Raw genomic sequence first — 576,716 nt, 5'->3', positions numbered from 1 at the left:
GTGGATACTAGAATGGTAGCAGTGGGGTGTTAAGAGCAGAGGGCAAATCTGAGAGATGTTTCAAAGAAATACTTGGTATGTTTTGATAACTGATTGGCAAAGAGAGAAGAAAAAAAATTCAAGAGTGGTAGACAGTCTCCAAACAGCCCTCAATGATCCTTGCCTCCTAGTACTCACACCCTAGTGTAGTCTGCTCCCACACTGTACCAGGAGTGGTCTGTGTGACCAGTAGAATAAGGCAGTAGTGATGGTATGTCACTTCCAAGATTGGGTTACAAAAAATACTATGGCTTCTCTCTTGGTGGTTCTCCCTCTTGGAACACTGGGTCTGGAGAAGGCCAGCTGCTACATTGTGAGCAGCCCCAGGGAGAGGCCCAAGTGGTGAGGAACTGAAGCCTGCCAACAACCTGTGAGTGAGTTTGGAAGTGGGTCCTCCTGCATTCAGATGACTGCGGTACCAGCCAGCCCTTGACCGCAACCTCAGGAGAGACTGTTAACCAGGACTACTCAGCTAAATCTCCCCCTGATTCCTGAGGCTCAGAATCTGTGAGAAGTGATAAATGTTTGTTGTTTTAAGTTGCTACATTTTGGGGTAACTTGTAACAGCAAAAGATAATGACTACATCAACCAATTAAAAAAAAAGATAACCCAATTTAAAAATGGGCAAGAGAATTGAACAGTCACTTTAGAAAAGAAGATAATAAGTATATGAAAAAGTGTTCAATATCATTAGGCACCAGGGAAATGCGAATTAAAACCACAATGAGATAACACTGCATACACAACAGCAGGCTAAAGTTAAAGACTGACAATGCAAAACGGTAATGAGGATGTGGAGCAACCAGAATTCTTATTTTTTGAATTAAGATATAATTCACCCATTTAAAGTATGCAACTCAATGGCTTTTAGTATAGTACAACCAACACCACCATACATTTTAGAATATTTTTATTACTCCAGAAAAAAACCCCATACACTTTAGCTGTCACCCTCCAATTGTCCCACCACCTCTCTGGAACCATAGGTCACCCCTAGTCTACTTTCTATCTCTACACATTTGCTTATTCTAGACACTCATATTAATAGAATCATACAATATGTGGTCTTTTGTGACTGCCTTCTTTCACTTAGCGTAGAGTTTTCAGAGTTTACCCATGTTCTATTATGTATCAGTAGTTCATTTCTTTTTATTGCCAAATAATATTTCATTGTATGGATGTGTCACTTTAAAAAAAATCCATCAGCTGACAGACACTTGTGTTACTTCCACTTTTTGGCTATTATGAATAATACTGCTGTAGACATTTGTGTGGAATATGTTTTCATTTCTCTTGGCTATCTATCTAGGAGTGAAACTGCTAGGTCTTATGGTAACTCTGTGTTTAACCATTTGAGGGACTGCCAGACTTTTTTTGAAATGGCCACCCATTTTACATTCCCACCCGTAGTGTATGAGGATTCCAATTTCTCCATATCTTCACCAACACTTGTTATTATCTATCTTTCTGATTACAGCCATCCCAGTGGGTGTAAAGTCATATCTCATTACATATTTGATTTACACTTCCCTGATGGCTAATCATGTTGAGCAACTTTTCATATGATTATTCATCATTCGTATATCTTTGGAGAACTGTGTATTCAGATCAGTTGCCAATTTTTTTTTTTTTTTTTGAGGAAGATTAGCCCTGAGCTAACATCTGCTGCCAATCCTCTTCTTTTTGCTGAGGAAGACTGGCCCTGAGCTAACATCCGTGCCCATCTTCCTCCACTTTATATGTGGGACGCCTGCCACAGCATGGTTTGCCAAGTGGTGCCATGTCCACACCCGGAATCCGAACTGGCGAACCCCAGGCCGCCAAAGCAGAACATGCACACTAAACCACTGCCACCAGGCCGGCCCCAGTTGCCAATTTTTTAACTGGGCTATTCATCTTTTTTTATTATTGAGTTTTAATAGTTCTTTATGTATTCCAGATACAATCCCCTTATCAAAAATATCATCTGCAAAAATTTTTCCCATTCTTTGGATTGTCTGCAACTAGAATTCTTAGTCCAAAATGATATAAACACATTTGAAAAAGGTCTTGTGTTACATAATTTGCCCAAGCTCATGAAACTAGTAGTGTGCTAGGGGCAGGACAGGACCAGCTATACAATTTGCAGGGCCTAGTACAAAATGAAAACACAGGGCCTCTTATTCAAAAATTAAGAGCAGAGCATTAAAGCAAATGCAGGGCACTTCTAAGCCTGAGACCTTGTGTGACACATGTTGTAAGCACATGAAGCTAGAGGGACAGAGAAGATTTGAGTCTTGGGCCAAGCTCTTTCCAATAACACATGCTGGGTCAGATGATTTGTTCATTTATTGTGCACACTGAATGAGACATGCTGGCAATGTCAGATGGTGATGTCAAATAGCGATGTCCCATAGCCATTTAAAAACTGAATTTGCAAAAAACCTACGTATCCTTCAAAGCCCAATTTGTGATACTTTCTCCAAAGTTCTTAGCTAGAATCTGCACAATATTGTATGAAACTGCTTTTCCTAAAATCATTTTTATAACATTTCAAAATTTTCCCATCCTTGAAATGAGTCAGAGGTTTAAGGACTTAGGAAACTTAATATGTATTTTCCTTGAAAATTGCATTTTGAGGGCCGGCTCCATGGCCGAGTAGTTAAGTTCGCGCGCTCCACTGCGGCGCCCAGGGTTCAGATCCTGGGCGCGGACACGGCACCGCTCGTCAGGCCACGTTGAGGCGGCATCCCGCATCTCCCAACTAGAAGGACCTGCAACTAAGATATATAACTATGTACTATGTAAGGGGTGGGGGGGTTAGGAAATAAAGCAGAAAAAAAAAAGAAAAAAAGATTGGCAACAGTTGTTAGCCTAGGTGCCAATCTTTAAAAAAAAAAATGAAAATTGCATTTTGATCCATCTCACAACTCATTTGATATCTGATATTTATCATTTCTTGACACTTCAGTGAAAACTTTCAATTTAACATTCTGTCACAGTAATTACCTAGAGAGAATAATTTATCGTTATGCACGGCTGTCTTATCCACCAGACCACAGGCTAGGACTGGCTCAATCATCTTATTTACTTTATTCAGGTTATCACTTGTATATTACTGGCCCAGAAAGGCCTTTCCTGGCCATCTTATCCAAGGAGGCATTCCCAGTCACTTGTTAGAGATAAAGATAGTATCTTATTGTGGAATATAAAATTCACAAAGGCAGAATCATTTACTCTTTGTTTCTTCTGATATTTCTAGCCCCTTACTGTTCCTAGTATAAATTACAAAAAAATCCAAAAACCAAAAAAGCAAAACTGCATTACAGATCAGGAGTTCCTTCTGTGACGCTTCGTTTGTCACCTGTTCAGTGGGTATTTGGTGATTATATGTGACCTAGATTAGAAGAGTAACTTTTGATCAAAAACTTGACAATATCTTCTTAAATGTCAAGGAACTAAGATTAACCCCTTCAACTTCTTTCTTTTCAAAATTCCTCACTGAATTCCTTCTTTCAGATAAGCATGTCAATACTTTAGTGGTGAAGAAATGTTTGCTGCTGGACATCTGGGTGTATCGGGATGCAGAGGAACATTCTTCTGAATCAACAGTGTATCCTAGCGGATAGGTTAAATCTTGATTTGTTTAAGCATTAGCTACTTTCTGAATGTAATTATGCTTTCACTGATAACAGTAGTTTTTAGTTTAGTTGGTGAGACGTAATAGCACCTCTTAATGAGACAATTCTTGTCCATCACTGAGGAAGAATGGAGATGTTATGACTTTTCCAAAAAACTGGAAATAGCTCAGTCTTAATGTGAAAGGAGTTCTGCTGTGTTGGGTTAGGAATAAAGCACATCGATGTCCTCCCGTTATCAAGTATATTTCACCTGTTTGATTCTCAAAGAGAAGAATACTAGGTTTACATTTTTAATTAAAATTCCTTAGAAGTCTTTCGGGTCAATCCCTGCTAGTCAAATTAAGCAGGCCAAGCCTAGACCACTACGTCTTTTCCCCAGCGGCCCCACTAGAGAGCCAAGTCTTTCGGCCCAGCCGGCCCGACTCTGCTCTCTGCTGGAGCCTTCTGTCCAGCCCCGGCCCCGCCCCGCCCCGGCCCGTCTCCCTTCCCCCGCCCTCAACCCATTTCCTCAGGCAGCGGTTCTCGCCCCGCCCCTCAGCGCCGCGCCGCAGAAAAATCCCGCCGTGGGCCGCTCTGGCCCCCTGGAGGACTCAGCATCTGTGTCCGGCGGTGCACGCCGGCGGTGGGCGGGTCCGACGTGAGGTGCGCGGTGCCATTGGGGTAGGCTGTGTCGGGCTGCTGTAGTCTCGTGTTTTGGTGATGCGGTCGGGCGAGATGTGGAGGCTCCTGTCGAGGTGAGTGAGCGAGCGGCCGAGGACGCGCCCGTCAGCTGCGCTCGCCGACGTGGAAAAGCGTCGGGGTGGGGACGGCCTCTCCTCGAAATTTCGAGTCTCCCTTGGACGCGAGCCCCGGCTTTCCTCGGTGTCTCGCCGTTACTCTTTCTGGCCACCTCTTTGAAGCACCACCTTTGTGTTCTGCCGCTCTCGCTCCTACTCAGCCTTGACCCCTATTTCTTTCTTCAAAATTGAGGATAGTTTGGGGGACACGCAGGGTTTCAAGGTGGAGGAATTCGTGGCGTGTTTTGTGCGTGGCCAGTGTTGCCCCTGCGCTGGTGGGGCGGCTTTATCGTTCCGGTCCGTCGGATGGCTCCCGCCGTCCTGCAGGTGTCCGGACATTTCAGCCTAGTGTTGCGGACACGTAACGTGGCGTGCTGGAGTAAGCGTGCACACATCGTGTTTAACTTTTGAAAGTGCTGCTCAGTGCAGCTGGAGCTCAGCTGAGGAAATCTGGCCGCGGTCGTTTGAGGGCGCTGGGCTGCGTCAGGCTCGCACCTGCTGTCTGCCGCCTTAGGTTACCAGGTAGAGCTGAGACCCTTTAAGGGAGAACCGCCTTATTTCCGCGACAGCTTAAATTCCTGGGTTTCGTAGCTCACGGAGAGCCTTGGTAAATACCAAGAAAATCAGTCTATTGAGTCATTGCTGCTGCTTTTTTGAAATTGTGAGCAGATACCAAATTATTTCAGAAAGAAATTGGAAGACATGTTTAAGTTAACTGACTTGGGAAAGAATCGGTCATTCGCAGAGTCCAGGATGGCTTTATTCCACCCCACATTTCAAGGTGCCGACTGGTTAGGTGAGTCCTGGACTAGTTTGGAAGCTTTGATCAGAGATGCCTTTTTCAGGGCTAGCTGTGGAGTGGCTGCTACCCTAGCAAAGCAGAGGCCTGAGATCAAGGTCGTCCAGTCTACGACAGCCTAGCCTACAAGTGTATTAAGGAACAGGGGGCCACAGAGAGTTTCTGCGAGGAAATAAGGGCTTTGTGCTGTGGTTGACATGGTTGGGTAGTCCCTCTTGAACTTCGGCCTTCCTTGGCTTTTCTGGCATTGTCTTGCTTTCCTCCGACCACTCCACTGCTTACTTTGCTCTAGTGCCAATTCAGCCCTTGGACATTTTTCTGTTCCCAAATAAAGCACCTCTCTCTGAAGATAACTCTCCAATTTGTATGTTTAACTTTGACTTATCCTGAGCTCTAGTGCTAGTCACAACCACCTGAATGTCTCATTTGCGTCTCAAATATAAATTTGCACATAAATGCAACCCTTACTCCTCATGGGCACTTTCAGCTTCTTGGCGCTATCCTTCTAGATTTCTAAATCCTTATCTCTTCCTACTCATTTGAATTTTAGCAGTCTTCTCAAAGTTAGCGTTCGTTCATTTTGTTCATTTTTCGGGGTGGACTTACCTCTTCCCTCTTGGCATAGGTTCTGCACCTGACTGCCAGATTAATCTTGTTGAAGTTTACTTCAGTGCCTGCCAGTCCTCTGCTCAGAAGCTCTTAGAGGTGCCCTCCTACCTAGGGAATTAAATAAAAACGTTCCAGCCTGGCTTTCAAAGATTTGGCTCCAATTTACTTCGTGAATTCAACAATACTTACTGTTACGTTCTAGCTTCTGGGCCGTGCTGTTCTAGGCACTTCTGTTATCCTGTAGCCAACCTGGACGACTTGTTGTTCTTATTGTTTCTTATGGAGGCGGTCAAGTCTGAAAGGAGAGCAGACTTGAAACAAATATTTAAGCAAAAGTAATACTTTGTTGCCAATTCTGATAAGTGTCTCAAAGGAAAAGTACAATTATGAGAGAGCCAGATTTAGGAAGGAAGAGGGGGTCAGGAAGCCTCTTTAAGAGGCTGATCTTTGAGTTGTTAATAGGGCTCATTCCTTTTTCCATCTGCTCTCTACTCTGGCGAACTACGTTGTTTTGGTTCTTGCTTCTTGGGGGCTGCCTCTTTTTCTTTTACTTCTATCTAGTTGTGTCTGAAGGGTTAATATTTGATTTTCTGGTTTTTCTTTTTTCTGTGCTGGGAGTCACAAACCCAAAAGCAGAGGCAATTGAGTGATACTCGCTAGATGGCAGCAGTGGGGACTCCTGGGGGCCTAGTGAGCTACAGAGAATGCCCTAAATGAGGCGGCTTCTTGGCCCCAGGAATTGTTGCCATTAGAGAATGTAGACCCAGGGTTTCCACAATGACCAATTTTTCTGGAAAAGCTGGAAAACTGCACTTTTAGTTGAAATCTCGATTTTTAAATGTTTGCAGTTTTAAAGCACTGCTGACTAAGCAAAACACATTTATAGACCCAGTTAGCCTTTAGGTCACTAGTTTTCAACTGCATCTTTTTCAATTATTCCTCTTAGAGAGCTGAGAGGTTCTTATGCCTCAGTAAGTATCTCTGCATGTGACTTCCTGACGTGTCCTAACTTTTCTTTCAAGCTCCATTCTCTCTTCTCTACTTGCTGTTGAATATTTCTACTCATGTCAGTATAAACTCAAGAAATTCAAAATTGAATTCATTCATTCTACAAACCAGGTAGTTTCCTTCCCAACCTTTTCAATACCTATATTCTGCTGGCTATCCTGGCTTGAAATCCTGGAGTCATTTTTGACATAGTTCTTTTCTTTTCCATTGAGTTTTTACTTCATAATAACTTGATAAATCATTCTGTTTCCACAGCTGCTGTTTGTCAGTTCATACCTGAATTGTTTGGCCTTGATTTTCTGCTTTATTCACTTTTTACTTTGCCTGCATCTGCTGTAATAGTCTTCATTAGGCACTGTTTTTATTATATCATCTTCTTAAACAGTTTTATCAAGTTAATTTTGTAAGCCCATGTGTGTTTTATTGGATAATTGCAAAAATCTCCTAAATTATAAGTTTCTCCTCCTCCTAGAACAGTTGTTTTTAACTTTAGCTTGTATCAGATCACCTGGAGAGTTTGTTAAACATGGATTTCTGGGCCTTACCCCACAGTTTTTGATTCACTGGGTCTGGGATGGGGCCAAGAATTTCTTCTTCTTCTTTTTTTTTTTTTTGAGATTAGCCCTGAGCTAACATCTGCTGCCAGTCCTCCTCTTTTTGCTGAGGAAGACTGGCCCTGAGCTAACATCCCTGCCCATCTTCCTCTATTTTATATGTGGGACACCTGCCACAGCATGGTTTGCCAAGCGGTGCTGAGTCCGCACCCGGGATCTGAACCGGCGAACCCCTGGCTGCCAAAGTGGAACGTGCGCACTTAACCGCTGAGCCACCGGGCTAGCCCGGGGCCAAGAATTTCCATGTCTAATAAGTTCCCAGGGGGTGCCCATGGTGCTGGTCCAGGAAACACACTTTGAGAACTGCTCCCAGCAGCCAAATTGACCTTGACCTGAAGGAAAGGAGCCTTCAGGTGATGAAGTGAATTAGTAAATTAGCAGTAGCTGGGATGTGGATGCTCTCTTCCCCTCCACCAGATGGCAGTTTTGACGCCAATGGGAAGGAAAGAGAAGACCAGGAATTCAGAATTACTTGGGGACTGAATACTGAAATACTTTGAGATATATAAGTTAATGTCAGATTTTAAATAACAGCTGAGTGTGAATTGGAACAAATAGAAGCAATATGATTATATGAAGTGTGGCAAGGAGTTTTCTTGTCTTTAGGTTTGTTGTCTCTTTTTTTGTGGTAATCAGGGATTTTTGTAACCTATAAATGCCGTGCATAGTGCTTCACACTTGCACTTGGTAGGTTTAGGTTAACTTTCTTTGAATGAGATAAAATTCCCACTAATAAAACTGGGACTTGAAGCTAGGCCTGTCTTTCTCTCTTTTTATTCTTTATGCTGTAGGTAGTACTTAAACTGTTGTATAAGAGTTGCCAGTCTGGCAGCACCGTCTTTAACCATAAACTGGCATTTGGGTACTGGCCTCATTAAGGAATTCAAAGTTATTCTGGATCTAAAGAAATTAATGCTTACATTTTTTGATACTTAAAAAAAGTTCCAAAAAGGTGAAATTGAGTTAAGTTGAAAAAACTTTTCAGAAATGGTGCTTCAGGGTAAGTATAGTTCACATTTTAAAAGTCTATATGAAATCCCTGTTTAGAAGAGATTCCTAGGTAAGCTAGGATCTGTCACTTCAGTTTTCTTTTTACAAAGTAGTGATTTTGATGACAGCTTGTCTGCACTTTGGAATCCGTTTAAAAACTGTCGAAATCCCTGTGCCTGTGGCCCACCTCCAGAGTTTGCTTTAATTGGTCTTAGTAGTGACCTGGGCTTTGGAATGCTCGCAAGAGCCCTCAGGTGATTCTAATGAGCAAACAAGTTGTGGAATTACTGGGCTAGGAGAAGAATATTTTACTTGTGGTAAGGCAAATTCAAAATATGCTAGTCTAGGAATGAAAAGTGTGACTGATTTCAGCAAATTAGTGATTTCCCTCTTTTTTGTAGTAGTATTCAATTTGAATGTAATATGAAAGGGAAGTCATATAAATTCTAAAAAATAAGTTGGGTTACAAATTTTTTTTTATAAATTCAGTTATCTAAGATGTGGTTACAAGTGTAACAATGGTCATATTGCCTTTTTAAAAAAAATGCCTTAGCTAAACTATTGCCCCTAAGTCTCAAAGTATTCTTGAAAAGTTAATAAATTGGCACTTTATCAGTTCCATCAGATAGTATATGTATCTACACAAGTACATAGTCCTGATCGGCTGCTCCCGCTACTTGTTCCGGCTTTGACCTCTCTTTATACATCTTTAAATTTCGCTTCTTATTTAGTATGCATCCCAGTATAGTCTAACTACAATGTTTTGATATGCCTTGCTCTCACTATTCTCTGAGTTTCTCAAGGGCAAGAGTGATTTCTTTTGGGAGATTTTTAAAAGGCCCTTTATAAAGATACAATTTGATGAATTTTTACACATTGAACATATCTGTTTCACTGGCACCTGGATCAAGAAACAAGGTAGTCCCAACATCCAGAATCCCTGGTCTTGCCCCTTCTAATCATTGCCCTCCCTTATGTTTCTTTTACTTACTTCTTTAATTACAATGTGCATAAAGTACTTAAATGTGCTGTTTGAAGTCTATAGCTTAGTGAACTTTTACGTGTGTCTACAGTCCTCTCACCTTCCTCTGGATAGAGAGTTTCTAACACTCCGTGTTTCCTTATACTCCTCCTCTGCTTCCCCCACCCTCCACTATTCTGACTTTTGTTATTGCTGATAACTTTTGCCAAGTTGTGTCTTAAGCTTTGTATTCCTAGCCTAACAACACTTTTAAAACAACAAATTTAGAAGTGTATTGCGTTTATTGTTTTGTAGCCTGCTTTTTTTTGTAACTTCTGTCATGACTATTTTTCCATGTCATAAGTATTATTTAAATATTTTTATTGGCTGTGTGGTGGTTTTGTGTAGATGACAGTCTTTAAAATATTACCATATTGTTAGATATTTACTTGGTTTCCAGTTTTTCCCTTATGTAAATAGTTGTGAATGTCTATAAATCAAACCTTGGTCATAGCTCTGAGATTTCTTTAATACAAATGCTTGTGGAATTGTTAGGTATAAGGGTATGATCATTTTAAAGGTGTGGATCTATATTTCCAGATTACCTACTGGAAAGGCAATACAATTTACATATCTCACAGCAGTGTCTGAGAATGCCTATTGCATCCTTACTATACTTTTTTTTTAATTAATGGACTTTATTTTTTAGAGCAGTTTTAAGTTTACAGAAAAATTGAGCAGAAAATGTTGACAACTGTATAATGACATGTCTCTACCATTACAGTCATACAGACGAGTTTCATGGCGCTGCATATTCTCGTGCTCCACCTTTTCTTCCCTCTGTCCCTTCCCCAAACCACTGGCAACCACTGATCTTTTTACTGTCCCCAGAATTTTACCTTTTTTAGAGTGTCCTGTAGTTGGAATCATACAATGTATAGCCTTTTCAGATTGGCTTCTTTCGCTTAGCAGTATGCATTTAAGGTTCCTCTATGCCTTTTTGTGGAATGATAGCTGATTCTTTTTTTAATTGCTGAGGAATATGCCACTTTATAGCTGTACCACAGTTTGTTTATTCACCTATTGAAGGACCTCTTGGTTACTTCCACATTTTGGCTAATATGAATAAAGCCACCATAAACATTCATGTGCAGGTTTTTTTGTGGATGTAGATTTTCAGCTCATTTGAGTAAATGCCAAGGAGTGCAGTTGTTGGATCATGTGGTCAGAGTATGTTTTAGTTTTGTAAGAAACTGCCAAACTGTCTTTCAAAGTGACTCTACTGTTTTGTGTTCCTACCAGCAATGAATGAGAGTTAAACCTTTTTAAATTTTTTTCTTTTTAACTTCTAATATCATTTAGAAGAGGCTAAAGCAAAAGGGAATGTAGTATTTATACATTGAGATATGAGTGCCCACGTTATTGTGTTCATTGTATTCTACATTTGTTTCAGGTTTAATTCATTCAGAAGGACTCATGTCATACTGCAACACTTGGTAAGTTTGTATTCCTAGCCTAACAACACTTTTAAAACAACAAATTTAGAAGTTTTTGTTGATTGTTTTGTGTTTGTTGTTTATTGTGTTTGTTGTACTGTGTTTATTGTTTTGTAGCCTGCTCTTTTTGTAACTTCTGTCATGACTATTTTTCCATGTCATAAGTATTATTTAAATATTTTTATTGGCTGTGTGATGGTTTTGTGTAGATGACAGTTTTTAAAATATTACTATATTGTTAGATATTTACTTGGTTTCCAGTTTTTCCCTTATGTAAATAGTTGTGAATGTCTTTAGAAATCAAACTTTGGTTATAACTCTGAGATTTCTTTAATACAAATGCTTTGTTTGGGACTTTGTTTTGCTGGCATTATTAGATTATGATGTGTAACTTAAAATGTCATTGCTAGGGAAGTAGAAGTACTGGCATGTTTTGTTGACCTTGGTTCATTGTTCCCAATTTTATAGTGTCAGGACTTGACACATATAACTTGTGGGAGGTGGCATAAGGTTATGGATAAGAGCATAGATCTTCAAATCAGAATGGCTGGGTTTAATAATGGGTACACTACTTAATCCTGGGCATATTACTTGACCTCTCTCAGCCTCCTTTTTGATATATGTAAAAATGGGGATAATAGCATCCACCTTAGAGTGCTTATGCATAATAAATAAGATAATACATTAAAAAAATGTAGCATAGTGCTTGGTATATAATAATCATTTTATACATGTTAGCTACAATTGTACTAACAGTACCCTTACAAAGCTTAGATGTCCTTAGTTTATCACATTGCAAGGTAGAAATAATTTTTATTTTTGTATTTCTCTGCTACAGACTGGATTTTTGTGTCATCCCCAAATTCATATGTTGTAATCTAATCCTCAGTGTGATGGTATTTGGAGGTCAGGCCTGTGGGAGATAATTAGGTCAGGAGAGTGGAGCTCTCTTGAATGTTATCAGAGTTCTTATGAAAGAGACCCTGGAGAACTCCCTCACCTCCTCTACCTTGTGAGGAATGACACAGTGAGAAGAAAGCCATCCATGAATGAGGAAATGGAACCACACCAGACACTGAATCTGTGGGTGCCTTGATTTGGACTTCCCAGCCTCCAGAACTGTAAGAAATAAATATTTGTTGTATAAGCCACCCAGTCTATGGTATTTTTGTTATAGTGGTTCGAATGGGCTAAGACATCCTCATACAGCCTGACAAGTACCTTGAATGAAAAAAGTCACTCTTGATATAGCACTTACTGTATGCCAGGTGCTATTCTAAGTAGTTGGTATGGATGAGCTCACTTAATTCTTGTTATAGTTGTATGGAGTAAAAACTATTGATCTTTTATCTGCAATTTTGAAACCTCAAAACTAAAAGTTTGATTTGATGACAAAATCTGATCTAACGTACTTGAAGCTCTTTTTGTCTTTATCCTAACTAGTGAAATATTACTGTTTTGGTGCAGAAGTATTAAAGCATTTGATTACAGTTTACTGACCTAGACTCCACTTAAAGTGTTTTATATAGTATGTAATGTGTGCTGTGTTTCCTTTCAAAATCTAGAAAGTTTTCTGAATTCTGAAATGCATCTAGATCCAAGGGTTTTTTTGTTGTTGTTGTTAAGAGATTATGGCCTTATCCCTATTTAATGGATCAGAGATTGAGGGACAGAGAGGCTAACTAATATGCCCCAATGTCACACAGCTAGTAAATAGGAGATGGGATTTGAATCCAGGTGAGCTGGCTCCATAGCCTTACCTCCTGCACTCTACAGCCTCTGGTAGAGTGGGCGCTAAGTGGCTATTGTGGACGTATGGATTTGTGGACTATTGCGGACTTGTTTCTCAGGTAAGCCTAAGTGGAGATGGACATCTGAAGACTGGGATATCCTTTCCTACCTTTACTTAATTTCATCAGCTGATATACATGGGGGCTGAGGAGTTTACTGGAAAAATAACTTAGAACGATGTCAATGATTCCTATTTAGATGTACGCACACAGAATAGAACGACATAACAGAATCCAGATCACATGGGGCTGTGGTGAACTGGGGCATAAACCACACTGAGAGAAGGCAGATAAACTGGGCTCTCATTGACAGCCTGAGGGCCAAATGGTTCTAGGTCCCAGTGTTGGCTTTTACATGTACTTCAGAGAGAGAGAGGCTGTATCCCAAATAGTGCTTCTGTGACCCTTCTAAGAGAGCCAATAGAGAGCAAGATCCCTTTTTATTTCATAGTGGAGTCATGGAAATATGGCATCAATGGCAGTATTGTAGGCAGACTTATGAGAAGTAGACAGGACTGATTTGTGACAATAGTGTGACATTTCTTGTGACCTTTCCAAGATCCTTGAATGGAGGCCAAGGTTCTGCATTTCTACAGATGGGGTTTGTCAAGCTAATGCAAACTAGTGGAACCTATTAATGAGGTCTCATTTGTATCCATAGGCTGATTTGGATGTATTTTTACTACAAAGATATTCACAGAAAGACTTTTCTTTCTCTATAATCTTCCATTTTAAACTCTTACACAGCATTTTAATTTAATGTGCAAAAGTTCATTTCGTCCACATAGTTTTGACTTGGACATGGAGAAAACTTCTTTTTTCTTTCAGAAAGTAGTTCTTTTCAGTATGAAGGTATACGGATTGGACCCATGAAATGCTACTGCACATATCATTTTCGTGACAGCAAGCATGTTCTTATGCTATATGTCCAGATGATGGTCTAGAATCAGTATCAACCAGTTTATAACCTGTGCCATCTGAACAGACATTTATTAAGTGTTTGTTTTGTGTATGCAAAGAACTTAACTAAGCACTTTGAGATACTACTATGAAAAAGGCAGTTCCTGACCCTAAGAAATGAATAGTCTAATGAAAGAGATAGAAATATGTACTAATAAAGAGTGGTAAAAAGGCCAAATACATAAATTAGAGGTGTGAACAAAAATGGGATAGACTGATGTTGACTCTGAAACCAATGAAAGCTTTCTGGAGGAATAATTTATTGGATCTGGGCCTAGTAGCATGATCAAGCGTTTCAATAAGTAGAGATGGGAAGTAGTGGAAGTTCATGTAGTGGCCCTAAGAGGTGATTATATTATCTCCGTTTTACAAATGCAGAAATTGAAGCCCTGAGAGTAACTTGCCTGAGGGTGTACAGTAGTGAGTGGCAAAACTAATGTTTAAGTTCATCTGACTCCAAAATCTCTTTTCTTTCTATTACACAATATGCTTATTCTTGGTGGCAAGAACTGCAAGATGGAGAATGGAGGTTACATTTGGGTTTTGTGAGTATCCGTTATAAGGAATGCAGTGCAGCAGTGGGCCTAGAGAGTTTACCTGGGCAGATGTGGAGAGACTTGAAGCCTATGTCAAGTAATTTTGGATGTTTTTGAAGTTAATGGAGAGTCACTGAGTATCTTTGATTGGGAGTGACAAGGTTAGGAGTGTGCTGTAGCAAAATTTCTCTGATGGCAGTGTGAAGGATAGACCACTGGGCAAAGATCCTGGAAATCTGCAAAAAAGGAAAATTATAATAATGCTGTGTGGCTAGGGCAATGAGAATGGAAAGTAACGGATAGATAAGAGAGTCATTTTAGAAATAGATTCTCTGGTACTTGGCTACAGCCTCAAGTTGTTGGTAGAGAGGGAAGGAGAACAGGTAGAAATCAAAGATAAGACCAACATTTTGAGCTTAGTTGACTGAGAAAATGTCATGCCTTTAGCTGTGCTGTGTTACCTGAGGGAACAGAGGAGGAGAGACTAGTGTGGTGGAGAGAGATCCTTCCCCAGTGCCTTCAGAGGGAGTGTGGTCCTGCCAACACCCGGATCTCAAACTTAGAGTGTCCGGAACTGAAAGACAATAAATTTCTGTTCAAGCCACTTAGTTTGTGTTACTTTGTCAGGACAGCCTTAGCAAACCTATATGATTATCATGAAACATGTCAAAACCAAGATTATTGGTATATATTAATATTAACTTCAGACTTTATTTGGATTTCACCGATTTTTTCATTAATTTTCTGTTCTAAGATCCAATCAATGACACTACGTTGCCATTTCCTTGTCATGTCTCCTTAATCTCTTCTGGTCTGTGACAGTTTCTCAGTCTTGTTTTTCATAACTTTGACAGTTTTGAAGAGTACTGGCCAGGTAGCCTGTAAAATATCCTCTATCTGGGCTTGTGATGGACTGTGTAATTAGACTATGGTTAAAAGGTTTTTGCAAAGAATATCACAAAGGAAAAGCCGCCTTCTCATCACATCATACCACAGAGTATCTCTGGGTTTTGACACATGCATCGGGGAGTACATGACATCCACACGACATAGCTGGTGACACTTACCTTCATCACTTGGTTAAGGTGGTGTTTGTCAGGTTTTTCTGCTCTAAAGTTACCATTTTTCCCTTTTCATACTTTATTCTTTGGAAGCAAGTCATTAAGTTCAGCCCACACTCAAAAGTTGAGGGGACTAAGCTCTACCTTCTGGAAGGGTGCTGTCTACATACATTATTTGGAGTTCTTCTGTAAGGAAGATTCTCTCTTCTCCATTTATTTATTTATTCAGTTATTTATATCAATGTGGACTCATGGATATCTATTTATTTTTGATTAATTTTTTTATTGTGGTCATAATAGTTTGTAACATTGTGAAATTTCAGTTGTATGTTATTTGTCAGACACCATATAAGGGTGCCCCTTTACCCCTTGTGTCCACCCCCCACCTACCTTCCCCCAGGTAACCACTAAACTGTTCTCTTTGTCCATAAGTTTGCTTATGTTCATGGATATTTATTTTATTCTTTGGGTTACAATCTAATATCCTATTATTTATTTTCTTACTCAGATTATTCTGACTTTGGCCATTAGGAATACCTTCATTTTGGCTCCTGTGTCTCTTTGATATGACCCCATCCTTTTAATTTTTAAAAATCAAGATCTGAGCTCTGGGAGTACTTTTTGCTACTGGAGTGTCATGGCTTTCTCTCCAGGAATAGAGCTAGGGTAAAGTATGTATGTATATATATATATATATTAGAACACATGTGTACTGTATACTAACCTACATATACATACATATCTATAATTGTTCCTGTATTTATCTATGTGTATATATTAAGCTAAACATGAGTTCATACCGATGTCTCTGACTTTACTCCAGGGCAGAGTTTATTCTAGCTTTCCTGTCTTGATTATCTGTAACTGTCCACCATCCGTTACTTATTTAATCCCAGTGTACATGCAAAGCAGTTTCAGAATTGCTAACCACCCCCTAGGAGAAACAGATTTACCAACTAGAGCGTTGATGTACAGTTCCTTTTGTATTTTTTCTTAGAGTTTCTAATCAAACCACTGTTTTCCAAAATTATTTAGGTCAGCAACCCTGCTGCCACTGCAACCACCATGATCACTTCAGTGAGGTTATATCATACATGAGTACTTCAGTTACATTTATTTGTCACCATCTGCATTCCATGTTGGAATCCCCTCACATCCTGGCTGATTTTTAAAAAACATAATTTGTATACATTAAAGTTCACTCTTTGTTATGCATGTTTCTGTGAGTTTTGGCAAATGCATAAATCATGCATCCACCACCCCAAGACCGTATACAGCAGTTCCATCACCCTACAAATTCTCCTGTACTTCCCCTTTGTAGTCAACCACTTCTCCCACCTCCAACCACTGATCTGTGTTATGCCCCTATAGTTTTGTTCTTTACAGAACAGAACATCGTATGAATGGAATCATACATTATAGAGGGTCTGGATTCTTCCATTTGGCAAAGTGCATTTAAAATTCATTTATGTTGTTACGTGAATTGATAGCTTGGTCCTTTTTAACACCAAAGAATATTCCATTGTAGTTTATCTATTTTCCTGTTAAAGAGCATCTTGTTTGCCTCCAGTTTTTAGACAATATGAATAAAACTGCTAAACATTTGGGTATAGGTTTTTATGTGAATATAAGTTTTTAATTCACTTGAGTAAATACCTAGATTGCTAGATTGTATGGTAAGTCTATGTATAACTTTACAAGAGTTTGCCAAATTGTTTTCCAAAGTGGCTGTACCATTTTCCATTCCCACCAACAGTGAACAAGAGTTCCTATTGCTCTGTGTACTTGGCAGCATGTTATTGTCTGTTTTCGGATTTTAGCCATTTTAATCTGTGCATGGTGGTATCTTATTGTAGTTTTAATTTGCATTTTCCTAATGATAAATGATATTGTGTTTCATGTGTTTATTTGCCATCCCTATATCCTCTTTTGTGAACATCTTCAGTTTTGTTTGTTTGTTTTTTTACTGAGGAAGATTAGCCCTGAGCTAACATCTGTGCTAGTCTTCCTCTACTTTATATGTGGGTCGCCACCACAGTGTGGCTGATGAGTGGTGTAGGTCCACACCGGGGATCCAAACTTGTGAACCTCAATTGTAGAATTTATCTGCTAAATTCTATGAAATGAGAAATTTTTGTAATATTCTAGCTGTCCAGTTTAACAGGGACCAGAAACATCATCCAGAACTAACTAGTAGGTGTTAACTTTTAACCTAATTTTCTTAACAATGTTAATTCTGAAACCTTTCCCTAAATCATTTAGGTTATATTTTGCTACACTCATTTTTCAAAAATATTTTTCTGAAAAGTTGCAGAATGACCAAGGTCGTGTATTGAAATGGGTATAATCTCTAAAAACAACATTAAAATTATTTTAAAATTGTGTGAAAGATCACTGTTGAAAATTCAGAAATCATAGTACAAAGAAGAAAATTTAAATAACCAACAATCCTATCCAAGTCTAATCACTAGACATTTTGGTATATTTCCTTCTGATTTATTGCATGTATTCATATTTGCTGTTTTTGACTCTTCTTTTTTACTTTGCATCATATTATGAAACTTGTTATTACCATTGAATATTCAAACATGTTTTCAGTAACCATACGGTGTTGTCATATGAGTAACATGGATTAAATGATAGGAGTACCATATATTAATTATTGTGTATTTTTGATATTGTAAATAATTGTATGAAATATCCTTTTTTGTTCTTTGAGACATTCTTGAGTAACCAAATATTCGTTATGCCTATGGTAGAAAATTTGAAAAATATGGAAAATCACAAAGAAGGTGGCCCCAAATCATTGTTTATAATTTGATGTATATATGGACATTCTTTTATTTTCTATGTATGTATATATATTTTTAACAAGATTATACTCTAATATAAATATTTCACTAGATTTTGGCTTATTTTCTGAGTATCAATTTCTAAAGTAGAATTATTTCTTCAATGTAAGAATGTTTAAAAGACTCTTCATACACATTGCCAAATTGCTTTCCATTTACACTTTCCCCTGTAAGTGCTTTTGCTTTTAAAGGTTATTTGTTGTCGGTTATGTGGCCACTGCAGTTGTATTTGTTGACGTAAATTATAGTTCCTTGTATCCTGGGTTCTGTCTGTATTTGGATCTATTCTCTAGCAGGTCAGTAAACTTGGCTCATATATTTCATCAACATTACAGAAAATGAAATGACATTTGGAAGTCTGGTTTCTTTTGTGATTTTTGTGTATTCTTTTATCAAAAATTTTTCCTTAGTATCAGTAAGATAAGACAATGAAGAATACAGTTTTCTAAGTCATATAGCTTAGTACCTTTTAAACCTAATCTATTGCCCTTTAAAAAATTATTTAAAATATTGTTTTGAATAGGAAGTAAATATGTATGGTACAAAATTCAAAAAGTTCGGTGGGGCCATACAGTAAAAAGTCTTCCCACCTCTGTCTCTTGGATGCTTGATTTTCCTTTGTGGGAGCAACTATTTTAGCAATGTCTTATGTAACCATCTAGAAGTATATTTTCTATATAAGTTTGTTTGTGTCCACGTACACAGTGGGTGGGCAGCCTAGTAAACACACTGTGCACTTGAGATTATTCCATAACAGCGTATGGAGAGGTAGCTGCCTTGCTCTTTTTAAAGGCTCCATAGCATGCATATGTATGAATGACTGTTATTTAACTAGTCTTCCACTGATAACATTTGGTTCATTTCCAGTCTCTTGCCGTTACAAATGACAATGTGGTGACTATCCTTGTGTGTATTTCATTTTGCCTGTATGTAAATATACCTACAGGGTAAATTTCTGGAACAAGAATTACTGTCAGCGTGTATGCTTTTAAAAACGTGTTGTCAGAGTGTATTCCTAGTTCTGTAATAATTTATGCTCCCACAGTATGTCTGTTTCCTCACAATTTAGACATTATAGGATGATAAACTTTCTGATATTTGTCAGTTTGGTTAAAAAATATATCTTACTGTAGTTAGAGTTTTTAAGTTTTAATTTGAATTGAAGAGATGCAACCTTTTCTGTTGGTTAACAGCCTTTCCTGTAACCCTTTTAAGTGAATATAAATTATTTTATCTGATAATGAATTTTAAGAAAAATTAGCTCTAAATATGCAACATTATTTTATAAAAGACTTAAACATTGTGTAAAGATGTTGCTTAATGTTATCAAAATATGGACTTCTGGGCTTTATTAGATTTTAGTTAATTAGCGTGTTTGATTTTAATTGGCTTTCTCCAGTTAAAATTTTCCAGTTTAAGCTGACTTTGAATTTTATGTTGCACACTGTCCCAATGTGAGGTTTAAAGCATTGTCCTTAGATAAAGGAATGTATTAAGTCTGGTGGTGCTATTAGCCCTAATAGATGTGTATAGCAGAGTCCTGAGAAATTGCTATGTAGTTTAAAATGTGTTCCTCCCAGGTTTTATAGTCGTCTTTTATATTACACGAGCAGTGAGACCTGATGATTGTTATTATGTATGAGGCCCTGAGTGAGCGTATAGGCAAGTTCTTCACAGCTATATGATATGTAAGTTTGTCGTTTTATAATCTGGCCTCAAACTACTTATGCTGCCTACTTTCCCATCATTTTCTCAACCAACCTTTATTCCACTCATGTTTAACATCTTAATATTTCCAAATACTCAGTGCTTATGTTTTAGCATGTGCTATTTTCTAGGATTCTCAACCCCCTTTTTCTTGGCATACATCAAGGCCCAGCTCAAATATCACTTTTTTCCAAATTGTCAGTATCTGCTGTAGTCAGAATTATTTGCCCTCTCAGTTCATCTTTGCTTTCCAAGCACCTAACATAATGCTTGGTATACAGTAACAAATGAAAAGATTTAAGAGCATTTCATAGTCCGGGTAATTCTAGGATTGAGTGCTATTCTAAATAGTTGACTCAGTTTACTCAGAAGTAAAAATTAAACTTAAGAGGTATGTATTTTCTTTGGAATTGTCCATCTACGGTCTAAATGACTTTAGAAATCTTTGGCAGATGTATCTAGTTATTCATTCAGTTGGTTACCATTGTTAACGTAACTTTTAATGTACCATTGTGTGAAAGATTTGCATTCACTGTATATGTTTTGGTGTTGGCATGTGACAAAAACTTAATAAATTTTATCCTAAAGTTATTCTTTGTTTACACAGAGAATGTCAAAGCACACAGATGCAGCAGAAGTACTATTGGAAAGAAAAGGTTGTGCAGGAGTGATAACACTAAACAGACCAAAGTTACTAAATACACTGACTGTCGGTATGATTCGGCAGATTTATACACAGCTAAAGGTTTGTAATTTTCTTAAAGCAATTATATGGGTCGTTTTAAAAGTATATCTTAGTAGAACGAAGAATAGTTCTCCTTTGGTCACTGGTTCCTTAATTCTTCATTTGATGAGTCTCTTTTCCATTCCGCTGTGTCTGTTTGGGACACCTTATAATATGTTGTTAGTAATTGTGAGACAGAGAAAGAAGCCAAGTGTTCCAGATTAGAATTGCACCAGAGTGGAAGAAAATAGAAACTTCCATGTTAGTATACTATATTTTTACTAATGTAGTCCAGTATTGCATTAACCTTTTGAACAACCGCATCTGTCCAGCTATGTCTCTTCCTTTTGCATATGTTTTTAATTGCGAGTAGAATTCATAGAGCCTCTGTTAATTTTTCTGTGTCTGGTTAACTAATTTTTTATTTGGTCCTTTGTTGTAGCCTTTTGAATTTTCTTTGACTCTTGTTTCTTTCATCCTACTTATTTATTAGCTATCCTTACCCCAGATCACTTCTGGATTTGATCACTATAGGTGGTTTCACGCTGTTGCTTATAAATATATCAGTACAACAGAACCCTATATCACCACAGTAGAAAGGATAATGCTCTCTTATCAGCAATCTTTGGGTTGATGTAGTCATCAGATTTATAAGCTTATGTAACATAATATTAAGCTCATATTTTTTCATCTTGGTCTCAAAATTGTCATGGCAAAGATTCCAGATGCTATCATGGAATTTGGATCACAAAATGTACTCATCTAACAACTTTGTTGTAACTGCCTCTAATTTATGTCAGAAAAGAAAATGAAGTCGGGATCCCTTCTTCTAGATATGCTTTATAAAGCTTGTGCTTTATATATATATCCATATATACCTCTCTATACACGTGTATGTGTGTATATATATGTATATGTACATATGGGTATATCTTTAATGAGTTTGTATTTATAATATGCTTATACCATCTTCTTTTGCATTTGGATAGAAGTGGGAACAAGATCCTGAAACTTTCCTGATCATTATAAAGGGAGCTGGAGGGAAGGCTTTCTGTGCTGGGGGTGATATCAGAGGTAAAAACTTTTTTCCCTCTCACCTAAATGCTTTTTTTCCCTAATAAAACTGAGACACTGTTAGCAAATTTTTGTAGTATTTCATAATTTGCTTTACTTTTGAGAATTTTTTTTGTTATAAAGTTAATACATTCTTATGTAGCTAAATTAGAAAAAGGAGAAATTTAAAGACTTACCTTTTGTAGTTAATATTAGAAAAAATGAGGAGAAGAGTGATTTTTTAAAATTACTTACTTCCTTTCAAATATCTTATCTTTCTCCCTGACTCATTCTAAACAAAATGTCCAGTTAACGGTAGGTGAATCCACTTTTTACTTTAGAATGGCTGATATTAAGCAGTTCAGTTTGTCACCTAACCTGACAAGCTGGCCATGTTGAGTGACTTGCCGTTCTCCAAACATGACATGCTGTCACATATTTCTATGACTTTGCTTGTGCTTTCCCGCTGTTTATGGTCCCAAAGCAAGAATGTACTAATTATAGCATTTATCCTATTGTATTGTCACTAACATGTGTTTAAATAAACATGCTGAGATAAAAAGATTAATTCTCCTTATCTTTCTAATCATTTAGGTCGATCTGTCTGTACACATTTAACTATTAAAGACAAAAGAAAGAAATGTTTGTTCTTAGGATCAAAGTCATGTACTTATTTTTACCACCACTGGTTGTCAGTATTTTATACATACTGAAAACTATTTTTTACATTTTGTATTTTGTTTCTTGTGGAGTTGGTAGTGTCCAGGGATGGTTTTTTCCTTATGTTTTTGTTTTGTATATTTGTTCTTTTGTGTTGTAAGATAATAATGTTTGGGTTGATCTATTTACCAAATTTATAAGTTTATGTAAACCAGTATATTTGGAATGAGAAGAAATAAGCTTGATTCAGGACATAGTTTCACATACCTATTAAATTTAAAGTTACTGAATCGTAAAATTGCAGTTAAAATTTTTCGATTACTCAGACAAATCTTTGTTAACCGAATCGTTTTTGAATTTATTGTTTTGCCCACAACATGAATAATTTTAAAACATTGTGTATCAGCCTGGAATTAACTTTTTCTCTGGAGTTGAGCATATAATCTGGTCAGTTTACTGAAGGGCAGAGCCTTGTGTATTGATTTGAACTTCTTCTGACTGTGAGCTATTTTTGCATCTAGGCCTAATTTTATACTGATGTTAGAAATACAGTTACAAATTCTAGAATTATTCTAGTTACATGTATAAAGCAATGGCAATTCCAGGAAATTTAGTTTCTTTAAAGATCATAATCTAAGACAATAAATCGGCACCCAGCAAATTTTTTTAAAATGGTATGAATGTCATTTAATTTTAATTTATATGGAACTAATTGATTAGAATAAGATTAGAGGAAACCTAAGAATATTTGAAGTAAAAGAGCTTCATTCCACAAGCAATACAGTTTACACTCCTTTCCTCTTGAAATTGGTAAGCAGTGATAAGGACTGACTAAAACACAATAGATGAGGTGTTTTTTGGGGCATATGTCAGTGAAAGCCTCAGAGTAACAAAACTAGGTATCACATCTTTCTTTTAAAAACCAGAAAAAGAAGTCAACGTTTGGAATATTTTGAAGGAAGATATATCAGAGTTTTAGAGTTAGTCTAAAAATCTATAAATAGTCAATAATTTATTTTTTTGGTAATTTATTTTTTTATTGAAATCACATTGGTTTATAACATTATATAGATTTCATCTGTACATCACTACATTTTGGCTTCTGTACAGACTGCATCGCGTTCACCACCAAAAGTCTAGTTGCCTTCCCTCAGCATATGCATGTGCCCATTTCCCCCTTTCCCCTCCCCATGTACTCTCCTTCCCCTCTGGTAACCACCAGTTTGTTTTCTGTATATGTGTGTGTGTGTTTATCTTCTCCACAACCCCTCTAATGCTTGTTATTTTTTGTCTTAGTGATTATGAACATTTTAACAGGTGTAAGGTGGTATCTTAGGGTAGTTTCAATTTGCATTTCTCTGATGATTAGTGATGTTTAGCATCTTTTCATGTGCCTGTTGGCCATCTGTATGTTTTCTTTGGAGAAACGTCTGTTGATATCCTCTGCCCATTTTTTGATCGGATTGTTTGTTTTTTTGTTGTTGAGTTGTGTGAGTTCTTTATATATAATGGAGATTAACCCCTTGTTGGGTATATGATTTGCAGTTATTTTCTCCCAGTTGGTGGGTTGTCTTTTTGTTTTGATCCTCCTTTCCCTTGCCTTGCTGAAGCTCCTCAGCCTGATGAAGTCCCACTTGTTTGTTTTTTCTTTTATTTCCCTTGTCCAAGAAGACATGGTATTCAATAAGATCCTTTTAAGATCGATGTGAAAGAGTGTACTACCTGTATTTTCTTCCAGAAGTTTTATGGTTTCAGGTCTTACCTTCAAGTCTTTGATCCGTTTTGAGTTAATTTTTTTGTATGGCGTGATATAGTGGTCCACTTTCATTCTTCTGCATGTAGCTGCCCAGTTTTCCCAACATCATTTATTGAAGAGACTATGTTTTCTCTATTGTATGTTCTTAGCCCCTTTGTTGAAGATTAGCTGTCTGTAGGTGTGTGGTTTTATTTCTGGGCTTTCAATTCTGTTCTGTTGATTTGTGCCTGTTTCTGCACCAGTACCATGCTATTTTACTGCCATAGCTTTGTGGTACATTTTGAAGTCAGGGATTGTGATACCTCCAGCTTTGTTCTTTTTTCTCAGGATTGCTTTAGCTATTTGGGGTCTTTTGTTGTCCCATACGGATTTAGGGTTCTTTGTTCTATTTCCATGAGGAAAGTCATTGGGATTCTGATTGGAATTGCATTGAATCTGTAGATTGCTTTGGGTAGTATGGAAATTTTAACTGTGTTTATTCTTCCGATCCATGTGCATGGAATCTCTTTCCATTTCTTTATGTCATCATTGATTTCTTTCAGCAATGTTTTATAGTTTTCACTGTATGGGTCTTTCACCTCCTTGGTCAAATTTATTACTAGATATTTTATTCTTTTTGTTGCAATTGTAAATGCGATCATATTCTTGAGTTCTCTTTCTGTTAGTTTGTTATTGGAGTATAGAAACACAACTGATTTTTGTAAGTTGGTTTTGTACCCTGCAACTTCACTGTAGTTGTTGATTATTTCTAATAGTTTTCCAATGGATTCTTTAGGGTTCCCTCTATATAAGATCATGTTGTCTGCAAACAGCTAGAGTTTCACTTCTTCATTTCCTGTTTGGATTCCTTTTATTCCTTTTGCTTGCCTAATTGCTCTGGCGAAAACCTCCAGCACAGTGTTGAATAAGAGTGGTGAGGGTGGGCACCCTCGTCTTGTTCCTGTCCTCAGAGGAATGGCATTCAGTTTTTCTCTATTGAGTATGATGTTGGCTGTGGGTTTGTCATATATGGCCTTTATTATGTTGAGGTAATTTCCTTCTATCCCTGTTTTGTTAAGAGTTTTTATCCAAATGTCTATTGGATCTTGTCAGATGCTTTCTCTGCATCTATTGAGATGATCATGTGGTTTTTATTCCTCATTTTGTTAATGTGGTGTATCACATTGATTGATTTGAGGATGTTGAACCATCCCTGCGTCCCTGGTATAAATCCCACTTGATCATGGTGTATGATCTTTTTGATGTGTTGCTGAATTCAGGTTGTCAATATTTTGTGGAGAATTTTTGCATCTCTGTTCATCAGCGATATTGGCCTGTAGTTTTCCTTTGTAGTTCTTTTCTAAGTTACTTGCTTCTACCTTGCTGCCCTTAGTATTTTTTCTTTTTCATTGACTTTTGCCAGCTTCACTACTGTATGACTTGTAGGAGTTCTTTCTGCATTGACAAAGTTAGGAGATCTGGTGGCAACCTTCATGTTAATTTCCATCTCCTTCCCTAGGTTTGGGAAGTTCTCTGCTTTTATTTCCTTGAACAAGCTTTCTGCTCCATTCTCCTTCTCTTTCACCTTTGCAATACCTGTAATCCTTATGTTGCATTTCCTAATTGAGTTGGATAATTCTTGGAGACTTTCTTCATTTCTTTTTAGTCTTAGTTCTTTCTCCTTGTTCAGATTTCTAAATTTCTATCCTTGATCTTGCTGATTCATTCCTTGATAATATCTGCTAAAGTGTTCAGGGAATCTATATTCTGCTTTATCTCATCCATTGTGTTTTTCATCTCCAATAATTCTGCTTGGTTCTTCTTTATAGCTGCAATCTCTCTTTGAAGTAGCTCCTGAACTTGTTGAATTGTCTATCTGTATTCTCTTTTAATTCGTTTAGTTTTTCATGGATAGCTATTTTGAATTCTCTGTCCTTTATGTTATAGTTTTCTGTGTCTTCAGGATTGATTTCTGGGTAGTTGTCACTTTCCTTGTGGTCTGGAGATACAATGTAATTTTTCATACTGCCAGATGTCGTATATTTGTGCTTCCACATTGTGGTAGTATTTGATTGCCACTTCTACCTTGGGCCACTAGTTGGGAGTCAAGAGCTGTATATTCTGCACCCACTGCGAACTGAGGGGACAGCTCCAAGGTGCTGTGCTGGGGCGTTGGAGCAGTGGGCGGGTGGGAGGGGTGCTTTCTTCTCCTGCATGATCTCAGGGGCGTCTCACTCTGCCCTTGCTATCTGGTCTCTTAGGGTGTTGGCTTGATGCAGACACCCCTGTGATAGCTAGTCCCCTCTGTGAGGGTCTTTTCCCCAGGCTGTGAGGGACTTGAAGGATCTATGGCGTTCCCTTGGAGGGCCTCCCCACTTTCCTCGCTGTGACTGTGTCACTGTCCTTCCATGAGGAAGAGAGGCATTCTCTTACCTCAATCCACTCCACTTCCTCGGAGTGCTCCAGTGCCTCCACCTTCTGACATATGACTGCGTCAGTCTCTCAGATGTCTTTTCTGTTGTATGGATGTCCTCTGTTGGAATATGTATGTCCTTTTTGTTGTATCTTTGGGAGGAGAGCTCACTCTGCCATGATGCTGACATCACTCCTCCTCTGCACATTTTTTGATCAGTTTGTTTTTTTTGTTGTTGAGTCGTATGAGTTCTTTATATGTCTTGGATATTAACCCCTTATCAGATATAATTTTCAAATATTTTCTCCCAATTGGTGGATTGTCTTTTCATTTTGTTGATGGTTTCCTTTGGTTTTTAGTGTGATGTAGTCCCCTTTGTTTATTTTTTTCTTGTTTCCCTTACCTGAGGAGACATAGTATTCAAAAAGATGCTGCTAGGACTGATGTGAAAGAGTGTACTGCCTGTGTTTTCTTCTAAGAGTTTTGTGATTTCAGGTCTTACATTCAGGTCTTTAATCCATTTTGAATTTATTTTTGTATGGTGTAAGATAATAGTCTACTTTCATTCTTTTGCACATGGCTGTCCAGTTTTCCCAACACCATTTATTGAAAAGACTTCCCTTTCTCCATTGTATGTTCTTGGCTCCTTTGTCAAAGATTAGCTGTCCTTATTTGTGTGGGTTTATTTCTGGGCTCTTGATTCTGTTCCATTGATCTGTGTGTCTCTTTTTGTGCCAGTACCATGCTGTTTTGCTTACTATAGCTTTGTAGTATATTTTGCTATCAGTGAGTCTGACATCTCCAGTTTTGTTTTGTTTTTTTTTTCTTAGGATTGCTTTGGCTGTTCAGGGTCTTTTGTTGTTCCATACAAATGTTAGCATTCTTTGTTCTGTTTCTTTCAAAAATGTTGTTGGGATTGCATTGAATACTGTACATTGCTTTAGGTTAATTCTTCCATCCGTGAATGTGGAGTATCTTTCCATTTCTTTATGTCTTCTTCAGTTTCTTTCAACAATGTCTTATAGTTTTCAGTGTGTAGGTCTTTCACCTCTTTAGTTACATTTATTCTAGATATTCTTTTTGTTGTGATTGTAAATGGGATTTTATTCTTGATTTCTCTTTTTGCTAGTTTGTTGTTGGTGTATAGAAATGCAAATAGTCCACAATTTTTATGAAACTCTTTCCCATAAAAGAAAAAATATGTATATTATGCATTTAATTTTTATTTTAGTCGGTAATTCTCATAGGGCTTAAGGACAGCAAAGGCATTAAGCTTACAGTATATGGAAGAGAAAGCTTTGAAAGCAGTTTTAACATTGACTAGAGTAGGAGTACAAGTAGATGTGAACTCTGGATAATGGGAAATTGCAATAGAAATGAAACTATTTGCTAGTATTTATTATTCAGATATTTACTGAGCACGTGTTTATTAAACTGGGCAGTAGTATGCTATGGCAATGACTTTCAGAAGTTATATTGCCATTGATATTATTAATAAATAAGGATATTACTATCTCATTTACCTCTCTATCCTCACCTTTTACCATTCTCCTTTAGTCCTTTAAAACTGTGTATTTCTTGGTTTCATTCATTCTTGCCTGTGTGACTTTCTTGGTGTTCCTTCTTCTACTCAGAACTTTTCCCTGTCATTTACTAGGAAATCCCTACCTATTGTTTGAATTTGGCTCACTCTTATCTCTTCTGGGAAGCCTTCCTTTAATTCTCTCTCTCATGCTTCCGTTCCTACAGTATCCCAGCCTTACACTGGGCATAGCATAAAGAGTGTATTTTAATAGTCTGTCTGTCTTATTAGTCTAAACTCCAGGGCACCCATCTTACACTGACATCTTGTTATCTGCAACACCTAAAACAGTGCATAGTACCTAGTAGATGCTCAAGAAACATTTCATGGTGAAATGAATGTGGCAGAAACACTTAACTAGATGGAAGATACTATAGAACTGTGTGTGTGTACACACATATGCATATATTTCTGTGTGTGTATGTATGTATAAATGTACTTTGTGTTAAGATATATTGCCAGAGGATGTGTATATCCAGCAAATGTTTTTTCAGGTGCTGCAGAAAACAATCAAAAGAAAATGCTTTTTGGGGCCAGCCCTGTGGCGCAGTGGTTAAGTGTGCACATTCTGCTTCTCGGTGGCCCAGGGTTCGCCAGTTCGGATGCTGGGTGCGGACATGACACCGCTTGGCACACCATGCTGTGCTAGGCATCCCACATATAAAAAGTAGAGGAAGATGGGCACAGATGTTAGCTCAGGGCCAGTCCTCCTCAGCAAAAAGAGGGGGATTGGCAGCAGTTAGCTCAGGGCTAATCTTCCTCAACAAACAAAAGAAAATGCTTTTGGTAGCAATATATAACTTCTAATTTAAGTGTAACACTTTCTAAGAAGTTCTTAATAACATTTTTGCCCAGAAGTTTTGACATTGGACTATGCATCTGGGGCTAACTGTAATATTATCTGTGGTGTGGGCAACCTCAAAATTTTAATAAATTATTCTAGAATTTCCCCCTGTTGCTTAATATCACAATATTTTAAAGTTGTTCTATTTGCCTGTATTGACTGTAAAACACTTCTTTTGATTTGTAATTCTTCCTTTCTTTCTTTTTCTTTCTTTTTTTGGTAGCAATTTCAGAAATTGGAAATAAAAACCAGAAGATACTTCAAGATTTCTTCAGAGAAGAATATATGCTGAACAATTATATTGGTATGTGTGCTCTGCTGAGGGCTTTCAAAATGGAATCAAGAAATAAGCTGCATAGTATGAATTGTTAAAAATGTAATCACTAGGCCTTCTTTAGACTGGTAATGACTTTATTTATTTGTTTAAATACATTTTTATATTCATTTTGTTAATTGACGTAACATTAGTTTATAACATTATATAGATTTCAGGTGTGCATCATTATATTTCGATTTCTGTGTAGATTTCGTCATGTTCACCACCCAAAGACAAAATACCATCCATCACCATACACAAGTACCTAATCACCCATTTTCCCCTCCTCCCTCACCCTTTGCCCTCTAGTAACTACAAATCCAATCTCTGTTTCTAGGTGTTTTTTGTTGTCATCTTCTATTTATGAGTGAGATCATGTGGTATTTGACTCTCCCTCTGACTTATTTTGCTTAGCAAAATATTCTCAAGGTCCATCTGTGTTGTCACAAATGGCCAGATTTCATCCTTTTCTTTCTTTTTTTTTTTTATCACTGAGTAGTATTCCATTGTGTATGTATACCACATTGTCTTTATCCATTCATCCCTTGATGAGCAGCTAGGTTGCTTCCAAGTCTACGCTCTTGTGAATAATGCTGCAGTGAACATAGGAGTGCATATGTCTTTATGCACTAGTCTTTTCGTGTTCTTTGTGTAGATAGCCAGCAGTGGAATAGCTGGATCGTTTGCTAGTTCTATTCTTAATTTTTGAGGAATCTCCATACTATTTTTGATAGTGGCTGCACCAGTTTGCCCTCCCACCGGAAGTATATGAGAGTTCCCTTTTCTCTACATCCTCTCCAGCAGGTATTTCTTATCTTGTTGATTATAGCCATTCTGACAGGCATGAGTTGATATCTCATTGTAGTTTTGATTTGCATTTCCCTGATAGTGATGTGGAACATCTTTTCATGTGCCTGTTGGCCATCTGTATTTCTTCTTTGGAAAGATGTCTATTCATACCCTCTGCCCATTTTTTCATCAGGTTGTTTGTTTTTGAGATGTATGAGTAGTTTATATAGCTTTGCTGTTAACCCCTCATCAGATATATGGTTTGCAAATATCTTCTCTTGATTGTTAGGTTAACTTTTCATTTTGTTGATGGTTTCCTTTGCTGTGTAGAAGCTTTTTACTTTGCTGTAGTCCCCTTTGTTTATTTTTTCTTTTTTTCACTTGCCTGGTCAGACATGGTATTTGAAAATACACTACTAAGACCGATGTTGAACAGCATACTGCCTATGATTTCTTAAAGAAGTCTTATGGTTTCAGGTCTTACGTTCAAGTCTTTAATCCCTTTTGAGTGTAGTGTAAGATAATGGTCCAGTTTCATTCTTTTGCATGTGGCTATCCAGTTTTCCAAACACCATTTATTAAAGAGACTTTCCTTTCTCCATTGTATGTTCTTGGCTCCCTTGTTGAAAATTAGCTGTCCACAGATGTGAGGGTATATTTCTGGGCTCTCGATTCTGTTCCATTGATCTGTGTGTCTGCTTTTGTGCCAGTGCCATGCTGTTTTGCTTACTATAGCTTTGTAGTATCTTTTGAAGTCAGGGAGTATGGTACCTCCAGCTTTGTTCTTTTTTCTCAGGATTCCTTTGGCTGTTTGGGGTCTTTTGTTGTTCCATATAAATTTTAGGACTCTTTGTTGTATTTCTGTGAAAAATGTTATTGGAACTTTGATAAGGATTGCATTGAATCTGTAGATTGCTTTAGGCAGTATGGACATTTTAACTGTGTTAATTCTCCCAACCCAAGAGCACAGAATATCTTTCCATTTCTTTGCGTCTTTTTCAATTTCTTTCAATGATGTCTTTTAGTTTTCAGTGTACAGTCTTTTCACCTCTTTGGTTAAATTTATTCCGAGGTATTTGATTCTTTTTGTTGCAGTTGTAAATGGGCTTGTATTCTTAATTTCTCTTTCTAATTCTTCATGGTTAGTGTATAGAAGTCACTTTTGTATGTTGATGTTGTGTTCTGCAACTTTACCATATTCATTTATTATTTCTAAAAGTTTTTTGTTGGATTCTTTAGGGTTTTCTATATATAAAATCATGTCATCTGCAAATAGTGACAGTTTCACTTCTTCCATTCCAATTTGGATGGCTTCTGTTTCTTTTTGTTGCTTCATTACTCTGGCTAGGACTTCTAATACTATGTTAAATAAGAGTCGTGAAAGTGGGCATTGTTGTCTGGTTCCTGTTCTTAGAGGGATAGCTTTCAATTTTTCTCTATTGAGAATGATATTAGCTGTGGGTTTGTAATATGTGGCCTTTATTATGTTGAGGCACTTTCCTTTATACCCATTTTATTCAGAGTTTTTATCATAAATTGATGTATCTTGTCAAATGTTTTCTCTGTATCTATGGAGATGATCATGGCATTTTTATTCTTCATTTTGTTAATGTGATGTGTCACATTGATTGATTTGCAGATATTGAACCATCCCTGCATCCCTGGAATAAATCCTCCCTGATCATGCTATATGACCTTTTTAATGTATTGTTGTATTTGATTTGCTGGTATTTTGTTGAGGATTTTTGTGTTGATATTCATCAGTGATACTGGCCTAGAATTTTCTTTTCTTGTGTTGTCCTTACCTGGTTTTGGTATCAGGGTAATGTTGGCTTCATAGAATGAGTTAGGATCCTTCCCATCCTCTTCACTTTTTTGGAAGAGTTTGATTGCATAGCTATTAAGTCTTCTTTGAATGTTTGGTAGAATTCACCAGGGAAGCCATCTCATCCTGGACTTTTATTTTTTGCAGGTTTTTCTTTACTGTTTCTATCTCCTTAATGGTTATTGGTCTATGCAGATTCTCTATTTCTTCTTGACTCAGTTTTGGAATGATTCTAAGAATTTATCTGTTTCTTCTAAATTATCCAGTTTGTTGGCATATAGCTTTTCATAGTTTTCTCTTATAATCTTTCATATTTCTGAGGTGTTTGTTGTAATATCCCCTTTCTTTTCTGATTTTATCTATATGAGCCTTCTCTCTCTCTCTTTTTTTTTTTTTTGGTGAGTCTAGCTAAAGGCCTGTTCATTTTGTTTATCTTTTCAAAGAACCAGCTCTTAGTTTCACTGATTTTTTTCTATTTTTTTTTTATTCTCTATTTCATTTATTTCTCCTCTGATTTTTATTTCCTTCCTTTACTGATTTTGGGCTTTGTTTGTTCTTCTTTTTCCAGTTCCTTTAGGTGCACTGTGAGATTGTTTATTTGAGACTTTACTTGTTTGTTGAAGTAGGCCCTTATGGTGATAAACTTCCCTCTTATAACTGCTTTTGCTGTATCCCTTAAATTTTGGCATGTCGTGTTTTCATTTTTATTTGTCTCCAGGTATTGTTTTTCTTTCTACTTTGATTTCTTTGTGGCCTGAGTTCCTGTTCAGTAGCATTTTGTTTAGTCTCTACATATTTATGGCTTTTACAATTTCCTTCCTGTAGTTGATTTCTAGTTTCATGCCATTCTGGTCAGAAAAGACGCTTAGTATTATTTCAGTTTTCTTAAATTTATTGAGACTTGTTTTGTGGCCTAATATGTGATCTCTCCTTGAGAATGTTCATGTGCAGTTGAACACAATGTGTATTCTGCAGTTTTTGGTTGGAGTGTTCTGTATATATCTGTTTTGGTTGGAGTGTTCTGTATATATCTGCTAAGTACATCTGGTCTAATGTGTCATTTAAGGTCTGTGTTTCCTTATTGAAATTCTGTTTGGATGATCTAGCCATTGTTGTCAGTGGAGGGTTAAAGTCCCCTACCATTTTTCTTTTTTTTAAAGATTGGCACCTAAGCTAACAGCTGTTGCTAATCCTCTTTTTTTCTTCTTCTTTTTTTCCCCAGTACATAGTTGTATATTCTAGTTGTAGGTGTGGGATATCACCTCAGCAAGGCCTGATGAGCAATGCCATGTCTGTGCCCAGGATCCAACTAGGGAAACCCCAGGCTGCCAAAGTAGAGCATGCGAACTTAACCACTCGGCCTAAGGTCTGGCCCCAAAGTCCCCTAGTATTATTGTCTGTTTCTCCTTTTATGTCTGTTAATAATCGCCTTATATGTTTAGGTGCTCCTATGTTGGGTACATACGTATTTACAAGTGTTATATCCTCTTGTTGGATTGTTCTCTTTATCATTATGTAGTGCCCTTCTTTGTCTCTTGTTACAGTTTTTGTTTTAAAGTCTATTTTGCCTGATGTAAGTATTGCTACCCCAACTTTCTTTTCATTGCCATTTGCATGGAGTGTCTTTTTCCATCCTTTCACTTTGAGTTTGTGAGTGTCCTTAGGTCTGAAGTGTGTCTCTTGTATGCAGCATATATATGGGTCTTGTTTTTTTATCTCCTTGGCCACCCTGTGCCTTTTGATTGGAGAGTTTAGTCCAGTGACCTTTAAGTTAGCTACTGATAAGAATGTACTTATTGCCATTTTGTTACTCTGTTTCTGTGTTTTTTAGTAGTTCTTCTCTGTACCTTTCTTCTTTTCTTGCTCTTTTCTTTTGTAATTTGATGGCTTTCTTTAGTATTATGTTTGGGTTCCTTTCTCTTAATTTTTTGTTTATTATAGGTTTTCGGTTTGTCATTACCATGAGGTTCCTATATAATAACCTACGTATATGGCAATCTATATTAAGTTGATGGTCTCTTATGTTTGTCCTCTTGCTAAAAGCTCTACTCTTTTACTCCCCTCCTCTCACATTTTGTGCTTTGGATATCATTTCTAAACTCTTTTTTGTGCGTGTGTATCCATTACCATCTTATGGCAATAGATAATTTTAGTACACTTGTTTTTTGACTCTCATATTAGTTTCATAGGTGGTTGATCTGCTACCCTTATTGTATATTTGCCTTATCAGTGCTTTTATTGTGATAATTTTCTTATTCCTGTATGCAGTCTTTTCTTTTTCCACTTAAATAAGTTCCTTTAGCAGTTCTCTAAGGCTAGTTTCTTGATGATAAACTCCTTTTGTTTTTGCTTGTCTGGAAAACTCTTTTATCTTTCCTTCTGTTCTGAATGATAACCTTCACAGGTAGGGTATTCTTGGCTGTAGGATTTTCCCATTCAGCAGTTTAAATATTTTGTGCCACTCCCACCTAGCCTGTGAGGTTTCTGCTGAGAAGTCAGCTTATAACCTTATGTGATTTCCTTTGTCTCTAACTTGTTGCCGTACTCTTGCAGCTTTAGGATTCTCTCTCTATCTTTAATTTTTGACATTTTAATTATAATGTGTCTTTTTGTGAGCCTCTTTCGGTTTATCTTGTTTGGTGCTCTCTGTATTTCCTGTACCTGGATATCTGTTTCCTTTCTTAGATTAGCAAAGATTTCGGGTGTTATTTCTTCAGATAGCTTCTTTGCTCCTTTGGCTCTCTCATTTTCTGGGACACACATGATATGGATGTTAGGGCACTTGATGTTGTCCCAGAGGTCCCTTAAACTGTCCTTGTTCTTTTTAATCCTTTCTTGTTTTATCTGTTCTGTTTGCATGATTTCCTCTTATCTTTCATTCAGCTCACTGATACATTCTTCTGTATTGTCTGCTCTGCTATCAATTCCCTCTAGTTAATTTTTCATTTCCATTATGGTATTCTTCACTTCTCATTGGTTCTTTTTTATATTTTCCAATTCTTTGTTGAAGTTCTCTGAGTTCATCCATTCTTCTCCCTAGATAAGTGAGCTTCCTTATGATTATTAGTTTGTATTCTTTGTCAGGTAGATTGTTTATCTCTGTTTTGTTTACTTCTTTTTCTGAGGATATATGTTCCTTTGTGTCTTCATTTTGCCTCTTTCTCTGTGATTATATTTATATATTAGGTGGATTAACTATGTCTCCTAATCTTGATGATCTGGCTGTAAGAAAGAGATGACTTATGAGGCACAGCAGTGTGTTTCCCTCTTGTCACCAGTTCCAAATGTTCCAGGATTGTCCTCTGTGTGGGCTACATGTGTCCGTTGGTTGTGGCAGACTTTCTTTTGCTGCAGGTGCCTGAGAAGGCTAGTCTGTGCCCCTGACCAGCTGGTTGTAATGCTCAGCTGCATTTGGCTGCTGTGGTCCCTTCAGTCACTTTATTGTGCTTGAGGTGCCCCTCAGCACAGTTGGCTACAAGGTCTAATAGCACATTCCTGTTACAGTTTTTCTCTTAAGTGAGTAGGCCCCCAATGTGGCTGGTTGCCAGGCTCCAGGGCTTACAGCTTTGTAGGCCTCCAGCCTGCAGGGCTGTTATCAGCTCTCAGTAGTGCAACTGGGTACGCAGGCCCCAAGTGTGGGAACACTCAGTTGTGTCAGGCATTGCAAGGTGGGGCCGATCCCCTATGTGGCTGTTTGAGAGGCATAAGTCTGCTGCACCTGACAAGCCCCGCTATCTGAAGGCTTACACACCCTGTCAACACAGTCTTGCCCCAAGCATACATCCCGCCCTACTGAAGTGGACCCACTTGCCTCCCTGTAGAGGCCCCACACACTCTACAAATGCATGCCCACCCCTTACTCACGCCCTGCTCCAGAGAGGCGCACCTACACACCCCACTGCAGAGGTCCCACACACCCTACCTATGTGGGCCCACAAGTTGCCTGAGGTCTTGCTGTTTGGTGGGACCAGGTCCCAGGGTGGGCTTCCTGCCTTAGGTGAGCTGGATTAAATTAGTGCTGTAATAGCTGGGCCATATTCCTGTGCTAACATGCCAGGGAAATAACTCAGATGGCATCAGCCAGCATCTGGGTTAGCACCCCTGTACTAGGTCACAATAATGGCTGCCACCAGTGTCTCAGTCCCTGGGGAGGTGGTCCCAGCTTGGAGAGGTCTCACCTCTCATTGAGATGGGCTCAGAGCCTGTCAAGTGAGTCACTTTTCACCAAAGGACCGTGCACCTTTCTTTCTGGTGATTTCAGGTTACTTTCTGAAATGGATAAATTTGTGTGTGGGCCCTTTAAGAGCAGGCTTTTCTTTCCCTTAAGTTTGATAGCTTTTCTGGGGTTATTTCCCATTGTTGTTAGTAGCCAGCAAAGCCAGATATTATGACACTTCTCTCAGTTGTGCTCAGTGTAAAATCTGCTTATTGTTGTAAAGCTCCCCTTCTGAGATCCCCCACTCCTGCAGGAGAAGCTTCCTACCTTAAGATTGCTCCTGGCCGACCATGAAGTGCTGCGGCTAGAAGGTGGCATTTTGCTCTCAAGAAAGGAATTTCTGCGTCTTCCACCTCAGTTGGCACTCTCTCATATTGAGGGGTTTTTTTTTAATCCAGTTTTCAATTCTCTCTCAGGGGTAATTGTTCCAAGAGTAGTTTGTAAATTTGTTGTGTCCATGGGAGGAGGTGAGTTCAGCGTACTCTTACACTGCCATCTTGACACAGAATCAATAGACATTCTTATTTATTCTTTTGTATACTATATGCCAGGAATAAACTATTCTGACTGCTCATTCAGAACAATTCACATGTTAACATTAGTAGGCTATAGTAAACTACTGTTTGTCATACACTCAATATGAAAACATGGATTCTGATCATATGGCTAGTTTTCTTGGACAACAAAAAACTTGGATCTCAGTTTTCTCTACAAAGTGAAGTATGATTTCTTAATTCTTGAGGAGTTCTGGGATGAAAATTTCTTTATAGTTGACATTCCAGATTGCACCTGAAGTGAAGCAGTAGTTTTATTTTTAGTGAAGCATGTGTTTCAGGCTAGATGACAGGGAATAATATAATGGATACTTGTGTACCCACCAGACCAGAATGAATAAGCACTCATATTTATTTTTGCTTGATGTTTTAAAAATTGATTTAAAAGGAATATAATCCTACAAATTGTAAAATTACCGTTCCTCACTGCCATTTCTTTCTTTCTCCAGAAGCAGTCATTATCCCTCCTCAGAGGAAACCATTGTCATTAATTTGTAGTGTATCCTACTAGGTCATGCTTTATATTTTTATTATATATTTACGAACAAAAATAGTATTACCTTGTGTTTTTGAAATTTACATAAATATTCTCTTACCATATATACCATTCCATAAATTGTTTTTTTCTTTTGTGGAGAAGATTGGCCTTGAGCTAATATCTGTTGCCAGTCTTCCTGTTTTTGCTTGAGGACGCTTGTCACTGACCTAATATCTGTGCCTATCTTCCTCTATCTTATGTGGGATGCTACCACAGCATGGCTTGACGAGCAGTGCTCAGTCCACACCCAGGACCTGAACCTGTGAACTCTGGGCTGCTGAAGCAGAGCACACAAACTTTACCACTATGCCACTGGGCTAGCCTCCATGTTTTGTTTTTAATAACATGGAATGTAACTGTTCTATATTGTTTAATATTGTGAATATACCCCACATTACTTATCTATTCTACATTAATGAATATTTCAGGTCATTTAAAATTTTTGCTAATATACATTGTTGCACCTTTATATGTGCCCTCTTAATTTCCGTGTGCAAAAGTTTCTCTAGAAATAATAGAAGCCAAATTGATCAGTCATACAGTTTGTACATCTTCAATTTTTTTTCCAAATTTTTCTCTATAGTGCAAGACTTCATTTTCTGCATGTGTTTTCATCCTTTTTTGTCATTAAACTTCACATATTTAATATCTTATTGTGGCTTTAAGTAGTAGTTGTTTTCTTTTGTTAATCATCTAGATTTTCTTTTCAATTTTATCGTTTGTTCATCTTTTTATTGGATTATTTGTCTTTCTTACTGATCTTGCAGGTATTTATATATTCTGGATTCTTCACTTTTATAGATTATATACATTACAAGTACATTTCTCTCAGTCTGCTACTTTCACTCATCTTCTGGTATATACAGGTTTTTATTTCATGAGATGAAATAAAAATGTTTCCATTCTTCTCCCATTTATGATTTCTGATTTTTGCATTAAAAAAACCACTTAATAACACTGAGGTTATTAAGATGTTCTATTTTCTTTTAGTAGTTTGAATATTTTATTTCTTTATACTCTTAATTCTTTAATGTACTTGGAGGTTTTTTGCATGTGACATCATCTAACTTTTATTTTCCAGCTAGAAAGCCAAATGTTGCAATGTCTTTTTATTGAAAAGTCTGTGCCTTCTTCACTAACTTTAATGATACCTCTGTCATATTTCAAGTTCCTATATTTGACCAGGTCCTTTTCTCGGCTACCTTATTCATTGGTCTATTTGTCTGTAGCACTTATGTTAAAACTACGGTGTCCAAATTATTATAGCTTTAAGATATGTCTCTGTCTGGTGGGACAGGTTGCTAGGATGCTCTTGGACTTTTCGTCTTCCATATGAATTTTAGAATTATTTTGTCTAGTTCCACAAAAGATTCTATTGAGATTTTGATTGGACTGACAATGAATTTTAGGTCAATTTGGGGGGATTTGATATCTTTTCTATTGAGTCTTCCCATCCATGAGTGTGGCATATTTGTTTATTCATGTAGACTTTAAAGAAAGAAACTTACAGAATTATAGTTTACATAACATAAAATTCACCCATTCCAAGTATAGAATTCAATAATTTTTGGTAGACTTGTGCAACCGTCACCATAAACCAGTTTTAGAACATTTTCATGAGATTGACTTTCATTTCCTTTCATAATGTTTTGTAACTTTCCCCATAAAGATCTTATTTCTTTTTTTTTTGTTTTATTCTTAGGTAGTTTATTTTCTTTTGTTACTACATTTAATGGCTATCTTCCTATTACATTTTCTAATTGACTATTTCTGGCTTATAGAAATGCTTTTTCCCCCCGAGTGTCAGGTATACTATAAAGTGTAAGGAAAAGTGATTTCATTACCCACTTACTCATTATTTATAGAGAGTATGGTTTGTTCAAGCATGTCTTTCTAAGGCATAGGTTGGCTAATTATATGGCTTGACTAATTTTTCTACCTAATTTCTGTATATTTAACACAGCACATCTGAACTGTGCAACAGTTGCCTTTCACTTCCTGAGAGACCTTTGTATATTATTTTGTGTTTCATGAAATTCTTATCAAGAAAAATTATAGTTTAGAAGTGAATTTTTTGGAAATAGCTTTTCTGTTGACACAGTTATTACATGTTAATGAGACCAAATTTGGAAACTACAAAAAGGAAAAGAGATAAAAATTGCTGATAAAGCCTATCATCCAGAGATAAGAACTGTTAATCTTACATCTGGATAATCTCTTGTTTATTTATACTTTTACTACATATATAATTAGGAAAGAATTTAGCTGCAAGTAACAGAATACCTAACAGTGACTTAAACAGATAAAGGTTTGTTTATTTGCTCAAGAAGTCTAGAGGTTGGTAGTCCTGGACTGATGTGGCAGCTCAGTAATGTCATTAAAGACTCAGGTTAGCCATCCTTAGCTTAAGGTTTCTCTCTTTTTTTTTTTTTATTGTGACGTGCTCAATTTTCATGTGTGTGTATGTGGGTGATGACATTTTCAGGAAGTTCTTGATATACTGTTTCAAGTCTCAGAAAGGAGATGGAAGAAAACCTATAATAAGTTTTAAAAGAGAGTTTGGAGGAGTGATGTAAGGAACCTGGTGGAGTGAGCTCTTCCCTTTATCTCTCCCTCTTTGAACTTCAACTAAATGGATATTCATTGACCAACAGAGGATTCCCAAAGAGCACAACAGGATGCCTGAGAGACCCATGCAGCTATACATTTGAACATGAATGGACTGGGCCACCAGGAAGTAGTGGAGATACGTGAGCACTCCTCTACCATTTCCTGGCGGTCCTACAAGTGAGAATGCTCCTTGGCAAAACTGTAAGAATAGGTGGTGGCAGCCTTCAGCCTACGTGTGAATACTTTCCCACCTGGTAGGGGAGCCCATTGTGCCACTGCAGTTCCAATGAATGGCCTAGGGCTTGGGCTCCATGAAGGAGCCCTGCTCACCAAGTGCGGTGGCCAGCGCAACTGTAAGAAGTGGTGGTGGTGGCCCTGAGCTCATGTGTGAACACTTTCCTGGGTGGTGCGAGTGCCCACCATACCCCCACAAATTCTAGCACATGGGGTGGGGTCAGAAACACAGCTCCTCCTTCCCCAGAGTGGTGGCAGGTGGAACCTGCAACCTGATACTACTACAGATACACTGGCAAAGGATTAGTTCATCAACCACTATGAGAAACTACAGCAGCAATTCATAGCAGAAGGAAACTGACCAAGTCTCCAGAAATCAACTCTGAAGTCAGAGAAATTTACAATCTAGATGACAGAGAATTACCTGTCATAAAGAAACTCAACGAGTTACAAGAAAACTCAAAGTTCACTGAACTCAGGAATGATATTAGTGAGAAGGAATATTTCACCAAAGAGATTGAAACCATAAAAAAATCAAGTAGAAATTCTGGATATGAAGAACACAATCAGATAGAAAATAATCCAGAATCCTTAAAAAAGAAAGAATTAGTGATTTACAGGATATAAATATAGAAATGTTTCAGGTGGAGGAGTACAGAAAACTAAGATTTTTTAAAAAAGGAATTCTTCGAGAAATATCTGACCCAATTAGGAAGAGCAACATAAGAATTACAGACATTCCAGAGTGAGAAGAGATGGAAAAAGGAACAGAGAGCTTGTTCAAAGAAAGAATAGCTGAGAACTTCCCATACCTGGGGGAGGAACCGGACTTACAAATACATGAAGCAAATAGAACTCATAATTACATCAGTGCTAAAAGACCTTCTTCAAGGCATATGACTGGCAAAAGTCAGCAACAGAGAAAAATAGCAAAGGCAGCAAGGCAGAAGGAAAAAAAACCTGCAAAGGAACCCCTATCAGGCTTTTAGTGGATTTCTCAGCAGAATCCTTGTAGGCTGGGAGAGCAGAATGTTATATTTAGAATACTGAAAGACAGAAACTTTCAGCCAAGAATACTCTATCCAGCGAAACTATCGTTCACATACGATGGGGAAATAAAAGCTTTCCCAGATAAACAAAAGCTGAGGGAGTTCATCACCATTAGACCTCTCCTACAAGAAATGATGAAGGATGCCCTCTTACCTGAAACAAAAAGGCAAAAGTCTACAAAGCTTTTAGCAAGGAAATAAATAGACAAGATCAGAAAACTGCAGTTCTATTTCAGAACAGGGTAGCAAATAATTATAACTTAAAATATAAAGGGAAGGAAACCATCAAAAATAACTATAAACACTTCAACTTAGTCACATACTTGCAACACAAAACAGAATTTTTGACAACAGCAACTCAGAAGGACAAGTGGGAAGGGATGGAACCTGCTTAGGCTAATGGAGATAAGAGGCTAACAGAAAACATAATATCTCATTTACGAGATCTTTTATACAAAACTCACAGTAACCACTAAATGAAAAACCAAAGCAGAACCATAATTCGTGAATAAAGAGAAAACTGAGAAAACAACCACAGAAAACGACCTAACTGAAATGGCAGTCAGAAAAAACAAAGGAAGAGAAACAGTGGAAATGTAGAACAACTGGAAAACAAGAAATAAAATGGCAGTATTAAGTCCTCATATGTCAATAATCACTCTAAATGTATAATTTTTCAATTTTCCAATCAAATGACACAGAATAACTGGATGGATTAAAAAACACAACCCAACAATATATTGCCTACAGGAAACACATCTCAGCTGTAAAGACAAACATAGGCTCACAGTGAAACGATGGAAGATGATACTCCAAATTAATGGCAAACAAAGCAGATGTTGCCATACTTATATCAAACAAAGCAGACTTCAAGATAAAAAAGGCAATGAGAGACAAAGAGGGTCAGTATATAATGATGTAAGGGACTTTCCACCAAGAGGACATAACACTTGTTAATACATATGCACCTAACACAGGAGCATCAACGTATACAAAGCAACTATTAACAGACCTAAAGAGAGAAATTAACAGTAACACAATAATAGTAGGGGACCTTAACACCCTACTTACCTCAATGCATAGATCATTGAGACAGAAATTCAACAAGAAAATAGTAGATTTAAGTGAAACACTTGATCAGATGGACTTAATACTTATACAGAAAGCATTCCATCCAAAAACAGCAGAATACACATTCTCCTCAAGTGCACTTGGAACATTCTCAAATATAGACCATATATAGGGAAATAAAGCAAGCCTCAATAAATTTAAGAAGGTTGAAATCATATCAACCATCTTTTCCAAACATAACGCTATGATACTAGAAATCAACTACAAGAAAAAAGCTAAGAAAGTCACAAATATGTGGAGACTAAATATAACACTACTGAAAAGCCATTGGATCAGCGAAGAAATCAAAGGAGAAATTATGAAATACCTGGAGGCATGAAATGAAATGAAAATACAATATGCCAACTCTTACGGGATGCAGCAAAAGCAGTTATAAGAGGGAAATTCGTAGTAATACATGCGCACCTCAACAAACAAGAAAAATCTCAAATAAGTAATCTTAAACTACACCTACCAGAACTAGAAAAAGAACAAACAAAACCCAAAGTCAGCAGAAGGAGGTAAATAATAAAAATTAGAGCAGAAATAAATGAAATAGAGACTAAGAAAACAGTAGAAAGGATCAATGAAAGTAAGAGCTGGTTCTTTGAGAAGATAAACAAAATTGACAAACCCTTAGCCACCTCACTAAGAAAAAGAAGCCTCAAATAAATAAAATCAGAAATGAAAGAGGAGAAATTACAATGGATACCGCAGAAATACAAAGCATTATAAGAGAATATTATGAAAACTATATGCTGACAAATTTGATAACCTACAAGAAATAGATAAATTCTTAGATTCATGCCACCTCCCAAAACTGAATCAAGAAGAAATAGAGAATCTGAAAAAAACCAATCATGAGTAAAGAGACAGAAACAGTAGTCAAAAACCTGCCAAAATGTAAGAGTCCAGGACCAGATGGTTTCTCTGGAGAATTGTACCAAACATTCAAAGGAGACTTAATACACATCCTTCTCAAACTATTCCACAAAATTGAAAAGACAAAGCATTTCCTAACTCATTCTATGAGGCCAACATTACGCTGATACCAAAACCAGGTAAGGACAGCACAAAGAAGGAAACTTGCAGGGCAATATTGCTGATGAACATAGTTGCAAAAATCCTCAACAAGATATTGGCAACCCAAGTACACCAATACATTAAAAGGATCATACACCATGATCAAGTGGGATTTATACCAGTCACTCAGGGATGGTTCGACATCTGCAAATTAATCAGTGTGATACACCACATTAACAAAATGAGGTTTAAAAATCACATGATCATCTCAATAGACGCAGAGAAAGCGTTTGACAAGATCCAACATCCATTTATGATACAAACTCTGAATAAAATAGGTATAGAAGGAAAGTACCTCAACATAATAAAGGCTCTATATGACAAACCCATAGCCAACATCTTGTTTAATGGTGAAAAACTGAAAGGCATCCCTCTGAGAACAGGAATAAGACAAGAGTGCTCACTCTCGCTATTCATATTCAACATAGTACTTGAGATTTTGGCCAGAGCAACTAGGCAAGAAAAAGAAAGGGAATACAAATTGGAAAGGAAGAAATGAAACTCTCTCTCTTTGCAGATGATATGATTCTACATATTGAAAACCCTAAGGAATCCATCAGAAAACTGTTGGAAATAACAACTGCAGCAAAGTTGCAGGGTACAAAATCAACTTAGAAAAATCAGGTGTGCTTCTATACACTAATAATGAACTAGCAGAAAGAGAAGCCAAGAATACAATCCCATTTACAATTGTAACAAAAAGAATGAAATATCTAGGAATAAATTTGACCAAGCAGATGAAAGATCTATACACTGAAGATTCTAAGACATTTTGGAAAGTAATTGAAGATATAAAGAAATGGAAAGGTATTCCATGCTCATGGATTTGAAGAATAAACATAGTTAAAATGTCTGTATTTCCTAAAGCAATCTACAGATTCGATGCAATCTCAGTCAGAATCCTAATGAGATTCTTCACAGAAATATAGTAAATAATCCTAAAATTTATATGGAACAACAAAAGACCTTGAATAGCCAAAGCAATCCTGAGAAAAAAGAACAACCTAGAGGCGTCACCCTGACTTCAAAATGTACTACGAAGTCACAGTAATCAAAACAGCATGGTACTGGTGCAAAAACAGATGTGTGGATCAATGGAACAGAATTGAACGCTCAAAAATAAAAACCACACATCTATGGACAGTTAATCTTGACAGAGGAGCCAAGAACGTACAATGGAGAAAGGAAAGTCTTGTCACTAAATGGGGTTGGGAAAACTGGACAGCTACATGCAAAAGAATGAAAGTAGACCATTATCTTGCACCATAAACAAAAATTAAACCACAATGAACTAAAGACTTGATTGTAAGACCCGAAACCATAAAACTCATGGAACACAACAGGCAATACACTCTTTGACATTGGTCGTAGCAGCATCTTTTCGAATACCATGTCTGCTCAGGCAAGGAAAAGGAAAGACAAAGTTAACAAATGGGACTGCATCAGACTAAAAAGCTTCTGCAGGGCAAAGAAAACTATGAACAAAATGAGAAAACAACCCACCAATTGGGGGAGAATATTTGAAAATCGTATATATGACAAGGAGTTAATCTGCAAAATATATAGAGAACTCATACAACTCAATAACAAAAAAAACAAATAACCCAATCCAAAAATGGGCAGAGGAGATGAACAGACATTTTTCCAAAGAAGATATACAGATGGTCAGCAGGCACATGAAAAGATTTCAACATCACTTATTATTAGGGAAATGCAAATCAAAACTACAATGAAATAGCACCTTACACCTGTCAGAATGGCTATGATTACTGAGACAAAAAATCACAAAGGTTGGAGAGGATGTGCAGAAAATGGAACCCTCATACACTGCTGGTGGGAATGCAAACTGGTGCTGCCACAATGGAAAACAGTATGGAGATTTCTCATAAAATTGAAATACCATACGATCCAGCTATCCCACTACTCGGTATTTATCTAAAGAACTTGAAGTCAACATTTCAAAGAGATTTATACACTCCTATTTTCATTGCAGCACTTTTCACAATATCCAAGATGTGTCAGCAACCCAAGAGCCATTCTACAGATGAATGGGTAAAGATGATGTGGTATATGTATACAATGCGATACTACTCAGCCATAAAAAAGACAAAATCTTCCCATTTGTTTACATAAACATCAGTGGCTTGTAAGGCAAATGTCAATTATATTTCTCAATAGCTGAGTTTTACAAGGCTTTCATTCATTTCAAGTTGAAGTATTAAGTTGTTAAACAATAATGAATAGATGATCAGGATTGTGTATGGATTGACATTTAAAAAAACATTTTACAAGTCATACATTTAGTCTTGATATTTCTTGCAAAAATTTCTTAGGGAAAATACTCAGAATTTGTGTAAGGTGATTTTTGGAAAAAGTGAATTGATTTTAAACATTGCAACTAAGTACAGCTCTATTTCTTTCAGCTTCTTACCGGAAGCCGTATGTTGCACTTATTCATGGAATTACAATGGGTGGGGTAAGTAGACTGTTTTACTCTCATCATTGAAGTGAGGGGATGGGTGTAATACAATAGAATTCTGTGTAACAAAATCATGTTTGGGTTTTGGATGGAGCCTTGCAGGTTTGGGATATAATACGTGCTTATAGCCCTTTTAGAATAGCTCCACCCAAAAAGAATATGTTCTTAATTATGTTATATGCTATTTTAGCTTCTTGAATTAGTACACTTTTTTAAGCCAACAGAACTGATAGAATCTTTTTTTGTTTAATGTAGAGCTGTTTTTTACTTTTTAGCTGATTGCTTCCGACTTTAGAGAAGAAACTGGAATGTTGAGTTTTTTTGAGACACTGAATAGTGGGGATGTGGTTCCCTAAAGCGTATCTGTTGCACAAAATCTCACCTTAGTGAAAGTGTTTGGATACTTTATGAAGTTCTCTGAAACTACATTTCTATCAGTTGACAAGTATTTATTTTGCATCTGTTTTATTACAAAGAAGTCTTAAATGTCATTGGCCTTGAATAATTTGATAGGGAGTTGGAGAAAAAAGTGAAATAATTACAGAAAAAGTGATAAAATCATATGGCACTGACTATATTAAAGACAAACCTTTAAAGTGAGAGGTCAGAATGGGACTTCAGTCCAGCAAAATATAGGATGTAGGTAGGTAGTAGGAGGCCAAAGGGTGGAATTTCAAAAATTCCACCTGTTCGTTGTTTCAGAGATTTACAAGAAAATACAAGAAGTCCCCTCTTTTTCTAGTAGAACCACACTAGGTGAAGCCTCTTGGGCACTGGGAATTGCTTGGATCTTGCATATCATTTTGAGAAGGGATTCCACTAGCAGCTATGGTTAGGAAACAGGATTAAGGGTAATCTATACCTCTCTGCTTGTTGGCAGGTACTAAGCATGAGTTGACTGTGCTTTGTCAAGAAAGTAGTAACATGGGGAAAATAAGAACTCCTTGAAAAAAAAAAAAACCACTGCAGAACAAGGGGAAGGAAAATAATCTGAATCATTGAAGGAAGAGCTGCCCTGTGAATGTGAAAAGAACCAGGAAAAAAATGAAAACAAAAAGTATGGGCATACATAATAACATGTAAAAAGATGGCCCCAGTAAAATAGGAGAGATAGCCCATAAGGAGACAAGCTCAGTTGAAAGGGCAACAGGTTGAAAAGGGGAATAGATAACATAAGGAAGGGTGACTGGACACTAAAATGCAGTAGCAGAACTGACATTCCACTTTGAAGACAATAGATTAGAAGAATTTGAATTTAATATTACAGATAATAAAGTTGTATCTGTGGAGGACAAACCTGAGAAGCTCTCACCAAAAAAAGACTAGGGTAAAAATGAGAATGAACGTTTTGAGGTAATGAATGTGAAAGAAAGATACTGGGAACTCAACAAAGGAATGATAAATATTCCATGGAAGGTAAATCAAGCATTTGAAATGGAAATGATGATCAGATATAATTAAAGACGACTTTCTTTTATTTAATTAAAAACAAAAACTCTCAAACCCATGGTATGTATAATTAAAGGAAACACAGCATTCCAGATAAAAATCAATGAAAAGAGATCAGCATTCCTAGACAAAAGTTCACAGAAGTTTTTTTGAATTACAGGCTTTAAGAAAAAACAAACAACTGCTCAAGTGTTCCAAGGTGGGGATGAAGAGGTGGTTAGTGACTACAGGTTACGTACAAAGGAACGTCAAGTCATTCTGGTTTCAGACTTTGTTATTAGTGTAATAACAAAAAATTGCCAGAAGTCAATGGATTGAGGAAGTTGTGAAATACTTAAGAGCCAAGAGTTTTCTACCCAACCAAGTTGTCATTTAGTATAAATGTAAAGAAAAATATTCTCAGAAATGAAAGGACTTGGAAAATATATTGCTGACATACCGTTGTTGGAACTGTTTCAGTAAATGTTTGATCTAGTTGACCAAGAGATCGCTCAAATTTAATAACATAAGAGTGGTTTTGATATGAAAGGATCAAGGAACTGCCCTTTCGTGCTGTCAGTGGGCAGAACTTTCCTCTTTTCATAGGAGCTTGAGAAGAACTATTATTGCCCTAGCATACCACATCTGGATGAATTGCCCATGCATTTTGCCCTCCAGGACATGTATAGGTTGGTACAGTGTCTGCACACATTCTTATGTATGTGACAGCCAAGAATACTCCATTTATTTCTAAAGAGAAGACTGCAGTAAAACAAAGATACTGTTGTCTTGAATAGAGGGAGTAAGGATGATGCTGCTTCTTTCTGCTGGTCTGTTTTCTGTATTTACTTTAAAGAGTATGAATGACTTTAAAAATGAAAATGAAAATATACTTTATAGGGGCCGGCCCTGTAGCCGAGTGGTTTTAAGTTCGTGTGCTCTGCTTCGGCGGCCCAGGGTTTCACTGGTTCGGATCCTGGGCGTGGACATGGCACTGCTCATTAGGCCATGCTGAGGCAGTGTCCCATATTGCCACAACTAACATATATACAATTAAAATATATACAACTATGCACTGAGGGGATTTGGGGAGAGGAAGCAGAAAAAAAAAAAGATTGGCAACAGTTGTTAGCTCAGATGCCAATCTTTAAAAAAAAGAAAAAAAAGAAAATATACTTTATATTTGCCTTTCTTAACCAGAATACCACCAAGATTTGTCTTAGTGCCCTAAGTCGATGGTTTTCAAGGTGTTTTCCCTGTACCAGCAGTCTCAGCAGCACTTGGTAATTTGTTAGAAATACACATCCTTGGGCCCTACCCCTAGAGTCAAACTCTAGGGGTGGGGCCCAGCGGCATGTGTTTTAATAGGCCCTCCAAGTGATTCTGAGTCACGTTAAGTGTGAGAACCAGTGTTCTCAGGCATCCGTTGAATGTAATGGTTAACTTCTCTCCTATTTCTGTCCTGCGCTTCTAGAATGGTACCAGTTATGTACTGTTTTTGGGAAAATTGAAAAAGTAGTCAAGTCATTTGCAGCGCTCTGTGGTTCAGATGAGGAACCCCTCAATAAGAAAGCTTCTTTTGTATTACATATTGTCAACCCTCCCACCCCCAAAATCTGTGTATCTTTTCTCCCATCAGGTCTGCCTACCTACATGTCCCATATATACTCTATATCTAATTCATCCTTAAAGACTGAAATTCTACACTGTTTTTTGACAGTCTTAAATACTACTATGATTAGATGTGATTTCTTCCTCCATTGACTCAATGAATTCAATCTGTACTCCAAATTTGGCTTTTATACTTTAATTGCTAGTTAATATGAAATATGCTCAAGTGTATTAGATGGTGTAGAAGAGGAAGAAATATTCCTCTATCCTTCCAGATTCTTCTAAGAATTAAATTGACATGAGACAGAATAACAGGAGAAAATCAAACAAAACTAAGTAAATTGCCAAAGCTACCACCTTAAATACCATCTTAAGCTAAAGACATAGGAGGATATTGGGGGTTGTGGTTTGGGATTTCAAAGGGGAGAAAGGCAATTCATGTGGAGATGGAACAGCAAATGTTTGGTAAACAAATGATTGCCATGCCTTGCATAGTCAGAGAGACATGGAGAGGACTTTGATCAAATGGGCCTTACTAGGTTCCTCCTTGTCTACCACACCTGGTTCACATTATGCTATATTTAGCTATGGTGACAGCTCCTTCCTAGAAGAGGCCTTCTATCTTAAGTTCTTTTAGGTAGTTAGGGATAAGGTTGAAGTTTCTTCCTGAGTCTTTTGTTCTTAAAAATAATCAAGCCATACATTTATCCCAGAGAAATGGAAACTTAAGTTCACACACAAAAACCTGTATACAAATGTTTATAGCAGTTTTATTTATAATAACCAAAAACTGGAATCAGCCCAGATGACCTTGAACAGGTGAATGGTTAAACAAACTGTGATACATACATACCAGGGAATGCCACTCAGCAATAAAAAGGAAGGAACTATTGATACAAGCAACAGTTTGGATGAATTATGCTGAGCCAGCATAATCGCCAAAGGTTACATATTGTATGGTTCCATTTATATAACGTTTTGAAAATGACGTAATTTTAGGAGTGGAGGACAGAGATGGGGGAGTGGAGGGAAAGTGGGAGTAGTTATTAAAGACAACCTGAGAAATAAAAAAAAAATCAAGCCATAGAGACACATTTTGGGCTAGTAAATTTTGCTCCCCTATATTGAATGGTCTGTAACGGCAAGGACTATCATCATGCCTTTTTTTTAACTTTCGCATAACAACTAGGAATGCTCAGTACATATTTAATAAATTGTTTATTAAAACACTTTTCTGAATAGTGATATGAACATCTTGTGTAGAGTTTGAAAGAGAAAAATGTATAGACTGGATGTGAACCAGCCCTTTTTTTTGTAGTGAGATTTTGTATGTATCTTGGTTTGGGAGGCTAACTTTTCATGTCTCCTTTACAAACTTTGCTGAATCTAAGATTCTTAGTGAACTCTAGCTTTTGAAAATGTAATCCTGCATGTCAGTGGCTCTCAATCCTGGCTACATTTTAGAATCTCTTAGGAGTCTCTTAGAAATCCCAGTGCCCAGGCTTTACTCACCTCCCAGAACCATTAAATCAGATATTGGAGTGGGACCCAGGCATTTTTAAAGCTCTCTGGTGATCCAAGTATGAAGCTAAGGTGATGAACTGTTGATTTACTAGTGATTCTTAGCTAATGTGTGGTTCAGTGTTACCTGTGGACTTTATTCAGAATTCCCTTAAGACATTGATTCTCACAGGTTAGCTCATATCTAGAATCACCTGGGGGGTTTGTTAAGGCACAGACTCTTCCTCCCACTCCCATTTCCAGTTTAGTCAGTTTGAAGTATGGCCTAAGAATGAGCATTTCTAACTAGACTCTTCCTCCCACTCCCATTTCCAGTTTAGTCAGTTTGAAGTATGGCCTAAGAATGAGCATTTCTAACTAGTAGGGGTACCTCACTTTAGGAACCACTACCTTAAGGTGTTGAGAACACAGAGTGTGTTATCCAAAAAGCCTTTATTTTCAGGATTTTTAGTAGAGTTTTAGTATTATACGTAATTTTTAGTATAGATAAATTTTTAATCCTAATATGGAAGTATGAGAATAAGATAGGGCAAATATGGCTTTAGAAAAGGTGTACAAATAGTAATTATCTCTCTATCTTGATTCTGATCAATGAATTGTTTCTTATAATGTAGGAAAGAATTTTAGGAAAATGTGAACAATCCAAAAGATGGTGCTATAGAGCATGTTTTTTTGTTTTTTTTTTTTTTCACTATAGAAAACATTTTTTCCAGCAAGGAAAATGACAGTTTTACTGTCTCTTTTATCCACCATAAAGAGGAGCACAGCACTTTGTAGAGGGGATTGCTAAGTTCTATTTATTATGTTTCAGATTTCAGAAATTTGAACTTCTACTCAGTATTTTGGTATATGGTAAAATAAAAATGAGTGTTTCTGAATGGTTCTCCACTTGGTTGACCAAAATTAGGTAAGATTATGTCATTCCAGTGTTTCTGAAAACACTGGATAAAAAATTTTTTTTGTGAATAGCAGTTTCAAAGAATAGTTCATTATGTTTCCTAAGAAAACAAATTTTTAATTTCCTTTACCCTTTATTTTAAACATCTGGTCATATTTTCTCCAGTTAATATACAACAGAAAGGCAAATTTGCTTAAAAAATTAAAACTAATTTTAAGTAGGTATAGAGGAGAGAAAAATCCTTAAATTTTTATTCTGTGCATGTAGTATCACCCCCATTTCCCTGAATTGGATTCAAAGTTTCTTTCTTTTCTCCCTTCCACCTTCCTTTTCTCCCTCCCTCCCTTCTTTCCTTTTCTCTCCTCCTAATGCATTTTACAACAGAAGCAAAGTTAGCTCCCCCAAACCAACTCAAAATATGGGTGCAATATGGTATTGTTTTTGAGTTTCCCAGTGTCCTCAAGATGCTGCTAGCAAAAGGCTTTTGTAATCAATATAATGGAAAATTAAAAGTTTTAAGGCATATTTAGAAGGGGTATGTTCTAATGAATAGAGAACTGGGAATTGGAATGGAAACAATAAGTATGTACTATACCCACATGACTTTATTGGGACACAAACCAGCCACTTGGAAAATTGACTAGTGCTCAGTTAAATGGAGGCTACTGAATCAGATTAAGTGTTGCCACTGATTGTTGTCATTGAGACATGTTCTGTCCTTTTCTTAGAAAAGAATGAACAGTCCTAAAAGAGTGAATTATGTTAATGTATTGCAAAGGTCTGTAAGACATAACAAGGTATGTCTTTGTTCAGTTTTAAAAGGTATTCTGTTTTTGCTGTGGTTAGTGACAGTTGAATAGATTACATTTTAAGAAACCGTTTTTTATTATAATAAAATGCTCGGCTTTTCTTAAACAACATTTAGTTACTTAATGGAACCTGAGAGCTTATGAAAGAAGAGATGAAATAATTTTATTAACTAAGTTAAAGAAGATTTTTAAAGAAACTTTTGAGTTTAGCTTACTTTGGTACACTTCTTCCCCCCATGTCATTTAAATCTCTTGAATTAAAAAAAATAGTTGTTATAATACTCTTTAATGTGTTTACATTGTATAATGAAAACACTGAAACCTGTATTTCATTTTTAAATGAGAAAGCCAGCCAAGAAGATTTCAAAAGATCAAATATTAAGTCATTAACAAAGCCTGGAAAAAATTCTAAATTTTACATTTTAACATTTCACTTGCCCATACTTGAGACTTCTGTTGTAAAGAGTACAATTCACCAACCAAACAATGTTCTTTTTTCATGTAGTAAAGGTAGGAAGGACTATGTGTAATACATTGATCATGTATTTACTCCTGCACACAATTTGTCAGTGATGTTCACTTCAATTTCAAGGACTAATTGAGTAGCTTAGCTATATAAAAAAAGAATGATTTTAGAATGGCCAACCTTTGTCCAGTGAATGGGAACATTCTTATGATACAGCTAAGAATCATAATCATTCTTATGATTAGACATAATGTCTAATGATAGATTCTTTTTTTCCCCAGCTTTATTGAAGTATAAGTGACAAGCACAATTATACTATATTTAAAGTGTACAGTGCGATGATTTGATATACAATACATTGTGGAAGGATTCCCTCCTCAGACCTTATTCATCTCATCTCGTAACTGAAAATTTGTATCCTTTTACCAGCCTCTCTCTTTTCCCCACCCCATAACCCCTGGTAACCACCATTCTACTCTCTATTTCTATGAGTTAGACTTTTTTTTTAGGTTTCAAATGTAAGTGATCCCATGCAGTATGTGTCTTTCTCTCTCTGGCTTATTTCCCTTAGCATAATGCCCTCTGGGTTCATTGATGTTATTGCAAACAGCAAGATTTTCTTTCTTTTTTTTTTTTTTTTAAGGCCAAATAATACTCCATTATATATATACACATTACATTTTCTTGATCCCTTGATCTATGGAGAGACACTTAGGTTGTTACCATACCTTGATTATTGTGAATAATGCTGCAGGGAACATAGGAATACAGATAACTCTTCAAGATAATGATTTCAGTTCCTTTGGCTATATACCCAGAAGTGGGATTGCCGGATCATATGGTAGTTCTATTTTTAATTTCTTGAGGAACCTTCATATTTTTTTCCATAGTGGCTGTACCAGTTTGCATTCCCAGGCCAAGATCATTGATCTCATTGCCAAGATCAATAGTAAGGACTTTTGTAGTTTCAGGTCTTACATTAAAGTCTTTAATCCATCTTGAGTTAATTTCTGTGTATGATGTGAGATAAAGGTCCAGTTTCATTTTTTTCCATGTGGATATCCAGTTTTCCTAACACCATTTATTAAAGAGACAATCCTTTCCTCGTTGTATATTCTTGGCCCCTTTGTCAAAAACGTGCATCTTTATGTTCTGTTGATCTGTATGTCTGTTTTTATGCCTGTAGTGCTTTGATTAATACAGCTTTGTAATACAGTTTGAAATCAGGAAGTATGACATCTCCAGCTTTGTTCTTTTTCAATATTGCTTTGGCTATTCGGAGTCTTCTGTGATTCCATACAAATTTTAAGATTGTTTATCTATTTCTGTGAAAAATGACGTTGGAATTTTGAAGGGATTGCAATGAGTCTATAGATTGCCTTGGGTAGTATGGACATTTTAACAATATTAATTCTTCCAATCTGTGAGCATGGACTATCTTTTCATTTATTTGTGTCTTCTTGGATTTCTTTCATCAGTGTCTTACAGTTTTCAGTGTATAGAACTTTCACCTTCTTGGTTAAATTTATTCCTAGGTGTATTATTCTTTTGATTCAATTGTAAGTGGGATTTGTTTTCTTAATTTATCTCTGAAATTTTGTTAGTGGATAGAAATGCAACTGATTTTTGTGTATTGATTTTATAGCCTGCAATATTAGTTCTAACAGGTTTTTGATGGAGTCTTTAGGGTTTTCTCTATATAGTATCATGTCATGTTCAAACAAAGACAGTTTTACTTCTTTCTTTGCAATTTGGATGCCTTTTATTTCTTTTTCTTGCCTAATTACTCTGGCTAGGACTTCCAGTATTATGTTGAATAAATGTGGCAAGAGTGGGCATCCTTATCTTGTCCCTGATCTTAGAGGAAAAGCTTTGAGCTTTTCACTGTTGAATATAATGTTAGCTGTGGGCTTGTGATAACATGGCCTTTATTATGTTAAGGTACATTCTGTCTATACCTAATTTGTTGAGGGTTTTCATTATGAAAGAAGGTTGAATTTTGTCAAATGCTTTTTCTGCATGTATTGAGATTACTCTATGATTTTTATACTTCATTTTGTTAATGTGGTATGTCTCATTGATTTGTGTATCTTGAACCATCCTGTATGTCGGGAATAAATCCTACTTGATCGTGGTGTATGATACTTTTAATGTATGGTTGAGTTTGGTTTGCTAATATTTTGTTGAGGATATTCACATCTGTGTTTATCAGGAGTGTGGGCCTGTAATTTTCTTCTCTTGTAGTGTTCTTGTCTAATGATAGATATTCTTATTGCTAAGCCTGTTGTGTAGATCAAAGTGATCTGATTTCAGATACATGAATATAAGTTACATATGAATTGAGCTCTGTGATTCCTACTTGTCCTTTGGGGGTTTAGGGTGGAAGCAGCCAGTCTCGAGTGTGATGAAACTAGACTTGAAGTGGATGTGCAAAGGTAAAGGATGACCAGTCAGAGGCTAAAGAAGGGTACTGCACTTGCTCTGGGAAGTGAAAATAAAAGGACTATGTTGACAGGTAAACTTGTCTTAGAAAGAAATAAAATATACTAAGAGAAGAAGCATAATTAGACGAAGAAGGATATGAAAAAAGCGCCTCCTTCAAGACTGAAATACTAGTAACACAGCAGGGGCTGTGAAAAGAAGAATGGAGTGGAAATTTCCCTTGGATTTCTAAGTGTGTAGAGTATGTGCTTATATGCATTCATTTTTATCTGTATTCACTGTTGAACTTTCTCCGAGTGTGGATGGATATCTTCTTTTTCTTGATTGAGAAGGGTAGGGTCCCCTCTCCCCCCATGGGATTCTATCTAGCTTTCCTTCTGCCTTATTAGGGGAAAATTAGGATTGCTTTTAGTTGTAGAATCTCTCAGTAAATTTTTAGGGTCATTTAGGTTCTCAGTGAGCCTTTTTCCTTCTTTTTTTTTTTTTTTTAAAGATTGGCACCTGAGCTAACAACTGTTGCCAATCTTCTTTTTTCTTTTTCTTCCTTTCTTTTTTTTCTTTCTGCTTTTTCTCCCCAAATCCCCCCAGTACATAGTTGTATATTTTAGTTGTGGGTCCTCCTAGTTGTGACACGTGGGACGCCGCCTCAATGTGGCCTGATGAGTGGTGCCATGTCCACGCCCAGGATCCGAACCAGCGAAACCCTGGGCCACCGTAGCAGAGCGCGTGAACTTAAGCACTTGACCACGGGGCCGGCCCCTCAGTGAGCCTTTTTCATAGGTAAGCATTGGGTTATATTTTTGAAGATGCAATGGATTACCCTCTAATAGATGTTCCTGTGCTGTTTAACTTCATCTTACTCCTTGTCTGTCTTATTAAATGGGGCTGTTTATTCTCCAGCTTCCTCTACTCTCTTCCCCCTGACTTTTAGCCCAGGGATATCTATGTACAGTTGGAAGTGCTTCTGTTTCCTTACTAGGGACTTGGCTTCACTAGTGCGCCCCCTCACCCCTTAAGATAGTGAGTTCTGGGAAATAGAATTTTGACTTTCCAGGCATATGGATATTCATGGTAACTTTCACAGACTTGCAGATCCTCAGATCTTCAGGGAGTTCTTTTCCTTTTTCCTAGGCCGTTTCCTGTGGTCATATTGGCCAGGATTTTGGTTCATTTTGTTTTTAACTGTGAAAGCACCCTAGGTTTTCAGTCAAGTGGCGGCACCTCTCCCCTGTCATTCTCACCCTGCCTCCATTCCATCCCCATCTTATGGGGTTGGGTGATTTGTAGTCTAGAGGGCTCTGTTCCTTATTGAGGCAGATTATTTCACAGAGAAGAAAGGGGGAAAGGAGCCCCCCGCCCATATAATGATCTCATTCTCCTGTGGATATATGGACTCATGACATTTAAGACTAATTAGAGGTTCATTAATGATTTTAGCCATTATTTGAGATTGTTCTCAGCTGTTTTACCCAACCAGCAAAACTTATTGGATGTCTGCTATGTGCTACATACTGGTTAGGCTCTGGGGATAAAGTAGTGAGCAAAAGCACATAAGTTTTCTTTCTTTATAGAGCTTACTTTCTAGAGAGGCAGATACAAGAGTGGTCTGGAAATACATGAAAGAGTACCAGCCTCAGCTGTGTGTGTATGTGTGAGTAGTTTAGTGTTGGGGGTGGTGTAGGGAAGGCATCCTGGATGAAGTTATATTTAAGCTGAGACTTAAAGAAAGAGGAATTAGCCAGGAAAGAACACGTTGGGAATAGTGGAGGAATGCAGTATGGTTGGTGCAAGTGTGTAAGTGATGTAGAAGGACAGTGTGTGAATCAGAAGATAATAGTATATGTGAAAATGAGATGAGGAGAGACTGTGTGTTTGGGGAGGGTTCACTGTGCCTAGATTTTGGAGTATGAAGGAGATAGTGGTTAAATTCTGAGGCCAGAGAGGTAAGCAAGAAGCCAGATCAGTAGTTAATCCTGAGATAAATAGAGCCATTTAAGTATTTTTAGCGGAGTTGATGATTTGAACAGATTTGCATTTTAGAAAGATAACTCTCTTGTGGGAAGGGTAGATTGGAGGAGGTTAGGATTGGAGGTAAAGAGATTATTTGGGAAGCTATTGCAGGATCCAGGTGAGAGATTATGGTGATCTTGAGCTAGAGTAGAGATAATGAAGGGGCAGAAAATGAGAGAGACTTAAGGGAGATGTTTAGGAGGAGACTTGGTGGGATTTGTTGATGGATTGAATTTGAGAGATGAAGGGGAGAAAGAGGCAAGGATGACCTCCACATTTCTAGACTGGGCAGTGGAATGAATGGTGGACTGTTTACTAAGATTTGAGAGGAAGAGTGGCTGGGGGGTGGGTAGGGGAGGGTGAAGAGAGAGCTTAATTTGGGGCTTGTTAAGTGAAATGCCTGTGGGCTATTCATGTGGGAGTGTTTTGTCTGAATAACAGTATTTTGTCAGTTATGCAAGTCTGAAACTCAGGGTGCTGCCTGGGCAAGAGGTATTACTTCAGGGCACATGTAGGCACAGTATGGTCTACAGTGTGTGCTTCTATGACATGAATTAGCTCATAAGACATTGGTAAATGGGGAAATGATGTTAGGGTAATGCAAAGGTTGTATTGGTTTATATGCAGTTTTTTTCTTGGCAAGGGGAGATGGGATAGTGGCAACAGATATATAATCGTCAACTAAACAGAAAAAAAGTGGATAGCTCAGTTGCTGTGCTGTGAATAGAAATTCTCTTGTATTTTAAGAACGTTAACAAACAAATGCTATTCCTTAGGTGACCTCCACCATAAGGTGAACCCCCACTCTTGGCACTTGCCTGTTTAATGGCAGCCCTACTGACTCATAGCTGCACTTCTACCTGCTTTGTCTCAGCACCTGCTCTGATTAAAGTATTGCCATTCTTTCTACTTTATTTTTGTGCATTTTAAATATATGCTGTGATATTCTTTGTTCATACTGAGCTGCCCAGCTTAGTGGTCTAAATCAGGTCCCTGGGACCATTTATAGTTTTAATTAGCACTCAGTTACAAAGTTGCATGGGTTTTGAGCAGACTACAAAACTCTGTTTTTCCTTTAAGCTCTGTGCAGTTTTGTAGAACCTGAGAATTTTTCAGGAACTCATTATGTTATAGCAGAGCTGCCCTGTGTTGAAAATTTGTCAGTAGAAGAGATGATGCAAGGAAATGAAACTGAGCAAGAGCTTGTTCTGCTCACTGCAACCTGAAACCAGTCGATGGTAAGATGTCGGTGGTCGAGAATGGGATTTTTTTCAGTTAGCCAGCAAAATAAGAAGGTGGTGGACTCATGTCCCAAAGACATGTTAAACAAGCACAAAATTTAAGCAGTTACAGTGGGCTATGATGGAGGGGCTCAGGAATGTTGACCATCTGGCATTGACAACTGGAGATGCCATACCAGTTGTCATCGATGATGAATGCCAGATAGATGTTCTTCTCTGAGGAGATTCTCATATTCCTAAGAAACTCAAAAGAACAAAGTTATCATCTGTCACTATAAGGAGGTGCATGTGTCAGCCAGGATTATAAAATCTACAGAGTATGCATATTCATCACCTAGACTATGTGTAAGTTAAAACATAGACGGTGTGGGTGAGTTAGTGAGAGGTCATTCGAAGTTACAGTATGGCTTCCCTCGTGTCCACCTTGTCCTAGGCTGGTATCAGTGTGACAGAAATAGAGTTACAGTCAAGATAAGTCCAGAATGGAATCCTAAACCCCAATGTTTATGGCCAGGGGCAGAACAAGGACCCTATAAAAGACACTGAAAAGAAGGGTCCCAGAAGATAGGAGGCAAACCAGAAGAGTAGATTTGTAATGGGCACTTTCAGGTTGGCTTCTATGACCCAGAAATCTTTGACAATTTCTTTCCTTTGTGGTAAAGAATGTATTCTAGATTCATCTTGTACATTTCATTTCCCACAGCTGAAGTCAGCTGTTTCTCCAAGGTAGCCCTGGTTACTTTGAGTAGGAAATGATGATGAGCAGTCACAGTCTGGGCACTAGTTAAGATAATAATTGTTTTTAGTCCTTTTCAGTGAAGAAAACTAAGAGTATGTATTTTATTTTTAAGAGAAAATACATCCTGAGTTCAATATTTCCTTTCCAAATTTAGATTTTTACTTCTTTAATATTTGTATCTTTTTTCTCTTATGTATGTTGAAAATCTCATTTTTTAATAACATTAAGATTGTTACAAATTTGCTTTGTCCTAATGTGTGTAATAGTTTTAGCGTAGTAATACTAATATTATTACCAAGAATAAAAAGTCACTTGCAATAACCATTTTCTTTGCCCTATGTCAAATTTTTTTAGTGACAGCTTTTTCATATTTTTCCAGAGTATTCAACCTAGTTCTCATAGAAGCAATTCTTTATTTTTATACTTTTATCAGTTTACAGTTAATAATATTTAAAGTACATACTTACCATAAGTACAACTGGCATAAACAGATTGGAAATAAATATGACTGACATTTGGTAAACTCCAGAGTCAGCAGATCAGAGAGGTATGAAGTGTGTGAAAAAGTAAGCAGAGCTTTCAGAATGCTAGTTAAAATGGATATTAGTTAATATGTTTTGCAGAGTTAATGGGAATCCTTGGTAAATCGGAAGTCAATTAGGAGTACTTCTGCTATAATAATTGTTCTTGAGTATATGCTATAAGACAATGGTTTCTTAGAACTTCTCTTTTTAAACTTCTATTAAACATATAGATATTGAAATATAATATGTGATATGTTATATGCTATAGTCTGGTGACACGTATAAATTTAACTCATGAATAAATATGCATATATTGGGAGAATGTGCTCATTTAGGTAAAAACCTGGAGTATGAATTTAGGAGAATTTAGGAGGTATGTATTTTTAAGTTATTTCAAATTTATGTTTTAATGTTTGATGCAACAGAATTCATATCTCTACTCCCTGACTTTTTTTTTTAAATTGAGATATAATTGACATATAACATTGTATTAGTTTTAGGTGTTACAACATAATGATTTGATATATGTATATATTGCAAAATGATTACCGCAATAAGTTAACATCCATCACCATAGATAGTTAAGGAATTTTTTTTCTTTTGATGATAACTTTTAAGATTTACTCTTGTAACAATTTTCAAATATCTCCCTGGCTTTTTTAATTTAAGGTAAAACTACCTCCAGGAATGGTAGACTGTTATTACAAAAATAAATATTTCTACTTCAATTGTTTGTTTCTGTTGAATATAATTTCCGTCCAAAAGTAACGTGAATTACAGCATCCAAAGCAGGATAAAAAAATGTGTTTGCTGCTGATCTCTGTATATTAGTCTATTAAAATACATTAATATTATATAATCAATATATTAGTATCCATAATATACAGTATTAGCCCATTATTGTTAATGTGAGAAGCATAATAAAAAGTCTGTTTTTACTGTGGAGCCTGCTGATCAGACTGCTGATCTAACGCATGTGCTCCCAGAGATACATTATAAAACTTATTTTATAGTTAGAATATTAACTCTTATGCCATAGTGAAATAATATATAGTGAAGAATCTATTTGATTTTCTAACAAAAATATATACCTATTTCAAAGCACCATTTGTAATCCTGAATGACGATGAGAGAAGACTCGTACTCCCTGATACTGTGGTGCAGTGTTCATTCTGGGCAAGAGTTTGCTCATTCTCTCTGATTAGAATTTAAATACATGACTCTTTGTGTAAGCATTAGTCACATCACCCCATTGTATGCCTTTTTGAGTTTGTTGTTTTCTTAACTGTGGTTGTTGGCTCTGTTTACTTTGCAACATTTATTTTTTATTTATTTTTAATTGTTAAAAACTTTTAATTGTGAAACAGTATCAAACTTACAGAAAAGATGCAAGAATAGTACAAAGAACTCTTATACATCCTTAATCTGTATTCCCTATCGTTTTCCACATTTGTTTTATCATTCTTCTCCCCCATATCTATCTATGAATAATTTTTTTCTGAACCATTTGAGAGAAAGTTGGAAGACATGATAACCTTTTATTGCTAAACTCTTCCGTATGTGTTGCCGAAGAATAAGGACATCAAAATCAGGATATTTAACACTGATACAGTACTCTTACCTGGAACATTTTCTTTTCAAGCACCAAATTAAATTGTTCCACGTGTCCTTGTTTGGGTGTTGGGGGATTAATCTCACCATTAATATAAATCATGAGGTGGTTGACTATATCTTAAATTACCTTTGAATAGTCTTATAATTATCAGTTTTAAAAAATTAATGTTGCTTTTTGTCTAGAGTAGTAATATTACCTGGAAATATAAAAGTGAATGCTTATTTCTAGTTGCTGATTAACATATTTGCAGTTTGAAGGATTTAATCATGCTTTTTAAGTGATTATAATTAGGTCTCTTTAAAAGCCTTAAATAAAGCTATGCCAGCTTTTCTTCCCATTTGAACAGTCTGAAAATTCATCTAGCTATGTTGCTTAATTAAAAAGGAGAAGTCTTAGATTGCCTAAGTTTGGCCTTAAAAGATGCCAAAATTTAAATAAGTATGTTGTCATTCTTGTGACAGAGTATGAATTCATGTTCATATATTCTATTTTTGTTCAGTTATTTATGCTTATCCATCTTAGCAGTCTTTATAATAGATTATAAATATGAATCAAATTCATTTTACTTTATCTACACAGTATCAGCACAGTGCTGCAATGACGATTGTTTAATAATAATCCAAGTGAAAATAAGAGTGTCACAGGCCGGCCGTGTGGCTGAGTAGTTAAGCTCACACCCTCTGTGTCGGCGGCCCAGGGTTTTGCCGTTTCGGATCCTGGGCGCAGACATGGTAGTGCTCATCAGGCCATGCTGAGGTGGCGTCCCACATGCCACAACTAGGACCTACAACTAGAATACACAACTATGGGGCTTTGGGGAGAAGAAGAAGAAAAAAAAAAGATTGGCAACAGTTGTTAGCTCAGGTGCCAATCTTTAAAAAAAAAAAAAAAGTCAGAGGGCTTGAGACACCGTAAAATATAAGGCACAGAAGGGTTAGATGTAAAAGAATAGAAGAAGATACCAACACTAACTAAAAGAAAGCTGATGCAGCTATTTTAATATCAAATGAAGGTACATTTTATGGCGAAAACTTTTACTTGATATAGAAGGACCTTTTATAGAGTTATAAAATGGTTAGATATAACCAATATAAATTTATTTTTTTGTTGTTTTTTCTCCTTAAAGCCTCAGTACATAGTTGTATATCCTAGTTGTAAGTCCTTCTTTTTTTTTTATTTTAAAGATTTTATTTTTCCTTTTTTTCCCCAAAGCCCCACCCAGGTATATAGTTGTATATTTTTAGTTGTGGGTCCTTCTAGTTGTGGCATGTGGGACATCGCCTCAGCATGGCCTGATGAGCGGTACCATGTCTGCGCCCAGGATCTGAACCGGTGAAACCCTGGGCCGCCGAAGTGGAGCATGCGAACTTAATCACTTGGGCACCTTCTGTTTTTTCTATGTGGGACTTGCCTCAGGATGGCTTGATGAGTGGTGCTACATCCTTGCCTAGAATCCGAACCAGCCTACCCCAGCTGCCAAAGCGGAGCAATCGAACTTAACCCCTATGCCACTGGGCCAGCCCCTAACCAATCTAAATTTATATGTCCTATGAATCTGTTTTTGTTGTGTATTGTTTCTCTTTGATTTTAGTCATGTGGTCTTTTCTTATATGTTGGATAATTTCTAATTGAATGCTAGTTATTTCTAATTGAGTTATTTCTACTTGAGTATTATTTGAGCCCTAGGATGACATTATCTTCCTCCAAGGAAGATGTACTTTTGTTTCTAGTAGGTGTCTAGACTAAGGGCACCTTAAACTGCAATTTTAGATCATCTCAATCTAGTCAGGAATAGGAGAATTTGAAGCTTAGCTTCACTCCAAGTGGGAGCTGGTCTGAATCCAGGCCACTCTAATTCCAAGGATGTAGCATATAGGGGCCCAATTTGATAAGCCCTAAATTCCAATTTTTGTTTAATCTGTTGAAAACTCTGTTCAGTTTTTCACCCTCTTAAAATCACTGAGATCAGATTCCGAAAATAATTTTATTGACTGTAGTCAACTCTAGAAAGATATTTTATAAATACTTAATCTGAAACTCTCAGTTTATAACTGAATATGAAGCTGAACTGAATTATTTGATGAGTTCCATAGCATACAGTATGACACTAGTACTGAAACTGAGAAACCATGGGAATGAACTTCTTCCTATATGAAATAACTCTACTGGTGTGATATTTTCTAACATTTAAAAATGTTTTATCTTGCAAAAAAGTGGGAGCCCTAAAAAGGGAGATAGACAGAACCACAATCCTAGGAGATTTGAGCATATTTCTTTCAATAACAGGTGAAACAGAGACATAGGATATGTACATATAACACATGTGTGTGCACATGATTTAAACGTCCAATAAACGATCCAGTTAACATGTATTCAGTAACTGCAGATTTCATGTTCATTTTATGTGTGCATGGAACATTTTCCAAAATTGTCCATAGAATTAGTCTCAATGTATTTCAAAGGATTAACCTTACAGACTGTGTTCTCTGTCCCCAGTGGAATTAAGTTAGCAATCAATAATAGAAAACTAGAAAATCCTGAATGTTTGGAACATATGCTTATGCCACACCTTGAGGGTAGAGAAGGATTACTTAAATAGTACCCTGAATGAACCACAGACAAAAATAACAAAGTAGGCTGCATTAAAGTTAAGAATTTCTGTCCATTCCAAGATATCATTAAGAGAGAGAAAAAGTAAATGACAGACTGAAAAAAGGTATTTGGAATACATATATCTGACAAAGGAATCTTATCCAGAATGTATAAAGAATTTCTGCCAATCAATAAGAAAATCCAATGGAAAAATGAGCAGTGGAGTAGAATAGACATTTCCAAAGAGGATATCCAGATAGCCAGTAAACATGACAAAGCACTCAACTGTTTTAATCATCAAGGAAATGCAAATTGAAACCACAAGGAGATACTAACTCATACTCATTAGGATGGCTAAAATGTGAAAGACAGTTTCAAGTATTGGTGAGGATATGGAATAACAAATTCATATGTTGCTGGTGGAGTAGAAATTCGTACTACTGCTTTGGAAAACTGTTGGATATTATCTTTTAAAATTGACTGAATCAGTACTCTTTGACCCAGCAATTTTACTCCCTGATATATACCCAACCAAAATGTATACACTTATGCACCAAAAGATATGCATAAGAGTGGCCATTGACTCATTATTTGCAAAGCCCAAAACTAGAAAAATCTAATTAACTATTTACAGTAGAATGGATTAATAAATTGTTGTTTATTCATACAAAGGAATGCTATACAATGAAAAAAATTACTGTTACAACAGCATGAATGAATCTCACAAACATAATGTTGACTGAAAGAAGTCAGATAAAAAATATGTACTCTATGATTCCATTTATATCTAGATCATAACTAGAAGAAATTAATCTTAATTTGTTAAAAGTCAGGATAGTAGTTACCTGAAGGATGGAGGGAGTTGTGACTGATAGGGTGTATAAAGGTATTTCTGATAATTTTTATCTGGGTTTTGGTTACATGGCATGTTCATTTGGGGATAACTGACTGGATCTGTATACTTAGTATTTGTTAGTTTGTGTACTTTTGAATGTCTATTATATGCCAATTAAGAAAGAATAAAAATAGAAAAAAAGCCAGTGCAGCTGACTGTAGTGAAAGTGGGGAAGGCAGGCAATAGTAGACCATACTATCAGTGATAGAGAGTGATCAGATCGGGCAGGGTCTTATCAGCCATGATGAAACGTTTCGGTAATATTTTAATGTGATGAGAAGTCATTGGAGAAATTTGGGCAGGAGAATGACATGAACTGATTTACATTTAGTAGGCTTACTTGGCTGCTGTGTAGAGAATGGATTGTGGCAAGAACAAAAGCAAGAGGAACTAGTCCAGGCAAGAGATGATAGTGGCTTCAGCTAGTAATGGTGGAGATGGTGAAAAGTGACCCAATCCAGGATATCTTTTGAAGTTAGAGCTGTTAAGACAGGTTCATAGATTAGATTTGAGGTCAGAAAGAAAGAGGTTGCTGCTGAGATTGTTGTCCTAAGCCCCTGGATGAATGATGGTGCTATTTACTGAGATGGAAAAGACTGAGGGAGCAGCATGGTTAAGGAGAAATCAAGAGATTTACTTCTGATGTTTGAAGGTTGAGATACATATTAGACATCCCAGTGGAGATGTTAAATAGACAACTAGGTATAAAGTCTAGAGAAATCAGAAATGGGGAAATGATTTGAGCCAGTAGTGTTATAGATAGTGCTTAAAATCCTGGGGCTCTTGGAAGAGATCACTTAGAGAATGAATGTAGAAAGAATAGTGGAGATGAAGTGGAGTAGAGGGATAACATCTCATCATTGGGGCAGGTCAACATTGTGATGACGGGGAAAGAGAAAGAGCTGCTAGAGAGAGAGAAGGAAAACCAGGAGAGTATGGCGTCTCAAAGCCAAGTGAAGTTGCCTGAAGTAGGGAGTGAGCAGCTCTGTCCAGTGCTGGTGAGATATCCAATTAGATGAAAAATGAGATTGACTACTGTGCTTGGTAGGATGCAGAGAGAGTATTTGAGGAGAGTTAGGAATTGGAATAAAGTATCACATTTGGGGAGTAAATCTGTACAACCATTAGTTACCCCAATGTACAATGTACAAAAACTTGAAGACTTTGAAGCCTTTTTAGTCTAGCAAAGGAGTACCAGCTAAGATTAATGGTTAAATAGAATATAAATAGAATGTAAATTTTGGAAGTTTCGGGGGGACTTCTTGCAAGCAACCTATAATGGATTCTTTTGTGTAAGTTACGAAAAGTAGATATGAATCTGCCATGAGGGTGCTACACCCCTTTCAACATGGATCAGCCTTTATCTCCAAGTCAGGTGGCTTAATAAAAGTCTTTTTAAATTGACTCTTAATATATTTGTGTCAATGGTCTCATATTCTGAAAGCTTTGCTTTAATAGCTTCGTAATAAAATCTTGAAGTCTTTGATTTCATTCATTTTATCAGCCATGGCTGAAACAAAATATAATACAAAATAAAAGTGTAACACAAAAATAAATGCAAAATAACTGAATCAATGACTACAGGATCTATAGTTTCTGCATGAAAGAATATGAGGCTTATAAATTTCTTTTTAAGGTAGAGTTCAGAAGGTAGAGAGGGTCCTCTAGAGAAGTTGGGCTGTTTGGTGGCTCTTTTGCAAAGAAATGAGAGTCCCAGAAGGTAAAATGGGAATGGCTAGTCAGGCAGAGCAATGTTAGGAAGAAAAAGCACAGAGCATTATTGGGATGAATATATACTAGAGGCCAAATGACTAAAGTGGCTCGTATTGTGTGCTGCTGAAGCATGACAGGGTATACGTCTGGGTCTAATCAAAAATGTGGTGAAGAGACTTCCTTTAAATTGAAAAGAACAGAGAGTGACTCCTACAGATCCAGAAAAGAGAATGGAGTAGTTATTAAACAAGTGCAGGGATCAAATAGAAATCCAAAGACATAACCACAGCATTGCTGTCTTCCTGGAAACTCGCCTGAAAGTGTGCACTTAAGGCAAATTTAATTACTGTGTTTCTTGTTCTGTCTCTCTATCTCTGCTGCTGCGTTTTGTATGTTTCCTCTGTTCTCTATGTTGTATAGGCTGCATGCAGCCTTCTCAGCTTTTTGGTTGTTACCTCATATAATTTCAGCTTTCTCTTGGCTGTCACGTCTTCTTCAGTTCAAACTTCAAGTGACCTTTAAGCTTCTTTGGCTGTCATCGGACTCACAGTTGCCCACTGTGTTTTAGTTTAAATACCTAAGAGTAAGAATCTCGTCTACTGCACTTTTCTTCCCCCTTTTCTCCCTAGGCCGTAGAGTTCTAGTTAGCCTCAATTGGCTTCCCGTGGGTCTGATGCCCATCCCTGGTTCAGCCACTGCTGGGAGATGGGCAAAGTCTCTGGACAGAGCAGATTCCTATAAAGGGCAGTGATGGGACAGGCAGTGGCTTTCTCTACTCTGTCTTCCTCACTTTAAAATTATATGATTAATTGAAATTGTAAAGGCTTGGGATCTTGGAGGACTGCCACAAAGGTCCTGTGGCTAGTAGAATGAGCATGGGAAGAGTGGTGGGAGATGAAGTTAGAGAGGTAGCTTGGGCAATATTAGGTAGAGCCTTGCAGGCTGTGGAATAACTTTGATGTGTGTGTGTGTGTGTCAGATAAATATCTGCATTTGTGCAACTACGCATTACAGATACATATGGGAAAAAAATCTGAAAGTATATACCTTTATTACATACCAAATTAATAGCTGTGTATCTCTGGGGAGAGATGAGACTCAAATTGGGTGTTGTGGTCAGACTTTACCTTTTATATGTAAATATTTAATCAAGGGGAATATAGTCAAGTGCTGATTGTGGAATTCATAGTTAATTAAAAGAGGTAGGAGGCAATAACCAGAGGAGTAAGGTTGAGGCAGCTAGCCCTAGTCGTCTGTTGGTTAGGATTCAGCACTCTCACCATCATGGCCCGGGTTTGTTTTCTAGTCAAGGAACCATACCACTTGTCTGTTGGTTGTCATACTGTGGTGGCTGTGTGTTGTGATGCTGAAAGCTATGCCACTGGCATTTCAGATACCAGCAGGGTCACCCATGGTGTGCAGGTTTCAGCAGAGCTTCCAGACTAAGACTAGGAGGAATGATCCGTCCACTCCTGAAAAAATGAGCCACGAAAACCCTGTGAAGAGCAACAGAGTACATGGCACGTATAGTGCAGAAGGTGAAAGGATGGTACAAAAAGACCTGGCAGGGTTCTGGTTCAGTTACACAGGGTTGCTAGGAGTCAGAATCGACTTGATGGTACTAACAAAAACAAATAGTTGAGTCAGGATCAGTCAATGAGGCCTGGATATCTTACCTGCTTTGCAGCCCCAGATGGAGGCAGCTCTTCTGAGCCCTAGGACTCAAAAGAACATAGTCGGGGAACTGAGAATCCAGTCCAACTCTCTCTTAGCAAGACATTCCTGAACACTAATAACTTTGAGCTACAATGTGATAAACTAAAAGTGGAGAGTAGAATGTGAGGCATAGGCTCTTAAAATAATAACAAGAAATTATTAATAAAATTACTAATGTTTTATTTTTATTAAAATTTGTAAGATTTCATATCATCTTGAAGTATATACAATCTAATTTGGGTTAATATTATCAGTTGACTGTGTCCTAAAAGAATACCTATACCATGATGGTATTTCTTGTACAGAGTATTAAATATTGTAGATTTAACTTATAAATGCTAATACCAAAGGATGTAGGTAGTGACTGAAGAATTTTATTCACTTCCATGTTTATTTACATAGTCTTTTAAAATTTAAGCTTAGCCTATAGAACATAAAATTTATAAGAAATTACATGTGTTTTTGAGTATTTTGTTAGAAGCTTTCAAAGTTTCAGGAACTTTTAAATGGCTGAACTGAGTGTGAAAACACTTAACGATTTGAGGAAATAATAGTGAAAAATTAGAAGAATCAAATAGAAATGAAGCCCTTTCTATTTAGCTAACACTTATAGGACTCTTAAGTGCCTGACATTATTCCAAATACTTTGTTTTAACTCTGTGATGTCAAAGATAGAATATACTTGTTAAAAAGGATTAAGAATGAGAACTAAAACAATCTAGTAGAAGTTCTGAGTAATGCGAAAGAATATAATGTAGGAAATGTATGTTACAATGTGAGCTCTGACATAAACTTGGATACTTTGTCATCACGTGGATACCTGTTATTTCCTTTTATTCAAATATGTCTGTTTATTCAAATATGTTTACTCAAAGATGACTGTTAAGTGTGCCCTTTTTAATGACATTCAACAAGTCAGAGAGGCTTTCAACCAAATCTTTTTATTTTTAGAAAATAGAAATTTTTATTTCTAATACTTGTTATTTCTAAAACTTGTTTAGTAACCAGTTTTTTAAGAGTTATGTAGTGGGCCCCATTAAATGTTTATCTGAGAAAAATGATGTTGCTAATTTTATTTGATGAAATGTGTGAATAAATAAAATGCATTAAAATTCTATTTAAAGCTACCGAAATTCACTAGAATAACTTTTTTGTGCCTTTTTGATGATTGATTCCACTAACAACAACACTCAGTGGTTCTGGGAGCAGTCAGTATTCTGTAATTCTGCAGCTAGTTTGAAACGAGAGGGAATTGGGGAAGAGGTCATGAAGCATAACACGGAACTGAATGAAAACATCTTAGCTAAAACAAATCTATTCCAGATTTCAGGGATACCCATATGTTTTTTGGCCAGTAACTTCTGAAATTGTGCGGTTTAGCGTTTCCCTCCAGTCTTATCTCCTGAAAGAAATTCTTGTGGAATATAAAGATAATTTACTTAGTTTATAATGTTTCTGGGTGTGTAATTTTGCTTTTACTTCTTACAGTAATTTTAAACACGTTTTTGCCTTATTTCTCTAGGGAGTTGGTGTCTCAGTTCATGGGCAGTTCCGAGTGGCTACTGAAAAGTCTCTTTTTGCAATGCCAGAAACAGCAATAGGTAAAACTCAGAATTTTTCCTAATTACTTTTAGAATCATCTTCTTTTGATACATTTCAGATTACATTGTTGCTGGAGGAATTGACAGAATCTTATGTGAGATACGGCAATGAAAGAACATTTAAAGAGGAATTAGAATAGGAAGATATCTAAAGTTTATATTAGCTCAATAATTGTATCTTAAACTCAAAAGCAAGAATATTTAACTGGAGACCCTAGTTAATTTTAGATAAAGGATTATTAGGGGAAATATTCTTGCATTCAGATCTATGATCCGTTTTGAATTAATTTTTGAATATGGTGTGAGGTATGGATCAAAGGTATAGAACAAAGTTTATTTTGCATTTTGAGGTCAACAGTTGTTTCCACACCATTTTTTTTTATTGCAGTAACATTGGATTATAACATTATATAGCTTTCAGATGTACATCATAATATATTTCAAATTCTGTGTAGATTACATCATCTTCACCACCCAAAGACTAATTACAATCCATCACCACATGTGTACCTAATCTCCCATTTTGCCCTGCCCCCTTCCCCTATGGTAACCACCAATGCAATCTCTGTTGCTGTGTGTGTGTGTTGTTTTTATCTTCTACTTATAAGTGAGATCAGATGGTATTTGACTATTTCCCTCTCACTAATTTCACTCAGCATAATACCCTCAAGGTCCATCCATGTTGTCACAAATGGCTAGATTTCATCATTTCTTATGGCTGAGTAGTATTCCATTATGTATATATGTCACATCTTCTTTATTCGTTCGTCCCTTGATGGGCACCTAGGTTGCTTCAAGTCTTGGCTATTGTTTTCCACACCAGTTTTTGACAAAGCTGTTGTTTCTCCACTGACTGCCTTTGATCTTAGTGCCAACACCACGCTGTCTTGATTCCTGTTGCTTTATAGTAAGTTTTAAAATCAGGTAGTGATAATCCTCCAATTTTTATCTTTTTTATCCCCAAGTTGTTTTGGCTATACAGATCCTTTGTATTTCTATATAAATTTTGGAGTGAATTTGTCAATTTTAACAAAAATGCTGCTAGGATCTTGATTTGGATTGACTAGAATTTATCAATTTAGAATTGACATCTTAACAATATTGAGTCTTCAGACCTATGAGCAAGGTATCTCTCTCCATTTATTTAGGTCTTCTTTAATTTCTTTAAGCCAGCTTTTATAGTTTTCAGTGTATAAGTCTTACATATCCTTTGTCAGATTTATCCTTAAGTATTTCATATTACTCGATGCTATTGTAGGGGAGGAAGACATTTCCTCTACCCAAATGTGGATTCGTCTGGCCAGAAAACAAATTAAATTCACATGAGACAGAATAGCAGGAGAAAATTAAACAAAGCTTTATAACATGTATACATGGGAGAGGTCAGGCAAGCTGAGCAACTCGCCAAAATGGCCAAAACCACCACTTAAATATCTAAAGACAAAGGAGGATCTTTAGGGTGGAGGGGGAGTCGATCGTGGGAGATTACCACACAAGTACAGTAAACAAAATGCAGATTTAAGTCCTTGCCTTTGGCATTGATTAAGAGTTTCTAGAGACAAGGTCATCTCCCCTTCTTCCTGGTACAGAGGGAGATATCTTTACAGATGGAGAGTTCCTTTACAATGTAAATGTCTCTTACAAAGGGTAAGTAAATTCTACTTTTCAGTTGCTTTCCTGTCTGCAAAGTAACTAGCCTCAAATAATCATCATGCCAAAGAGACATATCTTGGGGTGGCCAATTCCAGTTCCCACACTATTGTAAATGATATTTCTAAAAAGTTCAGTTCTGATTGTTACCAATTGTTTTATGTGGTTTCAGCCTGTTGATAGTAATGCTATAACTAGAAATGCCTGAGGACACTCACCTGGCCCCCCCCCCCCCCCCCCCCCCCCGTGAGCATCCCACAGACATCTTCCTCTTCAAAACAACATTACAACTGGACCGACCGTTTTACTTATGATTGCAAGAGGCTCTTCAGCAAAAACCGTTAGGAAACTTTGAAGAAAAAAAGAGTTTATTTATTATTTACAAGCACTGGAGCATATAAACCACACAGCTGGGTCTTGGGTAGAGAGAGTGTAGGTGAGCATGGGCCTGGGGTTCTGCTTTTATTGGGGTCAGAGGGTGGGGAGTCTAGGGTTTCATGGGCTCAGTCTTTATTGGTGAATTTAAAACATAAGAGCAGGAATTTGCAGCATGGGGAAGAGAAAAAAGTAGCCCAAATGGTCAGTTATTGAAATCAACAAAGATCTCTAAAACAGGAGGCTCAGTGCAGGGAGGCTGGCGGGCTCTTCATCTAGTCCTGTGGCTGGCAATGTGTTTGAGATAGCCCTCTTTGAAGTGGATGCTTCTTTGAAATGGATGCCTTGATAATCAAAGCTCAAGTTATGCAGGCACTTACAAAAAGAAAAGCCACCTGTCACTCAGGCCTTACACTACATCAATATATAGAAATATAATTGATTTTTGCATTGACTTTGTAGCCTGCAAACTTTCTAAACTTATTAGTTCTTTAGATTTTTTTTTTATGCATTGCATTGGATTTTCTAAATGGATAATTATGTCATTTACAAATAAAGTCAGTTTTACTTTTTCCTTTCCAATCTGGGTGCCTTTTTTTCTTTTTCTTGCCTTTTTACACTGGGTAGAACCTCTAATACAATGTTGAATGGAAAGGTTGAGAGTGGACATTTTTGCCTTGTTCTTGATTTTAGAGGAAAACATTCAGTCCTTCACCACTCAAGTATGTTACGTGTAGTGTTTTTAATAGATGTCCTTTATCAGGATGAGGAAGTTTTCTTCTCTTCCTAAATTACCCAGGGTTTTTATTAGGAAGGGATTTTTGATTTTGTCAGTTTTTTTCGTGCATCTATTGAGATGATCATTGGTTTTTGTTTTTTCGTTTGTTAATGGTGAATTACTTTGATTGGTTTTTCAACATTAAACTAACCCTGCATTGCTAGGATAAATCTTACTCTGGTATGATATGTTATACTTATTTATATTATTGGGTTTGATATACTAAAATTTTATTTAGAACTTTTGCATCTGTGTTCATGAGGGATATTGGTCTATGGTTTTCTTGGAACATCCTACCTTCATTTTGGAAGGCAGCTATGCTCACCACTATAGCACCAATGCCACTCCTTACTTCATTTTCTGGAAGAGTTTGTGTAGAATTGGTATCATTTTTTCTGTTTGTAGAATTTACCGGTGAGGCCATTTGGGCATAGAGTTTTCTTTGTGGGAAGGTTTTTAACTACAAATTCAAATTCTTTAATGGATGTAGGGCTATTCAAGTTATCGATTTCTTCTTCACAACATTATTTTTTCTTGCATAAGCTTGGGTCTTTTAAGGAATTTTTCACTTTATTAGCATAAAGTTGTTCATAATATTCCTTTATTATCTTTTAGTATCTGTAGAATCGGTAGGGACATCTGGCTCTCTCATTCTAGGTATTAGTAATTTGTGTCTTCTCTCTTTTTTTCTGATCAATCTAATTAGAAGTTTATTGATTTTATTGATCTCAAAAAAAGAGTTTTTTGGTTTCATTTATTTTCTGTTTTATTGATTCCTGCCCTGATTTTTATTACTTCCTTTCTTCTTCTTCCTTTAGGTTTTATCTCCTCCTCTTTCTTTAGTCTCCTAAGGTGAAAGCTGAGGTCACTGATTTAAGACTTGGGTATAGGATTCTGTTCTATTCTGATTTTTAAATTTCAGTCCTTTAAAAATGTGTCTACACTGTCTGCTCATTTACATTGTTTCTTGTGAGAAATCTCTCATCTTTCCTTATCTTTGTTCCTCTGTATCTTTTTATTTTCTCTGGCTGCTCTTAAGAGTTTCTACTGATCACTTGTTGTGGGTTAAATGGCTGTGATGTGCCTTGGTGTTGTTTTCTTCATGTTTCTTATGCTTGTGTTTATTGAGCTACTTAGGTTTAATTTGACCTTATTTTTTCAAATATTTTTCTGTATGCCCACTCCCTTTTCAGAAACTCCATTTAAATTTACGTTAGGCTCACTCATGCATTGTTCATTCTTAAAAATTTTCTTTTTTTCATTTTAGATAGTTTCTGTTCCTCTGTCTTTAAGTTCACTAATCTTTTCTTTGACAAAGTCTAATCTGCCCTTAATCCCGTTCAGATATTTTTCAGTTTATACATTCATCTTAGTTTTCATCTATAGAAGTATCATTCGGGTCTTTTTTTTTTAATCATCCATGTTTCTACTTAACTTTTTGAACATATCTGTTTAATTATAACTGTGTGAATGTCCTTCATTGCTAATTCTTATGTTTTTGTTAGTTCTGGGTCCATTTTGATTGTTTTATCACTTCATTTTGGGTAATATTTTCCTGCTTTTTTAGATGCCTGGTAATTTTTGATTGGCTTCTAGATGTTATAAACTTGACCTTGTTGGATGCTGGATATTTTTGTATTCTTATAAATCTTCTTGAGCTTACTTCTGGGATGAAGTTAAGTTATTTGGAAACAGTTTGATCCTTTGAAGTCTTGAAAATTTCTTTTTAAGTGCAGGGTTGGAGTAGTGCTCAGGCCAGGACTAATTATTTTTTACTGCTGAAGTGAGCCCCTTTGTATTCTATTCAGTGCCCCATGAATCACGAGTTTTCCTAGTCTGACTTGTGGGAACAGGCACTATTCGCAGCCCTTGGCGGGGTCCCAGTACAGTTCTCTGTATTCTTTTCTTGTTGTTCTTTCTCTAGCCTCAGGTAGTTTCTTCATATACATGTGTTGATCAGTACCAAGCTGAATACTTGTAAGAGACCCACTGCAGATCTCCAGGGTTTTCTCTCTGTGCAGCTCTGTCCTCTGTGGTACTCTCTTCTGAGAATTCTAGCTGCCTTCATCTCCCTGGACTCTTAGCTTCATCCCCTCAAATCAAGGACTGTGCTAGGCCTGGAAATTCTTTCAAGGCATTAAATTGGAGCTCTTACAGGATTTATCTTACTTGTTTTCAGATATTCAGAGATCACTTTCCTTTATTGCCTGATGGTCCAGTATATTGAAAACCATTATTTTGTATATTGCATCTGTTTTTATACTTGTTTCAGGTTGGAGGGTAAGTCTGGTCCCTGTCACTCTATCTTGTCCAAAGCATAAATGTCCTGGTTGGTTACTTTAGATTAGATAGTTAAAGAGGCTCTCCAAGGAATTGTCCTTTAAGCTGGGATTTGAATGACAAGAAGGAGTAGCTTTATTAATATCTTAGAGTAGAATATTGTGGCATTAAGAAAAGTTAGTCCAAAGACTCTAAAGTAAGAATGAGCTTCACCTGTTCAAGGAACCAAATAGAGGCAACTGTCTGAATCAGGGGCAGAAGTGATATACTATGGTCTTGAAGCGGTACATGGGGGCTCTCAAAGAGGTACACAGGGGCCTCTGGTGAAGAGCTTGGATTTCAACCTAAATACAATGAGAAACTGTGGGAGAGTTTAAAGCAAAGAGTGCGTGATCTGGTTTACGTTTTCTGGCTGCTTTGAGGAAAATGGATCATAGGGGTGTAAGAGTTGTAGCAGGAAGACTTGTTAGAAGGTCATTACGTTAATGTAGAGCTGTGCTGTCTAATACTGTAGCCACTAGCCACATATAGCTATTTAAATATTAATTAATTAAATTTAAATAAAATAAATTCAGTCACACCAGCCATATTTCAAGTGTTTAATAGCCACCCATGGCCAGTGGCTACCTTATTGGACAACATAGATTATAGAACATTTTCATCAAGACAGAAAATTCTATTGGATAGCACAGGTATTGAGAGAGGATTTTGACTTGTAGTAGTGTGGAGGTATAGAATTGGAATAGAGTGGATAGTTTTGAAAGATGTTTTAGAGTTCACAGGCTTTCTGATGTGATGAATCAGGAATAACTCCAAGATGTTGAGCTTGTGTTACTGGGTGGATGAGGCCAGTTAGGGAAGAAGTATTGTAGTTGGAGGGTGGGAATCAAGAGTTGTGTTTTTGCCATGTTATATCTGACTTGCTTATTATACATGTGGTTATGTCTAGAATGCAGATCTAAGAGTTGAGTATTCAAGGGAAAAGGCATAACTAGATATATAGATTTGAGAGCATATTAGTCTGCTACAGCTGCTATAACAAAATAGTGCAGACTGGGTGGCTTAATCAACATTTATTTCTTGTAGTTCTGGAGCTGAAAGCCCAAGATCAAGGTATTGGCAGGTTTGGTTCCACCTGAGGCCTCCCTCCTTGGCTTGTAGACAGCTGCCTTCTTGTTCTTCTGTGTGTGTCCCTGGTTTCTATTCCTTTTCCTGTAAGGACACTTGTCATATTGAATTAGGCCCCCACTCGTATAACCTTCTTTAACCTTATTTGCCTCTTTAGAGGTCTCATCTCCAAATTGTCACATTGTGGGTTAGGGCTTCAGCTTAAGAATTTTTGGGGGGATACAATTCAGTCCAAAACAGGGACTAATAAGCATATAGATGTTATCTAAAGCCATAAGAGCTAAGGAAATGCATGTATAGGGAGGAGGGGATACTCTAAGAACAAGCCCAGGCACAACAGCATGTAGAGGTCAAACAAAAGAAATGGAACCAGCAAGGGGGACTGGAAAGAAGCAGCCATTGAGGCAGGGAGCAAAAAGAGAGAATATGGTGCCCTGGGAAAGATGAAAGTGTTTCAGGATTGAGGGTGTTTTCACTTGTTGGAGTATTGCTGAGGCTCTGGGGCAGGTAGGCACGTAGGATGTTGGGAATAGTTGGGGGCCTTGAAGAGTTTGATTAAGGTATTGGTTTTAATGTAAAAGAAATGGGCAGTCATGGAAGAGTTTTAAGCAGTAGAATGGCTTGTGTTATTAAAAAGATCACTCTGGCTATCGTATGGAGAACCGTTTGGAGGAGGAATCAACAGGACATAGTCACTGTTGGGGGCTCAAGGGGTGGTACGAGAGAAGATGTTGAGGCTAGATTGGTTGCACCCTTTATTGGTGTGGGTGACCCCCTAGATGGGGATGATGGCAGTAGGGGGAGGTCATGAATTCAACTTAGACCTATCTTATTTGGGGTGCTAAGAGAGATTTCTGTTTACAGCAGTATGCTGCCAGTTCTTTCGAGTTTCGAAGTAGAACTGGAAAGGATTTGAATTCTTGTGTTTTTATCTAAACTTAATTAAATGAAGCAGTCTTAGAAAAGATAGGGATTATAAAACTAGAGGGTCACAGTTGTTTAAGGAGTTCTTAAACACTAGAAAGTAGTGTACTGGCAAGTATTTGCATATATGCTGTTTTCAGTTATTACCTGTGGAGGGAATAAGGGAACTTAAAAAATGCTGATGGTTAAGAAGAGTAAATGCAAGCAAGTGATTTTATAAGGTATAAACTTGTTTGTTTAGTAGGACTAATGGTTATTGCATCCCTTTAAATCTCGTGAATTTTAGCTAATTTGCTATTTGGAAAATGATTTAAATGGTAATAATCAGTTTTCATATAATAGCCTTAGATTATGTATATTTTTTCCTATGCTATCATTTGGGAAGCAAGTATTTTTCAATTTTTACCTGTTTCAGAGATTCTTAAAAAGTAAATTAGTGGTGAGAAAATTTAGGTAATATTTATTGATTACTTTTTATGTACAAAACATTTTGCCATCAAATACTTTAATGACTTCCGTAGACATGACACATGAAAATTTTAAGTACCCAAATTGTTAGCTTAATTTATAGCAAGTCTTTTGTGATATTGATTGCATTGTATAGTACTTAGTTTAATAATGTTTCTAACAGAGATTCAAACTCCAGAGAGAAATGAGTATCTGATCTAAAGTAAAGAGAATTATATTCATCTCTTTTATTTGAACCGTTGTTATCTCTTTTTGTTATTTAATTACAGGACTATTTCCTGATGTGGGTGGAGGTTATTTCTTGCCACGACTTCAAGGAAAACTTGGTTACTTCCTTGGATTAACAGGATTCAGGCTAAAAGGAAGAGATGTGTACACAGCAGGCATTGCCACGCACTTTGTAGATTCTGAAAAGGTAATTGCTTGGATGATTGCATTTTGTGTTGTTGGAATAACTCATATTGCACAGGGAGGCGTATGAGTGGTTGAGATCACAGGCTTTTGGTAGATGTGAATCTGAATCCTGGATCTACTGCTTGAAGCTGTGTGATCTTGGGGAAGGTGCTTAAGGTCGGCAGTCGGCAGTTTCCTTATATACAAAATGGAGATGATTGTATCTGGATTCAAGGCTGTTTGCCCAGCACCTTCAGTAAGTATTTTTTAATGAATAATTACAGTCTGGTTTTTTTGAAAAAAATTAATACCTATTTTAAGAAAGTCTAATATTTAAAAATCTAAATTTATATATAAAAAGATAGGCTTTTATTTTTTAAAGGCATTTTTTAAAGGTTCTCTTGGTTGTGAGTTTCCCTAGTGCATTTGTAAAATATACTCTTAAAAAACTTTTCATAAGGATGCCTGTGACAAGGAACAGCTGTTACTTATCTTTGTCTTTTTTTTTTTTTTAAACAGTGTAGCCAATTTTTCTTAGCACAGGATAGCATAGTGGCAAAGAACATGCAGCCAGCCAGCCTGGGTTTAAATCCTAGCTTGAATTTAGCGTGTTTTGCCCCCAGTCTTCCCATCTCCAAAAATGGGACCTGCAGTTTTACCATAGTAGTTGAAGCTCCTTGTGTTAAATGTAGTAGAAAACCCAATTTCAGGTACTTTTGCTTCAGAATTCCCAGCAAGAGGTTTGGGGTTTATTCTCCTTTGGCTGGCCTATATCACCCCTGAGCTATGTGAGTGGGTGGAATACACTGACAAGCCTATCCTAGCTAATGTGCTCTGTCCCTGGAACTGTGGGGTGAAGCCAGCTTCCCAGGAAGCACATGGATCTCCAAATGAATATCTGAACCTGGGGGGGGTGTGTTTTGAGATAGGAGAAGGAACATTAGAAAAATGTATGGAGTTTGTCCCCTTTACATTGTTATGAGGGCTTTCATCACATTTGCTTGAAGTTTCAAATCTTTCTCTGTGTTGTGGGCATCTTCAGCCACATTGAGTAGGTGGCTGTCTCATCCCTCCCTTGATGTAACAGGAAGCAAACATGGGCGCTCCATTATCTACTCTGGAGGGATACCTGTGGTTACAGTGGGATTTAGTTAAGCATGGGAGAGGAACTGATCCACACTCTTCTCCCCTCTTTGTCAGCTTGCCTAATATTTGTAGTGTGTAGCCTGCCATTCACAGGGCCTGTAGAGGATAATAAAAAGGAGTAATACACATTGGGGATGGGGCTAGAGATGGGTACTGAATAAATAACCATGTGTCTCATCTGACAGAGTGAAGTATGATAAATGTAAAAAAAGAATACAAAGAAAGTACTCACTGAATTGAAAGGAGTAAGAGCTTACTTACAAGAAAGGACTGGAAGTTTTTTCATAGAGATTGCAGCTCAGCTGCACCTTAAGATGAGTTTTGTCAGGAAAAGGCATTCTGGATAGAGGAAACATTTGATGAGCAAGCCCATAGGGGCAGGAAAGCATTAGCTATGTTTTGGAAATAGTAAAAAAGTCCTGTTTGCCTGAGCATAGGATAGGTGTGTGAGGGATATAGGTGGACAGTGAAGTGTGGCCATATTATAGAGCTGTGCATTGACTATGCTAGCCATTAGTCACATGTGGCAATTTTAGTTAATTAAAATAAAACTTATAATTCAGATCTTTGGTGCATTACATTTCAAGTGCACAATAGCCAGAGGGAAACAAATATGAATGTCTCTATTTCTCCTCTTTAGTCCCTTCCATCTTTATCCATTCCTTGCAAAGCACCATTTGCTGTGTAGGAATGTGTGCACATTCATCCTCAGTGAAAATTTTCTTCACTGACTCAGCTGAAGAGAACACATGATAATTTTAAGACAGAGATTTTAAAAAAGAATATAAGATTTCTAAAAAGAAAATTTGTTTTTCCTTTTCTTCCCCCCCCCTTTAGTTGGACACGTTAGAAGAAGATTTATCAGCCCTGAAGGCTCCTTCAAGTGAAAATGTTGCAGATGTCTTAGAAACTTACCATACAAAGGTAATCTTGTGACTTTTCTAACCTCAGTTTTAATTCATGGGAAAGTGGAAATGATTGAAAACTTGGCAGTTGATGAATATTCTACTTAGTAGATGTAAATAAATGTACTGGGATTTATTTACTTTAAAGCTTGATGGGGAGGATCAGTGCTTCACAGTGGTTAGGATTCAAGAAGACTTCTGTGCAGCTGCACAGCTTGTCTTCTCACTGCTGCTGAACTTCAGTGCGTAGCCTTGTGATTGGCCTTTGGAAGGGCTTTTTATAACAGACTAGAACATTTCTGTGATGGAGGTTCAATGTTGATGCTATTTGTGCAGCTGCTAAAGTGAAACTCTGGTATGTATCTAAATATAATAATAAAGTTTATTGTAATGTTTACTTTTAATTCCTTACTTATGTTGCCTAACTTAAATTTTCTTTTAAGAGCAAAGAATCTATAAACATGCTGCATGATCTCTAGTTAAACATGGTGGGTTGAGTATATACTCCCTCCTAAAACCGCCCTAAAATTGTAATAAAGGAATAAAAAGGCATGAGTCCACAAAAACAGACAGAACAGAAGAGGAGACAGTGGCAGGCATGAGATGTCAATATTTTGGAAGCTTGAAAGCAGAAGGATGAGGGCAGCTACTTTAGACCTAAGAACACTGAAATCTTGTCCTTCAGTGGGAGAAGACAATAAGAAGTAAGTCGGTTCTTGCTGTAGACCCTTTTAAGGTACCAGGTCCTTCTGAAGACTAGGGGGTGGAGTAGGGCAGAAAAACGGGAAGATCTCTGCAAATTTTTATTAGGAGCAGATAGGCCTCCAAAAGTTCTCCTCCTGTAACAGCAGGTACCCTCTTATTCGCTGGCGGAAAAATAGAGTCTTACTTCTTAGACCAACTCAGACAGGCCTAGCTGACTGAGGGCAGGGGTAGGTGAGGTACTCTACTTAAAAGAGGCAAAGCATACTAAATGGGAAGACCTCTAGCCTCCTTCCCTAGTCAACTTCCAGAATCATTACATACCATCTGTCTTAGTCAGTTTGCGCAGCTATAAAAAACATACCATACACCGGGTAACTTAAACAACAGAAACTTATTTCTGACAGTTCTAGAGGCTGGGAAGTCGAAGATTAAGGTCCCGGCTGATTAGGTTCCTAGTGAGGGCTGTCTTCCTGGTTTGCAGATGGACGCCTTCTTGCTGTATCCTCACAAGGCCAAGAGAGAAAGTGAGCTCTCTCAGGTCTCTTCCTCTAAGGGCACTAATCCCATCACAATGCTTTACCCTCTTATGTAATTACCCCCAAAAGGCCCCACTTCCAGATACCATCACATTGGAGATTAGGGCTTCAACATGAATTTTGGGGAGGACACAAACATTCAGCTCCCTGTACCATCCTCCTCCCAAGCAATACATTAGAGGAAAAAGAAAAAACCTCCAGATACTGACATTCGAGGACCCCTACAATGAAACATCCAGGTCCTTGCCTGATCATCTTATCATGTATCAGATGATTGGCAATCTTAGAACTGCAATTGACATTACAGACAAAGCTTAATTTTAGTGCTTCACACAGGAAAACACGAATTGCCAGACATAAAAAAACAGAGATTGGTCAAAACAAAAAAGGCACTTGAAGGAAGCAATGTTGGGAGAAGAAGGAAACTTAAAAAACAACAACAACAACAAAAGCTTGTCTTCAGATCAGAGGAAAATATTTCGTCTATGAAATAAGAATGGATATTATAAAAAGAAGTAAGTAGTCAAAGAATAAAAAGAAATTTAAAGTATGATAGCAAAAGGGAAAAAAAGCCTGCAACCGATTAGATTAAAATTGATGGTTGGAGGAGACTCTAAGAGGACTAAAATGATGATAAGATTGAAAATGGAGAGAGAGGAAAATTAGAGATATTATTCTAGGAGGTCCAATATCTAGTTATTAGGAATTCGTAACAGAGAAGATGGGTTGAGGGGGGAGGAGTATTTAGAGAAATAGTGCAAAAAATTACCCTGAACTGAAGAACATGAGTACATATTGACAGGGTCCCTGAATGCTCAGTGCAATAAATATGAATACTGAGCATGTGAGGATTTCATCAAAACATTTGATAGTGTCTCATGTTGTCAAATTGGGTAAATATGGGGTGGATTATAGAGTATGGAGGTTGAAGGGCCTTACCAAAGAGTTCTGTTAAATGTGTAGTGTTAGTCTGTAGGTAAAGTCATCTTGGCCTTGTCTTATTCAGTATTTTTCTCAGTGATCTGGATGAGAATATTGACAGCATTTTGATTAAATTGATTTGAAAGTAAGAAAATAAATTAGGTAAAAGAATATGGATTAAAAAAACCCTTCACGTTTAGAGTGATCTGTTTAATAGTAACAGTGTGAAATTTAATAGATGGATGGAGAAAGCAGTCCTTGTATTTTCCTGTACTCTCACACTACTACTGCATTCACAGCACTTCTCACACCAGATATATGGGTTTTCCACACATGAAGCAATTCTCTGCAGCACCAACTTGGTGTCCTGAGACTCATTTCAATACAACTCTATCTGCCTGGAGTTAGCATTAGATTGATCCCACAACTTAAGGGCTCAGTCCCACAAGACTGACCCCACTTCAGATGCCAATCACAAGTTCCAGGTTGTCACCTGTATTTCTGACTGACCCGCTATAAAGCGGGGTTCTCATGACCCCCTCCTTGGATTTAATAATTTGCTAGAATGGCTCGCAGAACTCAGGGAGACACTTAATGTTTATTGGTTTATTATAAAGGATACAATAAAGGATGTGAACCAACAGCCTGATGAAGAGATACATAGGGCAAGGTCTCAAGCCTAGGAGCTTCTGTCCCCATGAAGTTGATGTCTACCACTCTCCCCATATGTGGATGTGTTCACCAATCCATGAAGCTCTCCAAACCCTATCCTTTTGGGTTTTTATGGAGGTATAGGCAAGATTTATCATAGGCATAATTGATTACGTCATTGACCATTGATGATTGAATTCAGTCTCCATCTTTTTTTCCCTCACTGGAGGTGGAGGGAGGGAGATGAGGAGGTGGAGGATGGGTTGATGGTGGGGAATGGGACTGAAGGTTGCAACCCTTTAATTATGTGGTTGGTTCCCTTGGCAACCAGCCCCCATCTTTCGGGACTTTCCAGAAGTCACGCCATTAATATAAATAATGATGTGGTTGAAAGGAGTTTGTTATGAATAACAAAAGACAACCATTTCACCTTTATTCCAGGAACTGAGACTAAACGACCAAATATTATAAAAAAGATGTTCTGTTTAGGAAATTTCAAGGGTTTTGGGAGCTGTGAGCCAGGAACGAAAGACCAAATATATGGCCAAAGACCAAATGGATATTTCTTATTTTAAATCACAATATCACAGTAGAGATAAGTGAAAATCTTGGATTTCAACCCAGAGTACCAAATTCATAAGGACAGGTTGGGAGAGGTGTAGCCTACAGTGGCACCAGTTAAAAGAAAATATTCTACCTACTCAGTGTAAATCCGCAGCATAATAGGGTTGCCCCAAACCTAACCCAGAACTGTCCTATTAGTAAAAGAATTGTATCCAAAACAAACAAGAGTCTGTGGGGCCCTGTTGTACTTTGCTGTGATTCAGCCATTCCTGTAGCTAAGGTATGTGTTTCCACACTTTAAGAATGACCTGGATAAATTGGAACTTGTGCATAAGAAGGACCTGGATTGTCAGGGGACACAAAACTGCACTGTGTGAGAAAAGATGAAGGTGGAAGAGGGATTAACTGAACTATAAACATGAGAGGGCTGATTTTTGGTCCAGAATTTTTTTAAAAGTCCTAATTATAGTTGCTCAAGCGCTTGTGAGTTCCTTCCTGAAGTACTGTTTTCTCTGCCTGGAGGTCAGCACTACAGGAATGTGGTAGGAATTTCTGTGTTAGATGGGAATTTGGGCAAGATGACTTCTCACGTCCTTACGATCCCTACATTTATTAACACATTTTAATGATAATATATTATGTATAAATAAAAATACAAGAACATTTTTTGCCTTTGACACTTTTAAGAGCTAGTTTGGAATAATACATACTGTCTGAATTTTGAACATACGGTGGTAGTTATTTATGAGACTGTTAGCTGTAATTTTACTGAAAGTGATAATCTATCACAAAGTGTATCATTAAATATGAAATTTTAAAGGATTTTGAAAAGATTTGAGTTACCTCAAATTAATTGAAATATTTTTGTTTGCAAACAGTCCAAGATTGATCGAGACAAGTCCTTTATACTTGAGGAACACATGGACAAAATAAACAGGTACTTAAAGAGAGATCTCAATTATATCTTCCCTTTGGAAAGACTATATTAAATTCAATTTACTAACATTGTAGTTATATTGTATTTGATAATGCACCAAATTCTGAGATCAGATAGCATAGTGCTTTTATTTTCACTTTTCTTTGAAAGTAGCTTCTTGCCCACTCTTTTTGGGGGAAATAAATTCATTATATTTAAGTAATCTGTCATGCTGATTCATTTTAGTGCAAAACATCTTTTTTCTTTTTCTTTTTTTTTTAATGGGGAAGAGCGGCTAGAAGATAACAATTGAATTAACTTATCTTTTATCTTTGTAAAGTCATCTTTTCTGAAGGTCGTATCAAGCCAATCAGCAAAAGATTTTGTGCAGTGATTTCAGAGGTTGACACACTGGCATAGGGGACACAAGGGGAGGAAAACTATTGGAAAATAAGACACCTATCTCTGCATTTTAGAAGCATCGGTTTTTCGCAGTTAAGATATTTATTTACATGTAATAGATGCAAAAAAGTAAAAGCAAAAATTTAGCCTTTATTTTGCATTAGTGAAGGTAGACTGTAAACCCTTACCCAGAGAAGCAATGTTCTAGTTCATCATCCTGTAAAATTTTTCATTATTGAAATGGGGTTTAGGGGAAGCCTGTGTTTAGACTCATTGCTGTCTTGGAAAGAAGAAACTGCTTGCACATTGATGAAATCTTTTGTTTCCTTTTTTATAGTTGTTTCTCAGCCAATACTGTGGAACAGATTATTGAAAATTTACGGCAAGATGGTTCATCTTTTGCCCTAGAGCAGTTGAAGGTAATATATGGATCATTTCAACCCTGAGCATGGTGAATTCTTGTGATAGAGAAGCCTCTCCGAGGGGTGTCAGAGCTCCGTGGTGGTGACATAGCCCACTGCACAGTTTGTTTGCCTGAACTTAGCTGAGCATCAGAAAGCCGTTCCACAAAACCTTTACCAAAGTGCCTGGTCCACTTGCTGGATGATAAAGCTAAGCTGTTTTTTGTCCTTTGAATGTGACAGAGAAGGAAGGACTTTAGTAAGTATGCTTTATCTCCAATAGTCCCTGTTGTCCTGTGGGAGAAGCGTTTGTATTAGAAGAGTTGGGTCACTGGAGAATAGTCACAATATAACATATTGCAATTGTAACATTAACCTATCAGTTCTGTTTAATATGCAGCAGATCAGTATATGGTCTTCTAAGCATATACTGATTTAATAAAGGTTTAATAAAAAAGTGATCCTTTTTAAACTAACAAGAGGCTCTATCTACAGCTATAGCTGAGTCTTAAGTGTTAGGTACACTGATCTTTTGACAATGTGACTCAATTGGTAACAGCAAAAGAAAAGCCTTTTTTGTATAAATGAGTGCACATTGGGTTACTGACATTCTTGGAACTGTCAAACGATTATGAAACTTGGAGTCTTACAGACTTCTAGACAAGGAAAGAAAAAAACATGTTTCCTTATACTTAAAAGAAAAGATGTTTTAGCTTGTCTTTATTTGCCAGTTTATAGGTTGAATTCTAACATTTCACTTGTCAGGAAACTTAATGACAAAACATTTAGGTAAATTCTGGTAAAGATGAAAACATTTCCTGTTGTTACTGTATTCTTAAGGGGGAAATCCCAAGTTAATTTGTGTCTTAGGATCTTATTCAGTATTGGAATTCTAGTAACCTTTAAGGATAGACATAAATTAGAGTAGGTAGACCAGCCATATAATTCCCTAACTCACAAAAGTACATTAATGTAACTCTTAACAACTTTTAGGAATGTTTGCATAAATGTAGATAATAATTTTATGTTTCAAGGATTCTGACTCTAAGTTGGTTCTCTTGTTTCCAGAGTAATAGAGAAACTAATATTCCTGTTATTTTGATTTTAGCAGTAGAGCCCAAGTAAGTATACACTTAGTAATTTCACTTGAAAATAGTCATGCAGCACATTACATCATAGGCTATATGATGTCACTTTAAAGCAATAAAGATATGCAATGAACCATATTATTTTAAATCACTGGCCTACCCCAAAACTGAGGGATAGGACTCATATGGTCTTTCAATTTTCCTTCGATTCCTCTGGCAATATGACTGTTCTGCATTCAGAAAAGAGTACTTGGCAAGTCACCCATTACAGTGAGGATCACCATAAGCACTTTCACTCGAAGGACAGGTTTTCATTTTTATTTAGTTGATCTGTACCTCTCATGTGTGAATGTGGCTCTAAAATATTAGTATCTGCTGGAAATAACATGATGTGGGCATCAAGAAATTTCCACTGAGCTTCCCTCAGAGCTTAGATACAGGATTCGTTTTAATTATGTCAACCAGAAACATACACCAAAAAATACTGAGAGAGAAGATAGTTGATAGTGCTTTGGTGAAAGATTTGCGGATCAAATCTTAAAGAACATTCTAATATTTGTGTCAGCAAACCTCTCGGATTGGTCCTAACCCCCATGGGCTCTTCAGGGATTCCTGTCTTCCTTCTGCACGTCCCAAGGATCTAGTCTATGTTTATGTTCCAAGTTGCAACCATCTACTCTATGTCTTAGGGGTTCCTGATGGTCCATGGGCAAGAACATAATCTTTTCAACATACTTGCTCAACATTAAATAAAAACGTAGGTTTTTAGAAATCTTTTCTTTAGATTTTTGAAGTTTTTACTGATAATCACTGTAGGCCAACATATGGGGTTAAAAAAATAACAAATATAGGGAGGCTGTTAATTCTTTACAAGTGATGGAATTTTTATAGTACCTTATTTTTATGGCTTCTCATTTTCTCTTCTTAGATTTTCCTTCAAAGTTCTAATAAAACTTTTTTTTTTAATGCCTAAGATTGGAATTAATCAGATCTTTTAAGTCCCTCTTTTGGTGTAGGTTGTTCGTGGTACCAAATAATCCATGTAAGCTAATGGGCTATTTAAGTGCCCTCGTGGGCAGCTTACCTTAGGGAAACCTTAACCAAAGACTCCAGTTGCAGTGCTCTCACGTTTTTGTGTATGAGTGTGTTTAATTTTGGTAAAATACACATAATGTAAAATTTACCATCTTAACCATTTTTAAGTGTATAGTTCAGTATTAAGTATATTCACATTGTTGTGCAACCAATCTCCAGAACATTTTCATCTTGCAAGACTGAAACTTTATACCCGTTAAACAGCAACTCCCCGTTTCCCCCTCTCCTCAGTTCCTGGCAACCACCATTCTACTTCTGTTTCTATGAATTTGACTATTCTGGATACCTTTCATAAGGGAAGTCATTTGTTCTGTTGTGACTGGCTTGTTTCCCTTAGCATGCTTCAGGGTTCATCCATGTTGTAGCATGTACCAGAATTTTATTCCTTTTTAAGGCTGAATAGTACTCTATTGTATGTGTATAATGCATTTTGTTTATCCATCCATCCATTGATGGAAATTGGGTTACTTCTACCTTTTGGCTGTTGTGAATAATGCTGCTGTGAACATGGGTGTACACATATCTATTTGAGAACCTACCTGTAATTCTTTTGGATATGTACTTGAAATTAGAATTGCTACATCATATGGAAATTCTATTTTTAATTTTTTGAGGAACCTCCATACTGTTTTCCATAGCAGCTGCACCATTGTACATTCTCATCAACAATAGTGTACAAAAGTTCCAATTTTTCCATATCCTCGTGAACACTTGTTATTTTCTGTTTTTTGATGGTAGCCATCCTAACGACTGTGAAGTATTATCTCATTGTAGTTTTGATTTGCATTTCTCTAATGATTAGTGATATTGAACATCTTTTCATATGCTTGTTCACCATTTGTATCTTCTTTGGAGAAATGGCTATTCAAGCCCTTTGCTCATTTTTTTAATTGAGCTTTTGACCTGTGGTGGTGAGCTGTAGCAACTCCTCTCTGTTTCAGTCTCCCTTTTCTGGTAGTGAAACTAGCAGGCTTGCCAAAGTAAAGAACATTCTTCAGGGCCAATGAGAGAGAAGTATTTCTTTTCCAGAATTGTAAGTGATATCAATAATCAAAGGAATATGAATAGAGGAGTTTATTACCCCCCGTTAGACTCTCAGCAAGGACACTGAGCCAAGGAAGGAATTTAAATGGGTTACAGTCCTTTGGAGGGTTGGGATACGAAGTATTTTCTTGGTTATTGATAGAGGATAGCCTCTTGTGTTAAAGGCTTAGAGGGCGTGTAAGTTTCTTTCCAGTACTACAAAACTCTTAAAATTCTTTGGAATTTCTTCTTTCTAATCACCAATATGAAATTTATGTATTTGTTTGATTTTAAAATATTCACTTTGTGAAGAGTAAATGAAACTGAGCTTTATACTTGAAGTTAACATGCAAGAACATGACAGCCCTGTCTAAAGAATTCATACACTGAAAAATTGGGGGAAAAAATGGAAAACTAAGAATGATAACCAGGGCATAGATTTTAAGAAAGAAGAGCAGCAAAATATTAAAAAGAAAAATTAAAAGATTACTAATCTTTCTGTAATCTTTGAGAATTACCCATATGCTGTACTATTTAAAAATAAAGTGAATTCATGAAGAATTAAATGCTACAGGAATTGTTCTTCTGCTGTAAACAACAAGAAAACTGGACAAAATGTATGAAACAAGTGTTTGCAGACATTGGACAGTGCGTGCAGCACAGGGCTTTGATTTCTGAGAGGAGAAAAACAAGCAAGAGAGCCCTAAGATTGACTTAACTTTTTTGACATGTTTTGGGTAGGACTCCATGAAACCAGAGAAAGAATCACAGGAAAGCAGTAGTCTGAACAGTTAACAAGGCTCATACACGTCTGGGAAGAGTTCATGTTCCCATCAGCCAAAAGGTTTACACTTTAGTAGTGGAGGTTTATTAATACTAGAGTAAAAGCTGCTGTGAACTCTCCAGGAAATTCACTGGGGAAAAGATGATCTTTTCAACACGTAGTTCTGGAATGGTTGGACATCTATATGCAAGAAAAAAAAGGTACTTGACTTTTACCGTGCACCTATAGGGGAGAAAAAAATTCTCCTCTACCCTCTTAGGGTCTCTAGCTGGGCCTAAGAATTAAATTGACATAAGACAGATTAACAGAAAAGCATACAAATTTTATTACAGTTTTACATGTACATGAAAGAAGAGAGTAATTCTGTACAAGAGAATGAAGACCTGAATAAGTGACCAGAGCAGGAAGCTTTTATACCTTTTGGAAAGAAAAACAGTAAATTTGTGAAGAATTGACAAGATGAAGGAGTTTGGGCTTGGGTAGTAAATAGTGGAGAAGTAACTAGGAAGATAAGGGTTAGTTTAAGAAGGTTTGTACAGATTTCTTGGCCCCAAATTCCATCTTGTGATAAAGATGTCTTCCTTCCTCCTGGTACAGGGCAGGTACATTTCACATGGGAGTTTTATCTCCTGCTTTCAGGAAGAAAAGAAGGCTCAGAGTGCCCTTCTTACACCTAGTTGTTCTCAAGCGCCTTTAACAAAATAATCAGTATGCCACTTTGGCATATCTTGGAGTGACATGCTCTGAACTCCTTCACACCCCGTGCAATTCAAGATGGATTATGCAGCTAAATGTAAGAGCTAAAACTGTACCACATCTAAAGGAAAACATAGGAGAAAATCTGTGACTTTGGGTTAGCCAAGATTTATTTTTTTTTTAATGCAAAAAGCAGGAGCTGCAAAAGAAAAAAATTGATAGGTTGATCTTTGTTATAATTAAACACTTTTCCTCTTTGGAAGACACTGTCAAAAAATGAAGAAGCCACAGATTGGGAGGAAATATTTATAAAACATATATCTGATAACAAGACTTTAATCCACTATGTATAAAGAACTCTTACCATTTAATAATAATGATACAGACACCACTAGAAAATGGGAAACCTAGACACTTCATCCAAAGAAGATGGATGAATGGCCAGTAAGCAGGTGAAAAAATTCTCAAGGTCTTTAATCATTAGGAAAATAGAAATTAAAACCACAGTGAACTGTCACTGTGCATCCATTAGAATGGCTAAAATTTAAAAAGTTGACAGTACCAACACCAAGTGTTGGTAAGGATGTGGATCCGGCAGCTACAACTCACACATTACTGGGCAGTAAAGCAGTTTGGCAGTTTCTTATAAAATTAAATGTACGCTTACTGTAAGACCCAACAATCCCACCCCTAGGGATTTACCCAAGAAAAATGAAAGCATATATCCAACAGATGCTTGTACGCACATGTTCATAGTAACTTTATAATAGCCAAAAACTGGAAACAGCCTAATCCTTATTAACTATTGAATGCGTAAGCAGATTGTGATATGTTCATACTGTGGAATACTGCTCAACTGTAAGAAGGGACGAGCTACTGATACATGAAACAGCATGGATGAATCTCGGAAACATTATGCCAAGTGAAAGAAGGCAAACACAAAGGACTACTTACTATGTGATTTTATTTTTATAAAATTCCAGAAAAGGCAGAACTTATAGGGACAGAAAACAGATCAGATGCCCATGGGTAGAGTTGAGGGAAGGAGAACTTTTTAGGTTGATGGAGATGTTCTATATCTTGATTGTGGGGGTAGTTGCACAGCCGTATTCATTTATCAAAACTTATAGAACTGTGCACTTAAAATGAGTGAATTTTATATGTAAATTATACTTAAATAAAGCTAATTTAAAAAAGTAAAATGGCATACCAAATTATGTTAAAAAACAGTTTGACCTATAGAAGTGGGCATTATATTTGCTGAAGGTACCCATTACAGTATGCTGATAATTGCTATTAAGAGTAATGGGCTACTTTAATGGCAGTGTTGATGGAGACATTGTGCCTTTGGGGAAAGAGTACAGTAAACCTTAAGGGGAAAATGCATCAATTTATGTAGACAGGAAGAGAAAAGAGTTTTCCAGTCTACTGATGGATCTTAGTGACCTTAAACGCTATCATGAGCATTTAGGATATCACGAAATAGGAGTACGTGTGTATTTAGATACTGTCTTTTCGTTTTATTTAAATTGTTAATGGTTTTAAGAAATTACTGGACAAGCCTTAAGATAAGGTTGCAGAAAGTGCTCTTCTTGGACTAGCTTTAAGCCTTCTACTGTAGATGAGGAAAGAGAAATACTGGTGCCCATTTCTTTAAAGTGCTATTTGGTCTTTATATAATAACCTGACTCTTCAGAATGGTGAAAATATATTTAAAAATACATATTTCTGCAGTATTCAGTGAAGTAGGCTGACTTGTTCAGTTTAGGTATTTTTTATTTCTATTGGTTTATTGTCAATCTGAACACTTCTGGAAAAGATTTATAGATAAAAGTACATAATGTATAGGGTGATTATTTAGAAAAATATTAGATGTATAGGGTGATTATTTAGAAAAGAATTTAGAAAAATTCATAGCAAAACATAACTCTTAACTATGGTTCATTTAAACAAGTTAAAAAATCAGAGACCTGTTTAATAGGATATAACAGTGGCTTACATTGCTTGATTTTAAGATCACAGATGATGTAACTTATTACCGTGGATCAAATTCTACCTTTTGTTTAATTCCTTTAAACCAAAGTACAAATGCTAAGAGGTATTTCCCATTTAAGCCTTAAAGCAACACAAGACAGCTTCAGATCTTTAGTGGCAATGTTGTAAAACTCCATAAAAATGGCATTGTCAGTCCATAAAGATCTGTGCACATCTCTCTGCTTGTCCCTATCCCATTATGTGTTCATGTCTCTCTCCTGCTTCTGTCTTTTGCTTTACTGAATGCTGTCTATGGCAGACTATAAGCTCCTGAGAAGCTTGCTTACTCCTGTATTTCCAGACACCTATCACAGAGCATTTCACATTGTAGGAATGATGAGTGAATGAATGGGTAAGGTAGTGTGCTGGCCACTGAGGTGCAAAAATGAAAATCTGGTACCTGTTCTCAGAGAGTTCATGATCTAGTGGAATAGACACAAACAATTGTAATACAGTATGGTATGTACCTCTAAAATAGAGGCACAAATTATTGTGGGTGTACAGAAAATGACAGAGGGAGCCTGAAACAGTCACAGAAGAGGTGTCTGAGCAGAATCTAAAAGATGGAAATGTGTTGCCAAGTAGCAAAGAGCATTCCAAACAGAATAAAACACATACTCAGAGGACAAATGTTTGGAGCATGCAGAGTAGGGAACAGGGAGATAAAGTGTCAGAAAATATGACCAAAAAGATGATTGGAGCCAGATTGTGAAGGGACCTTGTGTTAAACTAAAGAGCTTGAATTCAGTGAGTTTTTTCCTGAGTGGTGTATAGTTTAAGAATTCATTTTTTGAAGTACATAAAAATAAGTCATACATGTGTAGCTCAGAAATTTTCACAACATGAATATAACCAACACCTACAATAAATTTTCAAGCATTCCAGATGTCCCACTCGTGTCCCTCCCAGTCACTACCTCTCCCCTAGGATAACCATTGTACTGACTTCTAACACCATAGATTTTGTTTTTGAGTTTTATATAAATGAAATCATATAGTTTTGTGTCTGTTTTCTTTTGTTCAACATTTTACTTGTGAGGTTCACCCATGTTGTACATAGGAGTAGTTTGTTCATTTTCATTGCTACGAGATCTTCCTTTGTGTGATAGGTCACATTTTATTTATTCGTTTCTACTATCGATGGACATTTGGGGTTATTTGCAGGTTTTGACTGTTACATGTAGTGCTGCTATGAACATTTTTGTCTGTGTCTTTTGGTACCATTAGATACACATTTCTGTATATACCCAGGAGTAGTACTGCACTCATCAGGTGTGTTGTTAAAAGATAAACTGAGGCATATTAAAAATTTTAAGAGTTTACTTGAACCAACATTTATTCAAATCCAGCAGCACCAAACAGAAAGTGGTTAGAAAAGCTCCACTGATAGGAGCTAGGGGAAAGACTTATACAGAAGAGACGTAAGCAAAGCAGGGAAATTGTTTGATTGGTTGTAGCTGAAGTGGTTGCGTTATTTGGGAAAGTCTAGTTGGCTGTTTATGATTGGTTGTCTTTAGATTTTGATTTCTTAACTTTGAGGCATTACAGGATTAGGTTTTGGTTTGCTAGTAGGCTGCTAAAGCATTGACACCACCTCAGTCTAATGGCTTCTTTGTTTCATTAATTTAACAATGTGTCTATTCATCCTGGTAGTTACTGTCACATAGTTTTTTAAATTTGTTTGTACTAGTTTACGGTCGTGTACTAAGTTGCCCCACATTCTCACCAACACTTAGTGATATTTGTCTTTTTCATTTTAGTCATTCTGGTGGGTGTAAAATAGCATTGCATTGTGGTTTTAATTTGCATTGCCATGATGGCTAATATATATTATTTATATTACATATGTAATATTATAATGTGTAATATACATGTGTTTCTTGGCCGTGTGGGTATCCTTTCCTCAGTGGCTGTTCAATCTTTTTTATTGTTACTTTTAATTTGTAGGAATTATTTATATATTCTGGATATAATCCTTTATCCACTAGATGTACCACATACATCTACCTCCTATCTGTTACTTGCCTTTTCTCTTTCTCAGTGGTATCATTTAATGAACGAAAATTTTAAATTTTAATGTACAGTCATGTATTACTTACCGACGGGGTTACATTCTGAGAAATGCATCATTGGGTGATTTCGTCATTGTGCGAACATCAAAGAGTGCACTTACGCAAACCTAGATGGTACAGCCTACTACACACCTGGGCTGTGTGGTGCTAATCCTATGGGACCACCATCGTATGTGTTTGCTGTTGACTGAAACGTCGTTAAGTGGTGCACGACTAATCTAGCTTATTCCTTTTTTTCCACTGCAGTTAGTTCTTTTATGTACAGTTTAGGAAATCTTTGGCTACTCCTGAAGCTTTCAGAGACTAAAACACGTCACATACTAGGGCTTCAGATTTCTCAACAGCATGGGAAGCTAAAAGGCAGTGGATCTTTGCCTTCTATGTCAGGGGTCCCCAAGACCATCCCTGGGGTTGGTGATCCTCCAGAAGGATTCACAGGACCCAGCATATAGTCGTATTCATGGCTAAGATTTAATATAGTGAAGAATACAAAGCAAAATCAGCGAAGGGAAAAGCACATGGGGTGTAGTCTGGAGGAAACCAGCTGCAAGTTTCCAAGAGTTTTCTCTCAGTGGAATCACACAGGACTTGCTTAATTCCTCCAGCATTCAGTTGAGACAACACATCTGAAGGCTTTCATTGTGAAGTGGTTATTAGGTACTCTCTGCCTAGCATGTAACAAAATTCCAGACTCCAAAAGGAAAGCAGCTGTTGAATCTTGCATTTCATAAATATGGTATGTTGCTCTATTTATTGAGGTCTTCATTAATTTCTCTCAACAATGTCTTATAATCTTCTTTATAGAGGACTTGCATTTGCACATCTTTCATTGGGTGTATTCCTATGAAATAAGGAATTATTTATTCCCTGCCAGATATTTGATGAGTGTTGTTGCAAATAGTGTATGGTATTATTTTAAAATTTCATTTTCTGTTTGTTGATCTATATGAATATAATTGAAATCAAATTTTGTGTATTGACTTTGTGTCCAGTGACTTTGCTAAACTCATTCTAATGCAAAAGGAAGTGGCATAGCATTGTAGGCAAGGAGTCAGGCCTATAATTCTTGTTTATTAATTATTTAAGTACTATAGAAGACCACCTCATAGTACCTTGAATTGTTGTTTTCCTTATTTCCAAGGTAAGTGGATTTATTTACAGGTGAAGACTGTAGTTAAGACATTCTCAAAGAGTCACAAAGTGGGAAGGAAGACCTACTGTATTTATACCACTTCACCTTCTTTATATTGTAAAGTGAAATGTCCTCTGATATATTAGTGGCTTGAAATATATGTATTAATTTTATTTAAGCATAATCACAGTTTGCTTACCTAGCTGGGAACATAATTTATGTCTGGCAAGCTACAAAATGTAGATTTATTACTTAAGTGATAGGTGTAAAGTTTACTGCATTTGTGGAATGATCTGTTTTGTTATTGTAACAGGTTGGAAAACTTGTTTGGTGCTTTGGCAGGGTGTTTGGCAGGGTTAGGCTAAGGCATACTCTTACTTTTATGAGACTTTGTCATATGAAAGTACTGTTAAGGAGCAAATTTTAATATGATTTATGTCAAAACGCAGCTAGTTTATTATAGACGATAAAGGAGCTATTGGACTAAAACCAGTAAAATTTTTTTTCTACCAGGTAATTAATAAAATGTCTCCAACATCATTAAAGATCACACTAAGACAACTCATGGAGGGCTCCTCAAAGACCTTGCAAGAGGTATTAACTATGGAATATCGGCTGAGCCAATCTTGTATGGTAAGAATTGTTTTTTAAAGTATTGTCATTTTCTGTTCATGAAAGTAATACACGTTCATTGTAGAACATGTAAAATACAGAAAACTATAAACAAGAAAATTAAAACTACCTGTAAATCTACTCTATGAAAACAACAGGCCAGTTAGTTTAAGGTGTGTGGAAGTACTGCTCCCAGATTGTTGTTAAGCCTTTATGAAACAGCAGTTACATTTGCATGTATAAGTGTAAGGAGGCCTCTAACCATGTGTGGAATTCAAAATAGAAGTTAACCATTTTTTTTGGGCATGGTCTCTGACCTTTGGGCAAGAAGCATAAACTTTCTAAAGCTGAATTCCCTCATTTGTAAAACAAGGAATGTGTTTAAATGTGTGTGTGTGTGTGTGTGTATATATATATATATATAAAATAATTGTACAAATAGAAGTTACTGGTCTGTTACATGTTTTAATTAATAGATTAGCATTGAAAGTACCATTGTAAATACACTTAAAATAGACAATAATCACATGGAATATTATTGATTTTATGAAACATTTCAGAGTCATAGTGATTTCTTCTTCCAGATGATAAACTCTTTAAAAGCAGAACTGTCCCTTTTGTGTCTTGTGTACAGGGCCCTTAGGTTAATAAAATTATGGCCTAAAGGAAATACTTTGTTTAATAACTAAAAAGCAGACATCCCTAATGGACTTTTATGCCTTGAAATATTTATTAAGATAGTTTGTCTAACCATAAATAAAGCTCTGTTGGCTGTATGTTAAAGTCACTCCTGGTAGGATGTAAACGGCAGCTGAGTTCTGTTGTTCATTATGAGCAGGTGCTCATATGCTAGGCACTTTGTATGCATTCTCTCCATTAAATCTTACTCTCTCTAGAAGGATAGGTACTATTGTCTCCCTTTTGCAGATGAGGAAACTGTGGCATAAGGTGGTGCAGCTGTTAAGTGACAGACACGTGGCGTGTGAAACTAGTGCAGGCCCTGTGGACCAGCACCCAGCATACCTCACGCAGTCCGTGTTTCTCACTGTACATTTAGTGCACTACCTAGACTGATTCCCCCTTCCTTCGTTCTCTCAGCAAATATGTTAGCTATGTGTCAGGCACTGTGCAGTGTTAGGTTGTTGAAAGTGCTCATGCTCCTCCTTCTCATGGAATTTATAGGCTACTGAGACTCTAAAGAACAAGTGAAATAATTAGAAATTGTGGTACGTGCTCTAAAGGAAACATACAGGGTTGGCGAAAGAAGAGAGTGATGCAGGGACAGGCTGGAGTCGGGGAGGCAAAGGGAAGCCTGCTTTAAATTAGTAGAGTAGGTCAGGGAAGACATCTCTGCGATGTCAGCTCATCTGTGACTGGAAGGGTGAGACGTGAGTATGTTGAAGCCTCTTGAGTTTCAGCAGGGGGTAATTTGATTTGTTTTAAGAAGGTAATTCTTGCTGCTGAATGGAGATGGCGTTGGAGGGGTTCAAGAGTGGGATGTAGAGACCAGGTAAGAGTTTATTGCAGTTATCCAGGTGCAGAATAGTGGTGGCTTGGACTAGGGTGGTGGCAATGGAGAGAAGTGAATGGATTTGAGATATATGTAGCAGATAGAATTGATAGTCCTTGATGATGGGTGTGAGCAAAAGAATGTATTTCGGAGTTAGAACTCAAGAGGTGTGGGTTAAAGATTTAAGTCTGAAAGCACCATTTACACACAAAAAAACTTTAGAGATTTATTTATTTACTTAACAAATAAGAGTGCTAACTATGTGCTAGGCACTGTTAGAGGCACCAAGAATACCATAGGTAAACAACACAGACAAAAATCCCTGCCCTCCTGGAACTTTGTAGTGGGGGAGATAGACTGTAAACAGATAAATTTGTAAAATATATAGTACACGATTATAAGTACTAAGAAAAAGTGAGAAGGAGGATATGGGATATAGAGGGACAAGGGGTTGAACCTGTAGATAGGATGACCAGAGAAGATCTCACTGAGAAGATGTTCTTTGAGTGAAAACCTGAAAGAAGCGAGGGAGTGAGCTGTGCAAGTGTCAGTGTCACTGCAAGTACAAAGCTTGGATAGAGGAACTGCAGGGAGACCTTGTAGATGGAGTGAGGTGGGGGTGGTTGGTGAGTGAGAAAGAGATGAGGTCAGAGCTCACAGGGTGGGGAAAGGCCGTGTGGTCCAGACTTTGAATGTCATGGTTCAGGTTGTGGCCATGGGATTGGGAGGCTAAAGTGGGTGGGAGAGAGAGGAGCTCACCAGGAATACAGATGCCTAGAAATTCTCCATTTAATCTCAATTTTCTTTCAGAGAGGCCATGACTTTTATGAAGGCGTTAGGGCACGTAAGTAACAAATAGTTTTTTTTTCCTTCTGGCTATTTATGGAAATAGGACTTGTGAGCATATACTGTTAATCAAAGATGATAGTTGTTTTATCAGTGAAAATTAAACTTCTATAATGATTGCAAAGTTTTTTCTTTTTAATATTGCCAATTGGCATATAAGGGAAGATGAATCTTTGAAAGCAATATTGTTTAAAAAATTCACATAACCTGGTCACTGCCTTCTGATTTGTACGTAAGAGGTAATCCTACTCCTACAGTCCATGGACTGCCTCTGCTAAGCGCAACGTGAGCCTGTGAACTCATTCTGCTGCTGAAGCCTTTGAAAGGTGCATTTATTCCCTTAAATGAGGGAGGCAGCAAGCCCCCTGCCCTTCCTCTCTCTTTTGGACTGACCTGGCAAAACCCCAGCAGTGTCAAACTCTGCCAGTCCTTGCCTGTACCTGAGCAGTTAAACACTGACATTGAGGAAAACCATATGACATAATTAGTAACATCTGCTAATGCTCTTATTAATCTCTGTTTTTGCTTCTCATCTCCAAAGACAGCGTATTTAGAAAAAGCGAGTGAAGTAGTTGATTTTTTTTGTTTCTAGCAAATTTGCAGTAATTTCTTTTTATGTATAAGCCCATATCCCTATAAATAATAGCTTAGTTATTTATGTTGTATAAGTTTCATCCCTCTGCATGTATTTTGCATATCTAATTTTCTTGTGTTTTTAATGATCACTTAATATAGCACATTATCTGAATAGAAGGTTATGTTCTCTGAGCTGTAAGCTTCTATAAACACTGGTCACTGTTGTAGAATTCTCTTAATTTTTATCATGACACAACATCATCAGAAATAAGCAGTGGGTTCAGATCCTTTTAGAGGACACATGGAGTTGAGACAGAGGAGACTGCTATTTGTTTTATAAAAACCAAGTAAAATATGCGTTTTTTCCACTAATTCCATACAAATCCTTGCTGCATGTGGATCCGAGCCTTGAACTCTGATTTTAGGAGGTTATATTATGTTGGGTTACTTGAGTTATGTTTCTAAAGTATGCATTATATGTTATAGCAGCCCTTATTAAACTTAAAAAAGGATAGTATTGTTTTTAGATTTACTGTCAGTTATTTGAAAGAAAAAGAGTTGAAACCAACCAGCATCAAAGTTCTGATTCATGACACTGGTGTTTATCAAGCTACTTTATTCAGAAAGCAATATCTATTCTGGGTAAAACTGTTTGGTGTTCTTACATAACGAAAAGTTTGCTACAATTTGCTAATTATAAAATATGTTAGCATATTAGATAAACTAGCAAATTAGGGGGATAGTTGTCAAAAATTCTTACTTTTAATATCTAGAATAAATTTTTTCCTGGTTATAGAAGGAAATAAAAAATCTCAGCAGAGCTAAGAGCTACCAAATGGAATTTGAGTGGGTGCCTCATGAGACTTCTGAAAAACCTGAGCTGCCTACATGGCAAGAACTTGTTACATCTATGCTAGGTAAAAAGGTTACTTTGAAATAAAATAGCATGCAGATTTGATTAATACTCTCTTTCCTTTTACCCTTCAGTGGACTGTCAAGGAGGTAGATAGCGTTGGCTGGAAGGAATTCTTGTAGAAAGAGTGTTCCAGGATTGTTTTTATTTATGCTGTCCAGGGAATGTAAAACTTTCAGATTGGCAGGGATCATAACATCAGTGTTCAATACCACCACTGATCTGATACTGGAATCTCGTAGTTAGGCAGCCAAACCTTAAAAACCTTCAGTATCCATATTTAATTATGCATAAAGCCCACCTTCCCTCTACCTCCTGAGGCAGCCTGCTTCCTTGGCTCCCAGATTGCTGCTTTAATTATTTAGCCATTTAATACTAAATTTTGTTTTTAGGTTCACTGAAGAGCTTGTGTGTTTAAATATTATCTTTCTTCACAAGAATTATGCACATTTTAAGCATGGTTGAAATTCTACCACCACTATACAAAGTATAGGCTCTTTCCCTCTTTTTAAAAAAAACTTTTTTGAGATAATTGTAGAATCACATGCAGTTGTAAGAAATAACTAGGGAGATCCTGCATACCCTTCACCCTTTTGCTACGTGGTAACATTTGTATAACTATCATATACTATCACAACCAAGAAATTGATATTCCCCTCTCTTGTTTAAGGAGAGGTTACAGATTGCCTCATACTTAGAATCCTGTGGGGATACTATGTGGCTACACTGAGTGATGACTACACCGAAATAAGAGAAGTAAAGTTTCATGATAACCTGGAGGTGGTCTGGTATCTTAATTCAGAGGTGTGTGAACTAGAGGATTCAGCAAAATGGCAGTATCCACATTTAATTATGCATAAAGTCCCCTTCCCTCTACCGTAAGTAATTTTCCTTTCAACTCAGTGGAGGAGGTTAAGAAGACAGATCTGGGCCCTCCACCCTCCCCCACCTTCCCTTTAAACCACACCAGCTCTGGTTTTAGCTGTTTATAACGGGAAGGTTTCATTTACAATTTTGTTTGAAGAAGAAAAAAAGAGTTCTATGGCTTAAATTACTGGATTCACTCAGTAGGCTGTATTCCAGCTAGAGGCATCAGACTTAGCAGGTTAGAAAGTTACCACGCGGGTCATCATCAGTGCATTGCTATCTGTCCAGATTCTGTGGGGGCCTAATTTAGAAGAAAAGAGGAACACATACAAAAATTTAAACTTTGCAGGAAAGAAATGTGCTATAGAAAAATATGCCTAGTACAGGGTAGTTTCTGTCAATTCATTAATTAAAATCTAATACCAGAAAGATGTGTACTAACATTTCTTATATCTTCACTTGACAGTTTTAATAGATAAAGACCAGAGTCCAAAGTGGAAACCAGCTGATTTAAAAGAAGTTACTGATGAAGATTTGAATAATCACTTTAAATCTCTGGGACACGATGATTTGAAATTTTGAGGTGACTGGATTTTTAAGGTATTATTTTGGAGCAGAGATTGGGAAACTATGGCACGTGGCCAAATCCAGCCTGCTGCCTCTTTTTATATGTCCCACAAGCTGAGAATGGTTTCTGCATTTTTAAATGGCTAGAGAAAGAAATTAAAGACTAATATTTCATGATACGTGAAAATTACATGAAATTCAGATATCAGTGTTCATATATAAAGCTTTATTGGAATATAGCTGTACTCATCTATTTACATATTATCTATGGCTGCTTTAAGTAGTTGCAACAGGATTGTAAGGCCTGCAAAGCCTTACATATTTACTATCTGGACTTTTTCAGAAAAAGTTGCCAATCCGTTTTAAAAGATGGGAAAACTTGAAGGTCTTTAGAGATTCTTGAGTTAGTAGTCATGTTCCACATAAGGGCATTTCAGTCACTGATGGACTGCGTATAAGATGGCTGTCCTGGGGGCCAGCCCCATGGCCGAGTGGTTAAGTTTGCACACTCCGCTTCGGCGGCCCAGGGTTTTGCCGGTTTGAATCCTGGGCGCGGACATGGCACCGCTTGTCAGGCCACGCTGAGGGGGTGTCCCACATGCCACAACTAGAAGGACCCACAACTAAAAATACATGACTATGTACTGGGGGCTTTGGGAGAAAAAGGTAAAATAAAATATTAAAAAAAAAAAAAAAGATGGTTGCCCCATAAGATTAGTACCATATAGCCTAGGTACGTGGTAGGCTTACCATCTAGGTTTCTGTGAGTACACTCTACAGTGTTCACACAATGACGAGATCACTTGACGACACATTTCTCAGAATGTATTCCCATCATTAAGCCACGCATGACTGTATATCTAATTGAAATGGGAGCTTCATGTTTTGCCTTTGGATAGTGATTTGTATGTATGTGGTTTATATGTTGATTAAATAAACATGTATAGATTATAAAAAATAAAAATCCTAAAATCTTGTTGGATACTGTGTTAATGCTTCATAGTAGAATTTTCTCCATGTATAAATATTTTAAAGTAATTATGAGATACTATGGCAGAAGTGTTCCTTTGATAACATTGGAAGTCTCAGGCAAAGAGAAAAGGTTTTATAAGCTTGTCCCTCCAGTGTTATTAACCCAACCTAGGCCTTCCCTAAAGTTAATCAGAATCCCTTCCTGTGGCGGAAGTGAATGCATTATTTCTCGTTGTTTGCAGTATTTGCTAATCTGGCAGAATGAGGAATTAGGAAATTCCAGTCTCTTAAGATGGAGACACTCTGCTTTCTGTAATTTACATCAAACTTGTGTGTGATAACAGTTATTTATCCTTACACAGTTCAAATCAGGAGAAAGACATCGAAAACAAGGACTTTTGTTCAAAGTAGAAATACTTTCAGTAATTGGTACTATTGGCAAAATAAGTTTTCTTTAAGGTTCACAGGAAACTGGAAGGTGTTCCAGACTTGGGACCTTAAAGTCTAGGTAAGAATAATTTTTAAATTAAAGGTCAGCTTATCATTTATTTTATAACTTGTTATAGTTTTCCCTTCACCCCAAAGTCCTCAAAGTAAGAGAACTTCAGGTTTGTAAGAACAAAAAGCAGCAGAACTGAAAAAGACATCAAAGATTATATCCTGCACCCTTCTCACAGATGAGGAAATCGCAGTCCAGAAGGAATTGCTTTAAATTTTCTCAGTTCTTAATATATTTAACCTGAAGCATTTTTATATTCTTAAAGCTCCTAAATTGGACCTGATTGATCAAAGAGATTATTTGTATTAATGGGTTTTTATTCACTTTGCATGTTTACAAATGCAGAAAATGTCCGTTATATTAAAAGATTTGGAAGTACACAATGTTGAAAAGCATTTGCTTACTTCAATTATTTAATAAGAACTCATAGCTTGTTAATTGCAACTAGACTTTTATTGTGCAGTTACAAAAAAAGCTTTTCACAAAAATATTTGGAAAAAATATACCATTTCATAGCTAAGTCTTACAGGGAAGAGAATTTGCTAACAAAACTTGAGTTTTACAAGGTAAGATGTAGGGAGCACATCTGAGTTCGTGTCCACAGCTCCAGGGAAGATGTGTCCTATTTGGTCACACAAGTACTGGATGACGGCATTATGATTAAGCAACCAATATGTTTGGTAGAACTTTATTTTTAAATTACTGTTCCTTGACTTTATTTATGATATGTCTCTAACTTTTGATTTCTAAAACTACGTAATATGAAAGTATAGTTCCCCTATCTCGTAAGATGCCAATGATATTGAGTAGGATATATGGGTATCATGCTATTCATCCAGTATGTCTATTTTTAATACTAATAAGGCAGTTTGACACAAATTATTCCTTTGAGACTAAGATCATTTTTATCTCCTTCAAAATTGTGCTTTAAGTGCTCATAACCATAGGTAGTTTGCAAAGAACTGATAAGGCAGCTGACAGTGGATAACTCTTGGATCAAAGGCCTGTAACCAAAAGGTAATGGCACACAAGACAGTTCACTGGGGAGGGAGCAGTGAAGCACACGTGTGGGTTCTGTGAGTCTTGGTAAATGAGGAAGTAGCACATTTCCTCTGATGATCTGCCACTTCTACGGCGGCCACCTGCCGGTTCTTTGTTGTGCTGGTGCCAGCTTATCTGCCCCTGTACTGGATGTTCTTGAGGGAAGAGATTCAGTGGCTGGGCATGTGTCAGTGTGGTAAAGAAAGGAAGTTGCTATTGTGTCTTTTCCCTCAGTTGAAAAGACTGGAAACTTGTTTTTGCAGGTGCATCTTCTGATGGAGCCTGACATTAGTCCTGTTTCTTGGGCTGCCTTTTCCCCACTTTCTTTTCCCTTATTATTTGGCCACTATTCTTATTTCATCTGTTTGTGCTATAAGTTGGAACAAATGTTTCCCTTTCCAATAGCTAATGGTTCTTTCAGTCTTTTGTTTTGTATGTCTCCTTCCTTCTCAAACAGTCCTACTCTTTTATTGTTCATGAAGGACCTTCCAAATGAAGTAAATCCGATATTTAAATATGAAGGTATGATAGAAGTTGAATTCAGCCTATCAAAGAAGTTCTCATCTTTCTTGGCATCAAGACTAAATTATATCTTGATAAGTATCACATGCAGTACAAATGTGTTTAGCCCGCTCTTTCTCCTGCCTGCCACGACTTGGTTTATTCACTGACTCACTGATCATGCATTCCTTGTAGTTCCTTGTCCATGGTTTGACATAGAATACAGCATATATTTCCAAGATAAGTCTCTGTATGTCATAAGATATTATACTCTGTTAAAACGATTCTGGGGTGAGGGAATGGTACTGAGCTACACGCCCATAGTGCCATAGTGTCAGAGAGGGTGGCAAAAGAGATTAGAATTCTAGCTAGATAAGGATCTGACAGGCATCCCTGTTACACCCCTGAGAAAGAGGGGCCCAAGGTAAAGGAGGAACCTGAGGTTAAAATATTGAGATATAACCAAAAGTCATTAGTCTATGTCCCTATGTATGCTGAAAAATTTAGTTTGATGTGCTGCTTTTATATGGCTTTGTGTTCACAGCATAATATGTATTATTTTATATACCTAATTATATCTTTTAAACAGCAAATGACCTTGCAGCAAAAGTGTCCTTATGTGAGATATAAAATGAATGGAGAATGGCAACTTCTAGGCTTTGGTCTGAGTCATTAGTATAAACACTCAAAAACCTAAATTTTTCTTCATCAGCTGGAAATATGTTTTGCACTTTTGGGAAACTTTCTGTTCGTAGCCTTATGACCTCAGATCCTTGTATGAACAGCGGTAGTGGTTTTTCTATTTTGTAAATTGCTAGATTGTAAGTACAACAGGACAGTACAAATCCTGAGATTAGGTGAAATGAAAGTTGAATGACCAGGTGTCCAAAGGCAACTGAAGGATGGCACATCACTCATTTAAAGAACTGTCCTTGCCCATGTAACTTGGAGAATTCACTCTATTTGATTGTGGGTTTCAAAGTATAATTGTCAAAATTAGAGGTAGCATTTCTGCCTGCTTACAAGGCCAAATACATATTTAGCTCATTAAAGAGGTCACAGCCTTTTTCTGCCTGCCTTTAGATTTCAATGACAAGGATCTGTTATCTTAATAAAAGGAACTAACGTATGTGGGCTTAAATAATTCCCCTTTCCAGTTAAACTCAATGTGTAGCAAATCTTGATGAAGTAGGAAAATTGGAACTGAGTCTCTAGATTAGAATTTTCTCAAGTTATGTCTTTTCAGTATCATCTTCCCTCACTCCCAAATTTTCTGTTACTATTGATCTCAATTAGTGCTTAATCCTTTTTATTTTTTAAAGAGATGTGAGCTGTGACAGTTAAAATAGCTTCCCAAAAAAGGTAGCCAAGTTTCTGAAAATAGTATAGTATATGGTTGTAAATACCCCATGGGCATTGTTACCATAAAAAAACAAATACAAGAGTACTCTCTTTGGAGGAGTGTTTGATCTTTTGTTTTATAATACAACGATAAGTCATATGTATAATCTGATCCCACAGTAATTTGAATGGTGATTGCTCCACTGGGCAATAAAAAAAAGGGAATGAGTGCCCATATACCAGCCCTCTGCATCTATGAGACCCTAAAGCTTAATACACACTCAGCACTGAGAACAGGTTCTGCTTTCTACCTTGCTGACTAGGGCTTCTGTTATTCTGAATTTACTGGTTTGCTATTTATAAAAGGTACCTATACTTGTTTTCTTGTATAGTTATATCACTAGGCTTTTTTTTTTTTTTTTTTTTTTTTTTTGAGGAAGATTAGCCCTGAGCTAACATCTGTGCCCATCTTCCTCTATTTTGTATGTGGGATGCCTCCACAGCATGGCTTGATAAGCAGTGCTAGGTCTACGTCTGGGATCCAAACCAGCAAACCCCGGGCCACCGAAGCGGAATGCACGAAGTTAACTGCTATGCCACCAGGCTGGCCTCTCACTAGGCTTCTTAATGCAATAAACATTAATGTCATTACCTCTGTAAATTGTATCTTGTTAAGATGCTGTATAGACAAAGTATGAGTCATCCAGTGACAGCTGTGGTTAGTTAGGGCCCTGAGGTTCAAGGTGATAGTTATGTTTTTCATCTACAAAAATAAATATCTTATTAAGGACAGGGTTCAAGGTTGACCTCTTCTATATGGACTGCTTCCTAGTGCTTCATCATTTGTATTAGGGAGGAGAGATCCTTGATACAAATGTTTTTGACAAACAAGAGCCACTGTTAATCGCCATGGCTTGAGGGACATTCCCTTGCCGAGGGATTTCAAGAAAAGTTCTTTTCATATCTTGGATATTTTGTTAAATTAACAAATAGTTATTCTAAATGAGTGTCTTTAACCATTTGGAAACTTGGGGCACTTTTAAGTTTTTATTTCTTTGGTGATACCATCGCTGCCTCAGGAAGAAAGTGGTGAGACATAACAGCTGATTAGTGTGGTGCCACAGGACAAAGGTTGCTCTTTAAATGACTGCAATCCAAGACCAAACAGATAGAAACCGCTGTTAACTTATAACTGCTTAAAACACATTTCATTTTCGGTTTTCCTACACTCTTGATATTATCATAGACATATTTTTACATCCAGATGGAGTTATTTGTATTTATTCACAGCAGTTTTTGCTTTTGTTTCATGTGTTTAAACTAGCACCAGCTGTATCCACAGCTCAACAAAGTGTCATCATCCTAGAGCGTCAAGGCCCCTCACTCTCAATGTATGGGATGTCGTAATACTTGATGTTATTGCCTGCCCACTGCTGCAAGGCATCACTCAAGATTTCCTGGGACAGGCGCTGTGCAAATTCAAAGACCACAATTTGGGGCCCTGGAGGTTCCTTCACTTCCTCTTTGACCTCAGCTGGAGAAGCCATCCTAGGTAGAAATCTTTCTTCCGACATAAACCTTTCTTCATCTGCATGCCGCTTCTCACTGTCAAATGTGGTAGGAAATGGGAAAGTTTGCTTTGATTTCATGCAGCCCATGTTATGAAGAGAAGGAAAGCAGTAGCAAAGACTACTTCAACAGCATCCTCAGAAAACGCTGATTTTGTCCACGTGATACCGACCAGAGCTTTTCCTCTGCAGGCCTCTTCGGAAATCAGTGTTCCCTTTCACCACTCTTCACGTGTAATGTTTATCTGTCAAGAGAAGGGAAGTTTTCATTTTGAAGTTAAAGAATACAAAATACTGTATGATCAGGTAGCATGTAGAAACAGCAACAACAGCTTTTATCAATAGGAAAGATAATCATTCAGTAAAAAGGGCAATTTACAAAACAGGAAAACATTTTTTCAAGATCTTGAAAATTTTGTAAAACTGAAAACACAAACTTTTGCTAGTTTAATGTTCATCGGGTTAGTGAACTATAGCCTTCAGGCCAAATTCCAGCTGCCTGTTTTTGTAAATGAAGTTTATTAGAACACGGCCATGCTCACTTGTTTACGTAGTGTCTGTAGCTACCTTTGTGCTGCAACAGCAGAGCTGTATTTGTGACAGAGACCGTGTGGTCTGCAAAGGCTAAAATATTTACTATCTGGCCCATTATACAAAATGTGTGCCAACCTCTGACCTACACTGTTAAGGGAGACAAGCATATTAAAATTTGCTCTTGCCTCCAACCTCATGAACCTACACAACTTGTGCTGTTATTGTTGTCAGGTTTGTCCCTTGGTCAGATGTTTACAAGTGGAACAGGATGACGGTCTTTACACTAGTGCCAATTCTAAGCAACACAAGTTAGACCTGGCAAAGCTATTCATTTCTTCTGAATTAGGTACTCCCTGTGAAATTCTATGAAAAGTTCAGATTAATCTAAAGGTTAAAAGTTTCTCCCCCTAAATATCTCATTCTTACTCGTGTTTGATAATTGGATGGTAAGTAGGCTGCAACGCTTGTGTTGTGCCTTCTACACTTGCCAACTGGGTGTTGTCACTGAAGAATTTCTCTTAAGATAGGACTTAAGGGTAACTAAAACAATAAAAAGCAGCTGCACCGGAGGGAGGTTTAGTCATAAGAAAGTGCAGGCAAAGTCTCTATGAATGAGGTTATGGTTCCTGATTATATCTTAGTTTTTGGGCCAAAGACAGCTCTAAAAATTCATAAAATAAAATTCAGTTGATTTATTTCTGAAACCACTGATCTTAAGAAGGTAAAAACTAGCACTTAATCCATGTTTTAATAGTTTGTAACTAAAGTAAAAGTCCAGAAAAGGTGATCTTTCCCCAGGTCTTACTGCTATACATTTTTTAGATTTCTATAAATTCTATGCAATTTCTCCCATAATGCTACATTTGTTCTCTACCTCTACCCTAATAAGGATGATGTGGAGGGTAGGAAGGAAATCTAGCCTTCTGTTTTTAATTGCCTTTAGTTCTGATGCCCTGCTACCTGCTCAGAGATGTATTTCAAAAGGGGAACAGGGGTGTGTGTGATGTTTGTCTGCTTTACTAGGCGGAACTACCTGAAGACAGGAACTGTCCTGGCTGTGCATCTCCAACATGTAATGACTTACATAGTATCTATTTTGTACTATGAGGGACAGTCAAGGTAATTAGACATAGTTAACCTGAAAATGATTACTTAGAGAATTCAGTGAGTATCAGATAAATTAAAAGCCATGAGCAGAATCATCAGAATATTCTGTTTTCTAAGATCTTTGGTTTTGCAAAAGCAGCTTTATCTTACCATAACAAAGGAACTAGTGCCAGATTTGCCCTCTCACCAAAACAACTTTAAACCTGGACAAAATATATGTGGGTAAGTATATTTTCAGGCATTGAACAATAGATAGCACAGTACTGTGATACCTGAGAGAAAGGAAACACAGGATGTTAAACCCCACAGTTGATCATCCTGAGATTCTGCCTGGGGCATCTTCCAGCATTATCTCGGGAGTTTGAGCCTAAGCAGAGAGGCAGTTCTGCTGAGCTAAAGAGGTTACTGAAGCAGATGGCAGTTCAAGAGAAGAGGGAGCTGTGGGGAGGGAGGCAGAAATTTGCATAAGGTCTTATCAAGAGTACTTGTCTGAGGCGTGGGATGTGCATGTACAGGAAAACTATCTGCAAGACCTAGCAAAAGATTACCTGCTCTGAGACTCAGAATTGAACAGTGATACCAGAAGTTAGACAGTGCTGGGGAATCCTTGGAGTTCCAGAGCAGCCTGAGTGGAGAAACCTCACTGAACACTTCAGGCATTTAGCTACTATTCTAGAAATGTGAGTAGGAGTCAGGAGTGTTTCCTAGAGGAAGAGTTGGCAAACTTTTTGTTAAAATGCTAAATAGCATATAACTTAGATTTGTGAGCCATATGGTCTGTGTCACAACTACGCAGCTCTGCTATTGTAGTGCAGAAGCAGCCATAAACAATATGTAAACAAATGGGCAATGGCTATATTTTAATAAAACTTTATTTGCAAAAACAGGCAGCCAGCCCGTGGGCCTTATTGGACTAAGTTCAAATAAATAGTCCCATTCGAACACAAAATAAAATTAAATGCCATTTAAAGGAAGATGACGTAATCCAGACTCCTACAAGGTATTATCCACAGTGTCCATCATACAATAAAAAAATTACTAGCCATGCAAAGAAGCAGGAAAATGTGCCCAATGATCAAGAAAAAAAGAAACCCAGTTATTAGAAACAAACCCCAAGATGACCCAGCATTTGGTAATTAACAGAACTTAATAAAACTTTAAAGTAGCCATTTAAATATATTTTAAGGCCATAAAGGAAAAATGATCATAAAGAGTGAATAATCATCAAAGAAATGGAAATTGTAAAAAAAAAAAAAAACTAAAGTGAAAAGCTCATTGTGTGGGCTACTGGACATGCAGAAGAAAGGATCAGTGAACTTGAACATAAATCTAGAGGTATATCCAGTCAGAAAAATGGGAGGGGAGAGAGGTTTTTTTTAAACTGAACAGAGGAAGCATTAAAAAGATAATGTAAGTATGGCATAAAAAACAATGAGGAATTAGACACACTTAACCCGGAAGAAGGCAGAAAAGGAGGAACACAGAAAGGAAAAGAGAAAATGGGACAATTAGAAAACAAACAGCAAGTGGCGGACATAAACCCATACAGATCAAAATTATTTGAAAGAAATGGACTAAAAATGTCAATTAAAGGCAGACTAGTTAAAAAATAAGATCCAACCCACACAAACATAGTCAACTAAACTTTGACAATGGAGCAAAGATGGTCTTTTCAATATGTGCTAGAAAATTGGACATCCACATGTCAAAAAAAAAGTCTAGACCTTACACGCTTCACAAAAATTAACTCAAAATGGATCACAGACCTAAATATAGAACATGAACTATAAGACTCCTAGAAGAAAACATCTAATAGTTAAATCTAGATGACCTTGCGTTTGGCCATGACCTTTTACATAAAAGACCAAAGGCGTGGTCCATGAAAGAAATAATTGATAAACTGGACTTCACCAAAATTAAACTTCTAAGACACTGTCAAGAAAATGAGAAGACAAGCCACAGACTGGGAGAAAGTATTTGCAGAACATATCTGATAAAGGATTGTTATCCAAAATACACAAAGAACTCTGAAAACTCAGCAATAAGAAAACAAACCAACTGATTAAAATATGGGCAACAAGGGGCTGGCCCCGTGGCCGAGTGGTTAAGTTCGCGCGCTCCGCTGCAGGCGGCCCAGTGTTTCGTTGGTTTGAATCCTGGGCACGGACATGGCACTGCTCATCAAACCACACTGAGGCAGCGTCCCACATGCCACAACTAGAAGGACCCACAACGAAGAATATACAACTATGTACTGGGGGTCTTTGGGAAGAAAAAGGAAAAAAATAAAATCTTAAATATATATATATATATATATATATATATGGGCAACAAATCTGGACAGACACCTCACTGAAGAAGTCATACAGATGGCAAATAAGCATATGAAAAAATGTTTATCATCGTATATCGTTAGAGAACTGCACCTTAAAACAACAGTGAGATACCACTCCAAGCTATTAGAATGGCGAAAGTCCCAACACGGACAACACCAAATACTAATGAGGATGTGAAGCAACACTCACTGCTGGTGGGAATGCGAAATTCTACAGCCACTGGAAGACAGTTTGGCAGTTTCTTAGAAAACTAAACATACTACGAGATACAGCAGTCATGCTCCTTGGTATTTACCCCAATGAGGTGAAAAATTATGTCCACACAAAAACCTACTCATGGATGTTTATAGCAGTTTTATTCTTAATTGCCAAAATTTGGAAGTAACCAAGATGCCTTCAGTAGGTGAATGGATAAACAGTGGTACCAATGCTAAAAAGAAATTAGTTATCAAGCCATAAAAAGAAAACAAAGAACCTTAAATGTATATTACTAAGTTAAAGAAGTCAATCTTTTCAACTATATGACATCTTGGGAAAGGTAAACTATGGAAACAGTAAAAAGCCCAGTGGCTGCCAGGGGTTAGAGAGGAGGGAGGGTGGAATAAGTGGAGCACAGAGGATTTTTAGGGCAGTGAACTACTCTGTATGCTACTATAATGATGGATATATCATTATATATTTGTCAAAACCCATAGAATGTACAACACCAAGAGTGAACCCTCACATAAACTATGGACTTTGAGCATTCACAATATGTCAATGTGGGTTCATTGATTGTAACAAATGTACCACTGTGGAGTGGGATGTTGATAGTGGGTCAGGCTGTGTGGCGAGGGGAACAGCGTAACTGTGCTTCATGCTCAGTTTTGCTGTGAACCTAAAACTGCTCTAAAAAATCATTAAAAAAAATCCAACTACATGCTACCTATAAGAGATGTACTTTAAATACAAATATACAGTTGCAAGCAAGAGGGTTAAAAAGGATACACCATGCACACAGGAAGCATAAAAAAGTTGCTGTGGCTGTATGAGTATCAGACAAGGCAGACTTCAAGACCAAGAGTATTACCAGAAACAGGGATATTTTAATGTGTTGATGAGAAAGACATGATAATCATAAATGTGTATACAACTAATAATAGAGCTTCAAAATACATGAAGGAAAGACTAACAGAACTAAAGAAAGAAAGTAACATTACTCTTTCAGTAACTGAGAGAATATCCAAAGAAAAAAATATGGAATTCAAGTTTTGAACAACACTATGATTCAATTGAGATAACTGACTTTAACAGAAGACTACACGCAACAACTGTAGAATGCGTATTCTTGTCAAGTGCGTATTCATCAAGATAGACTGCATGATGGTTGCAAGAGATTTTAAAAGCTTGAAATCTTAGAGTATATTTTCCAATCACCACAGAATTAAATTATAAATAAATGATAATAGGGGCTGGCCCTGTGGCCAAATGGTTAAGTTCATGCGCTCCACTACAGCGGCCCAGGGTTTCGCTGGTTTGGATCCTGGGCGCGGACATGGCACCACTCATCAGGCCACGTTGAGGCAGCATCCCACATGTCACAACTAGAAGGACCCACAACTAAAATATACAGCTATGTACTGGGGAGATTTGGGGAGAGACAGCAGAAGGAAAAAAGAAGATTGGCAACAGTTGTTAGCTCAAGTACCAATCTTTAAAAAAAATAAAATATCTAGAAAAGTCCTTAAATACTTGGAAACTAAATATCACATTTCTAAATAAGCCATGGGGCAAAGAAGAGATCACGAGTTAAAATATATTTTCAACTAAATAATAGAAACCACAATATATCAAAATTTTTGAAATCCATCTTTAAAGCTTAGAGGGAAATATATAGATTTAAATGATTGTAACAGAAAAGAAGAAAGGTTTAAATCAGTGATCTAAGCTTTCACCTTAAAAAGCTAGAAAAAGACAAGTAAATTAGACCCAAAGTAAGTAGAAGGAAGGACATAATATAGATAAGAGCAGAAATCAATGAAGAAAGGAAAAAGGGCAAAAAGTAGAGCAAATCAATGGAACTGATGCTGGTTAAAAAAAAAAAATATATATATATAAAATAGTTAAGTATCTAGTCTGATCAAGAAAAATGAGGACACACATTACCAAGATGTGTGTGAACAAAAGGACATGACTACAGATCCTATATATATTAAAAGACTAACAAGGGAATATTATGAACAATTTTATACCAATACAAATTACCAAAACTGGCACAAGAGGAAATAGAAAGTCTGACAGCCCTATATCAAAGAAATGGAAGTTGTAACTTACACCTTTGCAAAAAGAAACCCAAATGGCTATGCCGAAATGGCTAAACTAGAGCTCTAAACTCTTTCAAATGCTTCAGGGAAAAATAATACCAATCTTACCCAAACTCTTCAGAAAATAGAGGAAGAGGAAACATTTCCAAAGTCATTCTGTATTAGGTCAGGATTACCCTGTTGCTACAAACAAAGACAGTTAAGAAAAGAAAACTCTACAAGCCAATATCCTTCATGAACATAGACCCTGACACCGTTTTTTAAAATGGCAAATTGAATCCAGTATATATAAAATAGTTAACATCATGGCTAAGTGGGATTTATACGAGGAATGCAAGAAATGCAATGTCACATTCAAAAGTCAATAAATATAATTCCAATAAATATATTACCAAAAAAGAAAAATCGGATGATCGTCTCAATAGATGCAGAAAAAGCATTCAATAAAACTACCATTCATGATAAAAATTCTCACCAAACTAGCAATAGGAGGGTCTTCCTCAAACTGATGTTAAACAATGGTCAGAGACGGAACACTCTTTCCCCATGATAAGATCAAGGCAACAATGTTCATTATCACCATTTTTATTTAATATTGTACTGGGGGGGGGGTGGGGAAGAAATATAAGGCATAAAGACTGTCAGAAAAAGAAAACTGCCTTTATTTTCAGGTGGCATGATTATATGTGTAGAAAATCCTAAAGATTATATAAATTACCAGAACTAATAATTTTAGCAAAGTCTCAAGCTATAAAATTGATATATAAGAATCAACTGTATTTCTGTATACTTAAGTGATGAGTAATTGGAAGATGAAATTAATATGCCATTTACTAGAGCATGAAAAATATGAACACTTAGGGATAAATTTAACAAAACATATGAAAGAAAACTACATGGTATATTGTGTATGCAGTACATGAAAAATATGAATCATTACTGAGAAAAAGTAAAGAACCTAAATAGAGATAAAAAGTGTTCAGGATCTGGAAGACAATATTGTTAAGATGTCTGTTCTCCAAATTGATATGCATATTCAGCACAATTCCAGGAGGCTGTTTTGTAGACATTGACGGACTGGTTCTAACATTCCAATCAAAATCCCAGCAGGATTTGTTATAGATACAGACATACTGATTCTGAATTGTATATGGAAATGGAAAGCAACTAGAATAGCCAAAACAATTTTGAGAAAGAACAAAGTTGGAAGACTTGCATCACCTAATTTTAAGAATGATTATAAAGCTACAGTAATAAAGACAGTGCTGTATTGGTGAAAGGCTAGACACACAAATCTATGGAACTGAATAGATTCCAGAAATAGATCCACAAAAATAAGGTCAAGTAATTTTTGACAAATGTGCAAAGATAATTCAATGCCAAAAGGATAGTCTTTTCAACAAATGGGATTGGAAAAATTGGACATCCATATACCAAAAAAAACCCCAAAAACAAAAAAACTGTACATTTCCCTTTATACAAAAGTTAACTGAAAAGGGATCATGGATCTAAACATAAAATAAAAAAACTTTGAGACTTTTACAAATGACATGGAAAATATTTGTGATCTTGGGTTAGTCAAAGAGTTCTTAGATACGATACCAAAAGCATGAACCATAAAAAAAATGATAAATTGGACTAAATAAAAACTGAACTTTTGCTCTGAGGAGAACACAGTTAAGGAAAGGACAAGCCCAACAAATGATTTCCATCTAGAATAGATAAATGACTGTCAAAACTCAACAGTAACAAAACAACCCAAAGTAAGAAAACAATCCCATTTAAAAAAAATGGACGAAAGATTTGTACAGACTTTTTACCCAAGACCACCCATGGATGGCAAGTAAGTGCACGAGAAGGTGCTCAAAATCATTAGCTATTAGAGAAATGCAAATTAAAACCATGGTAAGATAGCTCTACATACCTATTAGAATGGGTAAAATAAAAAAATACAATACCAAATGCTGGTGTGTATGCAGAGCAACTGGAACTTTCATACATTGCTGTGGGAATCCAAAATGGCACAGCCAATCTGGGAAACACTAGCACTTTCTTATAAAGTTGGAGCGTCCACTTGCCATATGACCCAGCAGTCCCACTCCCTAGCTATTTACCTAGAGAAATGAAATTTGTGTTCACATAAGAACCTTTACCACAGATGTTTATCACAGCTTTCTTCTTAATTGCCAAAATTTGAAAACAGAGATATTGATACCAACATGGATGACTCTTAAAGGCTTTATGTCATTTGAAAGACGCTAGTTCCAAAAAGTTACATACTGCATGATTCTATTTATATGACATTCTGGAAAAGGCAGAACTATAGAGACAGACAACAGATGTGGTTACCAGGGGTTAGGGGTACGAGCAGATTGTGAAACAAAGAGGCAGCAGAAGGGAGCTTTTTTAGGTGATAAAACGTTCTGTATCCTGATTGTGGTAGTGGCTATATGAATCTATACATATATTAAAACTTACAGAACTAGTCACCAAAATAAAGTCAGTTTTACTGTATGTAAATTAAAAATGTGTTTCAAAACCACAATGTAATACCATTATATGCCCATTAAAATTGCTGAAATTAAAAAGCCCAACAATGCCTAGTGTTGGTGAGGATATGGAAAGCATATATTGCTGGGGGGAGTGGAAAATGGTACAACCACTTTAAAGAACTGTTCGGCAGTGTATTACAAAGTTAACTACACACTTACCCTATGAACCAGCCATTTTATTTCTGGGTATTTAAGACAAAGGGAAACATGTCTAACAAAACTTTTTACCAATGTCCATAGCAGCTTTATTCACAACAGCCAAAGCTGGAAACAACCCAAATGTCCGTCAGTAGGTGAATGGATAAGCACACTGGGGATACCCATGAAATGGAATACTACTTGACAATAAAAAAGAATGAACTCTTGCTACATGCAACAACATGGATGAATCTCAGAAACATGTTGAAACAGATAAAAAAGACCAATTATATGAATTTCAAGAATGGACAATACTAACCCCATGAATAGAAATCATAACAATGATTCTCTTTGGGTAGGGAGTGGTAAGAACTGCTTGGAGGGGGGCATGAAAGAACTTTCTGGGCAATGAAAATGTTCTTTATCTTGACTGGAGTGTTGATTACATGTGTGTATACATTTGTGAAAACTTGTGAGATTGTACCCTTAACATCTTCATATTTCACTGTCATTTTTACTTCAACAAAATAGACAAAATAGTTTTTGAGAACATTCTGGGAGACGTAAGTCCAGGGGACTGATATATTTATACCTAAAAAGACTGTCTGGGGCCAGCCTGGTGGCACAGCAGTTAAGTGCGCATGTTCTGCTTCGGCGGTCCGGGATTCGACGGTTTGGATCCCGGGTGCTGATATGGCACCGCTTGGCAAGCCATGCTGTGGTAGGCCTCCCATATATACAGTAGAGGAAGATGGGCATGATGTTAGCTCAGGGCCAGTCTTCCTCAGCAAAAAGAGGAGGATTGGCAGCAGATGTTAGCTCAGGGCTAATCTTCCTCAAAATAAAATAAAAGACTGTCTGCTTGAGCCAGTCACGTCAAGTTTTAAAATCAGTCTAAAATTCTATCTCTTCAAGTGACATCCAGCCTCCTGTGATAAGTGTGTTGTTTCCTTTGATCTTACACTGGCCTAAAATCAGCCCAAACTAAGTGGTCATGTTCTTCTAGCCCTACAGAAGAGCAAGAAGCCACCTCCTACCTGTAATTGCCAGTTCCGGGGCTTTAACTATTTATTTCTCACTTCCTTTGGGAACTTGCAGAGTGCTTTGACATGGAAAGGCAGCAAAAGAGAAATCAGTTTGGCAATTGGATGTGAGAGTCCTTTGTCCTTAACAGTATTTTTCCTGAACTTATAGCTAAGGGGAGTTGAGTGGGGAGAGGGCTATAGAACCTTACCCAAAGAACTAGATTAGTAATACCCTATCCCCAGCAACACTCTCCTTATTAGTCTGAGCACATCTCTTGATTGTCCATAGGATCTCAAAATACCTACACAGTGAGATACGTGTGTCATCAACCTGCGGCTGGTTTAGCCATAGTGCTGCTATCAAAGATAGAAGACTACTGTTCCATGGTTGTTCGGCACTGCAGTTTACTAATTTATACTATGTTTACCATCTTCTTCCTCCCAGATAATAGACCAAGTAGGCAGAGAGGCCTGGCTGCTTCCACTTACAGAGGAAGCTGACCCAGAGGGTCACACGGCAAGTAAGCATGGAGCTCCCACTCCTAATTCCAGGCTCTTCTTGGAATAACAGTTGCTCCAACTATACTTCATCCAATCACAGCTTATGTTTTTAAGTGTTAAATATCCTTTCCCTCTTTATAGAGGGGAACTTTGCCCCTACTCCAAGTTTTGAAATTAATTCTTGACAATAAAAACCAATGTAGCTTCTTCCCAGGGTCTCATGTTATTCTCTGCTCGTTGCCCCAGTCCTTGACCTGGTCTCCATCAGCAGGGACATTATGGCCCAGAGCTTCCCAGACCACTATCCTAGGACTAGCTGTCAACGCTGGCCTTTAGGTCCTATCTTTGGTAAAATGACACTAATATATTCATGTCATTAGGTAATCAACTGGTCCAGTAACTGTCTAATGGAATTGCTCATCACATGCTCAGAGAAGATGCAGCTGCCTTGCCAGAACGGGACTGGTAAACTGCCCCACATTTGTGTTAATAAGATTTTAGTCCTGTGGTTTGTATCCCACAGAAGCTTCTTGAGATTTATCATGAATAAGGAAGTGTGATCCTTAAAGCATAGTCAGAGCCAAAAACAAAAAGTTTATGCTAATGCTTGCTGTTCATAGTAGCAGCTATTCAAATACTTGATAGACATCTTAAAAGGCAATTACAATCCCAACCTGTACACCACTGAAGAATAAGCTTTGTATAATTTCAGTCTCCCCTAATAAGATAGTTGATTCATAATAAAGTTTCAACAGTGTCAGCTATTAATGCGAGTCAGTAGTTTAGCAGATTATTTGATTGGCCTTAGCACAGTATGCACTATTAGCTGTCCTGAGTTAATTCTTAGACTGTATTATTCATTACTATGGCTATCAGTTGAAGGCATAATTCATTAAATGCTGGATATTAAGCAAGAAAAGTATTTCGGCTCTCTTGTCATTTTAACTGGCTGATTACGGAAATATAAAATGTTTAAAAAATACAATTTTCAAAAATATTGAAAATCAGTTTCTTTTGTACTTATTATAAAGTATAAAGGTTTTTATAATCTTAAAATTATAAAGAGCTATCAGTGAGAACATTCCTTAACTATCCAGCCAGTCTTTTGTTTTAAAGATTGACACCTGAGCTAACAGCTGTTGCCAATGTTCTTTTTTTCCCTCCTCCTTCTCCCCAAAGCCCCCCAGTATATAGTTGTATATTCTAGTTGTGAGTGCCTTTGGCTCTGCTATGTGGGATGCTGCCTCAGCTTGGCCTGATGAGTGGTGCCATGGCCATACCCGGGATCCGAACTGGCGAAACCCTAGGCCACCGAAGCAGAGCATGCGAATTTAACCACTTGGCCACAGGGCCAGCCCCTCAGCCGGTCTTTATTGAGTCTCTACTATGTGTTCAAGACTGATGTCCATCAATATAAGTGCTTTCAAAATTTATTTAACAAAATCAAAGGGAGAGTGAGACCAAGATGACAGCTTATTCAGGCTTTAAGTAGTGTAGATGCCCAAAGACAGTCCTTAATTTGTTTTGTCCTTGCCATAATAGGTGAAGTAGCCATTTGTTCATGCCACTGCCAGCCAGAAGTAATACAATATAAGGTGCCTTTCTTCCCACCATTCCCTCCCCAACTCCCCTCGAGTCCCAACACACAGGCACATACGTACACATCACAGTCATACGTAAAGATAAGAAAGCCTGTTTTACCTGTTTCCCTCAATGGTACTGTGAAGCCTCAAAGCACGAAAGTGTGCCACACCACAGCCCTGGCACTTCCCCCAGAAATGGGTCTGGCAAATACTGGGTCTTCTGTTGAGTCCTTCAAACAGGCTGCAATTTACTGCAGCCCGTTCTGTATAGTTCATTTTGGAGCTGTGGTCCTCCATCCTAGTTATCAGATTGAGCCTGGAGAGTAGGCTCCTTCGGAATATGCCAGGGAAGGTGTCCCAAAAAAGCCATAACTTGAATATGAGTTGGGCCCAAACACAAAGCCCTAGCAAAAAAAGGTACCTTCTAAAATCTGCTCTGGAAATGAACAGGCTGCTAAACCCCGGAAGGGCTGTCTTAAACACTAGATTAACAGAAGTGCTATTACTGTTGTCCTACTTTCTACCATATTCTAAGCCTTTAAACAGGTTTCTAAAATGTTTTATATCTCAAGTTATGGCTTAAAATGGGCCCTAGCCTGAATTAATGCAGATCTTTATATAATAAAAACCACGTAGTCTTAAAAAGAATCTTATGTGTATATATACTATCTTTCAAATTTTAATGTAGGTGCAATTAATAAAAATGCGAATTGATTAAAAAATAAGACTGAGTTCATTAAAAAAAATAAGAGTTCCTTATAGCATGTTTGTCATTATTTGTTCTCTAATAATGAGTACCAAGAGTACATTTTCTTTCTTATAGGGGTCTATGAAAATTGGACATTAAACAAGTCTTTCTACTGGTAATAGAATCACTGACTTAGACTATAAATTCATAACAGGATAAAATGATACCAAATTGGCAAACAGAAATGAACTCAATTTAAATTGAATACTCTCACCAAAAAAGTAAAAGCTGGGAAATACGGTATGACTTTGGTCAGTCTGAAGGTCACCTGAAGAGCACCATTGTATGGTCTTGGAAACTGAGTAGTTGGTTTCATCCTCGGGCACACACAACACATCCAGTGTGCAGCTGCTCACCCACAAGGCAGTCTCAAGGTGGCTCTTCATGAGGTCACATTGGGGCCAAATTCTCTCAATGGAGAGGCAGAGAGAATAACATTGTTAAGTGAAAGGATGAAGTTTGAGATTCTAATAAACCTGAGTAGAGCTGTGTGGTATGACTCCATCTGTAAACTGGGGATCTGCCTCAGATGTTCATCATAAAAATTAAGTGAGCTTAATATACGTAAATCTAGAACTGCCTTGTAACACAGAAGGTGTTCAGTAAGACAAGTCCTTTCCTTGTCTCTCTGATTGTCCCCTAAACCTACTAACATCAAATTACTAATTATCTTAAGTGCCTTATTATAGCTTAAGATTATAATTAAGGAAAGAGAATTATAATCTAAGAATGCTGACAGTCATTTAGGATTTTGAACAGTTAGTACTAAAGTCAGGTGTCAGTGCTTCAGCTCATTTACCAGGTCCTCCGGGTGGAGAGGAGAAACAAGTAGGCATTTCCCTCAGCCCTTCTGGGCTTTACTCTGGGTACACGTCTGGCTTCACCTGACCACTCCTGTTTATGACTATGGATACCGAACTTCAGTCCGCAGCAATTCCTCCAGCACTGTAATATAAACCCTTGCAGGAAAATGAAGAGGAGCTTCTCACCAACTAGTTGGAAAAAAACTAGTTGAAGAAAACCTGGTCTAGATCACCACTAAGATTGTAAAACATTTAAACTTTATATTCTACACTCATTTCTTAGTCATGCCACGTCCTAGAGGAGAACCAAGTAACAATGTCAGAATATTGTCTTTAGTTTGTTACAACTGGACTATTCTTTAGATGCTGTAGCTGAAACTAGGAATCTGAGCTTGAATCAGAATGTGAAACCAAAACTAATGCAAAAATAAATGCTCAGTCCTTAAGCCTGCAATCTGAAAATCATGTTTCAATCATCCTTATATGGTAAACCAATGATTTATCCCAGAGACTCCTATCTCACATTTGTAAAATGCTTTCTCTTTTAAAAGGGCTTTCTTAGCATTTTTTTTTTTCTTCTCTCTAGTATTACTTCACACAGATTTCTTCTCTAAGAATTTACCCATTCTTAAGTGTCCCTCTCAGCTATTCCTCCTGTGTAAAGGCCATCTTGCTACTTAATATGACTCTGTCACTCCCTAGGGTTTCCACAACATATTTGTCTCCTTCACTGTACTCTTCCCATTCTGTCCTGTTTACAAGTCTGTGCCATAGCAAAAAGACTCTTGAAGGCAGGAACATGGCCATACAGTTAAATTCGTTCTGAAAGAAGATGGGTAATAAGTAATTGTTATTCACCTTTGGATCTCACTTCTATGTGCCCAACATAATGAAGGGCCTCAGTAAATGTTAATTTATTTAAATAATTTAACCATTTGACATTTACATCTAGATATTTGAAAGAAATTCCTATATTCTTACAAAGAGAGCAACAGAGTGTGAACAGCCGTAAGTTACAAGTGATAACCAAGTATCTGGAGCTTTTAAGAGTAAATTACCCATCTATCTCTGTTTCTGTTGAGCATATCTCATTTCTATTTTTCCCTTCCCTCTTTCCCTGGTGTCTTATAATTATTTTAAACAACAGAAAGAAATTATTTCTCCTAATTTTACAGAATACATTGATGTATAACTGTATACTTAAATATCCTGTCTGGGGAAGCCTGTGGCCTTGATGACATTGTATGGGAGACCAATTGCACTGCCTATTTTGGAACTCACATCATTTGATTCTGGTTTCAGGGATTTTGCTGCTACATTACATTGCCTTCCTTTCAGATTTCATGACAAATGTTAATTCAAATAAACTTCCTAATTATGGAACAATTTATTTTACAAACTCATTCTTCAAAAGAATTGTCTTAAGGGGAATGGGGTGCAATGAGCACTCTCAAACACAGATGTTAGTAGTGTAAATTGGTTCAATATTAGCCTAACAATTCACATTAAAAGCCCTAACCCAAATATCCCACTTTCAGAAATCAATCCTAAAGAAATTATCAGTTGCAGACAAAAATTTATGTATAAAAATTTTCATGAAAGCCTTTTTTCTTTTTATTTTTTTTTGGCTGAGGAAGATTTGCCCTGAGCTAGAATCTGTGCCAGTCTTCCTCTATTTTATATGTGGGTCGCTGCCACAGCAAGGCCACCAACAAGTGGTGTACATCTGCACCTGGGAACTGAACCTGGGCCACTGAAGTGGAGCATGCCAAACTTAATCACTAGGCCATGGGGCTGGCCCCATGAAAGCCTTTTTATAATAAGAAAAAATAACCTAACTGGACAACAATAAGAGATTTGTTATTATATACCTATATCCTGGAATGTCATGGAAGTGTTAAATAACTATAGTAAATAGCCTCTAAAATGGCTTCAATAATCCCTGCCTCCTGGAATTCCCATCCCTTGTTTAATCCTCTCCTCTTTAGAGTAGGACTAATGACTCACTTCTAACAATAGACTATAGCAGAAGCGATGGGATGTCACTTGCAATATTAGGTTTCAAAGAGACTATGACTTCTGTCTTGCACTCCTTCTCTCACTCTGATGGAAGCCAACTGCTGGGTTGTGAGCAGCCCTATGGAGAGGCCCATGAGGAAAGTAACTGAGGGAAATTTCTGTGTGCAAAGAACTGGAGTGTCCCCCAGTTAAGCCTTCAGATAATATCGCAGCCCCACTGACAACCTGGCTGTGAAAGGCTTTGAGCCAGAGGCACTCAGCTAAGCTGTACCCAGATTCCTGACCCACAGAAACTGTAAAATTAATGTGTTTGTTATATTAAGCCACCAAGTTTTTGGGTAGTTCATAATACAAAAGTAACTTTTTAAAAGAATATTTAGTGACATGAGGAAATGCTCATATGTTAACTTTTTAAATTACTGGTCAAATGGTTTATTTATCCATAGCAAAACAAACAAAAAACTCAGGCTTTTAATAACAAAAGTATTGTTTAAAAACATGTACATGTTTGTTATTTAAACTATTAATTTCCTACATTTCCATTCACTGAAAATATTTTCAAGACTGTTATAAGCCTGCCTTGTAATATCATATAATTTAAAGTATAATTATCATTAGCTAAAGAAATGACACCAAACATTGAAAATATTACACTGTACCTCCTAAAATAACAGTGACAAACTTTACAAAGATTAGAAGATTCATCCCAGTCTTCAGAATTGATAGTTTTTAAAAGCAGAAAACTATAATATACATATATGATTCCAATTTTTAAAATATATACGCTTTAAAAAGAATAGAATAAAATACAGGAAAACATCCACAGAGTTTCTGTTTGCATGGTGGAATTTAGATCATTTTAATTGCTTCTTCATGCTTCTCTGTTTCCCAGATTTTCTCAAATGCACATATTATTTTTATCATCAGAAACGTCATTTTAAAAAAGCCAAACTGATAATTTAATGCAATACATTTTAGCTGCTTCAAACAGATTTAATCCTAATAAAGACTCAACCATTTTGTGAAGAGAGAGAACAGCACTGGCCCCATATCAATAGCCAGGTGCTAGCAGTGAATTAGCAAGTAAAAGCTGCCAACAGCACTACCGTCTATCTAACTAAGAAAAAAAGAAAGAAGTTGTCATGCTGAGTCAGATGAGAGAGTTTAATGCAGGATTCTGTCAGAACCAAGAACAAGTTTGTGAGGGGTTGTGGTAGATGCCCTCCATGGACCTGGTTCCAAAAGATGAGGGTTTACTAATAAGTCAGAATATTAAAAAGCTGAGCAACTCCTGCATCTCCCGTAAACTCGGTATTTATCATCTGTGATTGACTTCAATATTCGTGAATCTTACGCTCTAGTTTAGGTCGGCTGTGGGGTCAGCAGTCTTCTATACGCGGTGCAAAGTGTGCTTTTTATTCATCCTAAAGGTATATGCACAGGAGGAAGGGAAAACTTGTTTTAGATTTTAGGATTTGGTAAACAAAATTATTTTTGGTCAAGCCACTTCTCATTTCTCTAAGTGCCAGACTGGTAATTTATCCAAGATGCTGACTAAGGTTCTTTTAAACATAACAACTTGATATCATGACAGCAAACTTGTGTCATTTAGCACTCAGAAAAGTCAGAAAACCCTATAGATTCTCCACAGAGAGTTCTTCAGATGTCTTTTGACTAGATAAAGGTAGAGGAATTTAACTAGTAATGTGACCATAGGCATTTTTCTTTGCTTCTCTGAGACTGGTTCCTCATTTCTAAACAAAGGGTAATAATACCTGCCCCAAATTCCTCCGTGAATAGTGGAAGGAAAAACATGCAGACAGTGGAAATGCGGCAGCTATTCTGCTGTTATTACCAGACCATTACTAAAGTGATGGTGAGTAAGAGGAGGGATGAAGCAGCTGTGGGAAGGAAGGAAAAGCTGACATTTGAGTAGACTGTCGGGTAACTTACTCCCTGGTTCGAACAGTCTTCCCAATGCCCTTCGCAAAGGCCCAGCCCAGGAGAAACATCAGACACCCCAATTTCAAAATCTTCCTCAAAGGTGGAAGCCACATACTTCAAAAACAATCCTAAAAATGTAGATCCTGTGTAATCACATTACACTACGAATGCGGATCCCATCCGTTGGGGCAGATCGTGTGTCAGTCCTTCTCACAAGCCTGTGAGTTCACGGAGGGTAGAGACTCTGCCTTACTCAAGCCTGAACTTTACTAAGTAGTTTCTAATTTGAGCTTGGTCCAAAATACCCAAATCTTAGTCATTTTAATTGATCAAACTACCTTCACTGACATTTTTCTGAGCCACTAAATTTTATTTACCTCCTGTCGTTAAGGAACTTGAAGCGGATCAGAGTTTGCCACCCCAAACTATGCCACGTTGGCATAAGGGTTGTTTGCAGCTGAAGGAATTAGCTCCCTGCCCTCCCCTCTTTTGTCCAAAAGCAGGGCGCAAGTTTCCCTTTGTCAAGGTGGGGCCTCCTCCCATCCCAGGAAGAGAACGACTCCGGAGACAACTCCTACCCCTAAGACAACTCTGATCTGCGTAACCTTACTAAAGAACCCTTATTTATCATACGTTTCCTAGTCACCTTCCCATAACTAACCCCCACCAGGAGCCCCAAATCCCTTTTCCTTTGTCCAGCCTCTATCCCGCACTTTATCACCCTTTGTTAAGAGGGTCTATAAGCCCCCGATTCTGACAGTGTCCTTGAATCACATTTCTTTGTGAACTCCCAGGCATACCTAGGTAATTAAATGTTTGTTTCTCCTGTTAATTATCAGTTTTATTTGCAGGCCCAGCCAATGAACCTAAGAGGATAGAGGAGGAGTTTTTTTCCTTCCCTCCAGAGTCAAGATTAGTTAGTCTTTATGTTATGTAGCGAAACCACTTCAAATATTTTAGAACAAGTGGGAGGCATAAATAATAAATTAGAAGTGTTTAAGTGCTATGCACTGAATTAAATGTCAGGCAGTAGTATATGTAATTTTGAATACTTAAAAGAACTATTATTCTTACGTGGAAAACACAGTGTCCAAATCCACTTGGACTCTAGGCAAAGAAGCAGGACTTCAGAAGGTTTTGCTACTTACAGTTTAAAAATTCTTTCATGATACGTCCACCACACTCCTAAGGAGTCACTGTAGAGTGTCTATTCTCTGTAGCTGATGGCACAGTGCTTCACACTGGGGCGGGGGTGCAGCGAGGTGGAGGCAGAGGTACATTTACTTTAAACATGTTTTACAGCCCTCTTTTTACCTTTTGGATTTAACTTTTCACTAATCCAAGGAAATTTCCTCTCTCTTCACTTTCTTATCCTTACTTCACACATCCTTGCTCCTTCTCTCCTTCCCGCCTTCCCTTAGTGGGACACACCGGCTCCCTTTGTCTCTGCTCAGCACCTTTTCCCCCTTCCCTGCTTAAAGAAACGTGTAGTGTCTTCAAGGCCAGGGAAGCCCCATCTCGTCCTGCAGACTTCCCGGGGTTCCTCCAACCCTCACTCAGAATTCTCTTCTCAAACTGATGTTCAGTCTATTTCATTTACAATCCTGTCTCCCCAAATGAGAGTAAATATTCCTCAAGCGCAGTACTCGTTTCTCCTTTTGTTACTTTGCACAGAACAGTTCTCGACATCGAGGCACCTAATCAATGCTAATTAAAGTTGGGCTGTTTATCAAACATCCGTGTGCCTCACAGGGTGTTAGATGTCGGGAATCAAACAGTGAACTGTACATCATTCTGCCTCCTTCAGGGCGCTTACAAGCAAAGGCCACAAACTTGTAGTGTTTGGGCCAGTGTTTTGTTAGCGCAAAATGTGAACGGTCCTGAATGACAATAGTCTAAGCTGGGCATTCATCCCCAGGTCACAAGACTTGGTCACTCCCTCTGTGTGGCACCCATGCAGCTTCACTAATTTATGTTACCTTCAGTCATCTGTGAAACATCCTCAACTTCTTAACTCTGAATTTATAAAGAATAAATTCGTTTTAAAGTGCAGGCTCTTCCCATATCAGATGCTGACTAGAGTTAGCTATCACTCCCCAGACTTCCAACATTATAATGCCACGACTGGCTGCGCTTCTCCACCACTGACTTGCCGCACGCTGTTCACGGTACACTTACTATGGAAAACCAGCTCCAGTTAAAAAGAATTCCCCAATCCGAGGGCAGATGGTATATCAATTAATTAGAGAAAGGAAACAGAACTGCTCAGCAACTGTTTTGCTTTCTTAAAAGCAAATGATCTTTAAGCTGGAAAAGACAAGAAATCTCACCTAGAGGGAACCAAGGTACAAGCAGAAGAAGTGACTTTAAAGGAATTTATGTCTTCAAATTCTGGGGAATTATATTCCAGGGGGAACCTGCAACATGAGACAGATATTCTGACAACCTTTGGAAAAACATGGCAAAGGAGGGCAGTCTCGAGAGGCTAGAGACTCAAATACACTTGTTTCCCCATATTTTTAAAATTCAAAACTGAAAAAAAGAATTACAATTCCTAGGCATTACAGACCAGTTAGTTTGATACCAATCTCTGGCAAAATCCAAGATTTAATCAGTAAACAGAGAACAGTTAGGGGGGAAAAACAGATTGGGGATTGCTAGGAACTAGCCGTTCACTAAGCATCAGTCATTTTTAAATTAACGTCACTTAATTTTGTGACAGATCAGGAAACACGCAAGATCTTTATTTTTAGCAAAGCATTTGATTAAAATTTTTCTCATGATGTCCTTATGAAGAAGACTGATCTATGGGCTAGAATAGTTTGATAAAGAAGAAGGACAGTGCTGAGTTTAGCTGATTCATTAATTTGTCTGGGCAGCATCTACTGAGGGCCATCTAGATTCCCACCCAGCACCAGATTTGGCACTTTTAATACTGTACATTACTCTGAGTCCTAACAAGCACCTTGAATGGTAGATGTTACTACCCTGTTTTTTGTTTTTTGGTTTTTTTTTTTTGCTGAGGAAGATTAGCCCTGAGCTAACATCTGTTGCCATTCTTCCTCTTTTATTTGCTTGAGGAGGATCAGCCCTGAGCTCACATCTGTGCCACCCTTCCTCCACTCTATATGTGGGTTGCTGCCACAGCATGGCTGATGAGTGGTGTAGGTCCGCGCCCAGGATCCAAACCCACAAATCCGGGCTGCCGAAGTGGAGCACACTGAACTTAACCACTACACCGTGGGGCAGGCCCACTACCCTCACTTTATTGGTATGGAAAAGAAGTTTCTCAAGGTCACAAAGCTAGCAGGTGTCAGGGCCAGGCTCCAAAACCAGGCCCCAAAAGTCCAGGACCATTTCTACTGTACCACAGGCTTCCAGATGTGCCACCACAACAAAAGGACCTGTCCCACGTATTATCAATGACTTGAATGGGGAACAAACTCACCAAATGTGCAGGTGACACAAAACCGCAAGGTAGAATTAACAAGATCAATGCCACAATCAAGATGAAAACATATGTAACAAACTGGAAATTGGCGACTATACTAAGTACTTTCTGGACGTTAGCTCATTTAGTGCTGCAATAACCCTGTGGCTAGACAGCGTCTCTTATCCTCCCCATTTCACCCATGAGGCAGCTGAGGCTCGGGGGTCTGAAAGGCTGTCAAGTAAAGGAGACAAAAGTCATACTCTGTACCACTTTAGACTTTGCATTTCTTAGCTTTTTTTTTGGCCATAGACTCTTTTCAGACAGATGAAAGTTTCAGATCTTCTCTGCTGAAAAATTCTACAAATAATTTTACAAGTTGGAGGGCTATTGGCAAAAGTAGGACTAATGAGAAACAGGTCCAAGGAAGCAGTTGTCAGCTCCGTGTAAACAAGGCCTTGCCCACAAGAACAAAAACGTGTGGCTGAGGCGCTCCAGTAGCAGGCAGCTGGTGTGTCAGGAGCGCTGTGGAGGAGATACTAAAATGGACTGGAGGTTGGTCTATGATTTTGAAGCACTCTTTTGCTATAAGATTGTAGGCTTAATAAGTAATTTTTGTTTAAGGGCAAAACAAGCAAGTTAAAAACTGAAGTTATTGTTTTTTCAAGCCATTCTGCTGAGTATGTCAAGCAGAATACCTAAATAATGTCATTTCCCTTCTACATATCGTAGCTATATCAGGTACTGGAAAACCTCATCCAAAGACAAAAGGTATATTCAACTCTTCGTCTGGATGTGATTTACACTTTGTCATAAAAAAGTGGATTCCTTATTCCTCTGAATCCTTAACTAAAATTTTCCCTAAGATAAACACCATATACCCCAGATCCTAAAAAGATGGAGTCTTTGTTGAGAACATTTGCTAGTTTATAATTTTATGTGAACCGGCTTCCATAAAAGATGGGGCGGGGGCAGCCCCGGAACATACGAGAAACAGCTCCAATTGCTCTGCTTTGCTTCTCAGAGCCCTTCGCTAACGGCTGGAGGGTCTTACCCGTCTACTCCGATTTACTTCCCACTTGCATCAAAATTCCGCCTCCCACAGCTATAAAGAGCGCACAAGCTAATATGCCATTCAGAACACAAGCCTGACAGCTTGGCATACAAATTAAATGGCCACAGGCAATTCTTTCACCTGAAAACCTGCATTCAGGTGGGACGGAGGAAGGAGGGCGAAGCTGCGCCCCACGGGGCGATGCCCTTCGCGTGGGCGCGGGGGCGGCGGGGCGGGGGCTGCCTCGCGCGATCGGGGGCCGGAGCCGGGCGGCTCGGGGCGCGCGGCCGCCGACGGGGCTGTCCGGGAGCAGCCGCCTGGAGCTCCCCGGGGCCGCCACTGAGCGATCGGACGGGCGCAGCTGACCTGCAGAGACCGACGGACGCACACGCCGTCGCCCCCTCCCAGTGTCACTTACCCGACCCACCGCCGGGGCAGCGGCGCGCCCATCGCACCTGGGGCGGCCGGCGCTGCCTGGGGCCGCTCGGCGACAGGGGCCGGGCGCCGAGGCCGGGACGGAGACGAGCGCACGGCGGCAAGGACAGCGGCGCCGCCTCCGCGCCCGCGCCCGGCTCAGTCAAGTGGCAGGCTCGGAGGACGGGCTGTCCTTCGGCCGCGCTCCGGGCCCCTCCCCCGCCGCCGCCGCGCCCGCAGCGCGCTCCTCGCGGGTTCGCGCCCCGCGCCCGGCCCGCGGGACCCGCAGGTGGCAGCCGCGGGCGCTCGGCTCCAGGGGAGCCCTTGGCGGGCTGCACGCGGGGCCGGGGGCCGGGGGCCGGGGGCCGCGGCGGGGCGGCGGGGCGGCGGGGCGGCGGGGCGGAGCTGGGCTGTGCGGCTGGTCGGTCCCGGCCACCGCCTCCCGGCCACGCCAGTGCCCTATCCAGAGTGCCGCCGCCTCCCCAGCAGGAATCAGACCCCCAAAGTTCGAAGAAAAGAGGAGCGAGCGGGTCACCTCTCTGCCCTGGGCCCTCCTCTGAGCCCCTGGCGGCTCCCTCTCCCGGGCTCTGCGCTCCGAGGCCTCCCCGGCCGCCCTCCCGGCCAAGGGTTCTGGCGCTCCGTGCGGGCTGAGCAGCCGAACCTGCTGTGACCTCACACCCCACATTCTGCGGGGCTGGGCCAAGGGCTCTGCTCTTGCTAACTAGCGTGCACCCTGAGTATGCAGAGCAGAAGTGCTTGAAGCACCTAAACGTTAAACGGACACATCCATTTTATACTTCTCTCCCCCAAACTCCTCAAGAACATTTTTCAGGCTTGTTTCTCCTTAAAACAAAACGCATCTAAAGGCCATTTTCCCACTCTTTAAAGCACTGAGGTCACTATCTCAAAACAGGGCCGTTACTCAGGTGTGCGCCCCTGCACACTGCGTGTGATGCCCGCATCTGCCCAGCGGGACTCCGGGCAATAGTAAAAGCCCCAAGGGACCTACGAAAGGGCCACCATTGTAGTCGTGTTCTACAATGGGTTAGTGACCTTAGTGATAACGTCACCTGACTGCTTCATGTTCCAGATGAGGCCACTGAGGCCCAGAGTCAGCAGCAAAACTAAATGCGGAAAAGAAAGATTGGAACCTACTACACCCACCATCTGTAGACGACCCCGATGTTGGAACATAGTGAAGAACATACCGGGATTGCAGGGGAGTTGGGAGGCATAAATCATATAAAATCTAGCCCAGAATCTTTTAGATTTTAAATGAATCAAGCATTCTTATTTTTAACTATTTTTAACTTAAATTAACTAAGGTAACTTTTATATACAAATACAGTGGCCCGGAAGTGTAATTTTTCTTCATGATGATATGATTAATGGAATTGGAGGGGGTATATTCCAACAATCGTAGAATGTGAATACACATATTAATTGATCTGCCTGAAATCAATTTTTTTAAAAGATTTATTTTTTTCCTTTTTCTCCCCAAAGCCCCCCAGTACATAGTTGTATATTCTTCGTTGTGGGTTCCTCTAGTTGTGGCATGTGGGACGCTGCCTCAGCGTGGTTTGACGAGCAGTGCCATGTCCGCGCCCAGGATTCGAACCAACGAAACACTGGGCCGCCTGCAGCGGAGCGCGCGAACTTAACCACTCGGCCACGGGGCCAGCCCCTGCCTGAAATCTATTTTTAATGTGTACCAGCTGATTATACTAAGATAAAAAATATTTAGTTCTACGTATTTCAGGCATATCATGCTAAATAATTATGATCAGACTCAAAGTTCCACCTTTAGGCCTCATTCTTCACGTAAGGGATGTCATTTGCTTGTCCTCTCCCTTCCCCAGCTTTAAGGCTTTACCAACCTGGTGCTGGAATAATCCATAAAAGACCTCTGAGTTCCACACTGAGAGATCAGTCTCAGTCCTTGATGCGCTAAGGACGAGAACGGAAAAAGAGAAATTTGTACTTTTTTCTTTCAGTTTCCGGAGCAGCAGTCGGCGAGGGATGAGTCTCTGGCCTCCCCCAGAAGAGAAATCACTTGTTCACACCTCCTTTCCTGCCTTTCACTCAGTTCAGAGATCCATGGGATCATCTTTACCAAGTGTCAGTTCCCCTCGCCTCTGTAGTCTGAGAACAGGGTGGCTAGGGGAGCGAGGGCTCAACAGGGCCCCGAGCGCCCGGCTGGCCCCTGCTCCCAGTGAGCCGCACCCGTCACGGGCCGTCCCTCCGTCACCCCGGGTCGGCCGAGGCGGAGAAGCACCGAGGGAGCGGCCCTCCCGCGCTGAGGCCGTCCTCACCGGCCGGCCCGGACCGCAGGGCCCCCCGGGGCTGGGACGGCTGCAGGCCGTGCACCAGCTCCGGCCGCGGGAGCAGCTGCTCCTCCAAGCTCCCTGGAGAGGCCACCTGCCTCCGGCCTTAGGACGGCAAAAGGTGACCGGGGTCTTAGCCTCCCCTCAGACTGGGGGGCATGCTTTTGGCCAAGATGGTGCGATCGATCATCGATCGTAAGACCCAGAGGGAAGATGCCTTGGGAAGATGCCCTGGCGCCCTCTGCCTCTGCTGCTGGCAGAGGCTGGTTTTCTCACAGCCACCCCAGCCTGGAACTGGCAGTTAGTGCCCAGCACTGCTGCCTTCTTGTCATCCTCTCACCCCGGCTTGGACAAGGTGGAGAGGTGGTAACCTAGAGCTCCCCAAACTGACGGCGGCAGAGACCGACTGTAGGATTCTGACAGTGTGCTGATCACAACTTTTAAAAAGCCAGAGAACAAAGTGGGAGAGAGGAGGAAGGACCCCAAAGATGGCCTAACTTGAATGCGGTTAGCGTGAGGGTGTCTGGGCTATACCAAGTGTTTAGTGAGTTTTCTTTTCACCAAAAAGGCATGGAAAGAAAAAATAAGAAAGATAGTAATGAGAAAATATTAGAATTTGAACATAAGCAATCTGATCCCAGAGCCCATGCTGCTGACCCAGGAGAGGTATTGAGCTGGATTGAGGATTACATGCCGAATAGAAACTTGCAATGAACAGAATTAAATCAAGGTGCCCCCAGACCCTTTCCCTTGTAAAGAAATCCCATTTCCACTCCCAGCACCCTAAACTTCCACTCCCACTGCAGACAGACAGCTTAGAGAGGGGTAGGCAGTAGACCCCTCCACTGATTTCCCCCCTTAAACCCTGAGCACCTCTAGCTTCCATTTCTGCTTCGGGCCAACCAGTGAGCTGGAGCATGCATGTATGTTAGAGAGTTATGAATGTCACAGAAAAGGTCTAGAAATAATAGAAAAGACTGAAGAAAGAGAGAAAATAATACCATTATGATATGCCATTAGGGAGTATGAACCCTGATGGAACAGCACATAGGTATGACCTATGAGAAAACTCATTTTGACAATTTGACTTTCATAATGATAAAGCTATGTTGAAATAGAGAAATAAATAATAATTTTGTTTTATGCATATAAAAATTGAAATTCTACCTCCTCATTTCTCATAACAGTTTACTAGTCTAGGGAAAAAACCACCTTTTGCTGCTTACTGGAAAACATGGCTATTTCCCATGGATATTTTTCACTGATCCAGGTTTTCTGTGCGAGTCTTCATATGTACAGGCTAAAATGGTCTCTCCAAAGCAGTGAACTTATCTTGTATGTGCTAGGATTTTATTTAGATTTGACTGATAGACCCAGATATCTCCTCTGAGTAGGTGACAAACACATTTTCATGTCAGACCCTAGACTAGGGTTTTAGGATGCAAAGCTTTAAAAGTTCAGCAGCAGAAATGGCGCACTGATGGACACTTCCTGTAGGCCAAGATAGGCAAACCTGTTTCTTGATGACGACCTAGCTGTGGAGGTATGAAAATGGTGTCAGCCTCTTCTGAAATTCCCGGCACCCTTTGCACTACTTCTAGTCTGTCCCAGGCCATGGCGGGCTTCAAAATCTTGTTGAAAGCCTTAATCACACCGTCGTGAAAGACCTCTGCTTGTTAACATTTGCCCAGAATCCAAGAGCAAATCATCAGACACCTGAGCAGCCAAACACGTGAAAATGCAAACCTACCAGGACAGTTTCCTGTCTTGATATTTTAATATATCATGATACGTTTAAAAGTTCTTATGCCCAAAATATATTTTCAAAGCCATCGTTAGGCTGTTCTAGCCTTATGTATTATGTCACTGAAATGAGACGTGATTAACGTTATCTTCCTCGTAGAGACGACAGGAATAAAATCACCTCCTCTCAAACTTTCTCTTTTTGAGGAAAAATGTTTCTCTAACTTTTTCTCATAGGATTTCTTTTACTCACATTTGTTAGGCTTCTCTAGAGTCATTCTGGTTCTCCAAATGTCATCAAACGTCTGGACACACAAACTAGGGAGACGTTCCCAGAAAGAGTTTACCTAACGCCGAGCAGGAGAGTTCCATGGACCATCAGCTTCCGGCCACGTCTGTGTAATCCAGTTCTGTTCATCATATTAACGACCACACAGGTTGTCGACTGTGCCGTCTATTTCTTCTTCCCACGTGTTTTATTTCTCCTTAAAGTTCCGCAGTCTGAGTTTTGGTCTTTTGGTTTACTGATGTGCGTTTGTCAGTACACAAGCCTCATCGTACCAATAGAAGATCTGTCTGAAGATTTTTACACTAAACTTAATTAAGTACATTTTGGAATCTTTAAATCACCATCAACATTTTCTATGTTTCTCTTGCATAAGTAGATTGAACAATCCCCAAAGAGGTAGAAATGCCTGGAAATAAATGAGCATCCTTTTTTTTTTACTGTTATCTTTTACAGTCGCCTATATTTGTATTCCCCTCTAGGTTCTAAGTGTCATGAAGACAAGAACCATGTGCTTTATGTATTTTATGTGCTTATTTCTAGCACCCGGCATATGGAAGGCATTAAATATTTGTTGAACTTTGTGTCTCTGCTTTGGTGCTTTCTACGATTTCATCCCATTTTAAGCAGAAAAAAACATTACTGCTTAGGCCCGTGAGTCCGAGCGTCTGCAAGCCTTCTTTACCTAAGTTTATTTTGATAACTATTTCTGGCATTAAGATGAGGCCAATTTCTTTTGCATACAATGTGGATATAAGACATTGTTAAAAACCTGATAAATACTGCAGTAATCATTGCTCCAAAATTTATTATTTCAAACATCATAGTGTACTGCACGTTTCGCTTTTTACTTAGGGCATGTGTGCCTTTCAATATGACTCACTTTCCACTGTCTTAATACTCTGGTTGTTAAAACAATCTGTCCTGATTCGATCAAAATAATTCAGTTTCCCCTGGAATTCTGGATTTTGCATATTTGTTTATTAGCTTATAATTTTAAATTAAAGCTAAATATTTGATAAATATACCTTGAAAATGGGCATAGCTACATAATTAAAGACATTAGGATGTCTATTCCGGAGAAGTTCAGGGAATTAGAATAGCTATCTGAGGGGTATTCGCATATATGAGGGACTGTCCTTAATCCACATTGCTCTGCTGGGCAGTACTACAACCACTGGGAAGACAGATGGCAGGCAGATGTGGGTTTAATTAAGAAAGGACTGTCTATTGGTTAGAGCTTACAACAGGATGGACTGGTTAGTGAAATAGTGAGCCTCCCCTTAAACCAGTAGTTAGATGATCTATCTGGAATGTTATAATGGAGATTTCTAAAAAGAATAGCGATATTCCACACCGTCTTAGAAAATTCCTCCAAAGCCAAGATTCTATAATCTTATGAGTTGCTTTGCAATATGAATACATGCGAGCTTGGCCTTTGGACTGCATCCACTCCCGCACCACAGGCATTATCTTGATGTCTTACTGTGTGTGCCATCCACAAGGACAGAGAGAGCCCTGCTGTGGTCCTTGGCCAAGGAGGTCATTTAGCATCTTTTCAAGATTTTTCCCTAAAAAGCAAATCAACTACCAAATGTTGTATAAATTGGTACTCAAAGAATTCCAGCTAATTCAATGTAGGAAACCATCCACGTAGGGAGATTTTATGGCTTGTGCTATTTCACTTAACTGCTAACTTCATTTGGTGGAGTGGGGAGCTACTATAACTTAGAAATAATAATGATAATTACTATTTATTGAGCACCTACTATGTGCTGGGAACCATAACAGTCTTCCACGTGCTATCTCATTTAATCCCCACGATAGCACTGTGAGGTATATATAAGTTCTGTTTTAAATATGAGAAAATGGAAAAGATAAGGTAACTGTTCATATGTGGTAGAACTTGAATTGGAACCCAGCCCTGAGTCCAAAGTTAGTGTTCCTTTTATTATCTATGTTGCTTTCTAAGGTCTCAGTTGTCCACACAATGGCCTGTTAAATCTGGCCATAGTTCCACATAGCAGTCCTCCTATCCCACTCCTAACCCCTCCACTCTGATGGGAAGTATCCATTGCCAAGATATTGAGATCTGGAAAGAAGATGGGTTGCTATCAAAACTGATGAAGCCCTGGTGGCAGAATATCAGACTTGAATATGTTGATGGGGAAGTATTCTGAACAATTATATTTTCCATGGCCTCTATATTTCTGAGCAAGGATCTGTTCCACGGACCCTACATTTCACATCACACATGCAATACCTACATAGAGCCAGCCCTAGAGATAGGAGAGTCATGAAAAAATGAAAGAATAGCTATAAGCAAACCAACCGGTAATGCAATCAGATATTTAAATTAGAATTCTTGCTTAGAAAATGGTTAGCTCAGTTTGAAAAAGAGTTTGATAATTGGGACATTGTTACTTTATCAGATCTAGGATTACCCAGTCTTTATGTACAAGGAAGTTCAATGCACAAAGTCTCCAGTGAACATCCCAGATTCCCAACCAGCCTGATCTAAGAACTGAGATTGACTCTCCAAGTCTAAGTAAGAGATCAGAAAATAGTGACTCTAACTAGGGTAAGGCCCAATAGAATGTCTTTACTACAGTTATCAATTGCATGGATCTCAGCTCCTATTTCCTTCCTTGCATAAGGCCAAGACCACTCCTCCTATTTTGATGAGTGAACTAAAACCTCAGCTCCTAGGCTTTAGGGTCTATTTCTGGGTGTGATGACCCCCTGCCCTTCTTGCCCCACTCATAACCCCCGGCTTGGTGTCAGCTCCTGTGCATACCATTCTAGTTTTCAGTGTTATCTTTTTGGGGAGGTACCTGGGAATTTCTGTTTCTTTCTTGTGAGGCCACTATATATTTAAATTTGTTATTTGAATTTAGCATGCCTAGGTGTTTAGAGAATGATGAGTTGTGTATTAGTTCAGTCTGCATTTTGCTAGAAGTGGAAGTCCCTATTTGTTCTTCAGTGTACTCTAACCTGGCTTCTATCCCCACCACTCTAAGATGCCTGTTCCTGTCAAAGTCACCACTGTTTTCTGTATTGTCAAATTCAATGGACAATTTTTAGTTCACATCTTAATTTTCAGTGTGATTTTCATAAGAGCTGACCAGTCCCTTCTTCCTGAAACACTGTTAGCTTACATGACGCTGGTTTTCTTCCTGGGTCTCTAGCTGCTCCTTCTCTTCAGTTTAATTCCTAAATATTGTTGTCTCCCAGTGCCTGTGTAGGTTCTCTTCTCTCCTTTTTCTACAATATTTCTTCAGGTGAGCTTACCTATTTGCATTGCTTTAACATCGTCCTTATGCCAGTAGCTCCCAAATTCACATGTCCTGCCTCGGATGCCCAAAAGGCAGCTCAAACTTAAACAAGAACTCTTGATACCCATTCTCCAAATATGCTTCTCCTTTGGTCTTCTCTAATTCAATAAATAGTGGCTAAATAGTGGCTAAGAAATTTAGGAGTCATTTTCAGTTCTTCCATTTATATTTCCCCTCCTCCTGCTATATACAGTTCACTAGCTGTTGCCTGGACTATCTCTTCAATCTCCTCTTGTACAACTAGTTTCCTCTCCCTCTGAGTCCTGGCCACATGTTCCTCTTCTCCATCTCAGGGCCTTCATACTTTCTGTTTCTTCTGTTTTTCCTAGTCTTTCACTTGGCTGTCTCTTTCACATCTTTCATGTCTCAGTTCAAATGTCCCCTCTTTGGAGAAGACTTTCTCGATTACTCTACCTTAAAGTAGCCTTCTCTCTATAACTAGCTACTTTTTTACACATCACACTTAGTTCCTTCATAGCCTTTATCACTACTGGAAATTACCTTATTTGTTTTTATCTTATCTGCCTTATTTAGAATGTGAGCTCCATGAAAAGAGTAAACTTATTCAGTGTTTAAATATTATCTATCAGTGCCTAGAATAATAGTACCTGGTATATAGTGGGCACAAAAAATACTTCTGGAACAAATAAATAACAAGATACTTCCACTTCCGATTATAGCAGACTAGTTTGTATTACATGAACTCTCCCAGTGAGAACAACTATAAAATTTGGATAGAAAGTAAAAAAAAAAAAAAAAAAATCAGACTGAAAATACCCAAGAACTATTAAGGCAGCCAAGACTCAAGGAGCCAAGATCCTGATTTGAATGGAAATGCTGAGAAGTGAGTCTGATATTTTATGCAGAATATCCACTTAAGGACTTTGCCAATTTGTAAGCAACACCCAAGAGGCTGAGAAGCTGAATAGGACTTTCAGCCATTTTGTAGAGTTTGGGAGAAAATAATTAATTCAGGATCCATCAAAGTGGAGGGCCCCAAACAAACACCCATGACTTTCAGTTGGAACTGCTGAAGAGGTACACTCCAGGACTAACCAGATTAAACCAGGAATAAAGTAGAAATAAATCAACTCTCACAAAGACTAAACCCAGTTTTTGATTAGCTCAATCCATTATGTAGTCTTTCCCAGCCTAAGAGGCTGCAAAAGCATCATCCAGAGTCTCAAATTATTCCTATAATTTTCAAATCACAGTGTCTAAAACTCAATTAAAAATTATCATACATGCTTTGAGGACAAGGACCAGAGACTAAGAGAAAAATGGGAAAAATAAATAGATATATAAGAGTTTCAGACACAAATTATAAAATAATTATGATTAATATAGTCAAAAATTAGAAAGCCACATAGAACCTATTTTTGAAAAAAATCAGAGGGAAATTTAAGAAGTGAAAAATGAAATAACTAAAATTAAGAACTCAAGCAGATATATTGAATGCAGACTAGATACATCTTATGAGAGGAATAGTGCAGAGGAAAATTAGACAACACAAGATATCCAGACTGAATCATGGAATTTAAAAAAGATGAAAAAATGTAAGAGACTTAAGGGACAAGATGAAAATATTTATCATAGGTGAAATTAGAGTCCCAGAAGAAGAGGAGAGAGAGAATTGGGCATAAAGATATTTGAAGAGATGGTGGTGACGAATTTTCCAAAATTGATGAAAGACATCAACGCACAGATTCAAGATCTTCTATGAACATCACGCAGGATAAATTCCAGTACAATCACATTTAAGCACATCTTAGTAAAACTGCTGAAAACCAAAGACAAACAGAAAAATCTCAGGGCAGCAGAGGAAAAAGAGACATATCATCCTCAAAGGAGCAACAATGGTATTGACAGCTGCCTTTCAACAGAATTGATGAAAGCTAAAAGACAACAGAATGACAATATTAAAGTACTGAAAAAAAACTTGCCAACATATTAGTATTTATTCATGATCCTGGGCAGGGAAATATTCTCTCTTTTGTTTTGATTTGTTTTGGTTTGTTTTGGGTGAGGAAGATTCACTCTGAGTTAACATCTGTTACCAATCTTCCTCTTTTTTTTCTGTTTGAGGAAGATTAGCCCTGAGCTAACATCTGTGCCAATCTTCCTCTTTTTGTGTGTGGGTCACTGCCACAGCATGGCTTGATGAGCGGTGTAGGTCTGTACCTGAGATCTGAATGTGCAAACTTGGGTTGCCAAAGTGGAGCATGCCGGACTTAACCATTGCACCATGTGGCTGGCCCCAATAGTTCTTAAACAGAATACAAAAAGCATATCCATAAAGAAAACATTGATAAATAGTATTAAATTGAAAGTAAGAGCTTCTTTTCATTAAATGATACCATTAAGAATGAACATGCATACCATATCACAGGAAAAGATATTTGCAATAAAGATATCTTATACAAGACTCATGTATAAAATAAAAAGAACTTCTGCAAGACAAGGACAGATAACTCAATTTTTAAAATGGGCTAAAAACTTTAGTGAGTACAAAAGAGGATTTCTAAATGGCTAATAAATATATGAAAATATGCTCAACATTAATAGTCACTACATAAGTGCAAATTAAGACCACAGTAAGAAACACCAACTAGAATCATGAAAACATCAAGTGTTGGTTAGGATGATGAGCAACTGGAATTCTCATATACTGCAAATGGGAGGGAAAATTGGTACAATCACTTTGGAAAATGTTTGGCATTATCATCTAAAGCTAAATATACGTCTATTATATGGTTTGGAAATTACATTCCTAGTAACATACCCAATAAAAATGTGTGCAAATGTGTACCAAGAAAGAAGAATATTCATAGCATCATTACTTATGGTAGCTCCAAAACTGGAAATGCTCTTCAGTACCAGAACGACATCTGGCACTTATTGTGTGTTCAATGAATGTAAGTTTTATTATTCTTTTTAGCCTTTGAAAGTCTACATATTTTGTCAATTCTAGAAATCTGCCCAGCTGAGAACCAATAACAGCTACTCAGAAATATCTAATTACATATAATAATTGAAAATGCCTAAATAAAATAATTCTTATCTCAGGGCTGGCCTGGTGGTGCAGCAGTTCAGTTCACATGTTTCTCTTTGGTGGCCTGGGGTTCGCTGGTTCGGATCCCAGATGGGGACCTACACACTGTTTGTCAAGCCATGCTGTGGCAGGCATCCCACATATAAAGTAGAGGAAGATGGGCATGGATGTTAGCTCAGGGCCAGTCTTCCTCAGCAAAAAGAGGAGGATTGGCAGCAGATGTTAGCTCAGAGCTAATCTTCCTCAAAAATATTAATTAATTAAAAAAATAAAATAAAAAAATCCAGTTAAAAAATAATTCTTATCTCAAGAATTGTTGAAAACTTGTGGTATATTTAATCACTGACTTTCTTTTTACTTTCAAGTGCCATAATTTTAATATTAGGCATAAATTAAATTCAACTTTGTTTTTAAGAGGCATATTCTTATTTATACCGGAATAAAGCCTTTTCTCCCTATTGAATTGCAGAACTAAGTTTTTCAAATAAATATCTTGCAAGGAGACAAAGCAAGCTTTTCAATTATTATTTTGCTATGAATCATCAATTAACCTCTTCTGTCCCACAGACAAGAGGTGGAAAGCTAAGCTGAAGTGATCAGGAGTCTCATTTGGTAGCTGTGACCCAGCTGTATGGTTTCTGTATGGATCTCGGAGCTTTTTCTCAGCCTCTCATGCTCCCTTTCTAAATGATGGCCAAAAAAATGTAATAGATGTAATCCTAATCCTAAAAAGCATTGGTTTAAAATAATTATACATACACAATGCAAACTGGAACTCTGTATAATGTGACTGGTTAAAATTCTTACATATTCTTTCCGAAAATGGGGAAACAAGAGTCCACAGTTAGTGGCAAAGGAACGAGTCATAATCTAACATTGATTTAGGAGATATTTTTCCCCCATCTTCCCATTACATTTTATATATGTGTCTACAATAATAAATACTTAATTGTAATGAATGGTTTCTATTTATGTATCATCATTCAAATGGCAGAAATAACATCTTTTCAGTTAAGTATCTTCAATCCTAGTTGAGTGCCTGGCACTTAGTAGGAACTCAGATATGTCAAATAGATGAAAACTAAAGGATGTGGTAAATACATTAGGGAGAGCTGTGAATTCCAGGCCAAGACCTCAGATTTATAAATCACAAGGGAGGAGAAAATTTTGTAGGATTTGATATCCTGTGGATGACCTAATAGAAATCAAACTTCTAAAAATGCAAAGTTAAAAATACACCAGTTGGATGATGTTTACCTCAAGATGATCTAGTAATCTGCTTCAACCTGGAAACAAGCTTATTCTAATTTATTACAATGCACTCTTTTGCTTACTTTTTAACAGTCCTTGCTTGTATAAGAACTTTTATTCTTTCATTTCCAGTAGAATTAAAAAAAAAATTTACTCTCAAATATTTAATTATTCAAATTTACTATTTTTAGTATAGTATAAATTTATAGTATAGTATAAATTTACTACAATTTTTTTCAGACAATAAATATCTTCAGGGGCCGGCCCAGTGGTGTACTGGTTAAGTTCTTGGGCTCTGTGGATTTGGATCCCGAGCACAGACCTACACACCACTCTTTGAGCCATGCTGTGGCAGCATCCCACATACAAAATAGAGGAAGATTGGCACAGATGTTATCTCAGTGACAATCTTCTTCGAGCAAAAAGATGAGGATTGGCAACAGATGTTAGCTCAGGGCCAATCTTCCCCACCAAAAAGAAAAAAGAAAGAGAGAAAAGAAAGAAAGAAGGAAGAAAGGAAAAAAGGGAGGGAGGGAGAGAGGGAGGAAGGAAGGAAGGAAGGAGGGAAGACAGAGAAAGAAAAAGAGAGAGAGAGAGAGAAAGGAAAGAAGGAAGGAAGGAAGGAAGGAAGGAAGGAAGGAAGGAAGGAAGGAAGAAAGATCATCATTACAATGTCTCCTAACAAAAATTGTTCCCATGTGCCCAAGATCTTAAGTAAGAAAACTCCAAAGGAATCCTCTGATATGTCTATCAGAACTTAAGTTTGGATTATATTTATTATCAATACATCTTATACAAGGCTCTTAAATAGTCATCTTATTTTCCTGGTATTTCATTAAGTAAACATGGGGATATTATCATTCCAATTTTACTGACAAAGAAGACAAAAGGTGTGAAGCCCACTGCCTTACCTCAGCAGTCAGAAATGTGGTAGCAGATATCAGAGTGGAACTTGTTTCTCTCAGATGTTGCCTTTGTGTCTCTATCAGCAATTCTGTTTTCTTTTCCAAAGCTTCTTTTCACAGAGTTTTAATTACAAGTTTCTGTTATGTTTATGTTCCACATGTAGGGCTGGTTTTCCTTCAAAAGATTTCCACTCCACTTTTTCCCAACTACTTCATTGCCTAGGGTGGTTGAGGAGAAGAATATTCTGCTTAAACAAAGTTATCATAAAACCAGCATATGCACAGCTAATTTTTAAAAAGTTATTGTATTAGAATACAAAATTTACTCATATTACTACTCAGATTTTCAAAGAAAATAACTTCTCTCTTTCCTACAACCTATCCTAATTACCCTCCACTCCACTAGGCAGCAGGCGTAGAGAAGTGGAGGTGGGATTGGGGGAATTAACACGTGTGCTCAGTTAGCCATCTTGATCCGGACATCCTCTGGATTTAAATCTCATGTCCTCTGCACCACAGGGAGCATCTGAGGTAGCAATGAGTTTGAGGAAACTTGATTAATAGGGCTGTCAACTACAAACCAAGTGAGATGTCTACCAAATAACGACCTTGGTTCTGGAATAGCTGACCAGATACCATTTTTTTCCTGGCAGTGATTAGAGAGCAGAACCAATAGTCTTCTAAGGTCACTCCTGCTTCCTCATAATAAGCTCATATCATCTGATTGCAGGTCTTTTCCTTTTGGAGGCTGAGACAAAAAAAAAAACAAAACTTGTTTATCCAAAAGTAAGTCCAGAACACATTCCTATTTTAATGTATGGGCAAATATTTTCTCATACAGTAAGAGAATATTTCTCCTGCTCAGTCCTTGCTTCTGCAGAAACATCTGTAATGGGGGGGGGGGTCTATATTGAGCTGCTGCATTTTATCTCATAACTGATTCCTGCCCCAGGAGTCAAAGGCTGATGAAAGTGCAACAAAAATAAAAACTAACAATCTGTTCTACAGGGAGTCTAACAGCTCTCTCCACGAGACCAAAGACCACAAGACATGACCAGAGTAAAAATGGAATGGTTATGCCTGGAGTCCACTTGCTACGTGTTTAGAATTTCGGCCTGAGAAGCCTAGATGTGTTGTTTATGGAAAATAAGTCAAGTATAATTTTAGATGGAAGGTCTATTAAATTAATAGATGTGCCACTTAGATAAAGTAAAGTAAAGACTGGTATAAACTACAGTCTGGGTTCAACCATATTGGACCATCCATGTGGGGCTGATAAAGGCAAACAAAATGACTAGTTACTATGTCTCGATAGGAGTGTTACTGATCATCTCTGGAGGCAGGGAGTGGCTGGCGTAAGGTCTTCCCTCAGGCTCCAGCACCGCAACCGGAACGAGCTGAAGCCTTTTCTCAGGAGCAACTAAAATATAGTATCTCCTCCACAGCCGGCCCCCTCCTGTTGCACATATGACAGCCGCTGACAACGCTGGCAGACAACTTTGGATACCTGGCAGTTCCCTTAACAACTTTAGCAAGAATGAGAACAGCAAGCCACAAGTCCTATTTTAGAATCATCTTCAACTGTAAGGAGCAGCGTCAGAAAACCACCCTTACTACTGACAGAAGATGGCCTGGGAACTCAGAAAACCGTTGACAGTTGATTAAATTGTTTTTCCTTCTCATATTTGTCACTTTTCCATCATGTATATTTTCAAGAAAAAAGTTTAATTATAAATCTAATAATCTAATCTAATAATCAATAATCAAATCTGATAATCTAATCCATCAAATCTAATAATCTAATAATCAATCTAGAATTGAATTAAAGCCTTGGTTTTGTGAAGCTTAAAAATTTCCAAGTCTCTTGAGACTATTTGCTCCTCTATAAATCAAAGATTTTCTAATGAATCATCTAAGACCAAGCAAAAGTTACATTTTAGCATTCTTCATATCAGTGTTTTATTAACTTTATGCTTAAGACTATAAGTGATTGACCAGAAGCTAAATTAATTCTACTATGAATTCTTTTAAGATTAAGCAGAATTAAAAAAACCAGTATGTCTTTCAAAGATAAAACCTTTTAATATTTTGATATATTTCCTGTCAGTCTTTTATAAAGTTTATAGTAAATGTCTATACACTCATATTTTATATAGTGGTTCTTATACATAGTGTTCCATAACATGATTTTTATTTCACATAACATTAAATAGGATTGACTTTTTCTATAATTGGTGACTATAAATTTACAGAATTTAAATGAATAGAACTATGGTTACATTTAGAGAAACAATCTAGAATAGGATATTTTTCTTTCTGATTTAAAGAAAGCATGACCAGACTATTATGTAACAGCAAATGGACATGTGGCATCATTAAGAAAATTTTACTGTTCTATTAAGAATTAAAAGTTACTTATCCATGGGATTAATACACTTTATGTGTCTTGGAATCTCTCAAACATTTAACATCCCTCATGCTGGAATCCATTTGTAATTATTATTTAATATCTATACTTAATTTTTCAAAGCCTATTCCTCTTTAAAAGAAATCTCAGCTGAAGAAAGAGAGCTAGTAACATACATAAAACATTTTGCCTTGATGTCATTTTACCTAGTCAGTGTAGGTCGAACAGAAAGGCCTAGTCATACTTGCATTAAGTGAGAAAGAAGTATATCCTAAAGTTCCAATTTGTTTCCTATTCCAAAAATCAACACACAAGTTTCATTTAATCATATTTTGTAAACATCATTGGAGAAAACAAATTTCAAAGTGTACCCTTTCAGCACAGGATATGGTGAGCTATACAAGTTTCATAAGAACTATAAATAAATGGCCGAGAAACTAATATTTTGGGCTTGGCATTTTGAGGTGGGGGATCCCCAAAGAGGAACATGGACAGATATGCCTATGGCTTAAAGAAACATTCTTCTACGACTAGTGCCATCAAGGCAAGTAGGAAACGCTAAATAGGAGGAGAGTGTGGGGATCATAGAATGATGTCATAAATGGCCATATCATCAGCCCACTCTGAGGCCTTTGAATATGTAGTTGTTTGCAAAGCAACTTACTTAAGAAACAGAAATCAAAAAGATCAAAGTAACCTGAGATTGAAAGTCACATCAAAACTACATCCATGAAAAAGATCAACTATTTCTTGATTGTCCTTCTTAAAAAGTTCATAGTTCTATCTTCAAAAATGAACCTCCACTGCCAGTGTAACTGCCTGGATCTAAAGAAATGTCGCCACTCTAAACTAAATCATTAAAAGAAAGGGTTCGATAAAGTTTTATGCGCAATGAAATTCTCAACTCATAAATTATTCCAGTTTTGCATTGGCAAATTCTAGTTCATAATAGCTTAATGTTTTCAGATAAAGAGAGCAGTTTCAAAAGTTAAAGAGCAGACATGCAGAAGGGGCCAACAATGGCTTTTAAGAATGGATTACTGCAACTTGAACCTTTTCACATTTTTTCTTCATTAGCCTCCTTGATACTTTCCCCTCCCAAGTATGCCAAAAGTCTGGTTTTGTGAGTCACTGAATTCAGCCTTTTTTCTTAAAGTGATCTCTCAGTCTGAGATATTGAATGTTATTGGCAAGCTCTATTAATTTACGTCATGTTGGCTAGAAGAAAGCGGTTACAAAGCAGTCATCAGCCCAGGACGTTAGGGACAAGAGAACTTGGAATACCAAGCTTCTCAAAACAAAGGGAGCTCAAAGAAATGAGTCCTACTTACAGACAAATATGACAGAACTGCAACACTCTCACAGCCCTACTTCACAAATCAAAATGGGGCATGTCCTGAATTCAATGAAAAAAACCAAAGATCTCCAGAAATTGAGTACAGTTTAGCTCATGACCAAAGAGTGAATATTTTATACTCACAAAAATACCATTGTTAACAGTGATTTATATAGAAAGTGAGAATACAACGGCTCATTACAACAGTACTCACTAACCTAGAACTCCCATGAACCTCCTAGGAGGTCATGCCCTTTAGCTCCACCACTGCAATCAGGCCCATGGACACAAGCACCCATGACAGGCCAGACTGCCTGGGACCCTTAGGCAATTACAACATCAACAGAATTTGTACCAAATTGAGTGGAGACCAATCACTGCTAATTACAATGCTCATGCATAGGGAGAAAGGCAAGTGCTCAATGCCACCCCAGACTTCTGTAGTTCCCTTTGGCCTGTCCTCTGTTTTCTCAGATCTGGTGAATGCCACCATTGTCCTTCATCTCAGTCCCTTTCACTGCAGCCTTTGGAATCCTAATCCCATTCTAATCAACATCCTACATCTTCATCTTGTCATAGAAGTCTCTCTACCTCCAGGTCCTAAGGTAAACCTGCCCCTGGCCCCGCCCCCAGGATAGCCCTTCTCCTGCAGCTCCCCCTAAAATGGATATGAGATTCTCCCACCCACTTTTGTCTCCAAACATGAGCATTTCTCCTGCTTCTTGAGGCTTCTGCCTTGTGGTCACACCCTCTGCTATGCTTCATCACTCTTTTAGATCACGGTTCCACCTTCCTCTCCGCCCCAGTGCCTGCATAATACTGGAGATGATGCTACCCATGGAGACAGAATAAAAAAGGTAAACTTCTTTAATGATATTATGAGACCGTGGATCCCCTCGGGAATTTATAATTTAATCAATAACATTAAAAGTAATGTGATTACAGTTTGCATAATAAAACATTTAAAATATATAGATATTTCTGTAGGATTATAAAAACAAATTCTTACTGGTTCCTATTCAATAAGTGAAACACTGTTTAATTTACTTCAAATGAATTAATGTAAGAAATAGGATGTTACTAAATTTTTAATGACGCTGCTTGTTTGAGGGGTCTGCATACATACTAAAAAAGTAGATTAAATTTAACTTCTGCTAAAAAACTCTGCTTTTACGATCTGATGTTTAGAGTCTTCCATATTCCCTTTTTTAAAGTACAGTTGTTGCTGTTTTTTTCTTGAGGAAGATTAGCCCTGAGCTAACATCTGTGCCCATCTTCCCCCATTTTTATGTGGGACACCTGCCAGAGCACGGCTTGATAAGCGGTGCATAGGTCAACGCCCAGGATAGAAACTGGTGAACCCTGGGCTGCCCAAGTGGGGCGCACAAACTTAACCACTACGCCACCGGGCCAGCCCCTAAAGTTTTTATTGAAGCACAACACTCATTTCCTTTTGATTTACACTTAAGCCTTTATAAATGGATTAATTTTTTAAATTATGTGTGTCTTTTCCTTTATAGTTTCTCAGTCCTGTCTTGGTTAATCAACAACTTGAGGAATACTGGCATATACACAAAATCTCATTTCTTCTTTCTTTAGTCAGTTTGGAACTTATCTTGATATGCTTTTTTCCAGATGAATAGGCTGTTGGGTCAGCACCATTTTAAAAATAACCCATCTTTTCCCTTTAACTGAAATATCACTTTTGTTATGTATCAAATATCCACATGTGCTGGGATCTATTTCTGAGCTCTCTAGTTTGTTCGCTGACTTGTCTCTTTCTAAGTCAAAACCAAAGCCAATAAGGAGGTCATGATATGCTTCAATCTCGTGAGGCAAGGCATTCCCTACTGGTCTTCTTGTTCACATTTATTATTCCACATGGTCTTTAAGAGCACTTTATCCAGCTCTCCCCGCAACTAATCTTATTCCAATTTAAATTAGACTTGTCTTACATTTGCTCAATTTGGGGAGAATTCATACTTTTATGATATTAAACCTTTCTATCTAAAAACAGATATTGTTTAATCTCTCTATGTAACTTTTTTTCAGATGGTCTATTGTTATTTTTGTCCTCTTTTATAACCAGTTGCTAGTACAGAAAAAACTAATTTATTTTTACTTATCTACCTTAGGTCAATTTCAACATTAGTATTTCAATGAACATTCTAAACCTTCCTCACTGTTCAAGCTGTCCTCATTCTCATCAGACATCCTTATTTCCTGCTTCATTAAAAAAAAAATTGGGGTTATCAGCTTTCCAGACTCCTGTGTGCATAGTCACCTATGTTCATAACCATTCTTAACATTTTTTCCTCCATTCTTGGAGGATGAAATTTGTTTCTTCCTGTTCAAGTCCAGACTCTGTTGACTCCAACCCTTTCAACTTCCTTGAGGACCTTGCTCCATTACTTATGCCCCCTTCTTTCCTGCATCTTCCACCTCTGCTTCTTATTTCTTTTCCTCAGCCCCTACTCTGTGCTCTGTTAAATTCCTCCTTTCTGTTGTGGAGAGACTCCTTTAATTATCTTGGCCATTCAGCCATTTCCAACCGTCAGAAACACGTTACTCCGATTGGTAGCGCTTCTCCTACCCTCCCTTAACATAGGCTAAAGCGATGGCTCTATGAGCTCAGAGTGAGAAGGCAAGGGTCTGGTTCCCAGACACCTCCTCATCCTCTCTCTTGCTCCTCTGTATTTGGGGCAAAAGTGGGGGATGAGGGGACAGAAAAATGTCTCCCTCCTTGACTGAAGAAAGTTGCATTCCTCTATGTTGGCTGTCCCTGCCTCTGTGGCTAACACTCAATGGCCATCAATGTTCTCTCAGGAGCACATGCTCAAATGCTGGCTTTCTCTTCTAGTACATTTATGGATTCTTAAGTACGCCCTGGTAAAAGATGCATCTGCTGCACAGTTGGAAGAGTGTCTCCCTGTTGCACAGCTTCCTCAGGGAGGAGATCTGCCTACAGGCATCTATCTCTTCTCCACTGCCCAGTTAGCTCCTACACAGGCAGTCCACCTCACTCCCTGGAATAGATCCCATTCCCTGACCAAATGGCCACAGTATTTTGCAAATTATCCCTCAGAGTGGATTTTACTTCCCCACCCCTTGAATCTGGATTCAGTCATGAAACTTGCTTTAGCCAGTGGAACATAAAAAAATGTGACTTTGGGGGTTTGTGTGCGTGAGCCAAATCATACTGCTATTGTAAAGCAAAACCCAGCCCTATGCTATGTACAAGAGGCACTCCTAAGGCAATGCAATTCGGTAAAGATAAAAATAAAAGGACGAACAAACAAAAAGAAAGCACAGGCAGTGATTTTGATATCAGTGAACGTGGAATTCATACCAGACAGCAATTTTACAAGACTTTTTTTTAATGCTAACGGTAAGAATTCACAAGGAAGATAAGATATGAATATCTATGCACCAAATAACTTAGCAATAACTTTAATGAAGTAAAAACTACAGAATATACAAGGAGAAACAGAAACACTAAAAACAGGACACTTTAATTTACTTTCCAATCCAAAACAGGCCAAATAGTCAAAAAATATAAGATACAAGAAGATGGAAATAATCACAGAAACAAAAGGGACTCTGAAGCTACTTTGCACAACTCTATGAAAATAAATAAACCCAGATGAAATGGATAATTTTCCAGGAAAATGTAATCAACCAAAACTCCTCCTGGCAGATTCAGAAGTTTTAGAGAGCTCAATTTCCACTGAAATTGATAAATTAGGTTGTAGCAGCATAAGCATAGTTAAGAATATCAAGGTTAACATGGTAAGATAATACTAAAGCGGTGTGCCTGAATTAGGGAAATCCTAAAGAAGTGGTTGCAAATTAACTTAATTGTTGCTTATATATGTTGTAAATATCTCTTCCACCCTAAAAATTACCATTCTCTAGTCTCACAGAGGAATCTTTAGAGAGTAGGTAATTCTAATGCTATTTAAACTGTCCCACATCTTAGAAAAATGAAAACTTCTAGATTATTTTACAAATTATAACACTGATACTAAAGCCGGATCCATTGCAAAAAAGATGATCAATTTTACTTATGACTATCAATTCAAAAGGTCAATAAAATATTAACAAACAGCACATTAAGAGAATAACGTGTCTTAATCAAGTGGTGTTCCTCCCACCACCACCTGTGCAAGAATGCAAGAATAGTTCAGTAGTACAAAATTTATTCATGTATTTTAGCATATTAATAAATCCATGGAGAAAAACTGTGTTTATATGATAGTCCTTGAAAAAGAATTTGATAAAAATCAAATTTACTCTTATTTTTTCAAAAAAAGCCCTCAAAATAAGAGTTGACGAAAACTTCCTTTATATGATTATACATATTTTACCTCAGCCCTAAGGCTAGTATATTTCCTAAGGGGGAAACACTGGAGATATTCCCTCTAAAGTCAGGAACTCGACAAATATGCCCACAATCACCACGACTATTTCAAACTGTCTAACTGATTGCCTAATACCTCCAACACTATAGAAAATTAAAGGTATAACAATTGGAAAAAATAAAAAAGATCTCTATATTTGAAGATGGCATGATTGTACACCTGGAAAATTTAAGAAGTAGCAAATGAAACTAAGTACTAATAAGAGAATTCAGCAAGGTAGCAGGACATAAGATTATTAATACACAGAATTAACATACATATATATATAGACACACAAACAATAACAGAAATAATGGAACAAGTAGACCCCATTTCAATAACAACAAAAGACAAATACTTAGGACTTTAATAAGAAATACCCAGAACATAAAGGAGAATCTTTCTAATACTCACAAAGGATAGAAAAGTTAACTTGGGAAGATGTGGAGAAAAAGGAACCCTTGCGAACTCCTGGTGGGAATGTAAATTGGTACAGCCACTATGTAAAATAGTACAGAGGTTCCTCAAAAAATTAGAGATAGGACTACCACATGATCTACTCCTGGGTATTTATCTGAAGGAAACAAAAACACTAACTTGAAAAGATATCTGCCTCCTCATGTTCACTGCAGCACTATTTACAAGAGTCAAGATATGGAAGCAACCTAAGTATCCACTGGGAGATGAATAGATAAAAAAATTTTGGTATATATATATATATATATATATATATATATATATATATATATATACAATGGAATATTATTCAGCCATAAAAAAGAAATAAATCATGCAACATAGATGAATCTTGATGGCATTATGCTGAGTGAAATAAGTGAGACAGAGAAAGACAAATATTGTATGATCTCACTTATCTGTGGAATCTGGAAAAAAAAGCCAAAACCAAACTCACAGATACAGAGGACAGATTGGTGGTTGCCAGAGACGGGGGGGGAGGGTGGGCAAAATGGGTAAAGGGGGTCAAAAGGTACAAGCTTCCAGTTATAAAATACATAAGTCCTGAGGATATAATGCACAGCATGGTGACTGTAGTTAATAATACTGTATCGCATATTTGAAAATTACTAAGATAGCAGATCTTAAAAGTTCTCATTATAAGAAAAAAAATGTGTGACTACATGTGGTGACAGATGTTAACTAGACTTATTGTGATGATCATTTCACAATATTTACACATATCGAATCCTTATGCTGTCCATCTGAAACTAATATGTTACATGTCAATCATATCTCAAAAAAAGTAAATAAAACTTTTAAAAAGTTAACTTGGATAAATGTAAAGATATGCTATATTCTTTGATAGGAAGACTCAATATCATTCTGGAAATATCTTCCAAAATCTCAGAAGCATTTATTCTCGATATAATAATCACATTTCTAGGAATCCCATATATGTATATATATATATATATACACGTGTGTGTAAGTATGCGTAAGTACAGATAGTGAATATAGACAGATATAGATATCATATATAACATATATACATGTATATGCATATATCTTATCTGTGCTAATATGAAATGACAGTTGTGCAAGGTTATCCTTTTCAGGATTGTTTGTAAAAGCAAAAGATTGGAACACAAATATCCAGCAGTAGGGGACTAGCTGAATACATCATGGTAGATCCATACAATAGAAAACGACGCATCCACAAGAAAGAATAAAGAAGATCTCTATCAACTACGGACTTGGAAACATCTCCAGGATACATTTTTATGTTAAAAAAAAAGGAAGAATAAAAGAGCACAACCAGAGGCACTCACAACTAGAATATACAACTATATACCGGGGGCTTTGGGGAGAAGAAAAAAAATTGGCAACAGATGTTAGCACAGGTGCCAATCTTTAAAAAAAAAGAATAAAAGAGTGTATATTTTAGGCTATCTTTTATGAAAGAAAGGAGGGAAAACAATACACTCCTATTTTCTTGTATTTGCATAAAGAAACACTGGGGGACAAAAAATAAACTAATAAAAATGATCATCTATAGCAGCTAGAGGAAAAAGGGTGGGAAGGAGTGGGAACGAGACTTCTATGCGTTCTTCTTATATATTTCGATATTTGAATCAAAAAATTAAAATTAATAAAAGTAAGATGTTTTCTTAGAATTTGGTGCCAATTTTTAGGGCAAAGATACCTAGGTAAACTTTAGCAAAGTAACATGGTTTTAGATGTTACATGAGGAAATTGCCAATCTTTTACTTTCAATTTGCCAATCTTTTATTAGGGAACTTTATTTTTTAATGGAGCTTGAGAACTCAGAAAACTTCATGAAATCAAGTTTTTACGAAATCCTTTATGTCAGGTACTGAGGATACAGTAAGAACACAGGTTCTTGCTCTCAAAGAGTTCAGACTTGAAGGAGAGACCAAAAATAAGCATGTGATTACAGAGCGTAAGAACACCAAGAGCTCTACACAACATAGAATGTGATTACCTACCTTCTACTGCCAGGGAAGGCTTCCGAGAGGAGATGAGAGCCAAGATAGACTCTAAGGGACGACTAGGAGCTTGAAGGTGATGCCGGGGAGGCTCGGGGCTGAGGGTGCATTTCAAGCACAGGGAATAGCAAGTGCCATGTTCAGTACTGCTTCCCTTTTCTTACAGGATACGTTTCAAGTTCCTTAGCCTCAAAGCAACCCTTCCCAACTTGGCTCTTGCCTATCTTTCCACCCTCATCTCCTGCCACTCTGGAAGCCTAGACCTATATACGGGCTGTATGAACTGGAAGGACAGAAATTGTGGTCAGAGTAATTTATTGGCATATAAGATTTCACATGCAGGCTGGCCCCTGGTCTAGAGAATCTCTGGAATGTCCCTTGGAGTTGTGGATGTCAGGAGCTCTAAAGTAAGAGTGTTTGCTGAGCTGATCAAAGGGAGATGGCAAGATTTTGGAGCAGAGGGAAAAACCGCGACCCAGGTGCACAAAGCTCAATAAATATTGGAGAGCAGGGCCCATATGAATATAACTTCATTTACCAAGTAAGTACTGTGTTCCAAGTGCTGTCCTCAGAAAGATCTTTTAAATGCATAAATCATGTTACACCCTTGCTTAAAATCATTGCATTTAAAATAAAATTAAAGCTCTTTCATCTGGCCTTCATATTCAGGTCCCATAAATTCTGTCCCCAGCCCACATCTCTAACCACGCTCTGTGACACACTCTCCCTCTCACAATGGCCTCTTTCAGTCTCTGGACATGTTGCACTGCCCATCTGCAGTGCCCTCTCCGTCCCTTGCTCCATCGCCTAAATCCTACTGATCCTGCCATTCTCACAGTAAACGTCAGCTCCTCAGGCCTTTCCTCCTGACCACCTCTCCACCATCTAAGTTATACCTCCCATGAATCCTTTGTTACAGCACTCTACATTTTCTTTCATATTAGATTTTGTAATTATGTATACGTATATGTTTACTTTTTTAAAGACTTTCTTGCCTCATGAGACTACAAGCTTCATGAGGGAAGGAATTATTTTGTTCAGTACTTAGAAAATTTCCTGGTGTGTAGGAATCAGTAAAGATTTGTGAAAAGAAGGAATAAATTTAATCTTCATAACCTTGCAAAATGATATTCTTATCCCCTCTTTTCAGATGTGGAAGTTGAGTTCAGAAAGGTTAGGTGATCCATTCAACATTCCAAAATAAGAGTGCAAACCCCAATCCCATGATCATACATGCCATATTATCTCCCAAATGAACAGGGGCTTCTCATGAAAATAAAAAAGAAAGGCCTGGGAGTGGCATAGGCAGCTAAAGAGGATGCTAACCTGTCTCCCGGTTCTGGTTTATGAGGTTATGGTCAAGGACAAACAGCAGTCTCTGTGGGGTTGAAAATGAAGTAGGGTCCTTGGGGTCTCAACTAAAATAAAGACGTGACAGAAAATTCTGTACATAGGTTGAGGGAAGTGGGTTTGCAAAGGAATAGGGTTTTTGGAGGATCCTGTGGAACTGAGTTAAGAGACTGGACAGCAGCAAGAAAACGGGCAAGCAAAGGGGGTGAGGTTTCCAAGCACCCATGGGGATAAAGGAACGAACGGATGGCCGACTGATGCAGGTGAGTACTCTGGAAGTGTGGGGGCCTCTGGGAACAGGCCTGGACAGAATCAGAGGGCGTGAACTACAGGAAGTATCAGGGCGATCAGGAAGTACTCCATCAGTAGGAGGCTATGGTGGAAACTACCTTCCTCTAAGTTTTCTGAGCACACTTCTCCCTGGAGAGCCTTCTGCTCCACTAACTGGCCTGTCTGCCCCTCATCAAGTTCTGGCACATTCCCTAGTTCCTTGGAAACTCCTGCTTCGCTGCTATTAGCTGAGCTATGTCCTGCTGCAGGGCCAGGTCAAGACAATAAATCATGATCAGTAGAGGAAGTAGGAGTAGTGACTACACAGCAGCGCCAGGAAGCATTTTCCAGGAGGAGACTTAGAAGTTTAAAGTGTCTGGGACATGTTTCACACCGCATCTTACGCTCTCAGAAGTGAGCGTAAATCTGGGTATAGTCTTAGACCACTTAAGAATGTGGCAGGCCTAAAAGGAATGGACATGAATGGTTTTTTAAAACACTAAAGCTCCTGGCTTCAGACATATTCCATTATAGTTAAAATCTGTACACTTATGTTATATTCAAAGATAGATAAAAAGTAATAATATTAGGTTTATTATGTCAATCACTAAAAAGGAAAATATTTGGTATTAACAGTTGCTAAGAAAAACTATACCTTAAATCTGGAATCCAAATCATTCAAAACAGATCCTACGAAGTGTGTAGAAATAGTCTGGTGGCTCCTGAAAGGCAACAACAGCTGGCTCCCAGCCACCCTTTGCCTAGAAACAGTTGCTAGGCAGTACTAGATTTGCTCACAAATGCACTTTCCACCCAATGATCAGTATTATGAAGACATATGCCATCTCCCAATCAATTTTTCTACTCCTGTTTCATTAAAGGCAAGAGACTCTGGTAAACATTATTGATGATGGCTCACACTCTCATGGACACTGAATCATGCTACGCTATTTCCTGGACAAAATGATTAAGATCTTGGCCTTCTATGTCTAGGTGTGTTTACAAAAGCCTGAAAGCTACATATTTCATTTGTTCTTAATTTCTTTGAGACTGAGTATAAATGTTGTCTAGGGACCAAAATAACAGAATAATGGATCTGAGACTCATTTTCTTTCAAGTTCTTTTTGTTGATGCATAAAAAACCAATACTACAATTCATTTAATTTAAACTCATTTTAAAAGCATTTAGTAGACAGATTCTGAGAATTTGACTTATTTAAAGAAAACAATTATGTCATCATTTTAGATCTTTTTTTTTTTTTGAGGAAGACTAGCCCTGAGCTAACATCTGCCAATCTTCCTCTTTCTGCTGAGGAAGACTGGCCCTGAGCTAACATCTGTGTCCCACTTCCTCTATTTTTATACGTGAGACACCCACCACAGCACGGCCTGACAAGTGGTGCCATGTCCACACCCAGGATCCGAACAGGGAAACCCCGGGCTGTTGAAGTGGAAGGTGGGCACTCAACTGCTGCGCCACTGGGCCCACCCCCCAGATCTTTAAGGTTTTACCTTTGTTTTGTATTGAGGCTAGTACTGTGCTCAGTAATACAAGAATAAAAGGTGAAAGTATGATTGACCCTGTTCTGAATGGAGCTATTTCTACGGCATCTGCCAAATCATTTATTGGATATACTGCCATCACCTGCACTCAATACTTCCAAAAACAAATAGATTTTTTCCTCAAAGCAGCTATGCTTCTAATATTTCCTTTTTGCTAAAAGCACCATCACATTCCTGGTCCTTCAGACTTACAATCCCTGGAGCTATAGTTGCCTCTCCCCTACATATTCTCCATGTCGCATAAAATCTTGCTTCTTATTCCTTCTGTGCTCTCTTCTACTGAGCCATCCTGTTTATTAATGTTTTCATTTTTTCTATTTGCCAGCAAAAATACATACATAAGGGCCGACCCCGTGGCCTAGTGGTTAAGTTCTGCTCACTTTGCTTTGGTGGCCCATGTTTGGTTTCTGGGCATGGGGTTACACCGCTTGTCAGCCATGCTGTGGTGGAGACCCACACACAAAATAGAGGAAGACTGGCATACATGTTAGCTCAGAGCGAATCTTCCTCAAACAAAAAGAGGAAGATTGGCAACAGGTGTTAGCTCAGGGAGATTCTTCCTCGGCAAAAAATAAAAGTAAAATTATATATATATAATAATTCTCTATTCCTCACAGTTAAAGCTGACATTTTTTTAGTCTGAATTAAGAGGATCCAATCTTAGTCCTTTAACTGCCTAACAAGACTTCTGCTCTAGTCCCCCTGTGCCTTCCTCAAAATTCCTGGCACCTCATAGACATGAGCCCTGCTTTCCTCTGTCACTCTCCAAGTGTTTATTCCTGCCTCTAAGTCTGTTTCTTCTGGAATGCCAGTAGTGCTTTTGTCTCTAATTGTTCCCAAATTTAGTTATCCCATAAATCTATTTTAAATTCCCACTTCCTCTATGGAGCTTTCCTCAGTTTCTCAAACTCACACTAATAAAGTGCTCTCATTAGTACTTTCAAGTCAGTCATATGTTCTAGAATGCTAGTCAATCAAGAATTGTAACTCATAGTGAGAGCTGATGTTTGTATAGTTCTTATTCTGTACCAAGCACTAATCTAATGCTCTACATATATTAAATTCAATTATTCACAACAACTTTATGAAGTAGAAACTACTATAATTCCTAATTTTTCAAATGAGGAAATTGGGGCACAGGCTATAAAATCTACCCAAGGTCACACAGTAAGTGGCAGAGTTAGGAATCAAACCCAGACATACCAGTTCCAGAATCCATGCTTTAAACCACTAATCCTTCTTATAGGTTCCTTCCAGTTTTAAATTCCTACACATTATCTAGGTCAACCTCACCATTTGACTGAAGACAAACCAAGGAAGAGAGATCCAGTTATGAAGTACATAAAGCAGTGTTTCTCAAAATTTAATATGCCATGTGAATTACCTAGAGGTCATTTAAAATGCAGATTCTGATTTAATAGGTATAGGATGAAGACTGAGATTTTACATTTTTAACAAGTCCCCACGTGATACTGACTTTACGGGCCCATGTATCAATGCTGAGTAGCAAGAAGAAAGAGAAATGCTAGCTGAGACTGGAACTCAGTTCTGACTTATTCTATCCAGTGTCATCCAAAACATTATGCTCATAGGTAAGGAGGGAGAAGATGTGACTGACAGAATGTACCAGGAAAAAACTTACCTCATTTTGAATCACCTTCTTGCTGATCATGAGTGGTGAATAAGTTTTATGGTGCTTTTTTCCACATGTATTTTTATTTTGTAGTAGTATAAGAGGTACATTTAGATAGCTCTAAGATTTACCATCTTTCTCTGATCTGCACAAGCACTGAGCTTGACCAAGACTTATCATCCATAAATTCATTATTCACTTCTCTACATCTCATCGATTTATTGCTCTGGGTAGTGATTTGGGAATATGGGTTGAAGGAGGAAAGAGTATGGGGAGAAAAGCAGGCTTTCCAGGACCCAAGAAAGGTGGAGTCAGGACACCACTCATGGGCATTCATTCTGCTTTTTCTTCTTCATGAGCTCACTGCTGAATTAGGCTAAAGAACCAGAGTCCCAGATGCCTGAATGTGTTTTCCAATAAGGGCATATACTGCCTAAGTTCTTTCTAAATAGTAATATATGTCCCTGGTATAAAAAGTACAGGACAAAATGAAGCTTCCCGGATCTGGAAAGACATACCTTGTGCAGCTAGTGTTAACAGTCGGATTTCCCTCTTTCGGGGGCTCTGGTAGTCACAAGAAGCTGCAGAGACAGGCCGAGACGCGTGGCCAGCTAGCTTCCACTAAGCCTGTCATGTACGCCCTTGGCCAAATACACAAATACATCAGAAACTTGAGGAGTGTGTATATTTTCTTTCTAGCCATCTATTGTGTATTTAAACCTATAAAGTCAAAAAAAAAAAAAAAAGGATGACAGTTCTTTTGATGTCATTTATTTATGTCTATCATTTAAACAAAAACCACTTACTTTCCCTGCCTTTCTCTTAACACCCTTGCCCTCCCCCAATCTGTGATTTTGTAGGCCAAAATCTGTTTGCTTTGCCTTGCCTTACCTAAAGTCCTAACTCTGTAACTTACTCCAATGTGCCCTTAAACAATGATGCGTGCGGGAGCTTTTACTATGGATTTTAAGTAATATTAACCATCAACTGAAGATATTTTTTTGTTAGAGAAGGACATAATATAGAACAGTATACCTTAAATTTCTTTTTAGATAAATTCAGAATGCCAGATATAATAGCTCTTTGAGTCCTGAAAAATAAACCTTGTGGGTTTCTCTCATGTATGAGAATTAAGGTATTTATTCAAGGATTAAGCGTTTTTTTTAAGGACACCATAAAGATGCTTTTGGATCACTATGGTATTTTTATATATGTTTATACATGATTTTCTGTTTATAAAATCTTAACTATACAATTAGTCTTCCCAGTATACATACATATATATGTGTGTGTATATATATATATCTCCTCATTTAATAAATCTGAATTATTAAAGACATTATTGTTTTTAAAAAGATTTTTGGGGGTCATCAAAAATATCTCATGTCATATATTTTGTATAGCTCTCTAGAAGGAATCCGCTGAAATCAATAGCTCTGACATTTGCCATGCTGTTGTACTAACCTGACTCCTCCTTCCAAAATGTAATTAAGTGTATGGGGTGGGGGGACTTATTTCGATTCCTTCAGTATTACACTTACTAATTTGTAGAAATGCATTTTGCCCCATGAACTTTTATTTTAGTAGAAATTGCCTGTTAAGTGCCACGCCAGCCACCATGATCTTTGTGTGACAGATTTCCTAACACAGATCTCAAGAGAGTGGTAGGAAAAGAGAAAGCTCTCTCAGACAATTCGCTATTCCAGCATTGATAACTGCATTGATTACGGAGTGGCTGATCTCTTGGTTTATCCCATTTAAATCAAGTCCAAATTTGCACTTTGTAGAAAGCTATTTAAAGACCACTAGAGAATCTGAAACAGTTTCATTAGGGCGACATTGCAAACAAAAACTCCTCTGAATTGTGTAGAGGACATCGTCTCCCTGGCCGAGCTGGGCTTCATGTGTCAACTTGCTGCGGTGGGTCTTGCGATCACAAGCTCTCTGCTCTGGCAATGCTATGGATTCACACACTCCAAAATTTAGGAGCACACAAATTTGAAAGAATCAAGACATTTCCTGAAAATGCACTTGAATTAAATGCAGAAGACCTGAGGTGGAAAAAATTTTAAAATAATGGTATTTCTTTTGATAACGCTTATGATAACACAAAACTGATTTTACTGCATACAGAATAACCAGACCTCATACCCAAATACCAAGCTTTCCCAGAAAAAGAGATTTGAGAGGAGCAAACAAAGAAAAAAACGTCACAGGTAAAGTTTTTTTAGGTAAAATAAAACTATATGAAAGGAAGGATAATATAAGTTAATAAAATCAGAGTGCTAGGAAACAAGGATGATTTGACAATAAAAATCAAGTAACAATGGTTAAACTAATTTTTAAGTGCATGCTTAAAAAGGATTGATGAGAAATGAGGAAAATTGAGGTAAGGTATAAGTAGACTTTAAAAATGAGATTAAGATATAAAATCATTAAAAGATTCAAATTCTCATCCAGAGATTTTTCTTGGATATTATATATTCGTGTAAGGGAAGTGATCATCTTAACAAGAACAAAGCCTGAGCATTACTATGTCAACTTTTTCCATATTAATACAATGTAATATGAAATAGTAATCAATACAATTAGTAACAAGCATTTCTAAGAAATAAAAGCTACAACAAACTGTAAAAAGCTGAACATCACTGTTGAGTCAAAGAATAATAAGAATGATATTTAGAATCACGTTACATGAAAAACTTAACTTGGATTAAAGAACAGTAGGATCTGAATTGCTTCAACCACAAAAATAAAAGCAAGTAAAAGTTTGCCCTAAAGTGGAACTGATTAAATAAGGAAATAGAAGAAATTAGTCCAACTAGTGTGAGAAGATAAGCTACAGCGGTCTTGTCAAGGTCTTACTTCACCTTTGAAGAGACAAACGGAGAGAAGTGAACAGGAGCTTCAGATAAAGTAGAAAATGCTACATAAAACGAACAGCTTCAGGGATCCGATTGCAGCCATCCTTTCTCCACTACAACACGATTAGAAGATGAGTCTTCACAAGAAGGGCACAGGCACGCTTCTCTTGCCTGTTCATTCTCACTTTGGATTCAAATGCAGCATTTATCAATGGCCTAGAATGAATGCAGCCAATTGTTTTCAGTAACAAACTCACCACTAGGTTGCAGTCTTAGCTCAACTGCTTCTTTCACAACTATTCACAAGCAGTTGACGGTTTTAATGGTAAACATTTATTACTTCTCTCTTGTGACAAGAGCTGACAGAAGTCGCACTCAGTTTATCAATCAATTCAGTAGCCTATCTATATTCCGCAACAGAGACATTGTTTTTCAAGAGCATCAGAACTCACAATGTGCCAGTCAAAAAGTTCTCACTCATCCACAGGCAGCGTCTTCAGAGCTTTCTTCCAACACAAAGCATAGCATTGTGCAGCGAAAAAAATTATTCTTTGGGTATTTGAAGCCACTAGTTTCAATATAGGACCAACGGTTAAATAAGACACACATAATTACCTTTCTCTTTGTTTCCCTTGCTGTTCTCCGGTCCTAACCCCCACAGAAGATGCAGTTTGGCTGTGCTGCTTCCTGTCAAAAGTCCACCTCTCTGTCATCATTGTAGGCACTTCCACTAGCAGTTCCCCAAAAGAGCTTCAGGTGCTATTTATTCTTTAATCCCTACAGGCATATTTTTAAAAGAACTTGACACTTTTTATTTTTAAAGGGAAAACCCAGAGATAGACAAAAATAAAATAAGGAAATGAAACAATAATGCCTTATTTGTAACACATTTGAATCCTTCTGAATCCTTTCCTAATGGAAGTGCCCGTGAATGTTGTAGTGTTTCGCTTCCATGAATGACTCATACGTTTTGTGGAGGTTTTGGAGAGAGGGAGATAGCTATCACGAAAGTTTCTGGAGAAAATGCTTAGATATTTAGTTTGAAATATATTTTTGAAAATAATAAATAATGAAGCATCCAATTATAATTTTAAAATAAGTCATATGTAACCACACCAACTCTCCCAAATCCTGAAAGATAAGGCATCTGGTAATAATCGCATAAAATAGACAACATTCATTTAGAGCCTAATACACGTCAGACCTCATGGTCAGTGCTTAACATGCATGTTTCATTTAATCTGCCCTACAACCCTGTAAGGTACATTCTTTGATTCTACAGGCGGTCTTCCCTTTGCATGGTGGTGCAGGACTGTAAAAATGACTGCAAGCCAAGACTGTGTAAAGAGACCTATTTTAAAAGATTTTATTGAGGTCATAATAGTTTAAAACATTGTAAAATTTCAGTTTTATATTATTATTTGCCAGTCACCATATAAATGCACCCCTTTACCCCTTATCTTCACCCCTCAACCCCCTTCCCCTCTGGTAACCACTAATCTGTTCTCTTTGTCCGTGTGTTAGTACATCGTCCACGTATGAGTGAGATTATATGGTGTTTGTCTTTCTCTGCCTGGCTTATTTCGCTTAACATAATATCCTCAAGGTTCATTCATGTTGTTGCAAATGGGATGATTTTGTCTTTTTTTTTGGCTGAGCGGTATTCCATTGTATATATGTAGCACATCTTCTTTATCCATTCATCAGTTGATGGGCACTTGGGTTGCTTTCATGTCTTGGCTATTGTGAATAAGGCTGCAATGAACATAGGGGTGCTCAAGTTGCTTTGAATTGTTGATTTCAAGTTCTTTGGATAAATACCCAGGAGTGGGATAGCTGGGTCGTATGATATTTCTATTTTTAGTTTTTCGATAAATCTCGATAGTGTTTTCCATAGTGGCTGCACCAGTTTGCAATCCCACCAGCAATGTATGAAGGTTCCCTTTTCTCCACATCCTCTCCAACATTTGTTGGTTTTTGCCTTGGTAATTACAGCAGTTCTACCAGGTGTAAGGTGATATCTCATTGTAGTTTTGATTTGCTTTTCCCAGATGATTAGTGATGTTGAACATCTTTTCATGTGCTTACTGGCCATCTGTATATCTTCTTCGGAAAAACATCTGTTCATATCCTCTGCCCATTTTTTGATTGGGTTGTTTGATTTTGTTGTTGAATTGTATGAGTTCTTTACATATTTTGGAGATTAGCCCCTTGTTGGATATATGATTTGCAAATATTTTCTCCCAGTTAATGGGTTGTCTTTTCGTTTTGTTGCTGGTTTCCTTTGCCTTGCAGTAGCTCTTGAGTCTGATGAAGTCTCACTTGTTTATTTTTTCTTTTGTTTTCCTTGCCAGAGTAGTCATGGTATTTGAAAAGATCCTTCTAATACCGATCTCAAAGAGTGTACTGACTATATTTTCCTCTGGTTTTATGCTTTCGCATCTCACGTTCAAGTCTTTAAACCATTTTGATTAGACCATTTTCATTCTTTTGCAGGTGGCTGTCCAGTCTCCCAACACCATTTACTGAAGGGACTTTCCCTTCTCCATTATATGTTCTTAGCTCCTTTGTCGAAGATTAGCTGTCTGTGGATGTGTGGTTTTATTTCTGTTCCATTGATCTGCGTGTGTGTTTTTGTACCAGTACAATGCCATTTTGATTATTATAGCTTTGTAGTATATTTTGAAGTCAGGGATCATGAAGCCTCCAGCTTTGTTCTTTTTTCTCAGGATTGCTTTAGCTATTCAAGGTCTTTTGTGGTTCCATATGAATTTTAGGATTTTTTGTTCTATTTCCGTGAAGATTGTCATTGGGATTCTGATTGGGATTGCACTGAATGTGTAGATTGCTTTAGGTAGTATGGACGTTTTAACTATTTTTTATTCTTTCAATTTTATTGTTTATTCTTCCAATCCATGTGCATGGGCTATCTTTCCATTTCTTTATGTCATCATTGATTTCCTTCAAGAATGTCTTATAGTTTTCAGTGTATAGGTCTTTCACCTCCTTTGTCAAATTTATCTCTGGATATTTTATTATTTTGTTACTATTGTAAATGAGACTGTATTCTTGAGTTCTCTTTCTGTTAGTTCACTAAGAGTATAGAACTGCAACAGATTTTTATTACTTGATTTTGTACCCTGCAACTTTGCTGTAGTTGTTGATTATTTCTAGTAGTTTTCTGATGAATTCTTTAGGGTTTTCTATTTATAAAATCATGTTGTCTGCGAACAGTGAGGAAGAATAGTTCACTTCTTCCTTGCCAATTTGGATACCTTTGCTTCTTTTTCTTACCTAATTGCTCTGGCCAAAACCTCCAGTACCATGTTGAATAAGAGTGGCAAGAGTGGGCACCTTTGTCTTGTTCCTGTTCTCACAGAGATGGATTTCAGTTTTTCCCTGTTGAGTATGATGTTGGCTGTGGGTTAGTCATGCATGGCCTTTATCATTTTGAAGTACTTTCCTTCTATACCCATTTTATTTAGAGTTTTTTTCATAAATGGATGTTGGATCTTGTCAAATACTTTCTCTGTGTCTACTGAGATGATCATGTGGTTTTTATTCCTCATTTTGTTAATGAGTACCACACTGATTGATTTGCAGATGTTGAACCATCCCTGCATCCCTGGTATAAATCTCACTTGATCATGGTGTATGATCCTTTTACTATATTGCTGTATTAAGTTTGCCAATACTTTGTTAAGGATTTTTGCATCTATATTCATCAGCGATATTGGCTTATAATTTTCCTTCTTTGTGTTGTCCTTGTTTGCTTTGGGATCAGGGTGACATTGGCCTCATAAAATGTGTTAGGAAGTATTCCCTCTTCTTCAATTTTTTGAAATAGTTTGAGAAGAACAGGTATTAAATCTTCTTAGAATGTCTGGTAGAATTCTCCAGAGATACTATCTGGTCCTGTACTCTTATTTTGGGGGAGGTTTTGATTGCTATTTTGCTCTCTTTGTGATTGGTCTATTCAGAGTCTTTATTTCTTCTTGATTCAGTTTTGGGAGGCTGTATGAATTTAAGAACATATCCATTTCTTCTAGATTGTCCAATATGTTGGCATATAGTTTTTCATAGTATTCTCTTATAATCCTTTGCATTTCTGTGGTGTTCATTGTAATTTCTCCTTTTAATTTCTAATTTTATTTCTTTGAGCCTTCTCTCTTTTTTTCTTAGTGAGTCTGGCTAAGGGCTTGTCAACTTTGTTTATCTTCTCCAAGAAACAGCTCTTAGTTTCATTGATGCTTTCTACTGGTTTTTTGGTTTCAATTTCATTTATTTCTGCTCTAATTTTTATTATTTACCTCCTGCTGCTGACTTTGGGCTTTGTTTCTTCTTTTTACAGTTCTGTTAGGTGTAGTTTAAGATTGCCTAATTTGAGATTTTTGTTGTTTGTTAAGGTGGCCTGTATTGCTATGAATTTCCCTCTTAGGACTGCTTTTGCTGCATACCATATGAGTTGGTATGGTGTATTTTCATTTTAACTTGTCTCCAGATATTTTTTGATTTCTTCTTTAATTTCTTCAATAATCCATTGGTTGTTCAGTAGCATGTTGTTTAGTCTCCACATGTTTGTCACTTTCCCAGCTTTTTTCTTGTAGTTGATTAGTTTCATAGCATTATGGTTGGAAAAGATGCTTGATGTGATTTCAATCTTCTTAAATTTACTGAGGCTTGCCTTGTTTCCCAACATTTGGTCTATCTTTGAGAATGTTCCATGTGCACTTGAGAACACATATTCTGCTGTTTTTGGATGGAGTGTTCTATATATGTATATTAAGTCTGTCTGGTCTAGTTTTTCACTTAGTTCCACTATTTCCTTGTTGACTTTCTGTATTGATGATCTATCCATTGATATAAGTGGCGTGTTAAGGTCCCCTACTATTATTGTGTTTTTGTTACTATCTCCTTTTAGGTAAGTTTCTTTATGTACTTTGGTGTTCCTATGTTAGGTGCATATATAAGTGTTATGTCCTCTTGATGGAATGTCCCTTTTATCACTATATACGACCCTTCTTTGTCTCTCATTGCCTTTTTTATCTTGAAGTCTACTTTGTCTGATATAAGTATAGCAACATCTGCTTGCTTTTGTTTGACATTAGCTTGGAGTATCATCTTCCATCCCTTCACTCTAAGCCTGTGTTTGTCTTTAGAACTGAGATGTGTTCCTGGAGGCAGCATACTGTTGGGTCTTCTTCTTTAATCCATCCTGCCACTCTGTGTCTTTTGATTGGAGAATTCAATCCATTTACATGTAGAATGATTAGTGATATATGAGGGCTTAATGCTGCCATTTTATCACTTGTTTTCCAGTTGTTCTGTATTTCCCTTGTTTCTTGTCCTGTGTATTTCAGACTGCCAATTCTGTTTGGTGGCTCTCTATGATGGGTTTCTCTTTATTTATCATTTGTGTCTCTATTCTGATCTTTTGTTTAGTGGTTACTGTGAGGTTTACAAAAGATCTTGTAGATAAGATAGTCCATTTTCTGATAGCCTCTTATCTACTTAGTCTAAGCAGGTTCCCTCCCTTTCCCCTTTCCCATCTAATTTATTATCACAACTTATGCTCTTTTGTGTTGTGAGTCTGTGGTTAAAATGAAGTGATTATATTTATTCTTGATTTTTCCTTCCCTTTATCTTTAATGCTATAATTGTTTGCTAATCTGTTCTGATAGACAGTTGCAATTTCCTGATTTTGTCTGCCTATTTATCTCCTTGCTCGAGGCTTTGTAAACCCCCCCACCTTTTGTTCAGGTATGAGGGCCTTCTTGATCATTTCTTGTAGGGGAGGCTTTGTGGTGATGAACTCCCTCAGCTTTTGTTTATCTGGGAAAGTTTTTATTTCTCCATCATATCTGAAGGATATTTTTGTTGGATAGAGAATTCTTGGGTGAAGGTTTTTATCTTTCAGGATTTTGAATATATCATTCCATTCTCTCCTAGCCTGAAAGGTTTTTGCTGAGAAATCTGCTGAAAGCCTGATTGAGGTTCCTTTTTAGGTTATTTTCTTCTGCCTTGCTGCCCTTAATATTTTTTCTTTGTCATGACTTTTGCCCATTTTACTAATATATGCCTTGTAGAAGGTCTTTTTACATTGATGTAATCAGGAGTTCTATTAGCTTCTTTTACTTGTAATTCCAGCTCCTTCCCCAGGTTTGGGAAGTTCTCAGCTATTATTTCTTTGAACAAACTCTCTGCTCCCTTCTCCCTCTCCTCTCCCTCTGGAATACCTATAATCCTATGTTGCATTTCCTAATTGAGTCAGATATTACTCAGAGAATTTCTTCATTTTTTTAGTCTTAGTTCTCTCTTCTTGTCCACCTAAAACATGTCTATATTTCTGCCCCGTAAATTGTTAATTCTGTCCTCCATAGTATCAGTTCTGTTATTTAAGGACTCCAGATTTTTCTTTATCTCATTCACTGTGTTTTTCATTTCCAATATTTCTGATTGGTTTTCTTTATAGTTTCAATCTCTTTTATGAAGAATTCCCTCAGCTCATTAATTTCATTCCAGCTTTCACTGTCTTTCTGAGTTTTCTTGTCACTCGAGTTATTTTTGCGATAGCTTTTTGAATTCTCTGTCATTTAGATTGTAAATTTTGGTGTCTTCAGGATTGATTTCTGGGTGTTTTTCTTTTTCCTTCTGGTCTAGAGTATTAATAGACCTCTTCATACTATTTGATGGAGCAGATTTGTGCCTTCGCATAGTGATAGTATCTAGTAGCGGATTCCACCTGCTGCCACTGGTGGTGAGGCAGGAGCTGTGTACTCTGAGCCTGTCATGATCCATGGTCACTGCGCCTGTCCAAGCCTGGACCATTCCTTGGGACCACAGCAGCACTGTGGGCTCTCCCACTGAATGGGAAAGTGATCATATGGGTGCTCAGGGCTGCCACTGCCAGCTCCCACATTCCTGTATAAGCATCCCACCTTTGGGGTCACCACAGTACTACTGGCAGTCTTGCAGCTGGCAAGTTGTTTGTCTGTGCCCGCAGATCTGCCACCATCTCTTCCTAGGTCACACCGGCTGTTGTGCTTGGTGGGTGGGGCCTGTCCACTGGATCCAAGCCTGAGCCACTTCCTGGGACCATGGCAGCACTGTGGGCTCTCCCACTGGATGGGAAAGTGCGGGGGCTCAGGGCTGCCATCACCTGTTCCCACAGTCATACTGAGGTGTGCGCCTACCCTTCGAGCTGCAGTGGTACAATGGGTGCTCTAGCCAGGAGAGCAGTTGCATGAATGCACAAGACTGCTGGGGGGCTGAAGAGTGCTCATCTATCTCCACCACCTCCCCAGGGGTAGTCCATCCACCTTCAGATATATAGCTGCTTGGATATCTCAGGCATCTTGTTGTGCTGTGTGAGTATCCGCCATTGATCACTGAATGACCATTTAGTTGTTGTTTGAAGGGGGAGAGACAAAGGTAACAGCTCACTCTGCCATGTTGCTGACATCACTCTCTTTTTCCTGTGCGGAGATCTTACTAATCAATGGGAAAAATTACAATTGTTCCATGACTTTAAAAAAGTTTTCTCAAAACTTTAAAAATTATCCTACTGTTGATTCTAAATGTACTGGGAAATTTACAAATTTGTAAACCTAGTAAATTATCATACTGTAATTTAAAACATTAGAAACATACAGAACTAAAGTGTTTTATTTCTTTGTAAAAAAACTTATTAGGAGTAGTTTGAACAGTTCCAGCCTCCTTCCGGTCATTTAACTTACATTATAGAGCAAGTATCTTTTCTATTTCTTGGCAAATTGTCACACTTCCTTCTCAGTTTACATCAGTGTATCATATTTTATCCTCTGTGCTTTCATTGTCATAAAATACCTTGAGACTTGCTTTAATGTGAAGTTTTTTGCCAGCATCACTTCCTCTGGGCCATCTTTCTCTTTTTCATCACAACTACTTTCCTCAAGTGTGTGGATAGGTAGGCTTCACTAAGTTCCTCTGGTTCCAGGTCTGGGGTCTCTCAAACGGCAGCAATGTCAACCTTCCCATGGTCAGCTATTCCTGCTATAACTCCATTTATGTTTGATTTGAATTTCATTTCCAGCATCACTACTTTTCATTTCTTTGCTGAATTTAATGTTTTTGGCAAATTTCTTCTTTTGGTTAGTCATTTTTGTAAAATGTCACAGGGGTTTATCACAGGTTGCCAAGAAGGCAACACAACTATAGACTTTGCTGTCTGTGTGTGAATTGAATAACAGATGCACAGTGACCAATCACTGACAGACTCTGAAAAAAGTGATGTGATTGGTTACTGACCACGATGTGCATCTATTATTTACATAGTGATTGGAGAACTGAAGAGCTAGTATCAAAGTTTGTATTTTGTATAATTACTCACAGTTACTATATGTGGTAACCAAAATTTGAACTGTGTTGCTGGGGAACCGATGTTATTTAGCTAAACCATGGTAACTGAAATGTGTACATATTGGAACTGTACAAAGCAAGGACTGCCTGTACTCATCCCATGTATAAGGATGATTAGAGGGTTAAGAAATTTTCCCAGTGTCACATAGCAAGTAAGGGGCTACGTTAAGATTCAAGTCCAATGTTTTCTAGGTCTAAGGCTCAGGTCTTAGCAGTTCTGAGTTGCTCTGATGACAGTTGCCTTTTGTTCCTACATGTACTTGTGTTCTGCTTAATGATGTGCCTTTTACTTTTCAGTTTAACAAAGTGATAATATCTCATTATATTTTGAGGAATATTTAAGTACTCACTAGTCTATGTGTCCCAAATTGTGTTCCAAAGATGTTAATAGGTGTGGCAAAGGTCCTAGTGCAGTGTCCCTGGGGGCTCAAGGGACATTAAGGAGGCCAGTGTGAATGCAGGAGTGAACAGTGGAAGAGCTAGAGACATGCATCTGAGAGGAACCAAGAGGCCAGGCCATGTAGGATCTTACAGGCCTGCTTCAGGATTTTGGCTTTTATTCTGATTAAGATGGGAAACTACCAGAGAATTTTGAGCAGAAGATTATAGTGTAGGAGAAATGAAAGAACATCTTTCCCTTTCCTCAGACCTGGCAATTAATGGGAAGGAAATGCAGGAGAGGTAGAGAGTGAGAAAAGCAGACATGTGAACCACTTCCTGCTCTCCTGGCTTTGGCCTGGAGATGGGGAGGAACGCTCAATCAGTGAGGGAAATACCAAAGGCAGAGGAGCAGAATGCAGAATCCAGGAGCAGGCAGTGAGCTAATGTGTGAATGAGTAAAGAATTGTGTACTTTATTAATGTTTAAATAAGCAATTACTACAAATAGACCCATTTAAATTTGATATCAAATTTAAAATTTAAAATGCTAAATGATGCAAAGAGGAGCTTGGGGTGTGTAGATGTAGGTCAAAGTGTAGTAAGAGACAGTTAAGACTATTGGTTTGTTTGGGGAAAGACTGAGAAATTGATGAGCTTTAGATAGTGCCTCCTACTTCAGTAAGTTGGGGGTAATCGCCAGAAGAATAAAAGTAGAATGAGTAACTTTCAAAACAGCAGAAGCAAATTTGATTATCCAATAAGTGGTAGGAAAGGAGATAAAGAAACAAAACTCAGGAAGAAAGCCTGGTGTTTTATCTTAGGTTCCTTCAAGAAGAGAGCCTGAATCAAGGTCTAGTACGCAGGCAATTTACTTTGGAAAAGAATCCCCAGGAACAAGAGTAGGGGATTGGAAAGAGTGAAACAGAGAAGGAGGGAAAGGCAATTTAGGATTGTATTTTCAAGTTGATCACCATGGTGGGCAACTGGAACTCAAACTACTAAGGACTTCTGAGGAGCCATGTAGAACATACTCCAGGAATATCTACCCAAGGGATGGAAAAAAGGAAAATTTGTCCTCTAGCTCCTATGCTTCCATTGATCAAGGGTTGTCCATAGTTCTTAATTTGTCTGCACTTTTGGTTCTCTCATATATTGCAACGGTGAGAGGTTCTTGCAGGTATGCCAGACAGTGGTGCTAGAAAAACTCTGGAGTAGAAAGCAAGAGATCCATATTGCAGCCGAGACAACGTGCTCTCAAGTTATGCTTGTATGCAGGTGGTGGCTTCAACAATGGCTGGAGTAAAAAGATGAGCCATAAGATGGCAGCAATAATTGTAATAATAATCATTGTAAATGGTTCATTAGGTTAAAGAAATATGATACTATGTTATTTAAACTTCAGAGGATGCATGCAAAAATATTAATATACTATACCTCCAAAGATCCAACATACAGTCTATATTCTCTCATATGCAATAAAATTAAAACTAAAAAATAAGGTTCTTGAGGATCTTTTTTTCTTTTGATATAGCAAACTATACTATCTGGATGAGTACTGTTGAAAACAACTAAATATATTGAATAAATTATTTTTTTAAATCTTCTTAAAATTAATGAGGAGCTGACAAGATTGTAAGGAATTACCAGGTGAAACCTGAGGGAGACAGAAGAAACTAAAGAGATAAGCCAATACAGAATCTTCTTTTGTCCTGAAAGTGTTTATCAATCCTAGGAAATTTGAACTTTCATTTTGATAACTTCATTAGGGTGAGGAGATCAGGAAAAAAAACAGCCAGCACCACACAAGGTCAGGAATCTAATACCAGACACTACTCACAAAAAGCTGGGATCTCAAAGATTTACACTCTGAGTCTAAGAGTTAACTAGAAATGAATCAGCACTTATGTGGTATCACAGCATGGATTTTTATTATTGAGGTAGACCAAGAGATCTCAAGTCTTGAACTTGGATTAAAGTGGCCCTTTTCTGGTAACATAATGAAGATAATGTCCCCAGGTATCTGGCAGAAGCTAATTCAAAACTTCCCTAGAAAAACTTTAGAAGTATTCCCTTTAGATTCAGGAACAAGATAAAGATTCTCATTATTATTGATTCAGAACACTGTAGGTCCTGGCCAATAGAAGACAACCCTCAAAATAAAGAAATGAGAAGTAGTATATGAGATTAGCATGTAAAAATCTGTAGTGTTCCTCTTTTGAAAAATTAGAACATATCATTTACAATGGTAACAAAAACATGAATAAGTCCCCCTACATAAATCAACAATGAATACATAAGAAAAATGTACTTTTTAAAGGTTACCAATAAGGTTACAAAATTCTACTAAAGGTTCCAAATAAGGCCTGAATAAATGGAGGGATATACCATGCTCATGCTTGAAACGATGACTTACGCAGAAGTGGGAATTGACACACAGATACACATATTCCTGATATGAACCTTATTTCTTGATCATGATGTGTTTATCTACCTATCTATACATATGTACATACAGACATATAGTCTATTTTCAGGACAAACACTAAAGACCCAGGGAGGCTTATGACTGCCTGCACATGTGCCTTAAATGGTAACCTAGGCTGGTCCTGAAAGACTTAATCTCTCTAAATACCTAGCTTAGTCTACCTAGAGTTGAAAGAAGTGATGCTGGCACACTCACTAAGTTAGAATGATAAAAATCCTCCAAATGCATTTACAGTGTAATATCATACCTCTATTTGTGTTTATTAATGCAATACCACTTGATGGCTAATGGACACTGGGCACTCGGAAGCTCTGTCTTCTATTTGTGATGATGTACTACTCAGTAATTCGATTACCAGTAATGGAGCTCAGCCATGAGAAGGAATCTGATTTCATTTCTGGGGTGGAAAGAAGCAAAGCAAAAGACTCCAATTCAAGTTGTGCTGTTTTGTTTTGTTTTGAAAGCATTTTGATGAGACATCTGGGTCAGCAGGCAGCTCCCATTCATCCCTCAATTTGTATTCTTGTTGTTACTAATCTCCTTGCTGTGCCCACGCTGAGATCAGACCTTTCCCTGTGCTTTGAGGGGTTCTCTGCTCTCCTAGAGGCCTAAATCACCCAACCTTAACACAGAATTAGAATCTCTGCTCTCCAATTCTCTACCAACACAATTTGGAAAGATTAGGAGTCATAAAGAAACTGTTCTGATCCTGCACCCTGTCTTTGAGCTTCTAGTGCTCTGGGGGCTAGCACCTGGGGCCATTGCAAGCTCTCCACCTCAATTATATGCCCCGTATTCTTAACCTCCTCCTTAGGTAGACTTACACATGTGTAACAGAGGCTAAGGATGGCTCTCAGAGACGATAAATGGCTCTGCCAGCATCCAGTAACAGCTGTAACACACGGCCAGGAGCATTTCATTCCCCAACTTTATCTTCTTAAATATCACTGATTACAACTTCTAGATCATTTTTGAGACCAAGTGAAACTATGATAACAAATACTGATGTTATTTAAGTTACATAGTCATATAAGAGAAGGAAATAAATTGTTATTTTTCTTATCATTCTATTATATTCTCCACTACTGTGTTTGTTCACCTTATTTGATGTCATTATTACCAGTTCTCTTTATTGTTACTTTGATTTCAATTTACATCTAAGCAGAGCCTGAGCTAAATCCCGGACTTCAAGGAATTAAACATCCTTTAAAGAAAAAAATACTTAACTCACTCCTTGATGTCCAAGTTGAAATAGCAGTGTCAGAGCAAGGTGCAAAGACCACTGTTTCATATGTCTGGAAAAAAATGCTCTTTATTCTCTGTGAGAATTTGAATACAGTGATGCCATGGGGATGCTTGGCAGTTTTCTAGGTGATTTGCCACCTCATAATGTGATATTTTTTCTGAATATTGTCAATTTTCAAGATGAAGGTAATTTTCACCTTACTTCAAAACAGCTTCACGTTTGTTGGCCCAATATACTCTTATTAAGTGATAGTTACAGGTGCAGCATGGATGACAAAGCGATCCAGACATTCTGATGTTGGGCTATTGCACTTTGTTGTGATTTTCTCTAGATCTTATCATACACTAGGCTAGTGATTTTAAAAATGTGTTTCCTGAACCAGTAGCATCAGTATCACACGAGAACCTGTAAAAACGGAAATTCTCAGGCCCTACACCAGACCTACTGGATCAGAAACTCTGGAGTGGGGGCCCAGCAATCTCTGTTTTAAGAGAAACTCCAGGTGATTCGGATACATCTAAAGTTTGAAAGCCACTGCCCTGGGCCAATCAATCACACCCTCAACAAGCAGCACTCGCGGCAGCACCATGGCTGTCTAAGCGACCCAGTTTTCTGATGCTGGGCTCCGGTATTTTGTTGTAATATTCCCTGGGGCTCACAGGGCAAGTCTACACCTTGAAGTTACAGTTTTTTCAGAAGAAAATGGACAGTTGTATTTTGAGAACTCTAGGCAGAGGCAGATCCTGGGGTAGCTCACAGGGACTCAGGAAGACATCTAAGCTTGCAGGTGAGTGGGGATTATTTCTCCCGCTCTAGGCCTGGTGATTCCTTAGGCCTTGGGGAGTGGAGGGAATGGTCTGTTCCTCGTAGGACAGAGTGGCCAAGTGGAGAAGAGCGCACCTCTCCAAGATCCCAGTGGAGGATCTGCTGGACTTCTGGAAATGAAACTGGCTACCCCAAGCAGGATCTCCTGAGACCACTGTCAGCAGACGTCGTGGCATAGAGGCCTGATAAGGAAGGAGCTTGTGTGACCATTCTTGGGACACTGTCAGAAAAACCCTGAGAAAATAGTGTAGAGGCTAAAGGCAGATTGGGTGCCGCAGGCACTGTAATGTTGGCAACACAAGGGAGTGTTACACCACAGGCTGGTGGAACCTGGACACACACTCACACCTGCTAGAATGCCTCGTTACCACAAACTCCTTCACTCCTAGTTTGCTGACGGTAATTCTAACTCTGCCTGGTTTTCCTATACCTCACAATACACCTACCTTTTCCTTTGGCCTTGGCATTATAATATAACACAAATCAATGAAATTTGAAAGGCAGGAAATACAATTTCACAGTTATGTCAAAGATATTGTAAAAACACCTCTTATTAATACCCCTTCTTCCTCCATTTCTTCTACAATATTATAAACCAGCATCTATACAGTGATCAGAAAGTAAAGAAAGCAGCAATCTCATGTAAGAGTTCTGAGAGGGGCTAGGCCTTGCCCTTCTCCAGTAAGAATTTGAGAAAGTGAGGCAAATTTCAGTTAGAGTTCCAGTCAATCTATTAGGCCTCTTTGACTTTTTTTTGAGAAGTAGAATATTAAGTTTAAGCTTTTTTAGGAGAAAATATTTTCTTCTCCTTTATCTTGAAATGAGGCCTTCATGGAATTTTATAAAGAATTGTAAGGAGTTCAGAAGGAAAAAACTCACAGACGGGCCACCTAGCCTCTACTACCTGCTGCCTCACTTGCTTCCTATTCTAACTTCCTAATCTCCCATTCTCTTTCTGATCTCAAGAGACCACTGCCAGACATTTCTTATGGGCTTCATATCCAGGCTGCCAAGATAAACATCTTGTTTGAGACCTTCCCTGACTCATCTCCCTGAATCCAGTCGCTTCCATCACTTCAGGTTTCCTTAAGGGGATATCCATATTCTACAGGATGGAGTTCCCATTTAGGCAGCAGGAATAATTCCCAACTAAATCACAGGGAATGGCTTGTGGTACTTCCAAACAGTTTTGTAGGAAATTTTTTATAATAACAAATTTAGCTTTCTCTATCTAACTGGAAGCAATTACATTGGTTAATATATCTTTTTGAGCTGTCCTTATGCAAAATTTGGACAACTTCTTCCTAAATTTCTACGTGGAGCAGAAACTGTGTCAACAGAAGAGCTTAGTGGCAAATGTACTGGATTATCAGTAAAGAGAGCTGGCTTTGTTAACTTGAGTGAGTTACTTAACTTCTCCAGGCCCCCGTTTCTTCATTCATAAAATGAAGGAATTGGACTTTGATCTTTAATAATATTTAATAGTCTTTAAGGTCTAGTCCAGACATAAATATTTTTGATGCTGTAACATTCAGTTTGATCTGTTCTTTTGCCATCATCTCACATTGTCTAGTTGAGTTTCTTTGCACAGAATACTAATAAATGTTACTGATGACTACTAGACTATGTTTCCAAAACTGTGTCCTGGCAGTGCTTTCTTGAGCCACCCACGCCTGACTTTGTATACTCCACTCTTTCAGCAATGCACTGCTGGAACAAGCAGTACTCAGGCTGGTGAAGGATGAGGCTGGACATCATCCTGAAATCAAATAGACTCATCTAAATAGCTTACTCCTATTGGCAAACCAGCCCAATCCCATATTTCTCAAACTAAAATAAAAATCCATTTCATTTCCTTCTCCAAACTGAAGTCCTGAGACTAAGTACATGTGGATGAATAAGAGGACAAAAAACAAGTAATAAAATGACAACTTTAATAAAAACTTGTTCAAATAATTGCCTATTTTATGCCAGATGTTCTGTCGGATACTTTAAATATCTTTTTTATTTATTGTCTTAACAACTCAGTGAAGTAAGTATTATTCTTCCCATTTTACAGATGAAGACATGGTTTCAGAAAAATCTGGTGACGTGTCAAAGGTCACACAACTAGTAAATGACAGAATCAATTAGAACCCAGGTCAGCTTGAATCCTCTTTCCACTGTATTTCCTGCCTCTCACATTTTAGATACCGACTAATAAACACATAATACTAGAACACAGAAGCATAACAGCATAGACATTGGAGTAAAAACAACACTATTCCATATAAATGTGGCCCTTCTCTTCAGTACACCTCGATGTGGCCCACACAGTTGCCAAAGATTACTTAGCAGTCTCTAATTTCAACTCTTCTCTCTCCAGCTTATGTTTCTTGCTGGCAGAATAGTAGGATCTAGGAATAGAATCTCCTCAGTTGGGTGAATTTAAGCTGTTCCTCAGTGATGGTCACCACTTAACATTACCACAACAAAAAACATACCTCTTGAGTTGCTAGACAAGTGTTTACCCTAAATGCTAACAAGAAAAGATGTTTTAGTGAGCTACTAGTCCAATATTTTTTTTTTTGAGAGAGAGAGAGAGAGACAAAGAATATAGTCACTTAAAAGCATTTTGTTGAACTGGTTGCATTCCTTAGATATTTAGTCTGACGATGATGACTGCTATAAGGTACATCAGTTGGATTACGACTAGGATTTGCTCAGACAAGAATCAATCTGGATCCAAGATATTGGGTGAGCAGAATTAGGATTAGGATGAGTACTTCCAGATAATGGCATAGATGGTTGGAAATGTAGGAAGGAGCTTTTCCTAGGAGAGAAACTACAGCAACTTAGTAAAACTGAATATATTTTAAAAGGCTGAGAATATATTTGGAATATATAAACTGACAACTTCCAGTGATAAAACTTTCAGATACTCTTGGCTCTCAGTGTCAATTTGGCTCCTCAGAACAGATACCATAGAGACCTACAAGACCAGTTAGATGTAACCATAAAAACACAATTAAATCCCAGTATGGTATATCTATAGTTTTAATTATCATGATGTCATATTATATACCTCATAAACAAGAAACATAATGTACACTTGTCTCTTTTGCCATAGTTTAAGAAATTTATAAGTTGAGTGCTAATCTTGTCATATAACATGAATATTGCAGTTAAGTTCCATTGTTCCTATTTATGCTTCTTGCATTAGTTCTTTGTCATTCATTCTAGTCCTCATTCATTTATTGATCAAACGCTTATTTGTGTGCTTACTCTGTGCCAGGAAATCTGCTGGATGCTAGACGAAGAGAGGTGAGTAAGAGAAGGGTGCAATGGCGAAGGAATTCAGTTCAGTGGGATAAACAGATTCACCAATGCAAAACCCCAATATAGTGTGATGATGTTAGGGGAGAGCCCTGTTTGAGATTTGCCAGAATTTTAGAGATAGGAGCAGCTTGGGAACATTACTAGCTAGGAAGCCCTGAGGGCCCAGCTGAGAAGGGAGACAATGAATTTGCTGTGGCATCAACTCACTCTGCTGCTAGAGAAAAATCACAAAATATATCTATCCAGGTAAAGAAGCAAAGAAAACAAGTGGATTGGCTAAAGACCTAGAGATTTGCAAGGTTGTAGGGCAGGGAAAAAGGAATGGAGAGATTTAGGATACTTTTCAAGGAAGAGCTCAGTCTAAAATAGCTAGGCAAGGGGCTGGCCTCGTGGCGCAGCAGTTAAGTTCACACATTCTGCTTCGGCGGCCTGAGGTCCACCAGTTCGGATCCCGGGTGTGGACGTGGCACTGCTTGATAAGCCGTGCTGTGGCAGACATCCCACATAAAAAGTAGAGGAAGATGGGCACGGAGGTTAGCTCAGGGCCAGTCTTCCTTAGCAAAAAGAGGAAGATTGGCAGCAGTTAGCTCGGGGCTAATCTTCCTCAAAAAAAATAAAAATAAAATAGCTAAGCAAGAAAGAAAACTAAAAGAGGTCAGGGGGTAGTTTGTAGGTTAGAAGAAAAGAAGAAAGATCAAAGAAACCAGAGGTCTCAATGAGATGTTAAGGGCAGGAAGAGAAGGAGACAGGGAATTTGGCATTTTGGTTCAATAAATCAATGAGACAATTATTAGGGTATCCATATAACCTATTACTCAAACTGGGTGAAGGAGCGTGAAAGAGATTATTAATAATTACTCCAGGCAGCAGGTATGACTGAGATGACCTTAGGATGTGTAGTTGTTCTGTCAATAATCCATATGCTAGACACTGTACTAGGCACTGGGGATAAGGGGGAAAATGAGGCAGAAATGGTGCCTGTCATCATGGAGTTTACAGTCATATGGAAATGACAAACATTGAACAAGAAATTATAACTGTGATGTCTTGCTGAAAAGAGAGGTGAAGGAGCCATGAGAGTTTACTACAGAGGAAACCAATGTATTCTCAGAGGTCAGCAAAGGGTCCCTTTGGGAAATGACATTTAAGCTGAGACTGCAAAGATGAGTAGGAGTTTGAAGATGAAGTGAGGTGTGAGTGTCCAGGCAGAGAGAAGAACATTTACTAAGGCTTTGGGATGAGAAAGAACATTGTTCGATTTCTAAATTCTAACAGATTTTTTTTCAAATACTTATGGTCTTTTTTTCTTGTTGTTGTTTTCTTCTCTTATGGTTTATATTCCTTCCTTTATGCCTTTGAACATTTTTTTTTTGAGGAAGATTAACCCTGAGCTAACTACTGCCAATCCTCCTCTTTTTTCCAAGGAAGACTAGCCCTGAGCTAACATCCATGCCCATCTTCCTCTACTTTATATGTGGGACGCCTACCACAGCATGGTTTGCCAAGTGGTGCCACATCCGCACCCAGGATCCGAACCGGCAAACCCCGGTCTGCTGAAGCGGAATGTGCACACTTAACCACTGTGCCACTGGGCCGGCCCCTGAACATTTTAAACATACTTTGTAAACATTTTGTTTGGGTAGTTCTACTCTTTCAAGCTTTGGTTCCTATTTCTTTCTTCTGATTTATAATTTTTGATGATGAGCTAGTCATTAGAAGAGAGTTCTCTGTGGGGAAGTAGGATACAGGGTGCTTTTCTGTCGTTTCAACTTGAGCAAAAGAATTGGATGCTTTTTTAGGTTGATGTCTCAGCTTCAGGTCCCTGCACACAGGCAATGTGATTTTAGATTTTCCATCTGTGCATGGCACAGACCTGAGGTTTTAATCTTTTGCAGGTGATATTTTCTCATTTGTGATCTTGGGATACTATAAACCTTTTTGTTGTTTATCTGGGCTGATGGGAAGAGTTCCCTTAGTCTTCATTTAGCAGCCAGTACAACCCTTTGTGACTCCCAAATTTATCTAAATAGCTCAGTACAAACTTTCCTCCTATGGCCTGGAGTCTGGACACTCCTTCCAGGCCTGTTAGAAACAATTACAGGAGATGGTGTCAAGATGGCAGATGGTAGCATAGGCAGACTCTGAATTCACCTCCTCCCATGGACACAACGAATTTACAAATACTCTTGGAACAATTACCCCTAAGAGAAAAGTAAAAAGAACCCTGACAACAAGGGACAGTACTGACTGGGGTAGAAGAAGCAGAAATTCCTTTCTGGAGAGAAAAAAAGCCACCTTCCAGCTGCAATGCTTCATGGCCAGATGGGAGCAACCATAAGGTATGAAGCCTTCCCTGCAGGAGTGGGGGATCTGAGCAGGGGAGCATTACCACTATAAGCAGCTTTTAGACTCAGCACAACTGAGACAAGTGTCATAATATCTGGCTTTGCTGGCTATTACCTACAATGGGGAATATCCCCAGAAAAGCTTCAGACATAGGGAAGAAAAAAGCCTGCTCTTAAAGGACCCATGCACAGATTCACCCATTTTGGAAAACAACCTAAAATCACCAGAAAAAAAGGTGCATAATCCTTTGGTGAAAAGACTCACTTCATAGATTCTGGGTGCATCTCAAAGGTGAGACCTTTCCAAGGACTGAGACACTGGTGGCAGCCATTATTGTGACCTAGTACAGGCATGCTGACACAGACACTGGCAGATGCCTTTGGAGTTCTTCCCCTGGCCTATTAACCCAGGGGTCTGCCCCACTCATCAGAGCATTGATTTAATCTAGCTTAGCCAGGGCAGGCCCCACCCAAAAGCAAGCCCTTGGGCATCTTGTGGGCCCTCATAGGCAGAGTGCCTGGACCCACTCAACCCGGTGAGTGGGTCTGCCTCAGCGGGACAGTGTGTGCAACAAGAGTGGGCCTATGTTTGTGGAGTATGTGGAGCTTCTGCAGTGGGGTGACTGGGTCCACTTTAGTAGGTTGAGGCATGTGATGGGGCAGAACTGTGTTGACGGAGTGTGGGGCCCTGGAGGTGGTGGGGCCTGACAGCTGCAGCAGACTTATACTTCTCAAAGAGCCACATAGGGGATCGGCCCCACCAAAGCCTGAAACAACTGGGTGCTCCCATGCTGGGGGCTGGCCCCACTGAGTTTCAACCCTGAGAGAGCTGATAACAGCTTTGCAGGCTGGAGGCCTACAGCAACTGTAAGCCCCTGAGCCTAGCAACCAGTCATGCTGATAGTCTACTCACTTAACAGAAAAACTGCAACAGGAATGTGCTATTAGGCCTTGCAGCCAACTGTGCTGGGGCTCCCCCTGCCCAATAAAGTGTCTGAAAGGACCGCAGCAGCCACATGCAGCTGAGCATGACAAACAGCAGGCCAGGGGGACAGCCTAGCCTTCCCAGGCACCTGCAGCAAAAGCAACCCTGTTATAACAGAAGGACATATGCTGCCCACACAGGGGACACTCCTGGAACATTTGGAACTGGTGATGAGAAGGAAGCACACTGTTGGGCCTCATAAGGCATCTCTTACATAAGGTCATCTCTCCAAGATCAGGAGATGTAGCTGATCTACCTAAAACACACATATAAGCACAGAGAAAGAGGCAAATGAGGCAACAAAAGAATATGTTCCAAGTACGGGAACAGGACAAAAACCACAGAAAAAGAACTAAATGAAACAGAAATAAACAATCTATCTGACAAAGCGTTCAAACAAAAAGTCATAATGATGCTCACTGATCTTGGGGGAAGAATGGATGAACTCAGTGAGAACTTCAACAAAGAGCTGGAAAATATAAAAAGGAACCAATCAGAAATGAAGAATACAATACTGGAAATGAAAAATTCACTAGAGGGACTCAATAGTAGAGTAGATGATACAGAAAAACGGATCTGTGAGCTTGACGAAAGACTAGAAGAAATCACCCAAGCTGAACAGACAAAAGAAAAAGAATTAAAAAGAATGAGGACAGTCTAAGGGACCTGTGGGACAACATCAAATGCATTAACATCCATGACCCAGAAGGAGCAGAGAGAGACAAAGGAGCAGAGAACCCATTTAAGAAATAATAGCTGAAAACTTTCCTAACCTAAGGAAGGAAACAGACATCCAGGTACAGGAAGCACAGAGAGCACCAAACAAGATAAGCCCAAAGAGGCCCACAAAAAGACACATTATAATTAAAATGTCAAGAATTAAAGATAAAGAGAGAATCCTAAAAGCCATAAGAGAAAAGCCACAAGTTACATAAAAAGGAAGCCCCATAATACTATCAGCTGACTTCTCAGAAGAAACCTTATAAGCTAGAAGGGAGTGGCATGACATATTTAAAGTGTTGAAAGGAAAAAACCTACAGCTAAGAATACTCTACCCAGCAAGATTATCATTCAGAATAGAAGGGGAGATAAACAGTTTCCAGAAAAGCAAAAATTAAAGGAGTTTATCACTAGGAAACCAGCTTTACAAGAAATGACAGAAGGGACTTAGAGGAGACCACAAATAAGAATAAGAAAATCATCCACAAAAAAAAAAGAAAGAAAGAAAAAAAATCACTGGTAAAGGCAAATATACAATAAAGGTAGTAGATCAACAAACTATGAAGCTAATATGAAGGTCAACAGACAAAAGTACTAAAATTATCTATTTCCATGATAAGGGGGTAACAGATACACATGCTCAAAAAAGGAGGTTAGATTTGATATCAAAAACATAAAGTGTGGGAGGAGGGGAGTAAAAGAGTAGAGCTTTTAGTAAGAGGTCACACTAAAGAGTATATCAACTTAATACAGATTGCTATATATGTAGGTTATTAAGTATGAACCTCACAGTAATCACAAACCAGAAACCTATAATAAGTACCCAAAATTAAGGGAAAAGACCCAAACATAATATGAAAGAAAGCCATCAAACCACAAGGGAAGAGAGCAAGAGAAGAAGAAAGGAACAGAGAACTACCAAAACACCCAGAAAAAAGCAAAAAAATGGCAATAAGTACATTCTTTTCAATACCCACTTTAAAGGTAAACGGACTAAATGCTCCAATCTAAAGGTACAGGGTGGCTGATTCAATAAAAAACAACAAGACCCATATATATGCTGCATACAAGAGACATACTTCAGACCTAAAGACACTCACAAACTGCAAGTGAAAGGATGGAAAAAGATACTCCATGCAAATTGGCAATGGAAAGAAGGCTGGGGTAGCAATACCTATATCAGGCAAAATAGACTGTAAAACAAAAACTATAACAAGAGACAAAGAAGGGTACTACATGATGATAAAGGGAACAACCCAACAAGAGGATATAACACTTGTAAATATCTATGCACCCAACATAAGAGTAATGATATATATAAAACAATTATTAACAGACATAAAAGGAGAAAGAGAGAGCAACACAATAATAGTAGGGGACTTTAACACTCCAATTACACCAGTGGATAGATGATCCAAACAGAAGATCAATAAGGAAACATTGGCTTTAAATGACATATTAGACCAGTTGGACATAGTAGATATATACGGAACATTCCTTTTAAAAACTGCAGGATACACATTCTTTTAAAATGCACATGGCACATTCTCCAGGACAGATCACATATTAGGCCATAAAACAAGTCTTACTAAATTTAAGAAGATTGAAATAATACCAAGCATCTTTTCTGACTACAACGGTATGAAACTAGAAATCAACTACAGGAAGAAAATGGGAAAAGCCACAAATATGTGGAGATTAAACAAAATGCTACTGAACAATGACTGGGTCAATGAAGAAATCAAAGGGGAAATAGAAAATTACCTGGAGACAAACGAAAATGAAAATATGATATGTCAAAATATATGAGATACAGCAAAAGTGGTTCCAAGAGGCAAGTTTATAGGAATACAGGCCTACCTCAACAAATAAGAAAAATCTCAAATAAACAATCAAACAGTGCACCAAAAGGAACTGGAAAAAGAAGAACAAACAAAGCCCCAAATCAGTAGGACTGAAATAATAAAAATCAGAGCAGACATAAATGAAATAGAGACTAAAAAAAAAAAGAAAAAAATTCATGAAACTAAGAGCTGGTCCATTGAAAAGATAAACAAAATTGACAAGCCTTTAGCTAGACTCACTAAGAAAAAAAGATAGAAGGTCCAAATAAATAAAATCAGAAATGAAAGAGGGGTTATTACAATGGACACCTCTGAAATACAAAAGATTATAAAAGAATACTATGAAAAGCTACCCCCCAACTAATTAGATAATCTAAAAGAAATGGATATATTCTTAGAATTATACAACTTCAAAAACTGAATCAAGAAGAAATAAACAATCTGAATAGACCAATCATCAGTAAGGAGATTGAAACAGTAATCAAAAGCCTCTCCCCCAACAAAGTCCAGGACCAGACAGCTTCCTTGGTGAATTTTACCAAACATTCAAAGAAGACTTAATATTTATCCTTCTCAAACTCTTCCAAAAAATTTCAAGAGAAGGGGAAGCTTTCTAATTCCTTCTATGAAGTCAACATCACCCTGATACCAAAACCAGACAAGGGCAACACAAAAAAAGAAAATTACAGGCCAATAACACTGATGAACATTGATCAAAAATCCTCAACAAAATACTAGCAAATCAAATGCAACAATACATTAAGAAGATCACACACCACGATCAAGTGGGACTTATTCTAGGGATGCAAGGATGGTTCAACATCCACAAATCAATCAATGTGACACATCACATTAACAAAATGAAGAACAAAATCACATGATCATCTCAATATATGCAGAGAAAGCATTTGACAAGATACAGCATCCATTTATGATGAAAACTCTGAACAAAATGGGTATAGAAGGAAAGTACCTCAATATAATAAAGGCCACATATGACAAATCCACAGCTGATATCATTCTCAATGGAGAAAACTGAAAGCTATCCCTCTAAGAACAAGAACCAGACAAGGATGCCCACTTTTACCACTCTTATTTAACATAGTATTGGAAGTCCTAGCCAGAGCAATTAGGCAAGAAAAAGAAATAAAAGGGATCCAAATTGGAAAGGAAGAAGTGAAACTGTCACTATTTGCAGATGACATGATTTTACATGTGGTAAACCCTAACGAATCCACCAAAAACTTTTAGAAATAATAAATGAACATAGTAAAGTTGCAGGATACAAAATCGACATACAAAAATCAGTTGAGTTTCTATACACTAACAACAAAGTAGCAGAAAGAGAAATTAAGAATACAATCTCATTTACAATTGCAATGAAAAGAATAAAATACCTAGGAATAAACTTAACCAACAAGGTGAAAGACCTGTAAACTGAAAACTATAAAACATTGTCAAAAGAAATACAAGACACAGAGAAATGGAAAGATATTCCATCCTCTTGGACTGGAAGAATTAACACAGTTAAAATGTCCATACTTTCTAAAGCACTCTACAGATTCAACAGAATTTCTATCAAAGTTCCAACAACATTTTTCACAGAAATAGAACAAAGAATCCTAAAATTTATATGGAACAACAAAAGACCCCAAATAGCCAAAGGAATCCTGAGAAAAAAGAAAAAAGCTAGAGTTATCACACTCTCTGACTTCAAAATATACTACAAAGCTATAGTAATCAAAACAGCATGTACTGGCACAAAGACAGACACACAGATCAATGGAACAGAACAGAAAGCCCAGAAATAAACCCACACATCTATGGACACCTAATTTTCGACAAGGGAACCAAGAACATACAATGGAGAAAGGAAACTCTCTTAATAAATGGTGTTGGGAAAACTGGGCAGCCACATCCAAAAGAATGAAAGTAGACCATTATCTTACACCATACATAAAAATTAACTCAAAATGGATTAAAGGCTTGAATGAAAGACCTGAAATCATGAAACTTCTAGAAGAAAACCTAGGCAGTATGCTCTTCGACATCAGTCTTAGCAGCATATTTTTAAGTACCATGTCTGACCAGGCAAGGGAAACAACAGAAAAAATATTTTGCACAGCAAAGAAAACCAGCAACAAAACGAAAAGACAACCTAACAATTGGGAGAAGATATTTGCAAATCATATATCTGATAAGGGGTTAATATCCAAAATATACAAAGAACTCATACATCTCAAAAACAAAGAAACTAACAACCCAATTAAAAAATGGGCAAAAGATGTGAACAGATATCTCTCCAAAGAAGATACACAGAATGCCAATAGGCACATGAAAAGATGTTCAACGTCACTACTTATGAGGGAAATGCAAATCAAAACTACAATGAGATATCACTTCATGCCTGTCAGAAAGGTTAAAATTTAACAACACAGGAAAGAATAAGTTTTGGAGAGGATGTAGAGAACAGGGAACCCTCATACACTGCTGGTGGGAGTGCAAACTGGTTCAGCCACTATGGAAACAGTATGGAGATTCTTCAAAAAATTAAGAGTAGAATTAGCATATGATCCAGCTATTCTACTGCTGGGTATTTAACCAAAGAACATGAAAACCGAATGTGTAAAGATGCATGCACCCCTATGTTCACTGCAGCATTATTCACAATAGCCAAGACTTGGAAGCAACCTAGGTGCCCATCAAGGGACGAATGGATAAAGAAGACGTAGTACACGTACACAATGGAATACTACTCAGCCATAAAAAAGGATGAAATCTGGCCATCTGTGACAACACGGATAGACTTCAAGGGTATTATGCTAAGCGAAAGAAGTCAGAGGGAGAAAGTCAACTATCATATGATCTCACTCACAAATAGAAGATAAAAATAACATCAAACACACACACACAGACACAGAGATTGGACTGGTGGTTACCAGAGAGGAAGAGGGAAGGAAGGAGGGTTAAAGGGGTAATTAGGCACCTGTGTATTGTGATGGATTAGTTGGGTGGTGAACATGATGTAATCTACATGGAAATCGAAATATAATGATGTACACCCTAAATTTATATAATGTTATAAACCAATGTTACCACAATAAAAAAATACAAAACAATTCCAGCTTTTAAGGCCAAACCTGGTGGCAACAATTCTCTGAGCTGTTTGGGCATAAGATTCTGCCTAGCACTCTGACTTGGTATTCCCTCTTTAATTCTGATACTTTGGGGACTCTCTTTCTTGGTTTCAGCCTCAGCTACATACTTAAAGAAGTTTTAGCCACATTTTATTCTGTGTTTAGAGCAGAAGAGTGAAGAACTGCTTTGTGTCAGCTCATCTTATAACGTGATAAATTCTGGAAGCTGTTTTAAAAAAGTATTCATTCATCCAAAAATATTTATGGAGCACCTATGATGTTCTAAGTATTACAGAACTGAAAGGTGGAAGGTGAGGGCAGAGGGGCATGAGACAACATTGAAGAGTGAGACAGAGTCGTGCAAATTAGGTTAAGAATCTGGATTTTTCTTCAGAGCAAATTGCAGCTATTGAAAGATAAGTTTCCATCTTTTTTATTTTTTTGTAGGAAGATTAGCCCTGAGCTGACATCCACTGCCAATCCTCCTCTTTTTGCTGAGGAAGACTGGCCCTGAGCTAACACCTGGCCCATCTTCCTCTACTTTATATGTGGGACGCCTGCCACAGCATGGCCTGCCAAGCGGTACCATGTCTGCACCCCGGATCTGAACTGGCGAACCCAGGGCCACCGAAGCAGAATATGCGCACTTAACCGCTGTGCCACTGGGATGGCCCCTAAGTTTCCATCTTAAAAACGCAGAGTGGAGAATGGATTGGAGCCCAAAAAAGAGCAGATGTGGGGGGAAGTGTGCAGTACTCCAGTGGATGATGATGGTGTCTTGATCCAGACAGCGAGGATAGATAAAAGCAAATGGACTTAAGAGATATTCAGGTAATAAATTTCGTAATCTTTGCTTATGAACTTAATTGGGGAAGGGATAGGAATGAGTCAAAGATTAGTCTTAGGTGCTTGGCTTGCACATCTGGGTGGTTGTTAACAGCATTTAATGAGATAGAGAGCACAAGGCAAAGGAGCAAATTTAATTGGAAATATCTCAAGTTCAGTTTTGGGCATGTTAAGTTTAAGGCACCAGTCAGCCCAGAGGACTTATCCAGTAAGCAGCAGCTGTCTGGGTTGGGGGCTCAGAGCCTAAGTCTGAGCTGGAAAGAAAAACAATACTGAATTATTTGGAGTGAGATTTCCTAACGAGAGAGGGTAGAGAGGAAAAAGAAGAGAGTCTGTGATCCACCTTCAGGGATTCCATCACCTAATGGGTGGGTAGAAGGGAAGAGGAGCGAAAGAAAGAACAGCTGGAGGAAGAGTTGTATCAAGGATGCCCTTTTTCCCCCTACGCAGGGATGGACTGAGAATATTTATTTGCTGACGGGAAGGACACCGAAGAGAAAGACTGAAGTTATTATAGAGAGGAAGGACAATGGCTAACATGAAGTTCCTGAAAAGTTGAAAGAGAATGGGGATTATGGGCAGAGGTAGAAGGATTGGCCTTTGACAGCGGACAACATTGTAACAAGAGGGAAGGAAGACAGGATGGGTACAGATGTAGGCAGGTTTTTAAAGTTGATTTTTGAAAGGTTGTGGTCATTCTTCTCTGACAGTGTGTTATTTTCTCTGTAAAGCAGAAGCTGACCTCAGGTGCTCCATGTAATAGGGTAGGTAGAAGGACAGAGACTTGAGGAGATGGAGCGTTTAAGATTGAACTGACTATAAAGACAAAACGAGCTTTCCAGGCAATGTTAACAGCTCAGAAATCTGCTAGTTCATATGATTTTTCTCACTAGTGTCCTTTGGCCTGGGTACAAACACAGAGAAGGTGAGTAGCTGGATTCATCCAGCTTGGGCTTTGTCAGGCTTGGGGCTTGGATAGACAGGTGCTACAAAAGGACAATGAGACAAGGTAAGTTGGAACATTAATAAGAAAGTGGCTAAAATGATGGATTATGGAATATAGGCTGATTAAAGGAGGAAACTAAATACAGGAAGGAGACGATGAGAGGAAGATAGTAGAATGGCGCTATAGTCTGAGCGTTTGCATCCTGCCCCCAAATTCATATGTTGAAATCCTAACTCCTGAAGATGATAGTATTAGGAGGTAGGGCCTTTAGGAGGTGCTTAAGTGGAAAGTGGAATCCTCATGAGGGGAACTGATGACCTTATAAAAGAGGCATCAGAGAGATTCCTAGCCCCTATTGCCATGTGAGGACACAGAGAGAAGGTGCCAGCTATGAGCCCAGGAGAGGGCTCTTACCCAACTATGCTGGCACCCTGATATCAGATTTCTAGCCTCCAGAACTATAAGACACAAATTTTTATTGTTTCTAAGCTGCCCAGTCCGTGATATTTTGTTATAGCACACCAAACAGACTAAGACACATGGCCAATGGACTGAAAGTTACAAGTGAAGTAGTGATAGATCCAAGTGAGCAAACCAAAATGATCAGGGTCTATATGAACCAAGAATGTGAAATGATCAGGGTCTATATGAACCAAGAATGTGAAATGATCAGGGTCTATATGAACCAAGAATGTGAAATGATCAGGGTCTATATGAACCAAGAATGTGAAATGATCAGGGTCTATATGAACCAAGAATGTGAAATGATCAGGGTCTATATGAACCAAGAATGTGAAATGATCAGGGTCTATATGAACCAAGAATGTGAAGCCTGTATAAGCGGCTTCAAAGGCGGAACACTTTCCAATGAGGAGTTCCAGAGTCTGACTCTGGGAATGGAAGCTGCGTTAGTCAGGATAGTATAAGTTATTTTTCATTAAAAGATTGACTCCAACTTCAGATAAAAATCTCAAACAAAACTAAGTTTTATTTATCATTCAAGCTGGGTTTTTTTGAAATGTTGCCATTTCAACACATAGCTACCATGTCTCAATGGTAAGGGATGAGAAGACCACACTGAGTTCCTAAATGCTTTGGTCTGGAAGCAAAACATGTCACTTCAGCTCATAATCCTCTGTTCAGAAGTAGTCATATGGCCCCATCTATTTGCAAAGGGGCTAGGAAATTTGAAAGAGCACATGGATATTCAGTGAGCAGTAAGTGCCTCTCCACGCAGCCGAGATGGATGAAGGAGGAGACAATTAAAAATAAAGTGATTGCGGAATGTCATTGTTGATGACTGCCAGGGGTGTGGTAGAAAGGAAAACTGAATGAGGTGCTTAGCCTTCAGTGAAGGGGGAGGGCAGCTGCAAGTTGGTAGATAAGAGCAATGAGAAGGAAGAGTGCTAGATGGTGAGTCTTAAAGAAGAGCAGGATTTTGTCCTGGGTAGAAAATCAAGTGCCCAGGAAAATGCCTTTGGGAACAATAAAGAAATCTATCACTTAGGCAAAAGGAATCCAGCCACTCTACTAGACCCCATGGGGACCAGGACTATTGCCCAATAATGTCTTGTAGGGAGATAAGAATGGCCATACAGTTGGTCCTCATAAACAGAGAACGTTGTTTGGGTGGCGGGAAATTATTTCTGAACAGTAATTGATATTTTTCCTGATAGTTCATTTTCCTATTTTGTGTTTGCCCCTATGAATACCTAGTTTGTGTTCATTGCCTCAGGGTCTGAAACACTACTCCCAACTTCTAGCCTACAAAGAGCCTAGGCCGTGAAAAGAATGGAAGGATGTGGTAGACAGAACAAAGATACTCATTTCTTAACCCCTGGAACCTGTGAATGTGTTAGGTTACAAGGGAAGGGGGAAATGAGACTGCAGATGGAGTTAAGGTTACTAATCAGCGGGCCTTAAAATAATGAAATTTTAATGTAATTACAAGGGTCTTTGAATGTGGAGGAGGGAGGCAAGAAATGTCAGTGTCAGATGTATGCAACATGAAAGGACTTGACTGGCCCCTGCTGGCTTTGAAGATGGGAGGGGGTCATGAATCAAGAAACGTGGGCCATATTTAGAAGCTGGAAGAGGCAAAGAAACACATTCTCCCTTAGAGGTTTCAGAGGGAGCATGGCCCTATCAACACCCTGATTTTAGCCCAGTGAGATCCATTTCAGAGTTCTGAACTGTAGAACTCTATGACAAATTTTTGTTGCTTTAAGCCACTATATTTGTGATAATATGTTACAGGAGCAATAGAAAACTTATAAAAGGCAAAGGAAAAGTTTTGAGAATTGGAAATTTGAGAAGGGAATTATCTGTGAAGAAGAATGGGTAAGCAATATCAGAGTAGAAGCAATGACAACATGGATATTAATTAACGGCAGAGGAAAAGGCCCAGTACTCTGCTCTCTGGGCCAACATCCAGGCAGACACCAAACTCCCTGACATGGAGTTATGTGATCTGTGCTTTTCACCTGGTAAAAGCACAGAGAGAGAGAGCAAGACCCCTAAGGAGAGAGGCTGTGTGCTGTTAGTCAGAAGGCTGCTTAATTAGTCTCATGAAGAGTTCATTATATTTTGGTAATGGTACTTGGACCTCTTTTTTCCAGTGCTATACCCATAATATTGTTTTTGTTTAGTGTAGTAACTTTGTAATGTGTCAACCTGGCTAGCCTGAAACTAAATTTCTTGGGTTCTCCTTTCCTGTATGTTAAGATGGACCACAAGAGAGATTCCTATGGGATATGTGGAGGGCAGAAGGGAAGCAGCAGCCATTTTGTAGCTCAACCACTTTGTCACTTATCTACTGACTCTCTTGTTGGTGTGAGAAAACGCCTTCATCTTCGCCTAGATCCTCCTTCGGCTTGTGACTCCTGAGCCGGGTGTCGGTGTTTAGCTCCATCAAGTAAGACCCGGCTTCTGCAGGCCACCCACACCACCCAGGGGAGAGGCGGCAAAACTGATGCTTTCAGTACATCCGGTGGGCTCCATCTCAAGCTGCGGGTTCTAGCTGGTTCTTGCTCTGTCCCACATTACATCCATCTCTCCTTTCCAACTGTCTGTCTTGTAGACATCAAGCTCCAGTATCAGATGTGAAGACAATAGCCTTACAGAGACTGCTTAACCAGCTCCCCCAACTACATAAGTTCAAATCCCTGTAATAAACTCCTTTGAATATGATATGATATGATATGATATAAGAAAATGTATATATGTATATATACCCTGTTCCTTTGAAATTTTGAGTTTCTATCATATTTGTTTCTGTTATCACCAAAAATTCTTTTCAATTTCTGTGATTTGCAGGAATTATATTTAGTGTCTCTCATGGATTATTATCCTGGTCATTTACTCTTTTAACTTATCCCTCACTTTCTTTGAATACTATTTTTCTTGGACCAGCAGAATCTGAATGACTCAGATTCAGATAAAGTAAGTAATCATTTGTTTCCTACTTAAAACCATCTACAAAATATCTCTCCCTACCTCTCCTTTAACATCTTCCCAAAAGCCTTGAAAGGACCATTCAAAATACATAACTCGGATATAATGCTAATAAGGAATCATTGATCCATGAATAAATTATGAATAGTGACAGAAGGCAAGGCAATGTTTGTGATTCAGCTCAATAGACTTTGCTGGCAAGAAAACATCCTGTAATCAATCCTTTGATTGCTGGAAAACATGGTTCAAAATAAAAAGTGAAGTAATATACACATATAGCCATAAACATAGGAACAAACACTTGCAAACTTAGAGCTCCACTCCCTGAACCCCTCTTAAACAAAACTTAGGTTGCATGGAAAGAGTCGGGGATTGGAGAGTTAGACAGGCCTTGATTTAAATGATGGTTCTGGCATTCCATAGCTCTGTGACTCTGAGCCATTGATTTAACTTTTCAGAAGTCTTCTTCTCTACAAAATTGCAATAACAGTACCCGCCCCATAGGATTGTGGCAAAGATTAGAAATAATACGTAAAACTTCTGACACATAAAAAGGCACTAGGGGAATGCTACCTGTTATTGTTATACTCTTCAAACAGCACATGTATCCCCTTTGTTAATCCCTTTAAAAATATATCTCTGCAAATGATGTCCTGGAAAATCCCTACAGATGCATATATGCTTTCCAATTGCTTAACCCCAGTCATCTCATTTTATAGTCACAAGACCCACACTCACCAAATCTTTTTCTACAGAGTTTGAGGTCAAACGAAAAGCAATGTAGGAGTTCACCCTCTTCATGGCTGGGGGAAGACGGAAGCTCTTGACAGGAGCACTGGGCCTTAGAGAAAGCAAGGCCCTAGTCCTTAATTAGAGGCTACTGCTTCGGCAGCTGCACCAAGCACTTAGTCACAAGACAGCAGAGGACAAAAAGGGGGCAGGCCCTTCCTTCCCAGCCCAAGTTGGAGATGAGTGGGGGAGGAGATTGCTTACCTCTCTGACTGCCTCCAAGGGTTTTCCCACCTTCCTCTGCAGGTTCCCACGGTCAGGCTACCAAGCCGGAGAATTCCCAAAGTGAAAATACATTGACAGCTGTGTTTGGAATCTATTAACAACATTTTAACAATTACACACAGGGCCAAATTTGACCTTGAAAGTACAGGAAACTTATCTCCAAAAGACTGAATGAAAACGAAGAAATCACATAAATAAAAATGCCCCCAATACGAAGTGAAATTATGGATGAAAAAAGGAAAACAGGAGAACAAAACATTATCTTATTACAGGCAACAGTTTAAAAAATTCTGGGGCCAAAGTACAAATCTTTACTTCCATAATCTTAAACAAAACTCTGTTTTTCCCTACTTATGCTATAATGCATCCAAGAATATTTATTTTCTGATTCTTGCCACGTTTTATCATTGTAGTTTAGTGTTTAATGATTCTTTTTACTGTAAACATTCATCTATTGCCCTCATATGTATTATCTGTACTATCTGTATACTTTCTACCTGTGGTTTGAAATTTCTGTAGAGGCACGGTCCAGAAGAGCATCATCTTTATGAACAGAGACATTATTATAGTCCAAAAAGTGAAAAACTGAAAACAGAGCATTTCTAGGACTTTCCATTTATTCTGCTTGTAGCATAAGCCCAATATAAGTGAAATTCTCTTCACAGAAGTTAGAATTAGACAATGTAACTCTGGTTTCAATAGGCAGTTCTCTCCTCTGATCGGGTACAAAACTATCCCCAGAACAAGGAGAGAACATTTTTACAGATCAGACAGACTATGATTTCTTAAAAGGCTATTAATCTGGGTTGGCAAGGATTTGGGGGAAATAGGCATTTTTGAATACTCTTGCTAGACATCTAAGTCAATACATCTTTCTGAAGGATAAGTTGGAAAAATGATTCAAATTCTTATTTTATATTGGGGTCGGCCCAGTGGGGTAGTGGTTAAGTTATGTGCTCCACTTCGGAGGCCTGGGATTCACAGGTTTGGATCCCAGGCATGGACCGAGCACTGCTGGTCAGACCACGCTGTGGCAGCATCCTACATAAAATAGAGGAGGACTGGTAAGATGTTAGCTCAGTGGCAATCTTCCTCAAGCAAAAATAGGAAGATTGACAACAGATTTTAGCTTGGGGCCAATCTTCCTCACCAAAAAAGAAAAAAACAATTCAGTTCTCAAATTGTGTGGATGGTTCTTCTGTTAATGTGGTAGCAACTGTACAGTAAAAATAACAAGGTCTTTTCATAAAGTATATACTGTCAAAACAAGACTATTCATTTATTACACATTTTTTTTACTCCCTAGTATGCGCCAGGTACTGTGCCAGGAACTGGATGCTGGGGATACACCTATAGTAGGCCAGAATTCCTGCCATTGAGGAGCCTACAGAAGAGAGTGGACACACAAAAATAAGCAGGCAATTAGATGATAGTGTGCTAAGTACTATGCTAAGAGAAGTACTAGTGCTAGAGAAGCAGGATGGGACACTGGTAGAAACCATTTGCAGGACCTGTTCAGCTCATATACCTTTCCCTGGGAACTGCCTTCTACCTTTGTGTCACAGCCTTGTCTATACTACATACCTCCAACTACGGCCACAGATGACTGGACAAGAGGCACATACGTGACCCAGGCTGGAACTCATCCCAAGAGCTAGGGGATCAGTTAGCTGTGGCAGGTGAATAAGTGTGCTTATGTAAGGTCAGAACTAAGGTGGTTGTCTGAGGCTGTATACAAACAGGGAAAAGAAGGCTGCTCTGCAGAAGCCTGGAAAGGAGGACTCAATACACTTGGGAAGACTCTGCTTCCAAGGCGGCTCACTAATGTGGCTGGCAAGTCAGTGCTGGCTATTGTCAGGAGGCCTCAGTTCCTCTCCACAGCACTGCTTGAGGCATGGCCGCTGGATCGCCCCACAAAGAGCAATCCAAGAGACCAAGGTGGGAGTTGTAATGCCTTTCATGACCTTGTCTCCGAAGTCACATGCCATCTCTTCAGCTATATTTGCCACCAGGTCATCCCTGATTCATTCCCTGGTGGAAAGAGACTATGGAAGGCTTTCCTCACTTATTGACAGTTGGAAAGAAACTCAATTATCTGCCAAGACTAGGACTTTAAAATAATAATATTGGAAATGGAAACAGCAGCTAGTGCTGCCATTAAAAGGGGCAATATCAATCTCTCTCAGAGGGGCAGGCAGGTGTGAATAGAGAAGAAAAAGGGAGAATGAGATTAAACGTGCCGACCATACACCTGTTATGAACTACTTCGGGCTAAGCAGTGTTATGACAGGGGTGCAATGCCCAACAGGCCAAAGGCCCAGAGTCACTGCTCTTCATGGTATAAGAAGTTCACTTTCTTGGGTTCTTGGCAAAATGAGCCCATTGTCAGGGTTTGTATAAGCATATGGAATTTAAGGAGAGGCTTTAGGGCAGACTGAACCCCTTTGTAGTAGTCCTAAATTGAATCATAGTTCTAAAGAGCCCTAAGATTTAGGATTTAAGACTAAGGACTTGATCCTAAAACTTAGGACTCTCTGGGGGGTTTTATGACTTTCTGGGAGTAACACTGACTTTCTGGATGCCTACCTTTCAGCATCATAGACACTGTGATCCTCAACTCTCCACGTTATGTGTACAGTCTATGTTTTCAGAGCAAAAGTAGATGCTATAATTTGACAACGGACAGTATATTTGAAATTAGAACTGTCTTTGAAATCCTTACCCTACTCTTGGATATATGAACTACTTCTTTTATGGTTTTATGTACATAACAAAATAACTATGGGGGAGTATAAGCAATTAATAGAATTCCAGAATTTTCAGGGACAGATGGGTTCTAAAGGAGCTTAATATTTTTTAGGTGTTCATAGACAAAAAAAGCAAAACAAAAAATCCTCAGGATAGGATTGAATTTTTTGTGTTTTGTTTAAATACAACTTCATATATTTAAAAGAAATATACACTATTTTATATTTATTACAATTCTCAGAGGTGAAAAATCTAATATAGCTTCTTAAGTAACATAAATTCTCCTGAAGGACTCCAGAGTTAATGGAGGTAAATGATCGCCAATGACAGGAAAAATAAGTTAAAAAATGAAGAAAAAGTAGGGGCCGGCCCTGTGGCCAAGTGGTTAAGTTCACACGCTCCGCCTTCAGGGGCCCAGGGTTTCACCGGTTCAGATCCTGGGCGCAGACATGGCACCACTCATCAGGCCACGCTGAGGTGCCACAACTAGGAGAACCCACAACTAAAAATATACAAACTATGTACTGGGGGGATTGGGGGAGAAAAAGCAGAGGGGAAAAAAACGATTGGCAACAGTTAGCTCAGGTGCCAACCTTTAAAAAGAAAGAAAGAAACAGAAGACAAGAAAACATTTGCAACAAGTTTTCTGAGTACATCTGAAGATCAGTTCAGATGTCATCTGGGCATTGAGAGGGTCTATATAGTCTCAAAGAGAAAAGTCAAGACAAAGAGTGGATGCGATGTGCACAGTCAACTACACTAGACTCAGATTTAGGGCTTGATGTGACTATAGTGACCCCTACTGGAGGTTATCTATTTTTTTCAGGGCTTGTGCAAGCATAAAAACAATTTTCATAGAATAATTGCATTTGAAAGTTGGAAGAAGGCTCAGAGAACATTTAGCATTATCTCTTTAATTCATAATTGATGAAACAGGCCTTTGCCTTGGAGAGGTTGAATGACTTGCTTTAGGTCACAGAACTGGAATTACCAGGAAATAAAGACATCTGCCCAGTTCTTGGGCCTGTTTATACAGGCAGTTTCCTGTCATAACAAATAAAAGTTTCTATAACAAACAAAATGAGGAGGCCGAGCAAAACCTCAGGAACTTACACTAATTTAAAAATAAACTATTCACTGGATTTGGTTAACTAGGACTCAGTTTTGCTGAGAAAAGGACTTTCTAATTGATACTAATATGACACTTTTTTCTTTCCCCTTTGGCCTTTATGAACTTACACAACTTCATATCAGACTCAAACTTCCATTTGGAATGTTAAGTTGCCCTGTCCTTCCCTAGGTTACCCGTGTTCCCCATCTCTGCTATTTTGATCTTTCTGAAATATTTTTTTGGGCTTCAATATGCTTTTTATGTGCTTTCCCATTCTTCACCTCTAAAAAACTCTTGATAATGTACTAAGAAAAAGGAAATAACAGAATCACAATGGTTCTTATATTGGGATTTTCTGGAAAGTCTGACTCTGGTTCTTACCCTCTACTCAGCACACTAGGGTCACCCATTCCTGAAGGCCCTTTGCTTCTTCATCTTTCTTCCATCAGTCAACATCCCTCTTTCTTCACTCCATAAGTCAGAGTTCCCAAGACATATCATGACCATGGGGTTTGTGCATTTGTTCTCCTGTTACTGTACTAGAAGGCAAAATCCTGGTCCCTGCTTACATCCTTAGCTAGTTATGGAAGCTTTGGAAAAGCCACTTTACTTCTTCCACATTTCAGTTCTGTCATCTTTCAAATGGTTATAATAATATAGGCTATATTTACTTCACAGAGTTTCAGTGAGGATCAAATAAGATAAAGTTTTTGAAGGAGGTATGAAAAATATAAAAAATTATGCACAGGATAGTTTTTGAGATATTATTTTTTACTACTTTCTTTGCAATTTTTTCTCTCTTCAACTATTCAAGCAGGTACCCAGGTTATTTTCTATGTTTTTGCTTCTGGAACTTTTTGCATGTGGAAACCTTAAGCTGTCTGAGGTTAAAAAAAATTCTTCTTACTTCTTATAGAAAAGATTATGTTAGGAGCCCTGGAGAAGGAAGGAAGAGGAGCACTTAAGTAAAGAGAATAAGATAGAAGTTTGTCCCATTCAGACTAGAAGGATTATAGAGGTTAATTGGCTTCATGACCAGTGGGGACACTGCAGAGCCCACTCTGAGGCTGCCCCTGAGGAAGGTGGAAAGACCTCAGGGTGGAACACTTCATGACGCATGGATTAAAACCTGACTGTCCACTTTGCAGGGCAGAGATAGATAGAAGTAGAGATCTACATTGATTCATGGGCAAGTGGCTACCTGGTCAAGGAGTCAAGGGCTTGAATAAACAGGATTAACAGATTGGTTAAAAGGAGGTCTGAGGAAGAGTTAAACGAGCCTCTCAGAGTGGGCAGAGTGAGGATATTTGTATCCCATGCAAATGCTTACTACAAGGCATCCACTGAAGAAGAGATTCTCAATAATCAAGTAAACAATATGACCAATCCTGTGGATGTCAGTTAGCTGTCTTCCCCAGCCATCCTGGTGCTCACGAACATAATGGTCCTGGCAACAGTGTGGGCTTAAGAACATATGCTTCTTTCCACAAGGCTAATCTTGCTACTGTCACTGATGAGTGCCTATCTCACCAACATCAGAGAACGACACTGAGCTCCTAAAATGGCACCAATCCCAAAATCTGCCAGCCACCTGATGGTAGAGAGATTACACTGTACCACTGTCATCATGGAGGAAAAGATACTTAACCTGGATATGAATTTGTCTTCTTTGCCTATAATATTTCTGCTAGCACCACTGTCTATGGACTTAGGTACGGCCTTGTTCACTCTCTTGAAACCCCATAAAATATTGCTTTTGAATAAGGAATTCCACTTAAAGAATTAGAGTTGAAGAAATGGTTTCATGTCCATAGGAAGAAGCTGCCTTGATAAAATGTGGAATGACCTAGTGACAACTCACTTATGTTGCCAATTATTGGACTGGAGAGCTGTCACACAAGTTATTCTATATTGTCTGAGCCAGCGACCGATATATAATGCTATGTCTTCCATAGCAAGAATACTTAGATGTGAGAACCAAAATGTAGAAGTAGTGGTGGATCCTTCATTATAATTCCTAACAACCTACTCACACGGGTTTTGTTTCCATCCTCACAATATTGTGCTCTTAGTTTCCTCTTGGAAACAACAGAAGCATTCCACTGAATGGAATCCAAGACTGCCACATCAGCCACTTTGGGTTGTTCATGCCACTGAACCAACAAGCAGAAAAGGGGATTACTGTATTGGCTGGGGCACTTGGTCCTGATTACAAACTAGAAAAAGGGTTGATACTACACAGTAAAGGGAGGGGGAACTACGTCTGGAAGTCCAGGGACTCTCAGGGCAACTCTTAGTACTCCTACGTCCATGGTAAAAGCTATTGGAAGATTAGAAGAACCAAAGCAAAGCAAACCACTAATGGTTCCGATCTTTCAGGAATGAAAGCTTAGGTCATCATGACTGATAAATAAGCACAATTAGATAAAGTTAGCTGACAAAGGGAATAGGGGAAAGGTAGTGGAAGAAAGGAGTTGCAAATACCAACTACAGACCATAAAGTGTAGAGAAATGAGGACTGTAATCATTATACATATTTTCCCATTTTCTCTTTTCCCATTCCTCCCTGAGGTTTTCCAGGATTTGAATCTAATTATGGAATGGGCCTGGGTCTGTAAGCAGTGAGAAATACTGGGGATTGATCTTGAGGAGATTCATCATCCTCCGACAAATCAACTACCTCAGGTAACATTATAACAGGTTATCAGGCAAAGGGAGACTAAGATTATCAGACAGAGGAGGAAGGATTGCTTCTACTGACAACCAAGACTCAGTGGGATTTGGGCACTCAAGGTAGCCGGATTCCTTAGAGCCTACCCAAGTATTCCCATCCTCAGGATCCCACACTTCTGACTGATGCCTAGAAAGTCTGCATTATAATGCATAAACTGGCACAATCAAACTTAGGTTTGTCTTTTGGGTACCCCAGCCCCACTGGTACAAGAAATAAGACATTTTTTAGAAACTCATTCTCTGACAGTGCCTTGAATTAAAAATGTAAATCCTTGAGTTTGTCATTTCTGCAAGCTTTCCAGAACAATCAGAACCATCCCCACAGCCCTTATATTCATAATTTTCACCGTGATATTTTACAGCTACTAACTCTAAGCGCCAGTCTCCTAAAGTCTTGGCATTGAAAGGCGGCTGATTCCAGGAAACAGCAAGTGAACATCTGAGGAACGTTTTGTCACTGCATGGTATGGACTCCCAGTGTCCTATTTTCCATTGACAGTGAGGTCATTACTGATTTCAAATCTAATCTATGTGTATGTTAATGCCCACTATATGCTCATAGTGTAAGATAGGTTGCTTGGGAGGAAGAGGGACACAAATGAAGGCAAGAAACGGTCTTGACTTCAAGAATGTTGTGATCCTATAATTAGTAGCTAAAGGAGTTCTGCTAAATTCCAGAGAGCAGATAGCATTCTCTGAGCTGCCTCATTCCCTCTTTACCAGATGGCCAGTGGGTATTATAGTTGCAAAGCTGAGTTAGAGAGGAAAGAAGATATTTCTTGGAGTCCCAAATAGTGACCCCATATTTCTCATAGAAACAATGTTATAAACATAGGTTACACTTCCACACTAATTCCTCAAAGCCTATCGAACCCAAAAGGTTCCTGAAATACAGTCCTATGTGTATATAAAATATAGTACATTTCTGGGAAGATTATGAGTAGGTTTTAATTAAATAACATAGAAAACTAATTATCATCCAGATATTGTTTCTATTTTAAAATGCCTTTCAAGTCTAATATAAGACATTAAAAACATCCTTCCCCTTTCCTTTCACCTGAGTATACATATCCCACTCTGGCATCCAGGCTAAAAGGTATCCTCCTCTCCTGGTCACCTCCCAGTCATGCCATGTGGTCTCGCAATAAAGGAAAATCAGCCCTCAGTAGCTGTAATGAGAAGGAACCGTGGCAGTTTGGGGAATTTTTGGCAGCTAATGGGCTTTACAGTCCGGTTGATGAGGGAAGCCAGAGTTTTCCCAGGGCCTTTCAACACGTTGGGTGTACCCTGATCCCCAGTAGGATGCCACCAGAGGCAGCATTCACTCCATATGTTCCAAGATAGAATCTTCTTTTCAAGGACACCTTTTAGTTCTTTCACAATCAATATTTTACGGAATGCTAAGTAACTTGCTGAAGGCCACTCAGCAAGAAAGTGTCAAAGCTAAGGTTCAGAGTTAGGTCTATCCTACTCCAAAGCCCATGTTCCCTCCTCTACATTCTTCAGTACTTTCTAGGACAGTACGATCACTTTAAAAATAGTCTACAAGTGGCATTTTCCACCAGTTTATCATGACAAAGGAAATCGAGCCTTATTTCAAGCTTCCTATTCACCTTAACTTTTGAGAGCTGTGGTCTCAAACCAGGGAGCACGTTAAAATCACCTGGAAGCTTTAAATCACCTTGGCTCTAGTCCAGACCAATTAAATCAGACTCTCTAGGGGCAGAGCTTTTTTTTTAAGTCCCCCGTTTGCTTCCAGTGTATGCCCAGGGTCGAGAACCACTGGTGCAGTATAATAGAAAGAAAGCAGGCTCCTGAGTCTCAGACCTAGGCTCGAAATTAAGATCTATAATTTGCTGGCTATGACTTTCAGGAAGCTACTTAATTGCTTTAAATGTTGTATTAAAGAAAATTCATGAGGATTAGAGAGAATGCATGTGAGCTTCTCACATTGTGTCTGGCATACGGTAGATAAAATGGTGGCATTAAAATTGGACACTGCTATAGCAGTGGTAAGGAAGTGGGCTTGGAGTCCAATTGTATAGACCTGCTTTCAAATCCCAGCGCCAACATTTTTAGTCTTAGGTAACTTAAATGTCTTGTGCTATTCTCTTAATTTGTATAATAGTTATAATAATTCCGATCTTACAGAATTGCTGTGGGAATTAAATGTTTGTGAAACACTTGGTACATTCCTTCTATTATCTGTAACCTAGCTATGCTAGTAAAACTGCCATTGAAAACAGTCTTAGAATGTTCCTTACATTTAGAAATGTTGTATTGTAGATGTGGAAATGTATAGGTTCTGTGTTGTACAATAAGTTCAGATAACAGTATAGATTCTATTTATTCTACACTATTTCCTACTCTACTATAAAATAAAGTGTCAAGATTGGTGTTTGGGTTTGCTAAAGGGGCTTATTGAAAAGAGGGCAAGTGGAACCTACTCAGTCAGTGAGCTGGATCAGAAATTCAGGCACCTGGATTCTTCCATCCACACTATGAGGAAGAGCTGTTTTCTGGACCTGATCCAAATGCAGACCAAAGTGGCCCAGAACACAGATGGAAGCCAGGCTAGACTGTCAACACTGCTTTCACGAAATTGAGTCTGGAACAGTCATTAACTGCTTACATTTCAGTGTGGTCAATGCTCTTGTAGTGGGGGGTTGCAATCAAGATGGAATGTGTCAGCAGTGTTAAAACAAACATCTCTGTTCCATCTTGAGAGCAAAATGTATAAATAGCAGATCTGGTCATGGCTCACACCAGACCCTTGTGTAACTATCTGTCTTCAGAGGATGTGCCTGGCACACAGGACTAAAGAACCTGGAACAGTGCCTGGCATACAGAAGGTACTCAATAAGTGTTCCTTGAATTGAATTGACCTGTGTCCTCTGCCTGGAACAATTCCCCAACTGGAACTAGAGGTTAACATTTATTGGGTCTTACCAAGCCCTGTATCAGGCACTTTATATAGAGATCTTCTCATTCACCTGGCAAACTCTTGCCCATCCTTCAAGATCTAGCTCAAATGTCACCTATTCTGTTAAACCTTCTTGACTCCCTCAGGCAGAGTCCTGTGTTTCTGCACTGACAGCTCTTTGCTCAATCTTCAGAAGAGCACTTACCACCTTCTACTTTAACATATCTGTTTACAAGTCTGTCTCCCCCACTGGAATGTGAGGTCACCAGGGGCATCATGTCTTTATTAATATTTTTGTTACTGGTACTTAGCCCAGCATCTGATGAAATTAATTTTCAAAACACTCCTGCAATTTTGCTGACTAAATAATAAGTCAAATTGAATACATTTATTCAAAAAACTACACCCTTCTACACATAAAGCCAGCTAATATTTTTATATAACCGAGGAAGAAGGACAATTTTTACATAACTGAGGAAGAATCAATTCTACATCACAGAATTTGAACAGTGAAGAAGTGGGATATAAGGGCTTACCAACACACACCAGCTGTGAGAATCAACACCTCACAGGAAGTGCCTAACATGTTTCCACTAGCACCCACACTGGGACTACACTGGTGTTCTCAGGATATCTATATTCCCTGGTAACCATCTTCTAGCAGGACCTATAGGCTGCAATACAGAAAAGAAGCATGAGAGAATTTATGCATGAACACACACACACACACGGAGCTCATTTTTCACTAAAGCATTATCACCTGAAATCTTAAACTATCACCAAATGGTGAAACAACACTTGCCTTATAGTTTTGTGAGGATTAAGTGAGATAATGTTTATGAAGTGCCTGATACAGTGACCAATTTATTGCTACCTAAAAAGGTGGTAGCTATTTTACTATCCCCCAACCAGGCAATATTCTATGAACCTTCCAGCTTTCTGACTCCTTTATTCCCAATGAACAGTGTGGAGAGCTTAGCGGGAAAAGTTCCTTGACTCCCAGGTGTTTGACATGAGAAAGTGGTTGAATGATAGTGTCATTTACTTAAATGGAGAAGAGTAGGCGGGGAGGAGAGGACTAGCAAATCAAGAGTTCAGTTATGTTAAATTGGAAATTCCTATTAACAATCCAAAAGGAATGTAAAGTAGACTGTTGAGTATGAGTCTGGAGCAAATATCAGCAAATATTTAATATTAAAGGTCATGGGATTAGATGAAATATCTATGGGGAAAGTATAAATATAATGAATGTAACTTTTCCGTTTTTCATAGTTATAAAATCTTTTCTGTTCTAAAATTTGCTTTCTCCACTTACTATATTTATCTTTCTATGTCAGTACACACATACAGATTTGTCTAAAGATACTGTAATTTATTTAATTTATTTCTAATTGTTGGACATGTAGATTACTTCCAACTTTTCAACATTATAAATTCTACAAATATTTTTGAGAGTTTGTGCAAGTTGATCTGAGGGTAAAATCTTAGAAAATAGAATTGCTGGATCAAAGGGCATGGCATGTTTAAAATTTTGAAAGAGAGTGAGAAATTGCCCTACAAAGTGGATAAAAATGAAAATTTACACTCCCACCAAGAGGGAAGGAGGGGACTATTTTCCTGTGCTAACCCTAACACTTGAATGAGAAATGGTATTTCACTGATATTTTCATTTTATTGTTACTTATCTATGAGGTTGAACATCTTTTCATAGGTTTATTGGAAATTTTTCTTTTTGCCATTTTTCTACTGAGTTATTAACTTTTTTTCTCCTTTGGGGTTCTGGATTGAAGGTAGGAAGAAATTTAGCCTTTTTCCTGCCATAAGTGTTTCATTTTCCCCTCCTTGTTCCGTTGTCTTCTAAGGGGACTTCTACCTCAGGCCACATTTGATTATCTGGTACTGTACTTGCCTCCCTGCTATAAACAATTAGAAAACAGGATAAAATATACAAAGCAACTGCTTCGGAAATTGGACACAGGCAGAATAAGACTGGGATCCCTAAAAGAAGGGAAACAGATGATGTGATCCATAGAATTGCCCTGGAGGCACATTTTGGATCACAGTGCAGAGAAAGGAAAGCCAAGTAGAGTACAATAATCTCGCTAAGTTGAGGAAACAGAGATCAGAAGTTGGGGAAGCTCAGGACCCTGGATATTGTGGGGCAGAGTGCCAGCGAGGAGGAAGCTATGCAAAGAAAGACTCCATAAGTCTGCAGTCTCCTTGAATCTGAAATAGGCTGCAGAGGAATAGAGTGAAACTGCAAGGCTAGGCAAAGAACAGCTGGGGAACTGTAAGTTGAACACTTCTTCAAGGTCACAAAGGGCTCCAAGTTCTGACCAGCCAGAGTAGAAAGACTTGTTGAGTATCCAGGGCATTAAAAGACCTTAGAAAGGTCACATATTAGTAATTGAAGTAAACTAGGCCTGGAGTAAAGGCTACTGTAGATCCATCCTAGCAAAGCTTGAAAGTCAGCCTCAAAACATCAAGTTGATCTACAAGTAACTTCACTGCTTGTCTAAACCAAGTTTAACACTTTTAAAGGAAGGCAATGAAATTCAGACACTCCAGAACATAACATTTACAATTCCCTTCACCCAATAAAAAATTACCAGGCATACAAATGAGCAAGAAAATGTGACTCATAACCAGGAGAAAAGAACAATCAATAGAAATAGACCAAAAGAAAAAAGAAAAAATAGATATAGTGATGGAATTTTCAGACAAGGATTTTAAAACAGTCATTAAAATACACTCAAAGTTTTAAAGGAAAACATGAAGATAATAAGGAAAGAGAGGGAACATAGAAAAAAGAACCAAATAAATTTTCTAGGGATGAAATACAATATCTGAAATGAAAATTTCACTTGATGAGATTAATAGATCAGAGAGTACAGAAAAAAAATGAATGACTCAGAAGAAATAACCACAGAAGCTATGAAAACTGAAGCACAGAGAGAAAAAGAGAGGGAAAATAATATGAACAGAGCCTCTGTGACCTATGGGACAACATCAAGTTGTCTAATTAACATATGTGCAATTACAGTCCCAGAAAAAGATGAGGAAGAAAAAATACTTGAATAAATAATAGCTATTTTTTCCCTCCAAATTTGATGAAATCTATAAACCCCAAAATCCAGAAAAGGCAATGAATACCATGCAGGGATAACACACAAAAAACCCAGATCACGGCACATCATAATAAAATTGTTGAGAACCAATGATAAAGAGAAAATCCTAAAAGTAGTCAAAGAAAAAGACATACTACATACAAGACCAATGATAAAAATTACCATTGATTTCTTGTCGGAAACAATGCAATCTAGAGGACACAAAATAACATCTTTAAAACAGTAAAAGGAAAATATTGGTAATAGAGAATTCTGCAGCCAGTGAAAATATCCCTCAAAAATAAAAGTAAAATAATGCCTTTTTCAGACAAACAGAAGCTGTGAGAACTTGTCACCAACAGTGCTGAAGTAAAACAAACATTCAAGAATTTTTTTTAGGCTGAAGGAAAATGATTTCATACAGAAACCCAAATCTACCCCAGTGGTTCTCAACTAGTGACAGTTTTGTCCTTCAGGGAACATTCGACAATGTCTGGAGACATCTTTGGTTGGCACACCTTGGGGGAGAGTTGTTACTGGCATCTAATAAGCAGAGGTAGGGACGCGGCTAAACATCCTACAGTGCATAGGACAGCCCCCCACAGCAAACAATTATCCAGCCCAAAGTGGCAATAGTGCTGAGATTGAAAAATCCTGCTTTACACAAGGCAATGAAGAGCACTGGAAATGAAAAATACATGCATAGATATAAAGACTTTTTATATATAGAAATTTGACTGTTTAAGGCAAAAATAATAACAATGTATTAGGGAATTTATAACATAAGTAGAGGTAACATGTATGACAGCAACCACACAAAGGATGGGAGAGGAGAGATGGAAGTATATTGTTATGAGGTTCTTATATAATACATGAAACAGTAAAATATTATTTGAAGGTAGACTGTGACAAGTTAAAGATGCATATTATAAACTCCAGAGCAACCACTGCATAAATAAAACAGTCAGGTATAGTGAATAAGTCAATAGTGGAGATGAAATGAAATATCAAAAAATACTCAATCTGAAAGAAGTTAGAAAAAGAAGAAAAATGGAACAAAGAACAAGTGGGACAAATAGAAAACAAATAGCAACATACTAGACTTATACCAAGTCATATTGATAACTGCATTAAATGTAAATAGTCTAAACATTCCAATTAGATGGCAGAAATTGCAAGGCTGGATAAAAAAAGCAATACTCAATTATATGTGGTCTACAAGAAACCACTTTAAAAATAAAAACAGACAGGTTGAAAGTTAAATGGATAGAAAGAGATACACCAAGCAAACACTAATCCTAAGAAAGCTGGGGTGGCTATATTAATATCAGATAAAGCAGATTTCAGGACAGGGAATATTACCAGAGGTAAAGAGGGACATTTCATAATGATAAAAGAGTCACTTTAATTCATCACGAAAACGTAACAATTGTAGAGATGTATGCATCCAATTACAGAGCTTCAAAATACATGAAGTAAAAACTGACAGAACTGAAGAGAGAAATAGTCAAAACCATCATTATAGCTGGAGGCCTCAACACTTCTCTCTTAGTGACTAATAGAACAAGTAGATAGAAATAAGTTAGGATATTTAAACTTAACCCTATCTGACCTAATTGACTTTTATCGACTCACACACACAACAAAAACGGGATACACATTCTTTTCAAGTTCTCATGAAGTATTCACCAAGACAGACCATCTGCTGGGCCATAAAACCAGCTTTGATTAATGCAAAAGGATTGAAATCATACAGAGTATGTTCTCTGATTAGAAAAGAATTAAACTAGAAATCAGTATAAAAAATGTATCTAGAAAATCTCCAAATATTTGGTAAATAAACAATATATTTGTAAATAACCAATAGGTCAAAGAAATAATCACAAGAAAAATTAGAAAATATTTTGTATTGTGCATGACTTTTGTTTGAAGTTTTCTTTGCCATGCTGAAATCTAAATTTTTGTCCAGGCACATTTATCAAGCTACAGTAGAAAAGATTGATAAAGACGCCTAGTTAATTTTAAATTTCAGCGTGGCAAAGAAAACCTCAAACAAAGTCATCCACATATAATGCTTAGAATCTATGATGTCCTCTCCAAAATTTACATCATGGTATATAGAAACTAGTTACACTTTCTTCTCATACTTTTCTGGTTGCATTTTTGAGATTTAAAGTTTTGATGAATAAGGAATTGTACCCACCCTCAAAGAGCTTAGTGGCCAGCAGTCCATGTGGCTTTCTCTGTCCCAGTACCAATACATAATCCATCTATTCAATGGCCTACTTAAAATGACACTTTTATCTCTTATGAAGTTTTCTTACATGCATGGGTCTATTTTTCACTTCTTTTTTCTGTTTCACTTCTCTATCTTTCTATTTTCTGTCAATACCATGCTTTTTTAAATTACCAGTTTTTAAAATGTTTTCATATCCATCAATGCTAGCCCTCTGTCACTTCTCTTCCTTATCACAATTTACCTAGCTATTCTGAAATGTTATGTTTAAAAATCGATTGCTATTTTAATTGGAAATTACATTGCATTTATAGACTAAAGAGAATGACATTTATACAACATTGAGTCTTCCTCTTCAGGAATAGGACGTATCTTTCCATTTATTATGAGTTTTGATATTTTCTTCATATGGAACAAGTGGTTCTTCACCCTGATTGTACATTACAATCACTTGGATGGTTTCAAAAAATACAGATGTCTAGGTCTCATCACCAAAGGCCTAATTGGTTTGGTGTGGAGCATAGGCATTGAATATTTATCAAGAGCTTAACCCCAGTCAGGGTAAAGAACTAATAATGCACAGCCTGCATACTTCTAGCTCACTTCCCTTAGGGTGTTTTTATTTGGTTTGGTCTAGTTTTGGCTGTTATTTTGAATGGCATCATTTTGTCCATTATATTTTCTAATTGATGACTTTTTGCATCAAGAAAATATAGGATTTCAGAGTGTATTAATTTTGTAACACACCACCTTACCATATTTGTTTCATATTTTTTTTTCAGTTGATTCTTTAGATTTTTACAGGCGTTAAATTATATCACCTGCAAAAATATTGACAATTTTGCCTTTTCTTGTCCTAAATTTATGCCTCTCATTCCACTATCTTGTCTACTTGCGTTGGCTAATAATTCCATAAAAATAACAAGTAAATAGTTTAGATTGAGTGTATCCTTAACATATTTATGGTTTTAATGAGAACATGTATAGTGTTTCATCATTAAACATATGATGTTTTATCACTTAAAGAAAATACCCATCTACTCATATTTTACTGAAAGTTTTTAAATAAAGAATGGCACTAACTAAAAGACTTCTACTTAAATTCTTCTCAAGTGCTTTACAAGAATCTCTTAAGATGATGATGATGTTCCTGCTCCTTTTAACTATTAATATGTTAAAAGATGTGAACAGATTTCAGATACTGAACCATATTTGCATTGCTGGAATGACTGGACTTGGTTACAGTATATTGTTCTTTCAATGTATTGCAGAATTCTACTTGCTAATATTTAATCTAAAATTTTGGATCAATATTCTTTTCTTTCTTTCATCGCCACGTGTTAGCCTCAGTATTACGGTAGCTTAAAAATTCTTGTAAGCTTTCTGTATTCATTTATTCTTTAATTTATTAAAATTCTATAACACTGGTTTTCAGGGTATTTAGATTGTGACCCACTGTAAAAAATGCAGCTTTAAAAGGAGACCTAGCATAAATATACACATTGAAACAAAAGTTTCACTTAATAATATTTGTCTTTTACTATGAGTATGCACTCCATACTATTTCAGTAAAAAATGCTCATCTCAAAACACTATTTTGAAAAACACTATCTGTCCTTTAAAGATTTGGAAGAATCGTCTATAAACTGGCACTTTTCAGAGATTAGTTCTCTGGTAATTATTTCATTTTCTTCCTTGGTTATTTTTTTCTAGAAAATCTATATCATCTTAATTTCACACAGGTCTTCAAAATTATTTGCATAATACTTTTGCAGCATGCTCTTTTAATTCTTTAATTCTCTCACAGTGTCTGTAAATCACCTCTCTTTCTAATTTAGAATATTTGTGCCTTCTTTATATTGATTAGCTTAGCTAGCATATTATGTTTTTTTATCTTAAGGAAACAGGTCATACATAGATTTATATTATCAATTCTACTGCTTTGCTGTTTCTGACTGAATTTCCGATTTTATCTTTTTATTTTTCTTCTGCTTTTTAATGCTTAATTTGTAGTCTATTTTGTATTTCATTTTCTAATTTTTGGAGTTAAATAGAATGCAATTTTCATTCTTTCTTATTTAGTAATACATGTTTGAAGCTATGGATATCTGCTGAACACAGAGGTCGTTGTATCCTACATATTCTGAAACATCATTTTTTACTTCCAATTTGTACCATAGGTTGTTTTAAATAATTTCTATATTTCCAAGTAGTGGATTATTATTTTGTGCATAATGTTTTAATTATTATTTCGCTTATATTCTGCAATATGATTTTTATTTTCAATTTGTACCAAAGGTTGTTTTATATTGTATTGTATTGTATATTAAAATATACTGTATCGTATACTATATTGTATATTGTATTATATTTCCAAGTAGTGGAGATGTTGATTTTATTTTCGTTGTTCATTTCTGTTTAATTACACTGTTATCAGAGAATGTGGTCTGGATTATTTCTAATTTTTGGAATTTATTGAAGGACTTTTTTGTGTGTGGGCCAATATAGAGTCAATTTGGTAAATGTTTCATGGGCTTTTAAAAATAAGATTGATTTTCAGTTAACAAAATATCTATCTCAACTATTCTATCTAGTCTACCAACCAAATCTGTTTCATCAACCTCAATGACTTTGTTGTTCAAATATAGCCTTACTAACTGTGGACTGCCTGGTCCATGAAGTGCATTAAAGTAGGCTGCTGCTGCTTTGTTTCTGATCACTGTTCCTTGTAGTTCTGCAGTTTTTCTTTATGTATTTTTATTACTGTATTATTCAGTGCTTTAAGTTTTATGAAAGGTATATACTTTCTGTAGATCCTTTACCATCATAAAATTTCCCTCTTTGTCTTGTTTTACCCTTTCTGCCTTAAATTCAATCCTGTCTGCAACTAGTATCATGACCACAGCTTTCATTTTGTTAGCATTTGCCTGGCATATTTTTCCCCCATTTTTCCTTTTAGTTTTGTAGTCATTTTGCTTTAGATCTTCCTCTTGTGTACATATATTATACATACCCATCCTTCACTTTGCAAAAGTTCAATTTATACATTTTCAATTTTGCAAATATTTCTAATATGAATTCATATTATTGATATAAATATTATTAGGTATATGTCGACAATGGTTTTAATATTTAATGTTTATTAAACACTTATGAGGCACCAGGCACTGCTCTTGGTACTTTATATTATTACCTCACTTAGTCCTCACAACTTGACTAATGTTTCCTTCTGTAGGTGAGCAAATGAAGATTACCTGATTTGCCCGAAGTCAGAGAGCTCGTAGAGACCGCCTGGGCACAAGCGTATATTTATTCATGGGTTTTGGAGAGGGAAGGTTTTATAATGTTGTTTCCTGTCTCCCATTGGTCCTCCACTCCCCACCCCTCAGTCTCCCATGTATAGAAATCATTCCAGCTACACCCAAGAAACTGCTGGTTTGTCCTGCAGTCCATACTCCATTCCACAATTTTGCACTTGCTGAAGTGCTATTTAATAATTATAAAACAGCACCAGAGGAGTAGGGCAATGTTTTAGGCATATACCCAATGCCTACCCACAACCAAACAGTGGGTGTTAAATAAATATTTGATGAAATGAAATTCTAAGTAGATTCTTTACCACATTTTCTCAAGTATTTAAATTCCATCTGATCTCCCATCAGATTTCTCCTCTGAATTTGAGTGGAGATGAAAAATATTGGATTTCTTTATATTTAGATTTATGGTAGATAATTTGATTATATTACAGTGGATTTAAATTCATTGTGTCATACAAAAACGTCCAATATTTAACACAGGTTTTGAGTCTTAATAATAGTAATGCCTTGCTTATATATTTTATTCAATAAACTTCTGTATGTTACAAAAAAGAAGATATATAAAACTGAATTCAAGGTTTAAACTGAAGTCCTTATGACCTTAGAAAAATTGATAGTACAAGTGATGTAGTTCTTAGAGTCCCCAGCAGGGGCCAGAATGTTCATGTTAAATCTAATTAAATGAAAATGTTTTTATTATAATTCAAGGTTGAATCAATTTTAAATTAAAAGTCAGATAAAACTCTTTATGGTTAAAATAACTAGAAACTCCTGACATTAATTTTAAGTTTCAAGAATGTAAACGTATGACTCCAAATATCAAAATATGAGTTTAACAGAAATAGTGATGTTCTACAACAAAGGCTGACACCCAATATCTGAGCAAACAGGCATCCAAAGCACGTTTAGTTAGCAGACACTAAAACTCCTATACTAATTGCCAAATGCAGGTCACTAGGTCTTTCAGTTGCCAAGCCAGACCATGGATTGGATCCAAGAACAAAGGGCACCACCGTGGCACTGACCCAGGAAATTGAGCACTGGCCTTATTTGTTAAATTTAGAACATTAAAAAAAATTCTTAACTCAATATAAAAGAAGTACTTGGTGCTTCAAAAGTATTTCAATGCAAATCACCTTTGTAAATCAAATAAACTGTTTTTCTAATTTAAGTCATGTAACTTCTCTCTGGGCCTCAGTTTCACCATCGGTTCCTGAGCAGATTAGATAGAACAATCTCAAAATTCTCATGTTCCTATAATTCAAATTTTTCCCCTTAGGCAAAAAGCATCATTTTTTTCCTGTCTCCAATTCCTGGCATAGTACCTATCATAAACCAGTTGCTCAGTAAGTGTTTAATGAACTAATAAATGAACCAATGAATCCATTGTAAAGGGTCCTTTCTAGGAATTTACAAAAGAATTTGGAAGCAGAATGCCTCTGAAAGCCAATCCTCTGTGAATCATGAAAAACAATGCTTTAGGCAATTCCAAGGAAATAAGAAAATATTTTCTGAATACTCTTGCAAGGAACTGAATTCTTTTAAGGTTCTCACTACTTCCAAGCTACTGAGTAAAGAGAGAGTTAAATTTTTTAAAAAGAATTTTAAGACTTTAAATTTTAAAAATCTGAATCTAAAAAATTAGAAAAAATTTTTTTGATTTGAAGAAACATACTCTGTATTGAGTCTACGGTTTCCAAAGGCCTCCAAAAACAAAACTCTGAAAATGGCAAGATTTTCTCTTGGTGAGCGGTTGTTTACTGGAAAGTTTAACTCTTAACAAGAAGGTTAAAGATTTTGAAACTAAAGATACGTTTTTCCAAATCAATCTATATTGTCATCTGCTCTTGGAAACCACGGGCTTGTTCTAAAGTAAACCAAAACATCATGAAGGAAATCAGTTATCAAAAATAAAGAAAATGACCTTATTATTATACTCAGTTTCTCATTTATAAATTTTTAAAATTTGACTTCATTAAATTTGGGAAAGAAAATGTATAGCTGCAGGCAGAAGTTTGTGCCTTCTTAATCCAAGGAGGTAGGCAATGGTGTGGAAGTTTAGACCAAAAGCAGGGGTGTGGCTGTAGAAAATGTGAGAGCCCAGCAAAAGAGCGGTATAACTGATATCAGGCAATCTGAAACATTCCTATATGCTATCTCACTGCATGTACACTCAACATAAACAAAAGGTAAATTTGAGTCCAGTAAAAAGGGTTCACTTATTGAATCACAGACTTTTTCCAAACACCAGCCATTGCCTTTGGGGAAAAAGACTTAAGTAGCTATGCTTATTTGCTATTGATAGAATGAGGAAATTATTTGAGCCAGATTCTCAGGCTTGACTAATGTAAAGATTCCTTTAAAAGGAAAAACAAGTTTTTTGAGAATCCATGAATAAAAGTCAACCCCTATCACTTTTGGGGCACTTGAAGCCAACGTGATTACAGTAAAAAAACTCAACTGTAAACACTGTATTTGTAGACACTGTAGAAAATGAGGACATTGAAGTAGTTAGTACTCAGACGTAAGGCGGGTGTATGGATGAAACAGAATATACATAAAGAACTAAGTTTTATGAAATGACTTATGGAACTCACAGACCCTTCTGGGGAGCTAAGGAACTCAGTTTGAGAGCGCATTCTGGGAAACATGTTGACTTCTGGCCCACCTCGGTTGGCTACTCAAAGAGCTATGCCTTCTTGGGTTAAACTGAGGTGATAAACTCCATCCCAGTTTCGAGAGAAAGCTCCTTTCTGCTGGATAAGGAGACAGCAGGGAGGGAAGGATCACAGAGAAACTTAGTTCTTTCCGAGAAAGAAGGAAAAGAAGACTGTAACACATATAATCAGTTCACTGTTCTTCCCACCTGGTCAAGGCAAAGAAGATTGTTCTGCCTTTGCCTTGTTTAAACACACACTGACACACACACACTCACACACACACTCACACACACACACTGCTCTTTTGAGATTTCTTTTCTCCTCTTGGGCTAACTTTGATGCTTGTTATACTCAGTTTGACTTAAGTATGACCTGGGCTGGGTAAGGGCTCTGGTGGTCTTAAACAGCGGTGTCACAGCCAGCAAGGCCACTTCCTAGCAAGGTCCCTGTTAAGAGCCACACAGTGTCTCTGGGTAGTCATAGATAATTAAATGCAAAAGCTCCACTAGAATGTTCCACGTGCTGAGCACTCTACCAGAGAACTACTAGAGGCAGCAAAGACACAGGGACCTGTAACACCAGTCTCCCCTACCAGTCTGAGTAAGAGAGGATCCAACAGAAATGCTAGACCCCTAGTCAGAACAAACTAAAAACACAACCATAGTCACTTAGAAAGTCTATAAATATACTAATTATACCTACTGAAAAATTAGAAAGTTGAAGTTTCTTGTATTTAAAGAGACATTCATTCATTTATTGATTCAATTATACAGTAAACACTCTTTTACCAACCTAATTATGTATCAGGTATTGGACCAAGAGCTGAAGGGACAAAAATGAACAAAATAATTTCCTCCTTTTAAAGAGCTCATAGTCTATTTAGGGGATGGAGGGGTAGAAATGGGAGGATAAGTAAGGAAACAAAAGCAAACATTTGAGAATTATAATAATAGAGGACAGCACAATCTATACAGTTCGAACACTAGATCTTTGAGTCTAGTCTCTTTTTTTCAGCAGAAAAATGAGGAAGCCAAATTATAACTTTATTTTTATACTCTGTATTTCAAATTTATAATAAATAAACTAGAGTTCCCAGTTTGGAAAGGAAGGAGCAGAGAAATTGCATTTTGAAGTATTCCTGAGCTAATGCTACCTCTAAAGGACAGTAGAATGCAGAAATTTTATTAACTGGGACATTATATTACGAGGCATTGCCGTAATATGAATGTTATCATCTCAAGACTGACCTGAAGACCATCTACAAGAAACCCCTCAAGACTATAGATTTCAGTCTATATCCTAGAACTCACAAATGTTGTGCAAATGTCCTCTAGATAACCTACAATTTGGTAGTTGGTGATTATAATACAATATCTATATTTCTGCTCTTGGGAATAATGTGTCAGTAAATAAACATACAATGTTTAAAAATTACCATATTTGATTTCTCATTAAAAGCCAAAGCTGTAGGTATTAGGAGGAGGGGACTTCAAGTCAGAGCGAAAAAATACTCAATCCAAGTAGTGTAGAAATTATTATTTGAGGTCTGGTTCTCAAAGTGTTTTCCGGGGATCCCTGGAGTGAAGACCTTTTCAGAGAGTCTATGAAGTAAACACTATTTTCACAACAAGGCTGTTTTTTGCTACTCCCATTCTTTCTTACGTGTACAGTGGAGTTTTCCAGAGACTCCATGATAGGTGACATCATCACTGTGTCAGCAAATAGACTATACGCTTATGTATGCCAATATTCTAACATTTCTCATTTTTAACTTGTAACACGTTAAATATTGATAGATATGACTCAAACAAAAGCTTTTGAGGATCCTAAATAATTTTTAAGAGTATAAAGGAATCCTGAGACCAAAAAATTTGAGAATTGCTGCTTTAGGGGATAAACTTCAACTGAAAGGGCAAACCTAATTAAATTTCCTCAGATTTTACATTAAGAAACTAGACTGTAGGTTTCTTGAAGACAGTGATGACTTCTGTCTGGTTCATTGTTTTCTCCTCAGAATGTAGCACAGCACCAGGCACATAATAGGCATTAGAATATTTCATAAAATATTCATTAAATGAATTAATACGTTTATACATACACCTTCGTAAATGAAGGCCTCGCTAAATGACTTATTCAAGGTCACATAAAACGTCAGGGGCAAAACCAGAAGTATATTCCAGGTCTCCTGTCTTCTATTCCTACTTTTGCTCTCTAGCTCAAGAATACTTCTGCTTTTGTTAATTTTTGTTCTATAATCTGCTGAAAGCATGGATAATCAGATATCATCAATGTGGAAAGACTAGCTTCTCATGCTGTTAAGTGAGCTGAGCATTATACGGTTTTTTTTCTGGCTTTAAGCATAATCAAAATAGGGTGATACCAAAGGACTGTCATTACAAGGAAATGGCAAGAGCGATAAGATAAAATATCACTCTCTGGGTTTTCCCACGACAGAGTTGAATTTTTCATGATCCATTCTTCTTGTAATTCCTAGTCTCCTCCTCCTTCCTTTGGCCACATCATTAAACTTCTGGCAAGCCTTTAAGTTAGTGCACTCAGGATTTCCCAGACTGCAAAGAGTGAAACCATAAACATTTTTTGGAAAATATGCTTTATACTCTCAAAGTTGTTTTGAAACACCCCCTGGTATTTGTAGTAGAGATAAGAGAAATTTGTTGTCGCCTTACTTACGGTTACCGAAATGTAAAGCCTAGCTAGTACAAAGGAGAACAGGGGAAAGAAAACACATATTGTGAGGTGATGCATTGGCCACCTAAATCTGACTCCTCTGAGAACTGCTTTTAAAGATGGCCAACCTACAACAAAGCCAACAAGCTGGCCAGTCAAGCTCTCCAGTCAACTAGAAGGAATTCTTCTTTACTCACTCGTCTTGACACACTGTCTGTCCTGCCTCCTTCATGAAAGCAGCCAAAGCTAGGCCCTCAGCAGTCAGACCGCAGCAAAGGTGTTAAAAAGAGGGTGAACCTTCCTGCTCTGGGCCCTTCACTGGTTGCAATCACTTCACTAGAGAAGGAATGTATGTTCTTGAAATTTCTTGAGTACTTCTTAACTTATTTAATAGTGACGTCTAGAGAAGTTGATTAGATACAGTTGATTCTCATTATTCACAGTGGTTATGTTCTATAAAGTCACTGCCAACACTGAATGAGTGGTTCCTGAACCGCTGCTCCTAGGGGAAACACAAGGTTATGTTCCTTTGAGCCTCTGGTCACAACATGTTCATCAATCAATAGATAATCTTGTTTTATGTGTGTTTCTGTTTAAAGAGATCTTATTTAATACATATTGTGGATTCATTAATATTGATCTCTTGGCCAACAGCACTATAACTCAAGCCTGAACAGAGCTTATCTAATACATGTTTTTTTCCATAAGAAATTTTTTTTCCTAAGGCACATCACAACCTTCTTTTTAAAAAAACTGTGGTAAAATATGCATAACATAAAATTGACCATTTAACCACTTTTAAGTGTTACAGTTCAGTGGCATTAAGTACATTTACATTTTGTGCACCCATCATCAACATTCACCTCCAGAACAGTTTGATCTTCCCAAACTGAAACTCTATATCTATTAAATAGCAGCTTTCCCCACCCCCTACCCCTCCTCCCAGCCCCTGGCAACCACTATTGTACTTTTAATCACAGCCTTCTTGTGCTTAGGAGCACAGTACTTCAGCACTATGCTTGGGGGGCATTTTAAACAGCAGAATCACCCAGAAAAAGCACTCCAAAAAAATGTGAAAAACACGGTACTAACTAGATTGCAAAAAGGGCACTTGTTTACAAAATCAGAGCTGAAAGAAAGCAGAGCACTGTCTCGTTTGACCTAAGCTGGAAACGTGTGTCGGAAGATTCAAAATTTTCGCCATTTTGTGCATGTGCGTGAATGACCACAAAAGTCCCAGAAGTATTGATTTTGGGGTTAAAAAATAAATTTTAGCAAGTGGGCGAATTTGCAAATATGGAATCCATGAATAATGAGCATCAACTACATGTGGAAATGATAACCTTTGTTTGCTTTATTCCAGATAGTAAGAATAAAGAGCTGAAACATGCCTTGTAATAGGACTGCCTTAGAAAATTTTACTTGCCTCAGAGGCCTAGAGAGGTAGTCTGTGTGAGTTGATAATTGGCAGCTACCTAAGGCAGTTCTAGTTCATGTGGAGGATAAATTTAAGCATAATCTCAAATCCCTCTGCATGAAACACACTCAAGTACCAGTTATCAATCACGTACTATATGACAAGCACTATATTCAGCAATTTACATGCATTATTAAATTACACATCCCTAAAACTCTATGAGGAAACTGAAGGTTAGAGAAGTGAAGTACTTCATCTATTATTACCTAGTTAGAAGTGGCAAGGTTGAGTTTTGAACTCAGGTCTATCTGACTCCAGGATCTGAGTTCTGAAGTGTTATGCAATTCTAATCAAGTTAAAACAAAAAAGATGTGACTTACTAAGAAGTGTATAGGAACACGTTACAATTATTATAACATGACAAAGACTTATACATTGAAAACCAAATTTACTAAACATATAAAACTTTATAAGCCTGATCCAATATTGTTCCACAACAAAGAGTATCTGAAATCTTTCAGGGCATCTGGTTTGTGTCTGGTTTTCCTTAATCTTTAATGATGGGCAAATCTAATGCATTATGTAAGGCCATTTTTTCTCAAGAGATGTAGATACCTCTTAAGAATTTGATGAAAATGCATTAACTTTTCAGGCTACTGAGTTGCATTTTAGTGCACTGAGGCAGTAAATTAGTGTACAATGTGCAAAAGTGGTAGTGACCTAAAAAATAAATATTTGATATGAGCCACTGCATTCTCCTGGGGAAAAAAAAGTAATGGATTAACTCTCTTAGGAGTCCTTAGCTTCCCAAAAAGCAGTAGGAATAAGAAATCTCCTGTGGCCTGGAAACAGCTTCTGTTTCTTGCTGGCTATGTTTGCTTAGCTCTTTAATAGTTCATTTGATTAGATCTTGTGGCTCCCAAAGTGAAGGTTGAGAGTTTGATCCCTACAGAGGCCACTTAAATTTAGAGAACAAAAAGCTCTATTCTCTGCTCCCAGACCCTACCCCAAACCCCTGCCAGGTGTCTGCCCTCTGGTCAAAATGAAAAACTGGGAAAGGGGTACAAACTTATCACAGTATTGAGAAACAAAACAAACAGGCACCCCTTTATTATGGTGCTCTTTCCCTTTTATGTGTTCACGATATTCTGATATAAGTTATGGAGAAGAGACAGTATACTTGTTACTTCAACTGCTGGAAATCGGAGGCAAACTGTGATAAGTCCTGCTTTGTCACTCACAAATCCATTATCTTCTAAGTTCAGAGATTTTTTCTACTAGCTGACATTATGCCCTGGTAATAAACAATGAAGAAACACATCTTCTGAGTGATATTAATCTGCAACTTTAGAAGAGGAAATAATAGTAATCAGTCAAAAATTGAGCACAATTTTCATATTAATAAAAGACATCAAATTATTTAAAAATAGTTCCACATGCAATATAACATTATAATAAGTATAATTTTCAACATGTGTTAAGAATTTAGTCAGGAAAACAAGTTTCTCAAATTATAGTTGAAAACCTTTTACTAGTATCACAATCTTAACTTCTCTTTTAATACAGGTCTTCCTAATTTAAATTTACATTTCCCTAATTATACAGCACTAAAAATAATTTAATACAACAAATACAATTCTTTTTATTTAAAATGTTTGCCTAAATAATATAAAATCTTAATTTCTGAGGAAGTAACATTTCAACTTTTTTAAGTATGAAGTGTAAATTAAGATTTACTTATTTAAATTATAACTTGAATTTCACATATAAAGATAAGATTTAAGTGTAGTTTATTTTATTGTTAACACAGACTTTAATTTTTCAAATATCACATTATCTTTCTTATTTATAGATTTATTTCTTTTATGAAGTAGTCAAATGAATCAGCTCACCCTTGACTGTAACAAAATACTGTTTGGTGACTTGTGACAGACAGGGTTTTAACCTCTGACAGCGAGATTCATTGTGGAGCAGGAGCCAATCATAGATCCTGACGACACTTGTCTCATCAAAGTTGGAATATAAAAAGCCACTTGGAATACAGTATAAAAGATTCACTGGTGTGGCAAGTTGTCTCTCAGACTGTACAGGCATTAAAATTTTGCTTGGCATTGCTCAAAAGCAAAAGAAAAGTAAAAGGAAGAAATAAGAGCAAGGAAAAAGATTGAACTGATTTTAAAATCATGCAAAAACTGCAAATCTATGTTTATATTTACCTGTTTGTGCTGATTCTTGCTGGTCCAGTGGATCTAAATGAGAACAGCGAGCAAAAAGAAAATGTGGAAAAAGAGGGGCTGTGCAATGCATGTACTTGGAGACAAAACACTAAATCTTCAAGAATAGAAGCCATAAAAATTCAAATCCTCAGTAAACTGCGCCTGGAAACAGCTCCTAACATCAGCAAAGATGCTATTAGACAACTTTTGCCCAAAGCTCCTCCACTCCGGGAACTGATTGATCAGTACGATGTCCAGAGAGATGACAGCAGTGATGGCTCTTTGGAAGATGATGATTACCACGCGACGACGGAAACAATCATTACCATGCCTACAGAGTGTAAGTAGTCCTGTTAGTGTATATCAACAATTCTGCTGACTGTTGTTCTAGTGTTTATGAGAAACAGATCTATTTTCAGGCTCTTTTAACAAGCTGTTGGCTTGTATGTAAGCAGGAAGGAAAAGAGTTTCTTTTTTTCAAGATTTCATGAGAAATTTACTAATGAGACTGAAATCTGCTGCATTATTTGTTTTCTTAGAGAGCTAAAAAGCTAAACAAAATAAAATTCTTGCACAGCATTAATATTATTTAGTTTAATATGACAAATATAACATGCTTATGCTTTCACAGCTTAATACCACCAAGGCAAAAATTGGGAGATAGTACAAGCAATGTTAAAAACTTACATGAGATTTCATAATTGCATTTGGTTGCCTAAAATAAGCATTTATAATAACAAGTTTTTTTCACTAATAATAGAGAAGGAAGAAATTTGTAGACGTTTAGGTCATTTGAGCATTTGCTGAACACCAAAATGACTTCTGTTACTCAAAACTATTTCTCATAGTGTTTTTATGTTCTTCACAAATTAACATATTAGATTTTGAGAGTTATTCCCCTGGAGATTAGGAAAAATATTTTTTAAAATTTAATGTATTAGTAAGAAAAATGATGAAGTAAACATAGCATAATGATAAGCATGAGCAATCATAAAATGCCTAATAAATAAACATTTTAATCAAAGAGGTTATAGCTCAGAGTCCTGCTTACACCTTGACCATAGTACTATTGTTGAGAGCACCCGGGGTGCACATTTCCAGGCAGGCACATTGCTTAATAATCTCCTAAAATACAATTTTATTCTTCTTGGGAGGGAGGACTACCACCTGTAGTATCTATATTGCTTCTGAAAGATAATATATTTCATATATTCTTTTTGCAGTCAGTTCATAACTACACTCAAGGAAAGGGAGACAGACACCTTCACAGAGAAGGCATGACAAGGAAGATTCTGTGCCATGTGTCTGCGATCCTGCTTTACCCAGTGCTTTATCTACTTTAAACAGGACACAACAGTTTCAAAATATTGTTCTCCTTATTAAGTAATCAGGTTATAATGCACCAAATAATTTTCCTTTATGACTCTGCTATCAAATAGTCCTGGAGTAGATTTACCTTATTTATAAACAATCTTGGGGAACCAAAATAAAAGAAATTGCTAGTGATTTTGCTCACAATGACAGCCTGGCTCTAAAGACAGTATTTTCTAACTTTTGAGATAGCCTGAATATAACATTCAAATTTTTGTGCTAATTACTTGCTTAGCTTTGTTCCTTTAAAAGGCTATTCCAAAGCCAAAACATAACAGATGTACTATATTTTCTCTTAATTCCCGAGGCTCAGTTAGTTGCTCAGTGTGTCTTGTCCCCAGGTAATTCAGGCCTGGGGGAAGGGTTCCTTCTTCCAGACTGATTGGTACAGCTGCTCAGTAAGTGTAACTACTCAGATTCCCAAAGAATTCTAAGTGGATGTTCCTCCACGGTGTCTCTTGTTCTCTCTAATCATCATCATTTTAAAATTTCATCCACAGTTCATTCCTTCATAGAATTTTCCTTAGTTCACAGTTTTCTGGAAAAGAAGTAGATTCCTCATAAACAGCTGAAAAAACATATATCAAAAATTCTGAAAGGCTAGAGTAATTATATTCTTTGATATTTTTCTGAGTTATGAATGAAATTCTACATAGTTTTTCACTTTAAAAGACTAAATATATATTCAGTATTCCAATGGAAAAAAAATGTTCACCAACTAATATGGAAGGGTTTACTAATTTTTTATGATAAATAATTTCAATAACTCTTTTTCTTTTCTTATTCATTTATAGCTGATCTTCTAATGCAAGTGGAAGGAAAACCCAAATGTTGCTTCTTTAAATTTAGCTCTAAAATACAATACAATAAAGTAGTAAAGGCCCAACTGTGGATATATCTGAGACCCGTCAAGACTCCTACAACAGTGTTTGTGCAAATCCTGAGACTCATCAAACCCATGAAAGACGGTACAAGGTATACTGGAATCCGATCTCTGAAACTTGACATGAACCCAGGCACTGGTATTTGGCAGAGCATTGATGTGAAGACAGTGTTGCAAAATTGGCTCAAACAGCCTGAATCCAACTTAGGCATTGAAATCAAAGCTTTAGATGAGAATGGTCATGATCTTGCTGTAACCTTCCCAAGACCAGGAGAAGATGGGCTGGTAAGTGATAAATGAAAATAATATTCTAACAACCTTGTTATGTTTTTATTCATCATGTGAATGAATAATAGTGGAAAATAACTACCAGTTTCCTATGCTAACAAGCTAGACAAAGGTATCTTACCCCAATGGCAGCCCTGTACCCAATAAAAGTAGGTGTCCAATTTCATATCCAATGAAACACCCTCTTGATATGTCAACTTTGCATGAGGATTAAAAAAACGTTATGCCATAGTCCTTAACTCCTCAGGGAGTTCTTTGGAATTGGGAATGAAATATAAAGTGCTTTTCATTGATATGCTACATAATTATATGAATAAAAACACAAAATCTTCACAATGGATTCTTGTACATACCCAACAAATTAAACCTTTTCTTGCCCCCAGAAGAGTGTCAAATGTGTTGAAAGTTTTTTGCTTAATAAAGCAGAGTAAAACTTTAAAAATTATAATTAAAATACAATGCTTTTATTTATAGCAATTAAGTACGAAATGTTTAGGCTTATATTTTATTAAATATACCATATTCAAGGTCCCTCATGATAAATATGTTCATTATGTTCATTATTTTGCAGGCTGTTGATGCATTGATGTTTCTGTAGATTACTTCGTGAATTACACCTAATAAAACTTAAACTTCCAGGCTAGTTAACCTTTGCCACCTAGCTTTATTTCTGAGCTGCCTTACCATTCTTGTGCAAGAGTTTACTTAGGTAATGCCAACTAATTTAATATCAGGCCAAGCAGATGACAATACCTTATATATTATAAAAATTACTAAAAGATATTTTAAAACTTACTATAAATTGAGTTACTCTTCCAACTTACCTATACTTTTGTTTTCAAAAACTTATTTAATGTGATCATATTTTTTATTTCCACCTATTGACATAATTTACAACAAAAGATTATACTTGCAAACAATAAATATATCTTTTCAGTCTTCATGTGGTCTTGGTTAAAAAGAATATACAATTAGTAAATCAGATCTACTTTAAATGAAAATAGAATCTTTTAATATTATGCAATTTTCCAAATGATCTATTTTTCTTTAAATATGCAACATAAAATGTTATTGTCTCCCAAAATGATGTTATTCTTTTATACAATCTTAAATAACAACAAGTACCAGGTCTATTTTGATTTTGATATAGGATAAGAACTACTATTAATCATTTAAGAAAGTATTCTTTTTTATAGGTAGCATTTTAACGTAAACCTAGTAACGTAACAGAGGTTTTAATTACTAAACAGATGGTTAACATGACATATTCTTCCAATTTTTCCATATAAAAGAAGCAAAGTCTTAACGCATTAAAAGATTGCGGCAGGGGAAGGACTAGCAAATCCTTTTTTAAATATCTGAATGGAAACACTTTTCAGTGAAAGGATAAAGGAAATATTAGTTGTCTTCTTCTGAATCTACCCCTCCCTCTCTTAGAGTTTTTCTTTCCAACCCAATATACAGACCAACACCTTCATCACCCTACCTTCCCTTTTCCTGTTACAATCCATATAGTGCTGGAAGGTAACTATTTTGCTTTGGCTTTAATATCCAAGTTTCCCCAAGTAAAGACCTAGGGAATGGAGGATGGATGAGTATACCTATCTTTCTAGAAGTCATCAGACATATTTAGCCAATACATTTAATTAACAAGCGTGAAGAGAGGGAGATAACCTCTTCCCTCCCTCCTCTTCTCCCTCTTTTCCTTTCTTCCCATAAAGATTTTCAAAGCATCTACTATGTGCCAGGCATTTAGATACTCAAAGTGGGGGAAACAAAAATTAGAAAGACATAGATCTGACCACAGGGGAATTTGTATTGCTGCTATATTCTTTTGAGCCATAGGGAAAAGTCAAGCCTACTGTAAATTAAAACTCCTTAATGCTCTAAAATTTAAAAATAAATATAGTATAAGCAAAATGATTAGTTTCTTTCTTCAACAATGACATCTTGAGGTAGGAAAGTGTTTCGGGATGTATTAATATTACTCATTGTTCTTTCCTTTTCATACAGAATCCATTTTTAGAAGTTAAGGTAACAGACACACCAAAACGATCCAGAAGAGATTTTGGACTTGACTGTGATGAGCACTCCACAGAATCTCGATGCTGTCGTTACCCTCTAACTGTGGATTTTGAAGCTTTTGGATGGGATTGGATTATTGCACCCAAAAGATATAAGGCCAATTACTGCTCTGGAGAGTGTGAATTTGTATTTTTACAAAAATATCCTCACACTCATCTTGTACACCAAGCAAACCCCAGAGGTTCAGCAGGCCCCTGCTGTACTCCCACAAAGATGTCTCCAATTAATATGCTATATTTTAATGGCAAAGAACAAATAATATATGGGAAAATTCCAGCCATGGTAGTAGATCGCTGTGGGTGCTCATGAGATTTACATTTGGTTCATAACTTCCTAAAACATGGAAGGCCTTCCCCTCACAATTTTGAAACTGTGAAATTATGTACCACAGGCTATAAGCCTAGAGTATGCTACAGTCACTTAAGCACAAGCTACAGTATATGAACTAAAAGAGAGAATATATGCAACGGTTGGCATTTAACCATCAAAAGAAATCATACAATAAAAAGGTTTATGATTTCCAGAGTTTTTGAACTAGGAGATCAAATTACATTTATGTTCATATATATTACAACATATGCAGGTAAATGAAAGCAAGTCTCCTTGTATTCTGGTGAATTAAAGGAGTATGCTTTAAAGTCTCTTTATAGTCTCATTTAATATTTACAGAAATCTATATATAGTATTGGTAAAATGCAAGATTGTTATATACCATCATTTTGATTATCCTTATACACTTGAATTTATATCGTATAATAGCATACTTGGTAAGATGAAATTCCACAAAAATAGGAATGGTACACTATATGCAAGTTTCCATTCCTATTGTGATTGATACAGTACATTAACAATCCACACCAATGGTGCTAATACAAATAGGCTGAATGGCTGATGTCATCAGGTTTATCAAATAAAAACATCCAATAAAATAATGTTTCTCCTTTCTTCAGGTGCATTTTCCAAATGGGGAATGGATTTTCTTTAATGAAAGAAGAATCATTTTTCTAGAGGTCAGGATTTAATTCTGTAGCATACTTGGAGAAACTGCATTACCTTAAAAGGCAGCCAAAAAGTATTCATTTTTATCAAAATTTCAAAATTGCAGCCTGCTTTTGCAACATTGCAGTTTTTATGATAAAATAATGGAAATGACTGATTCTATCAATATTGTATAAAAAGACTTTGAGACAATTGCATTTATATAATATGTATACAATATTGTTTTTGTAAATAAGCGTCTCCTTTTTTATTTACTTTGGTATATTTTTACAGTCAGAACATTTCAAATTAAGTATTAAGGCACAAAGACATGTCATGTATGACAGAAAAGCAACTGCTTATATTTCGGGGCAAATTAGCAGATTAAATAGTGGTCTTAAAACTCCATATGCTAATGGTTAGATGGTTATATTACAATCATTTTATATTTTTTTACATTATGAACATTCACTTATAGATTCATGATGGCTGTATAATGTGAATGTGAAATTTCAATGGTTTACTGTCATTGTATTCAAATCTCAACGTTCCATTATTTTAATACTTATAAATATTATTAAGCATACCAAAGTGATTTAACTCTATTATCTGAAATGCAGAATAACAAACTGATATCTTAACAAGAATTGTTAATTTTATTTTATAATTTGATAATGATTATATGTCTGCATATATTTACTTCTATTTTGTAAATTACCATTTTCTTAATCAAATTCATTGTACTTATGACTAAGTGAAATTATTTCTTACATCTAATGTGTAGAAACAATATAAATTATATTAAAGTGTTTTCACCTTTTTTGAAAGATACAACAGTTTTATATTATAATGACTAATTGTGGATTTCTGATTTTCACTTTATTATGAAAGTCTAATGGTTTAGCACAAAAGTTTGGTTTAGGAATTTTAGATCTGCTACTCTAGTTCTCATGAGTGAAATTCCTGTTAAATTGGTTCTGGTCAAGTTGCTTTAAGCATACAAAAGCAAGGACTAGTTACATCTGTTTCATTTCTCTTTATCTTGACCTGAAAACTATTTATATGTTTTCATAGCATCAATTTCCAAATGCATTGCAGTTGGCAAGGGTATATGGTCCTAGAGTTACAAGTTCTACTGAAGCCACAGGAACACAGGGAAGCTGCATCTTTTTTTCTAGCACTTAATGATACCAGCACATTTATCTGAGCTTTGGGGGTACCAATTTTCAAATTGAATTGAAAAATAATCATAAAGTGCCTAGAAATCCTTAAGTGCAACACTGTACATAAATGTTTTTGAAGTGAACTCTCTTCTCTACCGCTTATCAGTTTAGTAAGTTAGCTATAAAGCAGTGACTAAGTCTAACGCAGGAGGTGATTCAAATTCTATCTAGTGTCATGGTTCCTAAATAAATAATATATAGTAAATATGAGTGTAATTTTTGACGATCAATGAAATTACAGCAATTTCCACTCATACAAACAAAGTGCAGTACTTTTTCTAATTTTAATACTGACATATTTAACATTCACAATGCTGGAGCTATAAGGGGTGGCCCCTGTAGGGGAAGAAGCCAACTATGGTGATACACTTACAGTTGTACACAGTGGAACCTACTTCTTCCAGGGCCATGAATATACCTATACCAAAAGTGGTCAGCAGCCCATTAATGTACCTTAGGCTCTAGAGTACAAATAACTGGGACCTTCACCTCTATAGGTCCTGTGGGGACTATGAGAAAGGAACATCCTCAGTTTCTAAGGACCCAGTCACAGGACTCCCTAATCTTTATACTCACCCTTACCATGGAGCCCCAGGATCACTTCACCAACCTCATCCTGTGATAGCCCACTCTTGAAACTCATATGACCACGAAAGAAAGCATCAGGACCAATCTCTTTTTGATGGGACCTAGGCAGTTTTTGTTCTGTTTTGCTTAGGTCCTTGGAAATGGCAAAGGTACTCTGCCAGTCTGTCTATGGGTACCTCATTTTCATTTTCAGTACCCCAAGAATATTCACTTGTAATACATAATACTAATCCCTGAGATTTTCAAAAAATATCATTTAATTGCAGTGTATCAGTTTTAATATTCTTAATATTTTGTAATACTTCTCATACTTCCCACAAATTTATGTTAGTCGAAAAAAAAATCAATAAAAAAACCTTTCCAAACTCTACAGTTCTTTTTGTATTCAAGTTGATTGCTGCACTTCTGTATAGAACTTTACTTTCTTAAAATAAGGTAATAATTTCACATTGATAGCAACTAAATTAGAACTCAGTCTATCCCCAAAACAAAAAAAATTATTTCACTTTAAACCATGATACATAATTGTTAGGAAGTCAATGACCTTTTTGAAATCTGTTGAAAACTAGAGATACTCTCACTAGAAAAAAATCAATACTTACAATTTTGCATATAATTTCAGGGAATTTAGGGCCTCCCTGGAGCTCATTCATAGACCCTAGTTTACAAACCCTTGGGAGGGATACTGCATTTTCTTTCTTAAGATAAAAACTATTATTTATGAAGTAAAAAAATATATTTATAAAGGCCTGCTTTCCAAGTAATCTATTTTAGTCATTAAACAATTTGAGTATTGGAAAAGGAAAATAAATATCAAATCAGCCTGGATGTCTTAATGTGGCTAAAATCCTTACTATTTACCCAAACATTCTATGTTTCTTAAAGATCATCCAATCACCACCTGTCAACTCTGTGAGAGATTAAACTAGACAAGTGAATAAAAAGGACCTCAAATTACAAACTTACATTCTTTTTATGTGTCAAAATCCAAAATAAGAAATTATCAGAGCTTTTGATGTCTGGGTGTCAGAATGAGGAGGATATGAGATGATAGTATTTACTGAGCACCGGATTTGTGCCAGGCACTATTCTGACATGGCCAGTATGAGAGACATTATTGTGCCCAATTTACAGAAGAGAACTCTGAGGAAATGAGACAACAGAGGTATCTCAGTGGCCAAGCTGGGATTGAAACTAAGAGCAGTTTGACACAAGGAATTCACCACTCTGGTTACAACAATTCTTCACCAAGCCCTAATGGAAGAGTGGAATGTGTTTTAATATTTATATTTTTTAATATATCCTTATCTGGATTCAGCATTGGTTTTTGCAAAAGGTTGTCTGGCTGTATTTTAGTGAGGGAGGGTACAATTGGTGTGAATGAGAAGGTGAATGAAGAGCAGGTGATTAGCAAAGATGTACGTGCAGAGATTGAAATAGGTCAGTGTCATAGAATATGAGAGCTAGAAAAGACCTTAGAAATTGTTCAATTTACATATGACAGAATTGATGCCTAAAGAGAGGGTTGCCCAAAGTTATATAGTGAATTGGTTCAAGAACCGAAACAGGAGCTCTGAAATGCTAGAGTAGAATTGATGGTGGGTCATAGTGAATGATTCCAGAAGACAAAATGCAGGAGAGCTAAAAACAACAAAAGCTGTGAGCCATGGTTTGTTCGCTGGGAATAGTCAATGCTGGACACTAAAGAAGTGTCCACAGGATTATACCAATTTATACCTATTCAAACAAACCTTTTGTCAACCTGGAAATTTTTTTGGACAAATAGACTGTAACGGGAAATCTATGGTAGTGTGTGACTAAAACCACTACTTTATTGTGTATAATAATAAAAATTAAAATAATAATAAATAATTAATAGTTTTCAAAGTGTTTTCACCTTAATGAAGTAACTTTTATCTTCATAATGCTGAAAGTTAAGTATTACTACTATGCCCATTTCAAAGAAGGAGCTGAGGCTAAAAGAAATTAATCAAATTGCCCAAGGGAACATAGCATTCATATTTGCATATCAATTAGATAAGAAATAGAAATCTAAATCAAATAAGTTACACTTCTTTGATCATGCATGCCAATAGTACTTATTAAAAAGGTAGCATGATAAAAAAATCCATTTAAAATATCAAATGATTACTTTTAAAAATAAAACACGTGAATACTATCCTATAATGTAACTAAGAAATTAAACCACAGGCTAAAATGTGATATGCAAGTCATGACTTGCCTGGCATGTGACGTACAGTGTTGCAATTTCATTTGCATGGTCATTCGGTTCCAGTTTACACACTGCAAAACATATCAAAGTAAACTACTCATTTTGGTCATCCTTGAGTAAGATACCAAGCAGTGCAAAATGGTACTAAATTTAGTTCATTCATGTCTAGATGGAATTTTGCAGAGGAAGTCCTTGGAAAATGAATACATTTTCATTAGACAGCATGCATGATTTATAGCAAGATTATCTTTGATGACATTTAAAACACTAGATAGATGGAATATTTATATATATTTTACTAGATTACATATCAAAATGCTTCAAGGAATATCACATCCTATCAAAAACACAGGATGTTCTTTTTTTTTTTTTTGAGGAAGATTAGCCCTGAGCTAACAACTGCCAATCCTCCTCTTTTTTCTGAGCTAACATCTGTGCCCATCTTCCTCTCCTTTATATGTGGGATGCCTACCACATAATGGCTTGCCACGCAGCGCCATGTCCGCACCAGGGATCCGAACTGGTGAACCCCTGGCCACCGAAGCAGAAGGTGCGCACTTAACTACTGCACCACCGGGCGGCCCCCATGATGTTCTCGAATGTGAGATTTTACATATGAAGCTGCCCATTTTAACCAGCAGGTATAAACTGTCTCTGTAATGATGACAGTCAAGTCTCTAATAATCTGTTATAAGAGCTGAATAGTTCACTTCAGCTGTGGTTTAACATTACACTAAATATTCCCGATACAGAAATACACAGCCTGGCAATGAAGTAAAGACATACATGCTTAGTTTTCATTGGTTCCAGTTTTGGATTACTGTAGGATAGAGAAGTTTTTAACAGTATAATGCTATTATTTCTGCTCCATAATAAAGGTGATTTTTTTTATTAAACACACATATATTTACTTTCTTAAAAAATTGATTTTAATAAAATTTTCTTTTATTAGTCCTACAAATGCACAATAGGCAAAACACTAGTCACTGGAACTAACTTATACAGATCTAAAACATATTCCCAGATCCTGATCTTAAGGAAAGTTGGAAAGTTCTCCTGAGAGGGGCCAATAGATAAATTTGATTCAATTAATCATAAAGGTAACTTTAAAGCCAAAAATATAAAAAGATTAACCCACTAATGCACGTCTTTAATTTTTTTCCTAACCATTCAAGATTATTCTATTAAGAAAACTTTCTTCCTGTAAGTGTTATGTTCTTTTATTTTTTCCTAATGCCTTATGAAGGACCCTATTCAGAACAAAATTTGATTACGCGGTTTTGGCCATGGATCCTCCACAAGACTTTCCCAGATCCGCTCCCATGGACACTAATTCTGACTAAGAAGCCAAACGTCTCTTGGCTCTTTTCCCACGGAACTCACAATTTTGGCATTACCTCTCCACTAGCCAAAAACAAAACATGTCAGTATAAGAACGTTTGCCTACATCATGACATCAGATCCTCATAATGCTGAGATAGAATTCTGAAACTGAAAATCAAGCATAAAACACAATTTACTGAGCACACGGAAGTGACTGTGGGAGAAAATCCAAAGTGTTAAATGGAAACAATCAGGCAGTCATTGAGGCAACTGCTTTCCTTCAGCTCCAAGAATATCTTCCTGAAAAGCTGCATACTTCTCAACAACTCAAGTAATGGTGTGAGCTATGTGGGGGCCTGCACCCTAAGTAAAGGATTCTACTGAGGAACCTCAGGTCATCTTGGACTCTGAACCAGGCCAGGTGCTATGGGTTAGAAATTATAGCGAAACAGAGCAGAGGAGGATAATCCTTCCCACTTGTAGATATACCTTGGCAGACAGTAAAATTGTCCCTAAGTCTAGAATCTACCAGGACCTGTGTCTTCTAGTGAACTTAATTTCATTACAGTTCTAGAGTCAGACAGAATTCCAAGGAAGCTGCATAGGACTCATAGAAACCTACCTAGGTTCCCATCTACTCATAGGCCAGGATGCATCCCTATGACTGAAACAAACTGCACCAAGTGGAACTCTCCTGGGAGAAATAGCTCTGCAACTGAAGTGCCAGCAGAGCTCTCTCCTTTGCTGACAGAGGTAGGCAGACTATGACTAGTGAGCCCCAAGTTGCTCGACCAGATGTTTGACTAATGATTCCTGGTACTGGCCAAAGAGAGCAGTGTCATTTCAGGGAAGAATTTGTGCTAGAAGCTGGAATTTGGCTCTATATCTGTTGACACAACATATATTGTGTTGACACAATATATTTATTGACCAGGTGTAATACCTGGTTAGTGTACTTGGCCCTCATATATCCTGATCAGTTTGGCAAAGAATAACCATAGGATTAACCAAGGAAACCACCCAAAGGAACTTGGACAAGAAGCATGAGCATTTACTCACAAGAGAAAAGCACATTATATAGATATTATTATCTCCATTTTTCAAATGAGGAAATTGAGGTCCAGAGACACTCATGACTAATAAGTGACTAGGACAGGTGCATACATGATGGGAAAAATATAAATACAACTGCAGTGGTACAATCTTTTAGTCATCAGCTTAAAGGTGAAAAACTATAACTTCTTAATTGTTGTAAAATTGACATCAGCTTTTACTTAAGGCCCTACCCAGCCCCACTGGCTATATCATCATTTCTAAATGCAACATGATGTCATTGGGAAGTGCTCTAATGATACTTATCATCTCCCTGGACCTCACCCAGAAAATCATGTGCAATATCTCCCCACTCTCAAATCTCCAAACTTAAAGGAGGACCGTAATGTGTCTCTCCTCCTATGTCAAGCTTAGATTATGAGACAGAGCACCAAAAAAGACCAATGTCTGAAGCTTCTCTCTTCCCATAAAATTCACTCCCATCATCATGAGGTCATGAGATCTTTATGTGAGAAGATACAGGAACAGGTTCTGGCTGACTGAATCTATTTAGTAACTGTTTCATACCTGAACTCTAGACTCTTGAACTTAAAAGCTAAATACTTGCTATCTTTTTTTCTGATTCTGATTTGTGAAGTACCCCCTGGAAAAATGTAACCTTTTAATAATCACAATGTTAATTCTCACCAATAATAAAAATGTAAACGAAAATTACATATTATCCTTTCATCTACAAATGCACTAAATTTTTACGTTATTACCTGGTGTTATTAGTAAGGATGATCAGAAATGACCATTCTATACATTGCCTGTAGAAAGGTCCCTGACCAATTGCCTTCCAATATTTAACAAGATCCTTAAAGGTTCTATACACTGATTTCCACTTTTAAAATTTTATCCAAAGAAAACAAAGATGCAAACTTTTATGTAAAATCACAACATTATATATTATTTTTAAAAATGAGAAATAACATGTATTCTAACAATAGGCAATGGTTACATTGATTATGATAGATTTAGTAACAGCGTATTCAAATTTAAATATATGTGTGTACAGATGTATACATGAGATGTATAAGTAAACACATGCCATACACATTTCTTTGTTTATTTAGAATCCTTTCAGCTATAAATAACAGAAACCCATACGTGACTTAAACAGTAGAAAAAATGATTATCGTCAATAAAGAAAGTTACACCTCTCCAACCCGTTTGTGACCATTACAACTCAGTCCCATTAGATGTGGGATCACACCACGGATCCTGAAGAAGAAAGAATCATCAGTCTCTAGAGCTTGACTCTCAGGCTCAAGAGCAACATGGACATCAGCTGAGCCTTGTCTCTTGCAAAGCCAACACAGCTCCACTATGGTTTTCTCAGTCCTTTTAAACTGTCCTAACTCCCATATTACTAGCTGCAGGTACTCCTTCTACCCTGGCTTTAGAGTCCATTCTCTAAATATGTACCAAACCACTGTATTTAGGATCTGAGTTGCCTCTGCCTTCCTCCTCTGAAAAGTCAATACTTTGAAAATTCAGAGTCCAAGCAAAAGGACAACCCCTTTCAAAGCTCTGTACAGCATTTCTTTCACAAGTTTCTGGCCCTGACCTCGGGCTGACTTGGAGCTCTAATCTAAGATTTATAACCACTCTATGATGCGGATATAGGCTGTATCTAAAATCTTGGGTATCCCAGACAGGTTCTGAATGACTATAGCATTTGGTGCAAATAAATATTACTGTGGGATTGTGTCCATCTTCCAGTCTGGGCAGCTACGGCAAAGAACCAGATCAAGTCTTAGAAAGCCAAAAGAAATCAAATCTGATTACTCTGTGGGTAGACTTCACGGATGTTTAATCCCTGAGGGTTGAGTCACTTCAGGTCTCACTGGAACCTTCTCCCAGTTCAAGGAATTACCAACATCATTATCAAGCAGCTATTTGGCCTTCTCTGAAAATAAAATGGAAAATCATACCTTCTTGGTTGACAGTTTTATCTGTTGTGTTGCGCTATAAACTTCAAAGATAAGTTATAATGTATAAATTTTTTCTTTTATAAATTGCCAAAATTTTTTTAATAGCATAGAGAAATTCCTGTGTATTTACATCACAGATTAGATAATGCTTGCACCTTGCTAAAGCAGTCTATGTACCTGGTCTTCTGGGAAGCTGTTCAGCAGTTTAAATTCAATCTGCTATGCTTACCGAGTGCACTAAATAGAGATCTAGTATAAGGCCTCATTATCTGTGGCACTCAACTGATGCTGGTTGAAAACAAAATGTTGATAATAATAATATCTGAATCTATTCTATACCGTACCGAAGCAAGAACTAAATAAAGCATCTTCAATTTTCTAACAAAATTGAAAATATGCCATAATCTTACATCCAGGACTTTTCAAAACTCTGATGACTAAAATGAAAAAATGCTGTCAAGAATCTGGAACTCTTGACTTAAATTATTTCACCAGGTCACAGGATAATGTACTATGATGCCAGTGTTTACACTTTCTTTCCAAAGTACTTAATGGCAATGGTACTCTCTTAATTTACAAAAACCTATTTTCACTCTACTTATAAGGCTCATTTCTTCAGTGGCAGCTTCATTTGTTCTACCTGGCTAAATTCTTGTTGCTGGCATGGTTGAAGCTAAAAATCATGTATATGGACATGCATACCACTGTAATCCTTTAGTGAGGAAAAAGAAGTTGTTCTCCTCACGATATGATGCCAGTGAGGACCAACACTTTTCTTTCTCTTCTCCTCCACCCACAACCAACTAGGGGAGGGTTGAATGGCCTTCTTTTGTTTCTGACTCTAGTATATAAAGCAACAGTTTTGGAATGACAAATATTAACTACATTGAAATACAATTCCTTTTTTTTTTTTTGAGGAAGATTAGCCCTGAGCTAACATCTGCTGCCAATCTTCCTCTTTTTGCTGAAGAAGTCTGTGCCCATCTTCCTCTGCTTTATATGCGGGACGCCTACCCCAGCATGGCATGCCAAGCGGCGCTATGTCTGCACCCAGGATTCGAACCGGCGAACCCTGGGCAGCCGAAGGGGAACGTGTGAACTTAACCGCTGCACCACCCGCCAGCCCTGAAATACAATTAAGTAATATTTAATTATGAGTGATGTAAATTCTTATACATTTAAGAGCATATTGATACTTCTAAATTAAAGTCCAAGGAGAGAATAAATTGAAGAAATGGGTCTACCTATCCCTGTGGGTGATAAGCAGCAGCAATTTAATGCTTTATGTTATTTGATGATTCAAAAGATAGACAAAACATTTCATGAGAACAAAAGAACCAAACTCAGATGTTCTAATAAAGGAATCATCTGTGAAAAAAACATAGGTGGTCAATTTCAGGAGTAAAGTAATATAGCCAAAGTGCAGACCCAAACACACTTTTCTTCTCCACAAGCACACTTGAACCTATTTAAAAAGGCACATTAGTAGGGGTGAAGAGAGTTCAGGCCAGTTAGTTCTTGGCACCTCAATCAAGATTGTCAGCATAGTTATCAATTAATGTTGCAGTGGTTTCAGTAATGCATACACGTGTCAAATAGGAACTATACTGAGTCTGCCACTTCATTTTACACACGATCCTGAACACCTGTCAGGTCGTGATGATTTTCAGTCACTACTGACCCAGGATAAATTTTAACAGGTGACAGGCTTTGGATCAAATTACCAATTCCCTGAGGCATCCAGTCCTCCCAATCCTAAGTATTTTTGGCATGATTTATAGGTTCTTTAGCTTACTTTATAATGTAATTTAGAGTCATGTCAATTCTAGTACTATTCCTGAAATGTGAGAAAATATCTAGTTTTCAGTTTTCAAAATCTCCTTAACAGAAAACTATAAACAATGGAACACAAAGGAAAAACAGCAGTTAATGCTGCAAAGGAGGAAGAGAATATTTGGATAATTTAGACCATTATATTCAACCTTATATATAACTGCCTATGAGGGTAGGAGTGATGGATATTTTAAAATGTGTGTAAATAACATATTTAAAAAATTCTGAACAATGATACACATGGAAGATCAGTCATTTGAAATGGACATTAAAAATTCTAAATTTTGTAATTCTAAAAGTACCATACGAATTCCGTCCCTTCCTAGCACATTTTCAGAAAATAAAAAAAAAAAAGCAGATCCAGCATTTGTCCTGTTTACTAAGCATAAATCATTTTTTCCCTCTAGGACAGTGGAAGTCCAGTCATTTGCCAAGCCCTTTTAAGCATGTTATCATATGGTAAGGCTCAGCAATGCTGTTACTACTATTCTTCATTGCTCAAGCTCTCCACTTGACTGGTGATTTGTGGCTGTTTTTCTAAGGTGTTGAAGTTAAGCAACCAGCCTCTGAGTTCCTCTTTTCAAACAGAAGTTTAGTGTTTATTCATTTCCAGCAATTGTTCATTAGTTAAGAAATAAAGTCCCAGGATAGTTATAATAATTTCTATGTTGACTCTAGGATTTATTTTGTCACCATTGTCAAATGAAAAATAAAATCTATCTTAAGAGATCTCTGAGATTTTAAGTAAAATAGTGGTTTTTATTATTGCTTTAATACTTTGCTTTGCAAAATAACAGCAAGCAATTCTATGTTAGTCTCATAAATTGGATATGAAATTTTAGCGGTCTATGAATCTAAATGTCTGAGCACAGCTAACTTATAAGGATAATGCAAAAAATTAGTGTGGGATTCAAAACCCTTCACAGTCAGGCTTTAGTTTGCTTTCCCAGTCTTACTTCTCTATACTGACCTTCCTTATTCCATATGTCATACTATAGAATATTTGAGTATTCACAGTTTCCAGAAAATACTGATTATTGCCACACCTTCGAGCCTTTGCTAATATTGCTTCTCCTGCTTGAAATACCCATCACCACCTCCAACCTCCAGCTGCCTGGCAAAATCCTCAAACTTCTGACTCCTCAGTTCTCCTCTTTCTCAGCAGCTGATGACGACCTGATAGCTTTCTACTTCATGGGGAAAATGGTAGCCAGTATCCCCCATTTATAAAGAACAGAAAACTGAGTTATCCTTGATGGACCCACTCCTTCATCTCTCCAAATTCAGTCCACCACAACATCTTGTTAGGGTTCTTAAAATCCCATAATCCATTTACTTCTTTTCATTTCCACTGCAATCTAGCTAGCCAGAGCCACCATCATATCTTGGCTAGACAACTACAGGTAAGACTAACTGGTTTCTCTGCTTCTACTTTTCTCTGTTTCCAAACACATATCCAGAAGGCACCAAAGTGTCTCTTCCACGGCTGATATTGGAAATCTAGGTTCACAATCTAGGCATATTGTGGTGAGCCAGATGTTAAAGCTGTGTTAGTAAATCTAAATTTGACACATCTTTGGAGAAGTTTTACTGAAAGCTAAAGCCTAGATGATGAGCTGAAAATAGTTATGGGTAACTGGTTATTGTAACTAGGTGTGGGTTTGAATAAATTCTCAAGACAGAATTGGCTGTCACCCACTTCCATGAATGTCCAGATAAATTCTCACATGGAGGTGGTATCTGAACCCATGAGAATGCCAAAGGAAAAAATGCCATGAAAGAAGAGAATAAGGACAGACCTTGGGGGATCTCTGTATTAAGGAGATGGGAAGAGAAACCAGAAATCTGGCAGCAACAGAAATAAGAGAGCCAAAAAAGTAGCATGTGTGTGTATTTATAATTATTTTTATTACAAAACTGGATTTCTTCCGATAGATTCTAGAGGACCTTCAAAATAGAATTCTAGATCCAAAAAGTATACTTAGGCAAAGCTGGCAATTGTAAACATACCAGGAAAAGAAAGGGCTATAAAAGCCAGGGGCAAAAATATTATTAAAGAAGCAAGTACATAATATCCAAAATATATAAACAACTCACACAACTCAATAGCAAAAAAACCCATACAATCTGATGAAAAAATGGCCAGAGGACTTGAACAGACAATTTTTCCAAAGAAGACATACAGATGGCCAACAGGTACATGAAAAGGTGTTCAACATCACTAACTTTCAGGGAAATGCAAATCAAAACCACAATGAGAAATCACCTCACACCTGTTAGAATGGCTACTATCAAAAAGACAAGAAATGACAAGTGTTGGCGAGGATGTGAAGAAATGGGAACCCCTGTGTGCTGTTGGTGGAAATATAAATTGGTGCAGCCACTATGGAAAATAGGATGGAAGTTCCTCAAAACATTACAAATAGAACTACCATATGATCCAGCAATTTGACTTCTGGTATTTATCTGAAGTAAATGAAAATACTAACTCGAAAAGATATATGCACCCTCATGTTCATTGTAGTATTATTTACAATAGACAAGATAAGGAAACAACCTAAGTGTCCATCAGTGGATGAATGGATAAAGAAAATGTGGTGTGTGGTATATATTTACAATAGAATATTATTTAGCCATAAAAAAGAATGAAATCTTGCCATTTGTGATATGATGGATGGGTCTTGAGGGCATTAGGCTAAGTCAAATAAGTCAGACAAAGAAAGACAAATACCGTATGATCTCACTTATATGTGGAATCTAAAAAAAAAAAAAACAGCTCATAGATACAGAGAACAGATTGGTGGTTGCCATAAGTGAGGGGTAACGGGTGAGTGAAATGAGTCAATGGAGTCATAAGATGCAAACTTTCAGATATAAAATAAGTCATGATTTGGGCCTGCCGGGTAGGGCAGCGGTTAAGTGTGCACGTTCCGCTTCAGCGGCCCAGGGTTCGCAGGTTCGGATCCCGGGTGTGGACACAGCACCGCATGGCAAGCCATACTGTGGTAGGCGTCCCACATATAAAGTAGAGGAAGATGGGCACAGATGTTAGCTCAGGGCCAGTCTTCCTCCACAAAATGAGGAGGATTGGCAGTAGTTAGCTCAGGGCTAATCTTCCTCAAAAATAAATAAAATAAAGTAAGTCATGATGAAGTAACATATAGCATGGTGATTATAGTTAATAATACAATATTGCATATTTGGAAGTTGCTAAGAGAGTAGAACTTAAAAGTTCTCATCACAAGAAAAAAAAAACTGTAACTACGTATGGTGATGGACGTTAACTAGATTTATTGTGGTAATTATTTCGCAATATATACAAATATTGAATCATTATGCTGTACACCTGAAACTAATATAATGTTGTATGCCAATTATACCTCAATTAAAAAAAAGAGAGAGAGGCAGGAGGAGATTTGACTGCAGAAGAAGTCAACGGAACAAATGAAGCAAGATGCTGCATGGTTGGCTTTGAAGATGGAGAAAGGGGCCATGAACCAAAGAACACAGGCAGCCTCCAGAAAGGAAAAAAAGGCAAGGAAACGGATTCTCTCCTAAAGTTGACACCTTGATTTTGACTCAGTGAAACTGACTTTGGACTTCTAACTTCTGGAGGTTGCTGTACCTCACCAGAAGCCAGGGGCAAGGAGACCCAGTGATGGATTTGATACAGTCCATGGGAGAGTTCAGGTTCCCCGGGCACCAGAGCAAGATAAAAGAGGGTAGAGTGTGCATCTAGAGGGGCAAATTGAGGATCTGACACGGGCCTTCCATAGCCCTCCTCATTTTTTAACAGCTTGATTTACCTTGGACAATGAGATAGTTAAAGTTTCCTATTAGTATAGAGTTCTACTTACTATTATCTCCTGAAGTTTTTGGTTAAAATTAGTTATGCACCTATGTCTGTATATATCTCATTGTGATTTGCACCCTGAGCTTTACAAAGTGCTTTTCTCTGTCTAATTTTACAATTTTGTCCCTAAATTTCATTTGATATTAAGATCATGAACCCTCTTTCTTTCGTTTTGTATATGCCTAGTGCACATTAACCAATTTTTTATTTTTAATTTTTCAGAATTACTCATTTTTATGTGTCTGAATAATTTACTTTATGAACCAACCTAGAACTCCTTTAATAAAGGAATTTAGACCATTTAGATTTATTGATATGAAAAATATAGTCTGTTTTATTTCTGTCATAATACTTAATCATATGTTTCTATAGTTATAATTTCTTCAAGTCTTTCACTATGTGGACTCTTCATAAAAGGACAAGAAGCAAGGACAATAATGCAGGTAAGAGGTAATTTTGCACCAGATAAAATGGTGAACTATATTTAAATGTTACTGTATTTGATATATGCATATGTCACACGAAAGATCTTAGAAAGAGAACTCTCAGGCAGGTTACCCTATGAACCTGTTTTTCTGAAAGGTAAATAGAGTTTTTCTTTTTATGAAATAAAAAATAATTGGTATGATTTTTTCTAATGCCTATAAAAATCAAACAATACAGAAAATATAAAGTAGCAAGTAAAAATCACCTAGAATCCCCCTACAGCGCCAACTGTTAACATGTGGGTGAACATTCTTCTAGAAATGTATATTCTTTCTCCCTCTCTCCAGAGACACACAGACTTTCACATATATAACAGAGGTCAGCACGCTAAGGGGCTGCCTCTTTCTGTAAATAAAGACTTTTGGAATATAGCCATGCTCACATGTTTACACATTGTCCATGGCTACTTTTGCCCTACAACAGGAGAATTGACTAGTATGATAGAGACTGTATGACCCACAAAACTTAAAATATTTACTACCTGACCTTTTATAGCAAAAGTTTGCCAACTTTGATATGCAGAATCATATTACACATGTTGTATTATAATCTGTTTTTTCACTCAACAACATAACCTTAATACTTTTACAGATAATACATATAAATCATCATTTAAAGGCTGCGTGGGATGTAATTATATAATGGAGCCATAGTTTATTCAATAAATTTCTACTGATGGATATTTAGAGTTCTAATTCTTCTCTATTATAATTAATCTTGTCATAGAAATCCTTACATAGACATCTTATCACACTTGGCTATCTCCTTAAGATAAATTTTTAGAGATAGAATTGTGGGGTCAAAAGCTCCAAATATTTTACATTTGATACATATTTCTAAACTGCTTTCCAAAATGAATTGAAATAACTTTCACATTTATCAATAGAGAAAGAAAGTGAACATTTTTCTCTATTTCCTTGCCAACCCTGACGATAAGTATTTTGAATCTTCAGGAAAAAAAAGATATGATTTCATGATTATTGGCCATTTGTGCTTCTTTCTTTGTGGAATAATGGACTGCATTATTTTATAATTACATAAAAAGGTACTTCGTGTATTTTGCCAAGTTTTCTGTTGGAACATTTCTTAAATTGATTTGTAAGTCTGTCATATGTTAAATAACTCAATAAATACCTACTGAAGACAAAATGCATAGCGGATATGGCTATATTCCATACAAAGAAGAAAACAGGTATGATTCCTGCCTCCACAGTGACAATCTAGTGAAGAAAGGAGTTATCATTTTATCTGACATCTAAAATGCAGAGACCTTCCTAAAATTCAGTGAAGCATTTCATAACCCTCTCCTAGGAAGAGCAAAACCATCAACAAGTCAAATTAATTCATTTGAAAACTAATCTAATCATGGGAAACTAGCCTTGTCTCTAAAGCCCATACATTAATTAAGAATCCCACTGGTCAAATTCTTAAAGTTTCTAGAATGTTACCGCCAATTTTTTGTGAACAGAATAATCATTTTTTAATTTTTCTAATGCTTATAAACCTCAAATAATATAGAAAAATATAAAGAAGAAAGTATAAGTCACCTAAAATCCTCTGCACAAACATGCTTTTATGTTTATTTTCACTTTTCCCCACTAATTATTGTACATATCTGAAGCATATCGCAGGGAATGAGGAATAATAAAAAAGCCAAGCAAGGAAAGGGAAATTAAGAGAAATCAGAAAATAAGGGAAATCTGTGCAGAAAGCATCAGAATATAACAAAACAACTACTCTCTGCTCTTGAGATATCTTCTGGGGTTACAAAAAACAGGCAGTTAAGAATTGAATTTTATACACAAAATTGCATTTTGAAATTCTACAATGCCTGGTCTGATCATTTGCAATACAGCAAATGATATAACTTTGAAAAATAAAACAAATAAAAAAGGATCCTCACATTTAAATTTATGGATTCTGAACAAATATTGTTAAACATGAAAGAATTTAAAGAAATTCTAAACACTTTCATTACCTATTATAAAACCTAATAGTAGGCTACCTCAAGCTTATAGGTCTTACAAAATGTGCAAGAGAAATTGATAATCAAATACCTCTGATGACAGATATTTATATCAAATTCACATAACTATTCCCAATTATAAATATAGATATACATTCCAGGATTATCCACAAGTATGTACTCCTATTAATACTTATTGCAGTTACATATGCACATTGAAAGGAGATATGCCCTTTTACCTTTTATGTACTACTCAGAAATATTAGAGTATCGCCAGCTGCCATGAAGGTCACACTGAATTTTGGGTGCTAATTGTGGCAGACTTATGTACATCACTGAATTTAAAAATAAGGATGTCATTTTAAATCTTCATTCTAATCTAATTCCTCCTGTTTAAGTAGAAACTAAAACAAAGTTTAGTAAGGGGCCATGTTTGTATGTACTCCTCCCTCTATGCAAAATGTGATTGGTATATACAGTATGTGAAACTTGATAGAGAAATTAGTTAGTTGAAACCTCAAGTCAGGTTGTGGCATGTGAGTTGGGGGTAAGGGTTAGGGGGCAAGAAATATTACTCTTTTAACAAATGGTGTTGAGTATAAAGTTAATACTAAGGTACATAATCTTTTCAAGGGCCAATTTAAGTACTTGTATTTTAGATCATGCAATAAAATTGTTCTCAAATTCTAACCATGGAATTTTGGACCCGGGTTACATTGAAGTTCGTAATTGAAGTACATATAAAGAAAGGACTTAAGTGAATTAATATGTTTTATGGAATAATAAAATTTATCATATTTTTAAAAACTTAACTGCTTTAACATTAAAAAATTCATTAATTTATAGCTATACTGTACTAATTCCCCCAAAATGCCATTTGCTTTCACATCTTGGTGCCATGGCTCCTACTTTTTCCTTTCAAGAGAATTTCCTCCAATCTTCTCTCACTTTCAAAAACGCTTTCAATGCCTAAAGTATATACCATCTCCTCCAAGAAGCCACCCCCTTTCCATCCTTCAAGACGAATTTATTCTTTGCCCTCTTTGAGCACTTTCCCTGTAATCTCCAGTCACCAGCTATTACATTATGGCTCAAGGCATAGTTAGTTGTTTACATTTCAGCCTCTCTCACTAGATTGTAAACTACTTGAAGGCAAGAAATGGTTTTATTAATGTAGGCATTCTGTGAGGTGCCTAGCACACTAAATACTCAAAATGTTTGTTCACTTTAATTCAATAAACTTTTACTAAGAACCTACTGTGTGCAAACAGTATGCCAGTGTTCTAGATGTTTTTCACTGACACTCAGCTCCTACACATCATACTTCTGTGTTCTCTCTTGAAACACTGGGACTAACAGCTTGCAAATAACATTTTCCAAAGTCCATTGCCAACTGGTTCTGGTTAGATTCTGACATCTGGAGGCACTCCCGTGAGATCAGAATAGATTATATTAGTGGGAATAGAATAGATTAATAGAAGGTAGGAATAGGATAGGAGCCATTCTTTTTGTTTGTTTCTGGCAGCCACAAAGCAGAACTGTGGCCTCCCAGGTCTTATGAGGCCATTAAGAGTGTGGGCTCCCCTAGGAGCTGGTTAATAGAATCTTCCCTCTATGCAGTAGCACATCTAAGATAATGAATTCTGAGATTTTGAATAAGTAGTGAGTACAGAACAACAAAGAGAATATGCCCAACAGGAGATGAGAAATGTATCTAGTAAGACAGAACAACAGATAAATGAGGCAGGCACAGGTGTGCAAAGGGTAGTTGATGCACTGTGAAGAGAACAGATAAAAGAGAGAGGCAAGGATGAAATTTTAGGGAACTTCAACATTTCAAGGAAAGGCAGAAGAAGGAGAAATCTTGGAGGTTAGAAGTGGGCATGAAAGAGGTTATGAAGAGAACCAAGAGAGTAATATAAATGGAGGAGAGAAACTTCAAGAGAAAAAAAAGGTGGCTAGGGAAGATAGCAGTGAAAGTCTCAATCACAAAACCTCCCTTCCTTAAAACATAATAAAATGAATAATAGCAAAAGCAAACCAAACCAAAATAAAACAACAAAAATAACATCCAAATCAGAAAAATACTTATCAGTAGCACTCAGACTAAGAATAATACAAAATCTCATACTATAAAAATGAAAAAGTATTATCCAGATAAAGAGAAAGAAGATTCTAATAATTAACAGTTGGCAACAAATCCCTCTTCCATACCTGTACAGGGGGAATAGGATGAGTAGGTAAATTCTGAAAACTCACTAACACGTCCTAATTCAAAGGGAAGCAAATTGAGAGGGTTGTAACATAACCAAAGGAAATAGCAGAATGCACCTTTTGTAAAAGATGCCATTGCCTGCTATCATGGATAAATAACACACAGAAAAGGGAAAACTTAGGATTTGCTGTTTTGTTGGTGTTTTCTTGTTTGTTTTTATGTCATTTTTGCTTGTGTGTGTGTACGTGCATGTGTCCACACCTGGAAGAGAGAGATAATAATGACCTATAATCATCCAGAGCTAACCATCTCCAATAATGAACAGTAATTTGCTAGACAAAGGAATGAAGATAAGAAGTACTAAGGGAGCAGACTCTGGAAATATACTCTTCACCTGGTAGGATAAATAACTATGAATTAATAATATCTTAATCAGAATCCTTAAATTTTGCTTAACTCTAGAAAGGACTGTCCTTGTTAGAAGCAAAAGTTTGACATTCACCCTGAATAGAGGAAGATACAAAATCCAAAAGATTTCTGTCTAGGTCAAGTGAAATCTGGTACAGAATTATTGTTATAATTACTCACAGACACAGACACACACACACAAAACAGTAGAAAGTAAATTTGTTGTTGTAGCATCCAGTCGATTCCAAAGCCTAGCAACCCTATGTACAGCAGAGCAGAACTCTGCCTGGTCTTTTTGCGCCATCCTCCCATCTTCAGTGGCTGTATCAGACAATGCTCTGCTGTTATTCATAGGGTTTTAATGACCAATTCTTTTGGAAGTGGGTGGCCAGGTCCCTCCTAATCTATCTACTCTGGAAGCTCCACTGAAACCTGTCTACCATGGGTGACCCTGCTGGTATTTGAAATACCTGTGGCATAGCTTTCAGAATCACAGCAATGCACAGCCACCACAGTATGACAACCAACAGATAGGGGGTGTGGTTCCCTGACTGGGAAATGAACCCAGGCTGCAGCTGTGAGAGCAGTGAATCCTAACCACTAGACCACCAGGGCTGGTGAGAGGAAACAGTAGAGAGTAAATTCAATTATCTATCTATAGATACAGCCAAGTATTCCCTGCCCTCCCACACCTCTACTTTGAGCAACACAAATGCAAATAGAGCAAATATTTTATTTCTTAAATGAGTGATGAATATACGGATGTTTATCATATTATTTCCAAAACCTCTTAGTTCACATAATTTAAAAAATGTAATCAGAAAGGACATAAGTCACAAGTAGTGTGCCTTCAAACTGAATCTCAAAGGGGAAAATATGAACATGACCTTCCAAAGTGGGAAGGAATCGAGGGATGAAAGGAAATAGCACAACTGCTAGAGATCTACGATAGCATAAAGGAAAACTTACAGAGGGCAGGAGAGAAGGAGAGAAGAGACATAGCATGCAATAACAGATAAAGAAGACATTCTGAAAGTAGACGGCCTTCCAGGGGACAGAAGAAAATTTTCAACAGCATATAAATGCTCTCATGTTAATGAGAGCATGAAATCATAAAGCAAGAAAAAACTTAAAAAAATCATAACACTATAGAAAGAGGTTAAAATGGAGATTGATGAGCTAAGAAGAGGAACTGGGGGTGAAAACAATAATACCATAGAACTAATAAATAGAAGTATTAACATTAAAATAGTACTGAAAACCTAATTGTTGAAGAGGAAGGTCTTTAAAAATTGTCAAAGAATGAAGAAAAAGGCAGAAAGCTTAAATAAATTATAGAGAAAATAAACACATCATAGATACTCAATAAGTATTTTAGTGAATGAGGGAAAAAATGGATTGAGGTTTTATTGTAGAGAACTTCAAATGCAGGGTAATAAGCCTGTCCTTCACATTATATAGGAAGTGAGGATACAATGGATCTTCTGAGTCCGTGTGGAAAGGGCAGGGGTGATAGGGAGGGCAGTTAAAATTAAGAGATGTGCATTAAGAAGAGTAATCTGGCAGAGGAATCAGAGAAGGCATGAATTAGATGCTGGAAGATCAGTAAGTATATGGTTGAATTTCATGAATTTGTGTGGTTTCAAAGAACAACTGTGCCTGACTTTTATTTTGCCTTGGCCAGCAGTCCGCTATTTGCCCAGTCATGGAACAATCTGAGCTAGTCTGATTCCATCTAGTCTACTGATAAATGCTTGGACCTGTGGGCAAATATTCTCCAAAAGAGTCAGAATAATTATTTTAATCTCCAAAGCTTACTTAAAGACTGAAAAAGTCCCCAACCAATCTCAACCTTGTGTTCCGTATTAGTAATAAGTATAGACAGAAGAAAAGACAGCAATGGAAAAATAAGAAAAAGGTAGGGAGAGGTGATTATATTCAATCCAAACTAAGATGTTCAGTTCAAACACAGAGATTAATTTTTAACAAAAATTTTCTAACAAAAAGAAGGATTAATTTTTAAATAATTGCTAATACTGACCCCCTGGTTTGCAGACATAAATGTAATTCTTCTAGACATTGATCATTTAAAGTGATTATAAACACTTTATAATTTATATACATATATATGGATATATATATATACACATAATTTATATACATATATATAATTTATATACATATATAATTATAAACATAAATTAGAGATTTTCCTTTACAATGAGGCAAAATACCCATAGGTAGCACATCAATATTCAAGATTAGAAATAACAAAGGATTGGATTAGTAGGTGTACGTAGGATTAGAACCAGATATTTTAGAATATATAGGACTCCTCAGGCTGCCTTGGAAGTTTACAGTTGACCCTAGAATCAACCTGAGAGAACTCAAGCACCCACTAGGGAGTTTCTCAAGTCTAGACTAGGTCCTGAACAAATGATATGTGTGTACTGGTCTTCAGCGACATAATTCTGAATACGCCTCAGCATGCTTCCTCTTAGAGCATGCAGTCCAGATATACTTACTACAGTCTAGTATTGCATAGGATTTGCGCCCATTCTACCAGTGAACAAGGTATATATATATATATATATAAAAATATGTTTTTACTCGTCTGTGCCCTTGTATACAGTATAAAAATCTAGGCATCTTGAAAAAATGAATATATACCAGTTTTGCAAATTTTCTTTAGGTTTCTCACTCAAAAAAGCTTTTAAGTACATCTCGGCCAATTAATTGCTTGATCTAGCTCATATTCCTAGGAAGCCCACATTTATCAGGATTCTGTCTAGTGACAGCAGCTCGAGTAGGAGCTCCATGGTAGTCAGGATGCTGCCCTCCCATCTTATTACTTCCCCACACATGTTATTTGTATTTGCATAAAATCAAAAACATTCACTACTGTATCTAGTGCCCCCTGGAGGACATCTTGAATTTTGTAAGGCAACAATAGATACAGATTTATAGCCTGGGGAGATTACTACTCTCTTTGATGGAGTTTTGACACTCTCCAAAAACATCTAAAAATTGTAATTGTAATTAAATTAGAATATGTTATAACCTAACTAACATATCTTTGCTTCAAACTATTTAAATATAGACGAGAAAATATATACACATTACTGAGAGGCTCTGTTTATGTTCCAAAAGAAATCTGAACAGCTTTTCATTTTCTTTAAGTTTCTGGTAAGATAATCCTCTTAAAACAGAACGGATTTTTCTACTACAAAAAAAATTTAAATTTTAAAAATTTGACTTTAAAATAAAATGAGAATATTGGAATAAAAACAGAGAAGAAATTTTTCTTCAAAATGATTAATACCTACAGTATTTCTCAAGCTGTCCCATCAAAGTATCCCTTTTTTTCCCTTCCAGTTTCATTAAGATATAATTGACAGACATTATTGCATTAATTTTAGGTGTACACATGATTATTTGATATATATATACATTGCAAAACGATTACCACAATAAATTTTAAGTAAAATATTAGGAAATACAACACAGTAAAGTTTCGAAAGAATAATACTTATCATCAAGTAAGTTTTAATTCCAAGAATACAAGGATGATATTACATCACGAAATCTATTAACATAATGTCTTACATCACCAATTGAAGGAGAAAAGCTATATGATCATATCAATTGATGCTAAAAGGCATTTGATAAAAACCCAGCCAGCCATTGCTAACAAAAATCTAAGATGGAAATAGAAGGAAAGTACTTAAATTTCATAAAGATTATTATTTTTTAAAGATTTTTTATTATTTTTTTTCCTTTTTCTCCCCAAAGCCCCCTGGTACATAGTTGTATATTCTTTGTTGTGGGTCCCCCTTTTTTTTTTTTTAGTTGTGGCATGTGGGACGCTGCCCCAGCGTGGCCCGATGAGCAGTGCCATGTCCGCGCCCAGGATTCGAACCAACGAAACACTGAGTCGCCTGCAGCGGAGCGCGCGAACCCAACCACTCGGCCACGGGGCCAGCCCCCATAAAGATTATTTTTTAAAAACAAGTAGCAAATATCATCTCAAGATACAAAAATAATTTCAATCAGTATCAGGTATAAGAAAGCGATACATACTATCTAGAAATCCCAAGAAACTATAATAAAATTCTATTGGAAATAATACAAGAATCTAGGAAGTTGATTAGATGCAATAAAATACACAAAATCAATAGCTTTTCTTTTCTCTAATAGCAATAAACATCTAGAAATGTAATTGATAAAACTATTCCTTTGACATAGAAACAAAATCCATAACATGTTTGGAAATTAGCATGGTGTTGGCATAGAAATAGATACAACAATTCAGTTATTAGATAGATAGCCAAAAGAATTGAAAGCAGGAACTCCAACAAATGTTTGTACACCTATGTTCATAGAAGAATTATTCACAATAGCTAAAAGGTAAGTACCCTAGTGTCCATTGATGGATGACTGGATAAACAAAATATGTTATATACATACAATGGAATATTATTGAGCCTTAAAAAGGAAGGAAATAATGACCCATGCTACACAACATGGATGAACCTTGAGGACACTATGCTAAGTGAAATAAGCCAGTCACAAAAGGATAAATACTATATGATGTCCCTCATATGACACACCTAGAATAGTCAAGTTCATAGAGATAGAATATAGAATGGTGGTTGCCAGGGCCTGAGGGGGACATAGGGAGTTTGGGGAATTATTGTTTAACGGGTAGAGAATTTCAGTTGGGGATGATGAAAAGTTTCTGGAGATGGATGGTGGTGATGGTTACATGACAATGTGAACTGTTAATTAATGTGGCTGAAATGTACACTTAAAAGTGGTTAAAGGGGCTGGCCCTGTGGCCAAGTGGTTAAGTTCACACGTTCCGCTTCGGTGGCCCGAGGTTTCACTGGTTCAGATCCTGGGCGTGGACGTGGCACCGGTTATGAAGTCATGTTGAGGTGGCATCCCATGTAACACAACCAGAGGGACCTACAACCAAGAATACACAGCTATGTACTGGGGGGCTTTGGGGAGGAGAAGAAGAAGAAGAAGGAGAAGGAGGAGGAGAAAAAATGATTGGCAACAGATGTTAGCTCAGGTGCCAATTTAAAAAAAAATGGTTAAAATATAAAGTTCAGTTAAACATAACAGATAACCTAGAACTCAATCTGAATATATATGTGACAAACATGGTATCTCAATTCAGTGGGAAAAGGATGTTATATTTAATACATGGTGCTGGCTCAATTGGCCAATTATCTGCAAAAAATAAATCTAGACCCTGACCTCACATCACATACAAACTTAAATTCCAGACAAATTAAATACTTAAAAGTAAAAAGATGTAAAAATATGAGTAGAAAAGCTAAAAAATTACATACATAACAAGTTTTACCAAGTTAAAATGAACACGTATGGCATAAGATATTACAAAAAAATTTAACAGACATGACACATTTAGGCAAAAAATATTTCCATTGCAACTGACTGGTAATGGACTGATATCTGTGATATAGCAACAGTTCTTAAAAATTACCAGACAATTACATCATATAAAAAATAAACTCAAAATGGATTAAAGACTTAAATGTAAGACCTGATACCATAAAACTCCTAGATGAAAACACAGGCAGTAAACTCTTTGACACTGGTCTTGGTAGTATTTTTTTGGATACGTCTCTTAGGCAAAGGCAATAAAAACAAAAATAAATAAATGGGACTATATCAAACTAAAAAGCTTTTTGCACAGTGAAGGAAACCATCAACAAAACAAAAAGGCAACCTACTGAATGGGAGAAGCTATTTGCAAATGATATATCTGATAAGGGGTTAATATCCAAAATATATAAAGAACTCATACAACTCAGTAGCAAAAAACCCAAACAATTCAATTAAAAAATGGGCTGAAGACCTGAATAGATGTTTTTCCAAAGAAGACATACAGGTGGTCAACAGGCACATGCAAAGATGCTGAACATCACTAATCATCAAGGAAATGCAAATCAAAATCACAATGAGATATCACCTTACACCTGTCAGAATGGCTATTACCAGAAAAATAACAAATAACAAGTGTTGGCGAGGATGTGGAGAAAAGGGAACCCTCATACACTGTTGGAGAGAACGTAAATTGGTACAGCCACTATGGGAAACAGTAGGGAAGTTCCTCAAAAAATTAAAAATAGAACTACCATATGATCTAGCAATTCCACTTCTTACTGCATATCTGAAGAAAACAAAAACACTAACTCAAACAGATATATGCACCCCCATGCCCACTGCAGCATTATGTACAATAGCCAAGATATGGAAGTGACCTATGTGCCCATCGATAGATGAATGGATAAAGAAGATGCGGTGTATATATATACATATGCAATGGGATATTACTCAGTCATAAAAAAATGAAATATTTCCATTTGTGACAACATGGATGGACTTAGAGGGTATTATGTTAAGTGAAATAAGTCAAACACAAATACCATATAATTTCACTTACATATGGAATCTAAAAAACTAAATAAATGAACCAAACAGAAACAGACTAATAGATACCAAGAACAAACTAGTGGTTGCCAGAGAGGAGAAGGGTAAGGGGGATAGGTGAAATAGGTGAAGGGGATTAAGAGGCACTAACTTCCAGGGATAAAATAAGTCATGGGGATATAATATACAACATAGTGAATATAGTCAATGATTTTATGTTGACAGATGGTAACTAGACATATAATGGTGATCATTTTGTAATGCATAAAAATACTGAATAATTATGTTGTACACTTGAAACTAATCTAATATTGTATGTCAATTATACTTCAATGAAAATATTGCTAGAACAAGGCAACCCAGAACTTAAATGGAAAAATGGATATGAATAGAAAATTAATTGAAGAACAAATCCAAATGTCCAATTGTCTCCAACTCCCTCTATCTCTGCACACACATGGTCTCTCATACCAAGAGACTGAATCTATTTTTCTTCCCCTTGAATCTGCACTAGCCTCGTGATTTGCTTTGTGAAGTCATGTTGAATCTTGATAGTCACAATGAAAGGTGACAGATGTGACATTCTAGGACTTCTGAGCTCAGGTATAAAAGGACTAGCATCTTCTCTTTTAGTCCTCTTAAAATCCAGCTATCATGTTATACAAAATCTAGGTTATGCTAATGAAAGATCAGAGGCCATGGGGAGAGAGGCCCTAGAGGATGAGGATGATGGTCATTCTTGCCCCAGCCAAGATTCATGTTGGATGTTCCACCCTCAGTCACACTCCTAAATGAATGCAGCCCCATAAATGGCAAATACCCTTGTAGTGAGGAACTATAATATATATATAAAAAAAATGAGATGCCATTTACATGCCTCATAGTGGGCCAAGACTTTTTACCGCTTGCAGGTGAAAATATGTAGAAAATATGACTTGATGAGAGCTGAGTGGAAGATAACAACTGGCTCAGAAAGTTTGAAGAAGTGACTTTGACATAACCTTATACACTTATGGATTGTCCTCAAATCAATCTGAAGACACTATCAGACTTGAAAACTGAATTTGCTTGAGCAAAGACCATCTCACCTCTGTCATGTCCACATTTATTCAGGTCTACAAGCAGAGGTATAATTTAGAGCAATAACCTTCAAACTTTTGCTCTCATATTCCCCAAAAGAATTTTGAAAATCTACATCTATATATCACTTTACACATTTTTAGTTGATGTCTAAAATTATCAGAAGTTGAAATAGTTATACAGAATTTAGACATTGTAAACATTGACATTTAGAAATAAAACCATAATTTCACTCTTTTCAACATATCCAAAGGAATCTTAATGATCTGATATACATCATCCCCTACTTTAAAAATACATGAACAAGCTCTTCTCTAAATCTTTCCTTTTTTATCTTTGATCTTAAATTTTCATTATACTTCCTTCTCAGATATTTGTCTGAATATAATATCTATTTGTGAAAGTCTTTTATCGATCAACTGTGGTAGATTGATTATATTAATGATTCCAATTAATGTCCTCCCTATGTCCACACCCTTTTCCCCCTAATTTTGTAGTCTCCTCCTCTCGCTGAGCTTGGCCGTATGACATGAATGGGCCAATGAGATGTCAGAAAATGTGAAGCTTGTGCGTTTCTGTTCTCTGGGTTCCTCTGCCTTCACTATGAGACTATACTCAGGCTAGCCTGCTAGAAAAAGAAACATATGGAACAGAAATAGGTCAGCAAAGTTGTCCAAGCCAAGGCCCAGACATGTGAGCCTAGCAAAGATCAGTTAAGCACCTAGCGAACTCAGAGCTGACTGGAAGCACAGCGTGAGATCTGCTAAGTCCAAATCAATTAAGCAAAATGACCAAGCCAAAGCACAGAATCATGGGCTAAAATAAATGCATACTGTTGTATGCCACTGACATTTTGTGATTTATTTTTTGTTATGCAGCCCTACTGTTGCAATAAGGACTGATATACCACCCGTCATATCTTCTATACACCCACATTGACTTTTAATTCATGACTAATCTTCAAATATTTATTGAATGAATCTACAACAAAAACATATATATAAACTAAAATTTGAAATTCTATTTTTCTTTCTTACGACAATAAAGGTCTAACTATTAAAAAAGTTCAAATTCATGACTAATCTTACCACTAACATTGTTCAGCAATCATGTAATACATCCTTAACCCACACCCTCTTTTGTTCTCCTAGATGATTTTCACACCTCATCTCTTCTCAAACCATAGTACCTCCCTTATACCCTATTCAAAATAGATGATCTTAAATCCTACTTCTCTAAGAAAATTAAAGCAATAGGAAAGAAACTCTATACACTATTATTAGCCCCTACATATTCTCCTATTTTACCTATCACCATAGATGAATTATTCATACTCTGATCTAAAGCAAAATTCTCCACTTGTGTACTAGACTCTATCCCATCTCGTTTACTCAAGAATATGGATCCAGAAATACCTCCCTATTTTTCCCAACTCATCAATTTGTTGTTGTTTTTCCCTACTAGATCACTCCTATCAGCATATATACATGGTATTATTTCTCCTGTCTTTAAAATAAATGTTTCTTTGGCCTTACTTCCCCCACCAGCTATCAACTCAATTCTTTACTCCTTTTTGTGACAAAAACTCCTCAAATTACTCACTTCTCCTTGAAACATTTTATCCACTTGATTTCTTCTTTTGCTTATCCTAAAACCTCACTGGTCACCACTTCTCAGGCCCCTTTGCTGAGTCTTTCTCTCCTCCCCAGTCTCTTAATGTTGGTATATCCCAGGACTCAGTCCTTGATCTGCTTGTTTTCTCTACCTACTCATTTTATCCATGACCTGTTCCAGTCTCATAGCTTTAAATTCATCTTTTTCAAAAAAGGCTCTCAAATTTAAATCTCCAGCCTATACTTCTCTTCCAAATTCCAGACTTGATTATCAATCTACTTGATATCTCCCTTGGATATTTACAGACATCTTAAACTCACCATATCTATAAACTAAATTTCTGATCTTCCCCTCCAAAACTGCTCCACTGCAGTCTTTCCCATCTTGGTTGATGGCAATTCCATTTTTGTTGTTGCTCAGAACCAAAACATTGGAGATATCCCTGACTCTTCTCTTTCTCTCCTACCCTTAAAAATACATCCTGAATCCAACCCTTTCTCAACACTTCCTCATACTTCACTCTAGACTGAGCCACTGCCATATCCTAAGAACTCCTAACAACTTGTCCTGTTATATTTCTTGCCTCTTACATTCTGTTCCCTACACAGAAGTCAAGAATGATAAAGCCATACCTCTGCTTGTTATCCTGTAATGGCTCTCCATTTCACTCATAGTAAAAGACAAAGTCCTTGAAAGGTTATACAAGGCCCTACATGATTTGGCCTCTTCCCACCCTTATACCTCTCTAACTACTCTTGCTGTGTTTCCTCAATCTGCTCCATCCACAGTGGTCTCCTAGTCATTCCTCAAAATATTAGGCATGTTAGGGTCTTTGCACTACAGTTCTCTGCCTGGAATCCCAGGTATCTACATGGCAAACTCCCACCTTCTTCAAATTTTGCTCAAATATCACCTTCTCAACACAGCCTACGCCCATCCCTCTATTTAAAATACAATTCCCCACACTGCTTCTCCTACAACTCCCCACTGCCTAACCTCTAACTCCACTTTATTCATTTTTCTAAAGCCCTTATCACCTTCTGACATAGTGTATAATTTGTTTACTTACATCCCAGAGTATAAGTTCCAGGAGATCAGGTGTAGGTATACGTATATGCATGTGTGTGTGTGTGAACTCTTTTATTCACTGACATATCCCAAGAAACAAATAAAGTGTCTGGCACAAAGAAGGTGCTCAGTAAATATTTGCTGAACGAATTTACAACAAAAATCTGTATATTAACTGGGATTTTTAATTATATTTTTATTTCTGATGATCATAAGGCTCTAAATATTAAAAATCTTCTTTTGGATTGGGTTATCATTATAAGTATATATTTGATCAAACGACAGAAATATATTTTAAATTTTGATAATTATTAAGCAAACAAGTGAGATTTTATTGGTAAGGCACCTTAATGAGGTGAATCATAATCAAACTTTTCCCCTTCAGTTAATGAGAAAAAAAAAGATATACACTACTATAAATGAATTGGTACAGGAGTTGTCTTTTTATTTTTTAAAGGGAGGTAGAAAATAAAAGATTCTATAATTAGGTGAAGATTGATTATACTTAGAATAAATAATCAGATTTACTTAATAAAATAGGTTTTAAATACTTTATTCTTACAAAATCTGAAAAAAAATTAGGTGAAAGTCTTAACAGTGAGTTTCATCTAATGTATCTTGAAATATTTGGTAGCACCAAAAAAAATTCAGTTACATTTTTAAAAGTCAGCACCAATAAACTTTACTGCTTTGGCTTTTCAAAGAAGCTTTCCTTTCCAGTTAATGACACGTCCCAGAGATAAGTAATGAGAATAGCTAGAAAGAATTTTTTATACTTAAATGTATGAAAAGGCTGTTTTTAGCATTCAAAATGTCTTATTAATGCTTTCCTTGCTATGCTTGTAAAACACTCTCCTTATGTGCACATATTCATTGATAACAGCTGGGGGCATGGAAGAGGCACCGTCCTTAAATGAAAATCATCATTAGTCCCACCACCTCATTCTACCATATATTGGAATCCAAAACATCTGAGTGTGGGCTAAATACCACATTCTTAACCCACTTTTCGTCCATAACATAAATAAAGAAAACAGAAAAATTCCCTATGGGTTGTGGTAACTTGATTAGTCATTAACAAAGGCCTCTCCTTTGTTTACAGCCCAGTGTATGTACCATTTGAGATGTGGTGCCTTTATTTTGTAAAGTAAGAGAAGGTTTGTTATGAACTCAGGTGAGTTCTCACTCAAATTAATTTTTGGAAAGAGTTGGAAGTGGAGACTCTGAAAACTGATTCCTTTTAAATGATCCATATTCTTGTAACCCCTAGAAAGTTTTCACATCCCTAAGAGGTAGCCTCCTCCGGTTTGAAGATTATTGATAAAGTGCATTTCTTTCCTGTGATAAATTGTACACTCCTGTGGTTATCTGACATCCTATACTTAATCACTGAAATTTTTTGTAGTAAGATCTTGCTCAGAAAATCTACTTATTTAAATTCTTATATAGGATCTCTTCGTAATACATCATACCAATGCTGTTTCCTACAATTCTGCTTCCAACTAGCTTTTATGTAGAGTTGCTCACTCAATCATCCACTTTGAGAAGAAAGTTTTAGTTCTTTGAGTTAGATATCTGACTGTGAGTCTGAGAGAGATTTATCTTAGAAAAAGTCTATTACTTAATTATGCTCCAGAAATGGTGTCAAGGAATGCTAACTTTATAACTGCAACTCTTGAATATTCACCAGTTTTCTAATACAATCTTTTTACAGATCAACCATTCATTCATCTTATAAGTGATAAGAACATTGTGCTATGTTTTTGACTTCTTACTAGACATATTGGAATGTTTAAATGTTCATCTTTAGGCACTCTTAGTGCTCATTTGCACCTCCAATGGATGATAATAGAAACTTCTATGTATTGAGCACCCATAGAGTTTATCAGATATTGTAAAGAAAGAAAGCTAGAGTGACAAAAATTCAGATTAGAAACAGTGTTTGCCTTCCCTCTTCCCAATCCCAACTAACCTGACCAAGGAAAATGTAAAAATGAGGAAAAGTTGAGTTGGTGCTTAAAACTAAGGAAAGAACAGCAGATGCTACAAATGTTGAAAATATTTAAATAGAGCTCTTTAGAAGACACTAAAGGAAGCTTGCCACTCACTTCCACAAGAAAACAGCATTGCCTTTTGAGAATAAAGGAAGGCATACTATAAACCCCATAGCCATCTCTCCTAATTTAGAGACAGAGGAAAGGAAAAACCATGAGACTAATATGGAACATTCCACTTGGAATCATCTTGTCTGCCCTAAAATGGCAAAATATAAAGATTGTGGTGGGACTCTGCAGGGACTAGCATCTAAGGTAAGCAGAAGTTCTGTGGCAGTAATGGGACATTACTATGGCAGAGATGGGAGTAGAAGGAGGCTGAGGAGAAGGTGGTGAAATTACTCCTAGAGTAACACTAATACTTTAATAAACTATGCAACTGAACCTAGAGCAGTGTACCTTGACTTGAGCCCACTGAAACATCCAGTTAAAAAATCTTGGTGTCTCTCCCTCCCAGAAAGTTATACACACCCAAAAGATTTTATTAGAATGTCCTTCTCTTCCTCCTCCTCCTCCTCCTGTATCTGCTGTTTCTTCTGCTGCTTCTTTGCTGATTCTAATTCCTTTGCAAGGGAGGGGTGTAAGGCACAGATCTCTTGAAACCCAAGTAAATGATTATAATTATATGATATAGTCATATGATATAATGATATAATCATATTATATAAATGGAAATCAGTTGATATTTGGGGCACAGCTGTGCCAAAACAGGTGTTTGTTGCTTTCAATAAAAGGACGAATAAACATAAAATAAATAAGAAAACAATGTGGTTTAAAAGAAAATATTTCTTGACACAAAAGAAGGAGAATATAGTACTTAAAAGCAAGTTACACTTTTGAAATAGATCTGTTGGAGAACAGTAATAAGTGATGAGGTAAGAGATAAAAAGCAGCAAATCACAAAAGGCCTTATACCTCATTATAATGATTTTGATTTTGATTCCATATCAGATTAAAACCAGAGGACGATTTTAAGCAGAATAATGATATTATCTGACTTACATTTTCATATACTCCCACTGGCTGCTAGGATGAATGTATTAATACATTGAGAATAGACTCTTCTGCAAGAATGGATACAGAGAGATTGGTTAAATGTCATTGTAATAATCATGTCCCCCCAAATGATGACATTTTGGGCCAGGTTAAATCAGTGACAATAGTGAGAAGGGATCAGATTATGGAAATTGTAAAGTTAGAGTTGACCAGATTTGGTGACATAATAGACGTGGAGTGTGAAAAAAAATCAGTTAAAATTTATTATAATTACTACTAATAATATGGAGGACAATTTTAAATGGATATATCATTTGCCCTAGTAATTCTATAAAAATATAAGGAAGGTATAAGAATCCAGAATGCAAAAAACAGGACAGTGAGATTCATTCTTAGGAAACAAGCAGTCAATAGAAACTGTGTCTGAGTTCCTCAGATGCTCCAGATGTTGTATTTAGCAAATATTTTAAAGTAGCTACTATAAATGTGTTCAAAGAACTAAAGAAAACCATGTATAAATAAAGTATGACAACAAAGAATCAACAGATAGAGATTCTCAATAAAGATTTTTTTTTTTAAGGAAGCAAATGGAAATTCTGGAGTTGAAGATGACAATAAATAAAATAAACTTCAATATAGGGGTTCACCAGCACATTTGAGATGGTAGAAGAAAGAATCAGAAAACTTAATGACAAACCAATAGAAATTATACAATCTGAAGAAAAGAAAGGATAAGGATTGAATAGAACTTCAGAGACCTGTGAGACAGTATCAACTATATTAACATACATGTAATGGGAGTCCCTCCAACAACAGAACAAAAGAGCAGAAAATATTTGAAAAAATAATGACTGAAAACATCCTAAATTTGAAGAAAAACATAAATCTATAGATTCAAGAAGCTCAACAACCTCAAAGTAAGACAAATACAAAAAATCCACAAACAGACAAATCATAGTTAAAATGTTGAAAGACAAAGAGAAGTATTGAAATAAACAAGAAGAAAAAACCCGTCATATAAAAAGGAGCATCAGTACAGTTCATAGTTGACTTCTCATCAGAAACAATGGAGGTCAGAAGGCAGTGGAACTACATATTCAAAGTGCAGAAGGGAGTAGAACGACATATTCCAAATGCTGAAAGAAAACCTGTCAATCAATAATTCTATGTCCAACAGAACTGATCTTCATAAATAAAGGTAAACCTCCAGAATAAAATGAATACTTTTCCCCTAATAGTTCCAAGGAAAGCCATAAAATCGAAACTTTTCAGTTTGAATTAGCCTGGCTAGGGTCATGTATACATGCGTGGACCTCTACCCACACAAAATGGACATAGAAAGGGTTCTCCAAGGAATTAGGGGGTACCACAAGGGGAAACAAATTCTGGGAAGGCAAAAATGATAACAAACTTTTGGCCAGGCCACCTGTGGTAGGAGGATGAGCTGATGTGGTGAGTTTAGAGGATAGCTAGCTTGGTTGTCTGTCTAGTGTCACTTCTCCCTCTTCTAGTAGTCACAGGATTCTGCCAGTCACAGGATTCTCACCACAAATGTGGTCATGGTTACCCAAGTTGGCCAATCTCTCCTAGGTAATGTAATCATTAGGTCTGAGGAACTGGGACAAAAGGTGGTTGTGACTGAGTCATCCTCTGACATGGCCATTGATATCCCATGGATATCAAAAGGAATGGCCCAAGATATCCTGTTTCTATAATCTCCAAAGGTGTCTTGGTCCCTGTACTTCTAGAAGTCTAGCTACTTAACTCTTACTTTGATTCTGTGAGCAATAAGTATATATCCATGAATCTCCTTTTATTGCCTATGTTAGGGACAATTTCTGTTGCATGAAGCCCCGAACTCTGACTACAATTGGATTAGTTTCAGAGGCTCTCATGAGAGTCCACATTACCTCAGATGTCCAAGAACAAAGCCAGGCTTTGGTCAAAATCATGCCTGACCCTGAATAGTAATAAACAAAGAATGCTTTTGTCATGGAAAGAGGGCTGTGAGAGACCATGGTCCCCAAATGGACAGTACACTGACTTCAAATCTGAACATGTGTACCTTACACCTTCTCAGATACCTATTCCCTAGTGTATCAAAAAAGAAAATTAATCAGAGGCAGGGAAAATCAAATCAAATAATCAAATCAAATAATTCCCAGGTAAACCAATGCTGAGAGAATTCATTGATAGCATACCTGCCTTACAAAAAATACTAAGGAAAGTCCTCCAGGCTGAAAGGAACTGACACCAGAATATAATTGAAATTCACAGGAAGAAAGAAAGAGCACTATGAATGGCAAATTTGTGTACTAATATAAAAGACTCTAAAAATATCTTTTGCACACAAAGCTAATCTTTGACCACAAAGGAGTTCAATTCAAAATTAACAAAGAAAGAAATCTTTGAAATCTCAAAATATTTGGAAATTAAGCACACTTCAAAACAACCCAGAAGTCAAAGTAGAAATCACAGGGTAAATTAGAAAATATCATAAACTGAGGGAAAACAAAAAAACAACGTACCGAAATTTATGGGATACAACTAAAGCAGTGCTTACAGTTATACCGACCAAGAAAATAAAGAGAACACACAAATTACCAGAATCAGGAATGAAACAGGGTACATCCATTTTGACTCTACAGAAATTTAAAAAATTAAATAAGGGAATATCACAAAAAACTTTATACCAATGAATACAACAACTTCTATGAAATGGAAAAATTTCTAGAAAGATACAAATGACCAAAATTAAGTAAAAAAGAAGTAGAAAAGTCTGAATAGATCTATAACAAGGAAAGAGATTGAATTAGTTATTAAAAATTTTCCCATAAAGAAAAGCTCAGGCCCCAGATGGTTTCATTGGTGAAATCTATCAAATACTAAAGAGGAAATAATACCAATTCTTCATAAACTGTCAGAAAACATGAGGGGAAGAAACACTTTCTCACTTATTCTATGAGTCCAGCATTATCCTGATTCCAAAGCCAAACTAAGATATCATAAGAAAAGCAGAGACAAATATCCCTCATAAACAGGACACAAACATCCTTTCAAAATATTAGCAAATGGAACCTAACAACATATAAAAAGGATTATACACTATGACCAGGTTGGATGTCTCAGAAATGCAAGGTTGGCTTAACATTTGAATGTGAATTAGAGCAATACATTATATTAATAGAATAATAGACAAAATCCACATGATCATCTCAATAGATGCATCAAAAACATTTGACAAAATCCAACATCCACTCATGATAAAAAAAAACCCTCTTGATAAATCAGGAATAAGAAAATATCCTCAATCTTATAAAGGACATTTATAAAACATTCATAGCAGACATGACATGTAACGTGAAAACTTATACTTTCACCCGAAAATAAACAAAGGCAAAAAGGTCTGCTTTCACCATTTATATTAAGATTGTACTAGAGATTCTGAAAGCTAGTGCGATAAGGAACAAAAATAAGTTAAGAGCACCCAGATTGTAAAGAAAAAAGTAAAATTGTCTTCTTTTTCAAAATTCTTTTGGCTATTCTATGTCCTTTGCATTTCTATATAAATTTTAGGATCAGCTTGTTCATTTCTACAAAAAAAATTCTGCTAGGATTTTGACACGGATTGCACTGAATTTGTAGATCAATTTAGACAGAAGGCCATCTTGACAATATTGAGTCTTCCAATCCATAAACTTGACATGATTCTCTACTAATTTACATATTTAATTTTTCTCAGCAACACTTTGAAGTTTTTACTATCAAGTCTTGCACTTCTTTTGTTAACTTAATTTGAACCACCTTACTGAATTTGTTTAGGAGTTGTAGGTACATTTTTTGAGGACTACTTGAGATTTTCTGTATCTAGAATCAAGGAGGATTTTCCAGATAGGGTTGAAACTCTCTTAAAATAATCCCCATATATATCATGGCTGTTTTATTAGGGGAATATATGTTTAGAAGTGTTGCATCTTCCTATAGAATTGGAATTTTTATGTAGTGAATCTTTCTATCACCAAGAATGCTTTCTTCGTGTGTGTCAGAGTTTGTCTGATAGAAATATAATATAAAAATAACCTACTTTGAATATTAGCCTGGTATATTTTCTTCTGTTCTTTTACTTTCAATCTTTCTATATTCTTACAACTTTTAGTTAGTAACTTTAGTTTATTACATGTATTGAGATTACTTACATTTCTGGACTTGTTTCTATAATCTTACTTTGTGTTATTTGTGCTACTTTTCCTTTGTTTCTACTTCTTTATTGCCTTTTGGGGGGTGGAATTAAGATTTTTATACTAGAAGTTATATACTCTATTTATATTCTTTTAGTGGTTACCCTTGAGAGTTTATCATGCGTACTTAACAAAGTATAAACTAAGACACTGTCTTAGCCCTCTAATTAGGGAAAAAGCTAAGCTACTCAAAGATATAGTGGCTTAACAAAAAGTTTATTTCTCTTTCACATAACAGTCCTTAAGTGAGCAGTCCTGGTTACTGTGGTAACTCTGCTCCATGAGATCATTTAGGCCCTACCCTGCCTCTATGTCACTGCACTGATATGTGCCAGGATGTTGTCCTCATGTGCGTAGTTCAAAGCTGGACTGTTGCCACGTCTACATTCCATACGAAGAAGAGAGAAAAATCCAGTACAAGCAATTTTTCTTTTAACTCAGTGAGTTGCACACAGCACTTCCCAATAGCAAGAAGTTAGTCAGATGGCAATATGTTGCTGCAAGTCAGACTGGGAAATGTAGTCTCTTGTATACCAACTACCTAGGAAGAAGGGGAAAAAAGATCTTTTAGGGACAACCAGGAGTCTGGCCGTCTAAATACCCATGCATACTTTCTTCCTACACATAAAAAAGACTTACTGACACTCTATGGAACATAATCCAAGATCCCATCTAGTCCAAAGTCCAAGATAGCTAGGTGCTACAAAACTCTCTCCATTCAGCTCATATGAGGCTTCTCATAGTTCTGTGAACAATATATTAATAGACAAGTTATATGAGCCTGAACTCTAATATACAATGATGGAAGACCTTTTGGATAAAGGAATGAAGGATAAAAGATAAAGGAAGAATGGGAAATACAGAGTAGTCACTGGTCCATAGACAAGAGGAAAATCATGTTGGGCAGGAATCAGAAAGAACCCCTTGGCTGGTAGTAAAGAAAGTTCCTTGGTTACACGTTGGTTCTGATCTCTTAGAAAAATTCCCTTATCATCTATGGTCTCTACTTTTGCTTTCCAGAAGTACTTCATTGTTCATAATCTTCTGTGGCCATATCTGATTCTGGAGAGAATGTAGATACGGTGGAGTGGGAATGGGGGAGTGTAGTGTTTTGATAGCCTACTTCTTTAATAGAGTTGGTTTGAGAGCCTAAGCTTCACTTCAAAGATTGAAGCACAGTCTTTCACAAGATTATACTTACAGACTCACTGGCAGTATAATTCTCAAAATGCCTTAGTAGCCTTTGGTTCTTTTTACTTCCTATTTGTTTATATGCCAGTAACCACATCAAAGTATGTTTTTTTTCCTCTGGACAAAGTTTCTAAGGTAGGCTTTTCCTGACTTCTTGGCTCCCTTTCTCCCTCTTTCTCATTTTAATAATGGGTACTTTGAGGCCATCTGAACAACAGGTTTAGGTTGGAAGGCAATACCCTTAATCTGATCTTTGTCAAAGGATTCTTTCTGTCTTTGAGGACGCTTTAAGGAAAGGTTTTGAGCCACAGTTTTATCTCACACCATTTCTTGTAATACATTACTAAAAGCAATAAGGAATATATGTTAGCTGCTCTTGCTGCTTTTAGCAAGGTATTATAAGAAAAAGATGAGCTAAGGCAAGAATATGCCAATTTGCAAGCAGAGAAGGAAGGGGATAAAGAATCCAGAAATTTGAGCCTCACAGGCTGGAAAAGCCAACTGCTTCTGTACCCCAAACAACATACGATCTACTGCCTCACTGATAAGCCCTAAATTTTGCTAAGCCAAGTGCCCCATATTTTAGATTTCTGTGATTGTTGCATTCCAGTTTCAGGGACTCATTTAGTTAAGGTTAAGGTTAAGGTCAAGGTTAAGTAAGCTACTTTAAGAAAGAGATCTAAAAACACAAAGGGTTAAATAATGTACATTTCTGTTCTCATGTAATGGTCTGAAGATATACTCAGGTTAGCAGTACGGCTCATCTCTCCTTAGTCATTCGGGGACCAAATGATTCCATTTCATGGCTCTACCATCCCCTACAGTCTGCATTTGTATGGCCAAAGTTGGGTCTCTAAATTGTCCATGTTCCAAACATCAGACAGGAGGAAGAGAAATGGAAGGCAAGCAATTTCCTTTTAAGAAAATAAGATGAAAGGTGCACATATGACTCCAACTCACATTATATTGGTGGGAACTCAATATATGGTCACACCTAGTTGTACAGGAGGTAGGGAACTGTGGTCTCTGTTTGAATGGCCACTTGCCAAAAAAGAAGGGGAGATCAGATTTTAAGAGGAACACCACATCTACAAATCCCTGTACCCCAAATATAAAGATCTTAGAATACTTAACTATAGTCAGTCCTCTTTTAATTTATATGCTTTTGCTCAGAATTTTATGTTTATCTTTTTGAAGACCCCTCAAAATAGATAATATTGTTATTTTTTTATATAGATTTATTTACATTTACCAATTTATATGCATTTTTTTTTAGTATTGATTTGTTTTCTATTGCTGCATAACCAATTACCACAAGCTTAGCAGCTTAAAACAACACCCACTCATTAGCTCACAGTTCTATAGGTCAGAAGTCTGGCAAGACATGGAGGGGTTCTCTGCTAGGAGTATCACAAGGCTGGTATCAAGTTGTCAGCTAAACCGAGTTCTCATCAGGAGGCAGTGGAGAAAATCCTCTTCCATGCTCATTCTTTTTGTTGGCAGAATTTGGTTCCTTGAGGTTATACGACCGAGGTCCCCCTCACAGAACACTCTCAGCTTCTTTCTACATGGCTCCCATAGGCAGTTCACAGTATGGGTGTATGCTTTCGAGACCATCCAGAGAGTGTCTCTCTGATTTCCTCTTCTGCAGCCAGCTGAAGATATATACTAGCTTCTCAACTATTCTTTGAATCAGTCATAACATCTTACTGAATCAAAGAAAATCTTTAATATGCATTCATTTTTATTTGTATGATTTGTGTTTTTTAACCTTTTTGAAAGTTACACTTTAATAGTGGCATCCAATAAAAAAGCCAGCCTGCCACAGACTATCCTATAGTAAGAACTGCTAGTCACCAAGCCTCATAGATACATAAAGGTCTGTAGGCAGCTTTTTGGTGCCTCACTATTAAATATGAATAATGAATTTACATTTGGGGAAAGCCCCCAAGATAATTATATAACAAAAAGAAGAAATCATATCAGGAGGAAATTAAGAGAATGCCAGGAGTAGAAGAAAACTTTAAAGAAATGATAACTAAATCCTCAGAGAAACTTCCAGTTCTGGACAAGATAGAGTAAGCATATTCAATCCTATTTCTCCTGCTAATTACAATGAACAACGCTTGGACAAAATACATGGAGCAGTTATCGGAAGACTCTGAAAGGTGGAGAAAAGAAGGGAGACTGGCAAGGGATCACAGAACTTGAGAAATGACCTGTGCGCATCTGCAGGGTTTTTTTTCTTGTTTGTCTCATATGTGCAACGGGCATAGTCTAAAAAGAAAAGAAACAAAGCCCTAAGGAAAACCTATTCTCTCTAGCCAAAGGACCAGGAAGAGGGTGAGTGCCAATAGAACTCTTTTAATTACACCATCGCAACTCCAGGAAAATATGAAAGAAACAACACCCCTCTTCTTCCGTACCATGCACTGTGGGATGGAGCCCTGTCTACCATTCCCATCTTGCACTAAGCAAAAGAGCAAAGAGCAGCATCCCACTCCCTCCCAAACCACAGAGTGGGAGGAGGATTAGAGAGAGGAGAGAGCTAGAGAAAGAGACTCTTTAAAACTGTCTATGAAGTCCTGGGCACACCCCCAAGTGGCCCTGGCATGAAACTGACAAAAATCAACACAGTAAAAGTTGTGAGACATGAACTATGGTATGGAATATTCCCAGTTTTCAAATTGACCTCTGGCTAGCAAACAAGTGAAGCAGGCCAGATTTGCACTAGAACTGCTTTGAAAACTAAACTGACATTCAAGCCAACGCCAACATACATGGGTCAGGCTATGTGTTTTGAACCTAAAAAGAATGACTTCTAGAAGAGAAGACTTAATTAGGAACTATATTCTCCTAACAGAATACTCAAAATATCCAGGATATAATCCAAAATTATGCATCATATCAAAAACCAGGAAAATCTGAACCTGAATGAGAAAAGAAAATCGATAGATACCATGACCGAGATAATACAGCTGTTGAAATTATCAAACAATGATTTTAAAGAGCTATCATACAAATGCTCCAAAAAGCAATTACAAACACTCTTGAGACAAATGGGAAAACTGAAAATTTTAGTAAAGAAATGGAAGATATAAAGAAGAACCAGATGAAAATTTTAGAACTGAAATATAAAATAATTCACTAGATGGGCTCAATAGAAGAATGGAGACAACAGAAGAAAAAAATCAGTGAATTTGAAGATAAATCAATAAACACTATCAAATATAAACGAGAGAAAAATAGATTAAAAAAAAAAGAACTGTATCTCACTGACCTATTGGAACAATAGCAAAAGATCTAACATTCATGTCATTGGAGTTCCAGAAGGAAAGTAAAAAGAATGCTGGGGTGAAAAAATATATGAAGAAGTAATGTTTGAATAATTCCCAAATTTAGTCAAAGACATAAACCTACAGATTCAACAAGCTTAGTGAACTCCATATATGGTAAACTCCAAGAAATCAATGTCTAGACATCATAATTAAATTTCTGAAAAACCAAATCCCACAAAAAACTCCTGAAAGCAGCCATAGGAAAAACAGCATGGTACTTGAAGAGAAACAGTGATAGTGAATTCCTCATAATAAATCACAGACACCAGAAGGAAGTGGCACATAGGAAAAAAACTTCATGACATTGGTCTTGGCAATGATTTCCTGGATATGACACCAAAAGCACAGGCAACAAAAGCAAAAATAAATAAGTGGGACTATATCAAACAAAAAAGTTCCTGCACAGCAAAGGAATCAAGCAACAGAGTGAAAAGGCAACCTATGGAAAATATTTGCAAATTATATATTTGATAAGGGGTTAATCTCTAGAATATATAAGGAACTCCTACAACTCAATAGCAAAAACACTAATAACCCGATTAAAAAATGGGCTCAGGATTTCAATAGACATTTCTCCAAAGAAGTCACATAAATAGCTAACAGGTATATGAAAAGATGCTCAACATCACTAATCATCAGGGAAATGCAAATCAAACCCCAATGAGATTTCTTCACATCTGTTAGGATGGTCATTATCATAAAAACAGAAAATAAGTAATGGTGAGAATGGAGAGAAATTGAAATCCTTCTCTACTGTTGGTGGGAATGTAAAATGTTGCAGCTACTATGGAGAACAGTATGAAGATTCCTCAACAAAAAAAATAGAACTACTGTATGATCTAGCAATCCTACTTCTAGGTATTTACCCAAAAGAATTGAAATTAGGATCTCAAAAAGATATCTGCACTCCCACATTCATTTGCAGCATTGTTCACAATAGTCAAGAGATGAAAACAACCTAAATGCCCACTGATGGATGAATGGATAAAGAAAATGAAGTACATACATACAATGGAATATTATTCTGCTAAAAAAGGAGAGAAATCCTGTGATATGCTATAACATGCATGAAACTAGAGAACATTATGCTGAGTGAAATAACCCAGTCACAGAAGGACAAGTACTGCATGATCCCACTTATATGAGGTCTCTAAAGTAGTCAAATTCATCAAAGCACAAAGTATAACGGTGGTTGCCAGGTGCTAGGGTGAATGGGAAATGGGGTGTTGCTGTTCAATGGGTATAAAGTTTCAGTTATGAAAGATGAAAAAGTTCTAAAGATCTGCTGTACAACATTGTGCTTATAGTAAACAATACTGTAGTGTATACTTAAGAAATTGTTAAGGTGGTAGCTCTCATGTTATATGGGGTTTTAACCAAATTAAGAAGTGACACAACATTTTTAAAGTGTTGAAAGAAAAAAAATGTTACCCAGATGTCTATATCAAGTGAAAGGTGCAAAAGCAATTCAATGGAAAAAGAACGGTAGTGGAACAATTTGACAATTGCCTACGGAACAATTTCCAAAGGGAGGAAAAGAGAAAGAAAGAAAGAGAGAGAGAGAGAAAAACTCGACCTAAACCTGCCACCTTATTAAACCTCACACCTTACTAAACCTCACATCTTATACAAAAAGTAATGCAATATGGATCATAGATCTAAATGTAAAATGTATAATAATAAAACTTCTAAAAGAAAACATAAGAGAAAATCTTTATGACCTAGCACTAAGCAGAGTTCTTAGATATGATACCAAAAGCATGATCCATAAAAGAAGAAACTAACTGGATTTCATCAAAATTAAAAACTTTGCTTGGGGAAATAAACTCTTCAGAGAATGATAATACAAACCTGAGACTGGAAGAAAATATTTGCAAATCACATACAGACCACAGGAGAGGAGAAAATTGGACAATTGGAGAATCCTGTCAGGTGGCCCATCATTTTAAAGAAGTTCTGGAAAAAGAGAAGATATTAAATTAGGAAGACAGTATCAAAGAAATAATACAAGAAAATTTCCAAAAACTGAAGAACATAAGTCTCAAGACTGAAAGTACTCAATGAGTGCCCAGTAAAATGAAAGACAAAAGATCTAGAACAAGGGATATCAAAAAAAAATTTTAGAAAACTGGAAACACAGAGTGTCTTAGCTGCTTCCTGAGGAAAAGAATAAGTAATATGCAAACAACGAATAATAAAAATGGCATTGGACTTCTAACCAAAAACATTAGTTTCCCATTACTACTAGGATAAGTTCAGAACAAAAATCTGTAACATGGCCTACAGGCTGTGCATGGTCTAGATCCTGTCCCCTTCTTGAGTCTCATATTTATTTCCCCTTTTATTTCTCTTTAAATCAGCCAAACTAGCCTATTTTCTCTTTATCCTGCCTGCAAAGCATTTGTAGCTGTTGTTTCTGTTATTGGGAAGATTCTTTTCTTCTCATTTCAACTAGTTTATTCCACTCTTTCTTCACATATCAGTTCAATTATCTTCTTCACATCTCAGTATAATTATCATTTCTTCAGGGAAGTCTTTGACTCAAATCCTCCTATTATATGCTTACAGAGCACTATATGCCACTCCTTTATAATACTTATCTTAGGCATGATTTTATACTTTAGTATAATTTTACTAATTCTCAGACATCATCTTATTTGAATTATCAGCAGTAGTTATTTTATCACTCTCCCTTACTTGAAACATTGCCTTTGTTAGGCTTCCAGAATCTCACATGCTCCTTCTTTTTTTCTTAAGTTACCGAGTACTACTTAGTCCCTTCTGCAGATTCTTCCACATCTATACAACTTTGAAATGTTAGAATGCCGCAAAATTCAGTCCAAGCCCTCTTTTATTTTCTATCTAGACTCATTGCAATGATTTCACCTTGTTTCATGGCTTTAAATACCATTTATAAACAAGTGACTACGAAAATTAAATTTATAGCTTGGATTTCTCTTCTGAGTTCCAGACATGTGTCCAAATGCCTTTCTACTTGGATGCCTAGTAGGCATATCAAATTTTTTTAGACAAACGTAATTTTCAGTATCAGTATTCAATATTGGAAATCTTAACATCAGTCTGAGGTAACTTTACGAAAGCCCTCTGTGTGTAGATATTTGCAAGAAAATTGATGGTTATCAAATTTAGTTCAAAGGAAAACATTCAATTATATCTCAACACTATAAGCTGAAAAAGGAAAAAAAATCACTTTGTAAGCTCCATTAGGGCAAGGACAGTAGTCTATCTTATTTACCATTATATATTCAGCATCTAGCACGACTGACATATAGAAGGCATTTAATAAATATTTGCTAATTAAATAAATTTATGACAGCCTCTCTATTGCTGAAGACTAAATACTAAAAGTGTAATGAAGGCAATTCATAGAGAAAGAAAACCAAATCGCCAATAAATACAGGAAAAGATGATCAACCTAAGGAGTAATCAAGAAAATGCAAAATTAAGCCATAGAAAGATACAATTTTATGCTTGCTATAATTACAAATTTTTTAACGTCTGACAATACTAAGTGTTGGTAAGGATGTACAGAAATAAACTTTTATATGCTAGCGAATGTAAACTAGTACAGATACTTTGGAGAGTAATTTGGTAATATCTTGTAAAAATATGCATATCCTATGACCAGTATTTTCACTCATAAGCATATAACTCAAAGAAACTCTTGCATAAGTCCATAATGGCATACATGGAAAAGCATTCATACCACTATTGTTTAACAAAGCAATATTCTGGATAACCTAAATGACCATCAACAAAAGAAGAGATTAATAAATTGAGGTAGTATATTACTGCAATGGACTATAACTCAGCACTGAAAATGAATGAAATAGTTATATGCGTCAATATAAATATATCTCATCAACACAACGTTGAGCGAAAAAGGCAAGTTGCAGAAGAACACAGTGATAACATATACATTAATTTTAAAACCATGCAAAACAATACCATATTGCTAAGAGATACATATTTAATGAAAGTATTCAGGAAAATATGTGAATGATAAATATCAAATATAGTGGAATCTTTGCAGGAGTGGTGGGAAAGAAGAGAACATAATCCAAGAAAATTATAAAGAGTTTTAACTCTATTAGTCATGTTTTATATCTTAAGCTGGGTAGGGGATATATGGGTATTCATTATGTTATTCCGTAGTTATCCTGTATCCTTTTTGTAATTCTGAAATAGTTTATAAAAAAGTTTTAGGGGGCTGGCCCCGTGGCCGAGTGGTTAAGTTCGCGTGCTCCGCTGCAGGCGACCCAGTGTTTCGTTGGTTGGAATCCTGGGCGCGGACATGGCACTGCTCATCAAACCACGCTGAGGCAGCGTCCCACATACCACAACTAGAAGAACCCACAACGAAGAATATACAACTATGTACCGGGGGCTTTGGGGAGAAAAAGGAAAAAATAAAAAAAATAAAATCTTAAAAAAAAAAAAAGTTTTAGCCAGAGGAAGATTGGAACAGATGTTAGCTCAGGGCCAATCTTCCTCAGGAAAAAAACCCAAACATTTTAGTAATTAAAGAAAAACCTCACTACATTATAAGTCTAATAAAAATGAGTAACTAAAACTTAGGTCAAAATGTGTATAACATTAATTCAGTGAAAATTTGTCATTTTTAATGATGGTGGAGAGCGTGTGGGCAAGAAAGTAAAAGTGTAAATTGGTACTACGTTTGTGACACATTTGCATTTGTATATGGCACAAGTGAAATATATTTCAAAAGTCTTAAATATATTCATACTACTTGACCCTACAGGTGTTTGGATAACATAAAAAAGTTTAATTTGGAAATTTAAAATTTTTCTATAATAACATGGATTATTAAGTAATAAATTTTTTCTTCAAAGATGAAAGTTAGAGTAAATAAAAGAAAATTACTCTTCTTGGTGAATTGAACTGAACTTGGTGAATATAGAAACTTTCCAATTCTAGTAAAAGTTTTGCCTTAAAACCTATTAATATAACAATACCAGCTTTTGGAGGGGATTTAGTATTTGCACAATTTTTCTTTTTTCATTCTTCTACTCTCAACCTTTCTGGACTCTTTTGCTTTAGATGTGTTTATTGTACATAGTGCATAGCTGTATTTTGTGTAATCCAGTCAGTCTCTGTTGCTAAACTAGTTGAAAGTATTTAACTACAGCATTTAATCTATTCACATTTATCATAGTTACAGAAAAATTATATTTACCATTTTATTTTTGCTTTCTATTTGTCCCACCTGTTTTATATTTCTTTTTCTTTCCTTTCTTACCTACCTTTGGATTGACTAAGTGCTTTTTTATTATTCTGTTTTTCTCCCTCAACTAGTACACTGTTCCTATTCTTTTGGTATTACCATGGTCTTTGATAACATGGTATTACCTGGCATTTGATGCAAACTTATATAAAAGGTTTATGTTAATCAATATCTTCATTCTCTTCCTGAACTATATAGGAACATTGCTTTGTTACTTTTTGCTTATTTTGACTTATATGCTGGTGCTTTCTTATATTTTAATTACATCTCTTTTTTTAACCATTAAACTTTATTATTACTTTTTTAGACAATGTTCCTTTATTCTTACTTGTCAAACTTACATCTCTTCCTACATCTCAAACCTTTTATCTGGGATCACTTTGCCTCTGAATGAAGCACATCCATGAGGATTTCTCTTAGTCAAGTTCTGCTAGTGATAATCTCTATTTTAATCTGATAATTTTCTTATTTCACTCTTGTCTTTGAAGGATCTTTAAGCCAGGTATAGAATTCAGATTGGTGGTTATTTTTTTAGTCCATTAAAGACATCATTCCAAAGTCTGTTTCTGTTGATAATAACAGTAGCTCCTTGTAAAGTAGTTTGTCTTTTTCTTTTTGGTTTTCTGCAGTTACACTCTGATATGTCTAGATGTATCAGTTCAGGGAAGCACAAGATATGCGAAAAGGAAAACTAAAAAAACAGTAGCTCAAAATGACAGGTAAACAATCTAGGCTGCCTATTCCAGGTTGATACATGGGCTCTTGTCCACATTGTTATTCAGGAAACCAGGTTCCTTCCATCTACCATCCCTGTGGACAAAATCAGGTCACAGGCATGTTCTTGCTCTGGTTTACTGGAGGGGGAAAGAAAATGAAAGTAGCCTGTTTATTTCTTAATGTCCCCAGCTGAAAACATTATATAGGTAAGAAATTAGACACTAAGTCACACCTAACAATAAGGAAGCTTGGAAAATGTAGAGTAGTTGAAAAGCCATGTTTCTGGTACTTCTATTACTAAGCAAGAAAGGGAAATTGCAAGTTAGTGAATACCTACCTGTTGTTACCACTCTACTTCCAGATTTCCTTTACTTATTTCAGTTGGGATTGGCTAAGCTACTTGAATCTGAAGTATTTTTCATAATTTCTGGGAAATTCTTAGCTATCCTTTAATTGAAATTTTTGAGGTAATTGTAACTTCACAGGAAATTGTAGGAAATAACACAACAACATCCCATGTACCTGTACCCAGTTTCCACTAATGGTAATATCTTGCAAAGCTATAGTTCAATATCAAAACCCATATATAGATATTGATACAATCCACTGATCTTATTCATATTTCCCCAGTTGTAGTTGTACTAATTTGTGTATGTATTTCTATACAACTTTATCACATGTGTAGGTTTATGTATCCATGACCACAGTCAAGATATAGAACAGTTCCTTTAATACTGAAATCATATAAAGATCTTTTTTTTTTAAAAGATTGGCACCTGAGCTAACAACCGTTGCCAATCTTTTTTTTTTTTCTGCTTTTTTTTCTCCCCAAGTCCCTCCAGTACATAGCTGTGTATTTTAGTGTGGATCTTTCTAGTTTTGGCATGTGGGACACTGCCTCAGTGTGGCCTGATGAGTAGTATCATGTTGGCACCCAGGATCCAAACCAGTGAAACCCTGGGCCACCGAAGTGGAGCACACGAACTTAACCACTTGGCCATGGGATTGGCCCCTCAAGATCTTTTCTGACCACAATGGTATGAAACTAGAAATGAATTTCAAGAAGAAAATTGGAAAATTCACAAATACATATATTAACATGCTAATGAATAACCAACTGGTCAAAGAAGAAATCAAAAGAGAAATAAAAAAATACCTTTAGACAAATGAAAATGGAAATACAACACACCAACACTTACACTTATAGGATACAGCAAAAGCAGTTCTAAGAGGAAAGTTCATTGTGACAAATGCCTACATCAAGAAACATGAAAAATCTCAAATAAATAACCTAACTTTACACCTCAAGAAACCAGAAGTTGTAGAATAAATAAAGCCCAAAGTTAGGATAAGGAAGGAAATAGCAAAGATCAGAGTGGATATAAATGAAATAGAGAATAAAATAAATGAAATGGAGAATAGAAAAGATCAATAAAACCAAAAGCTGGTTCTTTAAAAAGATAGACAAAATTGACAAACCTTTAGCTAGGTTTAGGCCAAGAAAAAGAGAGAGAACTCAAACAAAATCAGAAATGAAAGAGATGTTACAACTGATTACACAGAAATATAAAGGATCATAAGAAACTATTATGAACAATTATACACCAACAAATTTGACAACCTAGAAAAAATGGATAAATTCCTAAAGATACAGAACCTAACAAGAACGAATCATGAAGAAATAAAAAATCTGAAACAGACCAATTACTAGTAAGAACATTGAATCAGTAATCAAACACCTCCAAACAAACAAAAGTGCAGACGCAGATGGCTTCACTGGTGAATTCTACCAAACATTTAAAGAAGAATTAATACCAATCCTCAAACTCTTCCAAAAAATAGGAGAGGAGAAAACACTTCTAAACTCATTTTATGAGGCCAGTATTGCCCTGATACCAAAACCAGACAAAGACACTACAAGAAAAGAAAATTATAAGCCAAAATCCCTGATAAGCATAAGTGCAAAGATCCTCAACAAAATATTAGTAAACCAAATTCAACAATACATTAAAAGGATCATACACCATAATCAAGTAGGATTTATTCCAGGGATGTAAGGATGGTTCAACATCTGCAAATCAATCAAGGTGATGTGATATACCACATTAACAAAATGAAACATAAAAATCATATGATCATCTCAATAGAAGCAGAAAGCATTTGACAAAATTCAACATCAATTTATGATAAAAACTCTCAACAAAGTGGGTATAGAAGGAAAGTACCTTAACATAACAAAGCCCATATGTGACAAGCCCACAGCTAACATACTCAATGGCGAAAAGCTGAAAGCTTTTCCTCTAAGATCAGGAACAAGTCAAGGATGCCCACTCTTGCTACTTTTATTCAACATAATATTGGAAGTCCTAGACAGAGCAATGAGGCAAGAAAAAGAAATAAAAGGCATCCAAATCGGAAAGGAAATAGTAAAACTGTCACTATTTGCAGATGATATGATATTATATACAGAAAACCCTAAAGACTCTACCAAAAAACTGTTAGAATAAAAGAATTCACTAAAATTGCAAGATACAAAATCAATACATAAAAATCTGTTGTGTTCCTATACACTAATAACAAACTATCAGAAAGATAAGTTAAGAAAACAATCCCATTTATAATTGCATCATAAGGACTAAAACATGTAGGAATAAATTAAAGACTCATACACTGAAAACTATAAGACATTGATAAAATAAATTGAAGAAGACACAAATAAATGGGAAGATATTCCATGCTCATGGATTGGAAGAATTAATATTGCAAAAATGTCCATACTACCCAAAGCCATCTACAGATTCAGTGCAATCTCTATCAAAATTTCAATGGCATTTTTCACCGAAATAGAACAAACAATCCTAAAATTTGTATGGAACCATAAAAGAGCCTGAATAGCCAAAGCAATCTGGAGAAAGAACAAATCTGGAGGCATCACACACCCTGACTTCAAATTATATTGCAAAAGCTGTAACTATCAAAACAGTATGATATTGGCATAAAAACAGACACATAGATTGATGGAACAGAATAGAGAGCCCAGAAATAAATCCATGCATAGTCAATTAATTTATGAAAAAGGATCCATGAACATACAATGGGGGAAAGACAGTCCCTTCAATAAATAGTGCTGGAAAATCGGACAGCCCCATGTGAAAGAATGAAACTGGACCACTATCTTACACCATACACAAAAATTAACTCAAAATGGATTAAAGACTTGAGCATAAGATCTGAATCATAAGATTCCTAGGAGAAAATATAGGTGGTGAGCTCCTTGACATTGGTCTTGGTGATGATTTTTTGGATTTGACATCAAAAGCAAAGACTGTTGCCTTTGGTTAAAGCAAAAATAAACAAGTGAGACTACATCAAACTAAAAAGCTTCTGCACAGCTAAGAAAACCATCAATAAAATGAAAAATAAACCTACTGAACAGGAGGAAATATTTGCAAATCACACATCTGATAAAGGGCTAATATCCAAAATATATAAACAACTCTTTATACATCTCAACAGCAAAAATACCAATCTGATTAAAAAATGGAAAGAAGATCTAAACAAATATTTTTCCAAAGAAGGCATGTAGATAGATGGCCAGCAGATACATGAAAAGGTGCTCAACATCACTAATCATCAGGGAAATGCAAATCAAAATCCCAATGAGATAGCACCTTACATCTCTGTTAGAATGGCTATTATCAAAAAGACAATAAATAACAAGTGTTGGAGAAGATGTGGAGAAAAGGGAACCCTTGAACACAGCTGGTGGGGAATTTAAATTGGTGCAGCCACTACGGAAAACAGTATGGAGTTTTCTGAAAAAATTAAAAAATAGAACTACCATATGATCCAGCAATTCCACTTCTGGGTATTTATCTGAAGAAAATAAAAACACTAGCTTGAAATGATATGTGTACCCCCATATTCATTGCAGCACTAGCCAAGATAGTGAAACAACCAAAGTGTCCATCAATGGATGAGAGGATAAAGAAAATGTGGTGTATATATCTATCTTGCCATTTGTGACAACAAGGATGGACCTTGGGGGTGTTATGCTAAATGAAATGTCAGACATAAAAAGACAAATACTGTACAATCTCACTTATGTGGAATCTAATCAAACAAAAATCATAGATACAGAGAACAGATTGGTGGTTTCCAAAGGCAGGGGTTGTGAGGTGGGTGAAATGAATGCAGGGGTCAAAAGGTACAAACTTCCAGTTTTAAAATAAATAAGTCATGGGGATGTAATTTAAAGATGGTGACTATTGCTAATAATACTGTATTGCACATTTTAAAGTTGATAAGAGAGCAGATCTTAAAAGTTCTCAATATAAAAAAATTTGTAACTATGAATGGTGACAGATGTTAACTAGACTGATTGTGGTCATCATTTTGAATATATACAAATACTGAATCACCGTTTTGTAAACCTGAAACAAATATAGTGTTGTTTGTCAATTATATCTCAATAAACAACAACAAAAAACTGTTCCTTTACCACAAAGACATGTTGTGTTGCCTTTCTATAACCACTTCCACCTCCTTCCTGCCTTCCTTCCATCCTTAACTCCTGGTGACCACTAACCTGTTCTCTATTTCTAAAATTTTGTCTTTTCAAAATGTTATATAAATGGAATCATACAGTATGTAATCTCTTGGGACTGTTTTTTTTCCTCACTCAGCATAATTCCCTGAAGATTTATCCAAGTTGTTGCATATGTCAATAATTCCTTTTTATTGTTGAGTAGTATTCCACGGTATGGATGTACCAAAGTTTGTTTAACCATTCATCCAGTGAAAGACATTTGAGTTGTTTCCAAAACAATGTAAAATGTGGTTTCTACCACAGTTAATGCATAGAAATGCAACTGATTCTTGTATGTTGATTTTGTATCCTGCAACTTGACTGTATTCATTTATTATTTCTAAAGGTATTTTAGTGGATTCTTTAGGATTTTCTATATATAAAATCATGTCATCTGCAAATAGTGACAGTTTCACTTCTTCCTTTCTAATTTGGATCCCTTTCACTTCTTTTTCTTGCCTGATTGCTCTGGCTAGGATTTCCAATATGATGTTAAATAAGAGTGGTGAAAGTGGACATCCTTGTCTGGTTCCTGTTCTTGGAGACCTTTCCGTTTTTCTCCATTGAGAATGATATTAGCTGTGGGCTTGTCACAAATGGCCTTTATTATGTTGAGGTATTTTCCTTCTATACCCATAATATTTAGAGTTTTTATCATAAATGGATGCCGGAACTTGTCAAATGCTTTCTCTGCATTTATTGAGATGGTCATGAGATTTTTATTCTTCATTTTGTTAATGTGGTTTATCAAGTTGGTTGATTTGCAGATGTTGAACCATCCCTGCATCCCTGGAATAAAACCCAGTTCATCATGATGTGTGATCTTTTTAATGTATTGTTGTATTTGACTTGCTAGTATTTTGTTGAGGATTTTTGCATCAATGTTCATCAGTGATAATTTTCTTTTTTTGTCTTGCCCTTGTCTGGTTTTGGTGTCAGGATAATGTTGGCTTCATAGGATGAGTTAGGAAGCTTCCCCTCCTCTTCAATTTTTTGGAACAGTTTGAGAAAGACAGATATTACGTCTTTGAAAGTTTGGTAGAATTCACTAGGGAAGCCATCTCATCCTGGACTTTTATTTTTGGGGAGGTTTTGGATTACTGTCTTGATCTCCTTCCTCATGATTGGTCTATTCAAATTCTCTACTTATCCAGTTTGGGAAGGTTGTATGATTCTAAGAATTTACCCATTTCTTCTACATTATCCAACTTGTTGGCATATAGCTTTTCAAGGTATTCTCTTATAATCCTTTGTACTTCTGAGGTGTCTGTTGTAATCTCTCCTCTTTCATTTCTGATTTTATTTATTTGAGCCTTCTCTCTTTTTTTCTGGTGAGTCTAGCTAAAGGTTTGTCAATTTTGTTTATCTTTTCAAAGAACCAGCTCTTGGTTTCATTAACCTGTTCTATTTTTTTTTTTCAGTCTCTATTTCACTTATTTCTGCTCTGGTTTTTACTATTTCCTTCCTTCTGATGATTTTGGGCTTTGTTTACTATTCTTTTTCCAGTTCCCTTAGGTGCACTGTTAGATTGTTTATTTAGGATTTTTCTTTGGTGAGGTAGGCCTGACTTGCTATATACTTCCCTCTTAGAACCGCTTTTTGCTGTATCCCATAGATTTTGGCATGTTGTATTTTCATTAGTCTCCAGGTATTTTTTTATTTCTCTTTTGATTTCTTCATTGACTCAATCATTGTTCAGTAGCATTTTGTTTAATCTCCACATTTTTGAGGCTTTTCTGATTTTCTTCCTGTAGTTGATTTCTAGTTTCATATCTTTGTGGTCAGAAAAGATGGTTGGTATTATTTTTATCTTCTTAAATTTATTGAGACTTGTTTTGTGGCCTAATATGTGATCAATCCTTGAGAATGTTCCATGTGCATTTGAAAAGAATGTATATTCTGTGGTTTTTGGATGGAATGTTCTATATATATCTACTAAGTCCATCTGGTCTAATGCATCATTTAAGGCCAATGTTTCCTTATTGATCTTCTGTTTCGATGATCTATCCATTGGTGTAAGTGGAGTGTTAAAGTCCCCTAATATTAATGTGTTATTGTCTATTTCTCCTTTTATGTCTGTTAATAATTGCTTTATATATTTACATGTGCCTATGTTGGATGCATAGATATTTACAAGTGTTCTATCCTCTTGTTGGATTGTTCCCTTTATCATTATGTAGCACCCTTGTCTCTTGTTACAGTTTTTCTGTTAAAGTCTATTTCGTCTGATATAAGTATTGCTAGCCCAGCTTTCTTTTCTTTGCCATTTGCATGAAGTATCTTTTTCCATCCCCTCACTTTCAGTTTGTGAGTGTCTTTAGGTCTGAAGTGCGTCTCTGGTACGCAGCATATAAATGGGTCTTGTTTTTTTTATACAGTCAGCCACTCTATGTCTTTTAATTGGAGCATTTAGTCCGTTGACATTAAAAAGTAGCTACTGATAAGAATGTAGTTATTGCCATTTTGTTACTTTTTTTCCTGGGTATTTTGTAGTTCCTCCTCTCTTTCTTCTTCTCTTGCTCTCTTCCCTTGTGGTTTGATGGTATTCTTTAGTAATATGTTTGATTTCCTTCCTCTTACTTATTTGTTTACTTATTATAGGTTTCTGGTTTGTGATTACCATGAGATTCCTATATAATATTCTACATATATAGCAATCTGTATTGAGTTGATAGTCTCTTTAGCTTGATCTCTTTCTAAAAGCTCTACTCTTTTACTCCCCTACTCCCACATTTTATGTTTTTGAAATCATTTCTAATCTGTTGTTTTGTGTGTGTCTATCCATTACCCTCTTATAATTGGAATAAGTAATTTTAGTACTTTTGTTTTTTAACCTACAAATTATCTTAATAGGTGGTTAATCTGCTACCTTTACTGTAGTTTTGCCTTTACCAGTGATTTTATTGCCTAGTTTTTTTTTGGAAAATTTTATCCTTATTTGTGATCATCTCTTTCTCACTTAAATAAGTCCCTTCAGCATTTCTTGTAGAACTGGTTTCTTGGTGATAAACTCCTTTAATTTTTGCTTGTCTGAGAAGCTCTTTATCTCTCCTTCCATTCTGAATGGTAACCTTGCTGGATAAAGTATTCTCGGCTGTAGGTTTTTTCTTTTCAGTACTTTAACTATGTCATGCCACTCTCTTCTAGCCTGTATGGTTTCGGTTGAGAAGTCCACCGATAACCTTATGGGCTCACCTTTGTATGTCACTTGTTGCCTTTCTCTTGCTGCTTTTAGGATTCTCTTTATCTTTAATTCTGGACATTTTAATTATAATGTGTCTTGGTGTGGGCCTGTTGGTGTTCACCTTGTTTAGTGCTCTCTGTGCTTCCCGTACTTGGATGTCTGTTTCCTTCCTTAGGTTAGGAAAGTTTTCAGCTACTATTGCTTCAAATAGATTCTCTGCCCCTTTGTCCCTCTCTTCTCCTTCTGGGACACCTATAATATGAAAGTTAGTGCATTTGATATTGTCCCAGAGTTCCCTTAGGGTGTTCTCATTCTGTCTAATTCTTTTTCTTTTATCTGTTCAGCTTGGGCGACTTCGTCTAGTCTTTCTTCCAGCTTGCTGATCTGTTCTTTTGTATCATCTACTCTGCTATTGAGTTCCTCTAGAGAATTTTTCATTTCCAGTGTTGTATTCTTCATTTCTGATTGGTTCATTTTCATATTTTTCAATTCTTTGTTGATGTTCTGTGTTCATCCAGTCTTCTCCCAATATCAGTAAGCATCTTGATGAGTTTTTCTTTGAACTTTTTCTCAGGTAGATTGCTAATTTCTGTTCCATTTACTTCATTTTCTGGGGTTTTGTCCCGTTCCCTTGCTTGGAATATACTCCTTTGCTTCCTCATTATGCCTCTTTCTCTGTGCTTATGTCTATGTATTAGGTGAGTCAGCTATGTCTCCTGACCTTGGAGAAGTGGCCTTATGTAAGAGTTGCCTTTTGATGACCAGCAGTGTGCTTCCCTCTCATCACCAGTCCAAATGATCCAGGAGAGACCTCTGTGAGGGCTACTTCCATCCTGCTGTGGCAGGGTCACCCTTACTGAAGGTACCCAGGGAGTCTAGTCTTTCCCTCCCTGCCTGGCCGTTTGTAAATCAGGTTTGGGGAGCCCCAGCACCATTGGCTACAAGGTCAAATAGCACATTCCTCTGGCAATTTTCCTGATAATTGAGTAGGTACCCAGTGTGGCTGGTTGCTAGGCTCAGGGGCTTACAATTGCTACAGACCTCAGGCCAACAGGCTGTTGTCAGCTCTCTGACAATTACAGCTGAATTGGGCTGGCCCAAGGCACAAAAGAACTCAATTGTTTCAGGCTTTGGAAGGTGGGGCCGATTCTCTTTGTAACTGTGAAGAACAGGTCTTCTGCCACTGATAAGCACCACCCCTGACAGGTCCATGTGTACTTGTCAACACAGCCCTGGTCCATGCACACTTCCCAACTCCCTGGAGTGTACCCAGTTGCCCCACTGCAGAGGCCCCCACCTCTCCACCAACATCTCCTACAGTTCACCTGGTCCTCACACAGGCCCTGTCCCACAGAGGTGGACACACTTGCCTGCCTGTAGAGGATCAAGACACCCAGTCTATGCAGGTAGACAAGTAGCCTGAGGGCTTGCTGTTAGGTGGGGCCAGTTCCTAGGGCAGGCTTCCTGCCCTGGCTGAACTGGATTAAATCTGTGCTCTAGTGGGTGTAGCAGACCCCTGGGCTATCAGGCCAGGGGAAGAACTTCAATAGTGTGTGCCAGCATCTGTGTCAGCATGCCTGTACTAGGTCACAACAATGGCTGCCACCAATGTCTCAGTCTATGGAGAGGTCTCACCTCTCACCGAGATGCACCCAGAGCCTACCAGGTGAGTCTCTTTTCACCAAAGGACTGTGAAGCCTTCCTTTTGGTGATTTTAGGTTGCTCTTTGAGATGGGTGAATTTGTGCATGGGCCCTTTAAGACCCAGGTGTTTTCTGCTTTTGTCCAATAGCTTTTCTGGGGGTATTCCCCCTTGCAGTTAATACCCAGCGAAGCCAGACAGTAGGACATTCATCTCAGTTGTGCTGAGTCTGAAGGATGCTTATGCCAGTAACAGGTCCCTGCTAAGGTCCCTACTTTTGCAGGGAGGGCTGTGTACTTTAGGGTGGCTCCTGCCCAGCTGGCTGTGAAGGTCTGTGGCTTGTGGAGGTGGCTTTTTTCTCTCCAGAAGTAATTTCTGCCTCTTCCACCTCAGTCATGACTGTCCCTTGTTGTGGGTGTTCTTTTTATCTAGTTATCAGTTTTCTCTCCAGGGTAACTTTTCCAAGAATAGTTGTAACCTGGTTGTGTTTGTGGGAGGAGGTGAGTTCAGAGACTGCCCACACTGCCATCTTGATGAGATCGGGTTAACAGATTTAGAAATAAAAGAGTATTTGATGGGAGGGGTCAGGGATAAGGGAACTCTGTTAGCGTTTTTCCTTTCTCCAGCTAGTTCACTCCACCTCTTTGTTTTTCCTGAGTTTAGTTATTCATTTTAGGGTGGAGAGAGGCTACCTAAACCATATATTCGACTCCAGTTTATTTGAGAACTCTAGCTCTATATTTCAAGTTTCAGATACTAGATAACCTAATAATAAAATGGGTTTGGATTTTCCACTTGCAGTAGTCTCTTATATGTATATTTTCTCTCAGGAAACTTACGAGGATGGGTAGTTTAATCAAGGCAAGTTTTAGGCATATGGATCTCTTGAGCTAACACCTAACAGCAGGTGTTCAATAAGTAGTAATTATTATCAGATAATGATCAAACATATGGTATGTACCAAAGATAGAAATTAACATAGGATCAGTTTGGAACTGCATTCTGCCAAGGCAAGTTGAACTGTGACTGAATAAAAAACATATTTTCATTTTCTTTTCATTCTTTTTGATGCCTATGGTCAGAAGTGGCTCAATAGTGTTTTCCTGTGAAAAGAATGTGAAAAAAAATCTACGCAAATGTTACATTAAAATTCTTTTCATTTTATGAAGCGATCATTGAATATAAGTAATGATACCACAAATATTTCTGCATACGTATTTTTCATTTCAAATGAATATAACATTATCACTCCCTCCAATAAAAAAAATTTAAATGGATTTTTAAGCTAACAAATCATGAAATATTTTGTTGAGTTACAAGTGAACCAAATGGTCATATTTATTTTAACACCTGGAAAAAGTCAGGATATGCACAGCTGGCTGTTAGCTTGTCACACATTCCTAAGTTTACAATTACTACTAGTGTTCTCAAAGTTCACTGACAAACAGTTGCAGGTGGCCAAGATGTTTATGTGTAGAAACAGCTTTACTCAGCAAAATCTAATAATGTAATCAATAAGAGCACTTACTTTTGAAACTATCACTAAGAATGGCAATTTCTAAATATTTTCTTAAAATTATTCAAAAAGGGTTGGGACTGCTAATAAGAAATTTGCAAATATTGCTGTAATTTCAAAAAATTCAGTAAATAAAAGAACATTTAAGAAATACCGTCAAAGAAAAGTTGATCTGTTAAATAAAGTCTACTCATTTAGAATATTTCTTATGGTGGAAATGGCCACATCCTTACATAACAAAGGTTGCCTATATAACTCATTCTCTAGAGCATTATTTCCAGATGAAATGCAGCTAGTATCTCAAAGGAGGGGAAAACATCATTTTATAACAGAATCATTTTCAGGTTTTTAGATTATAAAAAAAGCTAAATTTCTATACTAGTTTTAAATTGTTTTATATAATTATTTAAAAAATGTATTAAATACCATAGGAAATATTTACAAAGTACATAACATGCACAGAATAAGAAAAATGAATATTTACATATTACCACTCAGTTTAAGAAAATAATGTACCATTGCAGTTGTGTGCCCCTTCCTGAACTTATTTCCCTCCCCTCTGTCCCTGAGAAGTAACAACTTTGCTGAATTTAGTGTACTTCATTTTCTTGCTTTCCTTTAGGGTCGTACCACATAAAGTTGCATTCCTAATCAACCTACTGTTTACTTTTGAACATTCTGAACTTTATATAAATGAAATAGTGCTGTAAGTATTCTTTGACTTTATTCTGTTCAAAATTGTACTCCTGATTCATCCAAGGTGTTGTATGCAGCTGTAATTCATGCATTTTTATTGCTGTATTGCATTACCTTATATAAAAGTACCACAATGTATTTATCAACTCCATTGTTGATGGACATTTGGCTTGTTTCCAGTTTTTGCTATTACTTAGTGTTACCAACAATTTTGCACAACTCTCTTGTGTACAAACCCAAGAGTTTCTCTCTCTCTCTTTTTTTTTTTTTGGTGAAGAAGATTGGCCCTGAGCTAACATCCATGCCAACCTTCTTCTATTTTGTATGTAGGATGCTGCCACAGCATGGAGTGATGAGCAGTGTATGGGTGCACACCCAGGATCCAAACCTGCAAACCTTGGGCCACCAAAACGGAGTGCACAAACTTAACCACTACACCACCAGGCCAGCCCCCGAAAACAGTCTTAATATGGAAGACAAAAGTTTGTACTATAGAAATTTGGAAAATGTTATAGTTGTTCTATCATATGATGATATATTTTAATTAAACAACAGAAATTTATTTGAGAAACTGTGGCTCAGAAAAATGGCTAAAACACTGTTTTCTCTGTTCTTGGTGGCAGCTGACTTACTAACAAATTAGTTTGTTGGATGATAAATCTAGAGCTCCAAAAAGCACAGATTTCTGAAAAAATTTCTCTAACATCACTTAACTGCAATAAAATACTTGTGAGGACTGGTTGCAAAGGACACATTTGCAACTTTTGAATTAATAATGGAGCTGTTGTCATTTGTTTACCAAAAGGGATATATATGTACAAGCATAGAAAGTTTCTAGGTAACGGGAGTGAGAGTGGGGGAAAAGAGGGATTTTTTTTACTTTTCACATCCAACTTTTCTGTAATATCTCAACATTATTCCATGAGCATGGATTACCTTTGTAATGAAAACCATATCTGATATTGTTCAAGCTGAAGTGAAAGTTACTGTAAAAATATTTAAATGATTTAACTGCACAAGCTATGAAACCCGTGAGTTTGTTATACCACAACAGAGACTAATTTTGTCGTGTTTGTACATAAGATTTGGGAGTCTCATAAGTGCTCCTAAAAGGACAGTAAAAAAAATAACTTCAAAATGCTGAAGGATTATCATTTGAAAAATGCCCCATTAAGAAGTTTTTGGAAGATCTTTAGCTAGACTGTGGATCCTATTATTTCTGAAATGGAGAGGCAGAATATATCAGCACTAGAAGTCATATGTGAACATCTCCTATATCCAAATGTAGAACATAAAAATTATAATTTTTGGCACGGCAAGAAAACAAACAAAGCAAATGGCTAACAATGATGTTCACTATGACTCAGATCTGATATATCTGGTATTAAGTCAGTTCTATGTTAATTTTCTGAGTTATCTTAACTTTTAAGATATTTATATGGAATTCAGTTTTTAAAACACTCGGAGTGGGATGAGTCAGCAAAGGCATGAAATCTTTTTTGAAGCTTCTCTTCTTGCTTTGTCATGTGATAGTGTTTATGATAAATTCTGTGCTCTCAATTCATATCCCAATGAGAATTTGCTAGCTGACTAGGTTAAAGAGAAACTTTCTAGAGGCCAAAGATACTAGAATGTATGTAAAGATTATGGTAATTCAAACATCAGTAGTAAATGCACACAAAAAAGCATAATTGCTTTTTTGCTACTTCTGAGCAAGGACGCAGGGATCATTTTTGCTGATAATGTTTGAATATTAGAAAAGTCACTGATGGTCAAAAAAATTGCAATATTCCAAATGAATTATTCTGAGATATGCCAACAGATGTCTGAAAAAAATAATAAAGTGAACGGAATCAGTCATTATGATAAAAATGATGCAAAATGTTACTTTCTAAGAGTTTAAAAAATACATACTTATTTAATATTCAAACACAACGTGATTTACTGTTTATATATTTGTAATGTTTCTCATATAAACATAACAAACAGAAGAGAAATTTGGTCAAACCATGTGTACTGATGTTTTAATTTGCAAAATATAGTTACTATAGATTTAAGTAACTAGTGGGTGTGCATATGCAAGGATGTGAATGCATTAATTTTCTTATTATGAGAAAATAAAATTTGATGAACTAGTTGTGCCTCCTCTAGCTTATACCAAGACGGTGAGGAGAAAAGGACCTGCAGGATATTCTTTTTGCTTCTAGAAATACCTGGCCTGGACTATATCTCTTTTCTTCCCTTTTTCTTGCCTTCCCCCTAACCTTGATCCCCAATCTTGATGCTCACCTTACTACCACATCTTCACCTGACCTCTCTGGCTCAACATACATTGCCATCTTTTTCAACCATTACCTTGAATTCTTTTCTAACCCTCTGACAACGTTTTCATTTTGGCAATACACTTGTGGGCTTCATTCAACTTTACAAACAACAAGCAAAAGGAGTAGCTTAGTAGTTAAGAGCTGCGATCTGAAGCCAGATGGCTTGTTTGCATCTTTGTTCTGCGAGTTATTTCTTAGCCATTAGACCTTAGGAAAGTCACTTAACTTCTGTGCATCAATTTCCTCATCTGTAAAAATGAGATCCTCATAGGTCTACCTATAGACTCTCATAGGTCTATCTGTAAGTATAGATAAGCTATACTTATCTCAAACGTTGTGAGGAATGAACGAATCAATACATGTAAAAGTCTTAGTGCCCAACATGTAGTAACAATCATATAAATGTCAGTTGCTTTTATTACTATTGTTGCTGTTGTTATCTGAGTACCTATATGCCAAGCATTCTACTACATATTTGGATTATACAAGCCAAGTCAATAGATGAGGGCTTTGGGAAAGTCCTTTTAGATGCAAACTATCCCCAATTTCCCTATCTCAGATTGTTAAGTAGACCCTGGACAAAAAGTCTTTGGCTAGGGATTGTATCAAACTAACAGTAGGCACCAAAAATGTTAAATTTAAACCATCAAGAAAACATACAATTCCCAGGACTGGCACAGATAACAAAAACCACCTGACCACCTATTTCTCACTTCTGTTGCTATTACCACATTCTTGTCCTCTGTTTTGACACTAATTCTAGCTCACATTTTCCACTTTTCCATCACTATAGCCTACAATTTTCATGTCCTAAACTGGTGCAACTAAAAGTAACTTATTTATAATGAAGACTGATGATTATTATAGTTATAACTAAGAATCAATTAGTTAAATAGCCAAAAACAAAAAGGAAATACCCTCAGGCTATATATTCAATAAATTATAAAAGATGTGACCCCCCAATAATGGCACAAGTTCTTAAAGATACATGCCTGTAATTATCCTACAGTGGCACACCCTAAGTACAGTGAAAGTATCCTGCTTCAAAATGACCATAAAAACTAGATGTAACAAGATGTTTTTAGATATTGAAAGGTTGCTTTTTCCACTCCTTACTGTTAACCTTCTTTACCTATTTCCCTTCATTTATAAATATTACCCTCGGGAAGAGAGCAGATAAAACCTAAAATAAAAGAGCCAAATTCTTGGCTTAGAACTCCAAAATAGGATCTTCATAGTATGGCTTTTATTTCTAAGATCTAGGTACTCAAGGAGAAAAGTGATTTTGTTTCAATTCTAAAAGGGCCTGATTTGGAAGATCAGAAGCTCAAGCTCTGAGGAAGAATCATGATCACCTTAGGGCAGGGGAAGAAACAGAGGTTAAGCTAAGCCCCTTTCTTGGTTTCAGCAAATCCTCTACTGGAGACTAAGATAAGATGGATGATTCTCTACCCTTAGACTTTCAGGCCTTGGAAGGATGTTTGGGGAAATATTTCCAGACAGTGAAGTGTAGATAACAGCTGTCTGTTTTACCTACACATCTACTTCCCTGCGCCTTAGGCTTTCAAAGTTCTTAAAGCACTTCCCCAAGGATTAAAGAGAATTGGATGCCACTGAGGATACTGAAAAAGAAAGATTCAGAGAACTAAAGTTTCCACTACTGAAGTAGAGGAATAAACCTAATATTGAGGAAGTCTGACTAAATAGTCACAACGGAATGGCAGAAGAGGTCTGAGATAACACCACCCAAACCATTCCTGGTTTCCCTTATCTCCAGCAAAGGGTAGAAATGATCAGGAAAAGTTCCTCAGTATTCTGCCACTCCTACCTCTGGGGCATGACAGACAGTTGAGAATTAAGCCAGCATACTTGCTAGGGGTTTATTATAGTACAGGAGTAGAGAGTCAAATGGTAGATGTTAATAGTGGGCAGCCTCAAACCTAGAAAAAATAGAAGGGGCCTAACGAGCAGGAGATAGCTGAGCTCTCCAAACAATCACTATTCTCATCCTTGATAAGATGATGACTACCATACAGCATTCATTATGTGCTAAATGCTGTTGAGGCAATTTACATGTATTAGCTCATTTAACCCTCACAATTCTGTAGGATAGGTACTATTATTGTCTCCTATTTTAAAGATGAGGAAACTGACACATGGAGAGGTTAAGTAACTTTCCTATGGCTAAGAAGTAGCAGACTTGGACTCTGAATAAGAGAATATACCAAGAATTATACTGGCCATGAATATTTTTGCAGTAGATAATACAGACAGGAGAGGTTCACGCCCAGAGGCCAGGTGGGATAAGACACCTCTACCAGAGACAGCAAGGATCAGATACCCCTTCCCCAATGCCAGGACAGTATGTAAACTCTTTGGAGAACTTAGAGCATTAGTGGGAAGAAAGATAAGGCAAATAGGAAGGGGAGAACCATACATGCTTTTATACATACAGAACACATTTGTGATCAACATGTCTTCACATATTTATTTATGTAGTGTGATGTCTCTAGAAAACACATAAGCAAGTGCTGTCATCTAGGCTTTCAACAGCAATATTGGGAAGTAAATTGTCTCTCTTTAGTGGACTTCCTTAATGTCTTTCAGACCTTGAGTCTGTCTTCCCTAAGCCCGTTTCTCACTTTCAGCAAATGTTCTACTAAAGACTAAGATAAGATGATTCTCTAACTTTAGACTTTTTAGGCCTCAGAAGGGTATTTGGGCAAATATTTCAGGACTGTGAAATATAGGTAATATTTATTTGGTTTACCTACAGATACACTTCCCTACTCTGTAGATTTGGCTTTCAAAGTACTTAAAGCACTTACCAAAGGATTAAAGAGTTAAATGTAAAAATAAAACCATAAAAGAACTAGCAAAAATATAAACAAATTCTTACATAATCTTGGGGTGAAAAAGACCTTTCTAAGCCTAACATTGAAAGTATACCCCCCAAAATTTGATACATTTCACTGAATAAAAATTTAAAATTCATATTACAGGAAAAAAATACCATAAATTAAAATTATTACAGTACTTTACTATGTATATGCTATACATGTTAACATATTGCATATGTTTTATATAGAAGAACACTTAAAAACAAACTAAAAAATAGAGGCCAATAGAAACAGTCAAAGGGTAATAAGGCAATTGATAATTAAAGTGACACTATAAGTTTAATATATTAACATGGAAAGACATGTTCTTAGCACGTTTATTGAGGTAGGTACATATGTGTGTATGTATGCGAATACTTAAAAAATAAGAGTCCAGGAGAGTACAGACTGAAATATTCACAGTGGCTATTGCTGGGGACTAGGGCTATACGTACTTTTTCTTTTGTTCTCTGTATAATCTAAAGTTTATTTTGGGGGGAGGACATGTTACTGTAGCAATAAGAACAACTCATTTTAAAGAGTTATATGTAAAAAATTAAACTGCAAAAGAAAACACAGATGTACAGATAGTCCTATGTCCTCTGAGCTGAAGCAGAGACAAAGCAATAATTCTTCTTATGTGAATCTCATTTTCAGAATTTGTGACAATTAAGACTTGGTAAAAAATGATTTTTAGTAATTGTGAATTAATTTCTTCCTCTGTTAACTTTCAGGACTTCATTTGCTAGTATATGGTAAAGTTAAGAATGCTATATATTTTTATTTCTCTCAATTTACAGCAATTAATATTAACTAATATTTACATACTACCTACATGTACTTATCACTGTGATAAGTCCCATAGGAGGTAAACAAAGGTACTTACTATATGTCAAATATTTCATAATTCAAACTTCCCACCAAGTCAGTCTGACATGACCCAACCATAATGATGGTTTAGTAAATTTCTAGTCAAGAATCTCAGCAACATAAACTTAGTGTTTCAAATTTCCATGTAACATGTCATCAATGAAGATAATACTATGGGTCCAACATCAATAAAGCGTGTACTTTTGAATAATGGTAAATAGATTCACTTTTCAAATAAATTTGAAAACTCTGGTTAGAATCAGAAATCATCAGTAGTCACCTAACTTAATCCATATAGGGTTAAATCTGTAATTGTCATTTAATAGTGATGATGGTGGTTATTAGCGAACATTTTTTGAGAGCTTAATATCTTCCAGGTACCAAGCTAAACACTTAATCATTATTACCATTTAACTTCTTGGGAAATTTAGGTTCAAAGATTATTATGCAACTACCCCAATGTCAGATATCTAGTATCAAGATTCAAATGTACTACCATCTGGCTACAAAGTACCATATTGTGTTTTCATTAAATATTTTTTACCTTAACTACTAAGTAATGCTAGACTAAATGAAAATGATTTAAGCACTAGCAAAATAGTTTAAAATCGGCCAGGTTAAGTTCACGCACTCTGCTTCAGTGGCCCAGGGTTTGTGGGTTTGGATCCCGGGTGCAGATCTACACACCACTCATCAAGCCATGCTGTGGTGGTGTCCCACACACAAGGTGGAGGAAGATTGGTACAGGTGTTAGCTCAGGGCCAATCTTCCTCACACACCCAAAAGATAGTTTAAAATCATGTGCATTAGTCCCTCATTATCTGCAGTTTCACTTTCTGCAGTTTCAGTTACCTGTGCTCAACTACAGTCTGGAAGCAGATGATTCCCTTTCTGATATATCCTCAGAAGGTCAACAGTAGTTTAACACTACATCACAATGCCTATGTCATTCAACTTACTTCATCTCATCACGTAGGCATTTTATCTTCTCATATGTCACTAGAGGAAGGATGAGTACAGTACAATAAGATATCTTGAAAGAGAGAGGCCACATTCACATAATTTTTATTACAGTATATTCTTATAATTGTTCTGTTTTATTATTACTTTTTGTTGTTAATCTCTTATGTGCCTAACTTTTAAATTACACTCTATCATAGGTATGTAGGTATAGAAAAAACCAGTATATATAAGGTTTGGTACTATCCGCAGTTTCAAGCATCCACTAGGGATCTTGGAACATATCCCCCAGGGATAAAGGGGAACTACTACATTTATAAAAAATATATGAATACTAATAATCCACGTTTGAAAACTATTCAGAGCCAACAAAGTACAGAAAATAGTCACACATCAAGGCAAAGCATATGCAGATCGATAGGATAGAACTTAAGGGATCAAACTAATCTTTTTTCTGTTACTAGTTCTTTATATGTGGCAAAACAAAAATTTAACTGTTAGGTCTAATAGTTGATGCATTGTTAAATTTGTTAATTTTGGGGAATAAAAGAAAATAATTTCTCACTCCTTGGCACTTTTGTTATGCTTGCTCACTTAATCCTTAACTAATTAGCAACTTCATGAGATAGGTATTATTACTCCATTTTAAAAAAAGAAAGGAAGAAAATAAACCAAGCTTCAGAAAGTTTGAATTACTCATATACAGTTGATAAGTGACAAACGATCCCACAGCTGCACTTGGCACAATCAGGAAATTAATGAGCTGTACTTTAAAACAATGTTTATGTATGTTGATCACTGATTATTACTCTTATGTAACTAAATTATAGAGCTAGCTTTTGGTGTGAAATGCAAGACCCAGAAATGAAAGCATTAGCAAAAGTGTAAAAACATTTGTTCAAAATTCTCTATTTGAAGAATTTAAGAAAGAAATAACTCCATCATGGTACATGCACCCATTTTCCATGACTAAAAATCCAAAGATATAGGAGATTGAAAAATTCAGATTATTTTAGAATTTTGGAACTGAAAACATTTTAATGGCTAAAAGGAGAAAACAGTATATTTAAGATAAATGTCTAAAAATGGACATTTTATTTTCTACTTTTTTGTACCACAAAGCTACAAGGCTCCAATAAAGCCTACACTTCCAGGTTGTTAAATCAAAATTCTCTCTTTTAAATATTTCTTTTAAAAACTAGGAAATTTAGAAAAGCATCACACTGAACTATCTTTGAAGGCTCATGGCACCTAAAATCATTTCATATAAAATCAGAAATAGAAGCATTTTTTTAATGCTACATTTATGCTATTTTATGCTACATATTATATTCTGATCATCCTTTAAGGTTCCTAGTTCATGGAATCATAGATTTTAAAGTTATTTAAGACCACCCAGTCCAATAACTTCATTTTTTAAAAGAAGGAAATTGGGATCCAGAGAAGCTTGACCAACTTCTTCATGATTGTTTCATAAATTAGTGCCTTAGTAGAGACTGAACCCTAGATTTCCTGATATCGAGTCCAAAACTTATTACTTATACCACCATACTGCCTTCATTTCTCTATATTTTGGAAAGTGTCGAGTAGTAACTATAGCATATTTAAATCCTGACTCCCCAAGAAGCAGTTCAGAAGTCCTCATTCTTCTATTGGGGAAGTTAGTCAGACATATTCTTAAGAGTGGATGACTAGGAAATATTCACCCTAAATGTATACTGGTCAGGTATAACTTCAGAATAAACCGTCTCCTGATGAAAGAGGGGCAGATTATTAGTGGCCCTACCTATAAAGGACTCTTGGGAAGTACTTAAAACAGTGATAACATGTTTGGATATTGATTTATAACTTACAAGGCCATTTCACACATTATCTTAGCTGAAGACTCACAACCAAGTTTTCTTTTAATCTACTTTATTGAGGTATAACTGAAATACAATAAACCAAAGCACATTCATTTAAAGCGTATGGTTTGAGTTTTTTTGCTTTTGCTTTTGGCTTAAGACAACAAAGATTTATTATCAGTATCTGTGAATAAGAATTTGGGTGTGGCTTAGTTGGGTGCTTCTGACTCCAAGTCTCTTATAAAGTTGCAATTAAGTTGTCAGCCAGGGTCTAGAGTAAACTGAAGGTTTGAGTGGGACAGGAGGATTTGCTTCAAACATGGCTTACTCTCTTGGCTCTTGGCAGAAGGCCTCAGTTCCGTACTGGCTGTTGGCAATAGGCCTTAGTTCCTAACCATGTAGACCTCTCCATTGGGCTGCTTGTGTGCCCTCACAAAATGTCAGCTGGATTCCTTAAGTTCAATGAGTTTTGAAAAACATATATACCTGCATAACCACTAACACAATCAAGATGTAGAACATTTCTATCATCCAAACAGTTCCCTCAGGCACCTTCCCTCACTTCTGGCCCCAGAAGATTTTTCAGTTTCAGCATTGTTATATGAAACCTGTTGTAATCATATATAGAGTTACAAAAACATCAGTGTACTAGGTTACCACATATTTATTGCTGTGCAGTACACATTTGAACAACTGTACACCAGAGGGATGAAAGAATGTCAACATGCATAGAACGCAAGGAGAGGTAGGATGGAAGATTAATCCTTCCAACAAACTTGCTCTAATGTAAGCTGTTTGCAAATGGTATCATTCTCCAGTTTTTTCATTTTCTCCAACAGTTGGTTGACCTAGAATTCCTGATCCTGTTCAAGATGCTGTTCTAGGTTGGCTTTCTCATGCTGCAAATGCATCAATTTTCTGGAAAGCTCATTAATGAGGAACTCTTATTCCTTCCCATAATTTGCAGCAAGGGTTTCTTTCTCCTTCTGCAAAGGAGACTCTTGGCTTTCTGTTATGTTGATTAGTTTGTATTTTCTTGAATTTCATATAAATGGAATCACATAGTATGTACATTTTGCATAGAGCCTCTTTCACTCACTCAGCATAATGTTTTTGAGATTCATCCCTGCTGTTGTATCAGATCATTCCTTTTTATTGATGAACAGTGTTCCTTTATATAGATAAACCATAAAAAAGGACTCAGTTATTATTATACTTTGAATGTCATCAATAAAAAATTTGTGGACATTTGTTTTTTTCTCTTGTGATGTAAATACATCCACAATGTCCTCATCTTTGTGTGTGTGTGTGTGTGTGTGTGAGGCAGATTCACTCTGTGCTAACATCCACTGCCAATCTTCCTCTCTTTTTTTTCTTGAGGAAGATTAGCCCTGAGCTAAGATCTGTTCCAATCTTCCTCTATTTTGTATGCAGCACACCTCCACAACACGGCTGACAAGTGGAGTAGGCCTGCACCAGGCATCTGAACCCACAAACCTAGGCTGCTGCAGCAGAGTGCTCGGAACTTTAACCACTTGGCCACCGGGGCTGCCCCTAAAATATCTTCATTTTGTTTCTTGCCCTGCAAAGTCCAAAATGTTTACTACCTAGCCCTTTAAAGAAAAAGTTTGCTGACTTCAGACTAGGAGAATAGTCATAGGCTGGGAGCTTGCTAGAAATGCGTAATCTCAAATCCTGCCCTAGAACTGTTGAATCACAATCTGGATTTTAACAAGATCCTCAGGTAGTTCATAGGCATATCAAAGTTTAAGAAGCATTGGTATTTTTCTTACAATTCTAACAAGAAACAAGACATATTGTAAAAGTGTGTAAGATTGTGCATGTGTGTACTGACAAGCCTAACAGTCATTCATATCCATGACTTTCAGAGAATTATCACTGGTATCTAAAGCAAACATAAAAAAACAAACAAAATATGGAGATATATACAGGCTGAAAATTCTAATTCTTATTTTAAAATTATTTTTTAGATATAAAATATTATTTTACAATCTTAAGAGTATAAAATGATTTTTAAAAAATTCCTTGTTAAAGCACTTTCCAAAAGAGTAAATGCAGCACAAACAAAAACTGTTCTGTCTTCTGTACAAGGATGTACCAGTGATTAGCAGAGATTAACAGATGATCATCTTCATGCATGTGATCAACAAGACCAAAAGGTCACTAGGGTTTTAGTTTACCATATGCTGCAAAATTCAGGCAGCAAATCTACGTGGCATGTGCTTTCATTAAACACACCTTTTAATCAGCAAATTAGAATTTAAAGAACAAATCATTTGATTGCATGTCTATTAACATTTGACAACAAGTATCGGGGATATGAAGATTTTTCTCTTCTTTATGCAAAATATTATGATAAAAATATTTTTGAAACCAGAAAACACTAACTTAGATGTGATTATTTTAAATTTGCAGTAAGCAGCAGCAAACAGCATTTTATTACTGAACTCAGATAGACGTCCAGTTTGTAATCATCCCATATAACTAACAGTTGTAACCTTTTTGGATTTCCTAGATAACATTTGAAATTAAATTATATTTATGTAACTACTACTTCAGATAAAGAGTTTTGTACTTTCACTGATTTAATTCTATCAATTCTAAGTTACTATTTGAGGCTCTTACTAAAATTCTTCAAAATAAAGAAAACATTTAAATCTCTTTTCCATATTTATTTCATCAATGCTAGCCAGAAAACAGCAATTTCTCGCTTTCAAACAATCTTTTCCAGAATTTCTTGATTCACTTTGTATCTTTTTGCACACATGTTAGTTCTAAATATATATCTGAACTCTAAATGACTTCTGTTCATATTAATAGTCCATAACAAGATATTGAATCTTCCTTACAACAAGCAACAATATGCCAAAACACTTGCTTTGTATTTTGGTACTTTAATGAAAAGAACCTATAAACGCCAAAAAAATAATTATTATAAAACAATCATTTCTTCAATAAATATTGTGTTCTCCATTCACATAAAATTCAACAATAGTTGGAAACTGTGAAAGGAATTGTTCAAAGATCAGGATTTTGACGGTTTATCTCACCTTATTTGAAAATGCCCATGTATTATGCTTAGAATGAGATTACTCGGTCCCCTTAAGTCCTTCAGATTTCAACTAAATTAGTCCTATTTTGGAAAATGAAAGTTGTTTTCATGTTATTAAAATCTTATCAGAAAAAAAGTAACATGAGAGTACATCTTTTTTCTGTTCAGGGTTCTACCAATATTTATTACTTATTCTTGAGATAGAGTTAAATTTGCGAAAAAACATAAAATAGATAAATTATATTGTACAATATCTAGTATAAAAACAAGAAATCATTGATGATAGGAAAAATGTAATAAAAAGAAGGGTTACATTTAAAACTAATGTGTTTTCCTGGGGAATACAAAAGTAACATCAAAAAGATTATGTAAAGTCAAATACCAAGAGAAATGTAAAAAAGGGCATGCTAAAATAAAATTCTAGATTTAAATATAGGTGACTGGAGAACCTATAGGTCATAACGTAATAAGCCCTTATTTTAAAAAGTCAATAAAAGTTTTTCACTCTGAAAGATACCCTTTCAAATTTGTAAGGTAACAATTGAGAAAAATAGAAATCATTAATGACGCATGAGTCAGAACATTAGAGTAAAAGCCAATTGCAATTATGGAATCTGCATCTGTTCATTACAACTTTGTCAGTTTTCCAGAATATGAGGCTAGGCAGTTTTTACAAATGACGTAAATGGTAATGTGTTTAGAAACGGCTAAACAATGTGAGCAACATGCAAAAAATGCAATGTTACAGCTAAAAAGGAATTCACTCTTCTTCACATTGCTATTTATATAGACTCCTCTTGGTTCTATTTCTATGGACTTTTTTCTTACTCTGTATAATTTTGCCATTAAGAGACTAACTCAACATTCCTTGAATGTTTAAAATATCTACTACCTTTTTTATTAGAACATGAAACATTTCCTACCAAGGTGTACAGAATGGCTTATAAAGAATCTAAGTGATTTTGAAAAACTGCATTAAATTTGCCTGGTGAGCATGTGATAAATGTTTATATGAGTAATTTTCTTAAGGCCATTTCTAATTCATGTGTTCAGCTTTTTGGGAAATCAATGGACTTCCTAGGACGTGTCATATGTAGCTGAAAAGAGGCTCTCTAGCTTAGTTGGAAAGAAAATTCATTTGGGGCATATCGAGCAGGCCATAAATGACAAAAATCATACAAATAACAGAGGAATCAATCTAAAGAAAGTTAAACAGCATTTTAAAGATCAGATAAGCATTTCCCAAACTGTGTTCCATGATGCCATAGTCCCTTATAAATTGAGAAAAATGGGTTTTGTCATTAAATAAGCTTCCAAAATGCTGGATATTCTCTTTCCTCTAAGAGAGTCACAGTGTACAATAATGTATGAAAGGCTCTGTGAGCAAAGAGCAGGAAAAAAAATCGACCTGATTTTTGTATATGAAATTCTCACCCCTTTTTGAAAATTCCAACACACATATCTTTCAACAGAAGACAATTTGGGAATACTTGGATAATTATAGATAGGTAGGTAGAAAAATGTCAAAAGCAAAAATGGCCCACATGCGAAAAACGATTAAGTTAAAAAACGATTTAAACGAATTTAAGGTAAAACAAATAGTAGGGAGTTGAGCCCTTCCTCCAGCTATTATTCATTCATTCAACAAATATTTACTGAGCACTTACAGTGTCAAACACAATGCTAGGCACAAGGTACAATTTTGACTTTCCAGGAAGTTGCTTCCACCCTCACCCTCACATTTCCCTCCAAAAGACTAGGAATCTTTTTGAGAGATACTTCTGTTACATGAATAAACTGCCAATTTCAACTATTTACAATAGCCAAGACATGGAAACAACCTAAGTGTCTATCAATGGGTGAAAGGATAAAGAAATTTAATTGTGAAATACACACAGACACACCCACACACACACACACACACACACACACAGGAATATTATTCAGCCATAAAAAGAAATCTTGGTATTTTTGATAACATGGATGGACCTTGAAGGCATTATGCTAAGTGAAATAAGTCAGACAGAGACAAATACTGTATGATTTCTCTTATATGTGGAATCTAAAAACAAAAACAAAAAACCAAATTCAGAGACACAGAGAACAGATTGGTGGTTGGCAGAGGTGGGGGGCGGGTAGGAGAAATGAGTGAATTGTTTTTTTTTTTTTTAGTTTAAATAAACTGAATTTAAAAAAAAGGAATCCCAGGGCCAAGGAATTTCCTCTAAGCAAAGGAAGCTGAAGTTACATCACTTATGCTCACATTCCATCAGTGAAATCTTTATCTCACAACCATGGCTTTGCTGCAAAGAAGACTGGGAAATATACTCCCAGGCCAGGCAGCCACATCATACTATGGCTTTACTGTTATGCAAGAAGGGAGAATGGAATTTAGTGAGTGTGGATCCTCATGGATCTTCATTGTCTGTATATACATAAAAAAAAAAAAGTTACCTGCTTCCTCCCTACCCAATATCCAAAGGTGATGTGGGAACAGGAAAAGCACAGTGAAACTCCTATTTGGAAAAAGAAAAATTAAAAACACTAACAGTCATTGATCTATAGTGACTGTTCAGCCACCCCCAGCACTAGATTGAATTTCTTGACTAGCCTGACTGCCTTGATTCTGCTTATGGGGAGAATTCCCATGATCACTATCTTCTAGGGGATCTGGCTTTGCTTTTTCAGAGTTTCTTCTTTGTCCATTATTCCCATGATCACATATAAAGTTAGGGAAACACATTTCTTGGGAGCTGTATCATTTTCACAGCCTGGTTCTTGCTGTTGCAGGTTTTTCCAAACATTACCATCCTTTGCATCATGTAGAGGGTTGGTAATGCTGCATTAGTTAACACACCACTGTTGTCTCTGGGGTTTTTGAAGCCATTGGCACCGATTTTGCAAGTTTTGACGGTGGCACTTCTTGAGCCTACCAGAAGAATTTGAACCTTCATTAATAACAAATTTATAGCTTGCTGCTCTATGCTTTTTGCTAATACAACATTTTTTCATTTCAATGGCAAATAATGGCATAATATTTTTGAAAACTTTTAAAATGGCAACCGAACTTAACATACATAGTATAATAGTGCATATAACCCAGCCAAAGTGATGGCAATATGAATTACTATGACTAAATTCCGGCATGTTTCAACAAGTACAAACACATCAAGACAGATGCTTGAAAAACTGGGATTGTAATTCACTATCAATTTTAAGACACTCCTGATTTCTAGAATGTTAAAATGTAAAAATTGTGTCTTAGAATTGATGAGTTGAAGAGATATCTGCACTCTCATGTTCAATGCAGCATTATTTACAATTGCCAAGCATGGAAACAACCTAAGTGTCCATCAACAGATGAATGGACAAAGATGGGGGGGGGGGGTATGTGTATTACATATACAAAATGGAATACTATTTAGTCATAAAAAGAAGGAAATCTTGCCATTTTTGACAACATGGTTGGACTTTGAAGGTATTATTATAAGTGAAATAAGTCAGACAGAGAAAGACAAATACTACATTATTTCACTTATTTGTGGAATCTAAAAACAAAAAATCAAAAAGCCTGAAACTCATAGAGATCAGATTTGTGATTATCAGAGGCAGGGGGTGGGGAGTGGGAGAACTGGATGAAGGTGGTCAAAAGGTACAAACTTCCAGTTATAAGATAAACAAGTACTGGAGAGAGAATGTACAATATGATGACTCTAGTTAACACTGCTGTATGGTATATTTCAAAGTTGCTAAGAGAGTAGATCCTAAAAGTTCTCATCACGAGGAAATAATTTTTTCTTTCTTTTTTTTGTATCTATATGAAATGATGGATGTTAATTAAACTTGCTGTGGTAATCATTTCACAATATATCTAAATCAACTCATTATGCTGTACAACTTAAACTTATATAGTGCTATATGTCAATTATATCTCAATAAAACTGAAAGAAAAAATTGATAGAGAAAATAACTAAATGCTGATTATATAAAAGTTCTTTTCAAAACTGAAAAGTGAGTAAATCAGTGAATGCTCAAGTTAAACAGTAACAAAGTAAGGTTAGTGAAAACATCTTGTTCTCAATAATGGGCATGAGATATCGGATAATCTAGAGATGAGAAATAGACAATCATATGATGAACAATCTTTCATCTTTAGGAGTATAATGATGATTCAGATATTTTAAATAGCTTTAAGATATTCAGCAGACAAAGAATGCCGTAAACCATATGACTTTTAATTAAATGTTACTAATACTGCAAAACAATCCCATTTTTATCAGGTAACATGTTCAATCTGAATACAGACCAGCTTGAAGGATTCTCACTAGTCAAATCTGGGATAATTTGAGCATGAAATAACTAATGACAGTAATGGATTTTAACCACAGAATGAAAGAATCCATGAGTCCCTACCAATAGAAGTAAATAAAGGGAAAGTTCTTTCTTAAAATAAAATTCCAACTAATAAATTTAATAGAAATGACAGAATTAGGAAAAAAAGTGATCATGTGTCATGAAATAAAAAGAAAAATGGAGGAATTATCTCAGAGTAGAGGAGACTAACAGAAACTTGACAACTAAATGCAACACGGGATCCTGGACCAAAGTAAGAACAGTAGGATGTTTAGCAAAATTTGGAACAACTCTCCTTCTTTTGGGCATTAGTGAAGCAGCAGACATAATTTGAATGTCTAGAGCATTACTGTCTAACAGAACTTTATGCAGAGATGGAAATGGTCTATATCTATGGTCTCCAATACAATAGTCACTGGACTGCTGAGTGCTTGAAATGTAACTAATATGACTGAGAAACTGAATTTCTAATTTATTTAACTTAATTTAAATAGCCAAATGTGGCTAGTGGCTATCATATTGGACAGCACAAGTTTATAGATCAGACAATAGTACTATATCAACATTAACTTCCTGCTTTTGATAACTGTATTGAGACTGCAAGACTGTCTTTATTTTGAGGAAATACACAGTGAAATTTTTAGAGGTTAAGGAGGCATTATGTGTGCAGCTTAAAGACTTTAAAAAGTTAGAGAATGCTAAAGCAAATGTGGTAAAATATTAATATTTGGAGTATCTGAATGAATGGTATACAGAATTCTTTGAACTATTTTTTGCAACTTGTTTTATAAGCCTAAGGTTACTTCAAAGTTGAAAAACAGAAAAGAATAAAATAGCCGCATAAGATAGATGTTATTCTCACTAGAACTTAATTGTAAATATAAATTCGTGAGTTCCTATGCATCTCTACACTTTTCACTTAGTTTTTTAAATCTGAGTGTTCAACTACTAAATCAATTTTCATAAAAAACTACTCCTCCACCACTCAAAAACAAAATATTCACTCCTTGACCAAAAGTGTATATAACATGTTAAGTTATTCTAAACTTTTATACTTAGCAGAAAGGAAAAGACAACAGAACTCAGATTTCAGCCTGGTTACCAAATATTAAAAGCAGCAGCAAAGGCATTTAAAAGATAAGGTCATTCAGGAGATTATAACATTTTGGGCATCTCTCTGAGGATGTGGCACACATACAGTTATCCTTACAGAGTAAAATGCCCTGCAGAGAATGAGATTTAGTGGATTCATCCTTGGGAAGATAATCAAGAAAAAATTCTTATACATCCCACCTGTCATATGTCAATGATAAATAAAGCAAAAGTTGCTGAACAGAAAACCCGGAAAATAAGGAAGAAAAAGCATCTAGATTAATTTCAAATCAGATTTTTTCCTACATATTCCTTAACCTAGTATAATCAGGTTTCCACCATCACTTCACTGAAACTATTCTCAGCAAGATCATACATGTACTTTTCACTAAACCAACTTTATTCACAATGGATAAATTTTTAGTTCTTAATGTCTGAATAATGTTTGATAATACAGACTATGCCTTCTTTCTTGAAACATTCTTTTCTCCTGGTGTTAATGATGTATACTTTCCTATCTCTCTACACTCTGCTTTCAGTATGCTCTTCATGCTCCTCTTCCTTTTCTCATTTCTTAACTACGTTCATGCGTACTTTAAAGATGGGGATACATTCTGAGAAATGTATCATTAGATGATTTCATCATTGTGTGAACATCACAGAGTGTACTTACACAAACCTAGATAGTATAGCCTACTACATACCAAGGCTATATAGTACTAATCTTATGGGACCACTGTCATCTATGTAGTCTGTCGTTGACCAAAATGTCGTTATGTGGTACACGACTACTGTTACTACTCAAGATTCCATATCAGACCATCATCTCTTATCGTTATTACACACTAGCCCTGGGTGAATTTATTCCACAATCCTGGCTTCAACAACCATGTATTGCATATACGGAAATGAATCCAAAGAACATCCTATCCTAAACCATTCCTGAGGTTCATACTCACAAACGGATTCATGGTCATATCAAGTTGGATGCCTTTCAGGAACCTCTAACTCAACATGTCAAAAACTAAACTTATTATCTCTGATCCCTACGGCTACTGCCTTCCCGTGAACTGCTCTTCTTCTATTCCTCCTCTTAAAAAATGGCACCACCATTTGCTCAAGATAGAATTTGAGCATTACCTTTGATTTTTTCCTTCTTCATTATCCCTATTTCAAGGATCATTAAGTTTTGTATATTCTACCATTTAGAGTAGATTCTTGTTATTTGTAGTAGTTATGCTCCACTAAAAGTATAAAGTAAATGCTATTGATTTGGGATCTGTCTCCTTTTTTAATGTAAGCATTTACAGCTCTTAGTAGCTTCTCATACTTAAGAAAATGAAAGCCAGAGCAGCAAGCGTACTGGTACTGTTTCAGATGGCCTCAGGTTAGCGGAGGGAGAAAATGGGCAAAACAGAAAGGCTTGAAATAAAGAACAGAGTTTTCAAGTATAAAACCTATATCTACTTGAGATTTTTGGCTATGGTTACTTGCACATGAGACAAACTGGAATCAGGTAAGCTCGACACCTAATATCAAGAGAATTTTTTTACAGAAATCATGCACATTATTTATAAAAGTGTCTATTTAACATCTAAAGTAAATAATAGGCTCCCAAAAATGCACCAGCATAAAGTGACTCCCCAATTGCATATCTCACAATAAGAGTATGTTCTTTAATGTGCACTTCAAATGTGGGCCATAAACAAGAACCTTCTAGAAGAAAAAGCCAGGGATCATAGAAGACAACGGAAAAGAGGATTCCTCCAAAAAAACAGAACTAGGCAGAGAAAAGGAGATAGGTAAAGTTATTCTATATGTGGGAAGTGGTTATGGAGTTTTGGGTGGTCTATTAGTTACGTATTATGGTGTAATGAATACCACAAACTTAGCAGTTTAAAAAATATACATTTATTATCTCACAGTTTCTGTGGACTAGGAGTGAGGACACTGCTTAGTTGGGTCCCCTGCAAGGGGAGCGTTAATCAAGGTGTTAGCTAGGGCTGGGTTCTCATCTGAGGGCAACATTCTCTTCCTTGAGATTGCAGTGTTGAGTTTTATACAATATCAGACCTACTCTAGCCAAACATCACAGAAAAAACTGTGGCTATACCCTCACCCCCATCACAAAGACTGAGTGGGGAGCCTAAACTTCCACACTGATCAGGCTGTACCAAGGCACCCCTCAACTTTGCTGAGGATGGTGTCAGAGAAGACCAATAGGGAGCCAGCACTTTCATCCCCACTGACTGATGATGAGGGCAAGCCCTGGAATATCAGTGGAGGCCTTGTGAGAGTTGCAACTTTCACACCTACCCAGCAGTAAGGAGAAGCTCTCCCCTGCCCAACTGCCTTGGGAATCAATGGAGGACAACTGGGAAACCTAGAACTTCTGTCTCCATCTGGCAGTAATAAAGCAATGTGCTCCTTCTCCTATTGGACAGGTGTCAGAGGACGCCAGCTAAAGCAATGGGTCTAAATAATATTTAGAGTTTCACACTATAATTCTGCATAAAAAAAGTCCAAGTTTCAACTGAAAGTTACTAGTCATACCAAGAACCAGGAAGATCTCAAACTGAATGAAAAAGACAATCAACAGATGCCAATACCCAGATGACAGAGATGTTAGAATTATCTGATGAAGATTTTAAAGTAGCCATTAATGCTTCAAGGAGCAACTAAGGACATGCTTTAAACAACTGAAAACTAGAAAATCTCAGCAAAGAAATAAAGAACCAAGTGGAAATTTTAGAAATGAAAAAATATAACCTAAATAAAAAACTCAATGGATGGGCTCAAGAGCAGAATAAAGGAATCAGAGGAAATAACCAGTGTCCTAGAGGACAGAATAGAAATTACACAGTATGAACAACAGGAAAAATAGACTTAAAAAAATAAACAGATCTTCAGGGACCTGTGGAACTATAACAAAAAAATCTAACAGTCATGTCATCAGAGTTCTGAAAGAAGAGGAGAAAGAGGGTTGAGCTGAAAAAGCACTCAAAGAAATAAATGTTAAAAACTTCCCAAATTTGGCAAATGACATAAACTTACAGCTTCAAGAAGGTGAGTAAGTCCCAAGAAGATAAACCCAAAGAAATTCACAATAAGAAACATCATAGTCAAACTTCAGAAAATTAACGACAAAGAAAAAATCTTGAAAGCAGCAAGAAAGAAACAACCTGGATGACAGTGGATTTTTCATTAGAAAGCATGGAAGCTAGAGGGAAGTGGGACAACAGTCTTCAAGAGCTAAAGAAAAGAAGTGTTAATCCAGAATGCTATATTCATTGAAAATATCCCTCAGGAATGACAGACAAATCAAGACATTCCCAGATGAAGGAAAACTAAGTGAACTTGTTACCAGCAGACCCATCATGTAAAAAGAGCTATAGGAAATTCTCTAAACTGAAAGGGAATGATAAAAGAAGAAATCCTCGAATATCAGGAAGGAAGAAAGAATATAGGTAAGCAAAATATATGGGTAAATACAATACATTTTACTTCTCGAGTTTTCTAAATCATATTTGATGGCTGAAGTAAAAATTAGAACATTGTATAATATGTCTCTAAATTTAAGTAGAGTAAATGTTATAAATGGGAGAGGGTAAAAGAACATCAAGGGTAGTAAGGTTTCTACACTTCACTCAAACTGGTAAAATGACAACACCAATAGACAATGATAAGGGGTATGTGTGTACGTGTATGTAGACATATACATAGTACTACCTAGAGCAACCTCTAAAAAAGTTATACAAAGGGGCCGGTTGAGTGGCATAATGGTTAAGTTAGTGTGCTCTTCTTTGGTGGCCCAGGGTTTGCAGCTTTGGATCCTGGGCATGGACCTAGCACTGCTCATCAAGCCACGCTGTGGTGACATCCCACATAAAATAGAGGAAGAATGGCACAGATGTTAGCTCAGCAACAATCTTCCTCACACACACACACAAACTATACAAAGAGACACTAAAAAACACTAAATATAAATCAAAATGGAATTCTAAAAAATGTTTAAGTGGCCCACAGGAAAGCAGAAAAAATAAAACAGAGAAATGAAAAACATATGAAACAACAACAAAAAATGGCAGACTTAAGTCCATCATATCCATAATTACAATAAATGTAAATTATCTTACTACATCAATTAAAAGACATAGAATGGCAGAGTGGATTAAAAAACAGGACCCAAGTATATGCTGTCTACAAGAAACTCAACTTCAAATATAATAATATAGTTGAGTTGAAAATAAAAGGATAGAAAAAGATATATCATGCAAATACAAATCAAGAGAAAGCAGATGTGGCTATATTAACATCAGATAAAGTAGAATTAAGAAAATTACCAGATATAGAGAGTGACATCATATGATGATAAAAAGGTCAATCTATTAAGATGACATAGCAATCTGAAGTGTGTCTGCACCAAACAACAAAGCTGCAATATATGTGAGGTAAAAACTGACAGAACTAAAAGAACAACCCACAATTACAGAGACTTCAATACCCCTCTCTCAATAACTGATAGAACTAGACAGAAAATCAGGAAGGATATAAGATCTGAACAACACAATCAACCAGCAGGATCTAACAAACATTTTTAGAATATTCTACCCCTAACAGCAGAATACACATTCTATTTAAATGGCCACAGACAAGATATGGCCATAGACCATATCTTGGGCTGTAAAACAAACATCAAAAAATGTAAAAGAACCGAAATACTATAGAGTGTGTTCTCTGATCATCATGGAATCTAACTAAAAATCAATATCAGAATGGTAACAGGAAAATCTCAAACACCTGGAAACTACCAAACACCTTCTAAATAATCCACGGGTCAAAGACAAAGTCTCAAAAGAAATTTAAAAATACATTGATCTAAACGAAAATGAGAATAAAACATATTAAAATGTGCATGACACAGTGAGAGAAGTGCTGAGAGGGAAATTTATACCATTAAATGCATTCATATGAAAAGAAGAAAAGTCTCTGGTCAATAATCTATGTTCTCACCTCAAGATCCCAGGAAAAGATCAAAATAAATCCAAAGCAAGTACAAGAAAGGATATAATAAAGAGCAGAGATCAATGATATTGAAAGCAGGAAAAGAATAGGGAAAAATCAAAGAAAGAAATTGCCTCTTCAAAAAGATCAATAAAATTGACTAACCTCTCACAAAACGGACAAAGGAAAAACAGAGAAGGCACAAACTACCAACATCAGGAATGAAATAGTGATACCATTGTGGACCCTGCAGACATCAAAAAATGATAAGGAAATACTACAAAGAACCTTGTACACATAAATTTGACAACTTGGATAAAATAGTGCAATATCTCAAAAAACAAAAACTACCATAACTCACCCAATAAAACACATAATTTTCATAGTCCAACATATCCATAATTACATTGAGTTGAATAACCTAGTGCATGTTAAGGAAATTGAATTCATCATCTAAAAAATTCCCAATAAAAGAAATCTCCAGTCCCATAGTTCTACCAAATGTTTAAAGAAGAATTGACACAAATTCTGCACAGTCTCTTCCAGAAAACGGAAGATGATGGAACGCTTTGCAATTCATTTTATGAAGTTATTAATATCCTGACACTAAAACTAAAGACACTACAAAAAAATAAAACTACAGACCAATATTCTTCATGAATATAGGTGCAAAAATCCTTAACAAAATGTTAACAAAAAGAATTCAGCAACATATAAAAAGATTTTTTCACTATGACTAAGTGGTGTTTATTTCAGGGATGCAAGGCTGGTTCAATATTTGAAAATCAATGTATTCCTTCATATTAACAAGATAAAAATCACATGATCATTATCAATCAATGCATAAAAAAGCAACTGACAAAATTCAACATCCATTTCATGATTAAAAAAAAAGGAACTCAGAAAAATAGGAATAGAGGAAACTTCTTCAACTTGATAGAGGAGCTACAAATACCTAGGGCTAACATTACAGTTAATGGTAAAACTGAATGCTTTCTCTCTAAGACAGGGAACAAGGAAAGGATGTCTTCTCTAAACCACTTCTATTTAACATAGTGTTGTAAGTTATAGCCAGGGCAAAAGACAGGAAAAACAAATGCATCAAGACTGAAAAGAAAGAAAACTGTCCCTATATGCAGATGACATGATTGTCTATACAGGAAATCTCAAGGAATCTACAAAAAACTCCTAGAATGAGTGAGTTCAGCAAGGTAGCAGGATGCAAGATAAACACACAAAAACCAACTGTACTTCTATATACTAACAATAATCCTAGACATCAAAACATAAAAATACAATACCCTTTATAACCATTCAAGAAAAATGCATTACTTAGGTATAAATCTAACAAGACATACAGTACTTGGAAGCTGAAACGACAAAAAGCTGATGAAACAAATAAAAATCCTAAATAAATGGAGAAACATATGGTGTTCATGGATTGGAAGACTCAATATAGTAAAGATTTCAATACTACCCACATTGATAGACAAGCTTAACTCAATTCCTATCAAAATCCCAGTAAGAATTTTAGTGGATATAGGTGAGACTATTTTAAAATTTATATGAAGGATAAAGGAGCTAGAAAAGCTAAAACAATTTGGAAAAATAAAGTAAGAGGAATAAAGTGCCCAATTTCAAGAAATTATGTAGTTACAGTAACCAAGTCTTTATGATATTGGTGGAGGGATACACACATAGAATAATGGAAAACAAAAGAAAATCAAGAAACACATCTACACAAATGTGGCCAACTGATTCTTTAGTAAGGTGCAAAAGCAATTTAATGGAGCAAAGGTAGCTGTTTAAGCAAATGGTGCTGGACCAATTTTGCATCCATTATCTTCCGACCACTCAAAAAAAGAACCTGGACCTAGTTTCAAACCTTATACAAAAATTAACTCAAAATCAATCATAGACTTAGGTATAAAATGTAAAAACTATATTTACATTTTATATTTAGTACTATGGAAGAAACTAGATTTTACATTGTTTTGGAAACAACCTAGGTGTCCTTCAATGGGAGAATGGTTAAACAAATGGTACATCCATACTATGGAATACTAGTCAGCAAAAAAAAGGACAAACTGCTGATACATGCAACAAACTAGATGAATCCCAGAGAATTATGATGAAAAGAAGCCAATCCCAAAAGGCTACATACTGTATGATTCCATTTATATAACATTCTTGAAATGACAAAATTACAGAAATGGAGAACAGATTAGTTCTTGTCAGAGGGAAAGGCTGTAGAAAGGAAGTAGATGCCACTGTGTAAGGTTAACGTGAGGGGTCTGCGATGGAAATGTTCTGTATCTTGACTGTATTAACATTAATGTCCTAGTTGGGATATTATACTACATAATTTTGCAATGTTACCATTGAGGGGAATTGGATAAAGGGTACATGGGATCTCTCTGTATTATTTTTTCTTAAAATTGCATGTAAATCTACAATTATCTCAAAATAAATTTTCATTTTAAAAAAGTCTTCAAAAACATAAAGAAAAAACCAAACTACCAAATAATTCTCCCTGGGACATCTCTGTACTACATAAAATGATAATTTTATTGTTTATCTCTTATATTCTCTATGTTGGGTTTTGATAGAGACACTATTATAATCTCTGTGCTGGATTTTGATAGAGACACTAATAAAAAATAATTTGAATAAAATAGTAATGTTGAATAACTATAGGATAGCTGAGATTAAATTTAGCAAAATACGTGAAATTTTCATTCATTTAAAAGTCTGATAACATGAAAAATGACATTCCATATTATTGCATGCAAAAAGATATGTCTATTCATCTTTTGATATTTCAGACAGTTTGCATGAAAAAACATTTTGCCTATTAAGAACTGCCTTATAATGGACTTCTACTATATTAAATTTCTTCCAGCAATATCTCATGACATTGCTGACCCTGGTTAATCTTATAAGCATTCTCATCAGTGTCAAGGAAAACTATGATGAAGTAACCATCTGTTAGAGAGGGAAATCTTAAAACTCTCTACAAAAATAATTAGCTGTACACTTTTAGATTTCTAATGTTTTTCTTTTTTAAGAAAAATATCAGGGGCCGGCCCTGTGGCCCAGTGGTTAAGTTCGCATGCTCCACTTTGGCAGCCCAGTATTTCACCGGTTTGGATCCTGGGCGCACACACTGCACCACTCGTTGAGCCAAGCTGAGGCGGCATCCTACACAGCACAACCAGAAGGACCTATGACTAGAATATACAACTATGTACTGGGGGGCTTTGGGGAGAAGAAGGGAAAAAACCAAAAAGAGGATGATTGGCAACAGATGTTAGCTCAGGTGCCAATATTTAAAAAAAAATCAAATGTATACAAACATCATTTGCTAGTTGTAATCTGGATCAATTTATTTAATATCTCTAAGTCTGTTTCTTTGTATAAAAAATGGGATACTTCCTATGAGAAATGACAAAGTAAAGTAAGAGTACAGAAGTAGTTAGTAATCATATCTGACAGAGAACAGTCATTTAATAAGTTTCAATATAACTGATAGTTCTAGGTCAAGGCATAAATAATATAACATAGGTAGAAACTACATCATGCTGCTCTGTAAAATCTCTTGAAGCAAAGAAAGGTTCTTTTTGGGAAGGTGAACAGATTGTTGGAATTGTCACCACAAAGTAGCACAATTATGAGTAAAATTATAAGAGGGTATTTGAAAATCCTTTCTAGTGAAGACTATGTCACAATATCTGTGTTACAGGACACTTCGGATGACACTGAAGAGCACTGACACAGTCATTGTGTGGCGGGATACCAAGCATTGGAGCTCTCCCTCTTTGCATGCATGTTTTAACTGTGTTTTCCTTCTAGGCAAGAGGACTAAATGATATAATTATCACTTTGAGGTGCACATAGAGGCTTCAAAAAAAGGACACTGTCAAGTTCACTTTGCACATAATTTTCCTTCTGTAACATGTTGATATTAGATGCTAAAGGCAGGAAAAATGCAAAGTTGTTAAGAACAAGAAGCTTGAGAGTGAAAATGCTTGGGTTTAAATCCAGTCTCCACCACTTTCCAGCTGTAAGACCTCAGTTAATTTACTTCACGTCTCCAAGACTGAATTTCCTCATCTACAAAAAGGAGCATCAATATTATAATACATATAAAGTTCTCTGCACAATACCTTTCAGATATTAAGAGCACAGTGTTAGCTGTTATTAATAATAATTTTAGCTAACACAACTTCTTCCCAAGCTTAAGTAAAAAAGTGATAACTGCTGAAGTGGCTTCTAAAATACCTTTTCTGACAAGGTGAGATGTAAAGATTAAAACATAATTAAGCCGCAAAAGGGCTACTAGAATTCAAATAACTTGCAGGGTGTTTTGCCTGAATGTGGTCATTATTCTAAGAAAGCATTACGCAGTCTGCTCCATAAATATTTGATGAAGGAACATAATTTTCATTTTAGCTCATTGATGGCACTTTTCAAGCAAAAAATGAAACAAAATTATTATATTTAATCATCTTCACATTCATGAACAATTTATCTTTTAAAATACTTTAAAAAACTTGTTTATCTCACCCAGAATATTAGTCAATTCAAAGAAACAATATGAATTATATAAAAATATGAATTTGTCTCCATAACAAATAACATCTTTAGAGATCAAATTGTAATAAACTACATTAAAAAACACTTTAAGATTAGAAATTAGTTCTCTAAATATTAAAACATTTGGACCTGGGAAGGAGAAATTAACTAAGAAATTCTATAATTGTAAGTAACAGCTGCACGGTCAATATTTAATCACTATATTGTGAGACAGTTCAGTAGAGGAAGACAGGATTAACATATTGCTTTAAAACATTCCATTACTTTCTGCATCTGTTTACTGATAATAAAAGACACAGCTGTTCTAAACGAAACACACTAACAGGTGTAAAGTGCCAATTTGGCATTTTACATAAAACTTACTTCTTATTTCCTTTTGGAATACTCTAAAATTATACTCTAAGCACAGCTACCAATAACTTAAAGAATGTTTTTATACTAACTTGGATTATTCTAGTCACTGAGGAAAAGATACGCTTCTTTCTCTGTGAATTCAAGATTATTTTTAAACAGTACACCATCCTGAACTAATTATAATTACCCCAGATGTTTTTCATAAAAATGGTCACACATTTGAACAGGGCTTCTTTAGCAACTGTTCTATATCAAATTTACTGCAAAGAGCATCAAAATTATGAACTAACATTGTATCAGATTCACTATGTTTAAACTACAAATGATAATGAAGCTTGAGCTTATAATTTATTTTGACAAGTACTTCAGCTAATCTGTAGCCATATGTATTTAATCCAAAGCTACCATGAGGAAATTCAAGATTTTTCTAATAAATTCTCAATAATCACTCATCTAAAGCATGTAAAAGTAGCCAAAATTTGTGAACACCATAAATCTAACTATATAGTTCTGTGGGAGTTTTTTTCTTTGTTTTTAAAACATAATATACCACAATCAACTTAAAACTTCCTGAGTAAAAAAAGCTGACTCCATTCTAGTCATTTAATAAACCTGACAATGAATTTTTTAATTTTATAAATTATAACAGTGACATTATAAGACAATTACAAAATCAATATCAATGAAAATATTAACATACTGGTAATAAGAAAAAACACTATGAAATATCTTAATTTGGCCATTTTATTTACTTTAATATATAAAACAGGAAAAGTTAAGGGAGAACATCAAAGGAATCCAAAGCATTCCAGTCGCTTTCTTTTCTTTTCCTAAAATAAAGACATTTGTCAAATTTGCTTTAGGAAAAAAGGCTTACTAATGTACATTTAAGGAGTCCTTGAGACTATTATATTTTGAGATACACATCTGAGTAAAAACATATAAAATATATACATTTCACTTATTTAAGATTATACAAAGCATTCACACCTTCTCCCAATAGTTCCTTTTCTTCGTTAGCCAAGGTGTAGATGATTTTAAATTCAAATAAAATAGTCCACAGCTTTGCAGTCAAGTGCTCTCAGCCAGGTGATTTGGTTACAATAGTTTTTCTGGTCCTTCTAGAAACAAATTATGATCAATGAAAATTCTATTAGTTTGCTGCTTAAGTTTTGAAAGGAAACACGAGGTAATTTTTTACATCAAAAGAATAAAGAAAAATACCAATTTTATTGTGGCATCTAATAAAGCTTAACCCTGCCTATAATGTGGTATAACGTGTTACCTTACTAACACACCACAGGATTTCCTGATCTGTAAAACAAAAGATATAGTCAAGAATCCAAATCATATGATACAGAAACTCATGAGTTGTTTATACGTACTTCATAGGGCCTTCAGTCTTCATAAATTTAATTACTATATGTAACCACATATCCAAGCTGTCTCAACTTTTATCATTATTTAATTATCAAGAAAAGGGTTTATTATTTGGAATTGTGTACATTCTGCAGTGCACCAACTACAAAAAGTACAGCGCACACTTTAAAAAATTTTTAAATTCCTTCCCCATATAAGATTATATTAAATTGTTTAATTTTCACTATAACTGGATACACATATACAGTCATGTGCCACATAATGACGTTTCAGTTAATGACGAACCGCATATATGATGGTGGTCCCACAAGATTAGTATCATATAGCCTCAGTGTGTAGTAAGCTATACCATCTGGGTTTGTGTAAGTACACTCTATGATGTTCACAAAACAACGAAAGTGCCTAACGACACATTTCTCAGAATGGATCCCCATTGTTAAGCAATGCATGACTGTGTATTCTAATCATTATATACTTATTTTGCATTCTTGTCATGTTCATAAGGAAAGAGAGACTAACCAATTTGTATTATTAAAAGAAATAGTTGAGGGGCTGGCCCCGTGGCTGAGTGGTTAAGGTCGTGCGCTCCACTGTAGGCGGCCCAGTGTTTCATTGGTTCGAATCCTGGGGGCGGACATGGCACTGCACATCAAACCACGCTGAGGCAGCGTCCCACATGCCACAACTAGAAGGACCCACAACGAAGAATACACAACTATGTACTGGGGGGCTTTGGGGAGAAAAAGGGAAAAAATAAAATCTTTAAAAAAAAAAAGAAATAGTTGAGGTAAATATAAAAGAAAAACTAGGAGTGGAAAGAAACAAATAGAGGGTCCCTTAGAAAACTGAGTTTTTAACACAACGCTTGCTAAAGCAATTAATTCAACTAATTCAGGGAAAAATAAGAGAAAATGGCAACCAATAGACAAAATGATTTGTCAATTCATTAAAGATAGTAGGAACGACAGTTTAAAGCCTTTAAAAAAATCAGCCTTTAAAGAAACTACAGGATGGATGTTTGTAATAACCAAAAACTACTGAATTTTAAAAATCCATGTTGTATAAATTTAGTCAAATTTCTAGATTAAATTAAATTTGGTCAAATTTCTATACGAAATTCTTGACTCTTTCTAGTACATATAAGCATGGTCAGAATCCTGAGATATTGCTAAGGGTTTACATTACATAGCACTTAGTAGTCACTGCAGTCTAGAGTTATAGCTGCGGCTTGAAAATTTTAGGATTGTAAGAGATCAATAAATTCTCTAAATCTCGTTCATAATTCAATAATCTTACTGCATGTATCTCCTACTTCAACCTCAAAAACTGATATATTTCCTCCAAAACTAGTAACAAATACATATTTATGACATGTTTACACAAACTGGAAGATCATCAATACGTTAGTTTGGGTGTCAAGGGGAGGGGGCAGGGAGAGAGAAAGAGAGGGAGAGGGAAGGACAGAAAGAGAGAGAGATGGAGAACAGACACAGATCTTGGAATAAACATTTTTTTGTTTGGCCATCTCCGCATACATTCTAAATTCTTATGAGACCACAATTGATTAGGAAAGTATGGTTGGGCATGGAGCTGTCGGTTTAAATCCAGATTGGCCTGCCCAGGTTGACTTTCAGGAGAGTATTCAGATGAATGTAACACTACTGTGAATCAAGTCTTTTGCCATACTATGAAGCCTGAAAACAAAACACTACAATAAAGAAACACGCTGTATCCAATGCTGATGATATAAGGCTACAACTGTTACCCTTAACCCTATTAAATTAGTTCCTAAAAACATTCTGTTTTTCTCAGAGATTTCCTATGTAAAAAGTAGATGTTATAAATTAACACGGCTTTTATGCAAACAGTGCTTTTAATATTTATTCTAAAGTCACTAAAACATCTCTTTCTTTTGCATATTAATTTTTTAACAAAATTTCATAACTCAAAGATAAATGTCTGCCCTATCCATTTAAAATGATAAATTCTTCAATGAATAAAATTTGGATCTTAAAGCTAAATTCAAAATATGTCTAATTTCAGAATAATATATACATAGGAAGCTAATCCATGCATAGAGCTAAAGCAAAACATTCTTATTCTAGATATTTGATCTGTGTTATAAAAAACATTTTTATACTTGAAAAACACTTTGACACAACTCTAAATGTAAATTATTATAATTATTACTATTGAGATCAGTAGTTATTCATGAAGAGTTTGAGGTACAGAGAAAACATAGTAATAACCACTAATAAAATATCAATTCAAATTTTTTGTACATAAATTATTACAGCTTACCACGTCAGTGTTGACTTCTTTGCCTAAGAATAAAAGGTAATTCAGAAATCAAATGATATTAAAATATTGCCAGATATTCAATTTTAAAAACCGGGAGGAAAAAACTCAGTATTTGCACAAGCAATCTATGCTATTCGTGACGAAGACTACCTACTACTGAACACCTACTATGTGCCAAGTACTGCGTCTAACTCTTTACAGGCATTATTTGTAACCTTTAAACCAACTCTAGATGACTGGCATTTTCCAAATTTTATAAATAAGGTGGCCATGTGATTTAATGACAAAATTGGTATATTTCTGAGAATAAAGGCAAGGGGCATTATTAATAATTATGCTAGGAGAATAGGCGTAAATCATGCCTGTTCTAGGAAAACTACAGTATGTGGTCACCATACAAATGAGGAAATTGCCCCAGACAGGCTCATTCAAACTGTATTCAATGAACATATGTTGAACAAATTTTACTCAGTGTTAGTTACTGGGGATGGAGCTCTGACTTTGCAAAGCAGGTAACTGTCATGTTTGCTTTCAAAGTCTCATCTCTCACCACCATATACACTACCTATAACACATAAATAATTTCTATCTGTAAGGCTTTATGCTTTTCAAAAAAATTTCACATTCATATATCCTTTGTTTTTAAAGGTACATTTACATATTAACTATCCATTTCAACCAATAACTCCTATGCTTAAAAAGTCCTTAGAAGTCTGATATGCATTTCTATTTTCTACTAGTTTTGCTCTAGTTTGACATTTTATATATAAAATTTAATAATACACCTCTAACTTTGAAATATAGCATGAGATAGAATTCTAAGTCTTTTTGTCCAAATTAATGATATAATGCCTGAATATGGTTCTGAATAATCCATTACTTCCCCAATGATTTATAGCACTTGCTTTTTCATTCTCAAAGTTAAATGTGAGCCATCTATTTCATTCCATCAATATCTGCTTAATCTCATGTTAATTCACTGTCTTATTTACTGAAACTATATAATTATTACCTGGCCCGAACTTCTATACTTGCTATTGTTGCCTATTTATTTTTCCAGATTAAAGTTTGAATTAAGAAAATCAAATTCAGAGAAAAAAACAAAGATTCAGACAAAAAGCTCAGAGAGAAAAAGAAAGTTGTCAGAAACAATGATAAACACAGAAACTGATACAAGGTTGGTTAATTTAATAACAGACATAACATTACTAAGTTTTGTGATAAAATACTTTTAAAAATTCTAGATAAATGTAACAGGAAATTGCCTTGGAGGTTCTATAGGTAAAGTTAAAGAAGAGAGATGCAGAATAATTTTTTTAAAAAAGTATATGGTCAAGAATATATTTTAAACATTCAAGGGTAACCATTAAAAACACAAACCAAACAAATCACCACCACCACTATGAAACAAAAATCAGAAATATAACCCACCACTTCCATATCAGGGGAGACTGAAAAAGGGAAAATAAATTTCATTATTTTCGGGGCTAGCCCCATGGCTGAGTGATTAAATTCACGTGTTGCGCTTCTGGCCCAGGGTTTCCGCCGCTTTGGATCCTGGGGGCAGACATGGCACCACTCATCAAGCCATGCTGAGGAGGTGTCCTACATAGCACAACCAGAAGGACCTACAACTAGAATATACAACTACATACTGGGGAGCTTTGGGGAGAAGAAGAAGAAGAAGAAGAAAAAGAAGATTGGCAACAGATCTTAGCTCAGGAGCCAATCTTTAAAAAAAGAAAAATTTCATTATTTCCAACAGAAAGCATCAATAGAGGGAAGAAAGATACAGACAAAGATACACACACACGCACACAGGCCTCCTAAACAAAAAGCACAAAATAAGATGATGGGAACATGTTCAAACAGATCAGTAATCACAATAAATGTAATTGTTTAAATTCACCCATTAGCAAACAATATCATATTGTCAAGGAGATGAATAAAGCTACATCCCCAATCCTACTAAAGGACTGGAGGTAGAGAGAAGCTGTGTTGCCATCTGGTTTCAATCTTCCACATAAAACAGGATGATGATTTAAGCCTAAGGTGGTATAGACTCTCTTCTAAAATATTACTCTCTCCCCCTTCCTCACACCAAAATACCATCATCTATACCGAATATTAAGATCTCCCAGTCTTACCGGGTTTCTAAAATGCTAGTAGCCAGGCTTACTCTTCAGGAAGGAGATTGAAATATTCCTCCCTTGGGAATATGACCAGCCCAAAGAAAAGGCCTTAAAATACTTACATAATGGGTTCCCCCAAAGCAACAGTCAGTCAGATAACCTATTAATGAAGCCTTCAATAAACAACCCACCCAACTAGCTATTTAATGCCTCTATTCCTAGTATAAACAGGCAGCCAAGGATCAGAAGACATCTGAGAAAAGAACCTAAAAAGACTGAACTGGGGGGCCGGCCCGGTGGTGCAGCAGTTAAGTTCGCACGTTCCACTTCTCGGCAGCCCATGATTTGCCAGTTCAGATCCCGGGTGCGGACACGGCTCCACTTGGCAAAGCCATGCTGTGGCAGGCGTCCCATGTATAAAGCAGAGGAAGATGGGCATGGATGTTAGCTCAGGGCCAGTCTTCCTCAGCAAAAAGAGGAGGATTGGCAGTAGTTAGCTCAGGGCTAATCTTCCTCAAAAAACAACCAAAAAAAGACTGAACTGAAAAACTGAAAGAGAAACTTGGAGGGAACAAAGGGATATGAAATCTTCAGAAGTCACACTGGCCACAGAGAAAGAGGCATGCTCATATATGACCGATGGAAGAGCAAAATGGTATATCCCTATGGATGAGAATCTGGCTATATCTAACAAAATTATAAATGCATTTACCCTTTGAGTTAGAGATCTTATTTCCAGAATCCATCCTGAATATACATCTCCACTAGTAAAAAAACAACATATGCACAAGGTTTAGTAACAAAGACCAGACCATAAATGACCATATTAGGGTACTAACTGAATCAACTATAAGATACCCATATAATACTATGCAGCCATAAAAAAGAGCAAGGAGGCTCTCTATGTACTGATTTGGAGCAATCTCCAAGATACATTGTTAAATGAAAAAAAGCAAGGTGCAGAACAATTAATAAAATATGCTATCTTTTGTCTAATAAAGTAGGGAGAAATTATATATGTGTGTGCATATACGTATGTATTTGGGTATTTTTGTAAAAGGAAAAAATAAAAAAATACAAACTAATAAAAATGATTGTCTATAAGAAATAGGAACAGAATGGGATGGTAGAGGGGAGAGAGATGGAAGCAAGACTTCTCTAAACAAATCTTTTAATTTAGGTTTTGACTTTGAACATTATACAAATGTTTTATATAGCTTAAAATAGAATTTAAAAAAAGTAAGCCCTGAAACTGAGAACTGAAGCAAAAAAACAAACAAAAATCCCCAAACTATGTAACAAACCATCAGTAAAACTGACAAAATGCTTACCAAATATTCTTAGAATACTGACTTTCAGATAGAAAGACAAACAAAACATGCAAAGAAATCTTAAATTTCATTCAGTACTTTTGTAATTAGCAATAACCTAGGTATTGACTTATTAAAACTATTTTACATATACTGTAAAATAAAATGAAGCAATATGTAAATGTTATAAGGACCAAGATTTTTAGGATAAAAGAAAATTTTTAAAATATAAAAACAAAGCAGTAAAGGAAAAACCTGAAATATTTAGCTTGTTAGAAATATATATTTAAACTCATGATTTTCCTTAAAAATTACATATACTTGTATGTGTGTATATATACATATATCTCCATCCATCCTAGCTGTAGCCATTGAGAAAGTCCAGAATTACTAATATCACCCCAGTAAGTAACGAGTACATCTAAAACACCTGGCATCAGTTTCTATATGCCATTCTGACAAAAAGAAACCAGAAAAAAATGGCTAATTTCCAGAGGCAGGGAAAGTACAAGATGAGCTTCGGACATAATATATGTGAAAAAAACACTGATGTGTTCAGACTATAAAAGGGTATGTCAAAAGGACACAAAGCCAGCTTGAAGGACTCTTAATTGCCAGATTTGGGACAATTTTAGTGTTAAGAGAGTATCTGTAATTGACTGTAAGATAGTGAATTAAGAAACACTCAAGAATCTATAGTATCAGTCAAAGGGAAAGGGAAAAAAAAACACTTCACCACAAGAGATGACTATCACATCACTTTTACAGTGAAAATTGGTGAACATTCAAGAATTAGCCATTCAACATGGCTTTTTTACCCTAGAACAACAGAATTAGAAAATTACCATTCTGTAGGCCCCCAATGTAATAACTGATTTAGAATATTTTGCACAATGCCAAAGTGTCTTCCCACAGATTACTTGTTAGCTGCAAAGGGACAGCTTATCTTTACAAAGGAGAGATCAAGTAGTCACCACCTTAACCAAATGATCAAACTTAGCATCACAGAGAGTGGAACAACCTGATACTATATCCTTCCATTACTATGTAAGATGAAATACCCAGGATCACCTATGAAGTATTCTTGCCAAAAAGGTTTAATCAGAATCTAATCAAATTGCTAGAATTTAGAAATACAGAACATAGAACAGATAAAAGAAAACTAAGAGAAGACAATCAGACAAATCCAGAATACGATTCCTTCCGCACGACAACTTTCTTGGTCTCTTTAAAAGGTAATTAAAATAAAAAATGAGAGAACTGTTCAATATGAAATGGAACTAATGCCACACAATAGTCAAATGCAGTGCGCGAATCTGATTGGATTCTGATTTTTAAAAAACAGCTCTAGAAGACATTTTTGGATTGGGAAAATTTGAATATGGATGGATACTAGATGATTTAAGAGGTTACTATTAACTTTCTCACATGTGACACTAGTCTTATTTTTGAAAAAGAATGTTCTTATTTTTAGGAAATGCATTCTTTTAAGAGACACATCCTGAAGTATTTAGAGATCAAGTGTCATGATGATTACATCTTTCAAACAGTTCAGAAAAAAATACAAACGTGTGGATAAATACGGCAAATGTTAATGACATATCTAGAGGATGAATATATGGGTAATTATAATACTATTCTTTCAGCTTTTCTATATGTTTAAAAATGTTCATAATAAATTATTTGAAAAAATACATTAACATCCCCAGTGAGAAAAGAGAATATACTGCAACCATGAATAGAATATGAGCACTTGATATTAACAATAGATTAGCAGACATTACAGAAAAAAAGTTGGAAAATAAAGTTCAGGAAACCTAGAAAAGGCAAAGGCAAAGAGATAGAAAATTATCATTCATAAATACGTATGTGTGTGTGTTTATATATATCCATCCAAAAGGAGATTCATAAAACAAATCAGAGAAAACACAGAGGAAGAAACCAATTAAAAAATAACTCAAGAAAATATCTCAGAACTAAAGAACATGAATCTAAAACTGAAAAGGCTCATGGACTGTTCACCACAATGACAAAATCAAATATTCACCAAGACCCATTATCATGAAATTCCAGAATGTTTAGGATAAAGAAAAGCTCCTACAAGTTTCCGAAGAGAATAGACAAGCCACATACAAAAATGATCAAGACTTAAAGTGGCTTCAGATAGCACTACTAGAAGCTAAGACAGAAAGAGTACTGCCTTTAAAGTTTTGTGAGAAATTTTTTTCCAGACCCGAAATTTTATATACTGCTGAGTATAAGCAGTCCAAATGTAAGTGATTTCAGGTATGCAAGGTGTCAAAAAACTTAGTTCTCATGCTCCATTTCTCAGGAAGCTACTGAAAGATGTGCTTCACTAAAATAAGGTAGTAAAACAAGAAAGAGCAAGACATGGGACCCAGGAAGCAGGATTAAACTCAAGAGAGATGTGAAATGAATCCCCAAGTGATGGTAGATCCCTGAAGAATGGCTGTGTATGAGGCATAGAGAACAACCAAGTCAGAGTAGAGCAGGTCAGAAGCCTCCAGTGAGGTGATTCCAAGAAAATAAGAATGATAGACTACATGATGCGCGTGAAGGTATTGAGAAGCGAGTCAGACAATTGGGCACATTTGGGGGATGAATGAAGGACAGATGTAAAAACTCCAAAGAACAAAACTGCATAGAAAATATATTTGATATTGGAATAGAAAAGGGCTCTTCTAAATGAAACTGTTACTTGTCAAAGTTGTTAGATTATACAAATAATAATTTCTCAATATAGGAAAAAAAAAGTATAGGGAAGTATACAGGAGAAAATTAAAACTACCTAGAATTCCACTACAGAAAAAACATTCATATAGTCAACAAATAATTACTGAATGCCGATTACATGCCCTGCTCTGTTTTAGTGTCTGGGATTCAGCAACGACTAAAATAAACTCTTACTTTCATAAGTTTAGATTCTAGTGAGGAGAGACAAACCAACCATTAAACACAGACTAGAAAGTCAGTGGTAAATAGGATAAGTAGGACAGAATTATGGAAAGGGAGGGATGCTATTTTTTATAGAGTGACTAGGGAAACCCTTTCTGATGACAATGCAAGCAGAAACTTCAAGGAAGCAAGGCAACAAACACTGCAGATACCTGGAGAAAGAGCGTTCTAAAAGGAAAAGCAACTGGAAAGACCCTGAGAAAAGAGCATGCATGACACTTTTAAGGACCATCTAAGGGGCCAGTGCGGCTGGAGGAATGAAAAATGGAGTCAGAGATAGAGTATTAAAATCAGAGACAAAATGAAAGTTGGGGGATGAGAAGCACATAATCTAAGACTTTGTAGGTCACAGTAAAGACTCCGGATTTTACTCTGACAAAGCCAGTGGAAATTCTGTGCAGAGAAAAGACTTGAAATGATTTTTGGAGTTAAAGATTGCTCTGGCTGCTATGTAGAGAATAGATTATAAGGAAGTAAAAGTGGAATTAAGAAGTCCGTTAAGAGGCTGTTTTAACAATCCAGGTGAGGGATGATGGCAGCTATTAAGACTCAGTGTAATTCCCTTTAGTATTTTCCTGTACATTTTAGTGTTTGTATAATCCACATAATTGGGATTAAAAGATGTGTACAGTTCAGTATCATGCTTATATGAGAAATTAAAATTTTTCATATAACTGAAAATTCTCATAAAAGATAGAAATTATGTATCCAACAAATATTTTTCTTGGTTTCTTGTATGCTTGTAAATTTATTTAAGTGTTAAATGATATACAGACACACTAAATCAAAAACTTGACAAAACTGTAACAACCTAAATGTTAAAAAATAAAAGAATGTTTAAACAGTCATAAAGCTGTATGCTGGAATATTATGCAGCTAAAAAATAACACAAAATTATTTTTAAAACACAAGATAATGCTTATATAACAAAAAGCACAAAAAGCAGAATAAGACTGTGTATACCAAATGTTCCCAACTATGTGAAATATGTATCAAAAACACTGGAAGGAAATATATAAAGATATTATGTCTAGGGGCTGGCCCCCTGGCTGAGTGGTTAAAGCTCCGCGCACTCCGTTTTGGTGGCTGGGGTTCATGGGTTTGGATGGTGAGTGAGATCTACTCTACTCATCAATCATGCTTTGGAGGCATCCCATATACAAAATAGAGGAGGACTGGCACAGATGTTAGCTCAGGGCTAATCTTCCTCACCAAAAAAAAAAGTTATGTCCAGGTGGTGAGATCATGGGTAATTTTTTTTGTATTGTGCACTCTTCAAATTTTCTACAGTGAACTGGAATTAATCTTATAATTAAATAATTATTTTATATTTGCAAAAATTAAGGAATATACACATTTGAAAGATAATAGGTTCAAATACCTGCTATAACTCTAACCAGCTGTTTCTTGAACTAATTTCTCTCTTAATATCTATTTCCTCATCTTTAATATAAAGATAATACCATCCTCGAAGAATGACTCTAAAGATCATAAGCATGAGTTGCACTCAAGTGAGCACAGTTTCTAACATATTAAATGCTTAATATGTTTAAACAAATATGAAAACGTGAGGGTCTAAGAATTCAAATTTCAAGTAAAATGCGAAGTCTTACCATGAAGACCTGATTCAAAACGAGTGAAAAATTTTATTCACTCTTTCACCCCACTCACTTTTGTCTGCAATCCAATTCAAAACGGAGTAAAATATATCACTCTGAAATTAACGTAAAAGGCAAACCAAATTGCTACCTTCCTTCCTTGGGGCATCTGCCTGCCTAAAGTTTTCTCTAATAGTGGAAAGAAATTTTTAAATTTTGCTGTAAAAAACTCTCTTCCTGAAGCTGAATGTAAATGCTAGAGAGGAATTCTCAAGCCCCGTTTTGCTCAAGCGGATGCTGAATGAAAGTAATTAAAGCAGTTTCCCACTGCTGATGAGAGCTTGGAAATTCATAAGCAGTACTGACTCATTTAACAGATAATTATCAAGTGACTATCAATTGGGAGAGGAAGCACTTTTTAACATAATAAACACCTAAAATTTCAATCAGTGGCCAAGGATTCAAGGTAAGTGTATAGACTGTAGACCTTGAAGACAAAAGAAAAAATTTCCTTTCACTAGAGGAATCTAAAGCTACCTTATCTGCTACAGATTTTTCCCATAAAATGAGGTTCAGATTTTGATGTGTATAGCAGGTAGGGAAATTGTGAATAACAATCGTGTCCCAACTACATACTTCTAGCTGTATCCTTTATTCAGTAGGCCCGACTGAGGTAAACTTCCTAGTTTTTACACCTTTAAAATAAAATAATAAAAAAGTTCAAAATATTTCTCTAAGTAGCATCAGACAAATGGAAGTCTAGGTCACTGTGTATTGCAAGCAAAGCACTGACTTCTTAAAAAATACAACTGCAGCTGTCCTTAGTTTCAAGACTAAAAACGCAGATTTTGAGAATAAGTTACAAAATAATCATATTACAGAATGTATCTGACTCTTATCAAAGACTTTGTCAAGTTTTCTTTCAGGTGAAAATTTCACTTCCAAATTTAAGTATTTATTTGTAAATCTTACTTATTGGTGATAGAGTTTTAGAATCAAAGAGGCCTATTTAACCCCATCCTTGTCTTTTGGATACAAAGTGACAGAGATACATACATACATACATATATATATATTCTTTTAGTAGCAATAAATGAAAATACCTATATAGTGCTTTGACATATATGATCTTGTTTCATCTGAATAATCTTGTCAGATGATAACAGTATCTTTTGACCATCTTTTGAGTAAGAAATCAGGGTTCAAAGGGGATAAATGATTTTCCTAAGGTCACTGAACTAGTAAGTACCAGAGTCATAGTTTGAACACAAGCCGTCTCTTTCTAGATTTACTGTTTTTTGTAATACACAAAATCATCTCTTCTGCGCCATATTTTCTCTCAAGGTAGGCTGGATAAATGTGAGGATTAAAGACTGAAGTCCACTAGTGTCATACTGCACAAAGATTTAGAAAACCATTCCTTCTTTTCAAATATCTTTTCCCAAAAGTCACTTTAAAAAACAGGTCTGTCCTCAACATGGCCAAGATGACTCACTAGGAAACTGTTTTTACATTTCACATTAAGGAATCCAGTTAGGTAATTTTTTCCCATGCTGTGTTAACAACTTTAATTTATTCAGAGATGACTAAAAGGAACAAATAGTTGTCTTTATAGCAAAGTATAAATGGAATTATAATTCTGTAAGCAATTCTGTAGAATGCTAGCACGGTGAGAAGAGAAGTAAACTAAGAGTAAACAGATTTGCTAGGGACAAACCTTGGGTTAGTCACTTAAACATACTGTGCTTCATCTGCAAAACAGAGTAATGACCTCCAGTACTTCTGTAAGGATTACACAAAAATGTGTATGATGGCAATTTGTAAGGCATCAAACACTATATAAATGTAAAGCAACAGAATTATTGATTTGCTCATTGTATTTCCTAATGTGCACACTAATCATCATTCAATAAAAAGTATAGTTAAGCTTATTTTAAGCCACAGAAGTATTATTAAAATACTGTACATAAATCAAAGAAAGCAAAGTTTGAATAATCATTTAAATATCACTCTCACAATACTTGTAAATAAAAATTTTACATACGAAGAATGACTATAAAATGCTAAGTTAACTTTCTACAAGTTACATACATAATCTCAGTCTTGCTACCTTATCATCTGAAGTGTTATCTTTACAGGCAATGTATCTTCCCCTTTTCCAATACAGAATGCTCCAACCATCTGAATTAACTTAATGTTTACATATAAAAAGCATGCAAATATTTACTGACTCTAACAGTGATGATGCTTATTACTGATTCTCAAAGAACTAAAATATAATGAATAAGATATACTTAACACAAACTACAATGAAAAGATAATAATCTTCCTTAAATGACTAAAATATCTCTTCAAGGGCCAGCCCAGTGGCTGAGAGGTTAAGTTCATGCGCTCTGCTTCGGCAGCCCAGGGTTTTGCGGGTTCAGATCCTGGGCATGGACCTAGCACTGCTCATCAAGCCATGCTGAGGCAGTGTCCCACATGCCACAACTAGAAGGACTCACAACTAAAAATATACAACTATGTACCGGGGGGCTTTGGGGAGAAGAAGAAAAAATAAAATCTTAAAAAAAAATTCAAGATTTTGCCTTGTTCTAAGAATTTATCATTATGAATATAAATTATTGTGCAGCATTTTAACAATAATTCAGCTATCTATGCATAACAGTTAGGAATTTAATTTATGAATGTATTTAACATAAGTTAAATATATGTAATCATATTACCTTCCATACTGTTCATAGTACTTTAGAATAATTTTATCAACCTATAATTTCCTACCATAATTAAAGTTAAATCTAATAACATACTCAGTATTTAAAGTTTTTATATCTTTCAAGAAAATTGTTTAGTAGAATGTATAGTTATGTAAGGTATATAGTTATCTTGCTCAACTTTTACTCTCTCATCTTCCATTTATAAATGTTTCCTCTATATTTACACTTCCGATTTTTCTTAAACTTAAGATCCTTGAAAAGCTTATTTTAAAATATCTTCTAATATCTGTCCTTTAACCCTTCCTTCCTCATCTCCCAACTGTTAGTCAGTTTCTTCCTCTTTAGTTTATCTCATCATCTCCTTAAAAGATCATTAACAAAGAATCATATTTAATGCACATGAACAATGAAAAGGGAAGAAAATATATGTTGCCAAGTTGTGCAGTAAAATTGATAAACTTCCTATTACTAACTAGTCTTCCGTATTGGCTAAATTCAAGGAAAAATTCTGAGTCGCAAAAAAAAAGATAGCAAAAGTTGAACAGTGAAGTAAGGGTTTTTCATGGCCAGCAACAAAAGGATAATTCTGAGACCTACTACTTATAGACAGTGTTTATGTCCTATACATGTTTACTTGAACAGCATTATCTACAAGCACTCATGCAATATGTTTAATAGTGACAGTACATACCAGTTGACATATTGAATCCAAAGCTTTAAGGAAAAAATAAAAAAGAAAAGCTCTATGAGAAATTTCTAATTATACAACTAACGTAGAAAATATTTCAGACTTTGCCTTTTAAAAAAAGATTCTAAATTAGAAAAGCAGGAATTACCAAGAATTTCCTGGTGATTTTCTGAATTCTTCATTTGTAATTACGCCAAACTTCCTAATTCTCATATTAAGCCTCTGAAAACGTATGAGTAAATATTTGATATGTTTAAGAAACTAGTGTATTGGAAACAAAAGATAACTAAAGACAATATACCTAGTAATAATTCTCAGGAAAAAAAACAACAGATAAGACAATTAAGAACAATATTTGGAGTCTCAGATACATTTCTATAACTTGTAGAGAATAAACAATAAAGATAGATGAAATTTAAATGGGGAAAGTTGAATACAATCTTCTAGGCTTCAAAGAATCATAAAGATAGAAAATTTGCCCTACCAGATACTCAAATTTATTACATAGCAATAATTATAAAAAGTATGGTTCTGACAACAAAATAGACTCATCAATGTTGTTAAAAAAATAAATAACAATAATAACTCATTTATTGGGCATATACTATGGGTCAGTCATTATGTTAAATAAATATTTTATTCATATTTACATTTTATTTAGTGACTATATATAGTGCTTGCAATAAATTTATAAGTTAATTATCTCCATTTTACAGATGAGAAAAGACAAGTGCAGAGCTTAAGTAACTAGTCAAGGGCACAGAGCTAATATACTTGAGTGTATATAATAATTTAGCATATGATAAATGCAGCACTTCAGGTAAACATGAATTATTTATTAAGTTCAAGAGACAACTGGCTAACATTTTAGATAAAAAGAGTAGATACTCATGTCACTTCTTACACAAATGAACTTTGTATAAAAGATTTTTCATTAAAATTTTAAAAGTACCAGAAAAAACATACATATTTATATAATTTTGAATGATGATTATTTTGTTTCAGAATACCAATAACAAAAACCATAAAAGAAAGCTTTATTTGGTTACATAAAACCCAAAAACATCTAAGTGGCAAATTACACCACCACTACATTAAATACACATAATAAACTGGTAATATTTTTTTCAATATCTAGAACAGTTTTACTCTCTCCAATGTAGGAGTTCTTACAAATAATAAAACTGACACTCTAAATAGAAAAAAATTGGTAAAGAACCAACCAGAGCATTCACAAGAGAAGAAACAGAAAGACCAGTTAACATATGAAATATTTTCATATTTACCAGTAATCAATGAAATATATATTAAAATAATAGTGAGGTATTTTACTTGCCTGATGAGCAGAGATGGCAGGTGTTGACAAAGGTGTGGTAAAAATCCCCCTGACAATTATTGCTGATATGAGAGTCAACTACTACCATCTTTTTTGGGGGTAAATGTGGTGATGTGTAAAACATGTTTTAAAAAGTCAAATCCAGAAGTTTCACATCTTATGAATTTATCAACAAACAGCCATAAGCTTTTGTAATATGTTTGCAGGCTGCATTGTTTATAATGGGAGAAATAACTGGAAGCAAACTAAACTGCAACAATTTAATACTATTTAAATAAGTTCTAGCAAATCTATATAATGATATACTATGCTACAATTAAAATGGTGATTCAAATCTATATTTACTGACGTGAAATGTGTTCATAATTATTGATAAGTAAGAAAAGCAAGATACAGACCAGCATGATTAATACCACCCTAATTTCATTAACACTGTACATGCACAGAAAAAAAATCTAAAAGGATAGAAATTGGGTCTGGGTGGGAATTTAGATAACTTTTTTCCTTTTTGTTGTTTTGAATTTTCTACCTTTTCTAAAATAAATAGCAACACTCACACAATTCATAAATTAATCTAAAAAACTAAACAGGAGGTAAAAAGTAGAGAAGAAAATACAGATAATGCTTTTAGGTTAACAGGTTATAAAGGAGGGAAGAGAAAGAAGGTAATAGCTCAGGTGTAACATATGAAGAAAAAATAGAAACAGTAGACCCACAGATAACAGGGACGAGAAAAGGCAACAGCCAAACAAACACATACAGTTTCTACTGTAGAAAAAAGATTTCAAAATTATTACAGAAATAGGTTTGAAGCCACAAAGATCATCGAAGACATTATGGATCAAAAAAGTGTGGAGGCCGAAAAATCATTTATTAACCCATTTCTGACAACATAGTCACCAATGATCTCAATGAAAATAACAATGTGTCAACTTAGGAAACATGAGTTAATATTTTCCAAGAATCTATATGAAGGAAAGAAGATCACATAAAAGTGAACACAAAACAGAATAATTCAGCCAATACATATGAAAGTACTTTGTAAATTGCTTAGATTTACAGCAATCATATTACGAATCCATAGAAATTGAGTCACTGAAGTTAGCCCAGAATGAGAACTGCCTTATGAAAGATACTTGAGGCAATGCAAGAAACTTTTTAGATATGCTTAGAGCAAGATGATGAACAAAAAAGGCGTATTTGTTTCAAATGATATGTAACTCTCAGGAAGTTGACAGACACAAAATAACACAGGTGAGCTTCTATTTTGCTTCCTTTTTCTTGCTATATAAAAATTTCAAATTGGAAAAGGTAGAACAAATATGCAGAATTGACACTGAAGATATGATGTAGATGTTATAGACTCCTTTACCTCCTTTGAATTAAAAAGTCTCCAAGGGGGGCCAGCCTGGTGGCACAGTGGTTAAGTGCGCACGTTTCGCTTTGGTGGCCCAGGGTTTGCCAGTTTGGGTCCCAGGTGTGGACATGGCACTGCTTGACACGCCATGCTGTGGTAGGTGTCCCACGTATAAAGTAGAGGAAGATGGACACGGATGTTAGCTCAGGGCCAGTCTTCCTCAGCAAAAAGAGGAGGATTGGCAGCAGATGTTAGCTCAGGGCTAATCTACCTCAAAAAAAAAAAAAAGTCTCCAAGAAAAACCCAGATCATCCCAATATGAAATATATGTGATGATAAAACAGCGGCAGCTCAGCCTGACCCCTAAACTTCCAGAAGCAGGGTTTTATATATGGTAAGCCCCAATTCCTTACCAAAAAATAAAGAAAATCAATGGGATCATCTAGAGCCACTGTAGATTTCATGTTCATGGGCACCTGGGTACACTGAAACAGGGTCTAATTGAGAAGCATATCCAAATTTCTTGGAATCTTACATGATTGAGATCTAAAAGGAAGTCTCCATTCCTCACAGTGAGGGATAGTTGAAAGTACTCTAAAGAAGCTAGACAGCCAGGAAGAAAATGAAGAAAAGAAGCTGAAATCTGTTCTTCCTCTACCTGCAGTTAAAATGTTTCCCCAAAGTAAAGGCCCTATATGATGTACATCACTCTGCAATTAAACAAAGTTAATGTATGTACCTGGCCTTGGATAGAAAGTGGTCCTCAATACTCCATTCCCTGCTTCAGCCTGTATCTTTATCTCCTCCTATCCCGTTGGCTCCCAGCTCTCTCATTCTATTAATGATTCTCTCTCTTGTTCTCCTTCGCCCATTCTTCTCTATGTCTCTTTCCTAACATATAAAGATTTTTTTCATGTTTAAAACAAAAATTCTCACTTGGCTTCACATCCCTTTAGCTAACACACTCTATCCTCATTATATTATGCTTCATGTGTACATTCTTCTCTCGTTTCTCCTAAACTTGCCAACTTGCTATAATAAGATATCTGTTCTTTCTGCTTTACTGAAAGTGCTCCTGCTAAGGTCACCAATGATCTCTAAACTGCTAAAATTAAAGGATATTTTGCAATTCTTGTCTTACTTTATCTCTCTTAAGCTTTAATACTGACTTTTCCCTTCTTCCTGAACTTATCATTTCCCTTGGCTTCCGAGACCACCGTGTCTTGATCTCCCCTGCCTCTGCAACATCTCTTTGGCTGCCTCTTCTCAACAATCTTTATGGGTGCATACTATTCCTTAAAATATATGTGTTGGCTAGGATTCCATTCTTATTTTCTAAATAAATTTAATTTTAGATTTTCTCCCTCTCAATGTGCTCTTTGAATAACTTATCTACACCCAAGGCTTCATTTATACAACTATTATGTCAAGTCTCCAATTTCACCTCTATCCTCTGTTCCAAGCCATAGATACATATGGCTTACTAGATATCTACATGTCCGATGCTTCCTAGGTACTTAAGGGGGAAAAACCAAAATAGAAACAGAGCATAACTTTCAAATTAGTACAGGACAAAAACAAACAGAAACCTCCCATTGGAAGAAGAAAAAGAAATAAAAAACTTTAATCAATCCACAGAAGTTAGAGTGAGAGAGAGACAGAAACAAAAAAAAGGACAAACAGAAAGTACAACAATAAGATGGCAAAAATAATATAATTCCACATAAGCTAAATATATCCATAATTACTACAAGTAATAAACAAAAAGATTATCAGACCTAACAATAACAAAAATCCAGCTGCACATCTAAAATATAAGGACACAGAAATGGTTGGAAGAAAAAAGATGGAAAACTCCCACAAATATTAACAAAAAGAGTTGTTACAGCTATACTAATATCAAATGAAATAGATTTAAAGGCAAAATTTGTTTCTAGCTATGAATAGTTATTACATAAGACATTAATCAGCAAAATAATTCTAAACTTGTGTGCATCTAATAACATAGCCTCAAAATACATACAGCAAAAACTGACAGAACCAGAAGGAAAAACATTCACGGTCACAGTGCAAGATTTTAACATCCTCCTTCAATACTCAATAACTAACAGAACAAAGAAACAAAAAAATCATGCATATTTGTGTTGTTAACAACACAATTAACAAACTTGATTTAATGAAGGGGTGTGTGTGTGTGTGTGTAACTGCACCCAAGGACTGGATATTCTTTTCAAGAACATTTAGAACAGATTTATTTTATAAAGCTATAATAATTAAAAACTATGTATTAACTCTGAGGTAGACAAACAAACCAATGAAATAGAAGAGGAAATTCAGAAATCAGTGGAGGAACGATCGACCTCTATAACAATAAATATCATTAGGATAACTGAAAACTGATGATCCATATGGTAAGAAGAAAAATATCTTAATATACACAAAATAAATTCTAGATTAATTCAATTCTTAAGTGTGACAATGTCCAACTTTACCTGAGCCCTGTGTCACCTGAAAGGAGTGATAATTTAATAATCCCTCCAGCTTGTCGTGTTTCCAGAACTGACTAACTGCAAAAGGCTACCCTGCTCTCCCATAGATATGACCCACCTCCAGCCTTCCTCAATGAGTACGACTTCCTTGTTTACCTGCCTTTATAAAACCTCAAGTCCCCTTCTATCACTTTGAGATGTTCCTCACTAAGGAATGTCGTCCCTATTGTAATAGCCTGAATAAAATCATCTTAATGGTCTGGTGCCTCTGACAAATATGAAAAGCAAGGTGGTAAGACCGTTAAAAGAAAATGTGACAAAAAATCTTGGTAACACTGGGGCAAGTAAGAATTTCTTGACTAAGATACCAAAACATGGATAAATGTCAAAAACACAGTGAAAATAGCTGTAGTTGTATTTACATATTTATATAAAGTTTAAAAACAGTGTGTATGTAATTAAGGATACAAACCTACGTGATAAAAATATGGACAGGAAGGGTACATACCAACTTTAGGTAGCCATTACATGTTGGGAGGGAGGGAGATGAACAGGAAGGGAGAGGGGGAGATTTAGCTGGATATATAGCTTCCTTTTAAAAAAGATTTACAGCAAAGTTGCAAATAACTTGAGTATTCTGTCAAAATGCAGATTCTGATTCAACAGGACTGTGGGTGGGGAAGGTGCTGAGATTCTGCATTTCTAATAGGCTCCCAGGTGATGCTAATACTGCTGGGCCATGGACCATAATTTAGATCCTCTGATCTAAATAAATATGGCTAGCTTAATCAAACCTAGGTGGTGAGCACAAAGAAATATTTTCTGTATATTTGAAATAATTCATACATAAATATGAAGTTCAAGAGAAATTCTAGCAGTTTCCATAAAGTGCCACCCAGCAGAAGTAAATAATCCCTCTCTTAACTATGAGAACTGCTTAAGGCTGTTCTCATTTTGTGACACATAATATTTAGAAATACACAAACACATATGAAAATAAGGAAAGTATTTGGGATTCTAAGAAAAATGTCAGGACAGTAGCTTAAATTCTTAAACTATTTTATAGTGAATTAATAAAAATTTTACTATTTTATAATCTAGTTCCTACAAGTTGACAAATTTCTTAGTTAACTTAATCATAACCTCTTCATTTGTCACTGATGAGATACTCCTGAGGGACACTTTTTGAGATGTTCTTACACTATAAAAAAATGGAATATAATAGCATTAATTCAGATTAACATCTAGAATATAATAATTCAGATTAATATTTAGAGTGACATAAGTAAATGACCTCACAGTAAGAACAAACTCTGCTTCATAAATGGACTTTTTCTGTATTTGAAGAAGTGGGTTTAGGAAGTTTACATTAATTAATTAATACAACCATTAAGCATAGAATATAAGGTCTATGAAGGTCAGGACTTTGTGTGCTTTGCTCTCTGCTATTTCATCAGCATCTAGAATGCTCCTGGTATATAAAAGCCCTCAACAAGTATCTGTCAAACGACTAAGTAAAATTTCATTTAGTGACTCCCGTATACCAGGATGTTGTAAGAGATATAAAGATAAAAACAAAAGATGGCCTTGCCCTTCAAGGTGTCAAATCTAGTAGAGAAGACAGACACATAGAGTTAATTTATATCTTATACATTATAATATTAAATATGTAATAAATAATATTGACATATTTAGAAATCTATATTTTTTATACAGGAGAAAAAAGTATGGTCATGAAAAAGATGGAAGATATGTATTCAGAGAGAGGAACTATGTATGTATACTGAGGTGTATAAATAAATGCATAAAAGTGTATAAAAAATATGTACAATGAAGGGTATAATGTGAAAATAAATGAGGTGGCACAAATGGTAAAATATGCCCAAGATGCTAGGGAAACACATTCAGGAGACAATGCTCAATTTGCTCAGGGAGATCAAGAATCAATTCTCAAGAACTCACAGTAATTCTGAGTCTTTCAGGATAAGTAAAAGTTTGATGGGTGGCCCTGGACTGATGTGGGGTAGAGCAGGAGGGATTAGGTCGCAGGAAGTTAGAGACACATTCTAAAGAGAGGAATGTATAGAAAAGCAGGAAAAACAAGGGTTACTTCAGAGAACTTGAAGCAATTTAGCATGTCAAAGTTCAGGGCAGAAGAGAAAAAATGATAGGAAATGAGGCTAAAAAGGCACATTGGGGCCAGACTATGAAGTGCTTGATATAACATGCTAAGAAATTTGACTTGTAATAATTATTATAAGCAAGAGAGCACTTTGATTAGATTTGTATTTGAGAAAGATTTTTTAGTGGTAACATGAAATACGGATAAAAAGTGGGTAGGACTAGAGGAAGGGACTAAAGGTCTTTTAAAACGAAGCCAAAAGTGATTAGAGCTTGAACTAGTGGCCTTAGAGACTGAACAGAGGAAAGAGACTCAAGAGCTTTTAGGAAGTAGAACTGAAAAGATAATCAGGGAGATGTTAAAGTGGCTCCCATATTCCTGACTTGGGAAACTGAGTGGATTGTGAAATAGTGATTATACGTATACAGATCGAAGTGTACTGAAAGCACATATAGAAGAGTGAAAGAAGATGTGAGTAGAGAAGCATGTGGGCACACAGGAAAGCAAGATGGGAAAGGAACCTTCATACAAAACGAAGTATACATAATGTGTGCGTGACAGAGAAGATGGAAGTAGCTGGGAAAATATGTTTCTGGGAATGCCTTGTTTTTAGCAATCCCCATTTTCATTTCAAGTCACCTATAAGCTGTACTTAGAATTCAGGCAATGCCTAATTCTCTAAATGAGCTAATATATACATAAAAGGCTTAGAACAGCATCTAGTAAACAGTAAGTTTTCAAAGAATGTTAGCTCTTTTATTATTACCCTGACCCAGAGAAGAGTTTCAGTCCCTATTCTCACTTTTCTATTTCATTTGATTCTGAGTTCTAAAGAGGATTTGCCAGAATCCCTGGGATATGTATAACTTCCAAATTCTTCAACAGTGTCATCCACTTAAAATGTTGAAATAAGGATGATCTATTTATTCAAAACAAGGAGAAATCAGAATGAGAGCTTTCATTAATTGCTTATTTGCCCCAGGAAATATATAAAACTTACTCACCCCAACTAGGTATTACCTACAGTGACAGTGGTTTCAGATCTGCCTTAGAAAGATACTTTATGTCACTGAGAGTTAATGCAATCTATTTCTAAAATGGAGTTGTAAGAGAAGAATTTGAGAAGAAAAGGATAGAGAAATTCAATAAATTTCCAGAGTTGCTTCAGTTGGACCTTCAAAATATTCTCATTACTTCCCTTAAAGAACTGTCAACAATCAGACCAAAAATATCCATATTCTAAAGCAAACTTCAAAGAAAATATAAATTATTTTTAACTACATTACGAATTTTCATCAGTTTAATAGAAAGTTAACTGTAAATTCATAGTATCGAATTATTGTCAGTATCTAATCATTAAGATGGTATCTGATTCTAACATACTGTCAAGATGAGTAACTTACCAAAAATGATAAACATTTGTTATACTTAGGTGCACAGTAACAGACTAAGCATTTTAAAAATGCTTTGTTTTTTAACTGTAAAATTCCCTTAAGAAATATGTGAAAAGTGATAAGGGATGTGAACTAACATTCGCTGAGTATCTACCAGGTCCTAGGCATTCTACTAGTTGCTTTATATTTCCTCTCACTTAGTCTTTACAAAATTGTGCAAAGTAAAATATCACCCCCCAAACATTGAGGAAGCACACAAAAGTAAAATAATCTATAGTAACACAGCTAGTGATGGATAGAGCTGGAATTTAATCCTGAAGCTGTCTAACTCCAAGGCCCACAGCCTTACCTTATACTGTATTATTGATTCTTAAATATAGAACATGTATGCCTTATGTTTGGATAAAAGTTATAAATGTAAAAGAAATTTGTATATTTCATTGACATATCATGTGCTTCTTTTGAACTACCATCCTTCACTTATACTTTCTGTTTTTTCCTCCTTTGGGGAAAAGAAAAATGTAATACTAGGACCACTCTTAACATGTATATGAGAGTAGGCAGTTTTCCCCAAAAACGTATATCCCTAAACTGCCTGAAATTCAATCAAAGATTAATTCAGGGCAACTGATTCCTTTTAAAATCCAAATATTCCAGTCGTTCACCTTATAACCTTATAGTTTCCCTCCTTTATGACAGAATCCATCTTTATATCATTCACATTGATATAAATCCCTTTCAATCTAATTCCTTTTCCTTTAACACTTACCCAGTATCAACTAAATTAAGGGAAAAGGATTGGTGGCTGGGAAAGAGAACAAAAGAGGTTATCTGGAAATATTTAGGCCCATGTGGAATGCAGGAGAAAGTACAGGGACAGCAATAAGTATAAGGAACCTACAAAGTCTACAAAGAAAGATAAAAAAATATAGATTTTTCCCCAGGCAAAAAATCAGAATATTTGCTGCTATGAAAAGCATGATGAGATTAAATAAATTTAAACCATCTTTCTGTCCACATACACTGTAAACTCAACATTCTTGTTAAGTATGGTTTTTGTCGTTCTCCAAAGTCACTAATACATTCTACTGGTGGATATTAGAACTAGAAAAAGGAAAATAAAAATACATGCTTTAAAATTTTACTTTGAATTTAAATTTAAAAATAATATATTTTTATACCTCAAGAAGATCAAATTCTTCTAAAGAAACAACTTCTTTTTTTTTTTTTTTTAAGGATTGGCACCTGGGCTAACAACTGTCGCCAATCTTTTTTTTTTTTTCTTTCCTGCTTTATTTCCCAAACCCCCCCGGTACATAGTTGTATATCTTAGTTGCAGGTCCTTCTAGTTGTGGGATGTGGGACACCGCCTCAACGTGGCCTGACGAGCGGTGCCATGTCTGCACCCAGGATCCGAACCCTGGGCCGCTGCAGCGGAGCGCGCAAACTTAACCACTCAGCCATGGAGCCGGCCCCAAGAAACAACTTCTATGTTGAACGAACACAATGAACATGAGATGACTAAGACACTTAGACACAACATAAATGGAATTTTAGCAGATTTTTTCAACTGACTTCCCCATCTCTATTTTTACTCATTCCAATTCACTTCAACATGGTTTTAAACTAATATTCCTAATGCACAGTTCTGATTATGTTACATATCTCCTCAAAAACTTTTAGTTGCTCTTACCCAAGCTGAAAATCTTTAGCCTGAAATTCAGGGCCCCTGAAAATATGTTTCCAAATGAACTTTCAATCTCATTTCCCACGATTCCCTTGGATAGTGGATGACCGATCAATACTGGATGACCAGTATTGGTTTGTCAATACCTGCAGATTTAGAATTGAAAGGAGATAATGCTAAATAAAATGCCATCATTCAACTATACAGATAATTATAGACTGCCTTCTGGGATAGACTCTATGCCGGGTGATAAAGATAGAGGTAAAACTGTACATAAAAAAAGTCACAATACTCAGTGACTTTAGTACTAAGTATACTAAGCAATGAATGAATGGTAAATACAAGTGCCAGGGTACAGGAGTTACTTCATTGCTTTGGGGGGAAAAAAAAGATTTTGGCCAGCTGAAGGATGTCCAGGCAGTGAGATTAATTATTAGTACAGAGGCCTATAAAGTATGAGTGAGGAGTAGAGAATGAGGGCAGAAATTTTGTGGTGATCAAACAACACAGGTTCCCCCCAACCCTAGGGCTTCTTCCTTTCTTTCTATTGACTCTGGCCATAGCTCTCCACTCAGATTATTTTCATTTAGTCTTTTTTGTAGTCTTCCATTTTCTTTTTCCTTTACTATTTAACCTGAATATTTTCTTCTGTTAACAGTTTTGCTCTCATTTTATTTGTTCTTTAACTGTAATCCATTGCAAATCCTTTTTGGAAATAAACAGTATTCAAGTCACCGTTTCTTTCCTCTTTCAACGTTTTTTTCTTTCATTAGGGTTGTTCTCTTAGTTGACTAGAATTCACTTTGCTATTACGTACCATCAAGTCGGCTCTGACTCCTGGTGACCCTATGAATGAGTGATGTCCAATGTCCTGTCCTCAATAGCCCTACTCAGCTTCTGTAGACTCATGCCTATGGCTTCTTTTATGGAGTTAATCCATCTCATGTTTGGTCTTCCTCTTTTCCTGCTGCCTTCTACTTCTCCAAGCATTATTGTCTTTTCCAAAGAATCCTGCCTTCTCATGATGTACCCAAAGTAGGACAGCCTCGGTTTTACTCTTTTTGCCTCCAGCAATAGTCCAGGCTAAATTTGCTCTAGGACCCACTTGTTTATCTCTCTGGCAGTCCAGGGTATCCATAGTCTTTTCCTCAACACCATATTTCAAATGAATCAATTATTTTCCTGTCTAGCTTTTGCACCTCAACATAACAATTAGGAATACGAGGGTGTGAATAATTTTGGCCTCAGTCTCTAAATGACACTTTCCTACACTTGATGATTTTTCCCGATTCTTTCATTGATTCCCTTTCAAATCTAAGTCTTCTCTTGATTTCTTGGCTGCAGTCTCCATTTAAATTGATGACTGAACCAAGGTAAACAAAATCTTTAATGATTTCACTATCTTGTCTACATTAAAGCTGACTTTTGTCTTCTTGATGTTCAAATGCAGTCCTGCTTTGGCACTTCCTTCCCTAACTTTCATCAGAAGTTGTTTCAAGTCACTGCTGCTTTCTGTCAGTAAGTGGTGTCATCTGCATATCTTACGTTGTTGACATTTCTTCCACCAATTTTCACTCCTCCTTCATCTGAGTCTAGCCCAGTTTTTCATATGATATGTTCTACGTACACACTGAACAGGTAGGGAGATAAAAGGTACTCTTGTCTGACATCTTTGCCTATAGGAAATCATTCTGTTCCTCCATATTCTGTCCTGACAGTGGCTTCTTGTCTATAATATAGGTTACACACCAGGACTATCACGTGCTAAGGCACACCCCTTTATTTCGGTGCAGCCCATAGCTTTTCATGATCCACACAATCAAAGGCTTTACTGTAGTTTATAAAACATAGACTAACCTTCTGAAATTCTTTGGAGCGCTCCAGTGCTCCAGTTAGCTATCCAGTAGCCAACAGACAATTGCAATTAGATCTCGTATGCCTCTCTTGTTTTGAAATCCAGCTTGGATATCGGCATTTCTTGTTCCATATAAGGTGAAAGCCTTTGTTGCAGCACGGTGAGCATCACTTTGTGTGGGAAATTAGAGCAATGGTCCTAAAGTTACTGCATTCCTTGGCGTCTCCTTTCTTGGGGATTGGGATATATATTAAGCACTTGTTTTGTTTTCCACATTTGTTGGCATATTCTTGTTAGGATTTTGACAGATTCAGTCTCTGTAGCTTGGGATAATTCTATCGATACCCCATCTACCCCTGGTGACTTATTTCTTCCCAGAACTTTCAGGGCAGCTTTCACTTCACTTTCTAAACTTATAAATACCACATGATTTCACTCATAAGTAGAAGATAAACACAACAACAATAAACAAAAAGATAGATACAGAAATTAGATTAGTGGTTGCCAGAGGGGAAAGGGGGAGAGGAGAGGGGAAAAGGAGTCACAGAGCACATGTGTACGGTAATGGATGATAGTTAGTCTTTGAGTGGTGAGTATGTTGTAGTCTACACAGAAATCTAAATATAATGATGCACACCTGAAATTTATATAATGCTATAAACCAATGTTACCTCAATAAAAAAAATAAAAATTTTTTAAAAAGAAAAATAAATAAAGTATTCTAGATAGATGTGAAAAAAATAAAATTACGGGTTCTTCCTCATAGGAATCTTCCTCAAAAGAATCTGTCACTGTTTTGTCTCCTTTGTCTAGATCTTCAGTATACTGTTTCCACTTTCCCTTTATTTTCTCCTGATCAGATAGTGTACTTTGCTGTTGGTAGTTTAGCATTCCTAACCTAGTTTAAATTTCTCTTTGATTTCCTGAATCTTCTGGAAGGGACCTCTTGTTCTTCCTTTTTTGTGGTTTTCCTCTATCTCTTTGCATTGGCCATTAAGTGGTTCTCTTTTTCTCTACTTGATAGTGGCTGAAAAATTGCGTTCCGGATTCTAACCCTACTTTCGTCACCTTTTACTTTTGTTTCTTGCCTGTCCTTAACAATTTTTAGTGCTTCTTCTGTCATCCATTTCAATTTTTCTTTTCTTTTTACTTCCAGCATTGTCTTTTCGCATTCTTCCTTACTAATATTTTTGGTTCCAGTCTATAGTTTTTCTAGTTCTTAGTCAATTAAGTTTAACAATGTAAATTTGATTTTTATGTGAGCTTTAAATTCAGCAGGAATGTTGTTCACATTATATTTTGGCACTACAATTCTCTTCTTCTTTTTTTTTTGGTGAGGAAGATTGGCCCTGAGCTAACATCTATTGCCAATCTTGCTCTTGTTTTGCTTGAGGAAGATTGTCACTGAGCTAACACCTGTGCCAGTCTTCCTTCATTTTGTCTACGGGATGCTGCCACATCATGGCTTGATGAGCAGTGTGTAGGTCTGCACCCGGGACCCGACCCTGTGAACCCTGGGCCACCGAAGTGGAGTGCATGAACCCAACCACTACAGTAATGGGCTGGTCCCAGCAATACGATTCTTTTAGTGCTCTTTTTTTCAGCTTTACTCTTGATATTTGATGTTAACAGTTTGTGGTCAGTACCACAATCTGCTCCTGGTCTTGTTTTGGCAGAGAGAATACAGCTTCTCCATCTCCTGCTTCCAATTATGTCTATTTGATTTCTATATTGGCCATCTTGTGATGTCCATGTATTCAGTCATCTATTCAGTTGCTTGAAGTACATATTTGCAATGGACAGATTGGTGGCTTCACAGAAATCCATGAGCCAGTCTACTGCTTTGTTTCTGACCCCTAGTCCAAATTTTCACTACTGAGATATTATTAATATTTAATATTCAATAACATTTTACATTTGTGTCTAAATTTTCTAAATTGTAACTGGCACTTTTTGGTTAAGAAGGTTTTTAAGTGTGGTCTGTAAATTAAAAAAATCTCATTATAGGGAAAGTATAATAACAAGAATACATATGAAAGGAGAAATCTTGCTGGAAAAGTAAATATATAGTAAAGGTAGTGGATTAATTATTAATAAAGCTAGTATGAAGGTTAAAAGACGAAAGAATTAAAAAACTACAATTACAATAATTAGTTAAGGGATACACAAGATAAAATGATAGAAAATGTGACATCAAAAACAGAATGTGGTGGGGGGAGTAAAAATGTTGACCTTTAGAATGCTATCAAACAAGTTGTTATCAAATTAAAATAGACTGTTCTAAGTTGTTACATGTAAGCCTCATGGTAACCACAAAGCAAAAACCTATAATAAATAAAGCAAAGATAAAGAGAAAGGAATATAAGCATACCTCTAAAGAAAGTTATCAAACCACAAAGGAACACAGCAAACAGAGAGGAACTACAAAAGCAGCCAGAAAACAATTAACAAAATGGTAATAAGTACATACTTATCAATAATTACTTCAAATGTAAATGGACTAAATTCTCTAATGAAAAGACATAGAGTGGCTGAATGGATAAAAAAACAAGACCTATTTATATGCTGCCTATAAGAGACACACTTTAGATGTGAGGACACACACAGACTGAAAGTGAAGGGATAAAAAAAGTTATTCCATGGAAATGGAAACCAAAAGAAAGCTGGAGTAGCTATACTTATATCAGACAAAACAGACTTTAAAAAAAACACTGTAATAAGAGAGAAAGAAGGGCATTACATAATGATAAAGGGGTCAATCCAACAAGACATATAACATTTGTAAATATTTATGCACCCAGCATAGGAGCACCTAAATATATAAAGCAAATATTAGCAAACCTAAAGGGAGAAATAGACGGCAAATACAATAATAGTAGTGGACTTTAATATCCCACATACATCAATGGATAGATCATCCAGACAGAAAATCAATAAGCAAACATTGGCCTTAAGCAACATATTAGACCAGATGGACTCAACAGATATTTACAGAACATTCCACCCAAAAGCAACAAAATGCACATTCTTCTCAAGTGTACATGGAACATTTTCCAAGACAGATCACATGTTAGGCCACAAAACAAGTCTTAATAAATTTAGGAGGACTGAAATCATATCAAGCACCTTTTCCAACCACAGTGGTATGAAATTAGAAATTAATTACATGAAGAAAACTGGAAAATTCACAAATATGTGGAGATCAAACAACATGCTACTGAATAACCAATGAGTCAAAAAAGAAATAAAAAAAATACCTTGAGACAAACAAAAATGGAAATTGTAATGTACCAAAATCTACAGGATGCAGCAAAAGCAGTTCTAAGAGGGAAGTTCATAGTGATGAATGCCTACCTCAGGAAATAAGTCTCAAATAAACAATCTAACTTTACACTTCATGGAACTAGAAAAAGAAGAAAAAAGACCAAAGTTAGTAGAAGGAAGGATATAACAAAGATTGGACCAGAAATAAATGAAATAGAGACTAAAAAGACAATAGAAAAAATCAATGAAAATAGGAGCTTGTTCTTGAGAAGATAAAAAAATTGGCAAACCTTTAGGGAGACTCACAAAGAAAAAAAGAGAACTCAAAATCAGAAATGAAAGAGGAGATGTTACAACTGATACCACAGAAATACAAGGTATCATAGAGACTACCATGAACAATTATATGCCAACAAATTGGAAGATATAGAAGAAATGGACAAATTCCTGGAAACACACAATCTATCAAGCCTGAATCATAATGAAACAGAATATCTGAACAGATTGATTACTAGCAAGGAGATTGAATCAGTAATCAAAAACCTCCCCAAAAAACAAAAGTGCAGATCCAAACAGCTTTCCTGGTGAATTCTACCAAACATTTAAACTAACACCAATTGTCCTCAAATCCTTCCAAATAGAGAAGAAGGTGGGAACTCTTCCAAACACATTTACCAGGCCAGGATTACCTGGATACCAAAATTAGACAAAGATGCCACAAGAAAACCATAGGCCAATATCCCTGATGAACACAGATGCAAAAATCCTCAAGAAAATATTAGCAAACCAAATTCCAGAATATATTAAAAGCATCATACACTATAATCAAATGCGATTTATTCCAGGGATAAAGGGATGGTTTGACACTCACAAATAAGTCAATGTGATACAGCACATTAACAAAATGAAGGATAAAAATCATATCATCACCTCAATAGATGTGGAAAAAACATTTGACAAAATTCAACATCCATTTATGATAAAAAACTCTGAACAAAGCAGGTATAGAGGGAATGTACCTCAACTATTATATAATAAAGGTCATATACCTCAAGCCCATAGCTAACATCAATATGATGGTGAAAAGCTGAAAGCTTTTCCTCTAAGGTGAGGAAAATATCCTTGCTCATTCTTGCTCAATTCAATGCTCATTCTTGTCACTTTTATTCAATACAGTACTGGAAGTCCTAGCCAGAGCAATTAGGCAAGAAAAAAGAAATAAAATGCATCCAAATTGGAAAGGAAGAAGTAAAACTGTTACTATTTGCAGATGACATGATATTATAAATAAAAACCCCTAAAGACTCCATCAAAAAACTGTTAGAACTAATAAACAAATTCAGTAAAGTTATAGGATAAAAAGTCAACATACAAAAATTTATTGTTTCTTTACAAACTGGCACCTGAGCTAGGATGGCTGAACAACTGGGAACCAAGCAGTGAAGCATCTCTTTCTCCATATGGCCTCTTCACTTGGCTAGCTTGTATTTATAGAATGGCAGACTTAGGGTAGATCTACTTCTTATGATGTGACTGACTTCCCTAGAGAAACTCTTTCAAGAGAGCCAGGATGAAAGCTGCAAGTCTTCTATGACTTCACCTTGGAAGGCATATAGCCATTGTTTCTGTTATAATCTAATGGTCAAAGTAACCATAAACTAGCCCAGATTCAAGGAAGTAGAGGAATAGACTCCACCTCTTGATTGGGGAATGGCTTGTGTGTACAAGAAAATAAGAATTGATGGTGGCCATTTTGGAGCCAGCTACCTCAGTAACATTGTTGAGAATATATAAATCCAACTTCTTAGATAAAGAATGATGTCCCATAACAAAACCCAAATCTGACTTCCCAGCAAGAATAGAGAGCCATAAACACACTCATAATTCTGATTATTTTATTTTCAGTATATATTTGGATTAAAAATATACCTGTATTCCACTTCAAAAACCTAGTATTTGGCCAAAGGATTATGTGCACTCTTGTTAACCCAAGTGTGGTTCCTGAACCAAGAGCATCAGCATTACCTGGGAACTTGTCAAAAACGCAGAATGTCAGACCCTACCCCAGACCTACTGAATCAGAAATGTATTTTAACATGACGCCCAGGAGACTCATATGCATATTAAAGTTTGAGAAGTGCTAATTTAGGCCTTAGTCATATACTAGTATATTCAGAGTATCTTCAAACCTGTCATCTGAAGAAACCTAGAAAACATGAAGTACTCTTCTTCCAACTTTGTGGGCAGAGAAGGACTGCACATTTTATTTTGGTTTTAAGTAGAAAACTTGATTGCTCCTACAAAATCTTTGATAAATTAGAAACTGCATGTGTGGAGGGGAAATCATTTGTATCTGGGACATCAAGAATTATCACTGTGTATATGGGAAAATGTTTGATCTGTAAGTTTTTTCATATGACTAGGGAAGCTAAGGGGAAAAGACCAAAAAAAAAGTATAAAGAACTTCAAAATAGATAATGACCTTACATACGTTTAGCTATTTATATGTAAAGACACATGGAAAAATTTTTTGCTATTATTAGTGAATTTCTTAGAATATATTTTTGGGTAGAAGAGCATCACTGTCTTGCAAGTTAACTTGCTGTAATTTAACGTCTTTAGATAAAATGAAAGGAAATTTTAAAACAAAAATGCTCTTTTTAAAGAAATAAAATGAACTTTAGAAAACATACCATTTTCTTCCAAAAATATGTTCAATCCATTCACAATTTCTTGCCTGTTTCTTCTTAACTTGCCATTCATTTCTATGATCTAAATTACAAAACATAATTAAAATGCCTGAGAAAGTTCTTAAAAACCAAACAAGTTCAACATTAAAAATAATTTTAAATCTGCCAGCCATTACCTTGTCTTTCTAAAGATCTGGATGTAAATGTCATCTAGAAAATTATATTTAAATATTTAAGTCTTTATAAATAAAACGATTTCATTTAAGGAACAACTAGAAACTTTAGGTTGGTTTCCAAAAGGCCCCAGATACAAGCCTAGATTAAAATTTAAACATGACTTAATAATTTTTTTTAAAGATATTGATTTTCCTAGTCTGTAAGGAACTCAAAAGGATTAGCTGAAATAGTACCAATTTCTTTGTGTAGAAAGGAAAGGCAAATGACCCTCCACTCTTCCAGTAATGTTATCACCATGAATTTGCCAAATGGAGAGAAACCTCTTTTCTACTTTAATTCTATAATGGCATCACCCCACAGAATCTACACTGAAAATCTCCACACGGCTATGTATCGAGGGCCTCAAAAATTGTCAAACAGACTCTTATTTGTTACCATCGAGCCTTTACCTCTTTTTATTTGGATCACTCACATTGTCCCAGTTCTCAAGTAGCCTGCTAACTTGCTCTATCTGCTTTTAATTCTGCTAAAGTGTTCTGAACCTTATTATGTATCTTCCTGCTTAAAAATGTTAATGGCTTCTCACCGTCCATAGGATAAAACTGCCCCAAACCCTAGAGGCTAATGAGACCCTTTATAATCAAGGTACTGGCTAACATTCCAACGCAATCTCCATTTACTCCTCAAGATCCAGTGATGCAGAATTCCTTGCACTCACCAGTGCACTGGCACATGCTGTTCCCCTTGCTTGAAATACCTTTCTTTTCTTTTTTCTCCCAGATAATTCCTTTTCAATCTTAAGACTCACTATTTTACTAGTTTCTTCCATAGGTTTCTCCAAGTGGGGAGTGGGTGCCCCTCCATGCTTCCATAGTGCCTACTACATATCCTCTTAACACTTACCATATTACATTGCAATAATTTCTCTCCTCTAGAGGGCAAGGAATGTCTCTCTGTATTCTGTTTTCAGCACTGAGTGTGACACTCAACAGACGAACACATACAACTAAAACAGAGATGGGGGAGCTTGTTATAATGACTTTAAGTCCAATTTGAGTAGGATGGAATAAATCTACTTTCCCTCCCACTGATTAAGTTGAAAAGATTTTATGGATAAAGTGGGCTAGTTCAGAGGCATTTAAGTACGGGCAATAGCAATGCAGTGATAATTAACTAAAAAGAGGTCATTCCAGGTCCTGCTAATGAATATTGAAAGAAAAATAGGAAGAAACAAAATTACAGAATGTTAGAAGTGACTGTGCACTTGGGGGTCAAGTTCAACATCTTTATTGCAGAGATGAAAAAGTATGTGCTAAAAGAAATGGACTTGAGAATGTTAAGGGAACTTTTTGTTTTTTTGCTGAGGAAGTCACCCTGAGCTGTTGCTAATCTTCCTCTTTTAGCTGAAGATTTTCCCCGAGCTAATATCTGTGCCAATGTTCCTCTATCTTGTATGTGGGTTGCTGCCACAGCATGGCCCCCAACCAGTGGTGGGATGGACTGCAATTCTTGAGCTACAAAATCAGGATAAGATCACAGACGATCAAATAGCCAACGAAAACAACAAAAATCTTTCCATCTGACTTCAAGCCTAACATTTTTCAGTACGTTAAATATCTGAAACCTTGTAAGCATCGCTGGATCACGCACAGCTGGCCTCAAGGCAAAAGGTGCATCCAAGAGGGGTCTATAGGCTTCACCTCCATATGGCTTGGGTGTCACCCCTGTGCTACGGCCAAGGCTGGGATCCCGAGCAGGGCTCTAGGTCCTCAGGAGTACTTCCGGAGATTCACACCTTCAATCCTCTCTCTCTCTCCTCAGCCAGGCTCCAGTGGAGTGAGAAAAACGGGTAAGTTGAGGGAGAGGCTTTCCTCTCCCTCCAGATCTCCTTGTCTCGCCCTTAACCCCCAGCACCAGCATCCGAAACTCCAGCGGCCGTTACCTCCATTCCATGAGCCAGGGTCTCGCCGTAGCTGCCGGCCGCTGCAGCCATTTTGTTCTGTGGTGCCGCCGCTGCCGCAAAGGTTTGTGGGGAGTGAGAGAGCGGCCTGGGTCAGGGGCAGGGCCTCGCGGCTTCCTCAGGAGCCAGGAGGCAGGGCCTCAACGGAACCATCCCTGACCCGCCCACCAGACTCCACTAGAAAAACGTGGCAGCCGGAAGTTGATCTGGCATTCCTTAGAGTGGAGTGAGGGAGTGTTTTATACTTTTCTTTTTCCCCCCAATAATTACGTTGACCCTAATGACCTTTAGGGCCTATTTCTCAAGGCAGGCAGTACAACAGTGGTAAAGAACACGAGCTCTGGGATTAGAGTCGCAATAGTACTTACGATCCTAAATTTGTTGTGAAGATTAAATGAGATCCTACAAGGTAGGTGCGTAGTGTATCTAGCAAGTAAGTGGTAAATCCCGCCATCATTACTACAATTTGGCAGAATCCAGGACTGGAAAGAAAAAGCTAAATAAGTTTAAGAAGGCGTTGTACGACCTACTACAACAATAGACTCTCAGCTAGAAAATGAGTCTAAAATTTTGCTTAGGGCTGGTACAAACATGATGCAAATTTCATCAATCTGGATAACTCTGTGAGCTTCTCTTTCCTCAGTTTACCCAGTAAATTAAAAGGCATTACTCCTAGAAAGGCATCCTAGAGAGGGGCTCCAAATTTTTAAAGGGGATAATGGAAACAAATAGTATTTGGGTTATGGGAAACGGACAATGTTGGCAGGAGAAAAAGCCTGGCTACAGGCAGAATTTCAGGTATCACAGTTTGTACCTCTTAACGCATGGGTCTTAAGAATTAAGAAATTCTCCTTGAGAATTAAGGGAAATGGTGTCAGTGTGGAGACTTTGTATCCATTATAACACATTTTACTTTATACAACAAAGATATTCATTAAAATCATGTTTCAACTAATTGTAAATTAAGTATTTTGGTGCACTGTGGGACCTGGTTTTTGAAAGGACACATGCACAACAAATAATCTTAACCTAAATTTCCTGTTAAAAATCTGGATCTTGCCATGTTCTCTGAAAAATTTTGAGCTAAAAGCCCAATAATTTCAACAACAACAACAGCAACTTCTAAACCATACCCCCAAAATAGACATAAATGGCAGGATTTTCAAAGCTATGCTCTTTCTTCTTCCTCTGAACTTCATTTTCTCTTTCTCCCACTCTGTGTTTCTCCATCCTACTTTAAACAAGAACGACAACTTACGTCACATACGCCAGCTGGGTCTGTGTGATTTCTTCCTGCACAGGACTGACCCAGTGTATCAGTCAGCTCCGGCTGCTATTAACAAAATACTATAAACTGGTGGCTTAAATGCACAACAGACATTAATTCTCTCATACTGGAAGCTAGAAGTCAAAGATCAAAGTGTCAGCACAGCTGGTTTCTGGTGAGAGCTCTGTTCCTGGATTATAGAGGGTCGCCTTCTTGTATCCTCATATGGTGGGTAGCAGGAGAAAAGGAGAGAATAAAGCAAACTCTCTGGTGTCTCTTCTTGTAAGAGCACTAATCCCACCATGAGGGCCCCACCCTCATGACTTTATCTAAACCTAATTACCTCTCCAAAAGCCCTATTTCCAAATACCATCACATTAGGGGTTAGGACTTCAACATATACATTTTGGGGACACAATTCAGTCCATAGCACCTATTAAATCAACCACCCAAGAATACTAGGTATTTTCCAATTTGGAATTTACAACCAATAATTATTACAAAGGCTAGTTGTTGAGAATGAAATGAATTATTAGTCTATATTAGTTTATTTAAGTTTTCTACAGCTTTTGAAATTGTTTTCAATATACAAACAAGCCAGTGAATCACTTATAAAATAACCATTTAACACATGATAGTACAAAGATGGCTTAAAAACTGACTCATTATTTTATGACCAAATCAATTTCAATAATAACAAATTTTCTTAAACATATTTAATCATGTAGCTTCTGGAAGATGGGTTAAATGATGAAAAAATGGGCGACCATGAACACACCCTTTAATTTCATTTCCAAATTGGTGCTTCATTCTGTAGATAATGTCTTGGACATCCTCTTTTGATAAGTACATGGGTAACTGTCTAGATAGACGCACCGCTTCTCCCTGTGAAGAGAAAGCCATACATTTTACCATGATATATCTTGAAGCAGAAAACATGTTATTCTTGGCAAGAAGTAAGACAGAAAATTGATTACATTCTTTTTATTATTCACTCACTCAACAAATATTAAACACCAATTATGTGCTAGTCACTACTGTAGGTTCCAGGAATACAGGGGAGAACAAGATAAACAAGATCCTTGTTCTTGTGAAATTTACATTCTAGTACAGAGAAACAGAAAACAGATAAAAAGACAAAGAACATTTCAGTGACTAATAATGCACAAAATTAAACTGGACAACATGCTAGAGAGTGATTGTGTGGTTAGGAAAAGCTCCCTTGAGGTGACATTTAAGTTTCAATTTAAATAAGGCACCATGATGCAAAGATCATGGGGAAACAAAAGCATTTCAGGCAGAGGGAATGTAAGGAATCAAATGGTCAGTGTGGGTGCAGCACAGTCACTAAAGGGGAGAGGAACAATAAAGAGAATTAGGCAGGGGTCATATCACCCTTTAGGACAGAGGGAGCAATTTGAGGTTTAATCTGAATGCACAGGAAGTAACCAGAGGGTTTTTAAGGGAGACCCTGACATCTGTTTCACATTGTAAAAGAATCAATCTGGCTGCCGAGTGAAGTATGGTTTGAGGCAGGTCAAGAAGAGAAGCAGGGAGTCTTGCAGGCCATCACTGCAGTCCTAGTTGAGAGTTTTTGACTTGGCTGATAGTAGTGGAGATGGGGGAGATATAAGACTCCTGACATGAGTCAAAACTTGCTGATAGACTGGTTACGAGGGACACAGAATCAAGGATAACATCCACATTTTTGGTATGGTAATGCTGTTTTCTGAGATAGGGAAGACAGAGTTTGGGAGTAAAATAGTATTAGCAAAGCTGGCTTCTTTTAGGATATTTTAAAAGAACTGTACTTTAAAGATCTTGAATCCTAACATTATTCTCTGTAACCACACCCCCCTCCCATTCTCTTTCCAACCATCCTACTTCTTTATTCTAACTAAATCTATTCTTATTCTTCACTTTGACCTTTAATCTCCTCTCTCTCCTTATTCTCCTGGCCCACCAGTACCCTTCTGTCATCTTCCCCTACCTAAGGTAGGAATAGTGAGTGAGACATTAAGGATACTATTTCTAGCTTCCTGCATTCCTCTTAGATTCCCACTAGAATCTAAGCGCAGATTGGTACTAGAATCCAATTCACCTTTATATCCCTCTGGGAGCTAATACAGTTTCTTGCATGTATTATGTGTTCAAATATTCTCACGCACCTTCTTGTTCTTCCTCCATATCTGTCTTGCTAATCTTACCCTTGGATAAATTCTACCAAGCTCAGTTTTGGAGAATTACAAAAATGTTCTGGCTGGATCCAATACCAGTGTTAGGTCTTATGAGTCCTTAAGGCCATTTGAACATCTTATTCTTCTATAGTCAACCTTCTCTTACAGGACCTACAGCTCTTATTTTCAGAACTTTTCCACTATACTCAATTCGCCACTGCCTCCTCAGCCTCTTCCCTTTAGCAGATAACCTCTCCTACTCCCTTACCACATGTATCATACATGACTTCTCTCAAGTTTACCTCAAAATATTTTTACTTTTACTTTCCCTCTTCTCTTCTACTCTTGATTGAAAGAATGGTTTCTCTTTTCTAAAGCTTGTATCATTATCCCATTTTCCTTCTTGCCTCTTTTGGAACATCTGTTCTCCAATCATTTATTGTCAATCTTTTCCACCAAATTCAATACAAACATGCTAATCTCTTTTCCCCCTTTCACCACCAGGTGACTTGCTGCCTACACTTTTCCGCTCTCTGACCACTGGCAAATGTCTTCATCTTTTCTACTTTTCCGTTACAGCTCTTTTCAAGGTTATTACTGCCATCTAGCAGCCACATCTGATGGTCTTCTAGCAACTATTACCCTATAGAGGACATGATACTACTTACTTATTTTTAAATTTCTTTCCTCCTCTGACTTTTACATCCACCTCTCTCTTGGTTCTTCTTTTACTCTATCTTTATCTCTGGTTCATCTTATTCACTTCGACATTAAATGGAAGCATTCCTGTGGTTCTGATAGAAGTTCTCTTTTTTTCCTAGACTATCTTCCTTAATCATATCCACTACTGCCTTAACGTAATGAGAGGCATATTATCAGTAAAAATATTTATATCTAATCCCAACCACTTTTTTCTCTGTTATTTCTGAAATCTGATTTCTTCCTACATGGTTCTTCAATACACAAAACACTACCCACCACTCACTCAACCTTTAAGTTTATACTAGCTCTTTCACAAGAAAAGATTCCTTTGAAGTCCCTAAAAACTATCAGTATTGAATTGCACCCCCGACAATAGGCTGGGAAGTTCCACAAGACAAAGCTCTTGAAGGACTCACAGAATGGTGCTGAATACTATCTTCAGAAAGGGTAAAAAGTAGACTTTCCCTGTTGAGGAAGTCTGATCCTCAGAATGTAGTGGGCGTGCCACAATTATAGTCTAAAGAAAAATGGCTCATTTTTTTAAAAGGGAGGAAATAAACTTCATTAAAGTTCAGGTTTGTTTTCAAAATAATACCAGTCAACCTTGAAGGACAGAACCTCAAATATAGAGACAATTACTGTTGTTTTCCCACCATTATCCTATACTTGGACATTTAGAAGTTTGCAATCTTCCTCCATCCTCTATTAGTTTTGAATTTATTTTTTGAACCCACTGTTACATTTCTCATTTGTGGCAGATACTGCTAGAAAGCTAAAATTTCCATTTATTCAATAATCTACATCTTTTACTTTCCTCCCCCTCTTTTGCTCTTGAAGAATCAAGGCTTACAATCACATTACAGTTTTTTTAGACAAGGATTTGATAAAAAGGTAGAGCAATTTTGAATCCTTCTTAAAAAAAAAACAAAAGAACTTCACTACAAAGTATCTCATGTATAAGGCTCGTCCTCAATATACTCAAGAAATAATGTTATAGTAAGGATCTGTGATAGTGTTTATCACAACCAGTCTACGATGTAAGACTTTTAACGGGTTTTTCTTTTTTAATAGTATTTCCTCTTGCAAACATAATAAACCTTATAGAAATTTTATTATTTTGAAGTGGTTAACTATTTTATTAAAGAACAGTTAAGTAGCTCAAAACCTAGCCAACCTACATAATCTAATAATGCATACCTCTAAATAACTTATCACTTTGCGAGGTCTACATTCATAAACTTCCTTGGCATTTTTGTTTAATATAGCATTAAGAATTTCTTTTAAATCCATCACTCCATAGAATGGGAGACAATTAGCCATTCCTTCTATTTCCAAGTAGTTTTCTGCAATAGAAACTCCTAAAAGAAAAAAATAATAAAACCACATATAGATACAGTTAGTTTTGTTTGAATTATATTCCAGAAAATGTCTATTAAAAACAAAATCACTGTTAAAACATTTACTGAACCTTCATTAGAATTTAATATAGTCAGGACAAACTTTTGTTCCTTAGTTAGAGAATAGTAATTTCCCATAGGACTTCACATTCACATTAAGTCATAAGTGCTCACAGACACCACATGCGCTTTATATCATTTAATTTAATCTCAGTTATTGCTGTTCTGTTCTCTACATTTGTTTAGAACAGTTCTTACTTTGGAAAGAAAATGGAATCCCATGATATTTATTAAAATAAAACTAGTTTAAGTGTTTTAACAATTGCTGCTGTACAAATTCGATCCTACTGGTTTAACATCTAATCTAAAACCCTGAATTATTTCTATGATTATTTTAATTTAACAAATTATAAAAATCCTCACATAGTAACTACTTATTTTTTTTCCAGCTTTATTGAGATATAATTGATATATAATACTGTGTAAGTTTAAGGTGTACAAAGTTGATCTGATGCACATACACTGCAAAATGACTACCACGATAGTAACTTAATGTATTACTAATTTGAGGAAATGAAATACTAATGTTTATTCAAAATATTTTACTAGAATAATGTTTAAAATTGATATATTATATATTATTTAAACTACTGTAACTAACAATGATTAAAAATAAAACTAAAAACTAGCTACATGTCTGGATATATAATGGGGTAAAATACCGATAACAGCATACATTCTCAAGCATCAAATTTGGCTTTAGAATGTATTTTATGATTTTGGAAAACAGCAGAGATTTGTCTTCTTTGATTAAATCTGTGTAACAGTGTTCTTAATATTGAAGTCCACACAATGTTACCTAGGAGTAAAGAGAATGAGACAGACCAATGTTGGATAAGTGATTTGCTATCAATGGATGAATTTAAAGAGAGGAGCGAGGTAGCTTGAATTTCAGACCTTGAGATGTCAATGATCCTATCCCTAACCTGTTTCCAATTACACACTAGTTCCTTGACCTGGCTGGCAGATGCAATGATGGTACACTAAACAGAGCAGGCATCCTAATGTTCTTCCTAGGAAACAAAAATATAAAATTCACTATTGCTGGTTCTATACCTTTTACAGTATGATTAGATTGAAAAGTCTAACGCTAACTACATTTGCCCTGGAAAATTATACATATTTCAGAGAATTACTTGTGGGTATGGGCAAAAGGTATTTGACAGCAGATGAGGAAATTGGGCAGTATTTTAATCTCTGTATTTGCAAAATTCAGATATGGAAAACTCAGAAATATCTGAAACCATATAATAATAAACTTTCAAGAACTTTCCATAAAATTCTGTGAAATGCTTTCCAGTTTTGAGGGAAAATATTTCAAATGAGTAAGTGATGAATAATTTGACAAGTTTTCACTTCCTAAAATATGGAATTCTTATTGATGCAGAACAAAAAGCTATTCCCATTAACAAGCCAAGTTCTTAGGGTCACATTCAGAATCTTTTCCCTCGAGCCAGAGGGATGTATTCTTCCTCTCTTTCAAATGCCTTATGTTTATCCAAAGATGTTCTGTGACAACTAGCAAAATGTTGATCCAAAGTTAGTCCAATACAACAAAACTCTCAGTAAAAGAAAGAGAAATGGTCTTTAAGAAAACATGACCTATGGGGCCCGCCCCGTGGCTGAGTGGTTAAGTTCGAGCGCTCCGCTCCGGCAGCCCAGAGTTTTGCTGGTTCGGATCCTGGGCGCAGACATGGCACTGCTCATCAGGTCACGGTGAGGAGGCATCCCACATGCCACAACTAGAAGGACCCACAACTAAGATATACAACTATGTGCCGGGGGGATTAAAAAAAAAAAATGAACTAAAAATTAATGAAGGAAAAAAAGGCAAAAAAAAATGTGGAGAAAACACGAATTTTAAAAAAATTTTTTTTTTTTTGAGGAAGATTAGCCCTGAGCTAACATCTGCCACCAATCCTCCTCTTTTCCTGAGGCAGACTGGTCCTGAGCTAACATCCGTGCCCATCTTCCTCTACTTTATATGTGGGACGCCTACCACAGCAAGGCTTGCCAAGTGGTGCCATGTCCACACCCGGGATCCGAATTGGCGAACCCCAGGCTGCAGAAGTGGAGCATGCGAATTTAAGCACTGCGCCACAGGGCTGGCCCCAAAACATGAATGTTTTTAACTTGATGTTATTGACAAGAGAAATAATGCTGATGATAATCTAAGTAAATTGCAATCAAATCAAGTCAGTTTGTAGATGATTGTCTTATTCATTTTTACATCTTTGGTGCCATGCAAAGTACCTAGTATTCAACAGGACTTAAAAAACACTATAAGCTAAGAGCTGAAAGCATCTGTCAGACAGAATCTTACTGGGTGGCTGAAAAATAAACATGCTCTTGGAACAGAGTAGTTATCCTAACCTTTAAAACAAACTGCTGTGATAACATCTTTCATGAAAAAATGGCACCTGCCACTAGTGCCTCATAATTAGAAATACAGATTAAATCAAGAAAAAATATTTTGCTACACATACACACACCCCTTGCTTCACACTTCAAACAAATTAAAAAGATGCCAGGGGCCCTAAGGAAGAAAGATTTCTAGGAGGACTAAAAGAAATGACCACAAGTCAGTTCATGTCAGAGAGGGGGGCTGGAGGACGGCAAGAAAAGAGAATATTTGAACACCTATGATCGCTAAGTACTATATGCTACGCTAACTGATTTATATAAGTATCTTATGTAGTGCTCACAACTGCTTCATGAAGTTGAACTCTAATAGGGAAGCAATATAATAATCTAAAGGCAGATTGTTTGGGTTCAAATCCTGGTTCTACCATTAACTGTGTACCCTTAAGCAAACTTAACTTCTCTTTGCCTCAATTTTTCCATGTATAAAATGGGGACAGTAATAGAACCTACTTCATAGGGCTATTAGGAAGAGTAAATGAATTAATACATTTAATACTTAGAAGAGTGCTCCACACATAATAACTATTCAATAATTACTAAAGTTATTACTGATAAGGAAACACTAAGGCCAACTGACTTTCCCAAGAACACACTGGTTTTAAATGGCAAAGTTAGGATTTCGACTCTCTTCACTCCAAATCTAAATATCCATGATTGAGGTAGAAGGTGAGAAGTTTAGGGTACATATCCTTAAACTGCAAAAGTCAAGTAAAGTTAGTTAAAGTCTGGAAAACCACAGCATTTTCTGCACATATCTAATTTCATGGTTTAGGATATTGCTTTTACTTATTTTCTTTTCATGTGTCAGTAAAACATTCCTTTAAAAATCTTTGGGGCCAGCCCCGTGGCTGAGTGGTTAAGTTCGCAGGCTCCACTTCGGCAGCCCCAGGTTCACCAGTTCAGATCCTGGGTGTGGACCTATGCAACGCACACCAAGACGTGTTGTGGCAGCATCCCACACAGAAGAATTAGAATGACCCACAACTAGAATATACAACTATGTACTGGAGCTTTGGGAGAAAACAAAGTTTGGCTGGTAACAGATGTTAGCTCAGGGCCAATCTTCCTCACCAAAAAGCATACTTAAAAAAAAAGAGGGGGCAGCCCAGTGGCACAGTGGTTAAGTTCGCATGTTCCACTTCTCGGCGGCCTGGGGTTCGCTGGTTCGGATCCCCAGGTGTGGACATGGCACTGCTTGGCAAAAGCCATGCTGTGGTAGGCGTCCCATGTATAAAATAGAGGAAGATGGGCATGGATATTAGCTTAGGGCCAGTCTTCCTCAGCAAAAAAAAAAAAAAAAAAAGAGGAAGATTGGCAGTAGTTAGCTCAGGGATAATCTTCCCCCCCCCAAAAAAGAGAACTCTTCATTATACTATAAACAAACAAACAAAATCTTCAACACTGTTTTTCTACATTTTGGTCATGAAAAAATTTAGGGACAGGCAGGAGAGGGGACAGCGGAATCACTCTTCATGGTGTCTTTGTGCCCCTTGATACCAGATGAAGGGAAAGTAATAGGAGACCAGCCTAGGAAGCTAGGGCAGAAGGTAGTTGAGTATGGAAATTATGAAAGAACAGAGAAGGGGCCAGCTAAGAATACTAAAGTCTAGCCAGATGGAACTTCTTTCTCCCCACCCAGTGAATTTTCATACTAAGCAAATAGTGTTATCACAGTCTTTTTAGCAAAGCCATGGAAATCAAATCATCCACCCTAGAAACAGTAAGACTGCTGATGTTACACATCTAATTGGCAAAACAAGTAAATGCTTTTAAAAAAGAAAAGGAGATGTCCATTTTGTTGTTAGGCCATTCCAGTATCCTTTTGTTTCATCATCTAAAGGAGTATTTAATAATTTAGTTAAACAAAGCAGGCAGTTTGAATACTGTCACAAAGAATGGCAAAAATTATAACAAAACTACTTGACTAAGTTATGAATATGAAAATTCAAGGCATGAGATGCCAAACTTGCTTTATCAGGCACAGGTGACCTTTCTGAAATATAACTGCTTCTACACAACTGACATTGTACTTTTGATGAGACAAAAATATACCATAATATCTGTATATTATGAAACCCAAATGTAACTCTTGGAACAAGATTTATTTTTCCAAGTCAAGAAATATTAAACCACATTATCATACCTGGTATCAATTTTATCTTGAAACCATTTGCTGTAAGACGAGGATCGCACAGGTAAGTTGATCCACTGTATCCTTGATCATTTGCTGTCATTTTATATAAAATCTCTAAATAATGAGATCCATTAAAAAGACTGAAAAAGAAATTATGGCCCTTTTAACTTATTAAGTAGGTAAAATAAGAGGATTTATGGAAAAAACTTAATCCAAAGGACCTTTAAAAAGTGTGATCATCAGTGACAAAAATACAAAGGTGTAAGTAGCCCTGTGAGCAATTTTACTTTTTTACGTTTCTGTTAATATTTTATAGAAGACCTACCACATACAGTGTACAGAAAGGAGGAAGAATAGACATAACAGACAGTTTCTATCTTCTGGAATGTTACAAACCAAATGTGAAATTAAAAAATGTGCTCTCTCTATATAATACAAATGAAAACTTTATTTATAAATAGTGCCATTTTATACCTTTAAGCAGATACAATAATACACAAGTTACTCAAGTGGTCCATCCGATGTGATTTTCAATTGCTAGTCAAGGTTTCTTCAATAATAAAAAGATAAGCATGTATCTTTTCTCCCAGGAACTCCTCAATTTAGTAATTCAGAGCTTGGGAGAGCTTTCTTCAGTTGACTGCAGGCATAGAATGTTTGCCAAAGATGGCATATGAGATGGTTCTGAGTGGTGCAGACCCTAAACAAAATTTTGAGGTAGGCAAAGATTATCTAGGGCACAAATTAACCTTTCATGTTGGTTTTAGGATTGGTCAGGATGCTTCGTAACATGTTACTACAGCAGGGTGTCTTTTGAGGTTGACATGTGAGTGGTTACCATTTCCCCATTGACATATTCAATGAATATTTGAGTGTCTACCATCTGGTAGGTAGTACTGTCTTAGGTATGCAAGTTACTGTTCTATGTTCCAGCACAGGATGACAAGCCGCAGTTCCTTCATTACAATCCTGTACTCCTTGAAAAAGTAAATGAATAGATGATGTCTGCTTATCACCTTGGAAAGGCTGAGGACCCACTTACTGTGAGGGCAGAGAGGAAAGCTTTGGCAATATATTAGATGTGCTCTGTCTGGTCTAACTAATATTCAGAAAATCAATCTGAGACCCAGTGGTGGTGACGATGATGATGATGTAGTAAAACAATGAATGATGCAGGCTCTACTGTTACTGCCTAGATTGGAATCTTGGATCTGCTGCTTACACATGGGCTGTATTAGCCTTGGTAAGTTACTTAACAGTCTGTATTTCAGTTTCCTCATCTATAAAATGTGGATAATGATAGTACCTACCTTTCATAAGGTTGTTGTAAAGATAAGACCATGAAAGCAAAGGGCTTACTAAAGTTCCCATCATACAGTAAGTGCTCAATCAACATTAGCCATTGTTGTTATTTTACTGAGATCTTACTTTGTATTTCATAGATATCTAAATTACTTCATTCAGAGATAAGCTACACATCCTGCATTAGAACTCTGGTGAGAAGACAGGTGAAACCCATAATTATCCTGTCCAAGACTTAGTTTTGAAAAACTTGCACTACTAATTGTGACAGTGATGTCACATTTCAGAAGAAAGTGAAAGTTTTGAAATAGGCTTTGCTGCTATCCATGTTCAAATAAGAAAGATTTAGTTTTAGGCTAGTATGGGCCCCAAATAATAGTTTTTAATGTATTTGTTTTTGAATAACAGAACATCACACAAAAACTTTTTAACTCATAATTTGTACAAGCACAAAAAGATTTTTGAGATCTAAATGAAAGCTTACAAATATCATTTAAAACGCAATCAAATTTAAAATTTCAGATACGCTCTAGCTCTTTTTTAAATAAAGACAGACAGGGGCTGGCCCAGTGGCACAGTGGTTAAGTTTACATGTTCTGCTTTGGCAGCCCGGGGTTCACTGGTTCGGATCCTGGGTGCAGGCCTACATACTGCTTGTCAAGCCATGCTGCAGCAGGCACCCCACATACAAAGTAGAGGAAGATGGGCACAGGTGTTAGCTCAGGGCCAGTCTTCCTCAGCAAAAAGAGGAGGATTGGCAGCAGATGTTAACTCAGGGCTAATCTTCCTCAAAATAAATAAAAAAAGGAATGAAAAAAGAAAGAGACTGGGCCAGTCCTATGGCCTTGTGGTTAAGTTTACGTAGCACTACCTATTAAGGAGTCTTACTGGTGGGCAGAATCTAAATTTATTCAATCCTCCTAAGCTAACTTCCATTTAAATATGGGAGAGGGAAAAACAAGTTAAACACCACCACAGGAAGCAGAGACAAAGCAAGACAACAGGACATTCCAGTGAACGAGTGACTCAGTATCAACAATAAGTTAATGGTGTGACATTAGAAGAGATTTAACTGTAATGGCTGGATCTTGTTTAGATACAAATTAAATTTAAAAATTTTTAAACTATAAAAAAGACATTTTGAAACAATGAGGAACAATTCCAAAGAATTATTATTGTATGATGTATGAAAAAGGCATTGTGGTTAGGTAAGAAAATAGCTATCTTTCAGACAGATATACTGAAAGATGCAGGGGCGGGAATTTCTAAGCTACTTTAGCAAAGGAAAGAAAATGTGTGTGTGTGTGTGTATATACATAAAAGGACAGATAGAGCAAAAGTGGCAAAATCTTGATGACTGTTGATAAGGACATTCATTGGGTAATTCTATTTTGGTGTATGTTTGAAATGTTAAAGAGTGTGCAATGAAAGTGTCATGGTGACCTAACTTCAAAATTACCATAGGGAAGTCACCACTGTACAGGAGAATTGAGCTTGATATTTATTAATTGCTGAAGCTATGTAGAACATTCTAAAATTATTTATTTAAAAGCAGTTAATCCCACTGAAGATTAAAAATCAAGTTTTAAAAAGACTTCTTTAAATAAATACCACTTTTCCTTACTAGGAAATACTTTCAACTTTTTACCTTCAATTTCTAATCTAGTATGGATTAATAAATGTTTTTAGAATAAAAAAATCATATTACTTCACCATACCTCTCTGTTAATACAATTGGCTTTTCCAGGGGCTCTGCAGGAAGTTTATGATTCTCAAGAAGTCTTTTAAACAGCAGGGCTTCTTCCACTCTATATGGATTTAGTAACATCACCTCTGTTTTGGATGTAATTAGCCACCCATCAGGAAACTTGAGATTGTGGATCAAGCAAAGTTCGTCCTTTTCTTCTAAGTCAAATTTATGTTTCTCAAAATTTTTCTGTAAGTTTTCCATAGAAAAGGGGATCTGAACTACTTTAATGTTTTGGTCCTTTTTTTTTTCAATTTGGGACTGAAAGAGCTCATCAAGTTTTGGCTGAATTAACGAAGTTTTTAATTTGTGCTTCTGTGCCAAATTCCATGCACTGGTGGGTTTTATCTTTTTTCTGCCATCTTTTATTGGTGTTTGTGACTCCTGTTCAATGGCTCTCTTGATTTGCTTATTATATCGCTCCAAGTCTTTAGAAGCCTTCTCTTCATATCTATGAAGAGATAAAACAGAACTAATGAAGTGATAATCAGAAATATATTAACCATCTGAAGTAAATTTTATAAAAAATAAAGAGCTGGTACTCCAGGTCCAGTAACGACAAAGGAGATTGTATTGGACTAACCTTCCCATATATTAACTATGATAAAATCTGAACAAACTTAGAAATCAACCATTTGAAATAGGCACTGAAGAACAACCGACAGCAGGCAGAAATTGGCATGGATTCAATCCTTGAAGAGAAAAGATTCACATTTATACATCTTTTACCCAGAGGGCAGTCCCCAGCATTAAGGGGTAGTGAAAAGAACTCACTCAGAAAGCTGCACTCTAAATTAGCCTTAGTCACCAGAACACAGAGCTCCTTGCTTCCAAAACAACTGGAAATTGAGGGAGACAGTCCCAGAAAATCCCATGTGTGGGAGCCTAGAGGAAAACAACCACTAGAGGCTAAATGAGCTAAACAGAGATTTCAGTGGCTGCCCATTGCAGGGGAAATAGAGTTTGGAGTTTGAACTCCACATAATTAGACAGCTTGGTAAACACTTTGGACTTTCAGTTAAAACTGGAGGAGGACTACATCTTAAGGGTGAGAAAAAAGTTATGGTCTAGAACTAAGGAAGCTGCCCTAGGACTAAGGGCAAACTTTAAACAGTCTTTCCCTAAGAAGTGTAAAACAAAGGCTCCATAAGTTTAAGGTGATCTGTCAATTATATAAATGCCTAGTAAAACAAAAACCAATACTTTTCAGGAGAAGATAATAGAATCCAAGAGTTTCTACCCACAATGTCCATTATATAATCAAAAGTTATCACTCAAAACAGGAAAATCTGAGTCATGGTCAAGAGAAAAAGTGGTCAGCAGAAGCCAACCTCAAGATGACTCAGATGTTGGAATGTGCAAAAAAAATTTAAAAATAGGTTTTTATAAATATTTAAGGACTTAAAGGAAAAGATCATAATGAGAGAAGGAGCAATCTCAATAGAGAAGGGAAATTATAAAAAAGAAGCAAATGGAAATCTGGAACTAAAGAATATAATATGTGACGTGAAAAATTCACAGTATAGGCTTAATAGCAGATCAGAGATGGCAAAAGAAAGGGTCAGTAAACTTGAAGACAGGTCAATGGAAATTATCCAATCTGAACAACAGAGAGAAAAATGACTGAAGATTGAAAGAACACCTCAGTGAGCTATGGCACAGCAAACAACCGAACACGTATGAAATTGAAGCCCCAGATAAAAAATATAGAAGTGAAGGGAAAAAAACATTTGAAGATATTATGGCTGACACTTAGCCAATTTGGAGAAATGCAACATTTTACAGATCCACAAAGGTCAGGGAACCCCAAGCAGGATAAATGCAAAGAAATCCACAGCTAAGTATATTAGAATCAAACTGCTGAAAACCAAAGATAAAGATAAAATTCTGAAAGCAGTGAGAGAAAAAAAGGACATTACAAAAGAACACCACCACAAATGAATATAACTTCTCATCAGAAGCAATGAAGCAATGTAGAACCAGATGACAGAGAATAACATCTTTTAATTCTCAAAAGAATCCAGAATTCAATTATATCCAGCAAAAATGTCCTTCAAAAATGAAGATGAAGTAGACATTTTCAGATAAAAGAAAGCTGAGAATCTGTTGCTAGCATAATTGCATTATTAAGGAATGACACTAGATGGAATCTCAGATCTGTAGGAAGAAATGATGAGCACCAAAAATGGTAACTGTGTAGGTTAATAGGAAAATATGATCTTTTAAAAAATTCTGTTATTTCTTTGAAAGATAATTGTTTAAATAGAAAAATAATAGCTTTTTAAAGTCAGATATATACTGTATGTAGACATAAAATATATGACACACCAACTGCACAAAGGATGGGATTGTAAGTGGAATTATACTTGCAAAGCTTTTATATTTTATGTCAAATGTACCCTATTAACTCTAAGTAGATTATGAAAATTAAGGATGATAATGTAATCCCCAAAGCAAAAATAAAGCAAAGCCAATAAAGGAATTAAAATTAAAAATTAAATTATATTCTTTTAACCCTAAAGAAGGCTGCCTCTTGCCCCCACCCCCAAAAAAGGAGAAAGAGAGGAACAAAACGGAGATGGGAAAAATAGAAAGAAAATGGTAGACCTAAACCTAACCATATCAGTTATTACATTACATGGATTAAATATTCTAAGCAAAAGACAGAGATTGTCAGATTGAATTTAAAAGGCAAAATCTAGCTATATGTGTCTGTAAGAGTTACACTTGAAATATAAACACACAGATAGTTTGAAAGTAAAAGAATGGAAAAATACATCATCCAAATGGTAAGCTTAAGAAAGTCAGAGCAGAGAAGATCCAAGATGGCGCCGTTAGTAGTCCTCTTTGTCTCTCCCCCTTCGAGTCTACAATTATTTGGACACTTATCGCTTGACAAAGGATATCCAGACAGCATCTCAGGACGTCTGAGATACCCATGCGACTATACATCGGAAGGCGGACGGACTTTCCTCCGGGAGGATGTGGAAACAGGTGAAAACTCTCCGACCCCGACGAGCAGCCTAGTACCCGCAAGCGGCTTTCTTCCAACGGACGCCCCCAGAGGATCTACACACATCTAGGGCAGGAGCGAGCACACAACAGAGGAGCAACGGTGGAAACAGGTGACCAGAACCCTACCTAAACCCCCCGCAATTACTCCTAAACGCAGAGGGAAACTTTGGAGTTGCACACCTGAGCCCGCGGGGAGACCCCGCCTGGTGTTTGCGGCGCCCGGAGGGTCCCAGAGAGAGTCGCTGAGGGTACGGAGGTCTCCCAGCTGCCGTTGCCCGCCCCGTGGGAGTAGGGATTGCCGGAGATCTCGGAGAGGACCGGGGCTGGGGGAACTTTCAAAGGCCGGCTCTGCGACCCGGACGGGAAGCGCCGGAGTTCCACCCAGGTAGCAGACAAAACTCTCTGTCTGCCATTAGCAGAGGGGCCACGCCGAGCATTCACGGCTCCGGGAGAGGCCCGGAGAGAATCCCAGAGGGCGGGGCGACCCCCAGCTGCCGTTGCCCGCCCCGTGGGACTAGGGATAGCCGGAGATCTCGGAGAGGACTGGGGCTGGGGGGAGTTCCAGAGACCCAGCTTCGTAGCCTAGGGGGAAACCCTACAGGCTCACAGCAGCCTTAGGGAAAGCCTCTGCACAGCACCAGTAGAAGGCACTCAGCCACCAGCCACAAGACTGGAAGACCCCAGGGCAAAAGCAGCATAGCTAGGTGAACTAACCACAGACTGTAGAAGATGCCAATAGCTCTCCTGCGACCCATAGAGGACAAGTGAGATTTTGTGGGTGCCGACAGCAACGGAGCAACAAATATAAGTGATCCCACCCCTGGCCGCTGGAAGAGCCCATAACACCATTGCAGACCTCAAGGAGAGAGCACATCTAGGTGGGCTGCAACAGTAGGCACCAGCAGCCTGAAGCCCCCCTGTGACGGCCCCCACGGCAGAGGAGGGAATCCAAAGGGCCACTGTGGCTACGAGGAGGGGCCCAGGCCCAGTTAGCAACTGTGGACAGGGTTCCTGGTTGGTGCAGTATAAACAGCTGCTCCCCCACCGCAGCAGCTGAAACAAGTGAAAGGAGCAACTAAACTCTATCTCCATGCGGAGGCACAAATCAACAACATCAAGCAATATGAAAAAATACATTAAATCTCCAGAACAGAAAGAAAGTAACAAATACACAGAAAACAATCCCAAAGAAAATGAGATATATAACCTAAATGATGATGACTTCAAAACAGCCACCATTAAAATTTTCAATGAGTTAAGAGAGAGTTCTGACCGTCAACTCAACGAGTTCAGGAGCTATGTCACAAAAGAGTTTGATACGATAAAGAAGAACCAAACAGAAATATTGGAAATGAAGAACACAACAGAGGAGATTAAGAAAAATCTAGATGCTCTGAACAGTAGGGCCGATAATATGGAGGAAAGAATTAGCAATTTGGAAGATGGCAATAAAGAATTGCTGCAGGCAGAGGAGGAGAGAGAAGCAAGACTAAAACGAAATGAAGAAACTCTCCGAGAATTATCAGACACAATTAGGAGATGCAACGTAAGGATTATAGGTATACCAGAGGTAGAAGAGAAGGAGAAAGGGGCAGAAAGCCTATTCAAAGAAATAATGGCTGAGAACTTCCCAAATCTGGTGAGAGAGATGGATCTTCAGGTGACAGAAGCCAATAGATCTCCAAACTTTATCAATGCAAGAAGACCAACTCCACGCCATATAGTAGTGAAGCTAGCAAAAGTCAACGACAAGGAGAAAATACTAAGGACAGCCAGGCAAAAGAAACTAACCTACAAAGCAACCCCCATCAGGCTATCAGCAGATTTCTCAGCAGAAACCTTACAGGCTAGAAGAGAGTGGAATGATATATTCAAAGATCTGAAGGACAAAAATCTACAGCCAAGAATTCTCTACCCAGCGAAAATATCCTTCAAATACGATGGAGAAATAAAAACTTTCGCAGATAGACAAAAATTAAGGGAGTTCATTGCCACAAAACCTCCTCTTCAGGAAATCCTCAGGAAAACCCTCATTCCTGAAAAATCCAAAAAAGGAAAGTGGCTACAAAACCAAGAGCAGAGGAGATAAGTAGAAGGACAACAACAGAGAGTAGCAGCTCTACATCAGAACAGATTAAACCATGGGACGAGAAACAAAGGAAACTGAAGAAAACCGGAAAACAAGACACAAAATGGTAGTGGTAGGCCCCCACATCTCAATAATCACGCTAAATGTAAATGGATTGAACTCCCCAATCAAAAGACACAGAGTGGCAGGATGGATCAAAGAACAAGATCCAACAATATGCTGCCTCCAGGAAACACACCTCAGCCCCAAAGACAAACACAGACTCAGAGTGAAGGGATGGAGAACAATACTCCAAGCTAATAATGAACAAAAGAAAGCAGGTGTCGCTATACTAATATCAGACAAGGTAGATTTCAAAGCAAAACAGATAAAGAAAGATAAAAGAGGGACAGTATATAATGATAAAAGGGACTCTCCACCAAGAAGACATAACACTTATAAATATATACGCACCCAACACAGGAGCACCAAAATTTGTAAAGCAACTCTTAATAGAACTAAAAGAAGACATCAACAACAATACAATAATAGTAGGGGACCTCAACACACCATTAACACCAATGGACAGAACATCCAGACAGAAAATCAACAAGGAAATAATAGAATTAAATGAAAAATTAGACCAGATGGACTTAATAGATATATATAGAACACTTCATCCAAAAACAGCAGGTTACACATTCTTCTCAAGTGCACATGGAACATTCTCAAGGATTGACCATATTTTGGGAACCAAAGCAAACATCAATAAATACAAGAGAGTTGAAATAATATCAAGCATCTTTTCTGATCACAATGCTATTAAACTAGAAATCAACTACAAGAAAAAAGCAGAGAAAGGTGCAAAAATGTGGAGACTAAACAACACGCTTCTCAACAAACAATGGATCATTGAAGAAATTAAAGAAGAAATCAAATTTTATCTGGAGACTAATGAAAATGAGAACACGACATACCAAACCATTTGGGATGCAGCAAAAGCAGTCCTAAGAGGGAAATTCATCGCAATACAGGCTCACCTCACTAAACAAGAAAAAGCTCACATAAGCAACCTCAAACGACACCTAACAGAACTAGAAAAAGAAGAACAAACAAAGCCCAGAGTCAGTAGAAGGAGGGAAATAATAAAAATAAGAGCAGAAATAAACAATATTGAAACAAAAAAGACAATAGAAAGGATCAATGAAACAAAGAGTTGGTTCTTCGAAAGAATTAACAAAATTGACAAACCCCTAGCCAGACTCACCAAGAAAAGAAGAGAGAAATCGCAAATTAATAAAATTAGGAATGACAGAGGAGAAATCACAACAGATACCAATGAAATACAAGAGATCATAAGAGAATACTATGAAAAACTATATGCCAACAAATTGAACAACCGGGAAGAAATGGACAAATTCCTAGACTCCTACAATCTCCCCAAACTGAATCAGGAAGAAATGGAGAATCTGAATAGGCCAATCACAAGTAAGGAAATAGAAACGGTAATCAAAAACCTCCCCAAAAATAGAGTCCAGGACCAGACGGCTTCTCTGGAGAATTCTACCAAACATTCAAAGAAGACTTAATACCTATTCTCCTCAAACTGTTCCAGAAAATTGAGAAAGATGGAGAACTCCCTAACACATTCTATGAAGCCAACATCACCCTGATCCCCAAACCTGACAAGGACAACACAAAGAAGGAGAACTACAGGCCGATATCACTGATGAACATAGATGCAAAAATCCTCAACAAAATTTTGGCAAACCGATTACAGCAATACATCAAAAAGATTATACACCATGATCAAGTGGGATTTATACCAGGGACACAGGGATGGTTCAACATCCGCAAGTCAATCAACGTGATACACTACATCAACAAAATGAAAAACAAAAACCACATGATCATCTCAATAGATGCAGAGAAAGCATTCGACAAGATCCAACACCCATTTATGATAAAAACCCTCAGTAAAATGGGTATAGAAGGAAAGTACCTCAACATAATAAAGGCCATATATGATAGACCCACAGCCAACATCATACTCAATGGACAAAAACTGAAAGCCATCCCTCTGAGGACAGGAACAAGACAAGGGTGCCCACTTTCACCACTCCTATTCAACATAGTACTGGAGGTGCTGGCCAGAGCAATTCGGCAGGAAAAAGAAATAAAAGGAATCCAAATAGGTAACGAAGAGGTAAAACTCTCGTTGTTTGCAGACGACATGATCTTATATATAGAAAACCCCAAAGAATCCACAGAAAAACTGTTAGAAATAATCAACAACTACAGCAAAGTAGCAGGGTATAAAATTAACGTGCATAAATCAGTAGCATGTCTATACACTAACAATGAACTAACAGAAAAAGAACTCAAGAACTCAATCCCATTCACAATCACAACGAAAAGAATAAAATACCTTGGGATAAACTTAACCAAGGAAGTGAAGGATCTATACAATGAAAACTACAAGACTTTCTTGAAAGAAATTGACGATGACATAAAGAGATGGAAAGACATTCCTTGCACATGGATTGGAAGAATAAACATAGTTAAAATGTCCATACTACCTAAAGCAATATACAGATTCAATGCTATCCCAATCAGAATCCCAAGAACATTCTTCACAGATATTGAACAAACAATCCTAAAATTCATATGGGGCAACAAAAGACCGCTAATTGCTAAAGCAATCCTGAGCAAGAAAAACAAAGCCGGCGGAATCACAATCCCCGATTTCAAAACATACTACAAAGCTACAGTGATCAAAACAGCATGGTACTGGTACAAAAACAGGTCCACAGATCAATGGAACAGAATTGAAAGCCCAGAGATAAAACCACACATCTATGGACAGCTAATCTTCGACAAAGGAGCAGAGGGCCTACAATGGAGAAAAGAAAGTCTCTTCAACAAATGGTGCTGGGAAAACTGGACAGCCACATGCAAAAGATTGAAAATTGACCATTCTTTTTCACCACACACCAAAATAAACTCAAAATGGATCAAAGACCTAAAGATTAGGCCTGAGACAATAAGTCTTTTGGAAGAGAATATAGGCAGTACACTCTTTGACATCAGTTTCAAAAGAATCTTTTCGGACACTGTAACTCCTCAGTTGAGGGAAACAATAGAAAGAATAAACAAATGGGACTTCATCAGACTAAAGAGCTTCTTCAAGGCAAGGGAAAACAGGATTGAAACAAAAAAACAGCTCACTAATTGGGAAAAAATATTTACAAGCCACTTATCTGACAAAGGGTTAATCTCCATAATATACAAAGAACTCACACTGCTTAACAACAAAAAAACAAACAACCCGATCAAAAAATGGGCAGAGGACATGAACAGACATTTCTCAAAAGAAGATATGAATATGGCCAATAGACACATGAAAAGATGTTCATCATCGCTAATCATCAGGGAAATGCAAATCAAAACTACACTAAGATATCACCTTACACCCGTTAGATTGGCAAAAACATCCAAAACCAAGAGTGACAAATGTTGGAGAGGTTGTGGAGAAAAAGGAACCCTCATACACTGTTGGTGGGAATGCAAACTGGTACAGCCACTATGGAAAACAGTATGGAGATTTCTCAAAAAGTTAAAAATAGAAATACCCTATGACCCAGCCATCCCATTACTGGGTATCTATCCTAAGAACCTGATATCAGAAATCTCAAGAGTCCGTTGCACCCCTATGTTCATCGCAGCATTATTTACAATAGCCAAGACGTGGAACCAGCCTACATGCCCAGAAACTGATGATTGGATAAAGAAGATGTGGTATATATACACAATGGAATACTACTCAGCCATAAAAAAAGACAAAATTGGCCCATTCACAACAACGTGGATGGACCTCGAGGGTATTATGTTAAGCGAAATAAGCCAGTCAGAGAAAGACGAACTCTATATGACTCCACTCATAGGTGGAAGTTAGTATATTGATAAGGAGATCTGATCGGTGGTTACCAGGGAAAAGGGGGGGTGGGGGGAGGGCACAGAGGGGGAAGTGGTGTACCCACAACATGACTAACAAAAATGTACAACTGAAATCTCACAAGGTTGTAATCTATCATAACATTAATAAAAAAAAAAAAAGTCAGAGCAGCAATAATAATAAAGTAAATTTCAAAATAAGAAACAATACCACAGATAAAGAAGGAAATTTCATAATGACAAAAGGGGCCATTAGGAGGGTGTAACAATTACAAACATGTATGCACCTAATGAGAGAGCTTCAAATTATATGAAGCAAAACTTACAGATCTAAATGTAGAAATAAATCCAGAATCATAGTTGCAGACTTTAATAACCCTCCCTCAGTAACTGACAGAACTAGACCAAAAAATAAAAATCAGTAAAGCTTTAGAAGATTTTAGCGATACTATCAACTACTTTGACTCAACTGACATTTTAGAACACTACTACATCTAACAACTGCAGAATTCAGATTCTTTTTAGATGTACATGGAACATTCATCAAGATAGACCATATGCCAGACTCAATTCTCAATAAATTTCAGAAGACTGGAATCTAACACGGTATTTTGCCTGTCCATGACAAAATTAATTAGAAATTGACAACAATAAGGTATCTGTAAAAACCCCAAATATTTGAAAACTAAATAACACAGGTTTATTCACAATAGTCCCAAACTGGAAACAACCCAAATGTCCATCAACTGGAGACTGAATGAACAAACTGAGGTATATTTATACAATTGAGTATTACTCATTGATTAAAAAGAATGAACTATACAGATACACTCAACAAACATGGAAGAAAATCACAAAAATATTTTGTTGAAGAAACTAGACATAAAAGGCATAAGTATCATATGATTTTATAGATATGAAGTCCAAGAATTGGCAAAATCAAGCTAGTGTCATGGAAATCAAAATAGTGGCTGTGTATGGAGATTGGCTGGTAGATGGCATAAGCGAGCTTGCCAGGGTGATGGAAATGCTCTACATTTTGGGGGAGATGGTAGTTATATGGGTGTAAACATATGAAAATGCACTGAACTATATATATGGTTAAGACCTCTGCATTTCACAGTAGCTAAATTTTACCCTATTCTAAAAACCATTTTAAAAACTAATTTCAAAAACCATTTTAAAAACCTATTTTAAGAAAGTGTTGAAGGCACAGGCACTAAAAAAAAAAATACAAAGAAATAATTCAATAAAATAAAGAGTCAATTCCAGATCTGAAGAGATCCTTATACATTTGCTGTAACATCAACATGGAATAAACAATTCCCTGAGTACTACAAAAGAAAATTTACATACATTAGTACTCCACTTACTAATTAGATACAAGTAAAATTAAAATCACTATAACATGCAAAATAAAAATTATATAATTAAACTTATAATGGTTTCATAGCTAAATGTTAATTTTTTCATTTGCTATTTCTTTCGAGTCATCAAAGAAAAAATAAATTCAAATAAACTGAACATATCCAAACCATCTAATTCAATTCAATTTCAAAGGAACAAGATAATGGATGTTTTAAAATTATACTGGGTAAAAGTTGAAGTCTTTTCTTTTTGGTTAATAATAGGAGTAATGGGGCCGGCTGAATGGTGCAGCCGTTAAGTTCACACGTTCTGCTTCAGTGGCCCAGGGCTCGCGGGTTTGGATCCCGGGTGCGGACATGGCACAGCTTGGCAAGCCATGCTGTGGTAGGCGTCCCACATATAAAGTAGAGGAAGATGGACACGGATGTTAGCTCAGGGCCAGTCTTCCTCAGCAAAAAGAGGAGGATTGGCAGCAGATGTTAGCTCAGGGCTAATCTTCCTCAAAACAAAAAACAAAATAATAATAATAACAGCAGTAAAATGAAACTTCTAGGGCCAAAGACAGTCCAGCATAGTATTTATATCAACTCTTTTCTAAAAAGTTGAGATGCCTAGGTCTTCCCCTCTGAGCTTCTAATTCTCCAGGCCTAGGTCCAGGTTGGGCAGTATTGTTTTTAAAGAGCTCCATGGGTGATTCTAATGTAGACCCAGAATTGAAAACTATTATGTGCTCAGCAAAGTGTAGTGGTTAAGAGCACAGACCCTGGAGAGAATGACTGGCCTGGTCCTGCCACTTAGTAGCTCTGTAAACCTTCATATATTATTTAATTTTTCTGTGCCTCATATGCTCATCTGTAATATATGGGTAGTCTATATCTATTTCATAGTTTTGATGGGAGGAATAAAATGAGCTAAAATGCATCAAGTACTTAGAATAGTGCTTGGCACATACTAAAATAGTGATAAATGTGTGCTATCACTATTTTCAATAGTGAAACATATCTTAAAATGAATGGGGCACACGATTGACTAAGGGTTGATAATTATTCAAGCAATCTTGTTAAATTTTTTTAAATGCAGTTTTAAATTTGAGACGAGAGAATTACTATTATTTCTAGTCTTAAACTCAAGAAACTGGTTGAATTCTCTTGCAGGTAATACACATATAACATTGTTAAGGAGAAATTTGAATAGATGTGTTAAGAAATAAAAATGATATTGTTTGGAGAACTGTATTAAAGATTAAAAGTGAGACTAAGAGACGAGAGATCATTGCATGTAGTTTGTACTCAGTACATGCTTGTTGAATAAAGAAATGTTTCTTGAATGAGAATGTAAAAAAGACCTTGTTTCATTGTAAAGTAGATGAAAAATGCCTCTTTTGGTTACTTATAGCATATTCATAATTTTTTACATTATTTTCTCCCATTTCTACTTAGAATCTGGACTTCTGGATTAGCTATATAAAACACATGACTTTCAATACAGTTTACTTTCAATGGGTTCTATAAATAAGTATTTTTTAGCTCTTGGACATTCAAATTCAAGATTTTTCCCTGACAGTGGAAAATAAGTTCAAGATGAAGGTCACCGTTTAATAATTAATTATAATGTGTTAATTTTCACATATGGCACTAATCTTTTGATTTACTCCAGAAGTCAATTTAATTAGTTCCTTGGTAAATATAAAAAGTTATGTCCAAAGGAACAGTAAGTATATGTTAAGTAAAAACAGCTGCTACCTTTGATTTACTGTCATTAAGGGATTTAGTAACTTGAATGGAAAATATTCTGATTTGACCAGTGATCAATTCAAATGATGTTTTTGTGACTAAAGATTACATGTAATTATAAACTTTACATACCATTTCAATAATTACAATATCACTCTTAGTTATTTTAAGTAGAAATATGTTCATAGCTACTGTTAAAGCTAACATCAATTCACTACGACCCCAGTGGCACAGCAAATACCCTAAATCTGGTTTTTAATCCACTAGAGGAAAGGAGAGGGAAAAAAAAATCCAGAAAGGAAGAACTAAAAAAATGAAAGTCCTCTCTACCCCAAAGTCTGTCCAAGCTGTCAGCAGAAAACCCTGATCCTAGCTGTTACTCAAACTCTTTGTTACAGATTACAGAACATTCCATGGCCTACCTTCCCCCATCTTTCTTTACCACACTCCCCTATATTTTGTTCCTGTCAGAGGGCATTTTTTATTTCCTCAATAACATCATTTTCCTTCTAGCTTCTGGGACTTCTTACATGCTGTTCCCTTACCTAAAAAATTCCCTACACTTTTCTGATTGATTTCCATTCAGGGAAGTATTTCCTGCCCCATAAATGAGATTAAGCCCAACTGCTAAAAGTTTTCTAACTTTCTATATTTATTTTAAAATTCATCATATTCTATGATTACTATTTGTTTAAATTGTGTCTTCCTCACTAGACTACCCCATTTATGAGTAGAGGAAGTATGTTTTATTTATCACTGTATCTGAAGCAACTAGTTAGAGTACATAGGGCCTTGTACACAGAATGACGTCAATTAATAAGGGAAGGGAAGATGGAAGTGGAGGGAAAAAATAAGGGAGGGAAGACAGAAGGGAAAGAAACAGGAAGAACAGGAAAAAAAGGAAGGATGGATGGAAAGACTGATTATCTGTAGAAGAAGAGTCTACTCTCATATCCTTCAGCACTCCTTGTAGAATTTAGGATCATGGAAAGAATCCCAAGATAAAGACTAGAAGAGAAGTGGTAGTTAGTGTGAGTCTTGAGTGTGATATAATTTTTGCTATACCTTCTCACTAATCATGATTTTGGACACAGTCAATCATGGTCCCAAGACCCCTAGTTCTGGAAGATTCTAATATAGCAATTTTTGACATATAGTAAGCTTTCCTAAGGAAATGAAAAATAATGTCAATCACAACAGACAAATTTTTCAGACTGAAAACTCTAATTAACATTATAAGCAATCATTTACTATGTGCTGGTCATTTATCCTGAATCATAACAAACGATATCTTATTTAATCCTCACAACAATCCAGGAGATACTGTCCACACATTTTTACAAAAAGCTAGCAAAGAGAGGAACTGGGGTTAGAACCCAGGTGTGGCTTCAGAGGTCTGCTGTTGACCAACGATGCCTCTTTTGTCTACCTTATGGCAATAAGACAGAGAAAATTTTGGACTCCAGAATACTTACTGCCTGAGAATAAACAAAGTTTTGGATGAGGCCTATTAACCATAATCCTGACACCTTGGGGCCTACAACGAGAAACAATGCTGACATTCCCCAAAAGACAACTGAAACAATATCTGCTGTTGTGAGACTGCAAGGGAATGGCTATCTTAAGCTGTTACACTGTCACTACTTCCACAAGAACTCAGACAACTCTCAATTCATCACCTCCCTGGTCACTGCAATTCAACTTTTGTGGGCTTGCTGTATTAAAAGTTAAGTGTACTCATCTTGAAACTGCATAGTTGTCTCATTTAGATAAAACTAAAGACAAACAATTTGTGAAACTTATTTGCATCCTGATTCAAATAAACAAACTTCAAAAAAAATCTGACATTCATGAAATAATTAGAAATTTACACAGTGAATATTTGACAACATTAAAGAATTCATGTTTTAAAAAGTTATGACAAGGGCCAGCCCAGTGGTGTAGTAGCTAAGTTTGTGCACTCCGCTTCAGCGGCCCGGGTTCACGGGTTTGGATACCAGGTGCAGATCTACACACTGCTCATCAAGCCATGCTGTGGCAGTGTCCCACATACAAGACAGAGGAAGTCTGGCACAGATGTTAGCTCAGGGACAATCTTCCTCAAGTAAAAAGAGCAAGACTGGCAACAGACATTAGCTCAGGGCAAATCTTCCTCAGCAAAAAAAAAATGTTATGACAATTGTATTATAGCTCTATTTAAAATAAGAATACTTTTATCTTTTACAGATACATACTAACATATTTATGAAAGAGATGATATTATCCTAGGATTTGCTTCAGAATAACAATGGTGAAAGAGCGAAAGTGAAATGAGCGGAGGTAGGGATGAAGTGAGACTGACCATGAGATGATGGTTGGTTAAATAGGGTGATGGGTTCATTGTACTGTTTTGTCTACTTTTCCTTATGTTTGAAAAAAGAAAACACAATAATCTCCATCAAAAAAAAAAAAGGTGAAGAGAAAAGTTAATTTATGGAGGTTTTACTTATTGGTGTTAATAGAGGTCTTTATTATTTTAAATTGATAATGTCTTTATAAGACTGAACAAGCTAATAAAAAAATGAAAAATAAATCAATCACATATTTATGTAGTTTATCACCAAATATAAACTCCAGATGATAGGTTACATTTAAACTTTTTCCAGATGTTTGAGATAGTATTGAGATGTCTTAGATAATAATATGTGACCGGAAGCCTAATTCCACTCATTCATTTTCTGGTGGGTTATATCACTCAAAACATAGTATTTTGTATTCATAGTAAGTGCCCTAAGTCAATTAGAAACATTCATCACATTATTTTGAAATATTGATTTGTATCATCTGATCTAAAGATGACAAGTAATATGTAGTTATTTTAATCAAAGATAGATTAAACCATCTATTTACCTACAAAAAAACCCATCACCATAGTTTAAAAGCTGCCAATAAATAAATAAAAGCTTCTATTTATTTTTTTTGAGGAAGATTAGCCCTGAGCTAACTACTGCCAGTCCTCCTCTTTTTGCTGAGGAAGCCTGGCCCTGAGCTAACATTGTGCCCATCTTCCTCTACTTTATATGTGGGACGCCTACCACAGCATGGTGTGCCAAGTGGTGCCATGTCCGCACCTGGGATCCAAACCAGCGAACCCCGGGCCGCCGAGAAGCGGAACGTGCGAACTTAACCGCTGCGCCACCGGGCCGGCCCCAATAAAAGCTTTTAGAAGGAAGCCTTGAGTTATCCTGAATAGGACAGCATCAACACCACTAAATTAAATCTGCAATGATGTTACAATTTTTGTATTGTGTTATATATTTTGGAGACCAATTAACCAAAGGAAATAGTCAAGATATTTCTTAAAAACCCTACTGTTATAATTGTTCTAATGCATAAGCTTAAAAAAGAAAAAGTTTTGTCATAGAAAGATTCTTTACCATAAAATAAAAAATAGAAGAAAACGGTAGTTTTCATAAGAATGGAAAACTTTTAATTATAAACTTAAATGAGAAAGCAGTTAAAGGCTTGTATCAAAACAAAAAACAAAACTCCAAAACTGAAAACTCCTAAGAAAGAAAATGATGCCAAAAAAAGCTACTACTCTAGCCCTAAAGCCAAGAGGCATTTTCCATTCTGCTTTTCCATAAATAAGAAGTTAAAAAAATTTTTTTTAACCCAGTGAGTCATATAGAATGGAAATAGCTGGGCATTCAGGCCTGATGCAAGCTCTGGAAACTTACTTCAGTTTTTCCTCTTCACTCAATGTCTTCCACAGTTCTTCAATTTGTACTGTTGCATCCTCCAAACTGGTCTTAGAATTTTCTGTGAGAAGCTGAGCACGATGATCTTGAACAAAAAGGGCGCTTGCTGACATGGGTTTCTTGATTACTCGATTGCTAATTAAATCATAAGCTGTAAGCTGTCCAGATTTGTTATCTACCACATTTGATTTTTTGTTATAGGCACCTTCACTGAGATTCTTTTGTTCAGAGCTTGGATGATTATTATTATTACTCACTTTACATGCTGAACTTTCTTGAGGCACTAAAATTTTCACAGGTTCAATGTTTTCTCCCATTGAATTTTTAAGTACATTTCCCTTGCTCCAGTCATCTGCACAAATTTCCAAAGACTTCTCAGGAACTGCTGCTTCTTCATTTTTCCCACTCTCATTTATATGGCCTTTACTACCATTTTGTGATTGGGCATGCTTAACAGAATCTACATAACAAGTTTCACTATATTCCTTCTGGGCGTCCTCACATGATGAATTATTCATTGAAATCTCCTGAAATAAATTTCTAGTGTTCTTATCAATGCTAGAATCTTCACTACTAAAATGATCATCATAATGGTCATCAACATGTATCTGAGGATCAGAACAATAATTAGTGTTTTTTACAGATTCATCATTATGCACGTCATTTTGAAAAGGAATGGCTAAAGTATCAACATTTGGATAATTATTTCCAGATGATTCCATCTTATTAAAAAGCACATCTGTTTCTGCTGTTTTACTAACAACCGTGTCAGCTGAAGAAACATCTGTTTCATTATTTTCATAAGAATTTGTACTAGGTAGTGATCCATAACAAGTCGTCAACAGATTTTCAAGAGCAATTAAAATAGATTCCTAAAAATACAAATTAACAAATGTTAGGGGAAATTATGAAAATAATAAATACACAAATTTAAAATACTTTAAGAAATGTATAAATAAGCAAATCTTTTTTACACAAAAACGGTTAGGATTGTGTAAGTTTGTAAATAGCAATAGTTTTATAAATTAATGCAAAAAGCATCTGAAAAAGGTTACCTTATTCTGTAATAATACTTGACTTTTATCTGGTGTTAAATTTACATCCACATCAGCGGTAGGTACATCAATTTTCAGAAAGAAAATGGGATACAAACGAGTAGATTCCTTTAGGCACTTCAGATTGTAATAATGTCGGATTAACTAAAATATATGTAATGAATAAAAAACAAAAATATCATGTAAATAAAGATAGTATTGCCATCCTTAAAATACCACCAAACGGAGCATATTTAACTGAGAAACTGAGTGGATACAACTGCTTATTACAAAAAGCTGTACCTGAATAGTAATACTTATTTAGAGGCCCAGAACCTTTATGAAGCACAAGTATTCATTAAGATGTATAAATATCCAGTGCAACTGTCTTCATGGTTAAAAGATCATAGTATCATAGATGTTTGAAAGTCCAAGGTTCAACCCAAACTCTGTTACTTCCTGCCTATGTGCTCTAAGAAAGTCAGTAACATTTCAGTTTTTACACTATAAATAAGGATAACAACTCATCACAGTTTTTGTGAAAAGTCAGAGACATCATATGTAAGGTACCTAGCACAATGCTTAATAAATGTTATTGCATCTCTTTTTCTCCTTTTCCAAATCATTTTAGAGCAAATTCTTGGAAACAGTCCTTGTAACAAGTTAACGAATGACAGAGCTAGTTTTTATTTCTGATCCAAGTGATACCTTTTTCTAAAACAGATTACCTTTAATATGTCTTTTTGGTGTACTGGTCGATTGTTGATAAAGATGAAACTCCTTTCTGGGGTTGAAAGACTTGTGAAAGAGTGGTCCACATCATGTTTTGGAAGAAATCCACTTAGATAAATCTATAATTGTAATAAATAATTATAGAATTGATATGCAATGTCAACAATAAATGTGGTTCCACGGGTCTGGCTATATACAGTACATTAATAGGTACAGAAAAATAAACAAGTGGATTTTTCATTTTAAGATATAAAGAGCCATTTATTTCCTGATGACTACTCTTTTGAGCACTGACCTTAAACAAAATACTGAAGCATGTTAAATTGGTGTTCGCTGCCTCTCTCTTTTTGCAACTCTATTTTAAGGAAAAATTGGCATTCATAAACTTCATGAATGGGCATATACCTTACCATTATAGGACACACAGCATAAATACTGCTCTCTCTGTGCTCAACCCTATCTTAGAACTTTTAAAAATTTCTTTCTTCCTATTTGTGACTTTCCTCCAGCTGTTTGTCCTTTACTTTTTAGGCACCTTTTCCTACAAAGAAGTAGCTGTTTCTGTCTTTATTCTGAGTATGCTATAAAGTCAATGTGACTGGGTTTTCATTTCTGAGTTAAAAAAATCTCTTTTACTCTTTGACACTAATAGCAGTGTTGTACTTTATCTTCATTTTGTCTAGAGAACTTTTCTACAGACAAACCAATGATTTTTATGCTATCTTTCTCTATTTTACAAATGCATGAAGAGGAGGGAAAAAACAAAGGATCGTAGGGAAAAACAAACAGAGAGAAGAGAGAGATTGAGGGGAACAGAAGGCTGGGAAATGCTCCTACTTTTACCTTTAAAGATAATATAGAGAACTGTTAAGAATACAGAATAGAGACAGACTGACATGATTTAGATCCTAGCTCCACTACTAGCTATGTGATCTTGGTCAAGTTATTTAAAATAAAGGCCTACAATCTCTTAGCTAAAACAACTGGAACCAGATGTGTTATAAACCTGTTAAGAAACACTGATAAAATTTCAGCTTAGGTTTAGAAAAGTGAGAGAGTCAGTGGGGGTGCTATTTTTAGTTAAGCAGAAACCATGAGGCTCCTTATCAACAAAGCCTGTAGGCTGCCACCTATGTCTATGGCTATCTCTACCCTCGAAAATAAGTGTTTAAGGAGATGCATTACCAGTTTTAGAACGCTAAGTGCATTATTGTCACAGTGCCAAATTGTGCCAATTTTAAAAAAATAAATAAAGCTGGATAATCCATTACAAAATGATACTACTTAATTAACTGTAAAACTTCACAGCATTTATAAATGGTTGTATAATTTACCAGGTAACATGAGACCCCTCTTAAAGCACCTGCTGAGCATCAGGGAGAACCTGTTTAGTCTCTGAAAGACTTACTGGGCTTGTGAATTAAAAAAGGAAAAAAATCTGCCCCAAATAGGTAAGAATGAAGAATAAAATGAAGAAAAAATTGGTAATATTGGTAGTCTTTTCCTTTCACACCATTTTGGTTGGCCACTGAACAATTACTATTACTTCCAAACACTGAGCTTTAAAAATGTCTTGAGATAACCTTAAGAACGAACTATAGGGGCTGGCCCGGTGGCGCAACGGTTAAGTGCGCATGTTCTGCTTCGGCAGCCCACGGTTCTCAGGTTCAGATCACAGGTGCAGGCATGGCACTGCTTGGCAAGTAATGCTGTGGCAGGTGTCCCACATATAAAGTGGAGGAAGATGGGCATGGATGCTAGCTCAGGGCCAGTCTTCCTCAGCAAAAAGAGGAGGATTGGCAGCAGTTAGCTCAGGGCTAATCTTCCTCAAAGAAAAAAGAACAAACTATTATTTGTTATATGGAAAAGTAAAATCAAACAGCAAAGTCTTATAAAATGCTATAAAAAGTTAACATCAGGCTCGTTTATGAACAAAAAATGTAAGAGACCGAATCAGTGCAACAAAATAAAAAAATTAGACTTTAAAAGGAGTACCCTAGTATTCCTCAACCTCAACAGCAAAACAAAAATCAAAGAAAAAACATAAACAAATACTAGCCCTCTTTTTGCTTTTCAATCATGGACTTCCCTCTCTCCTTCCCTACATCTTCAACCTCCTTTAATCTGACTTCTACATCAATGACCAACTCCATTGGGCACTCAGTCCTTTTGTTTGACTCTCTGCGGACCCTGACACCAATGCCAATCTCTCCTTTGGGAAGCATGAACCTGTTTCAGCCTTCTCTTTTGGTCTTTCTGCTTCCTCTCTGATACTTCCTCTTTAGTTTGATTTGCTGATATCCCTCCCTTTGCTTAACCCCTATAAATGAGGATGATTCCCTTGAGTTTCATCATCAGGCCCTTTTTTCTTGCTCTATACCCTTTGAGTAATTTCATTCACATCTATACACATACACCAGTGATGCTACTTCTTTCACCCCCAAATACTTACTTTCTTCACTCACTGTCACAAAAATCTCAAGCTCACCACATTCAAAACTTGATACTTCATCCCACTTCTAGCCTGCTATCCAATAGGCTCTGTATTCCTTTATCACGATAAAGAGCTGTGCCACCTACCCAAATCTGTCAAACCCATCTCCTCTTCTACCCTGATTCTGTTGAAGTAACTCTGACTGGTGTCTCCTAACGCTAGTGTTTCTCCTCTTTCAGTAAACTTTTGGAATACCATGGAGTTATGTTTCTAAAGTAATAATTTAAGTAATTCTGTTCAGGATAGTAGAATAAGTCATGCAGAAACTCTATTCTCCCCCAGCCCAACCGCAAATACATTGCAGTGATAGATAAAATCAGTTTTTACAAAAATTTTGAAAGACCTAACCATTTAAAATAAGACAAACAGAAAGATGTTATGGATGCAAAACCTAACAGGGAGTGATGGCTGAAGTCAAAAGCTCTATGTGCTCTAGGATCATAAACCAGCTGTGTCAGTTGGAAATTAAATGCTGGTATGGAAATAGGGATAGAAAACACCTCATACTAGGCAGGGGATTGAAATCAGTCTTTCCATTGGACATGAGAGACTGAGACAGCCCCCTCCTCCAAATGCTTAAAAATACTGTGACCACTGGGCTGGCCCCGTGGCCGAGTGGTTAAGTTCGCCGCGCTCCGCTGCAGGCGGCCCAGTGTTTCGTTGGTTCGAGTCCTGGGCGCGGATATGGCACTGCTCATGAAACCACGCTGGGGCGGCGTCCCACGTGCCACAACTGGAAGGACCCACAACGAAAAATATACAACTATGTACTGGGGGGCTTTGGGGAGAAAAAGGAAAAAATACAATCTTTAAAAAAAAAAAAAAAAATACTGTGACCACTGCTTGGAGCTGCTTGCAAGGATCACAAGAAAGAGCACAGACAACTCCAAACCAAGAATAAGACTAAGCCAAGTCAGCTAGGAAAAAGGGTCTCTAAAACCTTGGCAGACTATATATATATAAAAAATACATATAACATTAATATATATAAATATATATAACATAACACATATATAAATATATAAAAATATATATTTATGTATTTATAATGCAAATATATCTAATATAAATATATATATATATATTTATATATATAAATTTAAAATATATATGTATACATAACTAATATAATGCCTGGTTTTGAACTGGGACTGGGAGCAGAATGATATCTGCTGAACCATGGGGAGGGAAGGGAACGTAGGGAAGAAAAAAGTAAAACAAGAACAGTAAATCTGTATTCAAGGTGATTCTGCAAATTAAAATTTCAAAGCATATTAAATACCACAGAATGAGAGAATATTCTCTCAGGAAAGTAGAAATTATAGACTAATATAAGAAAGACTTTGAAATTAGTATATGTACCATGCTTTTAAAAGAGTAAATAAAAATAACATCCATTGGAAAAAAACCCTCAAAGATAAAGAAATCAAAACTAGTAGCTATAAATCAAGTTTAGAAGAGAAGAATAGGAAAATGAGTAAACTCTGAATCTTGGACATAAAATAATATAGCTTGGGAATAAAAATCAGGCAGTACTGAGGAATTCACCCAGAATGTTGCATGGAGTAAAGCAGAGAGAAAAATATCAAAGAAAAGACAGATGTCAAAAATAAATAAATAAATAAATAAACAAACTTGAGGAGCTCCATCAAGACAACAAATTAACACTGGGAAACTCCTAAGAAATGCCACCACAGCAGTGATGCAGCTGAGACCACCATCCATAAATAGGAGTTTCTTCCCATATGCAGGCCCTGTAGATAAAAAACGGACCCTCAACATTAATGGAAAGAGATATATAAAGATTCTCTACACCCAAGGTTCCCAATGGCCTATGCATCTGCCATCCCAGTCCAGCGAAGGGGCTTTAGTGGCCAAGTTTCACAACTTGAAGGTAAGTAAAAGGGATAGAAAACGGGTGAGAAGGGACAACCACTGGCAGTTAGCAAACAACTTAAGATTGCTTTGGGCCAGGAATGAGAAGGGGTCAAAGAAACTCTGATACAGGCCACCTCTCCTTACAAGCCCAGAAAGCATGGAATGGTGATGGGTAGCTGATGGCAACATAAGTACAACAGCAATTTAGAAACACAATGCATGAACAGAAGAGAGGATTTAATTAGACAATCACTCTCACTAGAGAGACACTCAACAATTTATCATTCTGATAGCCCACGGAACTGGAACCACTCAGCAACACGTGCTTCCCAAAGTCCCCCATTCCTCCACTCAAGAATAACCACATGAAGGTGCAGCAAAAGTTTTGGTATCCATGATAGATTACCAGCAGCCCTTAAGCAATTCTATCTCAAGAGAAAATTAAAAAAATCAATGGGTAAGCATAGATGTAGCAACACATATCAATACAGATCAGAGAAAAAAATTCCCAACTGTAAGACTGACTCATGTGATAGCCCCATCCACACATGGAACCATAACCAGTCTAAGGAGGCACTGAGGTGTGTCAAAACTATTAAACAACTATTAAGGGAGCTCTGAAAGACAGGACCCATGTCAGATCACAGCCATGCTCCAGGCACTACAGTTGGGCACAAAGGCTGGCCTGAATTGTTCCTCAGGCAGAAAGAACTCTTGACACATTAATTGACCACAAGCTCCCATCTAAGACTCTAATAAAATGATAACAGTTAAGAATTCAGTACTGCAAAGAGAATAGGAGGGAAACCAGTAGCAGAAAAGAGATTTCAACAAATCATGAAAAAGGAGAAGAGTAGAACAGAAAGCTGACTGACCACTAGAACAGAAAGCCTTCAGGCTTAAAGCCAGATAAATAAGAACAACAAACAAATGGGTGGTTCTATAAAGAAACTGAATAAGGACAATCTGTCATGAACCAATTACAGTTTAATTTTGTGCCAGAAAGAGAAAAAGAAGAAGAAAAATAATGGAGGGGAGGGAAAGAGATGAAATGAATTTCCTAGGGCACAGATGTTAGCTGAGGGCTAATCTTTCTCAAGCAAAAAAAAAAAAATGGAAGATTGGCAGCAGATGTTAGTTCAGGGTGAATCTTCCTCAACAAAAAACAAAACACCAGAAATTATCTAAGTTATGACAGACGGAAATACATAATCCAGCGCTGAAATAGCAATGAGTCTTCAGATTCAAAAGGTCTCACACCAAGTGTTCAGCCTAATAAATAAATAAATAATAAAAGATACACACCTAGACACATCCTTGCACAAAGATGAAGGACAGATTCTAACAACTTTCAGATAGGAAAAAAACCACATCACCTAGAAGAAAAGAACTGGAATGCATTAATCTTCCTATTGGCAACAACAGATGGTCAAAGATAATGTCTTCAAAATTCTGAAGAAAAATTATGTCAATCTAGAATTCTATGTCAATCAGACTAACAAGAGAAAATGCAAAATAAAATCATTCTCAGACACCGAAGTCTACCTCTCATGTCCACTTTCTGTGGAAGTTACTTAAAGATGTATTATCAGAAAAATGAGAATGAATACCGAGAAAGAAGGTGGCATGAAAAACAAAAAATGGTGGACAAAACCAGTAGTCCTATGAAAAGAAATTCCAGGATGAGAGTTGTGCAGAACGCCTGACATGAAATCAATCCAAGTAAGAAATATGTGGGTTCTAATAACAATGATTTCAAAAAGAATGGAATGAAATGGATCACCAGTTTTAGCTAGAATAACTAAAAGAGCTGGATTTTATTGCTGACATGATGAAGAAAGTTTCTTCACTTCAAAAAAGGAAAAAAGAAAAACTTTTGGAAAAGCAGAAAACTATGTAAGAAAGCCCATACATAAAGCAAGAAAAACATGACAAATTCTGAGCAATTGATGGGAGAACAAAAAAGGAGATTCCATTTAATTGGGACAATAGGAATATTCTCATTTGTATGACATAGAGACATAACATTGGATCCCTAGAGAGAAAATGTAATCCTAGCACAATACTTGGGTTTGCAATGAAGATTATTTATAGTCATAACAATGAGCGCTCCATATAAGTTTTCAACTTTTAGAATCAATCTTCAAATAAAAGATGGAAGACTTAAAAAATGGTTACATACGAAAATAGGTTATATTAAGCTTGATAACATAAAAGTAAAGCTGACATGACTGAGAGAGGAAAGGGCAAGCAGAAGAAAGAGTGGGAGTGTTAATAACCTCATCCAGTATTATAAGGACTTAAGAAGTTCTGTCTGAAGCTGCTAGATCAAGAAAAGGAAGACAGAGTATTTATTTAGGATGGGAAAGGGAAAACAAAGGTAAGAGAACTCAACTCTTTTTCTTTCATCGTGTAAAATAAATAGATGATATCCTAAATTGAAAATCATTAAAAAAACTAACGTAAGCACAATACTTAAAATTTAAAACAAGAGGGGCCAGCCTGGTGGCGCAGCGGTTAAGTTGGCACATTCTGCTCCGGCAGCCCGGGGTTCACTGGTTCATATCCCGGGTGTGGACATGGCACCACTTGGCAAGCCATGCTGTGGCAGGCGTCCCACATATAAAGTAGAGGAAGATGGGCACGGATGTAAGCTCAGGGCCAGTCTTCCTCAGTAAAAAGAGGAGGATTGGCGGCAGATGTTAGCTCAGGGCTAACCTTCCTCAAAAAAAAAAAAATCAAAACCAGGAAAGACAAAAAGGGAAGTAGGGCTGGGGAGAGAGGTTTACTATAAAAGCTCTCTATTTTCTTTTTTACCTAATACATATTTGATAAAAATGTTAAAAGAAAAACCTCTTGCCATCGCAATGCCCCAAACTAGTTTAACAGTTTCATTGGTAAATGAGACATTTTAAAGAACACTTTTGTTGCATACCTGAGATTCTTCTGAGTGGTACTGCACGGATTCCATATTGCCCATAACAGCAGTCCCCAGAACAGACATGAGAGCCATCTTATGATCTGATACTCTCGTTTTCTGCCAAATAACTGCCTAGGGACAAAATGACACACACAACTTTTAATACAATTTAGATTTACTAAACTCAAGTACTTATACCACTTATTTCTATATTTAGCATTCATCTCCAGCTCATATTTTCAGTGTCATTTGGAAAAGATGCATGGGCTATAAAGTCTGAGAGAATTCTGGTTCTGAATTTTAGTAGCTGTATGTTACAATTACAATCTATTCAACCTCCCTTAACCTTCGTTTTCTTCCCTCTTCAAGATAACTAAGAATGTGTATCTCCCAGAGTTGTTGGAAGATGAAAACATACAATGTAGGCAAACAGACAGGCCAGTGTCTGGCATAAAATAGTTTCATTAAATATTAATTCTCCTCCCTCTTCTAATCCTAAACTTCAGAGTATATATTTCAGAGCATATTTAAATTAAATTGCTACTCCAAATAAGGTATTTTATTGAGGATGGACAGCTATGCTACAAGATATCTGTAAACTATCAAACTGGTATAAAAATCTGCGATAATGAAGGGCTGGCCCAGTGGCGCAGTGGTTAAGTTCACACATTCCGCTACGGCGGCCTGGGGTTCACCAGTTTGGATCTCGGGTGTGGACCTACACATCGCTTGTCAAGTCGTGCTGTGGCAGGCGTCCCACATATGAAGTAGAGGAAGACGGGCACAGATGTTAGCTCAGGGCCAGTCTTCCTCAAAAAAAAAAACCAAAAAAAAAACTGGGATAATGTAGCTCTTTAAAATTACCTTTGTAATTTTTATTTACAGAGAACTTAGAAAAAGCTAACTCGCAGACATAGAAACTGAACAATGAGCTTCCGTTTTTTTCACTGCACGTTTGTAGTACAGCAGTTTAAGATAATCATGGTTCAGAGAGACTAGACTACAGTTTGGTTGTGAAGTGCAACATCAGGTACTATATATCACAATTTCTTCAGTTAATAAGGTCCAATTACAGTCAAATCTCTTGAGAAACCATAAACACAGACAAAATTCATTCATTCAGCAAATATTCACTTAGCACTTCCTAAATCCTGAGGAAAATGTGTAAAGGGCTTAGGAGAAAACATCAACATTCAAGGGGCAGGTAGAGGAAGAAGAGACTGAACAGGAGTGGTCGCAGAGGCAGGAAGAGCCACAGGAGAGTATGGTGCACAGAACAAGGAAGTAAGCAGAAATAAGTAGTCCTATGTGCCCACTGTCCAGAGATCAAGGTAAGAACAGAGATGTGGCCACAGGATTTAGCAATCAAGAGGGTGAGCACAGTTCCAGGCAAGTCGAGTAAACAAACTCTAATTCAGCGATTGGATATAGTGACTTGGGGGGGAGACAGAAGAGTGACTCTAGACGGCTCTTTCAGAAAGTTTGCCTGCACAGCAAAAGCACACAGAGCAGTAACTGGAGGCAGGCATGGATCAAGGGAGGGTCTTAATATGACACACACGAACAGGAAGCAGTACGGGAAGAGGGGGTCAACAAACAAGGAGGTTTGTAGATTCAATGGCTGGAGGTTAAGAAAGTAAAGTTCCTCTTTGTTCTTTTTTTTTTTTTCCTGTAATGTAGAAAGATTATTTGTTGTGAGTGAAAAGACTCTAATTCAGATATCAGATTGTGGAGAAGGTTTGAAAGAGAGAGACACTGAGAGTGACTAGACCAAGGAATTCTGGCCAAATGAACTCCTTAACATGACCAGGAACCTGTGTAGGCAGGAAGAAGTACTAACAAGATTATGTATAATAAAATGAAAGCACACGGATTCATGTTGTCCTCTAACTGGAATGTTAGGGGACAGCTGTGAAGGAATGTGGTCTTCTGGACAAGGTGACAATAATCATTGACTCTGCTTGTTGATTTGTGTCATCTGTAAACCAATCTCAAAGACCAACCTGCTTGGGAAACAAGAAACAGTATAACAACTACTCAATAAGACAAATTACACAATACTTAGTGTAACAGAAAAACCTTTTACCTATTGCCAGGGTTTTACTAATACTAATCAAATAGGAGTTACAATTTATGAAGAACTTAACAAGGCACTACTATTCTAGAAATTACTGTTAATTTTCATAACCATTTCAGGCAGGTATTATCTCATTTTGCAGACGAGGAAACTGAAGCTCAAAGAGATTGATTTATCCAAAGAAACAGATAGTAGGTCACAGAACCATGATTTATACCCCAAGCTTTCTAGCTCCAAACCCTCACTGTTTTTACTCTGCTAACACTTCTCTCCTCTCTAGTCGAAGACAGTAATAAGTTAGGCCCAATTCCAGACCCTGATTGGGAATTCTCAGAGTGTCTCTGACATGCATTTTCATGTATGATTACCCTCCATGGCCATGTGATATGCTATGTAAACTCCAATTAGCTTGAGGGTATTAATGAGTTCTCAAAACAAAATTATTTTTAATCTATTTGATTTACAGATAATTTACCTTTAGAAGAAGGGCAAGGGGTAAAATTCGGGTCCCCAAATCAAAGAAACCACACCAGAATAACAGAAGTCCAAAAAGATCAGGAGCTACTACTATCCTAGCATCCTAAAGTCAGAATATTTTTGAGAGTGCAGCTCTTGGTACCAATCTTAATTTTATTATGCAGATCTCCTTATACCTAAAGATTTCTAAAAATCCCATAATTGTTATAAATACAGATATGCAGTAATTAGTCCCAAAGTACACAGCAAAATGAGAGAAGGAGAAAAACAATTTAGGTATTATTCTATCCTGAATTTCAACTTTTCACTATCTACTGCTTTCAAAGTGATCTGAATCAGAAAAAGGACATAAAGTACATGAAATCAAAATATAAAAATAAATTGTAAACAATTAAAAATTAAGATTTGAGTTCACTGCATATATTTCTAAACAAAGAATTAGTAACTATGTTTTAGTAACTACATTTATACTTAAAGGTCAATACACTAGACTATTTAAAATTGGCACTGCTCCAGGAAACATGGGATATAGAATATATAAATATTCTATAAGGATATAAAATACACAAGTATTTTTAATCCTTAATTTCATCATGTATTGTAATATATAAACACTCAGGAAAAATTACAATTTTTGGAGAAACTCATTTTAAACTTATTCAGCCAATATTTATTGGGCATTTACTTTGTACCAGATTCTATGGTAAAAGCTGGGAATACAAAGATAAAAGGACAAGGTACCAGTTCTCAAGGAGCTAAAAATATAAAAGAAAAGCAACGTATTAAATAATTATAGTGAACCGTGAAAAGTGCTATTACAAAACACAGTGGGAGCACTGCAGAAGAACCTTAAGTCTACTTCACAGAGTGGAGAGACCTGAAAGAAGGAGTTTGCCACTCACAAATCATGGGAAGGGCCTTCCTGACAGACAGAAGAGCACATGCAAAGGCATGGAAGCAGAGAGGCTATGCCTTGCTGGAGATGAAGGCGGACAGAAAGATAGAAGCAAGATCATGAACGACCTAGCATATCATGCAAAGAAATTTAAAGTTTCTCTCACATGCAATGCAGAGTCACTGGAGAAATCTAATTGGGAAAATGCCATGATCAGATATGGATGTTAGAAAGAGATTTTTGGATCTTGAGGACATTATGCTAACTGACAGAGAAAGATAAATACTGTATAATATCACTTACAGGTGGAATCTAAGGACAAACTCGTAGAAATAGAGTAAGATGGTGGTTACCAGGGGATGGTGCTTAGGGGATAGGACAGATGTTGTTTAAGGATATAGACTTGCAACAAGTAGTAAATAAGTCCTAGAGATCTAATGCACAGTATAGAAAAACATAAACAATATTATATTAAAATCATCAAACTTGCTAAGAGATAGCACCTCATTATTCCAACCACTAAAAAAATGAAAATTATGCAATGACAGAGGTGCTAATTATTGCTACAATAGCAATCATATTACAATATATAAGTGTATCAAATGAGTATGCTGTACACTTTATAAATTTACACAATGTCATGTCAACTATATTCCAATTAAAAAAAAGGAATGTCTTTCGTAAAAATAGTTTAATGAGAACTGAAACTAGAGCAATACGAATTTTTTAAAAATGTGACTGTATTAATCCAACTCAGAGATTCTCAATGTTTACTGAGGACATGCAAAATGGACGAGGTTCACATTCACAATATATTCCCATAGGCACTGAGGATTGTGTGCAATTCTTGGCACACTAGCTGTAATGCTACTGCTTTCTCTTCCACTCACAAAAATACAGTGGAATGCAAGTCAGTGAAAGTGACATTTACAAGATTATTCCTCTAACTTTTTTTAAGGTAAAACATCTGCACACTTTGGTACTTTACTAATATTAACACTGTGGCTGAGAATCACCAGACTGGGTAAAGGAACCAGGCACATTGGTAAACAGGAAAGAGAACACAGGGATGGACTAAATGATATCAAATAGACTTGATGTGACCTGGTGAGCGACTGCACTTGGAGACGAAGAAAAGGAGAAGAATCAGGAACATAATTGAGTTCCTGGTACCAACAACAGTGTCAGGTACTCAGTAGGGCCCAATAAACACTAATTTGTTGAAGGAGTGAGCAAATGAATACATTTTTCTAGAGAAAAGTAATGCCAGTGGAGTTTAAAACCAGCTCTTTGTTTTTAGAGATTATGATTGCTGGTTGTCATACTACTACATAGGTTAGAAATAATGCCTCTGTCTACTACTTTAGGAAATCCAAAGCCAACTTTGCCTTCTTTTATTTTTCTAAATATAATAGTTTTATTGAGATACAATTCATACATGATACAATTCAATCATTTTAAGTGTACAATTCAATGACTTTTAGTACATTTACAGAGTTGTGCGACTATCACCATAATCTAATTTTAGAACGATTTTATTACTCCAAAAAAAAAACCCTATCCCCATGAGCAGTCACTCCCCATTTCCTCTCATCTTCCCCCTAGGCAATCACTAATTTACTGTCTTTCTCCAGAAATTTGAATACTTCGGGTATTTCATATAAATGGAATCATACATAAATAATCTTTTGTGAGTGGGCATCAATCTTAGGTGATGCCTAAGATATACATCTTGGCTGTTGATTAATGCAAAGATGCTATTTCACTGCGTGACCTGCTGAATCGCTAATATACAGAATTGCAAAAAGATCACTTAAGAAAATAGGTTCTAAAAAAGCTGTGAAACATGAGAACCATTAAATGTGATTTTTTTTTAAGTAAATACTGCTAGTAGTGCTGGAGCATTATTTCACACTAGGCAATTATTGCATCAGACCAAGGGAGCTAACTCAGGAGCATTTTCTAAACTAGTTACAGTTGGGCTAGCAATAAATGATAAAGAGGTCTGCCAACAAGTTAAATCTTCACTATTACTTAGGCAATTAAAATTCATTTTCAAAACAGGATGCATTATTAAAGAACTAAACAATAAAATGTGGTAATTAAAAATTTAAAATCTAGAAGAAACTGAATTTTTAAATACTACATTTTCTACAACAAATAGTTTTTAATTTGCTGTCCCTACCATTGCATCAATCCTATACTATTTTCTAAAATAGAGATTTTCTTTTTACTTCCTGAAATTTTTCATATATTTTGCCCTTAGGCTGAAAGCTTAACATGTGCTAAAAATACACACACATATCCCCATATGAAAACTATCTAGGTCACACAAGTTGGAGCATCTGGATGTGCCAAGTAAGAATCTGACTCCAGTCAGTATGATGACAGTGCAAAAACACCTCAATCAAAAATATATTATTACATGCACATCACGTAATTGATTGAAGTTAGCCAAATATATCTTGCCACTGTTCCTACTTCACTGACATACCCTATTTGAAAGAAATGAAGCTCGATGAGAATATTCAGTATTTAATTAGTAAACCTCAGGTGTGAAGGCAATTTGTGATAATGGAGAAAAGGAGGTTGCACACAGATGATGCACAATTAACTAAAAAATGCAATGCTAATAATAATAAGACTGCCTGAGCAAAAGTGACTCCTTTTAGAATACGAAATAAAAAGTATACATATTGGCCTAGAGTACAACTAAACTTTGTGCAACTTTATATGCACAGATGTACTAAGCAGCTCACATGTGAATTTCTTAAAAGTCAGAAGTTTCAACTACTTCCCAGGTCTTACAAGTTGATATAACTAGATCTGTATCTATTGCTAGCTACTCCTGGATAGATATTTGTACTAACTCTGGTTAAGGAAGGGCAGGAACACAAACACAATATAAGAAAAGGCAATTTTCTCCCACACTGGCAATATGACAACAATATTAGCTATAGAAGCCTATCACTAAGACATTACTAAATGTTTTCAAATCAGTATAAAATTATGGATTATTACATCACAATATCAATACTATTGTTAAAACAACATCACATTCTATTAACATAATAAGCATTAATATGATTTGATTCTTGTTAATAAGCAGCCTCAGACTTTAAAAAAGGATTCTATCTTAGTAAAATTTATTCAGCAAAATTCTGAATTTAAATCTCTTATCCTTACTTCTACTCTACTTAAATGTTTCTTACTTTATCTTATATTCATTTTTTGGAATAGAGTATGCAAAATTATTTTCCTGAAGATTACAAAGAAATTAGTACCAGTAACTTTACCCACGGAAGGGAGGCTTATAGGAGCTAGGCAGATGAGGAAGAAAGATGAGAGTAAATTTTTCACTCTACCTTTTCATACATTCTGGTTTTTCAAAGATTGAAAGGTATGATTTATTCAAAAAATTAAACAAAAATTAAAAAACATAAAGTTAATCTTTGCAGAGCTTTCAAGGGAGATTGCAGAGACTCATTCTTTGTGGTCTTTAAAACAAGAAAGCTTATTTCCAGTTGCTAATCAAATCTTGTCTTATCTACAACACAAATGTTTTTCTTGTCTAGACCCTCGGCTCCATGCTCTGTGCCACAGCCTGGACTTCTTCAATTACACAACTGCTAAACATAATTTGGGCCATCCTGCAACTGCCATTAGAATTATTTTGTTTCCTTCTGGCCACTTGGTAAGAAGTCCTTATTCCCATGTAAGGTATACAGGTCCTTTAGAACTCAGATGCAAGCAACCTTTCTAGCCTCATCTCTTAGTTTCCTACTTCAGCTTTCTCTGACCTCCAATGACTCCTTGAGCTGGCATGTGTTTTGAATACCTCTGCTCACCTAGTCTTTCTCAAGAACCAGTTCTAAGGCCACCTCCTCTGAAAATCCTTTCTGAACCTAACCAGAGTCTAATAACTGCCTCCAGATGACCCAGACTTATCAACAGTGTTTACAGAAAACCCTTCAGATCAGACCTTCTGGTCAACTCTTTAATCTTGGAAACTTTAGGGAATCATTACTTCCCTTCATATTCAACTTTACAGAAAAGGTTATTTGCAAATCAAGATGCTGTTGCTTTATAACAACATTTTCAGGCTTTTCTCTTTATTTTCACTTAATAGAACATCTTATCTATTAGTTTTGTTTTTCATGAGACTTCTCTAAACTTGGTATTACTTTTCCCTAACTCATTCTAAATGAAGCTACCCCAGCCAGCTCTTCTGCAACACAACTCCATCCTCTACATAGTTCTCTAGTTCTCTTTTCAGATCAAGAGCAATAATGGATAGAAAATTCAGACAGAAGATCAATAAGGAAACAGAGGACCTGAACAACACTATAGATCAAAGAGACCTAGCAGACATATACAGAACATTCCCCCAAACAGCATCAGAATATACATTCTTCTCAAGCTCACAGCGATCTTTCTCCAGGATAGAGAATATGTAGGGTCACAGAACAACTCTTAACAAATTTAAGAAGACTGAAACATACCAAGTATTTTTTCTCACCACAATGGAATGAAATTTGAAATCAGTAGCAGAAAGAAAACTGGAAAATTCACAAAATGTGTAAGTTGAACAACACAATCTTGAACAACCATTGGGTCAAAGAAGAAACCAAAAAGGAACTTACAAAATACCCTGAGATAGGGGCTGGCCCCGTGGCCGAGTGGTTAAGTTCGCGCACTCCGCTGCAGGCGGCCCAGTGTTTCGTTAGTTCGAATCCTGGGCGCGGACATGGCACTGCTCATCAGACCACGCTGAGGCAGCGTCCCACATGCCACAACTAGAAGAACCCACAACGAAGAATACACAACTATGTACCGGGGGGCTTTGGGGAGAAAAAGGAAAAAATAAAATCTTTAAAAAAAAAAAAAAAAAAGATACCCTGAGATAAATAAAAATGAAAACACAACATACCAAAACTTACAGGATGCAGCAAAAGCAGTACTAATAGGGAGGTTCACAGTGATAAACACCTACATTAAAAAAGAAAGATATCAAATAAACAACCTAACTACATACCTAAAAGGAGCTAGAAAAAAGAACAACAGGGGCCAGCTCGGTGGCCCAGCGGTTAAGTGCACATGTTCTGCTTCCGCAGCCTGGGGTTCACCAGTTCGGATCCCAGGTGTGGACATGGCACTGCTTGGCACGCCATGCTGTGGTAGGCATCCCACATATAAAGTAGAGGAAGATGGGCACAGATGTTAGCTAACGGCCAGTATTCCTCAGCAAAAAGAGGAGGATTGGTAGCAGTTAGCTTAGGGCTAATCTTCCTCAAAAAAAAAAAAAAAAAAAAGCCACAAGAGAAAAACAACTTTTTATGTACAAGGGAATCTCCATAAGGCTATGAGCAGATTTTTCAGCGGAAACTTTGCAAGCCATTAGAGAGCTGCATGATATATCAAAGTGCTGAAAGGAAAAAACCTTCCAACCAAGAATTTTCTACCTGGCAAGGTTATCATTCAGAATCGAAGGACAAATTAAGAGTTTTCCAGATAAGCAAAGCTAAAGGAGTTCATCACCACTAAACCAGCCCTACAAGAAATGTTAAAGGGACTTCTCTAAACTGAAAAGAAACACTACCAATTAATAAGAAGGAAACATATGAAAGCAAAAAATCTCACTGAAAAAGGAAACTATATAGTAGTGTATAAATCACTTACAAAGTAAGTATGAAAGATAAAACCAAAAACAGCAAAATTAACTAAAATGACACTAACTAGTTAAGGGATGCATAAAATAAAAGGATGTAAAACATGACATCAAAAATATAAAACATGGAGGGGGAGAAAAAATGTAAAGTTTTGGCATGTGTTCAAATTTAAGTTGCTATCAACTTAAAGCAGATTCTTATACACATAAGTTATATATGAACTTCATGGTAACCACAAAGCAAAAACTTACAGTAAATACATAAAAGAAAATGAGAAAGGAATCTAAACATAACACTAAAGAAAGCTATCAAACTAGAAGGGAAGACAAAAAGAGAAGAAGAAAGGAATAGAGTGAAACTACAAAACAGCCAGAAAACAATAAACAAAATGGCAATAAGTACATACCTATTAATAATTACTTCAAATGTAAATGGACTAAATTCTCCAAAGACACTGAGTGGCTGAATGGATAAAAAAGACAAGACCCATGTCTGTGCTGCCCACAAGAGACTCCCTTCAGAAGTAAGGACACACACAGACTGAAAGTGAAGGGAGGGAGAAAGACACTTTATGCAAATGGAGAAGAAAGCTGGTACAGCTATACTCATAACAGAACAAACAGACTTTAAAACAAAGACTGTAATAAAAGACAAAGAAGGGCATTACATAATGATAAAGGGGTTGATCCAGCAAGAAGACATAAGATTTATAAATATACATGTATCCAACATAAGAGCACCAAAATATATATAGCAAACATTAATGGACCTAAAGGGAGAAACTGACAGCAATACAATAACAGTAGAAGACTTTCACACCACACTTACATCAATGGATAGATCATCCAGACAGAAAATTAATAAGGAAAATAGTCCTTAAACAACACATTAGACCAGAAAGACTTAACAGTATATACAGAACATTCCATCCAACGAAACACTAATTCGAAAAGATATGTGCACTCCTATGTTCACTGCAGCATTATTTACAGTAGCCAAAATATGAAAACAAGCTAAGTGCCCATCAATGGATGAACGGATAAAGAAATGGTATATAAATATAAATACATACATAGACACACCATAGAATACTACTCAGCCATAAAAAACAAAGGAATCTTGCCACTTGTGACAATATAGATGGACTCGAGGGTATTATGCTAAGTGAAATACGTCAGATGAAGAAAGACAAATACTGTATGATTTCACTCATATGTGGAGTCTAAAAAAATAAAATAAGCAAGCAAACAAAACAAAAACAAACTCATAGATACACAGAACAGATTGGTGGTTACCAGAGGGGAAGGAGGTTGAAGGCTGGGTGAAATGGCTGAAGGGGGTCAATTGTCTGGTGATGAATGCTAACTAGACTTTTCGTGGTGATCACTTTGTAATATATACAGATGTCGAATTATAATGCTGTACACCTGAGACTTACATAATGTTAGATACCAATTTTACCTCAATAAAAAAAAGAAACCACATGATCATCTCACAAGATGCAGAGAAAGCATTTGACAAAACTCATCATCATCTCATGATTAAAAACTCTCAACAAACAAGCAATAGAAGGAAGTAACAACACAATAAAAGCCATGTATGAAAAACTCATAGCTAACACCATACTCGATGGTGAAAAACTGAAAGCTTTTCCTCTAAGATCAGGAACAAGGCAAGGATGCCCATTTTTGCCACTTCTATTACCATAGTATGGAAAGTCCTGGCCAGTGCAATTAGACAAGAAAAAAAAAGGCATACAAATCAGAAAGGAAGAAGTAAAACTGTCACTGTTTGCAGATGACATGATCCTACATATAGGAAACCCTAAAGACTCCATAAAAAGACCTGTTAGAACTAACAAATTCAGTAAAGTTGCAAGATACAAAATCAACATACAAAAATCAGTTGCAATCTATATACTAAAAATAAACTATCTGAAAAAGAATTAGAAAAACAATTCCATTTACAATAGCACCAAAACAAATAAAATACTTAGGAATAAATTTAACTAAGGAGATGAAAGACTTGTATACTGAAAACTACAAAATATTGATGAAAGAGATTAAAGATGACAAACAAATGGAAAGGCATCCTGTATTCAGAGATTTAAAGACTTAATATTTTGTTAAAATGTCCATACTACCCAAAGTAATCTACAGATTCAATGCAATCCCCATCAAAAATCCCAATGGCATTTCTCACAGAAATAGAAAAAAACAATTCTAAAACTCATATGGAAGCACAAAAGATCAGAAATAACCAAATCAATCCTGACAAAGAAGAAAAAAGCTGAAGGCATCACATTTCCTGACTTAAAAAATACTACAAAACTACAATAATCAAAACAGTATGGTACTGGCATAAAGACAGACCTGAAGATAAAGAGAAGAGAATAGAGACACCAGAAATAAAACCATGCATATATGGTCAGTTGATGTCTGACAAGGGTGCCAAGAATACACAATAGGACGGCTGGCCCACTGGCGTTGCCGTTGGGTTCATGTGATCCACTTCGGCGGCCCAAGGTTCACGAGTTCAGATCCCAGGTGCAGACCTACATACTGCTCATCAAGCCATGCTGTGGTGGCATCCCACATACAGAATAGAGGAAGACTGGCAAGAGATGTTAGCTCAGGGTCAATCTTCCTCATCAATAAAAAAAGTATACACAATGGGGAAATGACAGTCTCTTCAACAAACAGTGCTGGGAAAACTGGATATCCACATGCAAAAGAATGAAATTAGACCTTTATCTTATACCATACACAAAAATCAATTCAAAATGGATTAAAGACTTAAATATAAGACCTGAAACTGTCAAACTCCTAGAAGAGAACATAAGAGAAAAGCTTCATGACACTGGTCTTAGCAATGATTTCTTGGAATATAACACAAAAAGAACAAGCAACAAAAGAAAAAATAGACAAGTGAGACTATATCAAACTAAAAAGCTTTTGTACAGCAAAGGAAGTAATCAACAGGGTGAAAAGGTAACCTACGGAATGGGAGAAAATATTTGCACACCATATATCTGATGATTAATCTCCAAAATATATAAGTAACTCCTACAACTCAATAGCAATAACACTTAGTAACCCAATTAAAAAACGGGCTAAGGACTTGAATATTAGCACTCCCATGTTCACTGCAGCACCATTTACAATAGCCAAGATGTGGGAACAACCTAAAGGTCTGCTGATGGAAGAATGATAAAGAAAATGTGGTGTATACACACAGCAGAATATTATTCATCCTTTAAAAAGATGGAAATTCTACAATATATGACAACATCGAAGAATCTTGAGGCTTTTACGCTATGTGAAATAAGCCAGTCACTGAAAAAGCTAACAGAATCAAACAAATACTGCATGATTCCACTTACATGAAGTATCTAAAATAGTCCAATTCATAAAACCAAAGAGTGGAATGGTGGTCCCCAGGGACTGTGGGGAAGGGGAAATAGGGAGTTACTAATGAACAGGCATAAAGTTTCAGTTAGCAAGATGAATAAGTTCTAGAGATCTGCTGTACAACACTGTAACTCTAGTCAACAATACTGTACACTTAAAAATTTGTAAAGAGAGAAGATCTCCTGTTAAGTATTCTTACTATAATAATAGAGGAAAAAAAAAAACCCACAGACCCTAAGCTTCTAACAGTCCCATCAGCTGGCTCCCTGATACTATTCCTTTTCCCATACATCCTATTTCATTCAGGCACACATCCCAAAGATAACCTTATAGTTCTTTATTCTTCTAATTTTTGTGCCTTTTTAAAAAAACAAGCAACAAATTTTAAGGCTAACAAATAACAATACCCAGCCTAACTTGACTAATTAACAAAGACTTTCTATTGATGAGGTAACAATAACTTCACTTTAAAAGTTTTGTTTGATTCTACTAGCTTCTTTTTTTTCAGTGAAATCAAAATTAAGTCAAAGTAATTCATGAAGGTAACTACATATTATAGAAGAAAGTCAGATGCACCCATCCAGGGATAAAAAGGGGATGTGCTATTACCATTTTCCTAGGCATATAAGTTAAATAAATCAGATATCCTCAAATCTTTTCTGTTCTCCATTTTCTACATGCAGTTGAGCCAACCAGTCTCATTGACTCTTCCTTGTAAGAGCTATCACAGACACACTGTGCTTTCTACGCCCAATATGTTTATCCTAATTCAGGCCCCTAGTGCCTGGATTTTTGCTATAGCTTCCTACCTAGTGTCACTGCTTATAGCCTCCTATAATTCTTCCCTGCACACTACTGCCAAACTGTCAGAGGTAACACCTTTATCAAGTCACTTCCCTACTCCCAATTTTTTACTTAAAAAAGAAAGATTCTGCCTAGCGTTCAAGATCCTTTATAGTTTAGACTCAAATTATCTTTTAGGATTTATCTTCCTCTATTCCTTTATACAAAATACCTACTCACCTAAACTGACTTATTCACTGCCTCTGAATGTGCTCTGCGCTTTCCTACCTACATCTTTTACGTTCATACGATTTCTCTACTTAGGATGATCTTGATCCATTTTCCCACATTACCAAGTTCTACTGTAGTAGAATCCCCCTATAACCCACCTATGGGGGGGTAGGGGGGTGGAAGTCATAGGTGAGATCACTTTTACAGGTTGATCCTACTCCACTGAATCAGTAACACCCACCTGCCAACTGGCCAAAGTCAGCCCTCCCTCTTCTGTGACTTTCTATGAGTCCCCCAAAAGGAAAGGGAAGATCTCGAGTATAAGAGCTAATACTTGCTGTTTTGCCACCTCTCTGTTCCAGTTGCTATCTCGAATCCTCAGTGACACCATCTGCCCCTGTATCTTAGGTGCTTTAACACCTAAGCTCACAATCCAGTATGGGCTAGTGGCACCAACGTGATGCAGTGTTCCTGTCCTCCATGCTCTGAATCCTGGATCACACTCATTCATTTAACACATATTTTCTGAGCACCTGACATGAAGTACTACTGTAAGCACTAGGGATACAGTAGTGAAAAAACAATCAAAAATCCTTCCCTTAATGGAAATTATATTCAGAGAAAGAGAGACGATAAATCAAGATAAGTACAATATTTAGTATAGTAGATGGTGTTAAGTTTTAAGAAGAAAAATAAAGCAAGAAAAGGTATGGGGCAGGGGAAATGGTGGCAATTTTAGGGTGGCTAAAGAAAGCCTCACTGAGAAGGTTTAAGTAAAGACCCAAAGATGAGGATTAAGCCAGATTTACAGCAGAAGAATATTCTAGGCAGAGGAATTACAAATACAGAGGTCCTGAGTTGCAAGTATGACTAGCAGGTTCGAGGAACAACAAGGAGGCCAATTTAGCTGAAGCAAAGCGAGCAAGAGGAAAGAAGTAAATGAGATCAGATGCAAAAGTGGGTCAGATCATCTATAACAGGGGTCAGCAAACTACAGCCCAAGGGCCAGATCCAGCCCACTGCCTGTTTTTTTTTTACGTTTTACTGTCAATGATTGCTTTCCTGCTACAACAGCAAAGCTGAATAGTTGTCAAAGAGACTGTATGGCCACCGCCACAAAAGATAATCCTTCTAGAGACCCATAAAACTAGAGAGGGAGCCACCATACTCACTACCAAATTGCCATGGCCAGTTTTCTGGGTTTCTGTTCCCAGCTAAGGCCCTGCCTCTTCCCAGACTGACTGAAACCAGAGATATTCAACTCTTCAAAGCTGTGCCATCATTTTTCCAGACTTCAAAATAAACAAACTGATCCCAATAAGCCTTAACGCTCATGTAACATGGAGGTGGGGTGGGCAGGAAGTCATTCCTTCAATTATTTCTATTTTGCAACAGCTAAAACCTCCTTATATCAAGGATATCCAAGTCAGCTTTTGCAATACCAGTAGGCCTCTAATTATAAAGACAAAATGCAATTCAAAACAATTTTTAAAACCACAACTGATATTTTAGGCAAATGAAAATGTTCACAAAAATCGACAAGTATGAAGTATGAAAGTATTCCTTACTTGAAATTACACATTTAACATTATGTTCCAAACTGATGGTCTACAAAATTATTCATGCACATATGAAATAGCTAAGAATACTAAATTGTTTCAGATATTATCACATTAAGAAAAACTAATTCTGGGAAATAACTACTTTATAAATGAAAATATACACAGCAGGACCTCAAAGGGATTCAGCTATTACAACTAAAGCGAAAACCGTAGTGCTCATCTAAGGAATGGCTCCAGCATTTCTCCAAATAATATCTACTTTAAATAAACTCACTGAATCCACTTGTAAATTATTTCTCTTTGGCTGTCTCATTATTCAATATGCTTTCAAGGAACATGGTGATGAAAGAAGAAAAATACCTCTTTCTAACATAACCATACTGGCAAGAACATCAACATTATCAGTATTCAAAGAATGTCTTGGCAGGTTAAACCTTCATAAAAAGAAGGAACACTATCTAATCCAAGATGTCAAAATAGCAATAGTACTTCTCATATTATGTGCAATATGATTGTTTGTTTCTAATGCAGAAAAAAATTTCAAAAAAAGAAAAGAAGCCAACAGTGTCATATTTAAATTTTAAGCAAAGGCAAAAAAAAAAAAAATTCTTCAGAAAAGCCGACAAAGAATGATAAAAGTAAGCAGGTTTAAAAGAAAAAGGCTAAGAGCAGAGGAGGACTTAAGGTTCAAAGAGATTTATGATATTGTGTCAATGCCATTTTGGGAGGTTTAACAATATATTTGAACAGTTGAGGCACAACAGCACTATTAAGAAGTAGAAAAGTAGAAACATAATTTGTACTAAGAGAAAAAAGCTTGATGATAAAGGCTGCTTGTTCTAATTCAGTCCATGATTTCCTTATGTAATAAGAGCTAATCACTTTTCTACAAGACTTTCGATCGTCTTACATTACCTTCTTAGTATAACACTCTCAGCATACTCTCCAGGACTTGAACTGCATCTGAAACTACTGAAGGCCAGCAAGAGACTTGTGTTTGCTCAACATAACTTCAGATACAGTATCCTCCAAAAATAATAAAATGCAGTATATTACAAAATACTGTTTCCATTCTCAAAAGAAAATGCCTACACTGATGATTTTACACTGGTTGGGAAAATAATATAAACTTATCCAAAGCTTAGAAAATATACATTTGACTTTAAATTTAAATACTTCCATTACATGAGGCAATAATCTCGTTTTATTCTTCTATTATGTTTTCTCTTACTCAAAACTCTTCCCTTTAATTATACCTGCTTTTCTTTTATAAATATGCAGTTCCTACCTTCATATTTTACCTTTTCCATCTGTTTTCCCTTCCTGCTCATTGTTTCTTCTGTCCTTGATCTTTTCTTAACTTGGGTACATTCAACTTTTAATTACTAACTGTCCTTGGGATCAAGAGGTCATAGGGTTATTTATATTAGCAGGATGAGCCTCCATCCATCAACATCCTGAGGAATCATAGCATGGCAGAGCTGGAAGGGATCTCAAGGTATCATTTGGTTGAACTCTATGCCAGCAGGAACAGGTGGCTGACTATTCTTAATGTTTTTTTTTCTTTTTTATTTTTTTTAAGATGACCAAAGATTTTTGATCATAAATATTCCACCACAGCTTGGTTTAATACAGAAGCTTCTCAATAAGAAGTAAAAAGACACGGAGTAGGAAAAAAACTGGATGAAAAAGAGTTATGACCTCAGCACTATTTCTTATTGTAAAATATAAAACAATTCCTTTGATCACTCTGAGTTTCATGTTTCCCACACAAATAGAGATAACGCTATTTAACTCACAAAGTTATTCTAAGTGCTCTGAAACCTGGAAAAGAACCATATAACCATAGCATTAAATTGGGAAGACAACACAGCAGACAGTAAACAACCTGCACTCTGTAGGCATGCTAAGTTTCAAACCCCATCACGACAATTTACTAGCTGTGCAACATGGAGCAATGTATTAAACGTCTCTGAGTTCAGGTCAGAGGACGACAGCAAAACTAATGTAATGTCTACTTCACTCAGTTCTGCTGTGAATTACAGGAGTTTAATGCACCTAGCATAGGTTCTGGCATTGTATAGGTGCTCAATAAATGTTAACTCCTTACTCCCCTTCAGGTTCCCACACTTCTGCTGTGTGGTTCTGCTCTCCTTCCATTAAATGTTTCAAAGTGCGCATGTGGAATTTTATAAAAAGAGAATAATCAGAAAATATGTAAACCTGTCTTTCCCCTAAGATTTATCAAGCAACAAGAATTTCTTATCAGCCGTGCTTTGAAAATGGAAAGAAATGAGGTAGAGTTTCCTTCAAAAAGCAAACAAAAAAGCTCTTGCAAAGAAGAAACAGTTTAGAAAAGAAGGTGAAAATGTCACTAAATTGTGAACACCTTAAAGGAAAACAACAATCTTATTCATTTTCATATTTAGAAAGCAATCAAACATTTCCTAGATGGGAAAGTCTGTTCGCTGAATCACTGACCTTAGAAATTAAGAAACGAAAGGTTCAATTAGATGTCATATAGATATTAGGTAACAAAGTAAAGATACTCTTTATATAATACAGATAAAACTAAACAAATGTGGATTTTTTTTTTTTAAAGGTGAGGCAGACTGTCGCTGAGCTAACATATGTGCCAATCATCCACTATTTTTTGTATATGGGATGCTGCCACAGCATGACTTGATGAGCAGTGTGTAGGCCCATGCCTGGCATCCAAAGACATGAACCCTGGGTCACCAAAGTGGAGCGTGCAAACTTAACCACCATGCCACCGGGCTGGCCCCTGGACAATTTTTTAAAAGAAGACTCTTTACATATCTAACTGATTTAGATAAAATACATTATCCCTTTATATCATATATCAAAAAAATCTTACATAAGTACAATAATGCTTACCTTGTTATGTACAAAAACAATCCTTAAGTCAGGTTTAAGTATACCATAGCTTATGAGGAGATCCTGGACCTTTTTTATTTCATCTTTACATTTTTTAGCAGTTGAATAAAATTGCTTTCTTACAGGTAGATTCTTAAACAATTTTAAAGCAGTTACAGTTGTACCTGTTGGCAGACAAGAGGGAAGCACATTTAGATGTGAAAGGAACTTCACAGATCTTTAAACCAGACACAATCAGTAATTAACCCCTCTGTCATTAAAGGTCAGTCCTCCTCCAACTCTGGGAACCCAAAGAAGACTCAATTTCGCAAGCTGTTCCGATCCTATGCTAGACTCCTCTCTCTCAAACAGGACTGATCTGCTAAGTATGGTCTCTTCTATGTTGTCTACAAGAATAACCTTCATTTCTACCACTGCAGAGAAACACAGGCTCACCAGAATGAATATCTTAAGAAATGTTGGTATTCAAAACACCTGAGGATGATGCTTATTCTGCACTTTAAAATACAATATATAGGTGGCATAAGGCTACAGAACATATGTGTTAACCTTAATTATTCCACTAAAAATTCTTATCTGAAGTAATATCTAATTGCCTGGTTTAATTTATCCTCATCTTCTGAACAACAACAAATATTCAAAACACAGGATAATCTAACCAAAGGTCTTTTTTTAATTGTGAATTTATTTAACTAAAAAGTTGAATAAAGGTTTAAAAATTACACTGCTTAAATACCAGGTTGATAATTAGGTCTTGTTGAAAAAGAAAACAGGAAATTAGGACTAGGTGTTTTCTCATGGCCATATATCATAAGTGTGTTTTTCAAACACTGAGGAACTCTCAAAAGTACGAGTGACCAGCTAATCCAGACTTATTAAATCAATCTCCTCATGTGATTCTAATGAATATACAGCCAGGGTTTAGAAACAAAGCAGTGAGGAGTCAAAAAATCAATTTAGTATAGAGTCTCTCAACCTTGGCACTATGGACATTTGTTGTGGGGCTGTCCTGCGCATTGTAGGATGTGTAGCTGCATCCCTGGCCTCTACCCACTAGACGCCAGTAGCATGTAACGCAGCTGTAACCATCAAAAATGTCTCCAGACATTGCCAAATGTCCCCTAGGGGACAAAATTGCCCTCGGTTGAGAATTACTGATTTAGTATACAGCAACTAGGATTTTAAAAATAAAATAAAAAGTCTAGAATAGACTAAATGAGAATAGAAAATAGGGTGCATCATACCCTATAGTAAGGGTATATGTTGTTTCACGAAATTTTTGCTTTAATTAGCTTTGTATAAACTGGGTTGCTATGTAAAATGTATTTCTTACTGTGAATCAGAGTCAAAAAGGCTGAAAGTTGCTACAATAGGTCAATCTGTGATCTGCTAACAGCAAAGTGGAAAAAATACAAAGAAATGGCAATCATGAAGGAAATGTAAGACTTAGAAAGCCTAGAATAAAATCAGGAGTTCCAGGAAGAGAAAAAGAAACAAATGAGATGTAATTAAATAAATAACAGAAGAAAATTCTCTTGAGTTAAAGGTTCGAGTGCAGATTCCAAGAGCTTATTGCATTACAAGTAGGAATATTTAAAAAAAAAAAAAAAAGGCACCACATTTCACTGGAAGTCCTAAATTTTAAGGACAAGGAAAAAATTGTACAAACTTCCAGACAGAACAAGTTCCTTGTGAAGAAAGATCAGCACCAAATTTCTTACCTATAACACCAGAAGACAGTCTACAAACTATTGAGGGGTACCTAAGAAACCTACACCCAGTCAAGATACGTACAAGGGCAAAATGAACACACTTTTGGACTTGCAAGGATTCCAAAGTAAATCACCCAAGTATATCTGATGAAAATAGTGGAGATGAACACTAACCAAATGACAATTACATGAAAACAGACTTCATGACAAGAGAAGATGAGAAAATAATCTTCACAAACAAAGACTCTTAAGAGCTAAATGTAAAGAGAAGATGACAATGTGGCTTGCATTTGCAATGTAACTGTTAAATAAGGATTCCTGAAATGAAACAGAGATGATGTAGGGAAAAGCCTAACAATAGCCTGGAACTCAATGTTTTTTAAACTATTAGTAGTAATTAATACTGGACAACTGGAGTATCGGGCTCGGGAATAAAACAAGATAAAGTGTACAGGGCCCTATGTAACCTTGACTACGGCAATCTCCTTTCCTACCAATGTCCTTCCTCCTGCTCCTCCAACACTCCAGACTTATTTCTACCTCAGGGCTTCTGCACATGTTCTTTCCCCTACCCTTTGCGTGGCTAATTCCTTTATCGATCCTCAGATCTCAACCTAAGCATCATCTTTTTAGACAATCCATGCCTGAATGGTCTATCAAAGGTTGTTTCTCCCAAACTGAAACCATGTTTTATTTCTTCCTATAAATTATCAATATTTAAAAAGACTTGTATCTGCCTCCCCTCTTAGAACACAAGAAGCATGAGAGCAAGTGACTGTCTACCATGTTTGCCATTACATCCCCAGCACCTCAAACAATGACTAATAATCTGTAGGCATGTAACAAAAAATTCTTGAGAGGGCAGCTCAGTGGTGTAGTGGTTAAGTTAGCCCGCTCTGCTTCAGTGGCATGGGGTTCGCAGGTTCGGATGCTGGGTGCAGACCTAGCACTGCTCGTCAAGTCATGCTGTGGCAGCATCCCACAAAAAAACAGAGGAAGACTAGCACAGATGTTAGCTCAGCAACAATCCTTCTCAAGCAAAAAGAGGAAAATTGGCAACAGATGTTCGCTCAAGGCCAATCTTCCTCACCAAAAAAAAAAAAAAGTTTGAATACATGAACAAATGAATGAATGCACAGAAGAACAAAAACAAGAGAAATAAGTAATAAGAATAAACCCTGTATTTAGTTATAGGATACATGGTATTTTTGTAATTTTGAAAGAGAATTTACTAAAATATAGAAAAAATAAAACAAGGTAAGGGAAAAAAAGATATTTGTGGAAAGGACCAGAGGTAAAGCTGTATTTCTACTTTGCTCACATGATGTTTTTCTGCTTCTTTTCTCTTGATCAGGTGCTTCATTACCAACAATTACAAAATTTTTTTTGCCTTCCTCCAGCTTTATGTAGGTTATTTCCTTGGCCTAAGTGCACACGTCACTTCCACACTCAGAACTAAAGTCCTTGGAACACCGTGGTATTCCTCACTGGTCACACTGTGGTGCTACTATTCTCTGCCTCAGGAAAGTAAATAGGTCACCGTCAAGCTGTGAGGTAAAGTTGACAGAGGTCAAGGAGTGCATGTGCTCAGCGATCAGAAGAGGCATGCACTCTAAACAGGAGTGAACACTCACACCAGAATCCACATTAGACACTATTCTCAGAGCTCTCTTACACCTTCTTCTCATCTCACTCTATGTTCTCTAGATATCCCCTCCGCTGCCACAGCTTCAACTACCACCCATATGCCAAGGATTCTTTTATCAAAGCTGTAAGAAACACCACACTTTCATGAACCTCTAAAAAAGAAAAAAACATGCCAATTAAACCATGACACAACGCCTTAACACGGTTTTCTGAAACACATAAACTGGTCATACCAGCCTCTCATCTTTTTGAAATTTCTTTTATCTAGCCCCACAGATATTCCAATTTTCTCTGGTTTCTTCAATTCCAACGCTTGGCATTTGATAGCAATCCTTTTGCACGTAACACAGCTTTATTTACTTGCGGCTATTTTCCATTTTTTGGGTCTCATAAGCATTTGTTTGTTGCTTTGCAAGAAAATATGAAATTGTTTATTCCTCCAATGAATGCATAAATCACCAGTAATACAGAAAATTGCCTGTCCAAAACAGATTTGGGGAGGCCATTAATTATAAGCCACAACTGTTTTTAGGGATGTCAAAATGTGACAAAAGGTGCATCTTAGAATTGACTAGGATATGTATCTAAGACCTCCAGCATCGAGTTACATATAGATGTTTATTCAACATCATCAGCCCTCCTCACAGCCCGAAGACACCTCCAATCAATCACACCCAGACCTCACTATCTTCCTCCTTCAGTCTGATACCACACCTTTCCTCAATTCTCATATAACGCTGACATCCAACAGCTTCCAAAGGCAGATACTCTAGATTTAATTGATTCATCCCTCTACCTCATACTGTCAATATCGCGTAAGTCATCTAGGCCTATCCATTCTACCTCAGAAATCTCAAATCTATGTCAAGTCTCTTCCCTTCCCTCAAACCTTAATTCAACATAACATCTCTTACACAGTAAGACAAAATTTATGGTAGGAGTCATAATGTTCTACAGGTTAATTTTGTAAATAACATGATATTCATCTTCTACCTAAAAAGTTTCAATAGCTCACTGCTGGTTGCAAGAGATACAAACTCCTTAGCATAATATAACAGGCTCTTCATAATCTAACATCCAAGCTATCATATTTAACCTAATCTCCTGCATCTACTACCTCCAAACGCTGTCACTGAACTCTACGTCATTCTTAGTGTGCCTCTTTTATCTACTTTATTGAGGTTTTAGCTATACTTCTTTGTATTGTTTTTGTGGTACTCTAGAGATTATGATATACGTTCTTAAAGTATCACAGTCTACCTTAATTACCATAAAATGAATTATACTTCACAATGTAACAACCTTGAAACAATGTAATTCCACTTACTCTCCTGTCTTTTGTAATATTTTGTCCTGCATTTCTATACATTATAAACTCCACAGCATATTGTTCTGTATACATGTATTGTTTTTGAGGAAGATCAGCCCTGAGCTAACATCTGCTGCCAATCCTCCTCTTTCTGCTGAGGAAGACTGGCCCTGAGCTAACATCCATGTCCATCTTCCTCTACTTTATATGTGGGACATCTACCACAGCATCGCTTGATGAGCGGTGCCAAGTCCGCACCCAGGATCCGAACCGGCAGACCCCAGGCCACCGAAGCAGAACGTGCAAACTTATCTGCTGCGCCACCAGGCCGGCCCCTTGTTCTGTATGTTTTTGTAAAATAAATTTTTAAAAAATTTAGTCTTTTAATTTTTTCCACATATTTAACTTTTCCAGTGCTTTTATTTTCTTCCTGCAGCTTCAGGTTGTCATCTGGAATCACTTCCCTTCAGTTTAAAAACCTTCCTTTAGTGTTTCTTATAGTTTCATGTAGTACATGTCTGCTTGCAATGAATTTTATCAGCTTTTAGTTGAATGAAATTGCCTTTATTTTGTCCTTATTTTTTAAAGGACATTTTTGCTGGATACAAAATTCTAGGTTAATTTTTTTTAAACACGTAGAAGATGTCATTCCATTCTCTTTAGGCTTCTGTTTCTGATGAGAAGTCAGTTGTCATTCTTATTATTGTTCCCCTGAATGTATTTTTTTCTCTAGCTGCTTTAAGATTTCCTCTGGTTTTCAGGAATTTGATCATGATGTGCCTAGCCGTGGTTCTGTTCTTATTTATTCTTCTTGGGGTTCAATGAGTTCCTTGGATCTGTGGCTTGAAGCTTTCAGCAAGTTTGGAAAATTCTCACGTTTTCTTTTCAGACTTTTCTTCTGCTCCATTCTCTCTTTTCTCTCCTCCTGGGATTCCAGTCACACATATGTTAGACTGTCTAATGTTGTCCCACAGATTTCTAATGCCCTGTTGTCTTTCTTCATTCTATCTTATCCTCTCTCCTTCAATTTACATAATTCCTGTTGACTTGACTTCAAGTTCACGAATCTTTTCTTCTGTTATGACCAGTATGCTGCTAAGCCCATCCAGACACAGTACTTTTTTAATTCTATAATTTTCATTTGGTTCTATTTTAGAGCTCCATTTCTCTGCTGAAATTCTCCACCTTCTTACTGATTTAGACTATCCCTTCCTCTAAATTCTTTAACATAAACAGCTGTTTCAAAAGTTCTTGTCTGCTAATTCAAACATCTAAGTCATCTGTGAGTTTGGTTATATCAAGATTATGGATCTCACTTCCCTCTCTTCATGCCTCTCAACATTCTTATTTTTGCCAGACATTGTATATAAAAGAGCAATAGATACTGAAGTAGATATTATTTTCCGCCAGAGAAGGCACTTCATTTCCTCTGTCAAGCAGCTAGAGTGACAAATGAAACTCTTCAACATAATTAGGAGTTTAACTGGGTTGGAGCTGAGCTGCTCCTTTATTCAGTTTCAGTTAACTTCCAGTTTCAAACGTCTTGAGGATGGAGTCAGGTCTCTTCCTCTACTAAGGCTTTGGGACCTAAGCACTGAAAGACTTTAAGATCTTTCTTTCTCTAGCTCAGTCCCAACTTTCTTCATCACTGTTTACTCAGCAAAATTCCTGTCGAGATTTGACATCTGGGGTGAATGAGCTCTGTGTTTGAGGATCCCATCTTCCAACTGTCTCATCAGCTCACATGTGGCTATCAAAACTTCAGCTGGTTTCTCCTAGGGCCATAAAAGAGCTCTTGTCTATAGCAGGCTTGCTCCTTTGCCTGCCTATGCCTCCAGACTCAGTTAATACTCCCATGGAAGCAAGTGGCCACCAGTCTCTTCTTGTCTAGGAAGGGGTCATCTTTTTCTTTAACTTAGTTCATTTAAAACTTCTTTGTGACACAGTTTTTCGATGGGTTTTTTAAAACTGAAAATTTTAAAAATTATGTGTTTTGTCCCCTCATCACTACATTAGAGAGCAATGGTCTCTTGAAATCTACATCCATCATTCTTCTCTTGTTGAAAGGGTATACTCTCACTCCTTCTTACCTACCATCTTCAAACTCAAATGTTGTTTTCTGAAACTCACTAACCTTCCTTTTGGCAGCCGGTGGCTTCTTTTTACTATCATTACTTATTTACTCATCTGTGTTCTTCACTAGTGAGTTCCTTTTACACATCTGTGTTCTCCACCAGTCTGCAACAAATATAATGATATATACCATAGCTGTGGACAGAAGGTGGGAAGGAAGGCAGGCAGAAACCACAAGGGCAAAATATAAACATGTTTATGAAAGGAAAAGATATATGTTGCTTCTCAAATATATGTTATGTATCAAAGACCACACTACACCTAATCTGTATATTAACTGATAAATTATTTCTTCAGCAGCTAAAAGTATTCTCAGAGCAAACTGAGAATTACCAATAAGCCAAGAATTACATATGTTTGAATAAAATTTAATGATGGAAAACTACTGATTCCAAACAAAATGTGTATCCTTAAAAAAAAGTACCAAGTAATATTGGCCAGTAGGGAGGAGGCCCTAGCGTCCTATCATATTTTACAAGAGAAGTGCTCAGCTCTCTAACTTTAGCACATTCTACAAACACCAGAACTAAATTGCTGTCCTGTCATATGCTCTGTTATATTTTTACAGGACCCTATGTTATGCCATTTATAAAGGGAGCTATTTATTTATATTCCTAATGTAAAGAGGTATGGTGGCTTGAATATATCGAAGTTTTCCTAAACTATTTAATGAAAAAGTGCCATTCTCAAGATGAAACAAATCTTTCAATACATGCACAATCACACATAGCAGGGATTTACCAAGAAGAGGAAGCTCTCTCTGCTTTAATAATAGGGTAGGGAAAGGAAATATCTTGATCAGAGTACTTTAAATATACCACTTTTGATATCTGAGAAATTCCTAAGGTGGAAGGAAGTATTGGAGGTGTTAAAGGAATATGTCCAGAAGGGTAAATCAATTTAGAAAGCTTAAAACTGATTATCTAGGGGCTAGCCCCATGGCTGAGTGGTTAAGTTTGCGCACTCTGCTTCAGCGGCCCGGGGTTTCACTGGTTCGGATCCTGGGCACAGACCTAGCACCACTCATCAAGCCATGCTGAGGCGGTGTCCCACACAGCAGAACTAGAAGGACTCACAACTAGAATATACAACTGTGTACAGGGTGGCTTTGGGGAGAAGAAGGAAAAAAAACTGATTAGGGTAAAGGGATAAAAGTGATGACTGAAAAAACATATCACCTAAAATAATTTAGTCAGGATTCTTGGCAAAAGAATTTAAAAGCTGGAGACTTATTCTTACATTTCTTGTTAATTTTTTTTTTTTTTTTAAGATTTTATTTTTCTCCTTTTTCTCCCCAAAGCCCCCCGGTACACAGCTGCATATTTCGTTGTGGGTCCTTCTAGTTGTGGCATGTGGGACGCTGCCTCAGCGTGGTCTGATGAGCAGTGCCATGTCCGCGCCCAGGATTCGAACCAACGAAACACTGGGCCGCCTGTAGCAGAGCGCGCGAACTTAACCACTCGGCCACGGGGCCAGCCCCAATTTTCTTGTTAATTTTTTAAATATCTTAAAATAGAAGTGAACAGAAGATCAGGGTAATTTAAAACGACCTATTGTTAAACACATAAGTCATTTTAAATGGCTACATTAATCCATAAAACCAATACCTACACCACGAAAAACCAGAATGGGAATCTCTAGTAAACTCTTTTTAAACATTTTGAAACCTGTTTTTTAAAGGAGTAACAAATTTTCCAATGCCTACAAAAGATTTTGTGGTAAGCTGTCTCTGCACCTACAGTCAGGCAGTCTACAGGTGTCATCCTATCAGACGATAAAGGAGTAACCGCTAAGCAAGGATGTTCACACCACAGCAGAAATTAATCTACAAGAACCCTAAATGCACAGGTATTAATTAGGATGGCTGAACTGCAGTTTTATCTTACACAGAAAACATTTAAATGGAAGCTGAATGACAGCTGGTGGTGAAATGTGAGTCTGTGATTCAATCACTCAAAAAACTATCAGCACAAAGGCAATATAAATGTAAAAGGCTTTTGGAAAGTGTTTGTGATTTCTGTAAGTCCACTTAGAGCATTCTAAAACTAAGAGCTTGATTTTTTGTTGTTTTCCTAGCCAATCAACTATAATTAGGAGAAAAAAGTCAGTTACAAAAGAAATTACTAGTTTCACAACTACTGACCTTCCAAGTATGTTGTTTCTTAAGGTAAAAGGAATATGCTAAAGAAAATAAAGTTCATTTAATGCCTGTAGAAATTCCTTAATAAGCATACTTGTCTCACTCACTAAAAGCAGAAGACTTAGGTAAGCAAGAAAAATCAATCAGCAAACGAGCAAATATCAGAAGGACTCTATATTTAAGGATTGTTACTTTATAGTTCTCAGGGAGATGAATATGGAAAAGCATGAGACATATGAGGGATGCAGAACCACTGGCCATCCAGATTAGACTGGCTACTACTAAGATAAAAATAAATACATTTAAGTTTGATAAGGTGACTCAATTACTTCAAAGTATTCTATGGGAAATCCACCCAAATATCTCCTAATGGTTTCCTAATTTGAACTCCTAAGAACTGGGGTCAGAACATTCCTGGAGAGGGACCACATTTAAAAATGCCTTCTTTTTGTCTTAACCTTCAATACATAAAAAAGAAAAATAATCATAATCTATTATATTAATTAAAATATGCATAATATTATTATATATCAAATTAAACAGCTATTAGATGAACTCATTTTTATTAACTGAATAAATGAGAAAAATGTTAGTGTGTTTTCTTAGGAGCTCCTATTATTTTCTTTCCCCTATGTGGTTACCAAAATATTAATTCTTAACAGGCAAAAGTAATCAGTAAATAATTTGAGGATTTATAAAATAAGAGAAAGAATGAGAGAATCTGGTATCAGTATTAAGATAGGAGAAAATAAATTTCAATCAAGAAAAAGAGAAATCATTTGGGAAAAAATCCAATAATTTAACATTAAAACTGGAGGGAAGAAACCACAGAAAAAATACAGTACTTTGATAAATTACAATGAGGGACTACAAAATTAAAAATAAATTTATAGTACAAATTGGAGAAGAAGAGGGCAAACAACAACAAAACACAAGTCCCTTTTCAGATCTAATAATTCTTTTGAACATGACTCTAAAGAGGTCATACCTTGAATATTCTCTCAACTTTAAACATCCCATTAACAGAAGTTAGCAGTATGAAAAAGATTAAAGGAGATATGTGAAACTCAAGCCTGAAGAGATATTTTTTCCCTTGGAAGTAAACAGTAGAGGAACTTAAAAATATAAGACGTCGATTAAAATACAATAAAATTACATAACTGTATAAAACACTAAAAAACTAAATGACAAACAGCCACACTAATTAATATATTTATTTGCTTCAAATAATACAGAAAAGGAGGAAGTGGGTGAGAGTATTAGACTGAAACAACATTAGCAACGAGTTAATAAAAATTGTTAAAACTGAGTGATGGCTACACTACTCCATCTACTTACGCATATGTTTGAAGTTTTCCACAAATAAATAGATTTCAAATTATTTATTTAATCATAATATCTTGATGCTATGGTTTATTACCATGATTACCAAATCAAAAATGTTTTACGTATTTCAATAAAATATTATCTGTCATACATAAAGATACTAGTGATCTAGCAATAGTAAAATAATTGCTCTTACAGTTTTTACAGAAGAGTAACTAATCCATGCTGTTGTCCAAAGTCTTCCACACAGTTCCTCTTGAGAACAACTCTAAGTATTTACGAGATTGATGGCTAAAGCAAAGGGTGAATGTTCACCTGCAAGTTAACTAGGCATTACTAGGACCGAGCCTGAAGCAATACATTTGAATTTAAGTAGTAACAATTTTTTTTAGATAAGCAATTAAGACAGAAAATGCAAAGAACGCCACAAAGCTACCCTCTTACCTTGACCAAGATGTGAAGGTTTTTGAGAAATTATGTGGCCACTACCATCTAAAACATACTGGGTGCTAAAATTATCAGCAGCCGTCCTTGTAATAATTGAGACCTAGAATAATAAAAAAAAACCTCTAATAAAATTATGATTTTTGAAATTGCAGTGGGCTCATTATCAAAGTAGATTTAAAATAATCATTCTATATTTATTAAAGATTTTAAAAAGTTTTACTTGATAAGTTCTTATGACCACTTCTCTTGAAATATTCCTTAGAGTTACACTAATAAGCAATAGGCCAGCTTCTACTTTTTTTGTTGCAAATTACTGATTTGTGTTTTGAGTATTTCACTTTAATTTTAAGACACTTACACAAATCAGTATACCCGAAATCACTATTTTTATTATATGACTTACATCTGTAAAATCAAATACTTCAACTGTATTAAGGCAGCTTGCCATTAAGACTACTTCCATAAATTTTTTTTTGAGGAAGATTAGCCCTGAGCTAACATCTGCCGCCAATCCTCCTCTTTTTTGCTGAGGAAGACTGGTGCTGAGCTAACATCCGTGCTCATCTTCCTCTACATCATATGTGGGATGCCTACCACAGCATGGCTTGACATGTGGCGAGTAGGTCCACACCCAGGATCTGAACCCACGAACCCCGGGCCACTGGACCAGCCCCAAGACAATTCCCATAAATTTGCTGGTAAACTGAATAATCCTTTTGTAATGTAATCATTCCCTCCTTTACATTCTGTATAAAACGGCACTTACGTATTTCAAGTTAATGGTTCAAAAGAATAAAAAAATATCAATCATACACATACATATCTATGGGTGATTTTTTCTTAAATCCAAGCTTTGAACTCATTGTTTAAACATAAATTTTTTATTAATTAAAAAAACCTTAGCATTAGAACACGTAAGTATAAGAAAGGATTTCATTCAGCATGAAAATGTTTCCATAAAAATAAAAAATTCGGAATGTGTGTACTCTGCGCTACCCTTACCCTCAGCTTTCTGTTTCCCTACCTCATGAGATTAGCAGGAGAATATAATAGCAAACCATACCATTGTCAGAAAATACCAGAGGTGAGGAGTGGGGATGCTGGCAAGGAAAGCAGGGTGGACTCAGAAAAAGGTAGCCTCCTCACACTTCTGGTGAGCAACGATGACCCAAAATTGGGAGCAACCTTTCTTGCCCATCCCTGGACTTAGCAGAGTTGACTATCTTAAAATCAACCTGTATCATTTAGAAAGAAGCTGCAAAGACCCAGCTCTACTGCTGGAACTCACCTGCGTCCAGTTGGGTCTACATTTGATGATTCTGTCACGCTGTCTTAACCATTCACTGATTTATTGTAGGCCATATGGCTCTATGGAAGATGCGGGTACCATGCAGAGAATACCAGAATCACCAAGAAAAAATATGGCTTCTCTAGCTCACAGTACTAGTAGAGTCTAGTAGATTCTCTCTGAGGGTGACATCCATAAAATCCTTTTTAGGGATATTGCCTCAACCTACTATTTCTGTGATAACTACTCCCCAAAAAAGCTGTACCTAAACCAAGTTGTGAGCCTCTGTATACTCTTAAGTGATTATTCTACTTCTTCCAAAAATATATTCTGTGGATCAAAAGTTGTATAATTTAAAAAGTTGGCCTGATAACTAACCTTAATCTTTCTACTACATCCCAACTCTGTTGTGTCAAATAGTGATTTCTTCTAGTAACGTTTGTACAAAACAAAGAGGTCAGAAATTGCTAGAGATTTCCTTTCCTGTCTCTAATTTAATTACTCCATGATTGTCCCTTTAAAAACAATTCTACATTTAACCAACCACTTCTCCAAAATGCCAAGGTCAATTGAATTCTATTTCTATTCTCCAAAGAGCCAGCCACCTGACTTAAAGTTGGTGTCACTGAGCAAAGGCAGCCCTGGAACTCTGAGTTCTAGTACTAACTCTGCCAGCGATTTGCTCGATGGTCCTGAATAAATGATTACACTATCATCTTTAAGGGGAGGGTGATGATAAGATGAAGATGATGCTAATACTTTATAAGGTTACATGGATTTTTGCTGTAACTACTTCAAAGCATTTTACAGATACTAACTTGTTCATTCTTTAAACACATTAGTGAACAGTAATACTGCAGCTTAGATGAACAAACTGAAGTGCTAAAAGGCAAAAGAGGACCTTAGTGGTTACAGTGTAATATTTATGTTAAGTAAAAAAATATAGAACACAATATTGTTTTCCAACACTAAAATTTTTTAAATTACAATGTATAGAGCTCCATGAAAATTTATTTAAATCGGAAATGCTTTGCAATTCACTGCTAAAGACAGTGAAGGATAACACGCATAAGCATGTTTCACAAATTCATGAAATACAGTGTGTTCCTCAGAGGAAGGAATTGTATTTCAAGAGCTCACTTCATCATATGACCCTGTGTCCTGGGCAGGAAACCTTTTTTTGGACCAGGCACAGGTTCAGAATGTTTTAGCTGTGCAGCAGCTAGCATTTGAACTTGCAGTACCTCCATCAGAAGCATCTCTAATACTGCAAATTATTACTGGTGCTTCCTACCAGAGACAGTGAGGAACTGTGACAGTGAGTGAGTCCAGTGTGTCAAGAGAAGAAATAGAAACTTAAAGAATTTTGAAAAGAGAAGTTTATTTTAAAAGAAGTTTTAGAAGTCTTTACAGAACCTTAGAGGTTATATTAGCTATCAGTTATTAAAAACTGACTCTGGTCCAGTTACTGAGTTTCAAGAAATTATAATACTATTAGAAAGTTAAAATTACATAAAAGCATTTAAATTTCAGATAAGCACAATTTTTCTCAATGTTTTAGATAAAAAATAAATTAAAAACTTAGGAAATATCCTAGAAATTCATACAAAAAATCTTCCCTTGACAAAAATTCATCTTAGATAATTATGTTAAAGGGATTTTTTAATTGTTTCTTTTTTTTGCTAACTTTTAGATGAACACTTGGGCACAGAAACAAGAGTCTGAAAACTAACGGTTGTCAAGATTCAGCTGAAATATGGATATTGCCTGGATGACTGAACTGTCTTTTCCTTTCTGCGTATGAGTATGCCTGCCTGCCTGCACACAATTGAACACTTATATTAAGCACTCTGACTTCAGAACCTTCTCCCTGATACTCCACTGTGGGAGACTAGCAACAGGGGATCTTGGTCCCTGCTTTTCTCCTCTCAACAGAGTTCTACCACCTGTGAGGAGACTGCATTTAGGAAGCAAGATATCCCAGCTGCTTCAAAAACTCCTGTGCTTACCCACATGGCTACGAGAGACAGAAGAGGTCCCCTACACTGGAGCAGGAGGCAGGGACCATCAGAATAATGCTGGGGGCTTCCCCCTACCCTTTTACAGATATGCGAGCCCACAAATAAGACAATCTCAACTTCCATCTTCAAAACAGAATGAGCTAGTCATTCCGCCCACTTTAAGCCACAGAGGTTTAATGTAAAGTAAAACAACAATAAATCTACAGACCCCATACAATCTCATCACAAAATTATGTATAATGAACTTGACAGATCAGAATAATACCCAGTGCACTGTAACCACTGTAAAAATGTTGGATGAATGAATCAATAAACATGAGTATTATGCAGTAGATGGCTGGCAACTCTTCTAATTCTTCCCAGGAAAAAACAAGAGAAAAAAATAAACATATGCTATAGAAAAAAGACCTTTGGTGAGACTCAGAAGGAATTTACCTAGGAATGGTTGTTAAATTTTAGAAAGGATTTTCCCAAAATGGTGAGGAGTTTGCATGAACTTTGAAAGGTGAGGTGAAAAACCACTTGCTGAAAAGGGAATGGGTAAGCTGATGACATCATCACCTGTATGACACAGCCACACACTACTTTTCACATTCAAGTCCGGGGTAAAAATAACATTCATCTGTATGGCACATGATAATATTCACAATACTCTAATATGTACTATTTCATTTGACCCTCAAATCATTATTCTCACTTTATAGACATTAAAAAAAAAGACTCAGAAAGGTTAACCCGTCTTATGGTCAAGTCTCATATTCAAACACTTGGGAATGAGAATTAGGCTCTGACTCCTCATTCAAAGTTTGTTCTGATTCTAAGACAACAAAACCATTCTGTAATCTTCCTAAAACTAAGGTATAATTTAGCTTCTATTTAAAATCCAGTTCAAAAAACTTATGTAAGTTTCTTAAACATTTCTTTGAAAGGAGAAAGATAATGTATAAAAAACAGCAACCTAAAAAGAAACAAAACATTTTATTATGTGATAGGAACAATATATACGGTCTTCAGAAAAAATTTTATGAACAGGTCAAAACAGGATTTTCACTATTTCTAGCTCATTCTAGTCAGTATGCTTAGTAATCAGCATGAGGAATTTAACATCAAAGAACGACAAATATCCCCAAATTATTGCTCTACAAATAATAAATTTCAAGAGAAGTTATGCTTGATGATATGATTTAAAAAAAAAAGTCATGTCGGTCAATTTGTGTCAGTCACAGATACATTCATCACAGATTATGGAGGCAGAAATTTATTTTTAAATATCAATAGGATACTTTGTAGATATGAAAAGAATGTTTTACTCCTTTGGAGTGTTTAATTCTAAGATTGGAAGTCATTTTATAATTGACAAATTAGGAAACTGCCCATTCTTTTAAAGTATATAAATAAAGAATATAGAATAGATATATTTTAAATTTCTCCAGCTAATTCTGCTGAAAGTCTACTTAATTTTTTTCTTTTTATAACTAAAATTATTAACATCTTTAAATAATCTAACAAAAAATAATTTCAACAATTGGAGTTTTGGGTGACGGCTGTTTCAATAGTGTGACAAAACTATATCCCAATTACACATCATCACTATACTAAGCCTGAGATGGTTTACATCTCTATGACTTTAAAATTATCTGCATCAGTTAGTTTGGCAGATAAAATAGCCAAATCATTAATTTTTATTATGTAACGGCAATCTCCATCCAGAGTTTTCAAAATAAACTGGAGCCTTTAAAATAAATATGCACCTTCTACTCTACATGAAAGTTCAATTCTTTCTGAAAGGTGAAGAATATTCGGTAAACTTCAAAAGTGAAGCTTTTCCCCCTCAAAACATTCATTAACTCTTCCTGAATAACAATAATATTTATTTTTAAATGTAATTGACCTTGACAAGCATATATTACTTTCTGTATTTCTGAAATACTATTCAGAAATCTTCCCACGTAAGTTTCAACTTGACTACTGCTTGATAACCTATTAAGCTTACCACTGCAGGCCTGAGTATATTTACTGTTTTAATGAGGTCCTTTTTAAATTATAAATCTCTCTCTAACCATACTAGTAAGAAGGCACTAACTTACTGTGAAAAACCCAGTACTGGGAGGCATGAAATTGGAACTGAATTCTTGGCTTTAGCATGGACATACTATGTGTCCCTAAATAGGTCACAATTTTCACATTCCATTTACTTCACTGTGCACAGTTCCTCTGAAGTAAACTACTTAGCACAGCACTTGCATACAGTAGACAGTGAAATATTAGCTGACTGATTATTAGACTGTGTTTTGAAGCTGGAGTGAGAAGACTTGGCATTTGGCTTCACAAGACCTCAGTTTCCTCATCAGTAACATGAGACTGAACCTTAGAAGACCTATTGCAGGGTGGCTTACCCATGAAGCAGACTGATGCAAAGACTAGTGAGCAGGATATTTATTGGGGAGTGCTGCTGGGATCGTCACTTGTGAGGGCAGGGCAGAAAGAGAAGTGGGGCTGTGCCACACTTACAAGGGGGGACAGTCTGGAGCAGACAAAGCATAGCAGAGTTGTTCTGAATTGGAACAGAGACCTTACAACCCCTCGTCAACCAGCCATTGGATGCAGGTTGCGCTGGATGATGAGAGTAATGTAACTCTCTTCAGCTGACGTAAGGGCAATCTCCAGAGGGAGACTCAGCTGTGAGTGTTCAGTCACCAATACTCTTGGCAGCTGGGGGAATGAGTGTTCAGTCCCCAAGTGGGGGATCTGGGCAGTGCACCAGGGTCCACTACTACTACCAGGGTCCCTTCCAGTTCTATACTTCCTTTGGCTTTCAGGTACAATCAAACCTAAATCATCAAACAATTTGTCTGTAACGAAATAATACTTACTGTAAGATTCCATTTAGAGCGAGTTCAAGAACAGGTGGAACTAATTTATGTTGATAGAGGTAAGAATAGCTATTACCTCTGACTGACTGGGACGGAGCATGAGAGAACCTCCCAGTACTCATGGGGAGGGGCATAAAGAACCTTCAGGGGTGCTGACAATAGTCCATATCTGGATCTGGAGTATACAGATATAAAAGTTCATTGCGCTGTGTGTGTGTGCACACACACATATATCTACGTGTGATTTTCCCAGAGATTCATAAGACAGTACATAAAGTGCTGTTAATATTTTCTAAGATTGACAAATGACACTGCAATGTTTAAATCGAAAATAACTTTTTTAAAGTTTATAGTTTCCTATTACTATTGTGATACTTTGACATTTCTTTTACTCCTTTTGTAACTTTAATGAGCAAAATTCTTTTATGTATTTATACTGAAGGCATTCAAATGCCTCAAAAATGAAACAAAAGACAAAATGATAAACTTAGTTATCACGCAGGTTTAACTAATCAAATAAAGAAACAGAGAGTACCACTGGACAAGGACTTGCAAAACTGCCATCTAAAATGAGAACTATAGTGAAGATTTGGATGAATCATATGGCTTATGTACAATATATTTTAGAAGACTAAGTGTAGTGCTGCCACCTAGCAGACAAAGTTGATAATGACCAATTTCAGTTCTGAAAGGTTATACACATCTTAGAAAACATAGAAATGCCAGACTATATATTGTTCAAAAACACTGCCAAAATAAAGCTTAAAGATTTACCTGCCAAGTTTGGACAACAGCTAAAAAATAAAATACATTCTCTAACAAATTATATGATTTCTAAAATAGCCACTGAGAGGTCATATCATAGTACCAGTACTGGGGGCTTTGCAGGTTCCGATACACATCTCATCCCATGTTAAAAACAGACTCTACAAGAGCCTAGGGCCATAGGTTCCCATGTACAGTCCCTGGGGAGAAAGATGGGCAATGCCCCCTTGTACCCTCCAGTCACTCTTCCCTAAAATCTATTTGGAGACTCAGTGAACTCTAAATAAAGCAAGTGCTGAGAAAGGTAAGAGCAGCACAGAGAGTGCTAGTTTTTGCACAAAGGTTTTAAGCAAGTGCACTTAAGGAATGACAAGGTCTTTCCTCCTTTAGTGATGTCTGAACATCTAGATTCTAACAAGGGAGGGCTCCTAGTCCTCTGTGCTAAAACAGCAAAATCGCCCACTTGAAACTCCAGCTCCTCCTCAACCCACAATTTTTCTTTCTTGCTTAGGCATCACCTTACAGAGCCGCAAAGTCAAAGAGTAAATGAATACTGAGTTGGGACCCTATTCACAAAAAGAAGGAAAAACCCTACACTATGCCAGCACTCAGCAAAGGACCACAATAAGCCTGAAGAATGTATCATTGCTGGGGAGACTAGGCTACTAAATAGATGTCCAGAGACCAGATGAGGAGAGACTAACATGTCATGTCCCTGCCACTTTTCTGGGACAAAAGGTATAAAATCCTACCATTTTATTTATTGCATCTGAGCATTCTCACCTAATTAGAGTCTGCCATACTAAGCACAAATGAAGGGTTATACAGCTACCGGGCAAACTTAGATAGCTAAAGAGACCCTCACAATTACCATGTCACTCACTAGGACACAGATACTATCACACTATAATACAGAGCTTAACATACACAGAGAAACAGAACAGCACAAAGAAACTAGTATGGAGTCATGGGATAAAACATAACTGAAATAGATGGAAATGAAGAGATCAAGGTTCTAGATGAGCTTTGCCACAAACTAGTTATATAATGTAGGGCAGAGGCAGTGAAGTATAATTGATACTACACGATGGAGTGCGTCAGGCACTGAACTCAGGGGTTTAGACATTAAAAGCACCAAAAAAGCAGTCAAGAGAGCAAAGTTCTAGGACCCAATCAGCCTCTAACTAGCTAGAGGGTAGGCCAAGTCAATTTGCATCTCTAGAGCACAATCTAATAATCTGTACTGACTAAAGTGGTATTTCCAAAGTTGTTGCACAAAACAAGAAAAAAACAGTGATATGTTTCTCAATAAAAGGGTTTCATAGTCAAGTAGGTGCAGAAAATGAACCTACTATAAACCACCAACCTTAGAGATTCACAACAGACTTTAGTAAAGGCTCTGAAAAGTGATTATAGGTAAGATATCTGTTTAATTTTATTTAATACATTTTTTCCAAGACAATAGGCCACTAAACCACTATTTCTTCTTATAAACATTAACACTACAAAACACATTTTGCTGTTCCTCAAAAAAATTAAACAGAATCACCTAGCAATTCTACCTCTGGGTATATACCTAAGAGAAATGAAAGCAGGGTTTCAAACACACCTTTGTACACCCATATTCATAGCAGCATTATTCACAATAGCCAAACAGTGGAAACAATCCAAATATACCCAGATGTCGACAGGTGACTAGACAAACAAAATGTGGCTTATAGATATAATGGAATATTATTCAGCCTTAAGAAGGGATGAAATCCTGATACACGTTACAAGTATGAACCTTGAAGACATTATGCTAAGTGAAATAAGTCAGACACAAAAGGACAAATATTCTATGATTCCGTTTAAATGAGGTACTTAGAAAAGTCAAATTCAGAGAGACAAAAAGCATAACAGTGGTTACCAGGGGATGGGGGGAAAGGAGAAGGGGGACTTATTATTTAATGGGTACCCAGTTTCAGTTTGGGATGACAAAAAAATTCTGGAGATGGATGGTGATGACGGCTGCACAATAATGTGAATGTACCTAATGCCACTCAATTGTACACTTACAACTGGTTAAAATGGTAAATTTTATGTTATATATATGTACCACAAGAAAAACCCCACACTCTTTGCCAAATTCTGGGTTGGTTTTCTCTTAATTCTAATATTCGTGACTATAAAATCACTAAAACAGTCTATATAAATTACCTTACCTCAGCGACACAACAAATTGAGCCCAAAGCTTCTCCACGAAAACCGTAAGTCGTCAAATTTTCAAGATCTTCATGACTGTTTATTTTTGAGGTGTAGTACTTTATTGCCATCACAGGTGCATCAATGGCTTTGATGCCCTCACCATTGTCTCGCACCTCAATTTTATCAAACCCAAAGTTCTCCTATAAAAAGTTAAAAAATACTTTTACTATGTAATGGCTTTAAACTTACAACATTTAGAAACAGAAAGAAACACAAGTGAAATAATTTTGTCATCTATTTATCTTTTATGGAAACTTAACATTAAGAAAGCAAGAGTTGAATTTCCTAAGTCTACTCATTCCTAGTTATGGTACAACGGGGAAGTCCCTTGTTTTCCCTGGACTCAGATCCAAGCGTAAAATAAGGAAGTTGGTCTGATCTTTAAGGTTCCCTTGAATTGTTTCAGTATCATAGGTATTTATGTCTAAATTTATGTTTAAACGACTAAAAAAATTCTTCTAAATGATATATACCTTTGTATATGTAATCTTGCAAACAAATAAAACAGGATACCATGAGCACCAAAACCACCACCTAGTTCTTCCCACCAAGAGTCTAGCAATTATCACTACTCAACCTGACTTTCAATAATTCCTCCCTTCAACTATTTACTGCTTTCACAAGAAATTTTAATATTTACTACATTATAACTCAAAATTTCTTTCTGCAACTAGTCACCTAACAGGCAACTGCTGAGAAAATACAACTAATTTGGCAATCTCAGTGAGTTTTTAACTTGGGAATCAAGGGAAAAAAACCAAACTTCAATTCATAGCTTAGTATTTGCAGTCTAATACTAAACATACACAAACATAATAAAAATAAAATCTAAATTCCTATAGTGATCACACTTTCTATGAATACTACATTCTAAATTTGGTAGTAAATTTGTCATAAGCTTGACTTCACAAAGTTTTATGTGTGTGGCCATTTATGTAAGTCATAAAGGGAGAAAAAGTCTTCTTACAATTACAATGACTGTAGTATTTAAAGTAATATCACATCCTTTTAATAGCCTAAAATTATATAATACTGTATGTGTTGGTACTTTTTAGACAAATTAGATATACAAGGTGTTGGGGGGAAGATGCCTAAGATTTAGTTCCTCATCTCTCTCTCAATCTAAAATTAAGTTAACATTCTGGGAATAGCTTCTCTGCTTCATTTATAGAAAAATCATTAACTGCAGAAATGCAAATCTTCCAACATAAATAAGAACTCCAGGCATCTGACTAAAATAACACAAAGATCAGTTTAAATGTGTAAAATAATCCCAACCTGTTTAACTAATCATGAAAATATTCCTAGTCAGGGTAGTTATTATTGTATGAAAGCAAAATAAAACAGGACTTAATACATAAAGCAACACAGTTGTTTACTTTAAAACTCTACAAAGCAGAGAAAGAGAAACTGAAAAACGCCAAGAGATTAAAATACATAGCCAGATAAAAAGGTGTAATTTACTTTCATAGGAGAACTTCTGTTTGCTTTGTAACACTATTTTAAAAAACTATTTTTCTTCAGAGAACTTTGAGAACAAGATACATATTTGCCCACCTAAGATTCTTAAGTGAAATCTGTCAGATATAACTACCTAATCCTGTTTAATTATTACCAATTGTATTCTAATCAGACTGAATTGACTATATGAAACGTCTAAGAAAAATTGTCTTTCTTTGGGTTTAATAAGTACTTTTCATGTTTATAAAACTTATTTAGAGGGGCTGGCCCCGTGGCCAAGTGGTTAAGTTCGCGCGCTCTGCTGCAGGCGGCCCAGTGTTTCGTTGGTTCGAATCCTGGGCGCGGACATGGCACTGCTCATCAAACCACGCTGAGGCAGCGTCCCACATGCCACAACTAGAAGAACCCACAACGAAGAATAGACAACTATGTACCGGGGGCTTTGGGGAGAAAAAGGAAAAAATAAAATCTTTAAAAAAAAAAAAAACTTATTTAGAAACAAAATACAGATTTGATATGGTATGGAACAGTGATTCTTAGCATCAACTAGAAACTGGTTAGAGAAGCAAACTTTTGGGCCCCACCTACAATCTGAAGTTCTGGGGCCCAGTAACTGCCCTAACAAACTCTCTGAATTATTCTAATGCCCCCAAACAGTGTGAGGACACTGGCATAGAGGAAAGATCTTGACTGGGCTTTAGAGTCAGAAAGACCTGAATTCCAACCTCAGCTCCACTACTTACTAATTATATCACTGAACAAGTTCTCAGAACCTTAATTATTTGTAAAATGGGTATAGTAGTACCTAATTCACAGAGTTTTTATAAGGGGCAACTGGGATTTTATATATACAAACATATATACAAAATGCATAGGTTTCTTTCCTACAAAGATATGTGTATCACTATTATTTCTAATACTGAAATATTAGAAATAACATAAATGTCTGATAATTAAATGATTACCAAAAAAAGTATTCTTACAGTCACTCAAACAAATTTATTTACCATTTATGTGCCAAGTACTGGCCAGGTATAGTGGACACAAAACTGGAAAAAATACAGACCTTATTTTATCAGCTAGTAATTTATAACAGGGGAGGGAGACACAAACTAATTGTAATAAATCATAATGAGTGTGATAGGTCACATTAACTCAAATTATTTCATACATAGCACTTTTTTTTTTTTTTGAGGAAGATTAGCCCTGAGCTAACATCTGCTGCCAATCCTCCAATTTTTGCTGAGGAAGACTGGCCCTGAGCTAACAACCATGCCCATCTTCCTCTACTTTATATGTGGGATGCCTGCCACAGCATGGCTTGCCAAGTGGTACCATGCCCACACCTGGGATCCGAACCAGTGAACCCCGGGCTGCTGAAGCGGAATGTGAGAACTTAACCGCTGCACCACTGGGCCGGCCCCAGCACTTAAATTTTAAAATGTGAAAACTACGAAGCAACATGGGAAATGGTTTTAAAATACGATTAGGTGAAAAGGTGCAAAGGAGAATATATAAAGCAAGTAAATATGAATAACCAAGGATAGATATTAATAGAAAATACAGATAAATTAAATTTATGTTTTAGGTGATGGAGCACTAAATAAGTTTGCTTTTATAATTTCCTTTAGTGTTACTAATGTGGATTTAAACTAATCAACTAATGTTCACAAATTAAAATTTACTTCTAAGAATTTACTCTTAAAATAACAAAGCGTCCTGGGGCCAGCCCTGTTGCTGAGTGGTGGGGTTCTGCACTCTGCTTCGGAGGCCCAGGGTTTCGCTGATTCAGATCCTGGGCACAGACCTAGCACTGCTCCTCAAGCCATGCTGAGGCGGCGTCCCACATAGCAGAACTAGAAGGACCTACAACTAGAATATACAACTGTGTACTGGGGAGTTTTGGGGAGAAAAAGGAAAAAAATAAAAACATTGGCAACAGATGTCAGCTCAGGGCCAATCTTAAAAAAAAAAGTGCTAAAAACAAACAAACAAACAAAACCAAAGGGTCCAATGTCCTAAGAATAATTTACTGGTACAAAGAAAGAAAAGAAAGGTAATAGTTGTAAGGAGAAAACATTTGTCCTGCCCTTTTTTGCTTTAAAGGTATTTGGCTCCTCAGGGACTCTCACCAGTTTAACATCTATGCTTGTGGCACCAGCATCCAAGGAGTTTTCAATGAGCTCTTTTACAACACTGACCACTGAAGTGATTATCTGAGAACTTGAAAGGAGGCGAACTGTTGCTGCAGGCAACTGTTTCATTCTAGCTTTTACCACACAGTAGCTAGAAGATAAAAATAGAGTTGTAAAAATAAAAATCGTTAAACATTCCTAACAGAACTGACAGCAACAACAATAATAAGAGCAGCTCACATTTACTGAGCCTCAGTGTATTGAGCAGGTCTACTGTAAGCACGCACAATATTAAATCACTTATTTCTTACAAATACTCTTTGAAATAGATGCCATTATCATCTCCTTATTATAAGACTAAGGCACAGAGAAGTTAGTTGGTAAATCACACGATGGTAATAACTGAAGAATAAGCACTACTGTGCTATGATAAGTGTAATATATGCTCTGCCTGGCTAGGAATGACCAAGTGGTGCTGTCACCTTGGGATGTGGACGTCAGTCAGTTATGTGCCTTAACGGCAGTCTCACTTAAACATTATTAGTCATCCACACGTTCTGATGAGTTACAATGTCTTTTTCAATTATCTAGCCCTTTTGGAGTTAGGATATGTAGAACCTAGAATTACTATTAATCTGAACTAGCCAGATCCCAGATAGATCAGATAACTATCCTCTACACTAGTCTATCTAAAACATTATTCTAATCATGTGGTTCCCTAAAGCCTAAATAAAATAAAGCTCAAATCTCTGTGATAGTATTCAAGGTCCTTTACATGCCGATCCAACCTGTATGTCTAAAATCTCTCTGCCAGTGATTGTTTTAGCCATGAAACCCTTTGTTTGAAACTATTTCAAACAAAGAAACAAAAAATCTTATATGGAAATCTCTCATATAAAATATGCAGGGAGTGGGGTTTGCATCTGCCTTAATGTCTGATTTCAGGAAAAGAAAAAAAACGCTAGCTTGACAAGTAATTCCCCTATAGAGTCAAGATTTCCTTTGACAAATAAAGGCGCGGGGGGAGACCCTAGATACTTCCTTAATTTACCATGACTAGTTACATGCTCACAAGATGATTTGATCCTATGGAATCTAGGGTCAAACAAAACAGCAATGCCAAAAACAAGCAAACAAACCAACCAAAAAGGTGTCCATTTAAGATTCTTTCTCAGGCAACATAAGATATAAGACAATCAGAGTCACTTAAAGTAAGAGTCAGTAACTGAGCAAGAAATGGAGTATAGCCACTGTGACAATCACACAGGATTTTAAGGGATGCATTTCTGGGAAGAGGTAAATATACTGAGTTCTGAGTGGTGTTATAAATATAACTATATTTTGCTTTGTACAAGGCAAAGCTGATTAGCACAGTGGAAAAACATACCAGATTTGGAGTCTAAAGAACAGGTTTTGGGGTTCATCTTTATTACATGTAAACTGAAGCAAATCACTTAAATCACTTTCTAATCAATTCATCACCTGGATAGATGGAGATAATGCCTCACTGGTCTGTTGTGAGGATCAAGAAAGAAAGCACACGTAAAATGTTGTGTAAATGATAAGGCCATATAAAATGTACATTATGATGATGAGAGATGACTATGTAAAGAAATGTTGGGAATTCTTTTTTAATTCTAACAATTACTTTCTAATTAATCTATATATTTGATTTAGTTTTGGGGTACCTAGTTTTAAGGAGAGTAACTGTGAACAACTACTTCTCAAGAGTTTTTGTGGCTCTCAAGGGCTGGGAGGCTCTTCCCAGTAAGTCAGGAAAATAGTAGACAGTCAGGCTGCTCCACTGTCGTAACATTCACACAAACTAGTGCTGTCATAAACAAAAGGCACCCTCTGTACTCTCCCCAAGCTTCAGACTGGCCTCAAGGGTAAGGCTGTAGAGCTGCATTGTCCAGTATGGTAGCCACTAGTCACACATGGCTATTGAGCACTTGAAACGTGGCTACTCCAAATTGAGATGTGCTAATATACTCTGGACTTCAAACTCAGCATAAAAATATACAAAATCTTATTTTTTTTTACATTGATTACAGGATAAAATGATATTCTGGATATACTGGTTTACATAAAATATATTATTAAACTTAATCTCACTTTATTGTTTTGCTCTTTTTAATGTAACTATTAGAAAATTTAAAATCGTATATGTGGCTTACATTGTTCCATAGGACAGCACTGGATAAAGTAGTAGTTAAAAAAGCAGGCTCTGAAATCACACTGCTTTTGGTTCTATCCTAGCCTTTACACTAAAACTATATAATGCTGGGGAAATTAAAATTACACTCTAAAACTCAGTCATCTAATCTACAAAATGGGGATAATAATAATAACATACGGTTGTGCTGAGAAGTAAATAAGATAATGTATATAATTGATTACAATGTTTGGCACACACATGCTAAAAGATCCTAGGATACTTGGACTTAATTGAGTTCCTCCAAACTCCCAAATGAATAAACTCCCCACCACTTCTAACCCCTGTCCCCAAAGGGGCTAACCCATGGCCTGGCATGAGGTTAGGCTTGCATTCAAGAAATTTTCTACCTTTGTTTGAGAATCCCAAGGATCTGAGAAAAATACTGATCAATGAAGCCTTGGGGTATAAACCTAGCCTCACCTTAACCTTCATTCTTTCTGGGCAATCTCCTTACTAATGTCATCATCTTTGTCTCTTTCTCTACAATCCCTCTTCTAAAGTCGTCTATTTTTTTTCCCCTCAAGTCCCTAATTTCATCCCAATCTTTCTCATTCTTCTAGTTAACCGAGATGAAGTCTACAGCATGAACTCTATCTTCACACACACCTTAGCTCCTCCACCCCATCGTGTCTTCTGGTTTCTTAAAATGTCTGCACTTCTACCCATGTTCTTCTTCCCTCAGGCTCAGGTCAACGTCTCTTCCTCCTACGCTATAGCACACTTACATCTAGTTTCTTTATCCAGTCCTCCCACAGGCATCTTGGCCTGAAGCAAAAACAAACAAAAAATTCTTCCCTCAACCCTAATACCCCAATGATTATCTTCTTTTTTTACATAGCCAAACCTGAATAAATAACCTATATTCACTGTCACCAATTCTCTATCACCAACTTATTTTTAAAACCCTTGCAAAATGGCTTATACCAAAACCACCGTCAGGATTCTGTTCTCCTCAGGTTCACCAATGATCTCTTACATCATCAAATTCTTTTCTCAGGACTCATGTTCCCGGACATACCTGAAGCACATAACATTGATGATACCCCCTAATTCTCAAGAATCTTTCCATCTATACCTCTTTGATCTCTTCGTGTTTTCTTCACTCTCTTCCCAGAAATGTGGGCATTGCCCAATTCCTCTCTCCTCTTCTCAGATAGCTTAAAACCCAAAGCTTTAGTTACACAATAATATCTAAATCTACATCCTCAACAATGATCTCTCTCTCCCCAAGTTAAGACAAGCATTTCTAATCATTAATATCAGTTACCTCAAAATAAATATTTGTAAAACAGAATTTATCTTCCTGCTCCCCTCCTCATGCCATCCACCTAATTTTTGCTGTTTCTCTTAATAACACTGTCTTTTGTGACCAAGGTCAAAAACTTCAATACTCCTTTGCCAGCAATCCCACCCTATTTGCAGCTCCACCTTCTCCTAATGCAATCCTATTATCATTCCAGACCCAGTTCCAATAACATTTCTAACATGTCCCTTCTGATCACCCAACCAGGAATGATTCTTCCCTCCCCCTACATTCCTAAACAACTTGGCTTACGTCCCTCACGGGATACTTACCCCGCCCTGTCCTGACCTATACAACTTTTGAATCCAGGGAATCATGTGTTATATATTTCTGGATGCAACACAGAATAATCAGAGTACTTCACTCATGGCAAGCACTTCATGAGTATTAATGAAAGGCCACAAAAAACAATTTTATCAGCACCTTCCTCATGCCAATGTAAACATTAGCAAGAGCATCCTCCTTCCCAGCAAGTCACCATTGCCTTAACTCCTTCCCTTTATATACTCTATTTTAACTAACTTCTCTATCATCCACTACCTCATCTGTATCTCTTAACCAGACATTTTTCTGAACTCCAGGGCCTTACTTCCAACTACCTTCTATATAAAATCATTTAGATGGCTTGGAGGCACCCTAAACTTAACATGTCCCAAATCGATCTCAGAATCTTTCTCTAACTTTATTCCTATACTTATTGTTTTATAATAAAAATGATAGCTAACATAAGCAACTTTATATATATTACCCCATTTAATCCTCACAACAATCCTATGTATACTATCACTCCTCTATCACAAATGAGATTTAAAAGCTTGCTACTTGATCAAGATTACAAAACTGGTAAGTGACAGACGCACACTTGCATACCTTAGCATGTTTGACGCCAAAGGCCATGCTCATGCAGTCTCACAAGGCAAAATTAGAAACCTTGAAGCCATCCTAGAAATTCTTCTCTCTCTCTACACCCTGCCACCCAGTCTCATCTATCCTATTACTAAATATTTCTCAAACTGGTCTCTCCTCTCTATACTTATAGCTACTGCCTCTGTTCAGCCCCTCAATATTTCTCCCCTGAACTACTGCAATAACCACCTAACTGATATTTCATCTTTAATCTCAACCACCTATAGGGTTCTTTCTGTAATTTATTTTTCATCATGCTGCTACCCTACTTAAAATTTTATAAAGATTCCCAACTGCTAACCAGGTAAAGACCCAACTCCTTAACAATTGGACCTCTGCCTATGTTTCTAATCTCATCCTATTATTCTTCAAATGCACACTAGGCCAGTCGTACTATACAGCTCATCTCTCTTAATGAGGTGGCACTCACTCCTTTCCTAGCTCCCAAGGTTCCCTTTCTCTACCTATGACTTCTATGCATTCTTTCCTTTGTACTCCCGTAGCACCTTTTCCTTACTTCCAACTCAAAATTCCTCACAGGTTATTCTAACTATTGCTTTTCTGTCCCCTCCTCCTGGCTCAGAGTTCTTTAAGGATAGAGATTTTATATTCATCTCATATCCCTTGCATAACCCCTGGAACACAGCAAGCATTCTACTGTATGTGTATGAAACGGCATCTCCTGAAAAGTAGAACGGTTGATATCAGGCTTACAAGTCACAGCATAGAACGTCTGAGAACGTCAGGAATCAGTCTTCCATATTTCCTCAGAGGGAAATCAAATACTCCTGAAAGAGTACTGAGGACCAGGAAAGTCAGATAAGGACAACAGAGTACCTAAAAAAGAGACAGACATCAGAGAACTCATAGACTTTAGAGAAAACACAAGGAAATGATTTATTTACAGAACATAATAAATCTAACCCGATTGTTTTCATAGAGCCCAAAGAAATGCAAGATATAGTCAACGTTCTCTTATGCCAATTTGGAAATGTTGTTGAAAATTACTTCAGCATTCGAAATCACAAACTTTGTGTTCTCCAAGGCAACGAAATTCGATTTCAAAGATGACGCCAAATTATCTGACTTTTCCTCCCCGTTCTCAAATAAGCAGTTTTTGAAATCCACATTTCCTCAGTATGTAACACAGGTGCCTGTCTCTGGCTTGTGGATGAACCCAGAAAAATCATGGTTAGCTGAAAAGAGTTTGCTTGCCCCACTTGGACGATGCCACACGTATAACGTTATAAAATGCCACCTACTCACAAGACGAGTTACGGCTGTCAGGGGTTCAAGTGTCCGCCTGGCATACGGCAACTTTAAGTCCCGCAGCCAGAAGACCCGGGGAACTGGCTGTGCCTAAACACACACAGTCGGGAGAGGCCGAACCTGCCGCTCCTGGGACGCAGCCCCGCCGGCAGCCCGCTCTCCACGTGCGCGCGCCCGCCAGACCTGCCTCGCCGCTTCCCGCCCGCAGAGGGGGAGGGGCCGCCCACCGCGACCAAGTGAAAGGGAGGGGGCCCTCGAACCTACGAGAATCTAAGAATGAAGGCTCGTCAGCCACACGACACCACCTTCTTGCTCGCGCGACGTGGGCACGTACCATGCACTACTGGAGCAGCGAGGGTCCCGCCGGACCCCAGGCCCGGCCTTGCAGAGACTCGCCCTGCGCGCGCGCGGCGGGGCGGGCAGCGGGCGCGCAGCACTTAGCCCCGCCCTGCCGGAGAACGTGGGATTGGCGCCGCCTGCAGCCAATCCCCTGGCCGCGCGTCCGGCTAGGAAAGCTTCCGCAAGCAGTGCCGTGCTGCGCCGGGGCCGGCACAGGCGTTCGGCCTTGAGGAGACGCCGTCGCCGCCGGGCTGGTCCTGTTCGGAGACGGCTGCTGGGAGCGAGGCGGCCGGTGAGTGTGCGATGTGCTGCTGCCTGCGGCGGTGGGGAACTGCTGCGGCCAGGGTCGGCCTAGGGGGAAAGGGTGGCCGGGTCGGGAAGAGTGGCCTTTGTGCCTGTGCCGGCCAAGGGACCCCCGAGGTTAGCCCCCCAGCCTCGTCGCAGTGCCCCGGCCCTGACGGGATGTGCAGCTCCGCGAAGGAAGGGGCGGGTGAGGGAGGCGCTGCGGCAGTAGCAGCCGCGGCTGTCGCTGAGCTTCCCCTGGCCGGGAGCTCCGGGCGCCGGGAAGGTTGCCCGTGGCGGGCGGGGGAGTCCCCAGGGGGGTCGCCGCGGAGCCAGGAGGTCCTTCGCTGTCTCAAGTCATTGTCTGCCAGTCCCGAAGTGGCGCGGCAGACGCCCTGGAAGGGTTTTCTGAACTGGGGCAGGGTCAGTACCGCGCCAGTTTTGCCTTCCAGCTCAGACGTAAATTTTAAGCCTCTTTTGAACATTTTTTTTTTTCCATCTTGTGGAAAGTGGGAAGAGTATCTTGAGTGGTGGCATGTACTAAGTATTATTTACAGCATATAAAAATGATACATTGTGGATGTTTAGAAGAAATATTTACACGTGTAAATTTGAGAGTTTTCCCCAGTGTAGTCAACTTCCATCACCGTAAGCCTTGATGCTTTGATGCGTGCTCCCTAGGTTTTTGGGGGGAGAAGAGGACATTGTGCTCCGGAAACACTTGTTGGATGTAGTTATAAGAAATTCCTCTCTCAGGTCAACTCTGTAAGGGTTTATGTGTTTTTAAATCAGAGCTGTTCCAGTTATAATCTAGCCCTGTTTTCCCCCTCCAGTCTCACTGGTTGGTTTTTACCAGGATGATTAGGTATTCTTCAGGACAATTTTATTTTGTTAAGGGATTCTTAGACCCAAGCAAACATCATCATTAAAAAAAAAAAAACTGCGAACTATTATTAGCTCTTCCTTTCGTGTTCATCTTGAATGCAAAACGGAAAGGGAAACCTTAAAAAAATAAATAAAGTTTTAGGGAGTTGACTAGAGTTAAAATATAGAGAAGACTCATTGTTTCAACCTAATTGTATCATGAGATTGAGAAACAAACTTTATCCCTTGACCGTGTAAATTTTCCACTACTCTATGTTCCTCCCAGGTTCAGTATTCAGAAAGGAGTGATTCGAACTCTCACCACTCTTTATGGATACATTATGTTAGATGTAAAAGTCTGGCTACTCAGGATACACTGGCTGGGGCAGCTTTGCTTTTTTGTTATTAGTTTATTCTGTTGGTAGATTAAGCTCCTGAGATTTCACTTTGCTCTCATGATATAAGGAAATGTAGGTTTTCTTTTTCAGTGTGAGTTTTCCTGCCTATTTCATTTAGTAAAACCAGTATGCTAGAAGACACGCTTTAGGAAAGGGATTTTAACTGTTTATGTTTTCCAATGAGAACCCTAAAAAATAAGTCTTGTTTGTCTTACCGTAAAGTCAGATGTTAAGAATTCTTTACTGACTTCATCAGCATCTGCAAGTAGCATATTCTGGAGAGTGTGTTTGTTCTATTTCAGAACTACCAAGAAAAAAAAACCTAGTAACACACTTATTTTGTCATGTCATAATTAGGAGAATTTAGGTTTCTAGTTATACCAGATTGATTCATATCATTGCTTTCCTACAGAGCAAACATGAATGTTGGAGTTGCCCACAGCGAGGTGAATCCAAATACCCGTGTAATGAACAGCCGGGGTATGTGGCTGACATATGCGTTGGGAGTTGGCTTGCTTCATATTGTCTTACTCAGCATTCCCTTCTTCAGTGTTCCTGTTGCTTGGACCTTAACAAACGTTATACATAATCTGGTAAGAATTTCACCTTATACTAAACACTTAAAAGCTTAAGGTTTAGTGGTTGTCAGGCACTGGGGGAGGAAGGAACAGGGAGTTATTGTTTGTTTAATGGGTGTAGTTTCAGTTTTGCAAGATGAAAAGAGTTCTGGAGATGGATGGTGGGGATGGTTGCATAACAGTGTGAATGTACTTAATACCACTGAACTGTACACTTAAAAATGGTTCATATGGTAATTTTATGTTATGTGTATTTTTTAAACAATTTTTTAAAAAGCTTAAAGTTTTATGTTATAAAGAAGAAAAACACATGACAGTTTTTTAATAGTTTTATTGAGATATAATTCACATAATATAAAATTCACTATTTAAAGTGTTCGGTTCAGTGATTTTTAGTATATATGACAATTTTGAAGAATTCTAATGTGGGATAGGACTATATTTTTTTCTATTACTCTTTATATGTAAACATTGGGCCGTTTTTCTGAGTAAGACTTTTTTCCTTCTATTGCTTTATAGAATCTAGAATATAGGTCATTTTAGCAAAAGTTACAAGAGACTGTAATTGAAGCTACTATAATATATTGATTAACCATAATGCTTCAGAAGAAGTAATATATTTTTTGGCTAACTGGAGTCTAATAGGGACATCTGGTTTTAATCCTTCTTAAGTCTTTCCAAATTGTATAAGCATACTTTCCTCCTTCAGTATTGAAATTCTGAGCTCAATTATATCTTATGTGATTCAGGATCTTATGGTGCCTTAAGTTCTTCATGTTGACTCTTGCTGTTGTGTATTATATGATAGCTCTACAAAGTATCAGGAGTTTAATGGACTCCACTAACCATATTATGCAGCCCTGGAAATTGCCTATTTAAAAAAAACCCTGATACCAGGGCCAGCCCCAATGGAGTAGTGGTTAAGTTTGGTGTGCCCCACTTTGGCAGCCTCTGTTTGGTTCCCGGGCACAGACCTACACCGCTCATCTGTCAGTGGTCATGCTGTGGTGGTGGCTCCCATACAAAAAGAGTAAGTTTGGGAACAGGCGTTAGCTCAGGGTGAATCTTCCTCAGCAAAAAGAGGAAGATTGGCAATAGATGTTAGCTCAGGGCAAATCTTCCTCAGCAAAAAAACAAAAAACCTTGATACTGACTTTTCTTGTCTTTAACAGCCTATTAAAATAAAATGAAAGGCAAGAAATATGGTTATGACTTTTAGTTGAATTCAGATTAACTATATATTTGTTTAAAGATATCCAAAAAATGAAGAACTTAGAACATTAAGACAGAAAAATGTGAGAGAAATAGATTCTTAAAAATTGTTATTTATATTATACCTTCTGGAAAGGCTTTAAAGTTGACTCGAGTAGGACTAGAATGATATGGTAGGTAGAAGTAAGTGAATGTCCATTGAGTCCTTTTTATGTGATAGACTTTGATAGGGCAAACACCATTTTTAAATAGTAGTGACTTCTCTGAAGTATTTGACACTAATCCTATCCCTTTTATTGAAATTCTTTTCCTTTGGCTTCCATGGGTTCCCTTTTTCCTAAATATATTTCTGATCTTTCCTTTTGTATTTCCTCTTGCGTGGTCTTCCTTCTCTTTTCCTGTCTTTAAGACTCTTTTACCACTGTTCCCAAGATTCTTTTCTTCAGTTCTTCTTGTGCTATCAATTCCATCTAGGTTACTGTGTCTATTCGTATTTTCAGTTTCTCCCTGTAGAATTATAATGCCCATATTAATATTGTGAGATCACCTTGCACCTTAAACCAAACAAGTATAAATTGGACTCATTTCTGATCCCTTACCACTCATAATTTATCCCTCTGATTTTGTTCCTAATCTAATCTAAAGGTCCTACTGTCTGCCCAGTAAGCCAAGCCAGATAGCTCAATGTCAAAGGTAAAATGATGAATATAATGTATCATCCAAACTGAGACTGTTTTGAGAGTAAAAGGGGGCTCTAGTAATAACTGCTCCACGAGGATAGGTATAAATCTGGACTGTCCATGCAAACTAGGATATATGGTCACCCTAGTCTTAGAGTAACTCCTTTTCCTTTATATTCCATACGTTTAGTCAAAGTCCTGTCTGTTTACTGCTTTAATGTCTCTCAACTTGATCCCCACTGGCATTGCTGTAATTTGTACCCTTATTTTTTTCTCAGGTGGATTACCCCAATAGATCAAATGGTCTCCTTGATACTCCCCTTCTCTATTTCTCCATTCCAACTTGGCAGAGTGATATTTTAAAATGTGTGTCCGCTCAAGTCACACTCCTAAGTCCTTCAATGATTCCCCATTGCATTCATAATAAAATGTTAAGTTACTTGTGTGGCATACAAGACCAGTTGATAATAGTGCAGAGGCAAGCAAAGGACTCAGTTTTATCTCAACCCATCTCCACACACAAGCTAAGCTCTAACAGTAATGAAAATCGTCTTCCTCTCACCTTACTGCTTTGACTTAAGCTCTTCTTCCACTATTTTAATACCCCTCCCTCCTTCCTGCTCTGCTTGGCTGATTCTTGCTTGTCCAGGAAAACTACTCAAGTATCAGCTCCTCCAGGAAGCTACAAAATTCCCGTGCTCCATTCTTTTATCATGTGTTTACCATAGTTTTATAATTAGCAGTATAGCTTTTTTATTTTTTCATTTCTCTCTCTCTAAAGACCTATTTAAATGTTTGCTGAATAAATTAGTCTATATTGTCACATAATTTTCTCTTCTCCAATGGCATATGTAGTAAATGTACTTTAGAAGTCATCTCTCCTGGCCCCCTTCATGTTTCAAGTTGGTTGACTGAGATAGAGGCACAGTCTCTGGCCATGGACAAAGGAGAGGTAATTGACAACATAGGGAAGCTTATTAGTTCACCACACTAAGAACCTAACTAACCAGCCACAGATGTAGTAATTACATGACTCCAAATTTAAATTTCTTTTGAAGATAGCCTACATTAAACCAATTAAAAATGTGAAATACATACCGAATGCTTTTAAATAGGGGAAAATAGATCTAATTGTTATCCCTAATTAGAAAAAATAGTCCTTGCCTTTCTGAACCATACAGTAGAAACTTATAGTGATTGTTTTTATTCAGTGCTACAGTTCACACTTAGAGGTATTAATATTGACAAAAGTCTTAGTCTAGCTTTTAAAATAAATGAGAATTCTCTTCATTTTGAGTCAGTAAATATTTGTTAAGGCCTAAATAAACATGAGCTATATCCTTTTTTCTTAATTCTTTTGGTGTGGGTATAAGTCATCCATCACTAAAATTTTATAGAAAAACTACTAAAAACGAAAACAATGGAGTGAAAGATACATGGTCAGATAAGATTTTATTCTATTTCATTGAAAAGGATATATGAAATAAACTGAATATTATATTCTAAACACTGGCAAGTGCATGTGGTTTAAAGGAAATGATGAGAGAATTGTTCTTCTCTTTGATAATTCTAGCACATATGTGGTCTGGAGTAGAGATTGCTAACTTTTTTTGGGTCACATACTCCTGAGAATTTGAAAGCATACAATATCTGTTTCATAGTTTCCTTTAAAGCCCATGGGAAAATGTTTTCCTTCTGCTTACAGAATAAACATTCCTTGGCTTAACGCCATCATTGCTTAATATCTAATACTTGCTATGTACCAGGCCTTGTTCCTGAGGTATTCAGTGTAAGGTGAAAACAAACATTATGCAAACAACTCCATCACAATATATTGTACTATAATAAAAATATTTTCAATAAAATTCTATACAAGCATGTAGGCAGAAGGTTAATTATTACTAATGAGGAGGGCTTCACTAAGGAGTCATTTGAGCTGAACCTTCAAGAATGAGGTAGTTGACAAGATAGAATGAAGGCTTTTGCCTCAGCAATGAGAAATGTCTCTTTCCTCTGCATTTCCTGAGTACTCTGAATGTACCTCTGATAGCAGTTCTGTCGTACCTTCTAGTTTTTTATGCATATTTTTTCTCCTTACAATCTCTTAGAAGATTGAATTTTTTCAAGGCTGTTGACGTATCTTGTTCCATTTCATATATGCATTCATGTCCTGTGTCCTGAACATAAAAGCCACTTATTAAATGTTTGTTGAATTAAATCCAATTGAGCATGAATCTGTTCCTCTATAACTTAGGTGTTATTGCAGCTAAACAACTTTTGAATTGCCTAATGGAATAACTAGAAAGTAAACTAAGCTTTGAAAAGAAGGGCTCTCTTAACCTAGTATAATAATATAAAAATTTCAAATCACTGATTTTTCTGTTTTTTCCATATATTTATTAAAAGTTAAAGCGGGAAAAATGACATCACATCTTGACTTCAAGTGGGAAAAACTGTTTCATGATGATATTTAGGCTTTATTCTGTTACCAGTGCTTCAGACAGTAATCCTGCAAAGAATCACCACCTATCAATCTAAGTGGGCATTATAATCCCAAGGAAAGCAAATCTAGTATACATTTTTTTTCCCCTAGTTAACCACAAAATTAGATGTTTAAATATATCACTGGATAGAATGGCTTTTAGTAATGTTTTTACTTTGATTTGTAAAAACTAATTTAAAGGAAACACTATTGAGGGACAGAGCTGATTTTAAAAGTGAATTGAGTTGAATATTATACCTATTACATCAAACTATGTTTGTTGTTTTGGAAAAGAACTAGTGAGACAAAGACGGTCCTAATATTAAATATTTTCAAAACCCTTTTCCCCTGATACAGAGGTTTTATTTTATTATTATTATTTATCAATTTGTATATTTTTATCATTTTATAAGTATCATCAGATTTACTAATATGACACTCTAAACTTTGCTAGACATTGGGGAAGGTAATCCTGTTTCCTAATAGGAAAGGTGTTAAAGATGTAATGTATTGATGTGAAGCTACCCTGATGTTACTTTTTATTTTCAATTTAATAAGAGATAAAACCGGTTACTTTTGGTTGACCTTTTACTGGTTTTCACCAAATAATATTTATATGCCCCTGGAAGTTTTATTTTACTACAAAGAAACTGGCCACAGACTTTCACAATAATATGAAACCTTAAAACTTAAGCTCGTTAAGTTAAATCACATCCTTTGTCACAAACAGACTGGAACTATCTTAATGCTTAATGACAAATACTAATTTTGTATTTAATATTGATTATCTATCCCCTTGCTTGTTTTCCAGGGGATGTATGTATTTTTGCATGCAGTAAAAGGAACACCTTTTGAAACTCCTGACCAGGGTAAAGCAAGGCTCCTAACTCACTGGGAACAACTGGACTATGGAGTACAGTTTACATCTTCACGGAAGTTTTTCACAATTTCTCCAATAATTCTGTAAGTGGTGGAAATTTTTAGCTATAAGGAAGATTGGATGAAAGGAAGCTATCCTTTTATTAGAATGAATTTGAATTAGAAACAGAGTATTTTGTTGAAAAGCTCTATCAATAAACAGCTACCTCAGATAGAGTATAAAATACAGGCAAAATTTTTAACAAGCTGGTAATAAACCAGTTTTCCCTTCAGTCAATTACATATGGAGACAACATTACATGCTCATCAGTATGCCTGGACATCCTAGGATATACAGGTCAAATATATTGTGGTTCATGTCCTTAAATGGCTTACAAGCAAACTAAACACATAATGTTATTCTATATTCGACTGTCAGATTAATCTCCCTAAACAAGGATTTGGATGATTGCAGGTAAATTTCATTTTCCACCTGCACCATTTGGATGTTCAAACTCCTTGGGAGAGACAGTATAGTATGGTTTAGAGAAAAGAGAGGTTAGGCCGTCATTGTAGAACATTGGGTTGAATCCTGTATCCATCACTCAGCCAGATTGGTTTGCTCATAAATAAAATTCTAGCCAGTGGTACCTAACTCAATCTGATGCTGTAAGAAATAAATGAGATAAAATCTATCTGTAAAGCATCTAACCTTGTATCTGGTATCTAACTTCTTTCTATTACTTGATATTCAGAGCCCTCCACAAAATGGTATTACCTCATTTTGCCTTTATGTGAATTTTACCCCCACCCAACTCCTACCATGTCAAGCTCTTCTAAGCAGCATTTCTTGGTTACTTCAGGTATAGTCCTATTTCTATGCTTTTGTTCAAATCATTTCTCTTACCTGAAATGGCTTCTCCTTTCTTAATTTACCTGCCTTACTCTTCTTTCAGGATTTGAATTCTACTTCCTCAGTGAGGTCTTTTCCTTAGCACCCATCCTTCAATGATAATGGTCTGCTTTGAACCCCCATAGTAGTTGTTATACATCCCTCATTTATGCCACTTTGTATTATTTCTCTGTTATTATAAATGTTTTATTTTATTTCTGCAAAGATTTTATAAGTGCATAGATTGCTTTGAATTTCTCACTTAGTACAGTTGCTTGCATATCATAGATGTTTTACATATATCTTAGTCAAACGCTCTATAGCACATAGCTTATACATAGTAATATATACATCATAGAATCAGTGCAGTCTGGAGTAGCTAGAAAGATTTCTTGGAGGCATTAGAATTCCTTAAACTGGGACATAAGGGAGATGTTTCAGATAGATGTTCAAGTAAGGGAAGGCATTGATAATAAAGTAGTAGGTTTCTTTTTCCTTATATTTATGGCACTTTGAGGAAATTTTTTAAATGTTTAATTGTTTTAGTCTCGTAAAATTAACATCAAAAGAAAAATGATTTGTATGGTGTAACAAAGATAAATGCAATAACAAGAATAATGCTTATTCAAACAGCCCTAAATTTGGATTTTAGTTCTACTGCTTTCCAGCTATGTGACTTTTGGCCTTTTTCTTGAAAGCCTCAGTTTCCTCATCTATAAAATGTTGAGGATTGCATTATAATACAGGTAAAAAGCCTGACGTATACTGAATTTTCAATGAGAGCTATCACAAAAAAAGTTCAACTAAGATGTACCTGTGTACAACATCCATATTTCTAAAAATATATTTTTGACCCACAGGTATGATTTCAAATATTCTGTGATTAAATTTCTTACATAACTGAAAAAACAGCATTAAAGTCATCTATATAGCACTGATACTTTTCAGAGTGCTTTCACATTTTCTTATGTGATACCATTTTTCAGGTAGGTGGGGCTTGCAGTATTATCCCAGATTTTTAGATAAAGAAACAGACTCAAATGCATTACCTTGCTCCAGATAGTTGGAGTCAAGAGCCCAGATTATATTCTAAACTACTGGCTTCTAATACACGTCTCTTTCTAGTATACCCTTTGGCCAATAAACACCATCACACTGATTCCCACCTGGGTTTTGCATCCCCTTGGAGGGTTGTCCAGTTTTTTGTAAGAGTCAAGTAATTTTCACATAATCTACACACACAATTGGTTTTCATTAAAAGACATAAAGGGGACATACGGTATGGTATGATAAGGAGAAGCCATTCCAAGAAGGTGTATAACTTCCAACATATCAGATTATAGGTTAAACCCATAATGATGATGGGAAATCAAATGAGCTTACTAAATTCAAGTAGTAACCTGTCTTACTCAGTGAAGGAAGTATGAAAACAGTCTTCAAGTATATGAAAGTAGGAAGAAAGTGTTTAAGGTAAAGATTGAGGAATACAGTTTATTCTCAAGAAAGAATTTTCTGACTATAGTTTGTGAAATAGGTGGAAGATGATAGAATTTCTCAATTTAGATGGTTCAGAAAATGATGTATATAGCTCTGTGATGTTTTTAGTTGTATCTGAAAATAGCTATTCTTTTCTAACCATATTACACAAGATGTTTATCTCCCCTTATGAGAAACTAATGGTGTTACTTGGAGGAAAGACTATTAGAATACTTTCCTGTGTACTCTTAAAAGTACTAATTAGACCAACACCCATATGCACACTAACTTCTTAGTCATGATGAAGTAAGGTCTGATGTTTTATTCTTTACATCCTATCTATATTAAAATACTCTTTAGTGGCGCGAGATGATATGTCTGCACTCTGCTATCCCCTTGGGTAAAACTAGACATTTGAACTCGATGATTTATGGTCTTAAAAGTGGCTTAGGCTTGTTAAAACAAATTCTCAGATGTTGGATGTCTTTGAATATGTACATATGTTCAATTATAGCAAAACAGCTGGAATTTTACAATAGTGTCTTTCAAGTTTCTAGTTAAACTGGTTATAGACCTGTTTAACTATAATATAGAAATGAGAACATCAGAAGGGCAATAAAGTATTTGTTTTCTTTCAAAGATACTAAATTGTACTAATGCACTAAACCCCATTTTTCACAGCTTTACAGCAGTGGTTCTTAACCCTTTTGATTAGTCACAAAACACTGAGAATATGATGGCTACTTTGGATCTGGATCTTCTCTTCAGAAACATCCACATAAATACAAAACTACACCTGAAATTTCAGTGAGCATATAAATTCTAGTTTGAAAGCCTCATGGTTTAAAAGATGCCAGGTAGCAAACGTATTCTATTAAATGCATTTAATATAATTGCAGAAATGCAAAATGTACATATATGCCTCTCCATTACACAAAATTTTAAATCCCAAATAAAATTAGGGCCCCAAACAAAAATGTTTCCTCTTGTTTTAATGCTCAAAAATAGTTCTGCTTTAGGTATTTATGTTTCAGTGGCCTTTTTTCTACCTTTAAATTTTTTAAAAATTCTAAGTAATTTCATTTTCAGATGTTATCTACATTCTTAACTTTTATTTCTACAGATATTTTCTGGCAAGTTTCTATACGAAGTATGATCCAACTCACTTCATCCTAAACACAGCTTCTCTCCTGAGTGTGCTAATTCCCAAAATGCCACAGCTACATGGTGTTCGGATCTTTGGAATTAATAAGTATTGAAATGTTTTGAAACTGACCAAAATTTTTGCAGGTACTGAGTTTCCTGTAAGGAAGGAGTGGTTAGTAAACTGCACGGTTTCTATGATAATGTGAAATGAGAGGTATTTACATTGGAGGTCCAAATGCTGGTTCTTCATATGCTGTCTTAAAGTGCAGATGTTTACTAGAAGATGCCTCTGTTTAATGCATCTGATATATTTCTGAAGAGAGGCTTTATAGGCAGGCTGGGCAGGCCCAGCTTATAAGTTAAATGGCTATAAAGTGAGGGGAGTAGTAGATAAGTCCAAGGAAATAAGAGATTTATAAGAAAATAAGACCAGCTGAGCTTAGAATGAATGGGCATTATGTTAGGAGAAGAAAATTTCCAATCATTCAGTCATAGTCGGTTTAAGCAGACTTACATGTAAACCAGAATCATCTCTTTTCAAGTTTATTATAGATTGTTTTTATTGCCATACATATTCCTCTTGTCTTATATAAGAGGATATGTACCCTCTTGTTTTATACAGGCCAGTTCCGAACTTGTGAGTGTAGTTTTTGGTTTTGCTGGCTCAACATTGTGTGTTGATAGATGAGGTCATTTTTACATTTATTAAGTTACTGAGTTCATGAAGGTCCACTTTCATGACTGAGTGGTGATAGAAGATAGCCAGGCACCTTACAAACAGCCTCTGAGTCAGCCTTCTAATTTTGGAACAAAGTGGTTTTTGCTGCCTTTCCAGACACAAAGCTGCTAAATGAATTAAGAAAATAATTTATTTCATGCAGTTAAAGTATATGGTAATTTAAAGGTCTCTGTTTATTGGTTGAGCAATCTAATTCTTAAAGTCTACCATTCTTTAGAAAAGGAAATATTAAAATGGACAACTGTATAGCCAACCTGTGGTCTGGCAGAAACTGCTTCTCTAGCAATAGTACCGAAGTAAATAATGGAGTCTTTTTTAGCAGGTCTGCAGTAAAAGATAACATCGTCTTTTCTTAGTCCTCCTGCTCTCAATCTTCATATTTTGCCTTTCAATACATGAGTCTTAGTGTAAATAACCCAAAATGGTAACTATTTCCAAAGCAGCAACCATATTGAATTCCTGTGACTTAGAGAAGTTTCCTATTAGTTGCTGACATTAATTGCAAGAAATAACTGTGTACTACTTGGAGAAGTAAACATGTCAAAAAGACAAAGCTGATGTGGGATGAAACTGAAAAACAAAGTAACGTGCGTAAACAAAATGAGTGAAAGTTATAAACCAATTTAAAAATCAGTTTCTTTCAATAAACTGACTTTTGGGTGTAATGATCATTGTTTTGTATTTCCAAACTATTGAGTTTAGAAATCAGTTGTATGATAATGCCTTTGTATGTGTGTCTTTTCCCATGTATTTTTAAATAACTAGTAATCTATACTTCAATAAAATTTTTTATTGCAAAAGCTCTCCAAATTCAGTCATCAAAGTTAGACTTACATTTTTCAAGTTTTTTTTAAGCAACTGAATTTGTAAAATTAAGGTAGTTAAAAATATCTCTTTGTTTTTCTTCATGTTAACACTTTATCTCAAAAGGCTTATATTTCTTGCACAGTTTTCAGAGATAGCAATCTGCCTCTGATACACACCTTCTGCTATATTTCCCCACTTTTTGCCCTTCAATGTTTTAAAAATATGTATTCAGTAGATATTTGGGGGCCCACTCTACTGTGGGTATTGTTTTAGGTATTGTGGATTCAGTTTGTATACAAGACAAACCAAGTCCTTTCCCTTAATAGATAAAAAATGAGTAAACACATTTATTTCATGTAGGCAGAGGAGCCTACCTCAGAAGGGTCTTCCCTAAAGATCCTAATTAAGATGACATTTAGACAGAGACCTTACTGATATAAAGGAGCAAGCAGTACAAAGATCTGGGGGAAGAGGCTTCCAGCACAGGTAATGACAAATATTAAGGCTCTAGGGCAGGAATAAGGGTGGCATGTTTGAGGATAAACAAGCTAGCCACTCGGGCTAGAAAAGAGTAGTAAGCAAGGAGGATGAGAATGGTAGCAAATGAGGTCAGAGAAGTAGATAAGGGTCATATCATACAGGACTTTATAGACCAAGGTAGTGAGCAAATTTTATTCTAAGCCTGACAAAGCCATTGGAGAGTTTTACACAGGAAATTAAAGGGATCTGATTTTTTTTTAAAAGGTTACTGGCGGGCCGGCCCAGTGGCGCAGCGGTTAAGTGCACAAGTGCCCGGGGTTCGCCGGTTCGGATCCCAGGTGTGGACATGGCACCACTTGGCATGCCATGCTGTGGTAGCTATCCCACGTGTAAAGTGGAGGAGGATGGGCACGGATGTTAGCTCAGGGCCAGTCTTCCTCAGCAAAAAGAGGAGGATTGGCAGCAGTTAGCTCAGGGCTAATCTTCCTCAAAAAAAAAAATAAATAAAAGGTTACTGGCTAATGTTACGAACAAACTGTAAGGGAATAAGAAGCAGGAAGAATAATTGGGAAGCTACTACAAGCAAGAAATAGCTCAGATTAGGGAGATAGCTGGTCAGATGTGGGATATACTTTGGAAGTACGGCTCACAAGACACTGATGTATTGAATGCGGGATGGGAGCAGGGAACTAAAATGACTCCTAGTTTTTTGGCCTTAACATCTAGGTGAATGATTGTGTTAAATATGGAAACTGTTCTCAATTTCACAAATTTGTACTGTTTAATGTAAAAAAAAAACAAAGCTGGGTTTTTTTTTAAAAAACAAAATTTATAGTGACTATTATTTGGAACAAAATCAGCTGCAATGCTATCATTGCTCCCAATTTCAAGGCAAGAGACATAGCTTTCATTGGCGAATCTTTCCTGCAGCAATTATTACTATGGATTTCCAACGGTGGTTTTCTATTTCCCTCATTCCTTCTACGTTTATTTCTTGCAATTCTTCTGTAAGGAAGATTTTTCCCTTTTCCTCCATTTATTTATTCAATCTTTGCATTATTATGGACTCATGAATATTTTATTGTTTGGTTTGTAATCCGTTAGTATCACTGTTAATATGTTGCTCAATTTGTCCTCCAGCTTTGACTGTTGGAAGCCAAAGTTCCCAATGGAACTTTCCAAGTTGACTCCTGTGTCCTTTTGACCTGCGCTGTCCTCTTTTCTTTATAAGCATAGACCTGTATCTTCTAGGTTTATAGCACCATTGTCTATTAAACTATAAAAATCCTATGGGGTGTAACAATATGTCCTTAACAAATATCTGTGTAAATCAGCCTTATAGAGCTATATGACACTAAGAGTTGGAAAGACCTTAGAGGCTATGTAATTCAACCCCCTACCATAGCTTGAATTTTCATTAACCACCACTCCTTCATTCAGTTCTGTGTTAGCACTAATAAAGGTGGATACAAATAGAACGTACAAGGCTGCACTTTTGTAGTGGAATTTATAACTTGTTTTACATTGAGCCAAAATCTAATCCTGATTCTGTATAACCCTTCAACTATTTAAAGATAACTTTTAAACTGTTATCAACAGGTTTTTTTTTTTTTGAACCGAGCTCATTTCCAGGCTACTTTTATTAATATTTTGAGGACAAAGAAGGCACTTTTCCATAGAAGACATTATTGCCATCCGGAAGAGGGAGTCAGTGCCATAGAGAGTGGTCTACACTACCCATTTTTCATAGCAAAATTTAGCACAACTGAACAGACATTACCAGAGCCTTCACCATTTTCCATATGATATGGTTTCAAATTTCTCCCGCTATCCTGGTAATTCTGCTCTCAGTTGCAATTTATTATTACACAGCACTAGAGCTAATAAAAGAGGGGTTGAGAATGTGATGTCAGTACAACAGTACAACTTCCCTTGTTCTGAATACTTTTTTTTAATGCAGACTAATATCATTTTAGCTATTTTGACAACCACATATCACTGATTGACTTTATGCTCACTAAAACCTCAAGTCTTCAACATGTAGTGTTGTTAAATGATGGCTTTCCCTTCATATACTTATTTAATGAATTTATTAAACCAAACTCTAAGATTTCTTATTTTTAGTATAGAACCCCATCTTGTTAGATTTTAGCCTATTGATTCATCTTGTCTACCTCAAGTTGAATCTTGATTGTCATGCAATATATTTCTCCTATATTATGTCTCCCATATTAATATATGTCACCAGTAAATATGACCCCACCATACCTTCATGCTAATCCTGAAGAAGACATGCAGCAACCCAGTATAGACTAATGCAGTTTAATAATCTTTCTACCAGGACAGATAGAAAACAGTAATCCCCAAAACAGTTAGATGGTTACTACATGTTGGTGTAGGAAATGTAAACAGGTTCAGTTCTTGGGAAACAGATCTAGGTAAAATACTCTAAAAGGAAGTTGGGAGTAGCACTGGACAGGGAAGGAATGCAAGTAAGAGAATAGGAAAGATAAACTCTCCTTCATTTTGCTTGATAGCAAAAAGAAAAGTAGTGAGATGTCTCAGGTTTTTATTTTACTCCCTAATTTCAGTTCCAGTTAAAAATGATTCAGCAGGTAGTTTGTTATAAGGTTTAAAATTTGAATACATGACACCTATAAACATCAAATTTAGAATACTGAATATCTTGGGTATACAGTACACAGAAGCCTTCAGCAGTATTGGGTGATGTTTTATCTCTTAAATTGGGTGTTGGGTTACCAGAAGTTGATTGCATTATTCTTGATACTGCTTCATAATCTGAACTATTTCATAATTAAAAAATAATTCAGTAAAAATATATTTGGACTTTTATGTTCAGCATAGTAGTGTAATTTATTTCATTTCTTGACTCATTCAAGCCCTTGATAAAAAAAACTAATGGTTATGGAAGTGACTCAATCTGCAGCTCTAAAGTTCTGTATAATTTTAAGTTTAGCAGATAAGCAAAGTTTATCACTTATGTCCTTTAACTGCATAATTATGTTGATAAAAATGCATTCTTCTCAAATACAAGAACTATAGTAAAGCAACTACATCATGAACACTGTAAAATGAACTCTTTTTAAAATATAAAATATGAGGAATTTTATAGTATATAAATTTTCTGACTTTTTAATTTTGTAGTTATTTTTATTGACAATTTTTTTTAAACTTCAATTTTGCAAAAATTCTATATGTTGACCATATTATCAAGAAGATAAGCATGCATTATTTTCTTCATTTTATAATTTTTTAAGTGAGAACAGAGAAGCCAGATGATTTATTGGCCATTGCCTGGGAAAATTACAGTATACCACCTACTACCTGAAAATCTGATACAGCGATCCTGCTTTGAAACATTTGTCCCTCCTATGCTTTATCAAACTATATGCTTCTATCATGGCACTTAACACTCATAGGGACTATATGGGTGCAACAGAGAGATTCACCCTCTCCATCCCCTGCCAAAACACACATAGAGCCCACACACTTGAAAAATAAGATCATTTGAGTATGGCAATTACTCAAAAAATTAAGGGGCCAGCCCCATGCATAGTGGTTAAGTTCAGCATGCTCCACTTCAGTGGCCCAGTTTCACAGGTTTGGATCTCAGGTGCAAACCTGCACCACTCATCAGCCATGCTGTGGTGGTGACCCACATATAAAGTAGAGGAATATTGGCACAGATGTTAGCTTAGGCAGGGCTGATCTTCCTCAAACCAAAAAAAAAAAAAGGAAAGAGGAAGATTGGCAATGGATATTAGCTCAGGGCTAATCTTCCTCAGCAAAGAAAAAAACGATCATCTGAGTATGCAATTACTTAAAAAATTAAACAATTCCCATATGATCCAGCAATTCCACCGGTGGGTATATACCCACAAGAAGTGAAATCAGGTACTTTAAAAGATATTTGTACAACCAATGTTTATAGCAGTATTATTCACAATAGTCAGAAGGTGGAGGCTATCCAAGTGTTCATTGTCAGATGGATGGATAGAAAAGATGTGGTATATACACACAATGGAATATTAGTTTTAAAAGGAAGGAAATTCTGACGCATGCTACAACATTGGATGAACCTTGACATTAATGCTAAGTGAAATAAGCCAGTCACAAAAGGGCAAATACTGTATGATCCCACTTATATGAGGTAGTCAAAGTCATAAAAGACAGAAAGAATGGTGGTTGCCAGGGGCTGGGGTGAAGGGGAAATGGAGAGTTGGTGTTGAATGGATACAGACTTTCACTTGGGGAAGATGAAAAAGTTTTGGAGATGGATGGTAGTGATGGTTGCACAACAATGTGAATGTACTTAATGTCAGTGAACTGTACACCTAAAAATGGTTAAAATGATAAATTTTATTATGTGTATTTTACCACAATAAAGAAAAATCATCTGAGACTAAATTTGTAAAATAAGTATAATGGCTCAGCAAACAAAAAGCAAAATATCTTCCAGTGATGAGATCTGATCAACAGTATTACCATTGATGAAAGGATGTTCTACATCAAAAGAGATATTTGTCAGCAAAGAAACTTAGAAAGGCAAATGACAGTGTATTTTTACCGCAATCCAACTTACGAAGAACGTTACGACAGGTTTGTGACTCAAGTGGAAAGGGGTGAATCAGGCTTAAAACCTTAGCCATTAAAAGCAACAAACTCATTTCTCTTGCCTCCATTCCCTATTTACCAAATGGTCTTCTGATTAAAATAATTTGGATGTGGCTTTCATTGTAATTTGGTCAACACAGAGAAGGTCCGGACCAGCAAACTCAACTATCCTAGCTCCTTCATTGTTGTATTTCTCATAAATTAGTACATTAGTATTATAGTTTTTACATAGCAGTGTCTTAGCAAATTGAGTGTGTGACTCAGCACCCCAGAGTCCAGTCACTTCCAGATCTGATACACCAATTTCAAACCTAGAAAAGAATCAGATGTTGAAACCCAGTAGTCACACCAAGGTCCTGCTAGACTGTGGATACATCTGTGGCAAGCCTATACCTCCTTTCCCAAGCAACTTCTCTCTGCACACTTTCCATAATGCTGTATTGCAATTGCCTGTTATTAGATTCAGATCCTTGAAGATAGGTAGTGGATCTTACCTTTTATCCTTAACAACTAACAAAGTTCCCAGCACAAAGGAAAGAAACCAATAAATGAAAATAAAATTCAATTTAGTAAGACAATTAGGGAATGAGTCTTGTAAAGATTCTTCTGTATATAATTTTCCTCTAAAGTTTACAAATGGAGAGTTAGACAGGCAATAGCAAAGACAAAATGAGTGTATTTAGATTCATTTGAAACTCTCAATTCAAGTTGAAGTTACAGTGGTTAGGCCATATTTCATTGAGAATGCCTGAGTGTCATTCAAACCATAAGACATGATCTCCACGAAAGCCCAGACAGACCCCAGAGAGCACACATGCCTTTCCCCTAATAACTCCTCCTCTGGTACAGTAAAGAACATGGAAGATCTGGGCCTTCACTTGCCAAATATGTAGGACTAGTGTGCGTGCCACTTCTTTCTACTACTCACACGCACTCAATCAAAGGAAGAATGAAATTCCTTCCTAATGTGTCCTAGAGTTGTGCTGTTTCACATAATGCAGCATTTAGATTCAACACCAGCCAAGAGTGTCTAGATGAGGAATCTACCAGTGACGTTGACACACACAACAGGGATAACTTGACAGTACAGGAGAGCACTGGGACACACCTGCTGAACATATTTCAAGTTGCAAGATGAACAAGACCAGATGTGAAAGGTTTTATGTCCAGGCTAGATTCCAGTGTATAACAGAAAATAACCTCTGACATACATGCAATCAGACAGGATGACTAATTTTTCTTAACCTTTAGGTCTTAATTTTTCCTTTTCCTCTTTTGGGTCAACAACACACCCTAGGGAAAATATGAGTTATTTTATCTTCTGGCAGTTAAGAAAACGGACTCTGGAGCCAGATGGCCTGACTTCTAATCCTAGCTCTGCAATTAAACTATGTGACCTGCAAATCACCCAAACTCTGTGGCCCAGTTGCCTTATCTGTAAAATGAGGACGGTAATTACCTCGTGGTGTTGGTGTGAGGATTAAGTAAATTAACTGCAACAGTGCCTGGCACATAGTAAGCGCCAATTGATTGTTAGTTATGAGTAACTATTGTCACACAAATGAAATTTTTGAAAAACAAATTCCACCTAAACTCTATTTTGTTAATTACAAATTTGCATATCTGTATCTACCACTAGACTGTAACTGTGACTTCCTAACTGTGATTTATTCATCTTATACCAAGAGCTTCACACCTTGCAAGGCACAGATACATGTCCCAGCCCTGTCCAACCTTGTATTTATAAGGTCCTTGCTTAGTAAAGCCGTAAAGCCTAGCAGAAAAGAAGCAAGACTCTTGGGATAAATCTATGCAAAGAAATCGTAACAAGTTTACCTACCAATAAAAGCAAAAAAAAAAAAAAGACGAGGAGGTGCAAGAATGAGTATACACTATGCTGAAGGTTGCATACATAGTAAGCAAAGACCATATAACCCATTACGAAAATAGGATAATTCTTTAAGATAAGGGAATATTTACCACCACCCCCTCCCTTTATCTTTAGCACAGAAACGGGCCATCCTCACACCTTATGCTCCAACTGAGGAAGTGGCAGTAACGGTTTAGACTGTCCGACCGGAAGCGCTTCCGTTTCCTCGGAACCGTGTACAAGTCCTTGAGGGCGTCCCTAGTTTCCACTCGATGTCTCTGAAAGTGTTAAATATCTCAGGTCACAACCTTTAGATTTGGTGATAGTTCCTCTAAAGTGGAATAACGAATAATTACCCCATCCTTTCTCACAGTGGCGTCCAAATTCCAGCCAAAGGCAAAAACCATTTCTTTTAATGTAGCGTAGTGTTTAGAACTTAATGCTGTGTAGTCAGACAAATCTGTGTTCGGCCTCAGCTAGATCAGTCACCAGCCGTGTGACGCTGTAGAAGGCCTCTTACCTATAAACCTGGGAGAAATGCGTGAGCGCACACACGGCGGCTAGCAAAGGCAGCCTTCGTGCTGATGTTTACCCTGAGATGAGTGACGCTGTCTAGGGCAATCGCTGCGGGCCCTGGCAACCCGACGCTGGCACCGTGCTGATGACGTCACTTCCAGGGCGCCAGGCTCGGGCTTTCCGCGCCTGAGGAAGGGCAGTTGGTCGACTCTGCTAGGGAAAGGAGCCGAGCTCTAGCTACTGTTGTTCACGAGGAAGGTGGGTGAAATGGCTCACCTCTCTCCCCACTGAGGTTTTTGCTCGCCTGGAAAAGCGGTTCCAGTCCGAGCCCTTTGCCTTCTTAGAGCAGACAGAGACCAGCGATGGCCAAGTCCCCTGCATTGTCCTGGGAGCCTTCTTAGCCCGAAAGAGAAGTGCTTTGCACAGGCTGCCTTGCCTAGATTTAGTGACTGCAAATCTAATTTCTCGGGGTGTGCCTGTGTCGGCTGCACGCCCCGCAGCTGTCCTCTGCGAATAAGCCACTCGTCTCTAATCCCTGGATGCTCTCTGTCCCACTGGAACAATAAAAGTTCCAATATGTACTCGCTCTTTTTTCCATTTTGTCCATTAGCATGGTCTGGAAAGCGTCTACTTAAACATCCAGAAAGTTCTAGAACAGGTGATTTGGGGGCATGAAACCAGATACTTGACAGTGTGAAAATACCAGGGTGCTTTATGGAGAGACTGCTATTTGAGGGGAAGGGGGAGGATTTGGGGAGATCCCCGTTATGATAAACCTGCCAAAAATGAGATTTAATTCAAGAAATGGTCATTAATGGATAAAATAGGTATTAGTTTGCAGTCGTCTTAGTCGAGATGTGATTCTTTTAAGGTGAGCTTTGTGAGAACACGTTACTAAACTAGACGACTGAATCTTGTGTCTGTGTTTCATGTGAACCCTTGTTTTCCAACCAAATGTTTAAGTTTTAGTTTGAAAGATGTTTCCAGGAAATAGGAATGCATATATTATCTGTTCTGTTTTGCCTTTATCGTCTGATTTTTTAAAGCCATATTTTGTCTTAATTTTAGCTATCGAAAAATAGCACTTTCTGGAGGACTATTTATGCAACTATTGTACTGTTATATGAACTGTTTTTATAGAGAATAATGAATAGTTTGGTAAGAACAGCATGGAAGTAATAGTAATACCAAAAAATTTTGTATTTTACTTCCTTGTTTCCCCTCTTAAAGAGCATTATATTCATGCATACTGTTATTTATATTAATAGGATGCTACAGCCTTTAAAAAAATTTTTGTTTTTACAAAACTTTCCTATAATTTTATAAAACTATATATTGAAAAATAAACCAAGTTTTCAGAATTTTGCTTAACTGAATGGATTAGTAGCTAATGTCAGTTCCAAATAATGGTAAGTTTGCTTCTTTAATTCTCTTCCAGGAATTATCTATAGTGTAAGTATGCTAATATTAAATAAGACAGCAAGAGTGTTTTCTACGCCATCAAAAAGGAAAATTTGTGAATTTTTAAGAAGTTTTCATTTTCATCCTGGAAAACGACTTTTTCATAAACTAGTTTTGGGAATTGAAACCAGTTGTGATGATACAGCAGCTGCTGTGGTGGATGAAACTGGAAATGTTTTGGGAGAAGCAATACATTCCCAAACTGAAGTTCATTTAAAGTAAGTAGACATTATCTTGGTAGTTTCCACTTTTTTGAAAGAAGTGAAATGAAATAATTCTTTTGTATTTATCATATATAAAAGTTAAATTTTAGGAGCCAATTTCTTCTTTTGTGCAAAAGCTTCTAATAACTGCTATAGAAAACGTTAAACCACTCAACCTGGCTTATAAGCTCTCCATAATAAGGTCCCAACCTTAGCTAATCCTGTTGCCAAAAAGAAGCTAAGCTCATTCCTGACTCCAGTATTTATCCGTGATTTCCCCTTAATAATGAGTTCTCGTCTTTTGTCAACTTGTATGTTTCATGGTCTCAACTGAAGTCCTAGCAAAGCATGACTCGACCTCTAGCCTGTTAATCACTGAAAAAAAGATGCTATTCACGTTGGCACTTACATAAATAATAATATACTGTTGAATTAAAGCACAGAATGGTGCAAGGTTTATAAACTCAGATGTTTCCAGAGGACCACCGGGCAGGTTACATAAATAAGTGGGCTGGATATAAAGTGGAAAATATCTGGAAGAGGTCACTACCCAGCTCCTGCCAGCTGTTGTGATGCAGGAACGTAGGCCTTGTGTTATTTGATCATTAGAATTTTCAAAAGAAAATGGAAATCCAGAATGTTACTGTAATATCTCCAGATTTTTACAATTAGTACTAATTCAAAATATATTAAAATATTGTGCAGATCAACTATGCCTTCAAGCCATCAATTTACAACATCTGAATAGTGAAAAAGTTGGTATTTTGAGATCACAGACCTGTATCTGAATCATGATTAGGCACTTGGTATTGGCTCTGACTAGGCAAGTTGCTTATCCTCTCTGATTCTACTTTCACCTCTGTATAATGGGAATGATAATACCTGCCTTATACGATTGTGGAGAGGAGAACAAAAATAATACAGAATACTAGAAATAGAAATAATATATGTGAAGAGGGGAATTAGGCCTCTACGTGTTACATACCATGTGGAAGGGACTGTGGTAGGCATTAATAAGGCATAGTGAAGTACTAGAAAGCCCTTGCCTTCAAGAAGCTTAACCTAATCTCTGAGACATGGTACATAGACCTACAAGAAAAGTTAACAGTGCAAGGCAGCGTAAAGTGAGCATCAACAAGTGGTGCCAACAATAAGTATTATTACCATGCCTCAGTTCCACAGTCCTTTCAGTATTTCTGAGTGTAATAGACATTTGAACATATAAATGCTAACTTCACAGAAAGGCCTACCCTGACCACTTTATCTAAATTAGGTACTCCCACCCTGTTTATTCTATATCACCATACTCTGCATGTTTTCTTCATAATCCTTTTCATAATTTATACATTTGTTTACTTATATATAATCTTTCTCCAATAGACCGTAGGTTCCACGGTGACAGGGACTGTGTCTATATCACTACACTATGCCTAGCACCCAGCACAGCATCTGACACGTTGCAGGTGCTCAGTGGCCTTGAAAGATAGTTCAGCTTCAATGAATGGAGATGGAAAGGATACTGTAGCTTGAGTGAGCATCATCAGAAAGGCAGAGAGGTGAGAAAGTCCTGGATAGACATTCAGTTTAGCTGACACAAAGGTCACTTGAGAGGAATGCACAGGTGAATAGCCTGTGTGGTGCCATCCACGCAGCTCATCTTAGCGTTTATTGAATACCTACAATTGCCAGGCAACATTTGAGGCACTGCACATTCAAATATGACTAAGATATATGATGTTTGCCTCTGAGCAGCTTAGTATATAATGTGGTTTAGAGTATAGATTTACATTCTGGTTCAGCCACTTACTAGCTTTGAGACCTTGCACAATTTTCTGTGCCTCAATTTCCTTATCTGTGAAATGGAAATAAAAATGGCAACTAGCTCATAATATTGTTGTGAAGATTAAATGTGAATTCTTTTAAAGGATTTAGTTTGGTTATGGACCAATTGCAAGGGCTCAGTGAAAGCTACCTATTATTGGTAATAATAGTACTTCTATCACTACTATAAATAAATGAAGAAAGACAGGTAAACAGGTCATTGTAAGACAGCATGGAAAGTGCAATAATAGACAACTGCTTGGGAGGGGACTCCTTTCTTCCAAGTCAGAAACCTGAAGGGTAATCTTGATATCCCCCTCACCCCTCTATCCAAATCAGTCCTCCAGTCATAGTAAATCTACCTCCCAAATATTTCTTGAAACTTTCCTCTCTCTGTCCATTGATGTAGTTCAAGCCCTCATTGTTTCTTGCCTGGACTCTTGGCTCCAGGCTTGAGGCTAAATGGTTTCCCTGCCTCTTTTTTTTTTTGTTTTTAAAGATTGGCACCTGAGCTAACAACTGTTGCCAATCTTCTTCTTCTATTTTTCTTCTTCTCCCCAAAGCCCCCCAGTACATAGTTGTATATTCTAGTTGTGAGTGCCTCTGGTTGTGCTATGTGGGACGCCGCCTCAGCATGGCGTGATGAATGATGTCATGTCTGCGCCCAGGATCCAAACTGGCGAAATCCCGGGCCGCTGAAGCAGAGCGCTCAAACCCAACCACTCGGCCATGGGGCCGGCCCCTCCCTGTCTCTGTATTAGCTTTGTTCCCTAATCACCTAGTTTCTGTACTGTATACAAAGTAAGACAGGAATATATGCTCATTAATTCTTTGAGAAGAAAGCCATGATCTTATTCATCATTTTTGTCTCTGGTGCTTAGCATAATCCTTGGCAGATAACATATATAGAAGAGGCACAGAAAGGAAGGGGGGAGGTAGGCAAGTGGGAGAAGGAAGAAATAAGTGGGAGGGAAAGGATTTGGATTTAACATCTCCCAAATTCCAAGAAAGTATAGGCTTTTGAGTTGGAGAGTGATGGGGTCAGCACCGTGTTTTATTTTCTGGCAACACAATATAGAATGGACTCCATAGATCAGAGAATGTATCTAGGGAAGTACAGTTAGAAGGCTTTGAATAGATTGAGATAATGAGAGCTTTTTGAACTTGGTGGGAATGGTGATAAACATAATTAAATGTGGAAAGTGAAAGAAAGAAAGGAGATAAAGATGAACCTTGAAACCCAAGTGATTAGGAAGCTGTTGATGCCATTAGCAGAACTGAAGAATATAAGAGGAAAATAGCTTTGAAGAATTAAGGAAAATGGTATTACAAGGTGGATGTGTTGAAATAAGATTATTTCTTTTAATATCTCCCTCATTGCCTGACACAGTACATATTTTAACTATTAAATAAATACTCATTGAATGCTCCTACCAAGGATTTTCATTTCTGTGTGTAGAACTAGCAGATCTTGCAACATCAAATATTTGAAGATTTTTTTTTTTAGATTAGAGGTGCATCTTGCAGACCCTATATTTTATTGCTCTGCTTCTCTGTAAATCAGTCACACTGTGGCAAATTTGCAACTTTGCCTCCTAATTGTTGATATTTGGAGTAGTGACCTACTGCTTGTCCTACACGGACCAGAAATCAAAATTACCAACTCTGAGCCCTGGATTCCCAAACTTTATTTCAGGATTGCAGGCTGTCTGCTGTCCTTCCATGACCTCAAGTGCAGCGTGTTTAAAAATAAACTCATCTTCTTCACAAAACTGTCTTCATGTTTCTCTCTGTTAGTATTTTTTTCTTCCAGTCACTCCAGCTCAGTATCTGAATCATCTTTGATGTCTTGGTCCCCCTTCTCCTTATATCCGCTTAGTTATAGTTTTCAAGGCTCTCTGTCCCTTTCTTCCCATTCCCATGATCACCCAGTTTAAGATGTAATCACCTTACACAAATATTTTTGCAATAACCTCTTAAAAATCTCCCTGTCTGCAGAGAGATTAGTTTTCCTAAAGTCCAGTTTTATCTCTTCCTTTCCTTGTTTAACACTTCTTCCCTAGAATGCTTCTCAAGATTATTTTGGTGATTTCATTCATCAGCAAACAAATCCATAGGACTTTGTCGTGCACAATTTTTAAAAGTTAGAGACATTACCCTTATTCTCTGCATATTGAGTTCTTATAGTGTGCTGCATTATAAGGCATACATATTTGAAAATACTTGACTTACTAACATTTTTAGCTATATAATGATTAATTTGAAAACATGCCTTCAGCCGTAATGTATAATTTTTCTTCCTCTATTTTCACAATCTTAAAATTATAAAAAGCTGGTTTTTTTTTTTTATTTCTTTCAGAACAGGTGGGATTATTCCTCCGGTAGCTCAACAGCTTCACAGAGAAAATATTCAACGAATAGTGCAAGAAGCTCTCTCTGCCAGTAAAGTCTCTCCAAGTGAACTCTCAGCAGTTGCAACTACCATAAAACCAGGACTTGCTCTAAGCTTGGGAGTGGGCTTATCATTTAGCTTACAACTGGTAAACCAGTTAAAAAAGCCCTTCATTCCCATTCATCATATGGAGGCTCATGCACTTACTATTAGGTTGACAAATAAAGTAGAATTTCCTTTTTTAGTTCTTTTAATTTCTGGAGGTCATTGTCTATTGGCATTAGTTAGAGGAGTTTCAGATTTTCTTCTTCTTGGAAAGTCTTTGGACATAGCACCAGGTGACATGCTTGACAAGGTAATTATTTAAGAATTAATTTCTCCATTCTTTTTTGTTAAAGTATCTGTTTCAATTAAATAGTAATATGTGTACTACTATCGTTCATCTAAATATTTCTGAATAATATCATATTAGACTGAAAAAAATTTTTGCGGTAAGAAAAAAAAGAAAAATAGTAGTACATAGCTTTAAAAAGATTCCTTCTTACCCATTCCAAGTAAGATGGTAAGAGGTTTACATCAGTACATAAAGGTTCAAATAGTTTGCAGATGCAGTTATATTTTTAATCAAAAGAAAGTGCTTTGTAAAGTGTAAAGTACTGTAAAAATGTGAAATAAGAGGATATAGAAAGGTAACATAAGGACATTAAAGATGCCCAAATTCTATGATTAAATGTCACAATTGCTGATACCACTGACAAGCAGATTTCTTTTTCTTTTGTTTTAGAATCCTACCGAGCCTACTGCCATATACAAAAAAAAAAAAAAAAAAAACCTGCTGCCAGTAGCTGAAAGGATTAGAAGAAATAGGACAGGTTCTTACTTTTGAAGTTCATCATTAAGCAATCATTGTCAACTTCAAACCTAGTTTCCATCCCCAATAGATAAGCAAAAGTAGATAGGGAGGCTGTGATTGGCCACTATTGACTAGGTTATCAGAAGGAGCAAGATTGTCTATCTTTACTGACCACCAGCTATAGTCCATATTTGTAAAAGTATAGCATATCTTATTCACCTAGGTTGTTTTGTTTTTTTTAGTAAAATTCATTTCCTTTGCATCTTGGCTTCAAAATTTGCGATTTTATGACTCATTACAAAAATTTTTGTTTTTGATAGGTAGCAAGAAGACTTTCTTTAATAAAACATCCAGAGTGCTCCACCATGAGTGGTGGGAAGGCTATAGAACATTTGGCCAAACAAGGAAATAAATTGCATTTTGATTTCAAACCTCCTATGCAACGTGCTAAAAATTGTGATTTTTCTTTTTCTGGACTTCAACATGTTATTGATAGGATAATAATGCAAAAGGAAAAAGAGGAAGGTATATTTTTAATTAGTAAAGTTGGACAAATAAGTAATCCTGGTTTGTGCCTAAAAATACTTTTTCATTTCTGCAGGTATTGAGAAGGGGCAAATCCTGTCTTCAGCTGCAGACATTGCTGCTGCAGTACAGCACACAACAGCATGCCACATTGCAAAAAGAACACATCGTGCCATTCTGTTTTGCAAGCAGAGAGACTTGTTATGCCAAAGTAATGCAGTACTGGTAAGTTTTGTCATCTCACCTTAGGATAGTAGTAACACTTTACAGTATGTTACTTTTCTTTTAAGAGTTGATTGACCCTGTACATAGGATGAAAGTGTCTTTAGTTGCCATATGCCAGCCCTGACAGTATGAAATTATGCAGAATAAAGACTAATAGCCATTTCTTGTAAATGTATGGCAACTTAATCGGACATCTGTACAGCCTGTGTGGCAAAAAAGTCCAAGACTGCATCTTCTCATTGACTTTAAAAGAAAGTTTATAATAAGAAATGAAATGCAGTAATGACTATCATTATTTTTAGAAAAATAGGCTAGTTTCCTTCAAAATTATGTTCCTTTGGTGAAATCCCCTTAACTGTGCTTAAAAGCCTTGATAAACTTCTTGTTTAACTGTATCTTAAACTTCATCCTTTTGATAACTATAAAGTGAGAAAATATTTAAATGGGAGGTTCACAAAAGGGAATATTACATGAATATCAAACGTAATAGTTTTTTAAGAATTATGTAAAATAAAAAATGCTTATAATTAAAAACAGCAGGGTCTGAAATATTGTATGATGATTGTAAATTGCAAAAAGATTAAAAGAAAATGTTCAAAAATAATAGTAGTGATTGTATACTGATATTGAAATTGTTGGTGATTTTTTTTCTTCTCCAGATTTTTATTATACAGATATATTACTTGCTCATTACCCATCCATCAAAATGTGATATTTTCTGATTGTATAATGCTGATATTTTCCCCAGGTTTAGCTAACAGCTTGGTTCATATTGGTATGTGATATTTGCTAATTTTGGTCTTCTCAATTCCTTCAGGTTGTATCTGGAGGTGTTGCAAGTAACTTATATATTCGAAAAGCTCTGGAAATTGTAACAAATGCAACACAATGCACTTTGTTGTGTCCTCCTCCCAAACTGTGTACTGACAATGGCATTATGATTGCATGGTAAGCCACAGGATGTATGTGCATCACTAATAAGAATGGAAATATTAGTTGCCATTTCATCATGCTAAATCTTCCTTTAAATTTTGTGCTATTTTTTTATTTTAATGATTCTTATTTAGGAATGGTATTGAAAGACTACGTGCTGGCTTGGGCATTTTACATGACACAGAAGGCATCCGCTATGAACCAAAGTACGTGGTACCATAATCTTTATGCAAGTTGCATTATAAAAGTCAGAACCTAGATTTTGTTTTTATATAAGAAGTTTTCATTGATATTCTGGTGGTACTGAAGAAAGGTTACATTAGTTTCTTTCATGAACCTAGGAGATAGATACCTTATAAGAAATATTTCTACTACAGTATCAAATTATAAAAATTTTGACAAATCATACTTTGGAAACAGGCAGTGGGTAAGGGTGATGAATTCCCTCATTTGGGACCAGAATGGAAACTATATTCATGGCCTAGACTTTTGCAGTATCAGGACCATTTCAGGACCAGCTGGTATGAAGGGAAACTTAAGGAAAATGTGCAAAGAGCATTCAGATGTGAGAGTGGATTGTGAGTATGTTCCTCCACAGGCAGCTGAGAAATGGCCAAAAGATAAGCTGTTTTCTGCAAACTTTATTTCCTCTCCCAAATCAAAGTTCCAAGGAATAGCACAGTTTTTCAATTTGTTACCAAGTTCTGATCTAAGTTAATTCTGGAATTGTAAAAATAGTAAAGGATGATTGTTTTATAATCTAACATAATTCTACTTTCAACATTGTTTCATCTGATGTTTTAAAACTTTTCAGCAATTTTAGTCCATAGCTATAGCTACATGAACCACAGACTATTAAGACTGATCATAAATGAACAGAGTTTAGTTAGTAGTGGCAGAAGGAATCCCCTATGTTAATGGCCTATCCTCAGGTAAAATATATTGTCTGATCCAGTGGTACCTTCTTGTGGCAGCCTTAAGGCTGAAAATGATGGCTGTTTCAGGTTAGCGTCCAATTGAATTCTTATATTGGGCAACATTGTAAAAAAACAGAAATCTGAGGCCAAAGTATTTACTGAGAAAGAACAAAGAAAAAGGGTAGGATCCAAGACGTCTCCTTCGAATAATGACAAAGGAAGGTAGAAAAGGAGCAAGCTAGTTTTTGAAACCTCAGAGAAGAATCAATAGAAACCTGGGGAATTTCTAAAGTAGGAATGGATGCAGGTTTGACTTTAGCTGTATGGTAAACTGCTTTTATCCTTTTAGCTTTGTAGAGAATTATAAGACATTTTTCATTATTTTTTAATTTATTTACAGTATTTGAGAGCAATAGAACTATTTCTTTCAAAAACATCTCAATCCCCAAACTCATCAAGTTCTGTATTTTAAATATGTATAGCTTTTTACATGTCAATTATACCTCAAGGTGGTTAAAAAAAAAATCTCCAAATTTAGATTTCTTATTAATGGAACTGGTCTTCCTTCACTCATTATTCTGGTTTGAGGTCCCACTGTATTTGTAGGTATTCAAGAACCATCACCACATATGATTAATTATACATTAGATACGTATACTGTTTATCAGAATTCTAAGCAAATAGTCCGCAGAACTAGAGACAGATCAGGAAGCAAATATTTGAAATAATGTGATTTGTCTGATTATGATGCAGATGTCCTCTTGGAGTAGATATATCAAAAGAAGTTGGAGAAGCTGCCATCAAAGTACCACGACTAAACATGAAGATTTGATTTTTGCTTTTCATAAAATCCCTAAAGGTAGTATTTCAATGATAAGTTTTGATTTTTTGTATATCAAATTGTAGAAGACATATATAATATTAATTGTTTAACAAAACTTTCTTTTAATACTCCTTTTCTCATGTTTGATATTTAACTTGCTTTTCTGAGAGACTGTGATAATATGTTATAGTCTTATAAGAGAGTATAGATTTTTTTATTATCAAAAACCAAAGTAAAACATCTTGTGGGGATAAGAATGTACTGATATTGGCAAGTAGAAAGAAAAACCTTGGAAGAAATACAGTAATTCTGCTGAATCCTGGCCCCATATGTTACAGGCCTAGATCTTTGTCCTCGTTCCCATCTCAAGATAGTAGAAGCTATTTTTTGGCTCCTACTGAAACATTAGTCTCACTTTTCTAATGAGAGAGCAATTTTAGAAAGACAGCCAGATCAAAGTCATGTCAAATCAGAGAAGTCTAAATCAAGACAAAAGGTGACTTTTTCTAACAGAGTGTATGTTATTAATTATAAAAATATGTTATTAGGTATCTTCCTTGAAGCAAATGGCATGTCTATATATTTCTTAAAATCTAGCTAAGATTTTATACCTCAAAGTGGTTAAAAAAAAAAAATCTAAGGAGGCAGCCCGGTGGCATAGTGGTTAAGTTTGCCCACTCTGCTTCAGCGGCCTGGGGTTTGCCAGTTCGGATCCCAGGCACGGACCTTATGCACTGCTTATCAAGCCATGCTGTGGCAGGCGTCCCAGATAGAAAATAGAGGAAGATAGGCACAGATGTTAGCTCAGGGCCAATCTTCCTCAGCAAAAAGTGGAGGATTGGTGGCAGATGTTAGCTCAGGGCTAATCTTCCTCAAAATAAGTAAATAAATAACATGAAAAAATCTATCTAAGATTTTAAGAAATGTGACATGCAAATAATCCCTCAAGTGTGTATTGCACTTTTCAGTTGACCACATATATTCACGTGCATTATTTTAGAAATTGTATTTACTCAATGAAAATAAATGAAAAGGATTTTTTAAAATAATTTCCTTTGTTTCAAATTTCCTACAAATTTGAAACTTAGTTCTGCAGATATCATGACAGTTTATCACTTCTTTTCTGCCTAGATTAAAGTAACTGAATGTACTGTCCTTTGAATATGAGGCCAATGCTATTGACTATTTAATGTCCTTTGAGAGATTTTACCAGTAGAGATTTATATTATGTCATCCATACAGGACCAACTTGTTAACTTTTTGATTAGTGACTTGCTTTATTGAGAACCTAGGGGTAAGGATTAAAATACAGACTGAAAAGAGTTCTTATTTTAATTCTACCTTAAGGTGACCTCCCTTTTGGGAAATTCTATAAGTAATTCTTTTTTTTAGAATTATGATCATAGAGTATTGCTTTATGATCATCCATTTTATCCTGGAAATAGAAAATATAATTTATATGAGGGAACATATAGAAACAGCCAATATTTATAAAGCTTTGCTTTCTTTGATGTTGAAGTATAGGTGTGATAGAATTGGCTTGTAAATATCATTTATAAGAAACTGAATTCACGTTTTACATTTGGATTTATGTTCTGTATCATGTGAATCTGAGTTCACAGAGAAGTGTAATTATTTCTTGTGGCTATTACAATCACAGTGCATATAAACTATGTAAGAAAACTGACCAAAATGTCTTCTCACTATCACAAATATTATAAAATAAGGATATCTATAATCTAAGTTCTTAAAATTTCAAAGTATCAAAATTGTTCCAGATGCTACAAGCACACATTTCAAAATTGAGTTCATGATATAAATAAGGGAACCTACAGATAAAGGAAATGAGCAAATTCTGTAAGCATTCCATATCTTAGGCCTTTCAGTACTTAGCCATAAGGAAGGAAGGAAGGGAAAGAAGAGAGAGAGAAAGATGGGAAGGAAGATGAAGGAAGAACATTGAACTCTATATTGGCAAGCATATGTGCCAAAGTTAGCTTATGGTACATGTAAAAGGCAGGCCATTTGCTGAAACCCTCTGTATCTTGAGGCCTTTCTCATCTTATATATAATTTTTAAAAATAAAAATAAAATGCAGGGTAATAAAAATCTTTACTAGAGGTGTATACTTTAGGAGAAATACTGTAAGTTTTATGCGTGGTAGGATGGTCTAGCTAAGCCAAGATACTCAGGAAATGTCTATGTTATTGAATACAAAGAAACCCTGATCCTCAACCCTGAAAATACTCATAAAATAGTCTTTAGCCATTTCAAACTTTGTTGTGTAAAGGCCTTTTTTTTGTGTCTACAGAGGTTATTTTCATTGATATGAATTCTTATCCGTAATGGTGCTGGATAAATGACAGTTCCTTATCATTTGAATTATTTATCCCTTTCTAGTATAAAATATGCCATTTCCCCCTGCAATTCGTATATTTTAGTCCATCAACCAGAAGGCTGTGACACAAAGCAATTAAGCTAATTTAGAATTGAATTGGAAGATCAAAGAGGTCTCTTATTGCACAGTGGTTAAGAGCACAGGCTTTGGACTCTGGCGCATAGAAAGCCCTAAGAACATGTAGCTACTATCATCACTGTCATTATTGTTGTGTTAAAGCATGTTGGGGAAAATAAGTGCTAATTAATATATATGTTCAATGCATCCCAGGTAGACTGTATGGAGACAGTTGAGCAAAGTGGACAGAGAAAAGGAGGGGCTTTAAAGGACACAGTGAAGCCCAGCTTGCTTTTGTATCAAATCTATCTGCTGCTGTAAAATAGAAGAAGCAGACATACATCAAAACTTGGACCTACTGGAAACACTACTCTTGGGCAACGACATCCTGTGATTCTAAGCTACAAAGAGTATCACCCTTTCTGGCTACAAACCAAAGATACTCTCTAAGTTTGGAGAATGGTCAACACTGGTGGTCACATTTTTTAGCCATACTTTTGTACTTGATGAGCAATGATTTCACTTTTTCTTTTTAAAGATTGGCCCTGAGCTAACATCTGTTGCCAATCTTTTTTTTTTCTTCTTCTCTCCAAAGCCTGCCAGTACATAGTTGTATATTCTGGTTGTAGGTCATTCTAGTTCTGCTGTGTGGGACGCTGCCCCAGTATGGCTTGATGAGCGGTGCTGTGTCCACGCCCAGGATCCAAACCAGAGAAACCCTGGGCCACTGAAGTGGAGCATGTGGACTTAACCACCCAGCCAAGGGGCTGGCCCTTACATTTTTTTGAAATACAATGTTTTAAAAGTATACATTTCAGGTTTTGGAAGCCTCATGCATTTGTAGTATTTATTATTAAATATCTCAAGGTATTATAGTGAGTGTTAACATGTGGCCTACTTTGAATCAGGCCTCTTTAGCTCAGCATACTAATTTAAAAATGTTTCTAACACTTGATAAATATACTAATTATGCTGCTCATGTCAGTTGCTATGTTTTAATAGTTTTTAGTGCAGGCATTCTATTACAGAAAATTCTATTTATTTTTTTAAACCACAATTCTGACCTGATGTTAAATTTCAGTAGTCAGGTTAAGGAAAATCTGTGAAGTATCAATATCAAGAACTTACATTCAAAAAGGTTATTCAGTTATGCTATGAATATTTTATCACAATTAAAAATAAAAATTTTAAAAAGATTGCTCAGGAATCCTTTCATTCTAAAATGCTTTTATTAGCCTTCTGCAGGCTCAGGATTAGCTTTCTGTACGTGTTTCCCAAGTTGACTCAAAAACACTATTCTTGGTCTTGATACTTTTATGACATCCGATAAAATTGCAGATGAAAAGGAAAAAATATTATGAGAAACAGTCGTCTTTTCTACTGTTTTGAAGAGCCCCATGAAGTTAGTTACAGGAGGTATTAAAGTCAAAGAATCCCTTGGTTGAATTTTAGGCTTTAATTTTCTTCGGTGTTCTTTTCCTAGAAATTAGAGAACCACAATTAAATCTCTCTTAAGCCTAAGAGCTCTAAGTATAGTCTCATTGCTTTCAGTTCTGTATAGTTCTATTTTCTTCACATCACCAAAACATACTAAGAGAACAGATCAGTAGCTTCCACACTTTTAGCTGTCATAGAGCAAAAGCTTGTCGAGGCCAGTATATGGTTGCCAGCTTTTTATTATGCCATGTTGGCACTAATAAAAGAACAGATGCCAGCTGTTTTAAACATTTTGTAAAAGAAGGGATAGTTTAACACCATGGGAAAGTGTCAAAGGCATTATCTCAAAATGACAGACGTTATATTGAATAAAATTAACTTTATCAGAAACTTGCTACATTGTCCTTGTTTTTTCTTATGCTACCACAAACCTGTGAAAACTTCATCAGACCATTACTGGTACACAGATTGTTGTTTAGAAACCAGTATTAAAGTGAAGAAAGATTGGGACTGACTATTCTTTTGTGTAAGTTACTCTTATACTAAAGAAGCTATACCAAAAAAACCCCAGACGTTCTTCTACCCATGTATTCAGAAATCTAGCCTCCCCCATATACTCCCTGAATAACGGAAGTTCTTTACTCTCCCTTTATCTCCTCCCTATTCTCTACCTTTCCTTTTGTGCCTGAATGGTTCTATCCTTGCTTTTGTCTATAGGACAGTATACCAAGTAAGACTGATCTTGGTCCTACACTAAGCGCACATGAGCAAGCACTAAGCATATATGTGAAACAGTAAGTAATTGATCTCCTCTATTGCATGTCTAATAGGAATTGATGAGTAACATGTAAGATCTGACTCTGATCTTGCAGGCCTAGGCGACTCAGCCATCGTCTGTCTACTGTGTGCAAACTGTACAGAGCATCCATGGAAGAAAACGTGGTCTCTGCCCTGAGAACTTACTGGGTAGACGAGTTATACATGAAACAGAAGAATAGCAAGATCAGAATTTAAGTCATACTTACATGTTTCAATAATGACTTATTTCTATGCATGGCTTGTGAGAAAAAACAAAGAAGGGATTTCTGTCAAGTGATGTTAGTACGGAAGACCTTAAAAGAACTGATTAACATGGGCTTGTAAATGAGAAGATATTTTAGGTATACAGAATTACAATAGCAAAAGTTCACAGTTAAACTTTTCTTTTTTGGTATCCTGGACATTTTGGATTTTTAGAAATGGAACACAGAATTATAAAGTTTCAGGGCTAGAAGGTATCTCAGAGCTCACGGATAAAGAAAAATCAATTACCTTTTTTAAAGACAGGAATTATGCATGGCCCTCCATTTTTCTCCAGACTAAAAGGAAAACATTTTTATTACAAAAACTAGAAATATATGAGACTTAGTACACCCAGGTACCATGTTCAATGCCTAAGGCTAATTTATACATGTTACCTGTACTAACTGTGCATGTTACTTGTATGTATTTTATAGTCACTCATTTACTCACTTAATCACTCAGAACATTTGGAACATTAAATCTGCTTGAAGTGATCAGGGAAAGCTTCAGGGAAGAAGAGACACTTCAGCTGGGTTTTGAAGAAAATAGTTCTTCAAATGGATGTGGGGGGAGGGTATTCCATACAGAGGGAATAGGATATGAAAAGTTACAGTACTGTAAAACAGCATAGCATGTTCAGAGGGCACTAAGTAGTCTGGTGTTGGAATTAAAGGCATCTGGAGACATGATGGGTGATAAGGTTGGAGAATAAAGATCAAGTCATTTTATGTATTAAGAATACAAGAGTGGTCCCGCCCAGTGGTGCAGTGGTTGAGTGGAGTTCATGCACTTCATTTTGGCAGCCTGGGTTTCACTGGTTGGGATCCCAGGTTCGGTCCTACACACGGCTCTTCAAGCCATGCTGTGGTGGCATCCCACATACAAAGTGGAGGAAGATTGGGTCAGATGTTAGTTCAGCCACAACCTTCCTCAAGCAAAAAGAGGAAGATTGGCAACAGATGTTAGCTCAGGGCCAATCTTCCTCACCAAAAAAAAAGAACAAGAAAATTTAAAACCTTATTTTCAAGGCAATGGAATACTAATGAACTATTTCAAGGCAAAGAATAGCAAGATGTACCTAAGTGAATATTGTGTGTGTGTATGTATGTGTGTCTTCAAAAGAAGTATTATTTTAATCAACATCCTATACATGTAATATATAAATAAATTATTACAAAATTTCCCTGGTAATAAAATATAAGTCTTGATTGAAGTTAATATATTAAAGGTGGTTATCACAAATGTATTCCTGGTTAACTTAAAGAGGAACATTTGCTGCTGACAACTTTAATGAGGCTCCGGCTTCAATCTGTTCATATGCCAACTTCATGGCTATGGAGTATCATGGATATAGGGTAAACTAGCCTAGTGTTAGGCTCAGATTACTTTTATTTTATGCAGGATCAGTTAACACCCATAAAATTATGTCTGTCTGCATACTTCAAAACTTACACATCCACGGACCCTTCTAATCTGCCCTTCTTGGGGCTGGATGGGGCCATGGGGATAGAGAAGTGGTATACACTCCCCCCAAAAATGCTATTATGATCCCAGCCACAGTCAATCTACTTTCTGTTTCCAGTAGTGATATCAAGAAATATTTTGTGGAAGGATATGGTTATCTATCCCAAAATTTCCAAACTTATCGTAATAATCTTTCCTGTAGTTTCATTTAAACCAAACTCCTTCATAGGATTATTATGAAAATTAAAAGGAATAGTCCGTATAATGCTCTAAGGAAAGTGCATAGCACTCTTAATTATGGGAGTGATTGTTATTTGCTTACCAGTTCCACTTCACCTGGTACCCATTCTTACAAGTTTACTAACCACTGGTCACTGCTTATAATCCTGAAAGTTGGGTGTTCACAACTCCAGGGGAGTCATTCACCTCATAGTCATCGTAGATTTGTATAGTTACTACAACCATTTTCCAGTACATGTCAGTAAAGAGTCTTGAGGAAGGGGCACCTTTTTCTAATTCCCCAAAATTTGCCACATGGACTAGCTGTGGGAGTGACTGTGTAAAATAATACTTCCATTATTTATCCTAAATTAATTTTTTGAACAAGTAAATATTATTTTTTAACATTGTCAATTACAGCAATTATAATGTAGATTTCCCAGGCTTATTATATAAAATTAGGTAATCAGTTTGGGGTTTTCAGTTTTTCAAAGAATTAAAATTAAAGTGACTCTGAAGATGTACTCAGTTTTCTCTGTACTTAAAATTGATTTATAGAACTATGATATGCTGTTGTATCCTGTTCTCTTGTCGTAGAGTTAATAATTTATCTTGAGTAGCTCTGTTTCCTATATATTAATAGCACTATTTACTGCAAAGACTTGTAATTCAGCTACATCTATGGAAGAAGAGAAAGTATGCCCATTGTAATGAGATTCTCATCTTCTCTCTTTTTTCAGAAATTTAAGTTCATGATGAAACTACAACACTGAATAAATGCCTGGCAACGTTTCCCATTACTCCAACCACCGGGTCTGATTTAGCCGTTACCCCCCTGGGAGTTTGGCCTAGCTTTGGATCAAGTCCGAAAGTCCTATTTGATGCCAGAGTTATGGTGTTCCTGGTTAGCTCAGAACTCTCAAATGTACCCCAGTCTACCCCAAAATGGCTCCCTGGGTCAGACTTGGAGGCAACCAGTTTCCCAAAAACTTTCCTGAAATGTGAATAATCCCGGCCAGACAGGATCCCCAAGATCTGGTTGTATTCTTGTCTGCACTCACAATTCTGTTGCTAAGTTGGAATTAAAATAGGCTTTGGCAATGAACATTTAGAATGAAGTTTATCCTTTGGTATAGAAGGCATATATTCATATCATTTCAATGATGTTCCTTAAACTTCCTTAAAAGCTCCTCTATCAATAATTTCACTACTGCAACTTCAAATATAAGCACAATACCTTAAGGAAGGAAGTCCCACTCTTTGTTGCATTTGAAATTCCTTTAAAAATGCTGGGTTAATACTTGCATCTCTGCTGATATTATTTGTTATACGAAGGAACTGATTAGGCTTATTCCTGCATTCCTTTAATAGGATGCGGAAAGCATTTGCATTGTAAGTTAAGTAGCCAAGAGCACAGGAGCAAGCTGTGCGAACCTAAATGAAAAAGAAACAGTTCCTCCTTAACCACAAGATTTGTTCGTAAAATGTCTAGCCCAGTGCTCTCATTAGATATTTCGCAGGAAAGTCTCTGTAGCTATGGACAGCAGATAGGTATGTCAACCGATGGCAATCCACAGGTGGAAACCTGACTATATTTTTATAGAGGGCTGTCAACTGCTATCCATTCCTAGTAGTTGTTCTCAGTCTCAACTGCATTTTAGAATCACCAGGAGTTTAAAAAAGAAAAGAAACGAAGAGAAAGTCCACCAAATGAATCAGACTCTTGGGGGTAGAATGCGGGCGTCTGTATCCTTTTTAAAGTGTCACAGGTGATTCTAATGTTCAGCCGGGGTGAGAACCATTGAGCTTGTACTATGACAGTGAGTCTCAGTCTTGATTGTGCATTGAAATCACCTGAAAAGCTATGAAAATTACTCACGCTTGGGTTCCACCCCTAGAAACTCTATTTTGGGGTGCAGCCCGGACATCGGGATTTTTCCAAACGGCTCAGGTGATTGTAATAGGAAACCAAGTAAGAAACTATAGGAGAAAAGTAAGTTAAGAATATATGACTCATGAGGCTGGTCTGGTGGCATAGTGGTTAAGTTCATGCATTCCACTTCAGCGGCAGGGTTTGCAGGCCTGGATCCTGGGCATGGACCTACACACTGCTCATCAAGCCATGCTGTGGCAGTGTCCCACATACAAAACAGAGGAAGATTGGCACAGATGTTAGCCCAGCAACAATCTTCCTCAAGCAAAAAGAGGAAGATTGGGAATAGATGTTTGCTCAGGGCCAGTCTTCCTCACCAAAAAAAAGGCCACTCAGACCCAGCAAAGAACTCAATTTCCCACTTGCAAAAACAAAGAAACATGGACAGGTATCAGGCCACAGGACTCCAACAAAAGTAGTTTTTTCCTTCTTTGAAGGAAATACCCTCTGCTTGTGACCCTGAAGTAATTAGGTTGTTCATATGATTCATTAAAGTATACTCCTGGGCAGTTCTTGGGAAAATCTGTTAGTGGTGGCCTAAGAAATGTCATAGAATGAACATAAACCAGACCCATGCGGGGTACCAGAAGGTTGACATTTTGGTCTTTACGTTGGCATCTGATTACTGTATATGCCCATATATCTTCCATGCTTGAACAGTGGTTCTCAGTGTATGGTCCCTGGACCAGCAGATTTAGATTCTGGGAACTTGTTAGAAATGCAAGCATTTTGGACCTACACCAGATGTATTAGATCAGGAACTCTGGGAATGGAGCCCAGCAATCACCTCCAGGTGATTCCGATGTCCCCTAGAGAAACCCTGCCTCAGACCTTAGGGAAAAGCAGAGGGGAGCACTCAGGCAAACCACTACCATGGCAGCCTGGCCTTCACACAACTGTCCAAGGGATTCCACTTTCATTCATTACAAAGAACTAGAGAAATGACTTAGTGAGATTACAAAAACTAACCAGCTTTTGTGAGATATTTTATAAATATTTTAATTAGAAATTTCTGTATCATCAATGTAATTATTTGTAGATTGAATCTTCAATATTCAAGTTAAAACAAATGTGCACATTTTTGTGGGTACCAAAATTATGGATGGCAGATGTAGTACAAGAAAAATCATCTAATTTTGAGTTAGTAACATGAGCTATTACATAACACAGTCAACCTCTGGAGAAATTAGCCCACAGAAGTGAGAGAGAGGCAAATTTATATTTTTAGGACATTCAATTTTAGAATCACTTTTGTTTTTACCTCTTCTTTTTCTGAGTACAAATGATAGCAGAGCCGTTGGATTGTCCCTAATGTGGTAAATGCTTCTGGAATACCAGCTCTAGAATGAGCCAGGCTAGCTATTAAATTCCCTAGAAATTAAACAAGAAAAAATGCTTGTGTTATTTAATTGATATAAACTGATATACTGTGCTTTTGTTCATTTGCACATAGTATTAAAAAGGTTTGAGTCACAAGACATCTCTGTTAATGAAGAAGTGCTGAGAAAAAGCATGTATATGTTAAATGTAGAATAAACTTGCCCCAAAATTATGGTTTGGTTTTCTGTCACAAACAGTAAAAGTTAAATAGGTTTATTTAAGAGTGGGGAATTTTGAAAATCACAGGTTTTCTTCCCCATGGCTTCAGAATATATTTTGTTTTGAGGTTTTAGAGTTTTATGACTATGAACATAATGACTGAACTACCCTTAGAAAATTTAATGTCGTTCTTGCAGTTAGATGGCTTTGAGTTATGAAGAGGTTAATGGTATTTTTAAATCAAGCAATGTATTGCTTTTTGAAGTTTAAAATTATTGAAGTTCTTGCTGTAAAAAGAAGTTTTGGGGGGTTGAAAGTAATAAAGTGATCCAGTAATTAAGTAAATGTGCAGCTGCCGACTTAAAACTATTTCATTCGTACTGATTTTCTTTTAGAGCTCTCATGTGATATTCTTTCACAATATTCTTGCTGTGTTGGAATAAATGTAACACAAATTTTAATGTATTTTTACATTTGTGAGTGGATACTTTACTGAGGTATTAACTGGGTTTTTCTTCTTGTATTTTTTTCCAGCCTCCATTATAAGCCAAGAAGCCCTGTGTACTAATTGCCTCAGGTTGGGGAGGGCTGGGTTGGAGGACCTGGAGCAAAAATTGTCTAAAGATAACCTTTCTTTCAGGCTTATATTTTCAAAAGCCTGAGTTTATAGAAGGCATTATGCTAGGAGGAGGGGAGAGAGGTGTCTTTAAAGATGGGGAGTAAGAAATGGGGAACAAATGGAGGAGGGCAGAGAATCTGACTAGGAAGGAGATAGCAGGAACAGGTGCTTTGAGTGGGAATGGCTAAGTGGCGCACATAGGAAAACTGGACACTTGGCAACATAAATCCCTGTCTCTGCAAAACTTCTGTGTTTTTGGAGCCTCTTCAGGGAACCATGTCAGCTTGGACATTAAGCACGTCGTTTGTTTTACATCATACCTGTGGCCTGAATATCCTGCTTTGCTTGAGGTGCCCGGACATGCATATGACTCTGATGGTGGAATGCCAAGAAAGTCTAGTAATTTTTGAGATTCAATTCCTACCAGCCTGGGGAAATGAATCTTTGGAAACTAGTATAATATGGCATTTCTTGCACACAAGAGTTTGTGGAGTAAAATTTTAACCCACTATAATTGTTTTTCGGAGTCATAGAATTACTATGACATTGAATTAAGAATGTTATTTAGATAAAAATATAGGTAATAACTACTTTTAAATGTCTTTTTCCCAACTAGTTTCATCAGAAAGTTTGTGTTTGCTTGAATTTTCCTTCAATGCCATTTGCTTCAATTCTTTCCATTTCATTCCTTCAATTTCCTTTGTTGCCTTCAGTGATCCATTTCAGTTAAAAAACAAATACCTTATTTATTTGTTTTTTGGTGGTAGTCATTCCACGTGGTTGTCGTTTTGATACTGTTTTCTGTTGCGCTGAGAGTGATATATCAAGTTAGTTAACTTATTGATCATCTGGAGAGTCAGGTCTGGAGTAGACAGTTACATAATTAGCATTAAGTGTGTCAAGAACTCTATTGGGCCATTTTGCTTTGTTATATTACATAGCAATGCAGAGAACTCTGACATGTTAGCAAAATGTGCACAATTGGTCAAAAGGAAACAAGACAGAGCTATATCAGTATAAATCTGCCACTATTATAAATCAGTGTGTAAATTAATTTTGTTGTTAGCTCATAGTTGAACTCTTATTTTGTATTCTGGAAAAAATGATAAGCGTTTGAAAAAGTAATTAGGAAATCAAAAAGGCCATGTTCTGGGTTAACTCTGCTCCTATTTGGGGCGCAGAGTAGACTCCCATTATTCCATGTAGACTTACTGTGGAGTTCCATGTGGGCTTACGTGAGTTCATTCTTCAAACCGTGTGACAGAGCATCAGGCTTATTATTTTGTCATTGCTCATATTACAAAAAACATTTTTTTGAAAATAGTTTTATGTGGATACAATTAGCTTCTACTTATTTCCTACCTGTCAAGGCAGTGGTAGCAGAATGAGCTGAATACAGACTGTCAACTAAAATAGTAACACCTCTTGCAGACAAAGTAATGTGGTCCACATCTATAATGACTTTAGCCAATATGATAATCTAAAAACAAAAAAGCATAGAATCATTGAACATTTTCTACGCAGCTTCTCTTATTAAGCTTTTATGTTTTTGGGGTACTTCTAAGGAAGCTAGGAGGGGTAGTTGGTTATGATTCAATAGAAGAGAAGCCGGTGGGAGGGGAGGAGCTAGAGTACTTGTCCCTGTCTGATCATTGCAGTAACTATAATAGGCCATATTCTTCTTTTTACAGTGTTTGCAACTTTTGCGTCCTTGACATGTGGGTTCATAGAAAATACTTCTAAAGGTCATAGGCTAGAAACAGAAGAGAAAGAATATGACTAAGAAGAACCCGGATACATATAGTTGTCGCAGGTTGAAGAATCAGTGTGATCAGTTAAAGATTTGCAGTTAGAAAACTTGCTTGGAAGCTACCATGTTTTTCTACCTATTTCCTTGTAGAGGTGGGGGAGGAAAATACTACGGTCTGCCTATCAAACTGTCCGGGTTGTAATAAGCATCGGATGAGGTATAAGGCAAAAGCTCCTTGTAACTTGTAAAATTCTATATAAATGAAGAAATTCGCATAGATAACAGAGTTTTTATGAGGTTGAGGGGGTTGGTGTAAAAACTACTGTGAATTCTACAAACCAGTAAACATTTTTCCAGATCTAAAAATTTTTCTAATTTTTAAGTTTTCACTAAAAAGAGATAGCTATTGATTTGAAGTTTTAACCTCTAGTTTTATACCTGAAATGCTGCCATCACCTTCTCAGTTTCAATTGTTGATTCAAGAAAAGGTTCAAAAATTGATATGGTCATTATTCCACTTTCCAGTATTAAGTATTGTTGAAAGCGATTATTGAAGGCAAAAAGGGTTAATGCATAGCCTGCTCTTAAACAAATATCCTAGAAATAGGAGAAACATGCATTATCTTTAACTTATTTCCTTTTTATGTTGCTCAAGTTAATAGGTTTTGAATTCTTGCCCATTAAAATATATTGCATTCCTATATCTGGGAGTAAAGGATGACATTATCAGTAAAAACAGATAATAAACTTACCCCAGAATGTTACTGAACAGAGAAAATAGATAATTAGTTGTGATATCAGGAAGAAGAAAAGAGGAAAAATTTTAATTTTCAAAGGGAATGTTAGATTACTGATTATGTGGATAAATACCTAAACAGTAACAGGAAACTCCATAATTTCATTGACCCTCAACTTTTTTGTTTCAACATATTTTTATTTCCATTTCAACATTTCAAAGTAGAGTTGATAAATCAAAACTTCCCTTGTATAGCATGCTATCTATATGTTGTATTTTATGCATTGTGGGATGATCTCTATCATCTTTTAATATAAGATCACTTGTAAAATTCTACTATATTCTAACAGGGAATAAAAGAAAAATGATTTACTTTTAAAAATCACCTTTTAACATTCTGGGACTGGGTAAATAGAGCAAAACCAAATTCTCCCTTAGAGTCAGCCTACTTGCCAAAGATGAACACGTATGGTAGGTCTTCCAGAAAGATCCAAAAGATAGAATTATATCACTAAATCTTATTTTCACTATTTTATTTGAACAGTATAGTACAGAGAGAGAGAGAACTACTAATCTTAGTGAGTTTTCTTCTGCCACTACTAATCATTATATAAAAATGCTATACGGGGGCCGGCCCAGTGGCGCAGCAGCTAAGTTCGCGCGTTCCGCTTTGGCGGCGGGGGGGGGGGGGGGGGGGGGGGTCCCCCAGTTCGGATCCCAGGTGTGGACATGGCACCGCTCATCAAGCCATGCTGTGGCAGGCGTCCCACATATAAAGTAGAGGAAGATGGGCACGGATGTTAGCTCAGGGCCAGTCTTCCTCAGCAAAAAGAGGAGGATTGGCAGCAGAAGTTAGCTCAGGGCTGATCTTCCTCAAAAAAAAAAAAAAAAATGCTATATGTACATACAGAAATATTTACAGATAAAATTATATGATGCCTGAGATTTGCTTCAAAAATAATATAAGGAGAGTGAGAGGGTATTTAGATGAAATAAGGCTGGCCATGAGTTGATAATTGCTGAAGCTGGGTCATGGGAATATTTAAGTTCATTATGCTACTCTCTCATTCTATATATGTTTGAAATTTTCTGTAATAAAATTAAGTACGCACAAAGTAGTCACCTGGCCATAAGCGAGAAGAAAGGTATTAGGTACAGTCAAAGGAATAGGGCCAGAGAGTGAAGCCGGTGGTAAGAGGCTGGGAGGAAAAGGAGAATGAGTGAGTGTGGAATGAGCAGTAGAAGAAAAGGGAGAAGAAGGCGTGTACCTGAGGACTAGGGTAGTGAGAGTAAAATGTGAAAGGAAGAGGAGAGAGGGAAGAAAGGTGGCTCAGAGAGTCAGTCAGACATGAATTCAGCGTCCTCAACCTATTATTCCCCATGTAATTACCTCAGCACTTCTCCATCTTTTTGTGTACCACAGTAGAGTAAAATTCTCTATTAAAAAAAAATAATGCAATGACTTCATTTCTCCTCTTGTAACCCTCCTTTCTTCCTGCAAAATCTCCCAGAACTGAGAGAGACATAGTTGTAATTTCCTTCCCCGATTGCTAAAGGCACTGTAGACAACAAAAGTTCCTGAGTTTTTTCAGGGTTAGTGCTATTCAAAGTGTGGCCCAGGGATCAGTGACCATCCACAAAATGGCTGACAATCGGAAACTGAGAATAAGCATTTAAAAGAAACAGCTCTTCTTTACAGTTAAATACCAATTAATACATGTAGAAGGAAGAAGAAGGGAATTTTTTAAAAAATCTCCATTAGGCAAATGCTGCAGTAATCACTGTTGCATCGGTGGATGCTCAATTGGTGAGCAAAAGTATGATGCAAAACAGAATATTTGCATAGTCTCAAAGTGTCTCACCTCAAGATACTTGTTACTTACAAAGAGAAGAACAGTAACTTTACAGTGAAGAAATATGGTAGACACTACTTTAACCAAGTACCCAAAGTTAGCATTGCCAGTTACGAGACATAACATCATGTACCCTTTGAAATGATGCACTGGGAGGGTGAGTAAAGAAGACCACATCACTTCTCTGGTAGTCTTGCCAAAATCCATGACCTCAATGTAGTCATGAGAAGACATCAGATAATTCGAACTGAGGGACATTCTGTAAAATAACTTGGCCTGGACTCATCAAAAATGTCAAAATCATGAAAAGACTTGAAATCATGAAAGACAAAGGACAGAGTTTCACAGACTGAAGGAGACTAAAGAGACATGACAACTAGATGCAATGTGGGATTCTGGATTGGATTCTGGAACAGAAAAAGGACATTGGGGAGAAAATTGGCAAAATTTGAATAAGGTCTGCAGATTAGTTAATAGTGTTGTATCCATTTTAATTTCCTCGTTGACATCCAGAAAAGCTGGACAAAGGATATGTCAGAACACACTGTGCTATTTTTGCACACTTTTGGAAAGTCTAAAATTATTTCAAAATTTAAAGTTTGGTTTTTAAAAATTTATCGCCCCATAACAGACTGCTGGGAAAAAGCTATTCCTTCATAATAAAGACTTTGAGGAGCACCACTCTAGAATAAGATAGTAGAATATTCTTAATAAAATAAGAAGCAGATGGCTGAGTATTGAAAGGTCATAAAATTAGGTTAAAATTTTATCCAAGAGAGATTTGGTTTTTGGCTCTTCACCAAGCATGAAAATTGCTATATTTTAAAGATGGAATGTGACAACTATGAAAAATATGGAACAATATTATTCCCTCATTACAAACTAAGGCCCTAACAAGGAGATTTTACATTTCTTAAGTAATACATTTAAATATTGCCGTGAAAAAGACTTGATGATAATTTGAGGCTGTGGTCTAAAAACCATTTTCTTCTAAATGAGCTTTAACATTTTGTAAACGTATTACCTTATCTTGTGAGTGAAGAAGATAAAGGACATCAGCATACTTAAATCCTTCATTTTCTTGTAATTCTTTCTGTAACACATCATTCCTTAGGACAATGCATGCCAGGGAAAATGCCACTTCAACCTAAATATGTAGTTTTCAGAAATTAATTTATTTTTCACCCATGGTTTATCAAATGACATATTTCTTTATACAAACATTTATATGGGATATTCTAATTCCAAGACACTATAAAATCCATTGAGGGAGGCTGGCCCTGTGACCGAGTGGTTAAAGTTCCGCACACTTCGCTTTAGTGACGCACATTCGCAAGTTCACATTCCAGGTGCAGACCTACACCGCTCATCAGCCATGCTGTGGAGGCATCCCACATACAAAATAGAGGAAGACTGGCACAGATGTTAGCTCAGGGTGAATCTTCCTCACCAAAAAAAAAATGCATTGATTCCAATTCTCTGACTAATATTTAGAGTGACACAACTTCTGGAGGAGTGTCCCTTATAATTTTTAACAGTTGGGAAAATATCCTTCTGTGTGCCAGCACAACCACACAGCTGCATCTGAGGGCATGGGGGGAGGCAGCCAGGCCCAGCAGGACATGTGAGGTATTATCTATGTATTATCTGAAGTGCATAGTTGTATCCCTTCCACATCTAAAAAAATTATTTTTTAATTCCCTGTCATGGGTTAAGAAGGTCTTGTGAACATCTTGTTAGCTGCTGACCACTGAGTTGTAAGGCTTTAATGGGACGCCTATGAACTGAAGCAAAGCATTGGAGAGTAGGACTGAAGAGTGCTTTCCCTCACGTAGTTCTGGAGTCATTAATGCACATTCTAAGTCCTTCGAGGAGTAAATGAAACTTGTTTACTATTGGGACTCAACAGATAAGTTTTTTTAAGTACTACGTTATGCATTTCTATGTAAAATGTTATGAATTTGAAAAGCATTATTATTGCAAAAATATTTTGTTTAGTAGGGAATCTTATTTGAAGAAAAGTATTGAAACGTATCTATGTTCTAACAAGTTTAAGAACTCAGTGAAAACATACTGAAATATAGGTGGATGCAAGTGAAGTAAACTTTTGCCATCAAAATGTGCATTTTAAAATAAAAATGTATTTTTACGTAGCATTTTCCATAGTCTTATGAAATTTACTTGTACTTTCAAAGTCAGTGTAGTTTTTACATATAATTCAAGCCAAAAAAATTGCTAGCATATGCTCCTTCCTTTTGTTTCCTTAATCAACTCCTGTAATAAAATAATCTCTTTCACAGGCAGAAAAACCACATAATGTATGACATCTTTTATGTAACAAAGATATTCCTTAAAAGAAATAATGCTATGTTTACTTACATATTTTCCTCCCATGTTATTTCTATTTTCTCATTTCCAACAGAACCTATATTAAATTCTGAAGAGAAAATTTATTTTTTATTGTTATAATTTCCTGCCTGGCTAACTGTAGATGTCCTGAATTTCCAAAGCCTTGGTAAAAGGATTTGAATAGATGTGAATGTCATTTTGTTAAAGACATTTTACTAGAAGTAAATGGAAGAGTGAAGGACTCTTCAACAAGTCACAGTAATTCTTTGTAATGTCCACCCTTGAGAAAACTATCGCTGCCAGCCAACACAGGCTGCTTGGTAGAAGGCAGGGCTGTTTTGATGGTGTAGCGCTGTCAGGATTCCCTTACATTTGACAAGTGTTGCTACATAAATCACACATCCTCGTTATCCGCACCCAGTTTTAGCAACCAATACCTGGAAGAAATTCTGTGAATAATCAAATATCTGAGAAATAAAACGTGTTTGATAAGTAAGGACATAAGACTTTATTACTATATTTGAAGAAATCATATTTTAATAAAATTTACTACTATCATTGTAGCAGCTTTTTTGCTTAAAACTTCTAAGATTTTGTTTAAAAGATTAAATATTTTTTATACTTGTGAATTTGCATAAAGAAACAATTATTCTTAAAAAGATATTTCTGTTAGTTTTTCCTGTATCAGAACAAAACCTTAAAACCTTATATATACCTTAATGTTAGGAGAAGGGTGATTTCTCAGTAGTTGAATAAGTACTGGAAAGGCATTTTCCTCTACAACAAATTGTTGACTAGTGGGATTGCTTGTGTGGGCAACACCTGTAAGAATTCACATGTCAATCAGGTAATATTTTTTTCCATCTTGGAAATGGTAAAGTTATTTTTGGTTGTTTTTGATATTTTTGGTTGATAAAGTGTCAAGCGTAATATGCTTAGTAAATTGCAAAAGGAAATGCTATATCGACACTATTTTACCTGAATTAATTTTTCAAAGGCAAAGTGAATAAACATGGAAAATTTACTGTTAGAAGTATGGATGCGAGGCCGGCCCCATGGCCGAGTGGTTAAGGTCGCACGCTCCACTTAGGCCTGTTTGGATCCTGGGTGCAGACATGGCACCACTCATCAGGCCATGCTGAGGTGGCATCCCACGTAGCATAATGAGAAGAACCTATAACTAGAACATACAACTATGTACTGGGGGGCTTTGAGGAGAAGAAGAAGAAGAAGAAGAAGGAAAAAAAAAGAAGATTGGCAACAGATGTTCACTCAGGTGCCAATCTTCAAAAAAAAAAAGTAGTATGAATGGTTTTCTAATAGTCTCAAAACAAGGAAATTAGAAACGCCAGACTATCGAGGAATAACAATATAATAGCTATCATTTATTGAAGAATTATTATGTGCAAGTACTTAAATTTATAATTTCTATTGTTTTCCATAGAAACTTTATTTTTATAAAAATGACTAGATCAAATCACCTGGTTAAAATTTCTGGATTCCTTAAATGAACATACTAAAAAGATAATCTTACTGTCTCTTTTTATAATGTACTACTTTAAATTGTAGGCCTAATCTCAATGAAGAAACGTTGTCATCTCTCTCTAGTGGATATGTATGACCAATTTTAATTTTAATGTTTAATTCTGTTCTATTGCCAAGAAATGTCACAACATAAGTACAGTGGGTATATGTACTTAAATATAAATACAAGATTGGGCCTCTCTATGAATAATGAAGAGAAGCCACCTACTTCTGATCTGGGGAAGTTTGAAGAAAGTGGGAGCAAAGAACACTTTTGTTTCCCTTGTTCCCTACTCCCTTGCTGGCTACCTGGCGATGCACACAAACACTGATTACATGAATATTCTTCATTCAGCTGACAGGTATTGAATGCCTAAAGCACCAGGCACTGAGGTAGGAAGTAGGGCTAAAAAGAGGAATTAGAATCTCTGCCCTCAAGGAGTTTATATTCTCTAGGGGAAGCAACTATTTAAATACATGATTTCAATACCGTGCAATAAGTGCTTTAACAGAGGTATAGAAAAGTACAATTGAAGTGCCGAAGAAGGAGTGCTTACTTCAGAGTAGGTGGGAAAAGGATACGTAGGGAGATTTCAACGGGTGAATGTGCCAGAGGTGGGGTCAAAAAAAATGAGTGTTTTTAATAATAATGTTTACGATAATGATGATGGTGGTGGTATAAGGAAAATACCTTCAAATCTCTGACTGAATCTTCACGTTAATAATGGGATGAAACTCCATTAAGTTGGGAAAAGAACCACTACAAGCAGTAGGCTGAACAGTTCTCAGAGCCCACACAGGGCTAGAGATGGTTTGTGTTCCTACTGGCCAGAATGTAGATACCTTATAACACAAGGGGCTATACAAAGGATCGAGACCTCGGAAAGGTATCATCTTTTTAACAGTGAGATTTAGTTAGTTCCAGAGTAAAGTCTGCCCTAGACTTGTCCTACCAAACTTTAAAAGCTACTGCAGAAGGATCAAACTGCAAAAGGATCAAGTTGATCCCAGGGAGAGTGCCTGCCAGAACAGAGCCTAACTCTCTTTCAAGGAAAATAAGAAACAGCATCTGTCAAATTAAAACTCACAATGTCCAGCATTTAATCAAAATTTCTTATGCATGATTTTAAAATATGAAATACCTAAGATAAAATTGACAAAATATGTGCAAAAATTGTATATTGAAAACTATAAAATTTTGCTGAGAGATATTAAAGAAGACCTAAATAAGTAGAGAGATATAACATGTTTATGAGTTGGAAGACTTGATATTATTGGGATGTCTGTTCTCCCTAAATTTATTTATAGATTTCATGCAATTCCAATCAAAATAACAGGAGATATTTTTCAGAAGTTGACAGGCTAATTTTTAAAATAATATGGAAATACAAAGGACCTGGAATAGCCAAAACAGCTTCGAAGAAGAATAGTAAGGTTGAAGGACTTATACTACCTGCTTTCAAGATTTATTGTAAACCTATAGTAATTAAGACAGTGAGTATAGCATAAAGATAGACATATAGGTAACTAGAATAGTAGAGTCCAGAGAGAGATTCACAAATAGCTAGTCAATTAATTTGGACAAAAGAACCTAGGTAATTCAATGGAGGAAAAGATAATCTCTTCAATAAATGGTGCTGAAGTAATTGGATAGCCATATGCAAAAAAAAAAAAAAAAAAAAAGAATCTCAGTCATATGCAAAAATTAACTCAGAATTGATCACATATCTAAATATAGAGGAAAACAGAAAACCTTCATGATCTGGCATTTGGCAGAAGTTTCTTAAAAAGGACACAAAACCAAAAAACTAAAAAAAATTAAAAATCAATAAATTGAACTTCATCAAAATTAAAAACATTTGCTCTTCAAAAGACCCCGTTACAGAAATGGAAAGACATACCATAAACTAGGAGAAAATATTTGCAAAACACATATCTAACAAAAGACTTATATCTAGAATATATAAAGAATGCTTACAACTCAATAAGACAACGCAATTTAAAAAATGGGCAAAATGTCAAACAGACATTTTACCAAAGAAGATATACAATGACAAATAAGTACATGGAAAGATACTCTAGATGATTAATCATTAGGAAAATATAAATTAAAACTACAATGACATTTACTACACATCCACTAGAATGGCTAAAATTATAATACTAAGTGTTGACAAGGATCTGAAGCTACTGGACCTCTTTTATACTGTTGGTAGGAACACAAAGTGGTAACACTGCTTTGAAAAATAGTCTGGCATTTTCTTTAAAAGTCAAACATACATCTGCCATATGACCCAGCAATCCTACTAATAGGTATTTAGCCAGGAGAAATAAAAACATGGGTATATATGAAGACTTGTACTCAAATGTTCATAAAAGTTTATAACAGCAAGAAATTGGAAACAATCTAAATGTCCAGCAGTGTATGCATGGATAAACAAGTCATATATATTCATATTTATTAGGGTTTTCCAGAGAAACAGAACCAACAGGATACATATGTATGTATATATATATCATAAGGTATAAAATTAACCATCACACCATACAATGGAATACTACTCAGCATTAAAAGAGAAGTGAGCTATTGATACACACAATAATATGGATGAATATCAAAATAACTAGGCTAAGTGAAAGAAGAAAAAAGAGTACATCGGTATAATCCCATTTACTTAAAATTCTAGACAATGCAGGTAATCTATAGTGATAGAAAACAGATCAGTGGTTATTTGGGGGTAGACGTGCAAAGAGGGAGGGATTACAAAGGGACACAATGAAACCTTTGGGAGTGATGATTATATTCATTTTTTAATTGGTTATGGTGTCACAGCTGAATACATATGTCAAAACTCAGCAAACTGTACCCTTCAATGTTTTTTTATATTTTATTCTTGCTTATTTTATTTAACTATTTAATTACATGTAAATTATATGTCAATAAAGCTAAAAAAACCCCAACATTTAAAAAATTCTAGGCATGCAAAAAATCAGGAAAATATGATTCATAATCAGAAAAAAAAACAACCAATAGAAAGAGACCCAGAAATGACAGAGATGCAGGAGCTAGCTACAGGGATGTTAAAACAGCTATTTTAAACATGCTCATATGTTCAAGAAAGTTGAAGAAAACATGAACATGATGAGGAAGAAAAAGAAAGGGATGTGTGCTTGTGCAACATTCTAAGCTGGTGAATTTGAAAGCAAGAGTTTTGTTCTGTAATTCTACCAGAGAACCCCTTGTCTACAGCAAATGTGGACAGCTTTGAGTGAACTAATGAGAAGAAATTGAATACACACACATACATACATATATATCAGGTATCTTTGTGTATATGTTATCATTTACTAGAATTTTAGAAATATCTATAATTTATACTGTAACATCTGGCTAAAAAAAAGAAACATTCTTTTATCTGACTGATTGCCTTGGTACAGTTAATGAATTTCTGCAAAGTAGCTTTTTCAAGCAAGGAGGGAAAAAAATTTTTTTGGAACAAATTCCTACATTCTTTATCCAGCTAGACTAGTTTTTGAGAAAATACAATGAACTAGAAATAAAGATTTTTTTTCTCTTGTCTATAAGAAGCAGTCTACAATTAGCCCTATACATTCATGAAGGTCAGCAAAGAACACAAATTTTTATTTTTGGTAGGTCAATCACTGAAAATTCCACATTTTTCAGATATCCCAAAATGTTAATTCCTTTGCCATGAAAGAAACGACTAGCCTTAGTGGTCACTTGGTAAACAAAGAATCATTAAAGAAAGACTAGAATTAAAAAATGGGGGCCGGCTCTGTGGCCGAGTGGTTAAGTTCGCGCGCTCCGCTGCAGCCGCCCAGGGTTCGGATCCTGGGCGCGGACATGGCACTGCTCATCATGCCACGTTGAGGCAGCGTCCCACATCCCACAACTAGAAGGACCAGCAACTAAGATATACAACTGTGTGCGGGGGGGGGGAGGGAGGGGGTTGGGGAGATAAAGCAGAAAAAAAAAAGAAAAGATTGGCAACAGTTGTTAGCCCAGGTGCCAATCCTTAAAAAAAAAAAAAAAGAAAAAAAGAGGAAGATTGGCAACAGTTGTTAGCCCAGGTGCCAATCTTTAAAAAAAAAAAATGTACCCCAGCATTAGAAAATCTTCTGTATGTTCAAAAACATATCATTCTTGAGATTCAAAAGAAGAAATATTTTTCTCTTAAACTTAAAAAATGAGATTTTAAGTAAAAATAGCCAAGGTTCACTGTCCTCATTTCCCTTTCTAACCAGAGTTCAAGAGTAAGATCGCTATAAAATTCTTAATTACACCACTTTTACCCATTCAGATCTTGGAGAAAGAAAAAATATATATAATAGCCTTTTATAGATTAAATATGGTTTAGGGCTCTAACAGTGGGGATAGAGGGGAAGAGAAATATCTTATTAATATTTTAAAAATTGAGAATAAATTTACAAACCAATACAAATGGATCCCACTGCTCTGATGACACTCAGAAGTGTGCCTTCAGCTATCTTACTAATCCTTAGTAAGCGAACCAATGGTGAAATTCCATTCCCTTCACATATTTGATTTTGATGCATCCTGCTGTCCTTACTTAGAGCTATGACTGCTTCACCTCCTGGTAAAGAAAAGCAAGAAACACGTCTGATACTCCAATGCCCTTTCTATATTATGCAGATTTATGCATAGAAAATAACTTACCAACATACTGCATTTTCGCTGATGGTGACAAAAGCATATTTATTATAAAGTTGTATCCAATCTGTTCTGCCATATACTTTTGTTGTTTCAGTGTTTGTCCTGCCAAGGCCCAAAGTGCTACAGCTCCTTGTTCCTTCACATCTATTTGAAATGCCTATTGAAGAAATATATTCCATTCATTCAATGAGCATTTAGTGAACACTGTAGGAATGCGTGTTTTACAAAATGTTTATTCTAGAATTGGTTTAGCTTTCTTTTCACTTAACTAAATTCAATATTGAATATTTGATCTAAGAATAATGACAAGTAAACATAAAATTCCTACCTTGAGGAGTTTTAAAAGATATTTACTTAACGATTTTTCCAGAAATGCTCTCTGTATAGAAGGATTGTGACTTGCCAGTGATTCCACAGCCATCGCACCCTTCACTTGGACACAAAGTTGTTTCCCTTGGAAGAGAGCCACCAGAGGAGGGATGGCTCCTTCCATAGCCATAGCATTCTGAACATCCTTATTGTCACGTGCAACCTCAGCAATTGTAGCGGAAGATACAGCCTTCAACATGTCTTCAAATGAATTCAAGAACCAGTTAAATAAATCTCTAAAAAGACTATTATCACTAGTCTCCCATATTATAAGATCAAATTTATGGAGTTTATAGAAAATTTAGAAAATATAGAAAAAATAAATAAAACTGTCCAGATTCTCACCACTCAAACACAAACATTTCATTTAATCTCACACACTATTTTTTATGACTATAGATTTAGATAGTGTCATAGACATATTTAGTATAGTTGTACTATAAACACAATATCCTGTGTTTCAATTTACCAGTAAAACACTTTCCCACGTTTTATGAACATCACTGTCTCCTAAATATTCCATTAACGGGTGTACCACATTTCCTTAGCCATTCACATTTTTAAAAATATATGTTGTTTCTCAACTTTTCACTATTTTAAACAATGCTTAGGAGAAATCTTGGCACATAAGGCATTCCTTCCTGTCTGTATTCTTTTTCCCTTAGTATGGAGTCCTAGGGGTTACTGTAATAACTTAATACACCTCAGTAAGTTGCTTTCCAAAAATGATAATAGCATATTACCCCTCCATAATCAGAGTATGAGAGTATCAATGTTACTGTATCTTTTCAAGTATAAATATTATCATTAAGAATAAATATATAAATAAATTTTACTAATTTGATAGGCAAAAAATGGTGCCATTTTATTTTGTATTTTGGATTACTGGCAAGTCTGAACATTTTCATATATGCTTATTAACCAGCTGCATTTGTTCTCTTTAAAACTTACAGAAAAGTTACAAAAATAAATCAGAGAACGCCTCTAAGATATACCAACAATTAACAATTTTTGCTCAAACCAATCTTTACTAGGATATTTGCAAAATATCAATTTTCCAAATCTACCACTCCCTTCACATTTGTCAGGTGGCGTTCTACTATAAAGAAGAGCTCTCCCTACTTTCCTATTTATTTTCTTGTTTATCTAATTATCCATATGAGCTCTTGGATTTCTGTTTTATTCAATGAGTTACAATCCATTAATTTCCTTATTTGTATTGATACTCAAATTGCCCAAGATTTGGCCAGTGTCCAAGACTGTGCAACTTGAAGGGCCAGTGGAGTCCTTCAAGTTGGCCCATGTGTCCTTTAGATATACCTCCATCAGGGTTTTTTTTTTTTTTTAGCATTTTCTTAATTTCTGTCATAATATGATGTTTCAGACTCACCACATACCTGCTCTGCCCCAGCCCTGGAATCAATCATTTCTCCAAGAAGCTCTGGTTTCTTTTAATGAGGAATGGTATTTAGAAATCAAGATTTGGGTACTAAGTGTGTTCATTGCTTCTGGAGTATGACTGCTTCTAGACTCTCTTAGCAGACAAGTCTAGGAAAACATAGATTTCCAATTTTCCAATTCCAGTCCAACCCCACAGGATTCTTTATTACCTTCCCATATTCTGTACATTTTCACAGTGAGAACCCAATAATATCAACACATTATTCATTTGTTCATAACATTTCATTTGTTATAACACAGGTTCAGAGCTATTTCACTCATATCAGTATGAAATACAAATCTAATAAGAAGAATTCAAGATATGCTTGCAGTTTTTTTTTTCTCCCCTAGACTGAGGAAATATAGAAAAGCACTGTGTTCAAAAGTTATTTGTATTTTTTTTTTAAATCTAGTTATCTACTTCATTTAAATACAATTGGGTTCATTTGTTTCTGTTTGTTTTTAATTTTAGTTGCCCCCTTGTGGCCTTGTAGAATTAATGTTTTTTTTTAAATGTAAGACAGCAATATGTTTCCAAAAGTCAAAACTATAAAAAAAAGGTGTTTTTATTTTATTTTAATTTTTTTGCAGGGAAGATTTGCCCTAAGCTAACATCTGTTGCCAATCTCCCTCCTTTTTTTTTCCCCTTCCTTCCTTCCCCCCTCCCCCCTCAAAGGCCCAGGACATAGCTGTTTATAGTTGAAAGTCCTTCTGGTTCTTCTATGTGAGCCACCGCCACATCTCCGCCACCGACAGACAAGTGGTGTGGTTCTGTGCCCAGGAACCAAACCCAAGGAACTGAAGCAGAGCAAGCTGAATTTCGACTGCTAGGCCATCAGGGCTGGCTAAAAAAGGTGTTTTTAGATTCAAGCAGCCAGACTCTCTAAATCTAGCATTTGTTCTCTCATAGACTATCTATTCAGATCAACTATCTATTAAGGCCTTACTGTTCATATCAATCTATATACCTACTTTATATCAAATATATTAATTATTTATTGTGAATATTTTCCTCATTCAATTATTTATTTATTCAGCAAATATTTTATTGAGTAGCTACTACATGCCAGGCACTGTCCTAGGCACTGAGAGACAGTGGCCAACCAACAATATAAAGTTCTTAACCTTGTGGAGCAAGCTCAAAGGCCAGAAATAGAAAATAGCAATAAGTTCAATATTACTTGAGAGTAAAATAAGAGAGGAAGGAAGTGATAGGCAGGTCATTTCCTTTTGCAGTAGGAAGGTTAGAAGGGCTTATAGGCAATGCTAGAAATCTGGATGTTATCTTGGGGGATAAGGAGTCACTGAATAATTTAAAGGAGGGGAAGATATGACCAACTTTGCATTTTAGATAGATCACTCTAGTAATACTTGGAACGCTGTGAAGCACGATAGGTTGACAAAATTAAGAGTGTTGGAGGAACCGTTCTTTTACCGCATATTCCTGCATCGGTCCAAAAAGTAGCAATTCCTACTCTCACCTCCCTCTCGGGAAACTTATTCATTCCTCCCGTAAAAGGAATAGTGAGTTAAATAATTTCTTAGTTTGAAGAATGAGTCATTGAAAATGTATGGCTTAGGTTCTTTTTGGCATTTTTTGCCGTTTTCTCAAAGCAAGCTTTCCAGTAATAAGGCTGAAGTTTTGATCTCTATTTGATTTCTGCATCTATTTATCAAATGGATCCAAATTCTAAAGGGAGAGGGCTGTCTTTACTTAGCACCTCAATAATCCAAACTAGCCCCAAAGCTCAGAGGAGAGCTCGGGGATTTGGATAGAGAACTGGGAAGAACAGATTATAACCATAACAAGCTCTCAAGAGTTAGTGAGATTGCCTACGGACAGTGTGCTGTGTGAAAAAACACTGCGGACCCGGAATACACGCTCACGGAACTCCAACTTTAAGAGTTGGGTGGAATAAGCCTAATGACGGAGGTAGTCTTTATCTGAAACTTTTGGGATCAGAATTCCAAAGTTTTCAGATTTTAGAAGTTAATGAGTAGATATGCTATATTATATAACACCCAAAGAGTCTGGAGAAAACACATTTCTGCAGCAAAATGTGTGAATAATCATTCTCAGAAGGATAGAGGGCTCTTTAAGTTTTGCTCAGATGGTTTGGAGCTGAAATACATTCTGTATGCTGTCTGTTAATATTTGAATTTCCCTGGCGGTATCATATAAACCTTTGTTAATAACGCAGACCAGGACAATTGTGTGCCACAGAAAAGACGAAGTCAGAGGCACTGTAGGAATGGAAACATGCATATGTGCGCAGACATTTGTGGAAGACTATGAAACAAGCAGCTAAAGATGGGTGAAGCAGAGCCCTAAAACCATCCCAACTCGGCAAAGGTTGAGGAACCCCTGGAGAGAGGGGTTAAGACTAAGGAGATGTTAACAAATCTATAGCCTCAAGAAATTGCACGTGAATCTGCTTTGGGGCCATTTTACCTTAATGCATAAAATCTTAGAGCAGTTCAGAATGGTTAAGAAGATATTGGAATTAATAAAATTCTTTCATGATCCCCTACCACTTAACAACTCAGCTAACATTCAAGAGACTTTTTTGTTAAAGCACTAAAATTGTAAGTGTAGGATTTATAAATTATAAATGGAGAGAAAAAACAATTAAAATTTTTTTCAAAATTAAGTTCTTTGTCTTCCTTGGAGTGAGAAGATAATATAAATTACAATATAGGATAAATCACTTTGATTTAGGTTTCAGATAAGGCAAGAGTCCCAAAAAGAAATGATTCATGAATTCATTTATTGTTTATTTATTCAAATTGCCTCGATAATTTGTGATTTGCTCAAGCATCTGAGGTTGGGAGGAAGACAAAGGAGAGGGACAATTTAGTCCCTGTCTTTAAATTTTGATTAAGGAGATAAAACACAAAGAATAAAATAAACAACAATTATAAACAAGTAAAACGTCTATGCTTAAAATATGCATACAAGCTGGCTCTCTCTAACGCTTCTCTTAAATGATAAAGTAGGGCATAGTTAATAACGGAGGGAACCTTAGAGCAGATAACCTTAGGAATTTGTAAAGAAGGGAAAGGACTTTCAAATGATTTACTACATTATAGAGGTTCTTAGAAGATGCTTAAATTTGAAGTTCTATAGTAAAAGAAAGTCCTCTGAAATAATCCCCTTATCCATAAGCTTGTCTTACATTTTAACCAACATATTTATTGCATATTTATTCCTAGAGAACTGGAATAGAAAGACAGATGATAAACTGAGCAGGAAGAAAAACAGATGAGCTTATCTCCCATTTTTTTATCCCTCCGAATGTGGGGAAAACCATAGATCTGAAGCTTACACTGTTATGTGTATGCTCCCTGGAATGAGATAATTCTTACAGAATCCAGCAAATCATTTGCAGTGGCTGCAGAAACGACCTCAGAGCTTCTGGGGTTCTTGGTACTGATAGGCACTTCAGGATCTGATAATTAGCCTAATGACCTGATGACCTTGAATTTTGGTATCAAATATCTAATAGCAGATCAAATATCTAATCTGAAGTCCTTGTTGGAACGTGAAAAATAGCTTCCAATGATCAATATGTGTATTATGCACACAAGGAGACATCTACTCGAGTCCCAGGGCATACTGACTGCATTATTTTCATTATTCATGCTGATATTTCCACTTATAAAAATATCTACTTAAATATCTTTTAAAAACTATGAGAGTCAATTCCTTTTATAAGCCCAGCAGTTTAAATTTAAGCGTTCCAGATATTTAGGTAATATTACATGTGTCTAGATCCATTCTAAGACAAATCCAGGACATCTATTCATATAGGACAAGTCCAAACCTGTGTTTTCTTCACTTAATATACCTGGTCACATTAAAATAATACAGAAATAGAGGCTCACCTGAATCAGAACTCAAGAATGTGATAAGATATTGGATGCCTTTATGGTCTCTCACTGCCCTTTGATTGTCCTTGTTTCCTATACATAATACCCGTATACAGTTCATTACATTCACTAACACATTTTCTATGTTGAACTGTAAGAGATTTATCAGAGCTGGGATCCCATTCTAAAAATAAACAAAAAAATTAATTACAATTGAACTTATTTAAGATGTGTGCAATTTTTTTTTTAGAAACACAAGTCTATAATCTTTCTTACTTTAAATATCTGCTTATTTAGGAGAGAATGAATGCCCACAAACAAATGTGTCTACTGATATGGCACATTAAATGATAGCTAATATAACTTGAAGCATATCTTATGCTTTAATATAAAGGTAAGTATTCTATAAATATATATATATATTTTTTTTCTTTTGAGGAAGATTAGCCCTGAGCTAACATCTACTTCCAATCCTCCTCTTTTTGCTGAGGAAGACTGGCCCTGAGCTAACATCCGTGCCCATCTTCCTCTACTTTATATGTGGGACACCTACCACAGCATGGCTTGCCAAGCAGTGCCATGTATGCACCCAGGATCCGAACTGGCGAACCCCGGGCCGCAGAAGCGGAAGGTGCAAACTTAACCGCTGTGCCACCAGGCGAGCCCCTATAAATATATTTTAAAATAACCTCCTTTATGCCAAAATAAATTGAAGCTGCAAGTTCACTGTAACATTTAATAAATGCCTAAAAAGTGAAGCAACTGAGTAAGATCAATTGAATACAATGCCCATTTGGAAATATTTGCCATTGTAGACATTGCAGTGGTAATTGCTAATTATATTTGTGCAACACAAAATATTATTTTTAAATGTGAATATAATTTCCAGCCAACTCTAGTGGTCTAGGGGTTAAGATCCGACTCTCTCACCACTGCGCCCCAGGGGTTGCTTCCCAGTCAGGGAACCACACCACCTGTCTGTCGGTTGTCATACTGTGTTGGCTGTGTGTTGCTGTGATGCTGAAAGCTATGCCACCGGTATTTCAAATACCACCGGTATTTCAAATGACGGACAGGTTTCAGCTGAGCTTCCAGAATAGACAGACTAGGAAGAAGGACCTGGTCACCTACTCTGAGAAAATTGGCCATGAAAACCCTAAGAACAGCAGCAGAGCATTGTCTGATATAGCACCGGAAGGTGCGAGGATGGCACAAAAAGACCAGGCAGGGTTCCACTCTGCTCAGAATCCACTTAATGGCACTAACAACAAATAATTTTTAAATTTTAAATGGAGCAAAGATGGCATTTCTCCCTACTAACAGAAATAATGCGAGACTATTAAGGAAGATAAGAAGCAGAAACATACATTTTCAATGAAGCTAGGAGACATCTTTAACGATGAATCGTAATAAATGTGTATGAGTTTCCAGCAGGGATGAGAGAGATCTTCCACGACCACTGGCCACAGGAAATGCTGGCAGAGCACCGTTTTCCAAAATGAGAGGCTCTACTTTGAGGGGCAGAAAAACAAACACACAATTCCCTGTCTGGAACAATAGGAATGGGTATGCAAGACGGCAGCAGACTCTTTTGTGGACCAATTTGGCATAAATTTAAAAAATTAAGGAAGGCAAAGATGAATAAGGAATCATACCAACAAGATATGTTTGGAAGGAGTAGTCTATTTGAGAGGTAAAAAGGAAGAGATGGACTTCATGTTGTGGAGGAAACAGAATCTACACTGTGAGGTACTATGCACCAGTCTCGGCTGGCTAGGGAAAAGTACAGCTGAAAGGACCCCTGCAGACAACCCTGTGGCATAAGTCATATTCTTGCTAGCCTAGAACATGGGTCTGGGCCTTTTCCCACATACACTTCCTGCAAATAGCTGGACCAGAAAGAACTCACCTAATTCAAAGATGGATAATGGTCTAAAAGGAACTAGAGCAGGATCTATCCGAACATATTATAAGGAAAAAAAAGGAAAAGCTTTTGACAGATGGAGAATGCTCATCCAAAAAACATTGTGGCAAAGTAGAAGAAAATTGTAAGCGAGAGTGGTATATTATTATCAATGAAAAAATTAATGAAGCTATCACCTCTATAAAACAAAAGTGCACAGGAGAGACACCAGTGCTCAAGGAAGATTTTTTGAGACAAGGGGAGATGAAACACTTGCTGGAAAAGCTCAGGAAAGATATAGAGAGAAAGAAAAGCCAAATTGTAATCCACACAAAAAGAAACAATGCTAAAAAACATAGCAAGGAACAAGGAGGACAGGATTGAGAAAAAATGAAATAAAATGAAACAATGAGTAGAAATGGACTAGAGAGAAAAATGATAGCTATATAAGGCAAGAAAAGGTGATACGATACACAAATAATTGGTGTTCCCAAAGAGATGTGGTCAGTTAATTCAGTAATCAATAAATTCAATGGCCAATTTTTGACTTTGGTCTTACAAGGGCATATGACACTATTGACCATTCTCTCCTCTTTGAAACACTTTCTTCATTAGGCTGACAGGATAACAGATTCTTCAGATTTCCTCTTACCTCACTGGCCATTCTTTCTTAGTCTCTTTTGAGCTCCCTCCAGATCTTTCAGCTTTCCCACAGATCCTGGTGACTCAATTTTCAAAAAATAATACAGAATATGATGACTTCTCACCATTTCCACTATTACCACCCCATTTCAAGACACCATTATCGGTCACTTGGATTACTGCATTAGCTTCTTAATTAGTCTTGCTGCATCCACCCTTGCAACACAGAAAATAGAGTGATGTAAATTTCTTCATGGAACTTCCCAGAACAAAATCATTCAATGGCTTAACATACTCAGAGTAAAAGCCAGGGTGTCTAACAATTGCCCACATGGCCCTACATGATGTGGTCCACCATTACCCAGCTAGAAGTGTCTCCTATTTCTCTCCTCTCAGCTACTTTTGCTTTCTTGCTATTCCTTGAACATGCCAGGCACATTCCCACTTCATTTACTTTTTTTACTTTCATTCACTTCATTTCTTCTGCCTACTTCTTCCCAACAGAAAAACATGGCACACTCCCTCATCTACTTTAGGTCTGTACTCAAATGCCAACTTCTTAGTGAAGTATTTTTCACCAAGCTCCCCCCTCCCCTCTTCCTGCTTTATTTTCCTCCTTAACACCTATTCTCATCTAACATACTATATACTTGGCTTATTTGCCTTGTTTATTGTCTTGTTATCCCTGACTAGAATAAAAGCTCCACGAGGGCTGGGATTTGGGCTGTTTTGTTCACTATTATAACCCCAGCATCTAGAATAGCATCTGCCATATGGTAAACTCTCACAAAGTACTTGTATGAATGAACTGAAAGAATACTAGAGAAAAAACATATTTAAAGATAGAATTCAAGAAAACATTCCAAAAATAAAAGAAGATGAATTTGCATGTTGAAAAGTTACACCAAGTCTCAGGAAAAATAGGTAAGTAACATTGATGTCTAAGTCCCAGACTTTAAAGAGAAAGAAAAAAAAGAGAAAGAAAACACTGATCAAAGAGTAAAAGATCAAAACAACAACAAGAAAAAATGACAGAACTAAGATGAAACATGTCACATCAATAAATGTAAATCAGCTATATTCAATAAAAAGTGAATGACAAAGCAAAACTTAAATATACTGTATACAAGGGACAAATTTATCCTAACTCTGGGTAATTATCAGAATCATTACAGATTATAAGATCTAAATGAATTAGACTAACTGACTAACTAGGGAAGTGGGTCTGGAGGTGTCTATATTTCTAATATATTTTCCAAATGGTTGATACCAAATCAACCAACAAGAAATAAAATGACTCAGAAAAGTTAAAAAGAAAAGGATGGGCAAAGCCAAATTAAACATGAGAGCATAAAAGAAACAGATCACAAACATAATTTTGGACAAGCTGGAATTCAGGGCAGATGTATTACACTTGACAAAAAGGGTACATTTTAGGGGCCAGCCGGTAGCACAGCGGTTAAGTTTGCACCTTCCACTTTGGTGGCCCCGGGTTCGCCGGTTCGGGTCCCAGGTGTGCACATGGATCCCAGGTGCGGACATGGCACTGCTTGGCAAGCCATGTTGTGGTAGGCATCCCACATGTAAAATAGAGGAAGATGGGCACAGATCTTAGCTCAGGGCCAGTCTTTCTCAGCAAAAAGAGGAGGATTGGCAGCAGATGTTAGCTCAGGGCTAATCTTCCTCGAAAATTAAAAAAAGGGTACATTTTATAGTGCTAAATGACTCAATCCATAATGAAGACGTATCACCTGAATAAAACTATAAAAGTAATCTTACTTATAAATAGATATTAGAAGATCTTAAATAAAACATTAGCAGACATAATAAGATGGATTTTATGTAAGGAAATATAGCATAGCGAAGATTGCTTAGTGTTCACAAAAAATAATTTTCTTCTAATTCTTTCTGGTACACAATTAGACATTTCCCAGCCAGAATGGAAATAGCCAAAATGGTAGTGTTTCTTGTAATATCTTCTCATAAACAGCAAGAAGCAACCACATCCTCTAGAGCTAAGTAGGCACTTGGCCTGCCTTCCGTGTCATCCCGGGTACTTTTGTTGAGAAACAGTCCTCCCTGGGCCTCTTGCACTCCTACCTGTATTGTGAGTGTATCAAGATTGTAACAGCTCTTTCACCTGGGCCATTCCTCAGGATTTTTATGTAGCTAGCAGTTTTGAAAGGTGTGGTTATGTCTCCCTCCATACAAAGAACAGGCTCGCTTACTGGTCACTACCAAAGTGATAGGTTTCTTAAGCTCAAGGTTCTTCAGATGTGACACAAACCCAGTGTGCAGGTAGCATCCATCTGGGTCCACCGTGTCCCCTTGTGAGACTTGCAGACAGGGAACTGGACAACTCTGCAGAAGCTCATGCCCTTCGCTGTGCTTGCTCTTGTTTACTTTTGGTACTCATGGGATTGTGGCAGGTTTCCTCTTCACCATCCTCGTTGAGATTGGAGTTCTTCCCTGAGAGTTTTGCCACTGCATAATAACATGAGTATGTCTCTTTCTAGCTTCTATATAAGGGGAATGTCTGTCAGTCAAAATGATGTTCTATGAAAAGAACTTACATATTTGGCAATAACATCCTTGTTTTCAAGTTGAGCAATATCATATAGGATGACAGCACAGCGAGAGTGTAGTTCAGGTTCATCAGAAACCAGCAGGTTGATCAGAGCTGGAATGCCTCCTGCATCTACTATAGCACGCACTACACTTGTGTGGATGGAGATATTACTCAATAACCCAACTGTTTTGCACTGTAATTTTATTTTGGAACCTTTTAATAGACTGATTAAGGCAGGAATGGAGCCTGCAATGAAGAGATCAAGAAAAAGCATGAATTATTTGTAACCATTTGTAGTCAATTTATCATGGTAAGATTTACATAATGCTCATGGGCATTGCCATATAAACAATTAGCAAATGATTCTATAAAATATTTATAGAATTATCATTTGAAACTACATGAATGCACTTTTCTGTCTTGTCTACAGTAGAGGCAGCTCTCATTGTTCACACATTTGATTTTCACACAGCACACAGTCATACATTTCATATTGGTAACCTATGAAAGCTACCTTTAAACACTGAATTTTGGCTAAAGATAACTGAAAAATAAATTCTTTGAGCGACTATATAGTAGAGTTCAGTTTTGGTTATTGCATCAAATTTGTGTGGCATTCTTTGTGTAATTATTTGAGTATTTTATTATATTTTACCCATATTTTAAATAAGCAACTTAAAAATAAAGTGCTGAGGGGGCTGGCCCCGTGGCCGAGTGGTTAAGTTCGCGCTCTCTGCTGCAGGCGGCCCAGTGTTTCGTTGGTTCGGATCCTGGATGCGGACATAGCACTGCTCATCACACCACGCTGAGGCAGTGTCCCACATGCCACAACTAGAAGGACCCACAACGAAGAATATACAACTATGTACCGGGGGGCTTTGGGGAGAAAAAGAAAAAAATAAAATCTTTAAAAAAATAATAATAATAAAAAAAATAAAGTGCTGAATCTGGTAAAAAGCAACCTTTGCCTCATTAATTACAACTGGTCAAAGATGGAAATCACGGGGCATGGTAAAAATAGAAAACCTGGCTTCAGTTGGACGCTGTTACACTTACATCAGTTCAATGTAAAAGAAAAGAGCACATTATAGAACACACACAAAACACTGGAAAATATAGTGTGTATAATTAGGGCTGTATGTGTGTACACATGTATATATGTATGTATGTAGCTACCTGAAATGAAACTCCCTTGTGACCTATTTATCTGTGGTTCACTTTTTGGACACAGAGCTTTTTGTACACGTTTTAGGGAACACATTAGGGGGCTACCTATAATAATTTTTCATTCATTCATTTACTCATTCAACAAATGAATGAATGAATCTCTTATGAAGCACCTCATATGTGCCCAATATTTACATTAGAGTAGAGGCTGCCATAATGGACAGTGCATATAGGACATTTCCATCATTTCAGAAAGTTATATTGGACAGTGCTGTTCTCAAAACAATGCTATGAGGTAGGAACCATTTTATTAATGAGGAAATTAGGCTTAGAGAGGGTAAGCAATTAGCCTAAGTTCTAAATGCAGAGCTAGTTACAAACCCAGGCCTGACACGGTAACTGTTATTGTTAATAAATTAAATTGTGTGAATACGGAATAGAGGTAATTTCTAAGTGAAAGTAAATATAAGAGGTAGTATGGCAAAGTAATTTAATAGCATATTTTAGTTTGAAAACTTTTATAGAAATGGAATTTATATAGTCTTTTGATATGCAGCTTTCATATGAAAAATAAAATATAAGATTGACAGGTAAAGAAAGTGATCTTAGAAAAAAGAAAACTAGAAATTTTAAATCAACTAGGAAGTTTCCTTCACAATTAAAAATACATTTAAAGTGAATGACTGAACATAATATAGCTCTCTATAAAATATCATAAGCAAAAGATAGTTAATAGATTTTACATCACCAGCATCCAAAATATGTTTCCAGTATCCATCACTTGCTAAGCAAATTACTTCTAAGGACATGACGGCCATCATCCTTCGTTTATAGCTTTCGCACTGCAACATTTCTGGTAAGTATCCAACAGAAAAATACATGTTGTAATTTCATAGGAGGGAATGGAATGATTGCTGCTTTTTCTGTACAGGCCAAATGAAGCCATGAGTTGAATCACCGCCTTCACCACCAACCACATTCATTAAATTCCCCTCTGTGCATGTGAGGGGCTTGAACAGATTACATACACCCATGATCTTGGAGGTTTAGAATCTATATAATGAGTACGAAAAATCCTGAAATTCTTTATCTTTGGTCTGAATGACTTAGATCAGCTGGTCACATGGTTCAAATTCACTTGGAAAATAGTACACCTCTCTCTTGCCTGAAATCAGTTGTTGAATAAAATTTGAATATGAGTTTTCAAGGATGGCAAAGTAAACCTCGTTATTGTCAATAAAAATTCAATATCCATTAAATCATATATGAGGATTTATACATTTCCTGAGCATGAAGAAGATATGTTTTTAAAAATCTTGAATGAACTTACACTCTAGTCAGGAGATAATACAAATACACCTGCTTCTAAACAATGTCTATGGTGCAAGAAAAACCATGTAGAAGTATTCTTTCCTCATCTGTTTTCACCCAGTCTCTGTAATAACCAATCTGGGTCTAACTCCAACCTTGGCTAGATCACTCCATGGCGCTCTCTTCTAAAACTGAGCTTCCACTCCAAGAGATAATCCTGTGAACTTCTAATAAACTCTAATTCTTCTTTTACCAATAGGGGAAATTAGCAGTGTGAGGAGGGAGCAAAGAAGCAGTGGCCAGATGCTCACTGGTCATTGTTGTGTTTGTGTCATTATCAGGACTTCCCAACAATGGCTGTGGGAAGGAGTGGCTGTCAGGAATTTTTTGTGCCATTAGGCTATTCCCACTGGAGGGCAGAGCTGCCTACTAGAAAGGTATTTCAAATGTGTTACTCTATTAAAAGTAACAGGATGGTCTTCTTAGTTCCTCTTAAAAAGACTAAGATATAATGATATGTATGCACACAAATCGACCTTGAACACACCTTCCAATATCTTTTGGGGCTGATATACACGGAATGTGTTCCCAGTACCCAGTAAATTGCAAAATCAGTTACTGAGCCAGTTTTGAAACCAGTTATTCAGACTTGAATCAGTAGAATGGGATTGAAAATCTTACATATATTTATCCCATCCTAAAATGAGTTGTTGGGGAAAATATCAGTTCTCGTTCTCCAATTTGTTGCATTTTTTGCTTCAGTTTTTATTTCATTAAGTTAACACATGCTCATGATTCAGAGTTAAGTGTTACTAAAAGGCCTGTAGCAAAATATAGTGGTTCTTTGCCCCATCCTCTCCACTCTTCTGAGTTCATCTCTCCAGATATAATCACTTTGGACTCTTTCGCTAGACCTTCTGTGATTTACATATCTCCATATTTCTAAATATTTATATACACTGTTATCTTTTGCTATATCACTTTTAGACATCATCAATTGACTTCACGTTGTGGTAAATGAGAAACTAGCTCTTTTAACACTGCTCTGCTATTTTCTCTGCTTCCCCTTCCCCATATTTATAGGTTTTAGTCAAGTGAATATCCAATACTTAATTACAAAGCCTACACAGATATTACTCACTGCTAAGCACTGTAGCCTACTACAGCTGTGTCTCCTTTCTTACTTTTGTTTTCCTGGAGGTAAGAATTTCCTTATTTTATTTCATCTGCTTAGGTTTCTTTGTACCTATTGGTAATTCCTCCTACATTTTCTCTTTGGTCTGGACACACAATTTCCATTCTGAGATTTCCCTTTGCTATCTACCATCTTTGAAATTCCCTTTGCTCTTCTCTTGGGTCAGACTCCCAGTATCCCGTTTGTTGGGGAGAATTCCCCCATTAGCATCTTCAGGTCTTTCCTAAGTGAGCCTCTGCAGAGAGCACTCCTGACCGGTACAGCCAGTGTTTGAGCCTGTTGAAGATTTATGGAGTGAGTCTGAGAGGTTCTCAGCTTTCTCACTGTTAGCTTGCAATGATTTCTCCGGTCTGTTAAATCCTAAGACTTGCCTATCTATTTCCAATATTTTATTGCTGTTGCATCCTTTCCTGTTTTCTCTTGAATGCTTGTTTGCTGCTGGCGTTATTATTATTTAATCTCCATGTAATTTTAGCGTGGTCTTGGAAGGGAGCAAAATTAGATGTGTCCATTCAATTGGCCTAGTAACCCTTACCTTTACCATATATCTGACTAGATTTAACACAAATTCGGAAAAAAATCTTGAACAGAATTTTTCACAAAAGATTTATCAAAATACTAGGAAAGATGTTGCTGGATCTATCTCTAAAATTAGGAGGTGAGGAGTAAATTGGACACAGTCTTTTCCACTTAGATTTTAATTTCCTGGGGCCAGCCCAGTGGCGCAGCAGTTAAGTGCACGTTCTGCTTTGGCGGCCCAGGGTTCACTGGATCAGATCCCGGGTGTGGACATGGCACTGCTTGGCAAGCCATGCTGTGGTAGGCGTCCCACATATAAACTAGAGGAAGATGGACACGGACGTTAGTTCAGGGCCAGTCTTCCTCAGCAAAAAGACGAGGATTGGCAGATATTAGCTCAGGTCTAATCTTCCTCGGGAAAAAATAATTTTAATATCCTTTTGGAGAAAGTTGAAAAATAAAAATAAGTATAATTGTGTAAAATATAGTCTCTTTGGCCTATTATTCTTTTATTTTAATTTAGAAATAAAACTACTTTTGCACACACAAAAATGGTTCAGTATGATTTGCATTTCTGGTTTTAACTCAAAAATGTTTATTTTATGATTTTTAAATGTTTAAAATATATGCACGTATTATTTTATTTGCTTTATTTCAGAGTAAGTATCAATAATTAAACTGAGTAATAATCAGATTATTTATTTATGAAGAGATTATGTGTTCTATACTCACCTACCAAAGTTTTCCAAACTGGGAGTTCAGGAATATTTAACTCTATTATATACTTGAGGACCTCTGTGTGAAAGGTTAGCACTGATAAATGAATTATATTATTTCCTTTAATGTCTGTTTTTCTCCAGTTAGCACCAAGAGAAAATAGGTACTGAATAGTGTCCAGTGCTCCTGAAGTGGCAGCAAGTAAGAGTGGTGTACACTGATTCCTAAAAATGAAGGAACATGTCATAATAATTGAGCACACCACATAGTGTCAGATTTACTCTTTGTAAAACTACCCAAATTGCTCTTAGAGGAAGTCTGACTTGTACGATCACTTTCTCCTCCTTACGTGTATATTGTTCTGTACATTCCCCATGTCAATAGATTTGCCTCTCTTGCCTGGGCTGTCCTGACCCTCCCTCCCAACTTAGTTATCATGCCTTACACTTTGTTCAGAAGTTGATAACGCACAAAGTTCTTAGAACACACTATCTCACCCAATCCTTACAACAACTTTATGAGCGAAGGAAAAAGCAAGGCAAGTATTATCAGCCCATTTTACAAATGATGAAACTGAGGCTCAGGTAGTATTCCAACCCATTTCTTTATACTTCACGTCCAGTTCTAAAATCCCAGCTTCCTCATTGTGGCAGAAACTAACGGTTTTTCTCAAAAACCTACGATCTGCTTTTTAGATAATGAAGAACTTTTGGTTGGACACGTGGCTATCTAGCCAAGGATTACATTTCTCAGCTTCCCTCACAGAGAGGTGTGGCCACACGACTAAGTTTGGCCAGTGTGATGTTAGTAGAAGTTACCTCGCAACTCCCTAAAAGAGAAAAGGTGTGTGTCATTACTTTTCCTCTCTCTTTCTTCTCATGGCTGGAAAACAAGCATAATGACAGCAGGAGTTGCCATTTTGTACCAGGATATGGAAACCACATGTGAAGAAGCAAAAGAGGGAGTCTGGGTCCCTCATATTGTCAAGCCACTGTGCCAGCCCTTGACCACCCACCCAGACTTCATGAAAAAGAACTACACTTTTACCTTGTTTAAACTACAAATTTCTTTAGGTCTCTTTGTCACAGCAGCTTCACCTGTATCTTAACTAATAGATCTACTGACTAGCAATGTGACCTTAATTAAGCAAACTGGGTTACTTCCTTCATCTGCAAAAGAATGAGGGTAGCAGCAATCAGCTGACTGTTGATGTAAGGGATGAACAAGGTGCTTAGCACAGTCCTGATAATAGTTCCCTCCTCCTTCTCTTTTCACCATATCAGATTGCCTCAAACATTACTTTTTTATCCTTATACTCATGCCTTCCTCTTTTCAGGAAACCTCCTTCTCTTGCTGCCTGTCCTTGAAGTCTCACCTCCATCCAGCTGGCCCCAAGCCTCTCCTCTACTTTTTCCTGGGCCCTGGGGAAACTCTCCTTTCTGAGTAAATGTCTCTTCACTATCTCTCTTTTCTACTTTAACAAGACCGTTCTCCCTTTGCTTGCTTTCTCCTACTCAGTGGTAGGAATAAAGACCACTTTTACTTCTAACACCATTACTCTGATTTTCCTCATTTGAAAAATATGCTGTAAAATAAATTATATTACCCTTTCCAGCTCCATATTGCCATTGTCCCCTTCCTAGTTGGGTGCTTTTCCACCATCCTGGTTCATGTATCACCTCACCAACATGCCTCCTCCTATGGTCAATGACTTCAACATCCATGCTAATTACCATCGGTGCTCTGATCTCTCAGTTCCTTGTCATACCCTCATTTATGCTCCATATTTGTACACATCAGCATGGTGACACTCCTCATTAGGTCCACATAGATCTCAACCTTGGTAATTGTCCTCTCCACTAATCCTTTGCTTCTTTCTTATGGTCACAGATAGCTTCTTACTTCTACCTCTGACATCCAATTCTTTCATCTTTTACAATCCACCCAGTCCTTTAGCTCCCTACTGCTCAAAGACACACTGTCAAAATACGACAGGACCAGGAGTTGAACTCAGATCTCCACATTCCACGGATCTTTCCAGAATCTATTAGTCAGAGAATCTATTAACCAGAGACCCTGGTTTTCCAGAAGCTTTCTCCACACATATCTCTGCCTCAGCCAAGAGGGAAGATTAATTTCTTCACTGAATAAGGATAGACAGGTTACACGAAGAGGCAGAAATATCTGAATGAAACTCTGCATAAATCAGATTCAGATAGTCAAAATAATAAGCTGGTCTTTAGATTACTAGCCAAGAATGCACCCTCAGGAGAAGTTATACCTCTTCCCTAAAGGTTGGTACTCAGCTAAACTGTCGAACAGAAGACTGGGATATTTCCCTATTGCAAAGTTATTTTCTTCTTTTGAATATATTTCTCTTCTGGATAGCACTGGATATTTCTCCTGCTGTCTAAGGCCTATCTACTGTGGTCTGGAGCCCTTGGACTGCCTCCTGGTTGTGTAGGGTTCAACTTAGAGCAACTTTCTCCTCCCTAGTCTCAGGCTTCTTTCATGGCACTAAGTGGTAAACCTGACAAACTAATCTGTAGCACCACACTATGGGGAAAAGTTTGGGACAAACCTCCTAGGCCATACTCCTTATTCTTCCAGAAAACATGCATCGGTTAATAGAAGTTCCCATTTTTATAAATTCTAAAGATAAGTGATAGAGAAGATAGCAACCAGAAAGGACAGCAGAGTAAGCCTTACATAGCCTCCCAAATCATTCATAATAACCATTCCTTTTAGTGTCAGCATTTGGGGCAAGCCATGAAAGCAGAAATTTATATTTTTATGAATGCTTAATAACTTACTCAGCGGTTGCTTCAGCTTCTAGTAAACTAGGATCCTTCCTACAGAGGGCAATGATGATGCAGATATTGTCATAGAAAGCAGCAAAGTGAATTGGCATCCAGCCTCTTTTTTCCGAAAGTGTGTAATCAGCTTTGAAACAGAGTAGACAGATGGTTGTTTCCAATGAGCAAGCCTGCGCAGCCAGGTGTAGAGGTGTTGGACCTAGAAGGGATGGACAATTACTTCCGGGGTCAAAGATTTAACATTCCTAAAAAACATGCTTTTTTGACATCCAACCACAGAGCTTAGAATTATGTGAAATAATAGCTCCAAGATAAGCACTAAAAGAATTAATTTAAGCAATTCTGTACTTCTTTAAGTCGGGATGTCTGATCATTACAAATCAATACTTCTTTATAAGTTAAGAATAAGTAACATTGAAAATATTAAATATTTTAAAAATTAAGTCAAGGTGCAAAATAGTCTTGTGATGAAATAAACTATTTCTTGTTTAAATTATTCCCCATTTTATTCAGATGTTTTGTAGCAGGAGATAAGATCCTTTGAAACTGAAAAAAAAAAATATGCTCACAAAAGGCCTCTATGTCACTAAATCCAGTGGGTGTTTTTCAATTCTCATCTTACTTACTTCTCACCAGTAAGGTGACCACTTCTTCCTCTTTAAAATAGTTTCTTCCCGTGGCTTTTGTGATATGATATCTTCCCCTTTTTCTCCTACTTCTCTGACTACCACTTCACAGTCTCCTTTGGGACCTTCTCATTGTTCCGATGTCTAAATGAGCCTTAAGTCTCTATCTTGGGCCTTTTTATCTTCTCAACGGCTTCATTTACCATCTGCAAGTTGGTGACTCTCTAGTTCTGCTTTCTTCTCCGCGCTCCAGATCTAGACTTCCAACTTCTCACGGGGCATCTCCCTGCACCACCTCAAACTTAACATATTCAAAATTGAACTCCTATCTTTCTCTCCAAACGTGGTCCTCTTTCACTGCTCCCTAAATCAGGGAAGGTTATCATCATCCAGCCGGTTCTACAAACCAGAAACCTGAAAGACTCCTTGGCAACTCCCTCTCATTTCATCTCCACAACCAGTCTATCACCAAGTCTAAATATCTCTAGAACCCATCTTTACTGCCACCACCCTACTCCAAGCCATAATTACCTCTCAACTGATATCCCCGCTTTGTTCTTGCCCTTCCCCAATCCATTTTTTCAAAATGTATATCTGATCTTTTCACCTCCTTGTTTACAACTCTTCTGTGGCTTCTGAAGGCCATCTGATCATGAGTACAAGAGAAGGATCTGCTGGCTCCAACGTAACCTGAACCCCAGCTACCTGCCCCTCTCCCCACAAGCCCCCACAACCTATACACCTTGTTCTCTTCATATAGGCCTTCTTGTTGCTCCTCAAACATAGGGTACGACCACCTATCCCAGGTTGCCCAGGTAAGTACAGGTCTATGCCTGTCGCCCCAGCATAATTATTAACAGTGCCCCCTCCATTTTCAAAACCCCCTGATTTGGATGATGAATTATCCGGTCACCCCGGGCTAATCCAGCTGTCTGAAAGCTTCCATCTCCCAAAAAACACTTCCCAGCTAGGAACTAGCTAACTGTTATTCATTCCTCGGCCTAAAAGTGGTACTTCCTCAGTGAAGCACTGTTTTTCTCCCAACTCAGAAACTTCCAATGGCTTCCAGCCTGCCTTAGTAGTCTAAATTTTATATCATAACCTTCGATAGTCTATAACATCTGACCCAAATCTATTTATTTAAAATTACTGCTTAGTCTTCCAATTTCTGGTCCGGCATGAGAGGAGCTTAAAGGTCACTAATCCATCCTAACAGCCAGTAAAAAGCTGAGCAAACCGAAAAATCAACAACTTTTCTCAGATCCGTTAGAGAAGCAAGGTCACAGGGCAAAAATGCTGTCCCCAGAATTGAGGAGACAAACAGGCGGAGAATCACAACTTACTGCAGCAGAAACCGCCACAGAAACCAGTTCTGGTGTAGAAAAACCTGAACTGTAATTGACAAATTGCTGGCGGCTCAGCGTGGGCAAGTCTGAGAGGTTAAACCTCCAGGGGGACCAAGTCACAGGAAACCCCCATATTTCACTGAGTTTTACCTCCAGGAGCTCAACCAGGTCCTCACAGTGACTATCAGAGAAAAATTCCTTCGTGTTTCCAGCAGGGGGCGGGGAAAAGGAAGCATTTTGAAATACACCAGAGCATTCTGTCTCTCTTAACAAGGCCTGTCTGTCCTCAGGAGAAACTATTTGACGAGAGCCTAACTTGCGGTTTTATTAGAACCTAACCCACCCAACTTCAGCTCGCTCTAGCCATCTTGACCCACCTAAGGGGGAAGGATGGACTGAGAAGCAGGTCGAAGTTCACAGTCCGATACCACAGGCTCTCTGAAAGACTGAGACCTAATCATAGGACTACAGAACAGGTTGGTCCATTTCAATCAATGAAATGCGATCAGCTGCTCTCAGCAGGACAAATATCAAAATGACCTGAAGAGTTTCTTTTAAACCACACTAGCCTCCCCGCTGCCCTCTCCTTCACCTCTCCACCCTCCTCCCCCAAAATTTCAGCACACCCCAGGGGCAGGAGTACTATTCTTACATCCCCCGCTTCCTGCTCTAAAGATATGCAGGATCTTGGCTCCCATGCAGACCCTCTGAATCAGAATCTGCATTTTAACAAGATCCCTGGGTGGTCCCTACGTACTTAAAAGTTTATCCCAGAGTGGTGAGATAAAGTGCCTCCCCCTCCCCGGCATTTGTAATGTCTGATGACATTTTTGGTTGTCACAACTGGGGTGGGGGTTCCTACTGACATTTAGCCGGTAGAGACCAAGGATGCTACTAACCATTCTACAGTGCACAGGATGGCGCCCCACAGCAAAGAACTGTCCTGTCCCCAATGTCAAGAGTGCTTGCTGAAGCTGAGAAACACTGCCCGAAGACAAGCTAGAATCAAGAAAGTTCTGGAGGGGTTGGCGTAGTCTGAAGAAACTATTCTCTGGTTGAGAACCCTGGTCTAAAGAATAGATGCTCTATTGGGACCTGAGAGCCATTTTTACCTTTCTTTTCTCTGAATTTCTATATGACATTACTGCAAATTAATTATGCCAGTGATTGTCCAGTGCTCCCCTGCATTCATCCAGCCATGCATTTATTCAACATTCAACAGCTATTTCCTGATGGGACCTACTAATGCCTGGCTTTCTTCTGGACACGAGGACACCATGGCACAGTAAACCAAATCCGTGCCCTTATGGAGCTTATATTCAAGAGAGGGAAATGCAATAAACAAATAAATAATACTATCCAAGGTTGCCACAAGTGATACTTAGAAAAGAAAAAAAAGAGCAATAATGTAGGAGATCCACTGTTGTTACTCAACTGCAAATTCCTACAGGGCAGGTGGGTGGGATAAGCTTCCTCTTTCCCCTCCAGGTCCACTCACCTCCCTTTAGCACCCTCCCTGCTTTCTTCCCCTGCAGATTTAGCATCCCCAGCCCTTTGGCTTGTCATTCTCTGCCAATGGGGAACCCTGGCAGGAGATTGGAGAAAGGAAGAGAATGAGGTCAGGATACTCATTCTCTCCGAGGTTCCCTCTCTGTGGTCATCTCAGGCTAGCTGCGTTCCTCCACCCACGGAAGGTGGCTCCTCTTACAAAGTTCAGGCCTTTGTAAATAGTTTCTTTAAAAATAAACTCTTCTTGGGGCCGGCCCGGTGGCGCAGCAGTTAGGTTTGCACGTTCCGCTTCTCGCGGCCTGGGGTCCTCCGGTTCGAATCCCGGGTGCAGACATGGCGCCGCTTGGCAAAAAACCCATGTTGTGGTAGGCGTCCCATATATAAAGTAGCGGGAGATGGGCATGGATGTTAGCTCAGGGCCAGTCTTCCTCAACAAAAGAGGAGGATTGGCAGCAGTTAGCTTAGAGCTAATAAAATAAAATAAAATAAAGTTCTTGAATTACATAGAATATGAAGGTATAGTCTCTTAGATATGGAGATATAGAAGGTATAGCCTCAGGCCGGCCTTGTGGTGTAGTCAACTGTGCTTGCTCTGCCTCTCCTCCCTGGGTTTGCTGGTTAGGATCCTGGGTGTGGACCCAGCACGCTCATCAAGCCATGCCCAGCTGCCGTCCCACATAGAAGAACTAGACGGACTTAGAACTAGGATATACAACTATGCACTGGGGCTTTGGGGAGAAAAAAACAGAGGAAGATTGGCAACAGGGCCAATGTTCCTCACCGAAAAAAAAAAAAAAAGAGGTATAGCCTCTTAAAATTTTTCCGCCTTCTCCATATCCAATACTTAGGTCAAGTCTCTTACCTCAGTCAAGAGTGAGTGACTCATTCCTCAGACCTCAGATTGTTACTGTCACTAGGTGGCAGCATATCTAAATTATATTAATTGCTTTTTTTTTTAATGTGTAAAACCCACTTTTGAGCCTGATTTTATAAAAATAAGTAGAGATGACAGCAAATTCCACAGTGAGAAAGAAAGAAAGGAAGGAAGGAAGGAAGAAAGAAAACCTCCAAAACTTAAGAGTAATATGACTAAAGAACCATTGGTTGAAAAAATTTTTGCTTCAAAATGTATACCAAACTTCATTAAGCGACATTATCATGAAACAGAGCATTTTGCAGATTATATACTATAAGAAAAGTTTTAATACATGCAATAACCTTCTAAAATGCACCAAATATTTTATTTATTTCTTACCATTTCTTTCTTTTTTCACGTCCATTTTGGATGACTCTGTTTTAAAAGAGAATACACACAGAAGTATGATTATTAATATAACAATAATTGTATTTATTTTAATTATGTCTATAAATAATTTTTTATTAATAATATAATAATAATCCAGTTTCCTAAATTAATCAAAATAGACTCATGAATAGGAACAAAATGACTATATTTAGATACAGACGGCGGGATTACATCAAATAGGATTGAGTGCAACTTTCAGTCAAGCCACCTGGGCATGGTGCACCTGACCCTGCGTCCGAGCCGACCTGGAAACGCTGCCTCTCAAGTGGCTGGTCAAAACTCACACTGGGGCTGTGATTTTTGTGTCAGTTAAGTAATGACACATAGACATTGCCGGTAGAGTTGTACATTTTCCATACTTCAAAATCTACCCAATTCTCAGCAAATGGAAATCCAAGTTGTCACAGTAGGAATGAGAAACTTTAATTTACCAGAGATTTTTTTCACACCAAAAAGGTTTGAAATATAACACATCTTACAAAACAGTTTACCCATTGCATTTAAATTTGACTGAATTTGTGCTCTATTTTAACTAGGTTCATTCTGTATTGAATATTCAATTGAGCTGATAGAAACATCTTAATATCAAAACATTTTAATCATACTGATAGCGTACAGAATTTATTAGTAGTGAATAGGATTAAAGCAGAACATTTTGTTTTGGTGTGTGCAAATTTAGCACAGCTTATTAAGATAGCTGACCTAGTAAAACATAAAATCGCATTTCTTATTGCCAATATTGGTGCATCAGCCATTCCTGATACTCTCTCTCTACTTCTCTCTTCAGTTATGGAGACTCTCCACTTTCATCTTCAACTTTATTATTTTCATACTAGTTACATTTATTCCAATGAATATGTAAATATGTATGTATACCTAATAATTTGATAAAATGCCTTTTAAAGTTTAAACTAGATTAACTAATTAAGGGGTTATTAATCATAAAAATTATTATTATAAATTTTTTATTATTAAATATAAGTTTATGTAGTGTGAAGAAACTATTCCCTGGTTGAGAACCCTGGGATAAGAAATGGATGTTCTGCTGGGATCTTTATTTATCTTTTCTCTGAATTTCTACAGTACATCACTGTATATTAATTATGCCAGTGATTATCAAATGCTATTCTGCATTTGTCATCCATGAATTTACTCAACATCTACTCCTGAGCACCCATTAATGCCAGGCTTTCCTCTGGACATGAGGATACCATGGTAAATTCAACCACATCCTTGCCCTTTATGGAGCATATATTCAACTGAAGGAGACACAATAAACAAATAAATAACACTATATAAGGGAGCAATAGGGGATTCGTAGTAAACTAAAAGGAGCTCCTCTGAGATAAATGAAACAAAAACTTCACCTTTGCTCTAGGTACCAATACCAAATTTTAACCTTGCTCTAAAATCAGCATGCATTGTTAATGCTGAATAGGAAGGGGTAAGTAAAAGGAAAACATTTTAGACTTAAAGACTTTATGGTACCTTGGCTATACATAATAAAGCGTCTCTGGTTGACGTTGAAGTTGGCTTTGCACAGTTGGCAGATAATCGGAACTCTGTTATGTAAAGCGGCATGATGGAAAATAGCATAACCTGCCTCATCTGAGACATTGATCGTTGAGCTGGAGGTTTTACGGCTAAATGTATGGAAAACAGCAGATAATCCTCTTTCAACAGCAGACTTCATACCAAATGGGATGCTCTAAAATTATTAAGAAGCCCAGAATTAGTTTTTTCAAAATTCGCCAAAATTTGGTTTAAGGGGAAAAAAGGACAACGAAATATATTAATACAATGACATGATTGGTGCTCAATTACAGTAGAATTTTCACAAAATCCATGAGGAAAGTGTCTCACTGGGCAATGATTAAGTTTGTTAGAGCTATATAGAAACACTGAGAACTTTAAAAAATATTTTTGGGAAGTTTTTTTTTCTTCTTTTTTTAGGATGAGCTGTAGATCCTTCTTTGAAGACAAAACAGGGTAGACAAATATATTTCTGAAGTACTTTAAAAGCAAATGGAGAGGCTGGCCCTGTGGCCAAGTGGTTAAGTTCGGGCGCTCCGCTTCAGCGGCCTGGGGTTTCACTGGTTTGGATCCTGGGCAGGGACACGGCACCACTCATCAGGCCATGCTGAGGCAGCGTCCCACACAGCATAACTAGGACCTACAACTAGAATACACACCTATGTACTGTGGGGCTTTGGGAAGAAAAAGAAAAAAAAAGATTGACAACAGTTGTTAGCTCAGAGCCAATATTTAAAAAAAAAAAAAAGCAACCGGATATCACTGGTTCCTTTTCTCATTTAACAATAATCTCATTTAGAAGTTTGGAAACTCGAAATATATAACTTTAGGAATACAGTTTGTCTCCTTTGCTCTAGGTCTCAAAATGGAGAGGTAAAAATGCTGTGCTTTCTTTGAGACATTCTATTTAATAGTTTAAAATTCAATTAACAGGTTATTAAACTTTAAAATTTATGGAATTAAAACAAGTAAATGGTAAGTAGATACCAGTGTACCCTTTGAAAGTGGTGAGCTCACCACTTAATTTATCAGTTCCAGATCCCGGAAGTCAAGGCTCCTTGAAGCCATGTGGAGTCTGACTCAGGATGCCAGTGTGCTCCTTACGTTTAGTTCTCAGGACTGAAACCTGGCTCTGCTGTTTACCAGCTCTGTGATTTGGGAAAGATCCTTACCTCAGCGTACCTCAAATTTCTCACGTGTAAAATAGGAATGACAATAGTACCGAGTGCCTTGGAAAACTCGGTTGAAAGGACTTATAATAGTGCCCGGCGTACAAAACAAGCATTCAATAAATATTAGCCATTATTAAGATTAATCACAATCCAGTTCATTAACAGCTTGTTTTGTAACTCTGCCAGAAATTTCTAATCCAGAAGTGTACAGCTTTTCAGCCACCAAAATATGGAATTTTCATTTCATAGTGAAGACTTTATTTAACCTATTGTTTGTCCCTAAGATAAAAATTTGTTTTAGACATATATTTATTTACAATATATAATTCCTTACACTACATTATGTGGTAACCACTGAAATACCTTGCATTTCATAGATTTTTTGAAACCAAATTTTTTCTTGAATTGTTCGTGTAATTGAGCATCTGTCAGAGGAAGTCTTTTCAGCCTCAGATTGTTGACTATTTCATTTATGGCTCCCCACCATTGTGTCTTATATAGTTGCTGATAGAAAGTTTCCAATTCAAAATAAATCACATAATAGCTATAAAAAATTAAGAAAAAAGATAAGTTTTTCTGACTTTGAAGTGATTTGCTACTTTCTTTTCCTATGCTGGCAAAACTTTATTTTTCTATAACAATTAAATACAAAGTGTAGTTTCAATTGAAGTTGACTGTAAATATTTTAATAACATGGTTATCAACTGTTATTAATTGAGTTATTGTATAACAAATGTCTTCTCCGTGTTGGTCCTTCTAATTGACTCTGCCTTTCCCATGCCAGTGACAAGAGGCACTGTCTAAAAGTGACTGGAAATTCCAACTCTGGCTGAAGGATTCTGGGTTTACCTTCTAACCATTTGCTTACTCTCTTCTTATAAATTTATGTATTAACACTTTTTATTTAGTTATGTCTACATTTGCTTGCTCAAGAGTTTACCTTGAGTCTGACCTGGAATGATGCTTTGGGCAATGCTCCTTGACTTTTACTAACTGCTGCAGTAGACTAGAGAAACCCCCACCCCCAGGTCCCTGAGACACAGGTAGGCAAGGGCCTCCATCCCTATCACACTGGAATGGAAAAATGACAAAATTTTGAGTGACTCTGTTCCCTGGGGTTGCTTATCATCACAGGTAAAAGAAAATGATGCCTTCCTCCACTTCTGCCCATGAGGTACATTCCCATCCCCAGATTCTGGCAGTAAGCGCCTCAGCAGCTGACTCGACCTCTGCCGGTGGGAGGCCTCTTAATGTTACCTGGGTTTCCGCTCTAAATGCAACTGTTGATTGTTGTAAATACAGTATTCTTGACAGTGGCCACTCCCTCCTATGGCTCCTCATTCTGCTACTCAGGGACTATCCGTTCTCCTTCGGGTGCTGAGGAGTTTCTTCCATCATACTAATGTCCAGGGAAGCGAATTGGAGTCTCTCTGTGCTAAGGAAACTCCTTGCCCAGAAGCTGAGGGGGAATCACTGAGCCCCACGGGTCAGTTAAAGGAAGGTCTTAAGGAAACATTCTGTTATGAACTGGTCAGAGGCTAACACTCCCTTTCCTTGACCTTTATTTCAACCCGTTTCCTGAATACAGTAGACCTCTACACGGATGGAGGCAAGTTTGAGGACCTGTTCACATTTATTTGAGGCTGTCGTTCTTCCTATCCACCATCCCCTCCTCCCAAAAGGAAACTAGACCACCAGAATATAATCTAAAGGTTGTATTCACCTGTATCTCGCAGGTATAGTGCCAGGCCAGGTGGTGGTCACTTTATCCACGGGTCCTGACTTGTTGGAGGTGCCACCTTCCTCAATGCAGACTTACCTACCTTACCAGATACTAGCTTCCAAAACCAAGGGGCAGGTATTCTGAATCCTACTCAGATTTGAAGGCTTTAAATCAGTGTTTATAGGCTCTAGGGCCTTAAGGAGCTGTATAGGTCAGACGTGAATGTTTGATGTGTATTGGATAACGAAACTGAATTTCTAGAAGAATATAGCTCACCTTCCGTTAGTATTATGTACACTGATAAGAGTGGCCACCACAAACAGACACTCCAAGTCCCACAAGACTCCCTCCACGAGGATCACACTGAGAATGTCCTTTGATCTTTGGCTCGGCTCTGTATCATCCTGCTCCAACAGAATCTCAACACCAGCAACCTCTGTCTTTTCACGTACTTCTTCAGGGAACTGGCCCTGGCTGTGTTAAATGGCCATGAGAACAGGAGCTACTAACTACCTTTGGGGCCCTGGTCCTCCATGACGTACTCTTGGATCACTGCTTAAGCAATGAAACAGACTTATAAATTCACCAAATACTAAGGGAAGGTGGGCTGGAAATTCAGTTTAGTCATCCAGTACATCAAACATCCAGAACCAGCAGGGTGCTGTCCTACCCTAGAAACTGAAGAAAGAGGTGGTAAAAGTCGCTGTACCCTGAGAAAGTCTCTGACCACAGGATTCTGTGACCCCTAAGGTTGGATACACAGGCCCACGCAGAGATGATTATTGGAAGCCCAGAAAGCCCAGATGGCGGCACTGTGAGGGAGCCCTCATCCAAGTACAGCACAGAGACATACCACTGTTCTTACTCAAACCTTAAGTGTAGTGCAGGGACTTTAAGGGGGCCTCGCTTTTAAAATAACTCCCTCCATATTCTTCTGCCTGGGATTCTGCACCCAGCTTAGGGACCGTGGTGAGGAGCTTCTAATACCACACTTCCCTGACACGCCACTGTCACATTAAGTTATTCTGACCTGCCTCCTAACGTCTACAACAGTATCATGATGCTGGTATGCTCTCCCCCAAATAGGACATTTTAGTCATCTATTTTCTTCAATCATTGTCATCTTAATAATTCATGAGTTCTTCTGCCTTTATGGACAGCCAAATCCTGGGTATCTGAACTGTGGCCCCTATTTTTTGATTCCGAAACAGTGGGAGAACCCAACCTGAGCCAAAAATGAATCTAGGGTTTAGATGTTTCTGGGTATGCCTGGAGAGCCAGCGGAACTGGTCCTATTTTCATAAGGAACCAAGAGTCTCCTAGGAAATAAATCACTCTGAGGAAAGAGAACATCAAGATACACGTAGTTGGTACAATAAAATGCCCCTAAAATCAAAGAAGAGGGAGATTTTGAGATGGCATGTTTTTCCATCACTCAGATTATTCTCTGGTCCAGCACCAACATAGAATGATCCCTATACTACAGAAAGGAACAACTGAAAGCAAAATGACTGGAAGAGATGTTTTTGCACGAAATTATTAGGGGTTCATTATTAGTACTTCTTTGAAACCAATAAAATAAGTAAGGAAAGAAATTCTCCCTATTTCATTGGATTGGCTCCAACATGTGTCACAGTTGATGCATGCTGTTTAGCAGGGATCAGGAGGAGCCAGCCCCAAGGCGACACCAGCTCCACAACCAGGAGCAGCATTGCCAGAGACAACAATGGCGTTAGTACTGAGTTGCCTTCATGGTGTCTATTGGGCTCTAGGGGCCCAGTGGTGGATCATTACAGGGAGCTCAGGCATGAAAGGAGGAAACTGAAGATGTCTCATATTACCTCGGAGAGCTGATCTATGGGCATATGAGATTCCTAGGAATAATTGTGTGGGGGTGGATTTTACAGGGAACCGAATGTTCTCTAGTAATTGGTACAGGAGCCAGGAAAATACTGATTATTACTCCACTTGAGATTTTTACTGTTATTGTATGCTGGCTGGGTTTGGGAAACAAGCTTATGCTGGTTTTGAAAGCCTGCAAATTCAAGTCCATCTGTCTACAGTTCACCAACACCGATGACCAAATGCTGTGCATTAATCAGAAACTAGAGAAACGATTCCACTGTGACATCCTATTGCAACAACATGACTGGATCCCTTACAGTGCCACGGCGATGTGCTTATGCCAACAATATTCCTTCACTCACAACAACCTCTCACCAACAGCGTTCATCCCAGCTGCCTCCCTGCATTCCCAGGATCATTAGTGTCCAGCCAGACATTAGAACCTGGAAGAATAAAGCTTTATTCAGAGGTGCCTCCCGGACACTATTACGCTTGGGAAGGACTGTACATGGGGTATGTCAATAGTGTTGGGTCCCTGAGCGAGAGATTCTTCTTCCAGGGAGATGCATGCCAACTGTCCATTCCAGAGGCATGAGATCTGCTGCTTAATTGTCTTCAATATCATGGAGGTCGTTAGCCACATGGTCTTTGACTTCAGCTCTAGTACCATGTGTGCATTCAGGCACTAGTCAATGGAAAGATCCACCTTTCATTCTTTATCTTGCTTCTCCCTCTGCCTTATTTCTCTTATTTCCCTCACTGCTATGCCTCTTGAAAGAAATTTGCAATCTGTGTCTTTACTTCTTTACATCCCATGGACTCTCCTCAACTTTACCCTTCAACTCAATACATACAGCCTTGTATAGCCACAACTAAAATTCTCTTACCAAGTCACTGCCAAATTTAGAGGGCTCTCTTCAGTATCAAATTGATTTGGCCTTTTTCTCTATTGAATTTGACGCTTTTGATTAGTTCCATATTTTTCAAATTCTCCCCATTTGGCTTCTATATTATCATACTTTCTTGGTCCTCCTCTGCCTGTAGCATTCCTCTCACTCTCCTTTGCTCTCTCCTCTGCTTCTCCCTACCCCATTTAAAAGCTGCTCTTCTTCAGAGTTCTAGACTTGGCCCTATCCTCTCAAATACTTACATGCCTTTAAGAAAAACAAAACAAAAACCTCTCTTATATGCTTTGAAATCTCAAGTCTCTACCTCCAACCCAAATGTCTCCCATATTTCCAAACTTCAGTGTCCAAGATATGAAAATCCAAGAACACAATACATGAAGGACCCTAGCAATACTGAGAGAAACACATTGCTCAAAAGATGACAGGTATAACAAGACCCAGCAGAGGAAGAGGATTTTAAATCATATTCCTTATGGAAATGAAGGGGTATGTGCTGAGTCCACTGCTTTCAGTGGGCCCATAGGATTTGATCCTTACCTCCATCCCCATTTAACCACTGTGTTAATTGTAAGAGCTAATTATATCACTATAATTTTATACAGAATGTATCAAACCTTATAAAGTAATAAACATAACAGTTATGTTTATAGTATATATATTTACTTATAGTATATATATAATATATATATATAACTTAGTTTGTTGAGTTTGTACATCATTCATGGTGGATATTATTGTTCTAGGATCTCCATACAGAGGTTTTAAGTAGGGCTTTGCATTTCAACACTTTCCTTGTTTTCTGCTAACTTTCAACAAGTTCCAGTTACTGTGAATAATTACTGAAAGTTCCTTACCTTTTTCCGTTAAATTCCATGACTGGTATTGAGTAATATTCTTTGTATCCTGAATCTTCTGCAAATGTATTAGCAGCACAATCCCGTATTTTTTCTAAATTGTTCTAAAATATGAGTTATGTTACTAAAAACATATCTTTAAACAAATCTAAACAATTATGACTTCTTTTAGATAAAATTTTAAACATGTAAGTGACAAATTTTTTAACATAAAATCCCACAAGACCCTAATAATGACTGCGTGTATCCAATTCCTAATTTGGGAGTGAGGAAAAAACACAAAAGGAAAGATACAATATAGACAATATGACAATTGAAATGTATAATGTTTATACTAAACTCCAGATGAAGAATTATTGTTCCCAAACTCTGGAGGATCTCTGTTCTGATACTAATCTTTGAGGAAATGGAAGAACATGTAGTGAAATATTCAGGGATTTCTACTGAACTCTTTGGTTAACTATTCTAGGGCAAATATGGTCCATTAGAGGTCTGTAAACTCTGCAAGGATGATAGTTGTATCTAGCTTATTTATCATTTTGTCTTTGACATCTAACATAGTACCTTAGAAATAGTTAGACTTAATTCATGTATGTCACAGAATGTATGGAAAAATTAGTGAGTTGGGAAGATAATCATTTGGAGAGCTGCCAAGTGCCTGTACCACCAGAGACTCTTTCTGGATGGAGAGTAGGATAAAAGAGTTGTGAAACGACAAAACATTCCAGGAACAACAATAATTTAAACCTGAAAATCTTCCAAAGCATTCTCAATTGAAGGGGTGCTGATATCAAATTCAATTCCTCCATGAACATGAAAATACTGATTCTCTTTGTAGTGAAAATTCTGGCATTTAAAATCTCGTCCATAAATGAATGGAGGCAATTCTCGCTCTGTCTTGACCTTGTCATCTCCAAAAATGAAAACAAACTTTTATTTAAAAAGTGGAAAAAGCACATAACAATCATATTTTGGAGATCTAGATTCTCACTCACGTAAACAAAGTGGAAAAATCCACACGAAATGAAAATCTGGGCAATTTCAGTCTATAAAATTATTTATGCTATTAGAAAATGCTTTGAGCATTTTCTGAGGTTTCATTGTACAAACATTTCAAAATAGTCAAACCATCATGCTACTTACCGATTTTTATGTGTGAGCTCAAGATTAATATCTTACCTTCGATTATCAGAAGAGATTTGACACACTGTGCCTTAAAGAATCCTTGGTTAAATCAACAAAAACTCACCTGGGCTAGTTTAGGTAAAAAGAGATATTAAAAAGAAATAGGGGGGTATCTCTCACATGACAAAAATAACCAGCCCATTTTTCTGAAAAGTAATGAAACTACACATATAACATTTAAAAAAATTAATTTTCTAAAATCTCAGTAAGGATTAGGTTTGTTCAATTATTTTGACTTGTTAGCAGAATGTGGTTTCAGCAATATAAAGTATATACTGTATTTTGAGAAATATAAAAGGTATAGAAAATTACAAAGAATAATGTAACTTCCTAATCTCACCATCTGGAATTAACTATTAACATTTAGTCATAGTTGCTTCAATAATTTAGGTAACAAAACATTACACATATACCTAACGTGCTTTTTAAGCAAGGCCCTGGTAGTTCCATACACCTGCTGTCCCCCAACCTGCACGTGGGACAAGCATGGTCGTGAGTCCAGTCTTAAATAATTCACAGACATGGATGATAATCTTCACCATCTGTATTCTCATGATACAAAATTTAATTAAATGATTTGCAAAACTTCTACTGAAAATTGCCATCTGAATAGAAAGCCCACTATAATAAACCTACATTGGGCACCAAAGAAAATATATAAATTGCTTGCTAATCTGAGTGGAAGGAATAGTTTGCACTACATTCGTGCCAAATTCCATATAAACATGGTCCTCTTTCAGCTCTCTGTTCACTTACATGAGTCTATTTGTTTATTACAGTGCCAATACATTACTAAAGTTTTAAAATATGTTTCCATCTCTTTTTCAGAAATGTAAGAGCATATATGATCCTTTAGTGCTTCATATTAATTTCAGAATCAATTTATAAACTTTCATGAAAAACACGATAGAGGTTTTGAGTAGAAGTGCATTGAATTTAAAGAGTAATTTGGATGAGATATGATATATTCACAATGTTGTCCCACCAGCAACATGGCCTATTTCTCATTTTCTCAGAACTCGTTTTAAGTCTTTCAACAGCCCTTATAATTGGTATAAATATATACCAAGTACTATGTACATATACCAAGTATTTTTAATTACTTTGGAGACATTAAATTTTGTTTGTTTCCTTCTAACAGGCTACAGCTAGGTTACATGGTTAGACCTGCATACTGGAAACAAAATTGAATTTAAGTGTAAATTTAATATATATTTTATTTTATTTTTTTTAAGATTGGCACCTGGGCTAACAACTGTTGCCAATCTTTTTTTTTTTTTTTTCTGCTTTATCTCCCCAAACCCCCCCTGTACACAGTTGTATATCTTAGATGCATGTCCTTCTAGTTGTGGGATGTGGGACGCCGCCTCAACGTGGCCTGACGAGCGGTGCCATGTCCGCGGCCAGGATCCGAACCCTGGGCTGCCGCAGCGGACGGAGCGCGGGAACTTACCCACTCGGGCCACGAAGCCGGCCCCATATATCTATATTTTAAATTTGAATTTTGATGATACTCTTACCTGAAAAAGGCTGAAGCAGACTATTTAAATATGGGACTTTCATCTTCTTTTTTAAACTCAATAGAAATGGAGTCAGAAAACATATTAACTTTAGGTATCCTAGCCCTCTTCTGATTTCTTTGTTCTTCTCAAAGTGTTTTTGAATAACCTTTTTTTGAAGATATAATCTCTGCTGTAGTCTCTGGTAGGTACAAATATCAAGATAATCCTGATTATATTTTATAGCATTCGTAAGCCAATAGGCTGTTTCAAATATAAAAACATTTTCACATTGTTGAACTTGTGTGGTACTGAATGTCAACTTTAGCAAAATATTTTCAGCATATTTCATAAATACAGCTTTTTCTTCAGGGCTATTGGGATTATATGTCGGATCTGCATTCATGTCTTCGTCATAGATTCCATTAAAGTCTGGATCCTTTGTAATATCAATCAGACCTTCACATAAAAAAGAAAAATTTTAGCTAGTGAAAACTTCATATTTGGCTTCTACGTAAATATAGCAGATTGAACACAGAGTTTCATCTTGAATTCCTCCTAACACGACAGTAAAGGAATAATGAGACAGCAATATAATTGTTAAAGATGAAAAGCAGATGGATGCGTGGTAACAAAGCAGGGTAAAGAAACATGCAAGCTTGTGGAATTAAAAGAAAACAAGTTTCCCTTCTTTGGAGGAAAAAAACCACAATTCCACATGTCCCATCTTTAATCAAGGAAAACATGGAAGAAGAAGAAAATATGATCTTCCTTTAAGCAAAGAATCAGCTTCTTTCTTGAGTTAAAAGCATAATTTGCTTTTTCAGTCCCTGTATTATACATTTCTTCTTTTTGCTGATAATAGAAGTTAAACATATACAATAAACAAAGAAATTACTTGCTCACTAAGCATGACGAAATCATAAGAAACAAAACAATTTTACTCTATTACAAATGACAGATTTCCTGTTACATTTTCTTCCCATTTATGACGAAATTAAGGACTTTCTTGTTGTCAAATTGTGTTTCTAAAGATAGTTACATCTACAACGTTACCCTTAATCTAGACTTGAGAAAACTGCTTGGAATCATAAAATATGACTTCGTGGAAAACGTGGAGTTTGTTTGTAACATAGGTGCCTTAAAGTGTAAATAATCCATCAATGTGCCCCTTCTATTCTTCCTCAAATCTACTTCTTTTAAAAAGCCAGCATACTCTTGGATTTTTTAAATGGCCGCTATGATTCATCTCCCTTTTGCAAAAGAGCCAGTTAAATTATCGAGAATATAAAGAAATTAGAATGTTTCTGACTTAAAAAAAATCTAAATATAAGCCATAGCATTGTTGATACCTCTAAAACTTTCTGGCTTGGGTGGGTGGGAACCAATGGGCAGCAAATCAATTCTCACCAAAGAATAGCAGAAAGGCTTAGAAATTGGAACCTCTGAAGAACAAGTCACAGTGTTGGAATTCAAAAAAAAAAAAAAAGGATTGGTTCAAAGTCCTGATTAAGGAGATTCCCAGATAGTACAGCTCCTTCCCTTCCTCACTAAAAGGGCTGTGAAGCCGTGTGCTGACGACCAGGTTAAGTGAGAATCTGTGTCCTGAATGGGGAGACACACAGCCCCTTCTCCTCCTCTGGTCCCACAGTCTTCGCCCTCCCTCCAGGCAGGAGACTGGAGGAAACAGACCAGTCTAAGAGAAAAGACCTACAGATATAGTGTGTGGGGAGGGGCTCCTGACGGAAAAGGTAAGGTTTCTTCCTGATCACCCTGCAGTGAGGGCGTGCTAGTCAGCAAGCCCTGCTCCTGCCTCACTGCTGCAGGAGAACAAACAGCAAGGACCGAAGGCAGGTGGGGAAAGCCTCTCAGAGGAGAGACTGAGAATGGAGTGAAGAGGGAGGGAGAAGGAGCAGGGGAAGGGAGAGCAGGAGGGAGGGCGGGGAATGGGAGAATGGAATTTGGAGAGCAGTAGAGGAAAGTGCCTAGAGAAGAATCAGCGGGTTCGGACAGAAGCAGGAGGATGAAGGTGTCCAGAGACACGTTTGTGTGCACTTCCTGAGAGTTCACTTTACTGACAGGAGGTCGGTATTTCTGTTCAAAAGTTTGGGGCCGAGTTAGTGATGGAAAACGAAGTTAATTTTAAAAATGACACAATTGTTCATGTGACGAGAAATAAAAAGTTATTAAAGAAAGGAAGTGTGATCATAGCACTTTATGCTAATCAGCTAGGAAGATGTACAAAGTCATAATAAAGTAAAAAACGAGGAAAGATTTAAGCAAAAATTGGATATAACTAAATTTGAAAGATGAGGGAAGGGAAACAAGATTCCATTGTTTTCACCTCTATGCTAATTTCTTTTAGTCTTATCTCCTGCCCTGCTTTTGCTCCTGATCTCCAGATTCTTTCTCCATGCCTAATAAATATCTTTACCTGAATGTCACAGAAGCACTTCCAAACTAAATTCATCTTTCCTCTCCCCAAAATCCACTTTCTTTCATTCCCTATCACAGTTAATGGTGCTATTTATCTATCAGTTCCTCAAAAACTAGAAACCAGAGTCTCCCACAATTCCTTTTCTCTTACATTCTATCTGTTATTAACAATTTAATTTGTACATGTATTGAAAGTTTACTGTGTACCAAGCTCCGTAAAAGGTGCTGAGAATTTAAAGATAAAAAAGACACACTTTACTGTGCTTTCCAGGAGAAGCTTAGGGTCTAATAAGGAAGACAGAGGTGAAGGCAATAATTTCAATACAAAATGGTATAGTGTGCACAAAATAGAGGAGGCTGTCTTTGAATCAAGTCTCAGAAAATGACTATCAATAACCTGGGGAAGAATGTGAAAGAGTGGGTGAATGGCAGGGAGAAGGGCATTTCAGGTAAAGGACAGGGGCATAAAAAATAAACATTTCACTTTACCAGCTTGTGGTATTAAATAAGGTCATATCTTTCTCTAGGATTTAAACTAAAAGTTCCCCTTCCCCATTTTGCTACCACAAAAATATCTTTTTCTTCTTTCTCTCATCCCCCAAACTTCATGCAACAAATCCAAGAACCCAGGAATTACTTACATCAAGGGACTTGCCCTAATTAAAATCTCCTCTCAGAAAACTGGATATGAACAGATTTTTAGTGTGCTCTGTTCTCTACTGCCTTTGCTACTGTTTTTGAAGAGTTGTGTTTGCTTTTGGCTTTGTACAGTGCAAAGTTATCAGCGAGGTAAAGTTTAATTTGGCCAGACTGATTCCCAGTAGTCGGCACTCCCGGAAAAAGAGCTGGCCTCCTGCAAAGTTCCTTGGAAATCCACTGGAGCAGTGTTTAAGGCCATCACATGGTCAGTTGCAAGACTTAAATCCAGTCTCCCAGTTCTGCCAAGAGAGGAAGTGCTGTTTCCCCAAATACGAACAATTATATAGCGACTCTTGCTGCTAGCCTGCCATCATACAGCTGCAACTACAAGGACTAAGCTGGGAGGACAGAGCCGGAGCCAGGTTTCCAAGAGTCACACTGTATATCAGACACCTTTTGTTCCCTACCTCACTTCTTCTTAGACCGTATTTTTTACTCTAGCTGTTGATGAATCAGCCAGCTCCACACAGATATAACCTGACTGCACCTTGCCTCTCATGCACCACATGGCCCTTATTTTCCCCTGGGGCTTCTCTGCCGCTGCTGTGTTGGACTCCTGATGCAACCCATCCAGTCATTCTGATACACGAACAAATCTTGAAGTGCCAGGGAGTTCACCCCCATGCAACCTTTGAACAGTGGAGGAGAGGAGGCATTGGCTACAGGCTCCCCTCTTCCATCCCTCTGGCTGACAATTCTGAAGTCTATTGTATGTAACTCCTCAGAGAATCCAAGCAAAATGGACCCCAATTGGCCAGCTGGTGAAAGCTCAACAGTACATCCCTGGATTGATGTTCCCTCCTGGTCTATTCACTTTTCCTGTCCCTCACTCCTGTTCCTTGGAGTCATTTCCCATAAACTACCCTGACTTAAGTCCTCAGTTCAGGCTCTAATTTGGGAGGTAGCCTAGGATAACACACACTGCTCTTGCATCGTCCTCTTGGACCTGGCGTTTCCTTAATCATGTAGCATAAAAGCTCCATGGCCTGAGTCCCTTTCCCCGGGTCTGGCGCTTGGCCTTGCAAAATTTCACAGTGATGCTCCAGGTGTGTTGCAAGATGGGGAACCTGTACCTATTGCTGCTGCTACCTCTGTGAGTTTTCCCTCTGTTGGAGTTTCCTGCTCTAACAGGTCTAGTGTGTGTGCTGCTTGGTCATTTACCAGTGTTTGCACTATACCACTGTTACAGTGCCTGAAGCATGCTGATGCTGCTGGTTCTTCAGCAGACTCCCAAAGTGCAGTGGAGGGAGAAGAAAGTCTCTGCTCCTGGTATGATGCTCATCTTTGATGGCCCAGCAGCCAATATCACAAAGTGCTTTGGTGTAAACACACACAACACTTGTCCCAAGGCACACGGTGGTGTAGTGAGTGGATCTGGAAAGATTTCCAGCTTCATTAACATACAGTGAAAGGATGTGAGGCAAAGAGAGCAGTCAGAAGACAGGTGCAGTGGGTAAGGCTAGAGAAAAGAGTGTTCTGTATCAGAGTGTTGCAGTGGAGACAAACCAAAACAGATGATTTTGAGATATTTTAGAGGTTGAATCACAAAAGTCAAGACATGGGTTCTCAGCCAGGAAAGGAGAATTAAGTAGAAATGTCCAGGATTGATATTTATCTGATATGTATCAACATGGCCACACTGGTTGTTAAAATATTGAAGCCTTCCACATTGCTTGGTCAATTGAACTGCTATAGCCCAGAGCTCTTTGAATGCCTCCCCACCCTGGGATAGCCTAGAAAGCTCCATGATCCAGCAAAGGGTACAGATAACAAGCAGGAGGTCTCTGAGACCCTGTTTCAGCATTATGGCTGATGTCTGTTCTGTTGTCGTGCTGCACTGGTGGTTAAATATTTTAAACATCACCCTGAAAATGTAGGCAATGGAAAGAAGACAGCACTAGTTTCTGGGTGCTCACCCACTCTCCCTTCATCTTTTTTTTTTTTTTTTTGGAAGATTAGCCCTGAGCTAACTGTTGCCAATCCTCCTCTTTTTGCTGAGGCAGACTGGCCCTGAGCTAACATCCACGCCCATCTTCCTCTACTTTTTATATGTGGGATGCCTACCACAGCATGGCTTGCCAAGCGGTGCCATGTCTGCACCCGGGATCCAAACCGGTGAGCCCCAGGCCGCCAAAGTGGAACGTGCGAACTTAACTGCTGTGTCACTTGGCCGGCCCCATCCACCTACATCTTGATTAGAATGTTCCTATGCATCTCTGATCCCCTCAACCAGGAGCACCACTGTGAGGGAATTCTTATGGAGGATGGCCTCAGATATGATGGACAGCTTGGACCAATAGACCAGATGGTGGGTCATGAAGTTGCTTGATGTAAGTGAGTTTGTCATCAACTAAGCAGGAGCCCTCTATCCTTAGTTATACAACAGGACACGTGCTCCCCTGCCATGGCCATGTCTCTTGTTTTTATTGATGCTCTCACTGGATGATCCAAAGGATCTTGTGACCTTAATATGTGAAAGGCTCCTCAATGTGTACCTCTAACCCTGATCACTCTCCAGAATTTGACTTCTACAATGGAAATTTCCACCTAGATATCTGAATCTAAAAAAAACTCTTTGTTTCTTTGCCAGTCAAATCTGTCACCTCCGGCCTTGCTTGACACATGCCAGATTGGAATCATGGTTCATTGTCCCACCTCCTCTCCAATGAGAGTCCCAAGTAATCTTTGTAAAAAGGAAGAAAAGCAAACCCAATTTTTGTCGGGATTGTCAAGGCTCTAACATTGTTGGAAACCACTATCCATTCCTGCTGATCCTTAACCTCCACGGAGCTCAGATCTTCACAAAGCTCCTGCCATCATCCCGATCAGGAAGGGCAAACCACAAGACTTAGTTTTCCAGAGACATCCTGGCCAATTCAAGTACATGAGGACATCACCTGGCTTGTACAATGTTCCCTGCCATCTACTAGTGATAAGCAAATGGATTACTGGACAACTTCCAGGATAGAAGGGTTATCAACCATTAAAAGGACTTCTTAATTTAGCTACATTTTATCTACATGACCTGAGCTAGCCTTGGAAGTCCTAAACTAACAGCAATAATAGCATTTCTGGGTGAATGCTTTAAGACTTTGACCATGCCATGTTCTCTTCAAGAAATGCATCTACATGATGCCAAAGTGTCAGTGGCATTTAAGAGGGAACTACCAGACCAGTCATTAGTAGAATTCACCAGATATTAATGGCAATATTCTGCATTTCTTCACCCTAATCACCCCCAAAGTCCTGAACAAGAGAGGATTTATGAGGTTCCAGTTTCAGCCGTACTGTTTTAGAAGCCAGGGACCCTCCAATCCTATATAACTCTGGACCTAGCCAGATGGTATTAGTGCTGATTCCACCAACACCACAGATTGAATAATTCTCTCCCAGAGGAGAAGAATTTCTACCTTAAACTCACCACTCTTAGAGTCTGCTCTCAACAGAAGTCGATTACTTTACCCTGAATGAAAATGAGAGCTATTAGCTATCTAAACTTTCTTTGAGACATAGAGGTACCATTTTCAAGAGACTACTGCTTGCTGCTACACTTAGGCCACCTGAAATAACACATCTAGAAACCCAACCCAAAGCAGGTGAGTCAAGTTGTGTTACTGTCACCAAGCAAATCTTATTCTCAGGCATTTGAACTTCACAGCAGTCCAGCCACAGAAACAGTAAAAGGCATAGTTGGCAAACAGACGCTTTTGTGGTTCAGGTCCTAACCAAGATTCAGAAGTGCTCAACAGTGCGCAGTGCTGAAGGCGGTGGTGGGGGAAGGACTACCCAATTGCGGCCATTGTACCTAGACACCATCCTTACTGGACACTTGGGGACAGTCAAAACTTTGAGTATTATCTACCTGTGACACCCTTGCTGAGGGCTGCTCCCTCAGTTTACAAAGTTCCTCTGGGACACGCATGCTAGACTTAATCTCCAACGTGATCCACCGGTAATGGTAGAAACTCTCTCAAGATGTGTGACACCCCTGCTCCATGTAATTACTCATTAATTCAATTCAATTCATTTAATGCAATTTAATAAATATTTGTTTATGCCTACTATGTGTCAGGCACTGTTTTAGACACTAAATGTACCAGGATAAACAAGGCAGGTAAGGACCCTTTTTTCATGGAGCTTACACTTAAGATTACTGTTTACTTTTTCTTAACATCAGACTTATTTTTGTGTCTCAGCAACAAATAAAAGCTAAATGAATATTTGTAAAATGAATAAATCAATCCAGAGTTCTTTATAAACATATATTATGTACATGTGTGTATATAATTTTTGATTTAGCTATCAATGACAGAGAAGAAAAAAATATGGAAAGAAAACCATTAAACAATTCCATGATACTAACTTACCATATTAACTGCATTAAATATTCAAATGATCATAATACTTCTACATTTTATTGAGAACGTAACAAACAACTACTTTGGTTTTCAAGGTATTTTCTTTAGTAACTAGATTTACGTTGACAAACTAAAGTTTTTTTTCAGATAATTTTCTCAATTATATGTCCATTTCAGATAAATGTGGTTCATTTCCACCTGATTTAACATTAAAAGCTTCTATTAGCTCTATTTAGCTAAGGGAAATCTGGCTAATTAGGGGAGAATATTAATCCTTTTCTGCTTTAGTAAGATTATGCAAAAGCTTCTTGCCGTATTAAAATTACATATAAAATAAGTGCAATAAAGATTGAAAATATTATATTTTTGAATATCGACACCATAATGTGCAGCCAATTTACATGCACTACACAAATAAACAGATTTGTTCTCAGAATAGCTAAGAAAGGAACCATTGGGGTGACATTTTATTCCTGAAGGATGAGCTGTCATCCTTTTTCAGTTTCAGATACAATAAAATCTATATAAAATCTATCACCATGCTCTCTCCTCCAGTCAAGTGACATTCCAATATATTTTTACCAGAATTGAGGCTTATTTTTAAGCCTGTGCCCACAAACTCTGGAAATCTATTTAGAAAGTGATTAGATATATTTTATTAATGAAAGCAGTTGGAAACACTGTCCGGGGCACACATTTCCCATTTCACTCCCCATTCCACTTGGCCTGCTGCAAGGAACTATGGGAAATTTCTTTTTTAAAAAAGCTTCAATAAAAAATTTACATATGCTGAAGGAGATGCACCAGGACTTAATGGTATCTATTGCTTATTTACAGGCTTTAGAGAAGTGTGGCCCTCAGGAGGGAGGAATTAAAGTTAGGTGAATCAGGAATAAAGATTCAGGAAACCAAAGCTCGGGTTGCTGATGCATGTCTATCTTTAACTTCAATTTTTATATCTGTCACATTTGAGGTTTATAAAAACGGCAAAGTGCATGGCTAACCAATCTGGCAATCATTTTGTTTTCAAGTTTAGAGATTTTTCTCATTGCACTCCAATTCTACTCTTGGCTCTATTACTGATTTTCCTAGCTAGGCCCTGTAAGACAAAAAATATAAACTGAAAACTCTCCATCAGGTTATTTTGAATCTGATACATTTTGCAGAAACTGGAGATTAAGATGAAAGCGGCAAGATGTTTGACTTAAAATATAATTCTTGGTGACACTGAAAAAAATTAAAATTTTATTGAAAAGATTCTTAGGAGTTTAAAAGATCTCTTTTAAGAAATGCAGCTAAATACATAAAACTGAGCCCAGATAAATTACTTTTAAATTTAAAAAATGGCTTCTAATAAAAATAAAATGTGTCAAACTCTCTTACCTGCTGAACTAAACTCTGCAAAAATATCTCTGTTTGTTTGAGGCTTCCCATCTGGATCGATGTCCATGATGGTACGCCACAGTTCAGAGAATCTGGCTCGTTTTTCTTTGGGCATGTATATTCCATGCCATAGTGCTTTCAGCATGTAGTCAATATTGATCAGAATTTGCCCAATTCTGGTATCATAATAAGCTGGAGGTAATTGACAAGAAGAACTCTGATCATAATTAGCTTCTAAACTGATTGAAGGAATTTGATTTAAGCAATAAATTCCAACAGCCAACTCCCTTATGATCTGATGGACTTCTCTATAGTCTAAGAGGGCGGTGGGGTCCACAGGAGTCAGCAGGATTGCAGTGGAAAAGCCGACATTATTCATTTGAGTCATAATTCCACAGGGGACGTCAAACTGAGAGCGGACATCTTCTTTGGCAGACAACCAGCTAACTAGTACAGTAGTGAGCAATTCTTGTACTTCACTCCGATCATATTTTTCAAAAAAAGCAGAAGCATTTCTCTGTACTGTTAAATTTTCCAAGTAGGTTTCTTCATCTTGAACTTGATCAAATCTAAGTAATCCTTTCTTGGGCAATCTTAACATTTCTAATTAATTCTATTGTGTCCTTTTTGAAGTTTCTGCAATGAAAAAAAAGGAAGACAAGCAATAAAATTTGCCATGGTAATGAAGCTAGATCTCTCGAGAAATAAATCTGTACCTTCATCTTTATTAGATGAATTCTTTTATGGTCAACCATTACATTTTTCAAACTTTTTGTTTTTTAACTTTTTTTATTGAGGCATAATTGACATACAACATTAGTTTCAAGTGTACAACATAATGATTCGATAATTTGTATATATTTTGAAATGATCACACTGAGTCTAGTTAACATCCATCATCATATATAGTTACAGAATTGTGGTGAGGAAGATTGTCCCCACTGTGCCAGTCTTCCTCCACTTTGCACCTGGGATGCCACCACAGCATGGCTTGATGAGCGGTGTGTAGGTCCACGCCAGGACTCCAAGCCCACAAACCCCATGACCTCCACCGAAGCGGAGCCACAAACTTAACCACTATGCCACCCGGCAGCCCTGAGAACCTTTAAGATTTACTCTCTTAGCAACTTTTAAATATGCAATACAGTATTATTAACTATACTTGCCATGTTGTACATTGCATCCCCATGACATTTATTTATAACTGGAAGTTTGTACCTCTTGACTTCCTTCATTCATTTTGCCCACCCCCAACCCTGCCTCTGGCAACCACCTGTCTGTTCTCTGTATCTATGAGCTTGGGTTTTTTTTTTTAGATTCCTATATATTAAGGTCATACTGTATTTGCCTTTCTCTGTCTGACTTATTTTATTTAGAATAATGCCTCAAGGTCCGTCCATATCGTCGCATATGGCGAGATTTCATTCTTTTTTATGGCTAAGTAACATTCCATTGTAAATGTACACCACATTTTCTTTCTCCATTCATCCATCGACGGACACTTAGGTTGTTTCCATATCTTGGCTATTGCAAACAATGCTTCAGTGAACATGGGGGTGCATACATCTTTTCAAGTTAGTGGTTTTGTTTTCTTAGGATAAATACCCAGAAGTGGAATTGCTGGGATCATATGTAGTTCTATTACATTTTTCAATCTTAAACTAATTGCAGCGTAAGAAAGTTGAAATTTGATTTAAAACAATTAAAACTGTAAAGTCGTTAACATTAATCATGTCCTACTTTTCAACAGAAGTCAAAAGATACTAAGAAATATGTCAAAAAGAAATTTAAGTTTATATATGAGAAGCTACTGTTGCATACCTATTCTTTTTTGTTGGAGAGACTTTTTTGCATGTTTATTTTGTTTTTAGGGGTTTTTTTAAGCAAGAAAAGACTTGCTTAAAAGAAAAGGAAGGACAAGAAGTGCCTGCTTAACTTTCCATTTCTGTGCAACTGAATGCCTCCCTGTTCCTGGAATAACAATAACTATAACGACTATTCATTGAGCATCGACTATTTGCCTGGCTCTCTATACACAATATTTTATTTATTTCATTTAATTGTCCCCTTATACAGCAGCTCCCAAAATTTAGCTCGCATGAAATCACCTGGGGCCTGTTCAAACAGATTGCTGGACCCTACCCTGGAGTTTCTGATTCAATCGGTTGGAGTTAAGGCCAGAGAATTTGCAATTCTGAAAAGTTAGAGGCGATGCCGCTGCTGCTAATTCAGCAAGGCACTTTCTGAGAACCCAGCTCAGAGAGAGGCGTTGGTATCCCCGCTTTATGGACACAGAGATGGGGACTAAGAAGGCTGCAGAACGTGCCTAAGGTTTCACATCTTCAGAATCAGAAGCAACCCAAGTCTGTCCCTACTCAGGTCCAAGACCTGTGCCCACACGGACACGGGAGAGGGGAAAGCACAAGGAAAGGGAAGAAACCTACTTTGAAACGACTGTTTTCTTGTCTAGGACAGGGAAGCTGCGTCCACGCTGCTCCCCGGAGTATTCCTGGGGGCCGCGGACAGTAATCGTCTCCAGTGGCTTCTCGCTGGGCCGGACCCCACCGTGAGGAGCCCCGCTGCGCAGGAGGCGGGGAGCCGCCGCGGGGAGGTCCGAGCGGGGGTTTCCTGAGGCGAGGGCCTGGGGAGGCCTCCTTGCCGTCCGCGGCTCACGGCCAGGCCCGACCCACCGCCGCCCGGGCGCGGGACGAAGTCATTGGTCCCGGGGCCGCGCCCCAAGGGGCCCCTGTGCTCAGACCTTCCCCTACAGATGCCCCTCCCTCCCCAGGGAACTCAGTCCCACCTCCTGCTCCCTGCGCTGTGCTGCCCTCTTTCTACATTCAGGATTTGGCTCTGCGGAAACACAAAAACAGAGTGGCAGAGGCGAATGCGCCAGGCTGGGAGGTAGTCCTGAGTTGGAATCCCGCCGCCATCATTATTGCTTCATTCAACAAACGTGTATGGAACGCTTATTATGAGCCAGGCACTGTGCTAGGAGGTGGAGACCCTGGGCAACAGGGCAGACAATTAGACAGATGATCACACGACTATATTTAAACAGTATGATAGGTGTAAGATGTAATGGCAGCACATGAAGGAAAGCTAACCAAGACCAAGGACCGGGAAAGGCCGCCCTGAGGAAGTGATCTTTTAAGCTGAGCCTGGAAGATGAAAAAGAACTACCCAAGCGAAGAGTTGAAGTAGCTTTCCAGAGATAGGGAACCACAGGTGATGAACTGAGCTGAGAAGAAAGTTGAAATTTTTGAGAAAGTGAAGAAAACCTTGGATAGAGAACAAGAGAGATGTGGGCACAAAATTAGGCTGGAGTGGTAGGTGAAGGCCAGTTCATGCAGGCCGCTGGGTTAATGGTTTTGAACTTTATTCTAAAAGTTTATGGTGGGCTGGTGGCAGTAGAGGCAAGGTGCAGGCTGAGCGGTGGCAGTGGAGATGGAGAGCTGGGGATGGGTTTGAGAAGTAATGAGGTGGCCTATTGGTAACAGGTTAGATGGGGGTGGAGGGTTGAAAAAGGTGGTGGTCTAGGTGACACCCAAATTTCTGTCAGGAGCAGCAGAGGGTCATGGCAGGAGTGAGAGTTCAGCTGTGGACATGTTGACCTTGATGTACCTGTGAGAAAACCAAGTAGGGGTGTCAGATATGCCTTAGATATACAGGACTGCCTAAGAATGGCAACTTGGGTTAGATGTATACACTTGGGCAGGCTTAGGGTACTGAAGCCAGGGGAGTGGCTGAAGTCAAGAGAGAACAGAGAACAGTCGAGAACCCAGGATAGAGACCTGAGAAATTTAATATTTAAAGGTCAGATGGAGAGGGTGGTGTCCAAAAAGAAGACAGAGTGAGCAGTCAGGAAGGCAGGAGGAAAACCAAGATTGGTCTCAAAAGCCAAGAGAAGTGTCTCACGAATAAGGGAAGGGCCAACATCTTTGGATGCTGCTGTTAGGTCAAGGGAGGTGAGAACTGAAACTTCCACTGAATTTAGCAACATGGAGGTTTTTGGTGACTGTTTGGGGGGAGAATTTCTCTTACTCCAACCATGTCATTATTTTACCTGCTATAGAGGTACTGAATATTAGTAAATTTATGATTGCTGTACCAGGGCAAGGGATGTCAAAAAGACACTGCCTTCTTTAAGAGATTTGCATGTTTGTCCTTACAAACAATCTGTGTACATGCCTCTACTTAAAAGGTTTTTGTTCTGGTACTCAGATGGTTTGTTCTAAGTGTCTCAAATCTTGGGCAAGATTGTTCCTTTGTTTAAGGATTAACATAGAACTTCATCCCAGAGTTTACGGGATTGAATGGCCAGAAGCTTGTAAACAATCAGGCCCTCTGGGGACTGAAAAAAACACACACACACACAAACCACGCAGAGAGAGTATCCTGCTGGAGCAGATACCCTAGAGTTCAACTGACTAAATAGATGTAAAGCTCACGGAATAGTGCCGGGCACATGGTCAGCTCTATATAAATAATAGCTGTTTTTAGAATTAAACTATATTATTATTATAAAACTAGTGTTATATTCAACTCTATGGTGCTGGGCAAACCTCTTAGTTTATCTGCTCCTGATATGAGCAATGTCAATTTAGTGCTCAGGATCACACAGACACTTGAAGTTGTTTGCCTTCAGGTAGAGGGATGAGTTATTCGGGTAATATCTAAATCTGATTTGAACATTACATTTACCGGGGAATAAATTCAGGGCATGTGAAAGTCTTGCCAGGCTTGTCAGTATCCTAAAATTCCTTTCCTACTATGATTATGTCCAGATCCAAAAAGGGTGTCAGCCCTAATTGGGGATAGATCCCAGTGACCTGGGTATGGTGGACACAACTGAATAACGTGGGTGGATGTCAAGTTGGAGTGGAGTAGAGTGAAAAAGTGGAGAGGTGAGAGTGGATGGGAGGCGAGAGGTAAGCAGAGAAGATGTAGGACCAGGGACATGCATTTTAAATTGGTATAGACCAGAACATTTTAGATGATGATAGGAAGGATTCTACAGAGAGGAGGCTGAAGATACTGGAGAGAGAAGACCATAAGGTTCCTGAAAGGCAGGAAGGGTTGGGATACAGAGAACAAGTGGAGGCACAGCGTTTTGTTGGCTGGATCAACGCATTTCCCTTTCTAATGGCAAGAAGGGGGAAAAGGCTGGGGGTACCTACAGGTCAGTTAGAAGTTCTGGTGTTGGAAAGTGGGGGCAGTTCTTGGCCTGACGAATCTGATCTCTCTGTGAAAAGCCCATGTCAAGAGCTGAGAATGGGGCAATGAAGAAGAGGCTGGAGATTTGTGCGACAGGAGAATGTTTAAAACAGTCTTCAAAAGTTCTCAGAGTGGGCACATGAGCTGCCTAAAGAGATGTAATAGAAGCACCAAGTATTATTGCTCAGGAGTGTGAATCTAAAGCCAATTGTATAATTTCTCTAAACCTTAGTTCTCTTATCTGTTAAATAGGGCCCTGCCTAAACCAGGCCCCAGACAACAGCAATAACAAATTATTTCTGGATGTAGCCACCATGAAGAGTCAGTAAAAGCTGCCTTCTTTTAGTGTTGCTGGCAGGACACTACCATGTAAGAGCTCAAAACAATGTCAGTATTACAGTTTAAAATATTCAAGATGTTCTTTCAAATATAATCTCTCTCTCTCTCCAGTGTCAACTTGACTAAATTGGTTATAATAAACCATATAGTTAAGTAAAAAGCCACGTAATGAACTTTAAAACCACTACATTATACAATAATAAAGCAGCACAGTGTTTTATTTTTCTATTATCATCATTCAGTAAATGTTGTTACATTGTAAAATATTATGTTTTAGTCTCCTTTTCAATAGAAAGGTTTTCTAAGGAAATGACTTGGAGCCGTCCACATTTATCAGATGCCTTTTCATTATTCTTTTCCATTTTTGCAATTCTGGATCCAAACTGCATGGCACGTTTCGGCAGAAGAGCACACGCTGTTAGACCAAGTTCCACTGCTGCAAGACGCAAAATTAGTTTTTCACCAATTCCACGGGGTAAAGTCAAGTTTGCCTTTTCCCAAACTGGTAGGGAATTTAGAAAGGAGACAACACTTTCATCCAGGAAAGGAAATCTAAAATAAATAGATAAATATAACCAGTATAGAAAAATAAAATCAATGTGTTATGATTTTTTTTTTTACATTTTAGTCAACATGTTAAAATTTACAATAAAAAATTAATTTTGGGGAGGCACTACTTTGCTCAATTAAAATATTCTGGTTATTTACGCAATTTTACAGCTAAAATTCAATCACATTAGAAAGGTATTTCACAACACGTGACTGATTTTAATACATATGCTACAAAATAAATTTTGCCTCAATAGATAAATAAATTAAGTCTATGGTGTCAAGAAATAATTTCAAATTGTTTCTCAAGATATCCTTTGGGGATGCCTTGAAAACAAGCATGGTCTTCAGTGAATTATTCAGTCTCTGTCTGCTCTTTATCATGTCCAAAGAAACTGAACTTTAGGGATAGGAAACCAATATAGAAGGGCTCTACAATCTTGACCTTGTGAAACATTTACCAACGGTATCAAAATTGCTTCATTACACTTAAACATTTAAATGGTGACAAATCGGTGTAACAAAACAAAGTATGAGATTAAAAAAATAACCTTCTGGGGCTGGCCCAGGGCACAGTGGTTAAGTTCAAACATTCCACTTTGGCAGTCCAGGATTTGCTGGTTCGGATCCCAGGTGTGGACCTACACACTGCTTGTCAAGCCATGATGTGGTAGGTGTCCCACATAGAAAGCAGAGGAAGATGGGCATGGATGTTAGCTCAGGGACAGTCTTCCTCAGCAAAAAAAAAAGAGGAGGATTAGCAGCAGATGTTAGCTCAGGGCTAATCTTCCTGAAAAAAAAAAAGCAAACTTCTTGACCTTTTGGCTTCCCTAGTTCCGATAAAATTCTGTTCTCTTTTGTTTAACATACTTTAAGACTACCCCCCGAATTCATCAAAATGCAAATACAGTTACATTAGTGTTGTTTCATTACATTTTATTCTAGTTCAGAGCAATTGGAAGGGGTAAAGGTATTTGTTAAATGGAATATTTTATAAAAATGAATTAATTGTAAAAACAAATTAATTTACATATAATAATCTATTAAAATCTATTAAAAAGCAATCTATTATTACTGTTAATATGTATGCCAAAATACATAATAAATTGATTATTTAAATCTAGCCACCACAATGGCATTTGTTAAACCACAACTCTGTATTAGCTGTTTTAGACATTCTTCATATGTATTTCTACCTGAGGGCATCACACGGGGCCTGTAGAATTAGCCACTTTTTTTTTTTTTTTTTTTTTTAAAGATTTTTTTATTTTTTTCCTTTTTCTCCCCAAAGCCCCCCGGTACATAGTTGTATATTCTTCGTTGTGGGTCCTTCTAGCTGTGGCATGTGGGACGCTGCCTCAGCGTGGCCCGATGAGCAGCGCCATGTCCGCGCCCAGGACTCGAACCAACGAAACACTGGGCCGCCTGCAGCGGAGCGCGCGAACTCAACCACTCGGCCACGGGGCCAGCCCCAGAATTAGCCACTTTTAATGAATAAAATAAACCCCCTTTTCTCTGACCTAGCTGAAGAAATGGATTTAATTTCTCTTTCTCTCTCACACACACCCTTAAAAGAGAAAACATCTTACAGACTGCGTTGGGGCATTATTTATCTCATTATAAAGAAATTTTGAAAATTATGACAGAATAATGATACAGTAGACAAAACTGTGCACGTGTCAGAACTGGCAACCTAAGAATGACAAGTGCGCAAAGCAGCCACAGTTCAGTGGAAGGAGGACGACTGACGCAGAGGCAGCAGCAGTGGCGTCTCAGAGCAGGCGGGCCCGTGCAATAAACTGCCACTTACCAGATTAACCCACTTCAATAAATTTCTGCTTTTTCTAACTAAATGACACATCTTCCTTTTACCTTTAATGCTTTAAAAAGCAATGTTCAAGCACTTGTTTACTACCTTCAGACACACACTGTAGGTAAAAATAAATCCCCAAGATTAAAAAGAGAATATATGTAATGAAAGCGCCTTGATCTCTTTGAAGGTTCTGGGTAATCTGTAACATATGACTAAAACGTGTTTAAAAAACTTTCAACAGGGGCCAGCCCAGTGGCACAGTGGTTTAGTCTGTACACTCTGCTTCTGCCGCCCGGGGTTCGCTGGTTCGGATCCTGGACGCAGACCTACGCACCGCTTGTCAAGCCATGCTGTCGCAGGTGTCCCACATATAAAACACAGGAAGATGGGCACAAATGCTAGCTCAGGGCTTATCTTCATAAAAAAAAAAAAAAAAAGCCCAAAAACATTGAACAGACGGGAATCCAGTACTAGAACCACCACTTAAGTCAATATAGCTCTACACACACAGAAACGTCTTAGAGACAAAGCCAGGTTCCATAACATGGAGGAGACAGCCTGGGCACAGGGTCTACGCCCTTACTGGGAGGAAAGCAAACATTTAAAACGGAACAAACCCTTTAAATACCCTCTCTCAGCGTTTCACTACCTCAGTTTTACAGTCTTTTTCACTGTAGTCTTAAAAGCAATCACATCATGGTATCATCTCTGAAAATTACTGAAAAGGCATTTCCTGGAGAACGGGTTCTGGAAAACTGCTGCTCTGGATCCTCCGCAGCTTCGCTTCTGACTGACTGTTTGTAATAAAAGCCAAGATATTATTGCTGCCCTTCTTCATTTGAACAGTCTCCAAAAAAAAAAGGAACCTAAAAATCTCCTTTTAGAGTTCACTGTTTTTAAAAAATTACCCAGTAACACTCAGATAATTAAAATTACCTTGCTTCTTTTCCATGATCACCAATAACTCTGTCATCACGACCAAGATTTCTAGAAGAGATTCGACCCAGTTCCATCTCGAGCTCCTTATTCAATCCTTCCAGCCCATGAGTCTGAAAGCGAACGCGATGACGAGAATAGCCTGCAAGCTGCTCATCGGCACCAATTCCAGTCAGCACCGCCTAGAAAGGGCGAAAGAAAGCCACGTGAGAAGGGTTAGCTCCATCCAGTGAGGAAAGTAACTAAAGGCAAAGCTTAAAGAATTATCACCTCAAAGATAACATTTCCAGAGAAAAAACACAGGACAAAGTCACAAAATAGTAAAATATGCCCAATTTTTAAAAGTCATATATACAGTGTTATAGTTTAAATGGAACTAAAATATGCTATATTCTGGCAACCTAAATGGTAAAAGCTTTAAGGTTAACATTAGGTCTCAAATTCTTCCGAGCAGAAACCCCGGGCCATACCTTTGCCGTGCTCTGATACGATCTCACTCCATCCTGGGTCACTAACCGACCAATTCCTCTAGAAGCGAACCACACTGCACAGCCAATGCTATCATCCAATACCGTATCCAAGGGCTGAATTAAATGGCATATTCGAGTTGTTCTGAAGTTTTGCAGTTCTTCCAGAGAAACATTAATTTCAACAAAATTCCAAGTCCGGGAAGGGTTAGCGGCCTGCAGCTCCTTCAGCCCCGCTCGCCCTGTGATCCGATCCGGTACCCTGAACTGTTTATCAGGACTAGCAGCAGCAGCAGGAGCAACATTTTTAGAGGATTCTTCAGAAGGTATTTCACAACGATTTTCCTGTTTTCCACTTTTTTTGTTAAAACTAGTTGGTATGGTCTTTTCTTTAGTCATGAAAGCCACATTGAGAAGATCAATTGGTTCATCTAAAGGAATGTGACGGTCAGCAAGGGTTGCGATAACCATGGAATCAATACCCCCAGAAAACAGGATTGCAACATTTGCTTTCCTATCACAAGTTTTGGAAACTTCACTTGGTGTCAGGTTTTCATCCCTAGGTAAATTCAAGACACGTCTCTTGACTGCGATACTCAGGACATCGATGAACTGGTGAACTATTTCCTTCCTGCGTCCATCAGTAAGAAAGACCTCAAGGGTCTCTCTTGTCGGTGGGAGACAGGAAATGTTCCTACAGTGAATCTCAAATGGAGCCTGTGGCAACATCATATTTAAAGGAACGACAGGTTCTTCAAGACAGAGTTTGGCTTCATTTGCAATCACTGAGACAAATGTTTGCAAGTTTGCTGAAATTTGAGTCAGGCTATTAACACATTCTTTGATAACATTTTCCCTGGAAGTACATTTCCAAGGATACAATTTTAAAACTACAGATTTGGAAATGGAAGTAGACTTGAGGTCAATTTTGAAAATACCAGACGCTGGAACTTCCTGCCACTGACTGGTTGCTCCAGAGGTTTGGGTGCCAACTGAAGAGAGGCAAAAACTCTTGCCCAGATTACTAAAATGCCAAAGTAAGCTCCGGCGACCAAAAAAATCCCTACCAAACCACAAATGATGACTAGATGCTTGATAATATATAAAAGACCACGGACCTTGGACTTGTGAGAAGAGTGACAAAACATCAGATTCATTCTCACAAGAGGAAAGATAATTAAACATTATTTGAGTATCATTCTCTTTAGCTTCAACCTTTATTCCACTAAAGACTTCTCCGTTCCACAGGAACACATTGCCTCTTTCATCTTCCACAGGCTGGGCAGTCAAAACACCTCTTAAGTGGAGGACATGACCAGAAAATAAACACTGGTAGTTAGTGTTAGACTTTAACAACTGCTTACTACTATTGGGTCCCCGTCGTTCAAGATTATACCGCAAATCCTCTTTCCAACCTTTGCTGAAACACTCAGCAGAAAAGCTTACAGAACAACAAATGCCGCACATTGTTCTGTGAAATCAAGTTGACTATTTCTTGATTTTGGTCTTCTCTAAGTTTTCTATTTCTTGGTATTCTTTTTTCAGCTCATCTAATATATCTGTGGGGGGAGGGGAGAAGAAATATTAAGTAAAATAAAAATTCTTGGACCTTTACCACGTAATTCATAGGGCAACATAGGCTATTTACCAAGACTAAACCACTTGAGTATATGCACCGCGTTAGTGTGAACAGTAATTTACAACAAGCTTCTAATGACGGAAGTTTACCTCGTAGGAAAATAGTTTCTGCTTATCTCATGGTTATTCTGGCCCTGGCACAGGGCTACGCATTATATATATATACCATCTTATTTAAATCTCACAATTCTTTGGAGGCTCAAAGTAATTCACTCAAAGTCACAAAGGTAGAAAGTGGTAGAACAGTTTTTCATACCTAGATCTGTCTAAGACTCCAAACACGTTAATAATTACTGCTTTCTAAATGCATCTTATGTACTTTTAATTGCTTTTATTTTTACTGTAGACTCATCTTTGGAAGGCTTAGTGGAAGAAAAACCACTGCATTAATTTTATTAACTGGTACACCACCCAATATATTTAAACATTCAGATATAGATAGTATAATTCAGGCGCTACCATAAATTTCTACAGAAAGCCTACAAAAGACTTTCTGTGTGTTTCCAAATAATATACCAAAGAAACTTACTTTTGCTTTCAGAAAGCATTTCTGTTCGGTCTGCAAGAAAGAATATGTTGCTGTTCTGTTGCTGCCTATACACTTTCTGCAAAACATAATTAGGCTAATATCACGATTTGATCGAAAAAGTAGATGTCCAAACTCTGAACCGTGTTATTGCTTATTCTTGAACTTTAGTAACGTGCTCAGAACAATCCCTTAGCAAATGCAGATAAATAAACGAAAGTCATCTATTACCCCACCATCTAGAAACTGCTACTGTTAACACTGAGGTGAACCTCTTCTCTCTCTATAGCACATACTACAATACAGTTCCTATTTAACAAAAAAGGCTGCTCCTATAACTATAGACTTATAATTTGCTTTTATCAATGAACATTATATTGAGAATACTGTTTCTCAGTAGTGTTCTTTTGCAACGTTACTATATGAGTATAACATATTACAGTTTATTTGGTGAGTTCTCAAGTTTTAGACAGTTGTCACCAACTTTTCACTACTAGGAATCAACATTGTGATGAACACCTGTGAAACTAAATCTTTGTGCATTCCCATGATTCTCTCCTAAGTATTAATTCCTAGAAATGGAACTGCTGGGTCAAAGTGTTACAAAGTTTTAAGGCTTCAATAAGACATTCTGCCAATTTTCCCTCTAGAAAATTTGTATTAATTATGCCTTAATTTCTAATATTCCACAAGTGACAGTATCAGAAATGTCTGACTTGTCAGTTACCAAATTATCTCTTTTTTAAAGATTGACACCTAACATCTGTTGTCAATCTCTTTTTTTCTTCTTCTTCTTCTCCAAAGCCCCTCAATATATAGTTGCATATTCGAGTTGTGAGTGCCCCTGGTTGCGCTATGTGGGACATTGCCTCAGAATGGCCTGATGAGTGATGCCATGTCAGCACCTAGGATCTGAACTGGCGAAACCCTGGGCCACCGAAGTGGAGTGCGTGAACTTAACCACTCAGCCATGGGGCCGGGCCCCTCAAATTATCTTTAAAATGCTTTAAAGGGCTCAAAATCATTTCTTCCTGACCTTAAAATGTAATTATTGGGGCCAGCTCCATGGTCTGGTGGTTAAGTTCAGCATGTGGGTTCATGGGTTCAGATCCCAGGCATGGATGCACACTTCCTGGCAGCCATGCTGTGGCAGTGTCCCACATATAAAATAGAGAAAAATGGCAGAGATGTTAGTTCAGGGCTAATCTTGCTCAGCAAAAAAAAAAAAAAAAAAAAAAAAAGGAAGTAATTTTTGATAATATAACTACACATGAAGCAGTAGCTTGCTTGTTATGAATACATTAGTGGAAATGGCATTACGTAATTATGCTAAATACTTGGAAGATTTGTAAAACACTTTTGGGGGGGAAGTATTTATCCTTTTTGTTTTTTCAACAATTACCCACATTCATTTAAAGAAACAGTTCCTCTCTTCTCAATATAAAACTCATTTCAAAAGAAAACACCAAATTCCAGTATAAAGTAAATAACATTATTGATTATAGCTCAAAGACACCATACTACAATCTGTATCATTTGATTCAAAGGTAATGTGAATTGCACATGATGGAGAAAAGATATCATCAACTATGATTAATTTACAGATATCTATATGATATATATATCTATAAAATCTTGGATGCTTTTCGCTGTTGCAATTTAACTAAAAAGATGCTGAAATCTTTTAAGTTTTTTTCACTTTTATTTATTTATTTTGAGGAAGATTAGCCCTGAGCTAACATCTGCTGCCAATCCTCCTCTTTTTGCTGAGGAAGACTGGCCCTGAGCCAACATCTGTGCCCATCTTCCTCCACTTTATACATGGGATGCTTAACACAGCACAGCTTGCCAAGTGGTGCCATGTCCACACCCGGGATCCAAACTGGGGAACCCTGGGCCACTGAAGCAGAACGTGCAAACTTAACTGCTGCGCCACCGGGCCGGCCCCTGAAATCTTGTAAGTTTTAATATAAATATAAATCATATGATTCTTATAACTTCACTATATAGTTAATAAGGTATAATGAAACCTCCCACATACTATTCAGTTACTCTAATAACTCACCCTGTTCTTCTTCAGGTTAGAAAGTTCATCCACAACAATTTTTTGTTCTTTAATCTATTGAAATAAAGAAAAACATCTTAAACCAGAGGTTTTCAAAGTATGCTCAGTGAGGGCCCTTTAAAATTAGAGATGGGATAAGGGGCTATAAGGGGCAGTCTGTGACTTCCGAGACTCCCTTCAACCACAGTCTGTGTGGGGGTGCAGGTGGGGCAAAGTTGGAGGAGGAAACAGTGATCAGACTTGTCAAGGGTTAGCCAGCCCACTGAGCCCAGCCAGGGAGTCTGGCGTCGGTAACCAGCATCCAGGCAAGGGCCGAAGTTACTAAACAAGGTTTATACCTTTTATTTAAAATAAACAAGATGCACCAAAAGTAATACTAGTTTTTCAATGATTTCTTTTATGTTTTAGCTTTTTTTGGGGAAAAAACCCAAAAAACAACCAGCAAATGGAGTGAGGGGTTAGTTACTTTTTTCCCCACAAACAGCAATGCTTTTCACGATTTATGTACTAAACGGTGCAGCCAGACATTCAGAACCAGCAAGTAGTACTAAATGCCTACCTGGGGCAGGAAGACCCATCACTTTCCATGTTTGCTTCATTCCCCTTTGTATCTCAAAGACCAGCACAATGCTGGCACTGCTCAACTAGGCCTCACTTTTCATTAGTAGGAGAGAGCTCAACTAAGCGGAAACTAAGTTTTTTTCCAACTCTTTTCAGTAAAGGTCGTTATTCTTTGAACGTGCCTGATTACATAGTGTCAACAGTGCCTCTAAAAGCAGTTTTTATAATCTTTGTCTTACCTCACATGCCTCAGGGATCTGTCATACATCAGTCTAAGTGGCTTGCTATGGTGGTATCCAGAGTGGGCTATGCGGGGTTTGAAAATTCACCCCCCAGAAGAGTGTACCCTTGTGTCTCTCCAGTTGACAGGGCAGTGACTGACTAGATTGAGTCGCATTCCATAACCGAATGTATAACCTCCTTGAGAGCTATGTTTGAACACTGCTTTCCCATTCACTTTAGGAATGTCTGGTATACATTTCACTTTACTTCAAACAATGAAACTGTGATAAGAGGGATTAGACTCTTGCCCAAAATGTCACTGTTAGTTTGGGACAGAGCCAAAGTAGACTGTAGGACATCTAATACCTGAATAGCTATAACCATCCCCGTCTCCAATATATTTTTAAAGGTTTTGTCTTTTTATGGCAGTTAAGATCTATGTTATACTGGCTCCCCTCCCCCGCCTTTTTTGGGTGGAGGAGTGACGATCAAATACGAGTTTTAGGATCATTGCTCTGGCTAATGCGGAGGAAAGAATGGAAGAAGGTAACGATGGATGACAAGAGATCAGTTAGGTAGTCTTTGCGGGGTTCCCGACGGTGGACCACGGTGGCTGGTTTAGGATGGTGAGAGTGTACACGGTGAAAAAGCGACATATTTGAAATGAGCCTTAGAAGCAGAACCCATAGGACTTCGTGATGGACGTCAAGGATGGTTCCCAAGTCACTGGCCTGGACAACTGGATGGTTGGTGGCGACATTTCCTGAGATGGAGAGTATCGGCAGCGAATCTAGGGTGAGCAGTATTTCTAAAAGTTTAAAGAGTAGAGAGGAAAAATCCTAACCAAATCTCCGCCCCACTGCCACCTGGGTCTAATTTCGGGGCAAGCTTCAGGGTCTCCCTTAACTGTACCTGTCCAGTGCGACGAATAAAAAGAGTCAAGGAGTTGGACAAAGCCGAGAGTGGTCCACGCGGCCCCGGCGACCTTCCCTGGGGCTGAGCGGCGCCCCGTCCCGAGCCTGCGGGCCCTCCCGCCTCGTGCCACACTCACCTTGCTGCTAAGATCCTCTTTGTGAGGGGCCGAGCTGTCAGTAGGCACCAGCCCGGCGCCGTCCTCCGGGAGCGCCCCCCGGCTGGGCATTTCCACGGAGCGAAGCACACCACTCACGCACAGCTTCGGCTGCCCCGCGGCCTTCAGCCGCCTCAGCCCCAGCGCATGCGCACTCCCAGCGGCCCCACCTCCTCGGTTCCCCTGCACCCTGGGTCCTACCAATAGGTTCTGCACACTCACTGGAGCGCCTGCGCAGTCCCAATCTCGCGTTGGAGCAGTTCTGCGCATGCGCACAGATGCTTAGGGCGCGCAAGAGCAGAACCTGGGTGTGAAATCTGAGAGTTTCCCGAACGGTCCCCTAGCGGATCAGAAGTGGAAACACTGCTGTGGTCTGTTCAGTCCCTCGCATCCAGTAGACTGTGAGTTATATGCGCCCCCCAGTGGTAAATATAAAGAAGAGAGGCGTGGTAGAAATACACTTAATATTTATTATCTAGGCAAGGATATGAAGCTAGGCACAGATTTAAGAGATATATTGTTGGCAACGGAGCTGTAGAGATTTGGTAAAGTTTTTGTTAACTTATTAGGGTTAAAAGATAAATACAGAATGCCCAGTTAAATATGCATTTCAGATAAATGAATGATTTTTCAGTGTATGTCCCATGCAATATTTGCAATATCTCGCTCCAATGAGAAAAATTATCCAAAACTTGTAAATAGGCAAGAGATTACTGAGTGTTCTTTCAGAGCTTTTCTGGGCTTGACTTTCTATTGACTGGGCTATTTTACAATTCTGTAGGGGCAGAGGTTAACTTACAGCTTTTTGTCTGACAGAGATGCAAGTAGTTTCTATCTGGTGAGCCAGATAACCCTGTAGGTTATGACTTGTTGTTCCGTAAGATATTAAGCAGTTTTATATCTAACTCTGCAATCCTATCCTAACATTTCTTTATTATATATGCCTAGCTTCTCACAATCTCTGGATTGGTCCTAACATCTTACCTGTTCCATCATTAATTAGAGTTGAATAAAAATTTGACATATGTTCATTTTATATTTGCATGAGAGACATTTTACATTTTTGAAAATTATGCTTTAATATAAGAAATCTCAAGGTTCCATGGATATACCCAAGTGGGCATACGTGATGAAGCCAAACTGTATAGCAAAAGAAGTGTACCTTATGGGTTAAGCCCAGGCATTTCTTTTATTGGTTCTTACAGTAAATCCAAAGTGATTATAGAACTGTTTACTGTCTTTTTTTTAAACTTTATTTATTTATAGATTTTAAAAAAATTTTTCCTTTTTCTCCCTAAAGTCCCCCAGTACATAGTTGTATATTTTAGTTGTGAATCCTTCTAGTTGTGGCATGTGGGACGCCGCCTCAGCGTGGCCCATTGAGTGGTGCAATGTCCGTGCCCAGGATTCGAACCGGTGAAACCCTGGGCCACCGAAGTGGAGCACACAAACTTAACCACTTGGCCACAGGGCCGACCCCTTTACTGTCTATTTTTAATTTTTACTTATTTTTAACAATTTTGTTTTTGTTTCTGATTTGTGCATGGCTCAGTTATTAAACATTGGTAGCAGCAATGATTGGGAATTTGGTTTTATGGTCTAACGATTTGGTGATACCTGTTGGATGATGGAGATCTAGTCTCTGTTAGAAGAGAGATGACAATGAATCAGTTTTTTAGTCTTTTTCTTTGTCCTTCGTGAGCTCAAATTAATTAAGAATTTTGTGCTCACTGGGGAGGAGAACAGCTTTTTGAGATAAGGGCTGGTGAGTTTTTGTGTTGACTTTCAACCTGGGATTGAGGTGGTAAAGCTGGAGCTATAAGCTCTCTGTGTGTCTACAGTTTAGGATAGCTTTGGTATCTTGCTATGTGAATGTAAAATGTTTTCATGCTTCTGGAGGGTATTGATGAATTCCATTGTAATGTCTCTTAAATTAAAGGAACTCTGTTTCTCTGTTTTGATTGGTCTGTAGACATACATATGCACTTGTGTAAATCCACAAGTTTAAAAAAAGCCCAGAATTTCTAATACTTTAAGTGTGCTAGACTTTCAAGAAAAAAAGTCCTTCTTATAAAAACTGCTGTCCTAGAAACATTTGAAGAATCCAAATTTATGTAATTAAGGCGAGTCTTTGGGGAAATCAGGATGGATTAATAATTTTGGTTTAAGAAAGAAAAGGCAATTATATGTCTTTTCTATGATTTATCAATGTTAAGTAAAATACAGGTACTTTTTTATGACATTTAGATTTGTTCTCTCATGAAGAGATTAGCTAATCTGAATTTCCTGAGCTCTGTATATTGGTTTACTGATTAAATAAGCTAGCATTACTGCTCCGGAAAATTTAAGGTTATGAAAAATGTAAATATGCGTTCACTAAAATGAGTAGTTATTCAGATGAACTTTTTAGATCAACAGTAATTATGTTTTGTATCACATAAGTTTAAACATTTCCAAAATCCTTAGGTAATTAAAACTTTGAGATAATATTAAATTGAGTTAATTAATGATTAATTGTTAGATAACTAGGTAATTTATTTTTAAAAGTTGAATCCTGAAACACTGATTAATGAGAGCATAATTTTAAGTTTATATACTTTTGCTTCTTGTTTTTATATGCCATAGGATAGCTGTTCTTTTCGGTTGTGTTAATGGACGTGTTCATTTTTGCCACTTTCAGAAGGTGTAAAGGGAATGTGTGTGGCTGTAGACAGTTGTGTTATATGTACTTATGAGCTTTATTTATCTGCTAAAATGCTTGCATATGACAATTCTTAATTATCTGCCTCCAGTTCTTTCTGTGAAACAGAAGTTATCAAATTGGTTAAAAGTTACAACTAATATGAGTGGCTAAAATCATTTTAGGGGCAAGAATAACAGAGAATGCAAGGTAATGAGACGAGTCTTGTTTTGCAAAGAAAAAGAGAGTTCTAGAGTAAAGTATCACTGTGTTCCAGAATATAAAAAAGCACAGCGAAAGAGGAAACTTGAGGAAGGATAGCAAATTGGAGAAGGTTTGATGAAAGTGGATTTTATTTGCCTTGATTTATAATACGTGACCCTGAAAAGAAACTGAAATACGTTAAGACTTTGGCAAAGTACATTCAGTTTTGAAGGCTTATTCACAAGATAATTGTTTTTTAAAAACTTTACTGCCAAATATTGTGTTAATTAAAAACTAAAATTTGGCATTCAGGTAACCCATCTCCTGGCTCCATTCGCCAAAACCTTTAGGGTTCGCTACAATTGAGCTGGTGGGAATAGGACTACATGTCTCCTGACACGGGGGATGTCACTTTAATTAGTGCTTGGAGGTGAAGGTGAGGCTTGTCTGTAAAGCTGAAGAGACTGAGCTTCCAGCATGTTAGTTTTCTTTGTATCCCACCTTCTATGGCAGTGGCTGGCAGAGTGGGAGCTCTGGTTAATGTTTGAATTGACTCTTTGATTCACGGTCATTTCCATTCTGAGTGGCTAGAAACACTGCTGATGGGTCTACACCTGTTAACCTCCTTTCAGGAGTGGGTTGTTGCTTATGGCTCTGCCTGGTTCTGATGTTTCTGTGTATTTACAGGGGCCCCTCAAGATGACATAACATTGCAAAGTGGTGATAATCATATTAGCATGGTGCTAAACTGTCTTCAAATTTCTTTCACATTTTATCTTATTTTTTCATGTTTATCCAATTGCTTCTATTTTCCCCTTCAGCTGCTATAATTCCTGTATTGCTTGAAGTCACGCTTTAGGGTTACCTGGTATCTTTTGTCTTGTCTAACTGGTTCACGACTGCCCATCTGCAGCCCCCCAAACCACTAACGAGGCTGTTCTTCCTTCTTTCATTTAAATCCATTGCTGTTGTGTAGCCTACTTAATAGGATAATTTCATGTTTATTAATGCTATTTATACTCTTCCTCTGATGCTGCATTCTTAATATATTCCTTTCTGTTTAACAATACATAGTTCACTGTTGACCATTTTATGGAAGCGATGTGTATTATTAGCCTGGCTTAAGGTTTTGAATGAGTAGTTCCCTCAACCACTGTTTTTCCTTGCTTTTTCAGTATACTCTAAAACAGATTTATTTCTAGCCACGTAAGTTTCCTCCTGTCTGTCCCAAATGAGTAGAATAGTGCTGTGATTCCCAAATATCAGTTATTAGGTGGGTGCCCTTCTCAGTATATTAAATCACCTGAAAATCTTGTTCAGGTACGTACAAATTTCTCAGTCCTTTCCCCGGATTTACTGAATCAGATCTTTGGGGATACCATACGATTGTTTGCTGCATAACATGGTGCTTACCATTTACCCTGTAACCAAAAAAAAATTTGGCTTCTACGTTTATTAGATTTTGGGTATCTCATTAACCTCCCAAACCCCAGTTTACTGATCTGTAAAATGGGAGTAATAATGTGCAGACCTCAAAGGGTTGTTATGAGGATTAAGTGAGTTAATATTTGTAGAGTGTTACAGCAGCTTCAGGCACATAGTAAGCACTATCTTTAAGTGTGTGTTAAATAGATACATCAGAAGCTCCCCCAGACGAGTTTGACACAAGCAAGGTTTATGAACCATTGGCATGGAAAGAACCAGGCTCTGAAATGCTTGGCCCATTTCTCATTGAAGATATGAGCTCTCGTCTGCTTCCACTGTTTCTCAACAGGACTAGGGCTGGAGGCACTTTTGGTTGTCACAATAACTGGATGGTTCTGTTAACGTTGATGGGGTAGGACTAACTGGGAGCCAATTGTAAAGAGACAGACTGACTCTTTTAAGAAGCCTAGACTAGCAGGTCACAGGGTGGTCTTAGCAATCAGACAGAACTGGAAATTGCATGTGGTGGGAGCTGGGATGGATTCTGGGACCAAATAAAGAGAAGGTAAAATCAAGGGAGAAGTAATATTGTAATCTAAGTAGGTGATTTGCATCAGGAATTCTGTCAGAGGTGTCAGGGCCCCAGATTTTGGGCTGGTGTATATATGCAGGGAGACTGCTGGGTTCTTATCACATGGGCCTTGTAGGGAGGAGGCAGAGTCTTAGCCCTCATCCGGAAGCACACCAGGCTGGTCTTGGTCCCTTAAGGGAAATGGCTGAGTCTCCAAGCACTGGGCTGGAGGTGGGAAAACTCCTTCTACCAGAAGTAAGATTGGTTCTGAAGCTTAGCTTCAGCTATGGAATTTGGAGATCAGGAGCTCCTGGCTCCTGCAGCCAACATCACCTTGGAGCTCTTGTGCAGGACAGGGACTAGGGTGAGGCAAATAAGGTGCCTAGAGTGCATAGTTTAAGGATGCACTCACTCTTAGGGTCCTGTGAGTGCCTCCTTAAATTTTCCACCATAGGTACCTCATACACCTTCTCTAGTCTCAGCCTTGCTCTTCTACCAACTGGATTTGAAGACTTCCTTTGTTCGTAGTTCTGTCTTACAGTCTAGTGGTCAGTGTGGCTTGTGAATGACACCAGGGAAAGATGCTTCATATACTGCCCATGTATCTTTACATATCCGACAGTTATGAAAATGGTTGATTAAAATGATCTTATCATCTTCTATAACTTCTGTCCTGTGGGTGCCTTAGTCCACCTCTTTCCTAAAGACTAAGGACGTGCTTAAAAGTTTTGGTCTACATTATTAAAGAAGCAAAATTAGACATAACCATCTCTGTGAGTTAGATTGCAGTGAATGGCTGAGTCAGTTAAATGAAGTTATGAAATGTTTAATATCTGAAGTGTTGCAAGGAGGGATTAGGCATTTAGATCCTTTTAAAACAATCAGAAATGTGTCCATCTGATTGCATCAACATGGAAAAATAAAGTCTAAATGGTGTATTAGTGATAGTTACATATTCAGATAATGTTTTTCTTTATAGAATGCCCTCGTTATAATACAGAGCTCTTCGTAGCTGGGTATTTTTATCCCCGTTCTGATTGTTAGCTATTAAAATTTTACAATGGTATTAATCAAAATATGTTTATGGCAACAATATAACTCTTTCATGTCTTGAATGTTTTTTCTTTGTGAATCAACTAGCCAGGAAAATGCTATTTGTTTTAGCACAGTGTAAGCAAGCAAGTTAGTTCCCTTTACCTGGGTTTGCTTGTAGGTTCTGTTGTTTGAGTGTTAAACGCATTGCTGTGCTGTGGTTATTGGCTTGCCCTTCTAAAACAAAACAAAACAAGACAACACATGGATATGTGTCTGTGGCTCCCAGTGATTTTATAGTGGAAGTTGAGTGCGCAAGACTGAGATTAAATTCTGGATGACCAAAGCCGTACTTATTGCTGGTTTAATGTCATCATTATAGGTGTGGCTGCCACTATAGTTGAGCCTGTGTGGTTGAGGCCTCTTGAAACAAGGGCCACAGGATAACTTTTGCAGAAGAAGGAATGCATCTACGGAGCAGGGGAAGAGGGAGGCGGGGAAAGAGTATGAAGTTGGGCAGTTAGAACTTGGCAGACGGTTTTGTTTGGAGAACCAGGAATTATCATCATACACTGGTGCTAGTATTTGAACTAATTGTGATTTTAGTTAGAGTCAAGTGGAAATACAACTAGGTAGAGTTCCCTATGAATATAATTGGGCTTTCTTCTGCAAGCTACGTGGTTTAAATAAAGTGTTTGGTTGAACTAAAGAAACTTTTATCTAGCCATGAAAATTTCTATCATGAGACTCCCAAGACCCTGAACTGTTTTTTCATTATTCAGATCAGGAATTCTTTTATTAATAAATTCTGTTTTCTTGAAAAACATAAACTATTTCATGCACTTCCTAAGCATAGTAACTTAAGCTTTATATTCCTTTTGATACACGAGGAAGGTTACATATTAAGGGAAGAACTAGAAAAGATCTGGTGGGCAAAAGGGTGTCCTTACTGGGAACTAAAGGCACTGAAACCAGCTATCTGAAGCTGATGTACTATTTTATAGCCCTTTATTAGAGTGATAAGTTCTGTTTCTGAACTCCACAGTATCTCAGTTTTTCTTCTTTACTTTTTATGCCTAGCTGTATTTGATTCTAAAATTATAATTTCTGATTAAAAGGCCTCATCATGAATGTTTATATGATTGCAGTTGATAAACTAAACAAAACACAACAGCATCAACAAAGATCCTATGGAATTCCATTGTTTCCTCTTCTGTATGGATAGGAAATTATTGAACACCCCAGGATAAGTAAATTCTTGTCTAAAAATGTGGAATCCTAGAGAGGAAGATCCAAGATGGCGCCGTGAGTAGTCCTCTTTGTCTCTCGCCCTTCAAGTCTACAATTATTTGGACACTTATCGCTTGGCAAAGGATATCCAGACAGCATCTCAGGACGTCTGAGATACCCACGCGACTAAACATCAGAAGGCGGACGGACTTTCCTCCAGGAGGATGTGGAAATAGGTGAAAACTCTCCGACCCCGACCGAGCAGCCTAGTACCCGCAAGCGGCTTTCTTCCAACGGACGCCCCCAGAGGATCTACACACATCTAGGGCAGGAGCGAGCACACAACAGAGGAGCGATGGTGGAAACAGGTGACCAGAACCCTACCTAAACCCCCCGCAATTACTCCTAAACGCAGAGGGAAACTTTGGAGTTGCACACCTGAGCCCGCGGGGAGAGTCTCTCCCCGCCATTGGCGGGGAGACCCCGCCTGGTGTTCGTGGCGCCCAGAGGGTCCCAGAGAGAGTCGCTGAGGGTACGGAGGTCTCCCAGCTGCCGTTGCCCTCCCTGTGGGAGTAGGGATTGCCGGAGATCTCGGAGAGGACCGGGGCTGGGGGAACTTTCAAAGGCTGGCTCTGCGACCCGGAGGGGAAGCCTTGGCGTTCCGCCCGGGAAGGAGACAAAACTCTCTGTCTGCCATTAGCAGAGGGGCCACGCCCAGCATTCACGGCTCCGGGAGAGGCCCGGGGAGAATCCCAGAGGACGGGGCGACCCCCAGCTGCCGTTGCCCACCCTGTGGGACTAGGGATTGCCGGAGATCTCGGAGAGGACCGGGGCTGGGGGAAGTTTCAAAGGCCGGCTCTGCGACCCGGAGGGGAAGTGCCGGAGTTCCGCCCGGACAGCAGACAAAACTCTCTGTCTGCCAATAGCAGAGGGGCCACGCCCAGCTTTCACGGCTCCGGGAGAGGCCTGGAGAGAATCCCAGAGGGTGGGGTGACCCCCAGCTGCCGTTGCCCACCCCATGGGACTAGGGATTGCCGGAGATCTCGGAGAGGACTGGGGCTGGGGTGAGTTCCAAAGTCCCAGCTTCGTAGCCTAGGGGGAAACCCTACAGGCTCACAGCAGCCTTAGGGAAAGCCTCTGCACAGCACCAGTAGAAGGCACCCAGCCGCCAGCCACAAGGCTGGAAGACCCCAGGGCAAAAGCAGCATAGCTAGGTGAACTAACCACAGACTGTAGAAGATGCCAATAGCTCTCCTGTGACCCATAGAGGACAAGTGAGATTTTGTGGGTGCCGACAGCAACGGAGTGACAAATATAAGTGATCCCACCCCTGGCCGCTGGAAAAGCCCATAACACCGTTGCAGACCCTAAGGAGAGAGCACATCTAGGTGGGCTGCAACAGTAGGCACCAGCAGCCTGAAGCCCCCCTGTGACGGCCCCCACGGCAGAGGAGGGAATCCAAAGGGCCACTGTGGCTACGAGGAGGGGCCCAGGCCCAGTTAGCAACTGCAGACAGGGTTCCTGGTTGGTGCAGTATAAACAGCTGCTCCCCCACCGCAGCAGCTGAAACAAGTGAAAGGAGCAACTAAACTCTATCTCCATGCGGAGGCACAAATCAACAACATCAAGCAATATGAAAAAATACATTAAATCTCCAGAACAGAAAGAAAGTAACAAATACACAGAAAACAATCCCAAAGAAAATGAGATATATAACCTAAATGATGATGACTTCAAAACAGCCATCATTAAAATTCTCAATGAGTTAAGAGAGAATTCTGACCGACAACTCAACGAGTTCAGGAGCTATGTCACAAAAGAGTTTGATACGATAAAGAAGAACCAAACAGAAATATTGGAAATGAAGAACACAATAGAGGAGATTAAGAAAAATCTAGATGCTCTGAACAGTAGGGCCGATAATATGGAGGAAAGAATTAGCAATTTGGAAGATGGCAATATAGAATTGCTGCAGGCAGAGGAGGAGAGAGAAGCAAGACTAAAAAGAAATGAAGAAACTCTCCGAGAATTATCAGACACAATTAGGAGATGCAACGTAAGGATTATAGGTATACCAGAGGGAGAAGAGAAGGAGAAAGGGGCAGAAAGCCTATTCAAAGAAATAATGGCTGAGAACTTCCCAAATCTGGTGAGAGAGATGGATCTTCAGGTGACAGAAGCCAATAGATCTCCAAACTTTATCAATGCAAGAAGACCAACTCCACGGCATATAGTAGTGAAGCTAGCAAAAGTCAACGACAAGGAGAAAATACTAAGGACAGCCAGGCAAAAGAAACTAACCTACAAAGGAACCCCCATCAGGCTATCAGCAGATTTCTCAGCAGAAACTTTACAGGCTAGAAGAGAGTGGAATGATATATTCAAAAATCTGAAGGACAAAAATCTACAGCCGAGAATTCTCTACCCAGCGAAAATATCCTTCAAATACGATGGAGAAATAAAAACTTTCCCAGATAAACAAAAATTAAGGGAGTTCATTGCCACAAAACCTCCTCTTCAGGAAATCCTCAGGAAAACCCTCATTCCTGAAAAATCCAAAAAAGGAAAGTGGCTACAAAACCAAGAGCAGAGGAGATAAGTAGAAGGACAACAACAGAGAGTAGCAGCTCTACATCAGAACAGATTAAACCATGGGACGAGAAACAAAGGAAACTGAAGAAAACCGGAAAACAAGACATAAAATGGTAGTGGTAGGCCCCCACATCTCAATAATCACTCTAAATGTAAATGGATTGAACTCCCCAATCAAAAGACACAGAGTGGCAGGATGGATCAAAGAACAAGATCCAACAATATGCTGCCTCCAGGAAACACACCTCAGCCCCAAAGACAAACACAGACTCAGAGTGAAGGGATGGAGAACAATACTCCAAGCTAATAATGAACAAAAGAAAGCAGGTGTCGCTATACTAATATCAGACAAGGTAGATTTCAAAGCAAAACAGGTAAAGAAAGATAAAGAGGGACAGTATATAATGATAAAAGGGACTCTCCACCAAGAAGACATAACACTTATAAATATATACGCACCCAACACAGGAGCACCAAAATTTGTAAAGCAACTCTTAATAGAACTAAAAGAAGACATCAACAACAATACAATAATAGTAGGGGACCTCAACACACCATTAACACCAATGGACAGAACATCCAGACAGAAAATCAACAAGGAAATAATAGAATTAAATGAAAAATTAGACCAGATGGACTTAATAGATATATATAGAACACTTCATCCAAAAACAGCAGGTTACACATTCTTCTCAAGTGCACATGGAACATTCTCAGGGATTGACCATATTTTGGGAACCAAAGCAAACATCAATAAATACAAGAGAGTTGAAATAATATCAAGCATCTTTTCTGATCACAATGCTATTAAACTAGAAATCAACTACAAGAAAAAAGCAGAGAAAGGTGCAAAAATGTGGAGACTAAACAACACGCTTCTCAACAAACAATGGATCATTGAAGAAATTAAAGAAGAAATCAAATTTTATCTGGAGACTAATGAAAATGAGAACACGACATACCAAACCATTTGGGATGCAGCAAAAGCAGTCCTAAGAGGGAAATTCATCGCAATACAGGCTCACCTCACTAAACAAGAAAAAGCTCACATAAGCAACCTCAAACGACACCTAACAGAACTAGAAAAAGAAGAACAAACAAAGCCCAGAGTCAGTAGAAGGAGGGAAATAATAAAAATAAGAGCAGAAATAAACGATATTGAAACAAAAAAGACAATAGAAAGGATCAATGAAACAAAGAGTTGGTTCTTCGAAAGAATTCACAAAATTGACAAACCCCTAGCCAGACTCACGAAGAAAAGAAGAGAGAAATCGCAAATTAATAAAATTAGGAATGACAGAGGAGAAATCACAACAGATACCAATGAAATACAAGAGATCATAAGAGAATACTATGAAAAACTATATGCCAACAAATTAAACAACCTGGAAGAAATGGACAAATTCCTAGACTCCTACAATCTCCCCAAACTGAATCAGGAAGAAATGGAGAATCTGAATAGGCCAATCACAAGTAAGGAAATAGAAACGGTAATCAAAAACCTCCCCAAAAATAAGAGTCCAGGACCAGACGGCTTCTCTGGAGAATTCTACCAAACATTCAAAGAAGACTTAATACCTATTCTCCTCAAACTGTTCCAGAAAATTGAGAAAGATGGAGAACTCCCTAACACATTCTATGAAGCCAACATCACTCTGATCCCCAAACCTGACAAGGACAACACAAAGAAGGAGAACTACAGGCCGATATCACTGATGAACATAGATGCAAAAATCCTCAACAAAATTTTGGCAAACCGAATACAGCAATACATCAAAAAGATTATACACCATGATCAAGTGGGATTTATACCAGGGACAGGGATGGTTCAACATCCGCAAGTCAATCAACGTGATACACTACATCAACAAAATGAAAAACAAAAACCACATGAACATCTCAATAGATGCAGAGAAAGCATTCGACAAGATCCAACACCCATTTATGACAAAAACCCTCAGTAAAATGGGTATAGAAGGAAAGTACCTCAACATAATAAAGGCCATATATGATAGACCCACAGCCAACATCATACTCAATGGACAAAAACTGAAAGCCATCCCTCTGAGGACAGGAACAAGACAAGGGTGCCCACTTTCACCACTCCTATTCAACATAGTACTGGAGGTGCTGGCCAGAGCAATTCGGCAGGAAAAAGAAATAAAAGGAATCTAAATAGGTAACGAAGAAGTAAAACTCTCGTTGTTTGCAGACGACATGATCTTATATATAGAAAACCCCAAAGAATCCACAGAAAAACTGTTAGAAATAATCAACAACTACAGCAAAGTAGCAGGGTATAAAATTAACGTGCATAAATCAGTAGCATGTCTATACACTAACAATGAACTAACAGAAAAAGAACTCAAGAACTCAATCCCATTCACAATCACAACGAAAAGAATAAAATACCTTGGGATAAACTTAACCAAGGAAGTGAAGGATCTATACAATGAAAACTACAAGACTTTCTTGAAAGAAATTGACGATGACATAAAGAGATGGAAAGACATTCCTTGCACATGGATTGGAAGAATAAACATAGTTAAAATGTCCATACTACCTAAAGCAATATACAGATTCAATGCTATCCCAATCAGAATCCCAAGAACATTCTTCACAGAAATTGAACAAACAATCCTAAAATTCATATGGGGCAACAAAAGACCGCAAATTGCTAAAGCAATCCTGAGCAAGAAAAACAAAGCCGGCGGAATCACAATCCCCGATTTCAAAACATACTACAAAGCTACAGTGATCAAAACAGCATGGTACTGGTACAAAAACAGGTCCACAGATCAATGGAACAGAATTGAAAGCCCAGAGATAAAACCACACATCTATGGACAGCTAATCTTCGACAAAGGAGCAGAGGGCCTACAATGGAGAAAAGAAAGTCTCTTCAACAAATGGTGCTGGGAAAACTGGACAGCCACATGCAAAAGATTGAAAATTGACCATTCTTTTTCACCACACACCAAAATAAACTCAAAATGGATCAAAGACCTAAAGATTAGGCCTGAGACAATAAGTCTTTTGGAAGAGAATATAGGCAGTACACTCTTTGACATCAGTTTCAAAAGAATCTTTTCGGACACTGTAACTCCTCAGTTGAGGGAAACAATAGAAAGAATAAACAAATGGGACTTCATCAGACTAAAGAGCTTCTTCAAGGCAAGGGAAAACAGGATTGAAACAAAAAAACAGCTCACTAATTGGGAAAAAATATTTACAAGCCACTTATCTGACAAAGGGTTAATCTCCATAATATACAAAGAACTCACACTGCTTAACAAAAAAACAAACAACCCGATCAAAAAATGGGCAGAGGACATGAACAGACATTTCTCAAAAGAAGATATGAATATGGCCAATAGACACATGAAAAGATGTTCATCATCGCTAATCATCAGGGAAATGCAAATCAAAACTACACTAAGATATCACCTTACACCCGTTAGATTGGCAAAAACATCCAAAACCAAGAGTGACAAATGTTGGAGAGGTTGTGGAGAAAAAGGAACCCTCATACACTGTTGGTGGGAATGCAAACTGGTACAGCCACTATGGAAAACAGTATGGAGATTTCTCAAAAAGTTAAAAATAGAAATACCGTATGACCCAGCCATCCCATTACTGGGTATCTATCCTAAGAACCTGATATCAGAAATCTCAAGAGTCCGTTGCACCCCTATGTTCATCGCAGCATTATTTACAATAGCCAAGACGTGGAACCAGCCTACATGCCCAGAAACTGATGATTGGATAAAGAAGATGTGGTATATATACACAATGGAATACTACTCAGCCATAAAAAAAGACAAAATTGGCCCATTCACAACAACGTGGATGGACCTCGAGGGTATTATGTTAAGCGAAATAAGCCAGTCAGAGAAAGATGAACTGTATATGACTCCACTCATAGGTGGAAATTAGCATATTGATAAGGAGATCTGATCGGTGGTTACCAGGGAAAAGGGGGGGTGGGGGGAGGGCACAGAGGGGGAAGTGGTGTACCCACAACATGACTAACAAAAATGTACTACTGAAATCTCACAAGGTTGTAATCTATCATAACATTAATAAAAAAAAAGATTTTATATAAAAAAAAAATGTGGAATCCTAGCTTCTAAGTTTGACATCGTTCTGATTCACTGTCTAATTTACTGGATAGTTCTAATTTATTGAGCAAGTTTCAAGAGCTCTGTGCCTCAATTTCCTCATCTACAAATAAGGATAATAATAAGCACCTGCATTATAGGACTGTTGTGAAGCTCCCTAAAGGATTACTTAAATACGGCTAGGATCAAATGAAGAAACATAAACTAACACTGAAACTCCCTTGGATATGGAATGCTCAAACAGAAGTTATTAATAAACTTTCCAGGAATTAGAATTTTAAAAGCTCTTTTATAGTCAAAGACCCAGTTCATCTCTAAGGACATAGTCTTACATATGCAGCCCAGAAAGACAGCTTTTACAATACATGTCTCTCAAGCCTCATGGAAGCAAAGAACCTCCAAGTTAAAACGTGACCCCCAATTCAATTCATGACCGTAGGGTTTTAACTTAACCTCACTAATGTTATATATAGTCTCAGAATAAAAATACCGACATTGCTACCAACAATATGATTTCTTTTTGCTTTTGGAGAATATCTCACTAAATGCATACAGTTAAATTACTGTGCTTTAACGTAATTTCTCTTGACAGGTTTTAGATATTGCTTTTTAAAATTTTGTTTTATACGTACGTAAAAATTTACATGGTCTCAAAATAAGTATACCAAAAAGGGTGTATTCAGGGAAGTTTAGCTCCTATTTTTGCTTATTCTACTCTATTTCCCACCCTCCCTCTATAGACAGTTGTCAAATTTTTTTCCTTTTTTCTCTTTTCTGCTTTATTTCCCAACCCCCCCACCCCCACCCCCACCCCCACCCCCGTACATAGTTGTATATCTTAGTTGCAGGTCCTTCTAGTTGTGGCACATGGGACACCGCCTCAACGTGGCCTGACAAGCGGTGCCATGTCCACGCCCAGGATCCGAACCCTGGGCCGCCACAGCGGAGTGCGCGAACTTAACCACTCAGCCACGGAGCCGGCCCCCTTCTTTTTTAAAAGTAAAGCACAATTTCACACTTTTTAGCGTCCTGTCCACTGAGTTTTAACAAATGCATACAATCATACAACCATTCAATCAGGGTGTGCGAAAGTGCCTCTACCCTAGTGAATTCCCTGTGCTTCACCCCCGGCTTCTGGCCACTACTTGTCTGTTTTTAGTCCCTATAGTTTTGCCTTTTCCAGAATGTCATAAAAATGAAATTGTACATGTAAAGTCTTTTGAGTCTGGCTTTTTTCACTTAGAAATATATATTTAAGATTCACTCGTGATGTTGAGCACATCAGTAAAATGTTCTTTTTGTAAGTTGTTCAGTATTATTCTATTGTGTGAATGTAACAGAGCTTGTTTATATATTCCCTAGTTGAGAGTTATCTGAGTTATTTCCAGTTTTAGGGGATGGCAGATAAAGCCTCTGTAAACATTCATGAAAGGGTTTTTGTGTGAATATAAGTTTCCTTTCACTTGGGTAAATATTGAGTTGTGGGATTGCTAGGTTATATGGTAACTGTATGTTGAATTTTATCAGAAAGTGTTTTCCAAAATGGCTCTAATATTTTATGTTCCTACCAGCAATGTATGAGAGTCCCAATTGCTCAGCATCCTTATCAGCAATCAGTATTATTCTTTATTTTAGCCATTTATATTTATTTATTGCCGTTTAGTATTCTTTATTTTAGTCATTCTAATAGGTGTGTAATGGTATCCTATTGTGGTTTAATTTGCATTTCTCTAATGACTAGTGATGTCAAACATTTTTTTTTCCATATGTTTATTTGTCATCTGTATATCTTCTTTGGTGATTGCCTGTTCAGATCTTTGGCCTATTTTATATGGGGCCTGTATGTTTTCTTATTGTTGAATTTTGAGTGTTCTTTATACATTCTGAATACAAGTCGTATGTCAAATATGTGATTTGCAAATAGATTCTCCCAGTCTATGACTTGTCTTGTTTCTTATTGGGGTCATAAAAGTTTATAACATTGTGAAATTTCAGTTGTACATTATTGTTTGTCAATCACCATAAAAATATGCCCCTTCACCCCTTATGCCCACCTCCTAATTCCCTTCCCCCTGGTAACCACTAAATTGTGCTCTTTGTCTGTATGTTTGCTTATCTTCCACATAGGAGTGAAACTGTACAGTGTTTGTCTTTCTCTGTCCAGCTTATTTCGCTTAACATAATACCCTCAAGGTCCATCCAGGTTGTTGTGAATGGGGCAATTTTGTCTTTTTAATGGCTGAGTAGTATTCCATTGTATATATATACCACATCTTCTTTATCCAATCATCAGTCAGTGGGTACTTGGGTTGCTTCCACGTCTTGGCTATTGTGAATAGTGCTGCAGTGAACATAAGGATGCATAGTTCTCTTTGTATTGTCAATTTCAAGTTCTTTGGGTGAATACCCAGTGGTGGGATAGCTGGGTCATATGGTATTTCTATTTTTAATTTTCTGAGGAATCTCCATACTGTTTTCCATAGTGTCTGCACTGGTTTGCATTCCTACCAGCAGTGTATGAGAGTTCCCTTTTCTCCACACCCTCTCCAACATTTGTTAGTTTTTGTCTTGGTGATTATTAGGACTTGTCTTTTTATTCTTAATAATGTCTTTCAAAAAGCAGAAGTTTTTAATTTTAATGAAGTCCAATTTATTTGTTTTTTTTCTAGAAGTGTAATAGTTTTAGATTTTACATGTAGCCCTATAAACCATTTTGAGTTAATTTTTGTTATGGGAGTGAGGTATGGATCGAACTTCATTTTCTTGCATATGGAAATCCAAATGTTCCAGTACCATTTGTTGAAAACTATGTATATTCCACTGAATTGCCTTCAAACCCTTGTGAAAAATCAGTTGTTTGTATATGTGTGAATCTGTTACTGGACTCTTAATTCTGTTCTGTTGATCTAAATATCTGTACTGTCCCCAGTACCACACTGTCTTGATTACTGTAGCTCTATTGCAAGACTTGAAATCAGATAGGATGAATTCTCCAATTTTGTTCCTCTTTATCAAAATTATCTTGGCTATTGTAATTTCTTTGCTTTTCCATATAAATTTTAGAACCAGCTTGTTGATCTCTACCAAAAATCTTACTGGAATTTTGATTAGAATTGCATTGAATCTATAGATCATGATCAATGTTAAGAACTGACTTATTAACAGTATTGAGTCTTCAAATCCATGAACACAGTATATCTTTTAGGTATTTTTTATATTTATGTCATTACTGTTTTCTACTTTTCCATATAAGTATCTTGCACCTATTTGGCAATACATATCTTCGCACCTATTTATACCTAGATATTTTATGTTTTTTGGTGCTATTGTAAATGGCAGTTTTTTGGTTGTTATTTTACTTTACAATTGATCACTGCTAGTTTATAGAAAATGTATAAATTTCTAGTGTATAGAATATGATTGATTTTTGTAGATTGATCTTGTGTCTTGTGACCTTATTAAACTCACTTATTAGTTCTAGTAACATTTTGTAGATACTTTCTATGTAGAAAGTTATGTTGACTGTAAGCAGATAGTTTTATTTTTTATTTTTTTGTCTTACTGCACTGTCTAGAACCTCCATTATGGTACTAACTACGAGTAGTGAGAACACACACCTTTACCTTATTCTTAATCTTAGGGAGAAAGTGATCAGTAATTCACCATTAAGTATGACATTAACTATAGGGATTTTTGTAGATGTCGTTTATTAGATGGCAAAAGCTGACAGTTTGTTGAATTGATATTGAATTTTATTTTTATTTATTTATTTATATATTTTTTGCTAAGGAAGATTAGCCCTGAGCTAACATCTGCTGCCAATCCTTCTCTTTTTGCTGAGGAAGACTGGCTCTAAGCTAACATCCATGCCCATCCTCTACTTTTTTATATGTGGGATGCCTGCCACAGCATGGCTTGATGAGCAGTGTGTAGGTCTGCACCCAGGATCCAAAGGGGCAAACCCCAGGCCACCAAAGCAGAACATGCAAACTTAACTGCTGCACCACCAAGCCAGCCCCTTCCTCTTTTTTTTTCACTTGAGGAAGATTAGCCCTGAGCTAACAGCTGTGCCAGTCTTCCTCTATTTTGTATGTGGGTCGCCACCACAGCATGGCTGATAAGTGATATAGGTCTGCGCCTGGGATCCAAACCTACAAACCTGGGCTGCCAAAGCAGAGCGTGCCAAACTTTACCACTGCGCCACGGGGCCAGCCCTGTGGATATTGAATTTTATCAGATACTTTCTTCCTTAGTCTGTTGATGTGATCGATTAACTTGATTGCTTTCTGAATGATGACCCAGACTTATATTCCTGGGATAAACTCCACTTGGATATGATGTATTACCTTTTAATATTTTTTTGGATTCAATTTGCTAGTATTTTGTTGAGAATTTTTACATCCAGGTTCATGAGAGCTGCTGGTCTGCAGCTTTATTTTCTTGCAGTGTATGTTTTCTGATTTTGATGTTAGAGTGATGCTGGCTGGCCTCATAAAATCAGTTGGGAAGTGTTCCCTCCTTTCTATATTTTGGGAGCGTTTGTGAATTAATATTATTTCTTCTATTAATATCACGTAGAATTTGCCAGTGAAGTCATCTGTGTCTGGAGTTTTCTTTGTTGGATGGTTTTTAAAGAAACATTACTTCGATTTCTTTAACAGATATAGCACTGTTCAGGTTGTGTGTGTCTCTTCTCGAGCTTTGTCTGTGTCTTCAAGGAGACTGTCCCTCTCCCAGACCTGCGCCATGAGGAAGGCTTGCTCGGACCTCTCGCCTCACCTCATTGTGAGTATCAGTGGTTGCAAATTCTGCTCATATTTATGGCTCCCAGACGTTCTATACTCTCACACTAGTGCACATTTGACTCTTAGCAATTCATCGAAAAATTTAGCTGAGTTCTTCCTCCCCGCTTCTCTGGTGTCTGGTGGGCTGTGTCCCGGATAAGTGCTTGTGTTCTGACTCTCAGTGAAGGCTCCTGACTTGCCTTATATTTTGGCTTAGTTAGTTGCCCTGTGAACTCAGTTCTCCAATGCATTCAAGAAAAGTTGTGATTTTCCAGATCCTCCATTTGTTGTTGTTGTTGTAAGTGGGAGAATGACTTTCTGTCGGCCTTTCTACAACCTAAATGGAAGCTTGAAGTCTAATAATCATTTTTTAAAATTCTCTCTAATTTTTTCTTATGAGCAAATGTTTACGTATATATTCATATCCTCCTGTTTCTTTTATGTAAATTACGACATACTATACATACTCTCTTCCACTTTGATTTTCTTATCTAATATTTGTATCCTGGAGATCATTTCACAGCCATGTATAGCAATGTTCTTCGTTTGTTTTTATAGCTGCCCAGTACTCCGTCATGTGTTGGACCATAGTTGCTTCAGTCAGCTTTCTATTTGGGGACATTTGGGTTGTTTCCATTCTTTTGCTTTTACACGTAGTGCTGCATACATCATTACTTATTATTCTTTGTCCTACACTTCACTTCTGACCTTTAATCCCTCTTCATATGTTTAATACAACATTTATCTTTTGCAATTAATATGGCTATGTTCTGTGGTGCTCTGCACCCAGAATCCCACTCATTTCTTCTTTTTTTTTTTAAAGATTTTATTTTTTCCTTTTTCTCCCCAAAGCCCCCCGGTACATAGTTGTGTATTCTTCGTTGTGGGTTCTTCTAGTTGTAGCATGTGGGACGCTGCCTCAGCGTGGTCTGATGAGCAGTGCCATGTCCGCGCCCAGGATTCTAACTGACGAAACACTGGGCCGCCTGCAGCGGAGCGCGCGAACTTAACCACTCGGCCACGGGGCCAGCCCCCCACCTCATTTCTTCTTGATGAGTTTGATGCCTGTGCCAGAAGTTCCTATTCTTTTACAGTTCACAGCACCCTTAGCACCTCCATAATTTTTTTATTTGTCCTTGAAGCCAGAAAAACTCCCAAAACCAACAAACAAAAACCCCAACAGTTCCTTTCAGTAAGTAGTTAGATCCAAACAACTTAACAACTATTTGTATTTTAACAACTTAGTGGCCACTTGAAAAAAAAATAATCCATGTAAATTGACCTAGAAAATAACATTTTAATTTTATTCTTGAATAAACACAATTACTAATGGGATGTGTATGCCTGTTGGGCACTGTAGAACTTCTCAAACCTTGGGATCAGATTGGACACCACCACCCTCATTTCCTGTTCCTTATTGATTTTCACAAGGTGCTTGTTCTTTATCCCAGCAACCACCAAAAACACAACTTTGCAAAGAGATGACATCATCAAAAGAAATATAGTGCAATCTAATGTTGAAACTATGAATACCTTGAGCAACTAGTTCAAGCCATGTCCAACAGATGTCACGTATTACTATTTTTTCCCTCAAAAATTTAAAACATCCCCTGGTGCCCCGTGAGTTCTGTCTGACACCCCAGGGCACCTTAGTGCACAGTTCTGGAATCCCTGGTCTTGCCATCTTGCTGCTGTAATCATCATAGACAATTGAAATATTCATGACCTATCAATACCTTCAGTTCCAGGTTAGCCTTCTTCGAATTTAAGAACCACATTCTTCTTTCTGAGCACATCAAAATAGTCACATTTTTTCTCACTTCCTATTATCATTCTTCTACTATTTTGTTCCCCAAAGACCTAACTCTGCTCTATTAGGATAGAAAATCACCTACCACCTTCTTACGTCCTTACCTATGTGATCACTGTCTCAGTCCACTGGAAAACAGTAATTTCTTTCTCTCTATTGACAATTCTCTAAACTTCTGAACTCAATAGTTAGACAAGTGAAAATAATTATTAATACCTTGTTCTTTATCACCAACATGAGATCACTGAATGCAGAATCGGGAGGAAATGTGCAGTCACGCACTATTGATGTAAAAACCTGAAGAGCATAGATAATCGTAAAATATAGTAAAAAAAATTAGCACGTGATGAGTTTTTAGTATTCACTTTGTTTTAAATATAATTTATTTAATTGGAAATTTATATGTTAATTTATAATAGTGGTCACGTTTAACAACCAGCTTATAAAATTCCTGAAAATTTAACAATCAGCCAGTTTGAGCTGGCTCTAGCCATCACGCTTCCTAAGGCTGAATTTTCAGTTATAGAATTAAGGGTCAAAGGGCATGGGGAATTTTTGGCTCATGTTCATTTTGTCGGGTTGTTGGTATGTTTTACATTTTACTTTGTGATTATTCTTGCTCTTTCCTTGATTTCTATTTCAATCTTTGATTGCCCATTGGAGCTTGAAATTGACCATTGTTGGAGTGTGTACACCATAAAAATTGGCAAATCAGGGTTTCTTCCACTCCACCTTGCCCTCACCCCACAGAAGGCAGTTGCTAAACATTATTAGCATAGCAGTGTACTGTTTAGAATACAATTTAAAAGTGAAATAAAAGCTATGTGTAAAGAAATGTTCATAACAGAGTTATTATTAATTGCAAAAAACTGAAAATACTTTAAATGTTAAATTACAGATCAGGGCTGGTTAATAATTTATGGCTTTATCTCTGTGAAATACTATGCAGTCATTATACTAAAAATAAGATATCTAGACACATGGAATAGTGTGGAGATATAAAATGTCTCTGTTGAGTGAAATTATTACAATTATGTGAAAATTATTTATATAAAGGGATAAAAATTGGAAAATGTTACAGAAAAACTTAAAAAGTTGTTTAGGTGAGAGAACATTACATCCAGAAGTTATTTTAGTGTTAATAATTACTCATTTAGTTTTATATATTTAACACAACATAGCTTTTTAAACTCCAAGTGAAGTCTTTTGTATTTATATCTTGTTATAATGCTATTTTGAAGAGATGAATTGTGGGAATAAGAAAAGTTTAGTGATCTTGGAAAAAACAGTGGATAATGATCCTGGAAACTAAAATGCCAATACTACTACTAATATATTCATAAATAGTCAAATAGCATTAAAAAAGTCAATGTGATTCTGAGCATGTATACAAGACTTTATGGAGAAGATAGGCATTGATTTGGGCTTTGAAGAACTGGGGAAATTTCAGAAAGGTGGAATGAGAAAATGTAATAAGTAAAATGCTATTTTAAAACTATCAGCTTCAAGGTAAATTATAAAAATTATTGTCAATATTCATGGTATTGTAGTGAACACAAAGGAAACAAAGAAACAATAACAAATGGATATAGAATACTTTATTCTGAACTTTATTTCATCAATTCCATGTGAAGCTGCTATTTACAGGCATCATAATTTATTTCTGCATGGTGGAACTAGTAATTGTCACACTGCTAGGTCTATTAGAAGGAAATATGTTTTTTGGTTCAGTAAATTCAATTCCACAAGCATTTATTAAGCACTTATCTGAGCAAAGCACTATAGAATCATCCATGTACAAGCAATTAAAATTTAACTGGTTCAGAAGATATTTGCCACATCATTTCACTGTAAAAAGAGCTAACCGATACCATATCCCTTCTTGACCTTCTTATAGAAGTGCCTCAATTTAGAGGTTTAAGATTAAAATACAAATAATATCACCCACAGTGGGTTTCTGAATTATCATTTTCAAGCTGGGTTTAGAGAAAAGGCATTATTAAAAAATAATAGCTTGCCTTTCTAGAATGTTTTACTATACATTAACATCTACTAATTTATTGGATCCTCAGGACAACCCATTAAAATTGACTGGACAGATATCATTTTTATTTTGTATGTCAGGAAACTGAGGCTGAGAGTTAAAGGATTTTCCATGAGCTTTCTACTGTTGATTGTTTAGAAACCACACCTTGAACACAAGATCTTCAGAAGAAAAATCAAGTGTTTTTTCAACTGTACAATAAAAGTAGCCATGCTATCATGTTATCCAGTGAGGAATTTAGTTTACAGACACTTTTCCATTGTTTCTGGATAAGTTGAAGAAAAAGAAATGTGTATTTGTAGGACACTTTCTAGTTTACAAGTATTTTAGCATATGCCATTTCATTTAATCTTCAGTAATCCTGTGAGTAGGGTATTATTTTGCTTGTTTTATAGCTGAGGAATCTGCAGCTGAAAGAAATTTAATGACTCATTGAAGACCATACTGCAAGGAAATAAGAGGGTCAAGTCTTTTATTTTCCTCTGGAAGAATTATTTATTTTTATTTGCAAATGTCCATATTCAGGGCATACAATTATGCATTCTAATGATGTATTCTTATTAGCAAGACTAAAGTCATAATGCAAACATAATATTTTAAGAGAGAGAGAATGTACACATTGGTAGAAGAGCATGTTAATACAGCCCTAAGTTAGCAGATGGGAAAGCAGTGACTGAAGTAGCACCGCGTCTGGCAACATGGCATAGGAAATGAAGAGAGCTGTGGTACGGAAAGACCTAGATTTGCATCTGACATCACTGTTGACTTTCTTGCTGAGTGAACGTGGACAAATTACTTAATCTCTTTAAGCCTAGATTTTCTCCTCTGGAAAATGGGCATATTAGCTCCTACTTAATAGTGTTTTTGGAAGCATCAAAAATATCCTGAAAAACCCGGCGCTGAATAGTCACTCAATTATTATCAACATGCTGTTAGAACCATGCTTTGATTCATTTTTTGTGTAAAATTTTAAGAAATAATTTATATACTTAACACTTAGAATACTTAACATTTTATTTTTTTAATATTTTTTTCTGCCTTATCTCCCTAAATCCCCCCTGTACCTAGTTGTATATCTTAGTTGCAGGTCCTTCTAGTTGTGGCATGTGGGACGCCGCCTCAACGTGGCTTGACGAGTGGTGCCATGTCTGCGCCCAGGATCTGAACTGGTGAAACCCTGAGCCGCCGCAGGGGAGTGTGAGAACTTAACCACTCGGCCACGGGGCCGGCCCCTTAACATTTTAATTAACATGTTCTAAGCACATATGAATGTATATACACACACAATTATACAGTATATAAATTAGATAGTTGTAGATAGTTTTCACACATTATTTTATATTCAGCCTTTTAAAAAATGAAATGATTTTAATATAAACTTTTCGTGTACCAACAATGTCCATATATAGATGTAGTGCATATAATTATTGTTTTTTTTGCTTATATACCTGCCACCAGATTGTCATATCACAGTTTCCTTAATCATTTTAGGCATGTTTTGCTTTTATGAACCATACTGCTTTATCATTTATGGGATTATTGACTACTATACACCTACATATGGGGCACAGTATAGCAATATACCCTATGAGAATTTTAGACTTGAGCTTGAATTCCAGACCAGTTTTTTACTGGCTTTGGGATCTTGGATAATTTATTAATTTCTCTAGAATCAGTGTCCTCAAAAATAAAATGGGAATAATAGCATCTATTTCAGTCTCAAAACAAACAATAAAGTTCTATACCCCTGCTGAAGGTATGCTAGGTGTTAAAGAGAAATAAAAATAGTAAGAGACCATAGTCTTTTACTCTTAGTAAGTAGCATTGAGTGAAAATACTGAACTGCCAAGAAGGGAACAGCGCAACATAGTCCAGTCTCTGGGGGATGAAATTTAGAGGGAAGAGAAATGGAATAAGAGATCTTTTAAGGCTCAAACACTGCTTTATATCTCTGTCCCCTGCTAATAAAGCAAACTTTCTGAGTGTTGCTATTGGTTGTGGTTTCTGGGCTCTGCAGGTTAGGTAAGCACTAGGCAGACTGGAGGTGGTCTGCTACACTTGTGGGGTACCTATTGGTGGTTATGTCATCCAGCTGCCCTCTGTGCTGTCCATTCGGTGCCTGCCTTGGGGTAGTGGCGTAGTGCTTTTCTCCTGCTATGTACTTGACGTGCCTCCATGAAGACTGTGCTCCCTAATCAGGTCTAAACCAGAGTAAACAGGTAGCCAGACCAAGATTTGTCAGAGGTAAAAACTGAGTAATTGCCAGTTGTAGGGCCTGGGCCTTGCTTGCTCAGCAGAAACCCCCAGGCCCATTGCAACCGCGTGTCCTCCTGGCTCCCTTCTGGGTAGGCAGCCCAGCTACCGGGATTTGGGCCTGGCCAGCCTGGATCCTCCCTTATTGCACGAGAATAGCGCATCTTACGGCGACACAGATCCCCTCCATGTGAGCTACTGTTCCTGGGAACGCTGGTCTACCAGGGACAGCCCTTTGGCAAGCATGCAGCCTTTGTTCCTCTGCCTACTTAAGCAAGCTTCTCTTCGGGGGAGGTTGTGGGTGCACACTTCTGTCCAGCCGGCCGCCACCGGACACGCTCTTGTAAGTAGGACTCGATAAACCTATATGTCTCGTTCGCAGTCTTCGGGTCGTCATTTCTTCAGTCTCTCGGCAAGATATCCTTCCGCCCTAGGCCAGCTGGGCTTGTGGCCTTACACTAATGTTTTCAGATTTATTAAAGAGAGACATCACGTGATAGGTTGGATTGATCCTTATCTTATTTGCTTTCTTAGCCAAATTAGACATTTTTGACTATCCGTATCCAATCTCTAAATGTTGGAATTAATTAGGACTTAGTTATAGGCCTTCTTGTTTCCCTAACTTACACCCTGGTCTTGAGCGACTTCATCCATTCCTGTGACTTTTAATCTATCTAAATGCCAGCTGCTCAACTTGATCCTGACCACAGCTCTCTTCTGAGACTTAGACCTGTACATCCAAGTGCTCATTTTATATCTTGGCATAAATGTCTTACATGTATCTCAGAGTTAACATATCCCATATGCTCATCTATCTATCTATCTTATCTATCAATCAATCAAAATCCTTCCACAGTAGTGGTTAAGAACATGGTCTTGACTTATATCCCATACCACTCACTAGCTGAGTGAGTTTGGGGAAATCACCAAACCATTTGGAACTTCAGTTTTCTCAACTGTAGAATGGAGGTAAAAGTAGTCTTACTTCAAAGTTGGGTGAGGACTGAAGGCGATAATTCATTTAAAGCACTGAGCATGGTAACTAGAAAATGGTTGTCATTGCTAACTATCATTATTTTTATTGTTGTTGTTGCTTGCTGAAAACCATTTAATGGCTTCTGATAAATTAAGAAATCCTTTAGATGGCTACAAAGTCCCACCTACAGCTGTAGACTAACTTCCACCACTCATTTCCTTCCTTATACTCTTGTTGAACTTGTCTTTTTCTTACAACGAACCAACCTGGATAGTACCCCAAGGCCTTCACACATCTGGCCCAGGATACTCTTTCATTCTTTTTGGTGTTAACTCCTATTCTTTCTTCAGGTTTTCATTTAACTGTTAGATCCAGAGAGGTTTTTTGTGACCTTCTGATTTACTTTTATTTACTTTTATTTTTATTTTTTGTGAGGAAGGTTGGCCTTGAGCTAACATCTGTGCCAATCTTCCTCTGTTTTGTGTGGGATGCTGCCACAGCGTGGCTCAACAAGCAGTGCTAAGTCAGTGCCCTGATCTGAACCTGTGAACCCTGGGCACCGAAGCAGAGCATGCCAACTTAACCACTACACCACCGGGCTGGCCCCCTGACGTTCTGATTTAAATTAGGCCCCGTTTCTTCTTTCTCATCTATAGCACTTGGTAATTGTGCATTTATTTGTGGGATTACTTGCTTAGCTAATGTCCATGAGGGCAGAGACTCTGACTATTGTCAGGCAACTATGTCACTATTAAATATTTACCAGAAGTATGGGTGAATAGTTTTAGTTCCTAACCAACCAGAATGTTATACTTGTAGCTCTGGGGATTTGGAAAAAAGGCATGTTGATGGGGAAAGAAGGCATATATTAAAAAAAAAAATTCTCCAGAGAGAACCTGGAGCTTCTAAAACAAATTATTAGGATGTATTTTTTTTTTTTTTTTAAAGATTTTATTTTTTCCTTTTTCTCCCCAAAGCCGCCCGGTACATAGTTGTATATTCTTCGTTGCGGGTCCTTCTAGTTGTGGCATGTGGGACGCTGCCTCAGCGTGGTCTGATGAGCAGTGCCATGTCCGCGCCCAGGATTCGAACCGACGAAACACTGGGCCGCCTGCAGCGGAGTGCGCGAACTTAACCACTCGGCCACAGGGCCAGCCCCTATTAGGATGTATTTTTAAATAATCAACCAAAACATTTTCAGGTACAGTTGAATAGATTTGATACACCAATGTGACTTCTAGGAAAATATAACCTAAATTTTAAAGGTAATTTACAGTTTTCTTTAAAAAATTCTGTGTTGCGATAATTAATGTATTTGAATAAAACAGTAAATATAAGGGATGAAAAAAACCATAAGGAATGGAATAGTCCACACAGGTACAAACATATTTGTCATTTTTTTTGTGCAACTGGAAAGCAGTTGAATTCTGGTGTTTCACTACTTAATAGCAAAGGATCTTGTGTATCTGCTAAGATTTCAGGGTCTTTTCTGAGTGTGGAGAGAGTTAGATAATATAATTTTGTCAGATAGTTCTATTATTCTTTGGAATTACTGGTTTTTCTAATTTAAATTAAGTTGTATAACAAACCAAAAGGTAATAGGGATGATGTTGTTAGAATAGAAAAAGATTTATTTATAATCTCTACTTTTAAGATCAATTGTCTGTTATAATCTATTGTTGTTACTAAATGAAATAGTTGGAAATGTAGTGTTCATTTTTCTACTTGGTAACCAAAATATGATGAAACTCTTAAGCAACGATATAATGAACTCTCATGTATCTACTCCAGTGAAACAAAAGCAGTCAGGGATGATTAATCCAACTGCACGTTTAAAGGTATGTGCTTTTGTTCCTGGCATTTGAACATAGGTATGTGAATAACAATGGCTGAATTTATTGGGAACTTATCACTGTAGTCCAGGCACTGATTTCAGAACTTTACATATTTTAACTCACTTAATCCTTATAACAACACTATAAGGGGTGAGTGCAATTAGTATCCTCCCATTTTACAGACAAGGTCACAGAGGGGTTGTTAACTTGCTGACACTATGCGGTCAGTAAGTAGCAAAGTGCAGCTTGAACAGAAGCAGCCTGGCTCTGGGACCTACACTCCTGATATGCTATCACGGTATCAGGGTGTACTGCCTATTGTCTTGGGAATTCAACTAAAAACAAGTAATAAAACTTCGTGCGGAAGGCCTGGTTGGGAGGAACTAGGAAGCAATTAAATTGCTTCTGGATGTTTTTTCTCTTTATTCCTTTTTACTTCTTACTCCACCATATGAAGAGGGAAACGTAGTTTTTCTCATTGTTTCTGGGAAGGTTGCTAAATGTTCAAATGGAATAATTGGTATAGAAAAGTTTATTTAAAAGTGAATATATTTAAAATGAAAACAGAAATTTTATAGTAAATATTTAAAGAAACAACTTTGGATCATATCACTTTGAAAAATGAAACTAAGTTATGAAAATAAATTCATATTATTTTATATTTAACAAAATTTTGGTTACACGACAACTATACTGGAATTTTTAGAATGAACAAAGAATGAATTGTGTTGGTTTTTATAGGCGCAAGAAAAAATCACAATATAGGAGTTTTGCAAAGATATTTGAGAACTTCATACTTCATCAGTTTTCCCAAAGTTGGCTCTGTTTTGATGTTCAAAGCATTGTCTCTTGAGTCACCTATTGTACTATATGTAAGCCTTGCTGATTTTCTCTGTAGTCAAAGCTTTTCCAGTGGTCCATGAAACATCACTTTGCAGCTTTGCAACCTTGGTAATATCACTTTGCAATTAATTGTCATTTTATATATTTATGCTGGGTATTTCTAACATTCCACCATTAGCCAGAGACTAACTTTTCATGATTGAGGACAAGGGGTCAAGGAGGGACCGAGATTTTGAATAGAGAAAATTTTATAGTGTTTAGGTCATTATTGAATGATTATGAGATATGAAGATTTTCCCCTGCCTACTCAACACCATTTCTGTGGGACTTCAGGTAATAAGTTACAAATAACAAATATGCCTTATTGTTTTGTTTTTCTGTCAAACTACAGAAGCAAGATTATATTTTGGCAAGAAATCAAATGACATGGAAGAGTATAAAAGACAAGAAACATTAATCATCCTCTTTTCCTTCCCCTACCTGAGTATTTAAAACATTATTTAGTTATTTTCAAAGTAGGAACAGTGAAATGCTTTGACTTAAACATTCACATTAATTAAGAGACTAAAAAAGCGAGCAACAAAACAACCCAAAGCAGGTATGAACAGAGATTTGATGAAGATAAAATTTAAAATTGTGAAACAGATTTTTAAAAATTAATAAAAAAGGAAATAAAATAAAAATTTGAATTCTTGGAAAAGATTAATAAGCCTGACTAAGGAAAGAAGAAAAAAATTAGAAGATATAAATTTAGGAATGAGAAAGGGCATATGAATGGAGATATGAAAGAAATCGAAGGAAAATCTTTTAAGAGAATATTATTTGTAATACAGTGGCAATAAATTTGAAAATCTAGAGGAAACCATTTCTGGCAAAATATAAATAAATAAAAGTGACCCAGGAAAAGGAAAAAACAGGAAAAGATTAATGAATATAGACGAAATGGAAATGGTTGTTGAAGAATATATTTTAAAAGGCACCAGGCCCGAGTGATTTTACTACTGACTTCTTCCTAACCTACAAAAGATGCACAATTTTGAACTAGTATGAATCAAAATTGAACCAGTCTGATTGTATTTGAGCTAGTTTGATTCATAGAAGGTTATGGGAACACCTCTAATTTATGAAGCTAGCATAGTTTAAATACCAAAACCTGATTTTTAAAAAATAGCCCCCCAATACTTATGAATAATTTAACTAAAATATTAATAATTTGAATCCATCACCAAACTGGAAGAAGACCATAGCAAAGTAGAATTTATTGCAAGCTTACAAGGTTGAGTTTCCTGGTTGATGACATAAATGACAAATAGACAAAACCAAGAAGTTAATAGAAAAAGAGAATCAAGCAACAGTGTCCCAGAGGTTTAAAGCAAGTAGTTCCTTTAGTATACTCACAACCAAGAATTACTCTGGATAAAGCACAATTATTATAAATTCATCAAGGATATTTCTAAGAATTGCCTATAGTAAAAACCTAAAATCTACTATTTAGTAACAGATGAGTTTTTATAAGCCACATGGCCATATAATGATATCAATAGATATCAAAATCTGGCCCTTTATGGAAAGAATAATAGTACATTTCAGTTTTAAGCTTTAAATTATAATCAAAAGAAGATTATTTTAGGAAAAATTTGGTAATGCCTTTAATGTATATTTCTTAAAGTAAAAATCAGTGTTTTTTTATGAACATATAATTGCATTTTAGGGAAATTTCTTTTTTCTTTTGTTGAGGAAGATTCCCCTGAGTTAGCATCTGTTGCCAATTTTCCTCTTTTTTTTGGTACGTAAGCCACCACCACAGCATGGCCACTGATAGATGAGTGGTAAAGGTCCATGCCCGGGAACTGAACCTGGGTTGCTGAAGCAGAGCCAAACTTAACCACTAGGGCACCGGGGGTGGCCCTAGGGAATTTTTAACAGCTTCTTTTTTACATTGATCAAATATTCAGTTTGGAATTTGGAAATTAAGAAAACATGCCCACACAGTTGCAGTCTTGTTTAAGTTATAAATATGAGAAAAACATGATGAAAGTAATTTTATTTTTCATGTATAACTCAAGGGAAGTTTGTTAGACATTAAAGTGATAAAACTGAAACCCTCCAATTACTGCTGCCTAGCACGATGCCTGGCACCTATGAGGCATTCAAATCCTTGTTGAATTCAACTGAAAGCAGTTTGCAGCCATTGAAAACCATTGCACAGTTTTGTTCATTGAACTGTCCTATGATAAAAGGACAATGAGCAAATAGTCCTGGGTCCTGGTATCATCTCTGTACTAATAGGCTATGTGACCTTAGACAAATCATTAAATTCTTTGGCCTTATTTAGTTATGACCAGTAAATTCTCAGCATGGACCCTCTGGGATGTGTGATTCACCTATTTTTTTGTGGATGTGAATGAATTTTTTAAATCTGTCAACGTTGGATGAGCTTAGAAACTTAAATTATAAAGGCTTGTAATGTTAGCTAACCAACGAACAACTTTATATGGGACAGGCACAGTTATTCTGGAACAGCTCTGTTAAATAGAAACATAACACAAGTCACAAAGGTGAACTACATATTTAATATCAAATTTTCTAGTAGTCACATTGAAAAAAGTAAACAGAAACAAGGTAAAAATAATTTTAATAGTATATTTTATTTAACCCAATCTATTTAAAACATGTCATTTTACCATGTAATCAATATAAATACTATTAATGAGCTACTTTAAATTCTTTTTTTTCATTCTATCTTCAAAATCCATTGTGTATTTTACAGCCCATCTCAGTTAAGGCTTGACACATTTTAAGGGCTCGATTGCCCATGTGTATAGTGGCTAACAGTATCGGTCAGTGTAGTCGTAAGCCTGCTGACTCAATAAAATAATACAGAATAGCGTCTGCCATTATTGTGTGAAGGCTGACAGGATGGCCAAATAAACCTTAAGATGGTTATCAAGTGCATCAGAGGAACAGAAGTTTCCGCTTGATCTGTAGAATGGGTGAGTTGGATTAGATGATCTATGAGGTCTCTTCCATTTCTGATGTTAATGCTGTGCTTCTGTTGAGGTGCCTTGCATAGAGGAGCCACTTTGCATTGTTGCAGGTGCAGTGTGGATTATATATGTAGTCCTTGTCTCATTCCATGAAAGCTTTGAGGCAGAAACTATTTGTGGAAATAAGGGAAAATGGAAAAAAAGAGAAGAGGGAGGGAGGCTTAAAGGAATGAAGAGAGAGAGGGAAGGGAGGAGGGAAGAAGTGGGGGAAGAGAGAGAAAGGAAGGGAGGAAGGGAAAAGGATACCTGGAGAAGGGTCAGATCTCAGAAATGTCAATCTCCATTAGGTTTATTGGTCATTATTCCCGCTATCAAGTGAACTTTCGAACAGAAGGCTTAGCTGCTGGGTGCAGAGCTCTTTCAAGCTACAAAGTACATTTAAAAGCAGTCCATGTCCCAAGAACCCCTTAGACTGTGGCCTGACTTACCTGTGGCACAGGCCTAACACACGCTGGGCTTTGTGATCATAGCCCTGTAAACTGTGAAGTTCACATCACCATGAGAATGACCAAGCACAAAATCTGCAATTTGCTCCCTAGATTTTCACATTCAATGATATTTAAAAGGGTGTGATATTAAATGTAAATATATTTCAACTTGTAAATTTTATTTTTAAGATTTAAGTAAATTCTCTTAGTGACTTAAGCAGTATTCTCGGTTGAAGTCCACTTCAACAAAGTATAGATTAGAACAAGTAGGCCAGTGTACTTTTAGAAGAATTTCTAGTTTGGGGTTGAATTGGGAGATATGCTTCTAGGGAGTAGAGCAGAGAAGGGTATACCTACTATGATCAATACTAGGGACTTCCAGGGTAGTTTTCATGGCACTTGAACTAAAATTCAGCCCTTAGTCACACCCAGTTGCATTTGTTGGACTGCGACTCACTGGAGCACAGTGAATCTGTTGTCCTAGCACCTACCATAGCCCCCAGCACATAGTAGGTGATTTCATCCGCCTCTGGTGACTTCAGTTATCATCTATATGCTGACAACTCTCAATTTGTAACTTTAGTCCTGGTCTGTACTGAGTTTCAGACCCATTTTAATCAAGACCTCTGTAGGTTTTTCATGGTCACTGTGTCCTTCTCCTGAGTCTACTCCTCCTCCAGGGTTCCTTATCTCAGTAAATGGTATGGCCATCCACCCAGTTACTCAGGTCTGAAACCTTGACTCATTAAGTTCCCCTACCTCCCACAGCCCATCCATAACCAATCCCCGAGTCTCCTCAGATGACATCGTGAACCTGTTCACCTTTCTCCCTCTCTGTTCACATCAC

General features: G+C 37.0%; 9 protein-coding genes and 2 long non-coding RNA genes across 34 annotated transcripts; 4 read left to right on the top strand and 7 right to left on the bottom strand.

The window, feature by feature from the left end:
* Positions 1 to 4,171: 4,171 nt before the first annotated feature.
* Positions 4,172 to 101,393, top strand: HIBCH (3-hydroxyisobutyryl-CoA hydrolase). 5 transcript variants are annotated; one of them, XM_070508244.1, is made up of 15 exons: positions 4,289 to 4,394; positions 10,871 to 10,913; positions 11,752 to 12,034; positions 20,427 to 20,564; positions 21,533 to 21,617; positions 29,054 to 29,134; positions 45,578 to 45,630; positions 69,376 to 69,454; positions 77,327 to 77,472; positions 79,434 to 79,520; positions 83,757 to 83,815; positions 84,534 to 84,615; positions 95,034 to 95,153; positions 97,453 to 97,486; positions 100,311 to 101,393. In XM_070508244.1, the coding sequence occupies exons 4-15, from the start codon at positions 20,430 to 20,432 to the stop codon at positions 100,424 to 100,426; spliced, it is 1,077 nt and encodes a 358-aa protein (XP_070364345.1). In that variant the 5' UTR covers positions 4,289 to 4,394; positions 10,871 to 10,913; positions 11,752 to 12,034; positions 20,427 to 20,429; the 3' UTR covers positions 100,427 to 101,393. The 5 variants fall into 5 exon arrangements, with proteins under 5 accessions (XP_014693055.1, XP_044624496.1, XP_070364344.1 ...); XM_044768562.2 differs by lacking the exon at positions 100,311 to 101,393 and adding an exon at positions 99,648 to 100,001 and having other exon boundaries at positions 4,300 to 4,394; XM_014837569.3 differs by lacking the exon at positions 11,752 to 12,034 and having other exon boundaries at positions 4,172 to 4,394.
* Positions 101,394 to 105,243: 3,850 nt separating this feature from the next.
* Positions 105,244 to 106,423, bottom strand: C4H2orf88 (chromosome 4 C2orf88 homolog). The gene has a single exon (XM_070508245.1). The coding sequence runs from the start codon at positions 106,421 to 106,423 to the stop codon at positions 106,136 to 106,138; it is 288 nt and encodes a 95-aa protein (XP_070364346.1). The 3' UTR covers positions 105,244 to 106,135.
* Positions 106,424 to 218,929: 112,506 nt separating this feature from the next.
* On the top strand, positions 218,930 to 227,005 carry MSTN (myostatin). The gene is made up of 3 exons (XM_014837576.3): positions 218,930 to 219,445; positions 221,271 to 221,644; positions 223,661 to 227,005. The coding sequence occupies exons 1-3, from the start codon at positions 219,073 to 219,075 to the stop codon at positions 224,039 to 224,041; spliced, it is 1,128 nt and encodes a 375-aa protein (XP_014693062.1). The 5' UTR covers positions 218,930 to 219,072; the 3' UTR covers positions 224,042 to 227,005.
* Positions 227,006 to 311,858: 84,853 nt separating this feature from the next.
* LOC139045135 (uncharacterized) lies at positions 311,859 to 345,379 on the bottom strand. Its single transcript, XR_011502937.1, has 3 exons — positions 345,245 to 345,379; positions 344,168 to 344,246; positions 311,859 to 311,989 (listed from the first exon to the last, which is right to left on the bottom strand). It is a non-coding gene; the product is annotated as an uncharacterized lncRNA (long non-coding RNA).
* Positions 345,380 to 348,093: 2,714 nt separating this feature from the next.
* On the bottom strand, positions 348,094 to 432,102 carry PMS1 (PMS1 homolog 1, mismatch repair system component). Of its 18 annotated transcripts, XR_011502928.1 has the most exons (15): positions 431,984 to 432,099; positions 431,095 to 431,217; positions 425,951 to 426,104; positions 422,315 to 422,497; positions 413,161 to 413,263; positions 402,450 to 402,613; positions 400,467 to 400,577; positions 384,463 to 384,579; positions 377,152 to 377,274; positions 376,445 to 376,588; positions 375,369 to 376,261; positions 359,483 to 359,962; positions 356,472 to 356,602; positions 351,645 to 351,805; positions 348,094 to 348,453 (listed from the first exon to the last, which is right to left on the bottom strand). XR_011502928.1 is itself a non-coding variant. In XM_070508234.1 (14 exons), the coding sequence occupies exons 3-14, from the start codon at positions 426,080 to 426,082 to the stop codon at positions 348,289 to 348,291; spliced, it is 2,796 nt and encodes a 931-aa protein (XP_070364335.1). In that variant the 5' UTR covers positions 426,083 to 426,104; positions 431,095 to 431,217; positions 431,984 to 432,102; the 3' UTR covers positions 348,094 to 348,288. The 18 variants fall into 18 exon arrangements, 9 of the variants coding, with proteins under 9 accessions (XP_070364335.1, XP_044624513.1, XP_070364337.1 ...); XM_070508234.1 differs by lacking the exon at positions 400,467 to 400,577 and having other exon boundaries at positions 431,984 to 432,102; XM_044768578.2 differs by lacking the exon at positions 400,467 to 400,577 and having other exon boundaries at positions 431,914 to 432,081.
* On the top strand, positions 432,103 to 453,480 carry ORMDL1 (ORMDL sphingolipid biosynthesis regulator 1). 2 transcript variants are annotated; one of them, XM_014852922.3, is made up of 4 exons: positions 432,103 to 432,280; positions 433,945 to 434,125; positions 439,296 to 439,447; positions 442,834 to 444,395. In XM_014852922.3, exons 2-4 carry the CDS (start codon positions 433,952 to 433,954, stop codon positions 442,967 to 442,969), a joined length of 462 nt encoding a protein of 153 aa, XP_014708408.1. In that variant the 5' UTR covers positions 432,103 to 432,280; positions 433,945 to 433,951; the 3' UTR covers positions 442,970 to 444,395. The 2 variants fall into 2 exon arrangements, with proteins under 2 accessions (XP_014708408.1, XP_044624517.1); XM_044768582.2 differs by lacking the exon at positions 442,834 to 444,395 and adding an exon at positions 453,342 to 453,480 and having other exon boundaries at positions 432,141 to 432,280.
* Positions 434,434 to 452,043, bottom strand: LOC106838708 (uncharacterized). The gene is made up of 3 exons (XR_006526747.2): positions 451,908 to 452,043; positions 451,547 to 451,665; positions 434,434 to 435,829 (listed from the first exon to the last, which is right to left on the bottom strand). It is a non-coding gene; the product is annotated as an uncharacterized lncRNA (long non-coding RNA).
* Positions 453,362 to 471,829, top strand: OSGEPL1 (O-sialoglycoprotein endopeptidase like 1). 2 transcript variants are annotated; one of them, XM_070508242.1, is made up of 8 exons: positions 453,362 to 453,582; positions 457,748 to 458,135; positions 458,954 to 459,158; positions 459,235 to 459,383; positions 460,201 to 460,331; positions 460,451 to 460,522; positions 461,987 to 462,092; positions 469,434 to 471,829. In XM_070508242.1, exons 1-7 carry the CDS (start codon positions 453,362 to 453,364, stop codon positions 462,063 to 462,065), a joined length of 1,245 nt encoding a protein of 414 aa, XP_070364343.1. In that variant the 3' UTR covers positions 462,066 to 462,092; positions 469,434 to 471,829. The 2 variants fall into 2 exon arrangements, with proteins under 2 accessions (XP_070364343.1, XP_014708406.1); XM_014852920.3 differs by lacking the exon at positions 469,434 to 471,829 and adding an exon at positions 464,725 to 464,758.
* On the bottom strand, positions 465,743 to 531,346 carry ANKAR (ankyrin and armadillo repeat containing). Its single transcript, XM_014852923.3, has 24 exons — positions 531,037 to 531,346; positions 528,593 to 529,228; positions 519,738 to 520,175; positions 517,780 to 517,943; positions 517,033 to 517,136; positions 512,066 to 512,246; positions 510,486 to 510,705; positions 508,947 to 508,982; positions 504,208 to 504,409; positions 501,410 to 501,618; positions 498,401 to 498,505; positions 496,490 to 496,731; positions 491,387 to 491,555; positions 486,021 to 486,262; positions 485,696 to 485,849; positions 485,451 to 485,612; positions 480,188 to 480,294; positions 478,148 to 478,270; positions 474,973 to 475,131; positions 474,147 to 474,264; positions 471,888 to 471,997; positions 469,931 to 470,127; positions 467,260 to 467,306; positions 465,743 to 465,990 (listed from the first exon to the last, which is right to left on the bottom strand). Exons 2-24 carry the CDS (start codon positions 529,191 to 529,193, stop codon positions 465,743 to 465,745), a joined length of 4,338 nt encoding a protein of 1,445 aa, XP_014708409.1. The 5' UTR covers positions 529,194 to 529,228; positions 531,037 to 531,346.
* A 2,991-nt stretch (positions 531,347 to 534,337) lies between these two features.
* Positions 534,338 to 539,380, bottom strand: ASNSD1 (asparagine synthetase domain containing 1). Its single transcript, XM_014852919.3, has 3 exons — positions 537,917 to 539,380; positions 537,447 to 537,628; positions 534,338 to 534,700 (listed from the first exon to the last, which is right to left on the bottom strand). Exons 1-3 carry the CDS (start codon positions 539,378 to 539,380, stop codon positions 534,415 to 534,417), a joined length of 1,932 nt encoding a protein of 643 aa, XP_014708405.1. The 3' UTR covers positions 534,338 to 534,414.
* Positions 539,334 to 544,216, bottom strand: ASDURF (ASNSD1 upstream open reading frame). Its single transcript, XM_014852918.3, has 4 exons — positions 543,977 to 544,216; positions 542,143 to 542,196; positions 540,081 to 540,156; positions 539,334 to 539,472 (listed from the first exon to the last, which is right to left on the bottom strand). The coding sequence occupies exons 1-4, from the start codon at positions 544,064 to 544,066 to the stop codon at positions 539,402 to 539,404; spliced, it is 291 nt and encodes a 96-aa protein (XP_014708404.2). The 5' UTR covers positions 544,067 to 544,216; the 3' UTR covers positions 539,334 to 539,401.
* Positions 544,217 to 576,716: the final 32,500 nt, after the last annotated feature.

The sequence above is a fragment of the Equus asinus genome, chromosome 4 (assembly GCF_041296235.1).
Source record: "Equus asinus isolate D_3611 breed Donkey chromosome 4, EquAss-T2T_v2, whole genome shotgun sequence".
NCBI lineage: Eukaryota > Metazoa > Chordata > Mammalia > Perissodactyla > Equidae > Equus > Equus asinus.
Note: the sequence above shows the minus strand (reverse complement) of the source record. Positions and strands in the feature narration are given on the sequence as shown.

Coding starts and splice junctions, on each gene's coding strand:
- HIBCH (XM_044768561.2), top strand. CDS start 4,360: ATGCGGTCGGGCGAGATGTGGAGGCTCCTGTCGAG. Junction 45,631..69,375: donor ATGGAATTACAATGGGTGGG/GTAAGTAGACTG, acceptor TTATTTCTCTAG/GGAGTTGGTGTCTCAGTTCA. Junction 79,521..83,756: donor TAGAAACTTACCATACAAAG/GTAATCTTGTGA, acceptor GTTTGCAAACAG/TCCAAGATTGATCGAGACAA.
- C4H2orf88 (XM_070508245.1), bottom strand. CDS start 106,423: ATGGGCTGCATGAAATCAAAGCAAACTTTCCCATTTCCTACCACATTT.
- MSTN (XM_014837576.3), top strand. CDS start 219,073: ATGCAAAAACTGCAAATCTATGTTTATATTTACCTGTTTGTGCTGATT. Junction 219,446..221,270: donor CATTACCATGCCTACAGAGT/GTAAGTAGTCCT, acceptor ATTCATTTATAG/CTGATCTTCTAATGCAAGTG. Junction 221,645..223,660: donor GACCAGGAGAAGATGGGCTG/GTAAGTGATAAA, acceptor CTTTTCATACAG/AATCCATTTTTAGAAGTTAA.
- PMS1 (XM_070508234.1), bottom strand. CDS start 426,082: ATGAAACAGTTGCCTGCAGCAACAGTTCGCCTCCTTTCAAGTTCTCAG. Junction 384,580..402,449: donor TTGTTTTTGTACATAACAAG/GTAAGCATTATT, acceptor TTTTGTCCCTAG/GCAGTTATTTGGCAGAAAAC. Junction 351,806..356,471: donor CAAGATAAAATTGATACCAG/GTATGATAATGT, acceptor TTTTTCTTTTAG/GAGTTTCTATTGCAGAAAAC.
- ORMDL1 (XM_014852922.3), top strand. CDS start 433,952: ATGAATGTTGGAGTTGCCCACAGCGAGGTGAATCCAAATACCCGTGTA. Junction 434,126..439,295: donor CAAACGTTATACATAATCTG/GTAAGAATTTCA, acceptor CTTGTTTTCCAG/GGGATGTATGTATTTTTGCA. Junction 439,448..442,833: donor ACAATTTCTCCAATAATTCT/GTAAGTGGTGGA, acceptor TTATTTCTACAG/ATATTTTCTGGCAAGTTTCT.
- OSGEPL1 (XM_070508242.1), top strand. CDS start 453,362: ATGCTAATATTAAATAAGACAGCAAGAGTGTTTTCTACGCCATCAAAA. Junction 453,583..457,747: donor CAAACTGAAGTTCATTTAAA/GTAAGTAGACAT, acceptor TATTTCTTTCAG/AACAGGTGGGATTATTCCTC. Junction 459,384..460,200: donor GCCAAAGTAATGCAGTACTG/GTAAGTTTTGTC, acceptor CAATTCCTTCAG/GTTGTATCTGGAGGTGTTGC.
- ANKAR (XM_014852923.3), bottom strand. CDS start 529,193: ATGTTAAGATTGCCCAAGAAAGGATTACTTAGATTTGATCAAGTTCAA. Junction 517,944..519,737: donor TCTGCTTCAGCCTTTTTCAG/GTAAGAGTATCA, acceptor TCATTTTTGGAG/ATGACAAGGTCAAGACAGAG. Junction 501,619..504,207: donor GAAGCTGAAGCAACCGCTGA/GTAAGTTATTAA, acceptor CTTCATTTTTAG/GAATCAGTGTACACCACTCT.
- ASNSD1 (XM_014852919.3), bottom strand. CDS start 539,380: ATGTGCGGCATTTGTTGTTCTGTAAGCTTTTCTGCTGAGTGTTTCAGC. Junction 537,629..537,916: donor CGTATCAGAGCACGGCAAAG/GTATGGCCCGGG, acceptor CGCCCTTTCTAG/GCGGTGCTGACTGGAATTGG. Junction 534,701..537,446: donor GATCATGGAAAAGAAGCAAG/GTAATTTTAATT, acceptor TATTTATTTTAG/ATTTCCTTTCCTGGATGAAA.
- ASDURF (XM_014852918.3), bottom strand. CDS start 544,066: ATGCCCAGCCGGGGGGCGCTCCCGGAGGACGGCGCCGGGCTGGTGCCT. Junction 542,197..543,976: donor AAGAGGATCTTAGCAGCAAG/GTGAGTGTGGCA, acceptor TTATTTCAATAG/ATTAAAGAACAAAAAATTGT. Junction 539,473..540,080: donor AATGCTTTCTGAAAGCAAAA/GTAAGTTTCTTT, acceptor CTCCCCCCACAG/ATATATTAGATGAGCTGAAA.